This window comes from Apis cerana, linkage group LG9 (assembly GCF_029169275.1).
Source record: "Apis cerana isolate GH-2021 linkage group LG9, AcerK_1.0, whole genome shotgun sequence".
Classification (NCBI taxonomy): domain Eukaryota; kingdom Metazoa; phylum Arthropoda; class Insecta; order Hymenoptera; family Apidae; genus Apis; species Apis cerana.
The window spans coordinates 948158-1435744 of NC_083860.1; the positions used below are offsets into that span (position 1 = coordinate 948158).

The 487587-nt window shown below is 18.2% G+C and overlaps 24 protein-coding genes and 2 long non-coding RNA genes across 57 annotated transcripts in view; 16 read left to right on the forward strand and 10 right to left on the reverse strand.

The window, feature by feature from the left end:
* LOC133666716 (cilia- and flagella-associated protein 157) overlaps window positions 1-16266 on the forward strand; it is an 18797-nt gene extending 2531 nt beyond the window's left edge. The window contains exons 2-7 of the mRNA XM_062079787.1: window positions 866-1137; window positions 2489-2642; window positions 8330-8618; window positions 9485-9745; window positions 11553-11678; window positions 15842-16266. Coding sequence (XP_061935771.1) covers window positions 866-1137; window positions 2489-2642; window positions 8330-8618; window positions 9485-9745; window positions 11553-11678; window positions 15842-16060 — 1321 coding nt within the window. The 3' untranslated portion in view covers window positions 16061-16266. The remainder of the gene's footprint in view (window positions 1-865; window positions 1138-2488; window positions 2643-8329; window positions 8619-9484; window positions 9746-11552; window positions 11679-15841) is intronic.
* Window positions 16267-19326: 3060 nt separating this feature from the next.
* LOC133666717 (uncharacterized) lies at window positions 19327-21283 on the forward strand. The gene is made up of 4 exons (XM_062079801.1): window positions 19327-19589; window positions 20328-20622; window positions 20705-20930; window positions 21041-21283. The coding sequence occupies exons 1-4, from the start codon at window positions 19567-19569 to the stop codon at window positions 21121-21123; spliced, it is 627 nt and encodes a 208-aa protein (XP_061935785.1). The 5' UTR covers window positions 19327-19566; the 3' UTR covers window positions 21124-21283.
* Window positions 21284-21351: 68 nt separating this feature from the next.
* On the reverse strand, window positions 21352-29529 carry LOC108001954 (mitochondrial 2-oxodicarboxylate carrier-like). 3 transcript variants are annotated; one of them, XM_062079798.1, is made up of 7 exons: window positions 29393-29529; window positions 25543-25815; window positions 25290-25396; window positions 25128-25184; window positions 23061-23360; window positions 22320-22465; window positions 21352-22039 (listed from the first exon to the last, which is right to left on the reverse strand). In XM_062079798.1, the coding sequence occupies exons 2-7, from the start codon at window positions 25718-25720 to the stop codon at window positions 21919-21921; spliced, it is 909 nt and encodes a 302-aa protein (XP_061935782.1). In that variant the 5' UTR covers window positions 25721-25815; window positions 29393-29529; the 3' UTR covers window positions 21352-21918. The 3 variants fall into 3 exon arrangements, with proteins under 3 accessions (XP_061935782.1, XP_061935783.1, XP_061935784.1); XM_062079799.1 differs by lacking the exon at window positions 29393-29529 and adding an exon at window positions 26383-26506; XM_062079800.1 differs by lacking the exon at window positions 25128-25184.
* On the forward strand, window positions 29529-55689 carry LOC108001951 (ectonucleoside triphosphate diphosphohydrolase 5). 10 transcript variants are annotated; one of them, XM_062079793.1, is made up of 8 exons: window positions 29529-29669; window positions 31935-32074; window positions 34624-34733; window positions 34812-35032; window positions 37218-37391; window positions 45963-46391; window positions 48542-48718; window positions 49325-49529. In XM_062079793.1, exons 1-8 carry the CDS (start codon window positions 29649-29651, stop codon window positions 49400-49402), a joined length of 1350 nt encoding a protein of 449 aa, XP_061935777.1. In that variant the 5' UTR covers window positions 29529-29648; the 3' UTR covers window positions 49403-49529. The 10 variants fall into 10 exon arrangements, with proteins under 10 accessions (XP_061935777.1, XP_061935778.1, XP_061935776.1 ...); XM_062079794.1 differs by having other exon boundaries at window positions 31935-32065; XM_062079795.1 differs by lacking the exon at window positions 29529-29669 and adding an exon at window positions 30918-31046 and having other exon boundaries at window positions 31935-32065.
* Window positions 55690-65479: 9790 nt separating this feature from the next.
* LOC108001945 (uncharacterized) lies at window positions 65480-78093 on the reverse strand. Of its 2 annotated transcripts, none has more exons than XM_017063282.3 (4): window positions 77223-78093; window positions 69388-69559; window positions 67093-67713; window positions 65480-66220 (listed from the first exon to the last, which is right to left on the reverse strand). In XM_017063282.3, exons 2-4 carry the CDS (start codon window positions 69496-69498, stop codon window positions 65969-65971), a joined length of 984 nt encoding a protein of 327 aa, XP_016918771.1. In that variant the 5' UTR covers window positions 69499-69559; window positions 77223-78093; the 3' UTR covers window positions 65480-65968. The 2 variants fall into 2 exon arrangements, with proteins under 2 accessions (XP_016918771.1, XP_061935786.1); XM_062079802.1 differs by having other exon boundaries at window positions 69388-69611.
* A 36178-nt stretch (window positions 78094-114271) lies between these two features.
* On the reverse strand, window positions 114272-160269 carry LOC114578067 (uncharacterized). Of its 2 annotated transcripts, none has more exons than XR_009831229.1 (8): window positions 159851-160269; window positions 120631-120910; window positions 120223-120569; window positions 118519-120135; window positions 117355-117846; window positions 116956-117172; window positions 115028-116878; window positions 114272-114923 (listed from the first exon to the last, which is right to left on the reverse strand). It is a non-coding gene; the product is annotated as an uncharacterized LOC114578067 (long non-coding RNA). The 2 variants fall into 2 exon arrangements; XR_009831228.1 differs by having other exon boundaries at window positions 114273-114923; window positions 117250-117846.
* On the forward strand, window positions 134233-138721 carry LOC108001964 (uncharacterized). Its single transcript, XR_001766817.3, has 2 exons — window positions 134233-137147; window positions 137273-138721. It is a non-coding gene; the product is annotated as an uncharacterized LOC108001964 (long non-coding RNA).
* A 14894-nt stretch (window positions 160270-175163) lies between the features above and the next one.
* LOC108001949 (elongation of very long chain fatty acids protein 6-like) lies at window positions 175164-184641 on the forward strand. Its single transcript, XM_062079803.1, has 3 exons — window positions 175164-175304; window positions 181612-182017; window positions 183826-184641. The coding sequence occupies exons 2-3, from the start codon at window positions 181689-181691 to the stop codon at window positions 184364-184366; spliced, it is 870 nt and encodes a 289-aa protein (XP_061935787.1). The 5' UTR covers window positions 175164-175304; window positions 181612-181688; the 3' UTR covers window positions 184367-184641.
* LOC108001947 (elongation of very long chain fatty acids protein 6-like) lies at window positions 175171-191350 on the forward strand. Its single transcript, XM_017063285.2, has 3 exons — window positions 175171-175304; window positions 188005-188370; window positions 189446-191350. The coding sequence occupies exons 2-3, from the start codon at window positions 188042-188044 to the stop codon at window positions 189981-189983; spliced, it is 867 nt and encodes a 288-aa protein (XP_016918774.2). The 5' UTR covers window positions 175171-175304; window positions 188005-188041; the 3' UTR covers window positions 189984-191350.
* Window positions 191351-201659: 10309 nt separating this feature from the next.
* On the forward strand, window positions 201660-207179 carry LOC107995792 (elongation of very long chain fatty acids protein 6). Its single transcript, XM_062079804.1, has 3 exons — window positions 201660-201947; window positions 203830-204195; window positions 205269-207179. Exons 2-3 carry the CDS (start codon window positions 203867-203869, stop codon window positions 205807-205809), a joined length of 870 nt encoding a protein of 289 aa, XP_061935788.1. The 5' UTR covers window positions 201660-201947; window positions 203830-203866; the 3' UTR covers window positions 205810-207179.
* A 4321-nt stretch (window positions 207180-211500) lies between these two features.
* Window positions 211501-215373, reverse strand: LOC107993905 (60S ribosome subunit biogenesis protein NIP7 homolog). Its single transcript, XM_062079805.1, has 4 exons — window positions 214422-215373; window positions 213284-213509; window positions 212551-212691; window positions 211501-211801 (listed from the first exon to the last, which is right to left on the reverse strand). Exons 1-4 carry the CDS (start codon window positions 214475-214477, stop codon window positions 211682-211684), a joined length of 543 nt encoding a protein of 180 aa, XP_061935789.1. The 5' UTR covers window positions 214478-215373; the 3' UTR covers window positions 211501-211681.
* A 2312-nt stretch (window positions 215374-217685) lies between these two features.
* LOC107995803 (elongation of very long chain fatty acids protein 6) lies at window positions 217686-291887 on the forward strand. 2 transcript variants are annotated; one of them, XM_062079806.1, is made up of 4 exons: window positions 217695-217954; window positions 286579-286814; window positions 286900-287305; window positions 287795-291887. In XM_062079806.1, exons 3-4 carry the CDS (start codon window positions 286977-286979, stop codon window positions 288333-288335), a joined length of 870 nt encoding a protein of 289 aa, XP_061935790.1. In that variant the 5' UTR covers window positions 217695-217954; window positions 286579-286814; window positions 286900-286976; the 3' UTR covers window positions 288336-291887. The 2 variants fall into 2 exon arrangements, with proteins under 2 accessions (XP_016908972.1, XP_061935790.1); XM_017053483.3 differs by lacking the exon at window positions 286579-286814 and having other exon boundaries at window positions 217686-217954.
* A 7302-nt stretch (window positions 291888-299189) lies between these two features.
* On the forward strand, window positions 299190-305275 carry LOC107995815 (GTPase-GDP dissociation stimulator vimar). Its single transcript, XM_062079807.1, has 10 exons — window positions 299190-299333; window positions 299919-300047; window positions 300258-300491; window positions 301155-301321; window positions 301557-301788; window positions 301944-302090; window positions 302162-302557; window positions 303235-303367; window positions 303530-303795; window positions 304063-305275. Exons 1-10 carry the CDS (start codon window positions 299324-299326, stop codon window positions 304182-304184), a joined length of 1836 nt encoding a protein of 611 aa, XP_061935791.1. The 5' UTR covers window positions 299190-299323; the 3' UTR covers window positions 304185-305275.
* Window positions 305276-310281: 5006 nt separating this feature from the next.
* LOC107996338 (zinc finger protein ztf-16) lies at window positions 310282-317294 on the reverse strand. Its single transcript, XM_017054337.3, has 8 exons — window positions 317136-317294; window positions 316833-317071; window positions 316299-316531; window positions 315960-316191; window positions 315591-315859; window positions 315179-315514; window positions 313287-313510; window positions 310282-312997 (listed from the first exon to the last, which is right to left on the reverse strand). The coding sequence occupies exons 3-8, from the start codon at window positions 316472-316474 to the stop codon at window positions 312753-312755; spliced, it is 1482 nt and encodes a 493-aa protein (XP_016909826.1). The 5' UTR covers window positions 316475-316531; window positions 316833-317071; window positions 317136-317294; the 3' UTR covers window positions 310282-312752.
* Window positions 317295-320712: 3418 nt separating this feature from the next.
* LOC107994148 (lipase 3) lies at window positions 320713-324863 on the forward strand. Its single transcript, XM_017050924.3, has 6 exons — window positions 320713-321125; window positions 321381-321500; window positions 322106-322329; window positions 322745-322991; window positions 323743-323992; window positions 324158-324863. The coding sequence occupies exons 1-6, from the start codon at window positions 321087-321089 to the stop codon at window positions 324451-324453; spliced, it is 1176 nt and encodes a 391-aa protein (XP_016906413.1). The 5' UTR covers window positions 320713-321086; the 3' UTR covers window positions 324454-324863.
* Window positions 324864-326460: 1597 nt separating this feature from the next.
* Window positions 326461-336678, forward strand: LOC107996130 (rab proteins geranylgeranyltransferase component A 1). The gene is made up of 12 exons (XM_017054046.3): window positions 326461-326649; window positions 326755-326812; window positions 326882-326948; window positions 330458-330652; window positions 330723-330906; window positions 331439-331676; window positions 332295-332517; window positions 332612-332818; window positions 333444-333568; window positions 333645-333805; window positions 334420-334596; window positions 334688-336678. The coding sequence occupies exons 2-12, from the start codon at window positions 326764-326766 to the stop codon at window positions 334853-334855; spliced, it is 1794 nt and encodes a 597-aa protein (XP_016909535.1). The 5' UTR covers window positions 326461-326649; window positions 326755-326763; the 3' UTR covers window positions 334856-336678.
* Window positions 336679-339396: 2718 nt separating this feature from the next.
* On the reverse strand, window positions 339397-355138 carry LOC107994290 (FAD-dependent oxidoreductase domain-containing protein 1). Of its 3 annotated transcripts, none has more exons than XM_062079808.1 (7): window positions 354771-355138; window positions 344728-345003; window positions 344056-344532; window positions 341874-342019; window positions 341689-341775; window positions 341383-341536; window positions 339397-339836 (listed from the first exon to the last, which is right to left on the reverse strand). In XM_062079808.1, exons 1-7 carry the CDS (start codon window positions 354852-354854, stop codon window positions 339582-339584), a joined length of 1479 nt encoding a protein of 492 aa, XP_061935792.1. In that variant the 5' UTR covers window positions 354855-355138; the 3' UTR covers window positions 339397-339581. The 3 variants fall into 3 exon arrangements, with proteins under 3 accessions (XP_061935792.1, XP_061935794.1, XP_061935793.1); XM_062079810.1 differs by lacking the exon at window positions 354771-355138 and adding an exon at window positions 349354-349500; XM_062079809.1 differs by lacking the exon at window positions 341689-341775.
* Window positions 355139-357382: 2244 nt separating this feature from the next.
* Window positions 357383-359980, reverse strand: LOC107994174 (uncharacterized). 3 transcript variants are annotated; one of them, XM_017050969.3, is made up of 5 exons: window positions 359841-359980; window positions 359325-359554; window positions 358606-358741; window positions 357996-358449; window positions 357383-357918 (listed from the first exon to the last, which is right to left on the reverse strand). In XM_017050969.3, exons 2-5 carry the CDS (start codon window positions 359491-359493, stop codon window positions 357637-357639), a joined length of 1041 nt encoding a protein of 346 aa, XP_016906458.1. In that variant the 5' UTR covers window positions 359494-359554; window positions 359841-359980; the 3' UTR covers window positions 357383-357636. The 3 variants fall into 3 exon arrangements, with proteins under 3 accessions (XP_016906458.1, XP_016906453.1, XP_061935795.1); XM_017050964.3 differs by having other exon boundaries at window positions 359325-359574; XM_062079811.1 differs by lacking the exon at window positions 359841-359980 and adding an exon at window positions 359674-359813 and having other exon boundaries at window positions 359325-359574.
* A 62-nt stretch (window positions 359981-360042) lies between these two features.
* Window positions 360043-361673, forward strand: LOC107994348 (NADH dehydrogenase [ubiquinone] 1 beta subcomplex subunit 9). Its single transcript, XM_017051212.3, has 2 exons — window positions 360043-360703; window positions 361215-361673. Exons 1-2 carry the CDS (start codon window positions 360594-360596, stop codon window positions 361540-361542), a joined length of 438 nt encoding a protein of 145 aa, XP_016906701.1. The 5' UTR covers window positions 360043-360593; the 3' UTR covers window positions 361543-361673.
* Window positions 361674-362463: 790 nt separating this feature from the next.
* LOC107993925 (uncharacterized) lies at window positions 362464-364790 on the forward strand. Of its 2 annotated transcripts, XM_062079818.1 has the most exons (6): window positions 362496-362752; window positions 362905-363013; window positions 363309-363570; window positions 363663-363870; window positions 364317-364446; window positions 364623-364790. In XM_062079818.1, exons 1-6 carry the CDS (start codon window positions 362744-362746, stop codon window positions 364712-364714), a joined length of 810 nt encoding a protein of 269 aa, XP_061935802.1. In that variant the 5' UTR covers window positions 362496-362743; the 3' UTR covers window positions 364715-364790. The 2 variants fall into 2 exon arrangements, with proteins under 2 accessions (XP_061935801.1, XP_061935802.1); XM_062079817.1 differs by having other exon boundaries at window positions 362464-363013.
* LOC107994273 (transmembrane protein 41B) lies at window positions 364543-367778 on the reverse strand. 6 transcript variants are annotated; one of them, XM_062079822.1, is made up of 4 exons: window positions 367664-367778; window positions 366170-366281; window positions 365976-366104; window positions 364543-365807 (listed from the first exon to the last, which is right to left on the reverse strand). In XM_062079822.1, exons 1-4 carry the CDS (start codon window positions 367680-367682, stop codon window positions 365303-365305), a joined length of 765 nt encoding a protein of 254 aa, XP_061935806.1. In that variant the 5' UTR covers window positions 367683-367778; the 3' UTR covers window positions 364543-365302. The 6 variants fall into 6 exon arrangements, with proteins under 6 accessions (XP_061935806.1, XP_061935805.1, XP_061935809.1 ...); XM_062079821.1 differs by lacking the exon at window positions 367664-367778 and adding an exon at window positions 366841-366984; XM_062079825.1 differs by lacking the exon at window positions 367664-367778 and adding an exon at window positions 366706-366832.
* Window positions 367779-367829: 51 nt separating this feature from the next.
* LOC107993932 (tumor necrosis factor receptor superfamily member wengen) lies at window positions 367830-393607 on the forward strand. Of its 2 annotated transcripts, none has more exons than XM_062079819.1 (5): window positions 367830-368252; window positions 379158-379577; window positions 380382-380562; window positions 391378-391506; window positions 393021-393607. In XM_062079819.1, exons 2-5 carry the CDS (start codon window positions 379161-379163, stop codon window positions 393182-393184), a joined length of 891 nt encoding a protein of 296 aa, XP_061935803.1. In that variant the 5' UTR covers window positions 367830-368252; window positions 379158-379160; the 3' UTR covers window positions 393185-393607. The 2 variants fall into 2 exon arrangements, with proteins under 2 accessions (XP_061935803.1, XP_061935804.1); XM_062079820.1 differs by having other exon boundaries at window positions 367838-368252; window positions 391381-391506.
* Window positions 393608-393675: 68 nt separating this feature from the next.
* LOC107995555 (gamma-aminobutyric acid receptor subunit beta-like) lies at window positions 393676-408408 on the reverse strand. 5 transcript variants are annotated; one of them, XM_062079813.1, is made up of 10 exons: window positions 408297-408408; window positions 406950-407092; window positions 406346-406452; window positions 403981-404048; window positions 402619-402764; window positions 400986-401143; window positions 399255-399539; window positions 398174-398404; window positions 396979-397235; window positions 393676-395403 (listed from the first exon to the last, which is right to left on the reverse strand). In XM_062079813.1, the coding sequence occupies exons 2-10, from the start codon at window positions 407000-407002 to the stop codon at window positions 395251-395253; spliced, it is 1458 nt and encodes a 485-aa protein (XP_061935797.1). In that variant the 5' UTR covers window positions 407003-407092; window positions 408297-408408; the 3' UTR covers window positions 393676-395250. The 5 variants fall into 5 exon arrangements, with proteins under 5 accessions (XP_061935797.1, XP_061935799.1, XP_061935796.1 ...); XM_062079815.1 differs by having other exon boundaries at window positions 407658-408398; XM_062079812.1 differs by having other exon boundaries at window positions 407634-408398.
* A 3872-nt stretch (window positions 408409-412280) lies between these two features.
* Window positions 412281-434978, forward strand: LOC107993949 (gamma-aminobutyric acid receptor alpha-like). 2 transcript variants are annotated; one of them, XM_062079827.1, is made up of 11 exons: window positions 412281-412438; window positions 419303-419502; window positions 428389-428456; window positions 429345-429565; window positions 429954-430036; window positions 431151-431350; window positions 431424-431511; window positions 432132-432292; window positions 432558-432734; window positions 433444-433586; window positions 434677-434978. In XM_062079827.1, the coding sequence occupies exons 1-11, from the start codon at window positions 412431-412433 to the stop codon at window positions 434888-434890; spliced, it is 1563 nt and encodes a 520-aa protein (XP_061935811.1). In that variant the 5' UTR covers window positions 412281-412430; the 3' UTR covers window positions 434891-434978. The 2 variants fall into 2 exon arrangements, with proteins under 2 accessions (XP_061935811.1, XP_061935812.1); XM_062079828.1 differs by lacking the exon at window positions 419303-419502 and having other exon boundaries at window positions 412283-412438.
* A 3785-nt stretch (window positions 434979-438763) lies between these two features.
* On the forward strand, window positions 438764-442281 carry LOC107993958 (single-stranded DNA-binding protein, mitochondrial). The gene is made up of 4 exons (XM_062079829.1): window positions 438764-439199; window positions 439273-439360; window positions 441277-441396; window positions 441786-442281. The coding sequence occupies exons 1-4, from the start codon at window positions 439188-439190 to the stop codon at window positions 441992-441994; spliced, it is 429 nt and encodes a 142-aa protein (XP_061935813.1). The 5' UTR covers window positions 438764-439187; the 3' UTR covers window positions 441995-442281.
* Window positions 442279-486305, reverse strand: LOC107995545 (ets DNA-binding protein pokkuri). 2 transcript variants are annotated; one of them, XM_017053133.3, is made up of 5 exons: window positions 485561-486305; window positions 451680-451933; window positions 448315-448977; window positions 445585-445834; window positions 442279-444991 (listed from the first exon to the last, which is right to left on the reverse strand). In XM_017053133.3, the coding sequence occupies exons 2-5, from the start codon at window positions 451894-451896 to the stop codon at window positions 444718-444720; spliced, it is 1404 nt and encodes a 467-aa protein (XP_016908622.1). In that variant the 5' UTR covers window positions 451897-451933; window positions 485561-486305; the 3' UTR covers window positions 442279-444717. The 2 variants fall into 2 exon arrangements, with proteins under 2 accessions (XP_016908622.1, XP_016908631.1); XM_017053142.3 differs by having other exon boundaries at window positions 451806-451933; window positions 485561-486288.
* Between the last annotated feature and the right edge of the window lie 1282 nt (window positions 486306-487587).

The window sequence follows — 487587 nt, forward strand, 5'->3', positions numbered from 1 at the left end:
TTACATAGAACTTTTTTTATAGGTATATTCGTATCTGCATGTGTGTGAGCATGTTTACCCGTTGTGTGTAACCGTTATTTATCCTTTAATATAAAATGGCGGAAGCAGACAATATAATGAATTAATAAAAAATCTATTTTTCATGAATTATACTGGTTATTATTTAAAATATCTCAAATCTAATCAGTTAAGCTTATGAAAAGACGGAAAGCAAAAGACCGAAATTACAAAAATAGATACAAAAATGATGTTGATATTCATTATAAATTACGTCTTAATTTTGTCCAAAAATTATTTTATATTTTATTTTTGTATTCCGCGGATCCGACGAATATCCGACGCTCGCTATTATTTTATAAAAATAATAGATAAATGATTGTATACATGTCCAGTTACAAATATATATATTTATGTAATAGCAATTTTTTTTGCAAATATCTTGAGAAGTAAGATTGCCAATTAGTGATCCAATATTCAAAGGAAAAAGTTGTTCAAAATTTTATTCTGTATAGCATATCCAAAAATCATTAAAATCAGTATGATATTTTAAAAGAAATAGTTAAAAAAAAATTAAAGATAAATCAATTATACAAAAGTTGATAATTTGGAAAAACGAAACTTCCTAAAAAGAATGCAATATATGTATATACATATATAAATATATATTAAAGTAATAAATGATAAGTTTATCTTTTTAAGTTATTTTTTAAACTTTATAACACTAGAAAAAATATTTAAGATTAATATTTTATATATAAAATAATAATATAATATAATTATATAAAAAAAAGGAATACAAAAAAGATAATAATTTAAAAATGAAGAAGAATTTTTGAATTAATAAAATTTAACAAAAATAAATTAGATTAAGAACTGAGAATGAAAAACTGGAAGAAGAAGCAACGCGCATAAAAGAAAAATTCCAACAATTAGAAGAAGATCGTTCAGATATTATAGCATATTTGAAGAGAAGTTTAGAAAACAGAATCGAAGAATCGAAGGAACTTTCTGAGAAGGTTGCTGTTTTGGAAGAATTGCGAAAAGATGAATTAGCTGCGTTTAAGAAAAAGGAAGATGCAATGCAACTGGAATATAAGACAATGGAAAATAATTTAAACGCAGAAGTTAAATTAGCTGGTAAAGTATAATTCAATTTTTTTAAAAATTCTGATTAAATTATTATTTTGTAAAATATAGAAGTTATATATATATAATAAATTATATTATAATTTAATTTAATTTATTATATATTATATATATTATATTTCGGACAATTGAAATTACAATGATTATTAATTTCCATTATTAGTGATTGTATATTAATAATAATTATTATAATAATCCGAATTTATCCGATTCTGAATATTCTATTATTTTTTATCTACATTATTTTTTCTATTTGGCTATCCATATAGTCAAAATATGCATTATATTTATGCATGTGTAATATGTACATGTATTATCGATTTTGATTTCGAAATCTGAATATTTTGTTTATGTTATTTTTTGTTTATTATTCAAATATAAAATATTTATTATATTTGAATTATTTATCAAATTAGATAGAATTTAAGTAAGAAATTAAGATAAAAAAAATGCGAATAAATAATATATTTATTAATATTTTATTTATACTATTTAGAAATAGATATAGATATAAATAAACAGAATGTCTCGTCTGATATTAATATTTTAATTTCTATTACTATTATTATTCATAGAAAAAATGTTTTAGATGAAAATTAAATAATTTCAAGGAGAACAGATTCTAATATTATTAATTTTTTTTGTAAATGGATAGTTAAAGATTATGTAAAGATCTTTATTTTTTTAAAAAGAATAATTTTATTTTTTTAATTAATATTAATTGATATTCTTTATTAAATTATATATAATAAATTATTAATAAATAAATATTTTAGTTTAAATTTTGTCAAATTTAATATATAAGAAATGAGAAATATAAATACAAAAATACTATTTTATATTTTGTTGTCTTTCATTCATTGAATTCAAATGTGTAAGAAAAGCTTCATATTTATCCGACTACTTATTATCAGATTCAAGTACAGATAATTATACTCATACTTTCAAATTGATGTTTAGTTTATAATGAATATTTATATAATAAGAGTTCTAATGTGCACTGATAGAAATATATAATAATAATAGAAGCAGTTTTAAATTCATTATTTATATATTTTAATATTATAAAATATATGAAATTTATTCTACATATACATTTATATATTTATTTTTAATATTTTTAAAATATTAATAAATTTTTTATTTTATTATTTATTATATACAAATATAATTAAATAAAGTATGCATATTGTCGAATATATAATAATTTTTAATTGTCTTTATATAGATGAATTTTAATCATATTAATTTTATTATATTTTAAAAAATAATAAAAAATAAATTTATTATTTTATTAAAAATTTTATTTTATTAAATTTATTATCATAATCTTTTTGTTTAGCTGGTAAATTAAATGCATTAGAAGATTGGCGAATAGCTCGACTTGATTTGATGAACAAATTTGAGAAACAAGAGAAGGAGATGGCTGAACAAGAAATGCGTCATAAAGAGGAACTTTATGAAGCCGAAAAATCTATAGTTACCAAAAAAGACATGTACGTTTCATTAAAAAATTCAAATTTAAAAATAACTTAAAAATTTAAAAATAATCTAATCTGATTAATCTAAGTTGCGGATATTTATACAAAAATGTATTTCTATAAAAAATAGATATAATAGATAAAAAAATTGAATTAATAGTTTATTTTCTCATTTAAGAATTTCAAAAAAAAATATATTTTATTTTATATATATTGCACATTGCATATTATTTTCATATTACGCATATTTTTATATTTTCATATTATATACATATTTTTTGTATATTTTTTATTTAGCTATTAATTATTCATTAAATTTAAAATCAGATTATAAAACTGTTAAATACTTATTAATAGTTTTTTTTATAGATCATATATATCTATGATATAATTATACATCCATATAATATAATTATCAATGATATATTATAGCAAATTCTAAAATTATTATAAAAAATTAATAAGGAAGAATGTTGATTTAAGAAGCAAGAAATCCTTTAAGAAATGGATATTTAAAATTGATGATTCTTATTTTATTTAGTTACTTGTGATTCATGTAATATTTGAAATTATAAAAGCGATTTTTAATTATATTACATATATAATATTAATATATTCGTAGAATATTTTTGGAAAATTAATGTTATGAATTAATGTTATGTATACACAAAATTATATACAAATATATATATATATATATATATATATACATATATCGATTAAAACTTAAACTAATAAAACTTAAATAATAACTTAAATTAATAATTTAAATTAATAAAATATTATAATTTAAATTTTCGTTAGATGAAGCGAGACAATGCTAAACGATGAAAATATAGCTATCTCATTTTATTTCGTTTTGTTCAATATTTAATCTCGAAAGAATTTCCTATGAATATATTAATATCCTATATAAATTTTTTATTATATTCTAACGTATCTATCATATTCTAATGAACGGAAATACTTATATGATTCATATATTAATCATTTTAAATAAAGATAATTTTTTTCTACATTTTCAATTATGATTATGACGTCATGTAAATATATAGCAAATATCTATATTTTATTTTACATATATAAATAATAGTCTATGAATATTTATGCAAATTAAAATAAATCTAAATTATATAAATTTAAATATGTATTTCATTTCGAATATTTACCTTTTTGAATATCATATACATTCTGTAAATTTGAATTATTCATAAATGCATAAATATTTATAGATTAATAATAAATAAATAATAACTATAGATACACATATATAAAGATGAGAATATAAATAGAAAAAAATTTATTTTAATTCAATTAATTCTTAATTAATACATATCATAATTAGTATTATTAATTAGTATATCATAAAAAGTTTTATTTTTATTTCTTCATTACATAGAATTATATATAAGATTAAAATATATATACATATATGAATACATATACATAAATAATATATTCATATAATATATAAATATATAAATATATAAATTTAATAACATATTTCTATTATATTTTATAGATTTAAATATAAATTAATTAAACTATTATTATTTTATTATTATTTATTATTTATTATTATTATTATTTATTATTTATTATTATTATTATTTATTATTTATTATTATTATTATTTATTATTTATTATTATTATTATTTATTTTTTATTATTATTATTATTATTTATTATTTATTATTATTATTATTATTTATTATTATTATTATTATTCTTTATATTTATTATTCTTGCCAAGTATCTTATCTCATAGATAATATAAAACATAAATTTTAGATTTTAGATGAATTTCAGAAGAAATATAAAGCAATAAAATATATAACTATTCTTTATTTTTCATATATTTTATTTATATTATGTTGACATATTATATTTGCATGAATATCCGCAAATTATATAATAACATTGCATGTAATTTAATAAGTCAGAATTGTTGAATTAAAAATTCATATTTTAATCATTTATATATATATGTAAAATTATAATTATAATTACAATATTTTATATTTAAATTCAATTAAATTATAATTATTAATGAATTTGCTAGTTAGTTCTTTTCTTATCGATTTTATGAAATATGTGAAATATGTTATAAGCATTTTTAGCAACTTTTTCTTTTGTATGTAATCGATAATTAATCTTCGTAGTTTTCGAGTTATTCGATATTATTACATTTTATATATTATGCATTTGTAATAATAAGTGTGACAGTGTGCAAGTATTATATTTCAAATATTTATATATATAGAATATTAATACATTCGTAGAGAATTGATTCTCGACGCCGAGATAAATGCTGGTTGATATATAAAAATATTAGGTTTATTTATTAAATTATAAGTTATTGAAGTTTACAGACTAAGAGAAATGGAATGAAATCACTCTATTTTTATTAAATCATTTTTTTATCTCATTTCATGTAATGTGAATTTAAATTTCTTATAATTTAATAAGTAAGACATTTGTGTATTTTGATTTTGAGATTCATAAAACTAAAACCATGTGTCGCATATAACGGAAAATTTTATTTAAAATGATACTTTTTATAACATATTTCAAGTAATCATAATTATTGAAAAGAAGGAAATAAATCGACATATTAAATATTAATGAAACTTTGCAAAATATAAATGAAGTAAATAATAAAAAAAATTGTCTTTTATTTATTTAAAAAATATAAATATAATAAATTATTCTTTGCTAAATGCCTAGTGCTAAAAAGCATTTAAATTATTATATAAATAGAGATAGATTTGCATATAAAATTTGCCAAAAACTCTATTAAAATACAAAGAATAGTTTATTATTATTAGAAATATTTAGGAATAATTAACTTATAATTAACTTATTTTTTAAAGAAAATGAAGTATGATTTTATATATCAATAAAAAAAAAAATAATATTTATAGATAATAATTAAAATAAAAATAAACATATTATCCTTATAAAATAATTAAAAAATGAAGGATTTGAAATTAATATTATAATTAAAATATCCAGTTTAAAAACAAAACTTTTTTATAAATCAGAAATCAAATAAAAGATATAATATAAAGATAAAAAAATATATTAGAATTTAGAATTAAAAATTTATTTAGAAAAAAATAGTAATGAAATTATCTTGCAAAATGAAAAATATATCACAATGTTTTTGATAATATATTGAATAAAAAAATATTTGTTTTATCATATCTACATGATTAAACAACAAAAAGTAATCATATTACAACAGATATTAATCATATCTATCTGACTAAATAACAAAAATCTCAGATTTTTTAAATTTTTTCATCACGAAGAAATACATCTTTTCATAGATATTATATAGATATTCGAATCAACTCTCATCTGATTTAGCAATAATAATAACTTCAAGAAAATACAAAAGCAAGGCCGTGCTTAAAAAATTAAAAAACTAATTAGATATAATTCAGATATTAAATAATAGATAAAAATTTAAATTTAAAAATTTTAAAAACTTAAGATAATAAAAATCTATAAAAAATTTAGAAAATTTAATATAAATTTTCTAATATGTGACATAAAAATTCATATTAAAAATAAAATATTTCCAATTATTGTAGAGAAAGAAAAAATAATAATAATATATCAAAAATCTAAAAAGAAAAAAATATTTAATTAATTATGTAAATTAAAAAAGCTATTGCATATAAATGTGTATGTAAATACTGTATATAAACAAAAATGAAAATATTTGGGAATTCATTGAAAAAAACAAGACGATTACTTCCTAAAAACTTAAAAAAGCTAAAACAATATACCTCTATGAATTAACAAAAAACAATACCTAGCTAGAGAAGATAAAAAGAATGGCAAAGATTGACAATTTGCAGTACATTTTTCTAAAATTATTAACAATAAAAGAAGAACTGAAAATGATAATAATGCTATTATATTATATTTAGATACCATTAAATCTATGAATCCCATAGAAAAATAAATGAAATAGTAAATAATAAAATTTCTAGTAAATATTCAATAAAACAAATAAAATAGTTTAACAATGAAAAAGCAATAAAGACTTGCACACAAAGCAAATTGCTGACAAAATTACTGACAAAATTGCTAAAAAAATTCCAAAAAAGGAAAAGTTGCGTTAATATAATTATAATATGATTATAATATTTCATAATATTTTTTAATTCACTTCAATTAATTCAATTAAAGATTCACATAAAAATTCACATAAATTATTACAATCAATTTATATTCTATTCACAATATCAAAAATATTTAAGAATATTTAAGAATATTAAAATTACTAAAATATATGATTATGCAAATAATAATAGAACAAATACAATTGTAAATGAAACAAAATAATTTTAAAAAAACAAAATATAAGATATAAACAAGATATATTCGGTTATTATTATAAATATTAGCGAATTTTCTAATATTTGACAAAAAAGATTACTTTATATAAAATAAAACATGATTTTCTACACAATTACTATTTTAATCATTATTAAAATTTAATTTAAGCAAAAAAGAATTATATTATACCAGATTTTTAATAGATCTTTTTATAACCAATGAAATTCCCACATATGCTGACAACATGACAATTATATAAAAAAACGAAATCAAAATTCTATAGAATAAAATTGCAATATTAAAAAAAAAATCGAAAATCAAATTAAATCAATTCTTCAAAGTACATACTAAGTACATACCATTTTTTCAAGAAAATATACAGAGGATTTCGAAAATAAGTCGATAAAATAAATGACGTGATCGGTGATTTTTGATTTTAAGCATTTTTTTTGGCGAAAATTTTCATTTTGACTTTACTATAATTACTATTATCTAATTATAAACATTGGCGCTGCAATACAATAATTGGCCAATGTTTTTCGAAGTTAATAACTCGTTAACAAACTGAAACAAAAATTTATTTGAAATCAAGGAGTCAATTTTAAATCTTGTTAAGTTCTCTGTTTAGCACTCTAAGTATCTTAAGTGATTTACTTAAAAATAATATTTAATATTTAAAAATAAGAAAAAGAAAAAGCAATTAAAAGAAAGCAAGTAAAAATAAGAAAAAGAGAAAACAATAAAAATAAAAAAAGAGAAAGATATTAAACTGAAGAAAACTGAACGATAAATTACTAATATATAAAAATATCAATATGATCATATGGAAATTAATTATAAGATTTTTTTAAAAAATACAACATCAAGATATTTAACATTTTTAGAATAAAACTTCAGAATGATAGTGCAATATATTACAAATTGAATAGATCTTTAGATAAAATGGATTCATCTAAAATCAAATGAAATCGCATAAAAAATAAATATATTAAGAAGAAATTTGATTGATTTGAAGAATTTATTACAATTTAAGAAATTGAAAACGATAAATATAAAATATTTAATTGTAATTAATTTCTGAACGATTATTTATAAATGATTATTATCTTCTCGCACATACATACAAATGTAATATTTGAATGATCTATTAGATCATTATTTATTTAAATTAATAATAATTTTAAATAAAAAAAATTTATCTTTAACTTTAAAATGATAAAATATAAATATATTAACATTTTGGAGAGATTTCAAGACTAATACAAAATTTATTTAAATTTAATAATTAATGAATTTAAAAATATTTACGATTACAGTAATTATACATAATTATAACGAATTTGTACAGGATGCAAAAAGAGATGAAGGAACAGTTGCAAATTTTATCGGAAAGACTTCTGAAAGCGATTACACTACGAATAACAGAAATCATCAATCGTACGATTCGTGAAAATGTAGCATTGAATCGCGATCTAGATAAACTGCTGGAAACAAATAAGAAACTCGAAAATATTAACATCGAACACAAAAAAGTAGAACAGATATTAAAGTTGAAATGGCAAGTATATGAAAAGAAAGCGGAAATTACACAAAATAAAATAGTAGAACAAAGAAATGAAATGCATAAAATTGTTGAGGTAAGATTATTAATATTATTTATAAATTAAATATTAAATAAAATTAAATATAAAATATTAAATATAAATATAATATAATTAGTATACGAATTTATAATATAGAAGATATTTCTGTTTTCTGATAATAAGAACTTAAATATTTTTCATTTTCAACATTTTTAACATTTCAACATTTTTGTTGATCTTCAATTAATATGATAATTTATATTATAATATTTTTTAATTTATTGATTTATTATAATATTTATATATATATATTAAATAATAAAACATTCTTACTCAAAAAACTTAAATCAGAAAATTTTCTTTTTTTAATAAAACTTTCATATATAATCAATCAATAGCATTTTATGAAATATTATATATTATAATATTATAATATATTAATTATAATATTAATTATATTATAATATATTATAATTATATATATATTATAATAATATATTATATATATATATATAATAATATATATATATTATATATATATTATAATAATATATTATAATATATATATATTAATTATATTATAATATATTAATTATATATTATAATATAATTTTACGTACATTTTATGCAATAGATAAAATTTAATGGTATAGAAATTAATAATATATATGAAAAATTTTTTGCTTTTAACATTACTTAAAAACTAAATTGTCAAAGTTTATGAAAAAAAAAAATAATGCTCTTTATGATATATTTTAGGTAAATTAACGAGAAATCGACAAATTTAATCAATGAACTAATATAATAAATTATAATAATTTTTTTGAGTTGATTTTAAAATAAAAAAAAATTGAAAAAATTAATTTAAATAAATTAATCTAACGAAGTTAAAATTTGAATATATTTAAATAATTTTGCAGAATTTTGAATCTCTCCTAATATATTATGGAAATGCAGAAAGAAGTAATGTTCGTCTTAAACGATTAGAAGATATTTTGGAAGATAAGATTAAAGAAAATAATATGTTAGAGAAGAAAATAAAGAAATGTGAAAAGAATATCATGAAAGCTAAAGATGAAAGTGAACGATTAACGAAATTAACTATAAAAAGAGAGAAAGAGTTGAGATCTTTGAAAATTGTTTTAAATAAAGCTACTGCTTTTCTTAACAAGGCAATAGAGGTGATTATGACTTTTAAATAAAATTCTATTTTTTATTCTATTTTTCTATTTAATAATATATATAATATATATTTCGGAAAAAACAAATGATTAATTTTACATATAATAATTTAAAAAAAATTTCTTTTATTAATTGATTTTGATGGAATTTCTTATCTTAAATATTAATTCGAAAACAGAAATATTTTATTATCCTTTTTTTTTTTTGAAAAACATGAGATTTTAAAAATGCATGATTTTATCTAAAATTGAACTGTTATGTAAAAACAAAAAAGAAAATTTAATTTAATTTTAAACAATATGGAAGAGTTTTCCGAATATATTAATATTTATTATATTTTTTGTTTTTATACAATTATAAAAAAGTTTTATAAAGAACTTTTATTATAAAATTTTTGCATTTTTATGAAAAAACTTTTATAAATAATTCAAAAAGTTATTTATTTAAAAATTTAATAAAAAAATATAAATTATAAACATAAAAATATAAATTTACTATATAATTATAAATAAACATTTCTATTATTTATTATTATTTATTATTTATTTATTTATATCAATTATAACCAATATATAAATCATAATAAACTAAACAAAAAAAAAATTATCATTGATATCACAATATAAAATGGACTATATTATACTAAATTTATGTTACAATTTATAAGAGACATAACGTAACATAACAAAATATTAAATTGCAATAATTATAATAAATTATAATAATTTAAAAATATTTTAAAGAATTCTCAAAACAAAACAATCATATATAAATACAAAAATACAAAAAAATAATATACTTTTATACTAAAAAAATTTGTTATTATCGAAGAAATTTATTATATCAAACAAAATATTATAGTGAAATATAATCTTAATTTTAATGTGATTTGGATTTCAATGAAAACTATTCATTAATTATGATTAAATATATTATATTTATAAGAAACAAATTTAAAAACAAATAAATGATTCAATATCAAAACTATTTTTTTAGTCAAAAAATAAATCAAATGTTATAATTACAAATAATAAAATTATAATTTATATAAAACAAAAATTATCCTATTTTGAAATAATATTTAAAATCAACTTCGAAGTAGTTATACTTTCATTTATTATTTTCTACTTTTTTGCTCTACTTAAAAAAATATATATATTTGTATAATTTATATATCAATTAAACAAAAAAGTATGAATTAATCAATTTCATATAACAAAAATTTCTAAATTTTTATTTTGATGAAAGAATAAATAATCACATATTATGGAAATTCAATTCCAGAGAAAAAATGATCAAAAATATAATACCTAAATTCGAACTTATTAAATAGAATTGATATATTTTATAATATATTTTATAATATATAAAGATTTTTAATCGAATTAATTTAGTTTTTGCTTTGTAACCTTATAGAATTTACGATTTTTTAGAATCAATAGTATCTCTTAGAATCATAAGATAATAAATACTTCACTTCATCCTATCATTTGATTTTTATTATATTTTTATATTTATTGAAATAATAGAAAGAAACTCAAATGTCAAAATGGAACTTTAAAAAAAAAGAATTAGATAATTATTGTAATATAATAAAACAAAATATTCCACTATTAAAAATCTTCAACAAGAGAAATTCTAAAAGAGTTGATTATTGAAAAAATTCTTGATAGAGTTTTATACTTGCTTTTAAAATAATATATTTTATAGTTATTTATATGTAAATAATAATTAATTATAAATATTAATTTTAAGAAATAATTAATATATAATTAATTATGATGAATGAAAATAATTTATATTTAGATTGTAGAAGAAGTGTATAGTAACAATAAATGTCTTGGACCGCTAGCATCAGAAATGCTTCATTCTCTTATGGAAATATTGCAAACTGATACTATTATCAATATTGTAGATTACACGCCTTCTCAGGTGCGTATTTTTATATCAAACATAATTATTAAAAGGAAATTTCATACATAATTAATTAATCGTAAAATGTGTATATATGTATATATTTACTTTTTAGCTTTTTCAACTTTAAAAATAGAACTTACATTTTACATTTTACTATATTCATTCTTCTATTCTACATTCATACATGTTATATTACATCTTTCTAATATATCTATTTTATATTTCATTTTCTCTATTTTTTTAGATATTTCAAGATACTGTGATTTTTTTTACACAGTATTCATTTTCATTCATTATTTTCTTGATATTTGACTTTTCTTCTACCTATATTTTCTGACTGTTATATTTAACTAAATATTCCAATATATATACATCTAATAAATTTATAATTATTAAAAACTATTAATAATATTTAATTATTAATGGTATATAATATTAATGATAAATTTTAATTTTAATTTTATTATATTATATATTCGAGCTAAAATTTCTTTTTTCTTCTTATATTCGAGCTAAAATCTCTTATTTCTTCTTTTCAATATTTTATGTATATTTTTGTTTTTTTGTTCCATTTATAATATTTTTTTCTTAATTAAATTCATTTCTTCTTAGGTTTTTCATTATGTTTTTCATTCTTTTTATTAATATTCTTTCCTCTTTTATATATTTTTTCACATATTTCTTTTAATTTCTTGCTTTTCTCCTCGATTTTTCTTGTTTTTTTCTTATTCTCATTTTTAATTTTTCTTTTTTCATTTCTTTTAATAGCAATTTTTTAAGCCTATATAATATATTTAATTCCATTATATATTTTCATCCAAAGATCTTTACACTAATTAAACTGATAAATTGCTTAACATTAAGTGAATGATTTTTAAATAATTCTTTATTGATGTAGATTGACAAAAACATGCTTAAAATATATATTTTTTAACTCACTTTTTATATATCTCTTTTATAAATATATATATTATATATTTATAATATATATATATATATATATATATATATATCTTTATATAAAACATATCTTAATATCATCTTAATATAAAACATATTTTTTATCAAATCCAAAATATATCTTTTTTCAAAATTGAAAATAATTTGATATTATTTTTTTCCATTATTTCTTATAGAGGATTTATTTATATATACAACGAATATGTTTCCTTCCTACTAATTAAGTCTTTTTCTACTATGTATATAAAACATATATCTCGTTCATAGTAATTTTTTTCTCAATAATTGATTTATCCAAAATTTTTTTTTTTTCAAATTTTTAATCTTTTACTCAAAATTGTCGTAAATCTTATATGTTGTGCATAATAGATTCATTATTCTATAGTTATTTATAATTTTTATTCCTTTTATTTTTATATATTTTTATGTATTGAGATTATTTTAACATTCCACATTTCTTTAATCACATTTTTAATCTTTTTTTTGTTTTTTCTACCAAGTTTGAAATTCTGGCTATTTTTTCCAAAATATTTATATAAATATTTATATAAATAGATTATATTATAGATTTATATAAAATCTATAATATAGATATATATATCTATAATATAATATAGATTTATATAAATTTAAATAAATATATTTATATTTATTTATTAAAATTATATTTATTAAATATATATATTTAGAAATATTAAATAGATATTTTTATAAATAGATAATTTATATAAATAGATATTTATTTGTCTCTTTCTATAAAAATTTCTGTAAAAATCATGACTCAATTCGTCTTTCTTTTTTCGCTTTTTGTTTACATCTTTGATTTTTTCTTTTTATTCTCTTATCTTTTCCATGAAGTACTTATATTCATCCAATTTCTATATCTAGCATTCTTTTTTTTTCTTTTTATTTACACATTCTCACTTTTGTAACTCTGATCTTATCTTTTTAATTTTTTTAAATTTTTTCTCTTTTTTTTTTATCTTCATTTCTTTTAAATTTTCTAACATTTTTCTTTTCTCGCAACTTTACTTTTCTATTTTACATTTAATTTTCTTTCAATTTTTTAATGTTTTCTTTTTGTCTTTTGCAAGTTTATCATTTTAAATCTTCCATCATTTTTACATTTCATTTTTCTTATATTTAAAATATATATACAAAAAATAATATTACATTATAATTATATTATTATATCATATTATTATATCATAATATTAACATAGTAATCGCATAGTATTGATAATCTATTGATTTATACATTTTGTCAAAAAGTTGTCATATATAAGAAAAAATGACTGTATTTTTGAAAGGTCCTTAATTAATATGAAATTTGAGATAGTAGAAATGGATTTTAATCTTAGATAAAAATTTTAGCTGTGAATATTTAATAGTTTTTGAGATATTATCTCTAAAAATTTTTAATTATATTGAATTATTGAAAGCTATATATACATACATTATTAATATATTGAATCTTACATATCTAATCAATAATTTTCATTATAGTAATTATTGTTGTTGAATATTAAATAGTCGATAACTATTATTATATCTATTTCGATCTCAATATCTATAAAGTGTTTCATCTAAATCCACTTATTTTCTATTCGAAATTACTCATTTTAAAGAAATAATAATATTGTTACTTTAGTATGTTTTGAATACAAGTATATTGTAATTTTATATTGAATTAGATTAGAATTTAAAAATGGATTTTGTGTAAGAATATTCATATTATTATAGAAATTATAACTAAACAAATTTTAACTAGGAACAAATGTATATTCCATTTCAATATTATTAAAAAATATATATTATATTCTTATATTATTATTATTACACATTTTTTTTTAATAATTTTTTATGTAATTAATATGTGACGGTTAAAATTTTTTGAAAGTTATTTAAAAGAGTATTTTTAATAATATATATAATAATGATATATTTTTAATATATATTTTTAATATATCAACATATATATTTTAATTATTTCATTAAAATTATTTTTTTTATAATTATCAAATTGAATAATTAATAAATGAATAATTATCAAATTTTATTGTTCTATATTAATTGTTATACTGTTATATTAAGATTATAAAGTCGATGTTTTCTTAGTTGTAAATTGTTTTTCATATACTTACATATATGTAATATAAATATATTTTGAAAATAAATATAATATTTCCCAAAAATTTTTGAATGAAATTGTAATCTACAAAATGGACATGTCACTACATTAATTGAATTTTTTCTTTTAAATTACTTTTTCGTTTATTTTGAATTATAAATATTAAAATACATTATTCTTCTAAAATACATTATGTATTTATAATAAATAGAACTATAGAAATTTTGCATATATTTTTATTAAAATTTTATATTTTTTGATTATAAAATTTAAAAATAAATTATATTATAATTTTATTAATATTATTATTTAATTTTATTATTAATTAATATAAATTAATATAAAATTACATAATATATTAAGTTAATGAAATGTTTATAATATTATTAATAAATATAATATTATAAATATATAATATATAAATATTAAAATATAATATTACTAATATTTAATAGTTTAATACTACATTTTTTATATCTATATTTACAAAAAAGAATGATATATGCTAAAGTAACAATCATAAAGTTCATTAATTTTATACTTAATTTTATAGCATTGACTTTGATATGATAATAATAATCAACGAACATAATTCTGTTAATAAGATTTAAATTATGTCTATTTATGTATAATATATGACATTAAAAAAATTTTTTATTTATTTCGAAAAATAATTGATTAAGGCTAAAATTATATATATATTTGAAGTCCAATTCTCTCTGATTTTAATAAACCTCTAAATTTCGTATTAATTAACTGCCGCATTATTTAATTAGCTTTTGGATTTTTGGAAACTATAATCAAAAGCTAATATTTGATATAATGTAGGATGATTCATTGACATTTCATTGATTTTTTAATATATGCTTTAGGTGCTCATGATTCTAAACTTTTTTTTTTACATATAATCCGCAAAGGTAATATTTTAAATTTCTTTGTGAAAAAAAATTGGAAAGGCTAATTATCGATTATTATAAAAAAAAAGTTATAAAATCGATATAAAAGAAATTCATTTTTTTAAGTTTATATTTATAAACTTTACAAATATATTATATGTTTATATACATAGTTATATTATATTTTATAGATTGATAAATTCGAATGTACGTACTTATTGGGATCTTTGGGTCTTATTGAACCCGTTATATCCAGTATACCTGTTAAAAAAGAAGAAGAAGAAGAAGAAGAAGAAAAGAGTATTCACATACCGGAAGAAGAAGAACCATTTAAACCATTTAAAGGATTAGAACAAATAGAAACATTAAGTGACATCAGTTCTACTATTTCCTCTCCCAAAGAAGATTAATTTTTAATTGTAAATTTTGATATATTATTATATTATAATTTTAAATTATATAGAAGTTGTATTTATAGAAAATGGTTAACATTTTATTTTTTTAAAATCTTATATTTATATTTACAATATTTTATGTTAAAATAATCTTATTATTTTTTTCATGTAATAATATATATACAATATATATAATAATAAATATATACAATTAAATATAATTTAAGAAGGATTTATAAAAATATATCTACGTTTCGTATTGCCTAATTTATTAGACAGATTTATTTTGTTATGTATATACATATTGCACATATGGAATTTTTTTAAGTTTCTGCATACTTGCATAAAAATATTTAATAAGTAAGAATAAAATAAAATAAGAATAAAATATTTATCAGATTAAAATATTTATCAGAATAAAAGTTTCACGTGAATATATCTATGAATAAATATAACTAATTCCACAAAAAATAATATATTTATTATATTTTTGAAAAGTTTGCATTAAAAAAAATTAAAAAAGAAGAATAAAGAATTTGAAATTTACAGTATTACACTTCTCAACAAAATGATAACATATGCTATGATTTTCTATGTTTTTACATTAATATAATGTATTCAAATTTTATATAAATATAATATATAAATTCAATTGCAATTTTTTTGACAAGAAAAAATTAATAATGATATTTTTTTAATGGAAAAAATGATTAGTCATTTTGTAACTTTTTTGAAAAAAAACATTTTATTTCTTCTATGGCTAATTATACGCATATTATTATTAATATTTCGTAATAAAGTTAATCATGAATTGTGAAGAATGTTATTATTTTTTAATTTAAATAAATTGTTTCAAAATTTGCTATTAATCAGTCAATAGTATAAAAAATTTAAAAATGATATTGCAATGATATCATTATATTTTTACATCTTTTGAAGATTATTAATTTTTAACTTCTGAGTGAAAAAAAAAAAAAATAAATACATAATAATACATTATTTAAAAAGTTGCAACGATAGCATCTATAGTTACAAATTTGGAAAGTTATTGAAAAAATAATTAAGGTAAAAGGAAATAATTTAAAAAAAATTAAAAAAACATAATTTAGTTTAAGGAATTTAAAGTTAATTGATTTTTATCGGATAGATATCCATCATATTAGAGAAAAAAGCAAATCTCTATTGTAATGTTAAGCAAATGATTAAATTTGAAAATTTGTTTATAATAAAGATGGATATATGCATAAGATATATCTATATATCTATATGCATATGATATCTATTCCATTGGATCGAAAGAGCAATAAATGAGTATACTTATAATATAAACATATTTTAGAAAAAAATTTGAAATTGAAAACAGCTAAAAACATGTTTGTAACAAAAAGTCATATCATATGACTAATATGACAATGATCCAAAACATTATACGAAAAGTGTGAAAAATTAATTGCTGGTTCAATTCAAACTTTAAAAAAACTCAAAATTCAAATATGAATCCCTAGAAAATTTTTGAATATATTTAAAGAAATTAACAAATAAATATATGATGCTTTTTCATCAGCATTGCTATTAACTAATTGATTTAGAAAAAGAATGATATTCTATTAGTCAAAATATTAAGAAAACAAAATATTAAAATTAAATATTAAGTTATATCAAATGTGTATATATAAAAATATATATATTATTAAAATAAAAAACTTATACTAAATGCTAAAGTTAAAAAAAAAATAATCAAAGAAATAAAAAGATTCAAATAATGAAATATTTTTTTATTATTTTTTTGTAGTTTCATGTTTCTGCAATTAGTTTATGTTATATTAATAATTATACAATATATAATATTAACTATAGTTTATTATAACTAATGTTTATAGAAACATTCATTAGAGATTCCTGGAATAATTTCAAGCAACATTTTCCTTTGCAAAAACTTTTGTTATAATTTTATTAATAAGTATTAACAAAAAACATTAGCCAATCACGGAGCGCATATTAAGTTGATTAATCAAATGGCGATAATAATGTTGATTGTGTATTCTTGATATAAACAAATTGTATTCTTTATACAAATACAAACAAGTTTAAGCATTTTAATAAGTTTTATATCAAAGAAAATGTATTGAAGTATATATATTATGCAAATATACATATTATATATATGTATAATATATATATATAAATATTTTATATATATAAATGTATTATATAATACATATAATACATATAATATATATATATATATACAACAATATATATAACAATGAATAAACTATAATATGTATAATATATTATATATATATTATAGTTTATTCATTGTTCGTAATACAATTTTTTATCAATAAAAAAATATTTATTATATTTAATACATTTTATTCGATATATATTATTCCATAACAAATTTTCAAATATCTTATACAATAACAAGACAATTTGATAATGAATTTATTGATTAAATATCAAGTATTAAATATCAATATCACTGTATTTAAAAATACTAATTTGTAAAATTCTTTTTATTTTTTTTTATTCTTTTTTTATAACAATTTTATAATTATTTAAAAGAATTAGATAAAATATAAAAAGAAAATTTGAATACAAAAATAAATTGAAAGAAAAAATCAATAATTAACAATCTTTTGAAAAAAGTTACTTTGGAATATTTTATTGATTAAAATTATTGATAAAAATTGATTTATTGATTATTTACGGTCGAATGAAAAAATATTTTGTTTTGTCTAAAAGAGAGTGAAATATACAATAAAAAAAATTATATTATTATACGTGCTCTTTTGTTTACATTGAAGTTATAAATTATTTTTCTAGATAGTTACTAAAGATATTTTTTCTTTTTTCTTTAATATATACTCTTTAATATATCATATATATATATATATATATAGATTCTAATACAATGGAAAAGTTAAAACTTTAAATTAAGAAATTCAGCAAGTAATATTTTAATAAAATTAAATTTTTTATATGAAAAATAAATTTTAAATTTAATAGATATTTATATAAATTTTTATACATATGCTTATTTAATATTTATAGAATATAAATATAGATATAGAATCAAAATATTCCATTTATTTAATAATCTTATATATAAAAATTGGAAATATAATATGTATAATATTTAATAAATTTATAACATAAATAATATAACATATCAATAGACATATTCTTACAAATTTTAGATCCTTAGATATTTTTACTTTTTATAGACTATATAAATTATGGATAATTATGGTAATACAATTATTGACGTAACAAGCACGTTATCTGTTTTACCATGGCTCAATTCCCCTACGGTGAATTTCCATAAAATGAAAAATATATGACGTCATATTATTCTCAATGCTACTGTGATATCAGGAAAAGAATCACACGAACAAGTTTGTCAAAACCAAATTCGTCTGATAATTCTGTTTATTATTTCTACATATAAAATTTCTATTATACATAATGTAGAAGTAAGTAAAAATGTGAATAAAAAAAAAAGAATTAAAAAAAAAATGCCTAAAAAGAATCAAACGAGGTTAGTAAAATTGTAAAAATGAAATAAAGAATACATTAAAATATTAAATGACTTTTTAATTTATTAATTATTTATTTTAATATTATATAATTAAATTAAATATTTATAAATATGTATTAAAAATATGTATTAAAAAAAAGATGTATAGAAATATTAATTTGAATTTCTATTTTTGAATATAAAAATTAAAATTAAAAATTTATAGAAAAATATATTAGATATCAAGAGGTTAGTTTAAATTTTTTATTAATAATAAATACATGAAATTATAATTTCATATGTCAAATTTTATTTTTATCAGTATTAAAAAATTGCAAATTAATATGAATGAATAGAAAAAATTATTTACAAATCTATCTATTAAATTGAATTATTTTTTTAAAATTATACAAATTTTTTATATTTTTACATTTTTATTTTTATATAATATTTAATATATTATTTTTTTTATTTGTACAAAAATTATAATATTATATATAATTATATATTATAATTGTTTAAAATATACAATAATTTATTTCTATAAAAATATCTATTTAAATTTAATTAAAATTTAAATAAATTAAAAATCATTTGCTTTAGTCTATTATTTTAATTATTATTAGAAAATATTTTCTACAATTTCTTTTCACATATATATTTCAATTTAAAAACATTTATTGTATACATATATATAATAATGATTTTATATATTATATTTTTTATTACATTTATTAAATTAATCAAATATCAAATTAGAAATAAAAACATAAAAGAAAAAAAGGAAAAAAAAGAAAAGTCAGAAATTAAAAAGGACGATCGATATTTTGAAGATATCATTGATATAGATGAAAATATCTCAAAGGATTTTGAATTTCTATCAAATGCACCAATTTCAGAAAATGATGATTTTGTTTTTCAATCAGAAAAAGACTGGACCATTGATATTTCTAAATATTCTGAATTTTTTACAATAGATCTAAAGACATTATCTGCAGCAATAGAAGCAATTCCATTTAATAACAATGTTAATATTGATATAAAATATTTTACTGTAAGTTTAATAATTTATCAAATTATTCAGTTCAATATTAATTTCTTGAAAAAAGCAAATATTATTTATATATTAATATTAGGATGACCAGATAACAGATATTTATAATAATGCTGAACGAGGAAAAGAGAAATATAATAAAATATTAAATAATATAGAAGAAATAGTTACAAATATTACAAAAAATGAAAATGAAAATCAAGATTCATTAGAAAACACAGCTGAGGAGTTAGATTTTTTATTATCATGTCGAGAACCTATAAATGATCCTTTAATGATTGTAAAATCTTTACCTCTTTCTTGTAATGGTATGTATTTTATATATATATATATATATATATATTTGTAGATATTTATAATAATATATTTTATGTGATTTTTTTAATATATATTAATAACAAATACAAATTTATTATAGATTCAAAAATAAAAACTAAATCTAACACATCTACTAAATCTTTAGATTTAGAAAAATGGTTGGATTCTATATTGGATGATTAAAACAAATTATCATTAATTATCTTATTATTTCTAATTGTAAAATGTTATATTGTCAAAAAATTTGTTACATATAGTTCTCTATATACAACTTTACATTTTTGTTAAATTAAGATTTCTTATAATAAAAAAAATGAATAAAAATCATTCCTTTTGGTTTTAATATGTTGTATTATTATTTTTGTAAAAATTTTGAAGATTAAAAAAATATTTCATAACTCTTTATACAACTCTTTGTATTAAGAAATACTTTATTTTCATATAACAAAAATTAATAGATGATATTAGATTAGGTAACAAACAAATAACAAAATAATTAAAAAATATTCTTGAAGTTTAATGTTTAACATTGAATTATTAATTTATGAAACAAATAAAAATTTATTTTACAAATAGATAAAATTAATAATGATATTAATGAAGATATTAATCTATCTATTCTTTTTTTATTATAATATATTTTAATTTTTTTTATATAAATATATTTTCAAATTTTTAATGGAAAATATAATTATTATAACTTTCTTATAAATAATATATATTTATATAAATTATATATATAAATTTGATGTAAAATCTAATAAATTTAATCTCTTGATATAATTCTTTATTTTATATTATTAGATTATTTATATATTTATATAACGAATTATTAATTATTAAACATTATTATTACTGTTAAATCTAAAGATAAATTCCAATTATAATATTATAAATAATAAAGAATTATTACTTGAACTATTTTAACAATGTTAGTAAAAAATGCACAATTCAGATTGTATTAATCTAGAATTTTACTTAGTTGCCAAACTCCATATTTAAATATATTTTCATTTTTTCATAAACTATAAGCATAATTGCACCACCTGGTCCTAATCGTAATATTTTTGGTAACAATCCTTTATACAAAGCTCTAAATCTAAAATAAAGATATTCACAAACTATAAATATTAAACTATAAATATTAAAAAGAATTTCATTATATAATTTATTGTATAATATTTATTTAACAATGAATAGTATAGATTAAAACAATGTTAAAAAAGAAATTGCAGTAATTATGAAATTTGAAAATATTAAAAATTAATAATTCAAAAAAAAACTATTATGTAATTAAATAATAATAAAAAAATAAATTCAACTAAAATAATTTTTTTTTCCTCTAAAATAAGTATAAAAATAAATTAATAATTTCTTACCCTTCTCTATGATAAACTAAATAAATAGTTTGCAAAGTACCCTTATACTGAATTTTTTCCTGTGGACCTTGGATACGACTTTTAGCAACATCAAATGGTATGTTCATACAGGATGCCACTGTTCCGGATATAAAACCTACAGTAAACTAAAAAGATACATTATATTTATTACATTAATAATATTTTTGATATGAATTATTATTAATTTATTATTTTACTTGTAATATATTATTATTATATTTACAATAAATATATATTTCTTATTATTAAATTAATTCTAAAAACAATCCAGTTATTTTCAAATTGAAATATTTTGCATCATATAAAGATATCTTTTTAATTCATTTTTCTGAAATTATCATTATTATATATTATAATTTATAATAATATAATAATATTTTATATAATATAATATATATTTTTATATAAAAATAATTATATGAAGAAATATATTCATATAAATGCAAAAAATTTCAAAAATTAATTAAATATAGAAAATTAAATGCATAATATTTCATTAATATAAAAAGCAAAATATTAAAATAATTAGATATTTATCTAAGATAATAAAAATTATCAAATTAATTTCACATAAAATATATTTTTGAATATTTAAAATTTTAAAACAAATTTAAAAAAAATTAAAAATTAACTGAAAGATAATTTTTGAAGATTCCCTATGCATATGTATTTTTTGTTTTTATAATTTCATAAATTGTATTATAATATATTAGAATATACCTTAAGAAATAATTCTGAAGTATATTCGTTTTTGTTATTTAACCAAGGAATGATGGAATTATAGATACCAAAATAGAAAGAATTAAAAATCGCATTTCTCATTATTGTAGCAGATAAACCTTTATTAAGACCATTTAGTCCAAAACCTTGTTTGCAAAGAATATGTCGAGTTACAGCAATAGTTGATGGACTATCACTAATGTGTTTACGATTAGATTGCATTTGCACCTTAATTACTTCAAATGGATTTATTAAGATTGCTTCTGTTACACCAGTTAAGAATCCAGCACAAAAAAATGTCTAAAATAAAATATCATATAATTAACATTTAGATATTTAATGAAATATTTACTATATTATATAATATCATATAATATCATATATATTATATAATACCATTTGAAAAATTTATATCAAATATATTGAAAATAATGCATTTTTAGAAAAAAATATTAAATACAAAATGACTATAAATTTTTTAGTTACAAGAAGGAAATATATCTATCTTATTTAGTTTTTATTTTTTGAGCATTTTCAAAATTATTTTAAAATTAATATTTTTTTTATGAAAATAAATTTTTATTTGCAGATTTTTATTTTATATTTAAAAAACATTTTTAATCAAACTTTATCTTATCAAAAAGATATTAAATAAAATAAAAAGTTTTTTCAATTTTTTGATAATTATTTTGATCTTAAAAGTAAGGTAAAATCAATAATAAATATACTTTTTAATGTGATTTTTTTACAACACAAAAAATTATATTTATAAAAATTTTGCACAATTTTCATAACATATTTCAAAGCGTTCTTCTTTTATGCTAAATAATTTGTTTAAATTCAATTTTTATTTAGAATTATTTTTTAATATTTTTTCATTTTTTTATTATTCTACTTCTTAAATTTGAAATATTCAATCATTGAAAACATAAACAATTTTAATTTGACTGAAAATTATACAACTAAAAACTACTGTAAGTTATAAAAATTTAATTTAAAAAAATTTTATAAAAAGTAAATAAAAAAGTTTTATTTGTATTGCTTAATTTTCTATTCTCTTCTTTGGAAATAGGAAAAAAATTGAAAAAAAGTTTTTATTTTAATTTTTATTTAAAATAAAATTTAATAAATATTAAATATAAGTTTTTTTTTTCTCTTAGAATAAAAAAAAAAATATAGGTTTTTGTGAAGAAAAGAAAAGCATAGAATTCTATTTTTATCCTAGAAATAAATTTTATTTTAAAAATAAAAATAAATAAATTAATTGTATTTTTGTTTTAATAATTGTAAAACTTTTGTATTTGACATTTTTCAGATATTATTTTCAGATATTGTTTATGAAATTTTTAAAATATTTAGATGAAACGTTTCCAAATGAATATTCTGTACATAATATTAAATTATTCAGTTATAAAATTAAATGAAATCAAATTAAAAATTTTATTATATTGAAGAATATAAATTACTTATAAATTTCTCTACTTATTTTAAAAATGATTTTATTTGTAAATATATTTAAATGACAATATAATTTGTGACAATTTAATTAAAATATGTTATAAATTATTATTTAAGTAATAAATAATTAATGAAAACAAAATATCAATGATTATATATATAAACAATATAATTAAAATTTTTTTAAATATTAAATTTAAAATTTAAAATAAAACTATAAGCAATTAAATTATTAATGAAATTTTTAATTCAATTGTATTAATTTTTATATTTTGACAATGAGTTGATTTCTAATATCATTTAAAATATAAAAAAAATTGTATGGGTTGATAATCTACTTATATTCGTACTCACTCAAATGATTCAATTTTTTTATTTTTATCTAATGAAATCAGAATTACAATTTATCTCAATTGGTTCATTTTGTATATAAGAGAATATAATTAAATAATTTAATTATTTTAAAAAAATTAATGTATTCTCTTATTTACATATTATAAAATTTCATATCATTTTTAACTAAAAATTATTATCAATAAAATGAAATATGTATTTTTTATTAGTAAAAACACATTTATAAAAATTGAAATGTTTTTTCTTTGTACATACCATTGTTTTTGATGTGTGATTATTAAAGAATTTCTTATACTGTTCAAAGGAGAAAAACTAAAAAAATAAAAAAAAAATAAGAAAAATAGATAATTTTTTTAATTAAATTTTATTTTAATTAACAATAAAAATAAAAAAATAAAAGTTCTTTAAATTACATACTTTTACAGCTCTTTTAGGAGTTTCCATAATAATTGGTGGTAATATACCTTTCCAAAATGCAGCAACTCCTTCATTTTTATACATTTTTTTCATACAATCTCTAATTCCTATAGAAATATTATATTAATATTAATAGAAATATAATTTAAAAAAGAAATTATAATAATAATTAATTACAATAAAATAATACATATTATAACAAAAACAAAAGTAATATTAAAATAAAAGTTTACACAAATTAATGATACAATGCCTGTATAATAAAGCACATCTTGTGATCCTGTCTTAATCTGCAGTTGAAAACGTGTTTTAATAAGATCCATAGGATGCATTATACAAGCTTCCACAAAACCTGCAGAACCACCTGCACCAATTTGAATAATAGCCTCCTTCAAAAGGCTTGGTTTATGTGTGATTTCTATATGAGCCATTTTACTTCAGTCTTTCTTAATAGATATTTAGTTAATTAATTTTCTTAGTTTTTTATAAAAGAAAATACATATTTTCTTCTAAATTTATATAATTCCTAGGATAAACATAAATTTTGAATTGATTACAAATTATGAATTTAAAATATTAATTTATTTATGCGTTTTTGATATATTTTAAATATTTTATTTTTTCATAAATTTATTTTACTTAATCATATCAATTAAAAAATTAGAAAATATATTTATATGAAATATTTTCCTTAATTAAAAATTAAAAAAATTAATAGAATATGTTTTATAAATATTTAAATTTGAATTAAATATCGTTTCTTATTTAAAATTATTTTTATTATCATTGTTATCAATTATTTTTCTCTATTTTATATATATATATATATATATATATATATATATATATATATATATATATATATATAATAATTTTAATATTATATTAATAAATAATTAAAATATTCAGATATTTATATATTCAATATATTTCTGAAAAGTTTAACAAAATCATTTATTAAAATGTTTTTTAAAAATTAATTTTTATTAAATAAAAGCGAATTAAACTGTATATTTAAAATAATTCATTGATATTTTTACACAAAGTAAAAAAAATATTTTTATAATATCAGCAAAAAAAATGAAATAATTACATTTTTTAATGCACAGTTTTACAATGAATATCAAAAAACATATTCAAAAAAACCATATACATTATAACTATGATTAGTCTTATGGTTATTTCATCGAATAATGTTACATAATTAATATTACATAATAATTATTTTACATAGTACATTACATAATACGTTACATAATAATTATTTTTAAATTCAATGTAAATTAAGCCAAGATTTCAAAGTTAAAATGATTTTCATAAATATCAAAATTTGTATTATTTTATAGTATAGCAATAAAATTAATGTTTAATATTTAATAAAAATTTTTTTATTTTATATAGAATATATTACATGTATAATACTTTAAATTTATATTTTTTAATATTATATCATATTTCATATTATATTATTAAATTATTTTTATCTGCACTTAAATTATACTAATATATATAAAATTATTTGATTCTTATAAGAATACATAATATAATATATATATATATATATATATATATATATATATATATATATATATATATATATATAAATTTATTAATATACAAATTAAAATTAGTATATTAATAAATCATTTAAATTAGTAATCATATATTTTAATTAAAATAATATAATTTCATTTATGTATACAATGATTTAATCAAATTAATGTAAAAAAATAATATTCTTTAATGGAATTCATTGGATTAATTTAATAGAAAATATACAAATTTGATTAGCATATGAAATATGTTAAATGAAAACTATTCATATAAATATTATATAAAGATAAGATTATTATAATAAATCAAATGAAATAGGAAAGTTAAAATTTTATTATATATAAATTATTTAATATATTTTATTTATAATTATTATTTAAATTTAATTATTTAATATATTACAGATTAAAAGTTTCAAATCACTTTTACTTTAGTTATAGTTACATCAAATTTTCTATTATTATTAAATAAAATATAAATATATAAATATAAATAGTTATATAAGCATAATTTAATCTGAATATTATGGATTATCTGATATAATGGATATTATAAAACACATTAGTAATTATAAACTTTTGATCGATGGTATGGATATATACTAAATATGATAATTAAAAATTTAATACATAATGAATTAAATCTACATTTTTAATTATTAGCAAAATTATAATTCTTTACATTAATTAATTTTACATTCTTTTTGTATAAATGTATAAATTAACAAAATCTTATAAAAAAAATTATTTAATAAATACAATTTAATAAATAAAATTATAAAAGTGTAATTTTCAAATAATATTTGAAATTTTTAAATACATTATAAATGTTTAAATAATTTTAAATAATAAATATTTAATAGTTATAAATTAGTTAAATGTCAATAACAATTTTAAATTAAAAAAAATTATTTATATATTCAGATATAGTATTATATGTGGTACAGAAACATCAATATTATACATACATGAATTATACAAATTTTTTAATTTAATTTTAATTTTTATATGAATATTTTAATTTTTTAAATAAATGAAATAAAACAATTTTTAAATATATTAAATTTTTGTTTAATTAAAGAAATTAAACTTGTGAAATACATTTTTATTTCATCTATATATATTTATATTGAAATATTTAAATATACATTATAATTTTTACAATAAAACATTTAATTTTATTATAAATGTTTTTCATTATTTTATTTTTTCTTATAATATAAAAATTAATATTTTTTTCAACATTCAAAGAACTAATAATAACTTTAATAATTCACCTCCATTTTATATTTTATATTTTTAATAAAATATTTATTTTCATTATCATTTGTAAATACATTTATATTTAAGTATTTAATACTTATATAATTTAACAATGTGTTGTTTAATAATTAAAAAATAACATGTTATTATAAAATTATTCTATAAAAATTTAAAAAATAATGTATTGTGTTTTTAAATATTTAAAAGTATATGAAATTTATTTTTATAGAGAAAAGAGATGTCCAGCATCAATTTACAATACTGATCAATGCTGATTTTCATTTCTCTTATTAGATATTAACATTTTCTTTTTTAATAATTAATGAATATAAATTGTTATTATATTATATTTAAAAAAAAATGTTAATTTAAAATAAGAGATCAATGTTGGTCAATATTAGATGATTCTTTTATATATAATCAAATAATATAACTAAAATTATGATTTTTCATTTCATGATTAATGAAAGAATAAAAATATTTGTATTTTTCTATTTATTTTAAATAGAAAAAAAAAAATTATTTTAAGTTTTTGAAAAAATAAAAAAAATAATAGTATTTGTATTTTTAAAAATATAATAAATATTTAATTTGATATCTCTTATACAATATATATATTTTAGTTATTTTTTTTTATTATGTCAATAAACAATAATTACATAAATTTGTTCTATATAAAATTCATATTTAATTCTTAAAAAATTTAAAAGAATTTTAATAAGTTTTAAAAAATTCTATTAGATTATTATATCAAATATGATCTAGATTACAAAAATTGATCATTTTCATTTATTAATATTTCTATCATATATTCTATAATATATGATAGAAATATAATATATAATATATTCTAATACTACATTTTCATTTATTTAATTTAATTTAACATTATCATAGAAACAAATATTATTTACAATCATTTTTATTACAATATTAAAACACTTCAAAAATCATTCTTTTCTAATTAATCAAAATTTTCTAATTAAAAATAATTAAAATTAATAATCTAATTAATCTGTTACTTAATGACAATATTATTATTTATTAAAAATATAATTTCTATTAATAAGTTAATTAATTATATTAATATACATTAAGTTAATTATATTAATATACATTAGCATAAATAAATCTCTTTTAATATACAATCATATCCATTGTGTCAAAGTCATCTAAACAAATAAATTTATAATTATATAATTCTTTTTATCAGTTGTCGAAAGTTATAAAAAGAAAGAAAAAGAGAAAAAGAGGAAGAGGAAAGAAAATAAAGAATTCTTTGTTCACCTTTGTGATATTTTGTCTCTTCAAAAATTATATTTGTAACCTTGAATTATTATCGCCGCCATTTTATTATTACTATGTAATAGCACTAAATAGTAATGATTGCAATGTCATTTCATAGTCGAGAGTTGAGTGCTGACAATTGGAGAGTTACGAAGCATTATTTTAGAGATAGTTTAATTTTTTAATTTTTTTCTTTTCATATTTTAATTTTTATTTTATTTATAAAATTCAATTCAATATTTAAAATTTAAATAAAATGAAGATTAGACATAGAAAGGTTTGTTTTCAATATTTTCTTTTTAGTAAATTTTCTATAGGGTATTTTAATGAAATTTCAGTTACATTATTATTTAAATAAATAAGAAAATTATTATAACCTAAAATTAAAATAACAAATATAATTTTTAAATGTGAATTTAAATTATTAATGTATTGAATTATTAATATGTAAAAATTAAAATATTATAAATAATAATATAAAGAAATAAATCAATATAATTTTTATTTAAATAAACAATTTTTTTTTATTAAAAATAGTTATTATTTTATATTAAAAATATTTATGAAATAATTAAAAAAATTGTCATTTAATAATCAATAATTTAATTATGTAAGTTTCAGAGTAAAAATTTCATGAATGGAAAAATATTTTATATTTTATAAATATTTCATTTAATTGCATTAATTTATTTTTTCTAAAAATTATTGATTAATTTTATTAAAAAATTATGATTTTAAAGTACAATTAATTTAAAAACTTTAAAAATTTAAATGAACATATTTTGTCATTAATTAACTATTATATTTTATTCTTTTTTATTATAGAATTTCATTATAGAATACATTTCGAATTTTTCAAATTTTTTTAGAATTTGTAATATGCAGTAAAATGATATATGCTTTTATATAATATTATATTTACTTATATGAAATAAAATTGCATATATTTTAATTATTTAGTATTTTATGAATTTAATTTAAATTTTGTTTTTTATATTTAACTTAGTTTTTATTTACTTAAATTTTTATTTATACATATAATATAAATTTTTGTTTATTTTTTTGTTTACTAAAAAATGAATATTTTTTAAAAATTTTAAATTTAAAATTCTAGTTGATTAAATAATGTACTTTTAAATTAACTTTTATTTATATTTTAAAAAATTTTATTAAATTCTATTTTGAAATAAATTTTAAAGTATTTTAAATTAATTATAATTTATGAAACTTGAAAAACTTATTAATATAATTAATTATTAGTTTTTATTTAGTAATTTAATATATTTATATGTGTTAAATATGTGATAAATTTCTTGCAAAATTTTTCGCAAGATATATTTTTACAATAGCAATATAGCTTTAAATTGCAAAGTACTAATTTAATTTAAATAATATGCATATATGTTTAAATGCTAAATAAATATTATGTGTATTTTTGGTATATATAAATATATAATTTTAAATATTAATTATTCATAAATTCTATCAAAATGTACATAAATGTAGACAAATTTTAAAAATTTTCTTTCAATGTGTTATATAGAGAAAACGATATTTTTATTTTTTTTGGTAATTTCTTTGTGTAAAGATTCCAAAATTACATTTGTTGCTTACATCAGCTGCTTGTATTACGTTTTAAATGCAATATACTCTAGTAAGTAAGAAATTCTTTTGTTGATTTAATTGTACATTGTATAGATAAATGTATGCGATTTTTATTAAATTTAAGGTTATATAATCATTTTCTGATTATTGTAAAAAATGTTTGATGTTAAAGATTTTAAATGTTTTTTTTATATTGTATATTATACTACAAAATATTTTGTTCGAAATAAATATATCTTTAAATGTTTTTAAAGTATTTAAAGCTTTTTTTTTTATTTTTTGAATATTTTGTTTTTTTTATTAATAATAAAAAATATAATTATAAGTATATTATAATTATAAATATAAGTATATTATAAGTATATTATAATATAAGTATATTATAATTATAATTATAATGAAATATATAATATAATTATAATAAGATATAAAATAAAGAAGAAATATATAAGTTAAAATAAATTATTTTTATAATAATATTATAAAATTTATGTTTAAAAACTTAAAGAAGATATAAATTATTATTTTTTTAAATAGTAAAATGTTTTCATAAATCAATTAAATATAAGTAATTTTTATTCAGTCAATAATTGATTTATTCACTTTTTAATATTTATTTCTAATTTTTTTTTTCTGGAAAACTATTAATTTTTATTACATTTCATGTTTTTTTATCAAAATATTTAACTATTTTTAGAACCAATAAAATTTATCAATTTTAAAATTAATTATGTTTTATGAAATTCATTTAATGTTTTTAAAAATTCTTACAAAATTTTATTATTAATTTATTTGTTATATTTTCATTGAAAAAATCAATAATATATATTAATTTATAAATAAATAAATATATTTGAAATATGAAATTCATAAAAAATAAAATTTATTTAGTTTCATTAATTATTTAATATGATATTAATATATTTTATATTTTCAGTTAAAAACAAAAGATGAAGATATTTCTGAAGCTGATCCCAAATTTCGAATTAAGAAGAGTTATCCAGGCAAAAGATACTTTGTTGTTGTTGTCTTATTGGGAATTCTCTTCTTAGGATATATAGCAATAGCGTATGATTTGTAATTTTTCATTAATTTATTTTTTTATTAATCAATATAAGCATGCAATAATATATTTTACTTTTCAGCTAAATTGTAAGAATAAAATCTATAAGTAATCCAAAAGAAAAAAATATTATAAAAAAATCTCTGAATATTATATTACAAAATTATAGGCAATATTATCTATATTGCAATACAGTATGAATGGATAACAGCTGATTCAATATTAATAAATATATAACATAATAAATATAATAAATATAATAAATATATAATAATATAATAAATATAATAAATATTATATAATATAATAAATATAATATAATAATATAATAAATATATAATATATAATAAATATATAACATAAAAAATTTGTATATTTACATATACAAATAAACTAAAATATTAAGTATATATATGTATAGACATAATATACATATATATAGATATGATGAATATATAATATACAATAATATATAGTATGTTTTTTTAATTGTGAGAATTGTTTAAAATTCTTAATTTTAAAATTTAAAATTTCAATAATTTCACACTGTATTTGAAGTTTTGTATTTTTTAAAACTATATGTTTTTTATATATTCAAGCTGTTTTAATTTTTGTTAATAATTTTTTTTATTATGCTTTTAATAATAAATTTCATGAGAAAAATAGATAATAAAAATTAAAAATAATATAAATTGCATAATATAAACTATTATTTTTTAAAATGTAAAACGATTCTTTTATAAATTACATTATAATTTGTATTCTATAAAACAAAAATATATAGTATTTTGTATATTTGTATTTTGTTTTATTAAATAATTAAGAAATTAATTTTAAAATATTTTTATTTATATTATTAAATATTTTTATATTATTATTTGTTTTTACAATAATAATTTTTAAATAATTTTTAATCATTTAATAATTTAATGTATAATAACTTTAAATTATTATTAAAATCTCTATTTTTAATGTTTTTTTTCATTAATTAAAAAATAAATTTTATTAATTTAATAATTTCATTAATTTAAAAACAAATATTTTATTTTGTCAAAATTAAATGCAATTTTTATAAATTTTTATAATCATTTTTTTATTATTATCTAATTTTCGTAAATAATTGCATATAATTTCATCCTAATTGCGTAAAATTTCATCTTAAAATAAATGTTATTTTATATATTTTATTTTATAATAATAGAAATTACATAAAAATATTATATAAAATATATATATAAATTTAGAAAAAATTTTTCATACAAAAATTTTATGGAAATAAGTTTATGTTAAGGATATAATTTCATAAAATAAGATAAAAAAAAATATGAAAAAAAATTTTTTTTTAACAAATAAAATAAATTTGTAAGTTTTTTTATTTATCTATATAAAAAATCTATATAATTTTAACATTTTAAAACAATACTATAAATATTGTTTTAAAATTTATTATTTATAATATAATCATTTATTATAATTTATTATATAAATAATACATGTACACATTTCATTAGAAGATTAAGTAATTATAGATAAAAGTGCTTCAATAAGTACATAAACAAAAATATTTTTCTTATCATTGCTATACTAATAAAATTGTGTGCGTGCGTGCATGTGCCTGTCTGTGTACATTATATATATAAAATTGTTCTATAATTATTCATTTATTATTATTGTGTTATTTTTTATAAGTTATACTTATATTATCATATAAGTTTTTAAGTGTTAAATATTTAATTTATTTTATTTTTTTTATCCTAAAACTTTCTACTGAAAATTTTTGCTTTCTATTAACTTTTTTTTTTAAAAAATTGTGTAAAAATCAATTATTAAAATTTTGAATTAGAATTCAAGTGTAACAAATAAAATTTAAAACAATTATTAATTACATTTTGTTACATTATATAAAAAAGAATTCAATAAACTATATATATAAAAAGGAATATAATACATTTTAGAATTACTGAAATATTTTTTTTAATAAAAATATACTTAATTTTGTTTTATTCTTTTGTTTTTTAACATCTATTAGCAAACAATTTATCATATCAATTGTTATCATATCAAATCTTTATGAAATTTCAAAAGTTTTAATAAAAATCTGTTTAATATATGCATAATTTTGAATTGTTACTTATATAACTTATATACCTTATATAATTATATAGATTATTCTATAAGTAAAGTTTTAAGTTTCAACAATTATTATTATTAATTACAATAGTTTCAAATATCACAGAAAATGAAGTATTTACTTTACTTTTATAGTTTATCATTTTAGAATATTTTTTATACATATTTTCAGATGTATTATATATTTGATATATTATATTATAAAAATTCTTAATTTACAATATTAAATAAATATAATAAATATATTATTATATATATTATATATATGTATTAAATATGTATTGTATAATATTTTTAATAATTGTAATAATAAGTATATATTGTAACATTTAAAATATTAAAATTAAAATAAATAATTTCAAATAATAATTATATATTAATTAATTAAATATATTTTTAAATAATAATTTTCATATAATTTATTTTGTTACAGATATGATTTGAAGCCAATACATTTTGGTAGCAAGGCAATCGATACATTGGCTTTTTCCTTCAATCTACAAAAACCATTTTATGTTGTAGTAATTGATGCAGGTTCTACCGGTAGTCGTGCTTTAGCTTTTAGTTTTCATGAATCAATCCTTGATAATAATTTGGTTTTGGATGATGAACTTTATACAGAAACAAAACCAGGTGTTAGTGCTTATGCTGAAAGACCTAAAGAAGCAGCAAAGTCTTTGACTATATTGTTAGATAGAGTCAAAGAAGTTGTTCCACAATCAGAATGGCAACATACACCTCTCAGTATGAAAGCTACTGCTGGTTTGAGACTTCTTCCTGGACACAAAGCTCAAGAAATACTTCAAGAGTGTCGAAAAATGTTTGAAGAAAGTGGTTTCCAGGTATATCCTTATAATATTAAATCTAATAATATATGATTGGTATTCTAAAGTTTGAACTTATATTTTCTATATTTTGTTTTATATTTAAATAACTGCTTCAATTTAAATTTATTAAAGATTTCAGCATGTCTTTGTTTGCATTAATATTATTGATATTGTTTTTTTCTTAAATTTATAAAACATAAATTAATATAAATTAATATATTATATAATTTCTATATTTGACATTATATAATTCATATATAAGTATATAATATATATTACATAATATATATTATATTACATGAATATTAGATTTATATAAATTAAAATTTCATTTTTAATGAAAGAATAAGTCTTAAAGATTTCAATAATTTTTTAAATTTATTTTATTTTACTGTAATTATTAATATTTATAATTTATATATATATATAAATATATATATTATATATATATATATATATATATATATATATATATATATTATTATATAACACTATATATATATATAACATTATATTATATTATGTTATATAATTTTTTATAATTAAATATGATTAGATTTAAGATAAATTTCAAGATTTTAATTAAATTTTCATTAAATTTAATAAATTAATTTAATAAAATAAATATAAAATAAAATAAATAATTTAATATAAAATTTAATTAAATTTTCATTTTTCTTTTATTACATTTTAGATTATTTTATATTACAGAAATTTTATATTATTTTATTATTTTATTGAATATAATTTTTCAGAAATTATTAAATTATTGAAAGAAAGAAAGAAGTTATTTAATATGCTAATTTAAAATTGCTATTCATTTTTAAGTCAGAGTTACATATTTCTTTAAAATTCTTATATTTTCATTTTATTATAGTTTCTTTGTTTTAAATATAATTTCTTTGTTTCTCAGTGATAAAATATTCTTTTTATTCTCTTCAGTAGGATTGCACACATATTTCTTCATGAGGATGAACTAGATGGTGTATGTAATAGATCAGTATATTGCATGTACTTCATATTAGAGAAATTAGTTATTTCATTTGTATAAAGCTTAAAATAGTATGCGTATAATATAACATATAATATATATACTATATTATATGCATACTATTATGTATATATATAATATATAATATTATAATATAATAGAAATATAATGATATTATAATAATTTTTATTAAATATTAAATGTGTAAAGAATATTATATATATAATATTATAATATTATAATATTATAATATTCCTTATATATTTAAAAAAAATTTTTTTATGTAATATTTTTGATGTAATAATTTCGAAAAAATATATTTCAAATAAAATTTATAATTATTTTGAAACAGCTACAAATTATTATTTAAAATTTTAAAAAAAATATTTTTTTTACAAAAAATCAAATTTATTTTAACTTTTTTTAAATAATATAATATTATGATCTTCAGATAATATATAATATATAATATAATATTATTCATTTCATAAATCTTAAATTCATTGATTCATGATAGTATATGAATATTGATTTAGTATATAAATAATATATGAATAATATACAATGAATAGTACATGAAAATTGATTTAATAAAACATTGTAACAGATAATTTTGAATAATGTTTAAAAAATTACAGTACATATAAACAAATATTAGTATAAATATTTGATTTAATACTCTATTAAATCAAATTGTACTCTATTAAATAAAATTTTACATTTAAAATGTAAAGATTATCTAAAGATCATATTATCATTATTATTTTGATCATCAGCTATGAAATCAAAAATATATTTTAATTTTCAAAGTGATTTTGATTTTTTTATATAAAGAAGCATTTTTTTTTAAGATTTTAAGAATTGTAATTTATAATTAATTTAAAATAGATCAAATTTTTTATTTTTTTCTTACATTATCAAAAATGTTTCAAAATTATGCACTATTTCAGATTGTGTATATATATATATATATATAATATTTTTATATAAGCATTTCATTATTAAAATTTAAAAATTTAAATGTAAGATAAAAAAATGCTTTTTTTGCTATTTATAAATAGATATTACACGCGCGCGCGCGCGTACACACACACACACACACACACACACACACACACACACACACACACACACACACACACACACCGCGACACGCGCCACACGCACGCATACACACACACACATATATATATATTATATATATTCTAGATATCTAAAAATTCAATTTCTATAATGGATGGGACAGATGAAGGTATATTCTCTTGGTTCACTGTAAATTTTCTACTGGAACGTTTTAATACACATAGTCCTGGTAATACAGTTGCTGCATTAGATCTCGGTGGAGGTTCAACACAAGTGACTTTTTCACCTAATGCTATGCAGGTATAGTTAAATAAATAATATTAAAAATTTTAATATAATTTTAATATTCATATTTTAAAATTAAATTAATATTATAATAGTAAATTAATTTAACATTAATTAATTAAATTAATATTAATTAAATTAATTTAAAATAAAAATATAATAATAATAATGTTGATACTATTTAAATAGAAACATAAAATATTCTTAATTATAATCAAGTAATTAATAAAATAAAATAATTTAATAAAATAAAATAAAATAAATTAATTTAATAAAATAAAATAAAAAATAAATTTGTTAGCTGACAAGAAAAAAAATTAATATATGTAATAATAGAAAATGATGAATTTTTATTATGTTTAATAGGAAATAAATTTTTTTAAGAATCTTGTTAAAATAAAATATTAATATTCTTATTTAAATAATAAATAATAGAATTATTGAAATTATATATTTCTCTAGTATATTTTAATATTATTCAAAAAATTGAAAGAGATAAAAAAAACAATAAGTTCTTGTGTATTGTATTTTATAATCCAATTTTAATTGAAATCATTTGAAAAGATATTCTAAAAAAAAGATATCTAGAAAAAGATTTGCTAAAATGAAATGTTGCTAAATTGAACATTCACAACTAGTTTTAGGAAAGTATATCAGAACAATTATTGAAATATTGTTAAAAATATTATTTATTTAAATATCATTAGCAAATAAAATGAGAGTATATGGAATTATAAGAGCCAATTGTAACTCTAAATAATTGCCATTAAAAAAATGAAAAAAAATATAATGCAATATTTTTTTAAAAAAATAGAATTCTCTTGTTAGAAATACATTAAAAAAATAAAAATAAGTATTTTATATATATATTTAAAATTTCATGCAAGTTTTATAGCATATTAATTTATAGCATAATGGATTATATATATATAAAATACAGCAATTTTCTTTAGAATATTAAGGGAATTGAAATATAAAGTTTTTTCATTTTTTAAATATAACTCTAATAAATGAGGTTAAATAGAAAATTTTATGTGGTTCAATATTTATCTTCTTATCCTGTTATAAAAAAAGTTGTATTTAAAACAGGAAGAAATAGTAAAACTTTGGATTTTATCTGATTAAAAAGAATTATCAATAAAAAATAATGTTCCATGTCTAATCTATTATTCATTTTATGTATATAAGAATATATAAAAAAATAAATGTAAAGAGTATTATAGTATGATTTTATTTCTAAATCAAGAAGATCTGTAAATAAAAGTGCAAAAATGATCTTGAACATGAAATTCAAAAACAATTTTTTTTTTGTACCATATTTTTTTTATCGCAAGAATAAAAAGTTTCAAAAGAATCAGGATTTGCAATTCAATCACTCTTTTGGAAAAAAAAAATTAAATTTTCATTAGTTTTCGAATTCATTTTGTATTTAATAATATATTCTTATTATTTATTTAAAATCTTATAATCATTTATAATTCTTTATAGTCAATCAAGAAAAGTCTTATCATTTATAAATATAATCATTTATAATTCTTTATAGTCAATCAAGAAAAATAGCAGCATGTAGATACTACATATTCTATATTTAATATAATTATTGGAAAAAATCCAAAGTACTATCTACACGATAATATTAATAGGCCATGACATTTCGTTCTTTTTTTTGTACTCCTAAACAATGAAGCGAAAATGCATCAAAGAAAAGAAAAATTAGATATATTTAAAAAGAGACATTGGTTGTGATTGGAGTATCTCTAATAAATACGTTTCGCAAACATTTTTGCTATTTTATTTTCGTGTTCAATCATCTTTATTTTTGATTCATAATCGCTATGAATAAAAAAGAAATTTTATCTTGAATTTCATTAATTTTGCGACAAATTTTTTTTTAACAAATCTTTATCAATCCAATTGTATATAAATATAGAAATACACTATATTAATCATAATAATATATACTTATTTTTTATATATTCTGTATATATAAATTCATTTAAATCAGAATTTTCGGATAATATAAATATTTAAAATAATATTTCCAATATTTTCGCGAACTATTAAAAATTTAATTATTCGCATAAATTTTTTTAAAAATATATTTGTATTTGTATTGTATTCTTTAATTTATCAAGAAATTTCATGGCAATAAAATATTTTTAATGACTTGAATTAATATTCAAACATTGCGATTTGCGAGAAATTATTATTCTATGTATATATATATATATATATATACATATATATATATATATACATACATATATACATATATACACACACATATATATATATATACACATTTTTATTGTAATTAAATTAATCGATTGTAATTTATTGTAATTAATGTAACTAAAATAATCGATATTATAATTTAATAAATCGATTTCTTTTTAATATATTCTTGATTTGAATATATATATTCATAATTATTATATAAATATTATTATATAAATATTCATAATTATATATTCTATATAATTATGTAGAATATATAATATTCTTATTCTTTTTAATATATAATATATTTAATATATATTTTAATATATTAAACTATTCGTAATTACTGGAAACATTAAGTGAAGTGGAATACACATAAATATTATTTATTTAATGCACATGATTTTTATATAATAAGTATTAAATAAAATAATGGCAAAATTTAATATTGAAAAAATATTCGGATACTTAAAAAATTTATATTAATTTAAATAATATTATTTAATTTTTATATAAATTTATATAAATAATTATATATTTAATTATTATCTAATAATTTTTATAACTTTTATATAAAATTGCTTTTAAAATAAATTTAAAAAACTTTGTTCGAATAATTTTTTGATTTCATTATTATTTCATTTACCGTCTATCACTATTATGCAAAAAAACTATATTAAATAAATAAAATTTATATTTCCGTTAAACATAACGCGTACTTTAATATATTAGAAAATAATTAATTCAATTAAAGGAACAAATATTAATAAAGCATTAATCTTGTAAATTATGATATCTAAATATTATGATATTAATTTAAATTCATTGCAAGTTAAAAATTAATAAGAAGATCATAAAAAATAACAAGAAAATGTTTCGTTTAATTAAATATGATTAAATATCTTAAAAGGGATTAAAATGATCAAAAAAATGTTTTAATAAAAGTCGTTTGGTATAAAGAGATAATGTATTATACAATTTTTTTTATTTGGCTGAATAATGAAAAGATTTAAATTTTTTTAAGGATATAATTTTTTTAATGGACATAATTTTAAATGCACTAATCGATTTATCTAAGTATTTTTTATAAAATATTTAATAATTTTATAATTTTTTTTTATAAAATTAATCGAAAAATTTATATTAATTTAAAAAAATTATATGAATTAAATAATAAAAAATATATAAAAATATATAAAATTATATAATATATATTAAATATTAATTACATTAATTTAGAAAATATTTCAATTTCAATTGTGATTCAGTACTAAAAACTAGAAAGATGTTTATAATTATCTTTAATATGATAATTTTACTGAAAATGATAAAAGAACAAATTCATAATTTTTTTAGATTTTCGATTTATGGTTATAATAAATCTAAAAATTTGTATATCTTATATATAATATTTGTTTTATTATTATTAATTTTGATAAAACTTTATGCTTGTATATAACTTTCCTAGATCTAGAAAAGATATGTTTTAAATTTTTATTATAGACTCGGGTAAAAAAATAAAAATCATAATTTTAATAATTTTTTCATAATTTTAACCAATTCTAAAAAGCAAATTCTAAAAAAATTTTTTTATATATTATTATTATATATATTATTTATATATTATCTAATAGATTAATCATTTTAACATCCCGAAAAAATTTAAGTCGTATAGTCCAATTTTAAGAATGGTATTTTGTTTTTTAAATGATATATTGATATTTTTCCTTTCACTATACATGTGTATATATATAAAAAATTAATATTTGTGAGATATCTATTAGAACTTTGTTTTTTAGAAATCAAAACAAATATAAAAATTGATATAAAATAAATGTTGATTCAAGTATAAATTAAAATATATATTTATTAAATTATATATAATTAAAATTTGTTAAAGTTTATTAAAGTAAATCAGAGATAGAGATAAAGTCAAACGAAAAAAGCTATTCTATTTTCATATTTATTTAATACATTAAAAGTTCAATTGCTTATAATCTAACAAAAAAATCTTAATCTTATTTTTATATTTTTATATTTGTTTTCATTTTTATAAAATCGATGGTGTCTTATACAGAATATATTAACTATTTTATATATAGTGAGGCTAAAAAATATATATAAATAAGATAATTCTTATGAAATAAACACATCTTATCAATTTTAATGATTGAAAGATGTTGTCAAAATATGTTTATTATCTTTAACAATCATTAATGGAACTATTCTGAAAAATTTATTTAAATTTAATTTTAATGAGTATAAAATTTTTTATTTATTTTTAAATATTTTGATAACATATTTGAGAAAAATATATTTAATATCATAAAATTATTATAAATTATATGTTTAAATATTATTCAATATTGATTTATCTATTTTTTTCGGGATAATTATCAAGAAGTAGGATTAATAATCAGTAAACCAAACTTAATTTCAATATATAAAAATTTAATTAGTTTTTTAAATTTAATTTAATTAATCTTATTTTAAAATATATATGGAAAATAATAAATTAATAATTGCATTATATTACAGTCTTACATACGATGCATTTCTTGTTTGTTTCTTTGTTACGTATGCAGACTATCTACATATATTTTAACTTATGTTCTTCAAAATGATAGTATATTCTATGATTTTTATATTATTTTTCTTAAAGTTAATGTAATTTATTTTTTTAACAAACAAATTCTACATACATATAAAATATCTTTTTTTTAATAATATAGAGAAAAATCATTTAATATTTAATATTTTTTTTAAATTTTATTCATTTATGTGGAAAATGTATGACATGATAACGTATATATGAAAAAATAGATTATAATGAATTTTTTTTTTATTTGAAAAGATTTTTCATATATTTTTGTTTGTTAAATGTGAACCTAACTGTAAAAATTATCTATTATTTTTAGTTTATAACAGATAAATAGATATAAAATATTATATTTTTATTATATTTATTATATTTAAAATAGTAAATATAAAAAATAATTTTTTTTTTAATATTTTTGTTAACTTTAACATATAGTATATATTATTCTTTTCTTGTAAAGTTAAATTTATAATCAGAATTTTTTTTTACTAAAATATCATTTTGATGTTATTTCATTTTTAACATTTATATAAATAAATGTTATAAAAAGCTTTATTATTAAAAAGTATTATTGTCTTAATGTTTGAAAAATCAAGTTACACATTTCATTTTATTAATCTTTCCTTTGAAAAAGATAATTTTTATATATTCTCTTATTTTCTCTTATTTTATCTTTAATAAATCGTTAATAATTTAAAAATAAAAGAACAACATAGAAATCAATGCAAGTCATAAAGAGATGTTTTTTATATTATTTGACTTGCATAATTTTTTATTTATATTGTTTTTATTAATGAATAGCAAATCATAAGAAATATATGTTTTTATGTCATTTGACTTGTATTATTTTCTATTTACGTTGTTTTTAATGAATAGCAAATTATAAAAAATATATGTCTTTATGTCATTTGACTTGCATTATTTTTCATTTATGTCATTTTTATTAATTATGAATATTAACAATCGATCAACATTTTTTAAATATTATCGTATCTATCTATCAAATTATATTATATAAAACTATAATTATATATTTTTATATATTTATATATTTTTATATTTTTGTATTTATATATTTAACTATACATATATCTATATATAGGATGATATGATGGTATAACAGTCGCCATAATTTTTTATGAATTTTTGATAATCTTTTAAGAAAATATATTAAACAAAAATTAATTTATTTTTAATGTTAATGTAAATCAAATATTTTTTCAATAAAAAAAAATCATATTGAATTTTTATATAACACTTTATATTTTTGATTTCATATTAACTAATGTTTTATTATTATTAGACGAATCTTTTATATTATATTCTTGAAATAATTTTTAATTTAAAAATGTGAAAAATGTGAAAAATATAAAAATGTAAAAATATGTCAAATGATCCAATTAGTAATTATATAACATTAACAAATGATAATGTCTGAATTAGATTTCTTTCCGTGAATTCATTTACAATCAATAGTTGAATCAATTTAAAACATTGAATATTTAAAACAATAATAAAGTATTACGTGAAAAATTCATCATTTATATTTATTATTTATATTTATTATATTTTTAATATTTATTATATAGGATATGAATAGTAATTTATTCCATTGATTAGAATTATGTTTACAAGAAAATAGATTAAAATTTGAATAATTATTGTTACATAACATACATAAACATATAGACAGATTTTAGATAAAGTTGTATACTTATTCGATTCAAAACTTAAAATATTTAAAATAAATAATATATATTTAAAACAATAAATTTGTATTATGTGTTGAAAAGTTTATTATAATAATTATAAATAGTTATTTTATCGATTAGAGTTGCGTTTATAGAAAAATTAAATACATTAAAATAATTATTTGAATAATTATTGTAATTGAATACATAAACAGTTTTAAACAATAAGGTCTATACTATACTGTATAATATTAAATTAATTTTATTTATTCTATTTAATTATATTACTTAGCTATATTCTCTATGTCTTTTATGGAAATCAGATCAAATCTTAGAAGCATTTCTTATCTATGAAAAAATGTTCACAAACATATTTTCGGAAATATATAGACTATATAATAAATAATATAATAATAAATATAAGTTTATAAACTGTTCACAATAATTGAATTGTTAACATTCTTTTTCGAAAACATTATTTTGATTTTGAAAAAAATATTTGAGGAATAATTTTAATTAAATAGTTAAATAAAATTATTAATTATTATTAATTATTAAAAAAATATTAAAAAAATATTTTTAAAAAATATTAAAAAAATTCTTTTAATAGATATTTATCTATAGATATATTTTCTGAAAAATTTAACGATTGATATTCCAATAAATTAAAGCTAACAATAATTAAAAATATTATGTTGTTTAAAAATATTGAAAATATTACAAGAAAAAAACAAGAATTTTTTACTATATCTAACAATAAACAAAGTGAGTAAATTAAATGCAATTACAATAATTATAATAAAACGTCTATTTGATTCAATTTTGAATTTGCTTTGAATATTTAAAAAAATTATTGATAATGCAATTCTTATTTAATAAATAATGATAAGTAATGAATATATTTTTTGTATGAATAAATTAATTTGCCACTAAAATTAAAAGACATGAGATAAATAATATTCAAAATAGATTCATGAATATAGTATATAATAAAATGTAATATAATAAGAAAATATTTAATAATTAATAAAATTCTACTTTTTAAAAACTGGACGATTTTATCTGAAATTTTTAAAATTTGAATATTCTTTGAAAACAAAAATTAGGATTTTTTCTTTTTCAATTTCAATTTCTGTTTTTATTATACTTGACTGATAATGAATTCTTTTATAAGACAATGATTTTTATAAAAAGATTTAAAGATAATATACTTTCATGTATATATACGTTCCGCATATTATTTTTATTGTTCCAAAATATTAAAAACTTTGATAAATATAATATAAAATAATTTATATTATTTTAAAAATTTGTCTATTTCATAGATATTTATTATTTCTATCGATTACTGGTAACTATTGATAGTAATTTCATGGAAAAGAAATTTTATTAATAAATTTATAATCTGATTTGTAATAGCAATTAATTGTAAGTATAGAATTTAAGTGGTTGAAGATAAAAATTATATTATCTATATAAACTAAAACTTATAAACTTTTATTCCCTAATATTTTATGATTTTAAAATGAGATATCTTTTAAAACATATAAAATATTATCATATAGTATTTTATTAGATTTATATAAAAAGGAACTACAATATATTTTGTATTGTATATTAATATATGTTCAATATTATAGTATAATATATTAAAATATAAAAAAATGATATTTAAAAAAATTATAATCATAAATAATTATAATCTGCAATCTATTATTTTCGTAAAAAAATAAAAAAAATATTTGTATTTCATTATGTTCTCTTCATATCAAACAATTTTTGTCAAAACATTTTATTTTTAGTTTCTTCAAAGATATTTCAATAATTTCAAATAAAAATATACTATATCGATATTGATATTTTTTAATCTTATATATGTATTTAAAAAATAATATATATACGTATTTAAAAAATAATTTCATGTATATGCTTGTTTATTGTATAAGATGTAACTATTTTTATAAAAATAAAAAATAATAAGTTAAGAAAAAATATAAAATGATTTTATAATTTTTTATGATTTTTTTGCTAATAATAAAAAAATGCATTATTAAAATTTATTTAAAATTTATTTAGGAAAAAAAACTCAATGGACATATATATTCTGTTAATATCTTCAATCACAACATGAGTGTTTATACGCATAGCTACTTGGGCTTGGGTCTAATGGCAGCAAGGAAGGAGATTCTAACACATGGATTGAACTTGGATAATGTAAACCCAAAAAATAAAATAGAAGTACGATCTGAGTGTATAAATCCCATAGTTTCAACGGAATGGAGTTATGGCGGATTTAATTATCTCGTTAAAGGACCTGTAAATGGAACTCATAAACTGGTAAAAATACAAAACTTTGCTGGTGGAGAAGTGGATAGGCCAATTGTCAATTTCTCAGAATGTTTAAAAATTATTGAAAAATATGTTGGCAAAATTAAGAATAAACCGGAAGGTTTAAAAGATCATGAGATCTACGCATTTTCTTACTATTTTGATCGTGCTACCGAGGTAAATAGATTATATAAATTATAATTATTATTTTGAATTAAAAATAATACTGTGTGATAACATTATGTTAATATCATATATTAAATGATGTATGATTTTCATTTTAATATAAAACAAAAATTAATATAATTTAATATTAAACAAAAATATATGATCAACAACAATATTTTTGATTTGTACAAGAGTACAAGAATTGTATAAAAATTGTATATAAGAATTATATACAAAGATTATTGCATATTTTTACATTATTTTATATTAATCTAAATAAATACATATATACTTTTTATTTTTTAAATATTTTCTAGAATTTTAGATATATTAACAAAAAAATTATTTCTTTATAAGATTATTAGATTAAGACATTATGTATTGTCATATAAAACTTCAAATTTTCAAAAAATATTTTTTCTTTATTAATAATAAAATTATCAGAAATTTATATAATGTATATATTATTTATATATTTTTATTGGATTATTTAAATAATTGATTTTAAATGAAATTTGAATTAAATGAAATTTATATTATTTTTCATTGAATGCAGATTATAATTAATTTAATATAGACGATATGTAAATTAAATAATTTTTAAATAATTAAAAATGATAATTTTTTCTATTTTAATTATAATTATAAATAAAAATAAGAAGCAGTTATTAAAAGATGTAATTATATATATGTGTTTCATATTTCATGTTTCATTAATATATAAGCAAAAAAAAACATAAATTATTTATTGTTATATAAAAGTTGTATAATTTGATGTTATAATTTTTTTTACAAATAGATACATGTATAGATTTGTTTCTTATAAAAATTCTTGTTATAAAAAATTATGAGTTTACAAAATATTTTAAATTGATTTTAATAAAACAAAAAAAATATGAATCGAAGAATTCTATTTCACATATTTTTTTCATACGGTACGTTTTACCAAACATTATTTTCAAATTAAAATATCTCGTAAATTATATATAATAATCTGCTAACGATTCAGAATATAAATTAATTGATTTTTAAAAAATAAAAATGTATATTTTGATTAGTATATTAAGAAATTATATTAAAAAATATGTGTGCAAAACAAAATTGACCTTCATAAAATCTTTATGTTTACTTGCAAAAAAGATTATATCAAGTTATTTATATTATGCAATTTTTGTATGAAACATTTTTCTATACAATACAATAAAAAATTTATAAGATATTCAAAGTGTTTATACTTATCTCATAATATTATAAAAATAACTTGAAATAATCACATACAATTGTAATTTATTACATACATATTAATATTATTACGAAATTAATAGTCATAACGTATAAAACACCATGATTATTGCAAACTGTGGCAAAAAAGATTGATTATCAATGAAGATATTGATTTAGAATTATTTCCGAAATGGAACAAACATATTTTATTCCGCTCTCTGTACAATATAATTATTTATAATATAATATTTTTAATTATATAAAATATATAAAATAAAGTGAAATAATTCTATTCCGGAAACAAGTTTATTAAATCGATATCTTTGATATTGTTGACAACTGACTATTTTGTGACTTTCTGTGTCGTAATTTATATTGATCATGATGTTTCATACTGTTGCTCGTATTTTATATTCATAGGAATAAAAATTAATTTAGAAAATATTTTTGGAAAATTAATATTTCTGGAAACTAAAGTAAATTTAATAAAAATTAATATATAAAATAAATAAAATTCAATTGAAATTTATTTATTAAGCAATTAAATTTTATGCTAGATTAAATTTATACATAGATGATAGTTCTATCCGTCGCGCTATCCACTTTTTTTCATGCAACGAAAACATGAATTGCTTATAATTTAATAAATAAATCTTAACATTTTTGTATATAAATTTTTATGTTTTTAATTTTTTTTAGTTTATTTTTATTTTTAAAATTGATAAAATTTTATCAAGATATCCTATGAATATAAACTTATAAATTAACTGAAAAATTATTCAATATATTTTATTTTATTTTTTTTAACTTTATAAAATATTGATAAGATATTTTATCAAGATAATAAATATAAATAATAAACTTCATAAAAATTGATTAATTTATAGAAAATTGAAATTGTAATTAGATAATTTTATTTCATATTGATATTTCAGGTAAGTCTTGTTGATCCTTTTTCTGGTGGAATTATCCAAGTAAGTGCATTTCTAAAACAAGCAATGGATGCTTGTGATTATCCAAACACTGAGCAACCTTTCACATGTCTCGATTTAACATTTATTTATATTCTTCTTCGTGATGGATTTGGTCTGGATCCTACTACAAAACTTTATGTAAGAATACAACTTAAATATCGTAGATGTAAAAGTCTTAATATATTCATTGGATACTTTTAGAGGATCGATTCTAAAGAATCGAAATAAATATAAAAGTTTATGTTTAAAAAAGTGTCAGAAACTTATTTATTAAATTATAAATAATTGAAATTTGTATTTGACAAACAGACATGAAATGAGATTATTCTATCTCTTATATTACATCACACTCTATTCTTTTATTTTATTGAATGTAAATTTAGATAACTTAATAAATAATATATAATTTAATAAAAAAAAATTCAATAAATTTTTGAGTCTGTATTAGCCTCTAACATCAATCTTCTAAAGTGTTCCACAAATATATTAATATATTATAGAATTTGATGGAATGCGAGATTTATGTCGTATTCTCTATATATTCTAATATATAGTCTATTTAGAAAAAAATATGTTCAGATATATTCAAAATTCTTGAAAAGAATTTTAAGAATATTAAAATTTTCATGTAAAATAATATTTCTAAATTTTTTATTAATTTGAAGTGACATTGATATTAATATATTAATTTATTTATATACAATAGCCTATTAAAATGACATAATAATTATTTATTGTTATTAGCTTTATAAAAAGATCAATGGACATGAATTAAGTTGGGCTCTCGGGGCTGCATTCAACATTATCCAAAATGGCCTTTAATGCATCCAAAATATAGAAAAAGCAATTATAAATATTTTTACACAAGATTAAAAAAATTTAACAAATTTTTTTATCAATGTAATTATTTGTTTTAGTTACAAAAATATTAATTTACTTATGTTCTTTATTTTTGTTATAATATGTTGAATTATTTGCACCTTCCGACTAATGATGTATTATACTAATTATTTTTTTAACATTCTGTTTCAAACAGTATTTAAAGGATGAACATTTGTATATATATATACAAATCAATATTTATATAGAATGTATAAAGTTCTCAAAAATTTTATTGAATTATTTATTTTTATTATGATAAATAATAATTTTAATTTTAATAACAATATTTAATTAAGAAAATCTTAAAAAAATATATAAATTTTTAAAGAATTTCTCATAAAAAAATTAATTTTTATATATAATATAATATTAATACATATTATACAATATACAATATTTTATATAAATTTTACTTTTTCATTTCTTTTTAATACAATTATTTTAAATTGATATAATAAATTATATATTTCTTAAATTGCTCAAATTAGATTTTACTTTTTATGAATCTGTTTTATTATGTAATTTTATATCATAATTTATTAAAAATAATTATATATATTATTAATTAATAATTATATATATTATTATATATTGAAAGTAATTAAAAACTTATTCAATTTTATTTTTTACTAGATCATTGCATTAAATTTTTTTCATTATTTTTCTTCTTAGAATAAAATAAAGAAGTTATAAAAATGATTAAAACATTTTTTAAAATAGAAATTCTTATCTTGCATATATTGATGAATAAAATTTTTTCAATACTCACATATATATTATATTCAAAAAAATTAATTTTAGAAAAATGCGATAATTTTATTATTCTACAATTTGTATAATTGCACAAAAATATAATATTTTATCTAATATAATATTTTAATAAAATATTATAATTTTCAATTCAGCGAAAATTTGTATGAATATTTTTAATATGGTTATTAATTGTTAATTAATTGCATAATATATAATTACATAAAAGTATAATGTTTTCATAAAATATTATAATTTTAAATTTTTTAGTAAAAATTTATATGAATACATTTGTAAAAAATATAGTTAAAATTTAAATGTATAATCTTTATATTAAAACATGATGAAAGAATAAAAATGTATTATATTTCTATTCCTGATATTCAAATTTTACTAAGAATTACGAAACTATAAATTTTCATTGTCAAGATCATAATTTGTTTATGCAAATATGAATTGCAATATGCAAATATACAATTCCAAAAATTTACATAAAAAAATATTGAAAATTAATCTAATTATAATTATTAATTATTATTATTTAAATATATAATTTATATAATTATTTATATAGAATATTATATATATATTTATATAGTATATTATATATAATGTAAATGTATATAATCAATAAAATATTTTATTATAATTTTTACAAATATATCTATAAAAATTAACATTCAACCAAAAACTAACTTTTTTATATGATTTTTAAATTACTCAAATTTTTTACAATAATTTTTTGAATAAAATAATTTTTTGTTGAATAATCAATCATTTTTGGGGAGAATCATATTTTAAAAGAAAATTTGTTTTCAATTAAAATTTTAAACAAAATATTTTTATGGGATGTAAAAAAATGTTAAAAATATTATAAATATTAAAAATATATTTATAAAATATATTATAAATATTTTACAGATATATTTTTTCATAATATAACATTTTAAAAACTATAATATAATTCATATAAAAAATTACTTAAAATATAAGTAATTTAAAGATAGATAATTTGCTTATTTATTAAATATATATTAGAATTTAAAATATTTATATTGATTTATAAAAATAATAACAATGAAAGTAAAAATTTAGAATGCGAATTAAAATTTTTAACTTATGAACAATAATAAATTTTAAAGAGAATAAATATTGATTTATAAATCTATTTCATTATAGAAATTGTTGTCATATACATTATGTGATTATATATCATAATATATTTAAATTAATTTCTAGATGAATTATGTAACATTATTTGTTCATTTATGAATAATTTTTATTATTAAATTATATATATATATATTTCTTATATATTTACATAATTTTTAATACATTTTAATCACAATTAGAATTAAATAGTAAGTGATTTCTTAAATAACTTGAAAGTCAGAAAATGAGTTAGTTAAAAATCAGTCGATTGAAATTCTATTCAATAGTTAAATTGTTATACTTTTCGAAGCTTTTTCCAAAGATAGAATCATTTTTAAGATTTGGTAGAAATACTGAATATTAAAACGCACATTATTCTACTTCTAAAATAATTATATCATTTAAATTAAATTACTGTTATGTTGAAATTTATCCTAAATTACTATTATATTGAAATGATTTTCTATAAAAATTTGTTATTTTAAAATAGTTGATATTTTATTGTTTATAATTATTTCTTTATTTTCTAGTGATTTAGTCATTAAACACCTTTTTAATCAATAGAGATTGAGAGAAATTATAACACTATATTATAATATTATAATATTATAATATAGAATATTATAATATAGAATACTATATCACATGAAAAGAATATAAAAAATATAATTTAAACATAAATTTTTCATTTGTCATATAATATCAACATGATATTTTATGAATTTTATATTTTATGAATTTTATGATATTATAATGAAATATTAATGAAATTTAACACAAATAATATAATAAGTATATAAATAAAAGTAATTATGAAAATATAAGAATTAATCATATTTTTATATCATTATTTTAATATTATATCATTAATGAAGTCATATTTAAACAATTTCGAATTATATACTTTTAAATTTCATTATGCATTAACAGATTATAATATATGTACAATGTAATATTTATTCATTTTTTAAAATATATATAAATTTTTTAAAATATTTTTCAATATTTTTCCTAAAACAGTTCTTGTTACAAATATTAATATCTTTATTCTACGATATATCAATGGGAAATTTTTAATTCAAATATGAAAAATTTTTAATAACAATTGATGTATCAAAACATTCAATATATAAGTAAAATTTTATAAATATATATCAAGTGGATTTAAGAAATTAACTAAATTTTATCGAATGTATTATATAATGATAAATTTATTGTAATTATAATAATATTGTTAGTAATAACGAAATTAATAATAATTAAATACAAATCGTGTCATGATTCATGTAATGCCCATATGCGAACAGTGAAACAAGGAAGAAACGAACCTAATTGAGTGAAAGCTAAGGTCAAGAGGCCAATAAACGTTCCCGAACGAGTCGATAAGCTACATAATAGCAAAATACCAATTGCGTTTCTCTACTTTCCTTTTTCTTATTCAGCATTTAGATGCAACTATAGAATCAATTCGTCGTATGATTATAAGTGGTAAGATAGATCGGTTTTCATAGATTAAAAATTATTTTAGGATTTGCAATTTTCATCTATTATCATTGATAACTTATTTGTTAGGAAGTTCAGTTTCAAGAAAAATGTTTTGTTTTAGATATTTTTATTTTTAGTTAATTATTAATGAATAAATACTGGAGAAACTTACAATTAGATAAAGCTAATTGCCAATTAAGTCTGATAGCTGGCAAATATATAAATAAGGTCTATAATTATTTTCCATTGTTTTAAATATTAATCATTAGATAAATGACTTTTTATAATTCATAAATGATTTCTGGATTTCATTTCGATATAGTTTCCACGTTTCATCGTTGTAATATAATTATTAATTAATAATAATAATATATATTTAAAATAATAATAATAATATATGTTATATTTAAATAAGTGAATTCATCTAAGTATCATATCGTAAAACATAATATAAAAATTATTTTTCTTTATTTCTATAACTTTTTCGTTATCTGAGAGAATATTAGAAATATCTATTAGAAATATCTATTTCCAGTTAATATCTGATAATTATTCATTTCATTAATATTTAAATTTACAAATTTTTCAATAATGAATTAATAATAATTTAATCAGTTTTCAACAAACTAGTATTTTATATAGTAATTTAATACTAATTATTACTAATAATTTATATTCAATTAAAAATAAAATATATATAATAAAGATATGTTCAATAAATTTTTAAAAATATAACAATATATATATATAATATATTATATATTACATAGTAGAAAATATATAATATATAATAATATAATAAATAATATAAATTAAAATATAATTAAAAATATAATTAAAAAATATAATTAAAAATTGGCAACAGGTTTTTTAACATGTTATTATATAATTTTTCTATAGATGATATATGAATAATATTATGTAAAGATAATCTTTATTTTTTTAAATGAAAATTTTTTTATATAAAAAATTATTTTTAAATTTTTAATTAATAGATACAACTTATTATTTTTTATCAAAAATATTAATAAAATGTACTATATAAAAGATAAGAAACAAATGATATCATATTATTTATATTTTTATATGTTATTATATAATATTATATAATTTTTCTATAGATGATATATGAATAATATCATGTAAAGATAATTTTTGTTTTTTTAAATGAAAATTTTTTTTATATAAAAAATTATTTTTAAATTTTTAATTAATTGATACAACTTATTATTTTTTATAATAAATATTAATAAAATCTACTATATAAAAGATAAGAAACAAATGATATCATATTATTTATATTTTTTATCATTTATATATGTTTTATAAATTTCAAGAATATCATTTAAACTAATAATTTTTCCACATAAATAATTTAATATTTTTTATAAAAAATAAAAAATTATATTATTACAATACGTTAAAAATTATATGATTACGTTAGTTAATCTTTATATGATTTCTACACGTATCTACAGAAAAGTTCTAAATTGCATGTATCATTTTATACTAAATAATTTTTGTAAAAATGTTTTCTTTTAATATTCTTCCTTAAAAAATTATTCCATTAAATGAAACAGACATTGTACAATTTTTTATTATATCAACTTTATATCAACTTTCTTAAAAAATAAAAATTTCGATTTTTAACTAATATTTTATTGCGTTTTTGCTTTATAATTATGATCAAATATTGTTATTAAAATAATACAGTTTGTATTTATTATTAATATAATCAATTGATGTTTATATTGTACAATTGGTCAAAAATTTTAAAATTATATTAAAATAATATATTAAAATAAGTATAATATATTGTTGCTGAAATTGAAACAGAAACAGTAATTCTCATTATTCATAAACCTGCGATATTTTATAATTTTCTTTGTAAATGTATATATTTTTAGTCAATGTTTATTTTTATAAATACATTATATCTATCTAAAAATCAGTAAATTGCATTACTTCAAATTACCAATTATTTATCAGTAATGCACAGCACTTATTCAATTAAATATTATTAATATTTAATTAATGCATATATATATATATTTATTTATTTATTTATTTATTTGATTGACTACGAAAATTTATATAACAACTGTTTATTATTTATAAAAAAGTATGATTTATTGTATTTGTATTATTATATTAATATATCATTTAATTGAATTAATATATTTTATTAAATATGAAAAGTATATTATATATGAAAATCTTTTCAAAATATCATTGTTTAAAATTTTAATATTAATTAAAAGAAAAAAAATTTACTTTTATTGAAAACCTTATGAATGAAAATAAATATTTTAAAAATTATATATTTTTAAAAATTCACTGTGAAATTATTGTAAGCTTTGAAATAATTTTAAGTTTTAATAAAATACAAAGATTAAATAAAAATATTTATATAATATATTAATATTATATAATATTTATATATAATACTAAATTATATTATTTTTTAATCTATATTATAATTAATATAATATAATATTTATAATTATTCTAAAATTTTAGGTCTTTTTCAAAGAGAATTAAGTATTGAAATTAAAGAATGATGCTGAAAAATATGAACCAAAAAAAAATATTAAAAAACAAAAAAAATAACCAAGAAAGAAATAATATAAAATATCCTTACAATTTTAATTATATTTATTATATTAAAATTACCCGAATATACAATCAAATAAAGTTAAGTTATTAAAAATATAAATATCATTAAATAATATATATAATAATAAATATATTAATATATATACAAAAAAGATATTCATTTATCTAATGTATAAATTATATTATTAATAAATTTATTCCTTCTATAAGTAACAAGAATTAAATTCAAATGTATTCTTATTGATGTTTTTAATATCCAAATATTTTTATAATTCATTGTAAATCATTCATTTTCCATGCAAGCTATATTTATTTTAAAAGACAAATAAATGCAGGAGGTCACCGAATATGAATATATCTGCTACAAGCAATTTCAAACATCTCAATTCTTTTCAGCAATTTCGATAGGATTATATCGCTTTTATAATATTTGTAAGAAAAAACATTACGTTATATAATATTTGTAAAAAAAAACATTACAATAATAAATATACGTTAATTACATAAATATACGTTATATAATTATATTAATCTTGATTTATGCTTCAGTATTTTAACACAACATACTTTAATAAAAAAATATATCTATAGATTAAAAATTTTTTTATCTTTTTTTATTTTTTTTTATTTTTTTTTATTATTAATTCTTAAAAATTTTTTGTTTACATTATATTAAATATAATTTTTAAATTTTTAATAAATGTAATCAAAATTTTGATTTTCAAAATTATGTTTATTTCAAATTATTTATTTTTTTAAAATAATGAGATAAAATCATAATACATATATAGTAACTATAAAAATTATTTTTCAATTGCTTTTTTTTAGTAAATTTTGTATTATATTTGATTAATTAAATAAATATTCTTTCTCTATATTTTAAGAAATAATATTAATAATATTAATTATACATATATTATATATATTATACATATCTATGAATTGATATTTTTGAATTATTCAATTAATTTATTAATTTAATACTTGAATCATTGAATAATTGATTAAATGATAAATCAATTATTGAAGACTTTTTTATCTTGAAATTTTTTTTAACAGTATTTCTTTAATTTCACTTTTATCATCCGTTCACTCGATAAATTATTCTGTTTAATAGCTTCGTAATGACAACAAATCAATATATATATTTAGATCAAATTGATCATATGTTCAATTCTCAATATTTTGTAGTGATTATTTTAAAATATTTTATTATATTTTTCTTTTAAATAATTTACTATTATTTTTATTATTATGATATTGAATATATATAATAATTACGATATATAATAATCAAGATATTATCTTATTAAACTATAAAGTCATTTTCTATCAATTATTTACCGTAAAAAATTATTTCTTCAATTTCTTTTTAGTATATATAGCATTAAGTATATATAACAATATTTACTTTGTCATTTAATTCAATTAGTATTAAACGATTTGCTCTTCTTCAAATGGTGAAATATGTGAGACACAACACCTTCATATCGTAATATCTCGATCTTTTGATTTTAATATTGATTTTAATGATTGATTATATTTAAAAATATGGAAAAATTTCATTTCATAATTATATTTTAATCATTGATTAATCATTGAAATATATCATTGATTTATCTATTACTTTTTTTAAAAATAAAAAAATATTTTTCTTATGATAATTGTTATTATGATGATCTTATTGTTTACATATATGATGAATTTTGATTCATTTTAGAATTTTTTTTTAATTTTCGAATATATAAATTTGTTAATAAAATATTATTTTCTTGATCCATCAGAATTTTTAATTTTAAAATGATTATCCTATTTATATATAAATTTGGATATAATAGTTGTTCTTTTATCTTCTACAAATTTCAATAATCATAAAGATCGTTTTAAAACTATTACTAATTTTACTTATCAAAAAATTTAACAATTTATTTACATAATAATAATTCTATTTTTTCGTTCAAGTGTTTAACCATTCTTTAATAATACTTTTAAAAATATAAAATATATAGAACTTCGTTTGAAATATATAGGTAAAAAAAATGAATATAAAAAATATTCAAAAATTATATTTAAATACTATTTTTCATTTATAAATATTTAAATAAAACATTTTATTTAAATATTTTTATTTAAATATTTATATTTCAATAGAAAATATAACAAAAATTGAAGATGTTTAATTATTTTTTAAAAATTATTAATGAAATTAAATTGATGAAATTAATGAAATGAAATGAAATTAAATATTCTATAAATTATATTAAATATGTTTCTAACAAAAACAACGAAAAAACAAAACTGAGAACTATTGAATGTTATTTTCTAATTTTTATGGATAATTGAATGAATAATTTTTACATGATATAAATTTGAATGAAATGAATTGCATTCTTACATATCATTATAATATACATTTTTATTATTATATTATATCACATTATATTATATCATTATATTAATTTTAATAAATAACATCATATTATATTTTCTAATATATAGTATATATCATCATATAAATATATTTTCTAATACATCAATCAATGCAATAATTTTTTATGAAAATTTAAATCTTTTGTAATAAAAAAATTACTAATTCAGAAAATATTATAAAAAAAAAAGAAAAATTAAAAATTAATATCAATTAAAATTATCATCAGAAATAAGAAGAAGAAAAAAAAAAATACTATAGCTGTAACATGAATTGAAGGGAAAGCTGTGTGCAATATCGTGAAAGGAAAAAGGAGGAAACGAAAGCGGGCTCTCACACATTCTTACGCAGCTGAGAAGATGCTCTCGTAAGAAGTCTTATGAAGAATCTCTGGAAAACTATCGAGAAAGAAGTGGGGATAGAAAAGAGCAATGTCTGCCGAGCAGCAACTTTCACATCACCACCACGCGAAGCTTCTTTTCGGTTTCCTGGAACATTACAGGATCAAGACTTATCAATCTTACGATCAGATCATCTTACGGTCAACTCGAAAGATTACTTCTTGACCTCTTTCGAAAAAAATTGAAACTTTTTCAATTTAACTTCTTTTTCTTTTTTTCTCTCTCTTGTCTTTTCCTGGCATATTTCATTTTCTACATAGTCAAATAAATCTATAATTTATCCATAATTGTTTTTTTTTTTTACTATATTATTATTTTTCTTTTATATCGATTACGCACGAATGCCTTTCACTAATTATGTGTTAACTTAAAATATGTTTACAAAGAAGAATCTACATAAAAATTAAATTTTTCCTAATGATTTTAATCAACAATTTTTATAATTTTATAAAAATCAATATGAATCCATTGGTAATTGTTTTTTACAATAGGAAATTGTAAAATAAGATTTGTTGTGAAAATTTTAATAAGGAACGATAATATAATTATTAAATATTATTAAAATTAAATATGTCATAAATTTTTGACAAATTCTTAAATTTTTGTAAATTATTTCCGGATATTTAAATAAAATAAATAACTGTTAGGGCAATTAAATATTATTTATTTAGTTAAATTTTTCTTTATAATTTCGAAATAAAAGTTTATATTTATTATTATTATTAAATTATTAAATTATTATTTAAGTCGTTTGTAAATAAATAAATTTTGTAAATCTTAAGAGTGATCTATAAATCTGTTAATATTCTTTAAAATGATCTTACATACAAGTTAGACAGAATTTTGAAATAAAAAGTAAGACCACGATGAGTAATACTTCAGAAAAAATTGTTGAAGTGATATTACTAATTGGAATAATCATATGTTTCATGAATGTGTTAATAAAAAATAGGATTTTCGAAATTAATCTTGTCATAAATTCTCAAATTCGATATAAAATTAAAATAATATATAAATAAGATTTTTTAATAAAATAAATTTGATACAAAAATTTGATTTTTATACTAATAAAGATTTATTTACAGTTAGTTAAATTTTATTGCTAGTCATATTTATTGAAAAATTGTTTAAATTATTATTGAACAAAATTGTTTATATTTTATTATTGAACAAAATTATTAGTAAATTATTAGTAAATTTGCTAATTATAAGAAACTAAATTTTTTGTTTATATATTTTTATATATTTATTATTTTTGTTTTTGTTTATTATTTTTTTATTAGTTCTTAAAAGTACATTGCAAAAATTCGTTTAATCAATCAATATCTTGTATAATTCATATTTTATTTTTAATAATTAAAATTTCTAACTAATAAAATTTATAGATTTTTTTAAATTATATTTTATAAACATTATATAAACATTATATACAACATATTTTATAATTATTCATTTTACAATTACATGTTGATACGGAAATTCAATACAATAATTATCATATATATATTATTATCATATAATCATATATATATAAATTAATTATTACATTCTTTTTTTAATTAATTTAATTTAAATTAAATTAAAAAATCTTTCAATTATTTAATTTATTTTTTATACATACATATACATCACTTTCTTTTGTATTCATATTGGATAGTCAAAGGCCATATAAATTTTAAGAATGAATCCTTTCGATGTTCGAAGATTTATCACTGCACGATTGTACTTTCTCTTTCTCAAAGATGGTTTAAACCATTAATTACACACACCCTTATTCGGTTAACTTAAGGAAAAAAATTAACGATACACCAGCATTAAATATGGCGTCATAACGAGTAATTTAAAAAAATATAGTTGTGGAAAAGATGAATAGTCTATGTAAGAGGAAGGCGTCAATTTCCGTATCTTCTTCGGGAAAGGCGTCATGACGCAAGCTAGAGAAACTTTCACTATGTTTAACCAAGTCACTAACTAAGATGAAGACAACTGCCAAGTTGCTTTTCTCTTCTCTCTTTTCTGTAACTAAAGTTTTTCTCGAAGAAGGTTAAGCCTTTTCTATGAATTTTGTCAAGTTTAAAAACGAATACTAGACACAGTGATTGAATAATTCATCGATTGATAAGATTTTTTTATAAATTTTAGCATTAGGGTATGATTAATTGGATTTTTATTTTTAGATTCTTAAAAAGTTTTTTGAATATAAATTTTAGATTAAATTTTCACCTAAAATAATTTTAATTTAAAAAAATTAAAAAATAATTTATTCATTATTTATTGCATTTCATAAAATTATAGATATTTTATTTAAATTAATTAACAATACTAGCTATAGAATTTTTATATTAAATAGAAAAAAGAATTTTCGAAAATAATTTAAATATTTTAGATTTTGGCAAAATGCATTACATATTCTAAAAAAATTAATTCTTTATCATATTTTGGAAATTTTTTATTGATTATTTTTAGTTGGTTTTAATTTTAATTATTATTTATTTTTGTATAATGTATAAATCAATTTTAATTTAATTAATTAGTTTAATAATAAGTTATTAATATATTTTATATATATTTTATTTTACTATATATATTTTATTATTTAAATATAATGATACATTATAGAATGTATAATTTATATAATTACAAATAATTTATATTACAATAAAGATTTTAATGTAATATAAAATATTTGTATAATTACAAATAATTTATATTATTATACATTATTATAGTATATATTACAATAAAGATTTTATTGTAATATAAAATGAAAAAAAATTCAATTTTCTAATTAGACTTCAACTTGTATTCTTTTATTACTTGAATATATTCATAAAATTAAAAAATATTATAAGTAAAGAGATAAAGTTTAAATAAAATTATTATTAAATTAGAAAGTTAAATTATTAAATTGAAAATAAAATAAAATTTTATTGAGATTTATTGAATTGAAATAAGTTTAACCTTTATAGATCTTTATACTTATTGTCAAAAAATATTAACTTTTTACAATAAAAAACAAATTTTGTATTAATTTTTTTTTAACTTTATTTTTGAATTATATATATTGTTTATATATATATATAGTATATCTATTATTATAACATAAAAGAAAAACAATTTTAATAATTTTTTAATGCATATGGCACTTTTATTCTATTTGTAATAATTTCATATTGTATTAATTTAATTTTTTTCCCCATTCATAATTAACATAATCAACAAATTTTACTTGATTATAATTAATATTTAACAGTTAAAACTATGATTATAGTAAATAAATTCATGCGAATTACGCAAATATATGCGATAAATGAATATAGTTTGTTAGATGCTGTATAAAGAAAAGAATAAGCATTTAAAAACTTTTTAATGATAAAGTTTAATAATAAAATATTATTTATAAGGATTTATATTAGTAATTTTTTGAATACGTCAAATAATTATAATATATTATAAATATTTCAAAATCTATAGAATTTAAAAAAAAAAAGAAAAGTATGAATTGTAAGATTTGGCTAACGTACAATGTAGCATATTTTAAATATATAATAACATAGTTATTATATAATCATGCTCATAAATATTTAATCATTTAACCTAAAATGGTACTTTGTTTCTGCAGAGCATATTCGCATATTCGTGTATACTATAATTGTAATCTGATACAAATCTTTTGATGACACAATTGCGTATGATGTAATAATGGTGCCTTCATGTGAATACGTCGTGTTGGTGAATTACAGTTAATACTTACAATTAGTTTCCCACAGTAGATGGTATAAGCCAGAACTCTTTCTAGCTTGTATAATTTCAGACGAAAGATTATACACATTTCACAATAAAACATTTACATAGTTTATCTCATTATAAACAAAATTGAATTATACGAAACCGTATGCAGAGTTAATTTCTCTTTATTTATGTGAATGCATATATTAATTCTAATTCAAAATAGAAATTATTTATCTATTTAACATTGTACTATAGTTAAATAATGTACATATGATTTCAAAATGTTGTTTAGAAAATTTGTTTTAACATTAACTTGACAATAAATATAAGTATCAATAATTGGCAATAAAAAACTTTTTTAGCGTGTTTTCTATTTGCGCTTTTTTTAGAAACAAAAATATAAGTTGTGAAATTTTATTTTATATTTTTTAATATAGTGTAATTATCTATCAATAGTTCAATAGTTTTATAGTTCAATAGTTCAATAATTTTATATTCAATCAAGAATTAATCAATTATTGTATTTAACAATTTTACAAAGTTGATTTATTTAAAAATGAAATCTTAAATAAAAAAATTTTATTTTATTTTTTTTTATTTATATTTATATGTTCAAAATCACCACTCAACGGATTATATCATAATTTAAATAACAATATCTATAGATATTGTTAATAAATATATAACATTAATATTTTAGAGATAATATTTATTTTTAAAAGAATTAATATTATTAAAATTTTCAAAATTTATAAATTTATAAATATCTTTTTGTTAACTTTTAAATGTTAAATTTTAAATTTTAAATTATATAAAAAGTAACGTTTTTTATTATTTTTCATTTTTTAGTTAATTTTAAAAAAATTGCGTATTATTTAATATTAAATTTGTTAATTATATTATAATATGTTATAATATAACAATATAATAAAAAAAATTTCTATTATAATATAATTATATTATAATTTATTATAATTAAAATTATAATTTAATATTAATTAAATTTTATTTACTTAAAATAATAAATTTTGTTTTATATGTATTTGTATATGTATTATTATATGTATTTTCCTTCTATTAGCTTTTGTATATTAACTTGTATAATACATATATAAAAGTTGAGATTGCATTAAGAGTGTAATTTCATTTTCTTTCAGTGTTATTTAAAAAGTATAATTATTGTCATCATTGTCATTGGATAACTACAAGTTACTAGTAGAATTACTGCCATTAATTTCTTATTCTATCTCACTAATTGCGTCATTATAATTATGAATATTATAGTTATTCTTGCACGATAATTTGTAATGCTACTGAATAATTAATAAATTAATATAATAATATTAATATTAATCCTAATAATAAGATCTAATAACAAAAAATGTCTTAGTCATTTATAATTAAATAAATAGTAAATATAACGATAACTGAATCATAATTTTATTAGTTTTTTATTGATATTTTAAAGTTATATATAAAAAAATATTCTATCTAATTTAAATTTGTATTTACTTTACTATGTTTAAAAAACTTATATTTTTTTTTATTTTTATCTCTTTAATTATCTCTTGGATTGTTTGTTTTCAATTTTTAAAAATAAATAAAAATAAATAAATAAATAAATTGTATTTATAAAACATTATGTAAATACTATAATTTACAAGATAAAGTGAAAAAAATATGTAATTTAAATGCATAAGAATATGCTATAAATTTATCAAAACGAAACAATTTTTTTAAAAAGATATAATTATTTTTATAAATAATGAAATAAGTTATAAAATTAATAAAACGCAATAATAAACATTAAAAAAAATGATAAAATCGATTAATAGAAAAATAAAACGTAATTTTTAATTTAAAATACATTACTAATCGAAAAATACATTTAACTAAATAAATCTTTATAAAAAATTATTATCATAGATTTTTTCTTGGATTTATAAAATGCTTGAATATCGTTATATATCTAAAAAATTATTTGTATTATTTTTTTTTTAGAATGTTTTAACAATAATTTATATTACAGATCAAAAATTTTATATTATCTGCATGTTCTTATTATTCTTTATATACTATATATAAAAATATATGTATGTAAAAATATATTTAATATTCAATAATATATTCAAAAATATTTAACAATATTTTTTTAGAATTAATATAAAATATAGTTATTTTAAAAAATTTTCGAATATATAATTTTGATTTTTATGTTTTACATCTAAAATAAATATATATAAGATAATAATATTAAAACAAGATAAAAATATATATATTTAAATATATATTAATATAAAAGAGTAGGAATAAAAATAATTAAATTCAGTTATGTAATTTAAATTCGTAATTTAAGTTCGTAATTTCATTTTTTGATTTAAATAATATTTGTTTTATTTTTAATAAACAATAAGAAATAATTGTTTTCTTTCTATTTATTTGATTATATATAAAATTAATATATAGATACATAATTTATAGTATTTTATATTTTATATTCTATTTTATATTTTAGTTTCATTTTGGCGAATATCTCTTATTTTTCGTATATAAAAAGTTTATTTTGGCAGATAGTTATATGTACATATATAAATATTTTTATTTTTATACGAAAGTATGTTTGTTCTCAAAGGACGATTTCACAGACGACTTTCTCTGGCCCTCTTAAAGAGGTGAAAAGCAGCATAAATAGAAATGTAGAAATTGAAAGTTTATGGTGTTCATGTGCGGTGTTCAAAATTATAGTCGAAATATAGTTGAAATAGAAATAATTGATCAAATATTGTTTTAAAAAAGATAATTTCACAATTTGTTGTTAATAAATTTAAGATTTGATAAGATTTTGAAACTAAATTATAATTATAAATTTGTAAAAAATTATAATGTAATAATTTATTAATTCAAAATTTATTTTTATAAAGAAACAAATAATTAAATAAAAGATTTTATTGCAATTTCTATTTGAGAATTTTATAAATATTATAAAATTCATTTGGACATATAATTAATTAAAATGAAAGTTTTCAATTGTTAATTATTAAATTGTTTAATTAATAATAATAAAATAATAAAATAATCAACTTGATTTATGTTAAAATATTTTTTAATCGAATTTAAAATTCAAAAATTTTTTGAAATTGTTCAATTTTTGCTATCTGATTTTCATTATCTGATTGAAAATGAATATCGGCCGATTATCGATCGTTAAATGCTCATTTTGTTTCATTATTCTATTCTTTTTTTTATTTACTTTATTTAATACATATTTCATTTGATTATATGTGTAATCGATGATGTAGAAAACGAACATCATATCGATCAATAATCGATTGATATTTATTTTCAATCAACGAAAATCAGATAATATAAAAAAATATTTCATTAAAAAATAATAATCATAATCTAATTTATATAAATAAAAATTCAAGGGATAAAGAAATGAAAATACTATAATTTTATGTAAAAATACATAAAAAAAGCTTTATTTCGCCACCGTTTTCTTGCAAAAAGTAACGTATAAAAAAACATTTAATTCTAATCGTTGTCGTCGTCGTCGTCTTGGTTATCGTGTTTCTAACATCTGTTAGAATCACCATCATCATCATCTTGATCGTCGTCATTATTATCATCATCATTATCATCATCATCATCCTAGCCATCGTGGTAATCCACAAAATTGTGGTCGTCTTTGCGTTATTCTTACTAATCATATAACGCCGAATCGCAAGCAGGAGCCTCGTGTTACTATCGATTATCCACTCGATTGTTTTGTTCCTGCTCGTCGCCGCGGTCGTCCACGTGGGATCACAGTGTGTCGCGTCCAATAGGATCGCTATTGAGCCGTGGCCGAAGCCGTGAATGCGTGCGTGTCGCGGAGCGTAGACATAGGTTCGATTACGGGTAGAGGAGGAGCTGCGGGGGTTCAATGGGCATTTTGAGTGACTAGTAAGGCCCTGAAGCGCCGGGTGTCCCGTAAGATGTGCTAGGTCCGCTTGGTCCGCTGCCGCCATGACCGTCCAGTCCTCCGATGCCTCCACCGGATCCACCACCGATTCCTCCACCGATTCCTCCACCGATTCCTCCACCAATTCCGCCTCCAATTCCTCCGCCAATTCCGCCTCCGATTCCACCGCCGATTCCACCGCCGATTCCACCGCCGCCGCTACCGCCTCCACCACCAGAGGTAACTTCCTTCTGTAATTTACATACAATGTTAAATTTTAAATCATGGATAGATTTAAATATTATTAGATATTATTGAGATTATATTATAAACATATAGATGAGAAATCTGTGTGTAAATTTTGAATATTATTTTGTTACAATAATAATGGGAATTCAGTACTTATTACGGATAATTTCCTTCTATAATGAACACCGATATGAATTATGGAGATGTATATTGAATTTGTGGTATAAATTAAAAATGTAGATCTGTATATGGAATATTATTATGTTGAAGCAATGATAGAAATTCAATAATCGTTGTTAACGAATATTCTTTTGCTATAAAATATTGAAAATAGACAGAAAATAAAATTGAAAAATAAAATTTTTATATTTATTATGAATTATTTCGTTAAGTTCAATAAATAAGAATTTAAATTTTATAAGGTCTTATTATTTTTTGTATTTTTTATATTTCAATAGTTAAGAAAAATCTAGAATAAAATAAAAAAATCTTTTCTGCTTTTATATAATATATAGATCTTATTATATTATTTTAATTAGAATATATTTATATAACTATAAGAAATCTTTTTTTAATGAAATCATATAACATGATTAATATATAAAAAACATTCAATCAATATATTTTACACAATATATTTTATGATTTTTTTAACAACTATTTTTATATTTTTAAAATATACTTGAAAAAAAAATACTTTATTATACTTAGTGAGATATGATATGTTTTTTTTGAGGAATAATACACACACACACATACACACATATACAAAGAAAACAATTATACATATATATATATGATTGCTAGATTACTTTCCATATATCATTTCATTTCAAAATTTTTAATTTCAATAGCAAATGAAAGAACTGTTTACCTGAGTCTTGTATTTGATGAAGTATACTTCTGGTTTGCTCGGTTGGGTAGGAGCAATGGTGGGTAATGTGATTTCTGGCGCTTCTTCTGGCTTTTTAACCAACACGTAAATCAATGTTTTCTGTTCATCTTGTTGAGGAAGAGCAGGAATGACAGGAGCAGTGGGAGTTGGTGGTGTAGGCGCCTTGATGAATATAATCTTGTAATGTTTCTGAGGTGGTGGTGGTGGTGCAATAGGTCTGGCTGGTCTGTCTTCCGGAGCTTCTGGTGGTGGCACATGCACGTAAATGTGTTTCTGAATCAGAGAACCTCCTCCGAAGCCACCTCCAACGCCTCCACCAAAACCACCACCGCCACCGCCACCAATGCCACCTCCAAAGCCACCACCGAAACCTCCACCGAATCCACCACTGAGTCCACCACCAAGTCCACCGCCCAATCCACTGCCCAATCCACCGCCGATTCCACCACCATGTCCACCTCCAAGTCCACCGCCTAATCCACTACCCAATCCTCCGATTCCGGTAGTGCCACCTCCTGGTGCTCCGTAAGAGGAGCTAGGCTGAGAATAAGAGTAACCGGCTTCTGGCCGCGCCATTGCTGAAGCGGCGAGTACCACGATCTAGAAAAAATTATTACAGGATAAGAAAAAGAAAAAAAAATATGTAAAAGAGTGAAAAATAATGAGAATTGTGAGGTGAAATGATAGAGCATAATAAAGAAATATAAGGAATGAATGAAAAAGTTGAAAAATGAATGAAAGAATGAAAAAGAAATTAAATTAGAAAATGAAAGTGAATAAAAATAAATATTGAAAAATTATAAATATATTAAAGTAGAATTATATTAATAGTATAGAGAAAACAACATCAATAATTTTAGAATATTTATATATTTTTTCAAAGTAATATTCAAGAATAGAAATCTGAAATTTTAAATAAACAATTTGTCAATTAAATATAAAACTAATATAAAAAAGATAGTTATAAAAAGATAGCAAAAAATAAATGCTTTAAATTAGGAAGAAGTCAAAGAAAAAAATATTCTCGAAGAATACATTTGAAATTAAGGAAATGATATTACAATTGGAAAGTGTTTCTTTTACTTTCATAATAGATAGGTATCTTGATACGATTGATTGTATTGATATCAAATCTTCTTGATTGTATTGATGTTATCTTCTAGGTCATCATCATTCCCACTCTTTTCTACTTTCTCTTGTACCCTTTCCCTTTCTATACTCTTCATCAATTCTCATTTTTCTTTTTTTCTTTCATTTTTTTGATTTTCATGTATATTTCACAAGAGACAATTGATTATGGTTTATTGTACAATATCAATTTTTTTATTAATCTTTTTTCTTTTCGAATAATTTTAATTTATTATAAGTATATTAAAATTCGATTTTAAAATATGAAATTTAATTGAAAAATATTTTTCATAACAATTATTATTTGAGATTTATATTTATATTATTTTAAATTTAGATTAACTTTAAATAATTTGATGCAACTAATAGATATTTTAAATTTGTATTTTTTTTATAAATTTGTATTTTTTTATAAACTAATTATATATATAATTTTGTAATATTTATAATATATAAGACATTCAAAAAATATGTAAGATATATAATATAGTCAAAAGATATTACAAATTTCTAAATTTTGTTTATTAAAAATAATTTTTGCAAATTATTCGTATAATTATTTTTAAAAAACAATTCAAAAATATAAAAAAGAAAAAAAACTTAATATATAAAATTCTAAGCTTTTTTTTTGATCTATTTTTTTTATATTATTTTTGCAATTTTTAGAGTTTTTTATTATATATAAAATTTATATATATATATTTTTTATTTATATATAAAAAGAAAACGAAATATTCATTTTATATATAAAATTAACAAAACCTACAACAAAAATATTATGATTATAATCTAAAATGATAAATAAATTATTTATTCTTAATATGAATATATATTTTTCATATCTTTGTAAGTTCTTAAGTAAAATATCAACCTGAGTTCTTTCGATATTAATCTTTATTATTAAATATCTTTATCATTAAATACTAATTATTACATCAATATTAAACTATTTTTTTGTATTAAATCTTATAAAAAATTATTTTAAAAATTTATTACTAAAGAAAGTTCAAGAAAAAAAGGAAATAAAATGAATGTAATGAAAATTCACGGTAATAATAAAAATATCACAAGATACTAATACCATTGGAAAGAATGAAAATATTGATAAAGAAGGGTCAATGAGCAGATGAGAAATGTTCGACTCACCATGAATGCCCTCATGGTAGCTGCTGTTCCTTGGATTTGAGGACTGATGCTCCACGGATGCCACGGACCCTCTTTTATACTAGCTCTAGCCCCACTCGCATCTCGACCCATCACCTATGCTGATGAGACCGTCTGGCGAATCTCTTTCTCTCTTTCCTCTGTCTCCGCGCCACTGTTACCGATCAAACAGTAAACTTTTTCTCTAGTAAACCACGAACTTGACTCTATAAGTTCACGTGAATTTTTTTTGAATTTTTAGCTATTTAAATTTGATTCATTAATGATTGACAAAAATATGATTATAAGTTGAATTTTTGGATAGAAAAGAAATTTTTCAAATTCGATTAATGCTTACAATTATTTCTTTACAATTATTTCTTGGTGGTTTGAATATATGCGAAACATATTAAATAAATGTGAATTTGCATAGTAAAAAAATGAATTTTCTAGGGTTAATGAAAATATCATTAAGTTTTTTAAGGGTTGTTATAAGATATTTTTTATGCAAGAAATTGATATTCTTGAGAAATTGGATTTTTAATTAATATTAAGAATTTTATGATAATGAAGAATAAAAGTTTATTTTTTTTTTTAAATAAAATAATAAGATTTAATTAATAAAAAAATCTTATTTATTTAAAAATTTGGAATAAAAAAATATTTGTAATATTGATATAAATTAATGTTACATAATATTTTTATGGATTAAAAATTATGAAATAATCATTTTTTAAAATATTGATTTTATATGTATAAAATTATATTTTAAAATCAAATTAACAAAAATTTATTTTCATTTATTTATTTTTATATTTATTAATAATTAATATATTAATTAATCAATTAATAATTATATTATATTCTATAATTTTGCATTCTATAATATGCATTTTATATCTTACAAATTTTTTAAAATATTTATCATATTTATTATGATATTTATTATTACAATATGATATTTTAATAATAACTTTTAATAATTTGATATTAATTTACATTATTATTAAAACAATCACACAGAATAATTATTAAAATAATATGTATTCTATACGAAAAATAACAATATAATAAATATTTGATATTTGTTTTGGAAGTTATTTATTTTAATCTAATTAAAAAATACACTAACTGATGTATGATAAAGAATAAAATATAATATAGAAGTATAAAATATAAAAGTTAAGTTAATTTAAAATAATAAGAAAAATAATTATTTAAAGAGTTAAGCATTGATTTTATATCAATTATTGATTTACTTATTACTTGATTATTGATTATATACAATTATTGATTATTGATTATTAAATTTCATTTTAAAAATTATTCAATTATAAAATTATAAAAATTTTATATATATTTTTATATATAATTTTGTGATAGTTTTGTAATTTCTATTGTGAGATCAATAAAAAGGAATTGTAATATATTGTAAGCAAATGTTATTAAAGAAAATATATAAATGAATGATAGTCATATTATTCATTTGCTGCAATGATAATATAACTACAAAATTAAAATTTTTTAAAAAATTTGAATATTTTGAATAATTATATAAAAACGTTTTAAACAAAATGTGACAAAATTTTATTAATAAAAAAATAAAAAATATAAACAACAATAGTTTTCTAATAATTGAAAAATATAAATATTTTTATTATTTTTATTATATCAAAAAATATGCATTTATATAAAATTAATATAATTAATAATAATTAAATACACATTTGATATTTTTATAATATCTTGATTTTTATAATATTTTTTATTTTTATTTAAATTATTTAAATTATTTAAATTATTATAATTATATTATATTTATTATTATTATTATTTATTTATTATCATAAATATATACAAATAAATATGTAAAATATCTTGTGATTATGATAAATATCAATTTTCTAAAATATCATTGAATAATCTTTCATAGTAATAATCTTTCGTAATAATAAAATTTAATTTAAAAAATTGTTTTAATATGAAAATTTTTTATTTGTTAGTACTTAAAATAAATAAATATTTAATTATTAATTATTGTTTAAATGAATATCATAAAAATATCTTATTTTTGAATATAAATAAAATGTTAATCCAATTTTATTTGAAATATATAATCTAAACATAAAAAATTAAAAAAAAACATTTTCATTTCTTATTTTATTAAATAAAATTATTAATCATTAAATTATTAAATATATTTAACAATATTTTATTTTTATTTATTTTTTTTAATATTTATATTCAATTTATTAATTCATCTTTATTAATCATTTTTTAGATTAGCATATTAGTATTATTTATAATGAAATTATAAAAAAAAATAATTTTAGATAATTAATAAAAAATTATATATAATTGTATGACGTTCTCAAGTTGCTTAATTTAAATTAAAAAAAATGCAATTTTTAATTATTGAAATAAAATTTTATTTCATCTATTTGTAGAATATTCTTTACTAAATGTTCTTTACTTTTTTACTTTAAAAAATGAGAAAAGGCGAATGAATATCATTTAAGTTGTCATATAAATGGCATATTTTATATTATTATTTAACTATTTCTTAAATTAACTATATATAATTTCGATAAAAAAATATAATTTTCTAAAAGTTTAAATAAAAATATTTTTAAATAAAACTCAATTATTAATAATATCATATAAATAAATTCTTAATATTTATTATTTATTATTTATTTATATATAAATAATTATTATTAAATATGTATATTTTTATTATGTATATTATATTTTTTATTATATTATATACATGTATATTTATCGTATAATATATATATATATATATATATATATATATATATGTATATATATCTTATTATTATATTTTCATTTAAGAAAATAAATTCAATTGTTTATAAATAAACTTGATATTTTTCTATAAAACTTTTATGTTCATTTTAGCCTTCGATCAATCCTCTAAAGATGTTCTATGAACATATTAACATTCTTATTATATATGCAATATTATATATATGAAAAAATTATGATATATGATATAATAAATTATAAATTTTTATTAGAATTATCTAAAAATATATAAATATAATATATATATATATATATTATATAGTTCTAAGATTAGAGACAGATAAACATGATTTCATTTCGGGATATTACCATTCTGAACATAGATTTTTTTCATTGCTAGTATTTTAATTTTTCTTTGTTGAGATATAATTTAATTTTTATTTCATATTGCTTAATTTTAAATTAAACAATCTATTAAATTTATTATTTTAAATAAATAAGAACATTTAATTGATTAATATTTTAAATAAAAATAGATATATATAGTAATTTCAGAAACTAACAGATATCTATATTTAAGATATATAAGATATATAAAAGATATATATATTTGTAGCTGAAAATATTCTTGTATTTTTTTATACACTATTAATTTATTTTCGAAACTTCCTATATAAATATTGTATAATATACTAATATGATTCATTTAATTAATATTATATCAATAATTAGATATGTATTAAAATAAATTTCATTCTTTATCAGGAAGATATATATAATTATTAATTTTTAATTTTTATGAAATTTTTGAAGAAGATACTTTTTGAAATTATTTGCGTTTATATTTTTTATAAAAAACATTTTACATATCTAAAGGAACAAGAATACTTTTGAAAATCATTTTTTTCAACAATGTTCTATTCAATTTATAAAAAAATTAATCAAAATTATGTTTTTGATAATAAAATTTAATTGCATAATATGGAATAACAATATTAAGAAAAAATTTATAGCATTTCTAAAAAAATATATCCTTAAAAAATTGTTAAATTTTATATACATTTCCCGAATTTTTCAGATTTCTAGAACTTTGCTGAAGATATACATATATATATGTATCATAAATACATAAATCTTAAATTGTATATGTGAAATTTAAATATTTACATTTTACAAGTAAAAACTTAATAAACAATTTGTTTATACATAAAATCTATAAGTTTCTGAATTTGATAAATATAATTATATTTCATATTTTCTTTTAATAGAAACGAATTTATTTTTATATGTTTTTTAATTTTTAATTTATTTTATAAAAATAAATTTTGCATTTTATTTTATTAAAATTAAATTAATATATAAATGTAAGTTTATACATTTGTTTTTTACATATATTTATATGTTTTGTCTTATATCTTATAATATAAAAATATTATATTGATTATATTATATTAATATTAATATTGTTTTAATATGAAAATTATATTACTTTTTTTATAAATAGAAGTTATGAAATAGTAAGTTAAATTTAAAATTCGAAAAAATTAAAATTTATTTTATTAATATTTTAATAATTTAACATTTTTTATATTTTATGTATTATTCTATATTTTATATATTAAATATTTTATTTATTTTATATTATAATATAAATACATTAATGAAATATAATGGTTTATAAATATAATTGTTTTAAACTAAAATATAAAAATAAAGTAAAAGATGAATTCAAAAACAATTCATTCAAATGAATTCAAATTCATTTTTTGAAACTTTTATTTGCTATTAATAGCTATTAATAGCTATTAATTTAATTTTTATATTATTTTATATTTTATATTTTATACTATTTCACAATTTTCGTAAACTAATTTTTATTGAATTAATCAATTTATAAAAAAAAAAGACAATTTTTACAATATGAATCATTTCTAAGAATTCTATTTATTACTAATGTACTAAATATTAATATATATTATTAATACTAAAAAATGAATAAAAAAAATTATTATTATTATTAATTATTATTAATATTAATATTAGTAATAATTACAATTTTTATGATTTAAAAATCAATGAATATTTTTAAAAAATCAAACAATTAATAATAACTATTATTAATTATATTTATACATTTAAAAAATTATAATTATCATAAAATAGAAATGTATGTCTAAAAAAAAATTTTTTAACATGAGAATAATTATTATTTATTTGTTTGCATATAAATTAAATATTGAAAACAATTTTTAATTTATCAATTGATTGAAAATATTTGAGTATCGAGATTCAATAAGATGATCGAGAAATGATCGCAAAAGAAAAAAGAAAGTTCGCGTATTCACAAAAAAAAATGATGTGGGTCAAATTCATTTTCGAGGCTTCCTTTCTCTGTTCGAGGACAAGACTTCCTCGCAGGAAGTGGAAGACTTTCAATTTCGTAATATGAAGACGCACATGATACCCTTCTCTTACGAACTGTTGTAACCGAGCCGTTTATTGCTTTTCGTTAGCATTTTATGGACCATCAATCAAAAATATACATAATTGGTATATAGAGTTTTTCAAAATTATGATACAATTAATTAAAAAAGAAATAATTTAATAAGTTAAAATGTAGAATATTTCTTATATTGATCTCATAATAAATACATCATTTTCTATATATTTCATAAATTCATCATTTATAATTTTATAATTCTATAATAAACACATAAAATTGTATTTGAAAATTCATTGATTATGCATGCATTTATGTTAGAAGTTATAATCTATAGTATAATCTTTAGTTCAATCTAATTGATTATATGTGTTTAATTACCATTTTTTCTTCTTCTTACGTTTATTAATAGCATTATTGAATCAATGTCAAGTTTGATAGATTATATAAAAGAAATAATTTAATCAAAGAATACCTAAATCATCATAAATCATGTTATTCAAGCGTTTGAACAAATGAAAAGCTTGTTCTTATTTTTATTTTTGATATTTTCAGCATCTTGCGAACTAAAATACATAAATTATTAAAATTATTATTCTTTTAAATATTATAATTATATCAAATTTATATTTATGATATTTTTGATTTTATAATGATTTTTGAAATAATTTATATAAATTCCAAAAAAAAAAATCATTATTTTAACTTTCAACTTTGTGCTTTTAAATCTTAAATTTCAATTTAGTTACTTAATTTAAAAATATTTAATTTTAACACATCTGAATATGATAAAAATCTTTATTATTTTTTATAAAATATTTATAATTAATATAATTAATATTATTAATAAAAAATATGTAAATATTATGAAATATAATATAATATAACATGTAATATAATATATGATATATATATATATAAAATTAAATATTTTAAAAATAAGCAATATATTTTTATTGTTCTATTTATGATAAAACTAATTGAGAAATAAATGGAAGAGTAAAATTTGAAATAATATAATTCTATTTTTTGATATAATTTATAAATTTATTACAATTTACTATTTTTAAAAATATATAAGTGTTTAAAAATTATATTAATAATTATGTTATGTATAATCGAGGATATTTTTGGAGAATTAATTTCAGAAATTAAAAATATAAAAGTTAATATGAAAATGTTAATTAAAGTATAAAGTAAATATTTATTCAGTTATAATAATTAACTTATATTATATTATATTATGTTATATATAATAATTAAATTAACAAAACAGAGTAATCTCATTTTTTTTATCTAACACAAATTTAAGTTGTTTATAATTTAATAAATAAATTTTTAATATATCAACTTTTATATTTATTTTGATCTTTAAAATTAATTTTTCATGAATATTATAAATAACATAATATCGATATTTTTCAATTAATTTGTTATTTTACTTTATTGATTGATTAGATTAGATTGATTTTTAAAAAATATTTTCAAATATTCCTAATGCATTTCATCATCTTAAAATGACATTAAGTAATATTAGATGATATCAAATAATATGAAAGTTAAATATAAAAAATTATTATTCCTTTTTTGATTTTATGATAAAAATATATTATAAAAAATTGATTTTTAAAATTCAAAATTAAATATGTGTAAATTATTTTTATATATTTTTGTGCATACCTATTGCAATTATATTAAATTTAGAAAAAATTTTTATAAAATTCATAGAATATAAAAAATAAAATTTTTTGTTCAATTTTTATTTTTCTAAAATTTTTTTCGGTTTTTGGTTTATTATATAAGTGTTTTTAAAACATGAAGCATCTTCAAAACAAAAAATAAGATCGACAAAATATTTTTTATTTTCCAGTGTTTATAAATTGATATTTATAATTTTTTTACTTTATTAAATAAAAATAATTATTTTAAAGAATAGAAATTTGTTTTGTATATTTTTATCATAAAGAAATAATTTTTTTACTTGAATATATAAGGTATATTTAAAAAATAACAAAACTGATCTCAATTCTCTGGGATCTAATTTTTATTATATAAACGAAACTTTTTTATTTAAAATATTTGTATCTTCTATCTCTAATATCAATTTCGATTCAATTAGAATCTAATCTAATCTAATCTAATCTAATCTAATATAAACGATTTGACAATGAGTTTTATAAAAGTATATTATAATTTGTAAAAGACGAAACAATAACATCATTCAACCGATTATGCGAATTTTGCCAATTAAATTCAATCAAATATATTTCTGTGATTCCACAGCTTCCATTCTTCTAATTTAAATTTATATAACTTTTTTCTTTTTTCAAAAATCAAGAGTTATCTCAAGAATTAAGTTATTTTGTTGAAAATTACAATCCAGAAGTTAGTATTATAATTAATAATAATAAGTAATTTCAATAAAAGTATTGTTTTAGCAAAACTGTTCAAAATTAACACATGTACATGTAACATTTGTCAATATATATGTATACATTTCTCAAAGAAATGTATTCTATTTTGAACACTAAGATAATATATATTTTTTATAAAGAAAAAAATATATTTTTTTAAAACATTATTAGTCTCATTATTTTTTATATATAATAATAATTGATGAGAGACTTGCATGAGAACCGCTGGCGATGAGGAATTACTAGGAAGAGTGGACGATTTAATCGCAGCTCTAGGATGGGACATCGCGAACAGATACCACATAGAAGTAACAACGATTGAGCACGTAACCAGCCGCGTAAGTCTGGTGAATGGGAAAAGGAGAAGTCAGTTGTGCGTGTGTTCGAACGTGTATAAGCGTGTGTGTGGGCCAGTCATCGCCGGACGTCCCACTAGAACAAACCGCTCGGAGCTAGAAAGGCTTGTAAATTCTTTCATTGGATCGAAATGCGGAACGGCCATGGGAACATGGAGTAGAATCTTAAAGCAAGTAAAAAGCGACAGTGCATTAGAAAGGGATTTTTCAGCAAATCGAAATTCAATTGGACATCGCACGATTCGTGGAACATGTTCTTTGTGATATTTTTTTTCTTTTTTCTTTTTATGTATTCATTTTCACGAATGATTTATAATTGTTAAAATTTATAGTTTGATTTTTACTTTAAACGATTTGGTGAATCATAGATAAACTGATACCAAAAAAAAAATTAATTATTCGGAATAGATTTTGTTTTATTAAAATTTGTGAGATTTTTTGTTCAAAACAATGTGATTGTATTACAATGTTCAATTTTGTGTTAATGTTAAAAATAAAATCTTTTGATATTTTGATTTTAAAATATTGGTGTTCTGTTTAATGTGATTCACAGATAAATATTAATATAAATAGTAATTGAATTATTATAAAATAAAATTGTTTCATAAAGTAAATTTTTTTTTTCTTTTCTTTTTAAATAAATAAAACTAAAAGTTAAAATTTTGAATTTTGAATGATTAATTTTCTATAATATTATTATAAAAAATAATTAATTAATAAAATTATCATAAAAAAATATAGATGACTTTTTATTTCTTATTTTTTTATTTTTATTTTTTTTAATGAATGCTATAAATTAGAATTTTAAGTGAATTTTTAAATCAAAGAAATTTCTTTTCACTCATATACTAATATATAATAATATTGTGGACATATTATTTTTTTCAAAAATTTGCATATATTAAATTAATAAAATAAAAAGAAAATTAATTTTTATTATAAAATTAGATTTATTTACCATTAAATGATAATTTATATATTTTTAGATTATAAAATAGCTACAAAGAATTTTTATAATAGAGTCACAGAATAAATTTTTTTTAAAATATAAATTTTTTTTAAAATATAAATTAATTTTTTTTAATATATAAATTTAAAAGAAAATATTAATTTTCAATCATTTTAAAATGTATATTTCATTAACATGTTCAATTTTTATTATATTGATTATATAAATAATTAACTTAATATTTGAATTGATTCATAAAATTCAAAATTTGGAAAAAAAATTAATTAAGATAATTTTAAAAATTAAATTTTTGATAATTCATTTGTGTTTCTTAAAAGCATGATATGAAAGTAAGTTGAAACGAAATGAAATGTCTATTTCACGTAATTATAATAAAAATCTTTTTACTATATATATTATATATAATAATTTATAACATAACATTACATTAATAAAGAATATTGTGAAACGTGATAAATTAGATTCTAATTTATTTACGAAAATGTAAAAGAAAAGATGTTAATGCTTAAAAGATTATTGGAAATTAGATTTGAGAGTGAAATTTTTTTAAAGATGAATTGTGAAAAAGTATAACTGCGAAGAATGCATGTGAAACTGTCATGGGAACATGGAACAGAATCTTAAAGACAATAAAAAAAACGACAGCTTGTTAAAAAGGTAATTTGCAGTAAATAAAAAATCAAATATCTTTCGTAAATTATATTGGATCTACTTACATTATATTTTATTATTATGATTTTTTCTACTTTAATTAATTAATTAAAAATATTATTAATATTATAATAGTTTTTTATTTTATTGAACTTGATATCGCTAAAGATTGAGTAAATTATAATTCAATTATATAAATAAATTATATAATTAATTCAATTATATAATTATATAAATTATAGTTCAATTTTATTCATGCATTATTTTTTTCTTTTTTGAAAAGAATTTATTTAGAAAGACTAAAAATTTTATAATAGGTATTTTTTTTTTATTTTCCTATAACTATTTTTTTTAATTTATTATTTTTATTCGATTATTTTTTATTTGAATCTAATATAAAATATCTTTTTTATATTTTCATAATTATTTTTTACAATATTAATTTAACAAATTTTTTTTTAATTTTATAAATGATAATGTTATATACTATTATATATATAAATCTTAATAATTATAGCGTATTATAGCATATTATAGCGTATTAATTAAAACTAACATTTCTATTTATAGTATTACGTACTCTAACGTCTTCTGTTCTTTCTATTTCCTAAAACGAAACTGACACAAGATTTCACCTTTGTACGCAGATGCGTGATTTCGTTCGTGTTCGCAATTGCAATTGCATCCATTATATTCAATATAGTATGATTTATTTGACTGTGATTTCGTTCAGTTTATCTTCAAAACATATTTTACAGATAAATAATGTTGCTTTTTCTTACATACTTTATCGATTTATATTTATTTAGAATGAGTTTATTGAATAACATTTAATAAAAATATATATTATCTTTTCATTTTTTATTTTTTATATAATAATTTTTTAATTAAAATATTATTTTAAATATATAATATTTATAACTTATTAATAATTAATGTTATATATATATTCTTTTAAATTGTATATATAAACAATAGCATTAATTATTAATTAAATAATTATTAATTGATATTAATATTTATTTTCAAGGAATATAATATTTTTAACATTATAATATATTATTATTATATTAATATTATTAATATATCATAATATAATAATATAATAATCAAATTTTTTGGAATCTAGAAAATTATATATATAAATTATATAAATTTAAATTCTATAAATTAATCACAAATTATTTTTATAATAATTTTTACAAATAATTTTAGAAAAATAACAATAAATAATATTATATATATTATTATAATTATTTGTATATTTACTTTTTCATTTCTTATTATATTTCATTTATTATATTTTTTATCTTTTTTGTTTTTTCCACTTATTATTTATATTTTCATTCTTTATATACATATAAATATATATTTTTTTTAAATATAAAGAATTAAGTTAAAAACAGAAGAAGAAATATGTATACTGTAATTATAAATAATTAAAATAAAAATTAATAGCATATTTTTGTCCCAAAGAATGTAAAAATTAAATTAACTATTTCAATATATAAATTAACAATAAAAATTTTGTAAAAATTATACACATTGTAATGATATAAAAATAAATTAATTAACTAATTATTATGTTGATAAATTTTCTATTTATATAAATTATTAAAATAAATTTTAATATTTAATATATCTAACATCAAAAAAAAATAAATTTTTTTAAAAGTAAGGTTTTACAAGATAAAAAAATATATTATTATAATTAATAATTTAAAGTCTTTGAGAATGTAATAAAATTTAAAAATTTGAAATTTTAAGAACTTATATTATTAAAAAATTATTCTCTTATTGATAAAATTCTAAGTAATAAAATTTTGCAATAAAATCATATTATTAGAAATTCACATCTAAAAAAAAAATTTTTATAATTAAACCGTTTTTTAAACAGTTGTAACTGTTGTAAATAATAAGAAATAAATGAAAAAAAAATTACACTTCAAAAATATAATTATAATAATATAGTAAAATTTTATGAAATAAATATAATAATTTTATGAAATTATAATTTTATGAAATACTGAAAATGTTTTAATTTAAAAATCAATTTAAAAATTAAAAAAAATTCTTTTTAAAAAAATGTGCAAAAAAATAAAATAAAACTATAAAAAATATAATATATATAATTAAATATATCACATATTAAAATAGTAATTAGATAATAGTTAAATATATTTATTATATTAGAATCATTTATAATTAAAATCATTGAAAAATGAAATATTGAAATTTAAAAATTGCATTTATAGATTAAGTTTTTTGAAAATTTATATTTTAAAAAAATGGGAATAAATATATTGCAAAAATAAATAATATATCATAAAAAAATATTTATGAAAATGATATAAGATTTAGCAAATGTTTATTGATATTAAAATAAAATAAGAACATAACTTTAAATAATAATTTTAGTGAAAATAAAAAATAAAATTATATAAAAATGAATACAAAGAAATTCTAAAATACTTGTGAAATAAATAATTTCTAAATGACTTATTTACAAAATATAAATATAAAATATTAATATATTTTAAGAACATTTTTGACAGATTAATTCTAAAAATTAAAACAAAATTTTGTATATAAAAATGATTTATTTTTTAAGTTATATGCAATTTACATTTGTAAAACAAAATGAGAAAATGAAATGTTTCTATTTTTGCCATTTCTATCTTCATTTCTGTCTCTTAAATAATCTCTTACTATAATTTAAATAAATATCAATCGACATTTTTATATACTAACTTCTATCATTTTCAATATTTGTTTTTTACTTTTAGAATTACTTCTAAAATATTCTAAAATTAATATTCTTGTTCCACGAATATTAACACTCCGAATATATTAACGATATATTAACACTCCCATAAATATCTCAAATAACAATAGAATATAAAATATAATTATAAAATTTTAATATAAAATGTTAAAAATTTCATCAAGATTAAAAAAAATAAGAATATCATGAAGTTCAAAAATAAATATGAAAATAAATAAATATGAAATATTTAAAAAAAATAATTTATAATATGCTTATTATTTAATTAAAATAAATAAATATTATTTAATATAGAGAAATAATTCGAAAACAAAAATATATTAAATCATTTCCTTGAGAAAACTAAAATACTACGAAATAATAAAATATTTTCTTAAGAAAATTAGTTGTATATTAATTTTATACTTATATACAATAGTTTTTGTGTATTCAAATATTAATATTAAATTCAAGCATTTTTTATTTAAATCTAGATTTAAAAAATGAAAAGTAAAAATTTCACACAAAAAAATAATTCCATCATAGAAAAACATTTTTTTATGTTTTTTAAAGAAAATTAAATAAGAATTATCTAAATATCAAATAAAATAATGAATGTTAAAATATTCTATTTTTTCATATATCATTATTTAAATAATATCGATTAAATAAGTTTAATATAATCTAATAATAAATAATAAAATATGGGTTTCATTTAAATACTTATTTGATTATAAAAATTATTTAAAGAATATTAAATCATGAATACAATTCTATCAATAAAAATTTCGAGATTTAAAAATTTTTTAAATTGAAATTTTCAAATGTCTCATAAATAGACTGCGGATTTTTGTGCTAAATTAAATTTTTGAAAACATTACTAAAAAATGGAGTTATATATATACATATATATATAATATTATAACTAAAGAAATAAAAATTTGATTTTTTTTATAAATATATTATAATGCATATATTTTTGATATTTTATGTCTTTTTGCATATCATATATGTTTTATAGATTTTTATATATTCAAATTTAGTATAAATGCATAAATATTTTATTCGTAAAAAAAAAAAATAGTAGAAAGAAACATAATGGAAAAATAAATACAATTATAACAAGATATAAGTATAATTGTAATGTTGAGACTTGATGAAACTTTTTTTTATTAGATTTCTATGTGAAATAGCATAGAAAAGCAAAGAATATAGAGATAGTTCTTTTACAAAAGAGATATTACAAACATGTTGGAAAACAAGAATGGATATATTCGAATGATTTTATAATTGAAATACATAATTGAAATACATATTAAACATTTGTATTGAATATATAATTTAATTAATGCAAATGCATTAAATGTTAATTATGTCATATAAAAAATAATATTTGTTTTTTATATATATAAATATTTTTATAATTTATATTTAATAATTTGTTGAATATCGAATGTAATAATATTTTATATTCTATGTTTGATTAAAAAAGAAATTCAACTATATAATATTATATATATATTATATATAATATATATAATATAAAATAAATTATTTTTCTAAATTTAATTTATTATTCAAATTAATCTGACTGTAATAAATTAATAGATTTACAAATTTAATCATATTTTTTTTTTTTTTATTCTTTTATATTTCTTTTTTATTCTTAAATGATGTAACTCTTGATGAAATTGGTATCTTTTGAAATATATATAATAATAATTATATTCCAATAAATTTGCATATAAAAATAATCGCTTAATAATACATATTAATATATGTGAGAAAATCTTAACTAAATTTGTTGAATTTTAATAGAGCTTTAAGCTATAATTATGTATTTGAAAATATTGGGACATTGATATAATTTATCAATACACAACAATAATAAATTGTAAATAATGCAGATCAAATATGATTTTGTTTAAAAAATTTATAGTAAATAATTCTTTGCAACTAAATCAGGCATTTCAAAACATTTTATAATATTACATTATTTATAATATTCTAATATATAGTTAAAGATATTATGTGTAAAAATACATAAATATTTTTCATATATTAAGGTTCAAAATAAATAAATACAAACATATTCGATATTCATTGAAATAATTATGAAATTTTATTCTTCTTCTTGAAATTTTTTCTTTATTTGGTAATATAATATCGAGAATACAAATGAATCATTTTTTTTTTCAATTTCATTTTAAATTTTGTTTAAATTGAGATATAATGTAGTTCATATGAAAGATTTAAGCGAAAGATATTTTGGTGATTTTGTATTTGTTTAAAAATTATGAATTTTTGAATTTTGAAATTTTTGTTAATTTTCGTAAAAAGTGATCATACATTTAAATTTTTATCTCAAAAACTATTTATTGAATTAAATTCATTATTTTTCCATTTTAATCGGAAAAAATTTAAATATTATTTTTTGATTGGAATATTAATATTGAAAATTATAAACAAATTTTCCATTTAAGTTCATGTTTTTCAAAAAATTGAAAAAAAATATTATTATATTTTTCAAAATATTTTTTGAAAGAATTGTGTCTCCTTTTGATATTAATTAACAGAATAATGAACTAAAAAATAATGACATGTTTTATTTTACAACAGATATAAATAAATAAATCTTTATTGATCTACTGATCCTATCATTACTTTTAGATCTGTTTCTTTGAATGAAATTAAATGATGTTATTATCATCAGTATCTATTTTTAATTTAATTTTTATTTTAATCTTTTTTTATAAATATTATCTAATAAAAAAAGAAATATGAAAACTAAACGATGAAATCATTATATCATGTTTATACAAATAATTAAAAAATGACAATTTCACGTATTAACATTATAAACATGAATGTTACAAACACATATGTATAAGATTTAATAGAATAACTGAAAGTTTTTTGCGGATGATTCAGAAATTAAGAACATCTACGAATTATACATAATTGTACATAAAATATTATATGTATTATTATATGTATTATTATATGATATTATATGATACACACACACACACACACAAATTTGTTTAGAATCATGTAGCCAATAAAAAAATATATTAAAAAATCATTGAATTATTCTGTTATCATATTTTATATATATATATATCAAATAAGCACAGAATTTTAAATAATTATATTTAAAAAACAAAAAAAATACGAAAAATTTAAAAGTTTTAATTTTATCCCTCAAAATAATATTCTTAAAAGAAAAAAAATTGCATTAATTATAATCTCAACATAAAGTTTCATTAAAAGTAGAATTATCATTGATTTTAATAATATATTTTATTGATTGCAAGTTCTGTAAAATATATTAAGATTTTTATGATTTTTATGTTTATTTATATTTTTATCAATTCATTTAAAAAAAATTGTAACAATGAGAAAAAAAATTTTTTTGAAATATATAATTATATATATAATATATTATTACAATACAATATAATAATTGTTATTATAGATAAAAATTGTAATTTTATTATGTGTAAATTCATGTATATATAAATTTTATATATAATATAAATTTTAAAAATTTATAGAACTCAGTTTAAAAACTAATATTAATTAATATTAATTACTACTATTGTTATATTTCATTTTAAAATAGAAATTAGAACAAATTAATTAAATTTCTTCAAGTTCACAAAGAAACAATTATATTAAACAAATTTAACAAGTTTTTTATCAAATTATAACATATTATAATATATATTATATATTACATTATATTACATTACATTATATTATATTATATTATATTATATTATATTACATTACATTACATTACATTATATTACATTATATTATATTATATTATATTATATTATATTATATTATATTATATTATATTATATTATATTATATTATATTATAAACATTAATTACAGAAATAATTATATTAAATAAATTTAACAAATTTATTAAATTATCAAATTATATAACATTCTCATCAATCGTTTAATTATATATTAGATATACATTACATCATTCTTTTATAATTCAATTATTTCCAACTATTAATAAAAATTCTACTAATAAATACTAATAAAGAAGATTCTTGTACGCATGCCCGAGAATGAATGTATTCTGCAATATTATTCAATGAAAAAGGATCATGAAAGTAACATTTCTTAAAGTGGAAAATCATGTGATGCATCAATTGAATCAATAAACGAGGTTTATTTATCCTTTAATAACTCGTACAATTGATGTTTTCTCTAATTATAAAAGTTTTTTTTTTAAAAAGAAATCTATGCTTTCTATTATATATTTTTGCTATATTGATGAGTTTTAATTGATCGATTATGAGAGGCTAGAAAATTACTATGATTTAATGGCAAGTAATGTATGTATGTAATTCAATTTTTTAGAATTTTTTAGAAAATTTTTTAGAATATATATGTGTGTGTGTGTACACGATTATGAAACATTTTTGAAATAATTTTCATTAAATTATACATATGATGTATTTTGTGAAAATAAAGGAATTTATAAAGATATAATATTTAATTTTATATAATAATTTTATATAATATTTCATTATATATTTATTATAATTCGCATAATGTGGTTATCAATTTAAATAATTTTTAAATTATTTGTTGTATAAAAAAATGAATCATACAAGATATAAAAGGGAATACAATTGAATGTTATTAATTTTTTTAAAAGTTTATATCAGGAACATGTCAACTTATGTTATTTTCATGTATTTTTTGATACGATTGATGTAGATTATTCAATATAAAAAATATTAAGTTATAAATATTAAGTTGTCATAACTTGTTATAATTTGTCAAATATAAATTGTTTAAAAAATATTTTAAATTGATTTTATAAAATATTACATATTATAAATTATAAATTAAAAAGTAAAGAGTAGAAAATTATTTTACATGTTCTTTATGAATTTTAATGAATAAAATAATTTAGATAAATATAAAATTAAAATAAATATATTATAATGATATTTGATAATATTTAATTAATGTAATATATTTTTTATTATTTTTACATTTACTGATATATATTTATTTATATTAACATATTATGAATAATAATCGAAAACTATTGAAAAGAAATTTCAAATAATTTCAAAAAATTATATATGAAATGGATTTTTTTATTTTAAACCACCAAATTTACTTCAATTGTTTATAACTTACTAAATAAACCAACATTCTTGCCAACTTTTATGTTTTTTTTCATTTTCAATCAATCTTTCAAAGATATCTTATAAATATTAACACTTTGTGTTCAAGAATTATGTAAGTATTATATAAACAAATTAGAAACTATAATAAAAATAAAACTTTTATTATTTAAGAATTTATGTAAAGAAATTAGAAATTACAATAATGAAATTATAAACTACAATAAATATATGATCATGACAACATTAATATTTAAAAATTAATGTATAAATGAACAAATAATAGTAATTATGAAATAAAAATAAAATAATTATATGGAATATATATATACATATACATAATGCATAATGTGTACATATATACATACATACATACATACATATATATACATACATACATACATACATATACATACATACATACATACATACATACATACATACATACATATATATATATATATATATATATAGAATACTATATCATAAATCATATTTAGAAAAGAAACAAATAAATTTGAAAATAATTTTCTTAATATAATATGGAGAGAGATATTTTGAAAATTTCTTATGAAAATGATGTGCAAATTGAAGAATATTATACAAAATTATTACAACTATAATTCTTTGAATAATAAAATCTAAAAAATAATAAGATAAAATTGTTAAATTGATATTATTAAAAAACTAAATAATAATTATCAAAAAATTAAAACAGATTCCTTTATGTTATTAAATTTTCTATCTTCTATTTTGAAAATAACAAAATTTTTATTTTATTAAATATCTTTCTAAAATGAAATTTAATATGAAAATGTACATAATATATAACACAAATTTTTTTTGTATTAAATAATAATTTGCAAAAGAAAATATAGGTTTTTATTTTCATATTAGAAAAAAAAAATTAGCTTTCAAATAGTATATCTTGAAATAAAAATAATTTTATTTCAAGATATAAATAAAAATAAATAAAAAATAAGTAAAAATAAATTTATAAATTCATTTCTTTTAAATTTTGATACTTTTGTTTATTTTTCTTAAAAATATGTTTTTAAGATTGCACATGCTATTCACATACATATGCATATTTTATTAAAAATATATTTTTTAATTCATCCTACTTTAAAAGGACGATTCTAGAGACAAAATATAATATTTTTTAATTACGAATAATGATACAATGATAAATCTTGTTATAAACTTCTATAAATTATTTCGTTGCTAATTAATTTGTTACTTATAATTTAATATTGAAAGATAGATATATGCAATCTTTGGTTTTCCATTTTCTAATTTTATTTATCATTTAAGAGATTTATGTACTTTGAATCAAAATATATAATACAATATATTATAATAATAATAATGCAATTATTGTAACTATTGTTTCACATGTTATTGATTATTGATCATGATCTGAAAAAATTAAATAGAAAATTTTCAAAATTGTACTGAATCATTAGATTTATTTGAACCATTTGAACAAGCGATTTGTTTGATATGTCAATAATATTCCTTTAATATCATCATTTATTTCATTTGAAATGAACGTATTATTATTATCACATAATTGAAATTTGCTTCTTATTATACAGTAACTTTCTCTTTAATTATAGCTTCTATATTGCTTTAAAGATAATAGAGATCAAAAAAGAGGTCAAGGAATCTAAGAACTTGATTTATTTATTTTAGATGCAACTGATTTTCAGCGAAAGTTCGTTTAAAACACTATTATCATGATCAATACGAATGCTGAAATGCTTAAAAGTTTTTATAATTATTATAAAGCAGTTTTTATAATTAGCAAAGGTAAGATAGTTATAGTTAAAAACAAAATTAAATAATCATATAACTGTCATAGAAAAAAAGAATGTATTTTAATGATTTATATCCAATAGTTTTTATGGATTAAAATATCTTTTTTATTCTACAAAGATAATTATAAGAAATAAGAAGAATAAATTGGAATTATTTGATAAGAAAAAAAAAATTATTTGAAAAATAACTTACGTGAAATATTCTGAAAAATATTCAAACTGTAAAATGCGAAAAGATTTATCATATTATGAGGATTGTTTTTTTATCAAAATTTTAAAATTTTCGATGGAATCAATGATAAACAAAAATTTGGAAGAATTGGTGAAAATAAATAAATAAACAAAATTGAAAATAAATAAACAAATATTAATAATAATAATTTTACATTTAGATATATAAAAATATATTTTCCAACTTGTATTTAATTCTTATTACATGCATTTTCTGTTATAATAAAAGAGATTAAACAAATCAGTGAAAAATGTAATAGCATAACGCATGAAGAAAATGTAATTAATATTTTAACATCAGTATCTTATGATATACGATTCTGCGATTTTATTATGAAATTTAATTATTTTATTAAGGCGAACAATATATTAAAAATAATTTATATAATATAAATAATATATAAATAAAATGTAAATTTCTGGAAACTATAGTATGAATTTTAAAATTCATTATTTTTTCTATATTTTATAAGAAATATTATATATATATATATATAATATAATATATATATAATATATATATATATATATATATATATATATATATATATATATATATATATAATATAACATAATGTTTTACATATATATTATAAATTATATATTAAACATATTTCATTTAAATAATTGTCAATAATCTTAAAAAACAAATTATTTTATTATTATGTATCTCTTTAAAAAATGTAATTTTAAATTAAGGATAATTTCTTTATAAATTTATGAATAATAAAGATATTTGTGCGCAATACGCAATACAATAATTATATACTAAATTTTATAAAATTTATTAAAAATTTTTATATAAAAGATATTTTAATATATTTAATATTTTAATATATAAGATAACTGATATAAAGACTTAATAAATATTTTATATAAAGACTTAATAAATATTTTAAATTTCAAATGATATATTTTTAATATTTTTAAAAAATTAAAGACAAATTGCTTTTCACTTTTTCAACAATCAATGAATATGGATAAAAAATAGTATTTAAATAACTAATTTAAAAGCTCTCTTTAACGATTCGCACTAATAACAATATCAATAAATATCAATAAATTTTTAAAAAATATGTGATATAAAAAAAATTAAAAAATCGAATTTTTCGAATCGATTAAAAATATGATTGCTGAAAACTAATTATTTATTACATTATTACATATTTATATTTAATTCATTTTGAAATTATTTGAAATTTGTTTTTCCAATTTTTTTAAATTAATAAATTCTAAATTCTTTTAAATTTATGTTTGGATAATAAATGTATTTAATTAATAGAAATGCTATTATTATTATTTTTATAAAATATTTATTATATATTATATAATATTTATCGTGACACAAATTAAAATAATGTATATTATATAAATAAAAATCAATTTATAAATTTAAAAAAACAATAATATATCATCATTATATAATTAAACAATCTTATTTATATATGTATAATAAAATCTTACGTATAACAGCAACTAATTTACGACGAATTGTTTAATAATTCCATGCATTTATTTACTTTTCAGATATATCGTAAAATATTTATAATTATAAATTAAAAGAAAAAAAGAATATATGTTACATATGCTTACATATAGTTACTCATAAAAATATTTGATGTATTAATATAATTATAAAATAAGAAAATGAAAATAACAATTTTTTTCAAAAGTTTAATTATTAATTTGATATTCCTTTTATTCAATTATATATTTTAAGTAATTTTCAATATATTAAATATATTAAAAGTTATTTTTTATTAATAATGAAGATCATATTTTATTCTTATATTAAATTATCATTTTTTTTAAGTCTAGTATTATTTTTTTTAGAAATTTTTTATTCAGTATTTAGAATTATTTTTAAAAGTTTATTTTTCTTCAGTTTATTTTATAATAAGTAATTTGCAAATTTCTAGTAATTTGCAAAGAAAATTTTTCATTTTTATGTTTATGATATATATATTTTTTTATTATAATGTTTTTTATATTTATAAATATTTATATATATATTATAAAAATATATTATATGTATATATAATATTAAAGCATAATATATAAAAACAGAAACAGAAAATTTTTTTATTTATTATTTACCAAAAATAAAAGTATTAATTTATTAAATTAACATATTAAGTATTATCTTATAAAAATCGAAAGAAAATATATTTTTAATTTGTGAGAATAATTAAATACATAAATTTAAATTATTAAATTAAGAAAAAACAAATTTTTTACAGAAGTATGAAATGAATTGACAAAATATAATAATAAACACTAAAAAAAAATAATAAATTCGTCTAACAAAAGAATAAAACATCGATTATTATAAAAAAACAACTTTTAACATAAACATGTTATTGAATTATACAAGATCTATTAAGAAAAATAAAAATAAACTAAAATAATTTTCTAAAAAATTACTATTAATTTTAGCTCTCCCATTTTAAATTATATATCAGATTATAAAATATATCTGAATATTTTTGTGATATAAAATTTCCTTTTTCTAATATATAAAATTTTTTATTAAATCGAAAAGTCTATTTCTTGACATATATTTTATTTAAAAATACTGTAAAAAAATTTAAATATTCCAAATAAGAATATAAATAAAGAATATAAATTATACCAATATCTGAATACTTTTGTGAATAACTGTACATAGAAATTAATGTTTCATATTATAATATTTATTTTATTAGAATGTTACGTCATCTTCATTGTTTTTTATTAGTCAATAAAAGGTGATGCTGTTTTCTGATTTGAACAATTTAGAAAATCGTCTTTCTTTTTCTCTTGCAAATGATAGAAAATAATTTTAATAAAAGATGATTGGATAGCAAATAAAAATGAAGAGGGAAATTTCATTTTTCGAAACTTCATATTTCGTACACTTTTTGAACTATCGATATTAAAAACATTCAATATCATGAAATGATGAAAAAATTTTAATTAATGTTTATTTAAAATACTTCAGACATTAATGTCTTAGAAAATGTTAATATTTATATTTTTATAAATTATTAGAATCAATCTTTATGAATCTCTCGAAACTTTGGAATCAAATAAAAATTATCAAGTCATTATTTTAATGTATGAAAAAAAAAATGTTTAATAATTATTGGATTATTACAACACATTTTCCTAATTAAAACAAATTTAAATTGAATTATTTTTATAATTGATATTCAAATTTAATGTATTATAAAATATAATTCGATTTTTTTACTTTTTTCATTAATTGTTCTTTTAATCTAAATATAATCTTTAAATATATATTTTTTTATATCTAAAATTGAATATAAAATAAAGAAACGAGGTTATGCAATAGAAAAAATTATTCTTTAATTTTTTTTGTATATTTTTTAAGAGAATATATGTACATGTATATATATATATATATATATATATTCTCTTAAAAAATATATATAGTTATATATATATATATATATTCTCTTAAAAAAATATATATATATATATATATTCTCTTAAAAAATATATATAGTTATATATATATATATATATATATAGCTTTTTACTTCATTTTTATTATTTCTTAATACTCAATTTTTTTGTCGATTTTATTCTGCATAAGCATCAATAGAAATAAAATTGAATAAAAAAATTAAAAAGTAGAAGGTTGAAACAAATTTGAATAAAATTTAAAAAAATTGTAGAAATTTGGTAATTCTTTGTTAGAAAAATTATATATTAAAAATATATTGTATTATATAAAAATAAATATATATTGTATATATATATTATAGAAAAATATAATATATATTAAAATTGAAATTTTAAAATTCCTATAAATAACAATTTGAAAAAAATAGATTAAATTAAATAATTTAATGAAAAATTTATTTGAATTTTCAATAATAAAAACAAGTATTATATTATATTATAATCACAAAAATTTTTATTCATTATTAAAAGAATTTATTATAAGAAAAATTTTAATAAATCTTAGTAAAAAAATTATAATTTTAATTATAAAGACTTTATATACGTATATAATGAGGTAAATTTTTTGATGAAATGAGAAATCTCTTAAGAAAAGTAAAATTAATTATTAAAATTTTATCATTTTTTTTATTTTTAAATATAATTTTCGGATTAGGATTTTTTACTAACATAAGAAAATTAAAACATTTTATGTATTAGTTTTAATTTATATTATTACAAAATTATTAATAAAAAAAATAAGAAAAAAATAGAGGAACGTTAAATTTCATCTTTCTAAAAATAAAACTTCGTTAAAAAGAAAATTATAAAGTTTCATTAAAAATAAAATTTTTATTAGTTTTTATTGAACTATAAATTGAGTAAATTATATGAATTATTATATGAATTTCGACCGATTATATATATATTACATATATATAAATCAAATATGTTATGACATTATATTTGATATTATAGACACAAGGACACAAATCTAATTAATAACAAATTACCAACTATGCAATAATAAATTTTTTTTGATAGTTTTTAATAAATAATCATTTTAAATATTAATAATTTTGTTTTCGGCAATTGAATATAATTTCTATATTGATCATTATAAATCATAGAGGGCATAATATTTCGATTTTTTCGAGATCGATATTTCAGAATAAAATTTTATAAAAGAGATTTATTGTGATACAAATATTAAAGTAAAGTAAATCTAATTATAAATAGGATATAAAGTAGGTTTAAATAAAAATAATATATTTTTATTCTACATTTTTATTTTTGTTTTTTTGAGAATTCAAGATTCCATTATCATTTTACTGTCATTTCCAACATTACCGATTTGGTAGAATAAGATTATAACATTCGTAGTGATCAAAATTAAAACTTCAATACTGTAATACGAAAGTACAAAAAAATTAAAATAATGTGAAAATATAAATAAAAATAGAATATTTTTCAATAATAGTATAGATTAAATTAGATATAAGAATAGATTTTTATGGATATTCATGCTCTAAATTATTATTTCAATTTAGAAGTTTGATATTGCAGCATTGATTTTAATATCCTCTATTTATAAATAATGACTACCAAATTAAATAGTTATTGAAGTATTTATTATTAAACTAAATTAATAAACAATAAAAGTCAAGTCAAATAATATGTACATACTATTTGACAATATAATACTAAGAAATTTTGTGACAATCCTATATCTAATCTATTATAATACTATTGAATGTATAACGATTTTTATCATATAAACAAAATTATCGACGGAAGGAAATTATAACAATACAATTATAACAATACCATGCGTCGTAGACAATGAAAATAAATTGTTGAATATTATTAGAATCATTTTTTTCTTTCACATCTTTATAGCGTTTTAAATAGACAAATATTTGCAAAAATAATATAAAAATATTTATTTTTATTTTTTTTTAAATCATATACGTACAATCATATATATAATATTCGATTTGATTATTAAATAAATTTAGTAATATAAAAATCGAAAAATATCTTGACAACTTTATAACATTAATCATGTTTATTATAAAAATTCTAATTTAATAATAAATAATAATAATAAAATATAATCATATTTCATATTCTAATTCAAATAGCAATCGAATTGTAAAAAAAAAATCAAAGCGTTTAATGATATATTACTTGATATATTTGATAATATTTTTAGAAAATTATTTATTAAGAATTTTAAATAATTATTATTATAAAAATTTGATAATTATCTAGAAAAAAAACTTTTCTCGCTGCGTTTAATAATTTTTAATTACATAGTGGATAAAATTTTAAACAACTTTTTAAAAATAATTGTTAATATTAGAATTTTTTTTATACATGTATTCGTATTTGCGATTTATTATATAAATTTATTTATTATTTTTATAAATACATCACAAAATGCATAATAAATCAGTTAAAAAGTTAGTTCTTAATGAATTCAAAATGGTGAATTTATTTTTGAACTTTTGAACGATCCAAATTATATATAATAATCGAATATTTTCAATTTCAGTTAATCTTATTTTTTTCAGTTCATTTTATTAGATCTGAAAAGTTATAAAAATTATTTATTTAAATAGCATATCATCATATGTTTTATGATTGAGATTGAGAATAAAATATAAAACAATTAATCGTTTGCATTTGGCGTAATAAATGTATTCAAATTCCAGTATAGATTAAAAATTTTTACAAGTATCCAATATTTGATTTGCACAATTTAAATATTTTTATTTTAAATTTCTATATCTTGAGGAATATATACATATATTATATATTTTGAAAGATAATTTATCTTTCTATAAAGTTAACTATTCATTATTGAAATATTTTCATTCGGATAATAAAACGTGAAATTTCCAATTCAGATAATTGATTAGTGAAAGTATCTTGAATAATTTCACTAAATCTTGATAATGATTTTCTTCATTAATATTCATAAAGTGTAAAAATTTAGATATAAGTAGAAATCGATTATTGCTCATAATTTTTGGAAAATCGAAATAATAAAAAAATATGGCTATGATATGGTAGATTTATTAATAATTTACATCAATAAAATTAAAAATAAAATAAATATATTTTATCAATTGATATTAAGATTCTCTGCCTTATATATAATATTTTATAATATTTTCTAAAAATTTTCTTAGTGTCCTCATAATATGAAACAGAAATTATCTCTTCTACATCTTTTATGATTTTTTAATTTTTAACATTTTGTTATCATTTTATCTTCTTCTCCATTAATAGTTAAAATAATTGATGAACAATAATAATTGTTATGAGACAATCCATATTTTTGAATCATACATTTTCTGAATCATCAAATAAGTAAAATTATTTGATTTGTTTATTGTATAATATTATAATTAATATTATATTAATATTATTTAATATTATATTATTATATTATTTAATATTAATTAATATTATTTAATATTATATTAATTTAAGATTCAAAAACATGATTGTTGAAAAAACATCATTATTAAATAGATGCTTTTCATTGTTTTGACAAATTTTTCTTCTAATATTTATTTGTTTCTAGCATATATATATATATATGATTAAATGCTGTAAAAATTTTCAATAAGAAATTGTTTTTCTTTAAATTTCTTTAAATTTTTTTATAATTTTATATAAATTCATTGTATTATTTGTATTTCATATAAATTTTAAATTTATACAAATATGTATATTTAATTTATAATTTTATAAAATAAATCATTTTATATGACATTTTATATATAATAATATATACTTATATACTTATATACGTAAGAGAAATTATATATATATATATATTTATTTATTTATTTATTTATTTATTTAATATATAGTTATACATACAAATTTAATCAATTTAATAAAATATTTCTTAATTACCTTGATTATATGTTTTACTATTAAAATCTTCATATAGAAATAAATGCGAAGAAAGAATAAGAGAACTTATACGAATATTTATATAAATTAGTTTAACTTAATTAGGACTTAATAAATAAAATAAAAATAAAAATAAAATCGAATATAATATAATAATTGAATGATAATTTGACAGAATTCAATATTCTAATATTTTTTTTAAAAAATACCAATAAAATGATTGAGAACATTAAAATTAAAAATTAAAATTAAAAAAGATTAGATTAATTTGATCTATTGTTTTTTCTTATATGTTTATTATATTCCAATATTTTTATTATTTTTTTGTGAGAATATTAAAAAAATGAGAAGAGGAGGAAAGAAGGCATAAAAAGAAAAAGCATGAAAAAAGAAAAAAAAATAGGAAGAAATAAAAGAAGAGAAAACGCTAAGAAGAAGAATTAAAAAAGATAAAAACAAATAAAAACAGAATAAGAAAAGATAAAAATAAAATAAAGAAATCAAAAGAACAAAAAGGAAAAAAATATGTTATAATTGTTTAACAAAGTTTGTTAAAACAATAAAAAAGAAAATATTATATAATTGCAATGTCAACGAAATTTAATATTTTGTTAAAATAATAAGAAAAAAACATAATAAATAAACATTTTTCATAATTAATGCTTATCAATAAAAAAATCTTATTTCCCCGCATACAACAGATATATTATCAAAAATCATATATAAATTTATTTCTCATATAATTTATATTTATTTATATATTAAAAAAAAAGAACAAATTAATCAGCCACAATTTATGTCAAGAAACTACATTATATTTTTAACTTCAATATTTTTCATTTTTATTTAATTTTTTTAATAAATAAAAAGTTTTTTAATTTATATTCAAAATCACACTAATTTTTTAGATTAATAAAAAATATATATTTTTTAGATCAGTATTTTTATAATATTTATAATTTATGATTGTGTATTTAATTTCATATTTAATCGTGTTTTTTATTTAATATATTATATATACTATATAAGTGTAATTATAGACTTTATTATATCTTATAATTATGTGTTATTTTTTAAAAATATTTTTAAATATTTTAATCATTTTTTTTTCATTTCATTAGTAATAAATTATCAATTTCCGTTCAAATAAATAAAAAAGAAATAAATGAAAATTAATCTGTAAAATTATTTTTACAGATATATCAATGTATATGTATTTTCTATACTTATACGTTATGTTTCAAAAAAATGTTTAGTTACAATGTTTCTTATTACATATTATAAAATCTATTATTATAAAATCTATTCATATTAATAAATATTAAATAAAGATATGTTGATTTCTAAAAAAAAATTTTTATCTTAAATCCATGATAAAATATTCAAATGATAATTTGAAATAAAATAATTAAATAAACTCTATTGATAAACGATATTGATTTTGAATAACATCGACTATATATTTTATGTATAATAAATTTGGTTTAAATTTTATTTTTTAATTAGATTTCAATCTTATATTTTGTTCTTCTAATGTTAATATTTTAACATATTATTATAATAATATATAATATATAAATATATAATATATAATATATAAAAGTATAATATATATATATTATATATACTTAATATATTTAATAATATACTAAAAGTATATAATAATATACTTTTTGAAAATACATAAACATTTTATTGAATATTAACAATATAACATTATAGATTAATATTATATATTAACGATATATTTAGAATATTATTCATTACATAAAACATATTTGTTCGAAATTCTATGTTCATATTTTTAAAAGAATACAAATGATTAGTGATGATTTTCTAGCAATCTTTTAAATAACTTTTCTTTCTATTTCTAATATATATAATATATATATTTCTAATGTATATAATATATAGTTTTCTAAAATTTCTATTATAAATAGAAAAAAAATATACAGATTTTTAATATTATTACTAGATTTTGTAATATATTATAATTAATATTATTATTATAAATAATATTATATATAAATAAATAAATAAATATATATATTATAATTATATTATTATTATAAATTAAAATAATATCATTACAAAATTACAAAGTATAAAATACAAAATATTATTATTATATATATAAGTATAAAATATAAATGTTACATATATATTCAAAAATATAAAATATTATATTACATTATATAAATACAAACTATTAATACTATGATATTTTAATATTTTCATTAATTTTTTAATTAATATTTTAATTAAATTAATTAATTATTAAAATTTCAAATATTATAAATTATTTAAAATAAAATTTCCAATAATAACGATAATTATTTATATTAAATATATTTTATTAATTTTATAAATTTTATATATTATAAATTTTAAATATTTTACTATATAAAATTTTTAACTAATAAATATATATTAATAAATAAATATATTATATATATTTATATAATATATATATATATATAAAATAACAAAAAATACAATTAAAAAAATAAAAAAATAAAATACTTCGGATCAATATAATTATTGATGATATTGAAATAATTCAATAGAATATATAAAATATAAAATTCAAATGCAAAATATAAAATTTTATAGAAGATATCTATATATTTCATTGGATATCTTTGTTTTAGATCAATAAGCCAATTTATATCGAATCAAGAATTGTTTAATATCTCAAAAATGATATTAATATATATTTTTTATATTTTACAAGAAAAATCAAAATATATATAATTATATGTAAAAAACATTAATTAATAACGGTAAAGCGTATCTTATATTGGTGATATATCAGATTAAATTTTATTCAATACAATATTGATTTGATATCATAATAAGAGATACTAAAGTGACATTAAGTATTTAAATCTTTGATTCATATCAATATTGATCGAAATACTGATAAATACTTATAAATACTTATAAATAAATATTTATAATATAAATACTTATAAATACTAATAAATTAATTGTTGGTAGTGATAGAATCAATCGGTTTTAGCATTAATGATGATATAACATTTTGTATTTCTCATATCCATATAATATTTCAACATTTTTAATTTAAAATAAAATATACAAAAAAAAGAAGAAAAGGAGAAAAAAAATTAAAAAATGCACAAATATTTCAACAATAATTAAATTTAAATAACAAAAATAATCGATAATTAATATTACTTTTTAGCAGAATTAATTATTATTGATAATATTAACACGATTCAATGTCAAAGATGTTCAATAAGAAGTATCTATAGATATTTTTAGGAATGTTTTAGACTTGCTATTATTTTTCAATATTACCAATAGCCAATTACCACATATTTATGTTTCTTCAACCACATATATATATTCTTCCTATATGTGATAATGTTTTTATTTGGGAGAAATTGATGAAAAAAATTTTCAGAAATTAAAATTTGATGGAATTTTCTTTTGGTTTCTTGTTTTTGTATTTTTCACAAACTTCATTCTACTTTCAAATATTATATTAAATAATTTTTTTTCTTTCTTTGAAGAATCTTTTTGCTTTTCTTCTTGCCAGTATTTTCCTGAAGAAATCAAATAATAAAAATTTCGTTTGAAAAAAAAACGAACAGCTTTTTGTTTCTTTAATTTGTTTATAAAGGTTGTGCTTTATGATATATTGTTATAAATACAATAAAATAAAAAACTGTTTAATAAATATATATTTTTTAATTAAAAATTTTTAATTAAAAATTTGAAATTGAAAATAATATAATTAGAATTTTTATATTTTTATATTTGTAATGTTTAGGATTGAACAATCGTATATTTACTTCATTTTCAGAAGAATTCTTTTTATAGAAAGAGCGTCACAATGTAAGATATCTCATTTTCAACATAGCAAAATCGAAAAATATTATTATGGTGAAATATGAGAATATATAAAAAAATAATAAATCTAATAAATCAAAAAACTCGTACAATTCACATGAAATATCAAAAATAACAAGGAATGCAAGAGTACTTTTTAAAAAAATTTTTGGAACCAGAAGAATGTTGTGCAATTAATATCTTCTTTTTGATTTATCACTACATCAACAGTTCAAATTCTTTTCTAAATAATTCACTTCTTAAATTCATATAGTGGTTTATTATTCTCTAGAAGTAGACATTGTTAACTCGATTATTATTAAATATATAGATTATTAAATATCGTAATAATCATAATTGTTAATAAAAAAGAATTGATTAATCGAAATTATTTTATTTATTAATTTTATTGTGTTAATTATTTAATAATAATATTAAAATATAATATTATTGGCTATTAAAATTAAATCTTATTAACAATTATAATACATTTATTTTGCATTATAATTGCATTTCAAAATATTTAGAAGTTTCAATATATTTACAATTTCTTTATTAAAAAATTCAAATTTTTTTATAAAATGTTTAACATAATCACTTAAAAACTTTGCATTATCTCTTAGACATTTAAAATTAATTCGATCTTTTACATTTATTATTTTATAATGCAACAATACTTTTAGATTTTTAAAATATCCGCTATTAAACGAATTGATTTTTTTTGTAATAAAATATTATTAATTGCTGTATTTTAAAACTTGTGTATCAGTTTTTATGAGTTGTTTTAAACCGATTCGAAATAAGACTACTTGTTTGAAATTCGCAATGTGTCAGTAATATGAAAGATTGTATAAAAAAGTTGTAAACACTAGCAATTTTCAACAGAAAATAAAACTACTGAACATATTTGTGTACTTTTTCTTGTAACATTTAAATAACAATAGACAATAATTTAAAAATTCTTTTTCTATTAATATAATGTAATGAAATATTAACATTTAATATAATTATAATATATATTATAATATTTAATATAATAATATATTTTTTTATTCCTTATATATTTATTGAAATATTATATTTAGAAATTAAAAATATCAATGACTAATTATATCTATTTGGAATATCATCTAATTTGTTTATTCTTTTGCTTCAAAACATTTATCAATATTACCAATAGATATTATACAGAAATATACATTTATATGTATATTTATATTGTTAGAGGATTTTATAGATATATTTAATTTCTTCATAATATTAGATTTTTTTTGATATAAAAACAAAAAATATCGTTACTATATTGATATTTATAATATAGATAATAGATAATAAACTCATACTCATACTCACAATATTCATTACAAATCTTAGAAACAAATGCATACAATATATTAAAAATAATAAAAAAAAAATTCTTAAGGATTATAAAATATTAAATAAACATATAAGTTCATAATTAGAGTTAAAATGACTATGAGTTTATAATCTACATTAGTTAGTAAAATCGTAAAATCTAAAAAGTTAGATTTAAATATAACATTACAAGAATCGTAACAAGAGTTTTATAAAACCAACTTTATCTCTAGCATTCTTAAAGAAACAAATGAATCGTCGCTTCGATAGTAAGAAATTTGATATAAATCAGACTTAATAAAACTTAATAAAAATTGCGACTTATCTGAATAAATATTCAACTTCGCAAACTACAATATCAGATACATCAAGGAATATAATCAAATTGTTTTATGTCAAAACCAGTATGCAACAAAATGAAACTAATAGATATCATCTTTGGAAAAAATCCTATTGAAACAGACATAACAATTCTAATATTATATTTAAAAATTAACACAAATTCAAAAATTCATTGATAAATAGTCATTGAAATCATCAATAAACACTAAGATTTTAATCATTTATTTTTTATTTATTTTTATTTATTTTATCTATTTTGTTATATCTAGTATATTAATTGCTATATACTATATGTTAATTAAAATGCTTGTATGCATAATTGGTATGAAATATTTTTATTAATTATTCTCATCCAAATTGTTTTTGAAATTGCCATTGCGTTTTTTTTTTGTTATTTACATTAATATCAATAATTTATTGTTTAATTCTGTGACTCTGAGATAGATGGAATTTATGATTTTTTTGATTTTTTGATTTTTTCCTGTGTTTGATTATATGTAATGGCTATAGATTGATTTGGAAATTGATTGTTTATACATACATTGCTTTGCTGTGTATCTTTTTTTTTGCATATAAAGTATTTCATTTTCTTTAAAATTCTGGATATGAATATGTATTCTCGAAATATACTCATATATATATATTCATGATATTGTGTATTTGCACAGAGATGATAATATAATGATAATATAAATATACTCGAACGATTTAGAAATTCGATACGAAGTAAAAAATATTATATACGTACGATACTTTATTAAGAGAAATTTTTCCTTTTTATATTTCTGTAATATAACTTTAAATATGGTTTTTTTAAAATATTTAAAGAATTTATAAAAATTTTTATATTTATTAATTTTTTTTTTGTCAAATATCTAAAATTCTAGTGATAGATGACTTACATTACTACATTATTCATACTTATAATAACTTTAATTAATTAATACTTATAATAACTTTAATTAACACTAAAATCTAAAAGAGAAATAAATTGTTCATTTATTGATAAAGATTATATCAATGTATAAACAATTAAATTTTCTTAAAATCTTTCGTATTAATAGATTTTCAAGTTGTGTTAGAAAATATCAATATTAAAATCAATATTTTTGGAACAAAATAAGATTAAAATCTAAAGTAAAATATTTACTTTGCCAACCCCATTTATTTATTGATATTTATTATTATTTTTCATCCAAATTAATACATAACAAAATCAACAAATTCTTACTCGAACGATATTTTTTATCAACAAAAATTTATTATTCACATAAAATTTTTGTTAAAAACATATTTAAACAACGTAATTATATAAAATTATATAAAATTATATAAAAATAAATTTATTATAGAATCATTACATGCATATTAAAATATAAATTATATTATAACAATAATATATTAATGTAGTGTAATAATTAAAATTCATCAAATAAGATGAATTTTAACTTTTTTGAATTTTACTTTTTGTCTCGAATAATAGGAAAAATCCAGCAGCATAATAATTATATATTTTTGTTTCGTTCTGTCTAAAAACTTAATATAAATAATTTATTATTGCGTTTTTGATATTTTGATGCGGTTATTTCAAAATCAATCTTGTGGTGTAATCTGAAAAGTTGGAAGTCAATATTTTAATTTGTCTAATTTTTTCCTTTTGAATTGAATTAATACGCAGTATTCATCAAACTATTGCCCAAAATTAAAATTTTAGATAAATTAGATTGTAATAGTTCTATGAATTGAATATATCGAATATCTTTCAAAAAATAAATATATCACTATTTTGTTTTCATTTTTATCTGAATTAATGATATACTTCAAAGAGGCACGATTGTATTAATTTGTAGCTTAAAATTGATTTTGAATTGAGAGATTCTTCACGAAATTTTGTTATAATAATAAATATTAAGAAACAAAACGCACTTTGCACTTATAAAAAATAATATTCATCAAAGCAAATATAGACGCAAAGAAATTATAGAATATAATTAAGATATAATTATAGAAAAAAATTGTATTTTTCAATGAGCATGGTTATAAATATTATCTATGTTAATTTTTTGTGTGAATAGATTGCGGATCTTTACAAATATTAAATCTCAAAATATATAAAAATATATAAAATATATGTAAAATCTGTTTATATCAAAATATATATAAAAATACAAAGTAATTGTACAATATTTTATATTATATTATATATATATTATATATTATATAAAAAAGATATAATATTTATAAATTTTTATTTGAATTTAAATGATTGAAATTGAATTAATTAAAATTATTATTGAATTAAAATTGAATTAATAATTAATTAAAGCGTTTTAAAATATTAATTTAACTTTTGTTTATGAAAAGACAGCAAATATAATGAAAATCCTGATTTTAGTATATCTAAATTACATATGATATTATATATCTAAATATTATAATCAAAACTATAAAAACAAAATATTCCATTAATTCACTTTTTCTGTATATATATATATATATATATATATATATGTGTATATATATATTCTTCAATTGTATATAATAATTTATATATAATATATGTAATATAATTCATTTATTATGTAATATACATAATATAATAAATATGGTTTTATTTAACATTTATAAGAAGTTTTTAAGAAGTTAAAAAATATGTTTAATATACAAATATGTATATAATATATATTATTACATATTAAACTTACAATAGTAATCGCTACATGTGGAGCTACCAATACAAATTGTGGCGCACTCTACATTAACGTATATAGTTGTATCATAGAAGCAGGAAATTGCAAAAAACCAGTGAAAAATTATAGCGTCTAGAAAACAATAAAATTAGAGAAATCATAAGTATAAATTATATATTAAAGAAATATAATCACAAAATAAACTATTCGTAACGAAAAAGTGGTATCAATTAATCTAATTTATTTAAATTTTTTTATTATTAGTCAATTTATTGATTTCCACGTGATCAACAACTATTTACTAAGTTAGAATATTTACTAAATTATTAACTTTTTACAATTTCATCAAAATACAATTTTACAATTTTATCAATATAATTTTTAATCATATATGTTATTATAATAAATCAAATAAATAAGGATAAAAAAACAATTATAATTCATTGCACTAAATACAGGTATTTTTTATATTAATTATATTTGTTTTTAAATTTTTTATATTTTTTATATATTATAATAATACAATTTAATATTATTATTATTAGTATATATAACAAATATACATATGTTCTATCTTTTTTATGTTAAATTAAAATTTTAAATTAATAAATTATTATATATTTATGTACCATGATAATAATGATAATTTATCTGTATTTTCAATCTTTGTTCTTAAAAAAAATTTTTATCAAAGAATTTTAGTGTTAAATTTAATTTAGATTATTGCTATTTTTAGAAAATTGAAATTATTTTTTTTTGATTGAAATTACAATGATATTTTAAAATTGAATAATTATATTTTTATTTTCAAATAATGAGAAAAATGTAAAAAAAAGCGAATTGTTGATATTTCTTGAAAAAAATTTGTTGCTATTTATAAAAAATGCAAAATTTGTTGTTTTATTATTTGTAGTTCTACAATATATAATTTAAATATAATGAAATTGCAACTTGTAATTTAATTGAAAATTTTATTTATGTGTTCAAATAACATCAAGTAATTTGTAGAAAATATAATATTTATTAATTTTTTTCAATTTATTTTTTTATTTTTCAAAGACTGTATTATCACAAAGCGTTTATAAAATTTTTTGAAAAATAAAAAAAATAAATCTTAAAATTATATATCTCATTATAAACTTTATTTCATTTTTAAAATATTAAAAATATTTATCATAGTTATAAATTATTAATAGGAAAGAAAATAAGATTACTATCTTTATAATGATACATATTATAATAATTTATAAATATATATTTAGGTTTTTTATTCCATTATAAAAAATAAAAGTCAATCTTTGTTCTTAAAAAAATTCTTATTAAAGAATTTATAATAGTATTAAATTTAATTTAGATTATTGCTATTTTTAGAAATATGCATATGTGATAATAATTATATATGTGATAACAATATGATAATTATTTCATTATTTGGTTATTTAAGATATAACAAAAATTCATTTTATTTGTTAACATTGTTATTAATATACTAAATATAAATATACAATTATATTTTACAAAATATATACTTTTAATATATTTAAATAGTTATTTTAATATATCATTTTATATATATATTATTATATTAATATATTATTTTAATATATTAATTTATAGCTGAAATGTTCAAAAATATTTTATCTATAATTAATCTATTCTAACTTATATACTAATTTACATATTAATAATCTATCATTACAAATCATACTTAAAATTGTTTAAATTATTACAAAAATGAAATATAAATTTCTGTGTAATAATTAATAATGCACAAAATTCAAATTTAAAATAAATCTTTATTTTTAGAATCTTTATTTATACAAAAAAATATGTTAAACTTTTTCTATGTAAATATTAAATTAGAATATAAAAATTTATTAAAAAGAGAAAGAATAAATCTGATTCATCATTTTAAATAGTATATTTTAAGTGAACTATATGAATCATTTATTGCAATCCACATTTGTTTCATTTTTGTATTGTATATTGTTATATCTTATTACATATATTTTTGTTTGCTTTTAATATTTGCATAACATTTTAACTTTTCAATTACTTTTTTTTTTATTCTTCTTTTGTTATTTTTTTTTTTACAATTTCATTATAAATAAAATTTTTTTTTTTTAATTATTTTTTCTATTTTAATTCTTCTTTTTTTTTTATAAAAACTATGATATCTTTTGAAAGATATTATATAGTTGATATATTATGAGATTTAGCAGAGTATGAATATATGAATATATATATATAAATGATATATGATTATATTATGAAATTGCAGAAAAATTATCTTTTTCAATTTTTAAATATGTTATAAAGAACAAGATTTTGAAAAATTTTTTTTTATACATATAACTGATAGTCGGTTAGTAGATAAAACTTTAATCTTTGAGATATTTGTAAAAAAAGATTATTACTATTCATAGAATTTCACTTATATATATATATATATATATATATATATATATATATATATATATATATATTATATTATATATTATATATATTATATATATAGAAATATTCGTATGCATAAATATATACTTCTTATATTTTGTAAATATAAGTAAATTGTGAAAACAGATAATTAATACATATAATGAATGAGCCGTTCAAAAATTTACTTTTATGAATTGTAATATTTATAATTTACAATATAATAATACAATCATCTATATCTTTTTTATTTTTAATTATATCTACACGTACGTAGATGACTTTCAAATATATGTGTTTTTATTTTACATATGTATGTATATATATGCGTCTTTATATATATTAATAATTATATATTATAAATTATATATTATAAATTAATAATAATAATAATTTATAATATATTTATAAAGCTTGAAATATTTATAATCTCAATTCATACCAAGCTTAGATATGATTTCGCAGAAATCATCATTTAATATTTAGTTATTATTTGTTTATTATTTAATTTTAATTAGTATTTAGTTATTATTCATATTATTATCCCGAATTTAAACATTCTGCAGATTTGAATGTGAAAATGTAAATATAAAGTTTTGGGCAATCCAAATTAGAATGATCAAAATTATAATGATATTATATTTAATATCTATTTATACATTAATTATTACAATTTCGATCTTCCAGAATTTATTTTAAATTTTTTACAAATTCTTTTCTCTTTCAAAAATAATATTTTAGTTTGAATAATTATTGTTTTATAATTAATTAAAAGTCTCGTATGAGTTATATTTCATAATGAGATTTGATTTTTATAAACAAAGTAAATAATTTCTTTTTAAAGATATAGTTTTTAATTATATTATTTATATTATTTTTTATATTATATTATATTATATTATATTATATTAATTATATAATTTAACCCTTTTGTTATGGTACTCTGCTCCAGAACAATGCCACTAAATTAAGGACACTACGTCGAAAAATACATTTCACATCAATACATTTTGGTATTCGCACTTACATCTTTCATCATCTTCGTATTCTCTTATATATTTACATATTTTTAAATGTTACATAATAATTGTTTCGTAGTATTATAACATGAGAAACATGAAACATGAAACATGAAAATAAGTATATTTTATTATCATTTTATTAAATATTCAGTTATTTGCATATTTACAAATTTTGCAATTATTATAAATAAAAATACAATTTAATTAATATGTCAAATTATAATTCTTAGTAATTTAATTGAGAAAAAAATTTTATTATTTCAAAAATTTACGTGTTGAGATCATAGTGCTTATAATAATATGAATCAATAAAATGAAGAGATACTCTACAGATACAATATTTTTTTGCTGACTATAGTTGGCGCTCATAACAAAAGGATTAATAATTTTTATTCTTATATTTTTATAAATATTTTATATATTTCATTCACTAAAAATTTAGATGGGAAGAATTCTATATAAAAATCTTTTAAATACCAGAATTTTTTCTCTCAATCATTATGTAATTCACTTCAAAATATTTTTTATATGATAATAATTTTTTTCAGTATTGATGTTTATATATAGATATTAGTTTTGGAAATTCGATTTAAAAGGCTATAAAAATAAGTATATAAAATATTGTATAAATTTAAAGTTTATTTATAAAGTTAGTTATTTGTTAAGTAGTTATTTATTAAACAATTTAAATTGACATTAGATATAGAAACAATACGACAACAATGCAATGAAGACAGCATCTAATATTTTTCATCTAATGCAATTAGTTATAATTTAATAAATAAATTTCTGATACTTTTTGATATTAATTTTGTATTTATTTATTTATTTATTTATTGATTGTATTTATTTATATTTCTAGCAAATTCAGATGAATTTCAAAAATTAAATTTATATACTTGCATTATAAATATAAAATTATTAATTATTGTAATACAAAATGTCTATTAAAAAGATATCAAGAAATATACTAAAGAATAATAATAGACGAATCAAAAATTACATTTTGATTTCTATGAATTGTAATTTCTTAATAATGAATGGAAATACAAAATCAATTAATATATTATTTATTGATTCAAATAATTTTTTTTACAATAATTTTATTTATTTGCGAAAAATAAATACGTAATTAAATGACTAGTTTAAACATTCTCAAATTTGAGCTCTTTGTATAGTATTTATCATTCTTGCATTTAGAACTTAGAATGATAACATGTATATTGTTTCTGTGATTTTTCAAATCATTCAATGTGTTAGGTTTGTTAAATCTATCATTTTAAACAGCTCTATAAATGATACTGTGGCTCGCCAGCCATGACATATTTTTAAATCTTGAAATGTGATTTAGAGAAAGATTTTTTAAAATTGCTATAATGATTCATGACATGTGTGCATTATATCTTATTGGAATTGTATTTCATCCAATAAATAAAATAGTATTTTTTATAATTAGTGGAGCATGAATTAAAATTTTGTGTGCGGTTAGAATCATTAAGTACCATGGATATAATCGGACATGTATGTTTTGCTATAACTGCAAATACAGTGCAAATTTTTCTATATCATTTGTGTAATTATTTAATATTATTTTAATATGATAAATTAATTTAAATTGATAAATTAATAGAATGTCAATTCTTATTATGTTTGATAATTCGTAATTTGAAAAAAATCGATAACTGATATTTCCATCATTTAAATTTCCAATTTTTAAATTTCGCAAATCTATTATATCACTAATATTGTTTTTAAATTTTTAAATTCTTGTTAAATGTTTTTTTTTTGTTTCTGATTTTTGCTCTGAAATTTTTAAATAATGTTATTAATATTGTATATGAGATAGATGAATTTTAGATTTTTTTTTATTTAAATCATTAAATTCTTTGGAACTAATATATGAAACATTATTTCAAATAATCTTATTTTGTCATAAGATAAATGTATTTTAGATTTTTTTTTTATTTAAATCATTAAATTCTTTAGAATTAACATTATATATGAAACATTTTATTGTTATATTATTTGTGATAGTGATAGATCACATACTTATTTATGATTAATAGCAAAGTACATTATAGTATATTTTATTTCTTTGAATTTTTGTTATTTTAAATTATTTATTTATTTTTTGAATGTAATATATTTAATATCTATTGATTAATAATCTATAAAAAATTTTTATATGAATTGGTCAACAATATCTGAAGAAAATATCGGATTTTATTGATACTATTTTACTTATGAAAAAAAAAAAAAAGAAATTGCGTTTGCAAATTATCACATCTTTATTTACTTAATAATTTCAGGAAAATGATTTCATTTTCACTTAAAGTACTCTTCATTTCTTCTTATACAATAATAAACGAATATCCGTATGTTGCAAGTATTGCAAATTTATTTCAGCATAGATTTCCATTATAATATAATTTTTGAACAATTGAATTCTTATATATTTTATATTTTATAATATAATAAAGAAATAATTTTTTATTATTTGTTCTGATTATTTCATAGTTTTTTGACAATTTTGTTTGAATATAGAAAAAAAATTTGTCAACTTGATATTTCTTTATGTTTTTTTACATTATTAAAATATTTTTTAATTATTATATATTACGTATTATACATTATAGTTATTATAAAATATAAAAGTTATAAATATATATTAATATTGAATTTTTAATTATTAATATTGTCATTTTTGTCAAAAGATTATTTTATCGATATCAAGTATTTATATTTTTTAAAAAAAAGGTGAGAAAATATAAGAAAAATTGCATCTTTCTAAATTCTCTCAAAGAAAGTCTAAATAAAATTTCTTTAAATACTGTTTTCTTTAAGTACTGTTTTTTAAATATTCTACAATTTTTATTTATATCCATTTTTTTCACTCAAAATTTAATTTTTTTTGTAAAGACAATTGGAATTATTGTCCTTATAGAAAACATTTTTTTTCCTTTGTAAAATATTAAGTCACGCCATAAGTTCGTGTTGTTTTTTGCTTTATTACAGTGGGACTTTTAATATCCAAAATAATAAAAAAATGATTGTTCGATCAAAGAAATTTATTATAATAAAACACTTGTTTTCATTATTATTATATGTACTTCAAAAAATATATTTTAAAAAGAATAATGCAATGATAATTTATGCAAAGAATAAGATACAATATAAATATTTATATTTTTACATTTTAATACTTAGATGCCATTTATTATCTTTCTTGCTAAATCATAAAAATTTTTTTATATTAAGTTATGTTATATTCTATTTATTGTTCAAATCATCTCAATCCTTTTTCTAATGCCATACATGTTTCAAAATATAAAGATATACCTTTATTATTACTTTCATCGTAATTTTCTTCTTGTTTATCATAATAATTTAAAAATAAAATAATATAATAGTAAAATAAAAAAATATAATTTCGAATAATAGAACTTTTGGATTATGAAATATTTTGTAATAAAATATTTAGATAATAGGTCTTTAGATATTAAAGATTTCACTGTATTTGAATATTTTCAAATATTATGAAAAAATATAATCATTCCATAATCTCTTTTTATTTTTTCGACACATTATGTCATTATAAAATTTTTATTCTTTTTCATTAATAAATCTTTCGAGATTTTTTATGTAATTTATATTTTACATTAAATTTTTTGACACTAAAAAATATTCAAATCAAATAAGAATAAAAATAATCAAATAAAATAATGTCTGGAAAATATAGATTTGGTAAAATATTTGAATTCACTTAATTTTCTTTATATTATATGAAGTTTTATATTATCATGATATATTATCATAATTTATTATCATAATTTAAGAATCTTGGACGTATTTTCTTTTAATTGTTCAATTTAAATATAATACAAATCATCATTAATTGTTTCATTTTTATTATTAGTCGGCAATAACTTGAAATACCTTAATAAATTCCACTAAATAGAGAAAAGAATTTTGTAGGGATGTAAAGAATTTTGTATGGATTTCTTTTCTTTTGTTTCTTTTGGAACTTCAGATTGTCAGATAAAAATTATTTTTCATTTATTATAGGTTTTAAAAAAAAATCTTTTCCACTATAAATAAATGGCATTCATAAATCTAGTTATATTATAACCATTTTTTTTAAATATCAATGAATATTTAATTTTGAAATATTTAAGATTTATATTTCTTGTATTATTAAACTTTGTGTCGTTCATCAAATTATAAATTCTGTCAATTATTCTGTCAAAATTTTCTTTTCGAAATTGATCGAACAATTTTCTGTATGTACAAATCGATAAAGCATAAATGGTGTAAATATTGTTTGCAATAATTGTTGTTTTTCGAAATTTATAGAATATAATATGTCAAAAATAAATATATTCATGATTACCAATCTGCTCCTCTTGATATTGCATTATATAAATTGTATAAATTAATGAATTTAACTATTGATACAGACTATATCACAGTCACAATCATAGTCATTGAAATTATATATTTAAATTCTAATACAATGCAAATTAAATAAAACATACATATATCAATAAAGATTAATAAGATTCTTAATGCTTATATAAAAAATATTATATCTTATAACAAATTCTTATGATGACATTTAAAAGATATGTAGCATAAGAAATATATTTAAAATCTTGAAATCGTAAAACAAATTTTTTGATCAGGTTCCATTATTTTATTTGTTTTCTATAAAAATATATATAATACATTATATAAATATTTAATACATCAATTAATAGTTTCAATAATGAATTCTTCAAAAAAATTATTATTACTTCAAACATCTTCAATAAAGAAAGATTTAATCTTTTTTTCGACTTTTTTCCACATCAAATTTTGTTTTATAATTCACTTATTTGTAATCGATGAGGATTTTCGACAATTATAGTGAATATCGTGTATATTTATTTGTCCATGATTTGTAAACGTTGATTCATCCACAAACAATGTGTATTCAAAAAATGTATTGATTTTCAATGATTATAATGCCAAAATATAAATGACAAAAGATAATACGATTATGAAAATTCTTAATAGAGAAATAAATGATAAACAATCAAAATGACAAAATAAAATAATTTCGATCATGAATTTTTGTTTATTATTGAATTAATTTGCGGATTGATTTTTATTGATTCATGAAATAGTTTCTTTAATTGATTCATTTATTTTTTGATGGTATAGTTTCACTTGTTCAAGGCTAGCTTGTTGAACTAATTTTATTAATGGAACAAATAATTTTTATATGAAAATCGTTCGATATATAAACATTATAATAAAATACAACAATATAAACATTTTTTCTCTATTTTAAAAAAATTTGTTTAAAAAATTAGTAACACTCGTAATTTTCAACGTTTTTCATATTTTTAGATTTTCATGTTTTTTTCATGTTTTAAAATTTAAAGATTTGAATTAAAGAATTTGATAATAATTTTTATTATATTAAATTTTTATTATATTAATTAGAAGACTAACAATATAAGTTTTTTGTTTGTTTGATCATTTGTATTAATATTTTATTACATATCTTAGATTTATTTTTCTTTTTAAATACTCTTGCTTAATTCTGTTTTTAATAGATCAAAAATTGATCTATTTAATATTGCATTTCTTTGACTATTTATCATGACATTCTAATATGTATTATATATTTCATCATCAATCATTCGTCATGCACAGGAATTTTATCGCTGACATAATGTGTAAACAATTTGCAATAAAAAAATATTAAGATATTATATATCATAATATTTATCTATATATGTAATCTATGTATGTATAATCTATATATGTAATATATATGATTAATTATTAAAATTTGCAATTAAATTCCGTTTAGACTCTTAAATTTTATTGAAAACAAAAATGTTAAAAAGAATTATCTTAATTTTTTCAATTGTAAAATTATACTTACATTTGCCATAAATTAAAAGCATTTTAAATTTTTCTTCAATACCTTATTTTTCAATTATCGATGACATGAATGTTATTTAAAAAATAAAATTATTCACATCTTGCGCTCTCTGAATGCAGTAGAAGAATATCAAAACATTTGTAATTATAAAATAGTTATTAATTATAAAATAGAAAAGTTTACGAATATTAAATTAAATAGTCCATTATAATATTATAAAGATATCGCATAATCAATTAGTTTGTATAAAATTACTTTTTATTTGAACGTTTTTATTACTAACTTTTTTCATTAGATAAAAAGAAATTGTTTTTATATCGCTTATTTATATCGATAATATTGATGAATTCGTCTTGATATAAACATGCTGATAGACAAAAAAAATTATAATGTTACATAAAAAAAATTGAAGGAGACTTTGAAAACTTATTTAAAAAAAAGTAAATTTTTTTTTATATGAAAAATCAAATTTCATTATCTTGAAAATCTTTTGAATATTAAATATGATAAAATAAATTTTGAATCAATTCATTAATAATAAAAATAATTGAAATAATTATATAGTGTCTGTTAGTTCCATCTCGTTTTGCAGCTATGAAATATAGTAATAAAAATAATTCTTACGAAATTCGCTGTTTACAAATTCGATTCACCAAACGATCAAACACAAAGTCCATATGTTAATGACATTCCATACTATCGAAGTTTAAAGAGTTCTGAAAGTTCTTGTTGTTTTTGATAGTTTTTATTCTTTTTATAATTTTGCCTTTTTTGAAGTTCTCGCACGTTTTTAAGAGTTCTCTTCAAGCCTGGTATCCTCTGAACTTGCCATCATGTTTAATTCATGAATTTTCGGGTCTTCAATGAGACACACAAGTGTTGTATACAATAACGGATCAACTTCTGATTGAATGATATCCCGATCCAAAGAAAGTTTCCTAAAATGAGTCCGAGAGGCTATGTTATTCATAAGTCCGTTTTCCCGAAGAAATCTCTTTTACACATATTCGCAGTAATTTTTTTCAGATAGGATGATACTAACTGCTATTGAAACTGACATAGCTAAAAATTTTGTTTCAAATTCCAAGATCATATTGACACTCCAGCCATGCCAAATTGTTTTTAAATGTGCAAAGCAAACGGTTATCAAATTTTTCTCTCAAAAACGACATTGTTCTTGTAGTATCATCTTAAACAATCTGTTCTGGACATCATTTATTCAGTGTCTGAATATGCCGCCCACTTTGAATGCATTGCGTTTAATCATACATACAATATTGACAATCCGATAATAAATGCGCGAAATCAATTCTTACAATACATTATAAATTACAACTCATAATTCTAAAATTAAATAAAGTAGTTTATAATTTAAGTAGTAAAAAAAAAGTAGTTTATATTGATTATATTAACAAATATCATGAGCCTATTGAGTTAGCTTTTGGTGATTTTTTTTTATTTGTGCATCCTGGAATAGTAGATGGAGTTGCATCTTCGTGCATAGGTAAAATACAGACTTTGGTCATCGGTCTTTTAATTATTCCTTCAACTGTTCTGATTGTTACTATCCTAGCGATTTTGTCTTTTCCAAGATACAGTTCCAGAATTCGTCTTAGTCGCCATTATAGTGACGAGAGATCATCCTTGGTAACCATCATACCGGGTCCGAATTTGTTAGCTAATGTTGCACATCATTTGTTGCATTGTAGTTAGTGCAGATATTCATTTTACCAAAATTGTTGTGCACTCCTTTGAATGATCTGGAATCTGTTCGATCTATTCATTGTTATATTTTGCAGATCAAGTGCAAGGAGGGCGGAGAGAATCACCAACCAGAAAGTAAGATTAGGAGAATTATGTCGAAATCGGATGATAAGGGGCTTACAGAGTGGGAATTAAGAACTGTCTCTACTTATAAGACAATATATAATTCATGTCAATATCGCGTTCCCGATTATTCGCTTCAAATGAGTTTTTGGTGATTTAATAGAATTCTCTTACAAATTCTCAAAATAAGGTGTACGAGGATTATGTGCCATTGTATTTCCTTATTTAAAAGAAATTATTATTTCTGAATTTCTTTCTTTGTATCAAATGAGTCTTTTAAATTCAAGTAATTCATTTCGTACTCCAATAAAGTTAGTTTTATTATCCGAATAGATATCGTTTATCCGAATAAAACATGGTTTCGACGTGCAATAAATCTCCTTAAAAAGTTTAGGAATACATTTATAAAATCAATGTATCTAATTTAATCTAATTTAATATAAATCTCTTTTTTTGCGAAATATACGAATAAACAGATATAACTCTTAGTATTGATCTTAGTACATCTTCTGTGCTTAACTGAATACAAACCTACATAATCCACCCCGCAGATACTTAAAGAAATAGTGCAGGAGTAAATAAGTAAATTACTCATTATTTGTGTTATTACCTTGAATTTTACTCGAAAGCATCTTAAACATCCAATATTCTTTACTATTCTTCTAGTAGATGGTATCCAAAATAGTTTGCGCAATGAAAAAACTACAATTTAATGATTCGCATGTAATAACTATAAGTGTAATAAGTAATCTGGTTAACTTATAGTCTGAATGAATGATAATGGGATGTTTGTGTTCAAATTTAATCGAGGTATTGCTTAATTTATCGCCTATTTCTAAGAAACATCTAAAAGTGGAGTGCGATACATTGTTCTTTGGAATTTTGGAATTAGATTGTTCCTTATGTTTTGAATTTTTATTCTGAAGTGCATTTATTGTGATATTTTGATCAGAGCGTCCCATATATAAAAGTTCGTATATGTACAGTAAATGAGTCAAATGAAGAATCATTCGTGAGTAGATTCTTCTTATGCAATCTCCTTCGCAAGTTTTTAATGAATTGAAAACTGTAAATAATCACATGAAGTAGTGAGCTATAAGATGAAAGTTTTGAAAAAAATTCCATTTCCTTATCTTCGATTACCGAAAAGATGTGAATGCATTGTCTTTTCTCCGTCAACTCTCCCATATAGAAATATGTTTGTGACCATTGCATCTTATAATAACCATACTGGTCCATTCCATCAATATTGCCATGAAAGAAAATCTGAAGAAACTATATCGGCTGGATTTTGAACAGATAGTACATCATAATTATTGTATTTCTGTAGTTCCATTTATGACGGTTTTCCACGGTAATGCTGTAATTTAAAATATTACAATCATAAAATCAGTCCAGCAAAATTCTTGATTTAAATTGCAATTCAACTGTATATACGTTTTCTATAAGTTATGCAAATAGCAAGTGCAAAGTTCCAAATATAATAAAGTAGTTTTCCTTAATGATGTCATTCTTGATTTGGCACATAGGAAGTGTACATACTATTGTCCATTGTCATGTTGTGACCGTAGGTACATGTAAATATAGGCACCATATGCTCTTTCCGAGGCATCACAAAATCCATGTAATTCGATTATTCTGTAATCTGTTGTAGCTCATCTGGAGATTGCAATTCAAATTATTAATTAAGTATTAATTCAATCTGAAAATTTATCCATAAAGTATAAATATCCTGAGGAAGAGATTCGTTCTAAGAAATTTTTAGTTGCCATAATTGTTGCAGCAACAATTCGAGTGTAGAATAACAACTGGTCTTAATAAACCTAATGGGTCGAATCTGTGATATATCGGAGAGGATGATGTATTTCGTTACATGAAGTCTATTGAAAAAAATGATATAATTTATCTTGATGCGCATTCTAAAAAAGTCCTAATGTTTTTGTTTTCTTTTCCAATTTGATTTCGATGCTTACTTCCGATCTTCATAATCCAATGATTTAATGTTATTAGTGACCCATTTTAGAAGTATGAAACCTGGAATACGTCTAAAATTGTAGTCAATTCGTCTTTAAGAGTTTGCGCATATATTAGAAAGTCTGTTCCTGTTAGCAAGTCATTGATATGAAAATCCCGAATAATGATTTGGCTATTGTTAGGAAAGCTATTGCTGTGATTTTCGCCCAACTATCGTAGAACTTGAGTCGCTAAAAAAGATATCGATGCAGTTCCACAAGTTACAATGTAAATCTTAAGTGATTCTGTTTTATATAATCTTCAAAATTAAAAACGAGAATCCTCTTCATTGACAAATATTTATCGATATATTTTTTCGATATCAATCGACAAGATATATTTATATTTACAAAATCTAATTATTATTGAAAATAAATCCTGTCGTACTGTTAGTTAATAATTATTATTTTTTTAAATGGAATTTTTACAATAAAGCACTGTTAGTGTTCTGTATGAAATGTTCTTTAACTGAGTCATTTACAAATAAATTTGGGTTTAGATATGTTATTTTCTATATTCCAAAATTGTTTGATCTGCTTATAGAGTTATTCATTTGTAAATAATGACTGTGAATCTTGTTGTCTACTATACGGTGGAACAAGAAGTTAGAAGTTTGCTTGCGATAATCTATTTTAATTGGGTTTTTTGTAAAATTTTATAAAATAGGATTATTAGAACTCAATGAATGCTTACCAATACATTGGAGATCTCAGAATAATCCTGCGTCGATTATCATGTATATTCTATCGGATTTATTAAAGTGCGAATCTACGAATTTTAGTCCAGATGACATTAATTTCTCGTTTAATTAGAAAGATGGTTTTAGTATATTTTCAATTATGTTTGGTAAAAAGAGACATAAAAAACTATATTTCAACGCTATTTCTAAACATATGCTATATTATACTTTACATGTGGAATCTTCAATTCCCACAATGCATATGTCTGATTCGATACAAAATAAGTCAAGTTTCTTTACCATTGCACTAATTATAAAATTTGACTAAGAACTTGAATCTAATAATGCTTATCACTATTGCCGTAGACAAAATTACTGTTTCGATGATTGCAAAAATATGATAAGGCTGTAGGTTTTTGTGTCTCATTCTTTGTTTTCTTGTTTGTTATTGTCGGAGATGCAATTAATGTTGCAATTTGTACTCTACTATTATTGCTATCTCTAACATGCAAAAGAATGTTTGTATTTTTTGCAAGAACCGCGCGTACATTCTTTGTTTCTATACCTAGTATTCAGATAATTAAAACATACGTCTATTTTTTGTATATGCATGATTCGTGCTTAGAGACAATGCTTTAAATTCAGAAGCATTGTGGGAGATTGTATGATTTATTGCTCAAAGAGCAAGGAATTTGTGAGGCATGTGAGTACCTATTCCTTCGGGTTCGAATACTTGCGTTTATAAGCTGTGACTTAGAAGATTTGGTAGTAATGGTTTTTTTTTGCCGTTATTCTCTCTCTAAATATCTACATTAGATTTTCAGAAATTATGTTAAATTTGATAATTTAATCTAATTAGAGTTAAAATCGATTGAATTCCATTCTTCTTTTGTTACTGTATCTAATTTAGTTGTTATCAAATAAATAATGATTTACAGGAATTTACAGGCTCTTCTGAAGCTTGTAATGCCAAGATAGATTATTGTTCGTCTTGTCTAGTAAACGTCTCACTCCATAAAATGATTCCTTATTTAATACAAATATGTTCCAAAGATGTATGTACGTGATTTTGTTTCAAGAGTTTTGTCTTCAAATTTGTTTTTGAATACCATTTATGCAATCATGTAGTTATCTTCAGAAACTACATGCTGAGAAACTACTATAACTTTCGTCGCAGTGAAAAATAAATTCAAATAGTGAAAATTTTCAATATTTGTCAATGCGTCATTATTATATATTAATGATTCAAATATGTTTCTAAACTTTATCCAAAAATTATAATTTCCTTCAAAGATTGGTAATTTTATTATTGATAATTTTATTCTAGAATGTATATCAGAACTATTATTTGAAGTTGTAAATGTAAGTATGACAGATACAGCCCGAACAGAATCAGGTCCTTGTCATTGGACTATTATAAACTCCTAGGCAGCACTCACGATTTTGCAGTATGAGTTTTCAAATTCATCTCGTACTGCGATATCATTTCGAACTGCTCCAAATTCTGTATCTTCTACCTGTTCTATGGCCCTTTAAACTTCATTAAAGGCTTCAAAGATTAAGATTATTTTGTTTAATTGAATTTTAAACGCAGAGACATCAAAGTTCGATCGTAAGTTTCGAAATATGACCTAAAATAATGCAGATTTATATGAGGCGCGTTCTTTAATGAGAGATTTCAATGCGGTTTTCATACTATCTTAGTAAAGAAGACTTACATAAGCATAGATTAAAATGGACAAGACGATGTCACCCAGCTGGTATATCCTTTGTATTGTTGCGTGAACATAATTGTTGCGTGAACATAATTGTTGCGTCCCAGAATACATTGATCTGCAGTTTGGCAGAAAGTAAGCATCCTTGCAGATAAAGTGTCTGGCAGGTGTCAGACAGTGTGATGTACTTGAATATGGTAGCAAGCTCTCAAAGTTGTTCTTAAAGTTCTTATATTGTAATAATAGCAACAGATTTTTACAAATTTTACATTTCACAAGTTATAAATTCATAAATCACTCCGTTTAAATCCGATTTGAAAGACCAAAATTAGCCATATCCGTTCCTGGAACTATGGAATAGAGTAATAAAAATAATTATTATGAAGTTTATTGCTGACAAGTTCGATTTACCAGACGATCAAAGGCAAAATGCATATGATATTCAAAGTTCAAGTTCTGAAGATTCTTGTTGTTTTTTATAGTTCTTGTTGTTTTTGTAATTCTACTTTTCTTAAAGTTCTCGCACGTTTTTAAGAGTTCTCCCTAATCCCGGTATCCTTTAAAGTTCTCACTCATGAACTCACTCATGTTTAACTCATAAACTTGCAGGTCTTCAATGAAGTAAACAAGTGTCTAGTAACACTGTAGACCAATCTTCTGATTGAGTGGTATTCTGATCCAAAAAAACTCTCTAGAATGAGTCCGAGGAATTACGCCACTCACAAGTCTGTTGTTTTCCAAGAAGCATATATTGCAGTAATTTCTTTCGGGTAGGAATGATACTAATTGAGACTGGCATGACTAGAAATATCATCTCAGATCTAAAATCTATTGACACTCCAGTCATGCCGAATTGTTTCTAAATGTGCAAACGATTATCAAATTTTTCTTGTAGAAATGACGTTTTTGTAATATCATCCTAAACCATCTGTTTATGTCAGGATATCATCTGTTCAGCATCTGAACAATCTATTTCCATCATTTATTTTCTTTTCTTATGTACATTATTGAAATATTTTCAAATATATATATAATATATTATAATTTTAAAGTATAATTCAATTAATGTTATATTATTAATAAAGAATAATTAATAAATTTCAAATATGATGAAATGAATCTTTGATTACTTTTGTAATGTCAAAGAACGGAATAGAAGAAAATGAAGTTTAAAAAAAAAAAAAATTATTATAGATTGATAAATAAATGGAAAAGTCAAAATATTAAAAGATTTTGAGAGAAAATGGTACATACTATTATAGTAGTAAAAGAAAATAAAATAATAATGTTTTAATAAATAATATAATAATAATAATATAATAATAAATAACATATTGCTTACTATATCTTGTAAAAAATAATGATTATATTTTAGATCATTATGATATAAATTATGATATAGAAATATATAGATTAATTTATAATTAAATATAAAAAAAAGAAACAAAAAATATATTTATAGTAAATTAAAACTATTATTTGTATATTCATATAATTTTTCTGTCATTTTTTTTTTTTTTACAAGATTTTAATTCTATATTTCAAAATGGTCAATATTTTTTGATTTTAGTTATATTATTTCTAAATTTTTTTTTATAAAATAGAAAACAATTTTTAATTCTTTTGTGTTTCTTATTAATTAGAAAAAAAAGATATAATATATATAAATTTATAGAATATAAATGTAAGGTATTAAAATTTTAAAAAATAAAGTAGATTTAATAAATAAATATATTTAATATATTTAATAAGACAATATATTTAATAAGAGCGTGATCAGCAAATTTTTTATCTGTAAGTAATTCTAAAATTATATAATTTAATAATGTATTTTATGATGCATTACGAAGTAGTTTTAAGTGCTTAACTTTTGTTAAAAACTTTTTTAATTATGAATATTGTGTATGATAAATATTTCGAAGCTGTTCTTATAAACATTTTTTACTTTGTATATATGACTGAAAATGTCACAAAATACAATTTGAAGATGAATAAAAAAATAAAAAATATTTATTAATAAATTAACATAATAAATTTATTAAATATAAAATATAATATTAAATATAAAAAATATAATAAAATAAATAAATAATAACAAATGAATTAAACTTTTAGCAAAACTGACGATTTACTTGAATGTGCTGCAAAATATAGAAGTTAATAAAATATTAAATAAATATTAATTTATCAGAAATTAATTTATACAAAATAAAATAGCATTTTGTACTACTATTTTTATTATTTATATTTATTACATTCATTCTAAGCTAAAAGAGATCTTACAAAAACTTATATAATAATTATTTCATTAATGATTATAAAAAAAGAATTAGAACAAAAAACTTATATCAAATATTGATAGAAGCAGAAAAATAATCATTATCATACAATACAAAAATGAATTGGTTTTTATAAAATACAAATGAATTTAGAAGAATATAAATTGAAGATAATAAATATTAAAAAATAAATATTTCATTATAATGATATAATTAGAATGATATAAATTGGACAATGAAGATAATGAATTGTAAACATACAAATAAATAAATATTTATAATAAATATTAAATACAAATAAAAACAAATTTCTTATGAATAATTAATATTTAAATAGTAAATGATAGAAAATCTTAAGTAAATATTATTACATTACTACAATGTTACTATATTTATTTAATGATCCAAATATTTGCTTTGTTTTAAAGCAAGTTATATATATATAATCCTCAGTCAATATTAAGTTATAAACATATAAGACATTTGAATAGCATAAAAAATAAAATTTTTATTGCTTTTTTGACTTTTTTATTTTATCCATATTTATTGGAAATTTGGTCCAATTTGGTATTTGCGAATAAATTTAATAAATTTTGCAAATACCAGTTATTGTTTAGCTAATTATATTCTGATGTATATTCATCAACGCTTATTTGAAATTCATCAATATAAAAATATCTTAAATCTTTGTTTTCATTTTCTATGAAAAATTAATTTTGCATATGTTCAAAAATATTTTATGATGATGTTAAATTTAAACAATTTAAATACTTTTATGGATTATTTTCAACTTTCATAAGTTTTGGATATACGAAGTATAAAAAAATGCAACTGCAATTGCAACTGAACGTTAATTAAATTAAAAGAGGCGATAGATATTTAAAATTCCATTTACATTACAAATTTTTATGTATTTTGCATAAATATTTATTAAAAAATTTTAAAAACTAATACTATTTCTAATTAATATTTTATAAATATAGTTCAAAGATATTACAACATGCTACATCAATTATTCAAATGTAATCAAAACAAAAAAATATGCAATAAATTACTCATTATTTGTGAATAAAAAAATAGCAAAAAAAAAAAAAAAGAATCTTAGAAAATTAACAAAATTAAGCAAATTATATAGTGAATTACAAAAAATCGTGTATAAAATATAAAATTATAAATTCAAAAGTATATACAAAATTTATCTTTATATTAAGAATAAATATTCATATGAAAAATTACAAAAAAAAAAACTGAAAAGATCAAAATATATTTCTCTTATAAAAAAAAGGAAAACAGCAAGTAGACAAAAATAATTAAAATAAGACAAAATTGAAATATTTATAACTTATAGTTCTAAAATGATATTATAACTTCTATTCTTAAATCTAATGATATTCTGATATATGATCATAAAGATAATATAATCGCAGAATATCTCAACAGTTCTGTAAATCAATCAAGTCTTTCAATCTCAATCTTAACGAAGTAGCAAAAGAAATGATTGTTCAATAAATATCTCTGTATAATTTTATAATTGTTAAAATTTTACAAGAAAAAAGAATAGTTACAATAATACATATAATGCAGAAATATTTTTCAATATAATGAAAATTTGTTGAAATAATTTTATTTCAGCAAAAACTAGACGAATTTTCAAACAAAGTAATTTTTTACATATCGATTTTGCTGTTACTAAGTCGAAAAACTGTTTTAAAAAATTTGAAATCAGTTTTTTTGGAACAAAATTTGAAACAAAAGAAAAATAATTAGTATTCTAAAAATTTGAATTTTTAGAATAATATTTAACGATTGAATAAATTCATCGACTAATCAATAAAACAGAAAAAAAACACATGTTTTTTTCATTGATGAGCCAATATTTTGGTAGAATATGTCATATGCTATATAAAATTAAACAATATCACAGCTATTATTTTTTATTTAAATCATATTTAAGTGAAAGATATTTTCATATTAATCAAATAGGAGCTAATTTATTCAATTTTCAGAAAATAATGTATTAAATCGTATATTATATTAAATTTACACAAATTTTACTGATAGTAAGAATGTGTTCTTAGCATCGCATTAAAAGTCTTAAAAAATCAATTTGTATTATATTTATCATAAGATACATATGTTATGTATGAAACTAAGCAATGAAAATCATGATAAAGAACAAAAAAAAACAACTGAACTGAATTTTGAATATATTTAGATAAATTTCATACTACACAATAAATTATTTTTTCATCATTTTAATATACATATAAGAAATATAATTTTGTGGTTGTATCAAAAAATAACATAAATATTGTAAATTTGGAAAAAAATATCATAAAACAAACAAAAAAATTCAATATCAATATACAAAAATAGAATAAAGAGCTATTAAATAAAAAAATTAAGCCAAATACTAGAATTCAGAAGAAAAAGAAATAAATCGATTGATATGAAAAAGTAATACATATACAATTGTATAAATTAGTGAAAAACATTGCTAATCATCCATATACAAATTATATCTATATTAATTAAATTAATTCTATAAAGTCAGTTATAAATCTTATAAAATATACATAATTATAAAAATATTGGAACATGATTAATTGACAATAACATTAAATTTTGCATAACATTATCAGAAAACTATTTTTATCAAGAATCATATTGAAAAATGAAAAGCTTGATTAATCTCAAATATCGATAATTGCATTAATATTATCTTCTTAAATAGCTATAATCTTTAATTCACACTATCTGATTATCACTAACCAATAGATTTCTTCAAAAAAGAATTAAGCATCCATTAAAAGTGTATATTTAGAGTTTTTCTTAGATTTATCATTTTATGCATATTTATGATAAAACGTAGAAGTGATAATAAAAAACATTTATTCTAATACAGACAGTTCTTCTATATCAATAAATAAATTTAGAAGAGAAAATCGAAACTAATTAGTATAGAATAATAATAATTCTAAACTCAATATGCAATAGTAAGAATACATAAAAATATTGGATTGCAATCACCAGACGAGAATACAATAGAAAATATTTGAAATTACATGAAGATAAAATTTCGAGGAAAATGTATGGAATATTGAACAATTGTCGATAAATAAGAGTCGATAGATGAAAATCATTAATTATGTAATTAAATTAATTCAATGGATTCATATTGTAAAGCAATTTTGGACAATAATAATGATTTAGAATATCTATTAAAAAATATCATAGAATTAAGTAAATATACACATATATATTATTTATTTGTTATATATATATATATAAATAATTATTTGTTAAAATTATTTTATTAAAATTTATAATTATAAAGATATAATAATTATGCTCTTATTAGATATACTGTATTAAATTGATATTGTTGTTTTATATGATATCAACATGGAATATAATATTGGCTATTATTATTAAAAAATTTCATTTTGAATCATTAATATATTGAAATATTCAATTATTTGAAATATTTTTTAATCCACCTTTTTTTTCAAAAAGAAAATTGATGATTATTTGTATAAACTATATTTATAAATATATATAATTTTCAGTAATATTCAAATTTGATAGCGCTGATTTTTTGTTTCTTACATCAATCTTTAATTTGATGGTTTATAATTTATATTATTATTTTGAAATATTTAATTATTATATTTCATTACATTTTAAATTTTAATTTTGATTTCAAGATACTTTTTTATATCTTTCCATTCTTTCTTAATTTATAAGATAATTCTATTGAATTCTATTGAAATTTATGATATTTAATTAATTATTGATTCTTGATATAACAATTTTTTCATTTACAATATATTTTATCATTATAATAAAATAAATATCCATTAAAATTATCTAAATTAAATTTCTTTTCAGTAAAAGTATTTTTTCATTTAAAAATTTATTTTTTAATATTGTTTTACAAATCCAACTTTTTTATGACAAGTTTAACAAAACATAATTTCTTTTTAAACTTTTTCGTATAATAATTTTTGTTAAATCGCTATAATTATAAAATTATCTGTAAGAAAATAAAAAAAAAATTTTTACCAACCAAAAATAAAAAATTCGTATAATAAAAATAAAAATAAATTACATTATATTTTATTTTAGATAAAAAAATATGCCAAATCTTTTTTTTTATTTTTTTCACATTTATCCAATTTTTCTACGATTTTTATTCTCTATAACATACATTATAATATAAAATAATAAAAATCAAAATTAATTAACAATGTAATATTATTACTATTACTTTAATTATTATAAAATAAAAATTTTATCGATTTCATCATATTTTAAAAAATTATCAATGCACATATAATACAATTGCACATATAAATATGATATATTCTATTGCACTCAGCACTTCACGATTAACACTGTTGTGAATTTGTTTCTTTATTTCTTCTTAAATAAGACCAAATAAATTTCTATTCTTTTTCTAAGAATTTTTCAAATTCTTCAATGATAGCATTTTGTATCTTGTGTTAATAATTAATATGAATAATAATATTTGCATTTCAAATTTTTCATTTTTTTATATATATGTTTATAGATTTTTATGAAAGAATATTTTGTCGTAATATATGCAGTCATTTATTAAATCTATTGTTTCATGAATTTATTTCATAATTAATAAATCTAGTGGAATTTTTTTTCTTTCTTTTGTTTAATCAGATTTTTTACAATTTTTATTTAATTCCAAATTTTATTCAATCAAATAATTTTTCTTTCTTTTTTAAAGGATCTTTTTGCTTCTCATGGTTTTTATAGAACATGGAGTAATAAAAATTTTTTTCTTTTAAAAGGGAAATGAATTGTTTTATTTTTTAATTGTTTATTTGAGGTTGAGTTTTATATTTCTGAAATTCCATAATAAAAAAAAAATGTTTAGCAAATTTATTATATATTCTTTTTAATTGAAAATCATGAAATGAAAAGTGATATATTTAGAATTCTTTTCAGAATTTTCAAACTACAACTTTTCAAACTACTTGAACGAAATAAAAACTATTTAAAACTGAACAATTGTATATTTTATATATTATTATTTACATTTTTTTTTATAGAAAAAACATAACGATGCAGAATATCTTATCTTCAACATTTTCTAGAATTGTATTTTGTAAATCAAAAAATTATGATAATTTTAGAATAGTTGAAGTATTTGATAAATGAAATCATTCATGTTTTTGAATCGTATGTTCTCTGTATCGTCATATATACTATGTCATATATATATTTTAATATAAAAAATTTTATTTTTTAATTAGATTTCAATATTGTTTTGATTTAATTGTTAATGATTTAGTATGTTATTATCTAAATAAAATACTTTTTGAAAACATATAAAATATTTTAATATTTAATATAATTAATAATTAATATATTATTAATGAACATTAGTAAGAACATATTACATATTAATATATTTATATATTTACATATTAATATTTAAAATATTATTTATTGTACAATTTGTTTAAAATTTCATATTCATATTTTTAAAAGAATGTAAATGATTAATGACGATATTCTAAATTTTTTTTTATTTATCTGACTAAAAATTTTTTATCGTGAAAAAATAGAGATTATTTATATTATTATTATTTTGTATTAATATTTCAAAATTATAAAATATAAATTATAAATATAGTTATATTTTATAATATCATAAATATTGTCTTAAAATTCAAATACTATCAAATATTTAAAATTTCCAATAATGATTCCTTGACTGAATCTGGTTTCATAAATTCAAAATCTAATGGAATTTCTTTTTTTCCTTTTTTATTTTTCGCAATTTTTGAACCTAATCCCGAATAAAGCAGTTTATCAAACGATTCTTTTTTCTTTAAACAATTTTGTAATTTTGTTATTATTATCGAATAACAACAATTTTCATTTATTTATTCAAATAAATATTTAAAATTGCTTTGATTTTTTGCAGTCTCTTTTTGATTTCTTATTTTATTAAAATTTTTAATTCGAATAAAAAGTTCATATTACATAAAATAAAATTACAAAAATTCATATTACAAAAATCAAATTAATTAATGATAATTAATATTAATTTTACACAGAATTAATATTGAATTGATATCACTTGTATTGAAATGATATTAAAATACTCGATAAAAAAATATATATTTCCGTAAAGAAAATATCGAAAAGATATCGATATTTTCGTGAAGCATCAGTTAATTTTTAATTCAATATAATGTTAATTATCATCTTAAAAAATATTAATATCATAATCATTTCCTTTAAAATTTCCTCAATTGTCATTTGAGCCAATTTTGATTTTTTTGGGATATATAAAATATGTAAGTAGGAAAATGACGATATGCTATATTGTTTAAAGACATTCAAAACTAAAAATATAAAAAATAAATTGTGAGAATTTTAAACATTTTATTGATATATACATATGATATATATATGACTCGAACAACAAAATGGAGGAATATTGATTATTTGATTTCGACTTTTTAAAAAAAATTGCAATATTATATGAGAAATATTTGAAGATCAGTCAAAGTTTTTTTACATTTTAATTTGGATATGCATTTTTTCCTCAATTAATCATGCGTTTAATTTTGTTTCAAAGATAAAAAAATATTATATATTAATCGATGAGCTTATATAATATTTCAATGATTGAGCATTGTTAATGAAATTCTTTAATAATTGTCACAAAGTATAATATATTGAGATTAGGAAAAAGCTGAATAATGCATCCACGTGAACAATAAATTAGTGTTTTCATAACACATGACAATTTTTATTTGTCGACATAGCTAATGATTTTGAAAGAAGAACACGAATAGTTTCTTCTTTCAATATAAATTTCAAATAATAGAATTTCTCTATTATTGATGAGAAATTCGTTACAATTTATCATGAATTCGAAGGAATATCTTCGAGTTTGCCATGAAAATTTGATAGAAGAATTATTAATAATTTCAAACTTTTTAATATAGTATTTTGTGTAATATTCAACTAGATAGTCTATATGAATGAATAATAATAGTTTGCATTTTAGATATTTTTTCATCTTTTCAATGATATGTAACAATATGTGTTCATTGAGAAGTTTGTGAAAGAATATTCTGTTGCAGAATATGCATAGTTATAAATTTGTTGTTTCAGAAAATTAAAATATTTTTCTTTCTTTTTTAAAAAATAGAGCAGCAAAAATTTTTCGTTTTCTTAAAAAGAAAACAAATTGCTCTTCTATTTTTTAATTCCTTTGTTGAGATTTAATTTTTTGTGTTAAAATTCTGTAATAAAAAAAGAAAAATATTTAATAAATTTTTTTAAATTAAAAATTATAAGATTAAAAATGATATTTTTTTATTCCTAAAATGTTTAGATTGAACAAACGTATTCTTATTTCGTATTTACGAGAATTTTTTTTATATAAAGAGCGTGATGCAGAATATCTCATCAAAATTATGAATAAAACGCAAAAAAAGTTCAGAAAAGTTTTAAAATTCGTGATGAAAGAGCGTGATGCAGAATATCTCATCAAAATTATGAATAAAACGCAAAAAAAGTTCAGAAAAGTTTTAAAATTCGTTCAAAGCATATAAAAATGATGGACAAGAAATGCAGAAGTTTTTTCTTTTAAAAAAATATCAGAAATATTTTTTGCATTTAACTTTCGATTTCTTTTTCGATTTGTTAATATGTCAATGCTTCAAAATTTCTATTGATTGTTATTAACAATCATAATACATATATTTTGTTTTATAATTGAATTTCAAAATATATAAGAATTCCAAAAATTTATAGTTTTTCTATTAAAAAATTTTTATATTTCAAATTCTTAAATAATAGTTTATATTACATGAAAATATTATAGTTATTACATGAAAAGATTTTTTTTATTTAAAAAAAAGAAATTCAATTGAAAAATTTACTAATTTTAACTTTTTTATATGAATATCTATTAATCATAACTCTAATTTAACTTTATTCAAAGTCATAAAATTTTTTATTTTCACATAATTATTTTCCTCAGTCTTCATTCCAATTCTAAATTTAAAGTTCTAAATTCTTTATCGATAATGTAGAAAACGACTCTTTTGTTCGTATATATATTATAATATTTAATTTTTATATTATACGTGTGAATATTAAATTCTTATAAATATTTTATTTATATTTATATTATATTATATATTTATATTATATTTTATATTATATTTATTAAGATTTATGAAATAAAAATTTTTTTCTTTGTCGAGTAGCATGACAAAAACAAAGTTGCTGTCAAAGAATTTTTTCTGAGAAAAGAATGAAAAAAAAAACAATAAAGAAAAAAAATAAAAAAGCAAATAATATTTCTTTTTATTGTTTAGTTATTATGGAGAAATATAAAAAATATTGTAGGAATTATTAAGTTGCAAGGTTAAGACTAAATGAGCGATATGGAATTTAGTTATCGTTTGACATCCAACAATTTCAAAATAAAAGCAGCTTTCTTCGAATCATAAAATCTTTCAAAATGTTAAATAAAATAAAAAATTCATTACAATGTATCATAAAATCTATTTCGAAAAAAATCCATTTTTCAAATTTATTATAGAAATTTGATAATAAAATCAGAGCAAAATGTTCTACACTATCTCGTAGATGTGAGATAGATTTATGAATCTAACCAATAAATCTGAAGATATTATAAGATATATGCACTTCATTAAATACAAATTTCTAAAGCTCTCAAAAGATTTAATGATATACTTCTTCGTAATATTTGCGGCAAATGATTATTGCAATCTTAAATTCTATCGATCGATGGTATATTTTTGTTTTATTCTTGACAAGAGTTCGTTTTCTCATATTATGTTATAGAAATTTTTGAATTTCAATAAGTTTTTGGCTTGAGATAATCCCGTTTTTTAATTTTCGTAATTCGTCTTTCGAAATCACCATCATTTCTGAATAAAATGTTAAATATGAATTGAATCTTAATGAAAAAATTGATTCAAAGGAAGTAGATTGAATTGAAGAAAAGTGTCGTTTGGTTGATTCTTGTTTTCAAGAATAAAAATTATATTTCTCGTTAGATGGTTTTCTCGATAATCATTTGATTAATTATCTTAATGTTCATAAAATAAACTGTCTCCTTCATTTTAACTTATATTCATTGAGAAATATGAGCTGGTCACGTTTTTCTCATTTAAATGATTAAATCTAATTTAATTCAAGCAATTTCTTTTTTTACATTGTTATTCCAAATTTATCACTACTTGAAAGATCAATGTTCATGAGATTATTCCGAATATCTAAAATATTGGAAAAAATGTTCGCCTTTGTGAATATTTTAAATAATTGGAGAATTTGGATATCAAAAAATGTATAAATGAATAAAACTTCTTAGAAGAAATTGGATGTATTTTATAATGATAATGAATCGATTATATGTACAATGTACGTTATGCTTGAATATTAAAAAACATTATCAGAGCATTTTTATTTTGTGAAGTTTATTTTTAAGTTTATTCTAAGTGTAGTCGATCGTGGAAATCGTTGAAGTCTTCTCCAATTTTTTTCCAATATGAACAAAAATTTAGTGAAAAGATCGCCATTTTTTAATACATAAAATACATAGAAATCAATAACATTGTGTTCATCAAGAGTTCTCTGATTTTTATATCTAAGAAAAATTACTTGAACTATGTTGGAATGAAGATTCGAAAATTGATCCACATATATCGTAAATATTAGTGGTCATTGAGATTACTGGCTGGAGAATCATCTCAGGTTTCAGGATCACATTGTATTTCCAACTAGACTGAATTTTCTAAGAAATATATATAATTCTAAATAATCTCTAAATACTTCCCTCAAATATTATATATATTATCTATGTAACAATATTATACCTTTTGTTATATATTTTAATAAATAACATATATATAGAAATATATGAATAATGGAGAAAGATTATCAGATTCATAAATTTATAGTCATAAATTTACTGATTATTTAATGATTAATAATTTCCTTAGAAGAAGAAAAGAAATATTTTATCTTCTATGCAAAAATAAAGATTGAAATAATAACATTATAATATTATGATTTGAAATTCATGGTACAAAGTCAGTAAGATTATAAAATAGATAAAATAAGATTATAAAATAAATATGTAATAAAATAAAAATTAAAAATAACAAAATTATATGAGAGATATCGTTTTCGAAAATTTTTTATATAAAAGTGAAATTAATTCTTGATTGGATAGAAATGAATATCAGTAGATGATTATTCTACATATAAAAATAAACAAAAAATATAGAATAAAACTTTCGTTTAAATCTTTGTTTTTTGAGAAAATTGAAATTTGAACATGTATACGAATCAAGGAAGAATCTTCAAATTCGAATTTGAATGAATTTTCAAATTCGATTTTTTTGAAAACTATTTTTTAAATGAAAAAAATATATTCAATACTTTTTGCTTATTTTGATTTAGAATAATCCATCTTTTATCAACAATTCATTCGTATCTAGAGAATTATTTAATTTTACTTATTCAAAAAATTTATAAGTTGATCATTTCCATTTTCTAATTTTCTTTTTTCCATACTCATTTTTTCTGTCTCATCAATAAAATGAAGTTATCAGTATAAAATATTACTGCAACTCTCACCCCATTTATCAAAGAATATGTCATCATAAACAATATTAGGTCATAAAAAAAATCTAAATTCTTAGCGAACTACTATAAATTTTTATTAACAATGCCATTACTATAAGATAATTCTTCATAGGTTTTTTAGAAATTTCATATATATTTAGACTTTCCAGAATAGTTCTCTTATCGTAACTCTTATCGAATTTAAATTTTTAATATCAACATTGACGACAACGTTGTACATATCTACGAATATATTCGCTCGTGCCATTGTGTTAATCATATTATTATAATAATCAGAATTGCTATAAGAATCGCTATATTACTGTTGTGACAAATAATTATATTATTATTCTTCCTTCTTTTCTTGATTAAATTGATACGTTGATTAAATTAAAATATATTTTATTGTTTATTTTATTAAATTCTATTATAAAAACTAATGATTAAATACAAAAATATCGAATTGTATGCGAAGGAAAGAGCTGGAGCTAACTGAAGAGAATCTCAAAAAATTTCAGATGCAATAAAATCTTAAATGAATTCATCAAAATGAAAGGAAATGTATAATAATTTTTTATTTTAATATTCTTTATTTTGTTGATATAGGAGAAATCTTTTAAATTGCTGTTATTATTAATAATGCTGTTATAGAAAAAATTTTTCTGAATTAGTTTATTCGGAGAATAGTAATTTTTTTATAATTTTTTTTCATAAATTTTTTTCAATTAAAATTGGTTATCAATTTTATCGCGATGGCAAAAGTTTTTTCAATCATCTTGCATGATATTTTTGATCATAGTATACATTAAATATATTGAATAACAATGTTGTTGGATTATTTTATTTGAATAAATCACTTGATTTTAATATGAAAATAATATATAAGTAATCTTAATATGTTATTATATCTCAATATGATATCTTGTAATTTAATGAATTCATCTATTTTAAATGTTTTTTTTTGTTTTTTTTTCTTTTATATATATATAAAAATATATATAAGAAAAAATATATATATATTTTTTAATATATTTTTTAATAATTCATATTTTCAGTTTGTAAAATTAATAACGCAATATTTTTTTTTAGTATATTTAAAAGTTGGTTTATTAATTGTTATATAATATATAATATAATATGGAGTATTATTGATAATAATACTGAATTTTGTAGAATATTATATAATAACATTTCTCCAATTCATTTTTTAAAACTTAATGAATTCATTTGCTTATTTTGTAATCTTTAATAATATATTTTATATATTTTAAAAATTAATTAGATTTTTATAATGAGTCCATTTTTTCCATTAATGTGCACTATAATAAAATTATGAAAACTATGTTTTTTAATCCAATTTCCTTATTTTGTTACTTATTAACAGTTAGTTATACTTTTTATTGTTGTACTTTTTCTATTTGGAATCCATGTTTTTCAATAATCTATATAAATTATGAATTTTTCATAGGAAATTTATTTATTTTTTTTTCAGTAAAAAATTCATATGACGTTTTTTAATCTTATTTTTTGCAGATTTTATTTTTTCTATTTTTTAATTATTTTAAATACATCATTTATATATTATTCTAAATATATAATATTCTATTTTTGGATGATTTTAAATAAAAAGTACTCACAATTTTTTTCTTTAATGTGATAACTGATAATTTATATAAATATTTTAAATAAATTTTAAATATTATTAATTAGATTTGAGAGAGATTGTCTAATTATAAGAATATAGTAAAAAATAATAAGATATTATGTATTGTAATTTATAAACCTGATTATTAATATATAAATTTAAAATAATTTGCAATTAAATTTTGTTCAGATGTTTAAATTTTACTAAAAATAGGAAAAATCTTAAAAATTATAATAATTTTAATTGATTTTTTTAAATCAATTAAATTTTAATTGATTTTTTTAAATCAATTAAATTTTAATTGATTTTATTAAAAACTATATATACAATATTAATTATTTTTTTTCTCTCTCTCATTCTTTCACAGATTCTTCTGCACATATTTTTTTTCTTTAGATACTTCCATTGATAGATAGAATAGTATGGATGCTGATATCTCTTCCTGAATTATTGGATCAATTATTTTTTTTTCAATGGCATTTTTAGAAGATAGATATGTGCTTTTTCTATTTTTATGTTTTTATTCTCTTCATTAATTATATATTTTTAATAGTTAAATAATTTCTCTTTTGTTTTGAAATATTGCAAAGTTTTTCTATTCAATTCTTTTCTTTTCTTTTTTTTTCTTCTTTTTTTTTTGCTATATCATAGAACAAATATATTCTTCATTATGATTTTAATAATCTCGAAATAATAACATGTTTATTTCTTTTTGTTTTCTAATGACTACAATAATCCCCATTCATATTACTCATGCAACTCATTCATTTTTAAAGCAAAATAATAATAATTTTCTCAATAAATTTATGTAATAAAATTTAATGACAATTATAATTTCCCATCACTAACAGCAACAATAATTCATGCGATTGGTTCATTATAAATCTGAATGCGGTTGGTCTCATCTAATTTTGACATCTTCTTAATATTACTATCCAAAGTGAAAAATGTTTTATATAAAAGTTATTCAATAAATTGAAAAGAATAATGTTATTAATTCTTAATTAGAAGGAGAATATTAATTCTTTCATGATGCAAATGTCACATAAAAATTAACTTTTTTAAAGATTAATGTTTTTTTTTAAATAAAATTATATATTTTTTAATATATCAATCAACATAATTCTTTAAAAAAAGTATTAATTCATATATCTAAAAATTATTATTTTAGAAGATATTTTAATTTAAATAATAATTTTTGTAATTTAAAGAAAATTACGATATCAAAAATAAAAGAGATGAAATTCTATATATCACGCAAAACTATATTATAATCAGATTTATAGCCTTTTTTTCGATTTTCTCAAATTTTCCACTGCTAGTATTTATTATTGTTGTTACGATCGTCGAATAATTGCTGAGAGATAATTTAATAAATTTAATATTCTTTCAATTTTGTTTGTTTTCTTTTAGAATCTAATTACTACTATTGCTTCGAACAAATAATAATTGCAACAATAATTCTGTAATTCTGTTGCAATAGTAATAAATTAAGAAATTTAATTTAAGAAATTTTCAATTTTATGATTTGTTTCTGATCTTACAGTCATGTTTTGCTTAGATCTTGTGATGATTTTCAACTATATATATCACAGTAATAAATATATATGGCCGATTCGTTAACTTCTAAAACATTATCGATGATATTTATCAATACTAATCGATTGATTTTTACTGGGACATCAGTTGCAATCAATATAATCACGATCATCATAATCACTGCAGCATTAATACAACAATCATATCAGCAAATTCTCCATAGCACTGAAAAATTGTAATAATTCTATCTAAAATATCTAAAATATCTTTCTAAAATATTTAAAATATCATATTTCCAAATGTATATCAACATCATATCGATTTCAAATGTATTTTTTAAAATTGTTTGATTATCTGTCCGCAGTATATCAACATTTTCTGTTATTGCTTCATCGAATAATTCTGATACTGTTCTGCAATTAATGGTCCGTCATGTATCGATCATCATAGAACGAGGAACACTTTTATATTGTAATATGATACAGAAATGAAAAAGATAATCAATTGTAATAAAATTCTTTAAATTACTGTATTATCAAGTAAGTATATCGCATATATGTATCGTCTAAAATGAACGAGTTGAAAAAAGTTTTTTCGTACTTGGAACATCTGTTTCATCATCAAATTTGTTGAATTTAATTATATATTAAAAAGAAGAAATTTGAAAAAGAATATTTGTTAAAAAATCTAGCGACAATTTATATATAGCTAGACTCTATTTGCATCATTCGCAATCAGCAAATAATCAGGACATTTATAATTTGCTTATTCAAGAAAATTATTGTCAGGAATTTTTATATGTAAGTATAAAACGAAAAATATATAAAATGATATGATATATAAGATCATAAAAGACAATGTTATTTTTGAGAAAAATATTTAAAGAATATTTAAAATTGAACATTTAACTTTAACTATTTTTTAGAACACTTCAATCTGGTTAGAGTGCAACCTAATCCTAAAATCTGAAAGGACATTCTGTAGTCACGATAACATCAAACAACGAACATCCTTAAGAAGATTTAAAAAAAAACATGCATCAATCGATTTCTTAATACAACGTGTCTTTGTGCGATATTTCTTCGAGGACATCTTCTTCATGAGCTAATCTGCGGTGTCATTGGCTTCTATATAAATCATCTTAAATTAATCATGATTTCCACGAGAATCTTTTGCAATTTACAAAAAAATTTAAATAATTATGAATTTTTATCATGTTTTGATCGATAAACATGATTATTCGCGAGAGATGAGAATACTTAGAGAATAATAATAAAAGTATACAATTTTATCAATATTGAATCATGTCCTAGAATATATTTAAGAAGTAAATAGAATCTTATTTAGTTGCCTGATAATGATTTATTGTGAATTATAATGAGAGATGTAATTTTCGTATTCAAGTATACCGTACATTATACATATAGTCTATTCATTATCATTGGAAATTTCTTTTTAATATTTTTGTGAGCGCGAACATGTTAACACATGCTAATTATTAACAATAATATTTGCATTCACCAATTTCATTTCCGTCTTTTTCTGTTTTCCTCTCCTATAGAATTTTATCATTAAATAAATAGATTGAAATTTGTAGCAAACAACTTAAAAATAAAATATGACAGTTTTCTTATGCTCGATATTCATCTGCGAAATTTCTTATATATTTTGCACATGTAATAATTCAAATAAAAGTCAGTGAAAAATCAAATTTGTTATATTATTATTATTAATAATAATAAAAACATTCTATCTATTTGATTGTCTTATATTTTCGTGGATAATTTAAATAACATGGAATGCAATGTTGACATGGTGTTTCGATATCAACCAGCACATAAATATCATAAGACATTTCGATGAAAAAATAATAACTTTTAGATAATGTATATAAATCATTAATTGTAAATACAATTGATTTAGATATTGTCAAATAATTATAAAAACTCCATCTTTGATTTATTGTTATTACTTGTTACTTATTATTTATATTTACTATTATTTACTATTATTTATTACTTGTTGTTTTTGTTTCATTCTTAGGATATTATTGTTTTTTATTTTTACAGTTCGAGAGTTTAACAGATATCCTAATAGATATCATTCAATTCATAATATTTATGTTGGGTTTTTGTGTTTGAATCAATAAATCAGAATCTACATTTGAAAATTCTATATCTTGCACTAAATAAAAACGTGGTTGTGTTCTTCCATCATTACGAGAAGCGCATTTGATAACACAATATTGCATCGAATTATAATAATTGATAATTCTTCATTTCTTGGAAACCTTCTAACAATAAGATTAAGAACAATTTCTATTATTTGTATCATTAATATGTAATAATTTTAAAATATATTACTGTTCTCAAAAGATATCCAACTCAATTCAATCTTCCTTTCTTTTTCAGTATGAATCTTGCGACTATCAGTTATAGATATTTTATCGATTGTTTTTAATATATCATTAATATCGTAAATAATAAAAATGACTAGAGTTTTTATTTATTGTTCAAAATTATTTTTAAGAAGCGTGGAAATGTTATTTGTGATAAATTGTAATAAAAATAAATTAATTGAAAAATTATGTTGTAATCTATTTCTATCTACTCTCTTATTAATATCTTCCTTAATTATGTCGAAAAATCGATGAAATTTTATTTGTTCACAAATAATCATTAATGATACTTTGAATAAGAATAAGATTTATTATCAATATTTGATAACATCATAACTCTACTATAGGTATACTATTATACTATATTACAAATTCTATTATACTATAAGTATATAAAGTCATTAATTAACTGAATTGATTATGTCAGAAATAGCAAATGTGTCACAATGTAATGTAATATAAATATATTGAATGAATTACTTTTAGATAATTATATTAAAAAAATGATTTAATGATATGGAAGAGTAATAAAGCTAAATTTATTCTATGCAATAAAATGTATTATATAAAAAATTATTAAAGTTGTTAAAGGACACAAATTTTATATAACATTTAATATAAATTTTATATAACAATATAATATAATATTTTTTTCTGTTATGTAACAGAAGTACAAACAGGAAAATAAATTAATAAATATACTATTATATAATAGATAAATAATAAATAAAAAGAAATATATAAAATTTTTTCCTATTTATTTTTTTCTTGACTTCAACATGAATTTTTTAAAAAATTTAGAACATTACACATTACAACATTTTGAATATTTGAATTTTATCAGAAAGATTAACGGTATTAATTATTATAAAATTTACAGTTTAATGATCTTGTTTTTTTAATTTAAAATATCTAAATTAATAATATTTTATTTTAAATGATCCTATATTTTTCTAATAATCTATATTGATTAATACGTTAAAAAATATGTAATTCTATTTAAAAAAATAAAGTCAACTTTAATAATTTTAATCATTTACGTATGTACGTTCACTTGCAAAGAAATTAATAAAAAATTATATTTGCTTTTATATCATATAATATTTATATGAAACATTTTTTTTATACAAGAAATAATTTATAAATTATTTGAAATGATTTTAATAATTAAAATTCTATTAATTTAATAAGTATGAATCAATCAAAAATATATTTCAAATAATTATTTTTAAAAATATTTATATATATTATATATAATATATAAATACTTACATACTTATATATCAGCCTTTATTTTCAAATTAACAAACTACACTATTCTATAGTAATTCATTATTACATTGTGTTATTTAGCAAAATTATATAAATAAACATTTCTTATTTGTTTTTATCATAATTTCTATTTATTTTTACGGAAATAATAAAAGGCAAACACTAAATATTATATTTATTTATTTTTTCATTTTAATGAAATGATTTTATTACATTTCAAGTTCAAAACAATTTATTAGTTTAGTAACATATATTTACATACAGTTTAGTTTACATAAATTTTTATTATATATATATATATATATATTCTATTTTAATGACAATTTTATTTGTTTTTTTTTGAATAATATAAATTATAATTTATGAAATAATATGAAGTTATAATATAAATATTTTGAATTTGCGAATATGCTAATAACAGGTAAGATATAAAAGTAGATCAATTATTATGGACTTCTGTAATTCAAATTTAAAAGTTTGAAATTAGAAATTTGATTTTTTTCTCGTAAATTATAATATTTATTATATTTATAAATAAATGAATCGTTTATTTCAATATGAATTTTTTATTTACAATAAAATAATACAAATCAATAATACAATAATATATAAATCTATATTTATTTTAATTAATTAATTATATTTATTTTAATATTTATTTTAATTAAAATTTCATCGAATTTATTTTGAAAGAAGTAAATCTATTTTTCGTCATCTATAATCTATTCAATCAAAGCATAAATAACAAAAAACAAATAATAGGGAATGTGTTCTTAAACTTTTTATTCTACATACATTACATGTTTACTTTAAATTTTAATTTTAAATCTTTATTTATTTTTAAATAATATCCTTTAGAAATAAAGAAATATATAAATAAAGTCTACAAATATAAATATTTAAAAATTTTATTAAAATAGAAATAGTATTGAAGAAAAAAATAAATTTCTTTTATGCGAAATAAAATGCAAAGATTTTATTTCAACCAAGTTGTAGTTGAAAAAAGAAAAAAAATAATGACAAATAAATAAATTTGGAAAAACAAATAAATTAATTAAAAATTTGTTGGTTAAAATTTTTCAAAAATGAGAAATTTTTTTGATATTATTCTAGTTGCTTTTAAAATAAATAAATATTTATGAAAATTATATAAAAATATTTATTTTAATTTTTAAAAACAAATATTTTAACATTAATATAATTTGATTTAATTATTAAATAATAATTATTAAATAATTATTAATTATTAAATAAACTTAATAATATAAAAAACAAAAAATATTTTGAATATTTGAATTTTATGTGATTAACGGTATTATTTATTATAAAATTTAATGATCCTGTTTTTTTAATTTGAATTGTATGACAATCTAAAGAAAAATATCAAACGCTTAATAATACGCATTATTTGATGTATTTGCTAATATTTTTAGGATATTTATTAATTTAAATAAAGTAAAATTAGAATAAATTATTATAAAAATTTTATTAATATTTATATGTAATACATAAATTAAATACAATACTTTAGTAGGAATAATAATATAGAAAAATACAAAAGTAAATTTTTCATTTTTCTTAATTGCTAATTTTCAGCTAATTAATTTCTAGTCAAATAATTTATTTTCAACTAAGTAATCATATTTATAAATATCTAATTAATAGCATTCCTTTAAAAAATAAAGAACATTTTTTTATTTTAATTTCTTTATCATTATATAAATACATTTATTTATATATTTATTAATGTATGAATATATTTAATAATCTTAACAGAATTAATAACAATCAAAATACATTCAATGTTTCTAATAAATTATAATTTTAAAGAAAAAAATACCAAGGTATAAAACATCTAATATTATGATATTATCTTAAAATTATATATGAAATTTTGAATGTATTTAATTATTATAAATAAATTCAATAATTTTTTCAGTGATTTTCATTTTTAAGTGATAAAATGTTATAATCATTCAAGAAAAAATTAAATTAGCATTAATTAAACTATTTTATTGAACGGCCACAATAAGACTTTCTAATTTTAATTAATATTAAAATTAATGAATATATAATTTGCAATCTATATTTATATATATTTACATGCATTGCATATACATATAGATATGTATATCACATTTATTTATAAACTTTAATTTTAAGGATTAAATTAGGATCTGTTAAAGATTGATTAGGAAATATATTTATATAAAAAGAAGAAGAATATGAAAAATGCAAAAATAAAAAATTCCATAAGTAAGAATTACCATATATTTGAAAAAAAGCATATATGTACATAACAATATATTAACTTTTATAAATTTTATACATTTTATAATTTTGAATTTCTATAATATGGCATTTTTATAATATTATCTCATAAGAAGGATATTTCAGCTGTTGATCTAATTACACTGTATTTTTATATATTTTCATCATTTATTAGAAAAGTCATATTTAGAATATGTAATATATTCATTTTTTATAAATCAAGATATATCATATTATGATTGATATCATATATCAATAAATATTTACAATAAATATAAGTATATCAGTAACATGAATACAATTATTAATATTTGTTTGCGCTAAAATTATTTTTATTAATAAAATAATTATTGAAAATAAAAAAGTTTTGAGCATTTAAATTTTTTAATAATATATTCAATGAAATATTCTTTTGCACATAACATTATTATATCAATTTTTAATTGCACATTTATATTATCTATAAGAATAAGAAAAATATCTCCTTTCTTTATTTCACGAAATAAAATAATTTGTTAACATGGATATAATACATTGAGAAAATTCTTTTGTTAATAGTAATTAACAATTAATATCAGACAAACTGTTATTGGATATCTTTATTCTGGACATCAATATTTTTTTCTATTTATATTATATAATTTTTTCTATTTCATAATATAATGTGGATATAATACATTTGGATAATATTATATTCTATTGCATATAATAATGTTGCACGATTATCATGTTGACAATTTCTTTTAGACAAATTAGTAAATTTAAATCTAATATCATATTTTTCTTGATAGTTAAACGTATAATTTTTATAGATGGATTTTGATAAACAGTATTTAAAAAATTGAAAAAAATTTTTACAATACATTTGTATCTTCAAATAAGAAAGAATACTAAATATTTACCAAAAATATGACATTTATCTTTTTATTCATGCAATATTTCATTTATTGATTGTTGCAATCCTAGAAAACAAAACAGAATTTTTAATTCAAAAGAAAGGCATGCTTTTTAATTCTTATAACATTAATTTTGATTAAATGATATAAATTAAAAATGGCACTCTTGTTTGGATTAGGATTACGAACAGATTCTTTTTTTTAAATTATCAAACAAATTATTGAGAATTTCGAAAAAGTGTAATATTCGATTTTATGCAATTTAAGGTAATATATAAACTTTTTTGCTAAATATTTGCAATGCGAATTTATATTTCATTTTGTTAAAATTATTTACCTTTATATATTTTTCAATTAATTTGTACATATATAAAAAATAAATATTGTAACTATAATATAATTTTACATTTCTGGATTTGTTCAAAAAATTGGCTTGATTCAAAATTCAAGATCAAATTCTTTTTTATTGTATTTATTTTATTATATATTATTGAATTTCTACTTAGTTAATACAATATTGCATTAAAATAACCGCAAGTTAATAATTTGAAAATCATATTTCAATAAATTATTCTTGATGTTTTTAAATAAATATAAATAAAATATTTAATAAAAAATAAATTTTTTAATAAAATTTCAAATTTATTAAAAAAAAGAATTTTTAATTTTTAATTAATTCTTTTTTTTATATTACTTGCTCTTTTTTATATTACTTACTCTTTGATCATAAACAATAATTTTAACTTTCAAATTTTTATTTAAAATATTTAAAATATCTAATATATCTAATAATTGTTTTGATTCAGTTTTTGAAACAGAGAATATTTGTTTCTAATTTAGTAATAAAAACATATATATCCATTATTATACTTCAAAATCTATGAATTCTGAAAAAAAATACAAATTACAATAATAAATTCATAAAATTAAAAAATTCAACAAATTAAAATCTGTAAGAATTGAAAATTATTATAAATCGAAAAAAAAAATAAAAATTTGTCAAACAACGTAATCAATGATTGAACTCAAACGTATACTTTTTTAAAATGAATATATGTATATCCATATAAATTATTATGGGAACTTGCGTTTAGCATTGGTGAAAAAAAAAAGTAGTAATAATCATTGGAATATATATTACACTACATTAAAAATATGAAGAAAAAGTATATTTAAATAAAAGAATAGAAAGGATAAGGTAATTTTTTTGCAAAAAAATTGTTTCATAATATATTCAAGTAAAATGAATAAAATGCTTTTTATAGCAATTTTTTGATTCACAGATCTATCTCCTCATTTAAACTAACCTTTTGAAGAAAGAGCATCTGCGACACTTATTATTTTCATTTTTTTGAATCCTTTTTCCTGTTTTGATATTGCAAAATGTTTTCAATATTTAAAATCATTTTTTTTTTAAAATGAAAAGTTTCTAAAATATATCTTAAAATGAATTGTAACTAAAATATGTTAATATTGATAAAATATGCAATATTAATAATATAATTATATGAATTATATTGCTATTTATGAATCATTCTGATCAATTTAAGTATCGCTTTGATCTATAAATAGAAAAATTTTTCAAAGAATGTTATGAAACATAAATTGGAATTCATTATTGGCTTTACTCTGAAATCGCCAATTTATGTGAAATAATATATCTAAAGATAATATAAATAATAAAAAAGATAATATAAATAATAATATAAGTATATAAGATATAAGTATATATTATAAAACGAAATAAAATTTTAACTATATTTCAATTACCATTTCTTCTTCAATTATCATCAATTCTGATTCATCATCTATCATGGAAATGAATAATCTTGACTTTAATGAAATAGTTGATTTCTTCTGAACTGGCAATCTTTTTAAAACTATTTCCAAGTTAAATTTATTCCATAAATATAAATTTTAATATATATATTTTTTAATAATAATAATAATCAATGCTTACATCATATTGCCTCCAGATTGATAAATAATCGTATACTAAATCAATGCGATTACAAAATCCTTTATAATTATTAATGTCTCTAAGAGAATCTTTTTACAAATACAATAAATATATTAAAAACATACTCCCTGTTATTTGCAAAAAAATATATTCCTGTTATCAACATTTTAATAAGAAAAAAAATTTAGTTAATTTCTGAGTTTGCAAATGCTCTCGTATTTCTTTTAGTTTCTTTTAGCTATTGAAGAAAGCATTTAAAATAAATCATCCATTAATGGATATCAAGTCATTCGTAACTCACATGGTATATACTTTGATTCTATTTTGTTTCGAATGTATTCAAAATATATTATAATATAAAATATATATGTTATATATATTCTTTTTTTCTCTTTTTTTCTTCATTAACAATAAAAAAACTCGCATGATTTCGGAAACAAAAATCGAAGAGATATTTTGAATTAAATATTGCAGTCATATCAAATAAAACGAATTTCAAGTTTTTATTTTTGATAAAAGTTGTTATGAAAAATATTTACATATTATTTATTATATGTAACACGCATTTATATATTGATAAAACTCTATTAAACTTTATTATATACAATAAAATTTTTCTATATAAATATGAGTTTTTAAAAATATATAAAAAAAACTTATTATAGATCATAACCGATTTTATATCTTATATATGTTTTCTTAAAATTAATTTATTTCTTTATAATATTATATATATATACACACATATATAATACAGATTCGATAATTGCTTACAAAAATCTTAATAAATCTCTGCTATTTCCTTTTGAATTATCAATTAAGCAAATAATGTGGCAGCAATTTTTTTTTAAAGATTTATATCGGTAAAATAACGCTAATTTAACAATGGAAATTTTTTATTTTCAATTTTAATAAAAATTTTATTAATATATGAGACTTCCTTAATTAAGATTATTATATTAAGATTAAATACAACATTATTATAAAACTTAATTACATTGATTGAACTTGTTTTTTAAATTGATTGAATCTTTTTTTTAGTTTGCTTTTCTACATTCATGTTTATCAATAAGATATGAAAAACTTGAAGGATCTATCTCTTAAAAGTTATAAAGCTGTGTGAATAGTAATAATTATCTAATAATAGATTGCATATATATATATATATATATATATATATCAGTTATTCTGAAATAACTGTTCGTTTATTGTTCAGTATATAACTTTGATCAATTAATAGAATTCGAAATACTGAAATTCTCTATCAGAACTCTAGCATCCTATTACTATTAAATGTGGTTCAATTTCCTTCTGATAAATTTTTGTATGAAATACATGACATCATATTATCTCTACTACTTATTTACTAGATTAAAGACATTAATATTAAGCAATGATGTTAAACATAATGTCGTGTATTTCTCTGTAATTTAACAATGACATATATCACGTTATATATTCTCATCGTGCAAAAATTAGAGAATTAAATTGTTTAATGATATAAGATAATGATATGAGAATAATATAGATACTCGCGACTGATAATTCTGTTGTTTATTTATGACAAATATATTTATAGAACGATTTAGAAAATGACGATGAAAGAAAGAATATGAAGATGAAAAAAAAGATATGTATTAAATGATGTGATACTGAATATTAAACTTGAAAAAAGTTGTAATGAAAGATAGAAACTTAAAATATTGCCTTATTTTTTAATATAACATTATGTAGAATGAATAATAGATATGAATGGATTATGCATGACGAATGATCGAAGGATGTTTAACTTAAAATATCGATTACGAGCGATTCTAAAAATACGAAAAATTGCATAAGAAATTTGAAAATAATTGGATTGAATGTATGGTATGCATATTGTTAAAATTTAATCGATTTTAAGTATTTGACATATCTGAACTGAATATTGTTTCTCGAAGAATTATCTAATGTTATATATAATTGTTAATTTTGCGAGATTTTAATTTATTAAAAATTATGATTGATTTCTAATTTTCTATTAATTAATTAAGCTCCAAAGTTTTCAATTTGTATATTTTGAAGCACTTTATCATTAACTTCTATCAATTTGTTTATTAAATTTTTAAATATTTCTATTTTTATTTCAAAAATTAAATATTCTCTTCCAGGTTGTCTATGTATATTATTATTATTATATTTGTATATATATATTTTATATATTTGTATATTGTATATTTTATTATTACTATTATATTTATATATATTTGTTAGAATCTAAGCATATTCCAAATTTATTATCTGCTATATCAATATTGAGGATATTTATATAAAATCATATAATTCTTCGTACTGAAAATAGCTATCAATTTGGAGATGATTATTTTTTTATGTTTAATCAAAACCAATATTTTTTTTATTCTCTATTTCTGTTTATAATATAATATAATATAATATGATATGATATAATATAATATGATATAATATGATATAATATGATATAATATAATATAATATATATTATATTATTATTAATTATTATTAATATAATTTATTCCTATCACAAAATATTGCAGAAAATCACAATATTGATATAAAATCAGAAAGATTTACAATCATCAATCTAATTTTTTCGCGAATATGTAGATATTCGACTTTAAAAAATTTAAAATTATGTTAATCTTATGAATTCAATTGTTTGGTTTTAGAAAGTTTAGAAATATTTATATTATATTTGTAATAAAATTATATGAATTTAAACATATTTAAATATATATTTATTTTTTTAAAATATGTAATAAACACAATAAGTTATATATAAATTTTAATTGAACAAAAGTTATTCACGTCACGATTATATAAATTAGTGAAATTTAATAGCATTTATTAATTGTTAATAATGTAATTTATTAAATATCAAATATTTAATATAATAAATAATTATAATCTTTCGATGCAATATTTTATGTAAAATAATAGAAATAAGAAGCGTATAATAAAAAACAGTGTAATTTTGAAATGTATTAAATGTATTATATTTCGTTTTATTATGTATTATATAACGATCTTCTCAATGAAAATTTATTAAATTTAATAAATAAATTAAATATATTTTTTGTTACATCTATTGATTACGCTTTTAATATGCACAATATAGATAAAAAAGACATTTAAATAGAAAAAAAAATTGCAATCATCAAAATTTATGTAATAAATAGAAATAAAATAATAACCAGAATCGGTCAGTTCCAAATGAAAAATGCTAAAACATCAATATAATCCAAATAGCATCTAAAACTAAATTAAGTTAGATACGATAATAATATTTTTGAAAATCTTACAAATGTTTGGAATTATAAAGACATATAAATCTATAAAATAATAATTTTCTTGATAGATATTGATAGAGTAAAATATAGAATATATGTGAAAAGATAATATTAAAATATATAAATGTAAGTTTTATATATATGCACAAAGTTTCATCAAAATCGATTAATATTGCTATGAGCTATAAATAATCAATATATTGATTTATTCGTAGTTTAACACAAAAATTTTTAATCTATAATTGTAATAAATCTGAAAATTTTTATATTTTTCTTTTATATATTTTTATGCACTTACTAATTTCGAAACCTTATACATGTGTATAACATACTTAACACATACTAGATTTATGAAAAACATGTTTTAAATTTTTATTATAGGCTGAAATGAACAGATTAAAAATCGTGATTTTTATTTTTTTCTTCATTTCTCAGTTGTGATCAAAAATAATTTTAAAAAATTGTTTTTTATAAATTATTTAGTAAATTAATCCTTTTGAAAAAAATCCTTTTCAAAAAAATTCAAATTATTTGGTCCAATTTTAAAAAGTTTTAAAAGTTGTAATATTTTTATTCATCATTATAGAAATCATGTGCTGCAATATTATTATATATAATCACGCTATTTTTATTCAGAAAACAATTTTTTTTTAATATTTTATTTCTATATATTTAAATATAAATGATGAAAATATGTCTTTGCTGAAATATAAATATTATTGCAATTATAAAAAATATTAAAGCATTTGCTATATAGATTTTTTGATTTTTCATTTTTTCATTAAAAATTTTTTTTCTTTTCATATATACTAATACAACAAATGTTATATATAATAAATTATTTTGCATCTAAAATTTTTGAAGATCTTTTACAAATTTTCTTCTTTGTTCTGTTAAAAATGGAAAAGATTTTATTATTTTATACAATTATTGAAAAAATAAATTTTTCAAAAAGAAATTAGAAAAAAAACTTGTTTTATTTGAGCCATAAAGTGCATCTTTATTTTATATTAGTTATATTTTTTTATATCATCATTATATTGTTTTTTTTCAAGTTTAGATTATGAATTGTATAACAATGATCTCACATATGGTATGTTTATTATACATATTATATGAGTTATGCGCAATCATTATCTACGTTTATATATAATTTCTTCTTTATATCATAAATCAGAATTTTTTTTGATATATTTTCATTTGCACTTCAGCAATTTTAAATATTTTCTCATTTATATATTATTTCTTTATATTTTTAAATTTTTATTCCTATATATTCATTTTTTAACCTATTTTATACACATACATATATATTGTACATATCACATCTTTTGGAAATTAAAGCTAGGCGATAATAATAAATATAGAAAAGAATTCAGAACCATATTTCTGATATATTCATGATAACATATTTTAAAATCATCGAAATTAATAAAAGTATCTTTTTATAAAAAAGTATTATTATTAATTTAGTTTTTGGAGAAAACTAATGAAATTTATTTAAGAAAAATACGCATTGGAAAGTTTCGATATACATCATACTTAAAAATTATCATTAGCTTAATAGCAGTCAATTTTCAAATTTTCAATTTTCAATGGAAGAACCAATCTTGCTAATTTTATAAATATTTAATTAACTAATTCGCTGATTTCATTATTTTATTATTCAATATATTTCTTCGAAAATATGAGTAATTTTTTTTTTAGGAGAAATCACTCTCAAGGAGAAATTTAACAACGAAATCAATTAGTTTTATCTTTTATACATGACAAATATTTAACGTTCTATGTATTTAAAACAAATTTAAAACAAATTTTAATATTCTTAAGTATTCTTAAGTAGTTTTAAAATTTCAAATACATATATTCTGTATATTTATATTACAAATATTTTTGGCTATTGATTATATATCTTTATTCAATTTTTAATATTTTAAGTTTAGATTTTTATTGTGATAGAAATCATATCAAATATAATATTTAAATTTTTTATTAATCATCTTATTCCTATTCTTATTAAAAATTGACGCGTTGAACAAATGGAAAATATTTATATCTTTTTTGTTAAAAAACTTGTAGTAAGCAAAATTATTTCACAAATATTATTAAATATATATATATATTTATATATATTATTAAATATTATTATTTTAAATAATATTATATATTACTATAAATAAATATTATTTTAAATATTTGTAAAAAAAATGTTTTTTCATTAATTTTAATTTAAGATAAAATTAAATTCAGAATTAACATAAATTAATTGATGTCAAACAAAAATTTATTTAATTTCTGATTACAACAACTGCCAAATAAAATTTTCACAACACACATTTTTTACAGTATGATAATTTTGATAATATATTAAAAAAATCATCAAAATCGGAGAATGATATTTTTTTATAGATATTTACTAAAAATTATTATTTATATCACCTTTTGTATTTTTATTTATTTATTAAATGTATGATTATATAATAATATATTAATTATATATATTAATTATATAATAATAAATAATGATATATTAAAGAATAATTTTATATTATAGTAAATAAATTATTATAATTATTATTAAAATAATTTCTTATTTTCTAGTATATTTTTTAGAAATCGAAATAATTTATAAATTGGACTTGTACATTTGTTTACATTTATATATTTATCTTATTGAATATAGAATAAATAGATAAATTTTATCATTTATCATTTAATTTCAAAAAACAAAATAATTATAAATCACGATTTTTATTTTAGATGGCATTAAAATTGATTATTTTAAAATATAATCATATAAAAAATTGTCAAACAGAAAAAAAAATCATATTAAATTATAACCTATACCCAACTAATTATTGGTAAATAAATTTTTCATTATTGCGATATTTTAAAAAAATGACTTTAGCCATGCCACGAGAATTGGAGAAAATTAAATTAGAACTTTTCATTTAAGAAAAAAAAATATAATTGAAAATTTTTAAAATTTAAAAAATTTTTTTATTCAAATATATTAAAATCACTTTAATATTTTTTTAAAACTTTTTCTATCAATGCATCTTTGTATCTTCTTTAAAAAAAGAATATTAGAAGTTTTAAATCGAAAATATAAATTCTCAATTCTCAATCGATTATCTATTTTTTAAAAAAATATCGCAATTTCATAGCTTTCACAGCACGAATTCATTTTCTTTCTAAAAAAATAAAACGTTAAAATCCTAATGGCAAAATCAAATTATTAAACTTTTGCAAACAAGAAAAAATTTTAAAAAATTTACAATATATAGTTACAATCCGACTATTATAATATATATTATAGATATTGGTTTAATCTAATGACATAAACATAATAGCGACCAAATCATCGCTATTATCACATCAGTAGCAGATGTGCAAGTAAAAAATTTATCATTATCAAATCAACAGCAAAATAATATAAAAAATATAAATATAAATAATAAAAAAATATTTCAAGAATTGGCTATCTGTACAAATAATATTTTAATAATCTAATATCCATAAATGTAAAAATATCACATTGATTATCATTATATCAGTAATGTAACCATATTAAGCCACATGTACAAATATAAATAATTTAATGTATCTGCGCATGTACAGTCACCATAGATCGATATGTTATGTTATGTTATATTACTGATAAAAAGATCATCATTTGTTGACATCATTTATCGTCTGAGTTATGTATAAGATAATTAATTGATTAATTTAAAAAATATTTATTTAACATTTTGAAACTATATATTAAAACTATATATAATATATATTTAATAATGAATGTCATCATATGAGGGGCCATTGGCTATCTTTTCAAACATAAGTAATTTAATATGTTTCTGTGCATGCGTAGTCACAGATCGATATTTACTGACAAAAAGATCATCATTTGATGACATCATTTATCTTCTGAGTTAAGCACGAGATAATTAATTGATTATTTTAAAAAATATTTAATTAATATTTTAAATTATATATTATATATATTTAATAATAATTGTCTTTATTTCGTTTTAATATCAGTTAAAATATCAGATATCAGACGGTATATAGCACTCTAAAGGATCATAAGTTGTACAATTTTGTATATACAAATACAAAATTTGCATCCTCAAGATTATCTTAAAACGCAATAAGTGAAAATAAAATTAACAATTAACAAGAGAAGAATGCTGTAATCACTACAATACAAAGAATCCGTTTATATTTCTTTCAGTCGGCTTAAGTCAATTGCTAGTCAATCACTTTATGGGCATTTATAGCGATTTCATTATTGGACTGTATATTTTTCTGATATAGTCTAATATATAAAACATTTTTGAAAGATATTCTTCTGATATTTCTGAAAGAAATTCCATTGGAGATCTGCAAAAATATATTCTTCCAGCACAATTGAACAAACCATAACGTTACAAATATTCAGATTCATTTAGATAAAGTTTTCTGAGAAAATAAAAGTTTAATAACATGAACATTAAATATAAATTTGTTGTATTTTTTCTCCTTAAATTATCTATCTATCTTAAATTATGCTAATTTTATTATTTTTTTTCATATTATTTATTTTCAACATATTTTTTAAAAATAATTCTCTATGCCGAATGAGTAATACAATGAATAAAAACGTAGAAAGCAATCTCATTGAGCAGTCTTATTTGATAAAGTTTTATAAATTTAATCGATTCTTTTCAAGATCATTAAACTTTTTAAAGTAAAAATAATTCAAGAAATATTTAAATATTAAATTTAAATTCAATTCTCTTACAGATTATATGTATATATATTATAAATGATCAATTGATTATTATTGATGAGTAAACAGAAGTACATACTGAATTCATATGTGAATATATGAATGATAGATACGTTGATTCAATAATACGTGTTGTATATCTTTGTATATCTTTTTTGATGATATTTTATCTAATTTAATCTATTTTATTAATAATTTTCGTATTACACGCTAATTTATTATAAATTTATTTATGTGTTAATATCAATAAACAATACGATAATAGTTTTAAATGAGTTTAATCCAATTAATTAATCATTATTTTTTAATTTAATATTATTTTATAATTTAATATATATAATTCATTGTTTATTTTTTTATATATATTATTTATCATTCATTTCTTAGAATAAAAAAGTTTTATATTTTTATATCACAAGTTTGCATTATTTATTTTGAATAACGAATAAATTCGATTTAACAAAATGTTTATTTTAACTTGTTTCTTTGAATTTAAAATAGTTTACATCTAACACTACTGTCGCGATTCGATATGTCTATACATTCTGCAGCTAGTATTTTTTGTTAATAATTCATTAACAAAACCCAAACAAAAATTTTGTAAAACAAAAAATTAGTTAAAATTACTTTAGGAATCTTCTTAATTTTAGTTAGTTTTGTTTTAAAAATATATCCCGTATATTGATAAACTTTAAAATTAATCTTATGATCTTGCTCAGAAATCAAAAATTCGAACAAAGAATTCAAGAAATGCATGATAGGATATGCCAAAAATTATTATTAATTATATATTATTAATTATATTATTTCATTATTAATTATATTAATTCAATAATTGATATGATAATATGATAATATTCAGAAACATGAAATTTAAAATAAAATAGATAAAATGTGAAAAAAACAACAAAAATAAAGAATAAAAAATGATAATAATAAAATAAAAATATATGAAAATGAAAAAAATATATGGAGATATGTGAAAATAGAAATCATAAAATAATATCTAATGAAACTGAAAAATACGAGAAAAATAAAATTATAAAAATATTACATAGTAAAAAAATAAAAAAATCTCAACATTTAAATGAATTATACAATATTTTATTTAATGAAAAAGAATTCCAAATCATATGATAAAATAGTAAATATAAATACTAATTGGAAAGACAATATAATAAAGAAATTAGAAAAATATAAAAGAAAAATGAGTAAACAATAACAAATTTGCCAAAAAGAAAAAATATAATATTTTCAAAATAGATATTTAAAACTAAAGAAAATGGAATCAAAAATAATCTAAGGAATTAAAAAATTTTCTTTCATTTTTAATTTCTGTTATTTTCTATATCAATAAAAAATTGTTTTGATAAACTCAATACATTAATATAATAAAATATATATAGAAATTTACAAAAATGCACTTCAAAACTACATTTTAATGGATAAGACGAATAATATCATAATATTTATTATATCTATCATAATATCTATATATATATCATAAGAGATATCTTCAACAAATTAGTTGTACAATTTTTAGTAATACTTTTAATGTGAAATTATCATTTAGAAACAGAATAAATTGATACATCGATATGCAAGTTATCCATTCTTTGGAATATAAAAACGATTTTTACACAATTAATGAAGAAAAGTTTTAAATATTATGAGATTAAATGATTCTCAAAAATCTAATATAATTAAATCAATGAATTCTTCTCAAAATGAATTATTAAAATATTGATTTAGTTTTGATGTTTAAGATTCGAAAAATATTTTTCAATGAAAATAAAAACGAAATTTAGAAATAAATTAAAAATTATAAGCAATTATAAGAATACAACTAATGTCAAAGCAAAAATGAAAACTATCATACGTATAAATGACAAGACAAAAATATATTAGAATTATTTACTTTTAATATATATAAAAAAAAATGATAACAGAAAAATTAAATGAGATTTTACATCCCAATAAAAGTAATGTAATAAATCACAACATGATTATTAAAAAATAAATTTGTAAATATATTGTATATATTGTATATATAAATTTTATATTTAATTACATCAGCAATTATATATTATTTATATTTCTTTACATTCATTTATATTTCTTTTATTATATAAGTTTATATTTATATTTTTTATTACATATTTTATATTATATCATCGTATATTTTTATATCATTTAAATGTTAATATTTAATTTTTTTATCATTAATTAATTAATAATAAATAATAAAAATAATAAAGAAAATTAAAAATATAAATCGTAATATACAAATATTTTTCAAATTAGTAAAACTTGAAATATTCAATCTAATATTATTTAAAAAATCATTGAGACTCTTATAAACTAAAAAACGAATAATATAATCATATTATAAAAATTATATTATAAACTAAAAAACGAATAATATAATCATATCATAAAACACGATTAGCATTTATCGAGATCGTATAAAATAAGTGAACTAATATATCGTATGACATTTTATTTCTATATTAAACATAAAATAGAACCATTCTATGATACTGTTCAATAAGTTTTTGTTTAATAAAATAGTACATAAACTAAATTAAGTTTATGGATTAAACAAGTTATATGAAATATATTTGAATAAAATATTTTTAAATTCTTATCGGATTTCAATATGTATGCTGTAATATTAGTAACATTTTCTTTCCAGTTCTAGTTGGCTATAAAACTTGTATTGCAATTTGCAAATCATACACTCATTTCGTAATTTATTTTTAATTGTTTACAAGTTAAGAAATATAGCATAATGATGCATTTTCTCACAATTTTTTCATAATCAAATTTACAATGTAAATTTGTTTTGTATTATCTATGAATATTTAAACAATTTTTATCGATATTACTTAGAATTCTTTTTGTTATAACATTTCTTTTTAACAAATGTTTTTCATATTCAAACGTCATTACACAGCAAATTGTTTATTATTGCATGATATATATAAAGATAAAATTGATTTTTTTTTTAATGAATTGATAGTACATTACTGTTTTCTATAACATTCTTTTTGTATATATATCTTGTATATAATTATAATCACGTACTACATTAATTGCAATTTCTTTTTTAATCTTTAATATATATTAATATATAAATAATAATATATATTAAATTAATATTATTTTATTTAAATTGAATTTTTACTTTTTTATCGCACATTTTATAATAAACAGTTTGTCTATTATTAACAAAATTATTAACATACATCAATAATAATAATGATAGATTTATAACCGATTGTGATGATCCAATTTATTACTTTGCATTATTTTTTGTTTTAGGCATTGTGTTATTAATTTAAATTATAAATTAACAATAAATAAATTTAAATAAAAGAAAAAATAAACTTTGTTTTAAGAAGCTTGGTAATTTTATTATATTGTTCTGTAATTTCATTATTGATGCAATTATACTGCCAACAATATATCAAACAATGTGATGAATCATGTGATTAAGTAAACATTTTTGATTTTAGTATATTATGTATGAATACAGAATATTTTGTTTATCATGAATTCCTTATATCTTCGTTATTTTTGTCGATACAAAAAATTGTATCAAAATAAAATTGTATAGTTTGAAATGACGAATATAGTGATTCCATTTACGATTTTCAAAATTATTGATATTTTCTGTACATATTGACATATTTTTTTTTTGTAAATGAAATACGAATATATGTGAAATATGAATGAAATAAATAATTATATTTATTTGTTTGAGTAAAATATGCGAAATACATACAAATATGCAAAATATATAAACTAAAAAATATATCTATGTAAAAATATAATGTATAATATAAATGATAATAAACTTGTATTTAAATTTCATGTTTTTTTATCTTTCTTTTATCTCTCTTCTATAAAAATATGCATTTCTATAATATTAAATGAAATAAATATTAAATGTTAATAAATAAAAAATTTTTAAATTTATATATTTTTTGCATTTGTTTTGAATTATCAATATATTTTATGTTTTTATTATTTTTTATTATGTCTTATATCATTAATACTTATATAAAATAATTTTATAAATTATTATTACAGTAAATATATTGCAAATGAAAAATATTTCTATAGTTCTTAAAACTATTTATGTAATGATGAATACTTTATATATTAATATATTTTTCCATTATGCAATAAATGACAATAACAATAATTAATAATTAAAAATAAATTGTAATATATATTATTTATTATTATTCATTATTGGATCGAACTTGAAAAAATTAGAACGAGAATCTTTTCAGAAAGCAATCTTCTGCATATCTTAATATTAATATTAATATTAATATTATATATTACAGACAGATTCAAAAATTTGCCTCATGATTTGATGGATGGATAATAATAACTCAAAAATGATAATAATTACACTGTTTAGTATAAAAGGCTAAGATTAAGCTATTATTAAATATATTATTATTAATTATGGGAAGATATTTAATTAAATGTTAGAACTTATTGATTTCATTTTATTTGTTTCTAATGAATAATAATGAATAAAATGTAATAAATATTTTCTGTTTATATATGCCATAACATGTGTTATCCAGGAAATGCTTCACAAAAGTATCATTCCAGATATTACCTAGAATCTATTCCTAGATGTGTTACATTATTTATCTTTTAAATTTATATTCATAGAATCTTTTATTTTCTGCTGACAATTTATATTTTGAGTTTTTATATGTATCATCTAAATTTATTTTCTCTTTTTTCTAATTTCTAAGAAATTTGTTTTATTATTTATTTACTTAACTGTTTTGCTAAGTAGGAATTTTTCTATTTGATTTCGAATTTGTTGTTTAAACTTTTGATTTAAGCTTATAAGAAGATCCATCTTTTCTTTTATTTGGTTTGTTTTTTTATGTTTGCTTCCTTCATTTTTCTCTCTGATTTCTAATATATCTATATAATTCAAACTACAAGATTCTGTCTTGAAAAATTCTTTAAAGAAGCCGTTTTTGTATTCAGCATTCTCTTAATGTTCCTTGGCACTGCTATTTCTGGGGATATTTTATATATGTTTTCAACTTATCAAAAATGATCCATCTGGTCATTTCTAGTACAAGTCGAAATAGTAAATTTGGTAAATGTTTTCATCTGTTATGAATTAATAAAGAATCTATTATATTTGTAGTATTAATTTCTTTTTTATTATTATATAAGTAATTTAATTTATATTTTAAAAATTTCTAAAAAATTCTTAAAAATTTCTTAAAAATTATAAATAATGTTAAATATTAAAATTGTAAAAAGAGAACAATATAACAAATAAAACAATCATAAATATTTATATTATGAAATATAATGAATCAATGCAAAAAAGAAAATATGTAGAAAATATGTTTCTTCTACATATTTCTTCTACAAATGCCAAATAAATATGCTTCAACCAAATACAACAATAATTATTAACTTTAAATAAAAAATATAGCTATGTTTCTTTTCTCTTGGAATGAAACATGGATGAAAAAGAAAATAGATATAAAATAGTAAGAAAGTATTTAGAATTCAGTAAATGGTCTGTGATTTATGTAAATAATTTTTCAAAAAATATAATTTTAAATCAAGAAAGTTTTAATAAAATGTATAATTATGAAACTTAAAAAATAAAACAAATAATAAATATATTCAAAATAAATATCTAAAGATTTAATAACTATATTAATACAATTATAAAAATTGTAATTCCTCAATGAAGAAAAAAGAACTTCAGATATTATAACAATAATTAAATTTTTTGATTTAATTACATATATTTATTTATTATTTTTAAAATGTTTTATTTATACAAAAGTTGATGTAAATTTATATTTTATCAAATTTTTATTATAAAATTTATTTGCATTTTAATTACGTTTTATTTTTAAATTTAAAAAAAATACGTAATTAAAAAATATCTCTATTCAATAAATATTGGATTAATATTAATCCTTGATTAAATTTGGTCAAATCAATAAATATAGATAAATTTATCTAACAAATAACTATTATAAAGATATCTAACAAATAATTAAATGAATTGAAGTTAATATCTATGTAAAACAAGGAATAAAGTTACCAAGTTATTTTTCAAATAAATTTATATGTAATTGAATCATCCGGCGCTTATTATACGTATTAATATTATACATATTAATATACATATACCTTATGAAATCTAAAATAAAATAGTTTGATTAAACAAAATTAGTATCTCTTTTCTGTGCAATGTTGTGTTCCGACATGTAAGTTGGCCATGATTATAGCATAAATGATAGCACGAATAATAATAAATTATAAATAAAAGTCGCAAAATATTGTTTATTTTCTGGCGGCAATAATTGGTAGTAAAAATCAACAAATTAAATTGCGATTGATCAATATAATTATGGCCATCTAGTAGTAAAGATAGATATTAATCATGTTTGAATTTATCCGACATTTCTTATTCATAAAATATACGATTATATCTATTAAAGACTGATTTTCATCGATACTATTAAATTCTGTATTTTTTATTCTAAGCTATTCTCTTGTTATAATCTAATCTCAATACTGCTAGTTCAATAATCGAATATTGATACAAACCTTGCAATTTCAATAAGATTCAATCAAAATTTCTAAATCCATTTATAATTTTTAATTTATCGATTAATTTGTTTTAAATATTCTATGATCTTTTGTAATATAATTTTGTAATATATTCCATTAATTTTTTTTTATTTTTATAAGAAATTATTTATTATTCACTTATTTATTATTTTTTTCTCAAATTTTTACTTAGCACGTGTCAACAAGCATGGACTTGAATCTATAACCTGTTAATTTTCAATATAAAAATAAAAACGACAAATATAACAAATTAATATGAAAATTATAAATTATATTTTCTCTTAAAATAACTATTTTTTTTTTGGTTCAAAATCACTTAAAAAATAAATTATTTTTCATAACTAATAAATCTTACTCCATCTTATACATCCACTCACTTCACTATTCATAACCGTTCTGCTGTTTTCAAACGTTCTCATATGTAAATGTATATTCTACATCGGTAATATAGAAATCGATTAATTTTTCTAATATAATTAAAAGTTATTAAAATAATTATTATATATATATAAAGTTATTAAAATATTAAATAATTAACAATAATTTTATTTTTAATAAAATTGAAATATGTAAAATATAATAAACTATATATGAAAAAATTTTTTTATTAGTGAAATATCATTTCGAAAAGATAAAATCAATTTTAAAAATATCAGTATTTTTTCTTTTTTTTGTTTTTTAAATATAAAATAAATTTTAAAATATATTTTTGTTCTTTTTATAATAATACGAAATAGAATAAAATTTTAAATTATAAAGATTTTAGTGTGCTATTTTAATATGAATATTATCCTATTATGAAAAATATGATATATATATATATATATACAAAATTGTAATTATAAAATTTAAAAAATATAAAAATTAAAAATTGATTTTACATACTCTAAAATTTCTCGTTAAAAAAAAATTATTATATAATTCATTATATTTTATATATATAGACATTTTTATCAAAATTAATATTATCTCAATCAAGCGAAGTGAATTTTTATATACGGTATTATTTTTATCTCTATCATTTTAACACATCATAAAGTTTTATCTTATCAATATCAAAATTTGATCAAATATCAATGAGATAATATTAATGTAATAAACAAAGTCTTTTTTAAATGAAATTGTTACCATTATATTCATATTATATTTCTCTAATCAAAATAAAATTAAAATACTTTAAATTATTTTTACATATTTAATGATATGCAATAATTTCTTTTTCTTATTTATTAAATAAGTAATTACATAAATATTAAGATCTCATAAATAATGTTATTTTAAAAATTATAATAATTATAATAATTTTAATAGAAAAATAATCTATAAATATTTTTAAGCAATAAATTATATTTGTGAAAATCATTTTTTATGATTGATATAATTTTCTCATTTTCTTTTCAATAAATTTCTTATTATTTCATTTTATTTTTCAATATTTTATGATTTTCATTTTCAAAGAAATATTACTATTTGAAAAATCTTACAGTAAAAGTAAGTTTGAAATTAGAATATGGACAAAGTCTAATGCATCATCATATACATACATTATCATTTCTGCGTCAAATAATTTTTTTTTGTTTAAGGAAATAATTAATATTATTGCATTAATATTAATGTTAAAATCACTAATTATGAATTATATAATATATTATATTATATAATATTATGTTTATTTAAAATCACTCATAAACAATTCACTTCCACATTGGTAATGCTTTTATTTATTGATTTTTTTTTAATAAAATTGTTTCGATAAACGATTATCATTTATTGTCGCATAAAATATAATAATAATATAATAATATAATTTTATATGAAAATTAATTAAAATTTTATTCTCAACATGTATTTGGATATGTATTACTTTATTCAATTTCAAATTTGATTTCGCAGCACTATTCATTAACCGTGTTATTGAAATAGCTTTGATAATTGAAATTGCTAAAAAAAAAAAGAACAAAAATAAAGAAAAAAATGAGATAGTAATATTCGATTCTTATGTTTGTATATTAGATACAAAATACGTTTATACATCTTTTCAGTTGCCACGACAGTATAACTTTGTCCTTGCCTCGCTATATATGCCTTGTGTATATTGATAATAAAAATACAAAAAAAAATGTAATGAATCCATAAATAATGATATTTGAGAAATTTATAAAAAGTATAATAATTGCAATATATAAATTTTTCTGAATATACATTATTAATATATTATAATATTAATGTATGCTATTGTTATATAGTATAATTATAATATAATATTTAGATTATTATTTCTTTCCGATTAATAATCTCAGAATAAGAAACATTGAATGCAAATGAAATTCATTAATTTTTTTTATAAATGAAAATAATCAAAAAAGACAAATTTATGTGTACAAAAATACTTTCAACTTTTCTAATTTTTTTTAATAAATTTTATGAGAATATGTATTGATTTTTTGGTCCTATAAATTTCAATAAATAAACAGATTGAATATAATACAATAATACTACGTATGATTTTAAATCAAATATTGTATAATTATCTTATAATACATATGAAGCATTTATTAAATAACAAATTACATTGATTTTAATTTACATAATTAAAAACGATAAAACGATGTAAGTACATTGTTATATAACATGATATTGATGTCTATTATATTTTACATATATATTACATCATATCAAAATTCAATCATTTATGCATCTAAAAAAATATTAATACTTGAATAATTGATATATTGTATTTCTATTAATAGAACTTCATTACGCAAGTAATATTTTCTGCATAGTAAAATTAAGCACATTGCCAATTCTAAACCAAAACTCCATATTGCAAAACTTTAGTCGAATTTTTTTATTTTATCATTATATTATTCTGTTTAATAAATTTTTTTCATTGTTTTAATATCTAGAATTTATTTTTTTTTTAAAGGAAATTCCATATTTTGTATAAATAACCTATACAATTTGTTACTATTTGTAAAATACCTTTAAAAAGTCGATTCTGGAAAGAGATTAAAATAAAATGATATATTTTATATAGTCTGAAAGTATTCATAGCATTTTCAATCTTAAAAAAAAATTATTCATAAATCAAACAAAGTTGATCAAACTACAATATAAAATTTTTCAAAAATTTTTTGTTCTTTACAAGAAAAAACAAATTTTTGAAAAATTTTTTTATTTTATTTTATAAGTTGAGATGATTAATTTTTGTTTCAAACAGAATTTTTGTTTTGAAATTAAAAATGCCACAAAAACGATATTTATTATTAAATTATACATCTTTTTTTATGTTCAGATTTCAAAGTTTCTAGACTAAAAAATTAAACTTATATATATATATATATTATATATTGTTGAATAAATCAAAATAATTAAATCAAAAAGTCATGAAATTATTCTTACTACTCATATTTACTAAATATTATTACATTATTTATTATATAAAATATACAAGACATATTTATGTTTAATTATTATATATCAAAATATATAGAATGATTCATACAATAAAGATAATATAATTATTTAAGTATCAGTATATATCTTTAAATCGTACAAAATATAAATTATAAAATGAAATTAAATAATTTAAAATGAATCCGATATTACATTTGCATTAATGCATTTAGAAACTTTAACTATTTTAATTAACACTTTAAATTTTCAGCTTTTTATTTTAACTACTTTTCATATTGCATATTTTAAATGCAAATTTATATTATTTAAAATTATTGTAACGTAAAACTTTCTTATTTACATTTTATATACATTTTATATATTACTATATTTAATAGAAGAAGAAATATTAATAATTAAATACAATACAATATTAATGTAGAATTTTTAAAAAATGAATTACTGAACATTTTTTCTTTTTTATTCTTATAGGAAAATTTAAAAAAAGATAAATTAAAGATATTTTTTAGAACTTAATTTATCTTTTTTTTCTTATATAATGTAAATATTTATTTATTAATATAGAACTAAAATATTTTTAACATGATTCAATTCCCAACATGTTACTAAAGAAATGATAAATATTATATATTATGTAATGAATTGAATTGATATATGAAATCTAATTTTGTGGTTCAATCACTGAATTTAACATCACTAGATTTTTTTATAGAAGTATAAAAGATAAATTTTACTATATAAGTTAATAATATTCAAAATACTAAATAATTTATTTAAAAGAAAGAAAAATTACTAAAAAGAACTTAATTTATTATGACCTTAATTTTTTTATACATATTCCCAAAAAAAATCAAGTTATCAAAGAAATGTTATAAAAATTATTTAATATAAAAGATGTAAAATTATGTTATCAATTGCATTTTACTGTGTTAATAATTTTTAATAAAAAAATAGCTAAGTAAAATGTACTTACTAACAATGCGACATAATGATATATATTAGTGACAATTTTAAAACTTAATATATTATCATTTTCTACAAAAAATTAAGAATCTATTTAATAAAATCATTAATTTAACAGATATTGATATAATTGGAAGTTAATAAAATCTATTGTAGAAAAAATAATGTTATATAAAATAACATTCGTTTTTTTATTTTTCATATATATATAAATTTTTTAGAAATAAGTTTCAATAATGATTTATATAATGATATATATATAATGATTGCAGCATCTTCAAAGAAAAAAAAAGAAAAATTCAAATATTCTCAGTTTAAAAATTAAAAAATAATACTAATAAGTATCATATATATAAATATGTATAATATATAATATATAATCTATAAGCATATATATAAATATAATATGGATTAACAGATTATGCTTAGATATTATACTGAAACACTTTAGTTTAGGACATATGTGTATTACGCAGTTATATGTGATTATTTATTAACATTTGTTTGCATTTATATTGTGTGAAATAAGTGACATTGAGTTTTCGAAGTAGTAACGCTTAATTTCATCGTATTTAATAATAAAATATCTATATACTCTTACATAATATTAATAGTCTATTAATAGCGTTACTATGCTTTCCATAAAATATAACAAGTTATATTTAATTAATGTATTCAAAATTATATATTTCTTATAAAAATTTTGATCGAGTAATTAAATTAGCAAACATGAAATGAGTTCATTGTTATATATTCCAAGCTATGTATTTTTACAAATATAACTTTGTAGTCCCATTGAATTTGATAAAAAAATATCGTATAAATATGGAGAAAAAAATCAAAAGGAAACGATAGACAAATGGAGGCTTGACAACCATATTGACTATCTTCAATACGTACATTAAAGACAAAGTTGCATATAGATAGAAGTTCTAAATCTAGAAACGATTTTTCAATTTACATTAACGAAGTATAAAGTAGCATAAAAAGTAGTTGTGAATTACAACAAGCAAGACATTAACGATCGATGAAAAACTTGGAAGTAAAAACGAGAAATAATGATCATTGTCAACAAAAAAATCCTGGATTGCCATAGTTAAAATGAATGACGAAAATCAGTATGTACTTTTTAGTATGTACTTTTTAGTAAGTTGCAAATAAAATTTTAATATTCGATTTATTCATTGAGAATTTAGTAGATGCCCATAATGAACGAGCAGTTTCGTTCTAGTCTCGAGAAATGGATATCAATTGAATATCGATGGACGCTGTAAGCTTCTGATAGGCATCATTACTTGATACTTCAAGATTTAATTGTAAATTTTCTGTCATTGTAAATTAAATGCCATTCTTACATAATTGTTAACTTCATGATCTATTGCGATAAATTGAATCATCTTTAAATAATTGTTGACTTGATTGTCCGCCATTGTAAAAAATTGGATTCAGTTGTTGCGTTATTGTAAAGAGTTGAACCAATGCTTACGTAGTTGATTTTATTATTCGCTATTCCGCACGACGAAATGTTATTGCCACAAAATGATTGGAAAATATATCGTCAGAATTAATGAACAATGGATCGATGTCTGTATATGGAAATATTTACAATTAAGGAGAGAGTATCATTTGATTTTATGTTAAGAGATTCTATTGATTTTATGTTAAATATGAACATTCTTGATATTAAATATGAAAATTCTTGTATATTTTCTGATTTATTTTGTTCTAAAAATCAATCATATTGTAAAGATACTCAAGACAAGTATTGTAATAGGATGACATATAAATAATGAGAAAAACTCATGATGATATCAATCAGGTGTTTATGGTATCTTCTTCCTTTTCTCCTTTCATAAACAATGAATTCTCAAAAATGCATAGAGAATAATAAAAATTAAACATATTTGAAAATTATTGATTCTGAGGGAATAATATACTTGTTCTATAAACAATTTCACCAATTTTATTTCCGTTCATTTTAATTTTTATATTTTTGGAAAATTTATACCATTGTAATTTCAATCGTTCGAAATTATATTTTATTATTTTATTATTTCGAATCCATGGAATGTTTAAGCTCGATTCATTCACTTAATAGATTTGAATTATTTTAAATTATAATTTATGAAAAAATAGATTTTTTACTAGTTCATCCATTCATATGTTTAAATTAAATTGTTTTCATAAATTTACATTAAATGAGAATGACAATTATATGGATATGAATGCATTACATAATTACATAATAATTACAATTATAATATATTTTCTTAAAGATCTTATCTAAACATTTTTCAATGATTATATAACTAAGAAAATAATTAAAATGGTGTACAAAAAAAAAGATAAATATTATCATTTTTAACAAAACAAATGTTCGTGGAGTTATGCTTGTATAGTAATAAAAATGATTTATCACGAAGTTCTATTGTTTTACTTTAAACAATCAAAAGTAAAGTTCATATGCAAATGAAAGTTTATATATCTTAATGTATGAATACGTAACAAACAATACGTCATAAAGTTTTAAGAGTTCTTATGATCAATCTGAAATTCAAAAAAAACATTAAAAAATTAAAAAATTAAAAAATTCTTTTCTTTCGTTTAATAATTCGTTTAATAGTCTAAGGAAAATTTTAAAAATTATACTAAGAATATCGTATGCAGAATCGATTGTTTCCAGAAAAAACTGATTTATGAGTATTTATAATATAATATAAATTTGCTCTTGTGAGATTATACTGATAATTTTTGAAATTGACATAACTGAAAAATATTTTTAAGTTTTATTCATACTTCAAAAATCACATCAAATATTTCTAAAAAATATAATAAAAATCTCTTTAAAACTTCTCCTAAAAACTGAAATTGTTCTCACACAATTATTATTTGTTAAGTGTTTTAATAGTAAATATCTTCAAAAACGAATAGAAACTTAAACAATTTATAATCATTGTTTAATATTTATTAAATATTTATTTATTTCAGCTACTTGTTTTTAATAACATATTTATATTTTAAATAAAAAGTCAATTAAGATTAGAGATTAAATAGAGATTAGAACTTAAAAATTAGAAATTGAAAGTTAGGTTTTAATAGAGTTAACTAGTCCTGTAAAATTAATCTTAAATTAATCATAATTAAAATAAAAAAATAATTAAAATAAATATTCCATATATATATAGTGTATCCCCAGTATATATAAAATTAAATAAATATTTTAAATGGTATTTTCATTAATGTGAAAATAAATAATTATTTCAAATTATCAATGTAATACAATAAATAATCAATATAATACACTTTAAGAAAATATCTCTAAAAATCTATTTTTTATTTCAAATATTATTTATTCAATACTATTAATTTTAGAAAATGAATTCTAAAAACCAAACAAACATAAAAGTCAATATACAAAAATATTGATTAAGATTTATTATTTTTCAATTATAACTATAAATTATGGATTTTTATGCAAATATAATGTGTAATATTGAATTATATAAAATACATATAGAATATATGCAAAATATATGCAAAATAAGAAATAATTGTACAATATTTCATATAAATATAATTTTTATAGATAAATATTATTATTATTATTAATTATGTTTTAAATAATTAAATAATTAACTTTTTTTGTACATTTTTATATTTATTTTCTTTTTTCCTTTTATTCATTAAACTTTTCTTTGTAATTTTTCAATTTATTTTTATAAATAAATAATATAATAAAAATACTTTTAATAATATACTTTAAAAAAATATTTTTAATTATAATACTTTAAAATATTTTTTCTATTTAAATTAAAATTGGATTATCATAACAAAAAATTTAAAAATATTGTATCGTAAAAAAATAATAAATCATATTCTATAATTGAATTGAACACAAAAATTAACATTCTTAAGGATACAATTTGAGACTGATGATTGACAAGAAATAAATAATAAAATGATTTAGAATTTTTTTTACTATAGTTAAATATCCAAATTTGGAAATAATCATAAAACTATTACAATTGCAACAAATTGCGAATTATGAAGCTTTTGAAAGTATCGATAGTATAATTTAATGTTACAACATTTATAATAATAAATGAAGATTGTAAAGATGAAAATGCGTAGAAAAAATTGCATCAAAATATCAAAATGAAGAATTCGAATGTAAAAAAAAATATTTAAAAAATTCATTAATGGCGATTCTTATTTATTTCTTTATATAAAAAGAACATAGTCCGCTATCATCACTAAAAAAATTCATTCCGTGACAAAACTATAAGGCATTCTATAATTTTTATACTATACTATTTAATCAAATTACTATTGTAATATATTATTTTTAATATATTAATATTAATATATTAATATTACTATGTAATATATTACTTAATTAAATTTTATGTACATATTCATAAAAATAAATAAATTTTCTTTCTTACTAATATTTCTTCCTTACTAATTTAAAAAAAATCTCAGTTTATATTTTACAAATTTAGTGTTTACATGAATTCAAAAAGACATATTTAGTACAATATATCTATAAAATTTTGTTGTTTGAGAATGGAATAATTTCTTATGTATTTTCATATACTATGTCTAATCTAAATTTAGCTGTGAAAATTGCCTATCACTTTAAATTTAAGAGAAAAATGGATAGAAAATATCGATTTTTTTTTAATTTTAACTATGTTTACGGGATATAGCGAAAATTTTTTTCTAATTTTTTTGTAAATTGCATCGTATAGTATCTCTCTTTTATTAAATCTTTTATTAAATTTGATTTATCATCAAAGGATTTTTTTCTCAAAATTATTCTATTTTTAACACTTAATGAATAAACTTAATTCAATTATAAAAATATTATAGCTTGATGTTTGAAAATTTATAAATTCACTTTATTTAAAGAAAATAAGCTTGAATATTGAATAATGATGAATCAAATTTAATTTGGACAAGAAAAATAATATCATATGATGAAATTAACAAAAATATTTTAAAAAAATTACTTTTTCTTAGTTATATAAATAAAATTTTTCAAAAATTGATGATTTTTATCCATTTTTCTAAATTTAACATTAGACGATTTTTACAGTTAGATTTAAATTCAGCACATGAAAATTATCGTAAGAAATCATCCTATCTTCAAATAATAAAATTTTATAGATATTTAGATATTTGACATTTTAGATATTTGATTTTGATTTATTAATATGATTTATTGTATTATATAATATTTAAATAAATATTTCATTATGTTCATTATACTCATTTAAATTGTAATTTGTTTGTTTTCTATCATTTTCTACAATTATTTATCATATATATTTATATCATATATTTTCTATTATTATCTATTGTTTACGTTGTAATTCATAATTAGAATAATCAAAAAATACTAGAATCTCAAATATGTCCTAAATAATTTACTAAATTCTATTTAATATTTTAAATTCATTTTAAATGGAATAATTAATTAAAATAAAATTTGGCAAATAAATATTTTCATTTTAATAATAACCACAAAATAAAATATTTTATTTTAATTTAGCATTAAAATAAAATTTAATTTTATTTAAAATATTAGATTATTCTACAAATAATGCGATTTTGTTAATTTAAGAATTACAATCATTGAAATATTATTAAAAATTAAGATAAAAACAAATTATAATTAATAATGATAAAAGTTATTTTTGCACGTAAAAAAATTATCTGATTAATCATAACACGATTTTCTATATACAATATATAAAAGAAAATTAGGAAACTATTTATATTTAGAAATGCAATGAATAGGAATTCTTATTTTTAGGAATAATATTTAAAACAAAGCAAATAAATTAAACTAATAAATTCAATTAACTAAATAAAATATTTTAAAACAAAATTCAAATATTTTTGATATTCTTCAAATAAAGAATTAATAAATTTTAAAGATTATTTTAAAAATTTATTATATCAAATGAAATATTTCATATTCAAATTTATTTTTCCATTTTCAAGTTTATTTTAAAATAAACAAAACTATTTAAAGCAGTATTTTACTTTTTCAATTCTAGATTTAACTTGAAATCGATGTATTTTATTTTTTTGAACAAATTCTATATTTTGAAGAAAAAAATTATATAAACAATATAAATACTCTATAATTATATATATCTATTATATTAAACTATAATTAAAAAATATTTGTACTGAATAATTACAAATAAATACATTTTTAACATAAAAATATTCATTTTTATAAAAAAAAATTTTTTCGTTTAAATAATCATCTCATTTTTTATTATTTTTATAGAATTATTATTATCATTTTGTAAAATTATTAGTAATTTTTTGTTAATTATTTGCTTAAGAAACATATCATAAAAAATCATGTTAAAAAATTGCATCTAAACAAAAATAAAGCTACGTAATATAATTTTAAATTACAATACAAATTTAAATTTGAAATAATAAAATTCCAAATATCAAAATAAGAGATATTTAAACAAAAAACCTTTCGGATTTAGATTCAGACTTCAATTTCAAATTCGAATTTTAGTGCGAAATATATTATTGAATAAATTAATGTTTAATTTAATTATATTTATAATTATATTTATTATCAATTATTAATGTAATTTAAAAAAAACTTATTAAAAGGAAAATATTGAAGAAAAATTATATTTAAATAATTATATATTTCAACACGATAATGCATGGCTTATGTTAATTAAACATTAACATAATAGTAGAAAATAAATTGTATAATTTGTTAATATAAATCATTGGAATTTAAATATCATTGAAAATATTTATCAAGACAATTTAAATAAATAATTGTAAATATTCTTATCAGAGAGATCTTGTAGATTATCAAGATCGAATAGAAAAAAATATCATAATTAGATAAATTGTATAAATCAATATTAATCGCATTTTTCAAGTTATAAAATAAAAATAGTATATATAAATTATGATTATAAATATTATAAAATTATAATTATATATTTTTATAATGAAATTATAGTTGATATATTTATAATGAAAATATTGTTTTTTATATTTTATTTACTATTTTGTTTCAAGAGCATTCAATATTTTTTTTATATAACGATTGATAATGATTTTTTTTATATTATAATTAAATAATCGCTCAAAATAAGTGTATATAATTTTACTAACCAAGGTCTATTACTTATAGGAAAATAAAATATTATACATCAATTTGAGATTGAATTTGGAATAATATTGAAAAAGTATTACGTTTAATCAAATTGCGAATGTTGATTAAAATAGGACGCTTTTTTTGGATTGTAATGATTTGATTAATAAAAAATAGAAGACTATCAGAATATAATTTTAATAAAAGACTATAATTTTGTGGTAATTTTGATAAAAATTTTTATTTAATATTATTTTATTATTATAAGATATTGTTAATTTTACATAATTTATCAAAATCTGAATTTTTTAAACATATTTTCATATTTGACATTTAATATTTCAAAATTTCAATTCATATGACATTTAGTATATAATGTAATAAAGAATTCAATAGTGAATAAATAGCTAACGCTTTTGCTATTTATTTGAGTCGATGCATAATTATTATGGGTTTTTTTCGCGACTTTTTTTTCTTTAAAAATTGGTGTTTTGTTTAATTTTTTTTCATAAAAGTAACCCTTTCTTTTAGTAACTAAATGCATATCGAAAATCATATCCATATTCGCCATATTATGCTCTACCATTTCGAGAAAACGTTGGAATATTGTTGGAATATAATTGGAATATAGTTAGAAATCATTTCGCAATCTCAACGAATTTTTTGGCAAAAAAACAATCAGCAAAAATCAAAAATGTCTGGTCGTCGAAATTTCATAATCGACTTCTTCCTTCTTCATCTGCGAGATTTGTACCGATTGATTTGAACTTCTTGAATCATTTTTCAACTTGACTTAAAACACGGAGCATGTGTTTATTAAAGAGCAAAGTCTCTCATAATATCATAGCAGGTAATCATATCCGATGTGATATTAAAATAAAACTAATTAACTGTCATATCAATAATCAGTGGTCAGACTACGTGTTCGCCATGAAACTTTTTTTACACATAACGATAATGTTTAACGGTCAAGGCACAATATGTTCACAAATTATCTAATTGTCGTATCCAGCAGTCAAACTACGACATGATCACCAATCATGAAACTTTCATTACCAATGAAACTCGTACTCTCAGAAAATCCCATCTTAGTTCAATTGGGAGAGTCACACTTTCCCGATGAAACATGCCAATAACCAATAATATCGTCGGCTCGTGATATCCCTAAGTTAGAAATTAGATAATGTTCTATACATAAAGATCTTATGATAATTTTTTAGGAATAGGAGAGAACAAAATTATTTCAATAATTTATTATTCAAAACATGAAATGAAGATAATAATGTCAAATAAAGTTATATAAAGATTGAATCAGCTACGAATAAATGTTATTCAAATATTTTAAATAAAATTATAGCTTAAAATAATTTTATTCGAAATTTTAATTAATTATTTTTTCAGCAGATTAGAGCCCAACTCTGATCTTGGCAATTTAGAATTTACATATAGTATATTCATCATATCTTATTTTTATTGATCATTTTATGTTGAAAATATTTTTCAAGTCAATTAATGTTTACGAGCGTTAATTTTAATTGATAATCATCAAATACATACAACTATCAAATACGATATTATTACACTAACATAAATATCATAATTTTTAATTTTTTGATTATCTTTCAAAATTATTTCTATTAATTATTACAAACAAAGTGATTTGTTATGTCGATTTTTGATTTTAAAATAATTAATTTCAAAATATACTTTATTATTAATTTAATTTAAAAATACAAATTATGATATTTATTTATGATATTTATTTTAAAATAGTCTTATCTATTTTATATTCATAAAATATTTTATTTTCATTTGAATTTAGAAATAAATGTAAATTAAGATATAATAGATATAGTAATTAAATATAAAATAAAACAATTTATGTTTTCAATTATTCATATAAAATGGATTCAAAGAAGATATAAATGCAACTATTCCAATTAAATATTTCATATATCTTGTAATGAATATTATAAATGGACGGTATGTTGTTGTTATTTAAGTATAGATAATAATATTATTAATAACTGTAAATTTACGGAAAATATTTCGAAAAATATAAAAAATATTTATTAAATTTATTAAAATATAATTAAAATAGTTTTATAATTTATAGTTTTGTAAAAAAATTTATATGATTTCTTGAAAAATTATACACAATTACATTATGATAAATTGACTTATTTTTGAATTTATAAAGTTGATATTATTCTCTTGCCAAGCTAATGTATATTTCATTATGTATATATATATATATGAAATTACATTTGACGTTATGTTTTTTTTCATTCATTAATTCAATTATGAAATTATGAAATTATGAAATAGTTAAGAAATCAAAGATTAAGAACTATGCATTTAAATAAAAAAATATAACAAAAAATAGGACATTAATAAAAATATCATTAATAAAAATACTTAAGAATGCAAAATTTTTCTATTTTCATTCAAAATAATCTTAAAAGATTTCAATACAACATTTAGATAATCATTTAATTGTATTATGTTTTTTGATAAAACAGTTTAAAAATCGTTTTGCTAAAATTTTTATTAAGTTGTTTTTTTTTCATGTTTTGTTGATACAATATATTAAATATATATACAAATATATATATACAATATATTAAATATATATACAAATATATATATACAATATATTAAATACAAATTGAATTTATTTTTCTATTTCAATTTCAATTTAAATATGAGATTAAAAATTAAAAATTCTACTAATGAAAATCAAAAGAATAAAAAGAATAAATATATTCCATTTTAAAAACTATTATTATTATAAATATATGTATAGATTCGTGATAGAAATTGTTGCATGACAATACAGTTGCATATATACAATAACAATTTTCGGATAAAAACGGAATTCCTACTCCCCATTTGCACTTCCTTTATTCTTTTCATTTAACACAAGTATTAATTTAAAGTAAAATCAAATTTCATTTAATCTCTATTTTAAATTGAAATTGAAAAAAATAAATTATTCCAAAATAATTATTCAAATAATATATAATTCATTTTAAATAATATATATAACATCTAAAAAAGCAATTAAACAAAAAATTCAAAGACAATGATTTTTAAATCATTAAAACCGATCTAAGTTAATATTAATGTTAATTAATAATATTGAACATTTTGAAAATTACTTTATAAAACAAAAAAAAATAATAATTTTTTATTGTTTATATATTATTTCATATATTATTATCATATTTTATATCTTTATTTTCTTACTGCGCTGTGTACGTTATTGAATAATTTTTGTTCAGTGAAAATAAATTAATTCAAGATATAGATTGAAATTATTCATTTATTTCAATAATTGAATGAAATTATCGTTTACACTTTGAACTTTTATCACTACTACTTGCGATGTAAAAGTAATGACAATGTAACGATGATTTGAGGGAATTGAGGAAAAAATTAATATAAGTCAATAAACTTATGATATTTTGTAATATAAAAAAATGAAAAGATGGGAATTAGGCACGATGCGACAAAGCATATAAGCATAAGATATAGAGTGAAGGTAACGTAAGGCCACTTTCTTGAGAAGAAATTGCAACATTGGCCAAGAAATATATCTAATCATCTGATTCTATGACGTCCGATTGAAATTATACCATTTTAAACTTCACTTATTTCTATCAAGTTTTAGTCGCAAACGATCCATGACTTAGTTCATATGATTGTAAGTGATAGAAGATAGAAATTGCACACTGCATTCTTATTCGTGAAATTAAAAAATAAACATACGTCCTACGTGAATTAAAGGAATTATTATTACATTATATCTATCTTTTTATCGTTATTCTAGTATAATATAAAACAAACTATTCAGTGAAGAATCACATATTAGATATCAAATTTTTCGAATTCAAGGTAAGATTGAATGAAATTATTAGCATATATTACCCCTCGAAAGTATATTCGTTCTTTATGGAATTGGGATATTTTAATTTCAAAATAATGAATAAAGAATCTGCGAAGATTTTATTCTTTATAAATTGTACATTCCATAGAGTAAAATTTCATAAAAGTAATGTGGAAAATATTTCATTCCATTAAAATAGATAAAAAAAATTTTTCTACACTGATTAGATTATTATTAAATCTATAATAAAAACACATATATTATATAAATATCGATAAATATATTTAAATCTAACATACATAAATATTATCACTAAATTTTATAGCATATAATTTTAATTATATTGATTTAATAACAATATTTATAAATTATACGTAATTTAATAAAAAAATGAAATTAATATTATCTTTTATTATTAATTTATTCTCAATATATATTTTGGTAAAATTCAAACAAATATTATTATTTTATTGTTGTATAAATTGATCAAATTATTCGGATGAATGGTAATAGATAGGTAGATAGAAGATAGCATAGAATGGTAGTAGATATTCTTATAAAATAAGAAATATTTTCACAAATCTTTTTTAATAAAATTAAAATATCTAGAAAAAAGAAATATGAAATATGTATATATTATAGAAAATTTCATATAAAAAGAATGCAGTATAAATATTAAGAACTTTAAAAATCTATGAATTTTTCACTTTTTTTAAATTAAATAAAATCAAACAAATGGAAATTCAAATAACAATATTAAATACCAAAAATAAATTATGAAACTACGTAAAAATATTAAAAAACAAATTTTAATAATATAAAAATCTTATATAATTTCAATTTATTTTATTTTATATTTTTAATACTCATATGAGATATTATTCATGAAAATTATTCAATAAGCATGAAAAACATATATGTATTCACTATTTCAAACTTCAATTTTTTCAAGCCCTCTTTTTTTCCTTTCAAATTAATTCAATAAATTCTTGAATACTCTAATGTATAAAGAGATTATGAAAATCGTAGTTAGTCTGAAATAAGATTTTTATATCTTTCCATGCCTATTACTTATTTTTATATCAAACGATTTAAAAGAAATTGATAATATGTATATTACTATAATTGCCTTAAGTCTATAAAATATAAGGTTATAAATTTTTCATTAAATATTTATATAAAAAAATGTACTTATTACTATTTTCTTTGCAACTCTAACAAGTTATAATTTTTTCAAAATTTTCCTTTATATGTTATCTAATAAATCTATCTAACTTCTCAAAGAATCTCAAGTCATTAAATTCAATTTAAAAAAAAAGTTATTATCTTTTTAAAAATCTGTCAATATTTTTTTAACTAATTGAACTTCTTAATCATTGAAAATTGGAAAAAAATTAAAATAAATTCTATCAAATATGCAAAAAAATTCCTATTAAAAAAATATTAATGAAAAAATGTTAATCCTTATTTTATTTAAATTTTAATCATTAAAAATCTTTCTATATATATATATATATATATGTATGTATGTATAGATCAAATTATTTTTAATATTTTATACATATTTTATTCTATCTATTCCTGAGACGTATATATTTCTGACAAAATATTAATATATTTATTAGACATCTTTAGAAAATTGATTCTAAAGATGAAATAAATAAAAAAATTAAGATACAAAGTATTAGTTATAGTTTATTTATTATAAACAATTTAAGTTTACATTAGATAAAATAAGACGAAGATAAAATAAAATATTTTATCATATTATTATCTCTGACTATTTTGCGTTAACATAAACAATTCAATTGCATATAAATAATAAATAAATTTTAACCGATATTTATTTAATATTAATCAACGCTTTAAAACTATCTTAAATATGTATAATATAATACTTTAGAAAATAATAATAATAATAATAATAATAATAATAATAATAATAATAATAATAATAATAATAATAAAACATAGAAATTACAAATACAAAAATTTTAACTGAAGATTATTTATTAAAGTATAAATAATTTAAGTTCGCGCTCAATATAATATAATGATGTGGAAATAGAATACAATAGTATAATAAAAAAAAGTTCTATCTCTCTTCGTTTTATTTTATATATAATTTATATTAATATATATATATATATATATATATATATATTATAAATAACATTTATATGTTAATATATTAATATGTATATGTATATGTATATATTTATATATTTTTTATATATCAATATTCTATTTATTATAGATTCTGAAATCGATTTTCCAATTTCCATAAACATATTAATATATTAACATATAAATGTTATTTATAATATTATAATATTTATTTTCTCATACAATGAAACTTTTTTTTAATTTTTTCTTATTAGAATGAATATTGATGTTGAAATTCTATAAATATTACAAATATTTTTTATAATTTTCATATATTAGAAATATTTTTTTGTAATCTTGATTTATAATGAGATTTTACATATTTTATCTTATCTTTTGACCAAAATTTTTGATATTTAAATCATTAATATTTAAAAAATTATTCATAAATCGTAGTTTATTTCCTGCTATTACAATGCATAAAAGTAACGAGCGACATCTGTTAAATATTTGGCATGTATGATTACGAAAAATAGATTTAATGTCTTCTAATTCATCGACATAAGTGTTGTATCAGTTTTATTATAAGTTCAATGAAATCCATTTATCATATATAAAATTAACAGTGAAATTATAATATGAAAAATTAAAAATTTCTATTCTATAGAATGTTTAAAAATTATGATTATAAAAACAAAATGATATAGAACAACAAGTATAACAGTTACAGTAAGTCGTAATTATGAAAAATAAAATTGAAATAAAGAAAAAACTTATTAAAAAACAAAAATTAATTGTAATATTTTCTATTTAATTTATAATTATGCAAGAAAGAAAATTTTTTTTATTCTTTTGCTACGATATTTTTCTTAAGAAAACAGAAGAAAATCGACAATTATGTAATGTTAAAATTTTATTAAAATTAATAAAATTAATTCAAGAAATCTCGCATTTCGTGTTTGTAATATGAAGACAAACAATATAATATAATTTTATAATATATAATTATAAATATAATAATATATAATTATAATATAATTTTAAAAATATTTTGAAAAGTTTGAATAGCTTTAATTTTTATTTTTATATATAAGAATATATAAAGACATTACAATTCTAATTTAATATTTAGAACAAATTCATTTATAAATTCGTAACAATAAAAAAAATGATCGAATTTTTTTTATGCTAATAATTAAAAAACCTCAAATTTTTAATTACGAAATTGTAAATTGATAATAAATAAGCGATATAATTTTACTTATAAGTATTTTTAAAATTTTATTGAATTTATTGAATTTAGAAAAGATAATCAATTAAAATTTTATTTTCTTTGCATTAATCAATTTCGCATTTTTTGTCATTTTTCTTTGTATATTAGAACGTAATAAATAAATAAGCTTATAAATGCAAATCATTAACATTTTTATTCACATAATTTTATTCAATTTTAATATTTAAAAGTCAAATAAGCAAAGAAATGAATAAAATATTATTTATAATAAATTTATAATAATAAATATTATAGTTCTATCTAATGATATGTATATCTATAACATAGAATATTTACGATATCCTATATCTAAAATACAATTTAATATTTCAAAGGAACAGAAATAAAGAAAATGTTTGAAAAAAAATTATTATAAAAAATATAATAATAACAATAAAATATATATATAGAATGTCTGTTTTATTTACAATAAAATATTTTGTAAGAAAAGAATGTTATAAAAAAAATATTCTTATAAAAATTGTTCAGTATAAAGAAATACATTACATAAATATATAATATCTTTTTTACAAAAATAATAAGAAAAATCTTGTTTATCTTCTTTGTTTTTCATACAATAAATATTACATTCATACAATAAATATTAAAAATTTAAATTGAAATATCTCATGAATTAATAATTCTTGTTTATTATATAACATGACTTATTTATTTATTATTATTTATTATTTTTTCTAGAAAGTTTGTTAACATGTCTATATGTCAAGCTTGTATACAGAGAAAATCAAAATCTTTATATAAATAATTATGCCAGAAAATAAAACTCATCTATTCTATATTTTTTAAAATTTGAAAATTGCTAATTATTTTCAAATATTAATTATGATTATATTCTGCACATATAATATTTAAGTTCTTTAATAAATAGAAAAAAAAACTTCAACATTTTTCTTTTTTTTTTATAATAATAATTCATTTTTATAATTCTTTATATTCCAAAAAAATAAATGTAGATTATTATAGATTGAAAATGAGAGACAAGATATATCAATCATTATCAATCATTCGAAAAATTAAAATTTTAAAATTTCTTATTGAATTGTTCTTTATAGTTAAATCTCATAATTTTTAATAATCTTTAATATTCGATTTTCAGTTTTTGTTTGATATATTCATATATGTTTTTTAGCATATATACCAATAAGAACTGAAATATTTTCCGCATTTTTATTTCATATATTTTATTATTATTATGGGAATTTGAAATATTATTGCTTTTTTCGATAAATCTTCAAAACTGAAAAGAAAGTGCTTTTAATTTGAAATATAATATTTTGAAATATTTTTTGAAATATAACATTTTATTTGAATGTAACATTATTGGTTCTAAATTTTTCTTATAATATTAAATAAAAGAATTTTTTTTATTATATTTTAATTGTTATAAAATTATTTTATTTTTATTTATTTTTAATATATATATTTTAATATAAAATAATATAATTATTTTTATATATATTGTTAATATATTAAATTTTCCATAGAATTTATTTATAATATGTCATTATTTGAAAATTAGTTTTCGAAAAAGCATTTTTATACATGAATATTTAGAATTTTAAAAAATGAATTTTTTTTCAGAATTTGATTATCTTGTAAACCAAATGTTAAAATGTGATTTAAGAAATAATGAGTTTATACCCTCTTGTTGATCTCAATAAATTTGTAACATTTAGTAAAATGGCTTTCTTTTTTATAAATTTATTTTTTGCTGGGAATATATATCAAATAATATTATTTTTAAAATTATATTTTTGATAATTTATTTATGCTTTCTTGATCGATATAAATTTGGCTTCTGAAATTTAGAACAAATTATTATTAGTATTATTACTATTATTACTATTATTTAAATTATCACTATGATTATTCATTTATTCTAAAAAACAATAATATTTGACATTTTTTTATGATATTCAATTTTAACAGTTTTTTATTAATTAAATTATGGAAATTATTGAACATACATTGGAAAGTATTATCTGTTGAATTTTAAAAGGGTTCTGGAATAAGTAATGATTATTTTTATATCTCATTTTAATCTATTGATAATAAAAAAAGAAATTTTTCAAAATATATTCTTTAAGTTAAAATAGAAGAATACATTAAAAATAAAATAAAATAAAAATCAAATAAATCTCAAGTCAAATATTGTAAAACCTAAAAAATATTAAATCTAAATTTTTTTTATGTATGAAATTAATTAATAAAATTAAATAAAATTAATCATTTTGAATTTGTAATTATATTTTATGCTAAATTAATTAGTCAGTAACATACAAAAATTATTTATTATCATATTATTTTAATATAATAAATAATAAATCAAAGTTTATCGATAAATCTTAATATAATCTTATAGATAATAAATAATAATTTTACTAATCATTTATTTTTTCTATAAATATTTTATATGATTAATCCTTTAATATAATCCTTTAAAATCCTTCAAAAATAAAATCATTTATATCCAAGTCTGATTGTTTTATTTAAAAATTTATTTATTTATTTATTTTTTATTGTATTTAATTGTTTTTTGTTCTGATTTGAAAAAATTTTTGAAATGCAAGTCAACATTATTATCTTATACGATTATTTGTAAAATCAAGCTATTGTTAGATTTTATCTTTTTAATCTTTCAGTTGATTGAAAATTTGATATTATTATTATAATGACGAAAAAAATGCTAACTATTATGTACAATTATCACAATTTCTGATAGATATTCAGATTTTTTGTATTAAAACTTTAAATACAATGATTCCATATACATATATAATATAATACATATAGTACATACTAATTAAGAATAATTTCTTAACACTTCCTTAAAAAAATTTCAAAATTTATTAAATTTTTATTTCTTGAATTTTTAAATGAAATTCTTAATAAGAACTTTTTGTTTTTCCTTCCAGATTAATTGGCATCAAAAACGAAGAAAATTTTTTTTTCGCAATTTATAAGCTAACAGATAACAAAAAAATATATCAAAATGAAGAATCTATCTTATACTGAAGTGGTTACAACACCTAATTATTTATATGTTTTTAACTTCGAGAAAAATTTCGTTTATATGGAAACTAAAAGATGGATGCAAAATAATTCGACGAATAGTATTTATTATTGTATTATTTATGTTATTCTAGTCTTTGGTGGAAAATATTACATGTCAAAGAGACAAAGGTTTAATCTCAGAGGTGCACTTATATTGTGGAGTTCATTGCTTTCATTGTTCTCCATTATTGGACTGTTTAGAACGTTACCAGAAATGATTCATATATTAACACATTACAGTTTTTATCATAGTGTTTGTATACCTAGGTAAATATATTATTAATATTTTTTTACTATTTTTAAAATATTTTTGATTAGAATATGAATAGATTGCAGATTTTTATGCAGTTAAAATAAAATCAGATATTCAATATACATACTAATATATATAATAATATACTAATATATAAAATATATGTATATATATCAATATCAATTAATTAATATATATATTTCTCAAAATATATATCATTATTTAAAAATATAAGTAATTTTACGTAAATTTAATTATATTAAATTATAATATTATATTTAATAAATAATTATTTTTTAATTTTTAATAAATAATTTTTTAATAAATAATTATTGTTTAATTTTTTTAAAAATTAATTTTTGAAAAAATTGATCCAAAAAAGAAATTGTTTAAATGAATATATTTTTTCAATATATTTTGAATATTCCCATTCTTATTTTTACAAACAAATTATTCAATATTATATTATATTATATATCGTAATTAAAAGTTTTATTCAGAATAAGTTTAATTTTTATTTTAATATTCAATGTTGTTTATAATATTCAATTCATATAAATAAACTTAATATTAAAGAAAAATATATAACACATTTACTTATAAAAATTATTTATTGTAATTATACATATATAAAATATACTTACCATAAAAAAAAAAAATTTTTATATAAAAATCCACAATTTAATAATAAAATTTGAAAGTTAATTATTAACTTTATTAATTATTAAAATCAAACTTCAAGCTGTTATGTAAAAATATTAAGAGAGAATTTATTTAAGGTTTTCATATTTTTAATTCCAAAGTATTTAAAAATAAATAACGATAGAATATAATATAATAATTATATTTGCTATTATAAATGAAGAATATGCATTTTTAATAATAATTGAATAATATTAAACGTAGACAGAAGCCATCTACAACTTCTTCATTTGCACCATATATTCTTGGTGTACATCAGTATATACATCTTTCGCTCGTTTTAAAATATTGACAAAAATAAAATATATTATCTATTTTCTTCATCTATTTTCTATCAATACATCAGGACTTATTATGCAAATCCTGAAGTTAAAATATAGATAAGAATAACTTCTAAAAAAAATTTGAAATAAAAAAAGTAATTTTTTTTCTGTAAATAAATATAAATTTTTCATATAAATTTCTTATAAATGGTGAAAGAGAGAATTCGAAGAATTTTTTTCTTCTTTAATCTTTCTAGAGTTAAACATTAGTTTTATAAATATAATAGATATAGTTTTATAGGAACTAATTGAAGGAAAATGATAATCTTAAAAAATTAGCATTTAGTTAGATGTCAATCAGTCATCATAAAATTAGAAATAATTAAAAGTAAATTGAGAAAATTTAATAAATGATTTAAAAAAAAATTAATAAGAAGTCAAGTAGTCATTATTGAAACTCACAATATAAAGAATTAAATATTATAATTCCAATTAATATGCGATTCTTCGAATATCAATTATTAATTTAGGATTTCATATAACAGTCAAAATCGCAGTGACTCTAACAGAAAGTACCAATTTTAAAATTAAATGTCTAAATAAAGAATAATTTTTGAACACTTGCTCATGAACATTCAAACATAATAATATTCATTCACCAATTTGTTCTTCAAGTTATTTATATTAATATTAAATAATAATCTTCTAAATCAATATGAAATAATTGTGCTATTTATATATCATATTTAAAAAATATTATAATAATAATATTATTATTATTTATATAGTAATATTATTATATTTGTTATATTTATAATAATGAAAAGAAAAATAAAAATATAATTATTTTTTTGTAGCTTTATTGAACAGGACGTGGTATCTGGTTTTTGGTCATGGATGTTTGCTCTATCAAAACTTCTGGAATTTGGCGACACAATTTTTATAGTGCTACGAAAGCAGAAATTAATTTTCTTGCATTGGTATCATCACATAACAGTTCTTCTTTACACGTGGTTTTCATATGCAGATAATATTGCATCCGCGAGATGGTTTATGGTGTTAAATTATTTTGTGCATTCCATAATGTATAGTTATTATGCTCTGAAAGCAATGAGATACAAAACACCAGTATTCATTCCAATGTTAATTACTATTCTACAGATAACTCAAATGATTTTAGGTTGCGTCATAAGTATTATGAGTTATCACTATCTGGAAAGCCATAAAGAATGTAAAAATTCACGTATACATATGATTTTTAGTATACTTATGTATCTTAGTTATTTCATTCTTTTTTGCAAATTCTTTTACAAATCTTATATTGACAAAAATGGTAAATTCCAAAAGAAATTTACTATAAACGGAACAATGGATCATAAAAAGTTCAAAGCTAACTGAAACATATCAAAATTTTTTCAAAACTTTTTCCAATTATATTCTTTTTAAGAATTTTTTTTAAAATCATGAAATTATTTTGACGAAATAACTTAAAAAAATTTATTCTGAAATCTTTATTAATTGATACGATAAAAAAATTAGATCGTAAAATTGATAGTGAAATGAAATTGCAAATACAGAATAAAAATTATTTAAATTTTGCAACATTGAATTATTTTAATAGTGGAATATTTATATGATATACATTTTATGATATTAAATGTTATTATTGTTATTATTATTATTTTATTATTGAACTTAAAATATTATTGAATATTAATAGTAATGAACATATTAATAATATATATAATTATATACATATAATTTATTTCACTTATTTATTTATTTAAATAATTATTATATAAATTTTATTTGATATTTAATAGTTAAATTTGATAATATATTTTTTTTGTTGCATCTGCACTATTCTTTATGTAATTTGTAAACAATTTTCAAAATTGTGTACGATGAATATATCAGTAAAATGGATATTTCAATAATGAATAGAATAAATAATAAACAGTGCGAATAATATATGCAAAATATGTGAATAAAAACAATAGAAATAAATTCTTGTTCAAATAAAATTTTTATTCTATAATATTATTTTACATATAATATATAATATATTATATCATATTATATAAAATATAATATAGAATATATATATAATATTATAGAATTAGAATTTTTTTTAAATAATTCTAAACATTTTATAAGTTATAAGTTATCTATTTTATATAATAATTGTATGTATAAAATATAAATTATTTTAATATTTACATACTATTTCATTTATTTTTTATTTTTTTGTATTTAGATAATTATTATTTGATTTTAATGAAAAAATATGAAATAATAAAATAATTATCTGTAATTTTAATCATTATAATAATTTTTATTAGGTGAATTTTCTATTTTCTTTTTCTTTTTTTCACTATTATCTTAAATATCTAATTTATTGTTCAATAATAAATCAATACATTTTTAAAAATTCTCTAAATACTTATTATCTAGAAAAAATCTCATCAAAATTTTTTTAGATTTTTTATTGAAATAAACCAAACAAAAAAAACAAATTATTATTTTAAATTAATTTTAAATAAAAATCTATATGTATAACTAAATTTTAAAACTTATTTAAAATATAAGTAATGTATATTTACTTCCAAATTTTAATTTTTCAAGGCTTTTTGTTTTTATAAATTAGTTTAATAAATTCTGAATATTTTAATTTGTTATAAACTACAAGTTATTAAATAAATAAAAATAATAAAACTTATAATCTGAAATAAAATTTTTACATCGATTTTAAAGAAATTTGTAATATGTATTTGTAATATGTATTATTATAATTGTAAAATATAATCCTAAATTGAAAAATTCTATTCTATTTTGAACGTTTCAAAATAATTATAAAAACGAAATTACATAATACCACAAATAAATAATAATAATAATTACAATAAATTATAATTAAAAAAATTATTAAAAAAATAAAAATTAATTATAATAGTTTCTATTTAATTTATAAATATATAAATATATAAGAATATTAAAAAATATAAAGTTAATTTTTTTAATTTTTTTGCTATGATATTTTTCTTAAGATATCATTATTAATGAATAAAAATCTGCAATTATACAACTTTAATTTTAAAATTCTATAGTAGAATTTTTCATAAAATCTTTTTATATTTTTAATAGAATTTCTTTAACTAAGTTTTTATTTCGAAATGAAAAAAAACAGTAATACAACAAAATTTTAAGAATATTTTGAATGTTTCCAATTTTTATAAGAATATATAAAAATATCATATCAAAATTAAAAATTTAGTATTTAAAAAAAATAAAATATCTATAAATTTTTAGCAATAGAACAATGATCAAATTTTTAATAACAAAATTGTTATAACAAATAAACGATAATCTTATCTCTGTGAATATTTTTTTTATAGTATTGGATTTAAAAGAAATAATCAAACAAAGTTTTATTTCCTTTGCATATCAATTTTACATTTTATAATTTTCTCTTATGTATTAAGACAATAATTTAGAAATTTCTAAATATATTTAGAAATGCAAATTAAAATTATATTTTTAACGCTTAATATTTAAAAATCAATTAAGTATATAAAGAAATAATAATAAATTATTTATATATATGTATATTTATATATATTTATATATATTATATATATTTTTATATATATTATATATATTTTTATATATATTATATATATTTTTATATATATTATATATATATATATTGTTAATCAAATACAATATAACCAATAAAATATAAAGTTTTATCTAGTTTAATATCTCAAAAAAAACAAACAATACAAAGAAAATATTCAGACGAAAATTATTTAATATGAAGAAAACATAATACTAGAAGACAATATAATAAAATATAATATACGAACATAATGAAATGTATATATATGTATATATTTTTTTTTCTTTTTTTCAATTCTTTAAAAGATATTTTGTTATATTATGAAGATGTTCTATATAGATCTTGTATATACATAAATTTATGTGTTTATGTTATATTTAATCAAATAATTATTACGTATTGTTCTTATTGAACATTTTTGAACATTTTCTTTATATCTTTCATTTCTTATAAGATATTAAAATCCGTGTGTCCACATAAAATAAACAATTTGCACATTGATTACATTATACATTTGTTGGTTAGATAATATATAATATTTTTCTAATACAAATTTAAACTGCTTAACATAATAAACATTAACTGATATATTTATATACAAATTACTTTCTCTTTGTTTTGAATATAATCGTCCTCCAAAAATATCTTGCAAAGAAACTATATATATATTTTATACATATATATGAATATATTGTAGGATAAAAAGTAAATATGGGATAAATTTTAATGTTACGAAACTTAATGTCAAATCTACATTATTTTACAGATACAAGTTAAGTAAATCATTTTGAATTTATAATATTTAAACTTAGCATAGTATTTTATAATATTAAGTTTTCACATAATATTAAATTTTCACTAGTACATAAAAATTACTTATTTTCATAATATTTTAATAAATAATATTCAAAGTCGATCGTTTTAATTAAAAAATTTTTCATTATTTATTTATTTCTACGTTTTTTTTGTTCTGATAAAAAAAAATTTCAAAATATTAGTCAATTATTATTATTATATAATATAATAATTTATAAAATCAAATTATTTTAAGATTTTATAGTACTCTTTCAGTCAAATGAAATGGTAAGAAATTGTTTGATGTTTATTATTTATGAATTCAAATTAATGTTTATTATTACAATGAAGAAAAAACTTGATGCTACTATATGTTATTATGTACAATTATTATAATATTTGATGCATATTTGATAGATCCTATATATATGTGATTATTATTTAAATTATAATATAAAAAATTTATATATATATATATTAATTAATAATACAATTGTTTAGCATTATGTAACATCGAAAATTTAAGGTTTATAAGAAAATTTTAAACTTTGTTAAAAATTTTTTATTTTCTAAATTTTTAAAAGAAATTCTTAATAAGATTAATTTTTGTTTTTCCTTTCAGATTAATTGACTAATTAATAGCAAAAAAGTATATCAAAATGAAGAATCTATCTTATACTGAAGTAGTTACTACACCTAATTATTCGTATGTTTTTAACTTCGAAAAAAATTTCGTTCATATGGAAAACAGAACATGGATACAAAATAACTTGACAAATAGTTATTATTATTGTATTATTTACGTTATCGTAATCTTTAGTGGAAAATATTACATGTCAAAGAGATCAAGATTTAATCTCAGAGGGCCACTTATACTATGGAGTTCATTACTTTCATTATTCTCTATTATTGGAATATTTAGAACATTACCAGAAATGATTCATACATTAACGCATCACGGTTTTTATCATAGTGTTTGTATACCTAGGTAAATAAATTATTTATATTTTTTCATTATTTTTAAATATTTTTGATTGAATAGACTTTTTTATGCAGCTAAAACAAAACAAATATTCAACTAATATGTAAAATATACATATATGAATATCAATATATCATCAATATATATATATTATTATTTCAAAGTGTCAATACTATCAATAATTATATATAATACTAATCAGTAATTATTTATTATTATTATTATGTAGATTTAACTACATAAAATTATATTATATGATTTCAAAACATTTTGAATACTTTCATACTTATTTTTATAAATAAATAGAATTTTTCTTTCAATATTAATATTTTTTGTTAAAGATTTATCATCAATCAGAAGTTTGAATATAAATTTATTTATAAGGTTTAATTTAAATTATATAAATAAAATTAAAATTCGAAGAAAAAAATGTGATATATTCATATCACATATAAAAATTTTTAATATAATTTTATATATAAAACATATATAACATGAAAAATGTATACATATTTACATAAAAATAGTTTAATAATAAAACTTTTGAAAATTACTTATTCATTAATCATATATCAAGCCTTGAACTTACATAAAAGACGAAGAGAGCAGATTAACTTCGTTTAAATTTTTTATATCTTGACTTATAAATATGATTTAAAAACGTAATTTTAAAACTAACTTTGGATTATACGGAATATCGAAAGTTATTACACTTTAATGTTTTATTTATAACATTTTCCATTAATAATATATTTAATCAGATCACGATAATATATTAAATTTAATAAAATTTATAAAAATATAATCAAAGTCAACAATCTTTAACAAAAGATATTAATATTTTATCATGCAAATAAGGAATGATTTCTGAATATTTGCTTATAACATTTTGACATAATAATGTCCGTTCACCAATTTGTTCTGTAATATTCAAATTAATATTATATAATCTTCTAAATCATATAATATAATTATTATCTTTTGAATATTATTCTCTATTATTTATATGTCATACTCAAATAATATTATTATAGTAATAATAAAAGAAAACATAATAGTTTTAATAATTTCTTTCTTGCAGCTTTATTGAACAGGATGTGGTATGTGGTTTTTGGTCATGGATGTTTGCTCTATCCAAACTTCTGGAATTTGGCGACACAATGTTTATAATATTACGAAAGCAAAAATTAATTTTTCTACATTGGTACCATCATATAACAGTTCTTCTTTACTCTTGGTTCTCATATTCAGAACATGCTGCATCTGCGAGATGGTTTATGGTGTTAAATTATTTTGTGCATTCCATAATGTATAGTTATTATGCTCTGAAAGCAATGAGATACAAAATACCAAAATTCATTTCAATATTAATTACAATTCTACAGATAGTACAAATGATTATAGGTTGCATTATAAATATTGTGGTTTATCAATATTTGAAAAACGAGAAAGAATGTAACGTCTCGCATAAAAACATTATATTTGGTTTGTTTATATACTTTACCTATTTTATTCTCTTTTGTAAATTCTTTTACGAATCTTATATTAATAAGAACAATAAATTTAAAGAGAAAATTACAAAAGAAAAAGAGAATCATAACAAGTTCAAAACTAATTAAAAATACAAGAAACATATCAAATTTTGTAGAAATTATTTTATCATTTCTCGATATCGATTTAAAAATTTTTAATAATGAAATTACATTTGTAGAAATAATTTTTGAAATTTTATTTAAAAATTTTTATTAATCAAAAAAATTAACTAGTAAAATTGATGAAATGGAATTACAAAATAGAATGATAATATTTGAAATTTTGCAATTATATAAATAGTATAATATTTTATGATAAAATTTTATAATATTAAATATATTAATACTATTTATTGTCTTAATTAAACTTATATTTATTAATAATAAATTATTATTAATATATCTAATAATAACTTATTTAATAACTTCATCGTTTTTTTTAGATAATTATTATTAATTAATTATTATATAATTCTATCAATTTATTTAACGTAAAAATTATTATAAAAACAACGAATTTATAAGGAACTTTTCATCACTATATAATTTATAAACAATTTTTAAACAATATTTGTCAGCAATATAGTTGTTTTATTTAAAATAAAGAAGCAAACAAAAAAACAAATAATTATTTCAAATTAATTTGAAATAAAGATATCTTTAAAACTATTCAAGATATAAATTGTTTTCACATGATTCATTATTTACTAAGTTTGATTATTTTAAATAATAACAGAAAACAAAAATTAAATAATAAAGTTTCATCTATATGCATCTCTTCTATATCAAATCGATTGTATATTATGTCTGGAAATTTGTTAAGTGAAAATAAAATCGTATACAATGCAAAAAAAAAATGAGGAAGATGGAACAATACGCGGAAGTAAATCAAAAAAATCAATTTCTGTAGAAATATTTTCATATACTTTTACCGACTGCATTATTTTCTTTAAAACAAATCGAAATAAATATAAAAATGAATTTATATGCTCTGTAAATAGAAAAAAATGTTTTCAAATTTTATGATAAAATATCAAATAATATTTCAAACAAATATTTCTTCTGACTATCATAGGGAGATTCATTTTTAAACGAAAATATAGATAAATTAATCAAAAACGCAAATCAGCATTTCTATTTATAGATCTTCTAGAAAGATTCTTCTAGAAAGAATCTATAATTAAAAATATAATTTAAAAAAATCATAATTATTATATGATATACTTATAATCATTATTAGTTTATTATATATGTATATTATAAAAATGTAAGACACTTTTTGGGTTTTAGACATGAAAATAATGAAAAAAATTCATATATACATATGCTCAATTAGATTTAACTAACGAATTATAAGTATTTTAAATTCTTAGATGAAATAATACGGTGGAAGAACGAAAAAGTATTGTATCATAAAGTCATTTTTGTAATAAAACCTTTCAACAAAATATAAAGATACTGATATTTTTTATATACGAATAACTATTTTTGAATTTTAAGCAAAATATACAATATACGTATTATATAATTGTTTATTTATTTATCAAAAACTTATCTCAAATAAATTTTAGAAAAAAAATTTAAGAATATTAACGTTACACAAAATTTTAATGCATAAGTGAATTTTTGCATTCTTGTATTAGATATTTTATTTAAATCTATAGATTTTAATAATCTATAAATTAAATGTATGATTCGTTGTATGACACTTAACCTGCCTTTGTCAAAATTCATAAAAACAAATAAAAAAAAATCATATTCGCCTAAAATTTCAAATTAAAAAGATTAAATATATTTTTCTACAAACTTGCTTATTTTTGCATATATAAAGAAATCGCTAATGACGTCAATGAAAAAATACATCAATAGAGACAAAAAGCTTCGTCTCTGTCTAATTTAAACTCAATATTTTTTATTGCAATGTGAAATTACTAAATAAAAACAAATAATACTCAAAACTTAATATCTATATTCATTATATTTATATTCATATCATATTAATACTATGTTTTATATCCATTGAAATATAAGCATTATATTTTTTTTTCCACATAATTATTCATATTTTCTTTTAATAAAATTATTTCCATAATCGATTATTATCGTATAATTTAAATTTATAAGTAATTTTAAATGCAATGAAAATTACTTGATTAAATTTATTTTAAACATATATTCAAATATATATCAAATATGTATTTTTAGTAATCTCTAAACTCTTCTCCACAACAATATATGAAATAGCTATTGGATATCTAAAGATATCTTCAGCCGATTCGTTATGTAATTTGAATGAATCCTAATGTCACGGAATTTCGTCGACAGGATTCGATAAGCGAAATATATAATTAATTGCCAAAACATTTATCTAAGACATCTATCCACACTCTTGCATTTAGATGTATGTAAATATTCAAACCTAATTCGGTACTTGAGTAAAAATACAAAATAGAAAGTAGAATAAGAAAAGAAAACAAAGGAATAGAAGTAGAAAATTTTTTCAAACTGTACAAGGAATCGGAGAGTTGAAGGCAAAACGAGTCAAAAAATACATATTGGTTATCTAATTCTATAATGTCTGATTGAAATTATATCATTTTGTACTGTACTCATTTCCATCAAATTTTAGTTACAAACGATCCATGATTTGGTTCATATGATTACAACTGATAGAAATAATTAAGAAATAACTAAGATAGAAATTGCTCAGTACATCGTTGCGAAATTTAAAAATAAATATACATATACTACATGAATCAAAGGAATTTTTATATTATATCGTTCTCTTTATCATCCTAGTGTAACATAAAGCTATTCAATGAAGAATTAGATATTAAATTTTTCGAATCCACGATAAGATTGAATGAAATTACTAGCGTATATTAGTGTCCAAAAGTATTTGACGGAAGGTATTTTAATTTTGAAATTATATATAAAATATCTGCAATGATTCTATCTTTCATAAATCCTTAATAAGTAGAACTTTATAAAAATAATGTGAAAGATATTTCATGCTATTAAAAGATTAAAATAGATTAAAAATTTTATTTACATTGATTAAATTATTTATGTTAAATTTATGACATAAATACATATATTATATAATACATATCGATAAATAGAAATTGATGAATTATGTATTTAAATCTATTATAATGTACATAAGTGTTGTCATTATTATGTTGAATTTTATAATATATAATTTTAATCATTAACTTATTGATTTAATAAAAAATGAAATGAGTATTATTTCTTATTATTAATTCATTCTCAATATCCATTTTGCTCAAATTTAAACAGATATTATACTATTGTTGTATAAATTGATCAAATCATTCGAATTCTTTATTCAAATCATTCAAATCATTCGAATGGTAATATAGATATACTTGCAAAATAAGAAATATTTTCACAAATCTTTTTTATTTAGATTAAAATATATAGAAAGGAGAAATATGAAATATTTTATATACAAAAATAACAATAAATAAAAAAAACAAACAAATTTTAGAAAATTTTATGTAAAAAAATGCTGTATAAATAATGTGAACTTTTAGAAATTTTTGAACTTTGCATTTTTTTTAAATTAGAATAAAATCAAACAATTTTAAATTGAAATTTCAAATATAAAATAGTTAAATATCAAAAATAAATTATGAAATTGCGTAAAAATATTAAAAAATAAATTTTAATGATATAAAAGTTCCATATAATTTCAAAAAAAGCAATCAATTTATTTTATTATTTTTAATAATCATATAAATTCCATTTTGCATAATCATATGAGATATTATTTACAATAAACATAAAATATCATAAAATATTACATCAAACATATCATATATGTAATCATTGTTTCAAATTTCAAGCTTTTCTTTTCCTTTTTTTAAATTAATTCAATTATTCTTGAATGTTTTAACGTAGCTAAAAAGTTATAAGCTAAAAAGTTATTAAATAGATAAAGGTAATAAAAATCATAGGTGGTCTAAAATCTAAAGTTTTTATATCTTTTGATGCTTCTTTCTACATCAATCGATTTGAAAGAAATTTATAATTTATAATTAATATAATTGTACTAAATTTACAAAATGTAAGCCTATAAATTAAATATATTTATAATTAAATATAATATAATATAAATTATATAATATAATATAAATATAATATAAATTAAATAAGCCTATAAATTATGTATATATATTTAAATTTAAAAAATTGCAAAAAATATCTATTACTATTTTCTTCACAATTTTGATAAGTTGTAAATTTTTCAAAATTTTTTTTTATATAACTTCTAATAATATAATAAACTAATCCGTCCAATTTCTCAAAAAAATTTAAATCATTAAGTCAAATTTTTAAAAAAATTTATATTTTTGAGTATTTATAAATATTTTTTTGATCAACTTTCTTCCTTTAGATCGAAAATTGGAAAACAAATTAAAAATAAATTGTAATAAAAATACAAGAAATTTCTGTTATAAAATTTTTAATAAAGTAACATAAAATACTTGAAATGTCTAATTTTCATTTTATTTAAATTTAATTCATTGTCAAAAATTTCTTTTGTAGATATATATAAATCAAGTAATTATAAAATACAATATAAATAATTATAAAATATATAAAATATGAATAATTTCTTATCATTATTTTATATATTCTATTTTCATATTCTTATGTTGGATATTATATTAACATATGTTGGATATATTAACATTTTCAGAAAAATGATTTTACGAATCAAAATAAATAAAAAAATTTACATTTAAAAAATATTTATTATTCAAGTTATTATTGTTTATTATTTAAACAAGTTAAATTTGTAAAAGTGATGAAGCAAAACAGAGAAAAAGTGTGATAGTAATGACGATATCATCTCTTTTTGTCTCATTTCACATGTATATATATGTATGTATAAATTATATATGAGAATAATTATATATAAATTATAAATGAGAAAAAAGATATATATAAATATGTATGTAAATGAGAAAAAAAGATACATATAAATATGTATACGTATATTATATATTAATGCATATATTATGTATATGTACAAATGCATATATTTATTTATTTTTTTGTGTATCAAATAATTATATAATTTGTATACCAAATTATTTTAATTCCCAGAATCGATTCTCCAAAAATGAATATATTAATATAATAATGAATAATTATTTGTAATATTTATTTTGCAATATGATGAAAACTTTTTCTTAATTTTTTCTTTTTATGATATAATATTGATGTTAAAATTTTGTATTCTTTGTAATATTCATTTTGTTAATATCGATTTGTGAAATTTTATATATTTTATTTTATCTCAAAATTCAGCAAAATTTTTTATATTTAAAAACTCAAATTATTCACAATCATTATAATTATTCACAAATTGCAATTTGCTAAGTTGCAATACATAAAAATAATAAGCGACATCTGCTAAATATTTTGCATATATATTAATATAACTATGTGTATAAAAGGATAGATTTTAATCAGTTTTTGGATCCAGAAATATAAATATTATATCAGTTACTATGAGTTTGATGGAGTTTATCATATCTATTTATCATATTGAAATAATAAATAAATATTGAAATTTCTAATATTGAAAATCCGATTGAAAGATCAAATTCTATACAATATTGTGATTATAAAATTTATATAAAATAACGAATATAACAGTATGTTTTAATTTTAAAAATTGAAATAAAGAAAAAAATGATTTAATGATTTAATGATTTAAAACAAAAATTAATTATACTTTCTATTTAATTTATAATTGTATAAGAAATATAAAATTAATTTTTTTTATTTTTTATTTTTATTAATATAAAAATCTTATTAAAATAAAAATCTTCAATTATGTATTAAGATTAAAAATCTATTAATAAAACTATTTAAATTTTTCATCATCTCAAGTTCGTGATATACAGAAGTGAAAATGAATGATATGTAATTATAAAAATATAATTTTAAAAATATTTTAATAAATTTGAAATTGATATCTCCAATCTTTATAAAAATATCGCATTAAAATTCAAAATTAAAAATTAATTTTTTTTAATATCTAGAAACTTATTTATAAATTTTTAGCAATAGAACAACGATCGTGTCCTTTCAGTGCTAATAATTAAAAAAACATCAAATTTTTAATTTTTATTTTTATTATTATTATATTTTTATTTTTATTATAGAAATATATGATATAATCGTATAATTACTTATAAGTATATCTTTTTTTAAAATAATATTGGTATTTAATATTAATAAGAAATAATCAATCAAAGTTTCATTCTCTTTGTTTATCAATTTTGTAGTTTGCGATTTTTCTTTGTGTATTAAAACAGCTTGTGTATAGATCAAATTATTTTTATTATATCATATATTTTTCTTTATCTCGTATTCCTATGCTAGGATTTAATATACTAATGATACAATATATTTAATGATATATTATAATGATATTTAAATATTTTTAGAAGATCAATTCTAGAAATTAAAACAAACAAACAAAAAAGTTGATGCAAAAATACTGACTTATTTATTTATTAAGTTATAAATAATTTATTTTTACATTCGATGAAGCGAAAAAATGCGATAACGAAGATAAAATATCTCTCTTTGTTTCATTATATATATATATATATATACACACACATAATTTTATTTATGCTATATAAATAGTGTTTTTCTTATTTTTCACTATCATTCACTATCAATGATTCGACAAATATTATGCACATGCAATATATTCTATTAAAATTAATGGCATTTGTTTAAGTAATTCCTCATCTCGTGATAGCAGAAAGAAAAACAATAGTATATATATTTATAATATAATATATTTTTTATGTGTGTATATATGTATAATATATTTTTGAGAATGTTTTGAAAAATTTTTATATATATTTTATATATATTTATAGATAAAAATTATATAAATGTATATGATATATTATATTAAAATGTATTATGTATATAAATATATATAAAAATTTTTATATTTATATATAAAACATAAAATATATAAAATATATAAAAACATATTTAAAAAATATATAAACAAATTAAAATTTAATATATAGAAATTCATTTAGAAATTTTTAACAATAAAACAATGATCATGTCCTTTTTATCTTATATATTTTGATAAGTGAAAAACTTCAAATTTTTAATTAAAATTGTTATAATAAATAAACGATATAATTTTTTTTATAGATGTGTAAGCATGTCTATCTTTGAAATTATGTTAAATAGAAGAAGAAAGAATTAATAAGACATCTAAGTTTTTTAATAAATAAATAAAGCTTTAACATTTTTTCTATTTTTATTTTTTTATAATATATTTCTTACATATCAAAAAATAAATGTAGATTATTGCAGATTGAAAATGAGTAAAGAAATGTATCAATCATTATTAATTATTGAAAATTGAAGTCTCTTATTAAAATATATTTTTTTATTTGCATTTTAAAATTTTTTAATAATCGTTAATATTCTATTTTTCTCTTTATTTAAAATATTCATTTGTGTTTTTTATATATATATATATATATATATATATATATATATATATATATATATAATAAGAACTGAAATGTTTTTCATATGTTTCACTATTATCTAAAATTTGAAATATTATTTTATCTTATTATATTATTTCTTCGAAGAAAATGAATATAAATCTTCAAAACTGAGAAGAAAATGCATTGAATTTAAAATATATAACATTATTGATTCTAAATCTTCCTTATTAAATGGAAGATGTTCTTTTTTATTATATTTTTATTATAAAATTATTTTATTTTTTTTTTACTTTGATATCTATTAATTTTTAACGTATAATTATTTATATATAATTATTTTTTAATATAAAATAATATAATTTTCAAATATAATTGTTAATGTATTAAATCTTCTATGGGATATAATTCTAATATGTCATTATTTAAAGATTACCTCTCGAGAAAACATTTATTTAAAGATTACCTCTCGAGAAAACATTTCTCATATTATAAATATTTGAAATTTTAAATAATGAATTTTTATCATTTAGAATTTGATTATTTCATACAGACCAAATGTTGAATATTTATCGAATTTCGAGAAGTATGAACATGAATTGTATTCATTGTATTCATTGACTTCAGAAAATTTTCAATTGTTTAACAAAATAAACTTCTTTTTTACAAATTTAATTTTTTGATTCAAATATATATCCGATATAATGTCTTTTTTAAAATTTACTTATAAATTTCTGGAAATTTAATTACGTTTCCTAGATTAATATAAACTTATCTTTTGAATTCAAAATATAAATTATCATTCATCCTTATTCTGATAAAAAATATTTGATATTTTTTGTAATATTGAATTCTAATTTTTTCTTTTCAATTAAACTATAGGAATTATTGCACATATATTGGAAAGTATTATTTGCTTAATTTTAAAAGAGCTTTTAAAAACATGATTTTAACATGATTTTCATTTCATTTTTAATCTACTAGTGAGAAAAAAAATTTTTCGAAGGTTCAATTTATTTTTTTCAAATAGAAAATTTTTTTCAATGAAATAAAAAGTATAAAAAATATAAAAGTATAAAAAGTTTTTACTACATATATGATATTTTATATATGATATGATATATTTTTCGAATCAAGGCAAAATACTTTTAAAAATTTATAAATTTTATAAACTTTATAGGCGTATATAATATAAATATATTTATAGGAGTTAAAAATAAAATTCTAAGTAAAAAATATATTTTTGACAAAAAGATAAAGTTAAAAATAAAATTCTAAGTAAAAAATATATTTTTGACAAAAAGATAATATAAATCAAAATAAATTTTATAGAAAAAATTTTATTATATGTATAATATATATATATATAATATTATAATATTATAATATAATGTATATAAATGTATATGTATATATGTATATTATATGTATAATATTATAGAAAAATATTATACGATGGTTAGTTGACAAGTTATTGAAAAAAAATTTTTTTTTTAAATTCTTAAATATAGTAAAAATCAATATTTTACTAGATTTAAGAATTTCAAAAAAAAAATTTATCAATATTCATTTATTTCTTAAATCTAATAAGATAAAAAAAAATTTACAGTCAATTCTATGGAAGATTTAATACATTAATAATTATATTTGAAAATAATTATATTATTTTATATTATTTTATAATTATTATTTTATAAAATATATATTACATTCGGATTTAACATATGAAAATACATAAAAAATCTTACTATTTTTAAATTAATGTATTTTATGGAAATGTATTATTATTTCGCATTTAATTTATATATAAAAAAATAAAATTTATAGATAAAAACATTTAATTTAATTTAATTTTATTAAGTTTTAAGATTAATCTTTTTCTCTATCTATTATTGATAAAAAAATATTTTATATTACACATATTTAATTTGAATATATTTCATTAATTTGAAAAAACATTAAAAATATTAAAGAATGCTATTATTTTATTGCAAAATACAATAACTCAGTTTCGATATAATTATCATATAATTTAACATAATTCATTGATATAATTTCATAAAATTTTATAAAACAAAATTTTATATGATGAGAAGATTTATAAATAATAATAATCTCATGTGTATTATATAACATTTTTATAATATGTAACATTAAATTAATTTATTTGCTTTAAATATCTTACGCAAGAAATTCTTAATAAAATATCTTAATAAATATCTTCATAATAATATCAAATAGTTACATATAATATTTAATTTACTTGGAATATTTCGAAATATATAAATAATGCAAAAAATTGTTTGATATAAAGATATATATAATGTAATAAATTGATGAAAGGATAAACAGCAGAGTATCACTTCATATGTTTCTTATTTTTCATGCATATTTATTACATTGATTAGTAATGTAAATATTAAATAATAAATATTATATTTCAGTTAAAAAATTAAACTTGATCTTATGACTTCTACACATCAATAAAAAACTATTAATACTATATAACATATATATTTATATTTATACATCAAATAACTTTCATCTGATATATTTTTTCATATCATATTTTTTGAGATATTTGAGTAATTCAAAATCGAGTATATTTTTTCATATATGATTAGATAAAATCAATGTAACATTGTAAAAACATAATAAAATGTTATAATTTAAAAAAATATATTTCTCTTCTATATTTAATAGTTGAAAGATTTTCAATGTAGTTCAAATTTTCAAAATATTTTTTATAATTTTAATTTATACAAGATTTTAATGGACTTTGATTGATTCTAAAGATCAAAAGAAATATATAACATGCAAATAGAAGTTGAAAAATATCGATTAAGATTTATTTATTATATTATAAATAAATAAAATTACAAATACATACTGTTTATGGAAATATATATTTTTAAAGAAAGTAAATAAAGAAATGGAAGTTCAAAATAGAAATATATTTCATTATTTGATAATTTTAATTTTAAAATATATAATTTTATAAAATTTATAATTTTATTATTATTATTATACATTATTTATTATTTATATTTTATTATTATACATATAATTTTAAAAAATATTTTATTTTACATATTTTACATATAATTATATGCAAAATTATATTGTATATTTTTTACATATTTACATATTATTTGCATATTATGTATCTCTTATAATATGTTTACCGAATATTTACATATTAAATTATTAATTATTGATCCAATATAAAATTAGATCATATAAATATATATTACGTATCGAATTAATAAAAAAAAATTAATAAAACTTATTAATAGAATATTAATATCTTTTTATAATCATTAATATATATCATTAATATTTTTTTAATATCTTTTTAATATCTTCTAATTCATTATATCATATATATAGATTCATAAAAATGTGGAATATATTTGGAAAGTTGATTTTAGACATCAAAACAATGAAAAAGAATTATATATACATATTATATATCCGATAAAATCTAACAAATTATAAGCACTTTAAATTTATATTAAATGAGATATTAAATTAGAATGAAATGGCGAAAACTATTCAGTTAGATACATGACAAAATCATAAAATCGCTTGGATAACGGAGCCCGATAAAAATAAATACACAAATATTTTTTTATATACAAGTGATTATTTCAAATGAATTTCAATGTAATGTAATATAATGTAACTTTTTATTTAACAAAAATTTTTCAAACAAGTTTTAAATAAATTTAAATTTTAAGTAAATCTCAGAACATGCACAGATGGCTTAGGATAATGCTGCAAGAACAATACCGTTTTTTGTAAAAAAATTTGTTAATCATTTGCTTTAAAAATTTATTATATATTAAAATAATATATTATATATAATATATTTAAAAATAAATCGGCATAGCTGGAATGATAATATGGTCTCATTACTTGAAACGACCTTTATAACTATATATATATAACTATGGCATTCCCAACGGCAATTAATGTTATTCTACCTGAAAGGAATTACTTCAAACATGTGCAGAACAGCCTTTGGAAAAATAAAAGACTTGTCAGTAGCATTTGGACTTATTCTAGGAAGTTTTTTCTGATCCGGGATACCACTCAATCAGGGGATTAGTCCTCAGCGTTATTGGATATTGGGTATCCCCACTGAAGATCCACGCAAGCTCACAAGTGGAACATGGCGGGGACTTCAGAGGATACCAGTCTGGGGAAGAATCCTTAAAAACTTGCCAGAATCATAAGATCTTCAGAATATAAAAACAGAACTACAAGAATTATCATAACATCAAGAACCACAATTTCTTGAAGTACGAAATTTAGTGACAGTGGACCATCATCGGCATATAGATTTTTCCCTTAATCATCTAGTGAATCGAACTTATTAACTGTCAGCACTTGGACTTTGCCTCTGATCTAGTGAATCGAACTTAATAACAACGGACTTCATAATAATTATTATTATATATATAACTCCAGGAAATTGGAGCTAACAGACATATATACCATTTATTTACATCCATAGGTAAATCATTAATCATACATTTTTATGATATATATAAGTGAAGTATTTATATGTATTACATACATATATACGACGAAAAAATAATATTAATAAAATACTTTGTCTCTGCATTTAATATTTGTTTATTATTATTTATTATTATTATTATTATTAATTATATAATAATTAATAAATTATATAATAATTTATTAATAATTTAATTTAATAAATAATTAATTATTTATTAATAATTTATTTTTATCAAGATTTTCATTAGCATCTTATCATTTTTTTTCGTAAAGAAAAATTTAATTAATATTTCGAAATAATTTAATTACACTATGATTTAATTTTAATAGAAATTAAATTAATTCTTATGGAAAGAAAAAATATTTTAAATTCTTTTTATCATATTATTGGTTTACAAAAAACAATTAGAAGAAAAACTCAATAAATTAAAAAAAGGGAAAAAGAAAAAAACGGAGCACACTTATTTATAACGAAAAATTTAAGTGATACAGAATATAAAAATAGTAATATAGTAGTAACAATAATAATATAATTTTAATATATATAATAAATATAAAAAAACATATAATATATATTATCAATAGAAAATATATTCATAATATAAATTATTCATAATATAAAATATTATATGATTATTCTATAATTTTGTATTATATTTATATAATTACTTTATAATATTTTACATATATTTTTTATATTTAATGTTTGCATAAAGACCTAGTATAGATGTAAACTGTAGTACAGATGTACTGAATCGCATTAGTCGAAGCGAAATATAAATAGTCCAATCTCTATTCAATATCGCTATCTCTTTTTTTCTCTATTTCGCTTCATCCAATACAAATTTAAACTTTGTTTAACTTAATCAGTTTCAACCGATATTTTTGTATACAAACATCTTTCTCTTTGTTTGATGACTATAATCAATCTTCAAAAAGTGTTTCACGAATAAATATCTTATACATGAATATGAACATATTATAAGATTAAAAAATAAAAAAATAAGTGCAAAATAAATCTGAATATGGTAAAACTTAAAGAATGTCTAAATTTTTTTTTGAATTTAAATTACATCAATCATTTTGCATTTATAATAATATAATATATAATAAGTTTCTGTTAGATTTGTTAAGTTTTTATTACTATATGAAAATTATCTATTATCATTATTTTACTACAATAATGAATTATATTTATTTATATTAACTATAATGTTAATTATAGTTAATTATAGTTAATAATATAATTATGTATAATACATTTTTATATGAATAAATATTTATTTTTTCAATAAATATTTTATATAATTACTAATTCCTTAGAAATAAAGAAAGTCAATTATGTTTTATTGTTTTATTTAAAAATTTTTTATTGTTTATTTCTTTCTATGTAATTACTATTTTATTTTTTATATAAATTTAAAAAAATTTTTTAAATATTACTCAACATTATTATATTATATGATTTATAAAATCAAATTATTTTAAGATTTTATAGTACTCTTTCAGTCAAATGAAATGGTAAGAAATTGTTTGATGTTTATTATTTATGAATTCAAATTAATGTTTATTATTACAATGAAGAAAAAACTTGATGCTACTATATGTTATTATGTACAATTATTATAATATTTGATGCATATTTGATAGATCCTATATATATGTGATTATTATTTAAATTATAATATAAAAAATTTATATATATATATATATATATATATATATATATATTAATTAATAATACAATTGTTTAGCATTATGTGACATCAAAAATTTAAGGTTTATAAGAAAATTTTAAACTTTGTTAAAATTTTTTATTTTCTAAATTTTTAAAAGAAATTCTTAATAAGATTAATTTTTGTTTTTCCTTTCAGATTAATTGACTAATTAATAGCAAAAAAGTATATCAAAATGAAGAATCTATCTTATACTGAAGTAGTTACTACACCTAATTATTCGTATGTTTTTAACTTCGAAAAAAATTTCGTTCATATGGAAAACAGAACATGGATACAAAATAACTTGACAAATAGTTATTATTATTGTATTATTTACGTTATCGTAATCTTTAGTGGAAAATATTACATGTCAAAGAGATCAAGATTTAATCTCAGAGGGCCACTTATACTATGGAGTTCATTACTTTCATTATTCTCTATTATTGGAATATTTAGAACATTACCAGAAATGATTCATACATTAACGCATCACGGTTTTTATCATAGTGTTTGTATACCTAGGTAAATAAATTATTTATATTTTTTCATTATTTTTAAATATTTTTGATTGAATAGACTTTTTATGCAGCTAAAACAAAACAAATATTCAACTAATATGTAAAATATACATATATGAATATCAATATATCATCAATATATATATATTATTATTTCAAAGTGTCAATACTATCAATAATTATATATAATACTAATCAGTAATTATTTATTATTATTATTATGTAGATTTAACTACATAAAATTATATTATATGATTTCAAAACATTTTGAATACTTTCATACTTATTTTTATAAATAAATAGAATTTTTCTTTCAATATTAATATTTTTTGTTAAAGATTTATCATCAATCAGAAGTTTGAATATAAATTTATTTATAAGGTTTAATTTAAATTATATAAATAAAATTAAAATTCGAAGAAAAAAATGTGATATATTCATATCACATATAAAAATTTTTAATATAATTTTATATATAAAACATATATAACATGAAAAATGTATACATATTTACATAAAAATAGTTTAATAATAAAACTTTTGAAAATTACTTATTCATTAATCATATATCAAGCCTTGAACTTACATAAAAGACGAAGAGAGCAGATTAACTTCGTTTAAATTTTTATATCTTGACTTATAAATATGATTTAAAAACGTAATTTTAAAACTAACTTTGGATTATACGGAATATCGAAAGTTATTACACTTTAATGTTTTATTTATAACATTTTCCATTAATAATATATTTAATCAGATCACGATAATATATTAAATTTAATAAAATTTATAAAAATATAATCAAAGTCAACAATCTTTAACAAAAGATATTAATATTTTATCATGCAAATAAGGAATGATTTCTGAATATTTGCTTATAACATTTTGACATAATAATGTCCGTTCACCAATTTGTTCTGTAATATTCAAATTAATATTATATAATCTTCTAAATCATATAATATAATTATTATCTTTTGAATATTATTCTCTATTATTTATATGTCATACTCAAATAATATTATTATAGTAATAATAAAAGAAAACATAATAGTTTTAATAATTTCTTTCTTGCAGCTTTATTGAACAGGATGTGGTATGTGGTTTTTGGTCATGGATGTTTGCTCTATCCAAACTTCTGGAATTTGGCGACACAATGTTTATAATATTACGAAAGCAAAAATTAATTTTTCTACATTGGTACCATCATATAACAGTTCTTCTTTACTCTTGGTTCTCATATTCAGAACATGCTGCATCTGCGAGATGGTTTATGGTGTTAAATTATTTTGTGCATTCCATAATGTATAGTTATTATGCTCTGAAAGCAATGAGATACAAAATACCAAAATTCATTTCAATATTAATTACAATTCTACAGATAGTACAAATGATTATAGGTTGCATTATAAATATTGTGGTTTATCAATATTTGAAAAACGAGAAAGAATGTAACGTCTCGCATAAAAACATTATATTTGGTTTGTTTATATACTTTACCTATTTTATTCTCTTTTGTAAATTCTTTTACGAATCTTATATTAATAAGAACAATAAATTTAAAGAGAAAATTACAAAAAAAGAAAAAGAGAATCATAACAAGTTCAAAACTAATTAAAAATACAAGAAACATATCAAATTTTGTAGAAATTATTTTATCATTTCTCGATATCGATTTAAAAATTTTTTAATAATGAAATTACATTTGTAGAAATAATTTTTGAAATTTTATTTAAAAATTTTTATTAATCAAAAAAATTAACTAGTAAAATTGATGAAATGGAATTACAAAATAGAATGATAATATTTGAAATTTTGCAATTATATAAATAGTATAATATTTTATGATAAAATTTTATAATATTAAATATATTAATACTATTTATTGTCTTAATTAAACTTATATTTATTAATAATAAATTATTATTAATATATCTAATAATAACTTATTTAATAACTTCATCGTTTTTTTTAGATAATTATTATTAATTAATTATTATATAATTCTATCAATTTATTTAACGTAAAAATTATTATAAAAAAACAACGAATTTATAAGGAACTTTTCATCACTATATAATTTATAAACAATTTTTAAACAATATTTGTCAGCAATATAGTTGTTTTATTTAAAATAAAGAAGCAAACAAAAAAACAAATAATTATTTCAAATTAATTTGAAATAAAGATATCTTTAAAACTATTCAAGATATAAATTGTTTTCACATGATTCATTATTTACTAAGTTTGATTATTTTAAATAATAACAGAAAACAAAAATTAAATAATAAAGTTTCATCTATATGCATCTCTTCTATATCAAATCGATTGTATATTATGTCTGGAAATTTGTTAAGTGAAAATAAAATCGTATACAATGCAAAAAAAAAACGAGGAAGATGGAACAATACGCGGAAGTAAATCAAAAAAATCAATTTCTGTAGAAATATTTTCATATACTTTTACCGACTGCATTATTTTCTTTAAAACAAATCGAAATAAATATAAAAATGAATTTATATGCTCTGTAAATAGAAAAAAATGTTTTCAAATTTTATGATAAAATATCAAATAATATTTCAAACAAATATTTCTTCTGACTATCATAGGGAGATTCATTTTTAAACGAAAATATAGATAAATTAATCAAAAACGCAAATCAGCATTTCTATTTATAGATCTTCTAGAAAGATTCTTCTAGAAAGAATCTATAATTAAAAATATAATTTAAAAAAATCATAATTATTATATGATATACTTATAATCATTATTAGTTTATTATATATGTATATTATAAAAATGTAAGACACTTTTTGGGTTTTAGACATGAAAATAATGAAAAAAATTCATATATACATATGCTCAATTAGATTTAACTAACGAATTATAAGTATTTTAAATTCTTAGATGAAATAATACGGTGGAAGAACGAAAAAGTATTGTATCATAAAGTCATTTTTGTAATAAAACCTTTCAACAAAATATAAAGATACTGATATTTTTTATATACGAATAACTATTTTTGAATTTTAAGCAAAATATACAATATACGTATTATATAATTGTTTATTTATTTATCAAAAACTTATCTCAAATAAATTTTAGAAAAAAAATTTAAGAATATTAACGTTACACAAAATTTTAATGCATAAGTGAATTTTTGCATTCTTGTATTAGATATTTTATTTAAATCTATAGATTTTAATAATCTATAAATTAAATGTATGATTCGTTGTATGACACTTAACCTGCCTTTGTCAAAATTCATAAAAACAAATAAAAAAAAATCATATTCGCCTAAAATTTCAAATTAAAAAGATTAAATATATTTTTCTACAAACTTGCTTATTTTTGCATATATAAAGAAATCGCTAATGACGTCAATGAAAAAATACATCAATAGAGACAAAAGCTTCGTCTCTGTCTAATTTAAACTCAATATTTTTTATTGCAATGTGAAATTACTAAATAAAAACAAATAATACTCAAAACTTAATATCTATATTCATTATATTTATATTCATATCATATTAATACTATGTTTTATATCCATTGAAATATAAGCATTATATTTTTTTTTCCACATAATTATTCATATTTTCTTTTAATAAAATTATTTCCATAATCGATTATTATCGTATAATTTAAATTTATAAGTAATTTTAAATGCAATGAAAATTACTTGATTAAATTTATTTTAAACATATATTCATTATTTTAAAAATATATATCAAATATGTATTTTTAGTAATCTCTAAACTCTTCTCCACAACAATATATGAAATAGCTATTGGATATCTAAAGATATCTTCAGCCGATTCGTTATGTAATTTGAATGAATCCTAATGTCACGGAATTTCGTCGACAGGATTCGATAAGCGAAATATATAATTAATTGCCAAAACATTTATCTAAGACATCTATCCACACTCTTGCATTTAGATGTATGTAAATATTCAAACCTAATTCGGTACTTGAGTAAAAATACAAAATAGAAAGTAGAATAAGAAAAGAAAACAAAGGAATAGAAGTAGAAAATTTTTTCAAACTGTACAAGGAATCGGAGAGTTGAAGGCAAAACGAGTCAAAAAATACATATTGGTTATCTAATTCTATAATGTCTGATTGAAATTATATCATTTTGTACTGTACTCATTTCCATCAAATTTTAGTTACAAACGATCCATGATTTGGTTCATATGATTACAACTGATAGAAATAATTAAGAAATAACTAAGATAGAAATTGCTCAGTACATCGTTGCGAAATTTAAAAATAAATATACATATACTACATGAATCAAAGGAATTTTTATATTATATCGTTCTCTTTATCATCCTAGTGTAACATAAAGCTATTCAATGAAGAATTAGATATTAAATTTTTCGAATCCACGATAAGATTGAATGAAATTACTAGCGTATATTAGTGTCCAAAAGTATTTGACGGAAGGTATTTTAATTTTGAAATTATATATAAAATATCTGCAATGATTCTATCTTTCATAAATCCTTAATAAGTAGAACTTTATAAAAATAATGTGAAAGATATTAAAAAAATATAACTTATTAATTAAAATATATAGAAATTTTTTTTTGTTTTGATATTTAGAATCTATTCTTCAAAATTTATCACATTTTTATAAAAATTTTAAAAATGTATTATATTAAATATATTATATTTAATATAAATAATTCTATCATAATTATAATTTATAACATTATTTTGCATTAATTAAAATTTTCATCAATCATTTACGTATTGTCTAATTCTGTACTAATTATCAAGAGTAAAAAATGTAAATGAATCAACATATGATAAATATCAAGTGCACCAAGAATAAATTATGTAAATCAATTAATATAAATCTAATACTATAAAATTTGAAAGTAAGATAGAAGGGAGAAAAAGAGATAAAAGATTAAATCCTAAATTAAAATTTTCTCTTCGGGTAAAAGAAAATTTAAGATTTATTTCATCTTTGAAATTCAGAAAATTAATTTCATTTTTAAATCTTCAAATTTATATCGATGCATTTTATTATTACAGACATATAAATATATACAGATAAAATTCGTTTATAATCCTCTGATAATAACAATCTTTTTTCGTAAATATTTTAGTGATATATAAAAATTTTAGTGATAGATAAATATCTATAGGAAAAGATTAATAAGAATCTCATTTTTTATAATACATTTTTAAAAGTCATCGAAATCCAAAAAAGATGGCTTTTCTGTTATTTAATTATTATTTTTATAATTATTTTATTATAATTTTGTACGCGTTACAATCAGATTAAAAAAAGTAAATTTTATATAAATCATTGATGTTTAAAGATATACTGTTTCATATAATTATAAACAAAATAATGGTAGAAATTTTTTTGTGAATATATTAGAAAATAGGATCATCCAATATTTTTATAAAAAAAAAAATATTCAAAATATTGATTTCAACAAAATTAAAAAATCATTGAAATCAATAATAAATTCTTTTCAAGATTTTCAGTTGAAAAAATAATAAATTGTTTTCAATTAATAATAAAAAATATTGTTGAATATTAATGAATATTAATAGAACAATTAATGAATATTATATTACAATATTTTGTTTTATATCAACTGAAGAAAGTATTGTAAAATATGTAATATTCTAGCAATGTATATAGCATTATAGCAATATAGTGTGCTAAATATTATGTTTAATCTATGCTCTAAGTCTTAATATTATCATTTCAATATCATTTTTTATGTTATGATTCAACATATATTTTATTTTAGTTGAAATTGAAATTAAATTTTAATTCAAAATTATAAATAAAATATAAGACAAATCAATAAAGTATTGTCATAAAAAAAATATAAAACTTTATATTTTAATAATTATTTATATATATTTTCAACGATTTATCAAAATAATGATTTTACTCTTAATTTTTGTATTTGTGACTAAACTAAATAATTTTTGATTTCCAAAATTATCAAATAAATATTTTATTAATTAAATAAATAATTTTCTTTTTTTTATTTATAAGAGCTTAAGATTTTTAAATAATTATATATTTAATACAAAAAATTTTTATTATTTAAATATTATAAATAGTTTTTTATTTTGTAATTTTCTAAATAAAACATTTTTAAAAATCTGAAAAAATAATATTGTTTTTTGTTTTTGAAATTTATTATTTTTATTATTATTATTTTACTTTGTGTTTTATTCGTAATTTTAAATTTAATTTTATTTTTAACAATAACGAACTTGTAATCTTATTCTACATAATGTTAAATCGTTAAGAATGATATTGAAAAGATAATAAATTTCTAAAAAAAAGTATTAAATAATAAATTCTGTATCTTGGTGCCAGAGTTAAATATTAATCCATTGAAAAAGTAATTAAAAATTTTCTAACTAAAAATTTCAAATAAATTTCAATTATTTATTAAAATGCTTGAATAACATTTATTCGTAGCTATTATAATTGTTTTTTATATAATTTCGACCGTTTGGCACTATAATTATTTGCGATTATTATTATATTTTAAACAATCAATTATTGAAGTAATTTATCGAAGTAATTTTATTTATTATAACTTTAACTATTAAATTTTGTATAAAATCGATACTAATAATTATTATCATATAATAATTATAATTTTAAATTTAAAAAATTCAATATCCATTTAAAAAATTTAATATATTAAAAACATTTGTTAATAATCGTTTGTTTTATTCTTTTATTAGACGAATTTATCATTTTTTAAAATATTTATTATTGTTTTCTTTCAATTTTCAATTCTTGTTTTAATAAAATGTTTTAATAAAAAAAATCTCATTATAAGAATCTTATTATATTAGTTTATTAAATTTATATTATATTATTTAAATTTTTATTAATTTTCTATAATTAATTCTTTAATAAAAATAAAAATCAATAAAGCATTAATAAAACTTCTAAATCAAAGATTAATATTTAAAAATTTAAAGCAGATTATTTTGAATTAAATTATAATGCAAGGGAAAGTATTAAAAATTATGATTATTATTAATTATTGAAAAATTATATAGAAAAAGTTTTATTAAAGTTATTGGAATATATATATTAAATAATAACGTATTAATATTTATTGATTTAAAAAAAAGATTTACTTTATAATTATAAAAAAAGAAAAATAATTATCTAACTTAAATTAAAATTAAAATTTGTTTTTTAAATTTTAATGAAATCAAAAAATTTAATTTGAAAATTTCTTCAACATATAAGAATAATAATTATGATATATTTATAGTAAATAATATAAGTAATATATAAGTAGTATATTTAATATATTTATAGTATATATAGTGTAGTATATTTAATATAATAAAAATATTTTTTTAATAAAAATATATATTGTGTATAACCTTTAATAAATACATATTATATATTACATATTTATTTAATATTATAAAATAATATTATAAATATGTTAAAAATTTTTATAAGATTTTTACATTAAAGATTCTTCTGATCGAATATATTCTCCTATGTCAGCTTGATGAAAACATATTGTTGCCATTGGATCTGCATATTTACAATCTATTGTACTTTTAGCTGTGACACCAAAACCCTATAATAATTTTATTAAATTTAAATTTTAATAATAAAATAGATTAGAGACAAAATATTTACTATTTTTTGTATTAAATATACAATGTATTAAGTAGTAAAATAGTTTTGTATTAAAGAGTTCAGTACTATTTTATAAATAATTATTAATATTAATAAAATATCAAATCATTTAAAATTAATAAACAAGTATTTTTTTAGTACAGATTATTATTAAATTGTTGAAAATAAAATTGTTGTTTATTATAATTTTGTTGAAAATATTAAGTAAAAATAAAAAAATTTATTTCATCTTACCCATCAAAAAGCAAGTTAAAATTATTACAATTTATTTACAATTAATTTAATTAATTATATTTTTCAATTATAATTTTTTATATCAATAAAAAATTTCTTTCTTTAATCCATTTTTTTTTAATTTTATTAATATTAATAATAATTTTTATATATTATGAATTTTAAACCTGTATAAGAAAAAATTGAATTTGATGTTAAAATATAATTTACAATTTGTTTTTTTACAATAAGATAATTTAATAATAAATAATATTCAAGTTATATTTATCCATTTTCAAATTTAAATTGATTCATAATATATTATTTTACATTATTTTTAAATATTTTATGAATATATTAATCATTTCATTTGCAACAACCTAATATATGATTAAAATAAAAAATATAAAGTTATTATTTAAAAATTTATTATATAAAAATATAAGTTATTAAATAATCCAATCTTTTACTTACTAATGGTATATCATTTGTGGAAAAAATAACAACTCCTTGATACTGAGGTGTATTTTCAGTAATTCGATTTAAACCAGATTTAGAAATATGATGTCCATATAAAAATTGTTGTTCAGCTGATGGTTTCAACCAAATTTTATACTAGAAAAAGAACAAAATTATATAAAATATATTTATAAATTTTTATTTATGTTGTGTTTTATTTTTATTTAAGATCGAATCGATATTAATAATATTTAATTTTTTATTCATTTAATATGATTTAATGTATTTAACAGTAATTTTAATTTATATTTTGTATATTACGAGGAATAAATTAAAAGCAAATCTTATTATAAAATGATTTCATTAAAATGAAATATTTATGTTCTGTTTAACATCATAAAGATATTTTATTATTAATATCTATATAAAAATTGATAAAATTAATAGATAATTATAATATAAAGTAGTGTAAATGTATAAATAAATATACTAATAAATCAATAAAATATATAAAAGACATATTTGAGATAGAATGAATATGAAATCATTTGTCTGTGTTTAAAAAATATTAAAAATAAATATATGTAAATAAATTAATAAAATAATAAAAATCATATTATTTTAGATTTCAATATTAGATTTCAATATTATTTTACTTTATATCTATATATATGAAAAATTATGAATAGAAGAATAATATAAAATTTAACTATATTCAAATATAAATGATTAAAAACAATATAATTACTTGTGCATAAGGAGCCAGATGATACAATGCAGTAATATGTAATCTAAATTTTTCAGATTTTGTAAATTTTCCAAAACATGTGCCAATGCTTGCTAATCGTTCTGGATTTACCATATTTGCTAATGATAAAATCTTTTCAGAAACATAATATACTCTGCCTTTCTTTTCTCGGAAACAATAAACACCATCTGGTCGATCAAATAATAATTTTACATTGCTTCCAATACTAAAAATAAATTTTACATATATATAATTATATGATCGCATAAATAATATCATAATTAATATATCAAAAATATATCAAATTATATCATAATAAATATAGTAAGATGTAATTGTTTATGTTTATTTTTATTATAACAAATAACAATTTATTTTATTTAGCAATAATATTAATAAATTTTTTATTATTTTTTAATTAAATTTCTCTGAACATCCTTCTCTGAACAAAAAAATTCATAAAATCATTTTATTAGATATATCATAATTATTTTTTAATTTACATTATAAAATATATATAGAACAATAAATATTACATTAAATAGAGAATAGAGAATAATTAAAAAGATGTAATAATACTAATAATAATTATATTATAAATATACTATATATATATATACATCATATATAATAATTATAATTAATATTATAATAAATATATAGTATAATAATAATTATACTATAATATATTATACTATAATAATAACACTAATAATAATTGTTAATAAAATTAAAATTCTATTTATTTTTTTTTAATATTTACTATAGAGATTACTAGCATAAGTAAAGTTATTATTATCAATTATATTTTTTATATTTCTAACTTTCTAACTTTCTTAATTATAATTAGATTGCAAATATTTAAGTATTTATGAAAAATTAAACATATAAATATTGGAAAAAATACATATAATATAGAAAAATATATAAAATATTTAAAATAAAATATTCATTATGATATTTGAAGGATAAGTGATTTTATTTATATCATTTCTATAATTTCTATAATAAAAATATAAATTTACACATTTGTAATCTATTCATTATATAATATTTATTATTATATTTATTATTAAATAAAAATCATATAATCAATTATAATAGTTTTGAAAAAATTATATAGATATATTATACTTACTATTTTGTTAATTTTTCTAAAACAAGTTTTGTTTTTTCTTCAGTTAAATGTTTCATTTTATATAAAGTATATGTACAAACTTTTATATGCAATGTAGAGATAAATTTTGTCAAATGCTAAAATTATCTAAAATAATTTCAACAATAATTTTTCATTATTTTTTCGATATATTTTTCTCTCTTTCATATATATTATTTATATATTATATTTTATATATATTTATTAATATAGAATAAAAGTAACAGTAATTATTCTTTAAAATAACTTTAAAAATTCTATAAAACTAATCAAGAAAAAGGTTAAGTGAAATTTTCTAGTGTGTTTTCTATGATAATAAAATTATAAGATAAGATACTCATCTAACTTTTTATTAAATTGTATATTTTCATGTATTTCATGTATATATATAAGATATAATATACAATTATATATTATAAATATATTAATTGTATTTTATTAAATACATAAATATTACATTTATAAATTATATTTTATCTCATCAAATAGAATAAAAAAATTTTAAAGTAATAGGTATATTTATTTTTTAAAAATATAAATAATATTTATATAGAATGAATAATAAAATCGTTAAAGTTATTTTTATTTTTATTTGCTATTTATATATATTTCTTTAATAAATATATTTTTATATGATCTATTTTAAATACAAATCATGATAAAAGTAAATTGTTTAGATTAATAATTCTATGTAATTAATAAAAAAAAAACTTTTCAATTTTTGCTATTTTATGAAATATTTTTAGTAATATGTTGTTATAATAAATTATATAAACAAGAATATACTAAAATAATTCAATATAATAATATAAATAATGTAGCGTAATTATTTTCTATACTTATTTATATTAGTTTGAATTTTTCTTCTTTTTTTTTTACGTTAAAGCCTTGCATATGACATGATTCGTTATTTAATTTTGAACAAAGTTTGATCACTTCGGTCAAAATTAATGTATCTGCAATATTAATGTGTAGTGACAAAGAAAATAATATTATATATTCTTCTCGAAAATTCACTCTGTTTAATAATAATGGAAATAGCATAGAGTCTGTCTGCAGCTTTAAGATTAAATTTATATATATATATATATATATATATATATATATATATATATATAATATGTATATAAAATATACATATTATATATATTTTAGATAAAATAAAACATGAAAACTTTATTATATAACTATAGCAAATTATTGATTAAATTTTGACGATTTTCTTTCGATTATGGATGCAATTTTTCTCTAAAAAAAATCTCATTCAAATTAATTAAATTATTTAAATTCAAATTGCTATAATCAATGAAATCAATTATAATAAGTTATATTTAAAATAGATTGTTATAGTGTTTTATTATCTAGCTAAGAATTTGATTATAAACTGATATCAATTGATATTTAATTCTGTGTTACTATTATATATAGATTTTTATATCAAATCTTGTATTGAATCAAATTTGCATTAAAAATATATTAAACTACGATATATAATCTTTCTTTGACGCCAAATGTAAAATAAATCTTATAACATAAATGGATACTATAAATAAAAATTTTCAAATAATTTAAATAAATATTTTTAAGAATATATAAAATGTTAAATATTAAATTTAAAAATATTTATTTTTTTATAAAAATATATATATACATAACAATTAGATTATAATTTTGAATTTGATTCGATTATCTATGGTTTTTTTTAATTTTTTAATTTTTTTTAACTTTCAATTTGTTTTGAATACTGAGAAACAAAAAGGAATTGTATATTCTGTAATTGTGTATTCTTAATCCAATTGATATCCTATTTCATATTTTTTATTTTTTATAAAGCGATAAATCATTAATATAAATAAGAAAATCAAATAAAATATATTAGTATTAATGAAATATACAATAATAATGATATTAATTGTAAAAAAAATTAAAAATAATTTGTGTATAGATATTTATATGTAGATATGGAAAAATAATTATTGTATCAAATCTGATTTAGAGTTAGAAATAATAAATTCATTCTAAAAATATATTATTAATATATTAAACTATATATACGTATAGATATATAGTATATTTATAAACAAATATAAACAAATATTTATATTTTATCATTAATCTAGATACTTATCTTTACAATTCCGGTATTATATCATGTACATAATATTATCATGTACAGAATATCTCTATAAATATGTTGTTATAATATATGAGATTACTAGAAAATAAAATTTTATAATTTTATAATAAAATAAAATAAAATTTTAAAAATATAAAAAAATTAATAGTAAACAAAATATAAATATAATGTTTTAAATGAATTTTATAAATTTATGAACTTTATAAATTTATACAAATTTATATTAATTATTAAAAAATTAGTAATAAAATATTAAATAATGTTCAGAATTATGAATATATCGATTTTAATTTTCTAAAATTTTAATCATGTGATTTTGTTTATTTTTTATTGATGCATCTTTATATAATATGATTACATAATATAATTAAATGCAAGTTCATGATCAAATATATGTATAGACAATAATAGAAAAAGTTCGAATTAAATAATTTCATTTGTGTCCAAACAAAATTCAAAGGATAGAATAGATATGATCGAATAATATATTATTTCGCATATTCTATAAACAAATCTAACCTATAATTATTTTTGATGTTATCTCTTTTATCTGATATTTCTTTAATATAGATTTCTTTTTTCCTAAACAGAATTCATAATTTTACGAATATTGATGTAACTCATATACTTAAAATTAATATTTCAAATTTTAAATGAAATATAAATTGTTTTTTGATTTTATCTATAAAATATATATATATATATATATATTAATTTTGGTTGTTCATTTAAATATAAATCGTATTTATGATTGAAATTTCTTTTATTAATTAATTTTATTAAATTAATCAATAGCAAAGCTATCAATTTATTTAAATTAAAAGATTCGATTGTAATAGTATATTTCGAAATATTGTATATTGTCGAAATTTAAATAAAAATTTAAATAATATTAATATTCTACATTTTTATTAATTTATATTTATCATAAAAGAACTTATACTTTCATTATATTTTTATTTTTCTATTTTTACAAAATAAAATTATGTTTATATATAAAAATTATTTTACGTATCTCTAAAACTATATCCTGTATGTTATTTTTTTTAAACTTTATTTCAATAATTGACTATAAGATGGCAGTAAAAACAGCGCTTGCGTGCCATCTACTAAAGATGGCGCCTTGCGGTATTCTACCATTTTAATCTTGCTGGGCCGGTAGCGTGCGTAAAAACTGCTAACACTGAAAGTCAGCCTTGTTTCATCCTCTTCAACGAATATGCCTACTTAAAACAGGCAACCGCGACTGTTCGCTTATTAGTGCGATTCTCTGTCTTTCCGTGTGCACAAACGAAGTAAAACAACGTTCCTTTGTGATCTACCTTGTGTCTTTTCCTCCATCAACTTGTTCTGAATCCATTCCTCGGCCCACTTTATGGTATGTATTCTTAATTTTCATTTTTCTTATAATTTTTATATTGTTTGAAAATTTTATACATTTTTCTGCAAGATTTATGTTATACTTTTTGGATAGCCTTTTTTTTTCTATATTAATTTTAATAAATCGAAATTAGTTATGAAAGTTTAAACTTATTAAATATCGTGTACTAAATATTTATTTGATAATTTTTTTCTTTGAAATATTTTTTTATTATCTTTAACTTTTGTTTAAAATAACAACACAAGTTCTATGCAAATGTTGTTAAATTTTTAGTAGTAATGATTTATTTTATTGAATATTTTATCTAATTTTTTAATGCATTTTTACTTTATATCTTGCATTTATATATAACATTTCTTATAATTATATTTTTTTTGTTTTTATGTGATTTAAATTTCATTATATTTTAAATTTATAATTGAATTTTTAGTTGTAGTTAATGATTCGATATTTTTTACATTGCTAATTTATTTTTCAAAAATATTCGTTATGTTTAATTTTTTACAAAATATTTTTGAATATTTTTTTACGTACATCTATTATCCTGTCTTTTCAATTTTTATAATTGACAATTGTCTTATTTATATTTATTATTTGAATGAAATTTTAACATTATTAACATGAAATTATTAACATTAAAATTTGATATTCATTAATTAAATCTTACCATTTAAAAAGTTCTTAAGGATTATTTTGAACATATTCATTTATTAATTTTAAATTATTTTTATTCAAATATATTACTATAAGATATAGATTTTATTGCATAATTTAAAATCAACAAAATTTAATTTATTACTATAATACATTATTCAATAAAATTTAATGCATTTGTCATATTCCAAGATTATCATGTTACAAAGATCAAACAAATTATTAAATAGTGTAAAAAATCATTAATTTTTAAATTAGATTGAAGAAAAATATTTTCCGCATATTCAGCAGATATTTAAATTAACAGCTGAATTTACAATAGCGCGAAATATACTCATATTGCGATTCTTTCTACAGAAAATTTATCAAATTATTTCTTTATGTTAGCAAAAAATTACAAAAAAAGATTGTAAAAAGTATTTCTTAAATTAATTACATTGTGTAGTCTTTCATATATTTTGATATGTATGTTAAATATTATTATATGAATTTTTTATAAAAAAAATTTTGAAATGAATGATTTATATTTTATTAAATATATTTATATATTGGATTGATTTACGCGATAAAGTTTAGTTATTTTATTTAAAAGAGTTTTACTAAAAATAAGTGGAAAAAATTAAGTTTTTATCATAAACTCATTTTATAATAAATATAATAAATACAAATTGCACTTATTATGTATCTTAATTTCATTGAACTGAAATTAATCTTGACTATTTAAATATAAAGATTTGAAAATTCGATAAATTTTTTTTTTGTGCTTTGTATATATATGATAAAATTATTTCTTTTTAGAGATTTTATTAATTTTTTATATATAATTATAAAAAATTTTTTAAATATTTCTTTATGATTTTTATAAGTAATTTTATTAATCTTTTGTCAGTGATATTGTTCAATCAAGTTTCACGATTATTTTTCATCAATACTGCAAAATATACGATTCCAATTCAATATGTGTACTTAGTAAAGCGTATATGATCAAATAATAACTATATACATGTTTATTATTTGTTACATATATAAGCATTGAAGATGATGTATGTTTTCATAAATATTATTTTTAATTTTGTATACAGAAAATTGTATATTAATATAAGAAAAATAAATATTTTAAAAAATAATATAAAATAATTAAATAATTAAATATATAAATCACAAATTTAAGTAATTGAATTATTTAATAATTCATATTGAATTAATATAAATTAATAATTCTATATCATGTTTGTCATATGAAAATTTTTACTTATATATCATATTAAAACGAAAAAAAAATATGTAGTAATAAAATAAATATATAAAATTCCGAAAAGATATGAAAAGATGAAATGTTATTACATTAATATTCATAATGTTTTTTAGTATTTTTTTATTTTTAATTAATATTCCTTTACATTTTTTAATTTTATATATAATTTTTTTTTTTTTGAAGTACAAATGCATTAAAAGAAATGATAGAGAAAGCTGTCACGTAAGATAGTATATTCTGACATACACGTGTGCACACATGCAAACATCATGCCATGCGCGAATATGGTGCGCGTTGGGATTTGAATTCGAAGCTCATTATATAGTTACATGATACATCGTTACAAAAATTACTAATAAATAATTTTTTTTAATTTAAAATCATTAATCCTTTTAAAGAATTAATAATTTAATAATTTAATAATTTTATAAATCATCATTTTTCAATTTTTAAATAAATTTTTTATGATGAATATTTAATATGATGAAATTTATTTAAAAATTAATTAATAAAATAACAATTTTTATAAAATTTAAATATAATATGTTCATATATCAAAATATGTTGCTCTTAATAATAATCAATTTATATGTTATCTTATTGCGTACGATCACCTTTGAGAATTTTTTCGTTTGAATAAATTCTAAGAATTGATGATATTGAAATATTATATTTTTTTTAAAATATATTCAAATGCGTTTTTGATTAAATTTTAATTAGAATCATAAAAACATTAACGGATATTATAACTACTTCAAAAAATGTTTTTTTTTTAATTCAATAATTTTGTCAAGTTGATAATACTCAAATAGCGTTTACATGAATCTATATTTTAAGAGACAAATAATATACACGTGGAAAATAGAATTATCTCATTTGAGTTTATTTGTTAGAATTTGTTAGATTTTATTAGATCTAGAGAGATTTTTTATAGATTTGCATTTTTCGTTTCTATTCAAAATTAATTATATTAATATATCTCTAAAATAATATCTAAAATAATAAGATTAATTTTATATGTATTTTATTTTGAAATTTATTTGTTAATAATTTCCAAATGTTGGAATTTAAAAAATTAATTTACATTTGTTTAGCTTAATCAGAACAATTAGTTTAAATATTTTTATTATAATTTAAGATTTTTATATTTTTTTTTATGATTTAAATTAATAAAACATGAAAAAGTAAAATTTTATAGTTTTCTTCATTAAGTAATGTATAATTTTTTATTTCTCTATAGTATGTAAAAAAGTCATAAATAAAATTATTTTATGTTATATGTTTTATATTATATATCTATATATTATATTTTATCTTTATTTATTTTTATTTTTTATTTGTTTGTACTTCTATTAATGTTTAATAGAAATTTTTGTCTTGACATCGTAAGCATCGTTTAAGTTATTTGATAATTAAATGATAATATTGATAATTATATATGATAATATTGATAATTATGATAATTCTAATGAAAAATTTTCAGTAAAAATACAAAATTATATGCTATCGATATTAAATTAAATTCAAGCGTTATAAATTACATTCATTTTTTCGATATCATTATATTATTTTGTTAATCAAATCTTATATGAATATTGTTTCTCTATAATTTTGATGAATGCAGTCAAATTATCATCAATAATTAAAAAAAAATATTATGTAAAATGAAATAATTTAATTTCATATTTATATAAATATAATATAAAAATAAATATAAAATAAATAATTTTTTAATTTTTATTTGCTTAATTTTTTTTCCATATTATTTTTCTTTTATTAATTATAAATTACTATAATCACTATGTTTAATCACATTTTATTAATTTTTTTAATTTTTGTTTTAATTTCTTTAATTTATAATCGCAATTTAAAATAAAAACATAATCATCTTTTATAATGTAGCAAAATATAGACATCAATCGACGATTGTATAACTACAGAAAGTTCATAGAAAATCATAAATCGATAGCATTTGTATCGATAAATAGATTTATAGTCTAGTGATTATCTTTCATATAAAAAATTTTTTTGACATGATATTATAGCCAATCTTGCATTCTAATTAATTTCGAATATTAAAAAAACAAATGTCTACTTTTTTTTTGTTTTGATTTTAACTTAGGAGAATAAATATATTTGAAAATTGTTAATATAATTATTCTTGGATAATCATTCTTAACGCAGTGAGAAACTGTTGCAAAAAATAAATTTACTTAAGTATATTTTGAAATCATAAATGTATTTTAAATGTATTTATTCTCTTTTTTTACTATCAAACAATGAGCTGATCTGCGCGCGCATTGATTTCTTCCAATAGTTAGAATAATTGGCATGTTTATAAAAATAATATCTCTTGGCTATATTATTGTATAAATGAGTATAAAAGAATAAGAAAAAATATAAAAATACCGAAATAAATCAAAAAAATATAATTATTTATTTAAAAAAATATTTTTATTATACTTATTCATTCTTTATATTTATATTTGTTTTGTACATTCTCTATTTTAAATTTAATTTTTGATTTTGAAAAATAAAATTATTCACATATTTGCGTATTTTCTATTCAGATTTTAAGTTTTATTTAAAATTAATACTTGATTTAAAATATATTTTATGAATAATATATACAATAAAATAATATATAAAAATACTATATACAAATAAATAATGTTATGAAAAAGTTACAATAGATGCAGATCAAATACAATAGTTTAATATTATTATTAATAGTAATTATTATTAATATATTTTTAATAGTTTGTATTATTATGTATATATAGATATATTTATGATTATTAATCTCTTAAGATTAATTAATAATAATATTCTATAACATGATATAATAAATAATTAATTATAAAGATTAAAATTATAATAAATCTATTAAATTTAATCTAAAATCATTAAATCTATTAAATCTAAAATTTAGAAAGTAGAGATATAATTTTACTATTCTACAATTATATTCTTTGCTAAAAATGTTTTAATTTACGGTGAAAAAATCAATAATTCTTAGTATATAATATTATTAATGTTATGAAATATTATTAATGCAATTATTAAGAATTATAAGTTTTCCTTTTTTATTTTGCAAATCTACACATTAGAGTTCAGTTAATATTTAATCAGTAATTAGAATCTATTAAAAAGAGTATTTTATATTAACATTAAAAAAATATAGAATAATAATACATATATAAATAAAGTAGGATATTACATGTAATAATATAATATAATCCAATATAATATCCATTATTATATATAATGTCTTTAAAAAAAATTTTTTTTAAATTTTATTTTATTAATATGTTTGATAGAAAAGTAATATAAACAAAATAAAAAAAGTTAATATTTTAAAAAAGTAATGTGACTTTTTTTTATTAAAAATAATTGATTATTTAATTATTTTAATTAATTTATTTAATATTAATTAAAATTCTTTTATTTTATAATTTAATTAATAGTCATCAAATATTTTATTGATTAGCATTTGTTTATTTATATTTATTTTTATTAAAATAAAGAAAATTAAGTTTAGGATATTTTTGACATGAGGATATTATTTAAATAATGGAACTTTATATAACATATTTTTATTTTTTTTTTATTAAATTTCTTTTTTAAAATCGAATTAATCATTAGAGATTTAAATTGTGACATATATCTTATCCACCATTGTAGCTTCTTTTATGAATGGCTTAAAGAGATTACATGAAGACAAGGACAACGCTATTGGTCTTACAATCGTACTGTACATTCTCGTACACTGTGCTAAGAAATATGTTTCATCATAGCAAATATTGTTTAACATGTTTAACATTTTAATAGGAAAAATGAAATGAAACGCGAGAATGAACAGCAATATTTGTAATTAAAAACATATAAATGTGAAAAATATTTATCAATAATTAAATACAAAACATAATAACAAATTTTATATACTATAGAAAATTTTATATATTATATTTTTTTCACAATCAGAACACGTTATGTGTTTCATGAAACTTGCCAATTGAAATGTTGTTTGCTGCTTCTACTGTCCTATATTTTGTAGAATAGTATTATTTTTCGTGTTTTTAATATAGTTGAATGTATCTTATTTGTAATAAAATTGTATTGCAAATTGTATAAAATCGATCACAGATCAATCTTTGCGCAGTATTTTCTTTATACGATTTCTTATTAAAAATATTATTCGGTTCTTTTGAAATTTCTTTTGAAAAATCTTTTGAAAAAAACATTATTCTCTTAAGTATAAAGTATTTTTTTCTTAATTTGGATATATTGTTACAATAATGATAGATTTATCGTATTGACTCTATGTTAATCACAACAATATTATTGATATTTGCTTTTTTAATAATATCCATCATCAGTTAAGAATCAACGTCAATTTTTAAAATTAATAATTATATTATTATATTCGTCTTAATATTGTTGTAATATTGTTGTAATCCTTTTATGACAGAATATAATAGAATTACAATAAATTCAAAATAGGCAACTTAGAAAATAATTATTTTTTTATCATAAATTATGATAAACGTAATATATATTTTAATTGTCAGAAAATATTCTTTCGCAAAAATATAAATGTAATATGAATAATATGTATAATATGAATAAAAAAGGTATGATATGTAATTAAAATATTGCGTTATCAAGCATGATATATTCCATAAAAAAGATGATTTAATCTTCAAATTGTTCAAGTTTCTAATTAAATTTACTCAACTTACATAATACAAATTATTTTTAGAGATATTCCTACAAAAGATATTGATAAATAATAATAAAAAAATCCCATAATTGGATGTTTTTATTTACGATAAAATATATAATATATATATATATATATATAAATGTTTTAATTATGATAATATTATTCAACATGTATTTTATTTAATTCTGATTTTTATATAATATTCAAGATATTTTTTATAGATGTTGAAGTACTATATAAATATAATTTTTTTCCAAAATCTTATAATCTTTGAAAATGTTTACTATAATATTTATTATAATAATCAATTAACAGCTTCTATCTGCAATTCATTATTTGATAATTATTTATGAATATTATTGTTTATTTAATATTATTTGTTTCTATTTATTTAAAATTTAAAATTTTTCTAATATAATTCAACTTCTATTTGCTTTTGAAGTTGCTATTCAACTTCTATTGATGATTTAAATTTTTTATTTTAATTTCAAACTGTTTAAATATCAAATTTTATAAAATTTAATAATAATTATAGATATAAAAAAATAAATATATAATAAGAGTATTAGAATTTTGTAGTTCTACTTTTGAGATTTTTTAATTATTAGTCGATATTATTTTAAAAATCGATTAATAATATTGCTAATATTGCTAATATCAGATTTACGTTTTTAATTTCACTAATTTATAGTGAAAAAAATTAATTTGTATTTTATTTTAAAATATATATTTTTATTAGAACATATGATTAAAAAACAATATAAATTGAATATAAAGATTGCTTTAGTTTTTTTTTTTTTTTTCTTTAAAAACTTTACGTAAAATTAAAATTAATAACATTCCTTTTTTTCCTTATGTAAGCATATGCAATCTTATGATTTCAATTCTACTGAATAATCTAATGAATTAACATTTTTTATTTAACATTTTAATTTACTATTTATTCTATTTTATCTATTTATTCTATTATTTCATAATATTTCAAACTAATTTTGAATTCTCTGTCTTCACAAAAGGTTTAATTGTTTTAAAGTTAGTTTCATAACATTTTAAATTTAGGATTTATTTTAATTATTATACTATATAATATTTATTATGTTTATTAACGTTTTGTTATAATTATGATTATAGTCACGCGGATTATAGTGTATCAATAAAATTACCAAATCAAAGTAATTAATTTTCAATAATCAATTTTTATTTTACTTATTATTATTATTAAAATAATAATAAATTAAAAATAAAATAATAATTAAAATTATTATTGATAAAAGTTAATGTTATTATGGAAATAAAATTTAATAATTTACATTAATTTTTTATTTAATTTTTTAATTATCATAATCTGAGTATATACTTAAATATTTCAAAATAACGATTAAAAAGTATATACAATATATATTTATATTTATTTATATAAGATTTTATGTTTATTTTGTTATAATATAATAAATTTTCTATATATATATATTTTATTTAATTGTATTGCCACTATATTCTTTTTATACATTTTTGTACATGTACAAAATTTTGTAAAAATTAATTCTTAGCTCAAATTTCTAAGAACAAAGAATATGAAATAATAATAATAATGCTAAGTTTAATTAAATAATGATAAGTTTAATTTTTATTCAGTGTGACATATTAAATAATTGATAATAATGACTTATTAAATATATGAAATTGTATTAACATTTATTTAATATCAAAATATATAAAATATATACATATGTTACAAAGAAAAAGAAAAGTACACAAATATAATATATACACATATAATATAATATAATATATAATATATATATATGTTACAAAGAAAAAGAAAAGTGCACAAATATAAGATAGACTAGAAATATGAGAGGTTTTGACCTGTACACAATATTGATAGTTCTGACAATGATTGTATCTCAAATGTTATGACAACTAAACTCTTTCATAGCAATTATTGTTGTAGTTATCTTCTTTTTGTTTAATGGACATTTTGTGTTTTGACTGTAATAGAAAGTTTCTATGCGCAATTGTTGAAGTGAAATTTAATTTATTTTATGATTTAAAAAAAAAAACAAAAAAGTAATTCATAATAATCATTTTTAATATAGGTTAATAAAGATTCGAAATATTCATAAAATTTAATATATGAGAAGACAAAATGCTAAATAGATAGAAACATGAATATCTAATTTATAATATATATTTAAAATATATATTATAAATATATACTTATATATTATATTATATTATATTATATTATATATATTAATATAATTAAAAATTTTATCGAATAATTTAAAAATGAATTATAGAATATTATCTAGTATGCTAATTGTAAATTTATCATGATATGCGAATCCAGGAAACATAATTACATATGCGATTATATGCAAAAAATAAATTAATTTGTGTATTATTAATTTTTATTATCTTTATTTGATATTATCTATTATATACGTATATTAATAAAACTTTATATTATAACTTATTTCTCTAAAATAATAATATTTTATATTATTTTCAAATTTCCACATCAAAAAATACAATAGGATTCTATGTTCTTTCTTTCATATATCTAGTTTTCTCTCTAGAAGATTTAAAACAATATTCATAGTTTTTCTACATTATAATATTCTAATAATATGAATAATATAATATTTATTTTTTAATTAAAAATATAAGATTTATTAAAATATAATATTATTTTTGTTCTATTATCATTTTTATTTTAAATTCATATTCAATATCATTTAAAATAAGTGTACATCTATTCAATTCATTTAGTTTTTTTTAAATATTCCATCAAATTTAACATTTAATGTAATTATCACACTTTCAAAGAAATTTTACGTAGATAAAATGTATACAATTTATATGATTTATACAAAATTTCAATAAAATTAGAATTTTTTAATAAGATAAATTTTCTTGTAACGTATGAATATTTCCGTATTGTATGTATTCAAATTTATTTACACATATCAAAATTATAATATTATTACATTAAATAATATAAATTATAAATTAAATATTATTGTATTTTAACATATACATATGATGTTTATAAAATATTTCACTTTTAAATAAAAATATTTCATTTCTTTTTTTTTTTGCTCTCTTCGCTTTGTTTTATTTCATTTTTTTTAAATGTTAAAATGAATTTTATGTATTATTTTTTCTATTTCTGTATAAATTTTTTTTTTAGCAATAAAGAATTAAAAATTTGATTTCAACTATATTATCATATATAATCTAGGATATGATAAAATATCTTCAATATTTTCTATAAATATCAATATAATTATATAATTTTATATATTACGTATTCATTTGGTATATTTAATTTTGTGCTACTAAAATCTATATATATCTTTATGTTACATCCATATAATTTCATATAACATAAAGAATTTCTAAAAAAAAAAAAATATAATTACATATTTTAACATTCTATTTTTTCTGTTACATTATAACAGTATATGTATATTATAATTTTCTAATTCATAACAATAAATTATTTATCATAATTATATATTATTATTTAATGAAACATATACTAATAATAAAGAATATAAATTCAATAGTTTAAAGAAATTGCACCATAATAATTATAAGTGATGTAAAGGTATATGAATAATAAAGAATATAAATTCAATAATTGCACCATGATTGTAAATACATCAAATGTATATTATGTATTTAATTCATTAGATTTAATTTAAAATTGAAAATCTCTTTGCTCTATGAAAATTTCAAACTTCCATTTCATTGTGCACAGAGCAAATGTAATATCGATAAAGTAATCAAAATAAATATAAAAATTCTGAGAACTTTATCGATATCAGTAAATAGAAATAAGCAATATAGATTATAAGATATTATTTATATTAAAATGTACGTCAATTCTTACTATAATTTGTTGATATTATAAATATACATATAATATACTATAACCTATATACATATTTTTGTCTAAATTATACTTATTATAACCGTTTAAAATTTAATTAAAAATATTTAAATTTTTTATATTTTATCAAAATATAATTTTAATCGATATTTAATCTTATATTATTTTATTATATTTCCCTATCAGAATTTGTCTGATTATTAAAATATTATATTATTCAGCTATGTATTTGAATTATTTAGTTATTATATTCTTGTATTAAATTTATTTTGCCATATTTATTCGAATCAAAGATATATAACATCTTTATATTTAAAATCGATCATTTGCAAAAATTGATTCTTCGATTCTAAATGTTTATCATTTCGTGATTCATTAAAAATGTAATGCGATCTAATATTAGATTGTAACTTATAAGTTATAAACATTGATCTAGTACTTACTTACTCTTCAATTTTCGTGACCTGGTAATTAAGTGATTAAGTTATTTTTAACAATCATGTTTTTTAAATCATTTCAATGGTTTTACAATATAATACAGAATTAGATAAATTTAAATTTATCGATATGAATATCTTTTTAGTCAACTTATAGGGCGTGTAAAAAAATAATCAACTTATTTATAATAATTTTAAAGTTAATTTAAAATATTTATTATTTATTATTTAAATACTATAATTATGTGCATGATAATACATTATACATATATTACATATTTTGGATTGGCTAATACTAATAATAGTTTAATGATTGTTTAATTTAGCTATAATTATAATATAAAATTATAATCATAATTATAATGTATATAATTATAATTATGATTTAAATGATTTGAATAATAAAATTAGAATTGAGATAGAAATTAATGTTAGCTATTGTGCTAGTAATTTGTAATTATTCAATTATACCTTTTGAAATGAATGAAATTGAAAAAAAATAAAATTATATTTTTAATGCAATTCTTTTGTACACAAAAATAATAGAAGATATAATAATAAAATAAACTTTATTATTTTAAATAAATATTTTAAATAAATAAAATAAAATTGAATTATAATTATACCATATATTACTATACTACTACAATATAATTATATTATAGTACAAAGTACATGTTGTTTATTTTTATATATAACTATTTATTGATATTATATATTATATAGTTTATTTGTATTATTTCTATATTTACTTGTATTATTGTATTTGTTCAATTAACTAATTTTATTTATATTTGAAAAATTTTCAAATTTGATTTATTAAAGTTAAGTCTTAAACAAAAACATATTATTCTTTTTTTTTTTCAATTATTTTTTGCATATAATCATCGTGTAAGTGCTTGTATCATGATTCTGAAGACTATATAATTCTATATAATTATTGCCTGATTTTGATGATTATTATATTTTTTATTGAAATTTATTTAATATTATCATTACGTAGATTTTTCAATATTTATTGATTAAGAGATTTTTTCAACTATGATTATAAAATAAAATATAATCAATATATAATAAAAATTTGATATTGAAATTAAATTGATAATTATTTTTCATTAGCTAATTCCAATACTATTTCAAATTTTGTAAACGAATGTAAATATATTAAAAATCTAAATATTTAATTTAATAAAATGAATTGGAGAAGATAAAATAATCATATTAAATATGTAATAAATAAAAATGCAATGCTTAATATAAATATTAATTCATTGTGCATATTAAAAAAATGAACTTAAAAATATAATGTTTGAACTTTTTATTTAATTCGATATAATTTGAGAGATATTTGTATAACAAGATTTTTCTTACATTTTGAAATAATTTACTTTTGAGAAATATATAAATAGATACTAAAGATAAATATAAAATTTAAATATTTAAAAATATTTTATATTGTATAATTTCAAATCAAAAAAATGAAACTAAAGAAACAATTCTAAAAGTGATTTATATTTTTTTATTTTTGATATTCATCATTTGGAATGAAAGATAAAAACTGAAATATTTGTATTTGCTCAATAATATATTATTATTATATATTATATTATATTATAAATTTAATTTATTATTCATTTTCTCAAAATATTAACTAGTGCAAATTGTTTTTATTTTAGCATATCTTTGACATTTAATAGATAAACCCAAATCTTTATGTGAATTTGTATGCTTTTTTATGATTATTTGTTTTATGATTTTTAAATTTATTATTTCAAACACTCATAATTTTTATATATATTTAAAAAACGTTTCCACATATTTCTTTTTTGCACGGAAAAGATTCAAATTTTATTAGCACATATAATTATAAATAAAATGCATATCTGAATGGCTGTTATTAAACAAATTTAGATTTGATATTTGTTGTTCATTATTGAATGTTTCCTATTCATTAAAAATAGAGTTGTTCACTTTAAATAAAATGCAGGTAAAAATAATTTTTATACTTTATACCATTGATAAATTATTCAAGGTACATATCAAAAAATTTAAATTTATCTTAGATTTCTTAATATTCTCTTATGTTTGATATATTAAAAAGAATTGAAGTCTTTTAGATATGCTAAAAATAACATAAAATATTTTTGTTGAAAAATTTTATTTCTCTTATGTATGTTACGCTAATATAAATCGAATTATTTAAATTAAATTATTTTTATCAGTTCAGATAATTTAAAGCATTATAAATTCAAACTGAGATTCATAAAATTATAATTTCGGATTATTATCAATATAATTTTATTATTAATTTTGTATAAACATTGTATAGATAATGATTATTTTATATCATTGATTTTTAATTTATGAATCATGATATTTTGAAGGTAAAAAATTTTGAAAGATCGCCATTTATATTTATTTGTAATTATTTACATAGAAAATTTTATAATGAAAATTATTAGCACTTATTTATTTCCACATATTATTGACTCGTGAATAACGTAAAATTTAAGGATGTTAATTCTTGAATGAAAATTCGCATAAAATTATTATATTATATTTATATTATATTTATATATTGTATATTTAAAATTTTAACTGTATTAAATAATTTATTTAATTGAAAGCTTTAAATTAATTAGGGAGTTATTTAAGAAAAAGATATAGAAAAATATAAATATAGAAAAATTGTTAGTAAATTGGCAATCAAAAGAAATAACTCCTAATCGATTTCAGTAAGTTCAACACATTTATAAAAATAAGCATATACATTAATCGAAAATGTTACATTTATAAATTATTTTTATAAATCGTGTATTGATGAATGTTGGAGCGAAGTACTTGTCTCTCTATTGTTCTGATTATTAGTATAAATGTGATTTATATATAAGTTTAATATTTTTTCAGCATCATAATAATAGAAACAATATACATGACAAGTTTATATTTTTAATATACATGTATATATATATATATATACATACATAGATACATACACAAGCTGTTCATAAAACATCTTTGGAGGATAATTTTTAGATATCAAAACGATGAAAAAAGTTTATATACACATATCCGATAAGGTTTAATGAACAAGTTATAAGCATTTTAAATTTGTTAGGTAGAATGAGACGACGAAAGAGCGAGAACGTTCAGCTGAGTGCTCGGCAGTACCGTATTGCAATGAAGTCGTTTGCGTAGCGAACCTCAATGAAAATAAATACTGATATTCTTTTATACACAAATGATTATTTCTGAATTTCAATGCAATATAATATACAATATATGTGAACATCATTTAATGTAATTATGTAACATTCTTATATCATTTAAAAAAAAAATTTATCAATTTTTACATGTACAAGAAAGTTTGAAGTTCTAATGATACTTGAACCAATTTGAATTTCAGATTATTAAAAATAAACCAATCAAATCATTGACAAATTTTTATTTTTATTTCACTTACTCTCAATATTTCTTATTCTTATATAGAGAGAAATAATAATCGTTTTAGACATCACATATTAATAATACGAATTAATATCACGTATCCATAAAAAATGCATATATATTGCAATTGCTTTTTTTATGTATGCTTGGAATGAATATTACAAATTTACTAATTTCTTTTTTACACTTTTATTTCTGATATACGCTATCAACAAACCAACTAAGACTAAAACAAAGCAATAGTATTTTAACAACAAAAAATTGTAAGATCTAAGCTTTCTTATATTTAATACACACAAATATAACATACAATTTTGGATATTAATTTCATTTATTTATTTTTTTTTCTAATCTCTTTTTCTAATGCTCATAATAATGTTCAATTGTTAGCTTCAATTTCAGGAACACATTTTTATGAGTTTGAGATGAAATAATATATATTTAAATTGAATGTGTTTTTCTATGCACAAACTTGCTTATCCTCATAAAAAAAAATCACTAATGATATTTGAATTTGAATTCAATTTGAATAAATATATATATAATAATAAAAATATTTGATAAAAATATATATAATGTAAAATTAGAAAAGTGTATTGCTTATATGATTTTTTTTTGGTGAATATAAAACGTGGTATTAATATGATATGAACAAAATATAGATATTAAATTTTGACTTTTATTTTTTTTCTCTTGAATAATCTCATATCGAAATAAAAAATATTGAATTCAAACGAAATAAAAACAAAGATTTTTCAATTGATGTATGATTTATAGAATTATGGAAGTATGTTGTGATTTGCTCCTATAGATTTATATATATCCTATATATATCCTATAAATATGCAGATTGAGTAACGATTTAGTTATAGATTTAAATAAAATGATGTATAATATTAATTTTCAGCAATATATTGAAATTTATTCGAGATAAGTTTTTATTAAATAAAGATTTATTAAATAAAGATTTTAAACAAAATATGTACATTGTATATTATATTAAAATTCAGAAATATTTTGTATATAAAATTTGTATATAAAAGAACACTAGTGTATTTACTTTTTCATCGAGGGCCTCTGTTACGCAAGCAACATATAATACGGTACTATCGCTCACCTAGCTGAACGTTTTTTCGCCGTCTCACTATAATATAAACTTAAAATGCTTATAACTCGTTAATTAAGCCTTATCGGACATATGTATATATGAACTTTTTTTATTGTTTTGATAGAATCCAGCCTCTAAAAGCTATGTCCCATATTTTTATGAACATATATATATCTGTACATATCGTGAAAATATATATATATATATACACTTTTACTTACCTTGTATATATATTTATTTTAACTTACCTTATTTTATAATTTACGTCATCAATAAAACAATTTTTTTCATTTTAATTTAAGAGTTAAATTGTTTCTGATTTCTGTCTATGATAACCTTGATGTTTGTTTCTTGGATAGTAGAGAAGAAAGGAGAAAAGAGAAGAAGGAATACATCACGTGATTCAATGCTTAGATTATTAGTCTCAAATATAAATAGAAAATTTCTAAGATTTTTTACTACGTTTCTTACCACTTAAAATGAAACGTTTTGGTTATATTAATTTTATATAATATAAAAAAATAAACAAAAAATAAAAAAGCATAATAAATTAAATTAAATTAAATTAAATTAAATTAAATAAGACTTTGTATTATGCATAATCATTTTTGTTAAATACAAAAAATTTTCATGAAAATTACTGTTAATTTTTATGTTATTAATATATGTTAATTTATTTTATTCCTAATGATTGCCTGTGATTTATACAATTTCTATTTTAAATTTTTAAGAATATTTTTAAATAATAATATTTATTTAAACAAAGATTTTTATATATAGGATGTAAAATTCAAAGAAAGTAATCATATAATATAAATTATTTTTTTATAAACTGAATAGATTTTATAGTCAATTTATATTAAAACATTTTTTTATAAATTTTATAAACTTTATTAAAACATTTTTAAAGTCATATTCGATGGATAACATAGATATTATACTTAAAGGAAATATATAATATATATATATATATATATATATATATATAAATTGATTATGAACTGAATATATTTATTTCTAATAATTGTTTTGCAAGATGCAAATAAAATATTTACATAATTTTTCAATTATATAAATATAAATGAATGTTAATTAATGAAAAATTTAGAAATTGATTTTAATAAAATTTATATATTTCTTTAATTATATTTTATTATATTTTTTCTATTAACAAAATATTTTTCTTTTTATCAACTATTATTCATATTAAGGCAGTAAAAATCTCTAAAATTAAAAAGCCATATATTTTGATATAATTTAAAAATTTAGGATATAAAAACAAACATTTTGTTTTGAATATTATAATTTTTAATGAGAATTTAACTTCATAATTATTAAAAAAAATAATATATTAAAAATTTTTATTTTTTTAGTTTTTAGTTTATAATTTAATTTTTCTTATTAAATATTAATTAATTCTCTCTTGTAATTTAATTTCTTTCGGTAAACAAGAATATTTTCATAAAAAAATTTTTGTTATGAAAAAAAGCGAAATTTTAAATTATATATAATATTTAAAATGATATTTTTGAAATGATGTGAATTTCCGTAAGTGTTTTAATGTTTCTGAATTTAGAACAAAAATTTTTTTGTCAGATACGGGAATTTAAATTAGAAAATAAAAATTTGCTTATATTATCCATTATTTATTCTATTAATAATTATCATTTTGAAAATTTACTAGTTATTGATACAACGTATAATACTTGTAATATTATGTTATTATTTTTTTGTGAATAAATCATTACAATAATCTTTTTTTAAAATACAAAAAATATTAGGTATCCCATAAATTTTTTTTTTTTTTTTTTTTTTGATACGAAATGAATACACAATATTTGATGTTTAAGATTGGTTTATTGCGTTATATATGAATTGTTCTGCTCTATCACCTTCTTCCATCTCTGAGGAAACCTTATTATTCCCTTTTTCTAAAATTATTAGAGTTTATTTGTAAAATATTCCTTGAGGTGCGTTTTTATTTCGCTTACAGATTGGAACGATTTATCATGGAGAGAATTTTTTAATAACAGCAACAAATTACAGCAATAATCAGATAGAGAAAGATCTGGGAAATACAGAATATGCAATATAACATCCCAATCAAACTGTAATTTTTTTACATTTTTTTTACATAGTTGATCCATTTTGCATTGTCGTAATAACTTCATCGGTTCGCCAATTTTGATCGTTTTTTTGCTATGGCATGTTTCGATTTATCAAGTTGATTGCAATATTTTCCAAAATTAGTGGTTTCACTTTGAGAAAGAAGCTCATAGTTTCCTTTCCAATCCAAATGGATAAAAGAACTTTCTTTGGGTGAAGTTCAGAGCTCGTGATAGTTAAAGATCTATTGTCCTTAGACTAAATGCGTTTTCGATGCATATTTTGATACGAAATCCAGGTCTAGTCTCCAGTGAAATCTCTTTAAGAAAAAATCTTTTTCATGTCACTGGAGAAGGAAATCGCACATACATACGCGATTCATAAAGCTGGTCCCGTCAATAACTGTGGAACTCAAATTTCAAATCGATCGACATATCCAATCTTGATCAAATGATTATTTCTTGACATGTTAATGGCATCCACTTTTTCGCGTACTTTTAAGTCAAAATTGCCAACTCTAAATTTTTTAAACCAATCACGGATGATTGTAATAGTTGTAGCACTACTCCCGTAAGCGGTACAAATCTCGTCTGCAATATCATTTACTATTACTATTACTTTTTTTAAAGCAACGAAGCATAACATGCTACAAAAGCTTCCTTTGGCTACCCATATTGAACGGTGTAGAAAAAAGTTTTAAAAGAGACTTATCAACGAAACGTATTTTAAAAGAGCTCCGGGACGATTGAAACCAATGCCATAAAAAGCTAATAGATAAGTTTGCATGTTCATATAAAAATAATCAGTTAAAGTTATTTTTAGTCAGTTCAACGTGCGAAAGAAACTTATGGGATACTCTAATATTTACTAAAAATATTATTTTCGTGAAACAATAAATTATTTATCTTCATTATGAAAAAGAGAAAAAAATTAACTTAATCAAAGATTAATAAAATAGATATTTGATTGCATTACAATATAAAGAACAAAATAAGTGTATAAAAATAATGAATGAAAGTGCATAAGAATGAAAAAAATAATAATCTGTCCCAATACGGAAAAAGGAAAAAATATGCAAATTATTCAAAAATTTATTAAGATCTTTATTAAGTATTCATTGAAAGAACCGATTTCTGTATATTATGCATATAAATTATTGAATATTTTATAGGAAAAAGTTAATCAAAATAATATTTTTAACATTTCAAAGTTATCAATGAAAATAAGAAAAAAATTGAAGAAAAGAGTTGTTATTATTTGAAATTTTAATATTTAAAAATCTATAATTGCTTAATATGAAATAGATAAATATTTATTATATATGAATAAATATTTAAAACAGTGGAAACAGAATATAATATCAATGCAATGTTATCGTAGAAGGAAATTATTTTCAGAAATTCTTTAAGTAATATTTAAGTAATATTTAATGGTTTTAAGAAATATTTTATATTTCGAAATAGAATAGTTTTCGACTCTATGTATATTATAGATATCATCATTTTCATTTTTATAACAATAAAACGTTAAAATTCGATTGTTTATTTTTGAAACATGTAGATATATATATCATATATAATATATATATTAAGATTATCATATATATACATATGATAGTCAATCTCAAAAATAATTCAATCATTTTATTATAAAATTTAATATCGATATAGATATATAATTTACAAAATTTTTAAAATTGTTCATAGAAAATTCTACAAATTATAATTTATAAGTGATTTGACATTTGAAAATTTTCAATTAATATCAAATTTTGTCAAAATTTTTTATAATTATAATCCGATTTTTTTTTGTTTTTTTTTCCCCCCCTTTTTTTTATATATATTCTTTATAATATACAAAATATTCACAATGGATATTTCAAAATAGATTTCATCCATTATTTAAATACTTTTTGCATGAAGTAATATGAAAGTCAATATATAATTAACATATAATGGCAACATATATAATTAATATTCAAAGCCTAAAAGTTAAATATATATATTATCCCACCGACAATAGTTTGAAATCGTGAAAACGCGTAAAAAGAATCAAATTTTCAAATTTATTCAAAATCAATGAAATTTAATATATATATTTCTAAATGTTCGAATTAAATGTTGGTATAAAAATAAGTTACTAAAGATATTGTAAAATTTATTGAGAATATTTTGGAAACAGAGAAAAATACATGAATTTTGAATAAGATGGTTTTTCTAAAATTATTTCAACTTTTCTTTGTAATATCTTTTTTTTTAGCATGTAGTTAAAAGAAGTTACATATTATTAAAGAGCATTTTTTCAACTATAGATATATAACATACAACAATTATGAAAATATATCTATTTTATATTTTTCGAAAAATACTTTTTCTGAAATGCTTATTTTAACGTTAAACAATATTTATAAATCTAAAATGCTAATATGAATATTACAATAATTAATAAATGCATAGCAAAAAAAACGTGTGAATTAGAAATTGATTAGTTAATTTTCAAAAAAATATTCATAATTTTTATTAATTATTTAATTAATTAAAAATTATACATTTTATATTTGATTAAAAGAATAATTATATCAATTAAATAATTATAATATAAGGAGAAATATAATAATTTAAATTAATCAATTTTCAAGAGAGTTCAATTATTATTAATTAATTGATTAATTAAAAATCATTTTTATATGTAATTATAATCAATTAAATAATTATAATATTAAAAAGAAATGTAATAATTTTAATCGTTTAGTCAATTTTATTTTTATAATTAATTAATATGTAAAACGAATGTTTTTCATAAAAATGGTTATCAAAATTTATGATCGGAAAACCTATTAAAAAATCGCTTTTTTTTAATAAATAATCCATAAATAATGATTTTTTTTCACTTATTTCGAACTAAAAATATACATGTTAGATTATAAAACGATATCACAATACGAACAATCTACCATAATTTGAACTAGTCAAACTTAAGATCAAATTCGCAAACTACAAATATATTTATTATTTTTGCATCGTAAAAATGATTTTGTCAATAAAATATAAAAAGCAATTAAAAAATTATCTGCAGAAATTTAGTCAAAGATTTAACTAAAAATTAAGTAAAGATTTTTTAAATAATTAGATTTTTTAATTAGATTTTAAATAATTTCAAAATTAAAAATGATGAATTAAACATATACATATAAAATTTTTACATGAATACTAATATTTTTCAATTTCAATAATATCTGAAACATTTTATAAAAAAGTGATCAATGGATTTTTTTAAATATATTTTTAATACATTATCATTATTGATGTGCAATTTTTAATAATTTTTTCTCTGAATCTCTTAATAGAATGTAGATATAAATCATATTTAAAAAATTCTATATTAATATATTATACAGATATATTTTAATTTTTCCATGACGATAGTGTGACAAGCGATATTTTGTTTTTTTGATGTACATGAACAAGACTTCTAAGATGGCATTGAATTGATAATAAACTATAAATATACATATGTCTATATATTTATTATATTTTTTATATAAAAGTATATCTTTCTATACATATATATCATCTTTATATATCTCTGCATTTATACATATTGATTACATTAATTATAAAAATTATAAAAAGATTTATTAATTCATTTTATAATTTTTTATCGATATTTGTTTTATTATGTATTTTAATTTCAATGTTGCTTTTTTTTTGCGAATCGATTTGCATATTCAAAAATAAAACTTTGAATAGAATGGAACTGATGTTCTTTTTTTCGTATAAATTTATATAAAATTTGATAATAATAATTTAAAAATATATACTTTTATATCGTGTAAAACAATTTTACTTTGCTTTACAAAATTTTACTTTATTTTACAAAATTTCTTATTAAATATTGTTATTCTTTGAATAATATCATAAAATATTTATCAATTTAAAATTAAACTTTTTGTTCTAATAATACCTTTACAGTTTCATCGAAATATAGATTAAATTAAGAACATTATAATACCATTATTATAAAACATTATAATAACAATATATTAAAAATATATTTGATTTTACGAATATTTGTTATTATATATTATTTATAAATATTTATTTTTTTATCTGATTTACTGATCTTAATATATTTATCTGATACTCTATTAAACTAATAGTAGTTTATTTTGAATAATATGATAAAAGCGACGTTTTTTTTTGTGACACAATGATAAAATCATCGTATGAGACACACAAACTTGTGAAAATCAATGATAGATTTACGCACCTCATTGTCCCATTCGTTAACTAAATAGAATGATGCAATATTTAGTCAGTAATTTATAAATAGAGATTTTAATAACCCGCCATATATTACTCTAATAAGTAAAAAGATAAATTAAAAAATGATTACAAATGATTACAATTAAAAAAGATATTGATACACTAAAGTTTTATTTTTTATGATTCGAAATGAAATGAATTAATGAATTATTTCAATTAATCTACTATTTCTACTTTAAAAACTAAAGATATATATTATTTGTAAAAGATAATCTAATCTTATTTTATATCAAAATGAAATAAACTATTTTTAAACATCTTATGTTTTGTGCTATTTATTTTATGTTGTTTTTTTTAAATTAATTAAAATTTAAATTAATTAATTAAAACTTAATTTCATATATCTTTGTGACTAGTTTTTGTGATATTTTTTAATATTTTCATCTTTATTTTTTAATCTTGTAATGTTGTAATGAATAATCAATTAAAATATGAAATATTTAATAATTTAATGATGCGGAATATGATGTAACTTATTTCATTCATTCTACGTGTAAAAGTAAAATTTTGGAACTATATACTTTAACAACATTCAATTAATAATATTATCTATCAATGAATAATAAATAATAATAACCAAGAATTTTTTCAATAATTTTGCAAGTTTCAAATTGCTTCGCGATTAGTTTAACAATTTTTTTCTCTCTTTTTTTATATTTATATCCGTATTAATTATTTTTAGGAATTAAAATTATATTTCGTATATTATTTCACAAGCATTTATACTTATATATATTATTATATTTATTATTATATGTATTATTATTAAATTCATATTTTGTTTTACATATTTTTGAGATTGATACAAATTTGAGAATACTATATTTTGAGAAATAAATAGCGATAATTTTGAACATATATTATGACGAAAAACATTAAATATATTAAATATATTAAATAAATAAATAAATATTTTCTTTGATTTTGAATTTTTTTTCTATTTGGAAAAATTCAAGAACATTCTGAGCATCTGAAATACAATATAATTGATTTAAAAACATTTTTTTTAAATTTTATATGCATAATTATATGTAATTTTAATAAAAAAATTCAAATATTTGTAATTTATTAAAATAGTGAATAAAATTCCATAATTTGTAAAAATAATGAAAAGTCGTATTTTTTTAACTATAAAAAAAATATTATATATATATAACTTCATAGAATTGAATTATAAAAGTAAAATTTTCCAACGTATCTTCTTGAGATTAATTTAATTAGATTAAATATTTTTGCAGTTTTTGAAGTTAAATAAAACATAGCGATACCTATTGTAGCTATCAAAATAGTAATTATTATTACCACAAATTTTTTTCAATTGTTTTCATCGAAATAAAAATAAATTGTAATAACTATTAAATAACATGCACATATTAATTAAATTTGAATTATATTGATAAGCATCTATAACATTCTCTCTCTCTCTCTCTCTTCCCTTCCTCCCCCCTCTCTATTCCCATAAATCGATCTATTATGAATTATAAATAATTTTTAAAATTTTGTTTCATAATTTTTTAATGTATAATGAGAATTTTGTCTTTTTTATGTTTATATTTTACAAAAAAAATGAAGAAATAAAAAAATCATAAAAAAATAAGTTACAAAATTATAATTTTATTTTATAAAAATATATATCAAAATATCACTTAAATGGTATAATTATTTTCAATATTATATTATTTTATTTAAAATGATATATTATTTATTATTTTGTGATTGAAAGATCTACATATAATAAAAATTAATGTTCGATGATATTTTTATACATCATGAAATTATGTTATTACAATGATGAAATATAGAATAAAAGTTTTATTATATTTTCAAAAATTTTTATATATTATTTTTTAATATGATATGAAAATTATATTAAATTTTCTAAAGTTTTCTTTTTCTTTTTCTTATTTTATTATTTTATTTTTATAATCACGGTATAAAATGATTTCTATAAAAATACTTTATGTAATCATTTTGAATTTTATATGTTTGCAATATTATTTTTCTTCCAATTTTTTTTAAAATAAAATCATCATTTTCATTCTTTCAAGATTCTCGAGTAATTTCATTATTTGATTTATTAACATCATTCGTATAATTCAAATATAATATATATAAACTTTTTGATGTATTATTTTCTTTTAAAAAATTATTATATAAATAAATACGATAAAATTATTTACTTTTTATTTTTATTTGTTTTCGATCAATAATTTGCTATTAATTAACTTTCCTTTCTTATTAAAATTGAAATATCTTATTTAATGTATTTTAAATTTAAAAAAAGTTTAAATAATAGTTTTTTATAATTTTTTAAAGTAATTTTTTCTTTTAAGGAACAATCGATTTTTTCACATTATTCGTAATAATTTTTTAATTAAACAGTTAGGTTAATTTTTTGGATATAACGAAATCATTAATTGCAAATTATTATGTCATTAAAAAACACTTATTACAAATTATGCATTCTCACTTAAATTGTCGAAATTTAAAATTCTTAATTAGTTTAGCAAAATATTAATTTTGATATACGATATCTCGTTAGATTTTACGACATCATTATATCATTACTATTATATATGAGTAAATGTTATTTAAGAATTTTAAATAAAGTTTTAAATATTGTTTATTACTTAAATTCGAAATTTTAACTAATTTTAACTAACTTTTTCAAAACTTCTTAATGTTTTGCTTTTGATATGGTCAGTAAACGTAAACACGTGCATGTGAGTAGTTGAATAAAATTGCCTTATAAGTTTCAAATCTTTACATAGTACATAAATCAATGACTATTTTTTCTTATAATAATAATTCATTCATATGTAATATGAAATTAATCGTTGTCAATATAAATATATCTAAATAACAAAGTAAATAAAAATAATACGGAAGAATTAATTTTTTATTCAGAATTAGAATTATTTGACTCTAAAATATAATAGGAATCATTTAAATTTATAATAAATAATTTTATTATTGATTTAATTATCTCATTTAATTGTCAAATTTTGTGATAGATGTTTTAATAGAACATTCTATGCATTTTGTTTTAATTTTCCGCGTGATTATAAATAAATATATATATTTATAATAAATTATAAATAAATTCTTTATATCAAAAATTTAAAAACTAATATTTAACATAATTTTTTATCTGAGTCTATAGAGTTCTACTGAATTCCTAATACCTAATAATATAATATTTAATAGTTTTTTTTTTTTGTTATTTCATCTATCGTACATTTCGTATCGTATTAATTATTTTTTGTTATTTAATAATGTACAACAATTTGATCTTCACCATATATTTGCAAATGTCACTTCTTTTGTTTGTTTAAAATTTTTTCAATTTTATGAAGCATTATTCATTATAATCATTATATTCAATTATTTTTCAACCATTGCAAGGAAATTATTCCTCAAATTTTGCTGCATTCATTTTCTTATGATAATTTACAATTTCTTCATTCAAACGTTCATAATATCATTAAATATTCCTAATGTATATAATTATTAAACGTTTTCCAAAAGGATTTTTTAAATAAATCACTAGAATATGCTCGAGATGAAATTACGATCAAATTCTTCCATATTGAATTTTTTATATGTCCTGCATTGAATTTCAAGTTTCATCATTCATAAAATAATAGATACGATTTCAATTGTTTCAATTATCCTAAATAACTTTGCTCGCGCACGCAATACTAGTATCGTAATGATTTGATGGATACAAGCTAATGACTATCGAATGGCTAGTCGTAACTGGGATACTTCGTATTTGTGGACATAGATTACATAGATTACTCGTGCGGAGCGCTTGTCTATTAGACAATGTCAATTAGATATCACAATATCGCGCACGGAATCGTGTTTGACAGTCAGAACACGATGTGTTCACAAAGTAATTATCCGACGGTCGGATTACGACGTGATCACTCTGAGATTCTATTAGAAATGATGATAGATAATCGTGTCCATCACGGCTTCTTCTTAAATCAGTAGGGAAGGGTTTCCAGTAGGATACATCGGACACATTGTAAACAAAAAACAGTAACACTCTCAAACCCGAAGAAAATTCCTGAGTGGTAATCTGTATATCAATTATCCTAAGCAAACGAGGATAGATAAGTGCATCTCTCTCACAGGCCACTTCGAACAATGCCATCATCGTTAAATCAGTTGTTTAGAAAGATGTAGTGTTAAGATCGCCTTCATTAAATCGAAGTAGAAATATGCAATTACACGTGCTGATCATACTCTCAAAATAGTCCTCCAACAAACATTACTCATTATTTAGGTTCAATAGAAGCCTGCTAGGCATAAAAACAGGAAGGGACCTCTTTTGGGAAACTTTCCAAACAAATTGTTTATAAATCACGAGAGCAATTAGTGTTCGCAAACATGCTGCCTACTTTAAACTATTCAAGTTCAAAATCATAATAATCGATAATAATTAATATCGATATCATAATAATCCATAATCATAATAATTAATTCGTACTCACAAATTTCGCTGTATAGTATGTGTCAGTAATGATATTGTCAGTAAAACTACTTAAGCTAGTTAATTTTGCTATAATTAACACGCATGATCAATTTACGCATCAATATACTAAACTTAGAATCTTTTAGAGATTGAAGAATTTTTTCATAGATCACGATCTTCGCGCCTATATCAAACCTTATGGGAGTGGGGGGGATAATCCCTTACTTCGCTGGTAAAGTAGTCGTGCTATCAAACCCTTTTTCATTGCAATTGCATCACTTTGAGTAACTGAAATTTATTCAAACAATTCTTCTTGACATCAGTGAAGTCAGAATACATAAGGATAATTTGAGAATCTTCTATTAAGAAGCGTTCAGGATACAATAGAATATGCTTTATGGAAACGGATAGAACGGATGGTGATCGAGAGTTCATGCAAATCTTGAATCATGATAGAACACGATGAGTAACTCTTCGGAGATACAATGAAACTTATCGACGCTTCGCAATAAGGGCTGGATTACCAAATTGCTCTTTCATAATTTACGGAATATATAACGGAATGAATTACTTATCAATAATTATCCATTGTAAAGCTCGTACACTTAAAAATACCCGAAAGAAATTCGTGAATGTCTCGAGTTGAAACTTTGAAGTTATACAAACATACCTAGGTTTCCAATCCTTTAATCTGCAGCGTGTTTATTTTATTGTGATAGACGGTTTATTGTAATGAATATTCAATAATGAATGCGCAACTTTGAATCTTAGTAGCAGCTAGTTGACTATCAAATAGTTCATATCCTTAGATTCTATGTAATTACATTGTATATTTCTATGTGCGAGTGTTTGAATGATATTTTTATCGCTAATATTCAATTTACTGAGAAAAGTGTTTGAAATCGGTAGCATTTTTAACATTTAAAAGTTTTGAAACATTCGTATGATTAAGAAAGGAACCACATTTAGAGACTTCTCAAGTTTTGGTAGTGATGCTTATTCCTTGACCATTGCTATAACACGAATAAGAATCGCGTTTTATAATAATTTCCAATTTCTGAAATTGTTCACTTGTTATGTGATTCGATGTGACATATTTCGTATGATGGAAACGTAATCTTCATGTAACATCAATGGTTCTGCAGATTCCTAGCAACGATATTGAATCTGTCGAGATACATTCAAAACGGAGTTGAAACGTATCGTATGCGACAATGATCAATTTACATGGTTTTACGAACCATTCAGCATCCTCTTTCCACAAAAGACTCTCTGCGTTGAAGAGATTAAAATGAATTTATAAAGTGGTACATAGTATTTATGTTAGCGTATAAAACGACATTAGATGATGGAACACGAAGAAAGATTGACAGAAGATTGTTTTGGATAATCGGTCTAACACACTGCACATCAACCAATAATGTTCTGTTACGTTTCATAAAGTCCTTGGATATTACTCTCACCTTAGAATTTAACGCCTTGAAAACACGCAAATTGAACTCGCCATTCACGATGGTTTTTAATATCGATGATATTCCTGTCGTGTGACCTAATACAGTGTGTTTTCTCATAATAAACTCGGAATTCTTGCGCAACGCGAACAACTTCGATTCTTGTTCTGGATTATGATGGCGAAATTTCCTTTAATTCACTCATTGAAACTGTTGAATCGAGCTATAATCGAAATTCCATAGTGATCAATAGGAACGTTTCGCGTGCTCGATACTACGATACATTTGATTGATTCATCGTATTTCGAATCTCCTGTTTCCCTTGACTGATCGTGAATTGAATAATGAGTTCTCACAACTTCATTATAAATCTATAAATTTGAGCGCTAATTATTTATCTGACCATTGAAGATCCATCCTCCAGATTCGTTACGAATACTCGGAGGAGAGGTCAGACTTCATTTGAGTCAATGGTGACGATTCTGCTACTGCAAAGAATATTTATAAAAGATTGGCAAGACATTGAATATCCTTGCGTGTTGTATATGACCACGAATTTGATTGATCATAGAAATACTCGAAATTTTTGCGGATACCGCGATGCATTTTCTCATCAGCGGTATTCGCGGTAAGCTATTCGATGCGATTTTAAATTACCACGAATTTATCAAATATGATGATTTCTCTTCAATTAGTCTTTGGATTTCGATTATCAAAGCTATTATATACATACGAATCAAGAAAATTAATGAACAATTCAACTCACCGGAAAAATACGAGATAAATATTGTTTGATTCGTTTTCGTTGATCTTGGAAATGATTGTCAACTTCTTCACCAGAGAGTTACGCCATTAACGGATAGCTCGGTGAATTTTATCATCGTTGATCGAAATCTCGATAAATGCTTGCAGGAGATGATCTTCTCTGTCGATCATCAGGAAACGTGCGTTATTAGCCTTTGCTTCCACGTCGAATAAACGATCGAATCCAATTTGCACAAATGATCCTTCTCTTATGCACCTTGTTCAAACTCACAATCTCTGGCAGTGGCTTGAGTCAATTTGGCTATCTTTACGATGCATAAGAGTATATCTAGCTTGATATTGTCTAGACGAATCACTGCTGCCTTAGCTCTGTATCCGGATATAAATAGGATTGAAGACGGATATCTTCTCAGTCTGTTTGCAGGAATCCGATATCTGTTATCCTTCAGAACAAAGTGGTTCTCCTTCTGGTGGGACATATGCTTGCAACTTGAATTTTCACAATAGCTGGTTTCCTCACACACTTATAATTGCTTGCCTCCATCAAATATCCGAAGAACCAATGTTCGCACTCGAAATACTGATATCGTAGTAATTTGATGGATACTAGCTAATGATTATCGAATGCCTTTGACTAATCGTAACTAGAATACTTCGTATTTGTGAACTATATATAGATTATTCCTACGGAGCGCTTGGCTATTAGAGAGTCTCTCTCACAATGTCGCACATGAAATCGTATCTGACAATCAGAGCACAATGTATTTACAAACTAATTGTCAACAGTTGCACTACGATATGATTACACTTCTTAAATCAATAAGTACAACACAGATTTTCGGTAGGATACGCCAATAAACAATAACATCCCCAAACCTGAGGAAAACTCCTCTCTTGAGTTGGTAATCTATATCGTTTATATCCCTCTCACAGGCCACTTTGAACAATGCCATCGTCATTGTGTCTGGAATATGATGTTGAAGTCGCCTCTATTAGACCGAATTATGGTAGAGATATGCAATTATATTTTCTGACGAGATCTTCAAAATAAAAATCTTCCAACAAACAATACTCATTATTCAGATTCAATAAACTATAACTTATAACTAACTATATCCAAAAACAGAAAGGAACCTCCTTTGGTAAACTTTTTTGAATGAACTGCTTATAAATCACGAGAGCAATTAGTGCTCGCGAACACACTTCTTTTTCAAATAATAATTTTTTTCTTATCGTTTGTTGAAAAGTTATTTCGTTCTCGTCGAATAAGTTTAAAATTAATGCTTTTTAATAATTTATGAAATAAATGTTTCTTAAAATTAAATAACATCGCATTTACAATTTCTAAAAGTTTTTTTTATTATCATTTTTGTAAAAAAAATTTATGAATTATTCATCGATATTCTCATTAAAATCGTTTATTATTATTTCTTTCAAAAATTTTTTGTTACTTTTTTTGTTCTCTTTTAGAGATATTCCTCCTGACATATATTCTTTATGTCTATATAATAGATTTAAATAATAATTTAAATAAAATATAAAAAAAATTAAATAATATTTTTCTTATAATATCATATTTTGTTAAAATGTATATGCGTCTAATTCTTATCTCTTCTAGAAACTGCTTTAGTACGAGCAATTGTTTTTACTTTACAATTCATAGTATGAATTGATTCTCCTGGTCTTTTTTTTCTTTTCATTTTTTTACAATAATAATTTAAAATAATATTTTTCTCATTTAGTAATATATATTTTTTTAATATTCGTTTTTTTTTGTTATCAATAATGTTTTCTCTTCAATAAGAACTTGATAATAACGACATAAGACGAAAAAACAAACAAATACAACATATGTTTCAAATTCTTGTAAAAAATCTAATCATTTTTTGATCCTTTCCAGTAATCACCTGGAGAAACGAAATTTTTTCCTCTTTTTCTAACTTTCTGAAGAAAATATAAGTTCTGAAGAGTATATTCTTAAAGCTTTCCTATGATCGCGTGCACATTTGAAAATTATTTAAATTTCCTCCTGCTTTCATCTTGTACGATTCCCTCGACAAGGAACTATTATATTTGACCTTAACTTTTGAGAATCAATAACTGCAACTAATATGTAGCATCGATTATATGAATATCACGCCACCTTTTTTTATTATTGTTATTATTTTCTGATTCAATTCGTTGGATTTAGTATAAATTTTAATGCGTGATACCATATTCGTGAGAATAATAGAGATAATTAAATGAGATGATTAATCGAAGAGTCATTATTTAAGGGAATAGGCTATGCCGTTCTAATGCATTGCAATTGGTATTATAATACATTTTCAAATGATTTTCTCATGATTCATGTATCATAATATATAGAATAATATATAGAATGTTTTTCTAAAAATTACTATATTATTATTGTTGTTATTTATTCGTAGCGAAAAATATTTTGACGGACATTAAATGATTTCAAAAGGTGCACATTATTGGTGTCATTAATTTTTTTTATATGGACTCATTTTTTAAATTAAATTAGATATGCAAATATTTCTTCTCTTTTTTTTCTACGATCATAACTTTTGTCTGAATTTGAATTACTTTCTGTTTGTGGTGTCATCTGAAAAAGCGTTTTTTTGTTTTTAAGAAGTCGGAATGAATGCTCTAAGTGTTTCCAGTCCTATGCAACAATTTCAAGCGAAATAATGTGCAAGAAGCATTATTTGCGTCAGTGCTTACTTTTTGCATTCCAGCTTAAGAAATTAGCTGTTGAAGCTATTGGTTTGTGCGATACTTGAAAAGAACGTATCTTACAAAACATGTAAAAAGTGGTATCAAAGATTTAAAGCCGGAAATTTTAATTTGGAAGAAGATGATCGTTCAGGTGCACTAAGAAAATTTGATGACGATGAGTTAGAGGAATTGCTCAACGAAAATCCAACCCGAATGCAAGAAGAATTGGTAGAAAAATCGGCAGTCATGAAATAAATGGTATCTATCCGACTGAAACAATTGGGTAATCTTATACCTGATTTATGAAATAAAATCTTGAATTTGGAAAAATTTGGAAAGAATTTATTTTCACATCTAATATAATATGATATAATAGAACCGTATATTTTTTTTATGCACCGAATTCTCTATAAAAAAAAAAAGTATTAATCCATATATATCTAAAAATAATTACTTTGGAAATACTTTCAATATTGTAAATATTGTTAAGAAAACTTCATTCGTTCACTAATGATAATTGTATTTATTTATTAATTTATTTATTAATATTTAAAAAAATATTCAATGTAACATCCATTTACATTTTTGAAAATGTCAATAGAATAGTGATCATCTCATATCTTGTAACATATATTGCAACAATTGTTTGATATATTCTTTTCGTATCGAGCAGTGTAATTGGAAATTTCTGCGTAAATTTTTCAACTCCATAAAAAAAGTAAAGGCATCTCAATTAGGTGATCATGCCAAAAAATTAATCGCATATGACGTGTTTTCTTTTTAAATCTCAAAATAAATTGATAATATGCTTTATTTTCACAATTATTCATCAAATTACATAATCAAATATCTGTGTCAAGACAAAGAAATTTTTCAAATATTTATATTCACAACGCTATATAGTTAACGCTATATATATAATTAAATTTTTTTTAATACTAATATTTTTTGCTTTCTTTTTGGTAATATTAATATAAAAGTATCATTAGTAAAAATTTTCTTAACAATATTTACATTAAAATATCTTTTAAATTTATATATAAGTTAATTCTTTTTTTTTTTAATAAAAAATTAAAAGCTGTATTGATTGATAATATGATTATAAAAAAAACATACGGTTCTATTTAAAAAATGAAAGTCGACCTTTATATGTCATGCTTCTACAAAAAGAATTAATATCACCAATATGTGCACAAAAACATTTCTCGGTGCGAAAAATAATAATGGTATAATTTAAGATGATAATATTTGGCAAGAAACGCTATGTATATGAATTATATGTATATATGTATGTATATATGAATCATATATACGCGAATACCATGTGAAAGAGAATTAAGAAACAACACGTCTCTTTTATTTTTCCTCCCGGTCATTATTTATTGATGGCACGTGTCATCTTAAGTTATTTGTTTCGTCGAGAGAACTTTTTGATATTCTTATATCAATAGATCTACATGCACGATGAGTTTTTTTATTGAGTATCATTATTACATTTTTGCATAGCTAAAAAAGATTAAATATTCAATATGTAAAAAAATATGCCGTTATATTATTTAAATATATATATATATAATACATATCAAATTGTGTTATATATATAAAATGTCAAATGTAATTTTATTAGATTTATATATAGATATATAATATTATATAAGTTTTTTTATAATTTGAATTATTCATAAATTGCTTATTTGAAAAAATTGAGCAGAGAACAAAATTGTTTTACATATCACGTAATATATTACTTCAATATCGTAATCTTCATGTTATCTCAAATTATTATTATAAATAAATTATTTAGAATTTTTCTAATTTTCAATATTATATCGAAATTAGAAATTTTTCAATTCAAAATAAAAAATTAAATTTGTTTATAATATTCAATTGTTATTATATATAAATAAATTTAATACCAGAAGAAAAATATATAATATATTCATATTTGAATATAATATAATATGATATAATTTATAATATAAATAAAATATGAAACACATATGATATAAAAAATATATATTTGTATAAAAATCCAATCTAATCATTATTTTCTTAGAATCTATAATTACAAATAATTCAATAAATATCTTTTGAATATTCTTCATGTTGTAAAATCATTTTTCATCGTGTTATTTATATTCGAAATGATTTATATAATTTAAATTTTAAATAATTTTATTTATATAAAAATTCATTTTGAAATCTCATTTGAAATTATAATAGTTATAAATAGATGGATTTCTTTATTGAAAATGAAATGTTAAAAGATTAAAAAATAAAAATATTCATAAATGTCACCTTTTATTTTCGAACACAAGATAATTGTAAAAAATATGCGATATCGAATAATTAATTATTGAGTTATAAGTTAATGATTTAATGTATTCTCGAATTATTAATTTAAGATATCAATAATAATAATTTGATTAAAGAACAGGATTTTTCAACTTATAATTACAACCAATATATACAGATTATTAATATATTCGTGCATGTTTGAAAGATTAATCGTAAAAATCAAAATAAATACAAAAAAGTAATAAAAATATATAAAAATATTCGAGACTTATTTACTAAATTGTAAGTAAATAATTAAAATTTGCGATAAACGAACGATACAGAGAGTGAAAACTCTATTTTCTTCTCACTTTGTTTAACGCAAATTTCAATTATTTATAATTTAATAAATACAACATTTTTGTATATCAACTTTTGTGTTTTGGTCTAGAAAATTAATTCACATTTCGAAAATTGTTCCACGAACATATTAATAATAATATAATATAACGTATAATATAATATAATATAATATAACGATATAATAACGATTAATATAACCATATAATATAACGATTTAATATAATATATTTTAGCAAATAAATCTCTTAAGTTTCGTTACATTTAATTAAGTATTATTTTAAAAATATCATCATAATATAAAATTTTTGGAAATATATTTTTCCTTTTATATTTTTATAATCTGAAACAAAATCGATTTTTTTTTCTCGTTTTTGATTGACTGATGTTTTTTCCTTGCTTTTTTCAAAAGTTGTGGATTAACCTAAAAAAACTTTTTTCTTATCGAATGTTTTTCTAATTCTCTGATTGTATATTAAATACAATGGTTTTATTAACGCCGATGTCTTTCTTTTCCACTTTCTCCACTGCCTCTTTAAAATAATTTTCAGACCATGATACTTTTAATGCGCTCATTACCTACTTTCGCGATATAATATTCTTAATAATTAAGAAAATAAACATTAAAATTTATCACAATGTATATTATGCAAAACAATTGTAAAGTGATATTATAAAACGATTATCGTAAAGTAAATCGCAAAATGATTCCATGTAAATATTATAAAGTTTAAACGAATTTTCTTATTCTATTTATTCTTTATTACTCTTTATTCTATTTACTCTTTTTAACTTCAAATGATAAATTGAAGGAAGCATAAATTTACATTGTTATACAAAATTAAATGTTTTAAAACGAAAAAATGATTTGATCATTGGTGAGATAATTCTCAAAAATATTTTCTTTTTTTATAAAAAAAATTTAAAAAATTAATAAAAATTTTTATTACTTTTCTCTCTAAAATTTAATTTAAATACATATTGAGTGTTAATATATTTAGAGAACATCGTTGGAGAATCGAATTGGGCTTAAAATCAAATCAAAAATTAATATACAAAAATATTGAAAATTATTTATTAACAAATTTTTTTGTACTAAATGAAGCAAGACAGTGTAAATGCCTCTTGTTTCAAACTTTAAATTACCTATAATTTCATAAATAAGTCTTAATCGATATATTTATATTAGAATGTCTCACAAGTTTCTTTTAGCATCGTGCTAGGAATAATTGGCTATTTTTATATAAACATGCAGGTTTATTTATTAGCCGTTTATGACAGTTTCAGTTGTCCCAAAGCTCTTTTAAAATACGTTTCGTTGATAACACAATCTTTTTTAAAAATTTTTTCCACACTATTCAATATAGATAGCCAAACGAAGCATTTATAGCACGTTATGCTTCGTTGGTTTAAAAAAGATAATAGTGCAAATGATATTGCAGATGAGATTTGTATCGTTTACAGGATGTTACGACTATTACGATCATCCGTAATTGGTTTAAGAGATTTAGAGCTGGCAATTTTGACTTGAAAGATGAAGACCGTAGCGACAGATACGAAGGCCTTATCAAGGCCATATTCGCTGAAAATCCCCGATATAATGTGCACGAGAAAATGGATACTATTAACATTCCCAGAAAATAATCATTCGAGGATTGGATATGTCGATCGATGTGAAATTTGAATTCCACAGTTATTGACGGAGACCTTATGAACCGTATCTCTTCAATGTACGATTTCTTTCTCCAGCGACACGAAAGAGATCTTTTTTTTAAAGAGGCTTGTCACTGGAGACGAGACTTGGATTTCGTATCAAAATATGCACCGAAAACGCATTTGATCTAAGGACAATAGATCTTCAATTGTTGCAAAGCTTGGATTTTGCCCGAAGAAAATTTTTTTATCCATTTGGTGGGATTGGAAAGATATAGTCTACTATGAGCTCCTTTTTCAAGGAAACCATCAATTTTGGAAAATATTGCAATCAGCTTGATAAATTGAAAATCACCATAGTAGAAAAATGGCCAGAATTTGCGAACCGATGAGGCATTGTTTTTCATCGCAATAATATAAAACCGCATGTTGCATTGGTTGTAAAAGAAAAGCTGTAAAGTAGTTTGATTGGGACGTTCTATCGCATCCTCCGTATTTCCCAGATATCTCTGTATCCGACTATTACTTGTTTCTGTCATTAATAAATTTTCTTTATGATGAACGGTTCTGATCCGTAAGCAAAATAAAAACACACCGAGAAATATTTTGCAAGTAAGTCTCAACAATTTTAGAAAAAGTGAATAATGAGGTTTCCTGAGAGAAGATGATAGAATAGAACGGTTCATATATAACGCAATAAATCAACCTTAAACAAGTATCATGTATTTATTTCGTATCAAAAAAAAAAAAAAAAGAAAGAAACTTATAGAATATCTTAATATTTTCTAAAATCGACTCTCGAAAAATGTCTCATACATATATTAATCTCTTGTATATATTTTTCTGAATATTCCTCATTTAATTCTTTCTTAAAATGTAGAATAAAAAAATGATATTTTCTTTACTTATTGATTATCTTCATATTTTCTTTCAATTTGCCTTATATGTAATTTTCTTGCATGTGCATTTAATCGAGAAAAAAATAAGACTAAAAAAATGAAATTATTCTTCAATCTTGATAGATGGTATCTTACATTCATATTTTTATATAATCTTAATATCAAATAATAATATTTTATCGTTCTATTATTGGATAAGATTGATAATGATTCATTACATTTGTTAAAAAAATAATTTTTTTCGTTAATTTCTTTGTTAATTTCTAATTATTTACGATTTTATTTTATTTACGTATGTTTAAACATAAATTAGAAAGTTCGCAATGTGTTTTTGATCAAAAAATTGGCGATAAATTTGGTTGTGAAGTATGAAATTTGAATATATTTTATTTGTGAAAGTTATAATATGTCTATCATTTAAATTTTTTTCTAAATCTTGTATTCATGTTAATTGTTTTTCTGCCAAAAATTTTCTAATTTTAAAATTCCTCTTAAAGGAATATATCTTAAAAGATATAATTCTTTTGTGCACTCTTTTGATTTGGATTTTATATTTGAACAATGTACAGTGAAACAATTATGAAATGTTATAAAAAAGATTTTGCGATTAATCAAATTAATCAGATAAATGTATCAGATAAATGATACATGTTTAAAAAAAAATATAAAAATACAAAAATTGAATAAATTTAAACGATTTTTGATAATAAATAGAAAAATTCAGTAAAAAATAATAATTAAAATTTACATTTTAATTATTTATATTCTTTATTTATATTCTTAGATATAATGAACTATAAATTTCATCATAATACTTCGCAATAATATTCTGAATATCCATTAGGATATCCTTTTATATTCTTTTTAATGGAAAATTTTAAATGGAAAATTATCCTTAAGAAAATTCCGAATTTATAGCATATTTTTGAATACGAAAAAGTTAAAATTGTAATGAAAGAATTGTAAAATTCAATTGAATATGGTCGAACATCTTATGAAAGATTAAAATTATCAAAAAATTTTAACAAGAGCTATTCGATTGGAAAAAAGATCTCATATTGTAGAAATAATTTTTTTATAAATCAAATACTGCGAAGGAGATTTCAAAGTCAACTTAATTTTTTAAATGGAACTATATAATTTTTGATACATTAATCGATTTGTCTACTTATATATATTAATCTATTTAGGTAAAAAAAAATTAATTAATGTAGAAAATATTTGAATTTGAAGTTTATAAAACTTATTATATGAAATACAAAGAGAACAAAAGAATATCATCATATCGCATATTTCTATTTAACTTTTCATGTTTTTTTTTGTTTTTCATATGATTTGTTTAACTGATTTATTAAATCTTTAAAAATAATTAATTATATAGTTTATAACATAACTTGAAGTTTTTAATATTAAAACAAATTCATTAATATTTTCATTTTTTTTTAATGATTAAGAAAATTAAGAATATGAAAATGTTGATAAAATTATTATTTTTTATTGAGATAAAAATATAATTACATATGTCTATTTATTTTCATGATTTTAATTACAATCATTTATATATATGTAAAATAGACTTAAATATTATAAACAGATAATTGTAATGTTAAATGTAGAAGAAGAATACGATTGATTTCATTAAATATGTATTTTTTCATTAAATTGCTAATACAGAAATCAATAAAACATATAATAAAATTTTCTTAAAAAAAAATTAAAAAAGAATAAACATTAAAGAAATCGATCTTGATATTAACATTTTTTATCCGGAAAATTATCATTAACATATATGCTATTATACATATATTAACTTGCAATTGTTTCTAAGCACGAGCAATCATTTTATCGTCTGTCGTTTATATTTCTATATGATGATAGTAATAAAGATATGAAAATGTTCGACATTATACGCCTTTCCTTTACTTATTTCTCAAAAGTTTGCACGAATAGAAGAAAACAATTTATGATTCGGAATCCGTTGCAAAAAGTGTTCTTACCATTAATGTAATTGTATTTCACATTCATTTCCGTTAGTAAACTCATAAATGAAATGCAAGTCACTTTAGCAAACATACATAACTTTTCACATAATTTTTCACATACGACAATATATATATATATATATATATATATATCTATTAAATATTCTGTCTCATTGATAATAATTATTATCTGTAAATATTAGATAAAATTAAAATTATTGAATGTATATAATAGTAGCGTATATTAAGAATTTAAGTACTTAAGAAGTACTTTTTCAAATCATCTGTAAAATTAAAGTGTACAGAACATTTATTCATATAATATTTTTTTACTTGTTATTGTGATCTATCTTTTGAAATATGGACATAAATTGGAATAGAATGTATTTAAATGGTAGCAAAAATCTCGAATCAGAGATATTGAATTATGCAAATCTATATAAATGATTTTTCAGATATAAAATAATCACAAATTATCATTTACAGTTATTCAAAAAATTATGTATATATTTATTCTTGTAATAAAAATTGGTTTAAATGAAAACTGAATATAAACACGCATATTCAAATATAAAAATGTAATATACATATATATATTATTACAAATAATTTTTAAAAAGAATTTGAATAAGAAATTATTATTATGTATATTTCATCCACAATGTTGGATAATTTCAACATATAACATACAAATTGAATATTAAATCTAAAGGAACGTATAGTAAAATATATTTTCCATTTTTTTGTTCAAAATATAAAATATATCAGAATCTTATTATGTATTTTTTATATAAAATAACAATTATATTAATTATTATCATGAATTGACACAAGTCTGAGTTTGAATAGATAGCAAAAAATATATAAAAATATTATTATTTTGCTTAAATCATAAAATTGAATATACACATTGACATATGGTGATATTATAAGTAATTATATTATAAATATGATATAGCTTATTTATGAGCTAAGTTTTGAGTCATAACCATTTTAAAATTAATTAATATTTCCATAAACGATGAAATATTGTTTCAATTTTTTATTTACAAATGTATAATTTATCATTTTGAATTTTAATTTTAATTTTCGGAATTTAAATTGGATAGTTAAAAATGAGTTTTTTTAACAATTTAAATACATATATATATATATATATATATATATATATATATATATATATATTTGTACTATATATGATGCATAAGAATTATTGTAAAATATATCCTTGATATTTTTAATTGATCAATAGATTTAGAAAAAATCTGTTGAAAAAATCTTTATTTTTAAAAAAATATATTTTGTTTTCATATTGAATATATATGTTATTATTTATTAGATTTTTGTCATTATATTGTTCCATTGGTTATATTATTAATTTTTGTCTCACTGAAGAATATTATATTTCTTAAAAAATTTTTATCCTAATTTACATATTTTCCAGTAAATATAATTTATTAATAAATTTATATTAAGTCCTTCTATCAATTTTTAAATTATAGAATTTTTTTCATATTATATTTTATATTGCATTATTTCTATTATGTGTTATATATTGCGTATTACATATTAAATATTATTTTTATTAATATATTGTCATTGATGAAAATTTTAACATTAAATTTCGCATATTTATCATAAATTTGAATTTATTGTCTACATCCATCAATATCTGTTAATATTTTATTTATTATGAATTATTCTTTCATAATGATTTTTATCTATAATTTTTTTCTATCATTTTCACAATTTCACAAAAAGATTTTCCTTTATAGTACAATTTTATTATCAGTTTATTCATTGAAATTTCAATTTTTTTCAATATTCTTTTATTATTAATAAAATTCATTTAAATAAATAATAATAATTTATTATTTCTTTTGCAGCTGTAAAATGAAAAATATGTACGTTCGATTTTATGTAATATTATATGTTTTTTCATTTTATTTCAAAATTTTTTAACAAATTTTATTTTGTTAAAATGATTTCGAGTAAAAATATGTATATTTTTTTATAACATATTTTTTTAGAAGAAGAAAGATTGCCTTAAAATCATATATCCACTTAGCGATTTATGATTGTTACATTATTCTTGAAATATATTAATGTACTATTTATTATTAATTATATTATATGTATATTATATTATAGGACTATTTGAAACATTTTATAAAACAATCTATAATTTGATATAATTGCATCTAAAGATTAAAATGACTCATTTTTATTAGAAAAACTTTTTAAATCCAAGCATATTATTTTGATATTTATTCATTTATATGTTAATTATTTAGAAAAAGAATTTTCTCGTTGATATAGTTATAAATTAATTAATGATTTTTTTAAGATATTGTAGAAATCTGAATTCTTTTCCCTGAATATAACCTCGCTTAATTTTAGTTTTCAAAATAGTTTATAAAAATAAATTTATTATTACATAGAATTTTATTATCTACACCTGACCATAAAAAACATGTATAGATATTTATGTTCTTAATATATTTATTTTATGTATATGTTAATATAAACACATCACATATCTATAAATATAAATGATAGTTTGATCAAAAGATTACTATCTTTCGAATTCATGGTATTCAAAAATAAAATACAAAATAAATAATCGGGCAATCGAATAACAGATAAGAAATATGATAATTTCGGTTGTCTAAAAATTGTTTTATATTTTATTTTTATTTGCATTTTATTGCTTTAACGGGAATCTATAAATAAATATTCGAAGTTGTTGAATTAAATCAGGATAAATTTTCTTTTCAATCGTAATACGGAATTGTAATAATTAATTATAATATGTTCAAACTCGATATAAATTCATGTTAAATTTTTTAATAATTCCATAATTTGCAAGCAAGTAGATTTTTTGATTGGTGGATTGATAGATTTTAGAATGAAATAGATTGGTTTATCCTGATCTTAGTGGATATTTATGTATGTAAAAATCTGTATAATATTTTTTGCAAATATTTCAAGAAACGAATACCGTTACTTATATAGGAAAAAATTGTTCGAAATTTTATTCTCTAATTTATTCTCTATGATATATCCAAAAATCATCGAGAAAGATCCTTTTTTAAATAAATATCATAAATTTTTATTAATAAAATATTTTAATAAAAACGAATTGTGGAAGAAATTGATTACGTAATTTCTTCGTTCATACAATTCGAGCTTGTAACTCTTAATAATCGATCCGTTGACTCTTTTATACTTCTTACAGAATTCTATCCGCGATTGTTAATCACATAGCATCATCTTTAGTTCCATCATACGATTCGTTACCAAATTCTTTTATATGTATTGAATTTGTTGATTCGATACAAATTCATAAATATTCATATTTTTGAATTAATATTGAAAGAATATCTATTCTTTCCATATTAATAAACTCAACTAATAGAATAACAATATTGGAACATTCGTATTAGAATAAGTTGTCGAATGAGTTCAAGAAAATTTTGCTTCTATTTTTATTCAATGTTACAAGTTTTGATAGCACGTAGAAAATCATGAATCATAGCAGAAAATGACTTATTATTAATTATGAATATTAATATTCAAAATATCGATTTAATGGACTCGTTTTAGATGGGTATCAAGATCATTATATTATTTAATAAATTAATTAATTTTGTTATTAAATAGTTATAAATTAATTAATTGTGATTATTGTGAAAATTATAAATAGAAATATATTATTTTGAAAAAAGTGAGTGTCAATCAGATACAACAATATTATTGATTTTTTCAAAGAATTTCGACTACTATTACTACGAGTGGCCAGTGCAGTTGCATTTGCTATAAAATTACCAGAATCTCTTTCGACACATAGTTCGACACAAGGTCAAAGTCTTTTTATATATAAAACAAAAATTTAGAATAAAAATAAATATATTATTATAATTTTAAAAAAAATAAATATATTATTATTCTTTTTTTACGATATTTAAAATAAATATGAAAATAAAAAAAAATAATTGAAAATTCATTATTTATTATTGATACACTATTGGCATATCATATATAGTTTAACATGTGATAGAGTATCCGTGTTTTAAATATACATGAATATATATATATATATATATATATAATGTGTCATGGAAAAATTTTAATTTAAATTATGAGATATTGATAAATCTGTATCATTATTATTTATGTTTTGATCAAAATTTATGTATTTACTTATACATATGCATGATAATATAAAAAACACTTTTTCCTCATTTTTCTCTACATTTTTCAATATAAAACTTGAAAACTTAATATTCAATTAGATTAATTGATAGATAAGTGCCAAAAAATAATACAATGCGAAAATGATAATTTATGAAAATAAATTTATCAAAGCAAATAATATAATAAATTCAAATTCAATAATAAAAAATATATATTTAATATATTGTACGGATTAAAAAATATATTCTGCAATTATTAACTTTTAGCATATTAAGTGATAAGATATAAGTAAAACAAATATATATGTATATTCTTCCATTTACTTCATAATAACATTATATAAATAAAATAATATTATATATATATATATATATATATAACATTATACATTATATATGTAAATAAAAATTATTTTAATCAATAATTTATTATTTATGTATAATTAAAAATTTTTATACGTAAGAAAACAATAATAAATTCAAGAATTTTAGAATTAAAAAAAAATATTCAGTTATAATTCTAATATTAAATCTACTGTTAAAAATCCATGTTGTTGTATATTCAACATATCCTTGATATCTTCGACTTTGGTATCTTGATGTTTTCTTACCAGCATTCATTAATCGGAATACACAATTAGTCGGCAAAACAAGATCCATAAATCTACGTTCTTTCTGTTTTCATTTAGATCTATAGAGGGAAGGATGTGAAATGAGAATATGAAATAGAAATAGAAATATGAGATATGAGATCAAGATTTTGATACAATATTGACATAATAATTTTGACATGATTACAATAATTAAATACTCTGTCATAACAAATTATTTTATTTAATAGACATTTTATGTTTAAATTGTAATAAAAAATTTCTCTATGCACTTATTAAAATAAAATTTACATTATTTTATTTTGTGATTTTTTAAGAAAAGTATGTTATTTGCACTAATCGTAATCGTTTTAGTAGTCATCAATGAAAACTGTGTTTCTATTTTTGGTTATATATAATAAGAGAAAATAAAATGATAAATAAATAGAAATATATTAGAATTATAAATATGAAATATATTATCATGTATAATTAGTTATATATTTATTTTTCAATTATTTTTTAACTAATTATTTAAACCATTTAAATTTAAATTATTGCTATTAGTTAAATAATTCATATTTCTACAAATTATATCTAAATAATTGTAAGAATTTAATAAAATAAATTATTCGTTTAATTTATTTGATATTATCTATCATATTTGTACATCAAATCTTTCTATCAATATTTTAATACAATTTCATAATTAATTTCTCTCAAAAGTAATAGTGTCTTATATATTATATATAATATATATATATTATATATAAATGTTTTTTAAAATCCATAACATTTATGTTTATTTAAAATATTCCGTATAAAATTGTTTAAATTTTTTTTATTTGATTTTTATTTATTATTATTCTTTCATCAAAAAATAAAATAGATATTTTTTTCTATATACATATATATAAATCATATATATATTATATCATTATATCATATATATATATATATATATCAGAAGTACATATAAAATATCAAAACTATAATAATATAGAAAACTATACAAAAGAAGTTTTCTAACCAGAATTGAATAATAATTGCTTTGTTTACGAAATTATTGTAATCTACGTGTTATCAAATACACATATGTTATACAAATCAATCTCTTTCCGCTTGGATTGTAATAGTGCTCAAATATTATGCAATGATATATTGCATCAATGTCAAAGAAGATTGTTTTAAAAATTGTACAAAATATTTTTTATTTTGTTGAAATATATTTGTTGAAATTAATGGTCAAAATTAAAGAATAATTAAATTTTGATTAAAAAATTTCCGATTTTTAAACTATTGTAATATTTTCCAAAAATAAAAATCTCTAAAAGATAGTCAAACTGTCTATGAAAATTTTATTATTATTTGGATATTTATTATTAATAACAGTATGATGGCGACGACTTCTGTGAAATGTCTAAGTTTAATGTCGATTAAAGTTAAAATATTTTAAAATTATCAGAATTCACAAAAAAGAATATCTTTTTGAACGATTTATTTATTATGCGTATTAATATTAGTTATATCGATGTTTATATTAACAAAAGATTACGTACATATTGTCACAGATAGATGAATTATAATAATTTTTTATTAATTCATATTGAAAAAATTGATTCTATATTCATTTATTCGTTCATTTTTCAAGAGCTAATTAATAATAAATTTATAGAAATTTCACTATATCTCAAAAACTAAAACCAAACAATTTGTTTAAAATCTCATTTTTTATAATATATTTAAAAACTTGAAAATTGAAGAAGAAATAGCTTTGTTAAACAGATGATTGATTGAAATATTGAAATATGCAGTTATTCAAAATATAAAAAAAATATTATTAATGTATGCTCAACTTTAACAATTTGTATTTTTATTAATTTTGAAAAAAATAAACATAAATTTATTTATTGCGATAAAATAATTTTAATGAATGAATTTTATATAGATGCATGAATATTCTCATACAAACAATTAGATCGTACGTTTAAAAATAAAAAATATAAATATCAGAAAAATGATATATTCATAACAATAAAATATAGAATGAATTATATAAAAATTATATAAGAAAAAATAATTTTGAATAATTTAAATTGTTTAAAATATATCAAGACTAATAGTTAATTTGTATAAAAAATTTCTATATTAATTATTTTATTATAAATTTTTTAAGTATCCAAATATTTTTATAAAAAATAATTATCATTTCATTTAATTTTTGATATTATTTTATTAAATCGAGTTAATTAAATAAATTGCACGTTTTTGTAAAATTTAATAAATATAATTAATAAAAAAAATACAGATATGATAATAATTGAAATTAAATATACGAACATTTTTATGAATAATTATAATTATAACAATGCAGAGGTGAGAGTGACCAAGTAAAATAATTGATCATATTTATAAATTTATCTATCTAGCTATAAATGATGATTATCTATCTAGCTATAAAAGAAATAGGATAAAGCAGAACAATAACAAAATAAAAGAAGACATTGGCGTAGTTTCAATAAATAGAACAGATATCTCTAACAGATAATTTGATCTGCAATGCGATTATTGAGAATCTAAAGGTTGGAGAGAACTAGACGGAGTGAATAGCCTCCCTTTTTGCCTTTGTATCCAAAAGCTTGTAAGAGATTTTTAGCCAACTTTTCTATACATAGTACATATATATATTTATCTATGATATTGTTTTCTTAAAAATGATTTTTAATGGTTGAATCTATGTCAAATCTACGTATACAAAAAATTGACAAATTGTTTCATTTGCAATTGACAAATAACGTATGCAACTTTACACACACATGCGATATACGTACAAAAAAATCTCCAAATCAAAGCAAGATTTTCTTGATCTTCATTCTCTAATTTTTGTCATCGAAAGAAATATTGTCATCCTAAGAAAGTAGAATGTAACATTGCCTAGAAACATTGCAAATGTTATGTTCAAAATTATAAATATTAAAAATAATTGAAAAAGAAAAATAGTAAACAAGATGTAATTTATATAAAATATTCCAAAGAATTTCCAATATATTTAAAATATTAAATTTTTAATACCACATGTAATTATATATGCGCACAAAATTTTTTTTTATATTTTCTAAATAAAATAAAAAAATTCACTGTTATAGAAAGAAAATATTAACGTAATAAAAGGAAAATAAATTAAAATCATAATAAATAAATGATTTTGTATGAATTTTTACATCGAAATCATATCATATTATACAAGAATTGCTACAATTTATGAATCACATTGTTTAATTATATATTCATTATATAAGGATTACCTATATTTATATATTTTTTAATAGCAATTAATAAAATTTCTTTTTACTTTAATTATAGAGGAATAGATATAAAATATAATATAGTATAGTAAAATATATAGTAAATATAGTAAAATATGAGACATAAAGATTTTAATCTATATATATAATAAATAAAAATATTTTCTAATAATAAAATGGTATAAATAATGGTAAAACTAATAATAATTAAATGAAATTAAAGCTTAAATAACTTTTTTTTAATATATATCTTTTATTTCCAATGAGAGGTTTTTGTGTATGCCTGATATAATATGTAACATTCATAATTAATTAATTAATTAATAAAAAATAATTTAAAAGAAAAAAAATATTCAATTCGTTCGTTTTGCAAATTTCGTTTCCATTGAAAATCTTGACAATACTAGAAAAGTGTAAATACAAAACAATTTATAATAATTAATTTTAAATTTATAAAAATTGAAAGATAAAACATGCATTAATATGAGAACATGGATTTTAAAATAAATTTTAAATATCTTTCAAATTTAAAGTATTATATATAATATATAATATATAATAATATATAATATATAATTATATATATTACCATTATATATATTATGATATAATAAAATAATAAATGATAGAATTTTCGAAAATTATTCGAAAAAAATGATAAACATATATTTTGTCAACAAAAATAAAGAAAAATAAATGGAAAAAAAAATACATAAAAACTAAATAAAACAAATAAAATTATAAAAATTTTCTATATTTCTATATATAATGCAACGTTTTCTTTACTAAAATTTTTAATTTTTCAAACAATTACTTGAATATAAAAACACTGATTTCAAAATTATTTGATTATTTAATAATTATACAGAAAGAAGGTTATCTTATCGATTTCAATAGTCTTGCAATATATCGAGCAATTTTTCTTCACGCACACATACACACACATACACATACATGAATGTGACTTTGCGTTTTTATACACAAAAGTATGTTAACTAGAATATCGTATTATAATGTTCAGAGTAGATTTCACTTAATTTAAATTAGGTTTAGGTTAAACTTGATTTCTATTTAAAATCTAATAGAGTTAAATTATCTAATTTAAAACTAAATTAAACTAAAATAAAACTTAATTAATTAAATAATTTAATAATTATTTGATCGCATTCTTTTTAATATATAAATATTTATTATAAAATAATAAATAAATAAAATAATTATAATGTATATTGAAATTTATTATAAACATTATAAATTATTGCAGTTGAATTTTTCTCATATTATTGGAAATATTCTTCATTTAAAAAAAAGCTATCCGATTATCAAAACATTTATATCATGTATATCATATATTTACAATGAAATAAAAATTCCACTAAATAGTTAACATATAAATTCATATTCTATATTACAAAATATATTAACAATATAAATATTAATATATTTTATTTCATACGAATTTTTTAATATATTTACAGAAATACTCCTATTTATAAATCTCCTATTTATAAATTGAAATTATACATAAATAATCAACAAGATTTAAAATATATCTGAAATCAAATAATAATCATGTATTATATAAAGAATATTTTCGAAATCGTGATATAAACAACCATGTAATGATTCTTATAAAATAAGTCGAAAAAAAAGAGTAACATTTTTTCGTAAGATTTTATTTTCAAGTAAATCAAGTTTGAAAAATTGTTGAATATGTAAAATTTACTATTTTCCAATATAAACGAATTATAAATAATTCTGAAAATAATTTTTTTATTTAAAAATTTATTTAATAATTTTATTTAATATTTATTAAAATTTTATTTAATAATTTTTGAGAAATTTGAAAATTCATCAATTACATTCATTAATGCTTCTTGATCATGAATATTCAATCTCAATTTTTAAAAAAATAAAGATAAAATTTTATTCTATATTTTTCACTTATTTTCACATGCAGAATTTATATTTTAATATAGTTTATATATTCAATCAGAAAATAAGTAATTTCATTTATATTTGAAAAATTTTCAAATTTAATTTCCTTGAAAATCTTAAATAAAAAATATTTTTTTTCTTTCTATTTATTTTTGCACATAAAATCGCCTTGTAACATAATTACTTGTACCATAATTTTAGAAATATATGTATTCTATGTATATTCTTCTCTTGTAATTTTTAGTAAATATAGATTAGATAGCATTATTTAAATCTACTATCACCAAGAATAAAGGTTAGATATAAGAACAGTCATGAGGTGACAACCTATCGTAAAAGGTTTTTTATGAATATTTTAGAAATTAAGATCAAAACGATATAACAACGTATAGAAAAAAATTGTTTGACCTTAATATTATATTTCGAAATAATAGAATAATATCGATATCGATAATAATATCATAGAAATAAAAAAATGAAATCATGGAAAGAATAATTAACAAAAAAATAATAGTTTATGATAAGATATTAATCATAAATTTTAGAAAGAATAGAAAAAAATTATTCAAAATGATGACTTTAATATTATATTTCGAAATAATAGAATATTGATAATAGTATCATAGAAATAAAAAAATGAAATCATGGAAAGAATAATTAACAAAAAAATAATAGTTTATGATAAGATATTAATCATAAATTTTTAAATTGAACAATTAGTTTTTGAGATATGAGAGAACAAAAAAATCAAAATTTTTGAATCTACTTATATTTTCAAAATTCATAATAAGTGATCCAACATAGCAAACTGTATATTAAAAAATATTTTAATTTTCATACTTTAATTTAATGTTATTATATATGTTATATATGTCTATTATAATTATTAATAAAATAACTTTTTGAAATTTTGTGGAAGCTACGTATTCTAATTGTAATTGATATTTTTATATCCCAATGATTTATAAGTTAGCTAATGATGTGTATAATTAATAAATCTATAAATTAATGAATGTCAAATACTAGTTCGAACTTATAATAAAACTTTAATTAATTCTTTTTCAATAAAATATTAAATTCATATTATATAATTATCATATCATATTGTGTAAAAATTTATTACTAAGTTATTTATTACAAGATTTTTTTATAATATTCATCTACAGATATTTTTATAATTATAACATTTTCTTTTTTTGTCTAACAATTTCTTTTTAAATTTTTTAAAAATTTATTTTTAATGCTAATTAATGACATATTTATTCAATAGTTATTTTAAATTATAATCTCATTGGATTAAATTATCATTTCTAAACATAATCAAATAAAACAAAAAAAAATTTATTTGTATTTCTTTTGAAGTAATATGAAGATTGCACCATTCACATTTTGGAATAAACTTTGAACAGACCTCTAAGCATCCGATCTTCCGAGAATCGTACGACATTGGAATTTTTCACAGAGATTAATCTAATCGATCATTCTTATGTTACGTGATATGTATTTGCGTAAATGACAAAATATGTTTAAATCTTAAATTTTTTATATAATTTATTACCATAATTTATTATTTTTTAAAATGCAAAAACAACATTCATGAAAAAAAATGTTTACTTTGTAAATATTTAATTTTGTTCCTCTTTAACTATATAAATAATAAGTAAAAATCTACTTCAAAAATATATTTTGATATAATATATCACATTGTCATTATTCATTTCATTTTATTTAATCAGATAGATATTGTATTATCATATCACTTTTTTTATATTATTACATTTTTTATATTTTTATTGAATTTAAGATATATATTATCATACTTAAAGTTAAAAATTAATACATTGTATTTCTATATTATGAATGAAAAATAATGCAAAAGTTTTATTCTAAAGTTTACGAATTTTTAAATTTCTTTGATTAATAATCATATTGTTATAATTTTCAAAACTTCTAATATAGTATGTATTTTTTATTTATCGATTGTATTTAAATTTAATAAATGGATTTAATGAGAAGCATTATTAAGTTTAAAAAAATATATTATTTATATATATTTTTTTTTTATTTTAAAAATTTCATTTGCAAAGCATGGATATAATAAATAAATAATAATAATTTAATTTAATTTTGAATATATATATATTTTTTTAAATGTATTATTTAAAAAGATTTAATGATTTATATAATTTGAATAATTTTTAATAATATTTTTCAAAATTTAGTATATATGTAATAGTTTGATTATGTATGAAGTTAATTTTAATCTATTATTGTTTAATCTATTGTATTAGATTATCTGAAAAGTATTTTCATTATTTATATGAACAGATTTGATGATTATAATTTGATTATTGTAATTTTATTATTTTAATTATTTTTAATGATTATTATATAATATATTTATAATGATTATTATCGAATTATTATATGATTAAAGATCTCTATTGTATATAAAATCTTATTTCACACTATTTCATATTATATCAAATACGCGGAATGTACATTCATCTTTAAAAGGTCGATTCTAAAGATCAAAATAAATATAATTGAATATTATTTATTAAATTATAAACAATTTAAATTCGCGTTAGATAAAGCAAAATGGAAAGAGTGATATGACAGAGAATTTATGACAAGAATTTATATTCTTGTGCTTATAACTTAATGAATAAGTCTTAATCGACATTTTTATATATCAATTTTTATATTTTTTCTAAATTTTAAAATCGAGTGAATATATTATCTTGTTCGATTATTGTATAATTAATATTAAATATTTTCTTTATTTATATCAAATAAATAAAATTTTAAAAACATTTTCTAAATAAAAAATTGAATTTCAATAATTAATTTGTATAAGTTTAAAAAATTGATCGCTACACTAATCAAATATTTGCATGAACGTTATAACAGATAATTCTAATTGATTCAAAGTGTCTCAAAATGTTAAAAATTTTATGACGATATTTTTTTTTTATTTTACTTAAATCTTTTTTCTATTGATTGATTCCTATGATTCATTTTCTTTCACATTTTCATTCATGAATCGCAATTGATACCGATTGTATTTAATATATGTCGATTCACGTAATATAGTGCGATCATTCTTTTACACGTGAAGATTCGCGAATTATAATTCATCCGACTATTAAATACTCGTACAATACATAAGTATCTAATTTCATAACACTATCTTTATATGAATCTAATAATCTGAATCTAATAATCTAATAATCTTATATGAATCTGCGAATAATTAATTCTGTAACTATCGTGTAAATATTATTATTCGTTTTATGGAATAGATTGTGAAATGATTCGATTAAAATGAAAAATATATAATAAGAAAGAATATATTTGATAAAAGAAATAAGAATGAATTATATTGTATAGATGTGAGTCGTGTCGATGTTTCTATGCTATCCTTAGCTCACTACATCGCAAAAAGAGAGAAAAGACAAAACAGAATTGAAATAATGATTGCGTACAATGACACTCATATGATTCACACCACTCACATGCAAATATATATTATACATATATGATATATATATGATAAGATATGAATCGTATCTTTGCACATATAATATAACTCAACAATTTGTTTCTGTATCATTGTTTTGAATCGAAGAAAAAGGAATAAAATCGAAATTACGATTTTAAATCTCACAAGAATCGTATCAGAATACATTTATGTATTAATAAGCATACGTGTATTATAAATTGATGATATGTAAATCATGATTCACGAATCGCCATATAAAATATTATATTTAAATTCAATCAATTATTTAATTGAATGAAATTTCATTAAATTTTTGAAAAAAAAATAAATTTATAGTTTACATTTTATTTAATTAAGAGAGAGTCGTCTAATATCAACTAATGTTAAGTGAAATTCCAAATTTTCTTTGTTAAATATTAAATATAACTCTTTTAAATATAATATAATGTAATGTAATATTTGTTTATTATAAAATATTATAAATATTATATAATATTTGTTTATTAGTATCTAACGAAATTTAATATTAGTCATTGCAAAATGATCAAAATAATTCTTTTTTTTTTTTTTTTTTTGCATTTTCTTGTGCTAGATTCTTAAGAAGAGAATGTTGACAGCTGTAATATGTTTTTGCTATTCGATATAAGGTAAAAATATTTCATTAAATCATCATTTTGTGATATTTTTTTTTATAATTATACTTTATTATTATCATTATTTTATCATTAATTTTATCATTATTTTACCTTCATTTATTTACTTTTTTTTGATATTGAAAATCTCTAAAATTATTTTTAGAATTTCTGTTTTCTTTTTTGCTTGTCAAAAACAACTTTTCTAAACATTCTAATACACGTTTTAAGGTCTTCAGATTATCTATTTTTTAATTTAATGATAAAGGACAAAAAAAGGATTTTAATATTAAACAAATCGATTTAAATTTGGATGAGATGCTATGTAAAAATGTTTTATAGAAAAGAGTTTGTTTCTTTAATTTTTGTGCTTAAAAACAAAATCTTTATGAAAATTTTTAAATAAATGTGAATCCATCCATGTATTTTTTTTTAATTTATATAAATAATAAATAGATGTAATATTTTAAAAAACTTTTGGAATTGAATTTTTTTTATTGATAATTAACTTAAATTTATACTCATAAGATATATTTTTAGAAATATTGTCGATCTTTATTATCCTGGAATTTCCGTTTTTAGCTATATATATAAAATTTTAGAAAAATACATTTTAGAGTTTAAATATATTTTATAAATTTGGTAAATTTAAATATTCTTCCTTATTTGTAAGTGTCGCAACATCTGTAACTGATAACTTTTCCCCTCAGATATTTAATTTTTTGTTTTTTATATTTCTCTACTAATCTAATCAGTCATGCTAGTTATAATTTGTAAATTTTATGAAATTATAAAGCTTCAACTTATAAAATCGATTTAGAATTTGTGCTAAAGTTTCTCTCATTTCAATAAATTATAAAAACAAAGTTTCTAAAATTTTTCAAATTCTTCTATTTTATCGTTTCTTTTATTTATATTTATCACTAGATATTGAAATATAGTATGATTTATATCATTGATATCTAAATCAATAATTATTTTTTTTTATTGTTTTACTTTGATCCAAATATTAAAATTCATTAAATTTATAAAATAACAACATATTTATGTTTTTCATTCATGTTTACACAATATATTTTACAAAATTAATGAATTTTATTTTTTCAAAATAAAATATAAAAAAATAATAAAATCTTAGTCGCGTCATCATCAAAATAAATTTTTCAACTATTCGTAAAACTTTCTTGCCAAAAAATATAATAATTTTTTCATTTCGTACAATATCTTTTTTTGGAATCTTCTTTGCTGTAACTTTTTTCGCGACAAAAAAAACAAATGAAGAAGAAGAAGAAGAAGTAGGATAAAAATTGAAATAACTTGAAAATTCAAATAACAAAATTTTTACTTAAAGTTCAAAAAATCTTCGAATAATGTAGAAATTTCTTGTTATCTAGTTTCTTGATTTTTTCAAATTAGAATAAATTGAAAAAAATCTTAATAAGACTATCTTAATTAATAAATGTTTAAATAGAAACTAATTTACTACGCAATAAGTTGTCTTCAATACCAGAATGACTTGTAATGTTTATTTAAAAAAAAAATATATTGATATTCTATCTAGTTCTACATATTATACAATAATTATTCATGTAAAATTTTGAAATAAAAGAAAAATTTTACATCTCGAAATTTATATTTATATTTATATATAACAGTAAAAAGTTTTAACAATAAAGAGATTATGGAAGAATTATATAGTTATTTTGAAGAAAATTCAATCTATATTCATTGGCTTCAAAATTCTCTGTATTTGTGTATATAAAAATGTATTTTTTTCTTTTTATAAAATTCGATTAATTTATTATTTATAAATATATGATTTTATCTAAAATATTTTTTAAAAAATAATAATAATATTATTAAAAATAATGATAATATTAAAATGAAAATATTCGGAGCAAAAATTGTTTGATTGGAAGAGAGAAATTTATTTTTTTTATTTTTTATCATGATAAAAGATATAAAAAAAGATTAATTTCAAGATTAAATTAAGTTTTTTTTAATTTAATTTTTAATTTTAATTTTAATTTTTATTCTATTTAAAAAAAATTAATTTTTTATGCATAATATAATAATATATATTCAGATGAATTTTATTAGTAAAGTCTATATATATATATATAATATTTTTAAAATATAAAAATTTTGTAAATTGCAAAAAAAAATTAAAAATACAATATATAAAAAAATTAAAGAAATTTTATTTACAATTTCTTTTTTATTAATTTTTTTTAATTTAAATAGTATATAAAAGTAAAATTTTATATAAAATATTAATTTGATTCTTACATTCTTACATTTTACTTACATTCTAATTATTATATTTTTATTTATTAATATAAAACTAATTTTTAAAAATTAATATTTTTTAAAATTATTAAAAAAGATATAATTCTAATTATTAAAATAGATATAATTTATAATTAGATATAATTTTATACCGAATATTTTTATAATTTCTAGTGATATATAAATTGACATAGTTACATCATGTATATTTATTAGACATAGTTCAAAAAATAGTTTTATTAATAAATGAAAAAAATTTTTTTTTCAGTCTTTTTTGCATAAAAATTTTCATTTTTATATAGAAAATTCTTTCTTAAATAAAAGATATATATTTACATAAAATTTACATAAATTTTGAAAAATAAAATGTAAGTTTATTAATGATAATAAAATAAATTTTTTTATTTTGTATTGTATCATTCTATTGTACATTATATTTGTATCATTATTATTGTTGTTTTATTGTAACAATAAAATTATAATGTAATTTTATTAATGCAATAATGTAATATTTTTATAATGAATTCTTTTAAAAATATAAATTGTAAAAATTAATTTTTGTAACATTTTATTCAAATAGAAAATCAAGTAATAATTTTTCAATATTTTTATCTTATGCATATTTTTCATTGATTTCAAAAATTTAAAAATTAAAAAAAAAATTCAACAATTATTATTTTTAAAAATATCTGTTTTGTTTATGAAAATTCATTTTCAATTATCAACTATTATTGTAAGAAAAATATATATATTATATAAGAAAAATTGAAATTATTTAATGTGATATGTATATAATATTAAATATTAATACTTTCCAATATGTTATAAAAAATTTACAAAGAAATTAAGAAACACAAACTCTTGAAATAAGAAATGATTATAAATACAAAGAATGTAAGGGTTTAAATGTGGATGGAATTTTGAATAAGGAAGGGGACAAAAGTGCGACTAGATATTTAAAGACAGCAGGCGAAGTGAAAAAGAGAAAGGAGGCAAAGAGTAATTAGAAAAAGTGGGTCATAGTGCAAAATAGTGAATGATAAATAGCTGAAGTAAATATAATAATTATAAATTAGTTTTTTAGCAAATTAACGATAAAAGATAAATGATACCAAAAAAAATGATAATTAATCTAAATTTTAATTGATCATATTTGCAAATTTTTCATATAATTATCTATAATTCTGTTCAAATTATTTAATTTTTAATATATGATCAATATTACATTTTTTTTATAAAATAAAATCCATTTTCATCATAATTTTTAGGAAACAAGAAATAATTTTTATTTTTATTTGATTTAAGAATAATAATAATTATTATTATGAAACTGTATATATTATCATATAGATAAAATACAACATATCGAATATTAATCGATCTAATTAGATTTTTCTAATTAAATTTTACTCAATAAAAAAATATAACAAAGCAAAGTTCGATAATTTTAGAAAAACACTATCTCCTTTAACTTATGCATTTTTCTTTGTTTTCAGTTTTCAAATATTCTAAAGTTACATTAAAAAGTTCTGAACTTCTTTGACAAATTATTTTTATTATCAATATTTAATTTGAATATTTAGGAATGTATACCTTAAATTTCATTGATTTTAGAAAAATTTAAAAAATTTAACTTTTTTCGCGTGTTGACATTTCGAATTAATATAGCGGCGTGACAAAAAAAAATATGAAAGATTCAGTTGCTTATAATTTAATATATACCTCGATTATATAACAAATTTTATATTTTTTTTATTTTTAAAATCGAGTTTTCAAAAATCGGCATTCCTATGATTATATTAACAATCTAAATATTAAAAATCTCATTTCATTTTTTTCAACAATCACGGTAGAAATTTATTAATTAAAGGAAAATAAAAAAGGATTGAAAATCCAAAAATCTGAAGAAATCTGTTTGATGTTATATTATATGTATTATCTCATAAAGTATGACTTATTCGTTTCACTTCAAATATTTAAAATATTTGTACATAATATATAAAAATTAACTTGCAAAGAATGCAATATACTTAAAAAATATATATTTACAAAACATATATATCATATGAAAAATAAAAAAATTTTTTTTATCATTATATTCTTTTTCCAATGTATTTATGTATTCATATTTGTGTAAATATCATTTAATATATAATTTAATAATAATAATTGATACAAGCTATGATATTTGAAAAATAAAATCGAATTCACATTGTATAACAGAATACATTATAAAATAATTTATTAAAAAATAATATAAATTGATGATATAATTTATTAAAAAAATAAAAAGAAAAATTCAGCATATGTTATATAGCTTTTTTATAGTAGAACAATTTATATATTTATTCTAAAAATTATATGTTTGTATGAAATTAAATGAGATATACACGCGCGCGCGTATGTGTGTGTGTAATATTAACTCTTAATTTCGATATAACTCGACTGTAATGTCGAATTTCTTTATATATATATATATATATATATATATATATATATTTTGTTATAATCATAACCTAAAGGAAAAAGAACTGAAAAAGGAATTAAAAGAAATGTTTGTATAAAAGTTTAAATTTATTTTTAAAATTAATTTCAATTCTGATTAAAATATTATATATATAACCAAATATTATATTTATGTATTTTAATTATATTTATGTATTTAATTCCTTAAAGATAAATTTCAGACGTCATATATTGGATTATACAATAATGAAAAAAAAATCATATTCATTACAGATTTTTTATATTTAGTTTTATAAAATTATTTTAAAGAGATTTCTTTTGTCAAATTCTTGATAATTTAAAATATTAAAATAATTTTTAAGTTTTGTGCAATCATTTAAAACATATTTAGTTATTGACAAAAATCATCATTTTTCTCATTTCTCATAGTATAGAAATATTTTCGAGTAAATTGAATTTGAAAGTGTGAAAAATAAGTTTATTTTTTAAAATGATTCCAAAAAAATTGTTAACCTTTTAGCTAAATTTCCGTAATATATTCCATAATATATACATTATTATTGTCATATTAAAATTTCTTATAAAATTATATTCTATCAAATTATTTTCTTTCTTTTTAAAAACAGAAATAAGAAAAATTATTTATTTTATATAATTACTTACCGTGTTTATTCGCACAGTTGTTATTCTAATTTTGTCAATTTCCGGAATTTTGAAACAAAAAATTTATTAAATATTCATAAATAAGTCATATTCATAAATAGAGGAAGAAAAAGAAAAAGAAAAATAACTTTTTTCTTATTTCATTATTTGCTTAATTGCTCTTAAAAGAAAACATACATTAAAAATAATATTTTTAGTATTGATATTAATCAAATATATTCTATTTTTCTCGAAAAAACGAGCTTTTGAGAATCCCATATTACATTATGAAAAAAAAAGATAAAAATATAATAAGAATATTATATTTTTAATATACATATAATAAAATATACAGATATTATGCATATATTAATATAATTTAACAATTATTATTATTATTATTATTATTATTATTATTATTATTATTATTATATTAACAATTGTATATGAGCGCCGGCTATAGTCGGTATTAGTAACTAAAGTTTTTTGCCGACCGCGATAAGTGTATTCATCGACGTATTCTAGATCTAAAGACAGTTCAAATAATTATTATTCTAAAAGTGTAATTTATTGGAAAAGAAAATATAAAAATGTCTTTTGATTAATTTTTATATTTTTAAATTAATGTTTTTTATAACATTTTATTTTAATTGATTATTAAAAAATTTTATAAATAAACCATTATTTATTTCAACTTATTTGAATAAATAAGATATAATTTCAATATATTAATAATTAAATGACTTCAAAATTTAAAGTTAATGAAAACACTAAAAAAATTTTACAATAGTTACGATAGATAGAATCTTAAATAATTTATATTTTTATGTTTATAAATATATAAAAAATATATTTGAAACATATGAATCTTTAAACATATTAAATCTTTTGTTAATAAACTTTTCTCATAAAACATACAAAAATAACTTATATTTAGATATTTCCAATTATATTTTAAAAATTTTCTTTTAAAATTTTTTTAAGATTCAAACAATAATATAATGATTGAACTAAACTTCATATTTCACGACTTTTTTCTACATCAAAATTATACATTTTTATCTTTTCATTCTTAAAATTTAAAAAAATATATATATATAATTTCATTTCTTTTAATTTCGATAATTTTAAAATATACACATTATGTGTGCGCGCATGCTCGTAACACATTTGCATCAGTTTATGATCGCTGCTTATTTATTGTTTCTACGACATGGCGGCTAACAACACAATATATATAACGAATGAATTAATATCATTACATTTAATATTTATGTAATATCCATATCGAGACTTATTCCACAGATTCTTCAAATAATAATATATAAATAATTTAGAGACATTTATATTTATATTTTATTTTCTCATTCTAGAATTCTATGCATAATATATAATTTAATATATATCATATACATAATATCGAAGTAGAATTTGAGATTGAGATATTTTCAATTTTTCAGACCTTTTTTATCTGTTTTATCCGTTTTATATATCTGTTTTATCTGTTTTATATATTATTACTGATATATATATATGTATATATATATATATAAACAATAAATGATGATCGCATTTATTGTCACAAGTAATTTTATAATAAATTTTTGCAAATAACTTAAAAATTAAAATTGACCGCCAGTTATATGTAAACGAAAAATACTTAATATGATTTTTTAAATATATTTTAAGGTTATTAAAATTGAAAAAGGAGAAAAAGAAAAATTCATCATTTTAACAAAATAAAATATTTCATTTTAATAAAATAACGATATTACAATTTGTGATTAAAAATTAAATATATATTTACGATATAATCAAAAATATTAAAAAAATTGTATTTATAAATATAATATAAATATATAATTATATTTATAAATATAAATATTGTCAGGAACATTTTTCATTTTCACTAATGTAAATGGCTTTTAAATTTCTTTGTCTTTGTTCATAATTGATCTTTGAATCTTGATTATATATATGAAAGAGCTCTTAATGTTAATTTAAAAAACACGTTACACATAATTATTATATATAATAACATATATATAACAATTATAAAATAACAATTATATCATTAAAGTATTTATATTTAAAAATTAGTTTATGTTAGATATTTACATTATTTAATGCACAATACTTGATAATATATATGTGCAATAATTACTTCCACATATATTCACTATAGGAATAATCAACCCTATCGATCTGTTTAAAAATGCGGCCAAATTTGTCAGTCTACCCTACTGCATTGAGTCAACCTAACTGCAACAGTCAGTTCTAACATCCGGTCTATATATTCTGCAAAGTCTACTCAACTTCTTGCGACTCGTCTTCTGATCGTTGGAATTTGTATATTAAACTGCTGATTTTGATGCATATAATATATTGTGAATGTAAAAATTATTTTATATTTTTTTTTGCAAACCAATAGTTTCAGATTTTTTCTACTCAATTATTATTTTGCATTTGACATTATTATTTGAATGACATGAGACAAATTTTTGAATATATTGATCGATTATTATATTGTCTAAAATATATGATAAAAATTTTTTTCTTCCTATTTTTTTAAGTAAGATATACTTTTTTTAAATAATTTTTTAATCATACAAATTAGCATAAAAAATTTGAAAAAAGAGTTACGATTTTAAAAATCGTAATTATGTTCGATAGACAGAAAAAATTGCATACGTGTCATTCATAATTATGATATGTAATATATATATCATTATGTTATAAAAAATTAATTAAAAAATTAAAGAAATTAAGTTGAATATAAGGAAAAAAATATGTAATGAAAAAATATCTAATTCAATGGAAAAATACTTTATATATATGCAATAATTTATGAATTATAGATGTTAAAGTAATTTTAATATGGCAAACAATTCAATTCAATTCAATAAGTAAAAGCATTATTAGAATCTGCGTTATTCAAGAGCCAATGTATAATTATACATGTTTATTTGAAAATACATCTAATTATCTCAAAAATTTACAAAGATTTCAAAAAAAAAATACAACTGTTTTATTTATTTTTTTAAGTATTTTTAAAGTTATTTGAAGATTCATTTTTTTTTTCAAATCAAAAATATTTAAATATATTTTTCTTTGAATATTCGTATTTTATAAGGGAAAAAAAAAGAGAAATTTTCATGTTTGATATCATTTTAGAAGATATTTAATAAAATAAAAATTTTCTATTTCTATAAATAAAAAATAAATAATTGAGCGATACAAACGAAACTTCATTAATTTTTTAATGATTATTAAATAATAAAATAAAATAACATTTTCACTTTTTACGTGATTATTTTTATTACATAAAAAATCATATATATAATATATAATTTCATATAATCTTTAAAATATTTTCTATTATTATCTATTATCTATTATAATCTATTATTATCTATTATTTTATTATCTATTATAAAATGCTTTCCATTTTTTAAATCCTTATTATTGATCTTGTTTAGTCTCGTTATATTATAAATTTTAAATGGTTTTATGGAAAGCTTCATCTTATAAAAAGAAATATAATGACATAAAATTTTAAGAAATAGATAGGATAATTATATTCTTCTCTTGGAACTATGTAATTTTTTTCTGAAAATACATTGTTTGTAATATAATAGAATTGTTTGTATATATTTAAATATAATGTTTTTGAATTAATTTTATATATATATATATTTGAAATATCATATTAAATAGTAAATTTTTTTTAACAGCATTGATAATACTATAAATTAAATTAGTATTAAACTTATGCAATATCTAAAATTTATGAGAATTTTCCATTCTGATTAATATATTTAAATTCATTTAATATATTTAAATACTATTGTATATTCACATGTATGCGTGTCTAATTTTAAAAAACGAAAATTTTATTTTGAGATTAATTAATATTCTTACGGACTTTTTGCGATTTCACCTTTCCAAATATTTAAATTTATAAGTTTAAAAATCTCAAGCATTTAAATCGCATTATTTCGACAAGCTTCTTATTTATCTTTACTATGATCAATAGATAAGGATACATTAGAGCGTTAATTATTCGAACTAATGTAATGTATGCGTAATGTAAATGTAAACTATACATAATTTATATATCAAATAATTATTTTCTAATTTTAAAAGAGACGATGAAAATGATACAATACTGATTCGAATAATCAAGGTTCGAATATTACCTAATATATAAGATAAATCTTAAATCTCTTTAATTTTCGCTTAAGATTTAAATAAAAAAACAAAAAGAAAATTATATATTTTGTAGTAAAAGAAAAAAATTAATTGTTTCGATATATGGATTTTTAATATCGATAAATTAATGAATTTGACAACTGCTAAGAAAGATATGATAAATATCTTGAAATGTTATGTTATAAGATTTTCACATAACTTTAATCCGATTATGTTTTTGTATCAATAATATAATGTCTAATTATAAAGAGATCAATAAACTAAATGGAAGTAATAGCATTATTAAAATAATCATATTATTATATAAACTAACAATTTGAAAATATCTTGCTTTTTTAAATGAATTCCATGATTATCACGCTTTCTCAGAATAAAAAAAAAAGAAAATATGTTTTTACGTAAGTCCAAAGGTATGTATGATGTGATCTCATAAATTGCAATTCATTGCTTTATAAATATTATATTTTAACTAATAATATTTATATTTTTTTCATTTTTTTTTTCACTTTATTACTTTAACAAATAATTATGAACATAATCTTTGCAAAATCTTATCTTGTTTATCTAGAATAATAGATATTAATCATGCGATTTCTTTCTTTCGTTTATTATCTGTACTTTTTTCTAATTTTAATGCATATCTTATTTTTACAATAACTAGGAATTAATTTTTATCAATGAATAATAATAATAATGAAATAGTAAAATAGTAATAATATAAAAAAATATGTACAACTATAATAAAAATTTATTTTAATTTACACTTTAACATTTTATAGCATAATAGCTTTTTTAATTTTTAATTTAAATTCAATAGATCAATATTCAATCAATCTTTATAAAATTATTATTGATTTTATTTTTTTAAAATTATTTTTTAATTTAATTTTAATTTATTCAAAATATGAAATATAAATCAGAATTTGGACATACGTTTATATGCCCAATTTAATATGTAAAATCTTTTAAATAATCCATTATCGAACTGTACAATATATTCATATTGGGACCTTTGAAAAATTGATTTTAAAGATCAAAAGATATATAAAAATATCGGTTGAGGCTTAATTGTTTATTTATTAAATTACAAACAATTTAAATGAACACAACAAAAATAAAGTGAGACTACTCTATTTTCGTTATATTACCGTTGCATTCTATTTTCATCTAACGTAAACTAAATTATAACGTAACTTAAATTATTTATAACTTAAATAAATTTCAATCAACATTTTTGTATATCAACTTTTATATTTATTTTGGTCTGTAAAATACAGAAAAGAATATCTGAAGAGAATATTTTTCACGAATATTACATTCTCTATATTTTACAAGTACATATTATGCAGATACATTATCTTAAAAATAATTTAAAAATTTTTAATTTTTTTGTATTTTTCTTTAAATTTTGCTTGAAAATATTTAAATTTTAAGTTTTATTTTTTGATTTCTTAAAAGGAAATCTTAATTTCTCAAGTAAAGATAAACACATATTACGAATGTTTGACTATAAATAAATATTTGACTATTTTAAAAATTGTTAATTATTAAATTTAATGTTTCTTATTATGTTTTTTTCATATACTAATATTTGATTGTCTAACTTGAAAATAAATTTAGCTTTGTCAGAGAATAAAATTTCATTGAAGAAATTATTATTTTTATTTAAACATTTTTTTGTAAATTTTAGATATTGTTTTGATTAATTTTGCTAATATATATTTTTTTCAAATGACATTTTAGAATAATTAATATCTTGTAAAATTTATTATATATCATTTTCCAATTTATTTTCTTATTGTTTTTCTATAATTAATATTAGATAATCTAACGCTTCATAAATGATTCGATATATTAGAATATTTTAAAAATATGTATTTATAATTACAAGTTTTGAGAAATTTTGAAAATTTATTCGAGTAATGCTTCAAATCTTTTTTAACGCTTTAAATCTTTTTAATGCTTTAAATCTTTTTTTCTAATTACAAAATATTTTTTTGACAAATTTAATAATTCTCATAATCATGGTCAGTTTTATTATATATCTTCATATCATTGAAGCATCATAATCAAGAAACATTATACACATATTATGTTAAATAATTTTTACAATATTTCCAATACTAGCAAATTGAAATAAAATATTATAAATAAATATATTATAAGTAAAGTAATTATAAGAAAATAAATGTTTGCAAAAAATAATAAAATTTTTTATTTCTGTTGTATTTGTTTTTGTTGATTTTTAAATAAAAATCAAAAATATATATTCAACATATTGAATTTAAGCAAAACTTAAAGATAAAAATTCAATGCTATCTTTTAAAAAATGTAAAATCTTTTAAAATTTAATTTGAATAATTCTTTAAAATTATTAAACTTAAGTTAATTGCATAGTTTCATCTATCAAATTAATATACATATATGTATATATATATACAATGAAGATTATAAATTTTCTCATTGATGGAAAATATGATATAATAGAAGAGTACAAATAAAATATACAATTTCTGATTGATTATTAATATTATATTAGAAAATTTACTTGGTGATACAATAATAATTCAAAAAATTTATATTTTTTATTTAAGAATTATCTGACTGTTGACTGAAAGATTATTATTCGAAATAAAATATTTGAAATGAAAAATATTATAGAGATTAATTTAAAAACATTTCATTGTACATCTTGTACAATTTTACATCTTAATATCAAGTACATGTATCTAACACTATTATGTGATACTATTGTCTGATTCTATATATCCTCAATGTTTCATAGTTTTTTGAATTTATATATTAATAAATTTCCTGTTAACATCAAATAATTTTTAATTTAAAAAATCATGAATCTTATATTATGAAAATTTTATATATATGTATATTATAAACTATATTTTATAAACGTAGTAAATATTTATTTATATATCACATCTAATATAATAGAATTCTAAAAGTTTAAAATAAAATTATTGAAAAATGATAAAAATCAATGTATTCTTAATCTATAATAAATTTTTTAATAATCTTTCGATAATATTATTATAATTAAAATGTAATTAATTCATTTATAATTATGAAATAAATACTGTTTCTGATCTTACAATATATTATTTTATATTATTTTATTTTATAAAATATTTTATCTAAAATCTTTAAAAAAAATTCTTTTTCTTGTTTTTATATAAACTATTTACAAATTATCTATTATTTAATTTCACAAACAATTGTAAGTTAGTAATTAGCAATTTTTTTCATTTTTCTTATCTAAAAGTATCATGAAAAGTTTAATTATTGAAAGAATGAAAAAAAATAAAATGATAGTAGAACTTAGAAATAAAGATGGGAAATATTCTATTGTATTGTATAAATGATATGTTTGTTAATAAAAATATTATTATTATTTATTAATTATATTTTCTTCATAGTTAGAGTGCATTTTCGCGCTTTATTATATAATTTAATAAAAAAATTCTTTTTTCTTTTTTAAATAAAAGATTATATTAATTTCTTGTTATTTAAATGTATTAAATATAATCTTTATTTTATTTGAAATTTTTTCTTCTTAATAAAACTCTTATTATTAGCAAGATTATTATCAATTATCGATTACCGTAACAAAAACAATTTTTATTACTAATATTTATTATTTATAATCAAAGCATTTTCCGTTATTAGATTATTATATATTGTTATATATAATAATGATTAATAATTATATTTTTTACAATTGCAGTTGATTGTAAGTAGATACTATAGTATCAAAATACTAACATTTTATAATTTGAAAATACATAAAAATTACAAGAATATTCTCTGTTAAAAAAAATTATTATTAAAAATAGCAATTTTTTGAAATTTTTCTTGTATATATATTATTTTTGCAATAACTAACGATAATTGTCATTTTAAAAAAATAATTGCAAAAATAAAGAAAATAAGAGATAAAAATGACTACGTATCCCAATTATAATGCTCTAATGAATTGAAAAAACATATTGATATCTAATGAAAATATTTTTTCTAACATTCTCTAAATTCGATAATATTAAGTTTTGATGATATTTATCGATAAAAAATTAATTTATATTTATTAATTTCCAAAAATTTATCCATGTTTTTTTTAACACTAGATTTTATTTCCGAACCAAAACAATTCGAATTCATGATTCATCAGTGAAAAAACTCTTTAATATTCTTCTTTTAATCAATCGATATTATTATTAAAAAAATTATGACTTCATCATAATTTTGGCAGAAATGATTATAAATCGTCTGAATTCAATTTAAAAAAATTTATATTTTGAATACACAAGTTGCTGTTGTAATTATAAACCATTTTTAATGAATTCGATATATTGCAAATAGGAATTAATGCATTGAACTTATTTAAATAAAAATTAATGTTTTAAATTTATTCAAATAAATTATAATAATTATATTATTAATATATATAATAAAATTATAATAATGAATTATGATTATTAAACAATTAATAATTAATAATGATAATGCCTCATACTCCAAAATAATATTATATTGTTCAACAAATTTTAATTTTTTTTCTTTTTTTGTAATTTTCAATTTAGATATTTAAAGATATTTAGATATTTTATATATAGATATTTAGATTTAGATATTTTAATCTGCTGAATACGAATCTGTAAATCATTTTTAAAAAAGATTGCAATTTTTTAACTTTAAAAATGTTTTGTATTTTTAATAATATATTATTTAATAATTATTATATATTATTTAATTATTTAATATTAATATAAATATTATATAAAATATAAATTAATATAAATATTAATTATTTAATAATTGTTTTTGATATGAAATGATTCTATCAATTCTCCGAAGATGATACAAATAACTGTTAAGTTATAAATATCTAAATACATTTAAAAATAATATAAAATGATCAAAGTTGAATGGAAATCGAATCTATTTTTATTGATATTTTTTTATTTATTTTAAAAAATCTAAGAAAAAATTTAATCATACTATGTGATAAAGCAAATTTTTTTTTAGCGAAAGCATCAAGAAAACACAAAATCATTTTTATTTTATTTTCATTATAGAAGCGAGATAAAACCCGTGATGACGTCACTCAATAATAGCAGTTGCTTCGTCATGATTTCTATCTTTGTCATACATAAATGGTACAATCAAATGTATTTTGCCATCAAATGTATTTTTTATTTATATCAATGTGAAGAATCTAATTCTAAAATATATTATGCATAAGTTATTATATATTATATATTATAGTATAGTAATTATTTAAAATATCAACTATATTAATTATAAATATATTGATTTATAATTCAAAATGTAGATTTTTTTCAAAATATATTGCAAAATATTATGATATTATAATTATAAATATATTACTTTTCATTTTTCACTTTTATTTCCTGACTGTTATTTTGAAATACGAAGCATTATGTTTTCAAACCTATTTTTATAAATGTATCGGGTTTATTGAAAATAACCAATCAAATTTTAAATTTCTTTTCCTAACCAAATTGTCATTTCTATCGATAACATCGATATGTTGGGGAAAAATTCAAGAAAGCACGTTAACTGATTTTTCTCTCAAATTTTATTTTTTAATTTATAATCAATGTGTTTTTCAAATTATTGAGAATACGCTTCCTTATGCACTTATTATCTACATTTTGGAGTAGGTAAGATTAATTATTACGAAATAAGAAAATAAAATAAAAGAAAATAAATAATTGGTTAGATTAATATTAAAAAAAATCATGAAATTAAACTATTTTTGGAAATTAATCCTATTTTCTTTTTTTATGAAATTTAAATTACATTTTGTAGAAAATAATAAAATATTTGTAGAGAATAAGAAAAAAATAAAATAATATATTTTTTTAGATGATATAAAATATAGAAAAATATATAATAATTGAAATAATGATATATGAAATAAAAATAAATTTTATTATATAAAAATTATTTAAGATTGAACATTAAATATAAACCTCTTTTATATATATATAATTATCATTATGAATTTGTTACAATATTTTATATTAAATTTTTGTATAAATATAAATTTTATTACAATTAAAATTATGTATTATTATATTATTTCAATAATTATTTATTTCTTTAATTAGTTTCCTTAAAAGCAAATTAATTATTAAATCTAAATGTTTTAATTATTTTATTTAAATAACATAAAAAATTTTTTTAATTTTGAAATACTCATCAATATATAATTATTTGTAGAATCATATTATTTAGGATTTTACATTATGATCTTTCAGATAACTAGAATTTTGAAAAGACATTGATGTTTGCTGTTGAGATGCAGAAAATAACATATAAAAAATAATATCTACAATATGCAATCTTTATGATGCCCGATGCTTCATCTTCAAATTTTTTGTTATGATACTTAAGGTCTAATGCTTCTCGTATACATACATGAAATATGTAATTAAATAATATTACAACTTCTCAAAATGTTGATGTGTCAATTTAGAAGTTTTGTCTACGAGAGGTTATAGTATATGGAACTTGTTAAATTTTATATCTTTTAAATTTTTAAAAGAAATTCTCAACAATTGTTTTATTCTTCTTTCTAGGTCAATTGGCAGCAGAGACGAAAAGAAGTGTCTTTTTTTTAACTTCAAATTAACCGAAAAGAAAGAGATATATCAAGATGAACAAATTGTCTTACATGGAAGTGGTCACAGTACCTAATTACTCTTATGTATTTAATTTCGAAGAAAATTTCATTCATACAGAGACTAAAGTATGGATGACGAAGAATTGGACGAACTGTTTCTACTATTGTGGCATTTACATGATCCTAATTTTTGGTGGAAAGCATTATATGTCAACTAGACCAAGGTTTGAACTCAGGGGCGTACTTGCTTTATGGAACACATTGCTTGCATCGTTCTCCATTATTGGATTGACTAGAACATTACCAGAATTGGTCCATGTGTTAAAGCATTATGGGTTTTACCATAGTGTTTGTATACCTAGGTAATTTCGCTTTTATATTTTACTTTAAAATATTTTTGATTGGACATAATAAAACTTAAAAATTTATTATTAATAATTAAATATTAATAATTATATATTAATTATATTAATATAAATATATACTAATTATATTATATATAATATTATATAATTATATACTAATTATATATATAATTATATTATATATTAATAATAATTAAATATTAATGCAATTCTGTCATTTGATATTTTTAAAATTATTATTTATATAAAGAATAATTTTTTGATTATAATATTTATTCGGCAATTTGTATTTTATGAAACTATAAAATTAATATTATGTATGTAATAATTTTTTAAATTGATTCTATAGAATTGTTCTTTTGAATATATCATTTGCGAATTATATTCAAAAAATATAATAATGTATATAATATATATAATAAATATATATAATAATTCTGCAATAGTAATTGAAAAAAAAATAAAAGTATAATTATTTTCTTGCAGCTTTATTGAACAAGACGTCGTGTCTGGTTTTTGGACATGGATGTTTGTTCTATCAAAACTTCCGGAGCTTGGTGATACAATCTTTATAGTATTACGAAAACAAGAATTAATTTTTCTACATTGGTATCATCACATAACAGTTCTTCTTTACTCATGGTTCTCATATTCAGAGTACACAGCATCCGCGAGATGGTTCGTTGTAATGAACTTTTTTATTCATTCCATAATGTATAGTTATTACGCTTTGAAAGCAATGCAATACAGACCACCAAAAATATGCGCTATGTTAATCACTGTACTACAGATAACACAAATGTTTATTGGTTGCATTATAAATATTTCGGCTCACCAGTATCTGGAAAACCAGATTGAATGCCATATTTCACGTTTAAATGTTAAACTTAGTTTGCTTATGTACTTCAGCTATTTCATTCTCTTCTGTAGATTCTTCCAAAGATCTTATATTAACAAAGGTGGTAAATTCCAAAAGAAGGGCTTCACTAATGGAACAGTGGAATATGACAAGCTCAAGGCTAATTAAAGCACACCAAAATATTTTGGAAACTTTTTCTAAAAACGCATTCCAGTGGCATTTCTTGAAAACATTTTCTAAGAATCTTTTTAAAGTCATGGAGCTGTATTTCAAGAAATATCCTTTGGAAATTTTTTTAGAAGTCTTTGTTAATTCAAAGTCGTAAAATTGGTTGTGGTAGAATGAAACACGCGATAGAATGGAAATTACTTAAATACAGCACATTGAATTTTATGATAATATTAAATGTTGCACACTGAATTTGGTAGTAATAGTAATAAATTTCATAGTAACTTGTTTAACGTGTTTGAAGTTACATACGTTATCAATGAGTTAATAGGAAGCTTCTTAGAAGCAATTCTTAAAACTATTTTTTCTCTAGAAATGATTTCTAAAGAAATTTCTGAACATTTTTTGTGATACTTCTTTATGAAGTTAATGTGTCACAAAAATAATGGTAGAACGAGAATGGAGACGTAATATTTAAGAACTTAGAATATTGTATAAATATATTATTTAGTATTGAACTATTTACTAATAAAAAAAAATTAATTATAATAGAAAATTTGTCAATATGCTTAATATTTTTATTATCTTAATATTTATATTATATATTTTTATTATCAATATGTTTGACATATTGTTGTGCATATGGAAATGTATAAATATGTTAAAATATGATAAAAATATATGTATAATGTATAATGATTTGCTTACATAAAATAAAAATGATATTAAAAGTTTTTTAGTAAAATTAATAGTATATAATATATTATCATACAAAAAAAAGAAAACTAGGAAATTGTTTCCAAATCTCGTTCTACTAAAATAAAAATGAAAAAAGAGGTAAAAAAAAAAATTGCTTTTAAAAAATCAGAAAATGTGAAAAAATTAAAAATTTCATTAGGCCTATCATCAAAATCAAGCTATTATATATTCTTTATAGAAAATAGTAAAAGAAAATAATAATCGGAGAATGAAATTGCAATCTAAATTCATGACTATTTGAAAAAAAATAATAATAATAAAAAGATAGGATTTATATTTACTATTTTTTGTTATTAGAAATAAAAAAACGGGCTGCTTGTTACTATTTTTTAATTTTCAGAGTGCAATCAACCTTGCAAAAAAATTTATAAATTTATTATACATTATTACAGATCAAGCTAAACAAATATCACTTAAATTAAATTTTTATTTAAATAGTTAATAAAAATTTATATTTAAATTTTTTATATTATAATATATTAAATAAAACAAAAAAAACATTAAAAATATGTGACATAGAGTTTTTTCAAATTAAATCAATTAAATTTTTGTTAACATAAATAAAAAAAATAAAAAAAAGTTGTTACTAACTAGATATAAATAAGAAACAAATCAAATAATAATTATAAAAAAAATTTATGTTCAAGTATTGAAAAAAATTTCCTTTATAAATTGTTAAATAGACATATTTATAAGGATGGTTGTTCTCTGAAACATCAACTGACCGATTCTAGTCGTATGGTCAGGACGAGGAACGAAATTTATTTACTGGAATGGAAATTAAAACACGATTCATTATTCATGATTCATATTATAAAATAACTATTCACGCCGCTGATCGACGCGCACTTTCATACAAAATTTATTAAATGCCTTCCTTTCCAAATTTTATATTCGACTGGATATATCTTTTTTTTTTCTAATTTTTTTTTTTTTTTTTTTTTTTTTAATTCCTTTCAACTCGCACAAATATTGCCAATAAAAATTTGAAAACTCACAATCTAAATAACACAGTAATTGTTCATAAATTGTTTAATTTATTATCTAATTTAGAAACAATGATAAATATAGTTTTAAATGTTTATACAATTTTTTTAGTAAGTATTTAATTCATACAAAACTATAATAATTATTCCAGTTTGTGCATGTTATTTATTTTCTTCTACTTATTTAATTAAGAATTTATTAATAATATCAAAGAGAAAAAATCAATTCAATGAAAGACAATATTTGATTTAACAAAAAATATTGCTAAAATATTTTTATGCTCGAATCGAGTTTAAATAGTTTCACTTGTTTATTTATTTAATACAATAATATTAATACAATAGCAATTATACTGGTCGAACGGTGCGTGTTTCATTTGGTGGATAAAAAGAATTTAATTATTCTCATATTAGATATTTATATTATTTACAAACTAAGTTGTAAAAGGTATTTGCAATTTTATTTTCATTCAACAATGAAAATATATCTTTTAATTAAATTTTTTAGAATCAAATCAACATTATCATAAATTTTGTTTAAAAAAAATAATTAAAATATCTTTTTATTTTTACTTAGAAAAAAAAAGAAGACACTCTTTAACTTAATATTATATATTTATCTGAATTTATTATATGTTATTGATTTCATGATTTCATTTCATTGATTGAAAACAATGATTGCAAGTACTTGTATACGAGAAGATTTTTCTAAATCTCGATTAAGCAACTGAACACTGCTCTTTTGTGTCGATGCTATGTCATAATCAATTACTAATTAAGGGATTAGTTAATTGAGTGCTGCTTTATACACCGATAATGGTGCAATAGAATTAAATATACAATTAATTTTTTCATAGATTTTTCATAGAAGAATTAAAGAAAAAACTAAAATTACAGAAAACAAAGCCTCGAAATATTTATATAGATAATGTTACGATTAAGCGCTACATTTACTATGTCATTGAAATACAGTCATTCTTAGACTTAAGTACTAATTGGCTTCGAAGTAATCAACCCGAAGTAAATTAAGTTATAATGGTTATAATGCATAGATATTGCAACATCTAATTATTTATACACGTATATAAACATACATATTAATATATATTAACATTTTTTACTAATTACTAACGAGTGATTATGTGCGCTGATAAAAATGACTTAAGTCAGGGAATGACTGTACTCGCTGCTAAATTATCGCTGTTAAATGGCGATAATTGTGTAACATTTTAGTGAAATTTTTTTAAAGAAAAACAAGTGATAGTTTTTTAGGGAATAAACCACAGAGAATAAACGCGTATAGAAATGTACAATGCTGTTCGATCAAATAAATAAACCGAGCTACGGTTTTGAAGTTTAAGATATGCGTTTCAAAGTGAAAGAATATTTGCATTGAAAAATGCAATGACTCGTTCAAACATAGAAAAAACTCTATATCAACAACGAAATATGAAATATAGAAAACAAAACAAAATAAAGAAGAATTTGCGTATTTTATTAATATATATTATTTTAAAAGAATTGTGTTAAAAGAATTTCAGTAAATAGTTATCTTCTGCGGTTGAGTTAGAATTAAAATCAATAGAAGAACAATAAAAAATCGATAATTTTTTTATTATTTAGTTTGATTTTTTTTAAGTAGTATAATTTAATACGCATATGCAAGAATAATAAATAAAATGGAAGCAACACATTAAAATAAAAAAAGAGAGAAAAGAAAAACTGTATGTTGTGTGTGTGTGAAAGAGGAATAAAATAAGCATGGAAAACTGTATAATTTCATAGTATAAAATTTCTTTTGTTATTATCTATGCTTTTTTCTTTATTATACATGAATATTGTACATTAACAATAATAATAATAATTTATGACGGGAGGTATAAAAAAAAGTTTATTTTTAATTGTCGAAAGGTTAAATTAAATTCTAAACTTTCAAATTTCCTATCCTATTTATTTCCCAATTATTATAATTCAAATAAAAGATAAACTATTAAATATTGTGCTTAAATTTATTCAATTTTTTATTTTAAAATAATAATTTAAAAATTATTAAACGCTATAAAAAAATATACAGGAAGTTCAAAATTTTTCTATATTGTTATTATATTCAATCAAAATTTGTCATTATATTCTATAAAATTAATATTAAAATATTAATTATGTAACAAAACATCCTTTAAAATACTTTATTAAAAAATTATAAAATAATAAAAGTATGAATTATAAGAATATGAAAGTAACTTCAATATATATATATTTTATATTCTTAAACTTTAAAACTTTTTACTATTTTCTTTTTATTCAAAATGAAATAAAATAATTAAAATAGATAAATAATTTAATTTTATTGTAAAAATGACAATATAAATTTATTTTAATTAGTTAAATTTCAAATCATTATATTAATTTATTAATTTTTATAAAAAATAAATATTTAATCTTTTTGTAATCTAAAGAAATTATTATTAATTAACTATAAACTTGTTTAAAAAATTCTAAAAATTAAATTTTGTTAAATTAATTTATTCTTAACAAATTAATTTAATGATTTAATTCTTAACAAAACAGAAAAAAAATATTTTGGATTTAAAAAATTTCAAATTCTTTAATTTAATTTAAAAATATCTAATAATTTATCTTCCAGCCTTTAATATAATAAATTATTTGATGATACTTAAAATTAATAATTTTAATTGTACATTGTATACATTAATTTATTATATATATAATATTAATGTATATAATGTATAATATTATACATTAATATTAATATATTAATTTATTTAATTTTAAGTATCTAGAAGCTCACAATACTTTATATTTACAATTCGTTATAATCTTAACAAAATATTCATGGATATATTATTATATAAAATTTTAATCTTATTCACAAAATATATTGGTAATGATTATTAAAAAAAGTTTGAAGATTATAATGTATTATACATATAGAAGATATAATGTATTATATGTATAATACACTAAAATTAATTTTTTTTTTAATTTTACTTTTAAATCCGAAGTATATTTAATATCTAATATTTTTTTTTTTTAATGAATCTATTTGAAGAACATTAAAAACTAAATTATTTAAATGAATTAATTGATATTTTCATAATTTTAATTTTTTTTATGAAAAAATAATTTTAATTTCTTAAGAATTATATCCGAAATTATTTGATTTTCATTATATTTATTTTAATTTTTTTTAATTATAAAAAAAATAGATTTTTTTTATTAAAACAGTTAATAAGTCAATGATAAATCATTTGATGACATTTTTATTTTCTAAAATTGTCATTTTATTCATTACTCAATATTAAGGAAATTAACTGTAATTTGATTAATGATTTTGCAAATTTGATTTTGCATATTTTGAATACAAGATATTTTGAACCGTTATGACAATGAATTAATTAAATAGAATTTCAGTATTTTTTCAATTTGAAATTTTTTGTTTTGTTTAAGTTTTATATTAAAATCTCAGAAAGTAGAAATAGACGATTAACTTCTGTTCGAAAATCTCTCAGAATATAAATGTTTTATTTTTATAATATTTTTATAATATTCATCAATAAAAATAAAGTATTAATTTTTTTTGGTATAATTAAGTATAATAAAATATATTATATTTTAATAAAAATATATAAAATATAATAAAGTATAGCTATATTTCATTCTGATTATAATTTTATTTCACACGATATGATTAATATTTTTTATTAAAATTGATTTAAATTTTTGAAATGATGAACAAAAAAAATTTAAATAAACATTCATTCTTTCATTTCAATAAAGATCAAAATGACAATAAAATAAAATATAAAAGAAAGAATTAACGTGTAGTTTGTGCACAATTGTCACATTCTGAAATAATGCAGAAATATAAATTCAATTATTATATATAATATTATAATATATATTATATATATTTAAAATATTAATAAAAATTAACGACGAATATTTTAAACAACTTTTTTGAAGTTTTGCATAATTTAATTTAATAATTAAAGTATGACTTATAATAAATTATTAAAAAAAATTATTAAATATAAATATTTCATAAATTAATTTTTCGATAAATAAATTAATATTTTTTTGTAGAGAACGTCTATATCTGAATCAAATAATTAAAAAAATATATGATTATTTATATTATCAATTAAATTAAAGTTGATATTTGAAATAAATTTATACATTTTATTTTAACTCTGCACTCCAACGGTGACTCTCGATCACCATTTGAATTAATGTTGTAACTCCAGCGGTAACTCTCCGAATCACTTGGATTGATGTGGCAAGTTGAACGGCGACAATAATTTATTTATATTTGATTTTTTTAAAATATCGCTTTATAAATAGGTTCCTAAGCTCTTTACATATAATCTTATGAGGTGTAGAATAATATATTGTTAAATGGTTAGATTTTTTATCTCAAATAAAATTAAATTGTGTAAATCGCGAATTGGACATCTTCGGCGTTAGTCTAAATTTGACAGTTGTGGCAATAGAAATATTATTTTCAAAGTTTTTGAGTTTTGTAAGCATGAAATGAATCAATGAAATTAGTTCAAATGAAAATGAATTTGATTTTTTGTTATTGAATGACAAAATTACTTCTGTTCATAAAGAAATTAACGATAGAGAAAATAATGATGAATATGGAAATGAAATAAGAGGTATAAGACGGTATAAAAAATAAGAATAATAGATATATAATAGATAATAATAGATAGATATATAATAGATATAATAATAGTGAATGCAATAGTTCAAGTGAAGATATCGCAGAAGATAGAGGAAATCACAAATGGATAACATGTACAGAATCGAAAAATATACCACGAAGAATACAATTTGTACCCGGTAAAAAATCTGCAAAACCGCAAGTATCTTCGAACATAAATGAACCATTAGATTTTTTTAAATTCTTACTAATGAACTTATTAATACAGTGCGCAATAATAAAAGAAAAGTATTATTGCTCTATTTGTCCTGACAAACCGAAAATGCATCTTAGTAATTGCTTCATAAAGTATCGCACAAAACAATAATATAGATTTTAATATTCAATAATTTTTTTTTATATAAAGATATATAAAATATTAAAATATAAAAGTTTTATGCATTAATTTGTGTTTGAAATCATAAATTACTTGTAAGAACTTCCACCGAACGCATCAAACACATCGAACGCGTGAGTCTCGAGTTTCTGGTTTGAGCAAAAGAGGCCCGAAATGCAAAGGATTAAAAAACATTTATATAAATATTGAGAAGCAGAAATCAATGAAATCAGTTTTATAATTTTTAGATTTCGTTCGTATCAGAATTAGCTATTAATAATTTCTGTAGTTTAATTCAAACTTATTAAAATAAAATATTCTAAAAATCGCTTTGCGGTCATCATGTTAAAATAAAATATTCCCTGATACATCATTTATATAATATCACGGATGAAATAAAAATTATATCTCTTTATTTCTTAGAATAAAAACGCCAATATTAATCTAGTTCAATGAACGACATTCGTGAGATATCTCATCCATAATATATGAACAATATTATGTTGTAAAATATTTTATTTCATCGTTCAAACGATATTGTACCGCGAAATATTTCATTCATAATTGTTAAATGATTAAAATAATATATTATTTCCTTTAACTAAATGTTATTTGTTTTATTTAAATATGAAAATGTTTTTTCTCTAAAACTATTATTTCATTATTTAACTCTTAAAATAATTTTTTATTTTATTTCTTAAATTTATTTAAATATTTCCTCAAATAATCCTCTCTCATTATATCAATATTATCAATTGTATTGAAAATACAAATTTTCTTATAATTCTTCTTCATGGATATTCAATATAATAAATAAATAAATTTATATAAAATGAACTATACAGCTGAATAAAAAATTATCGCCAGTCTTATGTATATTAATATACTAAAAATAAATAAGCACAAATAACACACAGTCAAAATTATAGATTTATAAGATTCAAAAAAAAAATGGAGAATGCGAATTGATAAATAATTCGCTAAAAAAGTAACTAGTTAAAATTTCGAACAAAATTACTTTAGGTAATAACTTTATTTAAAATGTTTGAATAACATCTATTTGCTATTATAATTGATTCGCTCTTTACATAATTCAACAATTTAATGCTTATGTACGATTTCTTATTATCTTTTAATAATAAAATAATAAAATTATTCAAATAATTTATTGAAATAACTTTATTCTTAACTTCGACTATTAAAATTTTGTTTTGACTCTGTATTCGAAAAATACAATCTATTTCAATAAATCTATTTCAATAAATCTTGATCCATTCCTGAATCTGGATGGAAATAATAAATTAACAGTTGCATAAGAATGGCGCGATGCACATATCCGAAAATATGTTGAAAAGATATAATAACTCTTAAAAAAATTTATTATTAAATTTATTACTATTTATTTACTTATTTAATTTACTTAAAGGCCTTGAAATATGTGAATAAAAATACAAAAGATATGTCGTAAGAGACTTGGATATTTTCGTAAAGATCGTACGTGTCTTATCCAAAAACAACTAATTAGATACGGTTTGTAATAAATTAACTTTATAAATTCTTTCAAGGAATTGCATTTGTCTACCGGATTTTAACTTTCTTTTTGTTTAATTGCTCATAGCGGATTAATATACGCTTTATATTGTATTTATTAATTCACTCAACAGATTTCGAAAAATTTTTTTTCGTTTTTATTTATTGATAATATTAACGATTGAAGTTAAATTCATTGATTTATAACATTATGAGTTCATGCAAGAGCATAATAAAAAAAATATCAATAATTATAAAATATCAATAAAAAATTGAAATAAAAAATTAAAATTATATTAATAAATTAAATAAATAAAAATAAATACAATATAATATTATATAGAAATATTATATAATATTATATAATATTATATAAAAATATTAAAAAAATAATATCTAAACATAAATCTTACTAAGTCATTCATTTTTCTTTATCTTTAAAGAAACAGAGTTGTAACCTATCAATTACATGGTTCATTTTATGTATTTTTTATCAAATAAATAATTATATATTATATATTATATATATTATAAATAATTATATATTTGTTATGGAATTTTTTAATTGAAAGATAATTTATATTTGGCACGTGTTTCTATTTTACAAATATATTAAGCAAATATAATGATGTTATATAATTAGTAAAAATCTTTAAAATTAACAACTTTGTAAGTAATTTTTAAATTATTGAATTCTAAAAATTAAAATTATTTTGAAATTTATATACTATAAAACATATTAAAAAAAATTTTTAAATTTAAACTTTCAACTATTACTTTTTTAAATGAAAACAAATCAATGAAGAATGTTTAAAATGAATATTTGGAATGAATATATATTTCTTTTTAATAACGAAATATATATCGTCAAATCCATAGTATACCGTTATGATCCATAATAATCCGCAATATCCATAATAATACATTGTTATATCTATGAGTAACATACAAGTATTATTATGTCAAAAAAATAAATTATTACTATTGAATTAATATTGAAAATATTATTAAAAATAAATAAATAAAATTGATTGAGTATAAAATATTTTAAAATATTTTAAAATAATATAACATAATATTTATAATAATATTAGCAATCCAAGTATCAAAATCTGAATTTCTTTCATATATCTCTTTTATATTAGATATCTTTTACATATATAACATATTCTTTATATTTTTACATTTTCTTAATATATTATTTTTCTGAGATGTAAATATAATCAATAAAATATCTTTTAATCACAAAAGCTTTAATAAAAATAATAGTTTTTCTGAATTAAAAATTGAATAATTTGTTAATTTTTCTAATAAACTATAATCTATTGAATTATTTTAACTACCATATCTTTTATAAATAATATATATATTTACTTAAATTATATATAAAATATGTAAAAAAAATTTAAATAATATTATAATAACATTTTTTTACATTCGAGATTTTTTATTTATTTGTCATATTTGCTTTTTTATCTAATATATATTCGCATAAATATGTAAAAATAAAAAAAATAAAACAAATTTATTATCAATCTAATGTAAAAAGAGAAAAAGAAGTCATATTTATCAAAATAGGAAAAATAATATAATTTATATATTTTATTCTCGAAAATAATTTTTCAGAATATATATTAATATTATAGCGAATTATATTTTATTGACACAACGAAATATTTCGTCATATACTTAAGAGGTTAAGGTTAGCAACATTATTATGTAAATTAAAAATGAAATTCAAATTGTCTATACGAATATAAAACAAAAAAATATATATTTTTCTGAATATAACGAATGAGATTAACAAAAAGAAAATTAAAATTCAATAAATTTAAAATCAAATCTTAATCGTTGCAAAAGTTTAAACTTAATTCTTGCTATTGCAATAATTAAATTATAAATTCAATAAATCAAGTTTAATCCTTAAAATATTATTATTTCTGAAAAAAATCTATTTTTTTAGTTTTTTCCCATTATAAATAGATTATAAATTTTATTAAGAACATATACCAATTTTTCTAAATTTGTGCATTTTTTATTTTGCAATCAATTAATGTTCTTTGCTAATAGAATAAAACATGTTTACCATTGAATAGAATTGCAAAAATAGGATCTTAAATTTAAAAAAAAAATTAGAAATTTTAAGGAAAAAGAAATTTTTTGCGAATTAAAATATTTTTTTATATTCGTACTTAAAACGATTAATATCTCATAAATTAGCATAGAATAATTATATCAATATAATTATATCAAACAAAATTTGTTTAATTTTCGCGCTTTTCATCGAGCAAAGTTCAAAATTTCATAGTACCAACCTTATCGAATATTCCTTTTCTTCCATTAAATATATAACAATAGAAATTAAATAACAATAACATTAAAATATAATTTATTTAAATTAATATAAATCTTGATTTATATAATTTGAGACTTATTATTTTCTTTTATATAATTATTGAATATCATAAATTTTTTACTGTAATATAATATAGTGTAGTTATTTCGTTAAAGAAAACTTTCTTATCTAATGATTTATAATTTATGGCAAATTTTTTTAATAATAATGTTTCTTTCACTTTAAGTAAATTTTGTTGCTATAATTTTGAAAGAAAATTTCATTTGTATAAAGTTCGAAATTAAAATAAAAAAGATGATGGAAGGTACTGTAATAATAAATGTATTTAATAATTATAAATTTAGATTAATTTAATTTTAATTAGTGATAATTTTTGTTAAAAATATTATATATATATAATATTTTAATATATATATATATATATTATAATATATATATATTTAACATTATAAATATTATATATTTTAATATATTAATTTATTTGATTTTTTTTTTGTTATCATATATATTTCTTTATTATCAAAAATATTTAAGAAATATAAAAATTGTATGAAATATATATATTTAAGAAATGATATTATAATTTACAAAAAGAAAAATCAAATAATACAAAAAAATTTATGAAAATATATATCATATCTATTCTTAAATATGTATTAAAATTCATATAATTTTATTCTTAAATGAAATTATTTATTATCTATAATTTTAATAATTCTAAGAATATGAATATTATAATTCTATATATTATAAGGATTATAATATGTATCAAATAAAATTTTTATGTAAAAATTCAAAACTATTTATATATATATATATTTTTATATCATAGTTTATATATTCATTTATGTATTTATAAATCATCTAATTGTTTACATAATTTTTTTAGGTACATTAAAAAACAATATTGATAAATTAATTGAAGAACTGCGATTTATTATAAAATCTGAAAAAGAAATTGAAGATATCATCCAAGTATTAGATTCAATTGTTGAAGTTAGCAAAACATCTTTTGGAGGTATTAAATATTTTTTTTTGTCCTATTTAATTTAAGATTTAAATTATATTTAAAAAATAATATAATAATAGTATAAGAATTCATATGTATTGATTTTAATATTTTTTAATATTATTTTAAATTATTAACGATAATAAGAAATATTAAAATATTAATATATTACTTTATAATTTATGTTTTCTATAATAAGTGAATTTTGTTTATTTTTAGAGATTACAGAATGCATAATAGATGATGTTTTTTTAACTTTATTACGTCATGAATCAAAAGAAATTATTGCAAAAACTGCTAAAGCAATTGCTGAAATTGCAAAAAGTGAAAAAGGAAGAGAAAAATGCACTAGTATAGATTTAATAGATGCATTATTAGATCTGTTAAATGAGGAATGCATTGATATATTGATACAGACTTCCAGAGCTTTAGGAAATATTTGTTATGAGAATGGTAGGGAGCTTTAATCCCTAATGACTCAAATTTTGTTCATGTATGTAGTTAACATTAAAATCATCATTATGATATTAGAAATAATAGCAGAAATTATTTATTTTTATTGTATTTATTTATCTATTAAATATCAATTTTTTAAAAGCATGAAATATTATTAAAATATCACATATTATTCATAATTTAAAAATAAGTAGTAAAATTTTAAAAAGTAATAAAAATAATTCTTATAAAAAAATAAAAATTATAATTATTATATTGAAACTTGATATTAATTATTAAATATAAAATTATATTATATATTATGTTATTTATATATATATATATATATATAAACTTTAATATATTAGTGAATGTTTCATAGAAAATTTTTAATATATTAATATATTAAATGTTTATTATTAACATTAAAAATTTGTATATATAATATATTTAATTTTTATTTTTATGAAAATTGAAATAGTAGATATAAAAATATTTTTAATGTAATAATTTAATAATAATAATTCAAAAGTAAAAAAATAATTTCTAGGTACTATACAATAATTAATTTTAATATTATATTATTATTATATGTTATATTATTTAATATTAATGTTTAATAATTAATAATTTAATTACATTTAAAATTTTTAATAAATCTTACTTCAAAAATTTTTATAGAAAATGGTAAAAAATTCATTGAAAATAGAAATGGATTAGTATTAATTCTAACAGTATTGAAAAAAAGTGTTATTCTGAAAAATGAAGAAAGTCTATCATTTCTTCGTAATGTTGCTGCAGGACTTTTATTAAATTTTCTTATTGATCAACCATCTCTTCATACAAAGGTATAATATATTTGTTATTATATTTTCTTTATTTTTATTTATTATATCATTATAATTGAATTAACAAATACTAATTAAATTACAGTAAATACATAAATTAAATATTAAAAAATTTAATTCTATAATTATATTATTTCAAATTTATAACAATAATTTTGTAATGATATATTAATTATTATATACATAAATATATAAACAAAAATTTATATATTAATATATGAAAAAATATTTCTAGGAATTACAAGAAGAAATAGTACCTATTATTTGTAATATTCTAGAAATTGATGGAACTTCTGGTGGAGAGGCTGCAATGCATTCTCTTTTAATACTAGAATTATTGAACGATGCTAACAAAATATTTTTAGATGAAAGACTTACAACAATTTTAGTAAATATGTTATCTACTGATACATCATCGGAACTTTCTGAAATATGTTTAGAACTTCTTCATGGACAAGCAGAAGATGGTATTTTTATAAACTTAAAAATACAATAATAAATAATCAAAGTAACCAAATTTTGTTTCTATAATTTATAAACTTGATAAATGAATAATTTAATCACTATATATAGTATATTAATATTTGAATTGAATAAATTTAATATCATATTATTATTTTAGAAAATACAAAATTATTACTTGCGAAAGCTGGTGTTTGTGAATTATTATTGAATTTATTAGAAAAACATAGTCCATATTGTACAGATGAAGAAACTAGATCTGTGTTGAAAATTGCTTGCAATTTAATTGTTCTTATATTAACTGGAGGTATGTTAATTTGTAAGATAAAAAAAAATATTTTAATTGCATTTTATAAAAAAATTTGTATAATGTTTTAGATAATAGTATGAATAGTTTATATGATAAAAGTAATGGCATTACATACAAAAAATTGGTTAAATGGCTTGAGAACAAAGACAAAGACTTACAAATTACAGCTGTATTAGCAATGGGTAATTTCGCACGTTCAGATACTCATTGTAAACTTATGGTTACTCAAGGTGTTCATCGTAACCTTTTAAAATTGCTACAAAGAAATAATACAGATGTTGATGATATAAGATTTCAACATGCTTTGCTTAGTGCTTTAAGAAATCTTGTTATTCCTATGGATAATAAACCTATAATATTAACAGATGGATTGATAAACATTTTATATTCTATGCTGAACATTTCATCATATCCTGTTGTATTTAAGTTACTAGGCACATTAAGGATTGTTATTGATGGTCAAAGTATGCTAACAATAATTTTTCTCAATATTTTTTTAAATATTGTATAGAATGTTAATGTATTCGATATTTTTCGAACATTGATTCTAAAGATCAAACACAAAAGTTAATACAAGAAAATGTTAATTAATACTTATTTATTAAATTATAAACAATTTAAATTTATGTTAAATGAACAAAGTAGAAATAAAATGAAATCACTTTATTTCTCTTATACTATTGTTATATTCTATTTATATTCATTTTATTTCATCTAACTTAAATTACTTTTAACTTAATAAATAAATCTCAAGTTTATTTTTTTATAACAATATCAAATATATTTTTGTATAAACTTTTGAATTTATTTTGATCTCTAGAATACATCTTTTAAAGGATTATTTGATGAATATTTTCACAATATATAAATATAAAAAATATTATATTTATATATTATAATAAAATATGTAAAATATTATTATTATTATTATTATTATTATTATTATTATTATTATTATTATTATTATTATTATTATTATTATTATTATTATTATTATTATTCATTATCCCTCCCCCCTCTCTCTAATATAATATATAATATAATATAATATAAATTATATTTTGATAAAAAAATTATCAAATAACTAAAATATAGAGAATAAATAATTGCATTATTGCAATTGATATTCTTATTATTACAGGTGAAGCTGCCATAGAATTAGGAAAGAAAAATGATTTAATAAAAAAAGTTGTCAATTGGTGTGAAGTTGAAGAACATCCTGGAGTTCAGGGTGAAGCAAATCGTTTAATTGCTTGGTTAATTAATAATAGCAGGTTAATTTTTTAATATATTATATATTAAAAATTATATATTATATATTAAAAATATATATTAATATATTAATATATTATAATGCAAGAAATTATTTTAGTACTATTTTATTATATAATTACTAATAAATTATAATAATATTTATGTTTTTTTTATTTTCATAGAAATAAAGATATAGCACATTTAATAATAGAACATGGAGCTGTAAAATATTTGGTCAAAATGTTAACAACACCACATGTTTTAATGTTAAACGAAGCTTTAATTAGTTTGATGATATTGACTACAATTTCCTTAACTGAATGTGAAAATCTTCTTTTGGAAGCTGATATAGGAGAAAAACTTTGCAATCTCTTTAATAATAAAAATAATTTGGAAATACCAATTTTACATAATGTGTTATGTTTAGTTGATAATATTATTAATTCAGGTATATAAAAATTATTCTTATTAAACAATATACTTTTTAAATATCAAATAATATATATATTTGTTTTTTTAAGATAAAAAGATATAAAATTAAAAAATTCGAAAATTTTTCATTATTAAATTTTTCACATTAATTCATTAAATTTTTAAAATGTTCAATTGTAAAATATAGTTAAAGATAAATTGTTATTAATCATAGAACATAATAATTAAAGAAAAAATGTATACAAAATTATTATTATAAATTTATATTAAATTTAAATTTCAGAGGCTTTAAGAGAACATCTGAGAAAAACTGATTTAATAATATTATGTCAAGAAACAAATTTAATTAAGAAAGAAGAAAAACTTAATAAAAAATTGGAAAAAATTTGTAAGATAATTATATAATTAAGTAATGGACGAAAACAATTGAAAACATACAATCTTTTATATAATATAACTTATATATTTAATAATTATAATACTATGATTATAAGCATAATATAATTTATATAACATTTATAATATAACGTTTATATGATATAAATGTGTAAGATATTCTTTTAAAAAAAAAATGATTTTTTATGTTATGTATTTTGTTTTCTGTTTATTCATTAATTTTTTATTTATTTTGATTATATAGTTATACTTAGATTATAATAATAGAAATTATTATAAGAAGAAACTATTATAATAACAACATTAATAGAAATCATCTATTGGTAACTTGAATATTCAGATAAAATACAAATAACTTGAATATTTCTTTCATAAGCATAATCATTAATTATTCAATTTATATTTAAAATTAACATAATATAAAATACATAATTTTTTACATTTAATTTTAATATTTTGTTACATATAACGATCTCTCCTCTATAAGTTCTAAATATAAATAAGTTTGAATTTGTTTTATATCAATTTGTATTATATGAAATTATTTAAATAATTTGATACATATATATATGCATATACTAAAATTATGAAAATAAATGACATACTTAATAAATATACTATAATAATTATAATAATTATATAAAAAATGATTGATTTTACTATTTATTGTAATCTAAAAATATTAACCAATATAAAATAACCAATTTATTAAAAAACTGAAATATATATATATTCATGTTATTGATAAACGTGCGCGCATATGTATATAATTATTTCTCTATGTATTAAATTGTACATATTAAATATCCAAAAGAATTTAAATTTATATTAGATAAAGCGAAACAAGTATAGATATGTAATGATATATAACATAGTGATCTCTGTGCTTCGCTTTATCTAAGATAAACTATTGTGTATAAGGCAAACACGTGTATTATTAATTATATGAATAATTATAAAGAAAAAATAAATATAAAAATATATAAATATATAAATGTACATATGTATAATATATTAGATCTTAGAATTCAGCGTATATTTTATGTTATTAATTGTAAAATTAATATAAAAATAAATATAAATCACAATTATTATATAAACTATACGGTATTTTTATTTTTTCAATTTTCATATATTAATTTTTTTATATTGTCTATAACTTAATTAGATTACTAAAATAATATTTTTGCATATTGTATAGATATGTTGTCAGTTTAATTGTAACATAGATATTATTCGAAGTATTATATATTTGAAGAAAATGGTATTTAAAATATAATGTACGAAAATAAAGGTTAGATAAAAAATATAAAATACAGGATGTTATCAAAATTAAGAAAATGAAAATTTTTTTATTGAACTTCAAGATAGAAAATATGAAGAATATTCAAGAATTTAGTAATCAGATAAAAATTAAATCATTTCAGAGTATGAAATTACACAATCTTGGCTTATGATCACCAAAAAAAAATATACATAACTATTATATATAATACTAAGTATACTAAGTAAAAATTAAATTTCTTTATAGAATATTTAAAGATTTGGAATTCGATCAGTAATTAATTCCTAAATATCATTAAATGAAGAGAACTAAACAAGAAAATGATTAAAATGATAAAAAGAACATATTTTTAATATAATTTTATTATTCTCTATTTTTTTTATGTATATTCAGATTATTCTCTTTTTAATTTCAATTTTTAAGTCAAAACATGCTGTATAAAATTTTCATATCTTTCTTACTTTAAATGCTATTGATCAAATATCTGGAATTATTAAAAATTTATCAATTTTTTTTATAATAATTGTATAATATAAAAAGATTATTATTAATTAATGGATAATAAATCAAAGAAAAAAATAAATTAAAAATGTTTATTTTACGAAATATTTTAATCATAATTTATAAAAATGTTTCTTATTTTTATAAAATATTTTATAAAGAAATGAGAAAAAAATGAAATTTATATGCCAAAAAAAGTGTAAATATATAACAAAAAAGATGATGAAAGTGAAAATAAAAATGGTTAAATTAAATTAATCAAATTAATAAAACATAATTTTTAAAACATGATTTAAATTATTTAAATTACAATGCAATTTTTATTATTTATATTTATATAATTTAAAAAAAATGAATATGAATTTTTTAAATATGTACATATCTTTTTCTTTATTCTTAACACTTGATACTTATCTTTTCTAAAATAATGTTTTAAATATTATTAATTTAATAAATACAAATTGTAAGTAAATAATAAATAATAATTAATAAATAAGAAATGAATACATAGAAAATAGGATTTTATAAATCATACAATTGAAATATCACTGAATCTCATTGCATTTTCTGTAAAAATGAAAATTTTAAAAATATGTATGTAGTCAAATTTTTTGATATTTATGATCAAAAAAAAAAGAATATTAGCGATTTTTTCTAAATTCTTTAAATTAATTTGTATAAATATTTGTAGAATCTTATGATATAATATGCAATGAAATTTAATGTCGATGTAATTTTTTTATCAAAATCAAATAGGCAAAATAATGAATGTATAATCGATAATAAATAATCGATACTGCTATATGAGTTATTGATTTAAGTTAAAAATATCAAAATCTCAATTCCGAAATTGTTTCTGATATATGGTATATAATTATTTTGATCAATATTGGAAAAATTACAATCATTAGTTATTGCTTATTGTTCTGTCAATATTAATTTCAATAAATTTGGTAAATTTGATAAATTAAGATAAAAATTCGAAGTTTTTTCCCAAATAAAAGAATTATTATTGAAGTTTCGAAGAAAATCTGCTATTTAGAGTCAAAAAAAAGTGAGTTATTGATCAAGATAATTCTCGGAATAAATTTTATTGTGATTCAAATAATATAATAATTAATAATATAATTTTTAATAAAAATTTTGTTTCATATTGTATCATGTTAGATGTTCGATTAATCATAAAAAGACTTTTTTCTATTATGAGATTTAACGAAATCGAATTAAAGATAATTATTATAATATTAAAAATGTAGATGAACAATTGTTTATTAAAATATGACTAGTATATATGATGAACTAATGAATTCTTTTTTTAATAACGAAATTTGCGAAATTATACTTATTAAACAATATTACAAACTGTTTATGTTCATCCATCTAAAAAAAACTGCACAAGAGAAATAAATACTCTACTTATTGATTGAAATGACAAAACTTAGGAAAATGATTCTTATTACAAACAAAAAAAAAAAACAAAGAATAAAAAATAAAACGTAAGAATATTAGAAATTAATTTTAGAATCTTAAAATTTCCTATTTTCAAAAGCAATAAAAAATGATTTTTGCATATTGATCCGTGATACTTAACACGATCCTATAAAATAGTAATGGAAGAATTTAAACGTATTAAGTATTCAATTATTTCCATCAATGATACAAATATAATTAAAATACAATTAGAATTTTGTTTGTTTACTATTAATTATGTTTTGCAATAAAAAAAGAAAACAACTCATCTTTAAGGATAACGAAAATGATAATTTATCCATTATTAACAAATAAAGAATATTAAAGATGCGCGGTTGATAATTATTAAATTGAAGCTTAGTAAAACTATTATCGATCTAATTTCAGCAGAAATGATCAAAATTATTTGCAAATATAGGATTGAAAATGTTCAGAGGAATTTCGAATAAATGTATGAATGTATATTATGTATATGAAAAAAAAAAGATGAATTCTTAATCAAAATAGAAATATACAACTTTACTTATCCTTAAATAAATTTAAAAACTGAAAAAATAAAGGTATTATTAAACAAAGAATTAAAACTAAAGCAAGATTTATTGAAATCACAATTTAGCGATTTGTATTAGATATTGCGACATTACAATATTTCTAAAAAAAAAATGAAAAATTTAAATATTCTGATCCGTGATTAAAAAAATATTAATAAATAAACTGCGGATTTTTATGTAAATATATATTATATTTTTTAGAATATTTTTCAAAAATACAAAACATTTATAAATATGTTATATATTTTTCTCCTAATATTAATTTTATTTAAACGATAATTAAATATTATAACCTATTATGAATAAAATTTTTTAGATTGCATATAATATGTAAAGATTAGATTAATATAACATTGAAAGCTAGAAAATTTTTGAATAGTTTATTCAGAAAATAAACTTATCAGAAACAATATAAGAATATCCAATATTGAATATAAGAATATCCAATATTGAAATAATATATTATACAAGACATATTAATATATTAATATTAATATATTAATTTATCAAAAAAGCATAAGAAACTTTTATATAATATTAAATATAGATAAATTGACGTCATAAAATTACTGATTTTGTAAATATTATATAATTTATATTTATAAAATTATATACATATATATAGTTAATAAAATTTATCATATAAAAGATAAGGAACATATGAAACAATACTTTATTGTTTTTATTTTTTATATGATAAATTTTATAAATTTCAAATAATAGTGATTTTTGAATATAAGTAAATTTTTTTGTAGAAAATATCAAGTTGTATCAATTGACATAAAAAATATATGATTCCATTTAATAACTATATATTTATATTTTCTCTATAGGTTTATTTGTTAAAAAATTAATAATCAGAATATATCCTTTTTTGAAATTATTCAACTCTATTTGAAAAATTTTTTGCTATCAAAAATAACAATAGCATAAAATTGAAATGGTAATATCTAATAATTTATCTTATATATTAATTAAAGAACAATATACTCGCAAAATATTCATAAAGTATGTATAAATATTAATTCTTAATATATCGATATTTTGTCTAAACATAAGATGATTGTAAAATATTATAAATTTTTATTAATTATATATTCCTAAGTATATAATTTCGTTTTTCTATATAGAAAAGATTTATACGAAAAAAAATTAATGTAAAAATTTTTTCGATAATTTTTAATATTTATAATAATATTTATATTAATATTTATAATATTTATATATTAAATCGTGTATTAATACTAATACTTATATCTTCTTATTTTAAGTTATTATCTAGAATTAATATAATTAAATATATAGAATAATATATAATTGAATCATTTCTAAGAAGTATATCATTTTTTTCTTTAAAAAAATGGATATATCATACATTCACATACAAATAAAAAATTTCCAAAAAAATACAATTGATCAAATTTTTGAATAATTTATATATTTATATACTAACATAAATATAATTGAAAACATAACATAATATATACTAACATAAACATAATTAAAAACAATTAAGTCTTCATCTATATATTTTCTTTTACTATACTATATCATATATTATATTATACTATAATTTTTATTACTGTTCATGTAAAACGAGATAATCCTATTCTATGCTGTTATCAAATGTGTAAAAATTGCAATGAATTTATAATTGAAGTATAGAAAAAAATGTTATATCTCAAATTATATACATACATATTAATTTTTTAATCTATTTAATATTTACATTCATATTATTGAAATATTTGCAATTGATTTTTTCATCCCCTTTTTTCATTCTCTCATTTTCTTAATAACCATTAAAACCATATAAAATAAAGAAATTTAAGATTAAAACAAGAATAAAAATCATAAAATTTACTATTAATTTATTAATACTAAATTAATAAATAACAATAAAATTTGAAATTAAAAATTCTCTTATTATAATTTATTATTCTATAGAAAATATATAATTTTGCACGAGAGAATAAAAGTCAAATGACATTCTACATCAATTAGAAATAGCATTTGAAATGATATAAATTCATAATAATATAAGCAACTATTAATATATTAATAAAATAATTAATTATTTATTATATTAAATAACTTTAAAAAAGTTTATATTAAATAACTAAAAAATTGTGGAAATTAATCTATTTTTAATAATTTTAATATTTAATATTATTTTTTGTATTTGTAATAATTTGTAACAGAATTTGATTTCAAGACGAAAGAATTTAAAATAATTACAGTATGATGGCTCTTATCAAATAAAATGCTGTATTACTCAAATATAATGAACTACACAATATTCCAAATATTATATGCATTTTATTTATAAGTGGCTGGTTATTTGCAATTAAAATTATGGTTATGATTGTTGTACATATAGACTATTAATGTGCTAAATTCAATTAAAATTGGTGATAATCAAACCTGAGGTTCCCCTTGTTAGTAAATTGGAATGCAGAATAACAATAAATAACTTATGTATGGATAAATAATACAATAATAAGGATAATAACAATAATAATATTAATAATAATAATAATAATAATAATAATAATAATAATAATAATAATAATAATAATAATAATAATAATAATAATAATAATAACAACAACAACAATAATAATAATAATAATAATAATAATAATAATAACAACAATAATAATAATAATAAAATAATAATAATAGTACTAGTAGTAGTAGTAGTAATAGTAGTAATAGTAATAGTAATACTAATAAGAGTAATGATAATTAATAATGATAATGGTAGTAGTAATGATAGTTATTAATAATAATAACAGTAGTGGTAATAATAGCAATAGCAGTAATAATAATAGTAGTAGTAGTAGTAGTAGTAATAGTAGTAATAGTAGTAGTAGTAGCAGCAATAGCAGTAGCAGTAGTAGTAGTAATAGCAGTAATAGCAGTAGTAGTAATGATAGTAATAGTAGTAGTAATAGCAATAGTAGCAGTAGTAGTAGTAATAGTAGTAGTATTAGTGGTAGTGGTAGTGGTAGTGGTAGTGGTAATGGTAGTGGTAGTGGCAATGGTAGTGATAATGGTAGTGATAGTGATAGTGGTAGTGGTAATAGTAGCGGTAGTGGTAGTGGTAGCGATAGTGCTAGTGATAGTAGTAGTAGTAATTGTGATAATATGATAATAATAGTAGTATAATAGTAGTGGTAGTAATAGTAATGATAATGATGATGATGATGATAATGATAATAACAATAATGATGATGATGATGATGATGATGATGATGATGATGATGATGATGATGATGATGATGATGATGATGATGATAATAATAATAATAACAATAATAATAATAATAATAATAACAACATAATAATAATGATATTAAATATTACAATTTACGGAACGACTTTTAAATAACTACAACCATTGACAACAATATTCGTGCGTATCGCTCTTAATGTACTTGTTTAATATAACATATGTACAGAGTACCCAATTTAATAAATTCTATTATCATTTATTATATTCGTTTTTTCAAAATAATATTTATTATAAATTTTTAATGACTTTGATTTGAAATTTGGTTATATTACATTAAAAAATAACAACACAAAATTTATGCAATAAATGAATACTCTGTTTTAATACATACATACATACATACATACATACATACATAAAACACTTATAGAATCTGGAAATCATATTTTTGAACTATTATTGAAATAAATTTATAACTAAATAGATATTTATTTAATTTTTGGATATTTACTTAATTCTTTAATTTTATATATTTTTATTTTTTTTTAATTTTATATATTTTTATTAAATTTTCTTTTTAATTATATTTTCTTAAATTTGTGTAAAATTTAATTTTAACAATCACATTATTATAATTTATTCTAATATTAATATTAATTTTTGAAATATGATATCTTGATCTCTTTATTTGCATACATTTTAATATTTTACTTCTTTTCTGTACAAATATCTTTATATAAAATATTTCTTATCCTGAAATAACACTTTACTATCATCTCTTTTTCCTATTTGTATTTGTATTTATATGCAATGTTATACACGGCTCGGTTTTTTCACGCTATAATAATAAATCAATGATTAAAATTTAATTTTTAAGTAATTTTGTTTGATTATTCGTAAATTTTTGGAATATACGAATAATCAAAACAATTCCTTAATAATGATATTCTTATTTTAATATGATTAAGTAAAATATATATATATATATATATTTATATATATATTTATATATTTAAATATAAAATTAATAAAATTTAACAAATAATTTTTTACAAAAAACTAAATAAAAAACAGTGCATAAAAAGAATTTGAATAAAAAAAGAGCACAACGATATTCACTGTTTTTTTTTCTATCTAAAACTATATATAATTAGATTAAAAACTATCAATAGAGCTTTTGGAATATGATTTAATAAAGCCCCATGGACGGATCATTCGTACCATCATAAATTAGCACGGTTCGGACGAATGTGAGCGTTGGCAAAGGTTTTTTGATGAAGGCACGACTTTTTCCAAATAGCAAAGTATTATTCCTTGAACCTCGTTTATTAATGTCTATATTTATAAATAAATAGAATTATTAATTTTGAATATTATTATGTATAATTTTCAAATTTTAATTTATATTTTGTACCATAAAACATAATACTCTTTGATACAAAATTATAATTTTTCTTATATAAATTATAATAAAATAATTTATATTAACTATTTAAATAAACAAAGTTCTAAGAATAATATTCTTTCAATAATTATTGGTGACTTTTGCTTAATAAATGCGAATTGAATTGATATAAATTGCAACATTGTTCTCCACAAATATTACATTTCCAGGGATTGCTTTCACTATGACAACCTTTGTGAAGAAAATATAATGTTTGATCAGGAAAGGTAATTCTACAATGAGCGCATTGAAGTCCATTACTTCGTTGATCGGGCCTTGTTGAACTAGGAGGTTCTCCTCTTGAATGTGGATTTGAATTTGAGCTATTATTACCTATTTCAAAATCATTTACAATCGTAAAAAAATAATAATATAAAAATAAAAATAAATATAAAAATATAATAAATATAAGTTCTACAACTCAATATTTATGTTTGCATTAATTAAATTATGTATCAGAAATATGAAAATGTAAAACTTATGATTTTTATATTTATACATTATTTTGAAATTTAAAGTAATAAGATTTCAAAAAATTTTGCTGCAGTAATTCATATTTAAAAACTTAAATTATACTAAGGCATTAATAATAAAAATAATTTTTATAAGATAATAAAATTACCATTATTGTTGTTGTTATTGTTATTATTTCCTGAACCAGATGAAAGTTTACGTCGTAAATCATCTCGAAGAAGAGATTTTAATGGCGAGACCTTTATTAAAGATGGTAATGGAAGATTGCTAGATGTTGCTCCATTTTCTTCTGTTCCATTACTATTTAGTTCTTGTTTAATAGGAATTAATGAAATAGAAGGTGTAATTGCTTCTTCACTGCCACCAAGATTCCTTAATTAAAAAATGAATTAAAAATGAATTAAATTTATCTATTTTTACGATATAATATAATTATATAGTATATTATTATATTTTAATATATATTATAATATATATTTAGTATATAAATATTATAGTATATAAATATATACTATACTTTAATCAAATTTAGCACATGAATATTTTTGGAAATATAAAAAAAATTTATCAATAAAAGTTATTCAATAAAAAGGGCTATAATATAATAATAAAATTTTTTTGCAAATGATTTCAAACATTTCAAGGGTATCTCCACTTTTTTAATAGGATCATATATTTTTTTATGCATTAGTTAATCCAATTTAATATTTTTTATAAAAAAATATCAACTTATGTATGCTTATTATATAAAAATTATTAATTTAACAAATATTTCAATTTAAATTTTATAAAATTTATTGTATGAGAGATAAGAAATACGCAAAGTAATATTTATCTTTCTTCTTTTTCATATACATATATATATTATAAATTCAAATTTTATATATATATATATTTATATAATAAATATTAATTAAAATTAAAATATCTACTAAATTAATTTTTAGGCATAAGTTAATTTTTTTATAAAATTATAAGTATAAATATAATTAATATATAATATAATAATATATTATAAGTATAACTATTAACTAATATATAAAAAAAATATATGATCTCATTTAAAAAAATAGAAATATAAATCTCAAAATTATTCTATTTGCATATTTTTTACTACCATATTATAGCTTTTTTTATAGAATGATTTTTATTAATAAAATTTTTTCATATTTTCAAAAATAAGTATTCAAATTAATTTGATTAAACCATTTTGTATGCCATAATATATTATATATATATTATTGTATATGAAGAACATGTAATTTTAATATTATGCATTAGATTTTTTTTAACATAAATTCAAATTTTATATATATAAGTACAATAGTATATTGACATAATTATATTGCTAATTATTTAAATGATTCTTTTTATTTTGTTCTATTTATAAACAGAACATGATATTGTGTATGATTATTAAAATATATTAAAATATATTGAAATATATAATTTAATATTTATAATTTTCATAACAAATAACAGAAACATATTTTTTTGACAGGAAATTTTTTAAATATAATACTTTTTATTATATTATTTACTATATGTGAGATATACTAATATTCGTTAAAAATCATTGGATAATAATCAACATATAGTTTTTGTGACAAAAGATAATATTTCATTTTGTTTCATAAATTACATAAATATGTTCTTCTTTGCACACAAAAACTATTATAAATATTTATAAATATAATATTTTGAATTATATTAAAAATAGATATATTTTTTTTTTCATATAAGACTTTTCATAACACATATCAATATATCATAATATATAATATAATATAATATAATATATTTTATGATTAATATATAATAATTTATATGATATATTATTTATGTAGCATTTATATGATAATATATTTTATATATATAATAAAATTGCAAAAAATCTATTTCATAATAAAATTTTATGTTCTTTTTATCATATTTTTCTCACAAATTTATCATTTATGAGAAAAGTACTGAAAATTAATTATTTATATAAACATTTTATATTCATAATATATAAATTATATTTTTAAATCTTTTCTATACCTGTGAATGCCACTACTGTTAATTGGTAACTGATGATGACTACTACTTGGAGCATTACTGTTACTGTCTGCACTTTGTGGACTGTTTGGGCTATCTCCATTTAAAGGAGCAGGACTTGGATTTCGTTGACTTGCAATTTGTTCAGGATAAGGAATTGATATCTCTATATGAGGTGTTAAAAAATGCATTGGCGGAGTCGCATTATCTGCAGAGCGATTTCCAGTACTGTCTCCGCTATCTGAAAGAGGAGCTGAAGGCATAGCTTCGCCTGGAGCACAGCTATTCATCAATGAACTTGAACTATTTGGTCCTGGGTTATCTAGATCTATTCCATGTCTAAAAAAATAATGAATATAAATAATATAATTTAATAAAATAAAAAACATAAGATTATTAAAAATTAATCACTAACCTATTAAAAAAATGTAACCTGAGGCACTTCATAGTTGCTGCACGATAATTGCATAAAGGACAAGATTTAACCATATCATGTTGGCCAACATGTTCATTTTGAAAATGAGCTCTCATAGCAATTTGTCTTTGAAATCCTCGATTACAAATTGGACAATGATATGGCAAAGTTTTAGAATGTGTTGTAAAATGTTCTGCCAAGTGATCCTTGCGAAAAAATCTTTTTTGGCATACACGACATTCATATGGTTTCACACCAGTGTGTCTCATCTATAAACATTCATTTTTACATTTTTATTAATATTTTAAAATTTGAAAATTATTTAATTTTCAAATTTCAATATTTATAATATTAGAAGAAACTTCATACCTTATGTCGTCTCATGTTAGCTCCATTGGAAAATTGCATATTACATACATCACATTCAAACATTTTCCTATGAGAACGAATTCCAGGATGTGTTTCTTCTCCATCTCCATCATTTTCAGTAGCTTCTATGTTCTCTGTGCTTTCCCCTGGCTCAGCATTAGCCAAACATTGATCTTGATGAGCGCAGAATGCTGTCTTATTTATAGTCTCATAATTTTCACACCTTTCACACCTGTCCACACGTTATGGATCCTTTGATACGCTATTTAAGACCTTGATTATCTAAACGTTTATTGGAATTTTTAAATACAAAAAATTAATTACATGAAGATGACAGACCTAAAAGCTGGTACAGCACCATCACCACTATCATAATTAGTATTTAAGGCAGCTTCATTATCTAAATCCAAGTTCTCTTCATCTCTTGGATTTGAGGATTCTCCAACATCGGCGTGCGAACAGGAATGAGAATCTACCTCGTTTTCCCCGCCGCCAGCATCAACCCCATCTGACATGATATTGAACCCTCCAAATACTGTGTTGTTGAACCTGCACCATTCGTCGTTAATTACCTGGAATATTAAATAAATATATTTCAATTTAGCTTTACTTTGATAATATGAACTTTCAAATCTTAAATTTTCAATATAATATATATTATAAGTTTAGCACAATTTACATTAAAAAATTTACATAAGCATATATAATATTCAATTTCATTACAATTTAATTCAATAATATAAAAGTTTGTATTAATAAAACAATGCCAATAATAAACAACAAAATTATAATTGTAATTAATGAAATTATAAGAAACAAAAAATATAATAAATATAAATAATTCGATTAAGTTTCCAAAATCTCGATGTTTACCTGTCAGTTTCGATCGAGGGTTCGAGGATGACGAGACGATTGGTCAATCCTGAGAGTAAGAGAAAGAGAGAGAAGGAGGAAAAGAGGGGGAGGATATTAGGACATGGAGTGAGAGAGATTCCGGTAAAGCGCAATGCCAGAGTACACTGCACTTTGTCCCAGTTTCGGGGGAATCCGTCACTGGTGACGTAGTTTTCCGCCGATCTGGCTAGTCCTGTCACCGTATGGTCGACATCATTCTATGAAAAAAAAGAAATCTATAGTTTTTATTTAATTTTCTTATTTAAATTATGCATAACCAACCATTTCCAATCTAATCTCATTTTAATTTGTTCTTTGTTCAAAAATACACAACACTTTTGCGAACCACTGCACACTGCTTTTTTACTACCTTCTTCTCAATAATCGATTAATCGAAACAATCGAATTCACGATATTCGATTTTATAGTTTTCGATCTCTCAAATCGATAATGTCGATTTTTTATATATATTGATATAAATCTATATTGAACAAATGAATATATTTACTATTGAGAGCTATTTACATAATATTTAATTAAATATATATACTATATATCGAATAAATAATGCCATATGAAAATACATGCGCACATAAGATTGATTATATATGATTATATGTTTGTTTTAAATGTAGAAAAGACATATTATCTTAATATAAAATCATGAAAATGTTACGAAAATAATAAAAATTTCTAAATGATTATATTTTGATAATATATTTAATATATTATCTTTCACAATATATTGTACATATTAATAATATTAATAATATTACTTTTATTCAATTAATATATTTTTAAGAAGTATATATAATTATACTTATAAATTAATATTTATAAATCAATATTAATTCAATGTTTTATTATGTAAAATTGTAATTTTTGAATCATTTTATCTTATATGTCTTATCATATCTGGGTTTATTACAATGTATACTGCTTACATCATATCTTGCGAAATTGTTGTGGCTTGATATATAATATCTTTCAATATTTCTTAAAAAAAAAATTTTAATGTATCAAACTTGAAAACCAAATTGATAAATAAACGATGTTTTCGCGTTCTATTTATTGATTTGAAAACATTTTATCAAGGCTCTTTCTCATATACATTAATGAAAATTATAGCATGAATAAAATCAAATATTTCGGAAATAATATGACTTAAAATAAATTTCAATATTATACTCAATATTCATTATTTTATTGAAGTTGAACATAAAAAATTGGACATTTCATTTAAAAAAACAAAATTGATTTTTAAATCTTTACATCCATAAAAAAAAATCATTATCATTGCATTATGTATTTCTTTTTCTGATTATTTTTTCTTTTTTTTTTTAGAAAACCATTATTACTATTATATATATATGTACATATATATATATATACATAGTGAAAATTTCAGGTTAATAGAACTTATAGGACATAATATATAAACAGAATATTTGAAATAATAAGCATTTTAGATTAACAAAATTTTTGGAATACAATATATACATAAAATAATTTTAAAAAGTACAATTTTTATTATAATATTTTTTTCATATAATTTTATATTGATAATTAATTTATATGATGTGAAAAAAGAGTAATAACTTTTTCATGATAGAATTGGAAATTTATCATTATATATTTTATATTATAAAATTTATTCATTTTTAATAATTTTAATATTCAAAAACTATACCTTAAAACTATACTCCTTTGAAGGTTTAAAATTTAAAAAAAATCTATACCTATTTCAAAGATTCTATATCTATTTTGAAAGTTTTAAATTTACATATAAAATGTCTTATAAAACATATAATTTCTTATAAATATCTCATATAAAATATCTTATAAAATATATAATAAAATATTTTTATATATAATCTCTGTTAAAGAATATCTTTTAAATCTTTGGATATAATTATCTCCCAAATTATTTATATTTCTAAAAAATTTTAAATAGAACTTATTCTAAGAGAAAATATAATTTAATATTAGTGGTTTCGATATAATTGATTCTTATGTTTTAATATTAAAAATATAAAGAATATATAAGATTTATTTATTTTTTTAAAATTATATATTTTATAAAATTATATATTTTTTAATATATGAATTAATAGAATTAATAGAATAGGTATTTTTTTTAAAGAACCTTAAATCATTTATAAAAATCTATTATATTATAAAAAATTATTAAAAGATAGTAACTTTATTATCTTATAAGAAAAATTAACTTATTTTTTAGTATTTTTTAGTATGATATCTGAGGAAGATATAAAACAGTACTTTTTTATATTTATTACCTTTATAATTTGTTATATATGGATTACCTTTATAATATGTTATATATAGATTAAAAATTTCATTGTATAATAAATATTATATAATAAATATTCATTGTATATAAATATTTAAAAGATATAAATAAATAAAAATAAACAATTTTCCATTAATAAAAAATATATATATGTATATAGTTATATAGTTATATATATCTATATATTCTAATTATAAATTATATATCATTAAATAAAAAAATTAAATATAAAAATTTTGATTTAAAAATCTTTAATACTGAATATTATAAAAAAGTTATAAATTAAAACTTGATTATTATTTAATTCAGTTTTATGTAGAGAAAGAAGTTTTATGAAGAAAATATAAATATCTTGATTGAAAATTAAATTTGTTTCATTGTGGAATATAAAAGTATTTAATTTATATCACATTTTATTATATAATTTAATAACTAAAAATTTTGAGAAATCAATGATTTAAAAATTATATATAAGTACTTTTATTTATATAAGAATTACAAATTATTTTAAATAACATTATATTGACATTTATAAATTACAATTAATCACAATTTAAAATCCAATTTCATTATTTGCTAATCATTATATCATTAATCTTTAAATTCTTAAGTAAAAACAAAGATTCTTAATCTATTTCTCTTTTACTATTCTTTATATATATACTATATTATCATATTTCCACGGTATATTTTTTTTATTTCAATCCCATGATTTAAATCTAATTTGTCAGATTTTATTATGTAACTTTAAAAACCTAAATTTAATTCAAATTGAGTCATAATTTAAATCAAAGTTAACTTTAATTATAATCTTAAATCTTATAATCTTATAATCAGCCAAATTTAAAACATAATTATAGTAAGAGTAATAAATAAATGATATATTAATTTATATAATTCTATTTATTTTAATCTAACTAAATAATCATTATCCATGCGTATTTATATATAATCACTAATTTAATCAATTGAGCAATCCATAAATGAATATATATATAAATAAATAAATATAACATCAAAATAATGCACATAATTATTTATGTATTAAGTATTTATATTTAAAAAAATGCATAAAATTAATGAACTTTAAGTTTAAAAATATTTTTTTATTTTTAAATAATATATGCACATTAACAGAAAAAAATTAAAAATTATTAAAATTTTAATACAAAGTTGGACAGAATTTTTATTCTACATAATAAATTATAAAATAATTAAAATAATTAAAAAAATGTTTTCTTTTGAAAAATTATAATTTATACATAATATTATACATAATATTTTATAGGAAAAAATTCACATATTAAATAGTTGATTTTATTTCATTAGTATATAAGATTTATTATATATATATATATTATATATAATATATATATATATATTATATATAATATTATTATATATTATTATTATATATACATATATATATATATATATATATATATATATATATTCTCTCTCTCTATATATATATATATATATATATATATATATAGAAATTAATTTCTAAAAATGATATAAAGTAGTATTTCTTTTCACAATAACATATTTTTTATTTTCATAAAAACATAAATTTTAAAAGTATTAAGTAATAACAACGCATGCGTGTAATTGGTATCTCAGGCACTTCAATGTGCTCATGACAGTTAACACAATATGTTATCGTAAATATCTTTTGAGATTTAAATCTATGAAGTTATGAAGTTATATCTTGAAAATTTAAATTACTTTGATATTATTTTGATATTTCTCGATCTTTCTATATTTGGATAATTATTGCATTCAAAATTTTAATTTTTTAAAATCGATTCGTAAAAAAATAAAATCAAATAATAGATAAAGAGAAATAACAAGAAGAAAAAAGAATCATTATTGGTGAAATTTCTCCATCACAAAAACTCAATCTTTCAGTTACTCATATAATGAATGCAACCAATCAGGATGAAATTTATATGACAACAGTGAGTTCCTTTTTCTTTTTTTTATATAATTTTATTTTTAATTAAACTTTATTTATATTATTGATAATATAACTAATAACAAATATATTATCGATAATATAATATATTTTAAACTATCAGTAAATTATTCATTGAATAATTTTATTTTGTAGAGATTTTAAAAATATTTTAAAATGTTTTTTTAAAAAATAATTAAATAATAAAAATATATATTACATAATTTTATATAACAAAAAAAATAATAAACTTTTTTAGCCAGAATTAATTACAGCCCATGGTTATAAATCAGAAACACATCATATTTGGACAGAAGATGAATATTGTTTAGATATACATCGAGTTCTACCAAAATCATATCAAAATTCTACTTACAATGTAAGTAAAAATAAATAAAAATAATTACAATGTAAGTAAATGAAAATTGATAAAAAATCAAAAATAAATATTTATTTTTAAAAGAAATATATTTTTTAGAAAGAATGTTATATAAATTATGCATTTATCTTTATAATATATTCTTTTAAAAAATTGATGCATTTAAAAAAGATACTTTATACTTTGTATCTATATAAATTATAATAATTTAACTTTCTGTTTATTGAAAGTTATTACAAAATAAATTCAGAATATAGTAAGTATTCAAATATTATATTTGTTTATTAATAGTAAATTAAAATATTAAAAATATTTTATTAATGATATTTCATTAGTTATTTATTTATTAGTTATAATATTATATATTACATAATACGATAAAAGTTATTTTAAATTTATATATAAATTTAATATATTTTTTAAATTTTTTACCTAAATTTTATATATTTACATAATTGTTATATATTACATAAATGTATTATGTATTTTACGTTTTGAAATAATTAAAAAAAAATTAAATATTTGTAATAAAATAAAATTTATATAAATATTAAAATATTATATTATTATAATATTTAAATAAATAATAAAAATTTAATATTTAGTATGGAAGTTGTGAAATCTCAACAAAAGGACCTATACCTGTTCTCATTCATCATGGATTACTATCAAGTTCAGCTGATTGGGTATTATTGGGTCCAAAGAAAGCTCTAGCATATATTTTATGTGACAACAATTATGATGTTTGGTTAGGAAATGCAAGAGGCAATGCATATTCTAGAAAACATAAACAATATACAACTAAAGACAAAGCATTTTGGGATTTTAGGTAATTTTGTTGCAAAATAATTGAATATAATGCTTGCTTAGTGTTTGCATTTCTATCTTATTTTATAAATATATGAAACTTATTAATTCTCAAAATGGATTTTGCAAATGAATTTCTATATCACATAATAAAAATAAATTGAATAATAATTTTCTCTAAATATAAATAATCTAATTAGTAATAAGACATTTAATTATTGATTTCTGATCGCACATTATTTCATATAATATTTTTTTCTTAATTCATTTTCTAATTCATTTTCTCAAATTTCTAATAAATAGAAGAAGAAAAAAAGTTATTAATTTCTGGAATTGTTTTCTAGATTTGCAAATACTATGTGGATATTTATTACATATAAAAAAATATGTAATTATATTAGTTAATAAAATATAATAATAATTATCAAATTTTTTAGTTGGCATGAAATTGGTTATTATGATTTACCAGCAATTATAGATTATATTTTAGAGCATACTGGATATAGAAAGCTCTATTATATAGGTTACAGTCAAGGTACAACTGCATTTTATGTAATGGCTAGTGAAAAATCTGAATACAATCAAAAAATTAAAGGAATGGTCAGTTTGGCACCAATAGCATTTCTCTCAAACCAGAGAAGTCCTTTATTTAAATTTATTGTTCATTTTTATGGATTAATGGAGGTATATTTTTAAATATATGAAATAATTTTTTATTATGATCAGAGATGGTTAAATTTCATTTTGTATTTATATATTTATTATAAAAACAAAGATTATTAATAAATATAAAAGTTATGTAATAAATACATAAATATAGACAAAATATTATATTTGATTTAATTATGTCAAATTAATTTTTATAATATTTCTCTCTGTTAAAAAGTAATTAAAAGTTACAAAAACTTCATAAGTTATTTTTTAAATATTTCTTAAACATATGAATAATAAAATTTATCATTAAATAATTAAAAAAATTATTTTTATAAACATGTATCAAGACATTTGATTTAGACTTATAATTGTATTATTAATATGCATCAATAAATATTCAAATAATAATATTAATTTATTTTGAAATTTCATTTGTTCATTTGAAATGAAACATTAAATAATTAAATCATTTAACAATAATAGTATAAGAATTTATTATGCTTATTAAGAAATTTTTATTATTTTTCATAAGAATGATTGAGAATAATTGTGATATATAGATTCAAATTACTTTTAATAGCCACAATAAAATATTTCTTTATATTTTATATATAAAATTTTTTATACTTATTAAAAAAAAATTATTAAAAATGTATGTTTAAAATTTTTTAATATAATATATATAATTATAATAATATATTTTATAAATGATAAATACATCCATCTCTGATCAGAAAACATGTTATTTTTGAGTGACACTTTTATAATAAGTATATTTCAGTGGGGATCTTCTTACTGCAATGTACACCAATGGTTCCCCAGAAATAGATTACAAGCACAAACTTTGAGTACAATAATTCGAAATGCTCCAGGCAGTCTTACTAAAGGTTTTTGTGTATGCTGGTTTTCTTTAATTGCTGGATTTGGTAGTGATCAGTTAGACAAATCTATGTTACCATTAATTTTGGGACATTTTCCAGCTGGAGCTTCTGCAAAACAAATTATTCATTATAGTCAGAGTATATTATCAGGTATTGTTTAATAATATGTAATTATTATTAAATATTTAGCTTTTATTTATTTTAATAATATTTCTTAATTATAAATTAATAAATTTTTATATATATAGATTATATTTTTATGTATTTTTATGTATATAAACTGATATATAATTAATTTGATATTATTATTAACAGGATCATTTCGTAAATTCAATTATGGAGCAACAGAAAACCTAAAAATTTATGGATCAACACAACCACCAAAATATGATCTTGAGAAAGTAAAAACTCCAATTGTAATATTTTATAGTGAAAATGATTTTCTTACCGATCCTATAGATGTAAAAAAACTTATTGATAGACTGCCAAATATTATAGACACAAAAAAAATTGAATATGCAAAATTTAATCATATTGATTATTTATGGGGTAGAGATGCTAGAACACTTCTCTATGATACTGTTTTAACAGTTCTACAAAACTTCAGATAAAAAAAGTTCTTATTAAATTTATTATTAACAGTGATTTATACAAAATATTAAAATTAACAAATATATTTAAAAAAATAAATATTTTTTATTGTTATTTAATATTTTCTTTATTAATTTATTAGTAAAACTTGATATAAAAAAAAGAAATTGTATGAACGTTATATACGAAATATAATTATTTATTTAAATTAATTCATAATTAATTTTTTTTTAATATTTATGAATATAATTTTATGAATAATATTTATGAATGTGATTTTAAAATTATAAAAACAAATAAGAAAAAAAAATAGCTTAATATATTCTTTATATAAAAAATATATATTTTTCATAATGTGTTATTTCTTTTATAATTTATTTTGTAGATAAATAAAAATGAAATAAAATTTTATAAAATTATAAGAAAAAAACTTTCTTTATTAATTTGAAATAAATAATAATGTTATATATTTTATTAAATATAATATATATATATTTAAATGAATATTTCTATAAATCAATTTCTTTCAAGTGTATTTTAAAAAAAAATATATATATATATATACATCATTCAATAATATAGACAAATCATATTATTGTAATTATAATGGTTTATATATTTAAGAATTAAAAACTTATTTTTATTTCTTAAACTAAATTTTTAAAAAACTAATTTTTTAAAAATTAATGTTTAAGAAAAGAATCTTTATAAATTTATATAAATGTAATATATATAATAAATATACATATTGCATTTAATGTATAAAATAATTTCTATTTATTATTAAAAAAAATATAGTAATATATTTATTTTTTTATATATAGATGAAAATTAAAAATATTAATATAATATAAAATTAAAAAACAAATTCTTGAATTTGAAAATATGATTAAATATTTTATATAATTTTATATTTTATAAAATATTTTATAAAAAAACATTAAAATAATTTTAATGTTTTCATTTTTTTAAATTTAACATTATTATATAACATTATACTTTATCAATTTTATAAATATTTTATTTTTCATGTACAATTTAATTTTTTTATATTTAAAATATTTATTTAATATTAATTTTATTAATTTCATTAATATTTTTAATATTTTTTTAAATCATTATATATTTTAAAAGGAGCTACATTAATAATAATAGTAATGAAATATGGAGCTAGTGTTAGATTTCTTTATTCAGTCATATTTTTACACAAATCTTAAACTGCATACTTATAGACATGATTCAAACATAGACATTTCATTTATAAATATGATTTGATGAAATTGAAGTAAAGATAATAAAGAAAATGTATTACATGTAAAAGATAATTTACAATGGTAGATAATGCATCAAATATGTATTATAAGCAATTACGTATTTTCTGATTTCTGATCTATGAATAATTTTTAAATAATTATTAATAATAGTACAACATGTACAAAAAATTATAAAGAATGACAAAAGTGATAATCAAAATAAAATAAGTCCAAAATATATGTTGAACTAAAAAGCTTTGCATCTTTAAACTTTTATTTATCAAAAGAATAATTATATTAGAAATACAATTTCGTATGTTCTATCTTATCCTCAAACTTTGCATAAGAAGTAAATTTATTAAAATGATCTTATTTTGCAATTAATGATGAATATAATTTTTTCTAGATCTGTATATTGTTCTTACAATCTTTTTTTAAACTAAAATAAATTATAAGAAAATAATTATAAATTAAATATTATCAATATTTTAATTTAAATTTTATTTTTTTTGAAATATTTAATATTTAAATTATAATTTAAAATATAATATTATAATGAGTATTATTTAAAATTATAAGTGTAAAATAAAAATTAATACATAATAAAATAAAATATATTTAAAATTTAATAATAATTAAGTTGTATTTTGTAAATATTTATACATTTCTTTGAAAATAAAAATTTCCTACTTTGCCCATATGTAACGTCATATAGATGATTTTATCTTATGCTTTAAAATTATTTAAAATCATATCTGTAAGTATATATAGTTTAAGGTACAAACTATCGATAGCGACAATATCTAGTTATTTTGTCTTTCAAGACTAAACTCTGACGAATCAGCATTGAGTTCAGTTAGAGTCTATAGCGTCCTATTCTGTCAAATTGGAGTTTTGAGATTGTCGTGAAACAGTGAAAGTTCGGAGCGAAAGCGAAACGACGGGAGTGGCCCTTCACTCAATGTAATTGACGGAATTCATTAGAAATGAATTGATTTCTTAATCATTCTTTCACTGAATAGTAAAAATATTTGTGTTCACAATCGTACATTCTATTGCAATTTACAGCTGGAAGCCATGGAAGACTATCTACCAAATGAATATGATGTCGTCGTCGTAGGGACGGGTATTGATTTTTACAATATATGTCTTATTTATTTTCTTGCTTTTTTATAACTATTTATTAATTTTAAAGGTATGACGGAATCTATTGTCGCAGCAGCTGCAAGTAGAATTGGTAAAAAGGTCCTTCACTTAGACAGGTATGTCAAATTTTCTTTCTTCTTATTCGTTCTCATTTTTTTACTTTTTTATTTCTTGATTTTTTTTCTAATTTCATTGTTTCTTGCTCAATTACTTTTTAGTTTTATATGTTTTTTTTCCATATGCTTATATTTTCTTGTAATTTTTAAATTTTGCTTGTTCCTTATTTCATCCTGTTCCATATTGTACTATTAGAGATAGCATATGTGTGTGTGTGTGTGTGTATATATATATATATATTATTATATTATATATTATTTTTTTTTTTATTAAATATTTAATTCTTTATTGAACAAAAATAATATTTTTTTCACATTAGAGCAATTATATTTAAATAAATAATATTTGATGTTAAAAATTAACTAAAAACTTAAATTTTATATCCAATTAATATCAAAAAATTAATATATGTAATTCTTTAATATTAATTTAAAAATTTTTATAATATGTTATTTAAAAAATTTTGTTTTTAAATTGTTTGATTTTATGTTGTTTAATTATATATTGATAATTATAAATATTTCAAAATTTCAATAATATATATATATATATCTTTTGTACTTATGTAATTATTTTCTATTTTGGAAATTGAAAGTGAAATTTTTTTTGCATTTTTCAATACAATATACTATCTAATTATTTTTTAATTTTGCTTGTGTTTTTTTTTCATTTTTGTAATTTTAAATGAAGTATAATATTTTTAATTATTCTACTATTAATATTACTATTATTTAAAATCATTTAAATAATTTAAATAAATAAATAATTAATTCAAAATATATATTCCAAATAAAATTATTTTTTGTAACTAAAATTATAAATAAAATATAATGTTCATTATGGACAAATAACATCTATGCATAAGTATTTTATTTTCTTTTAACATATAAATATATATTACTTTCTTTAAATAAAATATTCTATTTACTTTTTAAAATATGTTTATATGAAAATATATTCTTTTAACATAAAAAATTATCATTTAAAAAAACAGAAAACTCATATGAAATCTATAATTTATTTATTTTAATAATCAAATCTTTCAAATTTTTGAAATGATAGATAAGATTTTCTTACTTACTTTTTATTCTCTAAAGAGATTTATTTTTTTCTCTAAAGAGAATATATTTGGAAATCATTTGTGTTAATTATTATATTAAAAAATAATGAAAATATTAAATTATAATATTTGGTTATAAAAACAAACAGAACTAAAAAAATATTTTTAATTTAAATTCTTTATATAGTTTTATATATTTTCTAAAATTAAAGTTTTCTTTATTTTTTAAAATTAAATCTAAAAAAATTATATATTCAGATTTTCTTTATCAAGATTATTTATTTATTTTTCTAAAAAATATTTACTTATAACTCATTATGTCAAAAAACTCAAATAAATAATATTTATGAATTTATTTAATTGTAAATTTCAAATTATCAATTGAATTCAATATAAATTTTATTCATAATTTTTTAAAAATTTTTAAATATAAAATATAAATATGATGTTTTTGTATACTTTTGATAATATAGTAGATATAGAATATGATAATATTCAAATATAGTATTTAAATAATTCAATAAATTCAATATTCAAATAATAGAAATGATATCCAAATCATATTTTGGATATCTCATTATTCAAAATGTATTTAAAAAAACTGAAAATTTATATATATATAAATATAATCAAAATTACAATAAATTAATAGTAATGAGAGCATTAAAAATAAAATGGAAAAGATAATTAATATAATATTAAATAAATTTACATTTATGAAAAAATATATAATATATATATATGTATATACAAAGTAAGAAATTATTTATTCCGATTTTATGTGAAATCTATTTTTTTAAAATTAGAAATCCAAGAATTAAGAACCATAATATATACAATATAATATTTTTTACTTATTAAAATAATTTATAAAGTATACTGATAAAGTTATTCTTTCTTATGGAATATTTTGTATATAAATTTTAACTTTTATATATTGGAACACTTCTTTTTGTTATATTTTTATATAAAAAAGAATTAAATTAATTAATAAATTTAATTTTTATTTTTAAATTTATTTAAGTTATAAATTATTAAGTTATAGTTAAATTATAAAATTAAGAAATTTTTATCTATATTTAAAAGTGAAATTATAATAAAAAATTATTATATATGTTAATATTAATATTTATATTATTATAATAATAATATATAATATATATTATTATATATATTATTAATATTAATTATTTAAATATTTTTTTAAAAATATAAAAATAAACTATTTATGTAAAAAAACATTTTTTGGTTTTGTAAAATTTATTGTAAACATGAAAAGAAATGTTAGATTTAGTTATATATAAATTTATACATAAATTTGTATTTTGTGAATTATTTTTTATATATAAGGAATGAATTTTTTTTTATATATAATTTATTTTTTATATATAAGGAATAAAAATGGATATATAATATATATAATATCATTTAAAAATTGGAGATGATCTTGAAATCTGAAATATGTTATAAAAAATATATTTATATTTTTCTTTTTGATTCTATTTTAATTTCGTTTTTATATTTTCAAATTTTTAGTATTAAAATGAATTCAGTTATATAAAAATAATTATTAAATTACATTAGAAAGTTTAATATATTTGAACACAATTAATTTGTATGTAAATATTATAATAAATACAATGATGTACAAATACTTTTTAAAATTTATATACTTATAAAATTTATACTTTATAACTATAAGTCATATAAAAACCAAATTATTCATAAATTATTTGCTATACAAAATATTTTATTCAAAAGTTATGTAAAAATGTAAAATATAATTTGATTTTTATTGTTGAACAAATATAGAACATATGAAAAATCACCTTTATTTTTAAATAAAATCATGTCATTTTGAATACATTAATTAATACTTTTTTTTCTTATAAAAAAAATATTAATTTATTTTCAACTAAGAACTAAATTAATATAGAAGATATTTTATCTTCAATTTTATAAAATTTACTATATGAAACACAGAAATAATTTTTTTTCTTATTTTTTGTAAGATAAGTTTTAAATTTTTTACATTAAAATATGAGTTGATTATTATCTGTATTGACTTATAGATATTAATCCAATTGGTCAATCAATTGATATTAATATGAACAGTTGATTTTTATGATATTATAATATATAATCAAAAATTATATAATTAGAAATTTTTTTTTCTCAATTTGTTACAAGATGTTTATTTATAAATATGAGACTTCCAATTATTATTTATTTATTCTTATGATAATTTAAATTCATAAAAAATAAACGCTTCCATAAAGAATTTTCTTTCTTTTAGAATTTCTTTTGAGAAATACATAATATTTATTTATTGTGTTTGAAATTTAAAATAAAATATTATATAATCATTATATCTTATTCTATATGTAATATTTTTCATTTTAATTAATTAAAATTTTAAATAAATAATTATTTTTTATTTATTCGTAGTGATGAATATTATGGTGGCCTATGGGCAACATTTAATTTTGATGGTCTACAGAAATGGATAGAAGATCTAAAAGTTTCCAAAAATAATACTAAGCATATATCAGAAGTAGATTTAGAATCCGAAGAAAAGTTTTTAGAAACAAGTAATGAATATTCAACTGTTGAAAATATTGAGGAAACCTGGTATATTTCAAAGTAAGTTTTCTTTTTCAATTTCATGTATACATGTGTTCTATTTTTTTATTTAATTATATTTTTATTATAGTGATGCTGATTTACCAGTAGTGTCTTCAAAAGATACTCAAACAGATAGTATTGGAGATGGTAGTGGTAGTGGTGATGAAAAAGCAGATGACGATAAAGTTGAAAAAAAAGAAAATGTAAAACAATGGAGTATAGATCGTATAAGAAAAGAATACAGGAAGTTTAATATTGACTTAGCACCAAAGGTAAAAATATCTTTTACCTAATTTATTATAAATTTATTATATTATTATTACATTTTGTGCCTTTTATTATATATTATTTATTATTATATTATATATTATTATTATTATATATCATTATATATTATTGGTTATTCATTTGTTTACATTTAATTTAGTAAATTTTGTACATTAAATTAAGTAAAGAAAAAAAATATATCATATTTTTATATATTCTTATATTTTTATAAAATAATAGAAAATGTATATAATAATAAAAAAATGTATGCTTTTATACTAAAAAATACTAAAAAATAATAGAAATTACATTAATTTTTTAAATTGCATTAATTAAAATCTTATTTTAAAAAAATTTGATATTGTTAATAGTGATTTCAAAAATTGAAAAAAGTTACTAAAAATATTTATTATTTTTTATTTTTCATATTATGATATTTGATATATTTTATTTAAGTTAAAATCTGCAATGTTATTCTTTATAATTATATAAAAATCTATTGTGTTAGTTGATTTCAATATTATTTATTTATAACAGTTGTTATTTGCACGAGGTGAATTGGTTGAGCTTTTAATCTCCAGTAATATTGCCCGCTATGCGGAATTTCGCGCAGTATCGAGAGTAGCTACATTTATGGATGGGAAATTGACACAAGTACCTTGCTCAAGAGCTGATGTATTTGCAAATAAAACTGTTAGTGTTATTGAGAAAAGAATGTTAATGCAACTGCTCACTTCATGCATGGAACAAGGAGCTGATAGTCCAGAATTCGATGGTAATTTCTTATTTTTTTTATTTTCAACTTAAATTAATTTTGTAGTATATATAATGATAATATTTTGTTTCATTTTGAAAGAAAGTATTTAAATTATTTATAATAATACATGATTTAGTAACAAAAGAAATTTAATAATCATTTCTTTCCTTTAAAGTGCAATAGTTTTTTTATCAAAGAGAAATTATCAAATTTAAAATAATTTAAAATTGCATAATATATAATAAAATGTATCATATTAGTGCATATTGAAAAAATGAATTAATTTAATTCAATCAATTCAAAACATTAAATTTTTATTCATGAATTGTTATTAAATACAAATGATATTTTAATCATTTATTCTAACATAATTTGCAATTTTAAATTAGTACAAAATTTTTATGTATCTTATAATAAACATTTTCTCAAAAGTCGCAAATAAATAACAATAAATAATAATTTATATATTTAATTACAATTAATATAATATATTATAATTTTATTATGGTATTATAATGATATTATAATTAATATATTAATTATAAATAATATAATCATATTTTCTGGTACTTTAATTGAGATGTATTATATATATTATTATATATATTATATATATATTATATATATTATTAACAGGATTTCGTGATAAAACCTTCTTAGAATATTTAAATACAAAAAATTTAACACCAATTGTGCAGCATTATGTTGTTCAAGCAATTGCTATGGCTACTGAAAAAACTTCCTGTAGAGATGGTGTGAATCGCACAAAACATTTTTTGAATAGTCTTGGACGATATGGAAATACACCCTTTCTTTGGCCTATGTATGGTAGTGGTGAATTACCTCAGTGTTTTTGCAGGTATAATTATTATATTTTTTAATATAATTATTATTATAATAAATGACATGTAAATTATAAATAATAAAAATATTTTGATTGTTATTATTTATAGATTATGTGCAGTATTTGGGGGAGTTTATTGTTTAAAAAGACAACTTGATGGTATAGTAATACATAAAAACAAATGCAAAGCTATCATTAGTGGTAAACAAAGAATAAGTTTGGAACACTTAGTTGTTGGTCAAGGTCATTTGCCACCAGAAGTTGTAGCTTCTGAAGGAGATCAACGGATATCACGTGGAATTTTCATTACTGACAGGTATTTATTAGTATTAGTATTTATTATAGGTATTTATTAAGAAAAGTAAAAAAAAGAAATTATATTAGATTTATTACATCCACATTATGAACACTTTATATTTGCTAATAATATAATATAATCAGTTAATGTGAACAATGTTTATATAGAAAATAGCAAATTAAAAAATCTGTTTATAAGTCATTTGAACACAATTGTTCACAAATCTAGTTAATGCAAAAATAATTATTTATAACAAGAAAAAATAAGATTTAATGAATTTATATATGCATATATATCCATTGCCAGCCATCCTTAATTGCATGACGATTGCATATAGACATATATATCATGAATATACATATAGGTAGAATTTGATATAATAATTTGAAAATTTTTTTGCAAATAATTCATAAAATTAAAATTTAACAAAAAAGTTATTTAAGATTATATTTGAGATATTAAAAAATTTTTTTTTTTTTGAGAATATATATTAAAAAATCATTCAAATCAAAATCAAAATCATTGTTATATCAAAAGTACCTAAATATTAAAAAGATTTATAAATAAATTCATAGTAATAAATATAAATATTTAAAATTTTTTTTACGTAAAATTTTTTTTTATAATATTATATTTATTTTAGGTCAATTATGCAAGGTGAAAAGGAAAATTTGACACTTTTATATTATCCTCCAGAACAACCTGATCAAGAACCTGTTACATTGATTGAATTGGGACCATCTACAAATGCTTGCCCTCAAGGATTGTGTATGTAAATTTATTATGCCTATAAATGTTTATATATTATTAAATTTTAAGAATTCATCAATTTATTTTTAAATAGTTATGGTTCATATGACATGTAAACAAACAACAAATGCAAAAGAAGACTTGGCCTATGTTGTCAATAAATTTTTAAGAGCTGAACCTCTTGATCCATTAGCTATTCGTTCATCTATTCATAGCCATACACAAACTGTTTCTCCAGATAAAAGACACCTCCAGGTACATTATTTATAAATAAATCATATTTTAAATTCATTTTTATATGGAATTCACTATTAAGTATTTATTATTTATTATAATATTTATTTACAATATATTCAATATAATTTTTAAAATAGAAATAATTAATATATATTTTCAAGTTTTTAGAAATGTAATAAAAATTACTGAACTGTTATATTACAAATTTATTTTAAAAATATTTTAAAATTATAAAACAAATTAATATAAAAGAAATTTAAAAATAATATAAAAAAATTTAAATTTAAATATTAAATTTTAAATTTAAATTTTCTAAGATATATTAAAAAATTTGGATATTATAAATTTGGATTTAATTTATTAAAAATTATTATATAATTCTTAGAAAATATTTATCTTATTTATTTTTTTATAAAATAATTTTAATTTTAAAAAATAGATTTGGATATTATAAATTTGGATTTAATTTATTAAAAATTATTATATAATTCTTAGAAAATATTTATCTTATTTATTTTTTTATAAAATAATTTTAATTTTAAAAAATAGATAAAAATTTTTTTTGAGTTTTTTTGTTATATTATTGTATTATTTAAATTAAAATTAAAAAATTTATTTTTTATATAACACAGGAAGGTGATCAAGATGGCAGAGAAGAGTCTACAGAGAACCCAAAACCTCAAGTTTTATGGTCATTATATTTAAATTTACCTGCAAGTGATATTAAATTGAATGATTCTACGCCTAGTAATCTTCATCTGTGTTCAGGTCCAGATTTAGAACTTGATTTCGATTTTGCTGTTAATCAGGTTAATTTTTTTTTAAATTATAATTTAATTCATTTTACAACATTTTTAATTGTGTTTGTATTTATTATTATAAATTTTTAATTTTCTTAAGGCGAAGAGCATCTTTCAATCTATGTATCCTGATCAAGATTTCCTCCCTCGTGCACCTGATCCAGAAGAAATCGTTCTTGAAGGAGAAGAAACACCAGGACCGAAATTTGAGGGAGATACAGAGGCTGAAGAAAAACAGGATGTCGAGAAACCAGAGAAAGAAGATTAAATAATCTTTTTTCGTCTTTTCATCTTGAAAACACGAGCCAGCTCCCTTAGCCGCACACCTCTTTCTATCCAAAGTTACATGCGCCTTCTTTCGTTTGAAAATCGAAAAAGCTTTATTCGAATAACTAACGAACAAATTTTTGCAAAAAATTAAATTGTCAATTATCTAGATTGTGAATGTTTATGCTAATTCATATTTTTATGAACATAATTAAAGAAGTGGAACTTAAACAATTGTTTCATCCACTAAGTATTATAAGAAATAATTTACATTAAATATTGTATATATTTTTTTATATTATGTGCATTCTTTATATCTTTATATTTTTAAATTTTTTATAAATGCATAAAAATTCGCAAGCTAGTCTTCTAATTATATCTGTAAGTGCTAGACATTATATAATGTAATTTTATATAATTTAAATAATTATTTAAATTAAGAATGAAATTATTTTATTTATTTCAATATAATTATGTAAAGTTTGTTTTACCTAGCACTTTTTGTAGATGAGATTATTATTTAAAGTATTTTTATTTTTTTGAATAATATTTATTCAAATAATTTAAAATTTGTTCGTAGATTTTCGAATAAAATTTCACTTGATAGGCGCTCAAGTCTGCGTTACACTCGCTCTTTTATTAAATTACGGATCAATTGGCCGAAAGCATTAGTTTTTCTTTCTTCCTTTTCTGGTCACACAAATTTGTTTTACAATATTAAGTTTCGAGGAAATAAAATGTAGTTTTATAATAATACATGAGAGAGATGTGGAAGAATTCTGAAATGAAGAATGAGTAATATTTGTAAACTAATTCTTCATTAAATTATATTATATTTAATAATAATATTAAAGAAATTACATATAAAAATTTAATAATTTATAAATGTAATTGATTTCTAATTTAATCGTAAATAATTGATATAATTTAATATCGATTACGTTTATAAGTTATAAATTTATAAAATATAATGAAAAAATAATTGTTTTAATAAAAATTTCATTAATTTTATTTTTTATGATCACTAAAAATATAAAAAATATATAATTCCACGTTTCTCTATTATATCAATATAAAAGATATTCTAATGTCTTTTATCAGATTATTAATACGTATTATACATCACATTAGTATTTATTACTCATTATATTGCATAGCATAGTTTACTCATTATATATTGTTAGCGTAAGAACAAATTTAGACTGCGAAAATCAATCGTTCCTCGACTATTTATTTATTTTTCGAATTATTTAATTATTATAATTTGTTTTAATAATTACTATCATGTAATTTTTATTAGATTTCAATATTTTTTCAATTTTAATTGTAGTAATAATTCTTTATTTGAACAATATTACATCAATTTTATATTATTATTACTACTTTTATATACATACACTATGATTTTCTAAATAATTTTCATTATTATTTGTTTATTAAAATTTAAATTTAGTTTTCTTATTTGTTTCATTAATTTGAACTTCATCTAAATAATTCAATCCAATATTAATTTAAAATATTTAATATTATTAATTTTTATTTAATTTCTTATTTTATATTTTTTAGAAACTTTTTTTTTAAATAATCATATTTTTAATACTTTTATAAGTTAATGAAATAGTTAATGAAAGAAAAGAAGAACTGCTATCGGCTGGTTCCACCCGTATATTATAAAAATTTTTAGACACATTGATTGTAGGGCGGCTTGGATGTCAGAAGTGATAATCTTTTTCTCGCCGTTACTGCTTCGATGTGCGTGCATTTATTTGCATTTAACTGATAATACGCCGTATTCAGCATTGAAATACAGTAAACTGATACGAACTGAAATATAATTTATTTTACCAAACATATCTCCTGGAAAAATAACATTAATTTGAATTTTGAAAGGAATTTCATTTTTTCTTCCATTTATAATAAATTAAATTATAAAATATTTGATTTAATTAATTTTATTATGTTAATATTAACAAAATTCAAAATATAAATTTAACAATTTTATCTTTTAAATAGAATTTTTTTTTATTTTGAAAAAGTTCATTAATGAAACATATTTTGTATTATTTTTGTATCGTATTTTAATTTTGAAAATAAAATTTCTTTTATATGAATAAATCCTTTCAAAATTCAATTTTTTACCTTTTCTGTGATTTTTAAATAAGGAGATAAATTTTGTATTCTTATTCTTTATTATTTTCTATTATATTAATATTTTGTTTTTTGATATTATTTTTCTTTTATTATATGATAGAAAATAGATGTTTGTTATTTCATATATTGTATATGATATATATATATATACACACACACACACACATATATATCTATTAAAATAGTATATATTCTATAAAATTTAGATTATTTTTTGTTATTATTTTCTGTTTTTTTAATTATCTTACTAAAAAAAGCGTAAATCGATATAAAAGAAATTATATTCAATAATAAAATAAAACAATTTTTTTTTATTTATTAATATATATTTTATTAATTATTTATGTATAATCTATCAAATAACGATATTTAGCATTGTTTATGGCAATTGATATATATATCTAAAAGTGAATATATATTTGTATATCACTTATTTACGTTATTGAAGAATAATTATTTAATTTACATTATTGAAGAATAATTGAAAAAAAAGATTTTTTATATTTTTTAAAAAAACCATATGAGAATAATATGCTATTCCCTATATCATTAAAAGTTCAATTTTCTTGCGGCAAATTTCTATAGGAGAAGAATTTATAACATTATTTTTATTATTATTATTAAATTAAACAAGGTATATACGTAACAATGCAATTCAACGGAAATTTAATCATGTAATATATTTTTGTTTAATGTAATATAATAATATAATAATAAAAATATAATAAGATAATGTGATGTCCATATTACGTATTCTTGTACATATTTTGCAGAAATTCGCCGTATAAGAATTGAGTCATTTTTAATGATAGAAGACTTAACATATCGCATTTATTCGACAATTCTATCAGATATTGAGGTATATTTAGTAATAATGAAAATAATGTAAAGTCTGCGCCCGGCAACTGTTTTATTCCTAATTAATTTTTTTTGTTTCTATTATTTTTAAAAATCAGAGTGTGATATCAGACTTTGAAAATCTAAAGTCTCATTTGATAACCATTTCTCTTTTTTTCATTGTCTACTTATACAATATATACTAATATAAATTTAAAATACTAATAATTCGTTAATTAAAGCCCTATTGGATATACATATGAACTTTTTTCATCATTTAAAATCTTTTCTTTTTCCTTTACATTTTTTATTTCATTTGATTGTATATAATCCTTTACAATTTTTTTGTTTTTTGTTGCTAATTTAGCAATACATATATCTTTATAATGATATATATTTTTTCTTTTATAATTGAAAATCTTATACTGATGAATTTTTTGATTTAATATTTATTTTATTAATATATATTTTTATTAATATATTTTATTAATTTTCTTATTTCTTCTTTTGTTTTTTGTCAATTCTCAGAAATTCAATTATTATTTTCTTGTGTTTTCAATAACTATGGAGCTAAGAAAAAATAAGAAAATAATGCAAATACACAGTATAATATTAAATTAAAAAATGTCAAAATATATATATAAATAAGATATGATAATAATGAAAGAAGAAATAAAAAAAGATATAAGAATAAATGTAAATTATTCTACAAAATAATAGAAATTAACATGATTTTGAATTATGTGAAAGTATTTAAAGAAATAATAAAAAAAAAAGAAGAACTAATAAAAAAAAAAATAAAAATTAGAAAAGCAGAAATGAGAGGAAATAGTAAATAAAGAGATCTACTAAAAGGTAAGATCAGATTATAATTATAAAATCACTCAAGAGAATTTTAAAAAAATATTAAAAAAATTGAGAAATTAATGGATGAAAAATATAGAAATAACAAGAAAGAAAACTGAATAAACAAGATCTGAAATACAAGAGATTTTATTATTATATATTTATTATCATCATAATAAAGTTATTTGATTATATATATCTATTATAAATATATTCTAATATGAGAGAAAAAATTTATATTTTTAAATTGCAATAAGAATTGGAAATATAAATAAAAATTTTTATTATTTAAAATCTTATTTGTAAATTATCTTTTACAATGTAAAATAATTGCCAAATATTATAAACTTAATGCTACAAAATATATATATATATATATATATATATATATATATATATATATATATATATATATATATGTTAATTGATTTAGAATATTAAATATTAGAATTATAAAATTTTATTAAAAAATAAAATTTTAGATTAATATAAATCACAATATTTCAAGAAGATTAACTTTATCCTTGTATACAATATGTTTATATATATATATATATATATATATATATATATATATATATATACACATATATATATATATATATATATATATATATATATATATATATATATATATATATACACATATATATATAACAATATGTATATATTCTATTTTAAATAAATTTTAAATTTTGAATAAAACAATTTATATTTACTATTATTTATTATTAATTTATATTACTGTTATATATGCATATAATGTATATAAATAATATTAATATTTATTTTTCTATAATTCTTCTAAAATATGTACATATAAAATATATAAAATATTGTTTATATTTAGAATTATTATCATATAATTAATCTTCTAAAATTAAAAGTATATTTCAAATAATATTTGCTTCATATGTGGGTGTACATTTAATAATTCTATCAAAACTAAGATTTGATAAATCAATTGTTGTGTATTCACCATCAATAATTAATTCTGAAACTGCTCTACCTACAGCAGGTGCTTGTTGAATTCCATGTCCACTAAATCCAGTTGCAAAAAGTAAATTTTGATAAAATGGATGTTTTCCAATTATTCCATTTTGATCAAATGTATTGTATTCATAGTATCCTGCCCAAGAAGATTTTAACTGCAACAGTAAATACCAATATATTTTCTTATATCTTATAATATAAAATTAATAATTCTAAATATAACAGATTCATATGTTATTTCTATATAATAAAAATTTTATTAATAATAATTATATAAAAATATCAATAATTTTAATTCTTTACGCTCCAACGGTGACTCTCGATCACCACTTGGATTGATGCGGTAACAGCGACAAAATTTATTTATATTTGATTTTTTTAGAATATCGCTTCATAAATAAGTTTCTAAGCTCTTTACGTATAATTTTACGAGAATAATATATTGTAGAATAATATATTGTTAAATGGCTAAATTTTTATCTCAAATTAAACTGTGATAGCAAGTTAGATATCTTCGGCGTTAGTCTGAGTTTGAGTTGTGGCAATAGAAATATTATTTTCAAAGTTTTTGAATTTTATAAACATGAAATGAGTTAATGAAATTAGTTCAAGTGAAAATGAGTTTGATTTTTCGTTATTGAATGACGAAATTACTTTTATTCATAAAGAAATTAAGAGAAAACAATGATGAAGATGAAGATGAAGTAAGAGATATAAGACGACGAAAAATAAGAATAATGATAGTGAGTGTAAAAGCAATAGTTGAAGTGAAAATATTACAGAAAATATAGAAAATTCCAAATGGATAATCAGAAAATATACCGCGAAGAATAAAGAATTTATAGTCAGCGAAAAATCTGCAAGATCGCAAGTATCTTCGAATAACGAAATGAATTATTAGATTTCTTTTAAATTCTTATTAATGAACTTATTAATGAAATAATGCGCAAAACAAATAATTATGCAATAAAAAAGTTAGAAGGAAAATTATTATTACTCTACTTGCCCTAACAAACCGAGAATGTATCTTAGTAATTGCTTCATAAAATATTACACAAAATAATAATATAGATTTTAATATTCAATAATTTTTTTTTCTTTACATAAAAAAAAAATATATATTTTTATATAGAATATTAAAATATAAAAATTTAATGCGTTAATTTGTGTGTGAAATCATAAATTAGCTGTAAAAAATTTCATCGAACATACCGAACCGGGTCTAGAATTGTTAGTTCGACCGAGCGAAATAAGTCTGGATGCAAATATACATATAATAATATATTCATATATAATATAAAAAAATATATTAATATAAATATAAAATTTTTATAAAATAATATAAAAATATTATATATTTTCTTTGATATAATATATAAAATTTACAAATTATTAAATTATTGTTGAGAATTTTGATAATATTAATGAATCCTAATAAAATATCATGCATATACTTATTTCATTAAATTGTATATAAACAAATTTAATTTTATATTAAGAATATAATAAGGATTTAAAAAAATTCTTGATATTAATTTCTAATTAAATTTTCAAATTTTTTTTTAGAATAGAAATGAAAATTAAATTACAAGCATTTAATTCATTATTTTCTAATATATTTTGACTATTATTTCCATAAAAAATACAATTTTTCTATATTATTTTATATTTTTAAAATTTATAATTTAAATAAAAAAATACCTTTAATTTTTCAAAAACTGGAACTCTTTGTGCAAGTATAGGCCAGACTTTTTCGTCAAAATAATCATAGTCAACACTTAAATCTTCAATAGTAGGTTCTTCAGATTCCTCTGGAGATCTTCCACAAATAAAAGTACCTGCTAGACCTTCTCTTCTAGAATAAATATTAATACTTAATTAATAATAATAATAAAATATATTTGATTCTAAAATATATTTTAATTAATTATAATTAAAATAATAACATTTATAAATTTCTAATTTGTAAGAATAACTTTCTATTTTATAAATTTTATAAATATTTACCTGAAATATGTTCCAGAATAATCAATTGTTAATGGTGTATTTAAACCTGGCCCATCAGGACAATGAAAACAATAAACATATCTTTTCCTATGACAATAATTTTTATGTTAAGATTATATTAATAAGTAATAATATTAATATAAATTTAAATTTTATATTTATTTAAGATATTTAATAACGATAACCTTGGTTCAACAGGTAAACTTATTTGTAGTAATCCATTTCCTGTACCAAGTTTAGCCATTTCTGCAACTTTTCCACTAAAGGCACCAGCAGCCACAATAGCAATTGAAAATCTTATATTATGTATTTCACCTTCTTTAGTTTTTATCTAAAATATGTAATAATAATAATAATGATAATAATATATGTAAATTACTAAAATTTATATTGTTTAAAGAAAATAATGAGATATTTAAAATAGATATTTATTTAAATAATAACTTGTTAATTTTAGCAATAGCAAAAAATATATCAAATTTTGTTTATTTTCAAGACAATAATTTGATAATTAATACTTTTTTTATAAATAAAAATGTAAAAAAGATATATAAATCAATTTTATTTTTTTTTTAAATAGATTTATATTATGTAAATATAAAAAAAGTGAAGAAAAATAATTACAAATTACTGAACAGTGATATTTATATAAAAAGAACAGTTATTTATATAAAATAATAAATTTTTTTATATTATTAAAGTGTTCAAAATGTTTACTCTAAAATATTCTGTTTTTTGTAAGTTTTGAATGATCTCTATATGTATGATGTTAATATATATATATTTTAAAAGATGCTATTAATTTGCCATTAAACAAATTATGATAAGGACTATATAATTGCAGGTAAAAAAGAATTCTTGATGAATAATCACATTAAAACTTTAAAATTATCAATTATAATATTCTAGAAAATAAGTAAATCACAATTGAGAATAACAAATAGATCGACATCACATTGTCAATATTATGATTACATTATGATAATTATGATAATTATAATGATTTAGAAGATTTGGCCACAAAGTGAAGAAGATAAATATGCCTTCTGATAAAAAGGCTATGATTAATCACTTAATATTTACTCCAGAGCGAATATTTAACAATTTCAAAAAAAAATATGAATTCTAACATACATATATACATATTCTAACATACATATTATTTGTTATTTTCTAACATTGTTATTTTCTAACAATATATAAGCATTTTTAAGATTTCTTTCATATATTACAGCTATTCTTTAGCTAAGTAATGATAATTTGCTTCAAAAAGATCTCTATACATTTTTATACATTCTTGTTCCACAAATATATAAAACAATATTAATTCTGCCATAAACTAAATTATTAAATAAAAAATTTTATATTATTTTTCTTTACTTTATATTGATTTTTTATCATCCTCAATATTAGGATTATCATAAAATTTGAAATTTTTATAAACTTTTCTTATTACTTAATATAATAAGTTAATTTTTTTTACATTACATTTTTTTTAATACAATACAAATCTATTATTTTTATAAATAAATCTTGAAAAAATTCTCTTTTATTTTTTTTCTCTATTTCTTTCTTTTTTCTTCCTCTAATTTTTTTCATTAAGAAAAATTTATATTTAGTTTGGATTGTTCAGCTTGATAATTTCTAAACTTTTATTTATCAAATGTATCAACTTCTATATTCTATTTAAAATGAAAATTGAATAAATTTTAAATTAATTTTAAATTGAATATTTTTTTGTACGAGTATAAATTGTTAATTAATATATTAAAATGTTTTTAATTTTATCCTATTAAGCATTTCTCAATGCATATATATATTTTCAAAAAAATTAATAACATCTATTTCTTTAACATTGTTCAATTTTTGTTTCATATATTTTTCCATATATAAATTATCTTAAAATTATCAAATTAAGTAAAAAATCTAATTAAACTATTGAAGTTATTGAAAGTATTAATATATTTGTAGCAGAACATTTTTAGAAGATCTATTCTAGAAATTAAAACAAATATAAAAATTGATATATAAAAATATTGATTGGAAGATTATTTATTAAGTTTTAAACAATTTAAATTCGCATTGGATAAATAGACGAGATGACAACACAAAATAACTGTATAATAAAGACTTTCACTCTTTTTCTGTCTTACTTCATTTAACTCAAATTTCAATTTTAATCAAAATTTTTATATATAACTTTATAAATTTATATTTTGTCTTTAGAATCGATTCTCTAAATATTCTACAGATATATTGATAACCTGAATATAATATAAATAAAAAAATGTATTAATATAATAAATTTAATATGTAAAAGTAATATTATTAATATAATATTCTAAGAAAATTAAATTTGAATCTTACAATTAATTTATCTAATCTTTCTTCATTTTTGTCATCTTTATAGGTAAACCCTTGTGCTTCTCCACAAATATAATTTGCTCCCAATAATAATGCTTTTTTTTTAAAAGCAGAAAGAAGAGCCCATGGATCAAACCATCCTTCTTTTTCTAATCCTAAACAACCTAATTCAACATCTTCTATATTTAACCAAGGAAATATATCTTTTAATTTGGCAGATGATAATAAGATATTTTTTGCTCCAAGAAAATTTTGTAATTTAGAATTTTTTATCAATGTTTGAGCCCCTTTTTCAGATGCTAATATTAAATATCCATGTGGATGAAAATATGTATTAATTTTAGGTTCTCCATCAATGCCTAAGTACTCATTAACATTACGTATAAATTCTGCACCAAAAAGAGACATTTCAATATTTTCTTTCAAAGAAAATTGTTGACGTAAACCTCCAGCAGAAAGAACTGTTGATGCTGTAGTATACTAAAAATAAATTTATTTATATTTATATTTATATAATTTTATATCATTTATATTTATTTTATTAAATAAGTTATATTATTTAAATTTTATTGATATTCTTTAAAGAAACAATTAATATTTGTTCATTATATTTATTCAGATTATATTATAATAATAAAAAATTATAATAATAATAACATTTCTAAAAAAACTTACCATAGGATCTTTTTCTACGACTATAACTTTAAAATCACTTGTATAAACTCGTTGTTTCAACCAATAAGCTATAGAACTGCCTATTACTCCACCTCCAATTATTACAACATCACAATTTTCTGGAAGTATTGGTGGTCGATCCATCCATTCTATTAATATATCATCAACATCTCTTACAACAAGAGAATCTTTTATCAATGTTAAATTACTTTTTATTTTTTTTATTATTGTAGTATTAGAATCTTTTCCTTTTTGTGTACTTACAGAAGATGTATCCTGAAAAATTATATAAAAATTAATATAAATTTTAATTTTATTTTAATTTTAATATAAATAATAATATAATTTATATATTTTGAAAAAATTATAAATATTATATATAGTTATAAAGTAATATAAAATATTATATTATTTTATTGAATTAAAAGCACTTTTTTAATAAAACATTTTATATGTTTAATTTCTTTATTTGAGATACAAAAAATTTATAATATAAAACTTATAATATAATAGATAAACTTATAATTTTATAATATATTTTAATATAATATAAAATTTTATATAATATATAATATACTTTTATTATAACTATATTGAATTTTTATATAAATATATATAAAATTAATTTAAATAAATAAAATTATTTTAAGAAACGATTAAAATTATAAATAATTTTTTTAATAAAAATATATATATATATATTCATAGGATATTTTTATAAGATCAATTCTAGAAACCAAAACAAACATAAAAATTGATACATAAAATTGTTAGTTAAGATTTATTTAAATTATAAACAATTGAAGTTTGCAAAAAATGAGACAAAATAAAAATAGAATGAAACAGTTTTATAGCTATTACATCTTGTTTTTATCAACTTTTTTTATGTGTTTTTTGTTTATATTCTAGAATCAAAATTTTATAAATATATCATTGTAATATCATATCATATAATATCATTGTATATATCACAATTTGTATTATGTAATATATCACAATATTGTTTCAATTTTAAATTTATAAATTTTAAAACTTTTTTTTTAATAATATTGATTAATCATTTCATATTATGATAATATTCTAATACATATATAAGTAGAAATATATAAAAAATGTATATCAAAAAAAAAATTCATCAATATATCTATTATATTTATACATTATATGTAATTTCTGATTTTTTTATTAAAATTAATTATTATAAATTTTTTATATTTTCATTAATTATATATAGATGGTTACAAATATATCCAATCCTTGAATTTTATCGATAAATATACATGATAATATATGTATCAATATGAAATTACGATTTATTAATTATATATCATTTGTATATTAGCAAAATTTTACTGACTTTAAATTTTTATTCAAACTTTTAGAAAAAAATAACAACTTAAATCGTCTATTTGATTCTTTTATTCGATTCTATTCAAATCGATAACTAAAATAGTTATAATCTTCTCTTTTTAAAAAAAAAAATCATTAAAATGATTTATTTCAATAACAAATATAACAAATATAATTAATAAAATAATAAAATAAAAAAAAAATTATAACATTTATTTAAACATTATAATATTTGTTTAATTAAAATAGAACTACATAATATATAAAACACACAATATATAATATATAATACAATATATCATACAATATAAATATACAATATATTACATAATATATAAAACAATAAAAATTATATTGAAAATTGTTAGAAGATATAATTTTTTTATTTTCTTTTTCTAATATGTATACTTTATATTTAATATGATTAATATTTTTATATATAATGTTCAGTGTTAGCCTGAGTTTGACAAATATTATTTTCAAAATTATCGTGGCAAATATTATTTTCAAAATTTTTGAAAATAAGTTTTTGTAAATAAGTTTTTTATAAGTATGAAATTTGATAATGAAATTAGTTTAAGTAAAGATGAGTTTGATTTTTCGTTATGTTGAATGACGAAATTATTTCTATTCATAAAGAAATTAAGAGAAAACAATGATGAACATGAAAATGAAATAAAAGATATAAGAAGAATAATAATAAGAATAAGAAGAAGAATAATAATATAATAAGAATAATAAAAGAAAAATAAGAATAATAGATAATGAATGTGAAAGCAATAATTCAAGTGAAGAAGATATCGTAGAAGATACAGGAAATCTCAAATGGATAAGATGCACAGAATCGGAAAATATATCGCGAAGAATACAATTTGTACGCGGCGAAAAATCTGCAAGACCGCAAGTATCTTCGAATAACGAAATGAACCATTAGATTTCTTTTAAATTTTTACTAATTTTTACTAAAAACTTATTAATGAAATAATGCGCAAAACAAATAATTATGCAATAAAAAAAGTTAGAAGGAAAATTATTATTACTCTACTTGTCCTAACAAACCAAGAATGTATCTTAGTAATTGCTAAAATATCGCACAAAATAATAATATAGATTTTAATATTCAATAATTTTTTTTTTTATATAAAGATAGAATATTAAAATATAAAAATTTAATGCGTTAATTTGTGTGTGAAATCATAAATTAGCTATAAAAAATTTCATCGAACGCACCGAACATACCGAATGTGCGGATTCGAATCGTTTGAAGTTCGATCAAACAAAACAGATCCGAAGTGCAAAGAGTTAAATATTCAAATTTTAAGTAATACATTCTTTCACAATATATTTTTTGTCGTTATTCAATGTTTTGTTCTATATTTTATATTCTATTTTGAAGGCATTGCAACTGTTATTGATATATTTGAAATAGCAATTATAATATAATAATAATAATATATATAATATATATAATAATAATACATTATTATTATTATTTTTTTTTTTTCTTAATTTAGCATCAGCAAATTTTTTTGATTTCAATTCAAACTTTAATAAAATAATAAATAATGAAACTATAATAAAATAATAAGATAATTCAAGCAAAAAGATTTTTTAATTATATGTCCGAAATAATCATTGTATTAAATTCTTTAAAAATTAATTTAAAAGAAAAATAATTTTCAATGTTATTTTAATATATATTATTGCTTTTTATTTTTAATAATCTTATTATTTGCAATCTTATTATTTTTTATACAAAAGTATAGTAACTTTCTTCGATAAATAAGATTTTTTATTTTTGTTTATTTAAATTGAATATTTTGATTAATATATTGTAGTTAAATGGTAGATGTTGAGACATTGAATAACACAAGGTAATGTTGCAAAGATACCGTTTTTAAAAGAAGAATTTGAAAAATTCTTGGAATATATTTATTGGAAACACTTCGACATGACTAGAATGTAAACATGATCTTGGAATTTGAAACGACATTTTTCTACAATGCCAATCTCGACAATTATCCTTCTTGAAAAGAATTATTATATATTATTACACTCGCGGATTAGTTTCTTGGCAACAGCAGATTCTATAAGTGATGTAGCCCTTCAATTTAATTGTAGGAATTTTAGATGTGAAGATATCGCAATTAGGAGACTAGTTTATAGTACTATTGATACCATTACTGAAGATCCACGATCTCGCGAGATGAACATAGAATTTTAAAAGATACGAGCATTTTGAAAAAATTTGAACATCAGAACTATGAATTGAATATTAAAACTTTTAAAATCAGAATTTGTTAAATTTCTATCTTAGAATCTTCTGAACTCTTAAACTTTATCTCGAACGAACAGAACTTTAGAAACTTTGAATTTTATTTATTCCATTTTTCTGGATTGAAGTCATTTGATGTATCATATTACATGATTACACTTATGATGTATCATATTACATGATTAAACTTATTTAGATGTCGACAATATATAAGAGAAAAAAATATCTATAATTCTATTTAAAAAAATGTTAAATCTTGATCTTGAAAATGCCGAGAAAAATAATATTATGATGTTCATTTTTCAAAATCATTCTAATTCTGATATATCCATGTTTCATATCTTTAAATCTAACAAAAATATTCAGGTGTTGTACTTCTCGTGACTCACTCTGAAGATATGTCATTTATTTATATATCTTAAAATATTTTTAAAATCATTGCTATTCTATATTATATAATAATAATAATAATAATAATGATGATGATGATGATGACGACGACAACAACGACGATGATGACGATAATGATAATAATAATAATAATAATGATAATAATGATAATATATAAATAAAAAATATTTATTTAGATATTTGATTGAAAATAAAATAATAATAATTTGTTAATAGACATTACATATTTTTATTACATATTCATAAAAAATGTTTTATTTTTATTTATAAAAAAAATAACAACAATGGAAAATTGTCACAGTTAAGAAAGATATTATTTGCATATTTAAGAAAGATATCTTTGACTTCATAAAATCACAATAATCAATTATTTTATGAAAAAATATTTTATTGAAAAAATAATAATAATAATAATCATAATCATTAAGTAATCATTACAGAAAATAATCTTATAATCTATAATCATTACTCAGTAATCTACAATTACATATAAAATTAAAAGAAAAGAGATAGAAGAAGGAGAAAGAAATAAACAGAAAATCGAATGCAAAAAAGTAAGATAATTAAAGTAATTTTAATTCAAAACTCACCGAAAAATCAGGAAAATAGCTTCATACAATGACGAGATTTTGAGAATAATGTTACTCAAAATATTTTGTACATTTTATATTTTTGTTCAACAACTAAATTTAAGTATTAATATCCATTGATGAAAGAAATTTTTCTTTTATATAACATTCTCGTCTTATTTTCAGTTTCTGTCGAAATATATATATATTAAAGTAATAAATGTAACAAAAGCATATATTATTAAATATTAAATAAAATATTTAAAAAAAAAATAATATTAAAAGCAAATTGTATTTGCATATTAAATAAGCAATTTATTTTAAATTTCAAAATTCTATAAATAATAAATATCATCTATTTTTCAAAAAATATATACATTCTTATTACAAATAAATTATGATTCAATCATAATTATCTTATGATTAATAATTATTAAATTTATCATTATTTTTTATTACAATTATGATTACTTCTTTTAATTATTAATTAATTATTGTTGATAATTTAATAATTTTTTTGTTGCAAAGAAATAATATTGTTGAATAATGAACACCATAATAAGAATATCGAATCTTTCTGATAACTACAATATGATGATATATCATAGCTAAATTGTTATATTAAGAAAAGATCATATTTTCGGAATTATTAATAAAACAGGGAAACTTGTCAAATCAATTCTAAGATTTCAAACAAAGAAAATTAGGCCGGTAGAACTTTTCATCTGGTAAAATATACATTATAAATAAATCAATTTAAAAAATGCAATAAGTGATTGACCCAAGTTGCTAAAATATATTATTTAAAAAACTTATAAAACTAATGTATTTAATAACGAATATGACAAATCTATTTCTGCATACAAATAAAGAATAATTTTAAAAATTGAAATAAGTACGAAAGTTGAAAAAAATAATGCAAAATCAATGCAAAAATAAAAAAATTTTTTTATTTTTTTATTGAAATGATTGAATTATGATTATTTTTAACAAATGATTAAAACTTATATTATAACATAAATGTATTTTTCTTCATATGTCTCAAATAAAAAAGTATTAATGAATGTATAAAAAACATATGAAAAATTTATTTTTTTTAAATATTCTTAATTTTCTGATAATTTACGATAATTTAAAAATGAATTTAGATCATATAATAATTTAGGAAATCAACTGACTTTCACATGTTTTTCACATGTAAATTTATAAAAATATGTTCAATTATTATATTCCTCTTAAAATGATTTTGAACTTTTATCTAAAATTTTTCATTAATTTTTCATTAAAATCATTATTTATAGAGCAATAAAAGTAGTTCTAATTATGCATCTATGTTTCTCTATAATTTAAATACCTATTTGAGGCAGCAAACAAATATTCACTTATAAGAAAATATTGATGATTTTGAAAACTCTAGAAAAAAAATGATTTTTCAAAAAAAGATAACTTTTTTTATAATAATAAACTAGTTTTTTAATATTATATAAAATATTTTTAATATTATTACAAATGTAAGAAATATTAAAATAAGTTTATTAAAATAAACTATCTTATGGTTTAATAACAATATTTGTGATAAAACTATTGATAATCTTCAATTACATAAAATTATTTAATATGAAATATAAGAAATAATGTGAAAATTAATAATAATAATGATGATGATGATGATGATGATGACGATGATAATGATGATAGTAATGATAATAATGATGATGATAATGATAGTAATGATAACAACAACAACAACAACAACAACAACAATAATAATATTATATAATAATATTATTATATAATAATTATATTATTATATTATTATTATTATTATTATTATTATTATTATTTAATAATAATATTGTTAATACATTGTTAATAATATTAATATTACAAAACTAAAAATTTTTCATATTTTTTAACAGTATTTAAATATAATATTTAGAAAATTAATTTTAATTAGTAATATTATATTTTGTTTTGTTTTTAATAGTATTTATCAAAAAATAAAAAACAATTATCTAGTAAAATATAGCAAATAATAATAATAGAGTCCACCTACAAATTTCTACCTTACTATTTTAATGAATTTAAAATATATTATTAAAAACATTATTTTAATTATTTTAAAAAAAATTATTTTTTTTTAGACATATTTATAACTAGCAGTTAATTAGAAATTAATATGATTATAACGAGTGAATTTGTTGAAAATCTATTTCCATATAGATTTGAACGAAATGTTTTTTAATTTTTATTTGTATTTTGCTTCCATATAACTATATAATTTATATAATTGGTTATGTCAATTAAATACATTTTTTATATAAAAAATGTTATTTTATATTTATAAAAAAATTGAAACTTTTTTTTTAATTAGAAATATATATATATAATATAAAACACAAACACAAATACATATATATACATACATATATATATGTAAAACTAACAATCAATTTAATTTTCGAGATATTTATAAAAAAATATTATTACCAGTATATAGAATTTGACCTATGTATATGATAAATGTATATGACAAAATATGTGTCAGCATGCGATTATCACTTATTATTTATATAACCTCTGGCAGAAAATAAAATTAATAGATTCTTACATATTTCAATACTTGTTTTTATATCAATAAATTTCGATGAAATTTTCAGCATGAATTTAATTAAACTTTAATTAATCAACATTAATTAACATAAATCTTTATTATTTTTTTCATGATTTCAGTCAATTGAATTTTTTTTTTAAAAATTCTTTTACTCATTATCTAGCAAACTAATTTTTTTAATTTTTTAAGAAAAATAGTTTAAATCAATTTTAAAATAATTATTTTAAAAAATGATCAAAAACTTTTTGCCAGAAATTGTATAAATATATTATGATTGGTATCTAAAATGTATAATAGTTGACCTAATATCATCACATTTTTATATCATATATTTTTACAATTTATTTATAGAAAAGTTAGATTAGCGAAATGCGAAACTTTTAAGTATTCGAAATTATGATTGAGAGGTAAAATTGCAGAAAAATTATCTCTTTTCGATTTCGATGTTATGATATGTTACATTTTATATTAAATATAAAATTAATATTATTAAATACTATCATAACTTCATTCTAAATTCAGTTACTCAAAAGTTATTTTATATTTTATTTTTGCATTATGCAAGCTCTTTATGGATAGATATTAAAGTAATTTTTACGGAAAATTTGGTATGACTTTGTATTGAGGTATTTCGAATCTAATACATTCAAACAATTTTTTAATAGATTCATCCATTATATATATGCTATTAACAAAAGATACGTTGCATCTTTTATCATGGATATATACATATATAAGCTACTGTAATAGTTATGTAGTAGTAATTTGTTGAATTTGCAAATATAATATAAATAATAATAATAATAATAATAATAATAAATAAAAAATTAAGATCTATTATATACATTATACACAAAAAAAAATTATTCAAAATATTAATTTTTATAATATGTTTAAAAATCATCAATTTTTTACAATTTTACAATTTTTGTTATCTTTTATTTTTTTATTTTCAATAAAATAATTAGTAAAATTAATTACTTATCTTTTCATTTCATATTTTTTTACGATTCTTTACGATTATGTCAATTTAATATTCAAAATAAAAAAGTAGCGAAGAATAAATTAAGTTAAAAATAAGGAATAAATAAAAATTAAAATTTTTTTATAATATATATATATATATATATATATATATATATATATATATATATCACAGAAAAGAGAGAAAGAAAGAGAGAAAAATAGAAAGAGAGAAAAACTTAATCACTTTATGATTGATATTGTTGTATTGTTGTAATTATAATTCCAATTGTCTAAATGCTTCATATTTCATGGATATAAATGAGTTTTTTATGAATAATTTAAAAGTAAAAATAACATAAATTGGTACATATAAAAGAAAAAATTATTCAAAATTATACAATTTAAATTCATTCAGATTCATAAGCAGGAAACAAAATCACAGATTCATTTGCAAAATTGATTATTATTTAGAATTATAAATAATTATTAAAATTAACCTTATTAATAAAAAAACAAATATTGATAAAAAACTACAAATAAGCTTTAAATTATTAAAAAGAATAAAGATAATATTTGCATAAAAATTTAGTGAAATCAATTTTTTGATAAATAAAATATATTGAACTTTCATATATATCAATCAATTTTAATTTATTTATTACATAATAATAAAATTTTATTATCTTTTATTATTTATATATAATAAATACATAAATATTTCTAAATATAGATTTTAATATGATTTTCATTTACTATAATACTTACACTTTATAAAAAAGATTAGTTACATATATATACGATTTGAATTTATAATTATAAATGTATTTCAGAAAATATAAATGAATGAATAAGACTTGTATATTTGTAAAATATAGATATATCTTAAATAAAATCTCTTATTTGTCAAAGATATCAATTTGAATGAATATCTTAAATGAATTTGATAATAAAATTAATTCTTTTTTTTAATTTCAAGCTTTTTAATTATATTTTATTGTTTTAAAATTATTTTTATTCTATTGTTAATAAATCCTTAATAAAAAATTTTCATTATCTACTTCTTTAAAAAATAAATCTATAAATAGAGAATAAGAAAATAATATAATATGGTTATTTATCAAACAAGCTATAAAAACAATTTATAAAAAATCAAATAATTCTTATAATAGTAACTAGATATATCAAATTTATATTAATTTTTTGGAATAGAAACAATCTACATTAAAATTATATTTATTGTTATTGATTAAAAAATAATTAATAATTTTTGAGACAAATATAAAAATATATGTAGATAAATTCTCTATTTTATATATATATGTATATGTGTGTATATATATATATAATAAATTATATTAAAAATAAAAATATATATATATATAAAATATAATACATATAATACATATATAAATATAATATAATATATATACATAATAATATAATATATATAATACATATAATATATATAAAAAAATATCATTTGATATTAAAAAAAATTAAAAATATCTTTTAATAAATTATAAATAATAAAATAAATATTATTTCTTATTTTATTATTATTGTAATAAAAATATTAATATTCTTGTAAAAATAATAAATTTTAAATTTTATTAAATAGAATCTTACGATATAAAAATAAATTAATTAATACTTCAATTAATACTTAAATTATTCATATATTTTAAGATGAACAAATTAAAAATAGTAATATAAATAATAAATAAAAGTAAATAAACATAATATAATATATAGATTAATAAAAGAAAGAAAAAATAAATTGAACAAAGTAAATAAATGACTTAAACAATTATTTATCAATATTAGATCTTAACCTCAATATTAATTTTTTTGTGATTACCTTATTAATCAAATTTCTTCTTGATTGAAAAAATACACATTTTTGTAGAAAATTATAATCTTTTTTTAAAAGAAAGCGCAACATTTTTATAATTATTCAAACTCCGCACATATTGAATTGAAATTAAAATTTTCTGATGTTCGTTAAATAATTATATAATGTCATAACATCATATAAAATTTTGCAGAAATAATAATGTTATGATAAACATATAAAAATTTGATAACTTTTTCTGAAATATTGTGATTGTATGAAAAAGATTAGATTAACATTAAATGTTTTTGTTTTTAAAACAGTTTTAAAATAATATCTTCCTTATTGAAACTCATTTTATCATATATATATATACATGCACATCAATTATTATTATTAAATATAATTTGATTTAATATTTAAAGTATTATACATTATAACTGCATATTTTATTAAAATATAATTTTAATTATAAAATATAATATAAATATAAATTATGAATATAAATTATAAAATATAAATTATAAATTTAATGCAGTGTAAATATGCTGATAAAGTAATAGAATAATAAATTACGATAAATAACAAAATTATTTATAAAATAATTATGTAATACATAAATTTTTAAACTAGAAAATAAAATTATTTTTTTATATTAATATTTTTTTAAACGATATGATATATAATTAATAAGATTCAAGTATTTCTTGAATATATATATCATATTATAATAATTGAGAAAATTTTTTAAGCCTATGGAAATAAACTTATGATTATAAAACAAAAAAATTATTAATAAAATAATTTAAAAATTATGCCTCATAATAACTTAAAAATTCTATATAATTTATTATATTCATAATTCTTATATAAAAAATTAATGATTATATATACAAATTATATAAACAATTTTATCAGCATGTTTCAGAACATTTTTAATGAATCATATTAAATCATTGCAAATTTTGATTCATTTGTTATTGATTAAAGATTTTATATACATATGACTAGATTAGAACAGAAGATTAGAATAGTTCTTTATTTTTCGTAAATTTTTTAAATTTCATTAGTTTTATACTTTAAAGAAATTATTTAAAATAATAGTTCCCTTTCCTTAACACAAATTTGTCCTGACAAATGTTTTTATATTTGAGATATTGTATTTCTGATATATTATTATCATTATTATAATCATTTATATTTTGTATAATTTATATATTATGTAGATAAATTCTCTATATATTATATAGATAATTTATTATCAAAAAATGTAAAAATTTTTTAAAAAATCACTTATCTTTGTCTTTTTATAATATATTACTCATAATGATAAAATAAATATTGATTGTATATATAACATAATCATAAAAATAAAATAATTATAATATGAAAAAAATATTATAACTTTTTAAATATATTTTTTAAAGTTGGATAAAATAATAATGGATAACAAATAAAGATCTATTCTTTTTTCTTTTTATTGTATATAAACAAACTACAACAATAATAATAATCTTGATATACATATTGCAATTTCAAAAATGAAATTTTTAATACAATAGCAATATTTATTGAAATATAGAATTATTTATAATTATTTATAAATTATTTATAAAGGAATTTATAAAGGAATTTTTAAAAAATTTAAAAATTATTATTTTATTATAATAGTGGATATATATTTAAAATCTTTATTTTAAAATTTATATTAATTTTAAATACTAATTACCAAAATGAACCAAAAATATATATTTTAATAAATTATTATATAATTTATGATATAATATTTTAATATATATTTTATTATATATAATATAATAAATGAAAAAATATGATTTTTTAATATTTAATATGATTCATCAAAATAATGATGATAAAATTTATTTCTCTTTTAAAATATTTGAAATATTTATATATACTTATAATAAATATCCATTTGAGAATATAATCATGAATTGTTCTTGACAATTAAATTTATTAATATGTATAATATGCTAGTAGAATTAAAAATTTAATAATAAAATAATTTGAAACTTACAAATAGATATGTTTTATGTAAATTTACATATATTGCTGTTTTTGATTTAATTCAAATAAATAATTTTAGATATATATTAAATTATTATATTATTATATATATTATAATTTTTCACACAAATAATACAGAAATATAATATAATATAAGAAATATACAGAAATATACAGAAATAATACAGAAATATAATATATATAATAAACACAAATAATTGTAATTAAATATATATAAAAAATTTTTCAAAAAGTTAATATATATCTATATTAAATTAAAAGTATTTTCTATAAATTGATTATATTATTGGTCATATTATTTTTCAAAAACAAAAAATTATAGATTGATGAATAAATAACATGAATTGAAAATAACTTATAAGTTTTTATAACAATCATAAAAATATTACCATAATTTTTAATGTAACATAATTAGTTTTTTAATTATTTGAATATACTATATTAAATTATTCTAATAACAATTTAAAGATTTCATTTAAATTATAATTGAATTAATAATAAATATATTTGTTTTTGATGATTTATTAAAATATTTTTATTAAGAAAAATAAATTGATTGGGTATAAATAAATATTTTAAAACAACAATAATTATATTAAAATAACTATATTTATATAACAACAGCTTAAAATATAACGATATTATTTATATACATTCTTTTTTCAGTTTATTATAAAAAGATGAAACACAACATTAAATAGAAAAATCATTTTTATTTGAACTATTTCTTTAGCTTAATATTTTTCACTTTTTATAGTAGTTTTTTATAATAAGATAAACGAATTTTATATTACAATAAATCACAATAATTCTTTCATCAGGTAGAAATCATTGTCATAAAAAATTAACCTTTGTTATTTTGTCCATCAATCATATTACATGGAATGAGAACTAATTTAGGAATCATTCCAGGTGGAGCTATAAATTGTTGAGTACTCTGAGGTGTATTACGTCCAGAATACCTTAATTCTGCTTCTGTTACAATTTTACAAATATTCATTTTAATATCTGCTTGAGCTTTTGGAGGGAGTCGTTTAACAGTTTGTGCCATACTATCAAAAAAAAGTTCTATACTACTTTTTCCTTCAGGAGCTAAATAAACTTGATCATAATTGTTCTGTGTATCCTATAATGTATTTATGAAATTAAACAAAATAAGGAGTAACTTTAATTAAAAACAATGGTTTTGTAATTACATCTTACTTCTATTTTAGAAGAATTTTTTGTAGAATTATTTGCAGTTGGTGCAGTAACAAAAATTGATGTATCAACTGTCTTATTTTTAAAAGGTGAAGTTTTTAAAATACTGTAAGTTGCAGGCACATCCAGTGATTCGATTTTCATTTTCTTTGGTCTTATTTTTCTATATTTTGATTGAATTTGTTGAGCGTATGAATCAATATCATGTTGCATTGTATTTTCTACTTCCACATTTTTTACTGCATTATTGCTATGATCATTTAATTCTATAGAATCACGATCTAAAATTGGATCTGCAGTTGTTTCTTCTAGAACCTCCAAATATTCACTATAATCTTCATCATTTCGATCTTCTAATTGTTCTAAAAGACCTTCAGAGCTTATACCACCTGCATTTATATCCTGAATGTAATCTTCAGTTAATTCTATACTTTGAGGTTGATAATCTGATTCATACCTATGTGAATATTTATATTAATGAGTTAAATTAAGTCAAATTACAATATAATATTAATAATTAATATATTAAACATTATATAAACATTATATATTATTTTAACAAAATTATTATTATTAAATATTAGGTTAATAAAATATTACATAATTTTCTTACGGAAACTTCAGAAAACTAAGATGATCTTCAAAAATCCATTTTTTCCTACGAACTCCTTTTTCTGTTTTGTTTTTATATTTAAGTATACGACAGTAAGTATCTCTTAAATTTTTCCATCTTAATCTCACCCATGTAGCTGAAAATATCATATTAATTATATTTATATATTATTTTTTAATATTAAATTTTTAAATTTATATACTATTGTAATAAATTTAAAACTTAAAATCTATGTGATATAAAATCAAAACATCTTAATTGTAAAAAATATAAAAAAATATTTTAAATTTATAATATAATAATATATATTTCCTTATAGATTTTAAAATAAATCTCATAAAGATAAAACAATATTTTTGCATAATAAATAATTATAATTTTCTTTTAATAATTAATAAATAAATATTATTAATTATTATTATATAAATCTTTTTTCTTAATAGTAAATAATTTTATATATAATATCTATATATAATATTTATATATAAATAATCATATATAATTTTATATTTATGTTTTTATAAAGAAATATTTAAATTTCATTATATTATTTCAATTTTTATGACATTTACAAAATAAAATTACATAAAAATATTTTTATTGAAATAAATTTGAAAATAATATATAAAAATTAAATTAAACATTTTAGTGATAAAACGATAGCATACAATAACATTAAAAATATCCGAAAAAGGTCAAAGAAGAAAACGAATTCGTACGATCAAGACCAAGTTCATCCGAAATCCTTTTCCAAACCTTCTGTCGAAATTCTTGAAGCTTAATAGAAGAACCTTTTACTTCAGCACTATATAAAACTGGATGTTGTTTTATCGCTTCAATAATCTTCAATGAAATTTTATGCGAATCAGGCGGCATCGTCGGCACCATTTCGTCCGTTGAAAATCGTTCGAAGAAATAAATTATTGTCGTCAATATTGAAAACTCGATCCTATGTTTTTAATTTGATAACTAAATAAAATCTTTATATTATTCAAAAATTTAATATTTGTGATATAAATGTTAAAAATTTAATTATAGAATTAAATTAATGGTTTCATTTATTCTTACTTTTAATTTTATTCATGAATTAAGTAAATAAATAGAAAAATAAAGAGATAAATAATTTGTATTTTAGTATTATAATTAAATTTTTAATAAAATTGAAACAATCTATTTATTTGAGAATAAAATTAAAGTTTGGGTTTTTGGTTAATTTAAATTTTAAAGATTTTTACTATAAATATTGTTGTTTGAAATGAATAACAAAATTTAAATTCATTGCACAATGATGTAATTAAAAGTTTCCTCAATTGTTGAGAATACTAAAGTTTGTGTCGCGTTCTAAAAATCGGTCGTTAAGTATGCTGAAAAATAAAGAATGCGTAAATAAAATGACAATCGCCATTCTTTATGGTTAACTAGACTTCCGTCATACTACTTAACCGGAAGCTTTCTGATATTTTTCTATTTTAAATTATATATTATTTCAATTTTATAATTATTTTAAATTATTTTTTTGCCTTTTGTTTTAATATATAATTTTATTTCAAATATATATTTTTTATTACATAAAATAATGTACAATTAATATTATTTAATATTTAACAAATTTAAAAAAAACCATATATCATATTATTACATAAATTTAAAATAAATTATATCAAAAAAATAATTATATTAAAAAAAAGAAATAAAAGAGAATTTGTACATAACGCATATTTTTATTATAATTTAAAAAGTTTTATACATATAATTATTTCATAAGAATTGTTATAATATTATAATATTGTAATATAATAATAAATTATATAAAAATTAATTCATTAATTCAGAATAATTTTTAAATTTCATAATTTTTATGATATTACATTCCTATCTATTTTAATTTCTTATAGTTTATGACTATAATACTGTTTATTCCAATACTGGTTAAGTAATCTTAAAACTCAAATAATATATAAAAATAAATTTTGACTTTTAAGGAGAAAATGGCTGAATTACCATCAGGATTAATAAGTCATACTAGAAAAGTTTGTAGTCTTTACAAACGTGCTTTACGTACATTAGAAAGTTTTAATTACAAAAGACATGAATATAGGTAAAAATTTTTAAGTTAAATATAATAATAAAAAAAATTATTATTTTTTGTACTTAATTAATCTTTATAATACTATAATCACATATTATTAAATATGTTTTTCTTGTAAGCATATTGTTACACGTAAGTTTTGATTATTTGTTTTAAATAATTTTTATAAATGTTTTATCATTATTAAATTTTTATTTATATAAAATTTATATTGACATATAAAAGATAATTAATAAATTATTATTATTATTACTTTAACTTTTAAATGCTATTATGAATGAAATTTTACTTCAAAAACTGTTTTCATAAAATTTTTTTCAAAAATAGCTTTCAAAAATTAATAAAAAACAATATGGATTGATAAATTTACATTTTAACTTCTTCAAATATTTAATTATTATTATATAATTCTAATTATTTAAGATTTAATTATATATATAATTATCAAATATATAGAAAATCTTAAAATGTATTATAATTAGAAATTATTATATATATAATATGGATTATTTTAATTTAGATATGAAGCAATTTTATTAAGACAACGTTTTGAAAAAAATCGACATATACCAGATGCTCGTATTGCAAAAAAATTACTATTGGAAGGCGAAGAAGAATTATTTAAAAAATCTCATTGGGAACCATTTAAGTTTCCTGATAGTCCAGGCGGAATAGCTCATGGGCGTTTTGTTGAACCACCTGATGCTGTGCTTGATTTTTGGGATCCAATTGAAAAAGCTCAATATCCAAAATATTTTGGTCAAAGAGAAAAACTTAAACTAGAATATGAAAAATTATATAAAAAATTATATTTAGATAATAAAGAAACTTCTAAATCTAATAAATAAATAAATGATTCAAATTATATCTATAATGACATAATGTAGTTAAATTAAAGTACATTGGTATTTAAATATAATGTATATATAATAAATAACATACATGTAATATATATATAATAAAAATCTAGTTATTTTTATATTGCTCTTATTATTTTATTTTTTTATATTTATTATAAAATAATAGTAACTAATGAAAAGTTGATAAATACAATGCTTACATATTTATTTATTATTTATTTAATTTATACTTTTAATCTGTTATATAAATTTATGCAATTAAATTTATATATTATAAATTTTTTTATTAAATAATATGTATTGATACATATGCATATATATATACATTTTTATATTTTATATTTAATAAATATTATATTTATATAAGTTGTAATATGTATTAATATTTATATTTATAACATTATAAAGTTATTATTATATATTTAATATTATTGTATTATTATAATATATAAAATGTTTATTTAAAAATTTTACATGCAATGTACAATATTTTTTTTTTAGAACAAATATTAATATAAATAATTTAAGCATTTCTTTTTTTTTCTGCAGAAGAAGAATTCGCAAATAAATTTTTATTAAATAAAGAAACATTTTTATAAATGTTTAATAAATCAAAAATAAATAGAATGTATTTCTTTCTTAAAACTTTTGAAACTTTTTTACTTGATATTTTTTCCAAAATATCATTTATGATAGGATGAAATAGCATTTTTGAGATATTTACATATTTGGATTTTTTAAATGAACATTATGCATATTATATTAATAGCAATTATATTATATTATTTATTTAAGAATAAAATAATATATTATTTTGTTATTATATATTTTTTTATCATAGATAATTCATAGATAGATAATATTGTATTTTCAAAATTTGTAACTGAATTTAAATCGAATTTAATGTAAATCTATAGATTAATGCAGATCTATAAATTTGTTTTTTTATGGTGTAAATACGTAATGCGTAACATAAATATTATTAGTGAATTATATGATTAAAGTTTTGCAAATAATGTATTTTATGAATCGCATTATATATAAATATATAAATATATATATTTATTTTAGATTTCAATAAATATTTGCAAATAATTAATTTATCATTTATTATTTTTAATTTGTTTTTGAAAAATGGTTCATTTAGAAGAATATAAAAAGGAATTAGAAAAGATTTATCAATGTGCACATGAAAATGGTATTACAGAAACTGAAATCAATAGAATTTTACAAAATTCTTTTTATATTCTTGAAAAAAAGAACAAAAAAATTAATTTTCATATTGTTATAAAAAGTATGGTTATAATATTATGTATAATAATTATATGTTTTATATTTTTTGATAAAAAGATTTTAGCAGTAATGTTATTGAGGAATTTGCAGAATTCTATTTATCCAGGTTTAAAATTATTAAGAAAAATAGCAATACCAATAATTCAACATTATCCTTCTTTATCTGGTATGTTAGTATTATAGTTTTTTGTTAAATATATATTATTGATAAACTTTATTAATAGTAGTAATAACGGTAATTTTAATATTTAAATCTCAATTAATTTTTTTATAATTAATAATCTTTATGAATACATAAACTTGTACTTTATTAAAAAATATTTAATAAAATAATTTAAATATTAAAAATCAGTGTTCATTTTTTAAACTTATTTCAATGTAATAATAAAATGATATTAGAAATAAGTGTTTTGGATAACATTTTTTTTATTATTTATATATTTTTATTTTTTATTTTTTAGAATTGTACGATGAATGGTGCTTATTAGAAAATCCATATTTTTATGTAAATGATATGGATTGTTGGCCTTGTAACGTTATACATTTTATACCAGATCTAAGTGGTCACCATATATCTAGATCATTTAATCCAGGAATACCTTATATAAAAACAGAAAATTATTCTTTAGTTCACATGGAAAATGTACAACAATTATTACGGCAAAATTCAGAAATATTTGAAAAAGATGCTATGAAAGTATTGTCTAACAATATGACTTACAGGTATTGAACATATATATATATATATATATATAAAATGTGTATAAATAAAAATAATAAAAAATAGTTTTTAAATAAAAACTATATTATTTTAGAAATATTCGTGATATTATGGAAAAAAAGATGGATTTAAATCCTTCTAAAAATTTAAATAATCATATTTTGTGGAGAATTAATCGTATGAGAGCAGGAAGAATTTTAAGAAAATTATTTCCAAAACCTATAGATATACCAAATTGGTGGGAACAAAGTACAGAAAGATTTATTTTTTTTGATGAACCAAAATCTCCATCTTATTCTTTAGTAAGATATTTTATAAAAATTTTTTATTGTGAAAAATACTATTTCATAAGAAACATAACTATAAAAATATTTATATTATTTAAATAATAAAATAAATTCTTCAATTTACATCGCATATAATTTGTTCATAAATTATAAGACAATTTACATTTGATTCAAAACTGATAAATTAAAAAATATAAAATGTAAAATATAAAATATAAAAAATATATGAAATTTAAAGTGCATATTTTCTTCATTAAATATCGAAATTTTATTGAGAATGGAAGATGTTTTATGATTTTTGAACATATAGTGAAATATGTTAAATATATTAAAATATTTTTCAATATATTAATTAATAATAGAATATAAAAATGTTATATCAGAATAATGTAATATATATATAAAGTAAATAGAATAATTTTTACATATAAATTTACAATACAATTTCTAAAAAATTTTAGCCAAATCCTGAATGTAGTAATGTAATGATAAGATGTACAACTGGTACAAGATTGATAAAAATGATAGCAAGTCCGGAATGTTTTACATCTTGCAAATCTTTTACAATATTATTATCTGCTGGAAAAACTTGTAAGTATTTTAATTTTTTAACTTTGATTTAAAATTAATTTATTTTTTTAACTTTTATTTCATTTTTAATATTATGTTAATATAAATTTATACAAATTTAATTTAAATTAATTTTTATTTGAATTTCATATACAATAATTAATTTAAATAAATTACTGGTAAAATATATTTTTCAGTATGGTATAATTGGTGGTATTGGCGGCCAATCAGCTTTCCAGCTTTAAATTCAACTAGTATTACCATTAGTTATATGACTTCATTTTGCTGAATTATTTTTTCACATTAGATTAATTTTTTATAATTATATTTTATTATTATATTTTTATTAAAAACTGTCATTATAATTATTTTTTTTTCATTACCTTTGAACAATTTTCTAAATAATTGATTTTATAAGAAATTTTATAAATAAAATAATATAATATTTATTAATTAATATTTATAATATAATGATTTAAATTTGTGCTTATTTTTCAAAATTATAATTTATTAATTAACAATTACACAAAAAAAATTATAATTGATACTATACAAAAAAATAAAAAAACAATGTAAGAATTAACATAAGATATTACAATTACGAGAAAAGTAAGAAATGTTTTAAATAAATATTTAAAGTTTTATATAATTACATAAATGAAAATATTAAAAATGTAAAATTTTATTTCTAGGCAATAAACTATTTTTAAATAATATAAATCATATTGAAAGTAATATTTTTTATAATTAATTTAATTAATTAATATTTTTTATATTTTCTTATTTTGACTAATTTTTTTTTATTATTTCAAGTATTAAAAATAAATAATCATATTATTTTTTAATTAAATAAATTTTTCAATTTCTTTCCTAAAATTTAATCAAATTTTTGTTGTATCTTTTGTTTAAATAAAATAGGCACTAATGATAATACAGCAAATACACATAATATTATAATACTTTTCCATGACCAGCCAGTAGATAAAGTTAAGTTTTGTAATGTCTGACCTGCTTGAATGGCAATAAAAGATGGTGGAACAACTCCAAAAAATGTGCCTACAGTAAATGGTGCAAGAGGCACTCCAATTATAGGACTGGCTAGATTTATAAACCAATTTGGAAGCAATGGAGTTATTCGTAGAAATAGCATATAATTAAAAAGATTATCTTTGTGTTTTTTTACTGTTAATGTCCATTCTCTTGCTTTTTCTGGGAAATATTTAAAAAGCAATCTACGTCCCAAAAGTGATGAAAGAAGGTAGCAAAGTGATGCTCCTACTGCACTGCAACTGCATACTAATAATAAAGCTAAAGGAAAGGGAAAAAGAAAACCAGAAAGGATTGAAAGGAAAATAGAACCTGGAATAGCGAAAGTTTGTAAACTAAATCTATGTTAAGGACTATTTTATGAATTATTTTTTTCAATAATTATATAAGATTTAAAAATAATTATATATAATGTATTATATATTATAAATTACTTATATAAAAATGATATATTACTAGTTTATTAAACATTTTGAAATTATAGATTTAATATTGAAGGATACAAAATATATGTAAGAAATAATCCAATTAGCACTTGAAAATAATAAAGATCTCTATATCGTCCAAGAAGTTTACCCAAATTTTTAGCCTCTTCAAGATCTAATGGTAATTTCATATGCTGTTGTTCATCTCTGAAATATAATGAATTTAAATGTTTTTTCTTTTTATCAAATATATTGTTATAATTGTGTCTTACTCTGCAAGTTTTGGAAAAGTAGTATAAACGTAAAGTAATGCTGATAAAGAGGTGATAAAGACCACACTAACTGTTAAAATTGCTTGTTTTGTCGATACCTCCTTAGAGGAATCTGAAAATATTTATGTAATATTATTTAAATAAAATTTATATATTAATATTTTATATATTAAAATATTAAATTATAATATTTAATAATAAATTTAATTTATTAAAATATTGAAAATTTTTACTAATTTTTTTTAATTTAAAATTATATTAAATCGTAACTTTTAATAAATTATATTTATTTTAATAAAAATTATAAATAAAATTAAGCACAAAATATACTATGTTAATAATTTTTTAATTATAAATAATTTTCATGTACTTATTACATGATGACAAAAATAATTTTAGTTTATTAGAGTTTTAAGGTTAGAATTCTTGTCATTCTATTTTTACAATATTCGATATTGAATTCTACAATAATAAAACGTGTTGATAAATATATAAATAATTTAAAATTATGATATACTTATTAAAAATTTACTAACAAAATTAAATAAAATTTTATAATAATCAACATTCGAATTATCAAGTCTTTTTAATAATAAAAAGTAACAAATGTTATTTGAAATAAAATTAATATTTGATTTATTAAAAAATTCTATTTTATAACATTATCCTACCGATATTTTGTTTTATTCTAGTTTCTGTTTTCATAACTAGGTTGTTACTATTTTCTGAGAAGCCAATTACTCAGCAATTCAAGATGGCGCAAAGATAGAAGATTTTTTTTATAATAAATAAAAATAAATTAATTTTTTTTATAAATAATATAATAAAAAAAATTTTTTAATAAATTTGGCATTTATTATTTATTTTTTAACTTATAATTTAATTTAATATTGGTATATATAAAAAATTAAATATAATAGATAAACTATATGATAGGTAAACTATATTGGTTATAATTAAAAAAATTAAATTTAAATTAAAATTAGTATTGATAATTGTTATATTATTATTAGTAAATTTTTTATATTTTTATATTTATTATATTTTTGAAACATTATCTTTATTATTTCAATTTTTTGTTACATCTATAAATGATTTCATTGATATACTTTATACTTAAATTTTTTTTGATTTAAGTATTCAGAAAAAGCATAAATATAAAAGTAATAAGCAATAATATAATCATTAAGAAATTAATTATAAATATTAATAATAAATTATATTTAGTAATATATTATATTCAGATCATTTAAATAAAAATGTTAACAAAATATATTTAAAATAATAAATATAAAAAATATTATTATTTTATAAAAAATAAATATAATTTGTAAATAATATATATAAAAAATATTATTATTTTATAAAAAATAAATATAAAATTTGATATATAAACTATAATATTTAATTTTAATATTTTATTTATATTATTTATATTATGTTAAAATAAGTTAATTAAATTATGAAATTATATTAAAATTTTCTTATATATACCTGTTGTTAATGATAACATTATTATTAATGAACATAGTACATTTAATTTTATATTTAATGAAGTATTATTTTTTATACTAGAAATTGTACTGTCAACAATAAATATCAAGGTTTAAAGCCATCACTATTTCTTTTTTATTTCACCACGTGGCTCCCTCTGTCTTCTTTTATCTTTTTCCACCTCTAAGTTTCTTTTCATATCTCTTTCTTTTTAGTATCTCTTTCTTTCTTTTAAAACTTTTTCTCTTTCTAAGGGAGGATCGTGGGCGGAAATTAGAATAACCAGTCTAGTCAGTTATGTTGTGGTCGGCGGGCGGTGCGCGTCTATTTTGTAGTGGTGGAAATTTTTTTGAAGTATCGCTTTTTTATTTATATTTTAATATACCAAAAATGGAGGTTTATTAATTTTGCTTTAAGAAGAAGATTTAGAACTTATAAATTTTCATTTAATTTATCATTCACGATTTCGTTCGAATGGAAAGTTCAATGATTTTTTGTGTATTCTGGATATTTTGTTGGTTTCTCTCCCGGTGATCATTCTTGGATACATCGATTGCGTCATGATAGGCCTGCATTTATCGAAGGCAGCGTATGTATAATTATAATATAATATAATATAATATAATATAATAAACTTATATTTATTTATGTAAATGTATTGTCAGTATGTCTTCTTTTAAATATTATTTTATTTTAATTCAATCAAATATGTTTTCATTTTATTATTATTTTATTTGATTTATTGCATTTCTTATTGAATTTTTATATTTAATAATATAATAATATAAAACAATATATAATAATATATTTTATATTTAATAATTTAATAGAATTTATATAATTTATATTATAATATGAATGTTAAATATATACATTTATCTATTAATATGTATATATATCATTTATTAATAATTTAAATAAAGATAAAAAAAAATTATGTTTTTATATAATTTATATTTAAAATTATAATTATAAGAAATTAAGATTATAAAATGATTATAATTAAGATTATAAAATGTTAAAATATTATAAATATATTTTAAATATTTCAAATAACTTGAAATATATTTGTGATAAAATATAAAATATAAAATAAAATAATTTTATTTGACTTATATATATGTATTCAATGACATAATAAATATAGAATGCCAATGAGATTTATGAATGATAGAGCAATGAAATATATATATATATTATTAGTAGTATATTAAACTTTTATTAAAAGTAATAAATTATTAATATTAATTAATAATTAATTAAATATTAATTAATTTATTAAAAGTAGTATATCAAATAAATTAAATATTATTATTACAAGTATATAATATTATTATAAGTATTTTTAATATATATATTAATAAGAATAATTAATATAAATAAATGAAATTAATTAAATTTTATTGTATAAAAAATTATGTAATTAAATATTATTGGTAATGATTTATTACATATTATATATTTCATATTTGTTTTATATATTTATATATTGTATATTTAAATTATATTTTATATTTATATTATGCTATAAATTATATTTACAAGTTTATAATATCAATAAATCAAAACAAAATATAGTTTCTTAATAATAATACAATTACATAGTTCATTAAATTAAAATAAATAATTTCATAAATAAAAATAAATACTTGGTAAAATTATTATCTTTGAGATTTTTTCATATTTAAGAGAAATAAAAACATTGTAATAATTTTTATGTATAATTCAATCATATCAATATTGTAGAATCAATATAATTACAAAATAATTTGTAAATAGTTATAAATATATTATTGAGATTATGCATTATCATTGTTATTTGATTTTATGATAAAAATGTCATAAAAACTTATCAAAGAATGAATCAAGATTTATGACATATAGTCATTTTGCATTACCATGATTCTAGTATGCTAACTGCATACTTATATTTGTCACGCAATCGAGAAGCAAGATTGGTAGAAGCGCGCGTATCAAATTTTAAATAGCCCGGGTGAAACCTTTATTACAGACAGAGCATTATGCTTTCTATTTGTACGACACAATTTTCTATTTTTTATTATTTCATTCATTTAATAATTAATTAATTGATTTTATTTTAAATATATCAAACATACTATTTAATTTTTAATAAATGTTATTTTAAGTTCAAAGAATTGAAGCTTTATATATTATACATATTTTTAATATTATAATTTTTAATATTAATTATTATTATTATTAATTTGGAATATAATTATAAATTACTATTATAATTAGAATTTATTATTAAATACAATCAAAATATTGTGAAAATATATAGATATACTTATATCGAAAGATATTTTATTAATAACAGAACTGTTACTTATGATTTTTAGTTATTTATAATTGATGATTAGTTATAATATTTAATATTAACAAAAATTAGAATAAAATCAGAACTGAATTGCGGTCAATTGATTCATGTCGAAACTATTTTAATACACGTGCGTACGCATACTCATAAGACTATATGCTCGCGATACAACTACGGATGTAATTACATCGCAAACGAGCCGGAAGTGGAAACGGTCTGGCCGGTTTTGCCAGTTAAACGACTACTTTACACGCTCGATTATTCCAACGAATTATCTGAAAAAAATGTTTTTGTTCTTACGAACGATTTATTAATCGAAAAAATTATTATATATTAAAAATAATTATATTTTCACAATTAAAATATTTATATTATATGCAATATTATTTTAATTATTATATTAATTTTATAATTTATTAGTATTTAATATGTTTTTATAATATTTTATTTTTATAATATTTTTTAGTATCATTTTAACTAATTGAATATCAAATATTGAAATCACAAATTTTCTATAAAATTCTAAATGTATAAAATTTATTATAGATTTATAATAGATTTATAATAGAATACATACAAATTATATATATAATACAAACTATAAATTTATATATCATTCAAGAAAAAATTCATTTTAAATTAAATTTATAATAATACTAATATTTCAAACAAATTGAAATATTGTAAAAATGTAATAATTTAATTATAATGAATTAATTGAAGATTTATTTCACCTTATGTAATACATGGAAAATATTTATTTTAAATAAAATTATTAATTATTAATATAAAATTATTAAATAATAATTTTTCATGTGTTGCATTAAAAATAGTTATTATATTATATATTATATACATAAAAATAATACATGTTTGTATATAAAATTATTATTTTAAGTATAAATAAATTAAATTTGAAAATATAATTACATAAAAAATAGAATATTTGAAAAATATTTATAATTCAAATATTCAAAAATATTTATAATTCAAATATAAAATATAATGTCAATCATTTTTAATTTTTAATTTTAGGAAATCTCAAAATAATAAGAATAAAAAAATTAAAAAAATTTTGAAAGATTATAAACTATACTACATAAATATCATATTGATTTTATAAAACTTTTGATTTTTTTTAGTTTTTAAAAACAAATTATTATAAATGTGGATTAATACAAATTTAAATAATATTACATTTATTTTTAAAAGAAATAAATTATGAATCTGTATTAAAGTAGTAAAATATAAAAAGATTTTACAAAAATATACAGTATATATCATCAAATATTACAACAATTACAATTAAATAAACAATTTATTTTATTTTTTAATAATTTTAATTTTAATTTTAATAATTGTGCAATTATACTTTCTAAACCGAATTATAATAGATTTACAATTAGTTTAACAATATATCTCTATAATTCGCTTTTAAAATATTCAACAAATTTTAATTATATTATATTGTTTAATTATATTGTTATCAGTTAAAAATCTTATATTTTCACCAATTTGTCATTTTTTGTTTCCTCTTATTATCATATATTGTATCAAAAACATGAAAATTTCAAATTTTCATTTATATAAAATTACAATTATTATAATATAACTTAGCTTTTTCGTTTCTTTAGAAATTACAAAACAAACTAAATTTCACTTTAATAAATACATATAGAAATTTTTATTACAATCGAAATATAAAATGTTAATTAAACAAACCAAAAAAAAAAGAAAAAATAACTATCAATAATTATCATGATAGAATGTTTTATTCATATAATTAATCATAATATTTGAAATATAATAATTGTCAAAACTAATATTGTATACAAGTCAAAAATGATATTTTTATCTTATTTCATATTTGTATTACTTCCTTTTCTTTTTAATATATTATATATATTTTAATATTATATAAATTAAATATTAATACATCAAATATTTAATATGTTATATTAAACAAAAATTGAATTTATTATTATTGTTATTATTATTCTTTTATATTTTTTATTTTTAAAGTATTTTCGGAGATTTTAACCGAGACATTAATTAATTTTTGTAAAATTTTCTAATTTTATATATTATATATTTCTTATGATGTTTTTTAACTCTTAGAGCACTGTAATTAAACTCAGTTGTTGGACCAAGAATATCACATATCAATAAATCTAAATTTATTTAATTTTCGTAATCTAATCAATGTTAATCAATATTCGATAAGTTTCGAGGAGATTAAAAACTTAACTATGACGAGTGACAACTATGATTATATAAACTTATATAATATGATAATTTTTTGTATTACATATTATGGTATATGTCTGGTTGTGTTTTACAAAATTTCATTCAATAAAAATTGAAAAAGAAAGCTTTATCTTCTATTTCGCTTTTTAATATGCTTTTCGCTATTTATTAATTATTATGTTTTTTGTGAGTAATACTTTAAATCTGTTATTTTTTATATTGAAATGATATTTCATTTAAAAAATATAAAATGATTTTCAAATAATTATAACAATATATAATTGAAACTTTGGTCAAAAAAATTTTTATTTTTCATTGTTATAATCCAGATAAAAGATGAAAAGCGTGAAAAAACGAAGAATATCTATTTTTTTAGGATTTCTTATAATCCTAAATATATTTTTTGATTCCATTAATCATTTTTTTGTAATATTTAATTAATTGAAATATATATTTAACTTTATAAACAATTCATATAATTAAATTCATCTCATTTCTTTATTAATAGATTAAAGTATTAAACAATTTTAAATAATAAAATTTTTTTGTGATATTTGTGACATTTCTTATTTTTTCTTTTATTTTTTAAATTTCTTAATTTTTAAATAAATAAAAAGAACTTTTAACCTTTTCTATATTATCAGTCATTTTTTTTCATATTATCAGTCATTAAAAAGTTATTTCAAACAACAATTAATAATAGTATAATCTCATATAATATCTCGTATAATACATCTCGTATATTTTTAACAATTTTTGCTGAATTTTTTTGAATCATTATCTTTTTGAAAACAATATTTTTTTTAGTAGATCTAATTTAATTATATGTAATCAATTTTTAAAATTTTTTAGAATTTTTAAATGTATCATTTTATCTAAAATTTTATTAATGAATACAATATTTTGTATTTGAAATTCTATACCATTCCTAATCTATTATTATGTTTTACTATTAGCTATAGATTCTTTGATTATAATATTGTTATTTTTTTTCATAAATTTATGTAATATTATTATATATTTTGTATTATTCTTTATATTTTATTTTTATTAATAATTATATGCGAATAAAAAATGATATTTGAAATTGATCTTGGCACATATAAGAACAATATTTTCAATAATTTTTTCTATAAATGTGTAATTGCAATTCAATTTTAGAAATATACACAAAAATATTTCTAATACTATATTTAATATATATTTTTTAAGAATTTGAATTAATAATATAAAATCACCAAATTTGGAAATTAAAAAATGAAATTTTGGAAAAATATAGAATATATATAATTATATATAGTATATAGATTTATTAAGTTCTTTCTAAAAAGAAGAAATTAATTTTCGAAAATTCTTTATTCAATTTTATTTGATTTTATTTTATAATTGGTAAACTATGAGGTATATAATTTTTAGATAAAAGTTACTTCTTTTAATTAAATTAATAAAAAATTTATTAATTATTTAATTTACTTGCTTAAATAATAAGAAAAATGTTATAAAAAAATTTACATTTCCTAATTTTAAATTAATTTAATTTAATTTAAATTAATTTTTTCGTACGAAATATTAATTAACGATTAAATTAAAACAAATATTTAGTTTTTAATATAAATACTACTTTTATATTGTTGAATTAACTTATCAATAATAAAAGATTCTATTATATTATAAATTGTACAAAAATCATATTTATTAAGAAATAATATGTATAATACAGTAAAATATATAATATTATTTTTTTTCTAATTACATAATAGGCAAATATATTCAATGAAAATAAAAGAAAAGATCTGATAAATATAACTTGATTATTAAAACTTTTTATTTCAATATAATTATTAAATATTTTTATTATTTTTATCCTAAAACGTAAAATAACATAAAAAAAAAAATATTTAGAACACAAATTTTAATCGATCACAAAAATGTTATTATTAAGACATTGTATTACAAGAAAATTCATCTAATCTGAAAATTTTGATGTTCATAAAATTTTACATGTATTTAAAACATAAAAAGTTATAGAGCATGGAGCAATCGTTTTGACAAATCTTTTTGAGAGAATAAAATCAGTTAAATCTTTAAAGTTTTAGTATATTTTAAATATAATTTATCTCGGAATAATTAATCTCGGAATAACTTAAACATTTATCATTTAATATTTTGCTTTATCTTATACCATTATGATGAAAAAAGAAAAAAAATATTGAAAATTTGAGTATTTTGTTTTTTTAAATTAATAATATTAATTATTATTTATTATTATATAATATAATTATTATTAATTATTATTAATTATTAATTAATAATAATAATTGCATTAAAAAAAATTAGTGCATGATTCATGATACTTTACATATTCATAAAATTTTAGTAAAAGTAAATTTATTTAAAAATAATAATATTAAAAAATACAGATTAAATTTGAACAAAATTTCATAATTTTAAAAATTTTTAACTTCAGTAACTTTAGTTAATTTATTTGAAATATTATTTATTATAAATTTGCATTAATTATCTAACATATTTTTATTTATTATTTCAAAAGAACAAACAAAAAAAAATAGACAAAAAACATATTTATATGAAAAATAAATAATAAAATATTAATTCTAAATAATAATAAATAAATATAATATATAATTAAAATATATCTTATATATTTAAAACTAAATTATCATTACAAATAGTAGTAACTAAGATAATTGAAAATAGTTTTATATAAATATTTGTATTTTTTATTTTAGATAATATTATCCTGGAATCTTTATACTGCAGATACAAAATCTTCTGTTTCGGAAATTATTTGTCCTTTTTTAAATCATTTTTATAATTACTATATAAATCTTGTTAAAATACGTTTTTGTAACGTTGTATATTATAAACATTGTAATAGTTTTTATTCGATTTTACTATGTTAAATCCAGCAGTTAGTAAGTCTCGTGCATATAAAAATGAATAATATATTATATATAATACATACTATTATTCATAATATTTTGAATAATAATAATATAATAATAATATAAGACATACTATTATTCATAGTATATATAATAATTTGGATTTGCCATTCAAAAAATATATACAAAATATAATAATATATAATATAAAATATAATTAAAATAAATAAAATAATAATAATAATTGTAAACAAAGTATAGAAATTAATTAGATTAAAATTATTTAAAATAATTAAAAGTTATTGATAATTAAAATAATGTAATGATTATCACATGTCATGATTCTATAGAAAAATATAAAACTTACAAAATATAAAATTATACAAAAATTTCGATTGAAATTTATTGAAATTTATTAGATTAAACTTTATTTATTTGTTAAGTTTAAATTTCTATTAAATGAAGGAAATTTATATATCAATTTTTATATTTTTATTTTTTGAGTTCTGATCCCTAGAATCGATCCTTCAAATCTGCCATATATTCAAAAATATATATATAGATTGTGTAAAATTATATAAGATAAAATTATATAAAATTAGAAAAATAGAAATGAATTCATCTAAATCGTTTAAATAATTCATAAAAATATTAAATAATACAATTGATTATATATACAGGAAAAATTTATTTAAATATCCTTAATATTGAATCATCAATGAATCATCAATGGAAAACTAATTTTTCAAATATTTATCATAATTTTGAATATATAATAGTATTTTTATTAAATTTATTTATATTTTGAATATAATAGTTCGCTATTATATTATTAAATTTTTATATAAATATACATTTTGATAGTTGTATATTTGTTTTGTATATTTCTAGAAATTTTAATGTTTAAAATCGAATCAAATTAGAATTCTTATTATTCAGATATCCATGTATTATAAATAAATTTGAAATTTGTTTTGAGAATATATTTAAGTATTCAAATATTTGAATTTAAATCTGACAGATAATATTATATACAGAGTAATATATATATCTTACAGGATGTGTCTTCAGGAATACGCAAAATAGTTCTCATTGATAACCGATTTATAATTTTATTTATAAATGTGAAACTTTTGTTTCTATTTCATGTTTACATTTTATTTATTTATTTACACATTATAAGTCTTTTTATTACGTATAATTATTTGAATAAGTATTTTCAAATTCACATATGAAATTTTTCTTTGAATATGATATTTTTGACTTTAAATTAAAGATATTAAATTTATTAATAAATTGAAATCTCGATTTTTTTTTGAATTTATAAAACAAAAATTAAAAAAAAAAATGAAATGTTCTTTTTTTTTAAAATTGCATTTTAGAATGGGAAAAAATGTAAATTTAATATTAATGTTAATATTTTTACATTCAATATTTAATTTTCTTTTATTTTAGACATTTATATGTGACAAGCAAGTAAAAATACTAATAATTTATTTAGACTTTCATCTCTATTCAATGAATTTTATTTGTCCTTTAATTATTGCGATAATTATTAATTTTTAACAACTTTTAAACTTTTTTTGTCAGAATACAAAATTAGATTTTTTTTCAGTGATGTCAAAATTTAATCCATGACAATAAATCAATTTTAAACTTTTAAATACATTTTTATTGAGAATAAAAATACTATCTTATTATATAAAAAATACTTCTTTTTTCTTATGTCAATTCTCTTATAAATTATGTTCATAATTATTTATATTATTATAATTTTCAAAATTATATGTTTATTAGTTTTGCAGAAATTTATAGTATAATTTATCTCAAAATGTCGTCTTAAGATAAAGAATTAAATATATAATCTAAGTATTAAGATCTATTTTAATCTAAATTATTGGGTAAAGTAGGTATTTGAAATATTTGGATATTCAATTATAATTATAATCATTCGATTAAATAAATATTCGAATACATAAATTCTCATGCTATTAAATAATAAGAGTTTTGTATTAATATTTGTAATATCTTATTAAGTTTCTTTTTCCTTTTTCAATCTGTTTTAAGCCTTTAAATTCCAGTGTATCGAATTATATATTATCACATATGATCAATATAGTCATTTCGAAAATATGTTAAATTTAATCTTGGATTAATATTCAAATTTTTTTAAAAAAATTAATTATATAACTATTAATATATATTGATTTTTTTTTATTCTAACATAATTTCAAAATATTTTTTCAATAGAGATTAATCATAAAATACATTGGACAATTTTATTTTATATCATTAAAGAGATTTATATTAAAAAGATTTATATTAAATAAGAAATATATAAATCAAATATAATATTGATATAAATTCGGATAATGTTACGTATAATAATAATATATAATGATATAATAATTTAATAAAAAATGAATAATATATAAATATATAAATAAAAAAAATGAATTTTACAATATTTGTACACAGTTTTGATTTTTAATTTTAAAGATGAATATACAAAGAATATATTTGTAAGACATTTTTATAAAGTTAATTCTTGAATCTAAAACAAACACAAAAATAACAAGTTCTAAAACAATACAAAAATATTGATTAAGATCTATTTATTAAATTATAGATATATATATCTGAGGATTTTTATGCAAACAAAATTATGTAACAAAATAGATATTCAATTAATATAAAAAATATATCGTAATAGTTAAAATTTAATTTGTCAAATTATTTGAAAAATAACAATAATTTTATATAGATTTAGCTATATATAAATTGTTATTTTTCAAAAATTTTTTTAAAAAAATTGAACTGAAAAAAGAATTGTTCTACATGACATAACATATTATTTCAATATCATATTGAATATTCTTAAGCTGCTTTTATAGATATTCATATAATATATAAATATTCAGAATTTTTTTAGTTTTCAATATAATTAAAAGTTTCAGAATATTTAATGTATACTATTTTATATATGAATAATTATGTTATTAATTAAACTTATTTTATTATTATTCAAAACTATCTAGATTCTTTTATTCTGTACAAAATGAAGTTTAAGTTTTATAAAAAAAAAAAGGATTTACAATCATTTATAATTACTTTCTTATTTATAATTGTTAATATTATGTATACAAAAATATCGCAATACAATAACATTTATTTTTATGTTAAAATTAATAAATTAAAAATTATCTTTTGTCTATAAATGAAAATGTATATAATAATATAATTTCATAAAGATGATATTTAATGGAATGATTTAGTTGTTTGAAAAGCTTTGTGTATTTAAAGGAAATGAAAGAATTTTAGAAATAATAACGAAATTGATCGAAAAATTATCGTATTTAGAAAAAATAATATCTAATCATAATGAATATCGACAAAATATGTATTTAATTATAATATTGATAAACACATAATTTAAATAATTTTAAAATAAATAATTTTAAATATAAAACGTCAAAATAAAGATTATAAATATTATATTATAAATATTTTATATTTATAATATAATATATATTATATATATTATATATCAAAGATTAATTACATTTATGGATTATAGAGACTTCATAACTATTTAGATATTTTTGAACGATAATATATATTGTTTATATAAAAAATATACAATATATATATATACAGATTAATAGAAAACATGTATTGTATAAAAATTCTTTATTACTTATAAGCAATTTAAATTCGTATTGAATGAAATGACAATAGTATAACGAGTGTTTTCACTCTTTGTTTCGCTTCATTTAACATAAACTTCAATTGTTTGTAACTTAATAAATAAATCTTAATTTTGATCAATTTTTGTGTTTTAATTAGTGTCTAAAATCAATCGTCAATAAAAAAAACCAATTTTCTATATATATTAAGAACATTTACAATAAATTGATTCAACTCTTTAAAATCGACATGATTTTCTCACTAATCCAGTATTTCACTTTGTTAATACAGAGTAAAATATAAAAATTAATTTCAGGTGATGCCTCGGGAGCCCAATCGGGGATATCTGTTGACCGTGCTGTTGGTATTGGTCGGTCTCCGCAAGGCTGGCTGCTCAACATCCGTTCCCCGATATCCGGTCTGCAAACCAGGTTTCGAATTTTGGTCGGTCGAGCATGCCACCTGTTTACCTTGCACCAGATGCGCTCCTGATTTTACTTTGAGCCCTTGCGCGATTTACAAGGATGCCATTTGTGGTCCACTCTCTGCTCTTGAGCTCGATTGGTCTTTTCTTTCGACGAGAAAACGGCCGGAAATTGGCCAAAGAAGCCTCGAAGCAGTTACTTCGAAGATGTTATGGAGGTTCCCAGATTTGGATCAGCAACAGATTAGACAGGAATCAAAGGATTTTATTGACAGTTCGGAGCAAAATATTCAATGGGAAACAAAGAATGAGGTACAATTGTTGTAAAATTTGTTGCTTGATCTAGGACACTGGAGAACACTCGTTTTTATTATCGATGATATTTCTAATCGAAAAAAAAATTACGATTACGTTTAATGCTCATGTTAAGATAACAGAAATCATTTAAAATTATTATGTATAGATATGTATAGACATTATGTAGATTTTATATATATTTGTACAATTAAATAATAATTTGATTTTTAATATCAGTAAATAATATTTTCCTACTTTATGCAATAGATTCAAAAAATATAAGCATATTTTTTTAAAAATGGATTTAATATATTAAATTATTTTGAGAAATTAAAAGGATTAGCCTGTTAAATAATATATAAAAAAAATCATAAAAAATTGCAATTTGTCAAAAATGAAGAAAATAGTAAAGATTACTTTTTATTTTTTTTATTTAAGCCTTTAATTTAAAATTCTTTAAAATTTCTTTAAAATTTAAAGAATATATTTTATAGATCAGTTTTTTACATGTTAAAAATTTCATCGAAATAAATTAATATGAACGATAAACGATTAAAAATTGTTATTTTTCATCTAAATTTTTGATCTAAAATCTAAAAATTTTAATCTCTTATTTATAAAAAACAAACATTTTGACATATATTCTTTGAAATCATTCAATTTTGTCTGAAACAATTTTTAATGTTATCGATTATTGATATTTTAAAGATATTTATAAAAATATATAAAGATATTTATAAAAATATGGATCATCATATTTAAGATTTAATTTTATTTCTTTCGCCAAATTTGAAATAAAGAGATAACGAAATTATATAGGCATTGAACGAGCCTCATTCAAGAAGCACAGCTATTGCAAAAGAGAGAATCTTGTGGGACTGGCAAACGATCGCGTTGATCCTTGCTGTGTGTGCCTGTATTCTCTTTTTTCTGGTCGCAGGATGCTCGGCTTTAGTCTATGCCAGACAGTGGCGTCGGATGAAGAAGAATTTCGAACCCGGTAAGTTTATTAATTGTGTAGATGTCGAAATAGAATCTTAAAATTATTAAATTAATAAAATTAAAACAATTTCATGGAAAATAAGTTAGCTAAAAATAAATTTTTAAGAATCCTGATAAAAGATATCTTTCTATTTGAAAATTTCTACATAAACATTTTTGAATTATTATTTTGAATTAATATAAATTTTTTTATAAATTCATTTTTATTCATATTTCTAGAAAATTTTTTATATAAAATAATTTTATAATTTTTATTTATTTTTCTAAATTGTAAATTTTTGCTTGTATATGATTCATTTTTGCTTATGTATGGAAATAAAAAAAGAACAATTGAATTGAATTGTTATAATTTAATTGAATTGAATTGTTAATATTTAACGCATATTATGAAAATAAGTTATTTTACGATATCATGTATTAGAAATTTTTATAAAAATAAAATTTTTAATATAGCCTTCTAATGATAATTATAAAAAAATAATTCATTGGTAATATTTTTTATTATTTATAAACAAAAATCATATTTGTAAAATGAAATTATTTTAAACAATTATAACAATATAATTATAACAATAAGATATTTTGAATAATATTTCAAATAATATCACATGTATTATTTATGCAACTTCTGTTTGTACAATATCATAATTTCTATTTTGACAATTGAATGTTTCATTTTTCAATGAAATAAGAAACTGATAAAGTAATTCATTATTTGAGAGAAATGACATTATCTAGTAGTACAAATAATAATTTAAGAAAAATTATTTCAAATAATTATTTCTCATTTTAATTTCAAATGTAATTTGTCCATAGTTGCATCCGTGATAACAGTAAAAGTAAACAAGAAGTAGAATAATGGTGTAACATTACATAGTAAAACTTCCTGTTCTGGTATTTTATTTTATTTGATTCCGAATGATTGTTACGCGTTTCCTTGGAGGGGGATAAGAAATCCTTTAAAATGCAAGACAGATTTTCTTCATTAGAGGGCCGCTCACGACCTCTGTTCACCTTGGCTCGATCTATCACGCCCGGATATGACGTCCTGGTGTCCGATGCTTCTCATTTCTTTCGTGATGCTCCGTTTCGTGTTCTCTTTATATACTCATTTATGAACGCGCATCTGTGTCTATACATCATTTGCAAGACGTGTTATTATTTGAGAGCATTTGATATAGTTTGCACAAAGTAGTGATAAATAATTATTTATTTAAAATAAGAATTAAAATTATTTTTTCAATTTTCTTGGTCATTAATTAATTTGCAATAATAATTTGTTTCTTTATTAAAGAATTACTATTTGAAATAAATATATGATTTATTTGAAATAAATATATGAATATATAATAAGGATTTCAATTATTTTTCAATATGGATTTGAAATAATTAAATAAATAAATTATAATAAATAATTAAATAAATTATAATCATATAAATTAAATAAATTTTTTATTGTATACATATAATAAAATGTTTGAATTTCATAAAATTATTTTCATGAAATCATAAACCTCAAGCAATTGTGATTATTAATATTCATGTTTATATTTTTAGAATGATTAATAGATATTACATAAATGAAAAATTATGTAAGTTCATGCAAGAATAGATACAAGGAAAAAGAAATTTATTTTTTATATAGATATTTTTTTTCTACATCTATTTTTCATTTATTTTTTTTCTCAAAATAATCACAAAAAAATAATATTTTAAATAATCGATAATAATAATCGATGAATTTAAAAAAATATCATTTTAAATAATTACTTTTTATACAAAAGTTTATTATTTCAATCAATTAATTTTTTAATATATTAAAAAAAAATATTTTTCATCTATGTACTTATTATTAAAGAATTTTAACCATCTTGATTGATTGATAATTTTAACTTTTACTAATAATTAATTACAAAATTTTTAACTCATTTTTTTTCTATTATTAATTAATTTTCTAAATTTACACATTAAATTTTGTTGCAGTATTATTTTTAAAAAATTTGAAATTGCTTTTATTATTTGCATTCTATTAATAAGAGTTTTGAAATATTTATTATTTTTTAGATGTTTTAAGATAATGTATAAAAATGAAAATTACTTTTTTTAATTAGTATTACAGAGAAATTGATATAATAGATATATAAAAAAAAATCATTTTTGTAATTTTTATATAACTATTATTTTTCCAACAATAAAAAGAATTAAACGAAACAAAAAGCAGTTAATTTCACATATATGGTCAGATTTTAGAATGGACTCAAACAATTTTAACTTAAAGTATATAATATAGTTTCAAAGCATCTTCCTATTTATTTGGTACTTTTTTATTTCTAAGAAAATAAAAATTTTTTATTTATATAAACATGTATGAAATAAAAATTTCAGTAATTATTTTTTGCTGTGTGCGATGTATATTTGTTATATTATTTGTTATATTTGTTATAATAAATCATAAAAAAGAAAGATATAATATATAATAAAAGAAAATTTTTGTTATTTTATAACTAATTGAAAATTTTAATAGTTTTATTCAATTTATAATTTTAACTGTAATACATTTGACAATGAGCATAGAAAATGTCTTTAATTTAATAATTGCATATAAAAATTTATAAAAAGATTATTTAATTTAACAATTAATATATATGCAGAACAATCGATTTTAGAAATCAAACAAATATAAGAATTGATATTGATACAAAAATATCAGTCAAGATTCATAATTAAATTATAAGTAATTGAAGTGTGTATTAAATGAAACAAGATGGAGAATAGAAATGTTATTTTCATTACATGATTGACATTTTTGTATACCAATTTTTATGATTGTTTTGACGTCTAGAAACTTTAACTTTCCAAAGATGGTCCTTCTATGATCCTTCTACGAATATTAACAACCTGTATATTATCATAAGAAATAGTATATGTTTAATGGAAATGATATTCATTTTAAAATTAAAATAACTTTGATAAAAATGAAGTATTTTTTTCAGTTTATGTATGTGATAATAAAAAAATAAGATATAGATTTTATTTCTATATTTTTTTCAAATTTTTTTGTTAAAGCATGAAATTTTTGTAAAATGAATTTTTATATTATTGAATTCAATCAAAAAATATAAAGATATGCATTTCCAAAATTTTATTATGATTTTCACTTGAATGCAAAATAAAAGCATGTAAATTGAAAATGAAATAATTATTCATAATAAAAAAAATTATCGAATTGAATATTTATCATGTGATTTACACATTGTTTTTTTTGTTGAAGATAAAATTATATACATGTAATAATTTATACAATATACAATTAATTTAGTAAAATTTATTTGTCTTTATTAATTTTTAATTCTATGTTCACATAAGTTTTTTTTAAAGTATAATTTAATTTACAATTTAAATAATAATTTTCACTAATTTTTATAATTTTTTCTTGTTTGCATATAATTTGTTACATTATTACATGTCACATCGTTTATTTAAAACATTGTAAATTTTTCGATAAAAGTTTTATCATTTTTTTCATTTTTGATCTATAAAACTTAAAATGTTCATAACGATTCGAATACAATTTTTTTTCAAAATTTTGAAAAATTTCTTTTAATCCTAATTTTTAAAACATTTTCATAACGACATTCATTGTTCAATATTGAAATAGTAAAATGATATGATGAAACGATTGAAGAAAATTATTTTCGATTTGCTCGATTGCTTAATTATTCAAAGGTGGAGGGAGAAAAAGAGAAAGAATAATTGAAAGGTCGTTGAAATTTTTTGATTTGAAATAATACCGCGTACGAAATCGCGTGACCCGACTACTTTAAATTCTTTACGGTTCATTCAGCACTGTAAAGTATAAGCGGTCAATGTTTGCAAATTGCCGTCACGATGTTCACAAACGAAAGATTGAGCGTTTTGATTCAAGATTGATGATCATTCCTCGTCATTCGTGTGACTCGGCATTATATACAATAAAAGAGAGTTCAAACGGTGTTACGATCTACGATGAACATTTGTACGATGTTACTATCCGCATTTGCATAACGAGCGTTACGCAGAACTCATCAATGCCGGAACCTACTCTTTCTCCCTCTACTCTTTTCGATACCTCTTTTCCCCAACCTTCCATCAGGAAGTTACTACTTTATGTATTCAGTGATGGAACCGATCTGTTCAATTTATGAAACATTTTTCCAAATATTTTTTTTATTACCTTTTTTACCTTCTCGTATTCAATTCTTGTGTCTATAATTACTGTGGAATTATAAATTAATTGATTAATTTTTTAAATATTAAAAAAAAACGAAATAAATTAGTATTAAATTATTTTTTATTCGTTGAATCTTAAATTTTTATCTATATGTATAAATCATCGTAAATCATAATTTTTCTTTTTAAAATATGAAAAATATTCATTGAAAATATTATTCCGATAAAAAATATAATTTTCTTATTATTATTCTAGAAAATAGGTAAAAAACAATAATTAAGAATTAATGAAAATAAAAAATACAAGTTTTATTTATTATTTATATTATAATATAAATATATATGAATATAATTATGAATGTATTAATTTTCTATATAATAAAAAATTAATAATAGTAAGTAAAATAAGTATGAAGAAGAATTTTATTCTATATTTTCACTAATATTTCTTTCATTTTTTAACAATTTGTTTAGGAAAAAATATAAAAAAAATAAGTTAATAAAGAAAATAGTTTATTATTATAAAATAAATAAATATTTATTTTTTTGCAACATTTATATTTATTTTTAAATATTTTAATAAATAATAAATAATCATATATAATATAATATAATGTATAATAATGTATAATTGAAAGTCATTGAGATTTTTTGATTTAAAATAATACCGCGTACGAAATCGCGTGACCCGAATATTTACATTATATATTATATTTATATATATATATTTATATAATATAATATATTATATATTATATATTTATATATTACATTTATATTTATATTATATTATTATTTATATTATATAAAAATTGTATTATTTTATTTTGATTAATCTTTAATGGATTAAAAGAGAAGAAATTAATTAAAATTAAAATTATAAATTTAAAAAATTAAAATAAATAAAGTATATAGCGCAAATAGTGAATGATAATTGAATTTTGAAAATATATTATATATATATATACATACTATTGACTGATTATAAATTTATCTATATTAATTCAAGCAATCATTAAACTACAAATACAATTATAAATACAATAAATATTATTATTATTTTTTATGTTCGTTTTAGGATAATTTAAAATTAAAATGAAATAAAATCATATAAAAAAAAGATAATAAATTTATCCGATATAATTGTTGAAAAGAATATCGGCATGAAATGGAATATGAAATAAAATATTTATTATATATAATGTAACTAATACATTTTTTTTAAATTATATCAATTTGACAAAAAAATTTTAAATAATTTTTATTTGATAAATTTATTGATAAATATGTTTACTAAAAGATTCGAATCTCACTAGTAGATATTTATGGAAAACTTTTGCTCAAGTCGGCATGAATGAAACGTTACTATTTTTGTTTCAATGCCGATTTGGTGTTGTTAATTCAATGATCGTGCGCATAATGTTTCATGTGACCTACTGTATAATCATGCATTCTTTTTCTGAGAAGTAAACGTACAATTTCATTCATGTAAATATACAAAAATTATTGGTTATAATAAAATTTATATTAAGATTTTTATCACAATCGTTTTTTTAAATAAAAAAAATATTCAATTTGTCCCAAATAATTTATTCAGTTAATGATTGATTTTTTTTTATAAATTTTCTATAAAATTATTATTTCTATTAAATATTTAGAAAAATTTTAAATAAAATTTTGAGAAAATGATTGTTAAATGTAAATCCAATTAAACAAAATACTTTTCTTGACATTGTAAAAATATTTAAAAATATTGTTGAAAAGATATAGGAATGCAAATTTAAATAATTATTTGTTTCTTCAAAATTTTTATTTCACACATAAATTTCATGAATGAAAATGAATGAAATTTGATCCAAAATTGTTTCGGACAATGTAAATTTTGATGAAGTGATTTTGTAAAAATATTATTAAAAATTAATTTTTTAAAAAATAAATAAATTTTTATTTTTTAGATATTTTTATCTTTTCCAGTGATATAGGAATAAATTTTTTGAAATAGTTAAATAAAAAAATATAGTATAATATATATTTTAAATATATTGTTAATATATATATTAATATATTTATGATCTTTGAAGATTCCAAAAATCAAAACAAACATAAAAGTTGATATAAGATATAAGATAAAAATATTAATTGAGGTTTATTTATTATATATATATATATATATATATATGAATATTATTATATTCGTGAACATTTTTCAAAGATTGATTCTAGAGTCTAGAACAAACGTAAAAATTGATATACAAAAATGTTGTTTAAGTCTTATTTATTAAGTTATAAATTTAAGTTTGTATTAGATGAAATGAGATGAGAACAGAATGCGATGGTGTTGTAACAGAGATAAAAAGATCTTCCATAACTGTCTGATGAATATATTAACATGTATATTTTAATACAAATATTATTTTGAAATATGTCATTGATTAAGAAAAAAAGAAAAAAATAAAAAATATTTTAAATAATAATATTTTAAATATATTATTATTAATAAATATTTCAAATATTATTATATAAAATATATTATTATTAATATTTTATTATTATATTTTATTACTATAAATATTTTAAATAAATATTTTTAGCTTTATGTCATTATATATATTATTATTATAATAGTATAATATATTTAAAAATACATTATTGAATATAACATAACATACAAGAAACTGAATATACTATTTTCAGAAATATTATATAATATTTTAAAGAATAAGAAAGAAAAAATTATCATAATTATATAAATAATCATAATTGATGTTTGTTAAGTTTCTTAAATGAAGAAAATAAATATTTTATTTTATTTTATTTATTTCGAATATAAGAATAAATAGTAAATAATATTTAGTCGTAATTTAGACATTGAATAAAATTATATTTATGAATAATATTTTTTTGAAATAGAATTTATATTTTGAAGATATTTCCTATTTTCTATTATTTATCTTAAATCGTTTTGAATTTTTTTCAGTTCTGGATATTTTTGTTGTATATTTTTGTTTTTATTATTGTTATATGGCAATTATAATTGTATATATTGAATTGTTCCTCAATTGGAATCAAAAGGTATTGTCGGCATTCTCACTAACGGATTGGTAATACAACCTATGGTTGTGCATTCAGTACCGTTTCATTGCTGGTTCTGCTTACTAAAGGGGACTGGGGATAGTCCGTTTCTCCTGTTAGGCTCCATTACCTGATTCCCCTACCAATATTCTTCAATCATAACAAATTAACGATAATTCTCTAACACGGATCTCCACAAAGTGATTTGCATTGGTACACATGTATAAAAGTAATTGTGATATTCACACAATATAAATGCATTAATAATAATCTTTCTATTAATATCTTCTAATAATTTTTTTTATAAAATTATGAATTATTTTTATGAAATATTAATCCTTGTTATTTATATGAAGACTACAATTTTGAAAAACGTGATAAGTTTTCTAATTTTTATAGAAAATGTTTCAAATTTAATTTGTTGAGTTATTTTTCAATATTCCTATAAATTAAAATGATTACACCTTTAAACTTATTAGATTTTTCACATTTTTTTTATATCAATATATTAAAGTATATTTTTTCAATTATTTAAAAGACAGAAAATCATTAAAAAAAAAGTTATGAAATTTTTTTTTCTTGTAGATCTTTAGTGTAGAATCATTATAGAAATTAATCTTAACCAAATAAAAATATATAATATTTAATGGAAAAAGAGATTATTAAAAAAAGCTAAATAAAGTTGAAAATTAAATATTATTTTTTAAAGATCAATTTTAATTCAATAAATACTGTCTAATGCAAAAATAAAACAAATTATTAAGAAAAAAAACTGAATTTGTTAATTTGAGAAGTTATGTGATAACTTATAATATGTTAATTCAGTTTATTATACAAATTTCCTTTTAAAAATAGGATTTTTTTCTTATTTTTTATTTGATAATATTACATATCTATCAATTATAATATAATTTAAATCTTTAAAATATATTAAGTTATGCAAATTATTACATATTTGAATATATAATATAAGATATCTTAGGAAATAAATAAAATTTAAAAAATTTTAAAAATTTTGAATTTTAATTTATTCAAGTTTTAATTTGTATCTGATTTATCCAAAATTTTTTTTTAATTGAAATTATAAAAAAATTTTTCTTTATTAATAAGAATTTCAAAAGATATAATATCAGAAAAGTCACAACGGGTGAAGCTCGTTTAATTTTCTAACTGAATAATCTTCTCCAACCTGGCAAGCCACGTTTTTCTTTAAGGGGAGAAAAACATGACTTTAGACCGGAGCGAGGCTATCGTTAGATTCATCCCATGGGGCCTTGAGAAAGCAGAACCGCATTCCATAGTCGTTCAACTCGCATTCTATCCTCGGATAGAGTTGGAACAATCGTTCTTCCAACTTCTCCCATCAAATTGTCAATTAAAAATAAATTAAAGGGATCAGTTGTTTAATTATTGGATTCCTTTCTTCGTTGAATTCTTAAGCGTGACTAGATGTTGTATTTGATCAAATTATATTATATAATAATTTAATCAAAATTATTCATTTGTATTATCGTTGAATTTAAATTTAAAATTTTTAATTCAAGAATTAATATTTGATTACATTATTATATAAAATATAATTCTGTAATGATATTAATCAGTAATCAGTAATAAATATGTAACTTATATATAACTTAATAACAATAATATTCTAATAATTATATCTTAGTAATTAAATAAATATTCTTTTTGATAAAAACGGAAAAGTTCAGATAAAATTTATTTCAAATAATAATTTAAAAATCATTGTTTCAAATAATGTTAATTAATATGTCATAAATATTTCAATTGATGATATATTTTTTACTTCGGAAATTAAAGGAATTTGAGATAATATGAATATAATAAGTTGACAAATCGATCAATCACAACAATTAAAAATTGTTATTCATTATAAAATATCGTTAATATTAATTGAATATTGATTTTATTAATATTATAAATGTTTTTATATTTAAAAATATTTAAAAATATTTTTTCCTTTTTAAATAATAAATTTCGAATATTCTTATTTCAAAAAATTAACTAATTATAAAATTAATCCTAAAATCAATTATTATAATTAATTATTTATTTATACAATGACAATTATGCAATGCGATTTCTGCTTGTATTGTCACAATTGTAACAAATTTTAATACAATGCAATGCTTATTTATTTAAATTTCATTATTAGATTTTAACATCTAATAACATTTAATGGACATTTTTTTGTTCGTTATATATATGTTTTTTATATATTGTATATTTATATATCGTTGCATATTAATAGACAAATATTTTAACAGTTCATATACATATCAAAATTTGATATGTATATGAACTGCTTGATGAACTATATGATTGATTATGTGTATTTTACATTGGAAATAATATTATAGTATATAGAGATAAATTTAATTGAATTATGTTGGATTTTCATTTATTGCATATCATATCAATTGTGTATCATCATTGCGTGCATTCTGATACGATATTTTGATATGCAACGATGTAATGATATGCTTTCACATTAGTATGCTTCTGTGATATAATATGAAAATAAATAGTCAGTTATGTCAATTTCACATATGAAGAAATCATATCGTTTCTTTTGGTACAAATAAATCTTACACTCTATATCATCTATTATATCATTGTATAAAGATGAATAATAATAAATTTGTAATAATATGATACACATAAAAGAAAAAAAAAAGTAAAAAAATAAATTTAATAATGATGCCAAGACATGCAAATAATAGATACAATTTAAATTGGCGCGATAAATATAACTTTATATTATAATTAATGTATTTTAAGCAAAACTTTTTCAATTAAATTTATTTCAATAAATTAATTATATACATTGAATTTATTATATACATTTTCAATACTACTTAAATGGATATTTTGACTTACATTATTTTTTGTAATTATTTGAAAAATATTTCATAAATAATACAAATATTTCATAAAGTATTTTGAAATAAACTAATATATTTATAATTAAATGATTTATTTCATGAAATAAATTACTTATTATAGTTATAGTTATTTGTTATTTAATTTTGAATGAAAATAATTAATTTCTTTAATATTTATATTATTAATATTCGTTATTGATACACTTGGTACAATTTTTACTATTGTATATTATTATTAATATAGTAATTTATTATTTAATATCATATTGAATACTATTTTTTAATTAAAAATTTGTTTCAATTAAAAAAATAAAATATCTCCTCAAATAATTTTTCAAATTATTACTTATTTGAGCAATAAAGAAATTTGACAAATAAAGAATATAATATGATTTTAGATATTACTGAATATTATTTGAAATATGTTTCGTCCAAGTTTGTTTCTATTAATAAAACATTTTATCAATTTAAAAATATATAAAAATTATAGTTAATTATTATTTTTTAAAGAACATTTTGTATGATAATGAAAATCATTTGAAAAAAATGAAACAAAATTAAAAAAAAAAATTAAAGAAAATTTGCCCTGCTTATAGAATAGAATAAAGACTATTTGATATTTGCAGTAGGTCTAGAAGAGATCTCGGCTCGATTAAATTTAATGGTTAAGGCAGAACTAGCCGAACTGGTTTCCGGCGCACCCATGAACCCTGGTGATCCCGAAACAAGGTGCCAATATCTCGAGAAACTTTTAGGTGAGTAATAATAATAATCTTATATAATAGTAATAATAGTAATAATCTTTTGAACTGATATATTTGGTTTTAGTTTCAAATATTATTTTATACGTTAAATGTTTCATGAAATAAATATTTTTTTCTTATAAAATTTCCTTGAAAAATAAAAAATAAAAAAAACAAAAATTAATTTTCTTTTATATTAAATATAATATCTTATGAATAATAAATTATATATTAATTATCTTGAAATAAATTAATTTAAAACAACGTTCGATGATTTATAGAAAATATATAAGTAAATAAATAATATAAAATGAAAATATGTAAGCATGTTTAACTTTGTTGCAAAAAAATTAATAAAATTGTTTAAGATTAATTTTGCTATAATTTTTACTGATTTAGTCGCCAAAAATAATAAATTTCACAATTTGAAGAAAAAAATAAAATTTTTAGTAACGAAAAATGAGAAATATTATTATAATATAAATTTTTATAATTTTTTAAAAAATATATTTCATTTTTAATGAAATTTTCAATATATTTAAATCAAATGGAAACCAAATTATATATTTAAAATAGCCTGAAGAAAGATTTTTAAAAATATTTAATTCAATATATTAAATTAAAACATTTTAACATCACAGTACAGAATTTAATATTTAGTACAGAATTACTATTTATCTAAATCATTTTAGATAGCTATTAAATAATAACAATAATAATGATTTTTATAAATGATAAAATACTATAAATAATGATTATTAGAAATAATTTATATGAATAAATTGATAAATATTATAAGCAATAATATGCATTTAATTTAAATTACATTTAAATTAAATTTATTTGTAAAATTAAATTCTATTTCTAAATAAAAATAAAATAACATAAAAAAAAATTTATATAAAAAAATTTTAATTATTTATTTTATCTCTTTATGAAAATCATAATTTATTGCAAATTATTGCTATAATAATAAAATCAATTTGATTGATGCAATATTATATAAAATATTATATATGTATATATATTTATATACATATATACTATATTATTATAAATAGCAATAAAATTTGAAGAAATAATTTCTTTTCAAATAAAAAGAATTTACATTATTTTTTTTAATATTTAAAATTTAACAAAATATAAGAATTTAAAAATTTTCTTTAGAATTCTTTTAAAATTTAAAAAACTATAAATAAAGAAGAAAAATAATATGAACAAATTTATGACAATTTATAACAAAATATAAGAATTTAAAAATTTTCTTTAGAATTCTTTTAGAATTTAAAAAACTATAAATAAAGAAGAAAAATAATATGAACAAATTTATGAAAATAATTTCACAATAAATCTATTTTAAATATTTGAAACAAGTATTAATTATTTTGATTATTACGTTGAAACAATTATAAATTGATTTTTAGAAATAAAATGCAAAAACGAAATAAACAATGTGAAATAAATAAATAAAAACAAAATAAATATACAAGTCGAAAAATATAAATATTACGTATTTTTATTTGCAGATCGAAGAAGAGAGACTCCTGTGATGGTCGATTGGTCGGAAGTCAATGGAAATGTTTATATAGAAGATGGAGAGCCTTCGAAAAACACGAAACTACAAATCGTTAGGATTCATCGAAATATCGAGACGATTTTAAATCAGAAAAAAAATTTCAGCGATTCATAGCAATATAAATGAAAAGAATGTGAAAAAAGGCAATTTTTAGAATAAAATCGACAATCATTTTCTATTTATATATTTTACGATTCGTTATTAAAACGATACGATGGTTGGAAGATTAAAACGCCGAAAGGTACAAAAATCATATTCGATGATTGTAAACAAACAATTTGTATTATTTTTTAATAATTTAATAATTATATTATATCTTTTTATATAATATTTTTTCTTCGTTATTTAAGTAGATTTATGATTAAAAAAGGAGAAAGAAATCCTTGTTCGAAGTCTCGAAGCTCGAATGTGATCGAGCTACGACCGACTTAGCCCATTCGATTATTTATTTCTTCTTATAAGCTTTAAAAGCTGCCATCTTTGTAATATAACTGCGATGTATGTATCAAAAGACGAAATAAAATGGCATGAATAGTGGATCTGGTTTTTTACATACTGTTACTTACACACGTTCTCATATGCATACAATGAAAACTACAAATAGATTTGTTTAAGTTAAGCTAAATTTAATTGTTTTTAAAATTACAGATACGATTTATATTAAAATAATTAAAGTTATAATCGCAATCTATATGGATCGCATTTTGAATCTCTCAGAAAAATATTTTCTAGAAAAAGATTTTTTCTTTTCTCACACGCGTACTTACACTTGATTACTAGATTATTAGTTTTCCTCTGTTTTTCTTATTATTTAAATCAACATTCAAACAATTTATCAAGTTTTGGATAATGATGATAATAATAATGATGAAAATTCTTTTTTTATTTCGTTCTTTTTTCTTGATTTTCCATTTATAATTATGAAATATGTCTTGTTTTATATTAAAAAATATATATGCAATGTATGCATTATATTTATAAAATGAAGAATTTTTTATTTATCAATTAATTAATTATAATATAAATTAATTAATTATAATTATTTATAAAAAAATAAAGAATAAGTAGAGAATAAAAAGTGATAATTTATGACAGTTTGTAGGATCAAATTTAGTAATAAATGTCGATAAAATAGAAAACTTCATTTTTTCAAATTAATAAAATACATTATAGAACAAACAAAAAATTGAATTAAATTTCTATCTACTTTTTATGTGAAATAATTGACAATAATTAAATGATGTATATATACATATTACATTGTAATGTAGATATACATTATGGAAATTATTAATTTTTTCTTATAACATTAAAAAATGTTGATATTTAAATAAAAAGATATATAATTGTTGCAATTATTTATTTTATATATTTTATCGAAAGTAAAAATTTTGAAAACAACTTTATTATGCTATATCGTGCTGTATGACAATATGTATTTAACATCATTTGTAAGATAATTCATATGGAAATATAACGGTGATATTATCTTTAGCTACTTTAATGATAGAAGTTTTAGTCGAAAACTATTCTAATTAATGATATATGTTCCTAAAATTTAAGATCTCTTTTTCAATGATCTTTGTTTTTTAATAACTTTTTTCAATTTGATTAAAAATATCATCAAATATAACGATATTAACAACAATTATGGAAATTAACGATTTGTTTACTTTCAAAAGGCGATTTTAACTGATTTTCATTGCAATCTTAATCGGTTTTAATGAATAGTTAATTGTTTTATTAATAAGTGATATATAAAAAAAATTTTCTTAATGAATATACATGTCAATACTATTTTAAAATTTTTTATATGATAAATTCTTGCACATTGCACACTATCTATTCGAATTGGTGAAATATCGAATAGGAACGTATCCCTTAAAATATCATTACATTTCAAGATAAAATCGATATATCTTGAAATTATTTTCTCGTCGATAAATATTGGCAGCTTTCGATTCAGTACTTTCGATGCCTGCTCCCTTCGATCGAGAATTTCAATTTTTCAAATTTCAATTTAAATTCTGATGAATAATTTTATTCGAAATATAATTTCGAAATTTGATTTAATTCATGTTCAAATAAAATTGATTTTTTTTTATTGAAATTTTTATAAATTCTCGATTATCAATTGGTCCTTTTTTATCTTTCGGCAGATTGCTCTAATGATTAAAGATTCAGAGGACATAAAATATCCAATAGATGGCGTTGAATAACATAAAACTGACTGGAAATATAATCCTCGAATATTTGTCGATAATATTCACATCTTTTATTTTAGGCATTGATACACGCAATACAGATGCTCCTCTTCGTATTGCATGTAGTACCTGTAATCATAATATTTTTTTTTGTAAAAATGTATTTTTATTTTATATATTTTTATTTAATTTTTATTTACATTTTTGTTTAATAAAATAACATAATTAAATTGATCGAAACAAAACAGTTTTTTTTATTTTAAATTAGATATATAATAATAGATATTAAAATAAAAATAAAAATAATAATAATAATAATAAAAATAAATATTAAAATTCATATTTGTTACAAATATTACAGTAACAATTTCTTGAAATATCTTAAGTGACATAAAATATATTCATATTTTTGAATTATATTCATATTCTTGAATACACAGACTATTTAAACGAAGTTGATAGAAAATTTAATTCTATAAATCAAAATAAAAAGACAATATGAATAAAAAATAAAAATATTATATTTGAGGATTCACTTTTTAGTTACTGATGATAAAATCGATCAAAAATTCCTAATGTCTACTAAACTTTCTTACATAAGACTGCAAAATAAATTGAGTAACTAGAAACAGAATGATTTTTGATACACGAACTTAATTAATATAAATTATAGAAAAAAATATGGAGAATCATTAAAGTTTTCATTGCTTATATTATCTTACATTTGATGATGTAAAAATGTTTGCAGAGTTTCAGGGATATTTTCATCGATTTTTAATTGTGAATAAAAAAAAATCTTAAATGTAACTTTTTTATTCTTAATTTTTCTTTATTTTAATTTGTAAAAACACTTTTTAAAATATATTTAAATCAAATGAATATTCGTTATTTATTTTAGTATTAAGCAAAATATAAGTGAAATCTATTTTTTTATTCTTTCATTAAAAAAAAAAAATAAATATTTTTTTTCTTGATCATATTTATATTATTTTAAACGCTCCTTTAAATTTTCTATTAATTTTTATTAATAAAAAGTTTAAATTAAATATTACACAATAATTTCAATGTAGATTAGATATTTTAAGTTTTTTTTTAAAACTTTTTCTAAAATGTATTATGTAAATACCGTAATAATAATAGTCGCATAATTTATATCTCTATTAGAATAATGATTAATTAAATATATGTGCACAGTTGATGTAACTTTAAAATTTATTTAATTAAAAAAAAAATTGTTTAAAAAGAAAATTCTATTTTATATTTAAAATTTTTTTATGATTTTAGTTTTGTGGGTATATATCTTTTATTATTTTGGCAATAAATAGTATAATTTTACAAAAAATTCATCTATGAGATAAAAATTATTCATTACAATTATCTAGATTAAAATTCATATTGAATAATTTTGATATATTAAATAATATAAAAAAATTTCTTATTATAATACAATTTTATAAAAAAACAATAAAATAATTTATAAAGTTATTTTTTCATTATATTAATAAATTTACTTATTTTATAAAGTTAAATAATAAATAAAATTTACTATATTAGTATGCTATATTTTAAAAACGTCTTACATTTATAACGAATATTCTAATAAGAAACTGTTAAAAAAGAGATATAAAGATACTAAAATCAAATGAAATTTAACGTTTGCGAAACAAAGTAAAAATATTAAAAAGTAAAATTGTTGAATTTTACCTTAGGCTTATTTTGCTTAGGTCCTCTGTATCTGAGACCAGCGTTTCTCCCATAAGTATTGTAGGCCGCAACTCTGGAAATTCGAAAGCTAGGGGGAAACTTGGCCGGATCATGTTCTCTTCCGGTTCCAGGCGTCGAACTGCCACTAACTAGACCTGATCTGTTTCTTATACTTGGTAACGGAGACATCCTGAGATCTTGAAGCTCTATTATATCCGCTTCCGTTGAACCAGGAAAAGGAGAATTTGCTTTGCTTCCTACAAAATTTTTTTCCTTACATTTTCTATTTTCTTTCTTTTATCTTTTATGCATATTGATGTGCAATTATTTTTCAATTATTGTTTCAATTATTTTTAAAAAAATATAAATTCGTTTATAATTCAAAATATAATGTTTTGTTCCGCGAAGAAAAATACATTTATACATACTATGATTTGAAACATGATTATGAAATAATATATTCATTATGAAATGAAACATGTTATCATCTTTATCTATCGAGAAAAAAAATATATTTGGAGGATTGTCTACTAAATGAAATTAATATATTTTATAGTGAAATATTTTCATCACAAACGTTCAAATGTGATTTTTTTTCATAATAAAATGATTAAATAGATTATTTCTCATGGTAAAAATAAAACTATTATTCATGAGAATAGATAAAATTAAAATTTTTTAGAATTATTAGATTTCTTCAAAGATTTATTCCTAAATAAAATATATTGTTCTTTTTGGATAGTTGAAATATCTTTTATCATATATATACATGAAACTTTTATTTTATACATAGAAAATTTGAATAATATCAACAATTATCAGAATTCTTATATTATATTTTATATATTATATGTTATATTTATCTTATATTTAAAATGCAAGCGCAAAGGATTATTTATATTTTATAATAGTAATTCAGTTATTATTTTTTTATAATAAAATGGATGTTGAAAAGATAAAAATTATCTGTATATTACTTGATTATAATGTTTTAACAAATATTTATTATATACATATATACGAAAAACATTGAATTGAAATTGAAATTGAAAATATCTTTTTGATTTTTTCTTTTTTAAATATAGATTTTTACAAATAATTTCCAATATTTAATTTAGATATTTTATACATATTTATGATAATTCTCAATTCATTAAAGCGAATTATTATTCTATTTATTAAAAGAAAATCTTACCAGACTTCGAGGAAATCACTTTTTTGTCATCAGATTCTTTCTTTTTCGATTTCTTTTTAGCTCTGGCACCCCAATAAGTATAATTGACCGCTGCATATTCCAAAAGAGCGGCAAACACAAAAACGAAACACATTACTAAGTAAATGTCGATAGCTTTCACATAGCTAATACGTGGCAGTGAGCTACGGACACCTGTTGAAATTGTGGTCATTGTAAGGACTGTTGTTATACCTACAAAGAGAAAAAAATCATACAATAATTCAGTGAATTACATGTACTTATTCAATCTTAATTTATTACAATTTATTATAAACAAAGAAAAAAAATATTTAAATATTGTCTTAATTGTGATTTAATTGTGATTCACATTAATAAATATTATATGTAATTCCATATAGATTGATATGTATTATAATAATTATTAAGTTTAAAATTTAATCCTTTTTTAAAATAAAGATATTATTTGCTTAAAAATAATACAATATAATTTATATTGTAAAATATTAGCGATTTCTAATTTTATAATTTTCCATCTTTTTTTGAATTTTCTGGCAAAGAAAGATGACGATTTTGATGTAATGAAATCATCTATGCTTTTTTGCATTTCTTTATATATTTGAAAATTTTCCAAATTTGTTTATTTGAATGAATGATAGTCAAATCAAAACAAATATATTAACATATCTTATATACTTTTATCATTTTGAATTTATTTTGAATTTAAATTTCCAAATCAATTTGTTTTTGATTTTCAATTATGTTACATCACGCTAATTTACATATATTTGAATAATCATCTTAAATTATAAATTTTTTTATATTTAATAATTAATAATCATAAAAATAACTTTTATCTTGGTACATTCTGAATTTTTTTTTATCGTTTTCATGTGAAGAATAAAATCTCCCTTTAAAGATGTTCCATATTTTTATTATACTATTCTCTTCGTATTTAGTTAAATGGAATGTCACAATTATATGTAAATCATGGATGTACATGGTTAATATGCATCGAATTAAAGAAATCTAATTAAACACGTACAATAATATAATAGGTAATAAAATAATTGCACATGTTTACCGAGTGCTACTCTGGCGCTGGTTGCTTCGTGATTTATCCAAAAACTGACCCAACTTAACATTACGATCAAAATACTAGGTAAATAAGTCTGGAAAACGAAGTATCCGATGTTTCTTTGAAGTTTGAAGCTCAATGATAATCTCTGGTATATGCCAGTGGCCAGCTTCTCTTTACGATCATTCGTTTCGTAACCGATTATCGTAAATTGTGGCAGTTCCGCTTCCTCGACACCACGGACTGGAGTCTCTTTCCAATACATTACCACATCCAACACCGTGTATCCATCTAACAAAAAATATTTTAAACTCATAAAATATTTTTGTTCATCAAGATATTTCGTTAATATAAATTATGTATTTTATAAAAATTTTATGAAAATACAGAAAAAGAAAAAAAATTTTTTAATTCTAAATGTTCAAATTTTTATTTCAACTTTTTTACTAGAAAATATTAAAAGGTAAAGTTCAAGATTTTAATACTATAGAACAATAATTTCTTAAATTTTATGAAGATTTTTTTTTTATATGACATATAAAATATTTATCCTAAGTATTAAATTTTTTAGAAAATTTATTGTTCATAGAAGAGATGTTAATAGACTATAGTGAAAGAATAATTGAAATTGCATAATATTTTTATTATATTGTTTATAATAAAATTAAAAAATAAATCAAATTTTAATTATGAATTTTAGAATTTCACTATTAATTTTTGGATTGCTAGACTTTTCAATTTAAAAATTTATATCTTTTGTAACTTTTATCGAATGAAATAAAATAAAAAAAACCTTTAATTAATATAGAATTTAATTTTTCGAAGTCTATCTAAACCATAAATATTTGTTTAGATACAACATTTAAATTTATCAAATCAATAAGTACCATATTAAAATTTATAAATTATAAATATATATATTTAACTTATTTTTTCATTGTATATGATATGTTTTATGTAACATATGTTTTTTTATAATCTAAATGAATTAAATTAAAATTATTGATTTTAAAATTTACATTGATTAAGCATTTTTTATTTATCTTAATAAGTCTTGAACTTATTCTTATTTTTTCTTGTATAGAATAATAAGCAAATAACAATGATAGAATATATTTATCATCATAATTTTTAAAGAAATTTTAAAACAAAATGAGATATAAAAAAAAAATATTTTTTATTCATTTGATTTTTAATAGAAAATAAAAATTGCCTTTTATATCTAAGCTATTAAAATCTGAATTTGAAATGTCCTAAAACAATTAAAAATTATTTTCATTAAAATTAAAAAATTTTATTTATTAATGTAATTTTCAACAAATAATATTTTTTATTACATTAAAAAAATAATGTTCGATAAAAAAATTTGGATTATATTTGAAATAGAGTAAAGAAAATTAATATGATAATTAACAATATAAAAAAGAAATAATATAATAGATATAAAAAATATTTCAAGAAAAGCACGCTTAAGAAAAAACAAAAAAATCAAAAGTTTAAAGTTTTCTTGCGACACTTCCAAAAATCATCTTCTATATACAAAAATATTTGTAAAAATAAATTTTTTTTCATTTTATTAGAAAAATAATTTTATCTTTATATGCAAAAAAAAAATGTTCCTAAAATACCGCCTATCACTCTGATAGACGTCGCAGGTGAAGAATATTTGGAGAAGAAAAAAGCGAAGGGAATTGATAGAAGGGAAAAAAGAGGTACGATAAGTAAGATTGATCGTACAACTCTCGATTTCTACGGTGCAGTTCTGCGAATCGAGCGGATAGTAGTGCAGATCCATCATGCAGGCCAGGGTCGTCGTGAATCTCATGCCATAAGTGACAGATCCGTCTCCGGACAATCGAACGAGTTTATTACGCTCGGTCACATCGTGTAAGAAACTGCGAACAAATCGAAAACATTTCCTTATTCTATTTCGCCACTTATTCTAATTTATTATTGGATTATAGAAAATTTCAGAAAGATATTCAATGACAAATTCAGAATATAAAAATTGGTGATTTGAATATACTATTTTAAGAAAATATATCACATGTGGAAATATGCAGGAAATCTTTATCCTTTTTTCCACTGTTAAAATGGTCTATAAATGGATATATATTTTATGATAATTTTTCTATTATGTTGTGTAAATGTTACTCAGATTAAAATATTGAAGAATATATTTGTAATATTGAAAAATACATTTATCAATAGAATTATTCGATATATAAATCTCAATATAATTTAAAAAATTTTATGTTTAATATTTTTTATTTTAAATTAAAATTATGTTATAATTTTATATATTTTTTAATATATATTTTTAGAATAAAAGACTAAAAATTTATAAAAATTCATGGAAATCTTAGAATCCCACATTTTTATATAGAATTCCAAAACTTGGATTATGAAAGATATACAAATTTTTAATATAATATAATAATATAACATAATATAAATATATATTCTATTAGATAAAACTTTATATAATTAATTCATAAATAATTTCAAATAAATTTTCAAATAAATGAGAAATTTTAAAAATGTTTTTCTAAGGTTCAAAGTTATTGCAATATTACATTTGTAATTTTTTTTCAATTACAATCCATATAATTGTATTATATTTTTTAATAAATTATAATTTAAAGTTATTTCAAGAATTTGCTTATTATTTTTTTATAAAAATATTCTTCAAATCATAGAAATATTTTGTTTATTAAATGTGATATATTCATGCAAAAAATTTTGAAAAAAATCATTTAACACTAAAAATATTCTAAAAATTTAAAATTATATAAAAGTAAAATTTATTAAAAAAAAATTGCTATTCAAAAAATTTTTTTAATAACATTTATCTTTACATGCTTATCTTATAAATATAAATATATAAATAATATATAATTATATGTATAAGAATTATATATTACTTCTTTAATATCTAATCTTTTTTTTAATAAATTAATAAAAAGATAGTTTTTATTTATTTTAAGTGTGATTTTCATTATAGTTATTTGTCGATATACAAGAATTTTAATATTAAGTTTTAATAATATTTAATATAAAATCTTAATAATAAGACTAATAATATTCAATGTATTAATCACCAATTTATATATTGTGATATTATAAAAGAATTCTCTAAATTATTTTTTTCAAAATTAATTTAATTAATTAATTAATTAATTTTTTTACTATTTTCATTAAAATTGCAAAAATCTTCTGAAATTGAAAACTTCTAAGTTTCGATTATTTTAACAATATAAGAAAGGTTTGTAAAAACTATTAAAATTTTTTTTTATAACATTTGATTTATTCGCGATTTTTTTTTTCGTTTAATGAGAAATATAGATCTTAAAAAATTACTTCGACATACCTATTTTTGTCATTGGCAAAAAAAGTATCTGGAACCCAAATCTTTTCCGCAAAATCTCCACTAAGAGTAAGAACTTCTTCTTCTTGAGAAAATGCCAATCTTTCGTCTTTCCAATATTGATTTAAATACATTGTTATCGTGTAATCCTATAATAAAAAAATAAAAAAGAATAAAATGTCCATCTTATTAATTCAATTTAGTAAATAAAAATATATTCCATTATAAATAAATGGAATTAATTTTATAAGTTTTTTTTAATTCATGGATATTGGATTTATCAGGATCCATAAGTTTAAGGCAGCTCTTGAGCTTGAAACAGTAGAATCTCTATTATCTAAATATTTTAACATTCGAATTTTTTTATTATTAAAACTATAAGTATAATAATATAAATAGAAATTTTTTTTCCCAGTATAGTGGATAAAATTTAAAATTAACGTAAATATGTTTATATACATGTTTATATAGTATGTACAATAATTGTGTAAAAACACAAATATATATTTATTATTGAAATAAAATCATAAATATTTAAAAAGTTAAAAAGTAATAAAAATGCAACAGAATTAACAAAACTATATAATATTTGGAAATCTGTAATGATTTTAAAAAATAGAAGAATAAAATGGAAACTTATTTATATATAAAAAATTTGTATAATTTTTGACAGTTAAAAAAGTGTGATCTACAAATTTATAACATAATTCTTTATATTACTTTATATTATATTTCATTTTTATTGTAAATAAAAAATTATTTTGCAAAATATAAAATAATTATCCTAAGAAAATTTTATTCGAAAATTTTCTTATCCGCATGATTCTTATTAATAGAGTAACAGAGATTATATTAAAATTTTTTATAGCTGAAATCTTTTTCTTATTTGAGGAAAAAGAATCAAATCATTCTTTCTTATTAAATAATAATAAATAAAATTTGTTACTTATTGAAAATAACAAATTGATTTTGCAAAAATAATTGATTTGTAAAAAAAAAATCAAAATGATTTATTTAACTTTTGAAAATTTTGCTTACTTGTGCGTTAAACACAAGTACATTGTTTTATTTTAATTTATTTTTTTTATATATATTATATTTTATTTTATTTATTAATTTTTTATTATTATATTTTAAAAAAGATAAAATTAATTAAATCTTATATTTTTTGTATATTTTTTTCCTTTAAGATCTATCAATGTTTTTATTATATTTAATTTTATTAGTAGTTTGATAAAATAAATGCAAAATAGAGTTAAATAAATAAAAATATATTTAAAAAAAATTATAAGAATAGATTTAAAAATTATAATGTTAATAATACTTTATATAATACTTAATTATTAATTAATAAAATGGATTTACCATGTTTACTTCCGAGATTGCATCGAAGCTCGCGATAGTAAGATCCATTCCAACTAACAGGGGTTCTCCTGGAAACAAAATAACTGTGTAAAAATATCAATAAAATATTATCAAAAAAATAAATAAATAATAACTAATAATAAATAATAACTAATAACTAATAATAAATAAAAATAAATAAATGAATAAATAAATAAATAAATAAAAAATTTTAAAAATGATCAATATATATAATTTATTTTCATATTGTTTTCAAATTAAGTAATATTGATAAGGATTAAAGAAATTACTTATTATTAGTTTCTTGTTAAGCGGATTAATTTGAATTCCAGCGTAATCAGTGGCCTGTAAAAAATTTGTAATTTGCTTAATAAATTTTTCAACATCAGTTCATCAATTAAATAACATTTTTGGTGACAATTCGTCTTAAGTTATTAATATAAAATAAAATAAAAGAAAAAAATAAATTTCATAAATTATTCTGAAATATATAATATATAATTAATAAAATTATATATATATATATATTATATATATATTAATATATATATATATATAATTGTATATATATATATATATATATATATATATATATATATATATATAATATAATTGTATATATATATGTTTTATATACATTATTATATGTTTATCTTGCCAACGAATTATCCATTCGACCAATATCTAATGATTCATTATTGTTCACGTAATATATTTTCATTTTTTATTTGTGCATGTTCAAAGTAAAAATCATTTCATATGAGAATATTTTATTCTTGAATACAAAGAAATTAAAATTGCTAAATTATGTATTTACTTTGTATAATAAAATATACTATAATTATTTCAAAAAATATTCGATATTGTACAATTTATAAATTGAAAATTCATTTCGAATAATTACATTTATATTATGTTAATAATAAATTTATGTTAAAAACAATTTTTTTCAAAGATTTAAGCTTTCCTTTAAAATTGATAAAAAACAAAACATAACATAACATAATATAAAATATAAAAATTAAAAAAAATGATAAAATTAATATGAAATAATATAATAAAAAATAATAAAAAGTAGTTTTGCCGTTAATAAGAAATATTTTTTAATATATTAAATTAATATATAAATTTACGAAAACAAATTGAATCAAATAAATATTTATAAAAAATTGTTTTTATAAATATAATGATTTTTCAACTTCGATTTATAAAGAATTAAAACATTTTTACAAAAATTTATTTCTTCCTTTATTTTTTGAATATTTAAATATCAATTTTTTATATTTTTAATATAATTATATATCAAGAATTTTTTATATCTGACATCTATATATAGCTATATATAGCTATATTATAATTTATATATACATACATACATACAGCTATATTATAATTTATGTATTATATATTACTATTTATATATTATTATATTATAATTTATATATAATTTAATAATTGCTTTAATAATTAATAATTTAACAAATAAAAACTATTTTCATTATCCATAAATTATTCAAATTATTTTTTAATCATTTAATAAAAAATAATGTAATCATCCAATAATAATTATTTCTAATCAAAATTATTTAAATTGAAATATTGAAATATAATTGAATAATATAAATTCTTATCTCTTCTTTTAATTATATCATATATATAGATAATCAAATTATTATGAAATTAATAATTATTATTTAAAAATTGTTATTCAAAATTTGATCAATGAATTTGAATTATATGTATGTATTATCTAATATAACAATATAATCTAATGTAATATCAATATAATTTAATATAATCTAATATAATCTAATATAGTAATATTTATTATTTATATTATTATTTATATGATAGTACAAAAATTATTAAATATAATATAGAATATATTTTACTTTTTTTTATTAACAATTAATTAATTTCTTTTCACAATCAAGATGTGATTTCAATTTTTGACAACAAAAAATATCAATATTTGATATTTACTTTCACAATTAATGCAATTTATTTTAAAAGCTTATTTTAAATTTTAAAATATTAAATTCGTCCTTGATTTTAATAAATTCGTGTAAATATTGATAAAATTTTGATAGTTTTTTTATATTATAGAAATTTTAAAATTATCGTGATATATTAAAAATATAAAAATAAAAATGTATCGTAATGAAAAAATTATCATTCAAGATGTATATACTTTTAATTCTATTGTTGACTAAAATTCAAATAAGTGATAATTTTGAAATATATATATATATATATATATAGAATAATAATAATTTGATCTACTAATTATCTTTGAATATAACTGAAATATTATAAATACTATTTTTGAAAATTTTAAATAAAATAAATTAAAAATTACACTTACCGCCGAAATTTGGCCTTAATCGAATATCGTAACCATCAAGGATTCGTGATATTGTTTGCGTCACATTTTCCAATCTATCAGATATTCCTGTGTTTTCAAGACTGGCCCTAAAATTTTACATATTGTATAGATATATAATAATAAAATAAATATAATTATAACTTATGCAATCTCTTTTAATGTAATATTTTTTTATGTATAAATGCTTAATTATTTTCTTAATTTTAAAATATATTTATAATTTTATTTTAAAAAATATAAAATTGGTTATATGTAATATATGTAATATTAAAAATTATTAAATTAAATATAAAATTAATTTAACTTTATTTAACTTTTGTAATATAAATTATTTTTATATTACATTTTTTTAATGAAATTTATAAGTTATAAAATTTGCATAATTTATTAATTCAATACATATTAAATTTCATAATATATGTACATAAAATTTGAAATTAGAGTTATATTTTTATCGAGTTATAATTTTATAAAAGATTTTATAAAAAACCAATAATAAAAATATATGTAAAATGAATTGAAATTCAGAAAAGAAATGATCGTATAAATTTATTTTAATTTTGATAAAATGAATAATTATTACCAAACAATTAGATGAATCATCTGCAGCAGAATAAAGATCTGCTGCAACCACATCCTGTGATGTATTCTTCAAAATTATGTCAGCAGGTAAAAGAATATGTCATCTCGATAGATGCTTGCATCTTGACATCGAGTTGCCAAAAACTGTAATTAAAATCATCTTGATTTTCTCCTTTAATGCTTTGTTCTCTATTTCATGTGTAAAAATATATTACAAAATTATTTATTAGTATATACATAAATATTGAAATAATATTTGATTGAATAAAAAAAATTATTAAACAAAAAAACTTTCATTTTACAATAAATTTTAATCTCCCTCCCTTAAAATTACTCATATTAAAATTCGGAGAAAATTCTTTGTCGTGAAAGTGAAAGTGAAATATATTTTAATATCTATTCATATCATTTAATTTTTGTTAAAATAACAATTCAAATGATTTTAATAACATTATCAATGAAAATTAATTTTATATATAAATAAATATAACATAAATATAAATATTGTACTTCTATATTTTTCACGTTAAACGAATTACAAATATATTAATTCATTATTCCACTATCATTTTTCCCTCTACGTTATAGAATAGCATCTAACATAATATTCCCAAAAATATTATAAAAATTAAAGAAGAATATTCTCCGAAGAATAAGAACGATCGTTTTAAAGAATAGTATACACGTTGCATTGAAAGGATGGAACCACATTGGCGGAAAACTCGTCGACAGGATCCGCAGACATTGTCAAGGAGATCTTGTCTTGAACCAAGAGTCAATGCCTCTCCTTCCCGGCACTGATCTGGCTCCTAAAAGGGCACACTTTTTTCACCACCGTACAGACAGATTCGTTCATGAGCACTGTTCAATCTTGACACGATGCTCGTCGAGGATATTCTCCAAACCGAAGTCTCGGATGCTGCGCGTCACTCACCTCCTCCGCACACTTATTCCTTTCCTTACCCCTTCCTCTACCCTTTCGCATCACTCGCTATCACCCTCTACTAACCTCCTTTCGGTTTTTCTGTTGGATACGTCCCTCTTATCGTCTCAACTAACCCTCCCTTTCTTTTAAACTTTCACTAACTTTTCATATTTTTTTTTCTCTAGTTACTCGCTGCTTCTTCATTCTTTTCTTATTCGTTCATATTCTTTTTATTCGTCCTTTTTTCATTCACCAATCATAGTTCTTATCGAATTCACACAATCACTTTTTCACACGTTCTTTCTCACTGTCATTCCCATTCCACTCTCTCTCCTTGTCTATATATATCTATCATATCAATGTTTCACACTTGTACTGCTCTGTCCTATCCCAATCGGCTTCCCTCTATCCGTTCTCTCTCACCTATTTATCTTTCGCTTCTCTTTGTGCCGATAACAGCCTCTGTATCTCTCGGTACTTGGTATTTCTCGAGTCCCGAGGCGGTCCAGAGGTTGGCGCAAAATGAATCGCGCATGTGCAGCCCCATTTCTTCGCGACCTAGTGACACAGACAGATTCTTTCCTCCCTTTCTCCTACTCTCGCATCGTTCACTCGTTCTTTCTCTTCTTGCTGCTCCTCTCTTTCTGTTGATTTCGATGCTGGGATCGAAGTAGAATTATCGTTCTCCGAATGGGGTAAAATCCCCAAGTACTGTCAATTTGAGAGATAACATCGTTATATTTTTAAATTATTTATTTAATGAAAATATAGTTTTTTTTATTTATTATTATTTAATATTTAAAAATGTTTTTCTTTTGGAAAGGCAATTATTTGTTTTGAGATGAATTTTCAAGAAAATATTTTGGATCTATTATTCATATTTTTCGAAATGTAGTAGATATACTCACCGATATTTCAATGATCATTAGATTATTTATTTAAATATTGTTAATTTATTCACAGTTATATAAATATTTTTAAATTACAAAAAATATTTTTTTATTAAAGAAAAATATTATTTTTGAATTCATTTTAAATTATTTATTAGTTATTTGTTTCTTTCAAAATTTATTGAATAAAAATTTTAATATTTATTTATGATTGTACTTAATTTTATAATAAAAATATTTATAAAAAATGTATTCTGATGAAATTTATTTATGAATTTTAAATATTATTTTGTTTAATTGTTTAGCTTTATAAACATATATGATGATAATTACTCATATTTTTTTGATAAAATTCTGTCATAGAACTAGTATATGAATATATGCTTCAAGTTATTGTTTTCACTCCGAAATTAAATATAAATATTAATAAAATTAATTAAATAATATTTTTTATTTTTTATTTACCTATTTATATACATTAGTTATATATAATTTAATAAACATTTATCAGGTAATTTTCATTATATTATATATAGTTCAAATTATATAAAATAAAAATTTCTTTTCAGAGTTGTTTTTTGTTTTCATTTTTCATTTCATATTTTTAAATTTAAAAATTCTTTTTTTATTTTTCTATTAGATAAATAGATTATATTTAATTTAAGTTTAAAGTTTAAGTTTATTTATTTTAAGTTTAATTTTTTCTAGTATGATTATAATTAATTTTTTTTCAATATAATTTTCTAACATAAATTTTACATTTTATATATATATTATAAATAATGCATAAATAATAAACTGACAGTAATTGAGTACGTGCCCATAATTGAGAATTTTATTTTTTATTCACAAAATATACATCATTGAGAATTCTTTACTTTATTGGATTTTTATTTTTTTTTATGTACTTTCATTTTCAAGAAATTTATGAATGTTCTCATTTTCATTCCTTTGATTTATTTATTATTTTTATAAATCAATAGAGATTCATTAATTTTGAACATTCATATTGTAAATATCATTTTATATATTCATTTTAAAATAATTAATAATGTAATTTATAATGTACAACTAAAAAATTATAATTGATAATAAAAATAAAGATGAAAAAATAAAAAATTATATTTAAAAATATATGTTTAAAAAATAAAAAATTATATATATATATATACATATATATATATATATGTATATATATATATATATATATTTAAAAGATAAAAATTTTATATTGCGATAACTCAAAAATTAATTTTAAGAAAAATATTCTAAAATTCTATTTTAAAAAATAAATTTTTTTTATTATTAGAAAATAATTATATAATTTTAACATTTTTGATTTTTCATATTTTAACAAATAAATGTTTCAAATTTTTGAATCTTTTCCATGAATTTAATGATTGAAAATTAATAATAATTCAAATTTGTAAAGAATAATTGATTTTATTGATTAATTTATAATATATTTAAAAAAGATTCTATAAAACTAAATATTTCATGCGATTTTTAATGAAAATAGTGTTAGATTAAGGTATTAGAAATGTTTATTTTCATGATTTTGATACTCGATGGTTTTTAATCGATAACTAGAGAAAAGCAAATGTAAATATAACAAAATTTAGTCCAATAAAATAAAAGAATTCACAAGTTTCGATGAAATCAACATTCAATTTTTTTAATTTTAATCATTTCTCAATTATCTCACAAGAGATAAAAAAAACATAAACTTATTAAGCCTAATATAATATAATTACTTTTATAAGAAAAAATTTTTATTTATGGAATATGAATGTGTATATATAATAATAATCTGTAAATTATGATCATTCAAATATATATATATATACATAATAATTTGTGTATATATCAAAATAATATAATATAATAAAGATGACAAGTTAATATAACAATGTAACAATTTGAGCCATTATGGAATATATTTTCAATAATAAAATTTGAATGGTTAAAATTTTATCAATTTTATTATATTACTTTCTAAAAAAACATATTAAAAAATTATATTAAAAATAAATTTACAAATTTACAAATTTACAAATTATATTGAATATAAGAATTTAATAGTAATAATAATAACGTAATAATAATAATGAAATAATGAAAAATTGTTACGAATCATAAATTTCAAGGAATTAATAATGAATTATTTCTTTTGAAATTTTAAAATATATTAAAAAATTATGTTAAAAGTTTAACTTTTATATAAAACATAGAAAAATATTTATACATATAAAAAGATGAAATTTATGATGTTTTATTGTGAAATATATTATTCGGTTTAAGAAAATCAAAAATCTTTTCTTGAATATTTTTAAAATATATATGTATATTTTTAAATTTTAAAGAAAATTAATCTTTCAAAAATTTCAAATAATTGCAAATCATTTTATTAATCAAATAGTAACGAAAAAAGAAATGACCAAATATATAATTTTCAATTTTATAATTTAGTGCTCTAAAAAATTGATTGCTCTAAAAAAGATATAATGATAATTTGATATAGTTTTTTGAAATATTTCAATATAATAATAAGAATATTGGCAAAGTTTAGATCTAAAGTTTAGATTTTCATTTGTTAAACATATATTCATATTATTCATGTATATTTATAATTATTAAATAGATTTTTTATACAAAACAAAATTTAATTATCTAAATTAAATATAAAAATAAAATAAGTAATGAAACACTATAAATAAGTAAAATAAGTAATATGTGTATTATTAATTGTAAATATTTTATTAATTATTCATATAAATATATAAACACTTAATATGTAATATAATATAACATGTACAATAATATAATATTTTCTTATTATTTTTACATTAGCGAAATAAAATATTTAAAAAATATTTTTCATATTTCTGTTTAATTTGTTAAAAAAATTCTTTGTATTCTCAGAACGCGAAGAAAAATATTAAATTAGTCAATAGCTTGTAAACATGAAATAACAAGAATCAATGATATAAATAATTCATAATTTTATTATTAAATACAATGTGCAATACGTAAGAAAAATATTTTTCATATGTGTATCTGTATTTATAATTCATTTTCCTCATCCTTTGCGTCGAATAACAGAGACTAATAATTTTGTTACACGAACAAAGACGACAATGTCGAATGATTCGTCACGTATTCCACAAAATTAGTTAATTATCTTATCATAAATTGTACCCATTAATTCCTTTTGATCGAGGGGACCATTTTTTGTTTAAGTTTTTTTTCACGTTTCATTCAATTCCCTTACGCTATATTCGTACAAAGCTTCGTAAATCCAATATAGTATTTGGTCAAACATAGCTGAAGGTAAAAATGGGAAAAAATTATAACGAAAAAAAAAAAAGAAAGAAAGGAACCGATGATAGTATTGTGAATGCTTCGAACATGGAACTACAAAGGAATAAAGAAAGCAACGAATAAACGATAACACGCAAAGTTCGTTGAACGTCGTCGAAGGCAGGATTGTTGGAGTTTGCGCGACAGAAAGTTTCATCTCTCCCAGGTGGGAGATCCACGAGGATCTGTCACAAGAATCGCATGTAGATCTTCCCCGCGAGTGCCGGTACTCGGTTCGAGCTTATTTTATTTTTTTTTTTTCGATCAAAATTCTTTTCCGTGCGACTTCGTGCAGGAAAAAAGCGAAATGTTAGGGTAAGTAAATATTTTTCACTTTCTTTCAATGAATGCATAATTTTAATAGTAGATGTTCATTTAAATTTAAATCTTTTTATATCGTTAAAATTTTTTTTTATCATATATTATATTAGATAAAAATTAAAAAATTTGTATCGAAACAATTAAAATATATTTTAATTTATATCATGTATAAAGTGTATAAAGTTTAATTGGTAATGCCAAAATTATTTCTAGTATAAAAAAATTTGACTGATTTGATTTTTATTAATATTAATGAATAATGAATATACATATACGTATAAGTATATATGTATATGTGATAATGTTATGATTAAGATTAGCAAAGAAAAAATGATCGAAAAATTGAGATATATTGAATAATTAATAATATAATTAATAAATGTGATTAATAATATAATTATTAAATGTGATTAAATATTTATCCATTAAATAATAAATACAAAAATCTTGTTATATTTTTGTATATTTTATTTTATTTTTTTTTTACTTAATTACATAAATATTAATGAGATTATAATATAATCAATATTAATACAATTACGCAAGGAATTGAATATTTTCGAGAATGGCATGCAACATATAAAGTCATATATCATAATGAAAAATTATAGAGAGAAGTAAATTATAATGATGAAAGTAGTGCCAAAAATTGGCATTCTGCATCGATTAGCTAGTCTCAAATATGGCGATATTGATACAGACCGTTAATGAAAAAGCTGAAATTAAAGTGATACGTTCCCAATATATATGTACCTGCAATAGCCGAAAAAAGAAAAAAGTAATTACCGTTTTTTTGTCGGCTTATGCCTTTTTGTTAATTATCGTCTTTTTCGAGCCAAGAATTATAGCAATTTCTATTCAGTAACTTTGAAATATATATACATATATATATACATGTATATGATTTTGATGCTTTTACAATATAATCTATACAAGCATACACACATAGCATATGTTATTTTTATATATTTTTATTATATAAATATGTATCTAATAAAAATTTTTAATTAATTGATTTTATTGATAACAAAATAAAATCTTTGCACGATGGAATAATATCGTAAACAATTAAAAATATTTAATTTTATCAATTTCAAAAAAAGAAATATTTAGTTTTATAAATAAAAAAGGCTAAAAACATTGTAAGAAAATTAAACATTTATTTTAAAATATGAAATATTTTGTATTATAAAATATTTAAAAATCACATATCATTATTATTTAAAAAAATATTAAAATGAAACATATACATATACGTTGATAATTGAAACATTATGTTGCATTTGTTGATTAGTATAATAACTGTAATATTAACAAATTTGCCAAAAAAATTTTTTTTCTAATGCTTTTTTGCAAAAAGGGCACCGGAAGAATTTAAAGGGCGATTCTGACGTAACGAGGGAAAATGTTCACTCGAAAGATCGAGAGGTACCCTCGTCGGAAGTTGCTGAATCCGCGGCTAAGGAGAGCACTTTTATACTCTATTCCCTTCTCTTTCCTTTACTTAGGCCTCTCATGCTTTCCCTCTGCCTTTTTCGATATCAACCGTTCTTTTCTTCTTACGTGACCAAGTTTGAATTTTTCACTTTTTTTCTACTCGTTTTTATTTTTCACGCACCCAAAAATCTTTCTCTTTACGTGGCTATTCAAGTAATGGAAACATGATAATTAGGATGAGAACATATTTGAGAATTGCTTTTGAGAAAATTTTTCATAAGTGGAAATTATGTTGAGTGTGCGAAAATAATTTTCATTCTCAACTGACGTTATCTACTTGCAAAAAATAACTCTTGAAAGTAACTTGAGAGAAAGTTTTATTCTCAAATGTATTTTTATTATATTAATTTTAATTTTTTTTTTTCTTTATTTTACAATCAATATTCATATCAATGTATTAATAAATATAAATATATTTAATACTTGTTAATATTGTTAACTATAATTTGCAAAAATATAAAAGTTGGGTAGATTTTTTTATAAATAAATATTATATTTTTATATTTTTTTTAAATAATTCAATATAATTATTTTTGCTAATTTCCAATTATTAATCAACAATAATAACAATTGAACTTTTTTACTACAAAAAATACTTGATTTTAATATAAAATAAATTAAAATAAAATTAAAATATAAAGATATAATTATTTAAAACTTTCAAAAATTAGAATTTCTATAATATAATTATATAATCTTTAATTTTAATTATAAAATTTTTATAATACAATTATATAATTAATTAGAATAAATTATTTTTTTATGTAATGTTATATATTATAACATTAAAATTTTTGCATACATTTAATTTATAAATAATATTGAAAATTACGATTGGCTATAAAATATTATTTTTATCAATATTAGTTAAATTAAAATTTAACTTTTAATTAATTGATCTTTTAAATTGAAATTTTAATAGCAAAATAAATAAGATTTTATTATATATTTAAAAAGTTTATTTTTATTCGATTATCTTATGTTTGGCATAAAATTATATGAAATTTAAAAGAAATTTATAATCGATAATTTGTAATATAATATTATATAGAAAGATATATGATATAAATTTTAATTTTTAGTTACACATGTTTAATTTGTTAATTGTAATTTTATTTTACTATGAACGAAAATCACCAACTTAATTAAATTATATAAATTAAATAATTTAAATTTTTAAAACATTTAAAATACAGTATTTTAATGAAAATTCAAATATTCATATAATGTAAATTTTTATTTATTTTTTTCATAAACAAAGTTTTTAAATATTAATTTTAAAATTTTTCAAAAAATTTTTTATTTTATGAATACTCATAATTTGATTCGAAATTTTGTTTTTGTGGCGGATACACGTGATAAACATTGGTGAGTAATACAGAACTTGACGTGATATTCTTTTGAATCTAGAGCGTCTAATGGCTATTCTTTTTGCTCCAGTATTGTAGTGCAAACAATGCAGTTTCTTTGACTGTTGGGTTATTCTCATCCTTTTCAAATATGAAGTGGGGAATGTCTAGAGTCTGAATAAAAGACTAGATAATCTACTAATTACGCAATTTTAAACTATTTTTTTCAATTAAAATAATTAATTAAATATATTATATTATTCCTAAATATATTTGTATTTTAAAAAAGTCAAAAAATAATATATATACAATGTTTTTAATAAAATATAAACAATGAAAAGAAAATTAATCAAATGTATAATTATTTTTTTATAATATTATATAAATTATTTAAAAAATTTAAATTTAAAAAGAAACTCGTATTTCATTGATAATTTTTATTTATACAAGATCCATAATTCATGGTACAAAAAATTTTATGGCTCAAAATAAAACTTTAATTAGTAATTTTTAATTGAATACAAATGAACTATTAATAAATAATTATTCTATTTATGAAAATAATACAAAAATATAGAATAAAATTTTATCGTTTAAATTGTTGTTTTTGAAAAAATTAAAATTGAACATATACAATCAAGAAATGGTATAATCAATTTTTGATAAATTAATTTTCAATAAAATAATTTTCTTGGAAATTAATTTTTAAATAAAAAAAATAATAAATTAATTTGTATTTTAAATAAATTAATATTTGTGTTTCTATTTGTTATTTTTCACATTTAGAATTATCTTTTATTTATTTCTTACCTTCTCTAGTTCATTTATATACTATGAATATTTGAACTAGTTAATTTCATTTTTATTTGAAAAACTTTCAAATTTGATTTACATAAAATAAATACCTATATATCTATCAGAATTTCCTTATTTTGAATTTATGAATATAAAATCCATAAAATTTTCCTGATTCTATACGATAATGCTATTACGATCATATGATGAATTATGATCATCCTGTATATATTTATATTATGTATATTTAAAACTAAATTGTCTTTTGAACTCTTGGATTATGAGTCACGTAATATGATTGATATGAGGATCAAAAGTATCCCATTACTAATAAATAATTCGATTTTTATTATCCAATTAGCGTTATTATTCTGTTATAACGATTGGTAAAAATGTTGGTAAAAATGATCTAGTTATTTCTATAAAGATTTAGATTCTATGAAGATTACAAAGCAATGATTAATCAGAATTGCTTTGTTCTCTAAAATTTTTAATTTTTAATCTCTTTTTATCTATTGTTAATAATGACGATGAAAAGAACAAATTTTCGAATTTTATTAAATATAAATAAAATAAAATTATTTTATTTAAAGCAATAATTAATCACGATTGCTTTGTTCTTTATAATTTTTAATTATTTCTTCTTATTATTGTTAATAATGATGATGAAAAGAACAAATTTTCGAATTTTATTAAATATAAATAAAATAAAATTATTTTTTTAATTTTTTTATTATAATAAAATAATAAAATAATTAAATAATAAAATAAAACAATGACTTTATTATTATTTTATAGTAATAGTAATAGTATAGTCTTAAAATTTTAAACTTAAACATATTATAATGTATAGTAACATCATAACATAGAGTAACTCACAAAAATATTTAAATATTTATAATTTATGATAAATATATTAATGTAATATGTGTATTATATAAATTTTTTAGATTGAGAAAAAACTGATAGTGAATTATTTAATATGTCTAATGATAATTATCTATCTAAGCTATAACTAGTATAATAAATAAATATAACATTTGTATAAAATTTTTTTTTCTTTTAATAAATTTATTCAGATATTCATTACTATTAAAATATCTACATTTACTGTATTATATTGTATTACTATATTATATAGTTAAATTTAATATATTTGTTCATGAGAATAAATAAATAAAAGTACGGTATAAAGGAAAGTTATATTCTGTATAGTTTTACAATATTTAGAATTCATTCATAGCCAATTCATATTATATCTACATTAGGTAAGTATTATTTTCATTTTTGACTCAATTTCTATATAAATTTATAAATTTTGTTTTATTCCATACATAAATAATATTTTTAAAAAATATTTGTAAAAAATAATTTATACGCTTTATATTACATGAAATATTGAATTCAAAAAATTGAGCACAGTAATTATATATTTTTTATTCTTCCTATTTTTTTCAATATATAATAACTGATTCATATATTTTTTTATATTGTTTTATTATTTTGATTGATATTTAAAATTTTTTAAACATTTCACATATAAAAAAAATTTCTATTGATAAAAGGAATAAAAAGGAATAAAGAGGTAAACTTTTAACCTTTAAGAAATAATTGCTTTAAATCTGTAAAAATTAAAAATTTTTATATAAGATGTTATTAGTTTCATGTTAATAGTTCCCAGTTTTTTTATGTGAAATATGATGATTAGAATAAATTTTAAAATTTTTAAATTTACAATGATGAATATGAAATGATAAGATTATATTTTCTTTTAATATTAATATTAAATTAATATTTATGTCTTTTATAATAAATGTTGAATATATAAAATATAAAAATGAATATAATTTTTGTACAATAAGATTTAATTCATGATACTAGAATAAAAAGATTGGATGTTTCACAATTTTTTCATTAATTTATAATAAATTTTTAATAACGAATTTTTAATAGAATTGTAAAAATTTTTTATTCTTGCGAATTTTTGAAAATTTCAACAATCAGTTTTGCTCCATTCAAAATATATTATAATAACTTTTATAAGATTGAAGTGATAAATGTGAAAAAAATTTTTTTTATAATTATAGATCATATTTATCATAAAATATAAAAAATAATATAAATATTAATTATGAGAAATAATTATAAGAAAATTATGATCATTTCATTATTATTATTATAATAATTATTATTATAATTAATCATTATTATAAATTTAGAAAATTCGTTTTGATCATTAAGATTTTTTCGTTTTCTATTTTTTTAAAAATCTATTGTTTACGAGAAAAAATTTAGAAACTATAAATATAAATAATATAAACTATAAACTATAAATATAAGTATAAATAAAATATAATTAATGCTTTATGATACCCTTAATATGATATTCTTAAATATTAAAAAATGTTTTTTCAAAATATTAAACTCATTAAGTACATATAATATGTTCATTTTGAATTGACTAATATTATTTTTTATTTGTCAACTCCTCGAATATATACATTGGAAAGAAATGAAAAAATCAAAATTGTATGATTATTTCTTGTTAATATAAAAAATTTATCTCTAATTTTTTAAAATTAATGTAAATTATTGTAATGTAAATTAGTGTAAAAATAATTTCTATAAAATACTTAATTTAATCCTTATTTTCATTATATTTTCATAATATCAATTATAATATCTTTCTATTTCTTAATTTTCTATTAGAAATTAATTGATATTTTAAAATGAATATATAAAATGATATTTATAATATAAATAACATATACAAATACAAATATTTGAGAAATGGTAATTTTTTAAAATTTATCTCATTTAGTTTAAATTTCTTCGTTTAAAATTATTTATAGAAAATTATTGGTATTAAATTAAGTAATTTTATAAAAATTGAATTATTATAAATTATCAAATAGAAATTTATAAAAATTAAAATAATAATTTTTAAGTATTTTATAGCATCTTTAAAAATCTATTGATTAAATATAAAGAATTTAAATATTAAATTTTTTTTTCATTATTACAAATTATAAAAAGAAAAAAGAATTTTTTTTTTTTCGTTTTCTATTCTAATTACATATTTAATTTCCATACTATGATAACATCATGAGACATTTGATTGTTATAAAAATAAATTGTTTAATTAAGATATAGTTTTAACCATTTAAAAAATGACATTAATAATATTGATAACTCGATAAGTTGGTATCTTTTGCAGATTGATATTTTTCATATTGCTGTCAATGTGCAAAAATCGGAATTACGCTCTTGATGTTTCTTCAGTGGCTTCAAAAACTTCTTCGAAAGTTATGTTAACCAGAGGAATCGTCAATGACATTGTTTCTAGAAATATCACAATGGTTCTCGAGAATCTTCTAATGAATTACGAAAACAATCAACTACCTACTCACGGAAAGGGTAAAGAAAATAGTTATATTTTCATTTTATTTCGAATATTATTTTTTAAACCGATTTTCAATCAATTTCCATATCTATAAGTAAATATTATTTTAAGTAAGTATTATTTTCATCATTTTTAGGTCAATATTTATAAAAATTTATAAATTTTGTTTTATTTCATGTATAAATAATATTTTTAAAAAATATTTGTAAAAAATAAAATATTTTATTTAAATCGAATTAAAATATAAATTAGTTCAATAATAAATTATTATAAATTTGTACTAATGTTGGTATGTTAATATATTCTTGAAATATTTTTGAAAAATCAATTCTAAAGATAAAAACAAACACAAAAATTGATACAAAAATACTGATTGAAATTTATTTATTAAGTTATAAGAAATTTAATATCGTATTAATTGAAGCGAACTAAAGTGAGACAATAGTGTAACGAAGATAAAATATTTTCTTATTTTCGCTTTGTCTAACGTAAATTTCAATTACTTAAAACTTAATGAATAAATCTCAACTCTCAATTATTGTATTTCAAGTTTTGCATTTATTTTGGCTTATAGAATTGATTTTTAAAATATAAAATTGAATATAAAATTGACTTTTATATTCTATGAATATAAAAAAAAGAAATCCATTTTTATATATAATTCAAAGCTTATATAAATTTTTTTAAAAATGAATTTGAAAAATAGATCACTAAATAGGAAACTGTAAAAAAAAATTATATGATCCATTTTTCAAATTCATTTTTAAAAAAATACGGATTTTAAATTATATAAATATAATATATAAAAATAAAAATATAAAAATAATTGATTTCTTTGTGGTTCATTTAATATTAACATTCTATATACTATTTTTTAAATTTTCAAATTTCTCTTTGATTTTTAATTATCATATATCATAATTTGCATATATTTGTTCATCTCATTTTTATAAATTTATTTACATTTAATAATTCATAATATTATAAAAATAAATTTCATTTTACTTAATATATTTTGTTATTAAATTCTATATGTACATATATAAAATTTAATTACAATTTTTTCACTAATCAAAACAATTTTTTACTCATAAAATTTTTTTCATGCTCTGCTAGATTTTGCACGTTCAAAATAAACTGGATTAATTCAATTTCGATGATGAAAAGATTAAACGATTACGATAGTTTGATAAAAAAAAAAATTTGGGCATGTTCTTAATTTTTTTCTCCCAATTTTTACATTTTGTCCTTGATTTTCTTTTTAAATATAAAATTTTTGAATATGTGCATTTGTGAATATTTATATATAAACTTTTTTAATATGTGCAACTGTAATATTATATATTGAATAGTTTAAAATGATTTTAATTAATATCAGAAATAATTGTTAGTTTTGAAAAGTTTCATGATTTGAACAATGATATAAAATTATTCAAAATATAAAATCTAAATAGAAAAATTCTATATGAAACGAAAAATGTAAAATCATAATATCATATTATTTTTACAATGATTTTAAATTTTTCTATTACAATAAGTATTACAATAATGTCATTAATGCATTATCATTAATAGTAAGTTTATTGATAAAAGTTGATCAAAAATGATTCAAATGTGATTTTTTTATATCGTTCTTTCTATTTTTCAAATTTTCAATTGTTCGAATTAAAATTCCACATTATTAAAAAAAATTTTTTAATAATGTTCATTATATAAATTATATAAAATAATATATATAATATAATATATATAAAATGTTATATAAAATATTATTATGTTATCTTAATAATGTTATATGTTACATATATTATATAACATTTTTTGGTATAAATGATATTTTTTCAAATATTAAAATATAAATAATTAAAAGACATTCTTTTTAATTTGTGATAGTATTATTAATAGTTTGTGATATTTATAAAACAATTGTATGTAAAAACAATTATACAAAATAAAATTGGATGATGTTTAATTTTGTTAGAAATTAAATCCAAAAAGAAAAACAATTATAAGACTAAATTAAAAAAAATAAATGATAATGAAATAAAAATAATAATAAAAATAAAATCTAATATTTGTAAAAAATAATATTTGACAAGAACAATAAAAATATTACATTGAAGATTGGCAACATTGACAAGAAGATAGTAACTTAATTTATTTTTTAAATAAGATATATACACGCTATATTATAATTTCGTAAATTTCATTGTTATGCATGCTAAAATCATAGTATTCAAATTATAAAATAAAATCAAAATATAAAATTACCTTTTATTTTTTTATATTTTCTTTATTATTAATAAAATCATTGAATTTACTGTTAATAAAATCATAATAAAGAAATTTTTTAAATAAATATTATCTCTATTTTTTTTTTTACTTTATTTTTATTTTTTATAAAATAATGGATTATTTTATTTATTTTTAGCACTTTTATTTTATCTCAATCTTTCGATATAAATGAAAAATAATAAATATAATTTAAAAATTTATTTGTAATATATTTTTATTATAATATAATTTTTGTGAGAAAAAGATCATTTTAAATATAAAATTTTTGAATATTAAATTTTAATATTAAATTCGTTTTGATTGTACGAAATAATTAATAAAAATATTAAGTATTAAGAAGGAAAGAAATTTCGTTACACGAAATATTGTAAAGCAATTAAATAAAATATATATATTTATTTTAATTTTATTTCTGAAAATTATATTGAAAAACTATTGAAACTTATAAATTATATCTAAAGATATAATTTATATCTAAGATATTTCTTAATGTTGAATGTTGATATGTTAAAAATAAAAATAAAGTAAAATAAAATTTATTATATTTCAAATATTTATTTAGCTATATTTATAATTTTGCTAATATTTTAATTTTTTTAAACTTTAAAATCAATAAGAGAATATTATATTATCATTTAAATTTTCTTAAAATATCCAATTATTAAAATTTAATATATCTATAACTATAGTATAGCTAATATATATAGTATATATATTTTCAAAATAATTAATTTTTATAAATTTTTATAAATTTTATTATAACATTTACAAAAATATTATTATTATATAATAATAAATAATTATAGTTTGTTTGTTTAAATTTTAAATTGAATAAAAATAATTTACATTGAAAAATGAAATATTTTTTTTTAAATTATATAAAGATATACACAAAATTAAAAATATTATTGGCATAAATATAAAATATTAGTAAATAAAATATAAGGTAAGTGGTAAATATCTAAAATATAAAATATCGCACAAATTTTATAATCCGCGAAAAAATATTTTTAATAAAAATCCGTTAATTGATGATTAATCATAAATTGCTAATAAATTAATTTAGATTTTTTTAAATAACGCTAAGTATTTTTAATGCTTATAGTTTATATCAAGTTATAAATTCAATGAGCTTGTTACATTATTATTACTATCTTGAAATTATTTTTGACTCAAAACAATCTCTGGTTTTTAGAAATTGAAATCAAAATTGTCAAAATGTTATAATAATATTTAGAATATCTTGTATATACAAATATCAATTATTTATGTAATATAACTGGGACGAAATATTTTTCTTTTGATTTTAATTATCATTGGAAAAAAGAAATAAATATTTCAAAGGAAACAACTGTTCAAAGATAATATTTTATTTCAAGTATAACAATATGTATTATATGTATTAATATTATCGTTTTGTTAAGAACTTAATTAATTAAGAACTTTTCTACAAAATATAATATATAATATATAATAAGTGGTAAATTCATTTATAACAATTTAAAAAAATTGCTTATAAAATTATTGCTTTAATATTAACAAGCAAAATAATTAAAAATATATGTGTATATTAATTAATAAATTGTTGAATTGATAAGTTTTTATTTCAATTTCTGATAAAAATATCGAAACATAATTTCTTTTATCAATTTTTATCAACAATAAACAATACAACGTGCAAATTATTATTATTTTATTAATAAAAAATATTGTTTATATAAAAGTTAGATATATAAAACTTAAATTGTTTATATATAAAAGAGGAACAAGTTCATGTTATTTAATATATATTATATATTAAATATTATACAATATATATATATTAAAATATTAGTAATTTGTATCCTTATTATATCTTATAATATAATATTTAGTAAATCATTTGTTTTTTATTAATATTTATATCTTATGCTATACATAGATATAAAATTTTTATTTAGATATATAATGGAATCTCAATTAATACGATCGTAGTTATTCAATATCTCGATCATCCAGAATCTCAATTATTAAAAGTTTAGATTATCCAGAATCTCGATTATCGAGGATTTCGATTATTCAGCATCTTCTGTTTGCTAAGACAAGCTTCTGTAACTAGATTGCAGATGTTTATGCAAATTGAAATTTTTATAAACACAATTAGAGAAATGGAATTTAAGTAAAAATCTATTTCATCCATTAATTATCAAATTTCGATATTTTGTATATTTTTATATATCGCATGCACTTTATATATTTCTTATTCTTATTTCCACAAATGCATAAATATTTATAATCAAACTTATTTTTCCTTTCGAATTTCTATTTCTATAATTAATATTTTTCTCCATCAAATTATTGATAAATATTAAATTTAATTAGAAGTAAATATTCAAAATATAGAAATAAATTATGAGAGAAAATAATTTATATAAAAAATTCATTTCTTCTTGTCATTTCTTTTCAAGTTTTGATTATTTTATAGGACTCGACTTATCTGGGCTATTTGATCTTCGTTTAAACTAATTAATCAACGTCCTATTGTATGTCTAATAATTCAAAAATTATCAAAAATGGGTCATACCATTCTTGCTGCAAGGTCCTTAATTTGTATACATTTAATACAAGAGAGAAGAAATATGAAATCACATAATTTGTTAAACGTGTTCGTGAAAGAAAGTCAACTTTAAAAGTCAAAACAAACACAAAAGTTAATTGAAGCTTATTTATTTATTATTATACATAATAATAATTATACATAAAATAAATTATTTATTTATTTATTGAAAAGATTATTATTTATTATTAATTGAAATTAAATGAAATAGAGATAGGATAAAATAGAAATATAATGAAGATGGAGCTGTCTCTATCTTTATCTCATTTCATCAAATTTCACTCGCTTATAATTTAACAATTAAGTCTTAATTTTTGTTTTGTTTTCTAGAACTGAATATTTTCCAAATATTCTTTCATAAATTTATTAATAATTTGTATAAGAATGTAGATCTAATTTATTCTTTACTTAAAAAAGAAAAATAATATGGTGAAATTTAAAAAGAAAAGATAATTTTTATTACATGTTTATATAACATTTATTTATTATTATGAAATTTTAATTTTCTTAAATTATTATCCTCAAATAAGTAAAAAATTCTTATTTTTCGAAATATTTTGATTTTAGATCATTATGTTTAAATACTATCCTTTCTATTTGATATCTTAAAAATTTTAAATATAGAATTAAAAAGCTTCTATTTATAAAAATTTTAGTTATTAAAATATTATATTATTTATTAGTTATTATATAGAAATTCTTTTTTAAAAAATTGAAAAAAATTAATATTTTTAAGAATTCTAAGAAAACAAAATTATGTATAATGTATTATGTTTTATTATGTGATAATATTTGATATTATCATATGAATCTTTAACAAATAAAAAATATTATTTTATTTCGTATTATTTTATTCTTTGTATTATAAACGATAATTATTATAATTTATAATTATAAATAAGATTTGTGATGTATTTGTTAATAACAAATTTATGAATTTAATTCATGATTAATAAATATATAATTATATATACGCATTTTATATTTAGTAATTATCATGGAGCATAAGATTAAGATAATTCAATGAAATGGATAATGTCTCGTTCGTATAACAGTCTTAAAATGTTTACAACAGAAAAATTGGAGCATTATAATGACCTTTGACAAGTGATTGAGCGAAAAGGGAAAAATTAGGAGTCGATCCAATAGGAACGAAACACGCGGAAAGTTGGATTGCAGCCAGCCGAAGAAAAATACCCCTTCGAAATCGCCTTTATCCCTAACATGCGGTCTCAATTTTCCACGATCTTCCTTTTTTTATCCGTCCGAAAGAATGCCAAACTATACTTTCGATTATGCCTCTGTATTCATTTCCGTCAGTATATCTATTATTTTTTCTTTTTTTTTATGCACGAGCATTCTTTCATCTTTCTTTTTCAGTTTTCTTTATTATGAATATTTAAAAAAAAAATTATGAAGATTAATTAAATTCATCGTTCTTAATTGTGTTAAATAATTTATTATTTAATAAAGATAAGAAATATTTATTTATTTTTATCAATAGATATTTTTATTATGTTTTTATTTTGTCTTTATTGAATTGATAATCGAAAGTTATATCGATTTTTGAATCTGATAATTTCAAATGAATCGTACATTAGTTTTTATAGTAAATTTATTTTATAAAAATATTGTTTATAAATTTATAAAATTATAAATATTTTAAAATTATGTTTTATATTTATTTTATTTAAATTTTATTTCCATTTAAATTTAGAAATTAATGTAGTTCAAACTTTAAAAACTATTCTCAATTCTCAATTTGATAAGATATTATAAAAGATGAATAATAAAATTATTGATATAAATAAAAAAATAAATAAAAAAATTATTAGTATATCACGTAATAATTTTATGCTATTCATACATTTTAAATTATTTTAAAATTGAATATGGATTATAATAATTAATTTGATAATTAATTTGATAATATTAAATTGATCTACTTTTTTTGTTATAATCGACATTATATTTTTTCCCATCAGCAATAATTATATAATTATAATAGATAAAATTATTGTTAAAAATTATTACTAAAAAATCTATACAATAATTAAAATATTTTTCTAGATTTATGTTTTTTTAATTCTTTATTTCCTTCGCAATAATTAAATTGACAACATTTGTTTTCTATATAAAATATTAATGTTAATTTATGGAATATTTTTGGTTAATCGTGTTGAATAAAAATGACAGCTTACTTATTAAAGTATAATCAAATGAACTCAAATGAGAAGCGAGACATAAATTGTAAAATATAAAATGAGATAATTCTATCTTTGTTATATTGCTATCTTGTTCTATCTTCATTTCGCTTCATATAATATGAATTTAAATTGCTTATAATAATAATTAAAATTTAATATTAAAAACAAAAAACGAAAACATTTGAGAAACATTTTTTATTTATTCATTTTTTTTTAATAATTATATAGATGAACATACATAATAATTAAAAACATAAATTTGCATATTTCAAATTGCAATTAAAAAAGAATAATTTAATTATCATTATTTTTTTCGTTATATTTATTCACATTTAATTAATTTGGCATAAAAATTTTTCATTTCTCTTTTTATTTCTTTATAAAGTTTTAAACAAAATATATTTTTATAATTTTGAATTATATTAAAAATATCTTAAATAAAGGAAATTTTCAACTTATTTCTTTTTTCAGTGTTTTCGATTTTTCTTGTTCTTAAAAATCATGGAAAATATTTTTTTCATATTTATATTTTAATATTGAAAAAAAAATTGATAAATTTTTAATAATTCCAAAAACTCAATGTATTTTGAAATATTTTATCCACTTAATATATAAAATCAAATTTAAAAAATTTTTTATATTCAGATTCTTACATACAGTATATTTTTATTCGAAAAAAAAAACAACTGTGATATAATATATAGTATATAAAGAGTAAAGAATCGTGTCGAAAAAAAAGAATATATTCTCTTTAAAACAAACTTGTTGACAATACTTGTATCTTAATAAATAAGCTTCAAACGATATTTTTATCAACTTTTATATTTATTTTGACCTAGTAAAAAATAATTTCTAAAAATATCCTAAGAATATATTAATACTCTGTATAAGATAAGAAAAAAAAATTAATAAAAATTTTAAAAACTAACATTGTTTTAATGTTAACAATTGTTTTTTGAATTAATTATCTGATCTCAATGTTCTGTAATGCAATATAATGTAATATTATTATAATAATATTATATTAAATAATATAATATTATAATGTTTTATGATCTTATTAAGGACCAAATTATGATCTTATTAAGGATTCAGATTCTGCTGCTTAATATAATATTTTATAGAAATCATTATGACATAATATTTCTATTATTTATATTAACTTTTAAAATTTTTGTCATTCGAAACATTGAAATAATATATTTTAAAGTTATTGAAATTAATAAAACGTATTCTTTTATAAATAATTATTGATATATTTTTACAGAGAGCATATCAAATCAATTTTAATTTATAACAATTTATATATTTCTATCTCTGTTTTCTTAAATTTAATTATAGAATAATGATTTTAAATAAAAAGACAGAATAATAAAAAATAGTAAATTAACAGAAATGAATTATATTTTTTAAAATTTTTTATATATAATATACACAAAACAATATATGTTATAAACAAAATAATTAAATAATTAAACAAATAATCATTAATATAAATTATTTTGAATATTATTATATGAATATTATTATTATATCTAATAATAATTAAATAAATAATAATTATTAAATAATTAAACAAATAATCATTAATATAAATTATTATTATTTATTTAATTATTATTAGATATAATAATAATATTCATATCCTCACAACTCATAAAAAATTTAATGTAATTCGATATTGAATCATTACCATAAATTGGTTTAGATAGTATATTATAATTATTAATAATTTTTTCAATTTATAATTAAACAATTATAATTCATAATCAGAAATATTATTATATTTTTTCAATTATTAGGAACACCAACTGTGGTAAAAACAAATATTTTAATAAGGAGCATGGGTCCTGTGTCAGAACTCGATATGGTATGTGTATAATAATTTAATATGATATGTATATAATAATATGGTATGTATATAATAATTCTTCAATTTGTAATATTTTTCACATTATATAGTGTACAATTTTTTTTTCTATAAACTTCTATTTTTTATTATCTAATAATAAAAAAATTTATTTAATTTAAAAAATTTTTTATTTTTTATATAATGGAAATGTTTTTTATAAAGCTATTAACATTGCATAATTAATCTTTTATTCATTGTTTCAAAATAGAATCAAGAAAGAAGACAAAATAAAAAAATACAGTTTAAAGGTTTATTTTAGAAAATAAATGCAAAAATTAAAAGTTCTAGAATGTCTTTTGATGTTTATTTTGAAATTGTAAGTTATAATTAAGTTAGTTATAGTTGAGTTATAAAATTTAAGTTTGCATTATGATGAAAATACAATTATTTTACTTATGTGACATCGTGTCACATTATTTAAAATTAAATTACTTATAACTTGAAAAATAGATTTTAACGAATATTTTTGCAATATTTTATGAATATTTATGTATTTTAATATGTATTTCTAAAAATTTTTGAATTTTTTGAATGACTTTATCTAAACATTTTGTATAATACAAAATATAGTTTATTATACATTTTGTATAATATATAATATATAATATATAATATAGTATTTTAATTTTAAATACTATTTTTCTTAAATTTATTTTATATATTTTTAAAATTATTTTATAATTTCTACAATTATTTTATTAATTTATGTATTAATTAATTTCTATCAATAAATATAAATTTGTAATAAATTGAAAATAATCTAACTCTTTTATGTAATTAATTCTCTTATATGATGTTATAATATGAATCTTATAATGTTTTCCTTTTTAAAAACTATTTTTATAGGATTATTCAATGGATTGTTATTTTCGACAATCTTGGAGAGATTCTCGTTTGAGCTTTTTAGGCCCAATAAAATCTCTCAGTTTAAGCATCAAAATGTTGGAAAGAATTTGGAGGCCAGATACGTATTTTTATAATGGAAAACACAGCTATGTGCATACCATCACGGTACCAAATAAATTATTAAGAATCTCACAAGATGGAGATATTCTGTATTCAATGAGGTTATTATCATGTCAATTAATTATATCTCATTTTTTATATTTTTATAATATAAAATAAACAATTAGAATTTATAAAAATATAAAATATTTTGAACTTAAAATTTGAAATAAAAAATTATTTGAAACTACAATTCAAATCACAAACGACTCGATAAGATTAAATGATAAGTATATAGAATAGATCATTTATAAATAAAAACACTTAAATTTGAGAATCGTTATTTGAAATCATAAATATTATAATAAATTTAATACATTTCTCTTTATAATATTTATGCTTTTAAAATTAAAAATATAAATATTAATAAATATTTAATATTAAATTTTATTCATTCAATAAATTTTGAAAAAATTAAAATATAATATGTTATATTAATATTTATTATAGACTTACTATAAAAGCAAAATGTCCAATGGAACTTCGAAACTTTCCTATGGATCGTCAATCCTGCCCTCTTATTCTTGGGAGTTGTAAGTATTTTTAAATTTGAAAAAAGTTTCAAAAGTTACACAAATATATTATACATACATATATATATATATATATACAATAAAAAAATTTGTTTTTGATATATGTCATATAATTATAGTAGTTTACAAACTATTATGAATACATTTATTTTGAATTTTTTAAAATAATATTTAATTATATTAATAGAATTTATATAATATCTTTTTTTAAAACTGGAATATTCTATGAAATAATATAATAAAATTTTAAAAAACTAAAAACAAATCAATTATATTATTATAATATATTTTTTATTTTAATTAAAATTTGATATAAAAATACAAAATAAATTGTATAAATTATTATTTTTTTCGAATATGATTTTTATTTAAATTAAATTTAAATAAAATTGAATGGATAATAAAGAACATTAATAGATTAGATTAAAGATGCAACAAATTTTTTGAAAGTTTTTTATTCTGACTTAAAATATTCGCTTTCCTTATTTTTTTATAAAGGATACATTAATTTTTTGTTGTTTAATTAGTTTTAATTGAAACATTTTTTTTATTCTGAAAAAATTAATAAAAAATATTCTATATAAAAATATATGATGAAAAAAACATATAATTCCTTAAATTGAACCTATTTATCATTATATTTAAAGAATATTTTTATTTAAATAAATATTTTCATGAATTATTATATTTGAATTAAATTAATTAATATAAATATAAAATATATTAAATATATAAATATACTACATGTAATATATATATATATATCAAATACTCATATCAAATATATATTATATAATTACTTTTATCCCTTAAAATACTTTTTATAAATTTTTGATTATAAAATATATTTTATATTTTTATTTAATTTTTCTGAAATTAAATTAAATTAATTCTTTTAGTCATAATGATGGCTAAAGAAAATAGAATCATTATTTATTTTTAATAAATTATTTATTTTTATAAGAATTAATGATTATTTATAACATTTATTTATAAAATTTTATTATTTATTCTTTTGCAATATGTAATCATTAAATTAAGTATGTAATTATTACTATATTATATTTAATTAATCGTAAAAATTTTTACAAAATATTTCTTTTGTTTATTTTAGATGCATATACATCCAGTCAATTAATTTATGAATGGCAGGAGGGCTCTTCGGTTAACTTTGTTCCTGGAATGGCTCTTTCACAGTTTGACCTGATGAGTTCACCATACAGAAATTTAACGTTCGTCCGTCGGGAGGGTGAATTTTCGGTTCTTCAAGTATCCTTCAATTTACAACGACATACCGGCTATTTTCTCATTCAAGTAAATCAAGTTTATTTATAATCTTATTTAATTGTTATCTAATTTAATATCATCTTTCCTGTGATTTTATCAGGTTTACGTACCTTGTGTTCTAATAGTAGTTTTAAGTTGGGTATCCTTTTGGATTCATCGCGAGGCTACCAGTGATCGAGTTGGATTAGGTAAATTATTTATCAAATAAAATAAAAATATTATTGACAAAAATATACATAAAAGTCAATAAAACAATTTAAATTTAATTTTTCAAAACTAAAAAAATTAAAAAAATATGCAAGAATATTTATGATATTTAGAATAAGAAATATATGAAGTATATTTCTTCTATATTTATATGTATGTATCCATATTATTTTTTAAATTATGCATTATTCAAAAAAAATTTCGTATAAAGCTTTATATAATATATATTTATATAACTTGTTATAAGTGATTATAGTATTACCAGATTTATTTTGGAGATTTTTTCAAAATCTGAAAATAATTTTTACTTTTTTAAATAAATTTATATTTATTAAAGCATTGTATTATTGTAATCCATTTCGAGATGAGTTTATTGATGTAATTATATTTTTAAAAATCATTTAAATTTATAATATCTCAAAAATAAGATTTTATATTATAGACAATTGTTGTTAGTTATAAAAGACATAAATTTCGCATTATAACAAATTAAGATATTTGATAATTATATACATATTCATATGATAATACATATATAATATATAATTAGTTTTAAAACATATCATTCCATAATATGTGATTATTCAATGAAATATTACAGGTATTACTACTGTTTTGACATTATCAACCATTAGTCTGGATTCTAGAACAGACTTACCAAAAGTTAGATATGCTACTGCTCTCGATTGGTTTTTATTAATGAGTTTTGGATATTGTATTGCTACGTTATTGGAATTTGCTGGTGTACATTATTTTACAAAGGTATTCATAATTTTCAATTTTAATAATATTAATTTATTTATGATTATATAAAAACCAGATACGAAATAAAAAATTTAAAAAATTTTATTAATTATTTTTAAAATTTTGAACATTAATTAAAATATTATATATTTCAGTTATAAAATTTTAAAATTAAGATTTATTAAATATAAAATTTTCGAAATTTTAATGAAATTTTTATCTATTATTTTCTATTATAGATTAATTATCACTTATATATAGTCTAGTAGACATTTCCTTTTAGGTTGGTAGTGGAGAAATTCCTTTGGAGGAGGAAGAATGGGAAAATGAGAATGAAACTGATTATCAAGATGCGTTTTGTAGTATTGTATCATGCAGTCCTCAAACAGTTCATCCAGAAACGATAATAGATGTATCTCGAAGAAGAAGTTCTTTGATATGTGATGTTTATGGTGTTAATGTAAATATAATATGCATGAATACAAAATTATAAGTATTAATAATTAATTCGGTAGTAATAATTATTTTATTGTTGTTCAGATTATATTTAGTAAAATTTAAAAATTATAATTTTTTATGAATTATTAAAAAATTTTTTATTTTAAAGTTTTACTTTTTATGAATATTTTATTTATGACAATTACAAATTTTGATAGAAGAAAAAATAGTAATATAAAAACATAAAGGCAATCAAAATGTGCATAAACTTAATCGATAATGTTTCTATTAATAAAGCAAAAAATTTTGCAAAAAAAAATATTGTTTAAAATTATCTTAGGAATTATATCTATCAATATATAAAATTTCAATACAATCGGAGATCCAAACAATTTTGCATTTTTATTGTTAAATATAAAAGAAGAATTAGATTAAAAGACAAATTTAATGCATCCATTAATTTCATATTAAAAAATATGATAAAAAACAATTTATTATTATTATGATCTTTTCTTTATTTAATTTTTATTATTTATAAATTTACTTGTAATCAAATTTTTTATCTTTAATTTTAAAGTAAATTTTAAATATTATTTATAATAATATTAATATTATTATTATTATTATTATATTATTTAATATTTAAATATTATTTATACAATATAAATATTTCATTAAAATTTGTATAATTATAATTGAAATTGAATGTTTTCAAGTAATTTTTCATTTAGGAATCCGTTTCTTATGAAAGAGGATCGATGACTGTATCTGTTACGTCGAAACCATCAACAATGGAAAGACAAACACAAACAGAAATATGGATACCGAAATGGCGACAATTTCTTTATTGCCTTGCTGGTGATGAATCATTTAGGTAAAAAATTTCAATCTTAATATAACGAACATATTATATATATATATATATATGTTTATTAAACAAAATTTTAAATTTAAAATATGTTAAAATTGTTGAGATTTTTAAAACATTAAAAAAAAATTTGACTTTATTTTAAATTATCTAATAATATATTATTTTATTTTTATATATTTTATAAATATATTTTATTCTTATATTATTAATGTATAATGATGAACATATAAATTGTAAAAAAATGTTTATTTCTATTTTAACTAATTCTATTAAAAAAGTTCATAATAAATTTTATTTTTATGTCTTTGTGTAAAATATAGAATTAAAATATGTTATAAAGCTTTCTCCTTTTTTAAATTTTTAATTTAGAATTAATATAATATTGAAACAGGAGAATTAAAAAATATGTGAAAAATGTGAATCATATGATATTATATTATTTCATATCTATAATATTATCTATAAATCATTAAAAAAGTGTTCAAACAAAAATTAAATGTATATTTTAATGATTGTATAGATTTTTTGCACGTGGATGAATAAAAAATATACAAAAATAAAAATGAAATATATTTTTTGATATGTTAATTAATACAATTTAATATAAACTTTTTATAAAAAATTTTAAACAATAAAAAATATTTTTTTCTTGAAATCAATCAAATTATAATATTTTATTTAAATATTTTTTGCTACAAATATTATTATATATATTTATATAAATCAAGATGATCAGTCCACTATTTGCGAAATATCTACATTTTTATATATTTATATTTTATCATATATCCAAATCTATATCTAAATTTATTAGATATCATATATCTAAATTTATTATAATTTACATTATAATATGTATCGTTAGTATTTTAAATATTAATATTTTGCTTTTCTGAAAAATTAATATTATTTCTTTGAAAAAATTAATTTATAATTTGAAAAGATTATTTTATAAGAAACGTAACGAAAATATTTATTATTTATTAATTATTATTTATTATTATTATTCTGATATATCTTTTATAATATATTTTCTTATTAATATATCTTTAATATTGATTTAAATTATAAATATAACTGATACTGATTATAGGAAGCGCAGACAAAGAGAAGCAGCTGGAAATTGTAGGAAACGTGGCGAAAAAATTGCAAGGCATATAAACAGCGTGTCTTACATCGATAAAGTTGCACGAATAGTATTTCCTGCTTCTTTTGGACTACTCAATGTTTGTTATTGGGTCACTTACGTCACCTATCAAGAGGAATTTAAATGGCAAGATCCTCCGCTTGGATCAATTTCTCAATGATTTAATTAACTAAAATAGCAATGTCTATATGTATATGTTATAATATAAAAATTGAAAAATACATTATCATTTCAAAAATAAAAACAAATTATGTTAAATTATAGAATAGTATTTTCTTTTTATTTAATATCATTTAATCTCATCTATATTTTATTTTTAAATATTATATTGCATAATAAGATATATAATATTTAATAAAAAAATAATATTATAATAATATTAATATTAATAAAATACGATATTAAAATATTTTTATTTTTCACAAATTATTTAAAAAATTAATTAAAAAATATTAAATTTTAATATTATTATATCATATTAATATATTAACATAATTTATTTTAATACTATTTTAAAAAAATCTATTTAAATTTGACATATGTATTTACATTATCATTTAATTTTTTACGAATATACGTGATATGTAGAATAAATATGGTATATTTAAAAAAATATATTAGGAATTAAATGATTATTTATTATTAATTTATTAAAATACATATTTTAAAATACATCTTTTTTTTTACAATACATATATTTTTATTATACATATTATATTTTAAAACCGCTATGTTTCTTTATAATTTAATATATTCTTTTTATTGTATTTATTAAAATTTTAAAAATATATATAATAAAAAATAATAAAAATGTATTTATTATAAATAATAAAATATATTAAACATATTTACTTATTTTTTATAAAGAGTTTTTTTACTTATTTTTTTTATTATTTTTTTTTTATTTATTTCTTATAAAAACTTTTTTAAGGCATTTTTATTTACGTTTTAATTTTTCATAAATCACAATTCAACATTTGTAAAATATTAATAAGATTTTTGATATTTAGAAAACATTATTATTTATTTAAGATTTATAATAAAAGAATTTCATATTTTATATATTATAAATAATATTATTATATAATCGTATATATCGTATATATATATATATATATATATATATATTAACATTGTATATATTCGTATATTCAATTCAATTTAAAAAAAATTATGTTATATCAAAATTAAAGAAAAATTTTTTTTGTAATAAAATTTCATAAATACGTAAATAATGAATTATATATATGAAACAATTTTATTATTGAAATATCATTTCGAGAAACACTAACTCTAATAGAACTTCGTAAGGGTTGAAATGAACCTTAACTCTTAATTTTAATAGAGTTATTTTTTTTTTTAAGAGCATCATTAATATAACTATCAAATTAATTTAGAAGAACAAATTAATATTATTATAAAGAAAAATTTTAAAAATTATTAATTGAAAGATTAAAATTTCAGCAATTTCTTTTTTTGTTTTTTTAAAAATTCTGTTTTTGTTTGCTAGAAGATAGAATAAGAATTGAACGTAAAATATTCAGATTTTATATTTTATTTTTATTTTGTTATAAAACATATTCCAAGATAAAATTATATTCAAAACATGAACACTGTATGTGTTACAATGCTAAATTTTATAAATTGAATTTAATTTTTTAATGAAATTTTTTGCTGAAACAAAAATTCCTTCATATAAAATTTATGCTCTATAAAAATCTATAAAAATTATTTTTAATAGAAGCGAAATAATTCAATAAAACATGTGAAGATTACAATGTTGCTCAATAATGGCAGTTATATATTATCATTCGAATATGGTAAATGACGAGCAAAGTGATTGCCATCATGGAGCGCTACTATCGTAATTATATTAAACTAACATTTTTCAAACTATTTCGCTTCTAAATCAAAAATAAAAATATTTTTAGTTTTCTTTAATATTTTTTTTAGCAAAGAAATCTATTTTATTGCATAATATGATTAAATTTTTTTCTAGACTCTTAGTTTTTGAAATAAATTGAAAAATATTATCAAAAAAACAAATATATTTTAACTATTTTTTTATTTAACATATTTAAATATTTATAATCTAATAATTTATATTATTATATTATAATATATAATATAATTTAAATATATAATATAAATATTTATATCATTTTATCTGGAAGAATTCATTTCAATTGAATAAGTAAAGTATTGTAGCATATTAAAACATTTTCAATGTTGAAAATTTGTAATTTTTTTTAAAATTGATTTTTTTCAAAAATTTGTAATTTTAATGGAAAATGATTTTATTGATTCGTATTTAAAACATTAAAGTTTATAAAAAATATTTATTATAAAATCAGATACATTATATAGTCTAATTTGAAAAAAAACAAAATATATCGAAAAAATATTTCCTTTCTTAAAAGATAATGAATTGTAATATTAATTGTCAAGAAATAATTTTTTTAATAAAAAATTAAGATTATCTTGACTTTTTATTGAACGAATTAATGAATTCTTAATTTTAGCATTATAATTGATATTAAGATGAGTTTTTTAAACTTAATAATTTTTAAATATTTTTAAATGACTTTAATAACTTAAAAATCTGAATTAGATTCAGATTTAAAAATAATGCAAAATTTAATTTTGTAATTTGTATTACATAAAATAATATTAAATTTAAATCATTGAATTCGTGCATTGATTAATTACAATGCATCATCAATATCAACTATATTAAAATAAGAAATAATATACATTTTAAAAATTCAAAGTGATATTTTCAAATCGATATCTTTTTTTCTAGATTTAATATTGAAATGACTATAGAATTCAATATTAAAAATTAAATATATACAAGTATAAAAAATTCCTATGGAATAAAAAATCTTTTATAAAAAGATTTTGATAAAAATCTCAGTTCTTTTTTTATCAGTTCTTTTCTAAATTTTAATAGCTTTTTATAATTAATCAAAATAAAAAAAATTAATTCTCCATTCTGATATTCTTAATTTTTTTATAATATCTTATTTTTATTTCGAATTTTATATTTTTAAAAAATTTCATATTTGTTAAAAAGCGAGAATAAAACAATTATACTTCAAATTCATATCTAAAATGAAAAATTCTATCAGAATTATTTATTAGTGATTATGGCGGATTAAAATTTGTTAAATAATATTGGATCAAATTAAATTAATAAAATTTCAAATAATCAATAAAAGTTCAATTCAAATAATATTTGAATTTATTTTAATCGAAAAAATTTTAACAATTTTATTTATTATTATCATAAAGATAAGATGAAATTTTTTTTATTGCAAAATTTTTTTTTATAACACTTCATTTTATCTTATTTATCTCATTTATATTTTTATCACTTATATCTATTTTTTTCTCATTTAACTTCAAGTAGTGATGTGAACTCCAAACTATACTATACATACATAATAGAAAAAGAATGGGGATTAGATTTCATGAATTAATATGATTTAATCGAATTGGATTGTAAATATCTTAATTTTAATAATTTTTATATTTTGTTCAAATTTTTGTACTTACTAAATTTTTAATTTATATTAATTTATATGTATATATATCCATATTCCATAATAATTATCATTAATATTGATTTTTCTTATCTATAATTATTATTTTATAATTATAATAAAAAACAAATATTTACATATAAAAATTAAATAAATTATTAAATTTTATTATATTTATAATATTTATAATTTACTAAATCTGATTACAATGAAAATTGATATTTTTCTTAATATAAATCATTATAAAATGTATTAATCACTTTACCATAATTTAATTCTAATTTTAGAAAAAAATTATATTTTTATTAAATTTAATTTTAATTTCCATTTTTTTATAAAATATTGACAAAATCAATTTAATTAAATAAAAAAAATATTTCAAATCTAAATGCTCATTTTAAATAATAGTATGTATATAATTCATAAAATATCATATTCATAACATAATTATAGTAATCTATATATTAATATCTGTATATAATTTATATATAATATATATATATAATATATAAACTAAATTATATAATATTATCAATAAAAAAGTCTATGAAAAAATATATAAAATATAAAATAAAAAATATAAAATAAGTATTATTAATATATAATAATAAATAATGTATTTTAAAGTTTTTAAAATTTATTATTTATTTTCATTTTAAAATTTGATAAAATAACAACATAGCTAATTTACATTCTATTTTAAAAAATATTTATTATATTTATAAAAAATAATATAAATAATTAATATATTTGAATTTTTTACTAAATATATCAAAATCGTACAATTTCTTTTTCTTTATTAATACAGAAAGCGGATCTCATAAATACATAAAGTGTGATTTTTTTCAAGAATATTAGATTTATTATAGATTTTTATCAATATTTTACTGATTTTAAAACAAATAAATAAAAATGTTTCGTCAAGTAAGTTAAAAATATTATAAAAACAATCTTTATAAATTGATTTACAAAATTAAATATATTTTATCATTTTTAGGTTATTCCACAAATGATTAAAAATAGTCGTACAATTAAAAATATTCAAACTTCTACTGATATTGATGCTAATATGAAATTAGAAAAATGTAAGTAAACAAATTTTATAATTTTAACTATATACGAATAATCATATCTATAAAAAATATATAATAATTTTAAATTTTTGACTTTAAGGTTAGAAAATTATTTTAATTTTAATTTTTCATATATATTTCATATTTAAAAATAAAATATAAATATTAATGCTAAATTAAATAAATAAATACTATTTATATTATTAAAAATATTTAAAACATGAAAAATTTTTTCTTAGTTTGAAAAAAAATATTTATTTTCTAGTTGTAATATACAATGTTTTAAATATATTTTAAATAAATAGAATTATTATTTTATTTTTCATTTTTCATATTAAATTATTCATAACCAAATTATGTAAAACTAAAAAAAAGATATTTTTTAAGCAGATTATGTGTATATTAAATAAATCAATTTGTTATTTACAGATAGATTTACAGAATTACAGATAGACATGTTATAAACTCATTATATTATGGTTAATTTTACTTTTATTATATAAATTAATTGCTAAAAAAATAAAAATATTTGGTATGTAATTAATTTATATTAATTGAAATAACAACAAGTAATCTTTTTTGTTTTTATAAAAAAAATATTTTTATTTCTAATTCGTTTGTTTTTTTATATGAAATATTTAAACTATTATTACTCTAATAATTACTAATTCATATTGTCCTACATATTTTTATTTATAATTAAATATTTGTATTTTTATATTTTTCTTATTCTTTTCCGTTTAATATAAATTCATTTTTTTTATTCATAGTTACTTATAAACTAAATTTAAACATAAATAATATGTAATAAAAAAAATGTATAAATATTTAGAAAAAATTTAGATTGAAAAGCACAAATAAAAATAAAATAAAAATATTTGTATCAAATCTTAAACTAATTTGAGTAAATTATTATGCATGCTATTAATAGATTAAATTTATTTTATTTTTATTTTATTTTTATTATTATTTACTGAATAAGATTACAAATTCAAATTTAAATTAATAAAAATTCAGAAATAAATTAATAAAAAAGTAAAAATTAAAAGTAAAAAGTAAAAATATCAAATTTGTATATGAAATTCTTATATATTATAATGTTATTTGAGATTTTTTTGTAATTTAAATAATATAATTTAATAATATAATTTGTAATTTAAACAATATCGCAAATAATTTCATTAAGAATTTAATGATATATTAAATGTTCTACATTTAAATATGTACTTCAACTTTGATATGTTGAAATATATATATATAATAATTTCCAAATTCAATTATTCAATTATATTCAATTATACTTAAATATATTTTGAAATTATACATTGCAAAAAAATAATAATATATATATTTTTTATTTTTATTATGAATTATTATGAATTATGAATTGATTATATATATATAGCTAATATTTGTTTTAATATATTACTTTTAAGTAATAATATTATTACTTAAATTTCAATAGAAAAATAGATTTTATTTATTATAAGATTTATTTTTTTGCAAATATTTTTCAAGTTTAATATTTGATGTTAAAATAATATTAAAAAAATACAAAATTAAATTTTAAAATATTATTAATAATTACAATTTAATAATAATTATAATTTAACATATTTTGTAATATTTATTTACGTATACTGAATCTTTACTCAGTTTTTTTTAATTATTTTTTTAAAATTACTTTTAGTATTGAAAGAATATGGCAATTGGTTTGTTAATTCAAGTATTTATTAGAATTTATAAATTTATAATTTTGATAAAGATATTTTTATTCTTAAAGTTATTTAAAAATTATATCAAATAAATATGTTATTTTATATTTCTTGTTACAATTTTTAATTATATATATAAAAATTTAATATATAAAAATTTAAAAATTATTATCAAAAATAATATAAATTTTAATTCAATCATATAAATTACAGCTATAAATCAAGTTACTTTATTAGGAAGAGTAGGAGGTGAGGCACAGAAAAAGGGCAGTAATGAACATCCTGTTGTTATTTTTTCTCTTGCCACGCATAATAACTATAAATATATGAATGGTATGTAATATTAATTGATTTCATAATTCATAAACTAAATAATTTAAAAAATTAAAATTTATAAATTAATGAAATTTTTATTTATAAATTGAATTTATTTTATTTTTTAATAATTCTTATATAATTATTATAATATTTTCAAAATACTGTTTCAATTACAATACTTATTTAAATTTTTAAATTAACACGTTCTTGTGTTTATGATTGCCAAACGAATTTGATGAAATAAATAATTATATGATATTGAATTATGAGATTTATATCTGAACTATTACAATAAAATTATATTATAATATAGATTTTAATGAACTATACTGTAATGTATATATATTTGAAATTATAAATAATTTTAACATATTTGAATATAATATGTATAAAAAATATTTCAGGAGATATTGTACAACGAACAGATTGGCATAAAATATGCGTTTTTAAACCAAATTTACGTGAAAATGTGTATACTTATTTAAAAAAGGGTCAAAGAGTATTAGTTTCAGGAAAAATAAGTTATGGAGAATACAAAGATGAAGAAGGTGTTACTAAATCAAGTACTGCAGTAATAGCAGATGATGTAATATTTTTTCATCATAATAATTAAATTTATAAATATAATATAATTATATATAATATTAATATGTAATAATATATATAAACGTTTTATTTTACTAAAATATAAATAAAATTTATAAATAAAATTAATTTTATATGAAAATATATTTTTATTTTTAAATATTTTCATATAAAATTTACAAGAATATTTTATTCATTTATTAATTATAAAAAATATGTATAATTAATGTATAGATGCATAGAAATCTGAATTGTATTATTATTATTTTATAATGTTTTTTCTGATGAGGGATAATAAATTGATACTTAAAATTAGCTTAATAAGTAAATAAATCTTTATTTACACATTGCTCATCCACTTGCAATGAGTTATACAATAAACAATTCGTTAATTTTCTAAAATTGTACAAGTTTATACAGGATTTGTAAACAAAAATGAAATATTAATTTTTTTTTTTTTGATAAATCGGAAAGGAAGTTTGTAAATGCTAGGAAATAAAAAAATTATTGACGATGTGATGGCTTTAAAAATTCTACATTACATGCATGATACACATACATGTAAAATTCTATAGATATGATAATCTGAACTAAAATGGTAATTAAGATTGAAATATCATTTTTTGTTTTGTAGGGCTTATTTTTTTTTTAAACATCAATTTTTCATGTAACACATGTGTATAACTTCTATAGATTAATACGCAAGTCTAATACTTACGAATAAATAATTTTTAAATACAATCACCCGTTAAATGTATTAAAGTGTGTACAGAGAAATACCAAATCTTATGATCAAAATTTGGGTTGTTTTAAGAACACAATTTGTGTATGTGTATTTTAATATATTTATCACTAATATAAATTGTTCTCTCATGAAAATTATGTACACGATTGTTTTTTATGCATTTTTATGATAAAAACTTCACGGAGATCACAGTATACAAATAGCCAAATACAACTTTTTTTTTATTTATAAATCTCTTGCTGCTAATGCACTTTTCATTTTCGCAGATTCTATTTGTCTTTCTCTCTCTTACTCTTACACACACACATTCTCACATATTCATACATATATACGTACATTGATTCACTCATGATAAGAATTTTTTCATACTTTCTGTCTCGTGTGTGTGAGTCTTTAGTAAAAATACGATCTTAAGACCAATTTCTAATCATACACGCGCCTTCGGTCCCTAGTGACATTTTATTTTTACTTCTTTTTTATTTCTTTAAAATCTAGGATCCGTTGGCGAGGAATGTGAGCCACAATCGCATCGACAACGAACGTAGAAATTTCGAATATAAATTTCTCTTCGGTAGTAAAAAATATATATATAATATATATAGAGATTTATTTATACATAAATTTATATTTATATATATGTATATATATAACTCTGGCCCCGAATTCCTTAAAACTCTCGCAATTTTTTTTTTGTTTAATTGTGTTCATTATATCTTTTTTTTAATAGCTCGTCAACTTATTTACACATATCTATGATTTAGGGATGTAAACGATTCTCAATATCGTTTCAATTATTTTAAAACGATAGACACGTTTTTTCCCTTTGTTTCTTTGTATACAGAACGCTAAATTAAACACGTATATATATATATATATTACCGACGATTAGATTGGCACAATTGAGTCGGTGCAACGGGAAACCAACTTTGAAATTTCATCGAATTTAACTATTTACAAAATGGATCGCATATCCTCTTTAAAGGATTGAACTATATATTACATAATTGTTAATCTTACATAAAAATCTTTCATAACAAGTTCTTTTGTTCAAATAAAAAAATGTTCGATAAATTCAATCTCTAGTTACAACTAAGTATATGTTACTCCGAGAAATTTACTTTCAAGCTAAAGTTTACATCACAGAATAACTTTGGAATAAAATATCTCGATCGTTTCCCGAACACCGTTTTGTACATTCGTCGATAACGCTCTATAAGCATTTCTAAAGTAGTTCGTTGTAGAAGCGAGAAACGTTTCACACTCGCGTATGTGTGTTAACACGAAGGATGGAAAACAAACGGCGGAATATCCGCGAAAGTTCAGCTTCATCGAAGCGTCCTCCACAATTGTAGCACAATTGGCTCCTGACACTCTTTAACAAGATTCTGAACAGCCAATTATCTATTTAAAACGCGTGGAAATCGATGAACCGTTGATTGCTCGATCTTCGGGCCGATTTAAAATCGTTGGACGTTTTCGAAATTGCGGTCGAATATCGAAATAAAGTTGACAAACCATGAACCAGGTAAGCATTATAATGTAGTACTAATAATTAGATTTTAATTCAAGGTAAGTCAACTTATCATCGACATTACACAATGTTGCTTTCAAAATTTTCTTCATAGCTTGTATATTTTGATACATAACTCGCACAATATTTTATTTGTCAGTCTTTTATCATATATTAGTTTTGGAGACACGTTGATGATACCATAGTTGCTAATTTATAACCTAACAATTTTCTCGCAAGCTTTATTATTTGAATAGTGGCATTGATGATCTAGTGATTCTTAAACGGCAGCAAATATCTCTAGAAATGTATTATTCCGAAAACGAACATTCTGTCAACAATTTTGTCAATATACTTGACATAGTTAAAAGTAAATCTCTTCGCATTATTTCGAAACTGACTGTTTCGAATCAAATAACGAGTATGTGCATAACACAAAATATGTTAATCTTGTCAGCTTTTAAAACGGACAGTCACATTAGTGCTACGTTTCACGTCACTTTTGCTCTTCCGATTCTTGATTGGTTTTTACGAGATTGTACGCATGACTTCTATATTTTACAGGTGGATCAAGAAGAGATAAAGGTTGTTGCTGTTGTTGCTCGCTGGATGGCTGACTCATACTAGACATCGAGAGGTCTGTTGGCATATCGATTTCCGGCTCGACGCCACTTCCGCCGTCTTCTTCCGGTTCTGACTTTATCCGCATTTGCTGACGCAGCTGAGATATGTTCTTTATGTTCTTCAGTTCGGTTGGGTTTCGCAGAAATCTAAACAGAAAAATGATATTCTGTTTAAATTTGTTAATTACTGAATTATGATGACAAACACACACACACACACACACACACACACACACACACACACACACACAGAGAGAGAGAGAGAGAGAGAGAGAGAGAGAGAGAGAGAGAGAGAGAGAGAGAGAGAGAGAGAGAGAGAGAGAGAGAGAGAGAGAGAGAGAGAGAGAGAGAGAGAGAGAGAGAGAGAGAATAAAATTATTTATAAAATATAAATTTATAAAAATTAAAGATTTAAATAATGTCAAATTTTTTCTTCTCTTTTTTATTTATTATATAATTTTTTGTTATGAAATCATATAACTTGTAAAAATATTTATATAATTTATTTTATATAGTTTTATAATATTTTTATAATTTCTCAAAATTTTTAATAAAATTTATAAACATTATGAAAAAAGTATTTTAAAATATGCGTGTATATGTGTATATATATATATATATAAAATATATATAATATATAAAATACTTCAATTTGTATACTTTTAAATTTATCAAATAAATAATTTTAATACTTTGATATTTCAAATTAAAATATAAAAAAAATTAAGCAATAAACTTACTGGTAACAGTGTCGTTCTCCTTGGACTTTTCGCAAAATATTCACTCGATAATAATATCGAAGAGCTCTGCTCATTTTATCGTAATTCATTGAAAGATGATTCTTTTGAATGCCCCAGAGCCTTGCAAGTCCAGGAGGATCAACGATTTTGAATACTCCCGTTTCCCGACTTTTCCATGCGATGTAATGTGTATATCGTTGTGAGGGGTCATTTAGAAGTTGTTGAAGAAAATCCCATAAAAGTCTACCATCTATGACGAACAAGAGAAGAAATATGTTTATATATTCATATTTAATAATTTATCAAATATATTATATTTGTAATCTCATGAATTTTGAATATTATTATTAGATCATCTCATAAAACAACAAACTTTTGAAAGTTGAAACATCATTTTGAAAGTTCAGTTTTCAAAATTCAAAATTGTTAAGAATCATATATAATAAATTTTTGAAACAAAATCAAATCATTATATCTTAATAACAATTTATAATTATAATGAAATATATGGCATTTAACTAAAATTATAATAACAATGAATGCTATTAAATTGTTAATATAATAAATTGTTATATAAAATGTTAATTATAGTTATTAAAATCAATAATGATAAAAAATTATATTAAATTTAATTGGTATATATAATAGATAATGTATATAATTTTTTTAATCTAACAAATAAACCATTATTATTTATTTTGATTAATTTAAAATATTTTAAATAATAAAATTTTATAAATCTTATAAATTAAAATTAGAATAGTTTTTTAATATTTTTAATAATTAAAAAAACAAAAATTAAAAATTAAAAAAGAAATTTTTTTAAAATGAAAATTTAAAAAAATTATCTAAAAAATGAAGAAAAATTCTTACAAACAATAAATGATTATAATTAATTAAAAACAAAAAAAATATCAATTATTTTATATTCAAAATAAACTTTTAAAACTTGTAGATAATTTCATATTAATTAAGATAATTTTGAATAATTTTACGATATTATTAGATATGCGAATAAGTTCTTTTCTACGATCCATTTTTTTCTACGATCATAACTTCTGATTGAATTCGAATTACTTCAGGTTTGTGGTGTCATTTAAAAGAGCGTTTTTTTGTTTTTAAGAAAAGTCATGATGAGTGTTTTAAGAATTTGTCCTATTCAATATAGCATGCAAGAAGCTTACTGTTTATTTTTTGCATTCCAACTTAGGAAATCAGTTGAAATAGTTTTTATGGCATTGGAAGAGAACGTTGTATCTTACAGAACATACAAAAAATGGTACCAAAATTTTAAAACCGGAAATTTTAATTTGGAAGACGATGATTGTTCAGGTGCATCGAGAAAATTTAATAACGATGAATTAGAAGAATTGCTCAACCGAAAATCTGACCCAAACGCAAGAAGAATTAGCAGACATGTGATTTTGCAACAATGCTCAGCCATATGTTGCAAAAGAAACGCGGAATACAATTTATGCATTAAGATGGGAAGTCCTATTACATACAGCATATTCTCCAGACCTGATTTCATCAGACTGATCATCTTTTTCGGAATCTGTAACATTCAGAATTAACAATTGTCTGGAAAACACTTCAATTCGGAAAAAGATATCCAAAAATATATTGATGACCTTATAATCAGCAAGCAGCTATCATTCTTCAGGAATGGAATTTATAATTTACACGCCAAGTGGGAAAAGTTATAAAGAATGAAGATGAATAGGTACTTTGAAACATAATCTTGTGCCTGATTTATAATAAAATCTTGATTTGGAAAAAAAGGAGAAAGAACTTATTTGCATACTTAATATTATCTTTTATAAAATAATTTTATACTTTTTACATATTTAATATTACATAAAAAAAATCTTAATTTTATTTTGATATTACATTATATAACATATATGTAAAAAGATTTAATATATAATTATAAATTATTTAATTTTTGAGAATTTTAAATTACAGAAATCTACAATAAAGAATTAAACCCTGTCACTAATTAAGGCCGTCAAATATATTTTTAATATTGAAAACTTTATACTAAAAGGAAATTTATTTTTAATAATTTTTAAATTATTATATATAATATAATTAAAACAAAATTCATTGAAGCATAAACTAAAAATACATACGTCAAAACTAGTAATTTACTATAAATTTTGTATTGTTTTATGCATAAAAATGAAAATTTTATTCTGTTTTTCTTTTGGATTTAAATGACATTTTTAATTAATAAAACAGCAATCGAAAAATTGAAAAAGATTTATCAACTAACTTTTAATTCTTATATAAATGTATATATATACATATATTTCTATAATTAATATTTCTTTTTAATATTAAACTAAAGCAATAATTTTATTAGTATTATTTTTTAATGAATCCTTCTTATTTCAAGATCATTTAATTATCATTCTCAATGCATCCAAAATATTTCAAACAATATTAATATAATATCGCAATCACTTACAATTTCGTTAATCATCTTGCAATATCAAAATAATTTAAGTAATTATTTAAATTATCTATACATAGTAAAAAATACAAAGTAAATACATATTCAATTATAGGGAATTTTAATTAGAATCCACTAGAGATTCTAAATGCTAATTATATCTAATCTGCTCAAAGAAAACTGCTCAAAGAAAACTCATCAATAAATAATATCAGTGTGAATGAAAATATTTAATAGAAAAATGCAACGATGTTGATTTAGTTATATACACTTACTTGTATTAGGTTCTGGGGAATCACTCGGGAAAAATTCTCTCGCGGCGTTGGCAGGGTTCGTTCTGAAGGCACCGGGCGTCAGAGGCATCATCGGTTGCGTTAACGTAGGACTCGGTTGATCCTTGACGCAAACTTCGCTTAACCTTTGTGCTGCAAGAGCAGTGGGCGTGGCTGGGGGACTTCCAGTAGTTCCTTGTTGATTATCCTCGTCCGAATCGCTCTTGTAAACCTGGCTCTGTGCACCTTCCGTATGTCCTGGAGATCCTGCTTGACTGTCGACCGAGGGTGCCGGAGACAGCGTGACTGAATTCGCGGACATTAACGATGCAAGATTCGCGGTGTATGGGTTCTCCGTCCATGTTGGGGTTGGTGGATGCGAATGAGGACTGAGAGGGTACGCGGAGGGTCTTGTGGGGGTGACCGGACTACTGGGAAGACACCTCTGAAGCTGGTTAAAGTCTCTGGCCAGCATCGAGAGCACATTGTGCAACACGTCACCAGCGCCAGGGCATCTTTCTCCCAAATCCGCTTTTGTCAGCAAGCAGAGCGCCTTACCATTCATTTGGAACATGTCCATATCGAATTGGGGTAGATCGAACTCCCGTTCGGCCCATCGAAGAAACGTCGTCACATCCTCGCGAGACCACAGTCGTGGGTCTGAAGCTGTTCAACATATGTGTTTGGTTATTTTTACTTTTTCTTTTTTCTCTTCTTCTTTTTTATTTATTAAATAATCCATGATCTGTTAGACTTAGAGTTTCAGAGAATTTTAATTTGCCTTTGTTTATGAGAATCTAATGAGTGCTTGTATTGAATTAATTATCAATAATCAGTAATCAAACGGAGTTGAATAATGAAGAATAAAGTGAAAAAAAAGATTGTATGATTATTTTTTTTAATAGTAGAAATAGTTTATCTCTGATTTTCCAAATTTTATGTGCAAAAGATGGTATATGTTAAATTAGATTTTAAGATAACCTTTAGAATTTTAATTGTTTATTTTGAGCTAATTATTTTTTTTCAACATATTTTTTGATCTTTTAATTCTTATTTTTTCATTATATTATAAATTATAATAATTTTTTCCTTAATGATATATTATAAATTTTTGATATTTATAAATGATAATCATAATATAAATAAACAAAGAATCTATTTTTTAAATCTATTCCAAATTTTTATATTATTTACTTGAAAAGAAAAATTATATCATTATAAATTAATAACAAAAATTTAAAAAATTAAAATAATAATTTTATTTGCAATATTTCAAAATGTTTATTTATCTAAATTTAGATTTTAATTTAAATATTATTGGAAGACAACTTTTTTTTCGTTATTAAAAATAATGAATAGCAAAGAAGAATTTTGCTTCTATATTTCGTATTTTAAATAAATTTTATTCAAATAATAAATAAAAAACAACGAATGAGTGCCTATATAAGAGAAAATGCTAAGAATTTTTTTTTAAATTATATTTTCATTTTCATATATATAATACTGAAAATATCAAAATGAATATAATGTTATAAAATACATTTTATTTTTATCAGTCTATGATTTAATAAATTCAAATAATATTATATAAATAATAAAATAATAATATAAATAAAATAAATATATAAATTAATAATTTAGAAGAATATTTAATTATTTATAAAAAGTCTATACTATATTTTATAATATAATGTTCTAACAACCAGTAATTTGAAATTATATTTTATTTTATTAGATTAGTTATATATAGCAAATATTTATGTAATATCGACTATAAAATAAATTAACGTTTTTAATTTTATATAAACATTTTTCTAAATTTTTTCCTAAATAATTTTTTCTAAGATGAAAAAAAATTGTTTCATCTTAGGATTAATATAGGATTAGTATTTGTGAATTAATAATTTTTATTTTATATCTATCTATATATACATATTTTAACATTAGTACAATAATAATATTGAGATACAAATATCAATCAAACTTATATTAATTTTATGATCTGATAATTGAATTATTTTTGATTCAGTAATTATTTAATAGTCAGTGATAACATTAATTAGATAATAAAAGATAACAAAAGTTAATTAAATTTAAATTTAAATGTATTAATCATTTTTAATTTAATCATAATATTTCATAGCTAAAGAAATATCAGTTACAAAAGTTTTCATACATTATATGAATTTAACTAATTATCAAAAGTAAAAATAATTTTGTTTTATATGAAATATTGTGAATACTAATTATAAATAAAATATAATCTATTGAAAAATTATTATCTATTATCTATATAATAATTTCAAAGAAGTGAATGGTGAATGGTTTCAAGGAAAATGCAAGTGATGTAATTAATTTTTTTGTAAATAAAGGTTATATGAATATGATATTTCTGTAAATGAAATCATATATTTTTTTCGGCATTTTCTATAAAAAAGTATTAAGTTATTTATATCAAAAAATCATTTCAATCAGTTTAAAAGATTTTTTGATTTGAAGCTAAATTTCCATATAAAATAAAGACTTGAGGATTTTTGGAACTTATTATATGTATAAATTGAATTCGAAAATAAAAAATTTATATAAAATTTCATTTATTGAATCAAAATATTATTTAGTTTATCTATTTATATATGAAAGTATATGTGAATTTATTTATTTATTATATGAATGGCTTCCCCGGCAGGTTCGGATAAATTGAATTCTACGATATAAATTTCAAAGATCTCCGATTCAATAATTTTTGACAGATTTACTTTTTTATTAAAGCTTAAATTTCTTTTGGCTATTCTTCGCTTTGGATATTAAAATTATGGACTTTTTTTTATGTTCTTCGATAATATTCGATGAATAGATTCCAAAAATACCACTTTTAAATTTAAGAATTCATTGGTTCAAAAATTATTATAAAAATTTACAAAATAATATAATATATTTAATGATTATTTACATTACAGAGATTCTTCGTTTATAAAATAGTGGTAAAGAAGAAATATCTTATGTTGATTTATTGGAACTATAGGTAATGCAGATTTCTTCTTTTATATATATTCTAAATAAAAATATTTAATTAAATTTTTATCGATTGAAATTAAATTTCTAATATCTATAACATTTGAAGATTGTTTTATTTTTATTATTTCTTTAAAATAAAATCAAGAGGATAAAAGTATCCAAAGGTTTACAGAATGAAAGTTACTATCATAATGTTTACTTGTGAAACGTAGATTTTTAAAATTAACATTAAAATTTACTAATTTTTTTGAATCTCTCCATCAAATACTTTTCGAAAAAGAAGTCAATAATTTTTGCTTCCCCAAAACGAAGTTCTTTCTCATCAGAAGAAACGAATATCAAATGGAACTTACCCAAACTTGCCGGTAGGTGCGTCTTGAAATCGAGAAAGGGACTTGGTGGCGGGTGAGTCGGTGGAAAATTCATAGCGGGACCGTATCGCCAGAGTAGCTCAGTAGGACTAAAAGGTAAAGATATACCGGGTGGTAGCCGAGAGTCCATTCCCGTCATTCCACCCCCGGCCGAAACCGGCGGTAATTGCGGCAGCTGAATCGACGGCAACAATTTCATAACACGTTCTGTGCGTATGCTTTCTACCCTTTCTTCTCTGGAAAATGATAATATAAAATGATAATATTCTCAAAACTTGTTGACAATCAATCAAATTATTTGTTTACATTAAAATATTATAATACAATATTCTTTATTATCGCTTAATTTTTAAATAAATATGATTGTTTGTTTTCATATAATAATTTATTATGTTATATATATGCAAAATGTAGAACCATCTAATCAATTTATTTTGGTTAAGATAATTATAGAAAATATTTGTAACATCAATGTAGTTATTATAGCTATTATATTATATTATTATATTATAACTATTTAATATATATAATATATTTATATATTAAATAGTTAAATTTAAGTATTTTATATTTTACATCAATGTATAAATAAATATAAAATAGTAAAAAATAGATTTCGATTTTTTTTAACTGGTTTGTCATGGAAATATTTGCATTTAATATTTATTATTCAAGTTAAACGATTTTTTCTTTCAGCGATGAAATTAAAGCTATTTTTAAAAAATTTTAAATTTAAAAAAAATAGTTGAATTATTTGAACTATTTTTAATCAGTAAATTCTGATTTTTAATTATCGATTCAAATAATTATATGTATTTTAAATGAGACGAGTATATCGATTTATTTTAATTTAGTTAAAAAAATTATCTAATAATAGAAAAAGACTATTCGAATGAAGGAAAAGGATAGAGATGTTGGCACGCGAAGGTCGTTGTGCCATTGTTTCACACCAGGAAATTCTCATTTGGGAAGCGCGCCACATGAAGTAATCGTGATACAGGAGAAGAAAATTATTAGCGAGAAAAAGAAAAAGAACAAAATGATGGTGAAAAAAAAGAATGAGAAATATAATACTAAACACTACGATTGCTCTTCCTTTCGATCGATTTTCAACTTCAATATTGTTTACAATTATTTTTAAAGATGTATCAATTGTATTTATTTCCTTATTTTATTTTCATCTCTTAATTATTAATTATTTTGCGCTACTTTTATAAATGAAATCGATTTTCGATTATTAGATTTGCGAAAATCAAATTTTTAAGATAAATGAAATTTTTAAAAAATAATATCATATCTATTCTTTTTTTTTTCTTTAATCTATTTTGTAAAGGAAAATTTTAACAAAGTTTCTTTTCTGGAATTATTCATAGTCAATATATATAACAATAATTATTTTTTTGGTTTATAAATTAAATTAAATCTTTGTTTTTGATTATAAATATTAAAAAATAGGCGCAATAATTCTACAAGTTAAAAATAGAACAAAAATCAAATATAAAAAAATTTCAGTTTTCAGTTTCGTTCTTCAGTTATTGATAATCAGAAATTGATAAAAATATCCTTGGGCGCAAGCAAATTGTCCTATACGAATGTAGGGCAGTGGTGAGCATAGTGGTTCTCAAACAAAAAATGAAGTAGCTAATCTCGTACAAGTTAGAAAATAAGATTACGATATTCTGATTCATAAATAACGTGATTTATAAGAAAAGACTTTAGATCAAAGTTAAGATTCTATTATTCAGAAGTACATAATATTAAATTGATATTAAGGAATTTCTGTGCAGAAAAGATTAATATCTCATGCAAATTTTCCATTTAATAAATAAATATATTGTATTTGTAAAAAAAAAATGAAAATTTTTTGCATATTTCCTATATTATATATAAACAAGAATACAAATTAATTTCTGTAGAATTTGCATATATCAGAAAATATTGCCAAAAAGAATTATAAAAATATGAAATAAAGATAACAAAAATTTTTTATGTATCTTTAGAACAAAAGTTATAGATATTTATTATAGTATTTAAATTTCAGAATTGAATAGGTTAAAGAATGAATCATTCGTTGATCGATTTATTTGTTTCCAAAATATTTGTGGTAAGTATTCTTCGAGTTATAAAATATGGTTGTTTTGTATGAACTACAATATTTTTCACATGAATTACTGAGTATATTTATGCATTAGAATATTTAAAAACTGTGATAGATATCTATTTATATTATGTTTAATTATATTATATATGTTTATAAATCTTTAATTATTTTATAAAGTAATATATAATAATATAAATTGTATAATATGTATATTATAAATTAAAATTAAAATATAGCTCAAAATTATTGCTTGAAATATTTTTTTTGAATTTTTTGATTTTACTGTTAAAATGATTATATATTCTTACAAAACTATTCTATCCTTTTATAATTTTTACAAGGTTTTAACTATTTTGTTAGAACACGAAATAGTCGAAAGTTTTATTCAGGAAGAAAAATTTACGATCTCTATTGTTATATGTTTTATTTTGTATATCAAATTTAAAATTAAAAAAGAATAGTCATATTTGGACCGGATTATTGAAAAATTGGATACATTGTTCACTATGTGTAATTGCAGAACATTCTTGTTTATTTTGTTACATTTTTTAAATTTTATGCACTAATTTTTATTATTTTATTCATTTTAAGATATTTTAAGATATTTTTTTACTTTCGTTTAAAAAAAAAATAAAAGAAATTATTATGATTATATAATTTATTATAATTGTAAATTTCTTTTGTTTTTTTATATACAAATTTTTACGAATAAATCATTAATTATTTTTCTTTTCTTTTTTATCCACTTTTTTTTTATATTGAATAATATTTAAGAAATATAATTTCTTGAAATTTGAACATAAAACCATGAAATCATGAAATTCAAAACATTCAAAACATGAAATCATTACAATTTATGACGATTTCAAAAAATTTATATAATATAATCGATTTATTGATTTTATTTTAATCTAGCATACTTTAATTTGCTAAAAAATTTTAAGTAAAATGAAATGTTTAATCGGAAAGAAACAATAAAAATTTGTAATAGAATCTAATTTTTTCAGTTGTCGTTGCATAAATAATTAAGCAATATCGCGAAATATGGTTAAAAGAAACGTTTTTTAAATACATCTGGTGAATAGCATATACATTTTCTCAATAGTCATATCCAGATATCGTGACTGCCCTTTTCAATTTCGTGTTTGACACACAAAATGAAAACAATGGAAGTCGTAAATTTTTCTTTTTGAATAAAGTCTTCGACCACCAACTCATGGTATTTTAACTAGTTAAAATCTTGTAAGATTTTCGTAAAAAAAAGTGAAAAAAGTATATTTTTAAAGGACAACGAAATATTTCAGGAATTATTATAATTCTTATCATATAATTATTTATTAATTTATATTATCACGCATATTCTATTAATTTTTCATTATTTTTTCGTTTGAATTATTTTATGTATAAAGAAAGAGATTTTATATATTTAGATAATTAATTTGTAATATGAAAAAAATGTGATTTTTAGAAAACTTTACAGCAACATTTGAGGAATACATATCAAAATGTTATTAAAAAATCTAAAATTAAATCGAATACAATAAAAACAAATATTAAATTCTTCATATGATATTTGATCTATTCAAATCTAAAATTTAAATTATTGCAATTTTCTTTCAGAAATACATGATTTATTTATTTATTTTTTTTTTTTGGTTGGACATATAAATTTTTTGTAATTTATATAGATTTTTATTTTGCAAAGAAGATTATAAGATAAATTATAAGACGATCTTAAATTTCTTAATTTTTTGTAAAAAACTCTACTATGTATTTATTTATTAATTATTTTAAGAGGATAAATTTATAGATTGAATGAGATGTTAACTGTGATAAATTTTATTTTGAAATTACATATTTTTAATACAAATTTTAGTACAAATGTATTTGAGAAAACTCTCCAGAGTTGTTCTTGAAAATATTTTATGGTAACTTTTCTTATGAAGTTGTTGTATGGGTTCGTTTATTTAGTTTTTCTTTTTACTGTTGATTAAGTTTGAGAACCACTGGGCTCCCTGCTGCTGAAATGCCCTACATTCATTTATATAGGGAGATTTTATAGATTTTCATAGATTTCTAAATGTCAATAATTAAAAAATAAAGTTGAAAATAATTTTTTTTATTCTTGATTTTTGTTTTAGTTTTATTTTATTTTATTTTTATTTTAGTTTATCAAATTATCTTTTAAATTTTTAAAATTTTCTAAGTGAAATTATATTATTTATGAGTTATATCAAAATGAGTTTAAAATATAAACAAATTCATTTCGATTAGAGTATTCGACTTTAAAGGATTTTGAGATTTTTAATATTTTCTTATTTTATTTCTTATTTATAAAAATTATTTTATTAATTATCAGATTATCTATATATAATATTCCAACCATTAATCATGGAATATATAATTTGGATTAGAAATGATCTATATTAATAAATTTATCCAATTAGCCCTTGTTATTGCTTATTACTATTATTGATTAAATTGACTGGTTAAAAAATGACAGGTATCATACATTAACATTCAAAGAATAAGCTGCGAAATTTGATGTTTAGATTAGAAATGATCAATGAAGATCCAAATTTATCTAATTATGCATTATTATATATAACTCCTATAAATTGAATTGATTAAAAATAATCCAATCGTTCAATTGCGAGAATTAATAAAGTTTTGAAATTTTAAAATTTAATAATCTTTTGTCAAAATAAAGATTTCATTTTTCAAATTTTTCATATTTCAAAAATACTTAATTTTGAATGTTTGATTTGGATAGTTTTGAATAATTCGAAGGAATTTATTTATTATTTTTTCGTATTAGATTTATAAAAAATTGATTATTATTCTTTTTTTTTTAAATAAATTGTATGGAAATTATGTCTATATCAATATAAAGTTCTAAAAAATTGTTATTTTATTTATTTATTCTTAATTTTTATATATATATAAAAAATATAAAATAATAATATAAAAAATATATAATAATAATATACTTTTAACAAATAATAAATTTTATTACTTTTTTAATATTTACTCGTAATTTTTAATTATGTATTTATTTTTATTTTTTAATTAACTATTATTTTTTAGTAATTTTTATAATGATAATATTAATATTTAATAAATTTCTATATTTTGAAAAACGACTTTTATAAATGATTTATAAAAATCAAGTATTTTAAAAATTTTAATAAATTATTATTTTACATTTCTAATTTTTAAAAAATTATTTGAAATTAGAACAATTAGACTAATCTTCTAGTGAGGCAAAGAAAGAATTCTTTCTAACATGGTAAACCTATATGATTTTACTGAATAAAAAAAATAATATATTGTCTTGTGAGGAAATAAAATCTAATTATCTTCTTAAGAGATCGAAAGAAAAAAAAAATGAAATCGTATAAAAATAGCGTAACAAAATCCGGTAGACGAAATGTGATCGGTCGAGCATCTAGAACGGGCATTTCCGGCTTGGAGATCGCGACGAGCCAACGAAAGGAGGAAGTTGTGCCGGAAGTTCGTAATCAACGCAAGAAACTACTTGAATGATCCTTTAAACAAAAACTGCCTCTCAGCCTTTTGCAATTACTGTCGACATTTAAAATTCTTTCGAATAGGTTTTATCTCGTTTGTTATCTTTGCTATTAAAAGCAATTAAGTATGTATATAAGACAATTATTATATATGTGAATTTACATATCATTATTCATTTATGCAAAACAAAGAAAATATAATAAAATTTTTAAATTAAATATAACATATATTTTAATTAATTCAATTTATTTGAATTTTCAAAACGTAGTTAATATTAAAATAGGATTTATACATTGTCTAAAATGAATGAATCAAAAATGACTCTTTCATATATTGGTAAACCTAAATTTATATGAAATTTTTATTAATTTATTAATTTTTTTTATTAATTTATTAATTTATAATTGTTTTAAAATAAAAATAAAAAATGAATAGTATAAAAAAACTTTATTATATATACATAAAAATTATTTTGCCAGTTTAAATCAATCAAATAACATTGTTTTTCAATTTGTTGTTATTTTTAAATCTTTATGATGCTAAATCTAGATAATTATGAAAATATTAAACAAATTTTTACGAATATTTTCGTTCATTTTTTTCAATTATTATAATTATTTGTTAATTTTTTTTTAAATAAATGGCTGTTAAAATAATATTATAAATGTCTCAATCTTGTAAACACATTACAATTTAATAAATTTCAGTACTAAAATTATTTTTTATCATTAAAAATCTATTATTACTATTTATACTTCATATTTAATAAGATTATTAATTGTAGTACTTATTATAAATGAATGGTTATAAGCAATCAACAATAAAATGATAAAACTATTGCTGCTTAATAATAATATTGATTCAAATAATAGAGTTATGCAAGCGCTATTTTTCAGAAGAAAGACAGTAAATTAAAAAAAAATGGATCTTGTTCAAAAAATAACCCTTATAATTTTTTATAATTTTCATTATCATAAATTATAATTGATTGATCAAAAATAATCTAAATATCGAATTTCAAGAATTAAGAACTTATAAAATAAATAATTTCTTTTTATAGATTAAAAATTAAGTTTTATAATTATTAATATTTTATTAATAAATATAATCTTATAATATATCATATAACTTATAAAAAAGTATTGAATAGAAAGTTTGTACTAATACTATATACAAAAAAAAAAAAGGAAAAAAAATGTCAAAAGGAAGTGGTTCAAACAAAACATATTTTACTATGTAAATATTAGAATATAAATTAGATTGGAATATCAACAAATGTAAAATATGAATATAAACAGATGATCGGAAATAAGCATTTTCCCCGATTTTCTTTGATATTAAAAATTGATTATGCTTTATTTATAGGAATTGTTACATAACAAAATCAAATTTAAAATCGTAAAATTTTCGTTTATGATTATTTACTCTCCTTCATCATTTATCATTTATCATTTTCGACTGTCATCATTTATTTACTAATTTCGATATTTAATTAATTATATTGTTCATCGATAAAACGCATATTGTTTCTAAATTTTTTTCTCTTATACATATGATAATTTTTTCTATTATACATATAAAATTTAAAACAATAATTAGAATTATATCATGATTAAATGTTAATTAATATATATTATATATGTATATCTATATATATATTATATTATGTATATATATATAAAAAATTATATATTTATTTATTTTATATTTTGTACTTAAATTTTTATTATTAAATTAGATTATATTAAATTCTTCTTCGATTATAATAAGTTCTTTTTTTTAAATAAAATTCCAGACGTAAAAAATTTTTATTGCTAAATTAAATATTAATAATTTTTTTTCTTATAATTTATTATTTTATATATATATTTTATAAAAAAAAAGAAAAACTCATCTGATAAAAAATAATTTAATTTCTTAAAATATAAAAATAAAATGCGAAGTTTTAAAAATAAATATTATCTTTATAAAAGAAAAAAAAGAGAACAGATGAAAAAAAATAATAAGACAAATAAAATCAAGTACGAATTCGTTCTGGTTAACAGTGGAAGGCGGAAGATCCTTGAGGAGGATTTAAGATTTATCGCAGAGGGAAGAGTCGATTCTCTTTTCTTCCGGGTACTCGACTGTTTCCTCTCTCTTTCTCTCTTCTTTTATCTTCCTCACAGTTTTTGTAAATTTCTGTTGGAGCTTCATTACGAAGTAATCTACTATTGATTCATCGATAACACGAGGGATATCTACCTGATAATAAGTTGATTTATTATCATCACAACATAAATTGTTAACTTCTCCACTAGAATTGTTTCTCAAATTTCAAAATTTCAATTGATTTACATAATCATTAAAAATGAAAAAGAATATTTCATTATACATGCGAAGAACCAAAAAATAAAATTATTTTAAAGAATTCTATTTTTTTTGTTGTTTTTCACTTGTTCTGAAAGATTAATAAATTTTTATTTTAAATTAAAAATTTGATTTTAAACGATTACAATTTATTATTATTATTATTATTATTATTATTATTATTATTATTATTATTATATTATCTTTTTGTTACTATTATGTTTGTTCAAAACTATTTTTTAATTGGAAAAAATTAATTTCATTTCAATCATCATTATATATATAATAATGATTAAAGGGTATAATTAATTTTTATATTGTGTAGCATTAATTTTAATATAAAAAAATAGATAATTACTTTAAGAAATATAAAAAATAAATTTATTTGAATTAAAAGTTTGTATAAGTAACAATGTTATTACATTAATAATAACTGAAAATAATTTATCTATAATTTATCTGTAATGTTTGATTATTTCAAATAATAATAGAAAATAAAAAATAATAAATAATAATATTGTTTGTAAATAACATAGATTTCATTTTACAAAAAAAAAATATATATATTTGAACTTGAGAATATAAAAAATAAAATATATATTTTAAATAAAAAAAATCATTTTTCCTTAAAAAAAACATTATCTTTATATTTTTTTAGAAATCAGATTAAATAACAAATAAATTAAAACTATCATTATTATTCAAATAACATCTACTATTTAAGATAAAATAACAAAGTATATGAAAAATAATAATGTTATTTGAATAATTATTTAAAGTTTATTTCAATATTGAATCAATCTTATATGATTTAAAACAATTATGAAAAATCTTGTTGAGATTATATTTTACTTCTAAAAAACAAACAATTATGAAAAAAAAAAGAATGTCAGCTTTTACTTGTACAAACGTTGACACGAATTCACCACATACTCGACGTTTATCAGAGAACAAGAAGACAATAAAAAAATACAGAAGCCACGTGCAAGCGAACAATAAAGTGTCGATCGTGTTACTCGTCCATCGTTATCAGTTGACTTCCGCGTATAAAACGGGTTAAAAAGAAAGCTTTCACATTTAATGTTTCGCAATCAATAACTGCAACACATTTCCAGTAATCCTGAGACAACAAAAAAAGAAAAGTACTTTTTATATTAATCCTGAAATGAAAATATTATTTCTCGATAAAAATTGAAAATTTTAAAAATGTCTCTCAAGTCTTTGTAACTTCGATAAATTATCAACATCATTAGATATCATCAATGATTCTTATATTGCACTAGATATTAATATTATCAATTTTATATAAATATTGAAAAAAATAAACAAATAAATTTTATATATTGATAAAATAGAAATTAAAAATTAAAAACGTGAAATACGAACAAATAAAATAAAATAAAAATATAAATAAATATTTTTTAACGAATATATATATATATATGCCAAATTTTTATAAATATAATTGCAATTTAAAATAGAATAATACACATGTGAAATATTTATAAATAAGTATTTTTTAATGAATATGTATATATCAAGTTTTTATAAATTATAATTGCTATGTAGATTAACTTGAATTATTATCATTATTATTTATAATTATTTTATTGTATAATATCTTTTTTTAAATACTTTATTTTTATATAATAATTAATAAATAAAATAATTTCAAAAATTGGAATAAAAAATACGAAATAAATGAAAATATTTTCTTCTTTCTGTAAAATTGTTTCAATTATAAAATTATTGTATTTATTATTCGTTTTTAAAATTTGTATTAAAATTTTCTAGTAAAAATCAAATTTTTATCATTTTATCATTTGCAAAAGTCATTTGAAGTGTAGATGAGCACTTAAATCTATATAAATTCTCGTTTAAAGGATCATCCAGATAGAAGAAATCTATATAATCGATGATTTACGTACGCATGCGCGATAGATCATTATGCAGTTGAAGTGTAACGTGAATTATAGAGGAGGTAAACAGAGTATATCGAGATCGGAGAAAGTCTTCACTCATTGCTCTATTCTCTAAAGATGTACCGCTATTATGTAACTTTCCTTGCACTATCTACTATATTTAGCTTGCAAAATCCGGATAATAGTTTTTACGATAATAGTTTTATCGATAGGCACGAGGAAGTCATTTATCTTATTTAACGTTGAATAATAGGAAAAAATTCGATAAAAGTTTTAAAATGTGTTCGATTGAATATAAAATACATATAAAAATTAAAATTGTATGATTTTTTTGATAATGAAAAAAATTTTAATTTTACAGATTTAGCGTATAAAAGATACATAAGTTTACGTAAAATTAATTTTTAATAAGGATTTTAAAATTTTTATTTTCATTATATTATCAATTGTAATATTGTTTTAGTCTTAATTATATCATATATTTATTGATATTTTAAAATGAAAATATTATTTTTAATATATATAGTTCTCTAAAATTATTTATAATAAAAAATATTATTCATTAAAAAAAATTACTAAATAAAGATTTATAAAATCAATGAAAATAATATTTAAATGGTTTGCAACATTAAAAAATTTGTAAATCAATTTTAAATTTTAATATTAAATATTAAATATTATTATACATAGAAAATATAAAAATTTATGAATAGAAAGCATTTTACTTCTATGTTTTATTTCATAAAAAACCATATTAAGATTCGAAGAAAATATGATTTTTTTTCAAAAGATATGATGTCAATCGTATGCTTATTTTAAATTTCTATTGCAACTCTATTTCATATTGTAATAAATAATCTATGTACATATATCGAACTGTAGGTCATAAAGTACGAGTAGTGTCGTCTATTGAAAAAAATATTTATAAAATAAAATAAAATAAGATATACTACTTGTTATATTAATTTTTAATGTATCGTATTCTATCGCTTTAGGAATATATATTTTATTTTTTTTATCATATAAATGCAATATAATAATAACACAAATGGCATTCAAAATAATATTTTGCACTAATAATAAATTATTTTATTTATACTTGTCTAGTATAAATTATATATAGCCGATATTTTTAATTTTTATCATTATTCAAGGATTTTATATCGTAAATACTATATAAACTTTTTATAGATATAATATTGAATAATATAATAATATAATATAATTATTTTATATATTATTTTATATATATATATAATAAAAATCATAAATTCTATTTTTTATTTTAATAAAACAAGTATTTTTCTTTTTTGTTTTAATTTCTATATTATTTAAAAGTCAATTATATATATTAAGAAAATGATTTATATTAAAATATAACAAATTGTTTATTTCTTAATCTTTTCGATATGAAGTTTCTCATACATTAACATTTATATATTTTACAATTTCTCAAAATTGGATTAAATTTTATTTTAAGAAAATTATAATGTAATGCAAGATAAAAATTCTTTATTATTTAATATTCTACTAAAATTTAATTATACTCATATTATACTATTTTTTTAAATCAAATACATTGATTTAAAAAATATGTTTAAAAAATTACATTATTTTCTTTAGTGAAACAGTATTATATTTTTTACATAAATTAATTTATAGAATTATTTTACGAGTAAGAAAAATATTCATTAAAGAAGAAAAGAATAATTAATTCAAGAATTCGATACTTAATAAATATATTTTATATTTCTAAAGAATTTTTTTGAAGATTTATATAGATTTATATGATAGACTCAAACATTTTACTATCATATATTAAACATTTTTTATATTTCTTAATAATTTCTTAACATTTTCCACTATTAAATATTAATATTAAATATTTTAATATTTAGTTAATTGCTATTGTTTGCTTATTAATTGTTTTACAAGAAAATTATTTCCCAAATTATTAATTAATTTTAAATAAAGTTACAATTGGAAATTATCTATCTTCTAATAACTGAAATGATTTACTCGAAAGATTTAATATTAGAAAAATAACATTTATTCGTAATTTCTTTTACTCTCTATTTTTTTTTTTAATATAAGTGAAAATTGTAATAGAAAATAAATTTAAATCTTAATTTCTCTTTTTACATTACATTTATTATAATATTATTTATTATTATTAAAAAATATTATTATTTAATTATTTAAAAAAAATTTTACTTGGTTAAATATATTTATTTAAGTATATTTAAAAAAAAATTTATAATTATTAAATCAAGAAAGAAAAACTTGAATTAAAATTTAAAATAGCAAAAAAATAATAAAATGTAAGAAAAAACCGGTTTTATATGATACAATATAAAAAAAAGTAATTCAATTTATGCACAAGATAATAAAAAATTTTTTTTTATAACTTTTTGTTAAATTTACTGATTAAATTGTTAAAATGATAATAAATTTTGAATTGAAATCTACAAAAAAACAATCTACATATATATATATATACATATATAAAATTAATGATCAGACAAACTGTTATATTAAGTAATAAGATTAAAATGACGTTGACAAAAATTGTAGTGGCGCCGCTTTTATACCATTAACTGATAACCCAATGTCGTAACTGTATATAAAATAAAAATTATTAGTATAGTCCGTCATTTCTTATGCATATCTTAATAATATACTTTTGCTTATTTTTATTTTTTATATTTAATCTTTTTTCTTGATTCATTAATTAAAGTTAAAATGTGTTTTTTAAGATTTTGAAAAATTTGAAAAATCATTTTCTTTGTTTAATATCTTAAAAAGAAAGAATTAAATTAAACTATTTCTAGATATCTATCTTAAATATATAATTTTTAAATGTTTATTTAAAATTCATATGATTATTTTAAAAGAAGAATTAATTATTTTATTGAAAAGAATAATTTTAAATATTACGATATAATATTTAAAAAATGAAGAATGTTAGAATATTTTGTTTTAGAAAGATATCATAAATAAATCATAATTTCTAATTTGCATATGGCAATTTTTGAACAACATAACTTAATTTCAATTATATATAGATTTTTTTTTATCGAATAATCTTAAGTTGATGGTACGTTTATTTCTTCGTATCATTTTGTTTAGATATGTATTCATTACTATAGTAAAATTACTTATCGGAAAAAGATAAATTAAAAATACTTTTCTTCACCTTGCAGCAACAACTAGATGTATGTATTATATGTATTAAATATATTTATTAATTATATTATTTTATATAACATATTTATTGCTATTAGAAAATTGCACAGATATATTCTAATTATACATATTTTTTTTATACTTTTTTTGTGATTTTTCAATTTTTTTTATTTTATTACAATAATCATTAGTTGATAATGTGTCATCATTATATTTTTATTCGATTATCATTCGATTTTGACCTAATTTATTAAAAAGCTTATATTTAATAAGAAAAACTTGAATAAATAAACTTTTAATTGTTACATTCATTTGTATTTCAGGATTAAATACTGACGATTCTTGATAATACATTTTTTATGCTTTTTATCTAATTTGAAAAAAAATTATTGAAAAATTATAAAATCATTTTTTAATTTCTATTATTCAATTTTTTTAATGATATTTTTAATAAGCATTTTTTAATTTAATTAGGAAACAAAATCTATATTTCTTATGCACAAAGAACTTTTCTTCTTCTTTATTTTTTATTATTAATTAAAATAATTAAATATAATTTGATAAATAAATCATCTGAAAATAACTTATTTTTCGAATAAAATTTAAAAATTTATTTGCAATTATTTTTATCTGAAACAAATTAATTTTTTATTTTTTATTTTATTCAAAAAAATTATTCGTTCTTTTTCGCTCTAATTATTGTTTTAAATAAAAAATATCCATCGCGATAGAATTTTTAATTAATTAGATAATTTTTTAATATGTTATAAAAATCAATATTTTAAATAATTTTTTCCTATATAATTTATTCCTGTAATCATCGTTTCATAATTTTTGCAAAAAAGATGTTACTATTACAGTGAATTTCGAAAAAATACAGGAAGAATTCGCGAAATACAATCGATATTCGAGGAAAAAAAGAAAAGTTGAGTTTCCGTGACCTTGAATTGGTCGGTGAACCCGATGCTCGCTTGTCCGCTACGTCACGCTCTCGCCAACTCACAAGGAAGTGCTTTCTCGTTCCTCCACAAGCAGAAAGAAAGAGAGAAAGGAAACCAGAAAAAAAAAGATGCGAGCCGAGATAGCAGTCACTGGCGTAGCGCACCACGCAAACAAATCAATGTCCGTCTACTTATTCCGTAATCCTTCATCGTCTTTTCATTTTCGAAGTACACTGCACTTTGGATATAATGATAAATGCAGTCTATGTGTTATCGTAATTAATAAGAGGAAATAATATCTAAAAAAAGATACAGTTCAATTTGAATAATTGAAGTACCAACTTCAATTATTTTGAAATACATTGTAAAAAGAGACATCTTTCGAATTTGTGGAAGTCCATATGAATTGATGAGATATTTCAAATCCATCACAATTTATAAGAAAATAATTCTTTGATTAATTCATTCATTATTCGTTATTTTGATTAAGTTACCTGCTGTCAATATTATGTTTATATTAACAGATGATAAGTGGTGACAAAATGCAGTTTGCACATGTTATTATGAATACATACATATAAACGAAATTTTATGTAAGTTTTATATAATAGCAATTTTTCTTTTTACAAATATATTTCGAAAACTATAACGATAATATAGATGAAAATATACATAATATTATCATTTATTTATTATAATAATGACGGAATTCAAAATTTGCATTTTTTATATCATTGATGTGAAAAAAATCATTAAAAAATCAAGTTTTTATTAATAGAAGTTTGCAATTATTCACATTTCCAATTTAATATTTTGAGATTCTTATGAAATTTAATAATGATTCAGAATTTATTTATTTTCTCTAAATTTTGGAATTATGTTATTGCTATAACAAATGAGTAATATTAAATTTGTAAACATTTTAATACAAAATATATAAACGAATATTAAGCGCAGCTTAATTTTCTAATGCATAATAAAAAGTTTTATACAAAATACAAAATATTGTGTAAATATATTATTTTATCTATATTTTATCTATATTTATATTATAAGATAAGAATTATAAGAATCATAAAGAATTAGATTATGTATGTTTTATTTATATTTTTTTCAAATTATATTTCTAGCCAAAAAGATACGAAATATTTTATATTCTTTTATATTATTTAATTGAAAAATAAAAAAAATGTATAATTTTATTATTTGATTTCATTATAAAAATATAAATATAATTTTTTTATGTATAATTTGTAAAATCATTTTTCTTTTATGTAAGTCTACATATTATTTTTTTTTAGCATAATTCATTTTTCAATTTCTGATTTAATTATAAGATGAAATCTATTTTTTTTTTTTACATTATCACATATCTTTTATCATTATTTCTAATAATCAAACATTTGAAAATAATTTATTTTCCAAATAAAATTTTAGATTTTATTTGCAAACATTTAATATTTATTTAAAATAATTATTTATTTTTTTTCATTTTTATTTCAAATAAAATATATCCAATTTTATAGCAAAATAATAAATTCATTTAATTTTTGTTATTCGATTAGCATTATCTTTATTATCATTAAATCAATTTGATTAAAAATTATTCATCCATTCGATCCTGAGGAACAAATATATTTTTTGCATTGAATCGGTCGATAAAACGATATAGTGAGCTCACATAGACCAAGCACAAAGGATATCTATACGAGTACTTACGCTTGTATGTTTAAAGTCCCCCAATTGACGGGGATGTCGATTTAGATAATTTGCTTAACGGTGTTCTATAATGGATAATCATGTGTCAGTCTTGACTATTATACGAATAAAACAAATAAAAGTTTTTTCGTTATTTGTCATTCGATTGGAATTTTTTTTCTTTTTACGTATTATTCATTCAATTTCAATTTCTTTTTCTCGTTCATTTCTTTATATTCGAAATGACTATTATTTTCGTTTTATTATAAAAAGAAACTTGATATTTTATTATAAATTAAATGACATTATTTTATTGCATAAATTAATAAAATAAGAAAATAATTTTGTTGTTCACGAGTAATGAATATGTTAAATTTAACTATTCGTTACCTATATAATCTTTTATTGATTATTCATAACAATTTTCGCTCAGTCATGCGAGTCGTGACTTTTTTTCATTCTTAAATTCCGTATTTCCGTTCGATATTTATTTGAATATAATAATGGATAACTAAAGCAGATATAAATACGTATTATTCATAAAATAAATATTAAATATTAAAAAAAATATGTTTTTTTTTTTGTCGAATATAGAAGCTATCTCGTATATGTATACAAACATATTATCAAAAGTAGTCCTATTAAATATAATTCTTCATAAAAACGAATATTTATGTACTACATTATGTATTGTTTGCTGAAAGATTTATTTATTAGAATAATATTCAATGAATTTTTAATTTGATTTACTATTCTTATGCGTTTTTAAAATAATTTAAAATTGTTTCCTTTAAAATTATAATTTTTCAGTTATATTATTGATGCAACACGTGTATGAATATAAAATAAATATTATTTTTTACATGAGATATTATTTTAAATGTGTACCAAGTATGTATTTAATTTAAGTATTTAATAAAGTATGTATTGAATATTGATAATAACTTATATTTATTGTTTAATTTATATTATTATATTTATAATGTAAATAAAAACAAAAAGAAAAATATACGTTAATTAAATATATTCATTACATATAATCAATGCAATATTTTCAATTATTTTGCATTCAAATGATTATTATTATGATTATTAATAGCATTAGATTTTTTTTATTAAAATTATATTTTTGCGAACTTTTTAAAATAAACGTTTTTTATAATATATTATTTACATAGAAAGAAAACAATATTTTATTAATACATTACTAAATATTTTAAAAATAATAAAAATTAATAAAAATATTTATGATATTAATGTATTCATTTTAAATATACTACATTTTACATATAATAACTTTTGATTTTTGATTCTTGAGATAATTGATATCAATTAATTATATTTTTCAAATATTAATTATAAGTATTGATAAATATCAAATACTTTTATGTATAAGAAAATTTCACATAAATAATTTATATATATTATATAATTATATTTCAATATGTAATTTTTGTATCAAAATTAATATATTGTAATACATTTATTTGAACACACTTAATGTGTATATTTTCAAAATAATTTTTTTTAATAATAAAACTTCAATTAAAGAAAATTTTATTTTTTGTAATTAATTTTTTATCAAAAATCATATTATCTAATAAATTGTATACCGTATAAAAATCAAATGATTCACGATATATAATGTATTAATATTATTACGTCATGTAAAATAAGATATTTTGTGGACAAGGTCGTAAATTAAACTATCGAGTAATAACATCTAGTATATATGTAACTATTAATAACTTAGGATTTTAACTTTAAATATTGTGAGATTATATATTGTTTTAGAATTTTGCATAATAAAAAAATTGTGATTTTTATTTATTCCAAATAGAAATATTGCATATATTAATTTCAATAAATAAATTGGAAACCAAAAAAAAAAAAAACATAAAATACTAAATATAAATTTTTATCTTTATTTTGTTCCAATCTGTTTCATATCCTGATATATTGATATGTTTATAAAAATTTTTAATTCAATATCAAAAACATAATTATTTTGATAGTAGATTGATAATAATTGATTTCTTAATTTTTTGTTATATTATATAAAAAAAATTTATATATAAAAATAAAACGAAAACGAAACATAAAGATAATCAAAAATAAAAATTTATAAACAGCAATAAGAATAAAAATTTGAAGGAAAATAATATATCACGAAAAAAGAATGTCGCAGAATTCTTCGTATTTACGTAGATGATTAATTGTGATAAGTTTTACGAAAAAGTTTCACGAAAAGAAAACGATTCTTTTGAACGACACTATCATATTTCGAATATATCGCGTCTTTTAAGCTTATAGCTTTTTCATAAATCGAATTATTAATATTATATATTCATATTATATTTGATAAGAGATAGCAAAGATAAAATTACAACAAAATGAATTTGGAAAATTTGTGTTATTCCCAAAAAATTATTATCGTCCATCAACTTCTTTTATCACCAAATTTTTTTTGAATCTATTATTATTTTTTAAATTACGAAATGGAAATGTTCTGATCATATTTTAAATTTATATTATATATTTTACATATTTTAAATTTATATTATAAATTATATATATTTATATTATAATAAGTTAGATCTTAATAAAATCTTAAATCTTTATTTTTTCCTTTATTGAATTACATAAATATATAAATTCACATATATTAGTCACATATATAGTCACATATATATCAGTCACATATTAGTCACATATATTATTTTATAGAATAAAATTTATTTAAATCAAAAATTTTTATAAAAATTTTTAAACCAAAGTATGTGTAGATGTATACGTAGAATACAATTATATAAAATATAATATAATACAATAGTTATATAAAATATAAAATATAAAAATATAATTAAAATTATTTATAAACAAGAAGTTTGTGTTAGATGAAACGAAACATATATAATAAATAGAATGAATAAATAGAATGAATAAATATCTCTATCTTCACATTGCCATTGCCATTGAGCTTCCAATTTTTTTCATCTAACAAAAATTTAAATTGTTTATAACTCAATAAATAATTTTCAATTAACATTTTTACATACTAACTTTTATATTTGTTTTGATCTCTACAATCTCTAGAAGTATCTCACGAATATATTATATTAACATTTTATATATTATATATATAAAATATATTTTGATATCGAAATAAAAAAATTATTTCATAATTCATCTATTCTACATATAAGAAGTTTTCAAATAAAAATTTTAAGATCAGAATTTTTAAATTAGATAAATTTTTTTATAAGATAAAAATACATAAAAATTTTTTTGATTGACGATACGTACTTATAGATATCAATTATGCAATATTGTTATCGATTACAATAACTAATTTTATTAATCGTGTTATATGTTTTTCTTCGTTGTCGTTAAAGTTCTTAAAATTAAAATTTATTCGTGTCGAATTTATCGCAATAACGGATAAAAAATATAAAAAAGGAGAAAAATAGCGCGTGAGAAGAGAAGGAGAGGAGAGAGATTGGAGAAGAGAGGGTCAGTGACACGTCGTCGAATAGAGGTTTATCAGACGAACGACCGACCCACGTGGTTAGTGTTCTCCGCCCTCTTTTAATATCCTCGATCGCTGCACGACTAGGAACTACTACTCATGGACAAAAAAATAATACACTTAAACGTTATTCCTTGCCTGTTCAGTTATACGTCCCCTGCGTCATTTTTCACCCAATTTGTCTTTCTTACATTTTCTCATATTTTTATCCCAATAATGTACTTATTATATATATTATAAATACATACTTTTTATCAGATTCTATTTTTCATTCTTACAGTGTTAAATTTTTGTCACATAAAAATACTACTTAATGATAAGAAACTTAATATAATTCATATATAGTACATTTGAATTAAATTAATCAATGTATTAATTAATATAAATACTATAATGATGATATATATTTTTTAATAAAATCAATTTTATCAATATAAAATGAAAATAAAAAAATAAATAAAATTGAGAAGATGAATGAAATTCATTTTAATATAATATAAAAGCAATATTCTATATGTCTTTCTTTTATTTTAGTAATATAGTAATCTTTTTGATATATAATCATATTGATATATAAATCAATATGAATTTTCAAAAATTCATTAAATATTTATTATTATTATTATTTATATTATTCTTAATGAGAAAGAAATAGTAAAAAAAATAAATTAAAATTTCAATTCGTTTTATTTATCATCCCATATAGATATAATTTTAAAGAATCGAAATACTTTTTTTCTAAAATGTTAACAATGTTGCAACATCGGAGAATAACTCAACGAAATAATTCAGATATTTCGATAATATTTCATTATGATTCTTTTTTCACCATCTTTTACATTTTAAAAAACGAGATTATAAAAAGTTATAGGTCTGTACTATAAAATGTCTCGATTTCAAACCATCACTGATTGTAAACTCATCTATAAATCTAAAAAAAAGAAAAAGGAAAAGGAACACATTCCTCCTTTTACCGTTACATGATAAAGATTCTATCTTTTAAATTCGACGTGATGTATGGAAGATATCGAAATAGGATTTTTTATCGGTTAAAAATTCCCCCAACTATTTCAAAGTTCCAACTACCTGTTACTCGAGAAAAGAAGGAGAGCACGGGAGATTGAATGAGAATCTCTGCGGAGGTACAAAGAGAGCATCGAGGCCTCGGATGCACGTGCGTGCAACTAACGCCGACCGGAAGTCGATAAAAAGGCTGCTTCACCCTCGTCACTCGGCAGCAGCTCCTCCTCATGAGAACCAGCCTCTTTCTTCTCTCTTTATCTCTTCTCTCCCTCCTCCAACCGTCTTGTCGCGTTTCTCTTTTTCACTCCCTCCTTCTTTTTCCTTCTTTGTCTCTCCTTTTATGCCTACTCATCCAACACCGTACCGTACCGTTCACCCTCTTCCCTAGAGAAAAGGTTTCTTTCAAGTGGCCCAGTAAACTTGAAAACCATCCTCCGAAGATGCACTTTACTCCGTAAAGGTGTTCCTTTCTGACTAGAGGAAGATGTCCGAAAGGGAACGTTCCCTCTTATATGGCTTTATTTTGGTTTATTTTTTCTTTTCATTCTCTTATTCTTTCTTCTTCATTGCCATCTTTTTATTTTTTTAGGTTAGGTTATTACACATTTTAGATTATTGCACATGAATTTTGGAGAAAGTGAGAATCGATTAAATGTTTTATCGAATAATATTTGTTGCGAGGCAATTCGAAACTTGATATTATTATTGTGGATATATAGTGTGGTATTTAAATAGATTAATTATATGTTATGAATTATGCCTTAGAAAATTCAAGTGCTGTTCTCTTTTACAAATTCCATGGAATATAAAAATTATTAATAGAAACAGTTACGTTAAATTAATAAATTAATAATAATAAATAATAATAAATTAATAATAATAATTAATAATAAGTTAATAATAATTATTGTAAACGATTTATCATTTGGTTAGAAATTTTGTATATATAAATATAATCAATTATAAATTTTAATTTTTAACTTTGGTTTTTAATAGATAAAATTGATTGAATAAAATTTTGATTAATTTTAATAAATTGATTAATTTTAATAAATAATAATTTTAATAAATAATTAATAGTTTTATTAACGATTTTGTTGTTAGTTATTTCATGTACAATAATCTAATTTTTTTTTCTTTTTTCTCATTTTACTGGATGTAACAAGAATTGTATTTATCTCAATAGATAGAGGGTTATATAAGTTATGTTCAAGTTAATCTTAATAATGCATCTTAATTTTTTCAAGACAGAATATATAATAAGTAATTTTTACATGGACTTTGTAAGTTGTTATAATATTGTTATTAAACATTTATCGAGATATAATTCATTAAAAGTGAAATTTTAATTTCATTTAATTAATTTTTTTTAATTAATTTATTATAATATTATATTCATTGCTAAAAAAAGGATTTATATCACTTTCAAAGTTTTTGTTAAAATAAACATTTTTGTTTATTTCATTTCTATTTTCTAATGTATTAAAAATATTAAAAAAATTAAAAAAAATATTAATATAATTTAATATTTTTCTTATTTGAAATTTTTTTTATAAATAAAATGTTAAAATAAGTAAGAGTGAAAATAAGAAAAAAGTTTATGAGCTAATTACCGTATATTTTAAAAGATCAGTAAATGTCCTTTAATTACTGTGCTCTCTTATTAAATACTGTGCTCCGTATAAGAGTGTTTAATTACAAAGTAAAGTTATATTTTTTACACAAAACTTTTTTGCAAAAAACATAGTAATTAATGTTTGACCACTAATTGTGAGATAATAAAAATGAACCTAAAATGAACCTAAACTGTTATTGAATTATCTAGAAAAAAAAAATTTATTGTAACATATTTTATAATTATATACAATTTTTATTTAATATCTTATTTCTTAAGTTTATAAAGCAAAAATATCTTATTTCTTAAGCTTTATAAGTTAAATTAGATTAGGTTTTTTTAAATTTTTTTCTAAATTTTATAAAAAGATCACAAACGAATTTAATCAAAATAAATAAATTTATATTTAAAATTTATATTATTACAAATTATTTTAAATTTATGTTACACATTACAGTTCATTATGCGAAAAAATAATATCTAAATTCAAAATATAAATGTTTTACAAAACATGACAATTAAATTTTGAAAATAATTCTATTTTTATAAAAATTATAACGATATTAAGAATTATATCTCCTTTATACAATCTGATCATGCTTCTATCAGCATGATTTTAATCATTATATAAGTTGTTTTCATTTTTAAAATAATATAAAATATGTTATATATATGTTTTCAACGATATTATTTCAAAATATAAATTGAAATAATTATATAGATAAATATATATTTTATTTATATGTAAAATATAAATAAAAATTATTTTATTTAATGATTTTAAATAAATAAATTAATATAAAATCAAATACATCTAGATCTAATGTAATATTCGTTTGTAATTTTTAAAACGAAAGAAATCTATTTTTTAATAGATTCATATTAAATTTCATAGAATTCATATTTCATAAAATTTCATATTATATATAATAATATAAAGATGATATATTTTATAATATAGTAAAATAAAAATAAATCTTAATATGATAAATTTTCCTCTTTACTTTAAATATTAATATTAATATTTTCTATATTATTTAATATTAATTTAATATTTTGAATAAATCATGATTATTATATTGTATATAATTAAATAAAAGAAATAATTGAGAAAAAGAATTTATAGCTATGGATTACATTCAATAATTTAATTAATTCTTCTTTACGTCACATAATACCACATATAATAACACACATACTATACATATCATATACATATTATATATTTTATAAATCTTATTTGATTTACATATCATTCGTTTGTTATACTTTATTGCTATCTTGTCATTACTAGTGTAATAGCTATATTTATAGTTCCTTGTTTTCAGATGGAAGTAAAAAATTACAAACGATTATTATTTTTTGATGAATAAAGAAAATTCCACTAATGAAGAATTAATTTATGATTTCGATTATGTTGTGGACGCATTATAACGATAACATTTATAAAATATGTCAACATCCTCTTGCATAATAATTTATTCACTAATATAATATTAATAAATTGATAAATTTATAAGTTATATATTATATATTTTTGTTTCAAAATTGTTTAATTTTAATTGAAATAGGATAATCATATATGATTCAGAATATTTTTTAAATTGATTTGTAAAATCTCGTCCATTCCATTATCAAAATTTTTAATAAACATTATCTGACAAATTTATTTTTTTGTAAAAGCACTTTGATTTGTAAAATTCCTTCAATAATGTTAATTCATCCAATGAAAAAAAATTCAATTGCAATTAAAGGTATTATCGATATTGCTTTAAAAGACCTATATGCATTTTATTTCAATGTTAGAATAGAAATAAACATATGCAAGTGAAATGGCTTGTTTTGACGTTACACATAATTATGTCTCGTCTTGTTCAGACAGCGGAAAGTTTGGCAGGTTATCGAGCGGTCGGGAAATTTGTATTTATAAATACGGGATGGAGGAAGTACTACTACCGCGATATTACTAGCGGTCAGAGTCGGTCGTATATTATAGCAATATCGAGCTATCAAAAGACGGAAGGAAGAGTTTTATCTACTTATGTATCGTTAAAATAATTTTTTGCATCTAGAAACTTTATATATACAAATGTATACAGAAATAAGATATTCAAAATATACAGTGATTCAAAAATATTCGAAGTCTTTTCTATATTTTAAAAATTTTAACGAGTAATTTTTTATTGATTAAATTTTTTATTTTTAATGAAAATTTAATGATTGTTGAGGAATACAATGCATTAAAATATATAGAGCAATTTTTTTAAATCAAAATATCGTTTTAAACGGATGAAATCAATGTTCAAAGTTTTAATGCATATTCGTTTTTTTTAAATATAAATTTTTAATGACATTAGATGGAACAAAAATTTAAATTATAAAATATTCGAAATTTAATTTTTTATCATTTTGTAAAAAGAATTTTCATAAAATTTCATTTAAAATTTAACAAAATGAAACTTTAAAAATTAATTTCAATTTCTGAAACAGATTTCTCAAAAAAAAAAATTAATCAATATAATTTATAATATTTTATATATGTATAAACTTTTCTTAAAACTAAAGTTTTTAAATTACATAAATTTTTTGTAAAATTTGTTAAATTTTATTTTATTAAATTTTATTTTATTAAATTTTGAACTATGAGAGAGAGAGAGAGAGAGAGAGAGAGAGAGAGAGAGAGAGAGAAATATAAATATTAGAAAGTTAAAATAATATAGAATGTTTAATATGATATAATATAAAATTTTTTTTTAAATGATTCAAAATATTGTAGTTAAAATTATTATTATTAAATTATAATTAAATATTATTTTAAAGTTTAAAATATATTTAATAATATAATTGGAAATCTATGATTATTGAATTAAAATGATTAAATTTTGAAATTAATAAAAAATTAAATAAATGATATATAATCATATATCAATCTTTGAAGAAATTCAAAATGTAATGATATTTTCTGCAATGATATCTTAAAGATTATTTGATTTTATATTAAAAAATATTTTATATTTGCAAATTAGTTATTTCATATCAATTAATTAAAAAGGCAATCATCGAAATAATGTCTTTTCTTAAGTAAACATAAAGAGTATATAGTATATTTATTAATAAAAAAAATTTGTCATAAAATGCAATGATAGATTTGAATATTTAATAATATTGAAATAATTTTAAATAGATTAATTAATTGGAAAATCATATGTGATTTAAAACTGTATCTGATAAATACAGATATAAATCATATAAGAAAATAGCATGTATAATACATGTTTACATTATAATACATATAAGTAAAAATGTATTATAAAAAAAAATTTCTAATAAATTTATTAAAAAGAAAAAAATACATTATACATAATCTTTTATTTTATCCTATTTTTTCATAAATAGAATATTAAAGATTCTAAAATTTTGAATATTAGTATATTTGAAATGTAAATATTATATTACCTATATATGTATGTAAATAATTATAAATTTAAAATAATTTCTATAAAATGTGAATAATTTTAGAAATAAATTTTTCAATGCGTGTTATCAATAAAAGTTCAAGCTTAAAAATTCAATTTCATAAATATTATAAATAAATAACATTATGAAATTAATTCTGAAAGAATTAAATAAGAATTTAACTAAATATTTAATAGATCTTGATAATTTAATATTTAATTCAATCGACTTAATAGGTTTTTAAGATAACTTAAGAATCGATTAATCAAGATGTTGCTATAAGCTATAAGGGTCAACGTGCGGGAAGAGATTAAGAAGTTTCGAGCGAGGGGATGAAGAAAAGGGATCAAGAAACAAATGAAAAAAAAAGGTTACGTAAAAGAGGAAGTTAAAGTAAAATAGATAGAGAGAAAAGTTTTGTCACAAATATGATTCTAACAAAAATTTTTCAATCAATCAAATATGAAAATTTTTAAAAATACTCTAATTCTTGAAATATTATATGATTTTATGATAAATATCAAAAGAAAAAGATAATTTAAATTTTTGTTAATTATTGAGAAAATGATAAAAACAAATGATAATTGGATATAAAGTTAATAACCTTAATAAAAGTAGAAAGGTCACTATTGCATTTAAAAAATGTTTATTTTTTTTGTGAATTTATAATAATAAATACTTTCTTTCATAACGTCTCGAATTTTTTTGTAATTTAATCATTTATTTTTTCATTTATGTTCTCTTTTTTAATAAATAAAAATCTTTTTTATATTTATTTCATGTTTAATCGATTTAACATTCCTATTATGTTTTATATTTATATAAAATTTTACATTTTTAGAATTACAATAGTTTTAAAAAATTTCGTTTTAAAATCTTTTGTCAAGAATAGTATATAAAATAATTTATATAGTAGAATAATAATAATAGTAGAATAATACAGATATTAATTAATTTACAGTTGTAGACCACAGAAAAATGCACATGCACTCATATCCTTTTAATCTAACTTGTACATAATAATGATCTTAAATTCTTTTTATTTTGCCAATATTAATCTTTGAATTACAAAACAAAGATATACTTTTTTATATATGATACTATTTTTTATATAATACAAATAATATTATTTTCTATCAACGAAAATAAAAATTAGATAAATTAATCAAATGATTTTTGCAATCAGATTTACTCTCTGATTTTCTATTAAGCATACTATATGTATTCAGTACCTACAGAGTGAGTCACATAACGTGACCACTTAAAATAACTTGCAAATTACTTCTGCTACATAAAAGTGTTTCAAGCTGCATAGCAAGACTTGATGTTATTTTTTTAGAAATGGGCAAAATATAAATAAAAAAATAATAACTTCTTTTAAATAGACTTATTGTTTTAATACATTCAATTTTCAATATAATTTATTATATTTTCAACGAAGAACTATTTATTATATTTATAATTATATTTATAATTATTACTTACTATTTATTATATATTAAGTATAAAAAAATAATTTTAAAAAAGAAAAAAAACATAGTATAACATATCTATACATCATTAATATATCATATCTTTTACTTCCTGAAGATAAATGATTTAATGTCAAAATTTTTAATCTTTTATGTCAAAGATTTTCGTCATTTTTTTTAACTAAGATTACAGAACAGGTAGTAATGAAGGACCGAGAAAAGAGGAAAAGAAAGAACCGATAAAACAAGTACGAAGGTATTTTAAATGCGACTTCCTCCTCGAGTTTTCCTCGAAAGAAGGGAACCGGATGCCATCTATCGCGACCGTCTGCTTCCTTTTGCTCCCTCTTGGAATTAACCGGACGAACGAGAAGGAAGGATACTTCTCCAGAGCGTTGGTGCTCAAGAAACAGAGAAAGGGAAAAGGAAGCAAGAGACACGAGAGAGGAGAAGATCGGTGAAAGGAAGAAGATCGAATTGACCATTCGTCGAATTCTTCGAAAGAAGAACGAAGGAACAAGACGAAGATAGCGCAAAAGAAAAGTCCAAGGTCCGCGCTTCCGGTCCGGATACAGACCGGTTCTCTTTCTTGCAGTGCGAGAAGAACAGAATCAGGCGGATTCGTATTCTGGAATATTTCTCATTATGCGATTAATTTTTTTCTTTAAAAATATACATTCTTGTATTCCATGTATTTTATTTCCGCATCGAATACTTAAGTTAATGCAAAAATTTTTTTATATTTTATTGCACTTAGATTTATAATATGATACGTATGAAAAATATTTTTATTATAGATACAACTTTGATTTGAAAAAGATAATTTATAAATTATTTGAAATTTGTACAAGGAAATGCTTCATAAAAAATTTTCATTGATATTGCTCAAATATTTATTTTGAAAATCCAAAGATTTAAAAAATATAAAATATTTTGAACGTAGAATATTCTTTTATTATATCATATTCATTATATCAAAGATCATATTCAATGACAATTTATTATATTCAAGTGAAAGAGAAAGTAAAAATATAAGATATTCTTTATTTTTTTTTAACAAATATATTACAGAAATTTTATACAAAATATATTGTATAAATATAAATATTGTAAACTTCTAAATCTTTTACATTTTTAAATTAAAATGAAATTAGAAATTCGAATACGAGATAGATAATTTTTGGGAAAAATTAAGTTATAAAACTGCATGAAAGTATTGACGAAATTTATAATAGCATAAAAGTTTTAAATATAAAATCACAAATCATTTTGTTTTTTTAAAATTAATACAACATACTTAATATAAATTCTATTATATATTTTGGAACAATCATATGATCTAATAATAAATATGAAAAATATTCAAATTATGATTAAAATATTCAAATAAAAAATGGAATATAAAATTGTTATTAATATTCTATGATTATTGATGACTCTAATTATTATTTAATGAAATACTTTTTATTTGAAAAATACAAAATAAATTAGAATAATTTCATTAAAAAATGCACACACAAAAATTTCTTGTTGTATTAAAAACAAAAAAAATTAATGAACGACAATGACTTTTATGAAAGATCATTGTAATTTTACTTCACTTATAATTATTGAAGATTTGAATGCTATATAATATACAAATCAAAGTCTTCTTATTTTTATTCTATCTCATATTCTTATCTTCCCCTCTATTGCTTCTTAGAAAATTCTTATTCATTTCCTTCATTGAATCATTCGAAACAATAATGACTATTTTTTATATAATTTTTATTCAATGATATCTTTATGCGTATATAATAAAAGTAAATGCAAATTAAAATCATGCGTAAGAAATCATAAAAAATACTGATAATTCGAATTCAAGGAAATTACATTTTATTCTTTGCAATAAGTCAAATTATTACATAATTCTTATATTTTAAAATACAAATTTAAAATCTTTCTCAATCTTTACGAATGTAAATAAATATAAATTAAAGTACAAAATTATTGCATTGGTATTTCATTATTTTATTTTTCTTTTCCACTAGAGAATTTCACCTCCTCTATTACTATTCTATATTATTAAAATAATAATATTTATTAATAATATATAATTATTATTTATTATATTATTTTATTTTATCTTATATCTATTTTTATACACTTCCGTATTTTCTACGTACTTGATTGTGATATAATTTAAAATAAAAAAAAAATATTAAATATAACTTAACTTTTCCTCTTCGTATTTTAAAGGATTTAATTCAAAAACAAAAATTCCACAAATATTTAAATTTAGTCAATAGATACTAATTTTAAAAATTCTAACTATAGAATTATATATTTATATTATTTATATTATATATATCTATTTCGTAATTTCATGATTTAAACCCGTTGAAAAATTTAAAAAAAAAATTTTTAATTTAAATATGCATAAATATGCAAGATTAACATCAAATAGAAATTTAAAATATAAATGCTCACAAAGATAGTCAAAGATAGTTATTTCGCAAAGAAATTAATCTAAAATCTTGATAATAAAAAAATTTTTGTGTATATAATAGTTGAGAATATATTTATATTTTTGAAAAGTTTCTAAAAGTTTAAAAATTAAGTTTAAAAATCAAAAATATAAAAATTTTCTATAGAATAGAAAAATGTTAATTAAGACTTATTTATTAAGTTAAAAACAATTGAAGTTTGATCAAATGAAAAAGAAATAGAATAAGAAAGAGATAAAACAGTGACAAAAACAGAAACTATCTAAATCTATACAAATTCCCTTCTAATACAAATTTCAGTTGCATTAGAATTATAAATAATTTTAATAAATAAATCTCAATCAATATTTTTGTATATCAATTTTTTTTATGTTTGTTTTCGCTTCAATAAATAGATCTTCCAAAGATATATTAACATTCTGTATATGAAGCAATTGTTTTTTGTTTTTCATTTATGGCAAAGTAGTCGAATACTTTTATGAGATATTAAAATATAAATATAAATTTCCAAAATAGTATTATTATTTAATATAACGATGAAAAAAGATGAAAAAATAGTTTTTGAATAATCTATCTTGAATCAGAATAATAATAAGAATAAAAATAAGAATAATAACGAAAGGAATTGTTAGAAATTTGCCGGTGGTTAGATGTCGACACCTCGTCCGTGATCTTAACGATCGATCGAGCCCTCCCTCGAAGCTCTGGAGAATTTTCCATCCCCCTTACCACCCTACCACCACCGTAGTGCTTCCTCTCTCACTTCCGGGTTCCCGGCTCTTCCGGCCGGAATTACGTTTCGAAAGCCTTTCTTCTCTTACCCTCCTACCACCCTCACCGCCCACTTCCTCTTCCTCCTACGCCGTTTCTCCCCTTTAACCTCTTATCAGCTCTCTTCACTGCGATAGAAAATGGACGTAAAAACCTTTCAACCGAACATTCTCTAGTTAGAGAATAATACTTTTTATTTTCGTATGCTGATAAAAATGATATATCAGCATATTAATTTTTCGAAAATTAAATTTTTTTTTCATTGGTTCAATCAATTTCAATTCGTTAAGCTAAAAATGTACGACAATAACTATGAATAGATTCGAGTTAATCAATAAAAAGGAACAAAATATAAGAGAAAAATTTTTATTTGGTACTATATATTGCTCGTAAGAATCAATAAAAATTGCATTACATAGAAATATTCAAATTAAAATCTGTATTTGATAAAATAAATTATACATTTTTTAAGATAACTATTAAAAATTATTAATTTTATACATTTTTCAAAATAATGAAAAATTAAATAATTTACAGAAATTTAATTTTTTAAGACATTTTTTTACATATATATAAGAAATATTGTTTAATATTGCAAATATTCTCAATTTACATTTAATTGTTTGCAAACATTATTTTATTTTATTATATTTTATTTTATTATATTTATTTTAAAATATCAATAAACTTATAATACAATAATAAAAAAAAGCTATTATTATTAATAATACCATAAAAAGAAGAATTAGAAAGTTAAAAATTAAGTTTAAAAACATAGTTAAAAAAAAATTCTATTTCACTTTGAAAATTAATTTTTCAATTTTAATTCTCAATAATCAATTATTGAGAATCAATATCTAATGATAACGATGAAAAATCTAATAAAATTTAATAAAAATCTAATAAAATTTTTCATAATTAATATTCATTAGATAGATAGCAATATTTTATAAATATAATAGTATACAATTTAATGGAAAATATGCAACAATGAAACATATTAATATAAATATTTAAATTAGATTATAAAACTTGATACATTTCTTTTTTTTTAAATCTATCGCATAATTATGTTGCTGTATATTTAAGGGATTATTACACCATAGTGAGAATAATATACAAGAAATCATTGTTCTATATATTTTTATACAACTATTTTTAATATAAAAAATATTTATTTTTAGTAATTAATAAAAACATAAATTTTATTTAAATTTTATTAAAATTTTATTTAAGTATATATTTTTTGTAGAATAAGCGATAAATTAAGTAATAGCGAAAGCTAACATCGTAAAAATATTCAGAGAGTAAGAAAGTTACATAAATTTTATACCTATCTTTATAAATTTCAATGTGTACTACCGATTAAATTAATCGGATATAATGATTTTTATAGCAAATAAATTATTATGTTCGAATATTTTTACAAATTTCCCCATTATTTAAATTATTAACTTGTTGAGCAAAAAAACTTCTTATTTTGATATGTAATAAAAAATAAATTTTATATCAATAATTCAATAATACTATAACGAACAAATATAAAAACAATAATTTTTAATACATTCTAATGTTCAAATATTAACATAAGTCGTTATAATTCAATTGCAAAGATCACATGAATACTTGTGAAGTAAATGTGTCAAAAAACCGCTGGCCGGATCTTGGTCAACAGACCTACTATAGATAAAGAAGATGCTTGTCTGGCGCAGATTTGGAAGAAATACGGGTTTGGCGTATGAGAAAGACGACACGAATAAATTCCTCTTCTTTTTTTTCAATCGGGGAAAAGTGGAAAATAAAGAGAGAAGCGGTAACGCGGCTGCGCTAAGGAGGAAGGAATTATGCATGATTTTGTTCGAGCTCACGTGTTATGTAAATGATAACGTGCAACTTCCTGAATAACGATCAAGGAGCGTAAGCAACAGCCGCTCCGCTTAGCCGTCACGTCGTGTTGTATACTCGCGTCAGTAGTGCGCGCGACCCTATTGCGCGTGCGCGTGCATGAGTGGAAGGAAAAGAAAACAGGAGAAGGAGAGGTGTATAAATCCTTCACACAGTTAGAAATGAAGTGTACAGGAAACAAAAGGGTTATGTCAATTTTTCTTTCGTTCATTATTTTTAATTCCATTTTAGCCATCGATGATTTTGTATGATTTTATTACAAATTTTTAATTGTATTACTCATTACTTAATCGCATAATATTTATAATATATTTAATAATACATTTATTAATATATGTTATAAAATATATTTAATTATTCTGAAAAATTTAGTAAAATTGGAAAATTTATATTTTCTATTAGCAAATGTTAATATAAGAAATAATAATTTTATTTTAAATATAGAAAAATAAATTAATTTTAAATAATATAAAATTATTCAATTATTTTAATTTCACGGATTTTTTTAAATTGAAAAGAATAAAAAAGTTATTATAACTTTTATTATCTATAATTCTGCATAGTGGTTATTTTTTCTTCTAATCTTCTTTTTTGTCTTCAATTTATGATCATAATTTAGATTAAATTAATAAGTTAAAATTACAAATAATTACAATTAATTTAAGAAAAGAACAAATTGCATATGTCAAAAGTATTTTTCATTATACATAAATATAACGAAGTTTACACTTTTACCATAAAAGAAAGATAAAGAAAGTTTATTTACAAAATCTAAAATTTCGATCGATATACCTTGTGTTGATAAGCTACTTATCATAGTAATAAATCATAAATTCGATGAGATTCTTCGATGAATTAAATGATGCTTGAAAATTATTAATTAAGTTGAGTTCGGATTTAAATGAAACTCATTGATAAGCAGAAAGAGAGAAAATTAAACAATTGTTTCGGATGTTTTGCGATAAATTGTCTTCTATGTATTTTAAAACTACTTCCGGAAAGCGAAAATTAACATACTAAGCTATTATAAGATGAATATGAATAACTTTGCAGTCATCATAAGCAATAAATTGTTAATTTAAATAAGAAAACATGCTAATAAGAATAATCCATAATTTCATAATTCATTATATTTTATATGATAAAGGAAATTTAAATATGATAAATCATAAAAATATTATGTTTTATTAATACATGTCATTGTAAAAAGAATATTGAAAATATATATTATAAAATTTCTCGAATTTGTCATAAAAAATGAAGAATACTAAAATAATTAAAAATAAAAATAAAATTTTTTTCATAATTAAAAATAATTATAAATTATAATATTAATGTTAATGTAATGTTTAAAATTGACAATGTTAAATAATCAATTATTACTACAAAAAGAAATTAGTATGATAAGGCAAAACAATTATTCATTTTCTTATAATGAATATATAATGTTATAAAATATACATATAACATTAATGTTGATTATAAACATATGTTTTTAAAAAAACATGTAATGTAACTAATTTCAAGAAAATTGTACAAAATTTATCTTAAACTTAAAAAAATTACAATTTTCAAGTAAATTTTAAATCATTCTTTAGAATTTATATATAATAAATTTTACAAAATCATTTTGCAAACATTATATTAATTTTTTTTATCATTGTTAATTTTAATATCATTTACAAAATAGAAAATACAAAAATGGATTAAATTTGTGTTGATTAATGATATAATATTGAATTAAAGGAAAAATAATTATATGTACTAAAAAATATCATGAAATAATAAAACAAATTTTTCGCATAATTATCCAAAAAATGATATTTACTTTAGTAAAAATTAAAAAGATCAAAAAAAAAATAAGAATAACATTATTACCTCGGTTGTAGCTTAGCTGATAAACCGTCTAATGCGGCGTAATATCAATGCTGGAGATCGGTTAGTGAATTGAAATGAATCTCCTCGGCGGTCATCGGACAGAAATCCGCGCCCTAATACGTCGCAACTCCAGTCTGGCATCCACAGGTATCCTCGAGACACCGACCACGCGCACGTGTATCTTTTCTTCCGCTACTCTTCTCTATCTCTCTCCGTCCCTCTCCGCGTCCTTCTTATCTCCGTCTTTTTTCGTTTGCACTATCTTATACGTATTTATTTATATATCCATATTCAATATCTTCGAATTTTCCATTTATCTTTGCACATAAGTAGGATCCGTAATTAACAATATTAAAAATCGAATATCTCTATTAACAGCTTTTCGTGTCCGTACGAGAAAAGTCTAGAGGTATCGAAATATCCATGTGTGTACGCGTATATCACAGAGCGCCTATCTACGCGGCTAAGTGTATCACAGTCGGCACACTCGAATCACTCTCCCTCCCTCTCACACTCTTGTTCGTCTCTTACTCACCGAGTCTTCTTAAGGTTATCGGAAGTTTATAAGGGAGCAATTAGACAAATTCGAGAAGGATGTGAAACACAAAACAGGTCTCTTTTCACCTTGGACACAATTTGATTTGTCTCGCGAATGTCTGAAAGTGATCATACACAATAAAATTAATCTACCCAATCTCGTAGCTAGCGAGCGACTGAACCGCGAGTCGCGATCTCCACTGGAAGCTTGCCGCCATACTCCCCACTCCTCTCTCGCACGCTGCGAGAGACTTGCGTCAACGCGCATGCGCGCGGCTTGCCGTGCCGTATAATGCGTTCGACGAACGGAGACAAATGGACCACCGGAACGCGCGACCCTTTCAGTTGAACAAGGATAGATGGATAGCCGGTTATACGGCGCGAACGGAAATAATCGAAGCGTTGTAATCGAGTGGGAAATACCATAGAACGTTGGAGGGGGCATTACCGACTTCCTCGTAGCTTCCTCGTAATCGCGATCCTGACTGTTGACGCGGACCTGCCTTTTTGCGAGCTCAAATATCTGCCCGAGGTTGAATCATTTTTTTAGATCAATAGAATAGAGATCTATTTTTTTTTTTAATTTTCATCTTTCATTCGAAGTAAATTAAATTTATATCGATTTAAATTCTATATTCTTTTTAATTTATAAATATTTTTATAAATATTTTCTTATATATATATGTATGTATTAAAAAATAATATAATCTAAATTTATCATATTAATTTTTGTATAATATAAAATTATTAATCATAAAATAAACGTGCTAATATTATTACTTAAAATTTATATAATTTTTAATTTAAAGATAGATAAAATAAAAATTTATAAATAATATAATAAAATCTGCAATAATTAATATCTTTAATATTAATATCTTTTCAAATTTGTAATTTTTTTGTTAAAGTGCAAGAATTTATCAATTTCAAAAAAAAATAATTGAATCAATTAAATCAAAAGGATTAATTAGGTTAACAGAACAGAATTCGATTTAGTTTTAACCGAAAAAAGTTTCATAGTCAGAGAGGTATCGTTGATCTGACAAAGATTACCGAATCTAACGAAGAGTAATCACGTCAAATAATTCTGATAAGCTGATAAGAGATAAGAAGTCGATATTTCAACGACCTCTAAAAATATAATCTTTTTTTTTTCTTTCGATTGTTAACCGAATTCTTATTTTCTGATCTTTGTAAAAATTATTATATTTATATTATATTATATTACATTATATTATATTATATTTATACATTCATTTAATTTATATATTCGCTTATATGATCTATATTAAATTTAGCATGTTGTATTATATCTTATGAATTACATTTAAGTAAATTTATTATTAAAAATTATATTAAAATTAATATAATTGTATTAAAATTAATTAATTGAATTTTAATCATTAATAAAATTGAACTAAATTGAATTTAATTAAATTTAAGTTTAATGAAATTTATTAATTAAATTTAAATTTAATCAAATTTAAATT

What these genes read in the sequence shown, in the direction of transcription:
- LOC133666717 (XM_062079801.1), top strand. Translation starts at nt 19,567, where the DNA reads ATGCCTAAAAAGAATCAAACGAG. An exon ending in CCTAAAAAGAATCAAACGAG is followed by an intron (nt 19,590 to 20,327) that starts GTTAGTAAAATT and finishes ATATCAAATTAG; the next exon opens with AAATAAAAACATAAAAGAAA. An exon ending in TTTACCTCTTTCTTGTAATG is followed by an intron (nt 20,931 to 21,040) that starts GTATGTATTTTA and finishes AATTTATTATAG; the next exon opens with ATTCAAAAATAAAAACTAAA.
- LOC108001954 (XM_062079798.1), bottom strand. Translation starts at nt 25,720, where the DNA reads ATGGCTCATATAGAAATCACACATAAACCAAGCCTTTTGAAGGAGGCT. An exon ending in CTTCAGAATTATTTCTTAAG is followed by an intron (nt 22,466 to 23,060) that starts GTATATTCTAAT and finishes GTATCTTTTTAG; the next exon opens with TTTACTGTAGGTTTTATATC. An exon ending in TTAGTTTATCATAGAGAAGG is followed by an intron (nt 22,040 to 22,319) that starts GTAAGAAATTAT and finishes TCTTTATTTTAG; the next exon opens with ATTTAGAGCTTTGTATAAAG.
- LOC108001951 (XM_062079788.1), top strand. Translation starts at nt 29,649, where the DNA reads ATGAAGATTAGACATAGAAAG. An exon ending in TTGAAGAAAGTGGTTTCCAG is followed by an intron (nt 35,033 to 37,217) that starts GTATATCCTTAT and finishes TATATATTCTAG; the next exon opens with ATATCTAAAAATTCAATTTC. An exon ending in ATCCTACTACAAAACTTTAT is followed by an intron (nt 48,719 to 49,324) that starts GTAAGAATACAA and finishes TATTGTTATTAG; the next exon opens with CTTTATAAAAAGATCAATGG.
- LOC108001945 (XM_017063282.3), bottom strand. Translation starts at nt 69,498, where the DNA reads ATGGGTCGAGATGCGAGTGGGGCTAGAGCTAGTATAAAAGAGGGTCCG. An exon ending in CTACCATGAGGGCATTCATG is followed by an intron (nt 67,714 to 69,387) that starts GTGAGTCGAACA and finishes AATTTTTTCTAG; the next exon opens with ATCGTGGTACTCGCCGCTTC. An exon ending in TCATCAAATACAAGACTCAG is followed by an intron (nt 66,221 to 67,092) that starts GTAAACAGTTCT and finishes TGTAAATTACAG; the next exon opens with AAGGAAGTTACCTCTGGTGG.
- LOC108001949 (XM_062079803.1), top strand. Translation starts at nt 181,689, where the DNA reads ATGAAGAATCTATCTTATACTGAAGTGGTTACAACACCTAATTATTTA. An exon ending in CATAGTGTTTGTATACCTAG is followed by an intron (nt 182,018 to 183,825) that starts GTAAATATATTA and finishes ATTTTTTTGTAG; the next exon opens with CTTTATTGAACAGGACGTGG.
- LOC108001947 (XM_017063285.2), top strand. Translation starts at nt 188,042, where the DNA reads ATGAAGAATCTATCTTATACTGAAGTAGTTACTACACCTAATTATTCG. An exon ending in CATAGTGTTTGTATACCTAG is followed by an intron (nt 188,371 to 189,445) that starts GTAAATAAATTA and finishes TCTTTCTTGCAG; the next exon opens with CTTTATTGAACAGGATGTGG.
- LOC107995792 (XM_062079804.1), top strand. Translation starts at nt 203,867, where the DNA reads ATGAAGAATCTATCTTATACTGAAGTAGTTACTACACCTAATTATTCG. An exon ending in CATAGTGTTTGTATACCTAG is followed by an intron (nt 204,196 to 205,268) that starts GTAAATAAATTA and finishes TCTTTCTTGCAG; the next exon opens with CTTTATTGAACAGGATGTGG.
- LOC107993905 (XM_062079805.1), bottom strand. Translation starts at nt 214,477, where the DNA reads ATGAAACATTTAACTGAAGAAAAAACAAAACTTGTTTTAGAAAAATTA. An exon ending in TTAGAAAAATTAACAAAATA is followed by an intron (nt 213,510 to 214,421) that starts GTAAGTATAATA and finishes ATTTATTTTTAG; the next exon opens with TATTGGAAGCAATGTAAAAT. An exon ending in ATCTGGCTCCTTATGCACAA is followed by an intron (nt 212,692 to 213,283) that starts GTAATTATATTG and finishes TTCTTTTTCTAG; the next exon opens with TATAAAATTTGGTTGAAACC.
- LOC107995803 (XM_017053483.3), top strand. Translation starts at nt 286,977, where the DNA reads ATGAACAAATTGTCTTACATGGAAGTGGTCACAGTACCTAATTACTCT. An exon ending in CATAGTGTTTGTATACCTAG is followed by an intron (nt 287,306 to 287,794) that starts GTAATTTCGCTT and finishes ATTTTCTTGCAG; the next exon opens with CTTTATTGAACAAGACGTCG.
- LOC107995815 (XM_062079807.1), top strand. An exon ending in TAGCAAAACATCTTTTGGAG is followed by an intron (nt 300,048 to 300,257) that starts GTATTAAATATT and finishes GTTTATTTTTAG; the next exon opens with AGATTACAGAATGCATAATA. An exon ending in TGATAATATTATTAATTCAG is followed by an intron (nt 303,796 to 304,062) that starts GTATATAAAAAT and finishes TTTAAATTTCAG; the next exon opens with AGGCTTTAAGAGAACATCTG.
- LOC107996338 (XM_017054337.3), bottom strand. Translation starts at nt 316,474, where the DNA reads ATGTCAGATGGGGTTGATGCTGGCGGCGGGGAAAACGAGGTAGATTCT. An exon ending in GGTGCTGTACCAGCTTTTAG is followed by an intron (nt 316,192 to 316,298) that starts GTCTGTCATCTT and finishes ACGTGTGGACAG; the next exon opens with GTGTGAAAGGTGTGAAAATT. An exon ending in CAATAACAACAACAATAATG is followed by an intron (nt 312,998 to 313,286) that starts GTAATTTTATTA and finishes ATTTTGAAATAG; the next exon opens with GTAATAATAGCTCAAATTCA.
- LOC107994148 (XM_017050924.3), top strand. Translation starts at nt 321,087, where the DNA reads ATGAATGCAACCAATCAGGATGAAATTTATATGACAACA. An exon ending in ATGAAATTTATATGACAACA is followed by an intron (nt 321,126 to 321,380) that starts GTGAGTTCCTTT and finishes AAACTTTTTTAG; the next exon opens with CCAGAATTAATTACAGCCCA. An exon ending in AAAGCATTTTGGGATTTTAG is followed by an intron (nt 322,330 to 322,744) that starts GTAATTTTGTTG and finishes CAAATTTTTTAG; the next exon opens with TTGGCATGAAATTGGTTATT.
- LOC107996130 (XM_017054046.3), top strand. Translation starts at nt 326,764, where the DNA reads ATGGAAGACTATCTACCAAATGAATATGATGTCGTCGTCGTAGGGACG. An exon ending in AAGGTCCTTCACTTAGACAG is followed by an intron (nt 326,949 to 330,457) that starts GTATGTCAAATT and finishes ATTTATTCGTAG; the next exon opens with TGATGAATATTATGGTGGCC. An exon ending in CAGATAAAAGACACCTCCAG is followed by an intron (nt 333,806 to 334,419) that starts GTACATTATTTA and finishes TATATAACACAG; the next exon opens with GAAGGTGATCAAGATGGCAG.
- LOC107994290 (XM_062079808.1), bottom strand. Translation starts at nt 354,854, where the DNA reads ATGTTGCGCTTTCTTTTAAAAAAAGATTATAATTTTCTACAAAAATGT. An exon ending in TCGTAGAAAAAGATCCTATG is followed by an intron (nt 344,533 to 344,727) that starts GTAAGTTTTTTT and finishes ATTTATTTTTAG; the next exon opens with TATACTACAGCATCAACAGT. An exon ending in AAAGATTAGATAAATTAATT is followed by an intron (nt 342,020 to 344,055) that starts GTAAGATTCAAA and finishes TACATATTTTAG; the next exon opens with ATAAAAACTAAAGAAGGTGA.
- LOC107994174 (XM_017050969.3), bottom strand. Translation starts at nt 359,493, where the DNA reads ATGGTGCCGACGATGCCGCCTGATTCGCATAAAATTTCATTGAAGATT. An exon ending in GGATGAACTTGGTCTTGATC is followed by an intron (nt 358,742 to 359,324) that starts GTACGAATTCGT and finishes TGATATTTTCAG; the next exon opens with CTACATGGGTGAGATTAAGA. An exon ending in CTTAGTTTTCTGAAGTTTCC is followed by an intron (nt 358,450 to 358,605) that starts GTAAGAAAATTA and finishes ATATTCACATAG; the next exon opens with GTATGAATCAGATTATCAAC.
- LOC107994348 (XM_017051212.3), top strand. Translation starts at nt 360,594, where the DNA reads ATGGCTGAATTACCATCAGGATTAATAAGTCATACTAGAAAAGTTTGT. An exon ending in TACAAAAGACATGAATATAG is followed by an intron (nt 360,704 to 361,214) that starts GTAAAAATTTTT and finishes ATTTTAATTTAG; the next exon opens with ATATGAAGCAATTTTATTAA.
- LOC107993925 (XM_062079817.1), top strand. Translation starts at nt 362,689, where the DNA reads ATGGTTCATTTAGAAGAATATAAAAAGGAATTAGAAAAGATTTATCAA. An exon ending in TCTAACAATATGACTTACAG is followed by an intron (nt 363,571 to 363,662) that starts GTATTGAACATA and finishes ATATTATTTTAG; the next exon opens with AAATATTCGTGATATTATGG. An exon ending in AATCTCCATCTTATTCTTTA is followed by an intron (nt 363,871 to 364,316) that starts GTAAGATATTTT and finishes AAAAAATTTTAG; the next exon opens with CCAAATCCTGAATGTAGTAA.
- LOC107994273 (XM_062079821.1), bottom strand. Translation starts at nt 366,874, where the DNA reads ATGAAAACAGAAACTAGAATAAAACAAAATATCG. An exon ending in TAGAATAAAACAAAATATCG is followed by an intron (nt 366,282 to 366,840) that starts GTAGGATAATGT and finishes AAATATTTTCAG; the next exon opens with ATTCCTCTAAGGAGGTATCG. An exon ending in ACTTTTCCAAAACTTGCAGA is followed by an intron (nt 366,105 to 366,169) that starts GTAAGACACAAT and finishes ATTATATTTCAG; the next exon opens with AGATGAACAACAGCATATGA.
- LOC107993932 (XM_062079819.1), top strand. Translation starts at nt 379,161, where the DNA reads ATGCCTCGGGAGCCCAATCGGGGATATCTGTTGACCGTGCTGTTGGTA. An exon ending in AATGGGAAACAAAGAATGAG is followed by an intron (nt 379,578 to 380,381) that starts GTACAATTGTTG and finishes GAAATTATATAG; the next exon opens with GCATTGAACGAGCCTCATTC. An exon ending in GAAGAAGAATTTCGAACCCG is followed by an intron (nt 380,563 to 391,377) that starts GTAAGTTTATTA and finishes TGATATTTGCAG; the next exon opens with TAGGTCTAGAAGAGATCTCG.
- LOC107995555 (XM_062079813.1), bottom strand. Translation starts at nt 407,002, where the DNA reads ATGTGGTTGCAGCAGATCTTTATTCTGCTGCAGATGATTCATCTAATT. An exon ending in TTTGCCAATGACAAAAATAG is followed by an intron (nt 401,144 to 402,618) that starts GTATGTCGAAGT and finishes ATTTGTTCGCAG; the next exon opens with TTTCTTACACGATGTGACCG. An exon ending in CTAAGCAAAATAAGCCTAAG is followed by an intron (nt 395,404 to 396,978) that starts GTAAAATTCAAC and finishes TTATGATTACAG; the next exon opens with GTACTACATGCAATACGAAG.
- LOC107993949 (XM_062079827.1), top strand. An exon ending in CCGGCTATTTTCTCATTCAA is followed by an intron (nt 431,351 to 431,423) that starts GTAAATCAAGTT and finishes TGATTTTATCAG; the next exon opens with GTTTACGTACCTTGTGTTCT. An exon ending in GTGTACATTATTTTACAAAG is followed by an intron (nt 432,293 to 432,557) that starts GTATTCATAATT and finishes ATTTCCTTTTAG; the next exon opens with GTTGGTAGTGGAGAAATTCC.
- LOC107993958 (XM_062079829.1), top strand. An exon ending in TAATATGAAATTAGAAAAAT is followed by an intron (nt 439,361 to 441,276) that starts GTAAGTAAACAA and finishes TATAAATTACAG; the next exon opens with CTATAAATCAAGTTACTTTA. An exon ending in TAACTATAAATATATGAATG is followed by an intron (nt 441,397 to 441,785) that starts GTATGTAATATT and finishes AAAATATTTCAG; the next exon opens with GAGATATTGTACAACGAACA.
- LOC107995545 (XM_017053133.3), bottom strand. Translation starts at nt 451,896, where the DNA reads ATGAAATTGTTGCCGTCGATTCAGCTGCCGCAATTACCGCCGGTTTCG. An exon ending in GCACCTACCGGCAAGTTTGG is followed by an intron (nt 448,978 to 451,679) that starts GTAAGTTCCATT and finishes TATGTTGAACAG; the next exon opens with CTTCAGACCCACGACTGTGG. An exon ending in TTCCCCAGAACCTAATACAA is followed by an intron (nt 445,835 to 448,314) that starts GTAAGTGTATAT and finishes TGTTCGTCATAG; the next exon opens with ATGGTAGACTTTTATGGGAT.